Consider the following 512,455-nt stretch of genomic DNA (forward strand, 5'->3'; position numbering starts at 1 on the left):
TTTTCCCGTGCACTTGTATGTTGTACTCATTTCTTCTTCTGTGCCTTTGCTTACCTCCTCTGTCAGTTAGCTTTTGCCTTGAAACAAACCACCCCAAAGTTCAGAGGCAAAGTAATCATTTATTAGTTGACTATTACATGGGTTGGCAGTTTAACTAGGCTCTGCCAAATGGTTCTTCTTTTGATCTGGTCTGGCCTCATTTATGTGAGGCAGCTTGTGTTTCTTCACAATCTAGGTTTTAAAACCAACAGAAGAGGACAAGTTTCCATAAGTGCTTTTCAAGCTTCATGTTTGCTGATGTCCCATTGGTCGAAGCAAGTCACAGAGTCTACCCCCAGTTTTCAGGATGGAGAAAGAAAATCTACCTTTTGTTGGGAGTTGCAGCAAGTTCATATTGTATAGGGATGTGTAGAGAGGAATGGGAGGACTTTGTGAATACTTTGCAATCTACCAAACCACTATAAATCCTGTCCATCTCCTCTCAGAAACTTTGTGTGATCATCTTGTCCCACATTAACCTCCCCCAATTCTTATTTGTCATCTGCACTTGGCCTTTATAATTGGATGTTGATTAACTTTGTATATTTTTTACATTTTAAATCCAGAGAATTACTATAAATTTCTGTTTTTGTATTATGTGTTCTATTTCAAAGAATAATTTGGAAATAATCAAGGGCAAAAAATTTTATTGAATGACTGTGTATTGGATTTTCAAGTGGCTTTGGTTTATTTGCTTGAGGACTACTTAATATCATTCAGCCATATAGGAGGTGAGAGATAGTTCATTCATTCTTCCATTCGTCAAACATTTATTGAAAGATTGTTCTGTGGTAAGTATGCTACTACTAAGAATACAAAGATAAGTAGAGTTCTGTTCTCAACTTCAAGAAATTTATAGTATATTAGGAAGACTTTGTAAATTGTGTATGTGATTCTAAGCCCATTTCTTTGCTCTGAACCTAGATTTCTATCCCATGCTCAACTCACAGGTTAACTGGCTTTCCACCATTGCATAGACGAGACAGTTTTCCACTATATATCACACTGCTAGATGGTTGTTGCCTAATCTATTCTGTGTCTGGCTTTCCCTGCTGTTGGTTTATATGACTGTTATCTGTTACTGTTCTTTGTATAAGAAATATTAATCATAGAGTACATAAACCATATCTTTAAAGAACAATTAGAAAGCCAAGTGGTCAAGAAATAGAACATTGCTGGTATCCTAGAAGCCCCTTCCTGACCTCATCCCTCTTCTTGACCCCAAAAGAATCCATTCTTGTGATTTTTTGTGAAAAATCATGTCCTTGTTTTTCTTTATAGACTTACTACTTATGTTTGCATCCCATTTAACATAGTTTAGTTTTGCCTATTCTTGAATTTTGTATAAAAGGACTTATATGTATACTTTTGCTTAATTTTTCTAAATGATGACATGTAAAACTACATGAGATTCATTCATGTAGTTCAGTGTAGCATAGTTTTTTCATTTTCATTTTGGTATCATTTTTGTGGTAGCTAGATTAGTAGTCCTTCATAGATATTCGTGTGCTAATCCCTGAAACCTGTGAGTATGTCACATTATATGGCGGAATAGACTTTGTAGGTATGATTAAGTTAAGGCTCTTGAGATGAGAAGATTATCTTTGATTATCCAGGTGGCTTCAGTGTAATCACAAGGGACCTTATAAGAGGGAGACATATATATTTTGTCAGAGAGAGGTAAGGAGATGTGATGATGGAAGCAGAGGTCAGAGAGATTTGAAGATGCTGTACTACTAGCCTTGAAGATGGAGGATGGGTCCATGAGCCAAAGAATGCAGGCAGTTTCCAGGAGCTGGAAAAGGCAAAGAAAAGTAATCTCCCCTAGAGCCTATAGAAGGAGCATAGCTAACTGACACCTTAATTTTAGTCTCAGTGGAAGCCAGATCTCTTCTGATCTCCAGAACTGTAAGATTATACATTTGTGTTATTTTGCCACTAAATTTATGGTAACTTGTGTCAGCAGTAGGAAACTAATACTTGTTTTACTGTATTATTACAGTTTATTCTTCTCTTGCTGGACATTTGGGTTATTTTCAGTTTTTGGCATTTATGGGCAGTGACAGTGAACACTTTGAACATGTTCCCTGGTACACATCAGAGAAGAGTGCTTTTATGATATATGTATTGGAGAGAGTTGCTAGGTCACAAGGTGAACATATTTTTGGTTTGTTTTTATAATACTGAACTATTTTCCAACAGACTTTCCTACCAGCAGTATATGAGAATCAAATTTTTTATTTTTAAAGAATTTCTTACTAGATATTCACTACGATAATGCTTTCTTCCTTTATGTAGGTGGGTCCCCAAAATTTGTTTTGAGTCAAAACACATTTGGGATCTAATTTATACTTTTTCCAATCTAGAAATAGTAGGTAGCATTGCTTTATTTTTATTCCCCTTTTGATCATCTAATCTTTCTATTAACTTTAAAGGCAAAATTATAGCAATGCAAATGCTGTAACTTAATTTATAATCATAGTTGTAGAGTAATAATTTTTCTCTTGCTGACAAAAACATTTTTAAGTGAATTTAATTAGTAGTTATATAATAGGTTTAAATGCTTGGCCTCCATGCAAACATGATGATTTTCTTTCATCAGCATTCAAGTAGTACAGAGACTGTTTTAGATAGTATTATATCTGTAAATGTGACTGTTCCTCCTTCTATTGGTTAAGAAGCATGCAGAATGATGAACTACTGTTTATTGAGCATAGTGGCATGCCAGGCACTGCAATAAACACTTTATATATATCATATATTATCACTTTTAATCCTTAGCCACTGTTGTTATCCCTTTTTTATACATGAGGAAATTGAGGCACAGAGACATTAAGTAATGGACCCCTAGGTTTCACAGCCAGGATTCAAATTTAGTTAAGTCAAGTTTTAATCTATATATTGCATGGAGTCCCCTGGAGTTAGAAGACAATAAACACACTGCAGTGTTATGTTAATTTTTCAAGTAATGCTCATATAAGGAGTTCTCTTCTTTAAGTGTTGTTTGATATGGTTTATGTTTTTGGAATTCTTATACTATTTTTTATCCATTTGCCTTTTGTACTTCATTCTTATTTTCATTCTCTGTTTACTTTTCATTTTCCTTTCATCTTTTTGTTATATTTGTATATGTACATTTATATGACTTTTAAATTATATATGGTTTGATGTCTCATTTTCAGCTGATTAATTAACTTCACCAAATATCTATCTATTGATAAACTACAAAGTTCATAAGTTTTGGTTATGGCACAGAATGTAATGATTATGATATAGTCTTCATCTTCAAGGAATTTGTATTCTTGGGGATTGTTGGCGTTTATTAATTTATTGGCTGTTTTCTTCTCAATCTTTTTCTGTCTAGCAAGTGTTTCAAATGATTTTTCACCATATGTTATTTTACAAGTTGAATCTCCATTTAGTATGTTCTGTCCATAATTTTATCTTCTTTGGATCTGTTTTGGTAACACCTCCAGATTTAGCATCATTTTCTGAATTCATTAGTATGCTCTTTATTCCTTGTTTTAGATCATTGAGGATATTGCCAAGTAGGAATTTATTTCATTTCTTTCTTGCAGTATCTAGTTTTATTACACCGAGATTGATTATTTTTAAGTTATTAGCATTACTGAAAAAATTAATCCCAATTATTTGACAGCATTGGTGCTGCAGTCAAATTACATTAAATTTTCAGTATAATCCATGATGTGGAATAAAAAAAGAACCTGCGGTTCAGGTACAACGTTGGAAACTATTGCCCCATTCCAACAAAGCCTAGTGTATTAGTTATCTATTGCTGCATAACAGATTACCTAAAACTCGTGCTTTAAAACAACATCTATTAATTTCACAGTGTCTGTGAGTCAGGATTTTGGGTGTGACTCATCTGTGTACTCTGTTTTAGGGTCAGTCACAGGCTCCAGTCAAGGTAGACTGTAGTCATCACAAGGCTCAACTGGAGAAGGATCTATTTCCAAGCTCATGCCAGTGTTTATTGGCATGATTCAGTTCCTTGCGGGTGGTTGGACAGAGGGCCTTAGTTCCCTGCGAGCTGTTGGACTTATTATAATAAGTAGAATCATATAATGCTGCTAGCAGAGGCTGCCCTCAGTTCTTTGCCATGTGGGTCTTTCCTTGGGGTAGCATGGCAGCTTGCCTCATCAGAGCAAGCAAGTGGGAAGAGCCAGAGAAAGAGAATGTGAGCAAGGTAGGTGTTGCAGTCTTCTATAATATATCTGGGAAGTGACATCTATCACTTGTGCTGTATTCTGTTCATTAGAGGCAAGTCACTAAATCTACCCACACTCAAGGGAGAGGTTCAGTAGCACAAGATGGAGTTCATTGGGAGCCGTTTTAGAAGCAGTCTATAATATACCTTGGTAGCTTAAAGGATTCTGGGCTTTTTCTTAGGGTTCAGTTCCTAATTGGAACAGGTGTATTCTTAGATTTATTTCCGTATTCTGAAGGACTGTACCTGGGATACTTTGTTCTATGATCTTTCCACTGGTAATTTAAAGTGAGATAGTGAAAATTATTTAGCTTTTGTGATTATATCTGAATGGTATCTAGTAGTCTTATTTAAAATTTAAACTTTTTTTTTTTTTTTTACTTTTTTTTTTTTTTTTTACTGTGGTAAAATATACATAAGATTTACTGTTTTAGCCATTTTAAGTGTACAATTCAGTGGCATTAAGTACATTCATATTGTTGTGCAATCATTACCATCATCCATCTCCATGACTTTTTCATCTTCCTAAAATCAATTTTGTACCCGTTAAACTCTAAATTCCCATTAAACACTATTACCTACCTCTTTGCAGTCCCTGATAACCACAAAACAAAATACTTTCTGTCTCTAAGAATCTGACTAATCTAGATACCTATTGTAAATAGAATCATATATTTTACCTTTTGTGACTGGCTTATTTCACTTAGCATACTGTCTTCAAGGTTCATTCATGTAGCATGTGTAAGAATTTCCTTCCTTTTTAAGGTTGAATAAGATTCCATTGTATGTATGTACTGCATTCTGTTTATCCATTCATATGTCACTTGGGTTGAACACTCGGCTGTTGTGAATAATGTTGGTATGGACATAGGTGTACAAATATCTTTTTGTGTTCTTCCTTTGAATTCTTTGGGTATATACTCGGAGGTAAAATTGCTTGATCATATTATAATTCTATGTTCAATATTTTGAGGAATACTGTTTTCTACAGTGGCTGCAGCATTTTACATTTCCGTCAGCAATACACAGGGGTTCCAGTTTCTCTACATCCTTGTCAACACCTATTTTCTGTTTATTCATTTGTTTTTTGGTAAGCCATTCTATTGAGTATAAAGTGGTTTGAATTGCATTTCCCTTGTGGTTAATGCTGTTGAACATCTTTCCATGTGCTTATTGACCAAAGAAAATATTTTCTTATTTTCTTTGGAGACATGACTATTAAAGTCCTGTGCCTATTTTAAAATCAGGCTTTATATTATTTTATTGTTGAGTTGTAGGAGTTCTTTATATATTCTAGATATTAACCTCTTATCAGATTTATGATTTGCATATATTTTCAACCATTCCTTTTCACTCTGTTGATAGTGTCCTTCTTACACAAAAGTTTTTTATTTCAATGAAGTCCAATTTATATTTTTTGTTTTGGTGTCATATCCAAGAAATCATTTTGAAATCCAAGGTCGTGAAGCTTTTCCTCTGTGTAGTCTTCTAAGACTTCTATAGTTTCAGTTTTTACTTTTAGTTCTTTGCTTCATTTTCAGTAAATTTTTGTGTAAGGTATAAAGGGTTCAGCTTCATTCTTTTCCATGTGGGTATCTAGTTTTCCTAACATCATTTGTTGAAAAGATTGTTCTTTCCCATTGAATGATCTCAGCATCTTTGTTGAAAATGATTTGACTATATAGTGAGGATTAAAATTCGTAACTTAAAAATAGTGTTTTTCTTCTTATTGTCAAAATACATGTTTGCTATAATAGGTTTACAGAAGAGGAATCTTCCCCGAGAAAATAATCATATTATATAGAAATAAATATTGTTAGTAGTTGGTAAATATTAGTTCAGCTTTTTTCTATGTATAATTTATGTGTACACATTTTTTAATAGAAATGGGATCATATATACATATATACTGTTTTATAATTATTTCACTTAAAGCATAAAGATCAGCTTTTCATGTTTAAATGTTCTGCCTATTGCTTTTTAAATTTAGTTTTCATTTTCAATCAGTTAGATTTGCACATGATTTTAAAAGCTGAACGATTCTATGTATTTCTTTAAAGAACAGTCTTCTGATCTCTTCACTCTGGCTTTCTACAATGGAAGATGATTTAGCTTTTTCACTACCTATCTCATTCCTACCACAGCTTCCTATTTTTCCAGTGATGTTATATCTTAATTTTGGTTAGGGCAGTATTCAGAGTTTTAGCTATATAACTCTGTAAGAGCTTTTGATATCTAAGCTGTGAAACATATCTATATAGGTATAGATATATATAGTATGAGTACCTTTTCTTTCCTACACTAGTCTTTTTTTTTTCCTGAAGCTAATTGTATTGTGTTTTTCTTTAGTTAGTTTCCTAATCAGTAATTCAGTCTGAAACTTTCCTGTCAGTTGTATAAGTCTTCTCTTAACATATTCAAATTCATGTAGGTTTTCTATCAATAGCATTATCTTTGCAAAATCTCATCTGGAGCCACTCTGTCTTAAAGGCTAGGGATCATGACTTACTCATCTTAGTATTCCCATAGTTGTTGGCAGGGTACTCATCGAATGTTTGTTTATTGAAAGAATGATTGGTAAAAGTTCAGATTGTAGAATTTAAAAAGTTTGCTCATTCAAATAACTTTGTATACCATAAATCAAAATATTAATAGGGAAAAATGGATTCAAATATAGATCTCTATAACATAATTTAGGCTCAAACTCTTTAGTGTTAGGACCTCTTACAAATATTAAAACGTATCAAGGACCCTAAAGAGTTTTTTTTAAAATATATCTAATGATACTTACTGTATTAAAGTTAAAACCAGTATTTTAAATATATTTATTTAAAAATAATAAAACTATTTTAACTGTTTTTCAAAACAGAAACAAATTAAAATGAATGGCACTGCTTTATATTTTTTCAAGTCTCTTTATTATCTGGCATGATAGAGGACAGCTGTATTCTCATACTTCTGTGTTTAGTTTTTGCAATATGTCGTTTTGCTTGAAGCATATGAAGAAAATATGGCCTCATACAGATAACACAGTTGGAAAAGGAGGGAATATTTTATTAGTCTTTTTTTCCCCCCACCCCCCCGACTTCAACCCCTGACCTATGGATATTGCCGTTTCCCCTTAAGAACTGGATCTCTGAAGGCGGGGCATCTCCTCTCACACGTTCGAGGTGTGCACCCAGGGCCTGGCACACCCTGGGCCTGGCACACACAGGGTATGTTCCATGGCTCCACCTGGGGCGTGAACCTAGGACTTTCTGCATGTAAAGCAGATGTGCTAACCACTACAATATGGAGCCACCCCAGCCTTTTCAGATAATTATGGATTTTCTTTTTATAAATTGTTTTTTTAATTAAAAAATATAAGATCAATAACTTTTTTTGATTCTTCTATGAGTTCTAGCACATGTATAGATTCATGTAACCCTCTCTATATCATCATAATAATCATAATAATTCATAAATATTCATAATAGCTCTAACCCCCCAAAACTCCTTCATACTATCCCTTTATATTCATACACTCACCCACCTCTAACTGTTGGCAACCACTGATCTATTCTTTTTCACTTAAGTTTTTCTTTTTGAGAATGTCGCATAAATGTAATTATATACTATGTAACCTTTGGAGACTGATTTCATACATCTTCTCATGTATTAATGTGCAATCAGTATACTTCTTTGGTGAAGTGTCTGTCTTTTGCCTTGTTTTAAATTGGGTCATTTGTTTTCTTAGTGTCGAATTTTAAGTGTTTTCTTTATATTTGGAATCAAACCTTTGATTGAATATTGTAATTTGTAAGTATTTTCTCCCAGTCTGTACCTTGTCTTTTCACTTTAATAGTATCATTTATAGAATAAAAGTTTTTAATTTATTTTAAAGTTCAGTTTATCAGCTTTTTCCTTTTATGAATTGTACTTTAGGTATCATGTCCAAAACTCTTTGTGCAAAGATTTGCTCACAAGTTTTTTTCTAACAAAGATTTGCTGAGAGTTTCTGTTTTAGATTTAGGTCTGTATGTGAGGTTGAGAGTGAGGTTCAGTTTTTACATATGGACATATAATTGTTCCAAAACCATTTATTTGAACTATCCTTTCTATATTGAATGGCCTTTGCATCTTTGTTAACTATTAGCTGGCCTAAAATAGGCAAATCCATAGAGACAAAATAAAATTAGTGATTGCCAGGGGCTGGGGAAGGGGGAGATCAAGAGTGATGGGTAATAAGTATGGGATTTCTTTTGGGGATGGTGAAAATGTTCTGGAATTAGATAGTGGTAATAATTATACAATCTCGTATATTTTAAGATGATAAACTTTATGGTATGCGAATTATATCTAAACTTAAAAATAGCTAAAAAATTAATTGGTCATATTTGTGTTGGTCTATTTCTGGATTCTTTCTATTTCCTTTATCTACATGTCTATCCCTTTGCCCATAGCATACTAACTGGATTACTATAACAATATAGTAAGTCTTAAAATCGTGTAGTGTGAATCCTCCAACTTTATTATTATTTTTCAAAAATGTTTTGGGTATTTTGGTTCCTTTACCTAGCCACATAAATTTTAGAATAAGCTTGTCTGTATAAAGGCTTTTGCTTGGATTTAACTTGGAACTTTGTTAAATCTTTTGATCAGTTCAAGCAGTTTAAGATACCCTTTATCAGGTTGAGGAAATTCCCTTTTATTCTCGGTTTGCTGAGAGTTTATATCATGAATGCCTGTTGAGTTTGGTCAATTGTTTCTCCTTCATCAAATGATAGATCATGTGGTCTTTTTTAGACTGTTAATCTGATAGATTATATGAATTGATTTTTGAGTACTGAACCAATCTTGCTTGCCCAGTCCTTCTTTAATAGGACTATTCCGGCTATTCCTTTTATCTTGCGTAAATCATTGTGTTTGTGGTTTTCGAGGAACCAGTCCATTGTTGTCCAGTTTCTGTGTATAGTGTTGATCATAATATTTCCTTAAGTTACTTTTAATAACTGTTAAGTCTATGGTGATAACTTGTTTCATTCCTAATATGGATAATTTGTGTATTTTGTTTTTTTCTTTTGTCAGTTTTCTTAGAAGTTTATGGATTTTATTGATCTTTACAAAGAACCAGCTTTAGGTTTCATTGATTTTTCCTTATGTTTTTCTAGTTTTAATTTCACTGACTTCTACTTTCTGCTTTGTCCCTTTTTTTTCTTTTTTAACTTTTTAAGGTGAAAGATTAGGTGATTAATTTGAGACATTTTCTCATTTTAAATATAAGCTTTTAATGCTATACTTTTTACCCTGACCTCTGTGTTAGCTACACCCTCCAAATTTTTTAGATGTTTTTTTAAAAAAATTTTGTTTAATTAAAAATATTTTCTAATTTGCCTAGAGACTTTCTCTTTGGGTTATTTTGTACAGACATTGTCAAACTTTTTCTTAAAAGTCCAAATAGTGAATGATAGGCCAGAGTGCCATACTCAGTTGCAATAATTTAACTCTGCCTGGTAGTACAAAAGCAGTCACAGACAATACATAAATGAATGGGCATGGTTTTGTTCCAATAAAATTTTAGTTATAGAAATAGGCACCAGCTGTGATGTTTTTGTTTAATCTCTAAGTGTTTGTAGAGTTTTCTATTATTTCCCTGCTATTGATTTTTAGCTTAATACCATTATGATCAGAGAACATATTGTGTATGATTTCATTTAAATTTCTTAAGGTTTTCTTGTGACCTAGGATATGACATGGTCTCTATTGGTGTGTATTCCACATGCACTTGATAAGAATGTATATTCTGATTTTGTTGGGTGGGGTGTTCTGTAAATGTCATTAATTTCAGTTGGTTGATAGTTGCATTCTGATTCAGTTCTCTGACACCAGCCAACTGGATATCCTACAATTCAGCTTAATTCTGACACTATTTAGAGTTAGTGAAGATCCTACAGGTTAAGGGGCTTGGTCCCACAAAACTGCCCCCACTGCAGACTTTAGACGTCAGTCCTGGGTGTCCCCAAGCCACCTCGCCTGGCAGACTACAAATTCCTACAGGTTCAGTAATTTGCTAGAACAACTCACCGAACTCATGAAAATGCTATACTCATGATTACCATTTTATTATAAAGGATATAAATGAACTGCCAGATGAAGAGGTATTTAGGGCAAGTCTATAAAGGTTTCAGGCACAAGAGCTTCTGATTTTGTGGATTAAGGGTGTGCCACCCTCTCAGTACATCAGTATGTTCACCAACCAGGAAACTCCCTGAGCCTGTTGTTTAGCATTTTTAATACTAAGATTTCATTGCATGGGTATGAGTGATTAAATCATTGTCCGTGTAATTGAACTCGTATCTACATTCTCCAGGAAGGTCAGAGTTTGGGAGGTGGGGCTGAAAGTTCCAACCCTCTGAACTTACAGGATTGGTCTTTCTGGTGACTAACTCCCCATTCTGAATTTAGGAGGTGTCACCTCATCAACATAACAGACATTCTTATCACTCAAGAAATGCCAAACTCTGCCAGGAACTAGAGATAAATCTATCACTGTAAAGATTAATAGAGCAAATATAAAGACTGAATATATTTTTTATTATACCACAGTACTATTGTTCAGTTCTATAGTCTTGCTGATATTCTGCTTATTTCTTTAAGACAGGAGTGATGAAGTCTCCAATTATAATTATGGGTTTGTCTATTTCTCCTTTCAGTTAATTGTTATTTCATATATTTTGATGCTCTTTTTTAGATGAATATACATTTATAATTTCTTTGTAAATTGGCCCTTCTGTGATTATGTGATGTCCCCATTTATCTCTGGTCATTTTCTTTGCTCTGAAGTCTACATTATCTTATAATATTTTAGGTACTGCAACTTTGTTTTGATTAGTGTTTATATGGTATATTTATTCTCATTCCTTTGCTTTTTAAATTTACAAATAAGTTTATAATGATATGTATACAAAGAAAACACATCACATGAAACTCACAAGTTATACAAAGAAACTGATGTGTAATTTTTAAAAAAGCAATGTAGACTGACAGGCAAAAATTTCAAGATTTAATACAGAGCTAAATATCAAATAGGGTCCTGTACTGGAAATTCTGGAAACTGGTGAATTATACTTGGATGAGATTAAAGTTAATGATGTATTTCCATGTAGTAGCTAATATTGTCTTAATGTGAAGTCACATTCAGTCTGCTTTGAAGCAAAATAATGTAAGTTAATTTGTTTGGCTAGGCTACAAAAATGTCACCAACATTTTGCTGGTGTATGCAGATGAGTCAGGATTAAACTACTGTTTAGAGAGTAAAGAGAACTGGAGAAATAGTGGGAATCCCCTTCGCTTTTAACCTATATATGTCATTTTTTAAGTGAGTTTATTATAGAAAGTATATTCATTTTAGCTTATTTTTGTATATGGTATAAAAAGGTGGTCCAGCTTCATTTTTTTGCTTGTATCTGTCCACTTCTTCCAACACCATTTATTGAAGAGACTATCTTTTCTCCATTGTATATTCTTGTTGCCTTCTTTGTCATAGATTAATTGGCCACAGAAGTGTAGGTTAATTTCTCGGATTTCTCTTCTGTTCTGTTGATCTTTGTGTTTGTGTTTTGTGTCAGTGCTATACTGTTTTGACTACTATGGCTTTGTAGTATAGTTTGAAATCAGGGAGTATGATACCTCTAACTTTGTTCTTTCTAAAGATTGCCTTGGCTGTTTGGGGTCTTTTGTATTTCCATATAAATTTTAGGATTATTTGTTCTAGTTCTGTGAAAAATACCACTCATATTTTGGTAGGGATTGTCTTGAATCTATAGATCGTTTTAGGTAGAATGGACATTTTAATGATATTCTTTAAACCCATGAGCAGGCTATATTCTTCCATGTATTTGTGTTGCCTTCAGTTTTTTTCATCAGTGTCTTACAGTGTTCCGAGTATAGGTCTTTCTTCTCTTTGGTTAAATTTATTCCCAGCTATTGACATTTTTTGATGCAATTTGTAAATGGGATTGTTTTTTAAAATTTTTCTTTCTGCTAGTTCATTTTTAGTGTATAAAAATGAAACAGATTTCTTTATATTTTATATCTTGCAACTTTACCGAATTATTAGTTCTAATAGTTTTTTGGTGGAGTCTTTAGGGTTTTCAGTATATAGTATATCATCTGCAAATAATGACAGTTTTACTTCTTCCTATCCAATTTCTTTTTCTTGTCTGATTGTGGCTAGGACTTCCAATACTATATTGAATAAAAGTGATAAGAGTGGGCATTTTTGTCTTGTTCCTGATCTTAGGAGAAAAGCTTTTATCTTTTCACCATTGAGTATGATGTTGGCTGTGGATTTATTATATATGGTCTTTATTGAGGTATGTTCCCTCAATGGTTTGTTTTTTATTATGTTGAGGTATGTTTCCTCTTGTTGAGAGTTTTAGTCATAAATGGATGTTGAATTTTGTCAAATGCTTTTTCTGCAGGCATTGAAATGATCATAATGAGTTTTATCCTTTGTTTTGTTAATGTGGTTTATTACATTAGTTGATATGCAGATATCGATTTATCTTTATATCCTTGGAATAAATCCCACTTGATCATAGGGTATGATTTTTTTAATGTATTATCGTTGAATTTGATATGTTGAGAAATTTCGCATCTATGTTCATTAGGGATATTGGTCTGCAATTTTTTTTTTTTTTTGTAGTGTCTTCGTTTGGTTTTGGTATCAGGGTAATACTAGTTTCATAGAATGAGTTTGGAAGCATTCCTTCCTCTTTAATTTTTGGAAATAATCTGAGAAGGATGCACATTAATTCTTTTTTAATTATTTGGTAGAATTCATCTGGGATGCCATCTGGTCCTGAACTTTTGTATGTTGGGAGTTTCTTGATTACCAGTTCACTTTTGTTACTAGTAATTGATCTGTTCGTATTTTCTGTTTCTTTGTGATTCAGTCTTGGAAGATGGTATATTTCTAGGAATTTATCCATTTCTTCTAGTCCAGTTTGTTGAGGTATAATTGTTCATAGTATTCTCTTATGATCTTTTGTATTTTTGTGTCGTCATTTGTAACTTCTCTTTCATTTCTGATTTATTTATTTGGGTCCTCTCTGGCTAAAAGTTTACCATTTTAGTTTATCTTTTCAAAGAACTAGTTCTTAGTTTCATTCATCTTTTTCTATTATGGTTTTAGTCTCTATTTCATTTATTTCTATTCTGATTTTTATTTCCTTTCTAACATTTTGGTCAGAAAAGGTGCTTGACATAATTTCAGTCTTCTTAAATTTATTGAGATTTGTTTTGTGACTTAACGTGATTTATTCTGGAGAATGTTCTATTGTGCACTTCAAAAGAATGTGTATTCTGCTCTTTTTTGGATGACTGTTCTGAAATATGTATTAAGTCCATCTGATCTAATCTGTTGTTTAAGGCTAGTGTTTCCTTGCTGATTTTATGTCTGGATGATCTATCCATAGATGTAATTGGCTGTTAAAGTCCCATAGTATTGCTGTATGACTGTTAATTTTTCCATTTATGTCTTAATATTTGCTTTGTGTATTCAGGTTCTTCTGTGTTGGGTTGTAGACATTTACAATGTTATATCCTCTTGTTGTAATGACCCCTTTATCATTATATAATGTCCTTTGTCTCTTGTTACAGTCCATTTAAAGTCTATTTTGTCTCTTATAAGTATTGCTACCCCAGCTTTATTTTTGTTTCCATTTGCACGAAATATCTTTTTACATTCCTTTCAGTCTCTGTGTCTTTAGGTCTGAAGTGAGTCTCTTGTAGGGAGCATAAGGATGGGTTTTTTTTTTTTTTTTGAAATTTATTTATCTATCCTTTTGTCTTTTGATTGGAGTATTTAGTCCATTTACATTTAAAGTAATTATTGATAGGTATGTACTGACTGCCATTTTATTCTTTTCTTCTCGTTCTTTTTCCTTGTGCTTTGATGACTTTCTTTAGTTTTAGGCTTGTATTCCTTTCTCTTTATTTGTGTCTATTACACGTTTTTGGTTTATGGTTACAGTGAGGTTCATATTTACTTACTTTTATAGCAGTCTGTTTATGTTGATGGTTGAGTTTGAACTCAGTTTAAGAGTACTACATATTTACTCACTACCAACCCCCACATTTTATTTTTTGACATCATATTTTATATTTCCTTTCTGTGTGTGTATATCTCCCATAATTATTGTAAATATAAATGGTTTTACTACTTTTGTCTTTTAACCTTCGTGCTAGCTTTATAAGTGGATGAGCCACCAATTTTACTAAATGTTTGTCTCTACCAGTGAGTTTTTTCTTTACTATATTTTCTTATTTTTAATTTTGTAGGCCATTTATATTTAAAGCAATTACAGATATATTTGGATTTAGGGCAGACATTTTATTATTTGTTTTATGTTTATGCCCCCTGTTTTCGTTCTTTTATTTCTCCTTTTCTGCCTTCTTTTGGATTATCTTAACATGTTTCGGTGTTCTACTTTATTTTTTTTGTTGTTTTTCATTATGTTTTTTGTACAGTTATTTTAAGTGGTTGCTCTAGGGTTAATAGTATACCTACCTAATTTTTCACAGTCTACTAGAATTATTATATTACCATGCTGAGTAGATGCAGAAACCTAATCACCATTATATAGATCTCTTTAATATCCCACCTACTTGTGGTAATCTTATCAGTTATATCTATGTACATTGCCATTCTTTCAGACAGTGTTATAATTTTTGCTCTTAACTGTCAAGCGTATTTTAAAGAATGTAAGAGATTAATATTGTTATATTTACATAGATTTCTGTTGTTCTTTCCTCATTCCTGTTATTCTAAGTTTCCCTCTATTCTCTTTGCTCAGAAGAAATTTCTTTGGTAATTCTTTCATGGCAGCTCTGCTAACAACACATTGTCTTACTTTTCCTTTATCTGCAAATGTCCTTATCTGTGAAGGATATTCTCTCTGAATACAGAATTCTGGATTGACAATGCTTTTTATTTTCAAGGCTTAAAGATGTTTTTCTATTTCTTGCCAGCTATGGCCTTAGATTGATATATAATTTCTTGTGATATGTAGTGGTAGCTTTTTTATTTCCTATGCCATTTATTTGTTAGAGAAGCTGGGTCATATTGTCCTTTACGATATCCAGCATCATGGATTTAAACTCCTTATATTCTCATCTTGACATTTAACATGTATTTCTATTCCCCTTATTTTTGTAAACTGATAATTAAATCTAGAATCTTGATTAGATTTAGGTTCTTGTGGCGGGGAGAATTGCAGGAGACATTATAGATGGTACTGAGAAAATTTTGTTGTGTCATTTCAGGAAGCACTTATGTTTCGTTGTCCTTTTTAGTGAGATTGATCAATGGGTTCAGCTTGATCCTTCAATATTAAAGTTCTGCATCCGTCTTTTAACTTATGCTATTAGAGGCCATTGATGGTCATTGCCTAGATTTATTATTTAACCAGGGATTAGAATTTCTAATTCTAAGTGATTTTTCTAATTCTGTCATTTCTTCTGCATTTATTATCTGTGATTATTCCCTAGGGAAAAAGTTGCACTTATCATCTCTTTGGTTTCTCTGAATTATTGTTCATACCAGAAAAGCAGGTAAAATTCTTTATTATTTCTGTGTACCAGTTTTCAGAATAAATAGCTATGTTCTGGCAACCTCCAAAATTAACCAAAGAGGAATTTTTTTTCTTTTTCTTTTTTGAATGTCATTATGAACTTCTAGGTCTTTATAATTTTCATGTTTTCCAATCATTGCAGTCACCAGTCGTGTATATGCTCAAATTGTTTCATCTTTGGCAAGTGAGAATCCTTTCAGTTGTCTATATTTCCTTTTGACTTGCCTGTAGTATTTTAATATTTTTGCTTTATCATTTGACAAGATGTCCTATATTTTCTTTTTGCACAGTTTCCTGTCCCAGACCTGGAATAAGCCATTTCTCCAAGGAGCCCTGATAATTTTTAGCGGGAAATGATGCTTAGAATCTACAGTCTAGAGGCCGTGGTGCTTATTCCTATAGTTATCATTGCTTTTAGGCCCTTTCAGGCCAATCCTCATGCCAAATCTTCTACCACAATTTCTTGATTTTTATGTATTTGATTCCTACATAATAGGTAGGGGCATTTCCTGGGGAAAATATTCTTTTAATTCTGTGTTCATAACTGTTTCCTTTAGCCTTGAAGATTAGTTTGAAAAAATAGAACTTCTGTGGCTCACATTTTATTTCTTTGGGTATTTAAATATATAATTCCATTGTCTACTAATATAAAGTGTTTATGCCAATGTCTGTCTTCAGTATGATTTTCTTTGTATCATAAATAATTTGGACTTTCTGCATAGGTGCCCAATGAATTTTTTCCCCATTTAAAACCCAGTAGTTTTATTAGACTGTGTCTTGATTTTGAGCTGCTGAGTTGTTTTCATACGTATGTGGTATATTGTTTCAACATGCAGATTTAGCCTTTTTAATACTTATAGAAAAATATTTTAATTATAGTGGCTAGTATTTGCTCTATTTCTTTGCTTTGATTTCCTTTTTGGGGGGCTTTTATAATATGTATTTTGTATTTACCTTTTATTTATCACTTAACTTTTAAGTTTTCTTTTTAATTTTCTCTTTTCTTCCTTATTTGTATGGTGTGTCTTGTTTCATGTCTCTTCTAGTTAAGTCTTCATTTTTTTCTTTCACTTCTGACCTTTTTCTGAGTTTGCTCAGGTTTCTTTTTATGTCTTCCTTTTGCTGCGCTCTCTCATTTAAGAGTTTTCTAATGACTTATGTTGTTTTAAGGCTTCTTTTTCTTTTATTTAGTTTGTCCTTTAATATTAGGTCATGGTTTTCATCTGCTTTAGGCCATATTTTTCTGCTGTCTTTTCATTTTCTACAGGTGTGCTGTTCATGTTATTGATATCCTTCTTTTTTACAATATCATTGTATTGAGTTTGATCAACAGCTCTTTTCTGTAGCTCATGTTTATTTTTTTTTTTTTTTTTTTTGGCAAGGCAACCCTTGGTTGACCTCACAGATTGCAAGGACCTTGTCAGGTTACAATCCCTTATTTTTTTATTTTTTATGCCTATTGTACCTGGTCTTCCTAGGTAGTCTTCCATCCAAGTACTAACCAGGCCAAACCCTGCTGAGCTTCCAAGATCAGAGGGGATCAGGCTTGTTCAGGGTAGCGTGGCTGTAGACTTCCTATGCATTTTAAGCGCATTTTGTAACATTAAAATTTTATTAGCTCAGATGGTGATAAGCTCTGACTTATAACCTATTAAACTATAAGCTGTTGTAAATTAGATACCATATCTTTTTCTTTAGCAATATGTAGTACTTAGGATAGTGATCTGTCTGGGTCAGCTGCTGTTGACACCATAGTTTCTTTCTCTATAGTCTAGAAATCTCAGCTATTGTAAATTACATCTGTGTTGTAACGTTTTTGTTATGTCTAGCTATTGCACTGGATATCTGTAATGGAAAGGTAAGTACTTTTCAAAAATATGCACTAAACATATTTTGGAACTGAGTTTGTGGGTCCCCCTCTTTTCCAACAAAGCAACCTACTTAATGTATAGGATTATTAGAGCTATTTGTTACTGAAATGTTTGTCTTAATTAGTTAGCCCTGATATGCTGCTGCTGTTTCTTTTGTTTTAGCTTAAATGGAAACCACCCTTGCGAGCTGGATGCCTGTGTAGCCGTTCTATCATATCAGTGAATTGCAATGAGTGGAGGAGGAGAGCAGCCGGATATCCTCAGTGTTGGAATCCTGGTCAAAGAAAGATGGAAAGTGGTGAGTATACATCTTAGAGAGAGAGAGAACACATTTAGGAGGGTGATTTTTGGTATCTTGATAAAAATAGCATTTCATCAGGAAATAATACATATATTGCTTTCTAAAGCAGCTATTTTCAGTTTTTTCCTTAATATGATTGTTTGGTTTATACCTAATTCTTTTTCTTGCTTCATGTAGTAGTAAATTTTCTTAACCTCTGATAGCTAGTAAGGTAAATAAAAGTGTACTTAGGAAAAGAACAAATAAAAAAGTATAGTACAATGAACTGCTCTTTTTTATTTTTTAATTTTTTATTAAGGAAAATTGTAAGTGTAAATAAAGATAACGATACTGATATAATGAATCTTGATGTACTCGTGCCCCATCTTAAACATTTCTCAAGTTATGATCGATCTTGTTTTATCTCTTTAACTTCTCTCCCAAAATATTTTTAAGCAAATCTTTTCCCTTAGCATTTTTTTCTGTATGTACTTCAGTATCTCTAAAAGATAAAGACTTCATTTAAAAATATAATCATAATGTCATTATCACACTTAAAAAAGTAATTATTTCTTAATATCATTAAGTATGCTTCTAGCTTTCACATTTCCTTGATTGTTTTGTAAATTGTTTTTAATAGTTTGAATCAAATCCATATCAAGTCTGTATATTGTAATTGGTTGACATAACTTAAGTTCCTTTCTTAATTTCTAGGTACTTTTTATCTATCTCTTTTTTCCTTACAATTTATTTGTTGGGGACACTAGGTCATTTGCATGTAGAATTTCCCATGGTTTGGATTTTTCTGATTGCTTCCATGTGGTGTTAACATGTTTCTCTGTCATTGTTAAATTGTTATATATTTGTGCGTGTATATATATATATATAGAGAGAGAGAGAGAGAGAGAGAGAAAGAGAGAGAGAGAGAGAAAGAGAGAGAGAGAGAGTCAGTCTTGATTACATCTGAGTTCAGCTCTAATCTGAGGTGGAGGCACCTTTTTTCTAAAGGGTATTGTGAACTTTCAGTTGGAGGCACATAATGTCTTATTGCCCATCATTTTTGTGGTGTTGTACTATGTATCATCATTGTTTAGGTCTATTAATTCATTAGGGATTGCAGATTGGTGATGTTCTAGCATTCTTTCATTTATTAGTTGAAGTACATCTGTAAAGAAAACTTTCTCATCAACTATTAGATTACCCCGAGATGTAATTTGATTAATACTCGATTCTTTTTCTTAATTTACCAGTTTTCAAAATAATAATTTCTTCCCTAGCATTGTCCAAAAGTGACCAGTGAGATTTAAAAAATATATAATTAAGAATTCATGGATTTAAACACACTCTCTTATACTACTTATCCTTATTGATGCTCAAATTGTCTCATTTAACTAAGGTGACACCCTTCAAGTTGCCTGCTGACTTCTTTTAACAGATCCTAATAGTCCTTTGATGGCTTCCTTTCCCTAGACTTGGAATTGGCCATCTCTCCTCCTCTTAAAGTAGCTATTTTCTTTTTGGATATATTTAAATATATTTTATTGCTACCTAGTCTTTTGTTATACAAAGTTTTTTTCCATTTAACAGGTTTAGCAAAGGTATTTTATGGTTTCCTTAATTTATCAGAATATTGTAAAAAGAAAATTATTTATTTAGAAATAAAAGTTTTGTTTCTGTGGTACAGTATTTTACTGATTAGGCAAATCAATAGACTTTGAAATTTTACTTGAGTAAATATAAGGAAAGGACCATGCCATTATCATGGACTGGTGTGGGGAGATTCCAACAATTGATAATCTTTTAGGTAAGTCAGGAATGGGTGTTGCTTTGGTGAGAGCTTTGTATTAAGTGCTGCGATAAAGGTTGGCTGTTCTCCAGTACACATCAGGAAGTGACAAATGAAGCTATGTCTGGCTTAGTTGCTCTGTCCTGATAATTAGAGCTAATTTATATGTGGAACATGTTCCCCAAATTTGGAAGGCATGGTGACATTTTTAGTGAGAAATCACTAGCTCATTGTTAAGAATGGTTATCTACTGTTATGTAATAAACTACATCAAAACTTAGAGGCTTAAAACACTCATTTATTTTGCTCACAATTTTGTGAATTAGGAATTCGGAAAGAGTTTGCCTGGGTGGTTTGTCTCTTAGCCATATGGCACTAGCAGGCTTGGTTGGGTTGGAAGATTCATTTCCACATGGCTTGTTGGTGCCTTGGAGATACTTAATTCCCTCACCCTCCAACTTAGTGGTTCATTTTCTAGGACCTCATCAAGGATTTTGGTTTCTCAGGATGCCATGGTGGCTGGCTGTTGAGAGACAGGACACAGAAGCTACAAGGCTGGTTAAGGGCTATTATCTCAACTCGTACAGTGTTACTTTGGCATATTCTGTTGGTTAAAGCAGTCACAAGATTCACACAGATTTAAGGGGGTGGGGAAATGAACTCTACCTCTTGATGGGGAGTGGCAAAGTCACACTGAAGAGGAGCAAAAAGGGTGAGTGGTATTGTTAGGGCCATCTTTAGAAAACACAGCTACCACAGACCTTTCCTTGATTCTTTCCCTAATCATCACACCCCCATTACACTAAACTGCCTCTGTCTCTTTACCTCATAAGCATTGATGTCTTAGGGCTTTGTCAATCTCAATAAAAAATTAATGCTCTACTGTTGTTCAGATGACATTATAGGAATAGACCAAGGAACAAAATCACTTACTTCAGCCTGGACATCATTTAGTAAGGTCTTTTGTGAGGTAAAGCATGAAGCCACCTCTTATCACAGTCCACAATTAGAAAGATGTCCTTATGGTACCAGTTATGAGATTTTTAAGTTACACTAGGCTTTGTTTAATGAACAAAATATAAAGAATTGTAAGTACCAATCAGGGCTCAACAAAGAGTAATTTATTTAACTGAAATTAAGTTCTGGAACTTTTTTTTATCCCAAGATCATACAGGAGTTCCTCATGGTATTTCTTCTCATCACCAAACTAGAATGAGGAAGGATTATGGCTTGTATATACAAAGCAATGAATAGTTGCTTAGTAGTAGTTATATAGTTAACACTTTGCCAAATGTTATGGAGGAAACAAAAAATAGATGGAGTGTGCCTATCTTTGAAGAAGCTTAGTTTTACTGAAGGGGGCTAGGACATTGACAATTGAAAGTTAAACAACATAAGAGTTAAAAAGCAGGATGTTGTATTTACTCAAGGGCTATCTGAGGTATTTAGCCTAGTAAAATGATTAATTAAATGATGAAGCAAATAATTCCCATAGAAATTCAGAAGATAAAGAAATCATCCTATGGTAATCTGTATTGACCCAGTGGAAAAAGAAGTAGGACTTGAGGTAAGGCCTCTGGGGTGGTTAGGATTTAGGACTCTGTACAATGATGACTACCTACATTATATCACATCCTAGATGTTTGATAATGTGGTAAGGTGAAGACCTAGTTTCAAGAAATAGAAGAAAGCTAATTGCATGTTGTATCTGGCTTGAAGTATATTATCCATCCTCCTCCTACTCCAGTTTCTCACAGTTCTACAGGTTCAGTTGTCACTAGCTTTTCAGAACTTGTTTATAATACTGAGACAGAGATCCTGATATTTTCCCAGTTAACAACATTTTATCAGAAAGAATGTTAAGTGTTTGATCAAAGTGTTTAATTTGATTAGAGTTCACTCTTATTTGAGCATATTGATATGTGATGAACTCTGGGATAGAACAGGAGAGCTATCCACCTTTAGAACAGGAGAGCTATCCACCTGCTTTTTGGAGCTTGGTTGGTGCCTCTAAGAGGAGAGTAAATGGTGCAGGGAGGGCTGGGCTCTGGCTGCCCTACTCCCATCTCCAATCTCCCCACATACACATCTCAACCAGTTTCCAGATAAGATTTCATGGCAAAAAGATTTCATGGTTTAAAAAGTCTTCAAATGATCGCCTTAGAATTAAAACAGTAAATCTGGTTGTTAAGGGGTGTTTGTGAGAAGTGAAGCTTTCAGATACTGTTTTTTTGTGACAGTTCTGAAACTGACTATAGACCACATTTTAAATTCATTCGCGGCTGAAAAAACTTTATTACTTTTTGTGGACAAACCTGTTGGAAAAGATTCTGATGTTACTTCTAGCCATTTGTTTTCTTCTTGGCATGTTCATGGTTAATGTAATAATATTGAGCTCTTTTATCATAAAATAACAATAGTAAAATTATATATTATATATTAAATATCAGAGATTAATTGGTTTTCAGTTAGAAACTTCTAGTAATTTTGTGTGTGTATGTTCTTATTTCCTATGCAGTTGAGGAAGATTGGGGGTGGGGGCTTTGGAGAAATTTACGATGCCTTGGACATGCTTACCAGGGAAAATGTTGCCCTGAAGGTGGAATCAGCTCAACAACCAAAGCAAGTTCTCAAAATGGAGGTTGCTGTATTGAAAAAACTACAAGGTAAGCTGCTTTGTATGATATACCAAACAATTTATAATTTATTGTCATCTTTCTGAACCTCAATTACATTCTCTATTAATTGAATATTTTGGTGTCAGATTGGTATTAATATGCTGAGCATTTTTCTCTTGGAAATTTTCTCATTAGCTATTAGTAGTAGAAATATTGATTGCTTAGAATAATTGGACTTGAGAATTCCCTTTCATGGCGAATAAGGATGAGAGAGAGGGAATTATCTAAAAATTTTTTTTTTTTTTTAAATAACCAAACATAAATTCCTCCGAGTTGTTTCTACTCACGACTTTGGATGTTAAACATGCTTTAATCACATGAAGGAAGCTGCCTTCAAATCACACTTCAGGTGGAATAAAAATAATAGTTTGTTATGTGTTGATTTCATTAACTTCAGTTTCATAGAACTCTTTCTGGCGCTGTCCTTATTTTTGAGGTCCTTTTTACTACTTGGGTTCTTATTTTTACTATAAGGATAAATAATTTTTTTTCTGGCACTGATTCAGTGATGTAAAACCCTGAATACATTGCTAGCTGGTATTCATTCATCTTTGCATTTTCAGTTTAATGACATAGTATATTACCGATACTTAAATGTTTTGTCTGAATCAAAATTAAATAGGGGTGATTAGCACATTAAGTCATCTTATTAAGCTCTAGAAGGTTAGATATTGTTATGGAACATTAATGAGTATCTAAAGGAATTTAGTACCAACATAGAGCAAAGAAAGTTGCTATAATTGGTGAAAATAACTATAGTTGATAGAAATAGCAAGGACAAAATACTGTGTAGCCTCAAATTCATGGCTGAATAGTCTCTAGAGTGAATGTGTTCTCTTTTTCAATGCTTGATGTTTCAGATTCTAGTAAATTGTTTATTAAGTTAATGAAATGCTTATTATGTATTCCTGCAATGTCTGTTCTTTTAATTTTGCCCTTTGCCTTAAGCTTGTCTACCAGTTGGCTCATTTGAGTAGAGGATGATGCTAAAACAATTATAACTCTGTTTAATAGTTTTCTTTTTAGCCCAAACCAAGCTCTCCTGAAACCTAGGAAATCACGAAGATAGTGGATATGTACCCATTGTCACTACTAGAAAAAAATGGATAATTGGAGAAAGAAGAATAGGGGAAAAGATGGCACTCTCTTTTTCTCACCTTTTCTCCTTTCTCCTTATTTCTTTTGAGCTTTTCTCAGCTCAGTGACATAGAGACCAAACAGGTGCAGCTGGAGCTACCTCTTTCTGAGGTCACAGATCCCAGGAGATCTGTTTTACTCTCAGCCAAACCCATGAAGGGTATGTAAGCAACAACTTGGCCTGGACAGCTTCACCTGTCTTTCTCATACTTGGCCCTGAGGAGATGTTTCCAGGTGAGGGCAGGATACAGCTCTGTCGCCCTTTTAGTAGGTTCTCTTGCCTATTTTAACCAGGGTTTACCCAGGAATCTGTGTGATAAAGCTTGAAGATCAGTTTAGTACTTTTTAATGGGTGAATTGGAGACCCTTGGATGCTAGGTCTCTTCTTTCTTTCTGTTTTACCTTTCATACAATTACCTAAAATGTTTTTCCTATTTGCTTATAGCCACATGACATTCTGTTTCTCAGACCTTCACTTTCCAAAAATTAATAGGTTTTTATCTTCTGGTCTGTAATTCAGTTAGGCAGCCCTTGACTTTCTTTTCTTGGCTTCCTAACTAGCTTGTGCTTTCTGTATACTTACGCCTCACAACTTCATTTTGTTGAGGGTGCTTTGGAATCTAGACTCTTTTGAGAACATTTTTTGGGGCTGAACTGCTTTTGTCTTCCTGTTGGCATAATGACTTCTTACTTCTCAATTTTCTCTTAGTTTTTCCTGTATTTAACAACTCTAGATTTCCTTAGCTCATACATAACACTCATTACCAGTGTGTTCCTTTCTTATTGGTCTTAAAGTATGAAGGCCTTAACACTTTACCCCATCTTTTCTTCTGACTTACCTTCCTGAGGTTATTACATCAGAATACTATTTTTTCAAAGCTCTCTGAACTATTCTAAATGTATCCTACAATTTGCTGTTGAATCAAGCTAGACCCCTAGGTTGTACTTGGTTTATACAAATGTGTTTGAATATTTTAATCACTTGTAAAACTAAACTGTATAGGCCTATTAGATAGTACTTCTACACTGAGTTATTATTCTCTAAAGTATTCCTAGTAAAGAGAACCATAAAACTTATTAAGCTTTAACTTTTATTAATATCATTTTTCAGAGCTACATCTCTATATAACCATTTATTTGTGTTTCTTCCTTTTCTCCATTTGCGACTATACTATCTTCAAACCTTTGTTTTTTATTTGCTTTGAAATTTTGTGCAAAGGGAATAATTGCCTCCCTAGTCTGTTAGATTAGTTATTCTCTCTTCTCTCCCATCTTAAATAAATATTTTATGATTTCCTCACTTCTCCATTTTTATGATTTCTTGAGCTGTATCTTACCATACCACTTTAAAAAATAAATAAATACAGTTTTATGTGCAGTGCTGTGACAAGAAGGAAGAACCTCTGTCCTGTGATTTCAAATTGTTCACTAGTAATTCTGCAATATCTCAGGAACCTACCATCAATATATTTTTTTAAAAGTTAGATTTCCATTCCAATCTTAAAATTTGCTATGTATCTAGAATCCGGCAAATTTTAAATTTGCTTTTTCCCCTAATTTTTTGTTATGAAAGATTTCAGATATACAAAAAATGGAGCATTATATAATGAACATTCATGTATTCAATATTTAGTTTCAGTAACTAGCAGCATTGGTCCAATCTTGTTGCATCTGCATCCTACTCCTTTAACACTTTTCCCCACCTTGCTGGAGTATGTGAAAAGAAATTTTAGACATCATTTTGTCTTTAGTATTTATGTAATAGATGAGGGATTTTTTTTTAAAATGAAAATATTTTTTATTTTATAGAGAGATGAATTACCAGACAATCAGGGCATGTATGGGGTTGAAGTGTATGTGGTGGGTGGGAGGTTTGGAGATATGTTAAAATTTGACAAACATTACTTTGCCTATGAGAACTTTGTTGATGATTGATGATTTTGTGAATCCATTAAATTGTATCTGTTGGAACATAGAAAGTCTTAGCCTCTTGTCCTCACACACAAGAAAAAAAAAAAGAATGGTATGAGAACATATTAGAAGTAGTTTTTATTAAACTTTAGGAAAATTTAGGGGGTCTGTATTATTGAAAAGGTGAAGAAATAATGAATTGTGGAAACTCCTCAGCTGACCAGTTTTAAGAATGGATTAAAGAACCTCATTGGAGAGAAAGCCCATGTTCCAGTTTTTATTCAGCTTTACTTTTTAGAACTGTTTAAGGTTTACAGAAAAATTGAGCGGAAAATAGATTTTTCATATTCCTTTCACCTCAGTCTTCCCTATCATTAATGTCTTGTATTAATGTGGTACATTTGTTACAATTGGTGAACCAATATTAATACATTGTTACTAACTAAAGTTCGTAATTTACATTAAGGGACTTTTTTTTTTTTTTAAGTAACATAAACACAACAGTCTTAAACACCTGACAAAATTATTTCTGAATACAATCTAAAATCTAGCAGTGTTTAATTTTTCTCAATGTCTCAAAAATATCCTTTTACAGTTGGCTTGTTCTAATCAAGATACACAGCAGGCACATTACGTTTGGTTGACATATCTCTTGTCTCTCTTAACCTGTAAGAGTTCTCCCACCCTTTTTTTTTTCTTTTTTGGAGATGTAGGGTGCCATTTAGTTAAAGAAACTGTTGAAGTTCTTAGTGTGATAGACTAGTCCAAATTTTGGATTTGGCTGATCATATCCTCGTGGTGTCTTTTAACATGTTTTTCTGTTCTCCATGTTTCCTGTGAAATGGTAGTTAGATCTAGAGACTTGATGAGATTCATGTTGTTTGTTGGCAAGAGTACATTGACCACATCCATTGTTTCCATAGGGATTACAAAATGGTGATTTTTCAGATTTTTTTTTCCTTCTTTCCAAATTTCTGAACTGAAATTATTCTACAAAATAGAACTTTATTTACAGCTGTCTGTTCTTCCTGAAATATATGTTACTGTGGGAAGGACGGGATAAAGACTTGATTTTTCTTCCCTTTTATTAACCATATTTTAGAGTAATAAGTTGTACCCTTATGTGACCAGTGAGTTGATTTTTGTTTAGAGTATCACCGTGAGCTCATGGATTTTTATATATGTAATATCAACCCATTGCAGTCATTCTTTTGATGCTCAAATTTTCACATCTTTGATTATTGGAAGCCCCTTCAAGTTGGCTGCTTTGTCCTTCTGAAATACGACCCACGTGTTCTTTGTTGTTATTCTTGCTTTCTGGCATAGCATGTTTCAAGCTTTCCTTGAACTTTCCCTGCACTGTTGTTGGAATCAGGAACCTATTCCTCCATGAAGTCCTGTTTCCTTGTATTGAAAAACAATTGGGACCACATACGGGCACTACTAGGGTTGTTATTGGGCCAACACATTTTTCTCTATAGGTTTTAGTAAGTTCTAGATTTTGCCTGGTTTATTCTTCTATGGACTTTCCAATTTGCATTTTGTTTATTTTACTTTAAAAATATATTTGTGTTCTCTTTTAAATCGTAAGCTTCTTAAAGGGCAGGAATTACATATAATTTAATTTAACATATGCTCAGTGGCAAAATGATAAAGTATATTTTTATTTGGTGATAGCATGTATTTGTAAGTGGAAATGTGGGAGAATAGGATAACATAACTTTTATTTCTGACTGTTATATTTTTCATAAAGTTCATTGTTGTTTTAGTTTTTTGATAAGAAAAAGACATATCGAGGTTCTGGAATAATTTGTTAAAGAGTACCATAAATACTAGTTGATAAAGTCATCTTTGTATGACTAGGGCTTAGATTCTCAAAACTATATTATGTAGAGATTCAGTTCTTTACCGTTATAAAAGACAGTCATTTGGATCTTCCAGAAAATGATTTCTATATGGTTTTAGAAGCCTTTTAGCTTCTTTGCGTATAGGTGAGTCTAATGTTTTGGGAATTCAGAATATTGTAAAATTAATATAATTTATACTTAGTGTACCTTTTCATTAAAGGAAATCTTCTCAGGATCTTTATAGTTTATATTTTTACTTGCTTCCAATTGGTTTATAAGCATATACCAAAGCATAAAAATAGGTTTTCTTTAAAAATATTCTGTAGATTGGATTTCTCACTAATTCTTATGTGTGTTCCTTCTATAATGTGTTCAATCTAATGAAACTTGTGGTGTTTAAAAATCACTACCTAAATCACTGAGCGACTAGAAGGTTGTCCTGTTTTTCTGTCCCATTTTAACGCTTCACTTCATTATGGGCTTTAAAAATTTTTTTTTAACCTTTAAATATTGGTCCTAGATTTCATTTTTGCCTTGGAGACTACAGAGCACAAGCTCTGAGAGTTGGGAAGAAGGGCTACTATTACAGTAGAGCAACTATACCTTCTGCCTTCTTCTCTTGAAGTCTCCAGCTACTTCTGCAAAGTATGACTACTCCCTTTCCCCAGTCATAATAATGTAAGAAATATGTAATTTCTTTCCCATATAGAAGACTTTATGAAAGTTACTTCAGAGTTACTTGCCCTCGTTAAGGTTCATGTGTTTCATCAAAGGGTGTTATAAGATCTCTGATAACTCCTTTTATGGGAGAGCATAAACTCCGGGACATAAAAAGTTAGGGATAAACTCTTACCCGTCGTCATATCCTTTAACTTATCACTTGCCCTTTTGTTTCAACCTATGTATTCTTTCCCCCTACATAATTTTACTTGCCCTGGTTAAGGTTCATCTCTTTCATTAAAGAGTATTAGGAGATCTCTGAGAACTTTATCTGTTTAAGTATGTTCATTTTAACATTTACCTGCTTGGAAGATCTAATATCTGCTAGCTTGGGGATTTGTTTATTCATTACCCTGTTTGGGTTTAGAAAATGACACATAGGAAATAGAATAGGTCTAGATTATTATAAAAGGAGCAGAGATCCATTTCTTTGAAATAGAATATAATGTGTATGTGTATGTCTTTGTATATACATACATACTTATATTTATATGTGCTTTATATGTACAAGTCTGGGAATTGGGAATGATTATGTTTGGGTATTGGAATTAGAGAAATCAGGATAGGAGAGGATCTTTTACTTTTTCCCTTTATACCCGTCAGTGCTTAAGAAATTGAAAAGAATAATGCAAAAATATCTTTTATGGTAAAAATGTAAAGTAATCATCATAACTCAAAATTCATTCTTATTGTCTCTTTAAATTTCTGAATGCTTAAAAATACATGGTAAATTAGTGCAATGTAGTGTGGTATAATTTAATTAAAAAGTTGTTTTGAGTTGTGAACTTACTTTATAAATGCTTGGTAATATCTTATTTGTGGGGAGATTTTAAGCAGTGTTTAAGTGCTTACTATATACTAGAAACAGTGCTACTTAAATGCTGAGTTTGTCTTGTTTTAATATCTTATATCTACCTTTTATCTAACTTATGCAGAAGACTTCCCTCCATTTTGTTTACAACCTTTTTTTAAGAGTGTAAATATTCACAGCAAAAAATTTAAAAATCAAACAAGAATAAAGTAAAAAATAAAAGTTTTCTTTCTTTTAGCCCTTCACTCTCTTTCTCCAAAGTTAATCACCGTTAACTGGTTTCTTGTGTTTTTTTCCCCTAGAAACATTTGTACATATTATAATCTATCTACACATATATGTGTATATATCATATACATAATCACATATAAAATCATATGATTATATATATGGGTATATAATCATATCATTATATACAACATTTATAATGGTATGATTGTGTGTGTGTGTGTGTGTATAAAATCTCCCTCCCTCCCTTACCCACATCCCCAACAACGTGTGGAATCATACTGTATATATACTGTTCTACAACTTGGTATAACCCCATAGATTCAGATAGTAAGACTCATCTTCTGTGTACCATTATGTTCTGTAGCCGGAGTGTTCCTTCAAATATATCCATTGGATCATGTCACTCCTCCACTTTTGCTAAAACACTTCAGGGCCTTTCTTTTCTCAGGTAAAGTCCTTGCATATTAACATTGCATACAAGACCTTGGATTGACTCCTTTCTGCTTTTCTAGCCTCTTTTCTTGAAATTGTTGGGCTTACACTGGAATATTGGTCATCCTGAGCTTTTTCAGTTTCTTAAACAGTTTATGGCCTCTTATCTGCAGTTTGCTTCCTCTGTCTCATACTCTGGATAACTCCTATTTTTATTTTCTTTTAAAAAAAATTTATAACAGCCCTCATATTTATAAAAATCCATGGATAAAATAATATTTAAATAAATAGGGCAAGTACAATTAAGAACTTCCCTTTTTTCCTAAGCATGTAATATCCAAAAGTATATATGCTTAAAAAAATGTGATCCTATTAACTTGCCTCTTCCCTTTTCCTCAGTAAGGTTATTACAGGATTTATTTTTTTTCAATTTTTAATTTAGCATCAAAGTTATACAAATAGTTTATATAATCAGTTCTACAAAGTTCGTTATGAAAAACAGTAGTCCAGGTTCTGGTTCCAGATAAGATGGAGTAAGCACACTTCACCCTGTCTCTCCCACTGAATACAGCTGTAAAACCTGGACAGAATGCTTGGAGTGGCTATTTGAGGACTCTGAAAAATAAATAGTAGGAGGCACATTGGGGAAGAAGACCAGAATTCAAAGTACCACCAAACCGGCGGTGAGTTTACCATTTTTTTCTTCCAGTACGCCCCAGCCTGAACCTAATGTATCCTGAAACTTGGAAGTGCGCATTATTAACGCGGACAGAAAAAGCACCAGGAGAAGTCCTCTAGTTCTAACTCAAGGAGTGGGAAAGGGGTCTTGTAATGCTCAGACAAAATGTGGCAATCCTACATCCTTTCTTTTTTCTTCTTTTTTTCCTTTTCTTCATTCTCTTGCACCCCAGGCCTCAAGCAGTGCTTAGCAGTGGCTGCCGTGGCCTCAATGGGGGTAGGCAGGAACCTGAATCTCATGGGGAGGGAAACTTTCCTCTCAAATTGGAGGAGCTATGGTCTCAAGAGTGTGGAGAAAATCCCATTTCTTTTCTTCTCCTTCTGCTCTTCTGTTGCTTGACTTTGACTTCTGGCACAGCCTTGGGAAGTACACAGCAAAATGGGGTTAATGAAGCCTCAGCTTTCTCCTGGAAGGCTGGTGAAGGGGAGTCCCAGGGAACCAGAAGATTGCAGGAGAATGAGGATCTTGGGAAACTGACCACTTAAAGTTGCTTAAAGATTGCTGAGCTGACTTCTAAGCTGGGTACACATGAGCTTATTCTAAACAGCATATATAAATGTTGAGGACTGAATTGTGGTATAGATCACCAAACTGGACACTACGTGGGACAATTGTAAAGCATATAACTGAATTGAAATTGGAAACACAACCCACAGAAGACAGGTCAGAACTTGAAGTGCAAACCCACCTGAGTCAATTACTGGCTAAAACAAAAACACCAACATTCTCAGTGGGACTTAAATAAAACCCATAGTCTCATAACAATATTCAAAAAGTCCAGAATACAATCTAGAATTACTTTGCTTAAAAAGAACCAGAAAAATCTGAACTCACATGGGAAAAGACAGAAAACAGATCCCAATGCCAGGATTACACAGATGTTAAAATTATCTCAAAAATTTTTAAAATCAACTATAATGACCATGTTCCAGGAATGAGCGGGAAGATACAAAGGCTCAGCAAAGAAATAGAAGATATAAAGAACTAAATGGAAACTTTAGAACTAAATACGGTAATGGAAATAAAAACTGACTGGATGGGCTCAGTATCAGAGTGGACACGACAGATTAGTCAGTGAACTTGAAAATAGATCAATAGAAATCATTCAGTTTGAACAGGAAAAAAAAGGTTAAAAAAACAAATAGTCTTGGGGACCCACGAAACTATCATCATATCTAACATTGTGTCATCAAGAGACCCAGAATGAGAAGAGAATGAGTGTGGTGCAGCAAAAAATATTCAAAGAAATAATGGCATGTAGATTGGAAAGGAAATAAAACTGTTCCTATTTGTAGATGGCATGATTATCTGTGTAGGTAATCCCAAGGAATCCACAAAAAAAAATTCCTAGAATAAATGAGTTTAGCAAGTGATTCAAAATCAACCCACAAAAACGAATCATATTTCTATATACTAATGATAAACAATTAAAAAAATTTATGATAGCTCCCCCAAGATGAAATATTTAGATTTAAAGTTAATAAAATATGTATAGATAGATCTCTGTGCTGAAAACTATAAAACCCTGATTAAAAATAATCAAAGATGATTTAAGCAAGTGGGGAGACATGCAGTATTCATGAATTAGATAGAAGATTCACCATAGTAAAGATGTTGAATCTCTCCATATAGTTTTTAGATTTAACACAATACCAGTAAAAATTCCAACAGCACTGTTTGTGGTTATAGAGAAACTGAGTCTAAAATTTCCATAAAAAGGCCAAGGACCTAGAATAGCCAAAACAATTTTGAAAAAGAAAAATGTTGGAAAAATCAAACTACATGATTTTAAAACTCAGTACAAAGCTACCATAATCAAGACTGTGGTGTTGGCAAAGGGATAGACATATAGATCAATGAAATAGAATAGATTCCAGAAATAGACCCACACAAATATGGCCAATAATTTTTTACAAAATTTCAAAGTGGGAAAAAAGTCTTTTCAATAAGCGGTGTTGGAACAATCACACAGTCACATACTAAGATAATGAACCTCGACCTAAACCACACATATTATACGAAAATGAACAAAAATGTACCACACATCTAAATGTGAAATATAAAGCTATATACCTTTTAGAAGAAAGCATAGGAGAAAATCTTTGTGACCTGGGTGTAGGCTGTTTTTCGCATGACACCAAAAGCATTACTCATAAAAGAAGAAATTGATGATTTGGACTTCATCAAATCAGAAACTTTGCTTGAGAAAGGCACTATTCAGAGAATGAAAAGGCAGATGATAGACTGGGAGAAAATACTTGCAAATCACATACCTGCAAAGGACTTATATTCAGACTATGTAAAGAACTCTGAAAACTCAACCAAAAGCAAACAATCCAATTAAAAGTTTCATAGGCTTTGGCAAAGAGAATAAAGAATGGCAGATGAGCTCATGAAAAAATGTTTAACATAACTAGCCATTAGGGGAATGCAAATTAAAACCATGATGACTTATCACTGTATATCCATTAGAGTGGCAAATCAAAAACGGTTGACAATATCAAATATTGACAGTGATATGGAACAACTGGAACCTTCATACTTTGCTGACTGGGATGCAAAATGATACAGCTCCTCTAGAAGATAATTAAACATATACTTACCATATGTTAAATATGAATTTACTATGTAACCTAGCAATCCCACTCCTAGGCATTTATTTTAGAGAAATTAAAATTCATTTTAATATACAGCATGCACATGACTATATCAGCTTTATTCTTTATTCCAAAAAGTATGTCCTTCAGAGAGTGAGTAGATAAATCAACTGTCATACAGTGGAATACAATTCAGCAATAAAAAAGAACTACTGATAACATACAACAACTCTTAATTTCTTCTTGGGGAAATCTTTCCATGAACCTCCTAGTGTGCGCCAGTCATGCCTAGTTATTCTCTGTGTTCACAACTGTCATACTTGGATCACTTCTCAGTATCTTCCTGGGGATTCCCTTTGCTTTTCTATATTGTATGCCTTGTTGAATCCCTTTCTCTTTTTCATTTATTCTCATTTTAGGGAAACACTCTTCTACTAACTTTCTTAGTAAAGAGTGCATGGGAAGTATATTTTTGAGACCTCTCTTGCATGTCTGAAAGTGTTTTTATCTTACTCTGATGTTTAAATGGAAAACAGGCTGGATATAGAATTCTGGATTGAAAATTTTACTTCAGAAATTAGTCTTCATATTTACTGTTGCGATTGAGAAGTGTAATTCCATTATGAGTCTTGTTACCTAGGCAACTTTTCAGTTTTTCTTTTCCCCAAGTGTTTTGCAATTTTATGAATATCATGATATGGGCGTTTTTTTTGTGTGAGTTTTCTTTTTTTTAATCTAGTTTTGTTTCTTCAAACTGACAATCCAAAGGTTTTTCTCATAAAATGTTCTTGAATTATTTTGTTGGTGATCTCCACCCCTCTATTTTCTCTGTCTTCTCTTCTGGAACCTGTAATGCAGATATTGGGCCTCTTGGAGTGGTCCCTTAATTCTTTATCTTTACATGTATTTTTACATGTATTCATTCGTTCATACATTTTTTGTAATAGATAAGTACATTTTAAAAACAGATAGGGTGATGAAATTGTACTCTTTTTTCCCCTCTTTCATTCTAACCACAAAAGCCTGGTAGTTATAAATTGGTCATTGTTTAGATGATAGAATTCCCTTTGTTGGTTTGAAAACTTCCTTCTGCCTTTGGCTCCTGGTGAGCTACTTAGAACCTAAGAGATTGTTAGATGGGCAGTGTCATGAGAACTGATAGGAGCCTTTGCATGTTAGATTCCTTGACTGAATTATTTTTCCTGGGGACTTCGTTGAGAGGATACGATACCTCTTCCTTCTTTTTGTATTCCTGTCAAGTTAACTTAGTCAAGCTCCAAGCTCTATGATGCATTCTGATCCAATTAATCTGTTGATTTCTCTATAATGCTTATTCTTTTTTTTGTAAGCTATCATTTGATCTTGTGTTGTCTGTATTAGTCTTGTAATAAGTTCAACAAGATTATAAATTCTTTGAGAACAGGATCTAGCTTTATATTTTTTATCTCCCATGGTGTAGATATTTCACAAGTTGTTATGATTAGAGTGGGTGTTTTGTTAGTTTTTGGTGAAGAGTGGGTAAATATGAGTAAATAATAGATGAGTAAGGAAGCTAAGACTAGTTTTGTAGTGTCCTTAGCAACATAGTAGTCCATCTTTGCAAAATCTCAGTGTTTGCTGGAATTTGTTCTTTACATTCCAGAGTATCCCTTTAGTGGGTTTGGGATACTTTTTAACTCAGCTTTTAATTTTATTACTAAATGGCTTTTTGATTTAAAAAGAAAAATGATTAATGCCCCTTTCTGATTGTTTTACTTTCCTCTAGCAGCAAGTCATGTGAAATGACTTGCCTTTTGCACAATATTTTTACTCATTAATATTTAATGTTGGAGTTTAGACCACCATACCCCCACCTGCCATAGTTTTAAGCTCTTAAATTGAAAGCAAGAGTAGTAGGTGATCATCCAAAATTATAAGAACAAAAAGATTCATTAGGTTATATGCATTTAGTTTAGAATACAGCATATTTACTTTTTTAAAAAAGACTTTGGACAGCTAGAGAAGAGTTTACCACTATTATCACTCTTGCCTTAGATGAACAGAAATCCTTTTTTATATCATAGTTAACATCTCTGTTTGACTAGCAAGGTACTACCATGCCACAGTATCTATAGATATTATCTCTCTATCTAAATTGAGTCCACTTCTTATTGTCTTTTTTTAGGTGGAGATATCACTGATTATTTCTCTTTTGCGCAGAGCTTGATGACAGACCACAAGCATTCCCTATTGGGTAAAGTGGTTAAGAGCTAGAAGATTAAGAAAAAGCTTTAATGGTAGCATTTTGAGTGATTAGTAAAGATCTAGTTTGTATGTTCAGGATTCCTTTTATCTTTTTGAGGATTTCTTAAACATAAAAGACACATAAGCAGAAAGTTAAAATTCATTTGTTAATATATTTCCATCCTATATTTTCTTATGGTCCTATGACTCCTAGTGATCAGTGCTACCTTGTTGACTTTTCTTTTTTCTCAAATTCTATCTGTGCACCAGACTCTATTGCTCTTATTTGTCTCCAGGGAACTCTTATGTTAATTGTCCTGTTTATTTTTTCCCCTTTGGGACCTTGCTAGGTGACTAACTTGTTAATGTCTGAAAATCAAATCTTGAGTGTTAGTTGGTTGATATTACCTCCTACAGGGATATTTAGATATTAAGAGTTGTATTTAATTTGAGGAGATGAGGTCGAGGGAAATAATGTGGGCAAAAACAAAGTAGAACATTTGAGAGAGAAAATATAAAAAGAACTACACCTCATCAGACTATATAATTTATTCAGAAGAACTGAAGGAAATGAAGTTTGATAAGTAATGTAGAATGAATCTTGAATTCTAGGCTCACCATTTTAATCTTATATCTTTAGGAATTATTGTTTATGGTTTCTTGAGTAGACAAATGATGTGATAAAAACAATATTTTAGGGAGATTATCCTATGACTAATGTGTGGGTAGTAACATTATGAGTCATGTTTGGCCTGGTCCAGTAAAGTATTTTCAGATTTGACAGACTAGATGGAATCAGATGAGTTGGGTCAGTAGACAATAGGTGATAGTCCATTGGGGCAGTCAACATCGGGGGAATCCAGTAGGTTGTTTATAAAGGATAGATGAAACACATGACAAGGCAAGCTGGTGCTTGTCATTCTAAGGTTGACATTTGGGCTTATGGAGGTGGGAGAGGGACAATACAGTGGAGGAGAAAATGGCCTTAGCCCTAGAAAGTCCAAGGTAGTAGGTAGTTTACCAATCATTTTCATTCTCTCTTTCTTCCTTCTTTCCTTCTTAGGCATGAGTATATTTGAATCATTAGGCTAGGTGCTAGGGATATAAAGAAGGCATGGTCTTTGTCCTCAGGGGCTAATAATCAAGCCAGACTGACATAGAGAGAATGAGTAATGACATTGCAGAATGATAAGTTATAAGGAAAATGTATACAAAGACCATCAGAGAACTGAGAAGGGAACAAAAGGAAAACTAGGCAGAAACTCAGCTGTCAGAACCAAGGAGATAGATCAGGACAAGACTAGCAGCAAACATGGTTGCATTATGGCAGCCAGAGTATTGTGCTGGATGAAGCTCCATAAATGTTTCCTGCTGAGCCTAAGGGAGAGAATGAGGTGGGCTTGAGTCTCAAGGTGAGAGTTAAGTGGCACCAATTATATGGAGAAGAAGAATATAGTGACAGGGAACTAGTGAGGGCCTTAAAGTATTTGGAGAACATAGAGGCAAAGGATTCTAGTTAAATGCTTTATGAGTAGGGGGAAAGGGGAAGCGGGGAAGTGGATGAAGTATAAAAGGGATCAAATATGTGGTGACAGAAAGAAATCTAACTATGGGTGGTGAACACATAATGCAATGTATATATATGCTTTGCTGTTGAATTGTACACCTCAAACAATGGATTTTGTTAACCAATGTCACCATAATAATTAAAATTAAAAAAAGAAAAGAAAAGACAAATCCTAAGCTCCAATATAAAACAAAAATAAAATAAAAATAAATGCTCTATGAGATAGTGATGTCCTAGCTGAAGTAGTCAGTCATAGGAGTGGACAGAGAGGGGATGGACAAAGGGTAAGAACTAATAATTTATAAAGAAGGGAAACCTAAATGATCACTTGACTGATAAAAAGATGCTGAACCTCATTAGTAATTAGAGAAATATAGATTATAGTAAGATACCAGTTCATTTAGATTGAGGGGGAAAATCTGACAGTATTAAGTGTTGATGAGCATAGAGAAATAGGAACTCCCTTGTGTCCCAAATAGAAGAAGTATAAATTGCTACAACCACTTTGAGAAGCAATTTGTACCTATAGTATAATGATGATGCTAGCAACCATTTATCATTTTTTCTGTGCCAGGCATTGTTTTAAAAAAATATTATTTGATTTAATTTTTACCTCAACTTTCCTCATTTTTATTGTTTAAGAAATTGAGCCTAAGAGAGGTTAATCTGTCCGTGGGCACAAAAGTGGTAAATAGAAGAGCTAGGATTTTAGTTTATATCTGTTGTGTTCTAAAACTAGTGCTCTTAATCACTAAGCTTTAATAGTAATGATAAGGAGCACATATTGAGCACTTCCTGTGTACCATGGCAGTATATTAATTATTAGATATATCTTAGCTGATTTCACATGTGCAATAACCCTTCGAAGTAAACACTATTGTTACTCTTTGTGTGGCTTATAGAGATTAAGTAACAAGCTAGCAAGTGAAAAAACTGATACTTAATTCAAGCAGTCTTGAGCACATGCACTTTCCTCCATACCAAACGGAAAGATCCAGAGGTAGGATAGGCTTTAGGTATATTTTAATCTGGATTCTGACTCTTTTGTTTCTTCCTACTTTTACTGAGATATAATTGACGTATAACTTTATATTAGGTTAAGGTGTACAACATAATGACTTGATATATCTATATCTATATCTATATCTATATATATATTGCAAAATGATTACCATAAGTTTAGTTAACATCTACCACCTCACATAGTTACAATTTTTTTCTTATGAGAACTTTTAGGATCTCATCTCTTAGCAACTTTCAAATAAACAATACAGTATTATTAATTATAGTCACCATGGTGTACATTATATTTCCAAGACTTATTTATTTTACAACTGGAAGTTGTACCTTTTGACTATATTCACCCATTTTCCCCACCTCCCATTCCCTCCTTCTGGCAACCACTGATCTGTTCTGTTTTGGGGAGTTTAGTTTTTTTAGATTCTACATGTAAATGAGATCATATGGTAGATATTTGCCTTTCTCTGTCTGACATATTTCACTTAGCATAATGCCCTCAAGATCCATCCATGTTGTCACAAATGGCTGCATGATATTGTTTTATATATATGTATATACATATATACACACACCATGTGTTCTTTATCCATTCATCTGTCAATGGATGCTTAGTTTGTTTCAATGTCTTTGCTATTGTAAATAATCCGCATTGAAAATGGGGTTCAGATATCTCTTCGAATAGTAATTTCATTTTCTTAAGGTATATACCCAGAAGGGAGATTTCTGGATCATATGTTAGTTCTATTTTTAAGTTTTTGAGGAAACTCTGTAATGTTTTCCATAGTGGCAGCACCAATTTACATTTCCATCAATAGTGCACAAGGTTCTCTTTTCTCTACATCCTCCCAACACTTGTTATTTTTTATCTTTTTGATAATATCCATTCTAACAGGTGTGAGGTGACATCTCATTGTGGTTTTGATTTGTACTTCCCTGACAATTAGTGATGTTGAGTACCTTTTCATGTACCTGTTCTATTTGATATCTTTTTTGGAAAAATGTCTAATAAGCTCCCCTCTTTATTTTTTAATCAGGTTTTTTGTTTGTTTGTTTGTTTGTTTGCTACTGAGTTGTATGAGTTCTTTATGTATTTTGGATATTAACCTGTAATCAGATAAATGATTTGCAGATATTTTCTCCCATTCTGTAGGTTGCCTTTTATTTTGTTTATAGTTTCCTTTGCTGTGCAGAAACTTTCTAGTTTGATGAAGTACCACTTGTTTATTTTTGCTTTTGTCATCTTTGCTTTTGTTGTCAAATCCAAAATATCATTGCCAAGACCTATGTAGCTTACATCTTATGTTTTCTCCTGTGAGTTTTATGGTTTCAGATCTTATGTTCAAGTCTTTAATTCATTTTAAATTGATTTTTCTGTATGATATAAGATAGAGTCTAGTTTTCATTCTTTTGCATGTATCTGTGTATCTATTTCTTTTTTCTTCTGTAATTCTCTCTCTCTCTTTATATTGTGGACTTTATCTTCATGCTGTTTTCCTTTACAGTTGAGAGATGGTTGCTGGTAGCAACTGGAAAGGAGGTACATTTTTTTTCTTTTCTAAAAAAAACTCTTCTCCTAATTATCTTTTGAAAGTATTGAGTTTTGCTCTGATTAGAACATCCCTAAAACAGTTGTATTTGTTAGAGCAATGTCATACATTGTCTTAGGCCTTGATTATCTAGTTTTCTTCTCATCATCAAACTGATCTTCATGACAAAAGAGAAATTTCTAGATTACTCTGATTAGCTTTGAGCAATTAATTTCCAACTTTGGACCTGGGAGTGGATCAAGACCATTGAGACAGTAGATAACACAATTGAGGAAAATCATTCCTCAAGGAAAATTTAGGTGCTGTTAGTAAGGGGAATGTATGCTGGATAGTTAATCAAGTAAATGCTTTATTGAATATATTATTTCATTTAATTTCGTCAGTAGCTCTACTGAAGAAACTGAGACTTGCTTAAGGTCCCATAATTATTAAGGGGCAGAGTTGCGATTTAACTCTAAGCCAGTGCCTTTTTTCTTTCCATCAGTCTTGTGTCTCCCTCAAAGAAAAATGATGTGTTGTTCTGTGTGGTATATGGCATTAATGACCCTACCTTGTAAGGTTCCAGAGTGGTTTTCTACAGATTCATAAATGATTAGGTATAGCTTAAACAGTGCTTAGAAGAAAATTTATAGCAGTAAACACTTATAGTAAAAAGCCAGAAAGTTCTCCAATAAATAACCTAACCTTTCATCTTATGACACTGGAAAGAGAAGAGCAAATTAAACCTAATGTAATAGAGGAAGGAAATAATAAAGATTACAGTAGAAATTAATATAAAATAGAGAATAGAAAAACAATGAGGAATGCCCCCAAAAAACCACAAGTTGGTTCTTTTGAAAAAAATTTAAAAACCTTTATCTAGACAGATGAAAAAAACAGACTCAAATTACTAAAATCAGAACTAAGGACATAGGAAGCATCATGACAGAGTGAGAAGACCCCTTTGTATCTCCTTGTAAATTTACAAGTGAGACACCTATAATCCAAAAAAGTTTCTCTGCTCAACACAGAAACACACCTAGAGATCCATGCATTGGTACATCTGAAGGCAGGTGTATTGTAGTGCCTATGAGAGACTGAACAGGGAAGAACAGGGAATGGTGTCTGCAGATGCAGTTTGGTGCCTGCTGCAGCCCCAGCTAACATGCTAGTAGTGGAGGAGTCAGGCTGTGGTCCCCACATTGTGGATCATTGAAGAGTAAGAGGGGCAGAAGCAGTGTAGGTGCTCAAAGAATCTGGTTCCTTCTTCTCCACATTGAGGCAGAATCCCATAGCAGCAATGGAGATGGGCTACAGCACAGTGGTGCCAGCAGCCATAAAGACCAATGCAGTAGTGCTGCAGGCTCCACATCCCCCTCTACCATGGTGGTACCCCAATACTGAAAGGACCTGGACACAGTGGGGACACTTACCACCTCAGTCATCCAGGTGCCAGTTTCCATGACTGCAGGGGCAGCCCCCCCCATTGTGACCTCAGAAGTGCAAGTAGTACAGGTAAAACAAATACAGCAAGAAGTACAGGTAAAAAAAATTCTAGTAGATGCTATAGTACCATATACTGGAAAACAAAGAAAGCCCTCTCATTTTCAGCCTACTAAATTGTTAATATCAAAATGGTATCGAACAAGAAAAGAGTTCATTACCTCAAATGCACAGGCAGAGGAACAATCCATCAAGTACCATAAACCAAGGTAACATGGTAACACAGAAAGAAAATGACAAGTCTCTGGAAACCAAAGTCATGGAAGACTGTGATTTAAGTTACAGAGAACTCAAGATTGCAGTCATGAATTAACAAGGTACAAGAAAACTCAGAAAGGCAGTTCAGTGAGCTCAGGAATAAAATTAATGAATAAAAGGAGTACTTTACCAAAGAGATTGAAATTACAAAAAAGAACCAAGCAGAAATTCTGGAGCTAAAGGAATGAAAGAAAGGACATTTCTACTAATCTCATAAAGATAAAAAGGATTATAATAAGGAAATATTATGGAGTACATGGCAATAAATTAAATAAATGAAATCGACAAATTCTTATAAAGTCATAAACTACTGAAACCGACTCATGAAGAAATAGAAAATCTAAATAGACCTATAACAGATAAAGAGATCAAATTAATAACAATAAAAAACAGCTACTCACAGTGGAAAGCCCAAGCCCAGATGGCTTCTTTAAAGAAGAATTAACACCTTTTTTCTTTTTTTCTTTTCTTTTTTTTTTTTTTTTTTACAAACTCTTCCCCAAAAAATAGAAAAGGAGGGCACATTTTCCAATTCATTCTATGAGGTCACTATTACTCTGATACCAAAACCCAAAACCAGGAAAAGACACTAGAAGAAAAGATACTGCAAACCAATGTTTCCTTCTGAGTTTAGATGCAAAGATCCCCAGCAAAACACTAGCAAACAGTAACACATAAAAATAATTATTCACCATGACTAGCTGAGACTTATCCAGGGAATTCCAGGTTGGCTCAAAATATGCAATTAGTTTATATAATACACTATTTCAGTAGAACAAAGGATAAAAACTGTATGATTATGTCAATAGACATAGAAGACTCATTTAGTAAAATCCAATACCTCTTCATGATTAAAATACTCAACAAACTGGGAATAGAAGGAAACTTCTTCATCCTGATAAAGGACATCTATTAAAAAAGACTGACTCCCCTAAAGAGAAGGAACAGGACAAGGATTTCTACTCTTGACACTTTTTTTTTATTCAAGTCAAGAAAATGAAATAAAATGCACTCAGATTGGAAAGAAGTGAATCTCTAGTTGTGGATGACCTGATTTTATATATAGAAAATCCTAGAAAATTTACTAAAAAATTATTAGAACTGATAAAGAAGTTCAGCAACAGAAAATATTTATAAATTATACATTGATATGGAACTTTATCTAGACTGTAAGATAGTTAAAGAACTCTCATGGCTCAATAAAGAGAAAACCCAAGTGAAAAAAATCAGCAAAGGATCTGAATAGACATTTCTCCAAAAAAGATATACAAATGGCCAAATAAACACATGAAAAGATGCTCAACGTCATTAGTCATTATGGAAAAGTAAATCAAAACTATGATGAGATACCACTTCACTCCATCTAGGATGACTACAGTTAAAAAGATATAAATAACAAGAGTAGGTCAGATAGAGAAAAATTAGAACCCTTCTATGTTGCCGAAGAATGTGAGATTCTGCAGCTCCTTTGGAAAACACTCCAGCAGTTCCTATGGACTGCTTAAGATTAAACGTGAGGTTGTCATATGACCTAGCAATTTGACTCCCAGTTACATACCCATGAGAAATAAAAACGTGTGTCCACACAAAAATGTGTACATGAATGTTCATAGCAGCGTTATTCATAATAACCAAAAAGTGGAAACAATCCAAATGGACAATCAACTGATGAGTGGCTAAACAAAATGTGATATATCTATCCAATAGACTATTACCAACAGCGAAAATAAATGAAGTACTGATACATGCTACAACATGGACTTTGAATACATTACGCTAAGTGAAAGAAGCCAGTCACAAAAAACTTCTTTATTAAACAATAGAAATTTATTTCTCCCAGTTCCAGAGGCTGAGAAGTTGAAGATCAAAGTGCCGACCACTTTGGTTCCTCGTGAGAGCCCACTACCTGGTTTATAGACAGCTGCTTTCTCTCTGTGTTCTCCGATGGTGGAGAGAGAAGAGAGCTCTGATTGCATTTATGTAAAATGTCCACAATAGGCAAATCTATAGAGATAGAAAGTAGAGACTGTGAGAGTGGGCAGTGACTAACTACTAAAGGGTATAGTTTTTTTTTGGTGGAGTGGGGTAGGGCTGATGAAAATGTTCTAATATTGATTATAGTGGTGATTGCACAACTTTGTGAATCTACTAAAAACCATTGACTTTTACACTTTAAATAGGTGGATTTTTTGGCATGCTAACAATGTTTCAGTAAAGCTATTATAAAAAACTTATTCATTCATCTATTCACTCAGTATGTATCCTGTGCAAAATACAATTTGCATGTCCTCTAGAAAAATCATTGTAAAATCCCCAAAGTAGAAATCATTATCCTCTCTCATACACCATAACTTTTGTTTTGGTGAATATTAGTGCAATTTACCTTGTCAATATAGCTTAAGCTAAAAGTCTTTATTCACTTTCTCCCTCTCTCTTCTCCATAATCTGTTTATTCTGTCTCTTAAACCATAATTTGAAACCTTTCCTCTTTAAATTCTCACATCCAGTGCTTTAATTTGAACCTTCCTTATCTTTTGGACTATTGTATTAACCTCCTAATTGACCTCTTCTCTTCCACAAATAAGCATCTAGTGGTAAATAGTATTACCTTTCCAAATCACAGGCCAAATCATGTAGCTCTTATGCTTGAAGACCTTTGAACTACCCCTCCCCCAGTCTATTATCTAATAATTAGTCAAATCTGAATTCTTTTATGTGGGATACAAGACTTTAGAATACTTTCCTTGTCTCAGATTATCCCCTACCTCAGCCCACCTTTTAACCCTTATCCAGCCCTGTAGCCTATTAACTCTTCAATCATTCATATAAACTTAGATCTTTCAGACTTTGTGGGTGCCCTTCTCTTAGAATGCTCTTCTCATCTGATACATGAAAAGCCTTATAAACAAAATTTTCAAGTCTTTTGTGTATCCATAGCAATTTGTCTATAATATAGAGCTCATCATACTGTATTATATATATTTTTTTGTTTACATATCTGGGCTCTGAACTCTTTGAGGGCATGCATCTTAATTTATCTTGTATTCTTATTGCCTTACTTTTATATTTGGTCCATAGTAAGTCTTCTTGTCTGTGTTTTGTCATAGTCTATTTCCCTTTTAGTTTTAATATTTATTGACAGGGTGTTACTTGAATTTAAAATCTGTTTCACTTATGTCATAAAGATTAAGAACAGAGGCTCTAGAATCAAACAGCTCCATCTTTTTCCAGCTGTTGGGTTTGGACAAAGTACTTAACCTCACGAAGCTGCCATTTTTACATCTGAAAAATAAAGAAAATAATAATACTTACATTATTAAGTTGTGAGGATTAAATCATGTAAAGCACTTAATATAATGCCTGATACAATATGCTTGCCTAGTATGCATGTTTTCTTAGCTGTTGTTATTTCTATTAATTTTTTGTCACTCATAGATATTGATTGCGTGTTTCACTTTTTGCCAGATATAGTGGTAGGTACCAGAACAAGATAGCAATGATCCCTGTACTCACGAAGTGATACCTCAGTTTGTACTAGCTATTACAAAATTTATTTTAACAATTGCTCTAAGTGCTGGTGAAGATTTACTGTTCCAATTAAATTGTAGTTTCTCCATGCTTTTAAAACTTGTACATATTTATTGAAATAACTTTATTAAGTAGTTTCATTAATTGCATATATCTGAAATAGAAAAGCAATAGTGCACTGTGCTGTAAAGTATGAGATAAGAGCTCATTAAGCTCTTATCTAAAACAATGAAGATGTGAGTCCTAGAAATTTGCTACTGACTTTGTGTTTTGGTGACCCAATAAAGGGTACACAGTTTTTTTGATGTCTATCTTTTAGTAATTTGGTTTTAGTATCAAGACATAAATAGTATTTTAGTATAACTTTAGTATAAAGAAATTTTAAAAGCATTCCAAGAGGAGTTAAATCTAGTATGGCCTTTTGTTTATAATGCAGTATCTCTGTTACAGAGAGGAGTTAAATCTAGTATGGCCTTACTGTATTTAAATGCAGTATCTCTGTTACAAAGACATTCATGGTTGTAACAGAGATACTGCATTTAAATGTTACACGATAGGAAGGTAGACTCTTAAAGAATGGATAATAAGAGGAAAATACCTTTTAAATGATTTTTTAATTGTTTCTGTGAAACTGAGGAAAAGAGTAAGTTGCTAATTGACTATCATTTTATTCTTCCATTCTTACTGCAGTTTACTAGATGAAACTCAGTTTTTCAAACATATGTAAAACACAAGTAAACTGATGAACATGTATTGTATACATTGTGAATTATTGTTCCTATTGAACCTATTCTTGCTCTTTGACAAAGCATAGAGAATGAGAGAACAGTGTGGTAACCTAGATGCAATAGAACAGTATGGAATTATTAATTAAAATAAGTCTGGATTGTGTTTACATTTTAACTCAGTCAGTAGACAAATTCTTTTTTTAAATTTTATTTTATTAGTTTCAAGTATATAGTACATTGGTTAGACATTTATATAGTTTATAAAACAATCTCCCATATGCTCTTTCTCTTTTTGAATGTTGAGATGTATTTCTCATCATTCTACCAAATCTTGCCCATCTAGCTTTTATTCTGTGACTTCCTCAAACTTTTTCAGTTTCCCCTCATTGTCTCATATTCCGTTTACTATTTAACGTATTATAGACTGGCTCTTGCCCCTTTCACTCACTAGTGACCTCTTTGTCAGTCTTCCATCTGTGTTTGTAGTTCCATGTATTTTCCATCAACTCATGCATGGTTCCCCAGTGTATTTCTGGAGCTCAGCTTTTTGTCTCAGTACCAGGCTTGAAATTACACTATCTACTGAATTCAACTGGTTACCCTCAAACTCAACATTCTGATGTTCATTAGCATCTATAAAACCTACTATATTCTCTTATTTCGGTACAGCTTTTTTAATTGTACCCATTTCTAGTCAAAAACATATCTTTAGTATTTTGCAGATTTATCCTATTTTTTAAGATTACTTAAGATTAAAATACTTAAGATTCAAACCCTTATTCTCTCTCTTGAGATATTGTAACTATCTACAGAGTGACATTTCTTGCCTCCTGAAGTGACCTTTCCATAGTCTCTCCTCCTTCTTGCCACCACACTGATGTTCTAACCTGCAATGTTTTAAGTGTGTTTTTCCTTATCTTAATATCTTTTAGGTGTTTCTCATTACCTAGCAATAATTTTCAAATATTCATCCATGACCCATATACTTTTGGATCATTTAAAGAACTTTTTAAAAGCTCATACCCTATATCTTCCCCCACGGATTCTGAGTCAGTACAGAGTTTAGGAATCCTCAAAAAGTATCCCCGATGATTTTAATAAGCAGCCAAAGTTGGAAAACAGTAACCTATATGTGTGGTTCAGATTACTTATCCAGGATCTGATGCCTGCCTGCTTCTCTCACACCATCTCATTCTGTCTTCTTTCCCTTTATTGACTGTGCTCTCGCCAGACACCCTTTTCTGGCTCTAGAACCCACCAGTCTTGATTGTCTTTTAAGACCTTTGTTTGCTTTTGTTGAATTAGGGACAAGACCTTCAATTTCTACCTGTTCCACCTCTGCTTTTTTCTGCACCCTTGGCAGCAGCACCTCATTAGATTTCACATGTGGAATTCAGGTTGAAAACCATGGAGCTAATTGAGATCAATGAGGTCCAGAAAGATTAAGTAACTCACTGAAGTCTTATGGTGAATGGCAGACCATATCTAAAATGCAGGATTTATATGCCTAACATAGTTCTTATTTATTGCCGTTCTTTGCTTTCATATGTATAATGTCTGGGCATGTTGATCTGAAATGACCTGTTAATTCTTTCCTTCCTAAATAAATTATTATTCATTTGTTCCTTCATTCACGTGTGTATTTATTTCATTCAATAAACATTTGTTTGACTATACAAGGAGCAGTGTAGGATTTGGAGGGGAAGTGGATAGATATTTTGAATAATACAAATTTCCTATTCTTAAGGTTCTTAAGACAGGTCCTTTATATTCAATCATAAAACATTACATGGAAAAACAAATTATCAATTTTTTAGATGAGAAACCATAATATAACCTTTTTCACTGTTTTCTTTCTTTTATCCAGGGAAAGACCATGTCTGTAAATTTATTGGCTGTGGGAGGAATGACCGATTCAACTATGTGGTCATGCAGTTGCAGGTAAGTTACCTTGAAAATGTATCTTAGAATCTTTCAGTTTTGATCAAAGTACCTAATTCCAGTGGATATGAATGAAGATAATAACATTCTTGATATCATCTCAGAATGTTTTATACTATGTAGATGAAACTTTATTTAAACAGACTCGATATACATTTTTCCAAAGATGGAAGGGCTGCTCTTGTCGGTTATTTTAGATGATCCATATCTTCACTGATTGTCACCATTCCAAAGTTTTAATTCTCACATGGATTGCTGGATATAATGTTAGTTTTATAGTGACCCTGTCTCTTCCCTTTCTACCCTTTATTACCTTAAGGACTCTAGTTTTCCGTTAGCTCGAGTACCAACCTTTCCTGCTTGAAAATTTAAACATTAGTTGAGATAGAGGAGAAATGCCATTCCTCTTTCTCTTCATCCATTAGCATGGCTCTGTTCCCTGTTCTTTAGATGGAAAGTGGAGTTGGGTTGGGGCAGCAAAGAGAGAAATTCAGAAAGGGAATATTGGATTGATGACTGCAGCAGGGAGAAGAGAGAAACTATCCCATTCTCACACACACACCACCACCACCACAACCACCACCCTGAACTGCAGTCACCCTCAAAAGTGTAAAAGCCATGGTATACCTTGCTGGCTCATTTGAGTTCTCAGAGTTTTCTTTCATCTTTAGCAAAATTTGTTTGGGATATTTGGTTCTTTTATTCTTTTTCAACCTAACTACATAGCAGTGACTTCAGAGACATAGATCCTGGCCTAAATGCTTCCTCTTCTCGTTAGAAGGCTTTTCTTGTTTCCCTCAGCTAGCTTTCAGCATTTGATTTAGATTTAAAGATTTAATTTCTCTATAGACTATAGCCTTAAAGTCTTTGAGTAATGTGATTCATTATGTCTTGAGCCAGCAGTTTCATTTCTTGAAGCAGCTATTCCTGTACCTTTTTTAGGTTATTCATATGGACCCTTCTTTCTCTCACTTTGGCTAGTCTATTTTTTTGTGTGTAATAGTTTATAATTTTCTTCTGGATTTATATACATTGTATTTGATTCTCACCACATCTCCATGGAGAGGATAGGACAGGTTTTATCCCATTTTGCAAATGAGGAGGCTGAAGCCCGAAGAGGTTTGTGGTTTGCCTGGAACTGATTAACTTGTGGAGGTTAGGGCTTAGTGGAAGCCTGACCAGTATTCTTGGCACAATTAGAGAAAACTTCAGTTTTGTCCTTATGTTACTATTAACTGGAGAATATGGACAGGAGCTTTTTCAGTCTGCAGAGTCTCCACACATACTTGTTTTTATTTTATTTGCATTTACGTAAATCTGACTTTCTGGAAATGGAAGTGCTCTTAGTCTGGGAAAATTAAGAGGACTGGTATAAATCAGATAATGATAGCTTTTGTGGCATTTGGCAAGCTTCTGCAGACTTGTCCAAGAACCTTTCCATTTGACTTGAGTGCTGTCCTTTTTCCTGTCATAAGAAAATTAATTCACCATGAACTACTGCCATCTCTATCTACAGTTATGGTTGACTTAATTTGGGACAAGGCCGAAGTTAGTATAACTACTAGAGGGTACTATTCTCTTGACATAGTGGAGATGACTACTAGGTTTCCCCCATCTGTTTGATTAAATTTACATACTCAGACCCAGCTTCTCACTGACATTCCTAATTTCTTCTAAAGCCCTAAATTCATTATTCTTAAGTTAATTTTACTCTTTTCTTCTTGGAAATTCCATTCTATACTATCTGCCTCAAATTTTTTAAGGAATAAATCCTATCTCTCTTACAGAAATTCTATTTACCATTAAATGGGTCTTTAAATCTTATAGGGGTCAAGCAGTTGTATACATTTCTTTTCTCCTTTCTACTGGTAAGACTGTGGCCAGGTCTCATTCAATAGCCTGTCAGCATTGAAGCTTTATATGAGCATCCTCAGTATAAACAAAGGGTGATATTTTGTGATAAGCATATCATCTAGAGAAGGGCAAAAATATTTTGAATTCTGTATCCAATACACATGTAGATCTAGATTGCTTAACATCAGAGTTGCCACTTTTTAAAAATTTAATTATTATGAAAAAAAATTAAACATACACAAAAGTGTAGAGAATAGTATAATGAACACCCATGTACTTCTCACCTGCCTTCAGTAATTATCAATATATGACCAGTTTTGTTCCAAGCGTGTATGTTCTCTCCCCTCTCCCTCTCCAGATTTTTTCAAAACAAATCCAAGACATTTTATCTGTAAATATATCAATATATATATATTTCTAAGAATCAGGGGTTCCCTTTTTTTCATCTTAACCACAAAACATAATAATTCCTAAATAATAGCATCAAATATCAAGTCAGTCTTCAGATTTCCTTGGTTGTATCTCTCTCCTCTGTTTTTAACTATTTGGTTTACTAGAAAATGGTTCCAGACACGGTTCACACATTGCTTTTGGTGGATGTATTCTTAAGCCTCTTTTAATCTGTAGATTCCTCTTGTTTCTTACAGTTTTCTTTTTGTTGTTGTTTTTATTGTCATTGAAAAAAATGTAGTCATTTGTCCTGCAGAAGTTCCTATATACTGGATTTTGCTGATTATTTCACTGTAGTGTTGTTTAACATGTTCTTCTGTCCCCTGTATTTTCTATAAACTGGTGATTCAGTCAAAACCAGTTTTGTTTTCTTTGTCCAGAATACTTTAGAGGTGAGTTGTGTGCTTCCTATTGCCTCGCATCGGTAGGCAGTGTCTGGGATATTAGGGATATTAGGATTGATCAGTGTAGTTCAGGGACCTTCAGCCTGATGCGTTCATTTTAAAGTTCTCAGTGTTTTTTCTCCTAGATTTTGTCAACCCAATAGTAATTATTTGTTAGATCCATTACTTCAGTGGGGTTACAAATGTACCTAATGCTATCATTTCTTCTTCATTTATTAGCTGGAATTCTTCTTTAAAAAGCCTGCCACCAACCATTGGGTTATCCTGAGGTACATTTCATAAAGGAAAGACAGGACTAATACTTGATTCTTTTATTTGCTAGTTTTCAGAATAATGAATTGGTTTCCTAATATTTTTCAAAGGGGACTAACTAGTTAGCTTTCTCTTTTTAAAAAATATAATTATGAATTCATGGATTTAACATTTTATGTCTTTCAATCATTGCAATTCAGAATTGTCCCATTTTTGGCTAGCAGGACTTCCTTCAAGTTGGATCTTAATTTTTTTTGACAAGACTAGACTGTAGTGATCTTTGCTAGCATCCTTCCTTTTTGGTATATTGTATACCTGCTCTCATTCTGTATATTTCATGCTCCAGAGCTGGAATCAGCCATTTTTCCATTAAGCCCTGATTCCTATTAATGAGAAATGGTATTTAGAGACCACAGTCTAGATACTTATAGATGCCTGTTGCAATTGGGTTGGTCATTGTTTTAAATTCTTTTCAAGTGGATGGGTTCAGGATGTGCATTTTTTAAGAGAAAATATATCATGGTTCAGATTAATATTTTCAATTCAAATGTGTGATAACAGAATTGCTAATAACCTCTTTGATTTTATATATTCATCCCTTTGCTCTTATGCACTTTTTAATATATGTAGATAAAATGATACTGTTGGAATTTACATGAAAATAATTCAGTATATGTGCATGGGAAGGAAAGAGGGTGTGTGTGTTGCACAAGAGGGTTCAGAGGAGTTGGTAACAGATGAAACTAGATTAGCTGTGAATTGATAATTGTTCATTCTGGGTGATGGGTAGGTATATGAGCTCATTATATTATTTTCTCTCCTTTTAAGTATGTTTCAAATTTTTAATAATAAAACGGTTTGCATTTTTATTAGGATCATGTTAAATTTATAGAATTATTTAGGGAGAAATGAATTTGCTTTTTTTAAATCAATAGTATTCATTCAAAATTACTATCTGTAAAGATTCTTCTTTTTTTCCCCAGTGGCTGCATATCAGTCAGTAAGATGACTGTACCATGATTTATTGAATTGTTCATTTGTTAATGGGCAAACAGATTGTTTTCAGTTTTTCTCTGTAACAAATAACTTTGTGATATATACTTTGAGTTATAATTTGGTGGATCAAACGTGCGTCTATTTACCATGTTAATCACTCTTTTCCCCATACTTTTGCAAGCTTTGTATTATTTATCTTCTCAAATTTTGTTAATCGATACCTTAGATTTACATTTTTAAAGATTTAAAATTTTTAAATCATTGCCAATATCATAAATCCAGTTTAACTGATTTTCTTTCAAAACGCTTTTATGATGGTGGAAGTTGTTTACAAATAATATTCCAATATTATCGTAGGTATATTTTTGACACTCAAAAGATGGATTTTTGAAAAGAAATTATTGGAATGCTAATAAAAGTTATTAGGTACTCTCATAGGATTATAAAAATCATTGTTCTTGATTAGCATTTATTTACATTTGCTGAGGATGTAAAGAACAATAAATTCCCCTAACATAAAAAAATATAAAGATAACTACCAATTTATGCTGTGGGGAAACTGCATTTTTAAAGAAGATACAAAGTTGAAAGGTTCCCGACTTCCCTGTACTTTTTCAATTCTTAGATTCCTAGAGTACTCTTTAATATTTTATTTTAAATGGTATTTAAGTAATTTAAGAATATATTGCTTCTTCAAAAGTCACTCAACTGTCTGTCATTGAGGTGATGTTATCAATGGTATTAATTCCAAATGTACACTACAAAATTTTGAGAATAGATTGGGATACTTAAATTTCCTTGAGATATAGAAGCCAGTTTCCATTCTTTGGGAGGTAGAACTGCAGTGGTGTAACCCTGCTCTTCTTAAAAATTACTGGTATATTACCTAGGCAGTAAGGAGCCTTCTGGGTAGAACAGCACTGTGAAGTGGAAAAAGAACACTTTGGAGTCAGATAGACTTAGATTTGAAAAACAACTTTAAGAGGTTAACATTTAAACTCTCTGAGCCTCAGCTTCCTCATTCGTAACACAGGAATAACAACTTTTGTTTAGGGTGTTGTGAGGATTAAATGTTACAATCATGAATGTAAATACACAGGCTAAATATATTCATTGTTTTTATCTACCACTATAAGTTATTGAGTGTTTGTTTAATATCATTTTTGTTCATAATAATAATTTGCATTTATTGAGTACCTACTATGTGCCAGACAGTATTCTAGACACTTTACATGGATCTTGTTTAATCTTCACAAATCACTGTGAGGTAGGTATTATTGGCCCCATTTTATAAGGAAACCATGACACAGAAAAATTAAGTAGTTTGTATGGAAATACGTATTAGGCAGTAATGGAGAATTACTGCTCTGGGCAGATATATTTTATATCTTTTTAAATAATCAAGACCATTTTTTGTTATGACATCAGAAACAAAGGGAAACATGATGACATAATGAGTTCAAAACTTTGGTTATTTTAAAATTTGTCTGAAACATGAATGCATTATTTTAATAGATTCTCTTTTCTTGAGTGAATCATGATAAATTTCTTGGAATTTCAGTCAAAACATTTTGAATGATAAATGAATAATTCCCCATCTTATCTCATGACATAGTTTTAGTACCATATTCAAAAGTGTTTATTTGATTTCCAAAGGGTCGGAATCTGGCAGATCTACGCCGTAGCCAGTCCCGGGGCACATTCACCATTAGCACTACTCTTCGGCTGGGTAGACAGATTCTGGAGTCTATTGAGAGCATCCATTCTGTGGGATTCTTGCACCGAGACATCAAACCGGTAAGAGGGCCTTTTCCAGCCAGAGCACAGAATGAGTTTGCTTGGTACTCTTAGTCTTATGATGGTACACAATAAATTACAAATGTAGCTTTCTATATTTGCTTTCTATATTAAATACAAGGTGATATATCAGTTTCTGTACAAAAATGTAACTGGAAGCAAAATGCAACTTGCATCTTAATTTTTTTTAAAAATGGTAATTTCAAACTACAACTTATATTCAAGAGCTTTTCTCTTACACTGCAAATGTTACTTGGCAACCAAATTAAAAATGGTTAATGCTTGACTTATTATTATGTGTGTTAACATCGCTAATTATTTAGCCTTATACCTAAATTGGTAGTTATTCTTTGGATTTATTTTTCTTGATATTGGTTAAAAATATACACATATATTGCTTTTAGGTATTGGCATAGTATTCTTTGTACTATTTCTCAAGTGACGAATTATACTTATAAGAAACCATCATTTGTGAAAGACCATATTTTTTCTCCTGAGTGCTGTAGTGGCAATAAACAGTATTTTTTTCCTATTGTTTTTCTTAGAAATTCTCATTTTCATAACTGAGAAGTATGCTTTTATTTCTTCTCAGTTTTTTTATTGCTCACAAGGGGAAATGACCCATTTTTGATATATTGTATTTACTATAAATTTATCATACGTTGGTTGGTGCAATTGAAAATTACACCCGTCCGTTGCTATATGATTTCTAAAATTAAGTAGTTTACATGAAAATGCCAACTAAAATTAACATAGTAGAGTCAGACTTAATGTAATGTAGATTTCTACAGCTCTTATTTTCATGCCAAACTAAATGCCATTATTTGAGAACGAACCATGATGATCGAAGAGGTTCCATTTTCACCAGACAGTTCCCTAAGTAGAAATAGTATCTTAAAATAAAAGCCAACAATTCTGTAACAATTTGGCTTTAGCTTTTATAAATTCTCTTGTTTATATACCCATCTTTGCAAGTTTGCGGTCATGTAATGTTACCTTTATTTTTGCAAAGAATATTTGCAAAGAATGCAAAGTATATTTTCTTTAAGTCTGTTTTGAAACATTTCCTTAAATCGTATTTTAATTTTTACACTTAGTAAAATTCAGCTTTATGATATTTATAGGATATTCATTTAAATTTTTGAGCTATATATTAGATTTTGCTCACTCCTAGTTTCTCCCATTAAAAAATAGGGATTGGGTTTTCATTTAAGCAGCGACTTAAGAATTTCAGGAAACTTAAGAGTTCTGATTCCAGTTAAGTTAGTCTTGCGTGACTTTATACAGTTGCTTAAATTATTTGTTGCTCCTTTGTTCACCTAATGTTAGGCATTAGTAGAGCCCACATTGGAATTATGTATTTGATATCCAGTAATTATCATTGAGTAGAATAGTATATTTGAGACATGTGTGTTATATAAAGTTTAAATAGAAGAATTAAAATATAGGAAGGATAAGATGTAAAGACTAATTATTATAAGAAATGTATATTTTTCTTCTTTATTTTTCTAGTCAAACTTTGCCATGGGTCGCTTTCCTAGTACATGTAGGAAATGTTATATGCTTGATTTTGGCTTGGCTCGACAGTTTACCAATTCCTGTGGTGATGTCAGACCAGTAAGTTTTTTAAAATATTATTATTAAATATTTGAGAATTAACCTATTATTTATAGTATCACTCCTTTAAAAGAAATTCTAATTATGTATCAGAATAGATATCCTTCAAGAAGTAACAAAATAGATTTATGATTAAATTATAGAATGGAGTTAATTTTATTATTGAAAGTTGTGGCTCTAAAAAAAGTACATTAGATGCAGATTTAGAGTTGACTTAGAGTAAGAACACACATTAACCCTTTAGGATCAGGGGTCTTTTTTGCAATCTGAGGCTCTTTCTACATTCTGCAATTCTTTTATTTGTTATTATACTTTTCACATCCATAATTTCTGTTTTTAAACATTCTCTTAATTGATATTCTCTATTTGATACATTATCATAGTTTCTTTACTTCTTTAATCAAGTATTTGTTTAGTTCTGTGAACATATTTCGTAATGGCTACTTTTAAATCTTTTACTGTTAAATCCAACATCTAGTCACTCTCACAGGTAGTTTCTGTTACCTGCTGATTTTTTTTCTTTTTCATTTATGGGTCATACTTTCCTGTTTCTTTGCATGGTTTATAATTTTTGTTAGAAACAGGACATTTTAGATAATATATTGTAACAGTTCTGGGTACTGATTTTCCCCTTCCAGGGCTTGTTATTGTTATTTGCTTTTTTATTTGTTTAGTGACAACAGGATTAGTTTAGTGGTCTATTCTCCTCACGACCCACCCCCAACACATAGTGTTAAGCTCCACTAATTGATCGATGGTTGATGCTCTATTGTTTACAACTGTGCCCTAAGGCACAAATTCCTTGATAAACTAATCTAATTAAGTTGTGCCTCCTAAAATGAAATAGTTTCTCTTTGCTCAAACTGCAGGAGGGCTGCTCTCATCAGTCTTATTCCTCTGGTTCTCCCCTGTTGGGCCTGCAGTCTAGGCTATATCTTCATTAGGTCTACCAAGATCCTTTCAATTCCCTTTATCACAACCTCCACTATTTTTTTTTTAATTAAGTTTATTGGAGTAACATTGGTTAATACAATTATATAATTTTCAGGTGTACATTATATTTGACATCTGTATATTCTATTGTATGTTTATCACCCAAAGTCCTGTTTCCTTCAGCTACCATATATTTGATCCCCTTTACCCACTTCACCCTCCCCTATCCCTCTATATATGACCCCCTTTACACTGTCTACCTCCCCGCTCCTCCCTGACCCCCTACCCTCTGGTAACCACTAGTCTATAGTCCATGTCCATGAGTCTCTGTTCGTCCTGTCCTTTGTTGCTTTTAGATTTATATCCCACATATAAGTGATATGTGATTATCCACTTTTTCTGGCTTATTTCACTTAGCGTGATTATCTCGAGGTCCATCCCTGTTGTCACAAATGGCAGTATTTCATCTCTTCTTATGGCTGAATAATATTCCACTGTATATATGTACCACAGCTTCTTTAGCAATCATCTATCGTAGAACACTTCGGTTGCTTCCATGTCCTGGCCACTGTGAATAATGCTGCTGTGAACATTGGTGTGCAAATATCTTTTCGAATATGAGTTTTCAAGTCTTTGGGGGTAAATACCCAGTAGAAGGATTGCTGGATCATATAATAGATCAATTCTTAGTTTTTTGAAGAACCTCCATACTGTTTTCTATAGTGGCTGTACCAACCTCCACTATTTTTGAGAGGAGTTTTAGGTTAACTTAACTGTTGCAAATGAAATAATTTCCTTTAGGAAAAGATTAGGATGTATTTTTTTTTTTCTTCTACCCCTGGGGAAAATCTCTGAGCCAGGGCTCTGGAGTTGGGGGTGAGGACTATGATATGCTGGTCTCTGAGTGACATACTCACATTAAGAGCTGAGCCCTGGCATTGAGTTGGGAACAGTAGTCTGAAGTCTCTCTATTTGCCTCTCCTGGAATGCAATTGCTGCCTCATGAGCCAGGAGAAGGACAGTTAGGACCCCAGTATTCTCAGCACACTATGCCCAAAGTAGAGGCTCCATTCCGTGAGAAAGTTAGGAGCTTCCACATCTCCACCTGCACTTTTCCAGAACTTAGCCTGCTCAGCAACAGGCAGCTGGGGGATGAGTGATGCTGAAATTCTGCTCCTATGGTAAGAAAGCCCTCTGGATGGGAAGTAGAGAAGAAGGGAGCTATCGTGAGCACGGAAAGCAGCTACCTTCAAAGTAACACTCTTAAATGTGTTTGTGTCTTTCCACAATGCCTGGTTTATTGAGTGGAACCTTCTCAAATAAACCAATCAGGTGTCCATGCAGGTTGATAGACAACACACAGAGAGCAGAAGTACAGAGTCTTTCTTACATGACAAAGACGGGATGAAAGTCTTTACCGTCTCCAAAGTGAGTTCTGTTGACTGGTGGCATGGATAGGTTTCTCGTCGGTCCCAAGCCTGCTACAACAAGCAGAAGGTCAGGGTCTTCAGCTCTCAGCATATCTGTTAGTGATACTTTCTGTCAGGCTTGAGTATCATTTCTCTGAGGTGTTCAGCTAATATGGTCCTTACAGGGTGGAATCCTTATGCTTATCAGCTTCAGGAGTCCGGGGGTTATCAATGGCTGTTGTGGCTGAATGGCTAACATTTCTGTGATTTTGGACATTCTGATCACACCCTAATGGTATTCCCATTATGGTCCAGTTGACATTACTGTCATAATTCCCATAAAATCCATTTTTTTAAGTTCAAAAAGTCTTTAATTCTTAAGGCTCTATTCAGGAGCCCTGTGTCTTGGCTGCAGCAGTCTGGAGTGGAGCCATCCTCACTGATCTGGAAGAGAGGAGGGATGGAGCAATTTTGGTTCAGATACCACAGACTCTAGCCTTTTTTACTGAATTTTCATAGGTTTTCTTGAATAGATGTTTCTTCATTTGTTGTTTGCCCCAAGGACCGTTTCTAGAGGCTTTAGTTATTTTTTAAAATAATTTTCACCAGTTTTACTGGGGAGCAGCTTGGTGGAGCTCCTCATGTTTTCGTAACGGTAGTTGGTCTCCCACTACAGTTATTACACTTACATCTACTTTTTACTTTTAGTTTTGTTTTAACTTGATACTGATTATGACTTTCATGTTTAGCAAATTAATTGCACAGAAGTTGGAGCACTGGTTTTGAATGAGCTAATTATATAATAATAGAGTTGTATACATAAATGTAAATTATATTAAAACGTGGGCACATAAGAATTTAAGCACTAGAGAATCCTTTTGGTTTGAGTGAAGGTCTTGCATTAATAGGTAGCGAGGCAGGTGATGAATTTAGTTTCCGTTTCGCTTACTTTATTTGAATATATTTCTGGAATCTTATTTCTATTGCAGGTATCTTTTTTAGTTTTTAGAATATTATCAGGTTATTTTTTTTTCACTCATATAACATTTAATGAGCACATATTATATGTGAGGCATGGATGGAGGTGCTGAGACTACAGCGTGAACATGCAGACCAAAATGAGTGTCTTATGGAGGTTAAATTTTAGTGGAGAAGACATCATACACAGATAAATATATAATTTTAAATAGTGATAAATGCTATGAAGAAACACAAAGCAGAGTGTTAACAGAGAGTGATAGGCAGTGAGGACGACAACTGTTTTAGAGGTATTAGAAAAGACTTCTCTAAAGAGGTATTGAGTTGAGCGTTGAATTAAGTATGAGAGCAAGCCATGTAAATATCTGGAATGAAAGTGTTCCAGGCAAAGGGAACAGCAAGTGCAAAGGCACTGAGGCAGCATAAATTTGGTGTGTTCAAGGAAAAGCAGGGAAGCCACTGTAGAAATAGCCTAGCCAAGCATAGCATAATAAGGGGGTAAGTGGAGAGAGACTAGGTTTAAGAGGTGGGTAGGCCCCAGATTATGTATGATTTTGTAGAGATAGATTTTATTCTAAGTGTGAAAGGAAGCTTTTGGAAAATTTTGAGCATGGTTGTTGTATACTTGAGCTGTCAATTAGCCAACTATATAGTAGAGTTATATACAGAAGTAGATTAAAACACAACCACACGAGAATTTAATTGCCTAGAAATTGTGGGAAGACTATTTTTGGTTTTATCAGTGTTCTCGTGTTAATTGGTAGCTAGGCAGATAAAGAACTTAGGTTCTATGTCATTTATTGGATTTTAATATATTTCTGGAATCCCATTTCTATTCTAAATAACAGTTTTTAAGTTTTCAGAACATGTTTTTTAAAAAGTCACTCCGGCTGTGAAGAAGAGACTATTGAGAGAAAGAGTGGAATCAGAAAGACAGTTTGGAAGACCTGTGTCATGGTCCAGTGATCACTGATGGTGGTAGAGACCTGGGGCTTTAGGGTGGTACAGTGAAGATGGTGAGAAATAATCATATTTAAGACTTATTTTAAAACAGATTTACTAAGACTCTTCTGGATTCAATATTAGGATATGAGAGGAAAAGAGTCAAGAATGACTTCTAAATTTTTGTCCTGAGTCAGTGGTCATGCTACTAAGTTTGGTTGGGGAAGGATGAGGAACAGGTTCGATGAGTGAAAAACAGCAGTTCTATTTTCTAGAAGTTAAGTTTGAGATGCCGTTAGATTCCAGATGGAAATAACAAGAAGGTGATATTATATGGTGATCTGTTATCTCAAAGGAGAAATCAGAGCTGGAGATAATATAAATTTACTAATCATTTACTTGCAATGTTTAAAAATAAATGGTAATTTAAAAAAATAGAATAGGTTTGATCAGGTAGGGAGAAAGTATATATAGCTAGATAAGAAAGGAGGTTCTGAATCTGAGTCATTGGGAGCACTTTCGCAACTTGATGATAGATACAGAAGAACTATGAGTTAGCCAAGAAGAATGAGGGGGAGGATCAGTCAGCGAAGTAGGAGAAAAATCAGGAGAGTATGATATCTTGGGAACCAAGTGAAGAAAGTGTTTCAAGTTTTATGGGGTTATCACCTGCATCAGATGCTACTGCTAGGTCAGATAAGGTGGAAACTGAGAACTGACCCTCTGGATTACCTAAATAGAGTAGGTTATAGAGAGAGTTGTGGATAGGAAGTGGGGAAAGGGAGTATAGGCAACTCTCTGGAGGAGTTCGTTTTGTTCTAAAGAGGAGGGGTAAAACAGGGAAGTAGTTGAAAGGGCAGTCAAATCCATTTTTCTTTCCTTCCCTAATTAAAAAAAAAAAAAAGATAGTTGTTATAGCATGCTTGTATACTGATAGTAATGCTCCAGGAAGCATGAAAGAATTTTCAATAATGTAGGACAGAGCAGGAACCATTGTAGGAGCCAAGTTCTTGCATAGCTGAGAGGGGAAGGAATCCTGGCACAAATGGTGAGGTTATTAGCCCATTATATAAGAGCAAGAACACTGTTCTGTTCTGAGAAAAGGCAGAATAAGTGAACACAGATACAGATAGGCATTTAAATTTGGTAGTGGGAAGCTGAAGTCTCATGACTTTTATTTTCTCAGTGAAAAAATCAAGGCCTTTCGCTGAGAATGCAGAATGGTCTTGGAAGTTGAGGAGAAAAGAGGACATGTGAAACAGTTATCATGGAGAGGCAGAGAGTAAACTGACTAGGAAAATAGATTGCTGGGCTGTTCTGAAAGTTCACTTAAGTAATATGATAATTTAAGATATAATCGTCAGTACAATTGTATGTTTTTTCCAGATATCTTTTAACTGCTTGTTTAGAAGTACAGTTTAGTCCAAGAATTGGGTTAGCACTATGGAAGAGAGAGTGCTATGGTGGTGGAACGAGGCCTGGGCTGTGTAAGGAGTGTACTTCCCCTTTATTTGTGTATTAATAGCCAGTTCCTTTTAGGGTTTTTATGCCAGTAGGATTTCATTATTTTCTATAAATGTCTCTTAAATCTCAAATAAAATGAATTTCATGCTTTTGGATCATGATTATGATTGAAATCACTCATATTGTTCCACTAATATAAAATCAGAAGTTGCCTTTGTAGATTTATTTATTGCTTTAAGGAAACCTGAATCGAGTTGCTTGGATTGTCTAGGTATGCCATCACGTTATATGAAAAAAACGATATTTTGATTTTTTTTTTTGTCTCGCTATATATATTCCAAAATAGTGTAAAAAACACATATATAAATTTTAAGAATATTAAAACATCCACGTCCTCCATCTAGGTTAAGAAATAGCTCATTATCACCTTAGAGGCATGCTGTGCTACCTTCCTGATCATATCCCTTTTCCTTCCTTGAGCAGCACTGTCCAGTGGAACTTACTGTGAAGATGGAAATGTCCTGTAACTGCATTGTCTGATATGGTGGCCTCTAGCAACATATGGCTATTGAGCACTTGAATTGTGACCAGAGCAAACAAGGAACTGAATTTTTAATTTCATTTAGTTTGAAGTTGCTGATACATTGGCCGTTGCAGCCCTATACATAACCTCCATTCTAAATTTTGCATTAACTAGTCCCTTGCTTTGCTTTCTTCTCTTTTCTGTAGACTCAAGAGTAGTTGTTTTGGGGTGTGGAGCAGATTCAAGGAGCTATTATAAAATAGTGTGGTTATCACGTGCCCTTTACCTAACTTCCCCTGATGATAATACCTTACATAATCATAGTACATTGTCAAAACTGGGAAATTGATATTGATATACTGTTATTAACTCAAGTACAGACCTGAGTCAGATGTCACTATTTTTTACATGTACTTTTTTGGGAGGGTATGGGGAAGTGGTATTTGAAATTTTGTCACATGTATAGATTCATTATAATCAGCACCACAGTCAGTATACAAAACTCTTCCATCATCACAAAGAAATTCCCTCAAAACATAAATGTGTGTTTATTTACCAAACTATGGTATAGGATCATCAGTCAGCATGCATTACAAAGAGAATGATGAATAGTATCTTTGACACTAGTGAGTTGTTTATGTGGTTAGTTTTGAGAGCCTGTACTATTTATCACCTTTAAGATACATTAGTTACATTAAATAGGGATATGAGGTACAAAGAAGTCCTGAACTGTATGTTTATAATACTTAGCTCTATACAGTTTTAGAGTTGAATTTCTATTTTCTTAATGATTTCAATCTGCATGCTTATTTTTTTTTTTTCTCTTGGTTTAAAGCATGCCCCAGTTTTCTTACCCCTTCAGCTGGCATCTCACATTGGCCCCTTGTGTCTAAGCTCTTGGAATGCCATGTTTTCTCCTTCCTAACCATTCAGCTGAAAATTCCAGTGCCTGGAGATATAGTGGCCTAATTAAGAAAATTTTTAGAAGTCTTTTTCTCTGTTACATGTACAGAATTTTTTATTTTCTTATTTCTATCGGGGGGTTTTATTACATAATTCTTCATGCTTTTTCTCCCCGCTGATTCTCTCCCTTTGGTTGGCAGTAGGTCTGGGCTCATGCCTAGAGTCCTTGTCTTCTCTTTCTAGATTTATTCTTCTGTGAGTTTATTCTGTCTCTAACATCCAACCCCTTCTTCACATTCATACTGCTTCTGTCCTTGTACAGATCTTGTGCTTTCTTGCTTGAATTATTAAAATAGTTTCCTCACCAATCTCCCTGCCTTCTCCAGAATCTTGAATACTTTTAGCAGAGTAAAAATCTCAAGCACTTTCTCAATTGTATCACTTAAAAGTTTTTTATCAATTCAATTTGACTGCACATTATAAACCAAACAATTGAATATGACATCCAAGACCATCTTTAATCTCATTACAACCAACTTTTCCATTTTCTCTTACCATTTGCTTTTGTCATACCAAAATCTTTTCCTTAACACTAACTGTACTTTTCTTCCTTTTGGCATTGTTTATTGTTTCGTTTTTACTTAAAATGCATTTTCTTCTTCCTGTTGTAATTCTGTCAGTTCTTCTAGTCCCAATATACTTTTTCTTTCATTTTCATTCAACTGTCTATGTATTTATTTTAATAAAACATGCTCTTAGGTTGTTAACTACTTTCACTTTTTACTTTTTTTTTTTCTTTAAAGATGTTTTTTAAATACAATTTTGGAAATATAATACTATATATGTTACAAAACTAAAAATCAAAATTTCATCAAAATTTAACACTTCTGCATTTTGAAAGACACTATTAAGCAAATGAATAATCAGCTTACATACTGGGGAAAATATTCACAAAACACATATCTGACAAAGGACTTATATCCAGAATCTATAAACAACTCAACTCAATAAAAAACAAAAACAGTAGAAAAGAGGAAATGATTCGAATAGAAATTTCATCAAAGAAGAGATACTACAGGTAGCAAATAAGTATATTAACAAATGCCGAGCACCTTTAGTTATCAGGGATATGCAAATTAAAACCACAATGAGATACCACTACACAATATTTAGAATGGTTAAACCCTTAAAAATCCCAGATAATTCTAAGAATAGTGGTGGGCAGAAATCAGAGGTTGCCAGAGACTGGGAGTGGAGGGGAAGGGATATTGACTACGAAGGGTGTTAAGGGACTCTTGAGGTGATAGAGATATTCTATACCTTGGTGGCAGTGGTAGCTACATGACTATATATCTTTGTCAAAACTCATAGCACGGTGTATACCTAAAGTATGAATTTTACTGTATGTAAATTATATCTCAATAAACCTGACTTGAAAAAAGTTAAAAAATAAACCATGAAACAAACCTCCATTTCACTCTTGCTATTCCAAATCCACTCATTTCCTATATGCCCTTATCCCTCCTTCTTCCTTTAGGTAGCTATATTATTATTAGTTCCTTAATGTATTCTTCCAGAATTTCTTTGTACATATAAAACAAATATGGATGTATGTTCTCATTTTTCTGTTTTTGATTCAAAAGGTAGTATGATGTACCTTCTGCACTTTTCTTTTTTCATTTAACAGTGTATCTAGGGTGTGTCTTTCCATATCAGAATACAGAGCTTCTTCATTCTTTTTTTGCAGTTGCAAAGTGTATTCCATTATATGGATGTACTGGAATTTATTTAATCAGCCCCCTGTTGATGAACATTTGTTTTTCTTCCAGTCTTTTGCTATCAAAACTAATGTAGTGAATGAATTTGTATATCCATTATTTTTGCACACATGCAAGTATATAGGATCAATTTCTAGTAGTGAGATTGCTGAGTCAGAGAAAATATATGCGTTTGTAATTTTGATAGATATTGCCAAAGTGCCATCAATCAGGGAAGTTTCAAGAGATGACCTTTGTCAAGGCCCAGTTAAATGTTGCCTTCTTCTTAGGACTTTTCCGTCTTCTTTTCCACCAAATGAAACCTAATCCTTACCACTCCTAGGCTTTAATAGCTCGTTGCACTTTGCTAATAATGTTCAGAACCTTTAACTAGAATTATTTGTGCATATAGTTGTTTTGCCCAATTGTGTTAAGTTGTCTTTTCTGCATTGTATAAAGTGGCTGAATTTTCTTGACATATTATTTCTTTGATGAGTCACATCAAGATCTCTTTAAACAGTTGATGTCTCTTTACCTATATTTCAACCTTCCCATGGCAGAAATAAGATCAGAGCCAGGACAGGGGCTATCATAACTGGAAAGAGTCTTCTGGACTTATCTTGGCTAGAATCCATCGGGGGTAGTCTAGGTGCCCATTTAACCTCGGGCTCAGCTACAGAATATGTTAATAGGTCTGGATATTTCATCCTGACAGTTATTGAATGAAAATAACTGGGCAAAATTATGTGCTACAAAAAAAATTTTTGTGTTAGTGAAGGCTCTTTTTAGGTAATGAATAAAAGTACAACTTCTGAAATGTTATTTAGTAAAGAGAAAGGCTTTCATATATATTCTCTTACACATTTTTCTTCTAGAAAAAGAAGCCCCCAACCTCATAATTTCATCAACCAAATTGAGAATATTAGATATTTTTCTTAATCATGATATTTTAGGGAAATATTGAGATCTACTGACTATGATTTTTAATGAACGGCAGCTAAGAAAATAAAAGAGATTTAAGTAGATTGCAGAATTTTTTTGATTACTGAGACTTGTCCTTAAATGCAAAGTATTTTTTAAATAGTTAAATCTTAAAAACAAAAAGGAATAATTAAAAGGAAAGGGAGAATTTCATGAAAGAAGAAATAGACAACTAATTTGAGTAGATTAAACATTGCAAAAATGAGCAAACAGAGGAATACATAGAATGTTTTTATCTTATGCTATAGCAATATGACCAAAATGATTCTGATAACCAAAGATTTTTAAAATAAAATTTATTATAGTCTTTTTCTGACTACAAAAATAATACATTTTAATTGAGGATAATTTGAAATTAATAGAAAAATAAAAATTATTGAGTCTTATCATTTTCAAATTTGTCAGTTTTCATATCAAGCTATTATAGTGTCATCCATGAATCTTTAGGGTACTGACTTGATCTTTATGAAGCAGTAGAATGGAAAACTGTATGACTTCAAGTCAAAAGACCTTTGTTGATGTCTGGTTTTATCACAGTGATTCTGTGTCCTGAGACAAATTTACTTAGCTCTCAGAACCTGTATCTATGTCTGTAAAATGAACAAGACAAAGACCCTGCCATTATAGAGTTTATATTCCTATGGTAGAAGATAGGCAATAAATAAGTAAAAATATAAATAAAAGTAATTTTAGGTGATGAAAAGTGTTATGAGAAAAAAATAAAGCAGAGTAGAAAAATAAAGTGACATTGCAGGGGTGGGTAGTTTTAGATTAGGATGATTAAGGAATATTTCTTTGAGGAAGTGAGTGACATTTGAGCAGAGGGTTTAAATATGACGTAGAAGAGCTAACCATTGAAGGCATACAGAGAGATAGCATTCTAACTGAAGAGACTAGCAAGTGCAAGGTCTTGAGCTAGAAATAAAATTGATTGTAAGAGAAACCACAAATAAATCCGTTTTGGAATGAGGCCAATGCCAGGTCATGGAATATTTTGTAGGCCAAATAAGAGTTTGGACTTTATTCTAAGTAGAGCTCTCTGAGAACTGGGATCATGCATTATTCATATATGGATTTATTCCCAGTACCTGCCACATTAACTTGAATTTATGAATATATGAATTGCATTTATAGGGAGGGACATAAGTTGCCACTGTATTTGAATTGAATTTGAATGAAATTGCCAAGACATGAAGAAGTTGGCATCTTAGATTACTTAGAGATTCCTCATGGTCTCAGTATACTTATTTGTAACCAGAGCCTGAATATTAATATATAGACTATGATTCTGGGTATATTGAAAGAATTTAATGTTTTCAAATGTACGGAATTTACTTATAATAAATACTACTTATTTAAACGTGTAGGTAGAAAAAAAATGAGACTCATTGATAACCATAATGTTATTGCTGTTTTTTTAACCTGATCCCTAATTTTTTATAATTTGAAAAGAAAAAGTTAGAAATTTAAATTGTGTTTTATTATGACAGTAATGCATATTTTTCTCATATCTACTTCATGTGCTCAAGTGTACCGAATCTAAAGCTCATTTAATCTTTGCTTGGTTTTGTTGTAGCCTCGAGCTGTGGCAGGCTTTCGAGGGACAGTTCGTTATGCATCAATCAATGCTCATCGGAACAGGGTAGGTATCTGAACTAGAGTTGTATCTGTGTAAGCAAGCTGATGGCTTGAATCAGATTGACTTCCTTACATTAGAGTACAAAGATGTAGAAAGTTTTTTGGAGCAGAGAGAAAGGTGTTAGTAATACCAATGCATGGTAAGCTGTATGTTGGATAACAAATGCGTGCAACTGCATAGAAAGTAAAATTGGATTTGCCAGAAAAGATAATAACTAAGTATATGTCATGGGGAATCTTGTGTCCTAGGTATAAGTAAGTATTAACAAAGCTAATATAGAATTTTGAAAAAAACATAACATTTGTGTTCTATTTTAAGAAGTTATTTGGGAATATCATACCGTCAATACCTAATGAAATATAGGGATCATCATTTTACGTAATATACATTTAATCTGTGATAGCCTCTCTCCATCAAACCTTTTGTTTTCACAAAGATCTCAAGGGCAGACAACTTAAAATTTGTATCTTAGTAAATTATTCTTTTCCTCTTGGATTAAATTTTTAAAATTTCTCTCTCTGTCTCTGTCTCTCTGTCTCTGCCTGCCTGCCTGCCTCCCTCCCTCCCTCACTAGTTCTCTCTCTCTCTTTCTCTCTCTCTGTCCTTTTGTTCTCTGATTTTTTTCTCATCCTGAACTTTAATTATGAGTAGGAAAGGTGGATATTTTATGGATTCTCAATCCTTGAACTTGTTTGGATGGAATTGAGAAATTTAACAAGTGATTCCTTGACAAAACATACATCTTTTCTTGATCTTTGGTACCTCGTTTTTGTTATTTGAAGCCAAAATTGCTTGAATGAAAATTTGACCAATGCTAAATATAATAGGAAGAGTATGCTGAGGTCTCAAGTACTATGCTCCATTTCTTTTGGTTTCTTATGATGTGATTATGGATTGAAAATAGGAAAAGTATTTTTATCAGTATACAGCTCTCTGCCAAACATTTTAACTCATTTAGTTTGATTCAGTGTTGCTTTATTTTATGGCATCTAGTCAGTTATTCTGCCTTAAAAAAGAAAGTACTCTTATTTTCAAGATAAAATTTTACAAAATTTTAGAAGTACTAGGCTTTCTAATTAATTCTATTACAGAATTACATCAACTTTTTGAAATAGGACATTCTGAGGTAGGAATAAACATTTTCAGAGATCATAATAACTACATGAGCTAATATAGTTATAGCTCCAAAATAGCTACTAGAAAGAGATTATATATTTTTTTATTTTTTTTAATTTGAAGAGTAGAGATTTCTTTTAAAATCCTCTTTAGCATAGAGTGCTATAAAAGTTACTCTGTTACCTGCTTATTTATTGTTATTCATCTGACCTTGGTGGAAGGATTTGATACTGTATAGCAGTGGTTCTTACCCTTCTTTTCTGCTCCCAACACACCTGAGGAGTAGGATGCTTTACACAGTCACACAGTGTGTCACACAGTGACAACAACAATTGTCAGTTTATGTGGTGATGCAGGAGTGCAACTAGTGGAAATTTCACAGGTGCTTGTCTAATTTAAAAAGATTTCCCAGATAATTCTAATATATATATATTTTTTCTTCCATATTCTGCACCCCTGATTTGGTAATTTCTAAACATAATACATTCCCTTTCTGGTTTTTTTTGGGGGGCGGGGAAGAGGGGTGGACCTTGATCTTAAACTTTTAATATGAATAATTTCCAAACAGTGCAGGGACTTTTAGAACACTGGAACTCTGTTCACGTCATCTCATTGTTGTCCTACATTTTAATCCTTTGTTTAATGCTTGCTTTATCTCAATATTTTGAAAAAAATTACTTTCTTCTGGTTCTATGGTTGCTATTGAGATCATTGTTCATTTAATTGTTGTTACCTTGTATTTAATTTTTCTTTTTTCTTCGACTACTTTTGATATCTTCTTTTTGTCTTTGGTGTCCTGCAGATATATTCACATGTTCATAGCTGTAGATTTCTTTATATTTATTTGGTTTGGGAGTTGTGCTTCCTAAATCTGAACATTCATGTCTTGTATTGATTCTGGAATTTCTCAGACATTACTTCTTTAAATATTGCCTCTTTCCTTTTTTCTCTATACCTCTCTTTTCCTATCTCCAAATTGATGTATTTTAGACCTTCTTGTTCTGTCCTCCGTGCCTCTTAAGTTCACACTCAGATTTTTTAACTGTCTCTGTGTTGCATCATAATTTCTTCAGATCTATCTTCATTAATTTTTTTCTGCTGTGTTTGATCAGCTTTTTAATGTGTCCACTGATTTTTTTAATTTCTCTAATGTACTTTTTATTTCTAGATGTTATCTTTGGTCATTTTCCAAATCTAATTGGCTTTTTATTTTTTGTATAGAATATGTTTCCTTTCTCATGACTTTAATTTTATTTTTTGTTTAAACATTTTAAACATTCTTATTTCATGTTCTATAACCTATAATTCTATTTCTGAAATTCCTGAATATCTAATTCTGTTCTTTATAGTTTCTCTTGTCATTAACTTATGATAACCTGCTTTCTAATGTATTCTGTAATTTCACATAACGAGCTTATACTTGGTGGATGTCGTAGAAATCCTAAATTTAAGGGTGCTTTTATCTTAAGAAGATTTTGTTTGCATGTGTCATTGCCACAGGACAGGATCACCCAGAAATCACTTCATTTCTGGACTTAATTTCTCAGACCACAAAAGCAGTATAAGTTTAAACTCCAAATCTGAGAGAGGGACAGGCCTCTGATAACAAATTGTGAGGGCAAATTCTCTTTTAACTACTCACTTTATCCCTTTGACAGGGTTAAATTCTACAGAAAAAAAAAAATACTGCAATATAATGTACATACCAAATCCTATACCAAAGATAGCCTTTTGAGAATCCTAGCTCTATGGTGGGCAGTGGGGCGAGTGGGATAGGGGAATGTCAGTTACAACTTCTGTCTTACGTAGGCTGTGCTTTTACACCTGTCCCCTTCCTAATTGATAAAACTCATTGATAAAAGCTATGACAGATACCCCCAAAATAGCCCAACCTACAGCTTCAGTGTCAGCTTGCTTCTCTTATTTCAGCTTTCTTTTAGTGTTGGCTCTTATGATTCCTTTTACTTCTTTTTTTACAATTGTGGTAAAAAACACATAACATTAAATTTATCATCTTAACCATTTTTAAGTGTACAATTCAGTAGTGTTACATATATTCACATTATTTTACAACAGTTTTCTAGAACTTTTTCATTTTGCAACACTGAAACTCTGTAATCACTACACACTAATTTCCCTTCTCCCTTTCCTCTAGCCCTTAGCATCCACCTTCTCTTACTTCTTAATGAACTCATTTATTAATCAGTGGGTTGTTCATTATATTATATCCAGCATTTCTGGGTTTGGCGGTATTCTTTGTATTAAAAAGTTTTTCAGCATATCTGTTCTGCCATCCGGATTGCTGTATAGCTATGTAGATATATAGAGATGTTTACCAGATAAGTCATGGGAAATATATTTAAATTTTTAGGCCTAATTAGATGAAACACAGGGGTTAGGCCTCAGACAACACAATGTACTCACAAGGACCTGTAATATAATGCGATGGAATTCTGTTTTGCTTATGAAGGAAATGGGAAGACATGATGACCTTTGGTCCTTATTCTACATGTTGGTGGAATTTGTGGTTGGTCAGCTGCCTTGGAGAAAAATAAAGGACAAGGTAATTTTGGAAGTAGATATATCAATTTTGATAGGGAAAAGAATAAAAATTTCTCCTGGATAGGCATTTTTGTTGAGAATATGCTTACAGTGACTTTCACTATATCCAAATATGCAGTGACTTTATATGTAAAATATACATATATCCAAATATGTATATTTTAAAATTTGCAGTGACTTTCACTATATCCAAATATGTATATTTTTCTCTCTATGAGATGTTATTAGAGATCTAATTAATGTTATGACTTTTTCTGTGTACATGGAGAATAGATACTAATTTAAGTACAATTATTGCTTCCGATTTGATTTCTAGCCCTCCTTCTTAGCTTTTCTTTTCACTAGTTCTCTCTTTTTCTCTTTTATAAGTCAGTTAAGCTTTTAATTTTTAATTGTCACATTATATCATTTGATTTGAAAACTGTAAACACCTGTGTTGATAAAGAAATATAGACCAGATTTAGATCAACTTTTTCTTTTGTGGAGCTTTCAGTTCACTGATGCCAAACTCTAGGTTACCCTTTGGTTCTGCATTATAGTCCTTATCCCATCCCCCTTTAAAAGCAGTGTACATTAAGCTATTGGTAAAACTCAGTTCTTGCCTTTACTTAATTACTCACTATCTCATTCCCTGGTACATACCCTTGAGATTATTTAGAGAGGCTCTTAATATGTAACTGCCAAGAGAAATTGACTTTGGTTCCTTTTCTCTTTACTTCCTAGGAGCAAGTAGGCTCTATTAAGGAGAGATATGACCATAGGCTTATGTTGAAACATCTCCCTCCAGAATTCAGCATCTTCCTGGACCACATCTCCTCTTTGGATTATTTTACAAAACCAGACTATCAGGTAATCATTTTTGTGAGCTCTGTGGGCTAATTATTCTCTCTCATTTAGTCTCCGTCTTCACTTACTGTAGCTTTGAGGGTGTTGTAAATGACTATTATCCATAGTATTATTCTAGGGTGTTGTAAATGACTATGAATAATAGTCATTTACAACACCCTAGAATAATACTATTTTAATACATCCTGAAGAAGGTGGTGAAATTAACTGATGATGACAGTGTTTTTATGTATGTGTTTCCTTCCTTCTGGATGAACATACTTCATTAGAGTTTTAAGTTTGTTCATCGTGTAACAGATATTACTGTTCCTGCTGTGATTCATCTGGTGTCTAGAACTGCTGATAGTTCAAATTATGTGAATCCTATAGCTAATTTGTTGGCCAAAGGAAATGTCCAACTGAGTAATGTATCTGTTGAGGGCTCGAGGGCTGCATATCATATGTTAATAAGCTATGGGACAACAACCAGGGAAGATTGTTGCCTCTGTTTTGTCTGTGGTCAGTGAATCATTTCCTTAGAACATCAGTTAATGAGACCTTATAAGGGTTGTCTAGGTTTACCACAAATTGCATCCCTAACCCAACCAGCTGTATTTCAGAAGATTCTGTTGCTCTCAGGGAGAACTTGGTCAGAGTTTAATGCAAAATAATCACTACCACTGAAAACATAAATGAAGCCACACATAGGTTAATAATAATGTATTAGTGTATCATTTCTATCTACAAAAGATAACATGTAGACTTTATTGCCTGTTAATGAAAGTTTTGTGTTCTAAAGTGTTTTATGTTTGGAAATGTCAGTGTTGCCTAGTCAAAAATTTAAGACTATCCATAGCACAGTGAACTTATTTGCATATAGTAAGTATTTTTGTGTGAAATTGCTGCTTTTGTATAAGATATAAACAAGGTATAAAGCAGAGAGGCAACATACAACCTTGGGTCCTTAAGTAAGTCAGCTTGTCTTCTTTCCTACATGGCTATTTGCATAATGAACTATATGAACTGTCTAAAAAATGGGGAAAATACATTGTATACAAGTTGCTGTGGAGTATGTTTTTATATTTACATTAGACAGTACATATTACTCGCAATAAAATAATGAAATTATACCTGTAAGACTAGATGCAGGAAGAGATGGGGAATGTTCCAACTTTCCCATCTTGGGTGCTGATAATTTTTTTATTGACAAAGTTTGTCTGAGAGTATAAAAGTTTAGCAAACTTTTTGATCACATTCTCCACTTATGTCTACAATCTAAAGACCATCACATTTACCATATAACTTCAACACTTAGATCTATAATTAATTTAGTTTAAATTAGCAGCTTATTGTTCTCAAGTTTTTCATTTGGATTTTATCTCAGAAGCTACTCTATGTTTCTGTCACATGGTAACAAAACAAAGTATAGTGATTTTCCTATTTTTGGAAGAGAGAGAACAGGTGTAACTTTTTTTTGTTTTACAGATGCTATAAATAATCTGGTTCTTTCTTGCTCTCTGATCTTTCATAAGCAATGAGTTGTTGGAGCAGGAGGCAGGTGAACAGGAGAAGGATAATTGGGAAAAAGATGTTAGTATAAGTAACTGTGCGTTCTGATGACTAGATCAATGTGACATCAAGTTCCAAAATGGGCTGAGCTTTGTAGCTTTGGTCTCTTGCTTCCCTCACAGAGGCCTGGTGCAGTCTTCATTTTGAGAAAAACTACTCTACTTTGAGTATAAATGCTCTTGTGAGCTAATGTTGTCCATATGGTTAATTTTACTGTTTGGAACTTGTTACTGAATTTAATTACTCTTCTTTCAAAATTTTAAATTCCTTGATGGACATCCAGAATAGTTAAAAACAACAACACAAACCTTCTCCAGCAAAAAGCAAAAAAAAAAAACAAAAACAAAAAAAAATACTAGTATTCTCTAGCTACATCAAAGGATAAATAATATTTCTTCAACTTTATATATTCTGAGTCATGACCAAAGTGAATATATTTTATAATCTAAGTGTTAAATGATACTGTTTTATAAAGCTACTTTCACTTTGAATATCTGTTTTATAAATCTTTAAAAATCAGTTTCTTGCTAGAAAAATTATCTTAACAAGTTGCACATGACCAGTACCTTATCCAGTAGACTGCTTCTGCTCCCTTTGACAGCAGGTGTAGATCTAGAAAGAACTGTTTTGTTCTCTACCCAGAATCTTTTATGCATGTCTCAAATAGAATAAAGGCTGACACTTGCTTTTGGAAAGTGTTATGTTTATCAGTCTAAATACTATTACATGCTATGTATTATAGATACTATTTTCTGTTAAACTAAAGATAAAGTTATCAGAATTATAGCCAAGATTAAAGCAGATATCTTATTATGAAATCGTTTTTATTATTAAAATCTAAAAGAGCATAGCAACTATAAGAGTCAAAAAAGTCTGGGCCATGAATGTCCTCAGGTGATATAATTGCTTAGATCACACACACACACACACACACACAACACACACACCACACGCACACACAATTGCATGTAAAACTGGTGAAATTAAGTTCTGTGGATAGTACCATTGTCATTCTCCTGGTTTTGATATTGTACTCTAGTTACTTAAGATATTACCATTGGGGCAAACTGAATGAAGGAGACTTCTCTGTATACTATTTTTGCAGTTTCCTATGAATATTTAATTACAACTGACCCTTGAACAACAGGGTTTGAACTGCCAAGGTCCACTTATAAATGGTTAGGAATTTACATATGCGGAGGGCCCACTTAAGTTATACACGGATTTTTGACTGAGTGGCTAGCACCCTTCTTAACCCCTGAGTTGTTGAAGAGTCAACTAGCACCCTTTGAGTGGCTAGCACCCTTCTTAACCCCTGAGTTGTTGAAGAGTCAACTGTATTTCAAATTAAAGGTTTAAAAAAAAGGGCTAGGCCAACATTTTCAGAAATGTAGATAGTAATAAAAATATGTAGCTACCTTATAATTTAAATAAATCCTTTTAAAGTGTTTTGAGAAAGGAAAACCTCTGAGAGGTGCCTAGGAAGAGCTTATCAACCTTAAATTTCACCACAGGACTCTACCTGTAGGTGACACTGTCATTAGTTAATGGGTAATTACGATAGCAGCATCAGATTGGATAAAGAAGAGCCTTTGATGACTTTATATATTATTGTCACAATAATGCACACAGCAATGTCACAGTAATACCTGGATACTATTATCCTGGTCTTACAGAGGCTTAGTTTAGACATGAAGCCAGGGAAAACTAGTGGTGCCAGAAGTAGTATCTGAACCTATATATATATGACTCATTTAAAAAGGCCCAGATTCTTCCTCCAGTTTGCCATCTGCCTTCCTTGGAGAGGTGGCTACAAACACAACAGGCACTGTAAAGTAAATACTAATATGACTGGTTAAGAAAAATGCAGTGAAAGAATAAAAAATTATATGAAGAATTATCTGAAATTATTGTTGTTAATTAGTAGGATCACATGATCCTGACATAAGAACGCAAAAAGTATCTTTATTAGAGTGTTCAGATTATGTTAAGCATTTTTTAGCAAGTTGAGAAAACAAATGAAAGCCATAAATATACACACCACTGGTAAGCCTGAGACTAAAATGTGTATATCAAGCCAGCCTTTATACTGCCACAACATCGCTAAAAATATGATAGAGAGGAAATTCAAAGCCAACGAAGTTTCATTAATCTTGTTACTATGCTTTCCAGGTTTAGGAATAGAAAAATTTAAACAGAGATTACATCAAAATGCAGCAGGCTTCCCTCTTTTTGAGGACTTAGAGCTGTTTTAGGATCCCCTGACTCTGATAACATAGGCGTTAAATTTTTCAGAGAGCAATGATAGGCCGCTTATGAAGCAAACAAATAAGAGGCTGAGCTAGAGCATTAACAAGGGGGAACCTCCCATAAAACGGGTTGGGGAAGGTCTTTCTCTAAAGCTGCCATTTAAGCCAAGTCCTAAAGAGTGAGACGGCATTGGCCATGTGAAGAGCAAAAATAAGAGGAAGAATGTTATAAGCAAAAGGAAGAACTTGTGCATAGGCTCTGATTTAAGAAAGGAAAGAAAAGAAGACAAGTGGCGAAACATAGTAAATAAGGGGAGAGAGTGGTTCAAAATGAGATTGGAAAGAAAGGTGGAGACTAGATGATGCAGGGCCTTGTAGTCCTTGTTGAGGACTTTGAGTTTTATTCTAAGTGCAGCAGGAAGCCTTGGAAATCTAACACACAGGAGCATTGTGACCAGTTTATGTTTTAAGATGATTATTTTTGCAGTCTTGTGCTTTCAAATGAGGCAGAGGAACATTAGAGACTACTTAGGAAGGTATTGAGATTGGCTGAGCTATGCCTTTGAAAGAAAGAAATATAAAAAAATTAATGTCTTAACATTACAGAGGTTTATTTTTTGGTCATATAGCAGTGTAGTTAAGTTGGGCAACTCTCCTAGGCAACTCTCAAATGGTAACTTGAACATCCAGCCTCCATCCATATTTTGACACTGCTGTCTTTAATACATAGAAAGAATGGGTGTGGATATTTGCTTAGGGGTTTTATGACCTGGACTGGAAGTGATCTAAACATTTCAGCATATACCGCTGTGGCCAGAACCCATTCACATTGGCTCAATTCTGACTTCAAGGGATACTGGGAGATAGAGTCTTCCCTCGTGGGCAGGAGGCAAAGAACAGTGATGATCTTGACTAGGATATAAGCAGTAGAGATGGAGAGAGGTAGATGAATTCTTACTCTACCCCCTTTAATTGTCTCCTTTCATTCCCTATTTTACTTAAATGACCCAGCTATATTGGGCACCTCAATGCAGTCAAATGGGACTACCAGCCCTTCTCCCAGCATGCCCTGCCTGGAACGCCTACGTTTCATAAACCCGCTTATCTTGTGAAATTAAAGCCCAACTCAGATGCCAGCTTCTTCAGTCTCCTCTGATTCCTTTGTGACAAGCGATTTCTTCTGCTAAACTCTTACAGCAGTACTTTGTTTTGCCTCTTTCCCAGATAAGTTAGTTCCTTTAGAGCCAGGGCTTCGCACATTTATCTCAGTTTCCTCAAGAAGTTAGCACAATGATACACATTTAATAAGTCTGCGAAATTCAATTAAATCTGCTTAATATAATGTTTGCTTCTTTTCAATGCAAACTCTCTGAAGACAAGACTGTGTTTTGTTCATTTTTGCCTTCCTAGCACCCAGGACAATAGGCATTCAGTGTATGTCTGAATCAGTGAATGGGTATTGTTATAACTATAGAACAAGTAGAGTCACAGAACATTTCTGTTTACTTGACTCACTTAAATTCAGCTGTATATGCAGGAGATAGAAATTTTTTAATATGTATGTGATTTTGCCTGCCTTTTGGCTCAGTTAACCATGCATGCCCTATGGCGAGAGTGAGGGTGCATTGCCCTTGTGAATCTGCTATTCCCTCAGGCTTTCTCTCATTGACAGCAGTCCAGTCATCCAGAATCAGACTGCACTGAGCATGATTCTAATGTTTAAAGGAGTAGTAATCTTTTGAGAACAATATAACCTCTAAATGCAGCCAGCTTACTTCATTTACATTCATCTGAAGAAATAAAAGTCTATTTCAGATGTTGGAGAAAAAACTTATCTAGGTTATGCCTAGTGCAACTACTGTTCTGTACTTTATGGGTATTTTAACGGGCTTTCAATGATAATTTCAGCTATATGCTGTTTTTGCCTTGCCTGCTGACTGGCTGTAAGTCTTCTATGATGGAAATAGCGCTGCACTTAAAAGATCAGTTTCAGTTGATTTGCCACATACCATTTGTGTGACCTTTTAATGGCTGTTTTCTTATCTGTGAAATGGTAAAATTACCCACCCCACAGTATTGTTAGATTTTAATGAGATAATTGTGGGAATGCTTTGTAAATTGCAAAGCATCATGTAAACATAAGTTGTATTACACATACTCAGTGACACTGCATTTGCTTATAATTATCTCACTTCATTCTTGTATTCTACTTAACATTACTTCTGTGTTAATAGAAATTCTATTTTCTTTATGCTGCTCTGTCCTGTTAAGGCAGAAAGAAAATGTTGCTTACCTTTTCAGTTGGCCTTGTTAGTGATGCAGAACAGGGCAAATCTCCCAGTCTCTGACTATAGCTTGATTTAACACTTTAGTTCTCTTCTCTCCTACCTAAATTATTAGGAGGCATAGAGAAGCTTAGAACAATGCCACTTTACCTTATGGGCTTACAGCACATGAAAGAGAAGACGTTGGTATTAGGCAGCACTGTTGGCTGAGCAACTCTGCTGCCTTACACTGCTTCAGGTCCCCTGGGGCAGCCGACCAGGGGCACTCGTGAGTTGTCCTCCATATCTTGATATAAATGGTAAAAACAGCTAAAACTCTGGGCTTCTTAAATACAGTCTTTTTATTTGATCTCTCTCTTATTTTCTGGTTCTGTTCTCCAAAGGATGGGTGCAATGCAATTTCTCTCCTCACTCCCCCGCCCCCGCCCCCATCGATGCTGTTAAAAATTCCTGGAAAAGGAGAGAAATCTAGAACACGTACATTTCTTTCCCTCTATTGTATTTGTTTATCACGGAAGTGAGTCAATTTCTTTTGCAGTAAATAATCTATCTTTGAATTAGCCAAGCCAGCATTACCATTGTGCTCTGCTGGATAAGTGCTTTATTGATCCATGAATTTACCATTTATTAACTGAGAATTCAGATATCAGGATTCTCAATGAGTCCTCAGCATCACATTACAAATAATTATTGTTTTTGCAAAGTCTGGACTTTGTCTGCATTCTCTTTGAGAGGACAAACTGGGATTTCATATGGAGGTAAATATGATAAAGCTATTGATTGCTTTTGTGTTAAAGATTAGAGAAGAGAAGGGTGCTTCCCTAGGGCATTATGTCTATGTCAGATGACTGATTGCTAGAAAGAATAAGGATATTTCTGGTGGTGGGAGCTAGCACCAGGCATTTTTGTGGAGTACACATGCTTACGTGTGTAATTATTTTAGATAATGCATTTTTGTTAGTTAAATTTTTTTCTCATTATTAAAAGTAATATATAGTTATTATAAAAGTTTGGAAATTACAGAAAAATGAAAAATCTAAATTATTCAAAATCTTATTACCCGGATATAGTACCTGATGTTTATATACTTTTTTTTGTCTTGAATAATCTGCTTTAGAAAAATCATTTTATTGTGTATCTCATTAGAATTAGGTTTAAAGAAAATGGACTATCTCTTATTTATAAGTGCAAGAAGAAGGGAAATTGACACAAATAATCCATGACAGTAGCCAAATAAAAAGTAGTATTGCATTTTTGCTTATCCAGACCTTTCTCACATCCCCCTCTCCCCCCAAAGTCTTCTTTCCCATTTTCCTCCCCTTTCCTACTTTCCTTTAAGGAAGATTCACCTTTTAATGATGTTATGCCCCTAGTATTTCTCACACTAGTTCACCAGTCTCTCCTCTCGCAGCGAAATATGAGCATGTTTCTCAAGAGTTCTGGACACAGTCTGAAAGTGTCGGCCATAAGTCTAAGTTTTTTTGCATTCTCCTGATTTATCTTAAAGGTTCATATGAATTTTTCTTTATAACTTCTTTGCATTTACTGCATTATCAAATATCATGTTAAATGTGTTACCTCTGAGTAAAATTTTTTAAGAAGCTGTGCCACATTTATTAGGTGACTTTAAACCTCTCTGGCATGTGATCGCATCCCTTAGTGGTACACGTTACTCTATTTTGAGAAACCTAGATTCTTTAGATGAGTTCATATTTTCTAAAAATATGTTACTAAACAAAATATGTATGCTAGATTTTTAGTGATTCTCAGTGGAGAGATATGGGACACACCTTTCTAGAGGGAAAATGTCAGAATCATCTAAAAGGTTTTTTTCAGATTTTGCTCTGCCCCCTTTTCAGTTTGAGAATTACCACCATAGTGAGTTCCTGTTCTGATTAAAAAGTGTTTGATTGAAAAATGTTTTATTCCTCAATTGTATTGAGTAAAAAAAAAAAAGATAAGGACTACCAGTTTTCTCTATATATACAAATATGTACACGTGTGTGTGTGTGTGTGTGTGTGTATGATTTACAAGGTGACTAGTTTATATTGTTCTCAAATCTATTTAAACGAAAATTGAATTCGAGTTTTTTGATTTATTTAAGCCAAATGTGGTATAATGAATCCAGTTACCCATCCCTATGCCTGCTCCAAAAAGAGTTCTCGACTTGTCCTGTTTCTGTAATGTGTCAAAGATTAGAATTTAGAGCCATGCTAGTCCTGCAGTAGAAACTTATTTTGTTCTTTAAAGTATCTACAAAGCTCTAGCTAGTCTGACTTTTCAGTGCCTCAGTGCTTTTTAGCTTTCCTTCTGTTTGTTTTGTTCTGTGCCCTCCATCCTTCAGTCTCCTGCTTTTGGGCTCTAGTGATCACAATCATAGTAACAAACTTTCTTACTTGAGGCCCAATGGCATATGCTACATTTTCTAAGACATACAATACTATGATAATTATAAGAAGGTAGGTAATTCCATGATAAAAGGACACCTGGCATAAAAACTGTTTAGGATCATCCTTATTGCAGCCCAGTTCAGGAACAGCGTTTAGCAGTAGCTGTCTGAGTGCTCATACTGCAAGGCAGTTGCCGCCTCATTGGCAGGGACTCTACCTTTCAGGAAGCACACATCTTGCTCTGTGAGAACCTCGATTTCTTGAGTCAGGAGAGAGATCTAAGGTCTGCCACTTCAATTCTTATATGCTGAGACTCAATCTATCTTTCTCCTCTGTGTTTTCAGTAGTCCTCTATCTCTAACAGTTTGGGGAAGTCTAAGCTATAACTTAGGTAACTTAACATCAACAAAAATATAACCAAGATGAAGATTCTCAGGTTTTACAACTGTGTCTTTTCCAATACCTTTTATGTTTCTAGTTTCCTTTTCTACATTTATAATTTTTTCTTTGGGACTTAAAGATAGTGTCATGTGAATCAGTAAATATTATTACAAAGAAACATTTATTCTTGAAATGTTTTAGAGTAATTATTTAAGGATTCTGTACTCAGAAATTCAACATGGGTTGGTTTTTTTCCCCTACACCACCAAACAATTCTCTGATACCAACTGGATGTCCTACAATTCAAATTGATTCTGACATGATCTACCTGGAGACAGTGAGCATGAGATTCCTCAGGTTAAGGATTCAGCCCCACATCCTCTACTTCAGTTGCCAATCACAAGTCCTGGTTGTCAATTGTACTTCTGATTGACTGGATATAAATAAGAGGTTCCCACAGTACCCTGCTTGGGTGTGATTAATTTGCTAGAACAGCTCATAGAACTCGGAAAACCAGTTTTCTCACTAGATTACTGTTTATTACAAAGGCTGTAACTCAGAAACACCAGATGGAAGAGATGCGTAGGGCAAAGTATAGGGAAAGGGCGTAGAACTTCCATGCCCTCTTTGAGGGAACCACTCTTATCAACTCCACCGTGTGTTCACCAACTCAGAAGCCCTCGAAACCCTGTCAGTTTGGGTTTTTATAGAGGCTTCATTATATAGGCATGATTAATTAAATCATTGACCATTGGTGATTGATGCAAACTCTAGCCACCTATCCCCTCCCCTAGAGGCCCAAGAGATGGGACTGAAAGTTACAACCCTCTATTCACAGAGTTGGTTCTTCCAGTGATCAGCCCTCATCCTTAGGTACTTTCCAAAATCACCTCATTAACATAAACCTAGTTGTGGTGGGAAGGGGCTTCTTATAAATAACAAGACACCCATGTCACTTTTATGGCTCTGAAGTCATTCTAGGAACTGAGGACTAAAGACCAAATATTAGAACAAAAGATGCTCCCATTGCTCTTATCTCTCAGGAAATTCCAAGGGTTTGGGGAGCTGTAAGCCAGGAACCCTGAAGATATATATATGTGTATCTTATAGATCACGATATTGCACTCTTATATATAAGGCATTGTGTTAGATACAGTGATAAGCAAGATCCTCTTGGAGCTTACTGTCTGGGTGAAAGAGAGAAATCAATCAAATAATCAGAAATAACTATAAATTTACAATCAATAGTGTTTGGCTCAATCTTCTTATTGAGACAATGTGTTCACTTGGCATCTAGAACACCAAACACTTGGTTTTCCCACTTCACTGGTTTTTTTTGGCTAAGTCCTTTTTTTCTTTCCATCTAAATGTTGGCGTGCCCTAGGCCTTAGCCCTTGGGCCTCTTTGCTACCTACTCTTACATGATCATCCAATCATAACTTTAAATGATACCTATTAATATCTATATGCTGATGACTATCAAATTTGTGTTCTCTATTCCTCCCTAAACTCCATAAAAATTTCAATATCCCAATCCTCAAACCCACTGCTTTTCATCTCAGTAAATGGTACCACCATTTACCCAGTGGCTCAGGACAGAAATCTAAATTATTCTTTATTCTTTTTTTATTCTCACGGCTTTCATCTAATCCATCGGTAAACTCTGTTGGCTCTACAAATTATATCCAAATCCTGTCACTTCTTATCACCTCCACTGTTACCATGCTGGTTCAGCATCAGTAGCCTCCAACTGGTCATCTGTTCCTAGCACCCGCATCTCCATCCCTGTTCATGGCCTCTGTTCTCCACTTGAAAGTCAGAGTAATCTTTTTAAAGCCTAAAACAAACCTTCACAAAATCTTCCAGTGAGGAAGTGCTGATTTCAGGTCTGGAGTGGGAAATGTATAAGATGAATGTCTGAGGATAGGATACTAACAGAGTAAGAGAAATGATGAAGAGAGAATGAAGCCATAATCATAAAACTAAAAATGGCGCGTACTGTCAGGCACAGTAAAGGGAGGTCTTTGTGAGATCTTCTTCAAGATCACGTCATACTTTTGGAATTTAAAGACAAAAATAAATGCATATAAATGCATAATTTATATTATGCATAATTTCATAATGCATAATATGAAATTATTATCTGATTTATATTATGCATAATTTCAGTTATTTTTGTTTTTAAACAACACAGAGTTAAAAAACTTTCCAAATCTACAAAAAAATTAGAGGAAAGCACAAAGAACTTTTGTATACCCCTAAACCTAGACATACCCACTGTTAACACTGGTCACCTATTTAAGTTGAAGCATATAAAAATGCCCCTTTTTGACAAAAAGGATTACATAGATGGTTGAAACTTAATAAACACATGCATACAACACACATTTTCTATTGCCACATCATCTGAAAGTAGGATTTAGATGTGACGCTTTATTACGTAGTTTCCAAGAACAAAGACATTGTACTACAGAACTACAAACCGATGCCTCAACTGAGAAAAATCAGCTTAATATCATCATTCACGTATAGTCCATATTCAGATTTCCTTATGTATATCATCAAGTTGTTTATTTTTTTAATTATACTACAAAATTAATTTATGAATCTGGGGTGCTTTCTCTTATAAAATAAAGTGACTGTGTTTAGTATTGGCTCACTCTAGTTTTTTTTCTTTGTGGTTTAGCTTCTTACATCTGTGTTTGACAACAGCATCAAAACCTTTGGAGTAATTGAGAGTGACCCTTTTGACTGGGAGAAGACTGGAACTGATGGCTCCCTAACAACCACCACTACTTCTACCACCCCTCAACTGCATACCCGCTTAACCCCTGCGGCAATCGGGTATGTCTTAAACAGCTCATTTAGCAGTCTTTCCTGGATGCGTTATATTAGCAGAAATTATTTCATCCAGATTCCCTCAGATTACCAAATGCTAAGACATAGGGAAAAGCCTATGGATTTCTTGAATTAATATTGCTCATGTATATGCCTTTGTTCAGATTTACTTTTCTTAAAAAGTATTTGTAGAACATATTGTGAAACAGGAGCTTAGAGCTTGTGTGACTTGATGTCAAATTTACAATAGGTTTTTTTCAAAATGAGAAGGGGCATTCGTTACATTTACTTCTAAAGAATATTTGGGACTCTGGAAAGAATGAGCCACAATTACATGTAACTATACTGTGCTTAAGTTTATTGGAAACAGGTTATGGTGTATTTCCATATTATTCTTGGTTTTTTGTTTTTAATGTTTTCTCTACATGCATTTAATGCAATTGCTTTAGTTTTTTTAAATTTTTTTTTATGGGGGGGTGGGGTGTGTTTTTTTTTTCCAACCCATTTTTACCTGGTCTGGTTGCTTTAAACTGGTGTTTAAAAAAGTCAATAGGAAAAAATCCTCAGAAAACGTGAGCTAATTGGAACATTTTATCACTAATCCATTGCTTTGATTTTATATTGAAAGATGGGGTCACTAGAGCTTATTGAATCAGAAAAGCTCACCATGGACTCATATAACTAGACATATTATATGTCCTCGATTAGCTTGTCTAAGAGTTCTTAGATGTGGGACCCTGACTAGCTACATCAGAATCAGTATAGACGTTTATTTAAAATATCTATTTGTAGGACTTTCCCCAGACTTACGGAATCAGAATCTAGGGATGTGGCACAGAGGTCCATATGTAAAAAATGTTTCTCATGCTTATCTGAGTTTGGGACCCATTGCTCTAGTCCAGCTACCCCATTTTACAAATAAGGAATAACCCTAGCGCTGAGTGAATCATCTGATTTTAGATAAATATTAGTCACAGAGCTTGAGCCCTTCTTGAAGTTTTGATTCTTGTTCTAGTGCTTTTGTCCTCCTCCTCTGATTGTTGTTAGTAGATAAACCTCAAAATTACAAATCAGGTGATAGGACTTCAAGATAGCTAAAGTCAATGAAGATAGTATAAGTTCCTATCTTCCAATGTTTCCTCCTAAAATAAGACAGAATAACAGGAAAGGAAAAATAAAACTACACCAAAACCATGTCCTCAAAACCAAGGATCTCCAAACTTCAAAAGAACTAAGTAAAAAGAGAAAAACACCAAGTCCTTTTATGGTATCTCTTATGGTCCTGTCTCACCCAACCCTACCACAAGGCTTTATAAAGGCAGATCAGTAAAAACTATAAGGTAGAGGAGAATTGGCAATGGGGCTTAAGGTTCATCTAAAACCAACAACAGAAAGACTAAACGCATCCTAAGAACAAAGGTACTAAAAAATATCCAAGTAGATCAGATCATGAACTACAGGGAGGTAAAAATATGTATGATTCAAAACACACAGCTTCTGGGGAAGAAAAAAGACAAAAAAAAGGAAGAAGTGGCCCTTTGTCAGTTGAGTGGTAAAGGACAAAACATCTATTTGGGTTCAATCAGTAGAGAGAAACTACACAGTAATTTGAACAGGGAAAGATGATACAAAGAATTATTACCTGTAACATGGAATTGGAATAGTATGGGATTGACTGGTAAGAAGTTGAAACAACTGTAAAGAATACAGGAATAGCAAAAATAAAGTATAGCTGATATTAAGCATCCAAGCAAAGAGCTCCCCCAGCCCTGACCCCAGGGCTGACGTCCTGACCTTGTTGAAGAGGGTGTGTTCATCCTTCATTGGATGGCAGGAAGTTGCTCTGATGCCACACTGGTAGAATTTGCTAAAAAGCTGTTATCTGGAACTGGCTTGAAATCTGCCATCTAGGGTGCCAGAGAAAGCTATTTATTGGGGTTATCTCACCAGGCACACTGCTAAAAACTTCCTTCCTTCCTTCCTTCCTTCCTTCCTTCCTTCCTTCCCTTCCTTCCTTCCTTCCTTCCTCCTCCTCCTCCCTCCCTCCCTCCTCCCTCCTCCCTCCCTTTTTGGTTAACAAAATCCAGTAAGTTTCAGCTGTACATTTTAACAGTAAGGCATATATACATTTACATCGTGTGTTCACCTACCATCGTTAGGAATGTGGTAAAAACTTCTGGGTAGTGGGGATTGCTCAGGCAAGCTGTTAGTCACTGCTGTCTATATGAGACAAGCCATGGACATGATGCAGTGCTGCAGGAGCCTTGCACTGGAGAAAGCCAAACATGCTAGAGAAGCTTGCCAAGCTATACGCTGGAACCCAAAGCAAAATATTTCCTCTAGCAATTTCTCTCTATTTAAAGGTCTCAGATCTGCTTTCACAGAACAAGCAAAAAGGATGAATTTGGAGCTGAAAGGCAATAAATCAATTACTGCAGAGGGGCAAATGTGGAGATAAAATGTACCTACAAGAAAAGAGAACTATAAAATTATAGGACATACAATATCTCTCCTGACCACAAAAACAAATAAAAATCCACTTAGGGGTTTGGATTATATGCTCTACTGACAGAAGAGGGCACTAATTAAACTATGAATCTTGTAAAACACTCCAATAACACAAAAATGAACAAGAAAAAGATTTTAAAGATCCATAGTGTTATTGTAAAAAATAAGAAAAGAAAATCTAACACATGTTAACTAAGAAAATTTCTTCTCAGAAAAACAACCATGAGGAAGAAAACCGTAAGACAAATCCCCAAAAGGAATTGAATATACTTATTCATTTGAACATATAATCACCTTAAATCAGAAATTTAAAACCTAAAAATAGAAATAGACTTCTTGGGGATGGCTGAAGAGTGTGAAAGAGATTAAGAAGTACATATTGCCCGTTATAAAAATAGCAGTGGGGTTGTAAACTACAGCATGGGGAATATAGTCAACAATATTGTAATAACTTTGTGGTGTCAGATGGGTACTAGACTTACCAGGGTGATCACTTTGTAAGGTATGTAAATGTCTAGTCACTATGTTGTACACCTGAAACTAACATTTTATGTCAACTATGATTGAAAAACAAGTTTAAAAAATTTTTTTTTAAAGAAATAGACCGAAAAGGGCAGAGGGTAGCGGGGAGTAGGGAGAGAAAAAGGTAAAGGAAAAGAGGGAGGAAGAAATGAAATGAAAGTTGATTGAACTCAGGACAGAAATGGAAGGAAAAGATATCTCAGAATTGAATAAATTACAAAGTACACAAAAAGAGAATAGACTCAATGACTATTTAATAAAGGGCATTGAATAAAATCAGGGGGGAAATCCCCAAGAGAATGAAAACAAAGAAATCATTTTAAAAAGCTAGCAAGAAAGTAGTGCAAATGAGAGGCAGGCAGAGAAGGAATAGCATTAGTTTTAGAGTCCCTGAAGAAGAAAAACAATACCAGTTAAAACTGAGAAACTCAATGGTAAAATATTAAATAAGAAAACGGGGACTAAGAGCATTTAAAAGGGTATATGTCCAAAGGGTGACCATTGAAACAAAATGGCAAACCAAAATACCAGGGGAAAAAGTTTATAAATTGAGACAAAAACAAGTTTATAAATACCCATCTTATAGAGAAAGACATACAACAAATAGGTATTTATATAGTATTTATTAATATTTAGTCACCGGAATTACAACAGTCCCCTTTAGGAAGCAACAGTTATAGGAGATTCAAGGAGGCATAGATAGAAATGCACTAGTAATTGGAGATTTAATAAGAATTCAGTTCAAGACAGATCGAGTGAACAAAGGAGAAACAGAAGACAAACAACGTGATCAGTAAGTTAGATCTTATGCATATTTTTCAAACTCTACACCTTGATGATAGAGATTGCATCTTCTGCTCAAGTGCCTTGGAGATATTCACAAAAATTGATTGGTTTAAGTCACCAAGAAAACATATCCATAGTTCCATAAAGCAGAAATATTACACTATCTGATCACACTGTAATAGAACTAGAAATTACTAACAAAAACAAAAATGTCAAAGGCCCTTCCAGTTAAAAATCTCCTATTAAACTACTCTTGGGTGAAAAGGAAAATACAAACTGGAGTCATAGGGAAAATAGTGGTAATTAAAATATTACATAGAATCTGTGGGGTACATTTAAACCCAGATCAGAAGGAAATTTATGGCATTAAGGAGGTACATAATGTCTTATTACTGAAGATATTAATATTGATACTCTTGTTAAGGTAATGTTAGCCAGATTTCTCCACTGTAAAGTTACTATTTTTCCCTTTGTAAGTAATATCTTGTGGGAAGATACTTTGAGACTATTCCTCGTTTTTCATCATACTTTTACCCACTATATTTAGCAACCATCAGTGAATCTTGCCTGCAGAGTTAGACCCACAAGCCTACCATTCACTTTCTGGCCCTTTAAAAAAACATTTGCTGACTCTGAGTTATTGCTGTTTGTAGGTGATATGGACAAATATCTGGAAAACTCTAGAGAATCAGTGTTAAAAAGAAAAAATGATAATTTATGTCCTATAACTCTGAATTTCTAGTAGAAGGAGAAAAGAAGTTCATGAGAAGGTAGGAAAGAGGATGCTTTAGATCAGGAATAAGCTAACATTATCTGTAAAGGGCCAGATAAATTCGTGGGCTCTGTTGTCTCTGTCATCACTACTGCTGCTGTGGTAGTGCTAAAGCATCAGTAGACAATATGGAAACAAATGAGCATACCTGTGTGCCATAACACTTTATTAACAAAAATAGGTGAGCAGGCCAGATTTGGCTGATAAGCCCTATTTTGACAACCCCTGACTTAGATTATGACAAAAGAAATGTGAAAAAGATGTCCATCCTTCCACTTTTCTTGTTTGTCCATACATCTCCTTTTTTCCCCCCAGTCTGCTTCTATAATTTATACCTTGCCTGCAAACACAGACCATGTGCTAATAATTCTCTCACATACACATTCTCACTCATTTTTATTCCTTAACATAATATGATTTTCCTGGGAAGTAATTCTTTACCTCAAACTCCAGATTAGGATTCAAGTTTTGGGAGAAGGAAGAAGATAATTATTATGTAAGGAGTAAAAATAAGAGAATAAATACATATCTGTATTTATTTGGAAGAGAGTCTACATAGAGAAAATGGAAGAGTTCCTTGAAGTGTGTGCTATTATACTGAAGCATAAGAGACAAAAGAAACTAAGATAGAGTAAAAATAGAAGCAGTTTCATAGGTGGAGATATAGTTTGTCTCCTGAGGAGTAGAAGAAGAAAATGCCAAGGAATTGGGGTAGTTGGAAAGAAGCACAATAGTAGCTAGGCACAAGTAAAAAAAGATTTAGAAGAACACTGAGTGATTAAAATGGAGGGAAAATGTGGGGCTGGTTGATTGAGCTTTCTGAAGTCAAATATTCATCCTTTTGCCAGCCTCTTTTCTCAGGCATAGAAAGAATTCTTCCAGTAAACATTTGCATTACTACATAACAATATATGTTAGTGTCCAATGTAATTCTTGGCATAGTAAATAAATTATATTAAACTTAGATCTGAAAAATCTTTTAATAGCCAGTTTGTTTCTGAACTTTTCTTTTATAATCCTTTCATTCGAACTATTTTAGGCCAACTACCCTTTAAACATTTTCCTCTTATCAGAGCTACAAGTACTACTTTCCAAGGCTATAAGGTTTTTTTCCTGGGAGTCTTTATCAGTGTTTTTCTAGATTATTTACCTCTAACCTATTGATAAAGAAGTTCATCTTCTAGCACTGACCCCTGGGAGGGAGAGGTGCTAGTGACAGTCATCAAATCTGGTAGAACAAGTCTCTGAAAAATGACTGATCTTTTTTCTCTCAGCATGACATAGGTATGACACCAGGGCCAGGGTCTAACTGTTAACTCTAAGTAAGAGTGGTTCACTGAGAAGATGCTTATTTTACCACTCATAATAATTGTGTTAGGATAATATACCAAAGACTGTTTTTTCTACTTTTAGACATTCCAGATCACTTTTAAGAAAAGGTTTCATTGTGTGCCAAATATTGTGTTCAGTAAGCAGTATTTAAAAAACAAAACCAAAAGACTATAGAGTATAGAGTTATAGAACATTAGAGTTGGCAGGGGCTGGATCACTTAGGGAATGATAACTGAGAACTAGAAAAATTCTTCAGAGGTCAGAAGTCTAAGAGAGAGATGACCAACCATGTAAACAGGACATGAAGTTACTTTGAAAGAAATGTATAGACAGAGTGCCAATTAATATTTTCTGTATTGTTCCCAGTCAGTTCATGCAGAATGTATGAACTGTATAATTGCAGAATTCCTAGTTTTCCTTTAAAGGCAAGAATTCTCTTCCTCCTCTTTATGCCCCTTGTATGTAATTGGTACTTAGAGAAAAGTCTGTAAATGAAAAAACAAATGCACATTTCACACTATTAAAAAATGTATAACTGATTGATCTGATACATGGTTATATCATTATGTCACTTAACATTTTCCTGTTTATAATTTTTGTTATTCTCTAAGAAAAATGGGTAAAGAATAAAAAATATTAAAATTGACAAAGACTTCTTGGACATATATCAAATACTTCTAACTTTTAAAGTGATTATTAAATAAATGAGTTATTGTATTAGAATTTGTATTTTTATATCAGCTTTTAATATCAGCTTGAAATTTCTATTGATCAAAATGTAGATGTTTTATTTTGTAGAACTTTCATGGCCTGTTTCCGAGGATTTTCGTTTTGTTTCCTTTTACTCTCTTATGATATATAGATGTCATCATTTAAATCCAGAAACAAAATGTAGGATAGTCTCATAGTAATTTTTGATTCTGGTGTTTTTAAGTTCTGCCTTTTTTTACCCCTCATTTTTAGAATTGCCAATGCCACTCCCATCCCAGGAGACTTGCTTCGAGAAAATACAGATGAGGTGTTTCCAGATGAACAGCTTAGTGATGGGGAGAATGGCATCCCTGTCGGTGTGTCACCAGATAAATTGCCTGGATCTTTAGGACACCCTCGTCCCCAGGAGAAGGATGTCTGGGAAGAGATAGATGTCAACAGAAACAAGATAAAGCTTGGGATTTGTAAGGTGCATATTTCTTGCATAGGAAGTGATATCTTTCTATGTGCTTATTATTATTCTCCTGTTGCTCTTGCAAAGTGTCCTGATTCTCAATTTCGAATGACAGGTAGACACAACATTCTATTGCTCGTTATTTCTATATTTATAATTATAATATTTTTGCTAATTTTGCCCATAACACCTGTGTATGGACACCAAACATTAATCTTCATCTTGTATTTTGTGGAAAAGATGAAGGCATTTTAAAAAAATAACTAAACACTCAGACTAAAAGAAGAGATATCTATAGAACAGAAGTTAATAGTCTTTCCAAATAATGTGAAAATACTCTGGGCCCTTCCTATAGTGTGGACCAATGGAGCTAAGAGTACCCATTCTGAAAACTGTCTCAAATGGAGGTGAGGGAGTGATGATTGGAAGTGGGAAGCATCAAACTGTTTATGGGTTGACAAAGTGGATATTGAACAAATGACATGATCTTCATTAGGATTATAAGCAGGTCCACATATAAGTATGGAGAGATAGATTTCTGAATTAAATGATTAATTTTTTAAAATTTATTTAAATTAGTTTTAAGTATACAGTATATTGGTTAGACATCTATATAGTTCATAAAACAATCCTCCCCAAGTGGTTAATTTTTAGTAATCTTGGGTCATATTATCCCCACATTTCTCTCTGATCTTACTGTTCCTTGTCATTTTTGTTTTTATAGATCAGATGAAGATAAATGGCATAGAGGGGCAAGTAATTAGAAGTCAGTCAGTTTTGGGTGCTTCCTATGTTTTTATAATAATTTAGTTGCAAAGGAGATTAAGTTTATATGTGTAAAATGAGACTTTGGGCTCATGCCTGTTAACATGATTGATAGAAAGTTGGGTAGTCATGCTTTATGAATGGGTAATTTATCTTGAAAAGAATCCTCTATGATCACTTCTGAGGAGCTTGGCCTGTCTTTGGAATACACACACACTCACACACACACACACACACACACACACTATATTGTTAAACTATATAATTTAAAAACTTGGCAGTATATACTTTCAGTTATGGGAGTCATTTGCAAAAGCATTCCCTGCATAGATGTGATATGCCGCTCTTTGGTTTTGCTATTTGAATAAACACTATCTGGACTAAGAGTAATCAGGAATAAGTAGTGAAAAGTCAAGGAGTTGGTGTCAGATTATTGTAATATCAGCTGTGGCTGTCTTTATGGCACCAGGAGCAAACTGTTCTTACAGTAAAAAACCTTTAGTTGTCAGCTTATATGAGTGTCTGTATGCAAGAGTGAAATGACACTTGACATAGAGTGTAAGTACTTTGGTTTTCTTTCACCCCATTATCACTACTTAATCTCTATTAGTTCTCTTCTATTTTTTAATTCTCTCTTTTTTAAGAAAATTACTCAAATTAGATTAGTGGTGGTGTTCTTTCATACAAGTAATGTTTAGTATGTATTTTTCAAAGATGTTTACCATTTCCTTGCATTTTTGAAAGTCGGGACTCATCTTCTTTCTTTCTGAAATATTTTCTTTAGAAGTTCCTTTAGTTGAGGTCTTTTGGTAGAGGACTTTCTCAATTTTTACTTAACTGTGAATGTATTTTTTCAGCCTCATTCTTTAAAGATAGTTTATGGGTTCAAAATTTTTGATTGACAGTTATTTTTAATCTGGCTTCAACTCTTGGTGTTCAGAAGTCTGCTGTTACTCTCATTGTTTTTTTTTTTCTTTGTAGATGATCATTCCACCCATTCTCCCTTCCCAGCTACTTTTTAGCTTTTCTCCCTGTCTTTGATGTTCTGCATTTTAACTACAGTGTGTCCAATCATTTATTTCTTTTTGTTTATCCTGCTTGGGATATCTTCTGAGGACCTTTAATCAGAATAGATGTCCCAGACTTCCCTTTCTTACCTGACTACTGGTATAAAGTTTAATTATCCTAACAATTGTGGTACTGTAGGCATTTGTCCTTAGGTAGCCCCACCCCTTTGTGCTGTCTGATGCTCAGCCTCCTTCTGCCTTGCCCAGCTCCTTACTGTTGAACACCAGGTTTTCTTCTTCTTTGTTTTTTAGAGAAGGAGCATGGCAACTATTTAGGCTTGGCAACCTCTCCTACCTTGTATGAGACCACTTATGTCCCAAAGAGAATGCCCTTTCCAAGTTTTAGTTTAGTGGACTGGGGTCCTGCAGGCATCTAGTTAGACATAATACCAAAAGCTAAGGTTGTTAAACATATTTAGATAGTTTATCTTTGTACCAAAATATAAAAAAATGAAATAATACTGAAACTGCAAATAAATTAAGAAAACTCATTTAATAAAGGGTTAATAGACAAATTTGTAATGAAGTAAACTAGCTCAAATATCCTAATTTTTGAAAACACATCCTAGTCATTTGCTTTCAATATATTGAAAGGCTTGCAATAAAAACTTCAGTGTTTTTTCTTCTTTTGTTCGTTCATTCGTTCATTTGTTCTTTTTAATATTTTGTCTAGGCTGCTACTGAAGAGGAGAATAGCCATGGTCAAGCAAATGGTATTCTGAATGCTCCAAGCCTCGGTTCACCGATTCGTGTCCGCTCAGAGATTACTCAGCCAGACAGAGATGTTCCGTTGGTGCGAAAGTTACGTTCTATCCACAGCTTTGAGCTGGAAAAACGTCTGACATTGGAGCCAAAGCCAGATACTGACAAGTTTCTTGAGACTTGGTATAAAAGTTTTCCCTTTTTTTTTTTTAAAGCAACTAAGATACTTTTTAAAAAATTTTTAAAATCTATTTCTATTACGTAAAGTCTTTTAAAATAAACTGCATTTTTGTAGCATTGATTTGATTAATCTCTCATCTTCATCCATATTTTAAATTATCATCCTGATTCTTGATGTGAATTGTCTCCTAATATTGTTATAAACTCTATAACATAGCCTTTGGCTTTGGGAGTTGAGCAGTAGGAGCAGGTAACTTCATAATACTAGATATAAATCAAACGAACAATTTGGAGTGATTTTGTTTGGAAAGTGCTCTCTTTTATTGTAATGGAGAAGATGCAGTATAGTGTTGGAGAGGGCAAGAAGGAGGGGAGTACATGAAGGAAGGAAAAAGTAATTTATACATAGGGGACAGGCAAAACAATTCAATTTAATGACGGCCTTCTGTGTGAGTAAGTGCTGTAGGAAAAATAGGCGCGGGAAGTTTATCATTCTGCACAGAAGGGAAGGTGGAACTTAGAAAACTATGGACATTGGGAATGACTTTGTAGTTCGTAGTTATGAGGCCCATTACCCTCAACCTTTGATAGCAGAAGACAGAATGAAACTCAAAAAAGAATTTGGGATGTATTTATGAATTATAGAAGGCTTTAGTAATATTAAGACCTGAGTGACTTTAATAATAGTAACACTCTTTCATCTGTATCCCTGGTGGCTACCATTAGCTATGAAATATTAGGTTAGAAGGACCATATATTTGACTAACATAGTAGTTACTGTGTCCAAAGACAATTCAGCCATTCTGGTCTAGTCTAGTCTTAAACAGTCATTCATATATGTCTATTTTTTCTCACATGGTAAACTCATGGTAATATGTGCTTAAGCTTGTATCTACACATTGATCAAAAGGATAGACTTGGATTGGGGCAGTATTTAAGCATGAGTTATGGCTAAGATTAGGAATAAATATAGAAGCAACAGGGATAAAAGCTTAGTTTGCTAAAGAATTAGTCTAACAAAAGAATGGAAGTAAAAAGAGCATCCATGCTGGGGAAAGAGCTGAGAGATAAGACAGAGTTGAGAAGACAAGTAATCTAAGAAAATGAACTCAAACCAGGACCTAGAATGATGAGAGAACAGTTGAAGAAATGGAAGCACCTAATTACAGACTTAAGGAAAGAAAAAAAGGTATTGCTTAAACTGCATCCCTACAGATGAGATCAGTTCTCAGAAACCAATGCTGCCAGATACTACCAGTCACACTATTGCCTGCTTCTCAGAAAGCAGAGAGATTTATATACAATGTCAACTGCCTCTTAATCCAAGAAAACTGAAAATATACTTCCCTCAAATCACCATCACCACCCCACTACCACCATGTATGGAGTTCTGCGTGCTTATTGGGCCAGGTGTGGTTGGCAGGTACAGTACCTTCTCCAAAGCCCTGCCTTTGGAGGAGTGTTCTTGAATGAGTGTACATTTACATACATCTCTAAAGACAAAACAAAGGCAGAAAATATTTGCCTTATGTATACTGGCTTTTTTATTTCTTTTCTTGGGACTTCTGGTGAGGCAAAAGCCCCTTGGGTAAGTTCTTCTCAGTCTCTCAGAGAATGCAGAGGGAAATGTGATTGAAATGGCAAAGCAAAGATGAAATGGATCATACAAGGCAACCCAGTTAGGCTTCTCTCCTGCCCTGCAGCAAGAGAGACATCTTCCAAAACAGAATTATGACAGGTGAAGAAGAGCATTATTAACTTTCCTTATGCTTTATCTATACTTTCTCTCATCTGTGTATGAATGTTAGTTCTGTATAGAGCTTATAGGTTATATAATTTTCCCCTTGGACAATCGAGTAACTTTTCTCTGTTTTCTTAAGCCTGGAGAAAATGCAGAAAGATTCCAGTGCAGGAAAGGAATCTGTTCTTCCTGCTCTGCTTCATAAGCCTTGTGTTCCTGCTGGGGCCCATACTGACCACATCTGGCACTATGATGAAGAATATCTTCCAGATGCTTCTAAGCCTGCCTCTGCCAACACCCCTGAGCAGGCAGATGGTGGTGGCAGCAATGGATTTATAGCTGTTAACTTGAGCTCCTGCAAGCAGGATGATTCCAAAGAATGGGTGATTGTGGACAAGGAGCAGGACCTTCAGGATTTTAGAGCAAATGAGGCTTTAGGTCATAAAACAACAGGAAGCCCTTCTGATGAAGAGCCAGAAGTACTTCAAGTCCTAGAAGAATCACCTCAAGATGAAAAGCTCCAATTTGGTCCTTGGGCAGAAAATATTCATTTAAAGAAGGAAACCTCAGGTGTGATCTTAGCACTTTCTGGAGAATGCCCTGCCACTGCTGCTTCAGAACAGTATACAGATAGGCTAGAACTCCAGGCTGGATCTGCTAGTCAGTTTATTGCAGCAACACCCACAAGTCCAATGGAGGCGCAAGCGGAAGGACCCCTTACAGCGGTAAGACATTTGTTCCTGTCATTTTTCTGTTATCCATTCAAGGTGCTGTTAAGAAAGGACTAACAGTTGGTCAACTAAGGTTCTTCAGCAGAGGTCTAATTTTGGCAAATGGCTATAAGGAATGATGTCTGCTAACTAAGTTGTATAGTCAGTCTTCCAATATGAAATTTCTCAAAAACTGAGGTTTCCTGTCAGGACAGCAGCTCAGTGTACAAAAATATCATTATAGCCTAATTTTAGAGTAACATTGATAATTAGACCCCAAGATCTATCTATTTTTGTGTGTATATATAAGATGATTAAAAAAAAAAACTTGTAATTCTAGAGATTTTTAATTTCTACATTACAAATATGGTGAGGAAGGCATATAGTTAACCATTCATGGTTTCTGCTTTATTCGGTTGCTACGTCTAATACTTTTTTCCCCCCTTTCTCTTTTGTAATCACCTGGAAATTGCTCATATTTTACATTCTTCTTAAAAACAATAGTTTTACAGCTTTGATTTCCATTGTTTAATATCCAGAGTCCCAGCCTCACTTCCAGAACTTTTGCTTCAGTAGGTCTGGAATAGAGTAAGTCCAGGAATCTGCATTTTAGCAAGCAGCTGAAGGTAACTGATGCAGGTCTTCTGCAAAGGAACATTTTGAGGAAACTTTATTCTCAGTTTGGGCATTCTCAGTTTGGGCATCAGCCTGTTGACACTTGTTTTTAGTGAGCAGTGCTGCCCCCTGCGACTGTGTGAGCAGCAAGAGCTCCAGAAAATCCAGATATGAAGGCAGTAAGGAACTGTGTATATAAGGCTCAGCCACCAGCAGGTACAGCTGTCCTTACATGGGTGGAAGTACCCGGTGTCCTTAAATTCCATAATCATCTAGCAGCCCTCTCTTCCAACTCACCAGAAACAACGTTGTTCTCCAGGCTGAAATGTTTTCTATTAGAACACAATTTCTCATGCAGGTGTAAAACATTGAGAAAAGATAACAAAATTTGATTTTGTGTACAGCTCTGTAGGAACTTAACTGCACTTTAAAATAGAGAAATAAATTCCTGCCTCATTCTTCATCAGTTAGTTGGTCTTTCCTTCTTTCCCAGGACTGTTTTGTATAGTTATACAGGTTGTTTACTGCGTGCCTAGCCAAAGGAGCAGTTCGGGCTGAAATCTAGCTCAAATTTTGCTAGCCAAACTTTATATGGGGCTGTTTCCTCTTCAAAGAGCATCCTTTTCAAGTTGTACAAAGGTACCCTGTGGATTAGAGGCAGGTCTTAACCACTTCCCTCCCTTCCCTGTATCCCTTTTTTCATCCCACCTTTTCTCTTTCCATTCCTTCTCAGGTTTTGTTTCTTCTTTTCTTTGATTCTGTTATGCTATGTACTGACCATTGTTCAAGCATTTTTTTTTTTATATAGCATTCTGGTGTCCTTTCCTTCATAAAGGTTTTCTAAAGCCTTGGCTCGATTTCTCCTAGTATTTTTTGTTGTCTCCCATCAATACTGTCCTGTCCACAAAGATTGTTCTCATGGTTCTCTAAACACCATCTGAAACATTCTATTACGTTGTTGAAAGACTTGTATTGATATATTTGATATTATAAGTTTGACCTTATTTTCAAGTATTCTGAAATATTTTTCTTAACTGAAGGTCTCTAAAGAAATGTCAAGTGCATCGCTTTTTTTACTTATGTCTAAGGTATTAAACTTACTATTTCCTTCATTATGAGGAGCTTGCGATAAAAATACATTTATCTTGATTCTCTTCTTGAGGCTTAAATTCAGAGTGTACTTTTATAAAGCAGATGTTATCACTTCCTTAGCTTACTACAGGCACATTAAATAAGGAATACTGCCAAGTAGTCTTTCCAGATCTCTTGCAGCTCTGTATGCTTTATCTTGGATGATATGATAAACCATATTACTGTTCTAATTGAATATTTTAAATTAAGACATATTTTGATAGGAAACAGTTTGTTAGTCTGTATCTTTTCTCAGGCTTTTCTCTTTTTTTTTTGATGATGTGAAGGTAAAATGTACTGAGTTCTGGTGTGAACCCAAATAGCCCACCTGGGATTAACCCGACAGATCCTCAGGATACTGCTTCCATTCAGGAGCTATTCCAGAATATTAGTTAGGTGTTTTCTCCCTGGTCTGGGCTTAGGATAAGCTTTACATTTTCTTAAACCTAACTCTATTCCTGACACAGCAGAGAAGCAGATACAAACAACTTATCTGATTCTGGAACCATACCGATTTCTTGGTGTCCTTGGACTAGAGATGAGGTCTAAGCAAAATCTCCCATGACAGTTCCAAATTCATTTTACTTTGAATGCAGACCAGTTATTATGGTTTTCCTAGAACTTAATGGGCATCATTAAGTGATTTGACTTATTCAATTTTTTAAAAAAGCTGTTTTCCTCATCAGTTTATGTGGTTGACATTTTCTGCCTCCTTACATGTCTCTTTTAACAACTGTGAAGATGTACAAACTTTAGTTACCTTAAAAAGGACATTCTTATTAGATATTAAAAATCTTATTCAGATGGAATTGAAATGACCTTAGTAGAAGGATAATAGAATTTCATTTATTACAAGCTTGACCTTTAAAAATTAAGGGTAATATGAACATTAATAAACATTTTTATATATCTTTGCTTATAGGAAGATATAATATTCCTAACGTTGTCTGATTAATAGAATTTATGGGAAATAACAAAATGCATGTAAATTTGGAATTTTTCAACTTAAAATAATTTGCCAATAATTTTTCCTATAATCCTGCATCTATTCTGGCAGGAAATAGCTGGCACACTCAAAAGAGCTTGGAGAGAATTTAATCACAGGAACTTTTTACAGATGTGTAGGTGTAGTTAAGAGGAGGAAGAGGGACTGTTAGTAGAACCTGGTGAGAGTCATATCTGTGGGAGTGGGGCCGTGTGACAGGAACTATGGCCAGGAATGGTGGAATGTAGCCACCACGAAACCTGCAGTTCCTTGGGGAAGAAGCAGAGAGAATTGATACCTAGATCTTTTTCTCGTCAAACTCTCTGATTCTCTGTTGGTACTGCCCATTGGGCAAACCCAGAAATGAGAAGGGAAGAGAGCCTGGATAATGCAGTTTGTAGAAATCAGTCTTCCAGAACACAGAGGCTAAAGAAAAAGCAGAGGTGAACCTCAGAGGGGACTGTGCTGTACAGTTCCTGAGTAGGGAACTTGTGTGTCATACATTCTATTTCAGAATTTTTCATTTTAAGTATGAATTGGGCAGATCTGGTCAACATCTGAGTTCGTCTTATAAATTAGAATTTTAGGTGTTAAATCTCAAATCCTGCATCTTCATTTATATTCCACATTATTACATCTTAACTTTTTTTCTTTTCTCTTTCCAGATTACAATTCCTAGACCTTCTGTGGCATCTACACAATCAACTTCAGGAAGCTTTCACTATGGTCACCAGCCAGAAAAGAAAGACCTTCATCCTGTGGAGCCCACTGTGGAACTTTACTCTCCAAGGGAGAACTTCTCTGGCTTGGTTGTGACAGAGGGAGAGCCTCCTAGTGGAGGAAGCAGAATAGACTTGGGGCTTCAGATAGATCATATTGGTCATGATATGTTACCCAATATTAGAGAGTGTGACACATCCCAAGATCTGGGACCAAAAGACCTTCCTGACCATAACAGACTGTCAGTGAGGGAGTTTGAGAGTCTCCCTAGAGAAACTGAAGAGAAAAGCATTCTTCTAGGGTCAGATAATGAAGATGCAAAGTTAAGTAAAGGGCAGCATTATATTGAGATCGCTCCTCTCCCAGGAGATTTGGTAACTGTGGAAAGGGATCACTCAGCTACTACTGAACCTCTCGATATGACAAAGTCACAGACTTTTAGTGTGGTGCCAAATCAGGACAAAAATCATGAGATAATGAAGCTTCTGGCAGTTGGAACTTCAGAAATTTCTCCACGAGTCATTGACCCACATGTTGAAGGACAAATAGGGCAGGTGGCAGCAATGCAAAAAAGTAAGATATCTAAAGATGATGGCATCAAAAGCGAAGACTTGCCAGGTCATCAAGGAGACCTCCCTACTTTTTTGCATCAAGAGGGTAAGAAAGAGAAAATTGTCCCTAGAAATGGAGAACTATATCATTGTGTTTCAGAGAGTGAACACTGTCCCCCACCTCGGAAGGATGTGGTTAGGTCATCCTTCATAACTAGACACAGCCGAATCCCTGTTTTAGCACAAGAAATAGACTCAACTTTCGAATCATCCTCTCCAGTCTCTGCAAAAGAAAAGCTCCTCCAAAAGAAAGCTTATCAGCCAGACCTAGTCAAGCTTCTGGTGGAAAAAAGGCAACTCAAGTCTTTCCTTGGGGACCTCTCAAGTGCCTCTGATAAATTGCTAGAGGAGAGACTAGCCACTGTTCCTGCTCCCTTTTCTGAGGAGGAAGTCTTCACTCCCTTTTCAAGACTGGCTGTAGACTCCCCACTGAGCAGGTCAGCTGAAGATAGCTTTCTGTCACCCATCATCTCCCAGTGCAGAAAGAGCAAAATTCCAAGGCCAGTGTCATGGGTCAACACAGATCAAGTGAATAGCTCGACTTCATCTCAGTTTTTGCCTCGGCCACCTCCAGGAAAGCCACCCATGAGACCTGGAGTAGAAGCCAGGTAATGTTATAAGCTTTCCCTATGTTAAGTGTGTAGCAATATTTCTGTTTCTGCTTGACTGAATATATCAGTAGTATCATTTCTTTGTTGCCTGCTTCTTCTGATCATCTACTTCCTTCCCTGCCTTTACCAAGCCTCATAGCACAGTGTAGTAGAAGGGGTCACATTGATCCAGGTTAATTCTTAGCTTTCCCACTTTCTAGCAGTGTGAACCTCAATTTCTGAGCTTAAGCCAAGGAGTCGAAATCTAGAGAGTATTCGACTAGATTTCGAATACTAAAACTAGACACAGCCGAATCCCTGTTTTAGCACAAGAAATAGACTCAACTTTCGAATCATCCTCTCCAGTCTCTGCAAAAGAAAAGCTCCTCCAAAAGAAAGCTTATCAGCCAGACCTAGTCAAGCTTCTGGTGGAAAAAAGGCAACTCAAGTCTTTCCTTGGGGACCTCTCAAGTGCCTCTGATAAATTGCTAGAGGAGAGACTAGCCACTGTTCCTGCCTGGTGGTTTTGGGAGGATAAAATAAAATAGCGTACATCTAAAGCTTGCAGTACTTACTAGCATGTAACAAAGGTTACTTCTTTTCCAGTCTATTTTAACTAGATACTCAGTAATCTAGCTTTGCCTAGTCAGAATCTCTTAACAGATGTCATTATGATGCCAAATTCTAGTAAAGAATGCATCATTTGATGACTGGACCCTGGTAGCAGTGCTGTTTTTTCTGATAATAATGAATTAAACAAACAGAAATCCTATAGAAGATTCCCCCAGGTCCGATGATAGATACAGTTATATATAGTAGAGCTTCTGCTTTAATATTTACTGTATGATATACTTGATTATTGAATATTCTCATGTATTGTTGACCATAGAGTGATTATATTTTGAAGAAGAGGGGAAAATGTTGAGAGGTGATGAACCAGTTGAGTGTGCTTTCCTTAGAGCCATTACTCACTTTCAGAGTAGAATGATCTAAATTGTTGAAGAAGAAAAGGGAAAGCTCTTCTAACAACAAGTGAAAATCAGAATACATTAACATGAAAACTGTAACCTGTTCTAGATAGGCCTCTACCTGTTAAAAGGATTTCTGAAGTATATTAAAGTGAGATTCTATCTGTATCATTACCCAGCAAAACTAGCTGCCCTTATCTAAAGTAAGTTTGGTTTTGACTTGCCATAGGGTTTCAGGTTCAAGGTTAACTAAATATTGGATTTGAAGTGCCAGCGAGACTAGACTTCCACAGGAAGAATGGTGAGGAGTAAACAATCATTTAGCTGAGACATTTTAAAAAGGTGACTCCATGAGCAATATTTACACATCCCTCTTTTTTTTCTGCTTGGCAACCATGCTTAACGGAGATGACATATCTGTGGCTTGAGCTACTTTGGACTGCAACAAACAAATCTTAATTATTATTTAGCACTTTATGTGTCCCTTAAAAGTAACACTTGGTAACTAAATCAAGCCTGTGGCATTATGCCAGATTATTACAGAGTTGACCAGATTGGCACTCATCTGGGAACTCAGATGGAACTCAACTTTCCCACTTAGGTCCTGACACAGAGGAATTATTTTATTCATTTCTTCAAATTTTACTATTAGAGCCATGAAGGTAGGCTTATACCAATGAGTTTCATGCCATTTTTCAGAATAAGTAGATGGTGGGGAAGGAGGAGGAAAGAAAATTCAGAGGAAAAGTTAGTAACTTGTTGCTAACTCATGATGATGATGATGGCTGTTTATTTCCCTGAATCCTGTATGTACTGATAGAACCTTGGAAATTCTTCTCCTACTTCCTTCTATAAGGAGTGGCATGTCAGCAGTTTGAGGTTTAAATTCTTAAACTGAATGAATTTTCAGCCAAAACAGAAAGACACTTAGGGCTAAGAAGATATGCTATTCATATGAATACTCTCTAGATTTCGACTCCTTGGCTTAAGCTCAGTTGCCAGTAAGAGGGGCAGTCAGTCCCCAAACCCAGCTCTGCTGTTTTTAGGGGTAGAAACTGAGGCCCAGAGAAACCAGTGGCTACTCTTTTCTTTTGGAAATTGTAAAAAAAACCTGAAATATACTTTTATCTGTAGTTCCTGCCTTCTCCCCCTCCCTCTCTCCCTCTCCTGTGCTAACATGCTAGAGACATTTTAATCTTAAAATCAGAAGAGCAAATATGCTGTTGGAGGACGGGAACTAACAACATTTAAGTGCTTCTGAATGGCAGACATCCAACTAAGTACTTGTGTTATTGCACTTGGCTACTCAGTAATGCGAGATTATAGTATTCTCATTAAAAGCTAGGAGAGGTTAAATAATTTGTCCAGAGTGATACAACTGGTATGTGAAAGAGTAACTCTGTATCCTGTGTTTCCTGATTTTAACTCTTATCATACGCATTATGATTTGGGATGTTTGAAATGAATTACATGAATTAGACACATTTGAAATGAATTAAAATGAAAATAATTCTCTGTTCTTTTAAGGCTCCGCAGATATAAAGTCCTGGGGAGTAGCAATTCCGACTCAGACCTATTCTCCCGCCTGGCCCAAATTCTTCAAAATGGATCTCAGAAACCCCGGAGCACTACTCAGTGTAAGAGTCCAGGATCCCCTCACAATCCAAAAACACCACCCAAGAGTCCAGTTGTCCCTCGCAGGAGTCCCAGTGCCTCTCCTCGAAGCTCTTCCTTGCCTCGCACTTCTAGTTCCTCACCGTCTAGGGCTGGACGGCCCCACCATGACCAGAGGAGTTCATCCCCGCATCTGGGGAGAAGCAAGTCACCTCCCAGCCACTCAGGATCTTCGTCCTCTAGGAGGTCCTGCCAACAGGAGCATTGCAAACCCAGCAAGAATGGCCTGAAAGGATCCGGCAGCCTCCACCACCACTCGGCCAGCACTAAAGCCCCTCCAGGGAAGAGTAAGTCAGCCAGTAAACTCAGCAGATAGGAGCCCGGCTGCATCTCTGTGAAAGATGTGAGATCTTCCTCCTAAACCTGATGCATGTGTGTCCCCATACTGTCTATTTAAAAAAAAAAAATCAGTGTTGATTTTCTCTTGCAAAAGAAATATGATAAATTATTTATAAGGAGACATAAATATATGATAAGGAATTACTAAGGGAGGCAGCAAGCAGATCAGGAGTCAATGCCTTTGCATAGGAAGGGGCAATCTAGCAAATTCAAGGGGGAGAAACATTAAATGAACTCTCAATTTTTGGCTGCCTTTGTAGGATTGATAGTTGAAGGTAGGATATGGAATGGAATTTTAAGGAATCTGGCCTACTTCTTTTTAAGGCTCTACTCAAAGATTATATAGCAGAAGTGAAACTTCTCATTTTAATATTTTCATTCAAAAGTTCCCAACTTTGGAGAGTCAAAATTGCTCTGATATTAAAGTATATAAAAACTCTGTTGCTGGGGAGCCAATGCTGACATACATTTGACTTGTGTGTTTATTTAGTGTATTGAGAGTTCACACCTTTACTTTGCCTCATTCCTAGTACCCTCCCTGGGTTTCACTTTTTTTTAAAGTTACTGTTTCTCACCTGATCCAATCTCTCTTATTTTAACAATACATTTTGATATGCTTTTAGCAGCACATGCTGAGAATTTCAAATCCAGTTACTTTTTTTTTAGGCCCCTAATATTTTTCGTTGGAGCACCATATTCTCAGTATATTTTTATTGTGAGACATAACTGATGAAACTTAGGTAATGAAAGGAAAAGTCTAAATAAAGCAAGTTTACAAGGTTAGTGCTTTAGGGAGAGAGGGACAGAGTTGGGGTTAATACCCTTTAAGATAGGAGAACCTTCATCCCCCACGTTAGTTTCCTTCTTGTGGAAGGAACGCTGACCAGAGTAGACCTTGCTTCCTTAAGTCTTCTAGGTACCAGCTATTTCTAATATCCTCCAAGATGATACCAAGAAAGTACAAAGCTGTGGAATGTGACTTTATGCTTTTAGAGGTTTAGAAAGCAAAATAGAAATTAGATGTTGTTGAGGCTTATAATCCTCAGACTTTGTATTTTATACATTTAGCCAATAAGGAACAAGTATCTGGGGAAATTAATTTAGATTCAGTATTTATCTTCTAATATTTTATTACCTGCTCCTGGGCTTTAGTTTGAACATTTTGGGCTTCTTGACCCGATTTCCGTATAATCTCAATTTATAAAGCTGTAAGGAAGATCATATTTGTTCTAATCTCACTCTTCTGCTAACAGGAACCAGGCAAAATTAAATCATAGTAGACTTTTTAAATGGGCTCTTTTATACTCTGTAGGTGTTTTTTGTGTTGTAAAGACCTTATTAAGGTCAGGTAAAATGGTCGGCTTGTTGTTGAAATTTGCCTTCTAGCAAACATCTGTGCTTTCTCTTTGACCTTGTTATTTGCTGCCAAACCTAATATGGTTGAATTGGAAAACGAAAAAAAAGAAATATAGTTCCTTACCAAGTGAACATATTCTAATGCTGCATTATAGCTGCCCTGAAGCTGCACTGAACTTACCTTGTTCTCTTTATCTGTGTTGAGCTTTTTTTTTAAAAAAAGTCAAAACACTATTGAGGTATATTCGGTCTCCCATGAGAAATGTAGCATAGTGTGGAATCTTAATTTCTCTCCAGTTTCAAGTACTACAGAAGAATGCAATAGATAAGACATATTTGTTGTTTACCTAAAGCAACTGTAATATTGGAAGACCGATCCTTCTGTATTATATTGTATAATAGTTGTTGTAACACTACTTGCATGTCTTCATGGTAAATTATATAAATATTTATAAATAATAGAGAAACATATGCTTATATAAACTTGTTCTTTCTCATTCTCCATTTGTAATTTCAATATCACAAATGGTAAAATTCCTTTTTATTGCGTGCCTCGCATACACTTGGGCCTTGCCTAGCTTCATTTTCTGAAAATATGTTCTTGGCATGTGACATATCAGATTCTTTTTGCCTTCCTTGTGTATAATGCAAGAGTTGGCAGTCTTTAACAAGCCAAGATAGGTTAATTGATTTTCATTTTTAAAAGATTTTAATAGGGGGAAAATTACTGGGACGTGCTTGTAATACTGGTTCAAAGATTTGTCATGTTAATCACATAATTTTGTCCTTAATGGTTAGAGTGGATAAACTGAGATGATAATCATGGGTCTGACATAAATTTATCTAAAAAAATTTTTTTTTAATTATTATTTTACTTTTTCAGCCTCACTTTTTAGGGGGTGGTGGGGAAGTAATCTACAATTAAGAAATTATCTTTTTTCTGTCATATTAGCTAAATTGTACTGAAAGTAGCCAGCTTTAAATCCTGACCCCTTCAGTCAGAAATGTATTCATGGTAACCATTGGACAAGCTGTTGAGGCTACAGTTGTGGTGTGTGTGTTATTTTCTTATTGGCATTTCCCTGCTAGCAGTCAATATTGACAATGATGGCAACATGGCTACTTAATGTTTTCTCTCTCAGTTCCTTCTGTTTTTCTGCAACTTTTTCACTGTTGCCGTCTTTTCTAAATGGCACTGACAAACTCAAGATCCAGAAACAGCCTCATTGTGTAAGAATATTTTATTTTGCAACGTAGAGGAAAGAGTTAACCAAAGATGTTTCTGCTTGATACTTTCAAAAGAATACAGACTATATCTTATATATCAATAGGTCCACATAAACGTAGTTTTTTTTAAGTACTATTTTATATAGAGATTTACTTTTATGGTTTTTAAAAGCAGTTTGTGCTTTTAAATGTTATGTGTCTTAGGCTAAAATTAGAGAAGTTGGCAGCCCTGAGGAAAGCACTTTGGCACAAGGATTTTTGTTTTTGTTTTATTTTAAAGTATGATACAGAGAACAAGTTTTGTTTTTAGTTCATTTTTTATTTATTTTTTAGTGATGGCATATTTCAGATTTCAGTGACAAGTATAAATCATCCAAGTAATTATAAACCAGTTTGGTTATTCTACCTAAGATGAGGGTCATGACCATTAATTAAAGTCAAGCCAAACTATACTAAAAGTATTATGAGGCAGAAGTTAAAATTATCCTTTGAAAATTAAGTGCCTCATGGTTTTCTTATCACAAATTACTGGTTACCTAGTCACACTTGCCCTTATTTTCTGTGTCTAATCTCTGGAATTACTTGGGTGGAACAGAAGATGGTTTAGTCCCTTTAGGTAGCATTCTTTGTAAATTATGCTGCCAAATCTCCAATATGTACAGATTGGTCAAAATATTAAAATTCCTCATTGTAATCTTTTGCACAGCTTTAAGGCATTTAACATACAGTGAACAAAGAAGAAAAATTGGGTCATATCAAATTTAACTTTAAAGCGCAGACTCTAAACACTTTTAAATGGTAAGTCTTAGGCCGGCAGTGTTATTCTCAACTTGGTATGAAAGCTGGCCTTGCCAACGGTGGCATAGCTACATTTACTGTTTTTTAAGTTGCATGTTGTGAAGTGAATATTTTTTGTAAAAGTTGCCAAGTTAATCAGATCCTAAAGAAGTAGCAAAGTGGTAATTGAGACCCACTGTTTTATTATCCACTTTATATTTTTTGCTTTGAAATACTAAACAAATCTTAGCTGCTTATTAAGGCTGTGGACTAGTTGTGCAGTTATCTCTTTCTGTTTAGCTCCTAGCCACTATGGGAACTTGAGGTTCTTTGTTAATCATCAGAGATTCCTTCCAGGCCACAGATTTGTATGTGAATGTTTCTATGGTTATACTCAAATCTACAAGGAAAAAGTGTACATTGGTGCATGTTTTATAAACCCAGACACAGATAGTTAAAACAATAGTTTTTCTACACCCAGTAGATTTGAATTAAAAACAGATGCTTTTTCCCCAAGAGCGAAGGATTCTTTGTTCTAGGACCTACATTCTTAATCTAACATAAGGAATTGGTGATAGGAAAAACAGGATCCTAGTGGCTTGGGAAAAAAAATGCATCTTACTCTAGCTATTTGAAATATATTTATTTGTAGATAAGTCTAAATTTTGTCTTGGAGATCAAAGTTTTCACATTTTAAAGCTTTTTTCATTCCTTTATATCTATCAAAACATGGCATATGTTAGAGAACTGTTTCTTCTGTCATGCTTATATATTTTGGAATTGTTTGCATTCACTCTCTTAACATCTGCCCATTTCTGTTTATGTGCATTTATCACAGATGTGTGTTGGGACTTTGCCTAAAGGGAGAGAGATTTTAGCACCTGTATCACTGAGGGATAGAATGGTTGACAACTGCATTGTTTAACTTTCTTGAGTTTGTTTCTGTAGACCATTAATTTGCAGAATAATTAGTTACCTCTGTTTTAATACAAAAAGTATTACAGGATTAAGGCATGGAAACCACTGTGCTACGTAGTGCTTACATGTCAATATTGGGGACCCAAGTTTAGAAACTATAGGGATATAATTAGACTGTAACTTAGAGAAGGGAATAAGATGGTTCTAGTCTTCAGGCTAAATAGAAGGATGTAGTACATGGAGAACCCCCAGGTGGTTGTTAAGGACATTCCATTTCCCTGTCGTCATCCAACAGAACTCTGGTGTGGACCTCAAGGAGGTGGAAGTAGTATAGAGACATCATTGGGTATTCTCAGTAGTTTGGCTATACCTCTGGAATTATGAGAAATTTAACCCCGTTTTGGGAACCAGAGGAATCTATTGCCAGCATTGCTAGAGAGACCTGCAGGAGGTATATAGGGAATTCCTGTAGTTCTTAGGTAACTCCAGGACATGGCATAAGGATCCCTATTTGTGTAAAGGGGAATTTGGATCCTGCATAACTTAATTACTAAAAATCCCTGGCTAGACATGAAATGATGACATTAACGTCTTAGCCCATCAATGCATTTTCTAATTCACTTGTGATTATTGGCTGCGGCTTTTAAAATGTAAGCTTGATATTTAATTATTTTAGGCAAATTTGGATCAGAAAATTAAAGTATGTAATAAGATCAAGATCTCCTTGAGCTTATACACAATCTCAAGACACTGAATAGCCAACTATTACCATTCATTAAGTAATGATTTGAATATATCCTTAGACTTTGCTAGATCCTTGGTCTTAAAGAGACATGTAAAAGAAGTGAAACTTTAACCGGGTCTGCCTCTTTAATTGAAAGTGATAGTATGGGCATAGTATGTATCACTGGTAATGCTAACATGTCTCTCATATACCCTAGGCCAGCAGTTCTGGGTTCCTTGACCTAGGGAATAGGATTCAAGAGGCAGATCCTTGAGTCCATATGACTATAGAATTTACTGATGACATAATTTTACACACTAGCGATGGATAGGAATTTCATTTCAGTGGTTTTATATTGTTTTATATTGTGTACAGAAGTGTTCACTCACCCAGTTAAAAATATTGAGTAAACCAAATTTTTGGTAAACTACCCTTGCCATATAATGCTTTCCCCCTATAGCATAGTTTAAATCCTTAAAATTTCATGCACAGCACTTCAGCATACCTGGAATCCCTCTGGGTGTTCTTCACTCACTCACAAGGGTAAACTTGAATGTGATTTATTTTAGGGAGCAACCCAGGGAGGAGGAATCCCTTGGGACTTTTTCAAAACTATTCTATTACTATTCACCAGGTAGGTAAATCAGTTCAGTAAGGTAAAAAGGATTCAGAAATACAGATAGGAAGATAATTGTGCCACTTGGGGCTCTGAAACTGACTTGGGTGAATCAAAGAAGAAAACAGATCAGATAAACCAGGCTTGAGCCCCTTTACTTCTTTCTCATACTCAGCCCCTGGTCTCCTTCCTCCTTTCCTAAAATAGCCAGAACCTATTTCATTAGGCCATTTACTACAAGTTAACAGCTTTTAGGAAAAAAGAGGGAGGGGAAACACCTAGTTTTACTTTAGATATATTGAACATTATGAACTATTGGCAGCTGTTAGATTGAACCACATACCAGAACTCTCTTGTCAAGCAATACCAATTCCAGTTTTCTCCCTTGTCTTCATGAAATCAGAGTGATGAGAAATTGCTCTTTGAAATGCCTCCAAAGGTATTGTGTCCCTTTCCCTTCCAAGCAGCCCTCTTTATGCATTTTTGCTCAGGCAACCAAGGACATAGAGTATTGGCAGAAACATGGAGTGCTTTTGTATAGGCCATCTGTACATAAAAGTGTAATTATTTATTTAATTTTCCCATTTGTATCATACTAAAGCTTTGTACAGTGTTTTAAGTTCTGTTTTAAAATTATTTTGTATTTTATTTTTATAATCTAGTAATAAAATATTCATTCCGCATGCAAACTCTAGTTCTATTTGTGTGATGGCTTGGATTTCAAAAGTGGGAAGTATTTTTCTAATTTAGTAAAGTTATTAAATACACCGGAGGTTCCAAGATCAAAAGGGAGCAGAAGGTGTTAGAAATGCAGTACCACACCCAGAAGAGACCTAGAAAAAGCAGCGCTGGAGTGAATACGACTTATCAGTATCTGTGCAGATAGAAACGAGGGTTAAGGGATATGAGATGGTTCTGTGTGTAATAAAATTGAAAATGTTAAAAAAAAAACAAATATAACCACTTTTTCAGTTCATCATTCTATCCCTGGCTGGAGGTACTTTTTCCTTCTGCGCAGGAAGCACTCCTAGTAGCATTAGAATGATTCCTGCTCCCCACCACCCTCTCCTTTCCACCTATAACCTTCCTTTGAACCAGAGGAATTTTCAGGGGCATTCACATGGGCACTGCTTCACCCCTCCTGGTTTGGTTTGGCCTGGAGTGTTAGTGCCATCTGTTTTTCTCCCTTTGCTTTCACCTTCTTGATTTCTCAGTAGCAACATCCAAAGAGCTGGCTCATGTTTAAAATAAGAGAAATTAAGAACTCAAGCTCCCAGAAGTTAATCAGGAATGTGCTTATGAACATTTCAATTGCGAAGTAGTTGAAATATTAACCTGGTGTAAACCCATCATTACAACGTGTAAGGGAGGTAAAGATGAAAGTGATTCTGTGTGCAGGGTGGCCAGAGATAACTTTAGGGGTTGTGGGATGAGGATTATAAAAAGCCTCCTAGGCAAGAATTCTTGCTTAAAGTCTTAAATGGTCAGTCGGTTAATGTTAGGTGCTGGAAAACCTGTGGGTACAGCATGGGCCAGGGGATTGAAAACTCAGCCTTTGAGAAAGACAAGGTCAGATGAGGCTAGGCTAACTTTATAGTAACTTTTTTTAGGGTGATGACAGTTGACTCTATAAAACAAACTCTTGAAATAAATGAATGCTTATCACAGAATGTATAGGCAGGTGTCTCTGCGGAGAATTGTTCACCTTTACCGTCTGGCCGCTCTCCCGACCCCTCAGACTTCCCCGTAGGATCCCTGAGTCTCGGCAGGTCGCCCGTCGGAGCAGGACAGACGGAGCCGGGCCGCACTGATAGCGATGCGGCCGCACTTAGCTGACCACCAGGCCCGTTCGCAGAGACTGCGAAACCAGACGCAGCTCTTGATTGAAGGCCTGAGCCAAGCCTCAGCCTGAGGAAGTTCCGCCGCCACTACCCCTGGCCCCGCCCCACCGCCCAGCGGCCCAACCGTCGCCCTTCGACGCAAGCCCCGCCCCTCCCAGGCCGTCCGCGGCGCGCCAGCGCCTGCGCAATCGCTTCGGAGCGCCCCGACCGGGATGGCGGCCGTTTTGGAGTCGTTGCTGCGAGAGGAGGTGTCGGTCGCAGCTGCCGTGCGGTGGATCGCGCGCAGCGCCCAGAGTTCGGAGGTAACAGCGCCGACACGCCTCCAGGCCTGACCCGAATCTGCCTTCCGCGGGAGATACCACCCCTTTGGTCCGCTTTCTCTCCGGTGTCTGGCTGTCAGTCCGGGCCGAGTGCGCTCCAGCTAGGGGCCTCTGCCAGGGCTGTCCGGGTGCTCGCGGCCCTGGGCTGGCAGCTGACCCTCTTGTCCCTCTCCGCTTCTCCCTCAGGATGACCCTGGGGAAGCGGCCGCGCTGAACTCACTCCAACCACTGCGGAAGGAATTCGTGCCGTTCCTGCTGAACTTCCTGAGGGAGCAGAGTAGCCGCGTCCTCCCGCAGGGACCCCCAACCCCCGCCAAGGGCCCAGGCTCCTCAACAGCCCTGCCAGGGAGGCCCGGAGGCCCGCCGCGGGGCGGCCGCGGGGCGCGCAGCCAGCTCTTCCCTCCGACCGAGACTTCGAGCGCTGCCGCCGCCGCCGCTGCGGCCGCTGCTGCTGAGGCCCCATCAGCCCGCCGCGGGGGCAGGAGGCGGGGCCCGGGGCCGGCCCGCGAGCGAGGTGGCCGCGGCCCGGGGAGCCTGGAGGAGGGGGTCAGTGGGGAGAGCCTGCCCTGGGCGGGTGGCCGGAGGCCTAGGGCCTCTAGCAGCCCCGGCAGCCCCAGCCTCACGCACTCTGATCCGCCGAACCTCAGCAACCTGGAGGAGTTCCCTCCCGTAGGCTCGGTTCCCCCCGGCCCTGCAGGGTGAGAATCAGCCCTCATCCAGGAAACGGGTGGTACAAAAGCTGTGCTAGGGAAGTAAATTAAGGTTGGGCGCTCCGTAGTAGAGCGTGGAAATAGCTAGATGGTTGGGGATGAAATAACTACAATGATGAGGGGCGTGTTACAAGGGCCCCAGCTGTTGTGGATGCTTGAAGATGGGAATTTGGGGAAAACCTGTGGCTACTCTCAGCAGGACGAAGCCTTCACGCAGGATCAACCCAACTCCAGTGAGTGAAGAGCGGTCACTCTCCAAGCCCAAGACCTGCTTCACCTCACCCCCAATCAACTGTGTCCCCAGTTCCCAATCCTCAGTCCTGGATTCTAGCCCTTGGGGCCATGGCCTTCCCCCAGGTTGCAGAAGTCTGCAGGAGGAGCGGGAGATGCTCAAGAAAGAACGGTATGGCCTTACTGCTCCCTGGATTGTTAGCTTCCTTCCTGTAAGGGGATCCTCAGGGCTTTTCCCTGAGATTGATTTGTGTGTCTCCCACCCCCCCACTCCCCATCCCCGTCTGTTTCTTGGGCCATAGATGTCCTCCCTGGAGGAACCTGAGTATGGCTGTGGAGGGGAAGCCAGTTGACTGATCATGACATCACCCTTCTATCTTCATAGCTCTAAGCAGCTGCAGCAGTTACCTGCCCCCACCTGTTCCACCTCAGAATCAGGATCTCCCCTCCCCAGCCGGACAGGAAGCCTCACAGCTGAACCTGCTGATCCTGCCAAAGTGTCTTCCCGCCAGCGCCTGGAGCTGGTAGCCCTTGTCTACTCTTCATGCATTGCAGGCAAGTGAGAACAAAGGGTGCTGCAGTGGAGATAACTTGTAGAACTATAGGGTAAGATAATTGATAAGGCATGTAGAACTGAGCCTTGGTTCTGAATGGTGCCTAATAACACTGGGGTTTCCTTTTTATATCCAGAAAATCTGGTGCCAAACCTCTTTTTGGAGCTTTTCTTCGTCCTTCAGCTCCTTACAGCTCGGAGGATGGTGGCCACCAAGAACAGTAACCTTGAACCAAGTCCAGGAGCCCTAGGTCAGTGAGCAAGCCTCTTTTTGAGAAATGGGGTCTAGCGATGGAATAATTCTTAACTGGCAGCCTGGTACTATTCTAGATTCCCTGGAAAGCCCACTGTTCCAGAGTGTCCACGATTGTGTCTTCTTTGCAGTGCAGGTTTTGGAGCATCAGTTTCAGTGAGTTTCCCCAGCAGAGGCATTTAAGTCTTATTCCCCTTGTCTACTTGGTTCTCTGGCCACTTGGGGTACATGCTTGTGCTTAACACAAATGCAGTGACTCAGGGCCTTTTCCAACACGTAATCTTTAATTGTGTGCTAAGACTATGAATTCAGCCCCTAAAAGAATCAAAGCGCCCCCTGTGGTCTTGGTGGCTGACCTTTGGGTTAATGTCTAATGTCCTGTCTTGCTCTCTTGCTCCCTGCCCCATAAGGTCTCATTTCCTCCCCCTTTGCCTCCGTCATTTTTAATCCTTGGTCTGTGGCTTTGCCTTACACACCTGTTCCATGCTCCAGACGATGTTCTGAGTGGTTATGCAGGTGCCAGCTTCCTTTTTGCAATGTATGTCCCATTCTCAGTCATGTGCTCTTGACCCTGTAGAGTTCTTTCGTACCTGGACAAAGGGACCTTGAAGCTGTTGGCTGAGAATGAGCGGTTACTGTGCTTCTCACCCGCTCTGCAAGGCCGCCTCCGAGCTGCCTACGAGGGCAGTGCTGCCAAGGTAATGATCCCATCTTAGATGTCTCCTAGCCCAGACCTGCCCCTTCCAAGCCATACTAGTGTCCTATGGGCCAACTCTGGGCAGGAATACGGAGATGAAATTTTCTGAGCATGAACTCTTCAGGCTTCTGTCCCTAATGTCACTGCCATATTTTAGGTTTCTCTGGCGATGCCACCCTCTGCTCAAGCTGTCTCCTTTCAGCCAGAAACTGACAATCGTGCCAACTTCTCCAGTGACCGAGCCTTTCATACTTTTAAAAAACAGAGGTGATAAGAAAAGGGAATTTGGGGAGAGGGGATGAGTCCGCATTTACTTTGAGATAGGCAACCTATGTCATGTTCATAGAAACTAGAAGTTTGGCACTAACAAGTGATGGTTTAGCACCACTAGGCCCTTCCTGCCAACCATCGTAAGAGCTGCTTAGCTCTATTCTGTTTAGTGCCCATGGACTTGAACCTCTGATTTTAATAGCCTCACAAGTATATGACTTTAGTCACAGAGTTCTCAGATAAGAGAGAGCCTGATCAGCTTTCACTAACCACTGAAGTATGTGAAACATGCGATGTGCTGCTGCTCCTGGGTTGTAGTATCATCACCCTGTAGAGAACTTTGGAGACTGGACTGTGAATCGTCCTGTCCTCACTTCTGAGCAAGGGAAGGCACTCCTGGGATTGAGTTAGATCAACTGGGAATTAGATTAGCTGTGCCTCAGTTGATCAGGCATTCTTATGTCTATCAGGGATGTGTTTTATGAGGTGCTTCGAGAGTGGGAAGATCACCATGAGGAGCCTGGATGGGATTTTGAGAAGGGCTTGGGCAGCAGGATCAGGTAGGTGCTCACACACTGGTCACTTTGTCCTTGATTCTCGCAGTGAGCATCTCAGTAGAGCTTGGGTAGCTGATTGGAGGAAGGCTTTCCTCCAACTCCTTCCAGCCTGAAGCTGTTATCTTCTATCCTCCTTAATCTCTTCAGTTATTGCCAACTGTGCCTCTACTCAAAGGGATCTGTCTCTCCAGCTCCTTCTACTCAGAAATGACTCATACTTGTTCTATGGTGGTGAATGCTTGAAAAAGTGCAAAGCTCCTATTCCAGGTTACTTGAGTTTTGGCCCAAGTCACTGTTTAGACCCTTTCTAATCTCCATGTTCTTAATCTTCTAGTTTGGCATTTCTAATAACTTTGCATAGCTAGATAACTAGGATGGAGCAAGCATATCCTCTGTCCAGTGATCTACCTTCCACATGGGTCATGAAGCTCACTGGCACTTAGTATAGTGAAGATTAGAGGGGTGATATTTCTTGTTTGGCTAAGCAAATCCCTAGCCTTAAAGGGATCTCAAAGCTGAGAAAAGTTTACTTTTTCCTGTATCCTTGTGTTGGCCAGTTCTGGCGGAGTTCTGCTCAAGTCCCTGGAAAAAGGCTGAAAAGCCCAAGGATTGGTTTGTTCTCTCAGATCTTTCTACCCCCTTTCCCCTCCCTCACACTCCATTCCTGCCTCTTATTCCTCAGAGCCATGATGAGTCAGCTCTCTGCAGCCTGCAGCCACAGTCATTTTGTTCGGCTTTTCCAAAAACAGCTTCTCCAGGTAACAGCCCCAGGAGGAGATTAACCTACAGTGAACAGTAGGCATTGTAGACAGCAAAGTAATGGCTGGCACTGTGGGATAGGATGGACAGCCAGGCAGGTCTTAGGCTGGAGTTTGAACAGTTCTGCTCCTTGGGTGGTGGTTGAAACTCAGGCAGCCGGAGATAATGGAGTCAGGGTGCACCCCCACCTCTCTGGGACTCCTCACATACCCTGCACCCCTGCCTGCCTTCAGCCTCTCACTGTTTCCTTGCCCTTGATTTGTCCTGTTGTAGAGCGTGGGCTTAGGACTCTGATGGTCCTGGTTTCAGATTCTAGCTGTAGAGAAGCCTAGGCAAATGTCTAATCTTGCAGTTTCAGTTTCTTCACCTGTAAAACAATATAAATCCTACCTTGAAAAACGTGTGTGTGGTACCTGACAGAGGGTTGGCATTCCATAACTGTTTATTACTTCCTCTTTATTTTGTTCAGTCTTTTTTTCTAGAGAAACTTATTGTTTTTTTTCTCTCCTCCCCCCTTACCCCAGATGTGTCAGAGTCCTGGTGGTGCTGGTGGCACTGTCTTGGGTGAGGCTCTGGATGTGTTAAGTATGCTTGGAGCTGACAAGCTGGGGCGGCTGCGGCGCCTACAGGAACGGCTTGCTGCCCCTCAGAGCAGTGGGGGTCCTTGCCCACCCCCCTCCTTCCCAGGCTGTCAGGGATTCTTCAGGGACTTCATCCTGAGTGCCAGCAGGTAAAGGCTCCTCTGTCTTGCAGGAGTAGGGCAAAGGCCAGGAGAGATTTGTCTTCCCAGAAGGGCAGACAGTCCTTTCTTCTTTGCCTGGAATATAAAAGGGTGGGACTGGGTGATATCTGGGCTCCTTCTAGCTCACACTTCATGCCTCCATTTTCCTTCTCATTTTTTTTCCAATTTAGTTGATATACAATATAGGTGTACAACATAGTAACTTGACATTTATATAACTTACAAAGCGATCACCCCAATAAGTATAGTACCCACCTGAAGGCGTACATAGTTATAACAATATTATTAACTATATTCTCTATGTTGTACTTTATATTCCTGTGACTGTTTTAATAACTGGCAATTTATACTTCTTAATTTCTTCCTTTTTTTTTTTTTTACACATCCAATATTTTTCCCATCAGGCAAACATCAATTTGTTCTCTGTTATCTATGAGTTTGTTTTGTTTGTTCATTTATTTTGTTTTTTACATACCACATATGAGTGAAATCACATGGTATTTGTCCTTCTCTGACTTATTTCATTTAGCACAATACCCTTTAGGCCCATTCATTTTGTTACAAATGGTAAGATTTTATTCTTTTTTATGGCCGAGTAGTAATCCATTGTATATGGGTACCATATCTTCTATCCGATCATCTATCGATAGACATGTAGGTTGTTTCCATATTTTGGCTATTGTAAATAATGCAGCAGTGAAGATAGTGGTGCATGTCTTTTCAAATTAGTGTTTTGGATTTCTTTAGATAAATATCCAGCAGTGGAATAGCTGGGTCACATGGTAGTTCTATTTTTGATTTTTTGAAGAACCTCCATACTGTTTTCCATAGCGGCTGCACCAATTTACAGTCCCACCAACAGTGCATCAGAGTTCCCTTTTCTCCACATCCTCACCAACACTTGTTGATTTCTTGATGATAGCCATTCTGAAAGTTGTGAGGTGATATGTCATGGTTTTAATTTGCATTTCCCTGATGATTAGTGATGTTGAGCATCTTTTTATGTCTCTTGGCCTTCTGTATGTCCTCTCTAGAGAAATATCTATTCAGATTCTCTGCCCATTTTTTTTATTAAATTGTTTTTTTGGTGTCAAGTTGTATAAGTTTCTTATATATTTTGGATATTAACCCCTTATCAGATGTATCATTGGCGAGTATCTTCTCCCATTCAGTAGGTCCCCTTTTCCTTTGCAAAAACTTTTCAGTTTTATTTAGTTCTATTTGTTTATTTTTTTCTTTTGTTTCCTCTGCCCGAGGAGACATTTCCAAAACAATATTGCTAAGAGCAATGTCACAGTGTTTACTGCCTGTGTTTTCATCTAGGAGTTTTATGGTTTCAAATCTTTTTTAAGTCTTTAATCCATTTTGAATTTATTTTTGTATATGATGTAAGAAAGTAGTCTAATTTCATTTTTTTTTTTTGCCTGCTTGTATCCAATTTTCCAAACACCGTTTATTAAAGAGACAGTCTTTTTACCCCATTGCATATTCTTGCTTCCTTTGTCATAAATTGACCTTATAGGTATGAATTTATTTCTGGCCTCTCTACTCTGTTCCATTGATCTATGTGCCTGTTCTATGTTCGTACCATGCTGTTTTGATTACTATAGCCTTGTAGTATAGTTTGATAACAGGTAGCGTGATACCTCCAACTTTGTTCTTCTTTCCCAAGATTGCTTTGGCTATTTGGGGTCTTTTGTGGTTCTATATAAATTTTAGGATTATTTGTTCTACTTCTGGGGAAAAGGCCATTGGTATTTTGTTAGGGATTGCATTGAATCTGTAGATTGCCTTGGGTAGTATAGGCTTTTTAATATTAATTCTTCCCATCCATGAGCATGTTATATGCTCCCATTTTGTATCTTTACCTTCTTTCATTAATGTTTTAACAGTTTTCCAAGTACAGGTCTTCTAGCTTCTTGGTTAAATTTATTTCTAGGAATTTTATTATTTTTGAATAAATGGGATTGTTTTTATTTCTCTTTCTGATAGTTTGTTATTAGTATATAAAAACGCCACCAATTTCTGAATACTTTGTATCCTGCTCCTTTACTAAATTCATTTATTCTAATAGTTTTTGGTGGATACTTTAGGGTTCTCTAGGGTATCGTGTCATCTGTATGTAGTGAGTTTTACTTCTTCCCTTCCGATTGGATGCCTTTTATTAATTTTTTTCTTTTCTGATTGCTGTGGCTAGGACTTTCAGTACTATGTTGAATAAAAGTGGTGAAAGTGGAAATCCTTGGCTTGTTCAAGATCTTAAAGAAAAAGCTTTCAGCTTTTCTCTGTTGAATATGATGTTAGCTGTGGGTTTATCATATATGGCCTTTGTTATGTTGAGGTATGTTCCCTCTACCTCCATTTTGCTAAGAGCTTTTATAATAAATAGAAGTTGGATTTTGTCAAATGTTTTTTCTGCATCTATTGATATCATTTCAGTTTTTATCCTTCATTTTTTTTATGTGGTTTATCATGTTAATTCATTTGTGGATATCGAACCAACTCTGCATTTCAGGAATTAATCCCACTTGATCATGGTGTATGATCTTCTTAAGATATTGCTGAATTTAGTTTGCTAATATTTTGTTGAAGATTTTTGCATCTATGTTTATCAGGGATATGGGCCTATAATTTTCTCTTTTTTTTGTAGTGTCTTTGCCTGGTATTGGTATCAGGGTAATGCTGGCCTCATACAATGAATTTGGGGACTCTTCAGTGTTTTGGAATAGTTTGAGAAGGATATGTGTTAATTCTTTAAATGTTTGGTAAAATTCATCTGTGAAGCCATCTAGTTCAGGGCTTTTGTTGGGAGTTTTTCGATTATTGATTCAGTATTGTTAGCAGTTATCATTCTGTTCAGATTTTGTTTCTTCCTGATTCATCCTTGGAATATTGTATGTTTTAGAAATTTTCTATTTCTTCCAGGTTGTCCAATTTGTTGGTATATAGGTGTTTGTAGTATTTTCTTAGGATCCTTTGTATTCCTGTGCCGTTGGTTTTCACTTCTTTTTCATTTCTGTATTTATTTATTTGGGCCCTCTTTTTTTCTTGATGGTTCGGCTAAAGGTTTATGAATTTTGTTAATCTTTTCAAATAAATAGCTCTTGGTTTCATCAATGTTTTCTGTCATTTCATAGACTCTATTTTGATTATTTCCTCTCTGATCTTTATTATTTTCTTCCTTCTACTCACTTTGGGCTTTGTTTGTCCTTTTATAGTTCCTTTAGGTGTAAGGTTAGATTGTTTATTTGAGATTTATCTTGTTTTATAAGGCCTATATTGCTATTAATTTCTCTCTTACAACAGCTTGGCTATGTCCCATAGATTTTGAGTCATTGTGTTTTTATTATCATATGTCTCAATGTATCTTTTGATTTCTTCCTTGATCATGTTGTTAACCCATTCATTGTTTAGTAGCATGTTATTTAGCCTCCATGTGTTTTTCAGTTTTCTTCTTGTAATGGATTTTTAGTTTCATACTATTGTGATTGGAGAAGATACTTAGTGTGATTTCATTATTCTTAAATTTATTGATACTTGTTTGTGGACTAACATGTGGTTTTTCCTGGAAAATTTTCCATATGTATGTGAAAAGAATGTATATTCTCCTGCTTTTGGGTGATGTACTAAAAATATCAGTTAAGTCTATCTGGTCTAATGTATCATTTAAGGTCACTGTTTCTGTCTCAGTGATCTATCTGTTAATGTCAACGGTGTGTTAAAGTCTCCTGCCATGACTGTAATTCTGTTGCTCTCTCCTTTTATGTCTGTCAATATTTGCTTTATATATTTAGTTGCTCCTATGTTGGGTGTATAAATGTTTTCAAGAGTTATACCCTCTCGTTGGATTGATCCCTTTATCATTATGAAATGCCCTTCTTTGTCTCTTGCTACAGCCCTTGTTTAAAGTCTGTTTTGTCTATTATAAATATTGCTACCCTAGCTTTTTTTTCCATTTGCATGAAACATCTTTTTCCATTTCTCTATTTTCAGTCTGTGTGTTTTGATCCGAAGTGGATCTCTTGTAGGCAGCATATGTACAGGTCGTTTTTTTTTTTATCCATTTAGCTACCTTGTGTCTTTTGATTGAAGCATTTAGTCCATTTACATTTTAATTAATTCTTGATACTGTGTAGTTATTGCCATTTTACTGATCGTTTTCTGATTGTTTTTTGTAGTTCTCTGCTCCTTTCTTGCTCTCTTGAATGTTGATGATTTTCTATAGCATCGAATTTGGATTCCTTTCTCTTTATTTCTTGTATATCTCTTGTACATTTTTGGTTTGTGGTTACCGTGTACTTCATATATAACAAGCCAAGTTTATAGCAGTCTTTTTTCAGTTGATGGTCATGTAATTTCGACTGCATTCTAAAATCAACACAATTTTTACTCACCCCCTACACATTTATGTTTTTGTCATTTTTTTACTTCTTTCGTGCATATGTGTTTCAGTGTATCCCTTAATTTATCATTGTAATTACACATGGCCTTCCTTTTAACCTTGTAGTAGCTTTATAGTTGATCAATCCACTGCTTTTACTAAGTGTTCAGCTTCGTCAGTGAGAATTTTTTCTTTCCTATATTTTCTTATTCATATTTTTGATCTCTTGAAGTAATCCCTTTAACATTTCAGGTAATACTGGTTTAGTGGTGATGAACTCCTTTAGCTCTTCTCTGGGAAATTCTTTCTCTCTCCTTTGATTCTAAATGATAGGCTTTCTTGATAGAGTAATCTTGTTTTTAGGTCTTTGCTTTTCATAACTTTGAGTGCTTTATGACATTCCTTTTTGGCCTGATTGCTGTTGAGAAATTAGCTGTTAATCTTATGGGAGCTCCCTTGAACGGTAACCAACTTCTTTTCTTTCTACTTTTAAGATTCTTTGTCTTTAACCTTTGGCATTTTAATTATGATGTGTCTTGGTGTGGGCTTCTTTCGATTCACCTTGTTGGATACCCTCTGTATTTCCTGGACTTGTGTATCTATTTTCTCCACAAGGTTCAGGATGTTTTCAGTCATTATTTCTGCAAATAGATTTTCAATCCCTTTCTCTCTTCTCCTTCTGGAACCCCTGTGATGCGAGTGTTGGTAGGCTTGATGTTGTCCCAGAGTTCCCTTAACTCTATTCTTTTTTTTCTTTTTGCTGTTCCGAATGGGTGTATTCTACCTTGTATTCCAGATCGCTGATTCGATCCTTTGCTTCATCTGATCTGTTATTAATTCTGTCAAATGTGTTCTTCATTTCAGTTATTATAGTCTTCATTTCTGTTTGTTTTTGTTTTTTTTTTAATGGTTTCGTTGAGGTTCTCACTGAGATAATCTATTCTTCCCTTAAGTTCATTGAACATCCTTTTAACTAGTGTTTTGAACCTCATGTCTGGTAGATCCTTGTCTCCATTTATCTCATTTAGGACATGTTTCTTTGTCTCCTCATTTTGGCTGCCTCCCTGTGTTTGTTTTTATTGGGTAGATCTGCTGTATTTCCTGGTTTTGGCAGAGTAGCGTTATGTAGTGCCCTGTAAGGCCTCGTGGTATAGTCTCCGAAACACCTGATCCAGGTGTTCCAGGTATGTCTTTTCTATGGATTGTGTGTGCCCTCCTGTTATAGTTGAGCCTTGATTGCTCTTGACATGTCAGTGGATGGCATTGACCTTCAGGATGACTGGTTGTGAGGGGTAATCGTGTCTGTAGCAGATAGGCTTTTGTGCAGGGGACTGACTCTATGGAACAGGTCGTTGTAGCAGGGCTGGGGTGCCAGTCGAGTCTGCCCTTCAGGTATGTCATTTGTGGAACTGGTAGAGTAGTACTCTGTTGTGGTCTGAAGCTGGCCACCAGGTGTGTTGGTTCTGGAGCTTCTTAGTAGGAGCTCTGCTGCAGGCCAAGGTCAGCCACCGTTTATGCTCAGCTTCGGGCCACCTGGTGGGAGCTACAAAGTCATCTGTGTTTGTTTGCCACTGTTGCTAGGTTTGGAGGTGTTTCGAAGGGGCTATGCTATGAACTGAGGCCAGCTGCCACTAATGCAGGGCTTTAGGACCCTTTGGTGGTCACCACTGTATGAGCTTAGACCAGCCACCTCTTGTGTTGGGCTTGTGGCTGCTTAGGTGGAGCTACACTCCAAGATTAGTTGCCACTTATACCAGGCTTGGAGGCCACCTGATATAAGTTACAATACAATTTAAAACTAGTCATCACTTGTGCTTGGGGTCCCTTAGCAAGAGGTATAGGGCATGCCAAGGCTAGCCACTATGTGTTTGGGGTTTGTGGACCTTTGAGAGACTTTAGAAGTCCACAGCACGAGCCAGAGTTGGCCACTCGTGTGGAAAAGCCACTGGAAACAGCTTGAGCTGAATGTGGCTGTAGGGTGAGGCAGGGTCTTAGGGAATCACCAGGTTAAAGGAGAGCACAGATTTGGTGCCTGCCTGTGCCTGCCGGCTGGGTGTGAAAAAAAATCAACAGAGGAACAGTGGCACCTGCCAGTGCTTCCATTGCCGAATAGAGCTGCCCTGACCTCTGCCACTCCAGCTCTCTTTGTGAAGCTAGTCAATTCAGTTCTTCCCTGTATGTCCCTGGCATTTTTCAAGCTGCTGCTGCCCCTGTGCTAGAGCCCAGAGCGAGTAAGTCTGTGACAAGTGAGTGCACAGACCTCTCAAGAGGATCACCTTTCATCTCACTCAGACACAATCCCTCCTAGTTTTCACAGCCAGGAGTTATGGGGACTCCTCTTTCTGGCACTGGTGGCTTGGGCTGTGACCCCTGGCTCCTCAGGGGAGACCTCTGCAACCAAGATATCCCTCCCAATTTTTAATTGCCACACGTGGGTATGGGACATGCCCCTTCGCCCCTCCTGCCGGTCTCAACATGACTTATCCTTGGTTATAGGACTTCTGTTTAGCTAGTCTTTAGATGGTTCTCAGTGACGGTTGCTCTATAATTTAGTTGTAAGTTTGATGTGGTCATGAGAAGAGGCGTTTACCTACCCTGTGCTCTTGACCTTAAGCACTGCTTCTCATTCTTTCACCATGTGGGCAACCTCATTGCTACTTGGCCTCCCTCTGAAACTCCCTGAGGCTTTCTGTCTGGACCCCCTCTTCTTTCTTCAGTTCTTACATCTCTTCCAGTGCCTTTTGTTTTCTTTCTTGCTGTCCTTCCTAGCTTCCAGTTTAATCAGCATCTCATGGATAGTCTGAGTTTGAAGATCCGGGAGCTCAACGGTTTTGTTCTGCCTCAGCCTGAGCCTAGTGATGAAGATGGAGAGTCAGACGTGGACTGGCAGGTTAGAAAGCAGAACAAGGGAGTTGAAGGGGTTCTGACCTAGGAGGAAACAGGTATTTTCAAGAACTTTGTAACAAATTTGGAATTTTTCTAGAAGCCGTAATGCTTAGGACCTTTTCCTTCCCTGATCCCCGGCAGGGTGAACGGAGGCAGTTTGCTGTGGTGCTACTCAGCCTGAGGCTTTTGGCTAAATTCTTGGGCTTTGTGGCTTTCCTGCCATACCGGGGACCTGAACCACCCCCAACCCGTGAGCTCCAGGACTCCATTCTGGCCCTGAGGAGCCAGGTGAATGGGGGCTCTGGTAAGGAGGGAGCTGGAAAGAGCCATAAAGCATTGGAGTTAGAGAGCACTCCCCAGTTTCCTGGGACCTGCCCACTGACTGAGTTCTGGCCCCACCAGGTGCCCCCAGCCCTGGATGTACGAGCTCTGCTGCAGCAGGGGCTGCGGGCCCGCCGAGCAGTGCTCACAGTGCCCTGGTTGGTGGAGTTCCTTTCTCTTGCTGACCACATTGTTCCCATGCTGGACTATTACCGCAGCATCTTCACTCTCTTGCTACATCTACATCGGTGAGTAGAGAAAAGGCAAGGCTTAAGAACAGGGTGCAGGTAGAACGTTGCTTAGGCCATTGTTTATGAAGAGAGTTGAGCAGCATGTGCTTCCTATGTGGTACTGTAGCCATAACTGACCCTTAGAGGAGAGGCAGGATTTGGTCCACAGGGAAAGACTGGGCAGTTGGTTCTTTCCTTGGACTTTTACTATTCCTACTATGGCCTAGCTGAGATGGAGAACAGATCTGGGCAGGGGCACTGAAGAGATCCTGGTTGCCTGCACAACAGCAGTCCCTTCTAGGTCTGCTTTTGAGAATTAACTTCCCAATTATAGCTTTCTTTTACTGCATTCTGTTTCTTTCTACGCATAAATTTAGTTGACACCCTCATTTACCTTTTAGGAGCTTGGTCTTGTCAAAAGAAAGTGAAGGGGAGATGTGCTTTCTGAACAAGCTGCTGCTGCTTGCTGTCCTGGGCTGGCTTTTCCAGGTTGGCCGAGTGAGGGTCCTATTTGGGGAGGGAGTTGGGGGTGGCTGTTCTGGCTAGAGATAGGGAGGGGAGAGTATTTGAGTTTAGGGTCAGGACCAGAAGATAAAGTTCAGAGGAAGTAGGGGAATTACCATAGTTTCAGAGGAAGATTGTCTAAACCCTGGAACCATGAGGTAGAAAGTATGATGAAGCTTTCAAGCATTAACTGGAGCTGGTGCTGCTCTAATCTCTTGCCAGATTCCCACAGTCCCTGAGGACCTGTTCTTTCTGGAAGAGGGTCAGGTGGATACCTTTGAGGTGGACACAGTAGCTTTAGAGCACGGTTTGGTAAGTGTTGGGGTCCAGCCAGAGCCATGGGGTTCACAGAAATAAAGGAAGCAAGGTGTCTGAGGTCCAGCAGGAGATAAGCCACAATAGAGACTGAACTATTATGTAATTCTTATACTTGATTGTCCCGTTTCTGGCACACTGGGAAGGAAGAGAAGCCTGCCTGCCTTCGCAACTCTGGCCTGTTCTCTCCCCCAGGATGGCATGCCTGTGGTGGACCAGCATCTACTCTATACCTGCTGCCCCTATATCGGTAAGAATAGTTGTCTCCCCTGGCCCCCAATGGTCCTTAGTCCTTGGCCTGTCCCTGCAGAATACCCAGAAGGCACCCCATGGGCCTAACATCCTAATGGTTGTTCTCTTCTTAGGTACTCCCCGACTGCCTCAGTCTCTCTATTCTACAAACGCTCAAAGTCCATGATGCTCGGGGTGGAGGGGTGGGTTTTAGAACTAAGCACTTGGTCTTCTCTGATGCAGGAGAGCTCCGCAAACTGCTCGCTTCATGGGTATCAGGTAGCAGTGGGCGGAGTGGGGGCTTCGTGAGGAAGATCACCCCCACCACCACCACAGGCCTGGGAGCCCAGCCTCCGCGGACCACCCAGGGGCTGCAGGTAAGGGGCCAGGTGGAGGCAGGGGTCCACTCTGGAGAAGAGAAAGGGAACCTTTCACTGCACTGCTCCCTCCTTCCCATAGGCACAGCTGGCCCAAGCCTTTTTCCACAACCAGCCTCCCTCCTTGCGCAGGACTGTAGAGTTTGTGGCAGAGAGAATTGGCTCTAACTGTGTCAAACATATCAAGTGAGTGTGGGTTGAGGGTCCCATTCTCATTCTCATACCATTTTCCTCTTTTGACTCCTTATACCTTGTTGCCAAACTGAGGAAAGCCAGTTGAGTGGTCGGGGGGAGAGGAGGGGCAAGGACAGTATGGAAGGGAGGCTTAAAATTGGTAACATTCTTTGAAGTGAGTTCTGACCACATTTCCTTGAATTTGCAGCCCCTTTCTGATTCAACCCTTCCAACTACCTCCAAACATTGCTGTCCCTGCTACAGGGCCACGCTGGTGGCAGATCTGGTGCGCCAGGCGGAGTCACTTCTTCAAGAGCAGCTGGTGACGCAGGGAGAGGAAGGGGGAGATCCAGCCCAACTGTTGGAGATCTTGTGTTCCCAGCTGTGCCCCCATGGGGCCCAGGCATTGACCCAGGGGCGGGAGTAAGAGATGCCAGTCTGTTTGGACCCTTATCTCCTCTCTTAGCTTTTATTGTTCTGACCTTTTTTCCCCTTTCACACACATATCCTTTATCCCACGTCCTCTCTCCACACTTTTTTCATTCTTTCCTCTTAGGCTATCTTTGACTTTAGGGTTTTGGGGACCCAAAATCCAAGCTGAAATGGAAGCATAGGTGGTTGGGGCTCCCATTCTTCCCAGCATCTGGGCTGGGGCCAGAGGGCTGACAGTGCTTCACCCTGAGGCAGAGCCCTCCCCACTCACATGATTGGTGCACACAGGACATGTCTGAGAGACAGGCTGAAATATCTAGACATCACTGATCTCTGTCTCCTTTTAGGTTCTGCCAAAAGAAGAGCCCTGGGGCGGTGCGGGCACTGCTTCCCGAGGAGACCCCGGCAGCTGTACGTAAGAGGGAGACCTGGGGCTAGGGGGATAGGCGGTTGGTGTGGGAGAGGGGTGTGTGTAAATGTGTGCATGAAGTCCTGGACTTGGGCATGCGTCATTGTCCCCAACCCTCCCCTGGCCCCTGATTTTGCAGTACTTCTGTGTCACAGGTTCTAAGCAGTGCAGAGAACATTGCTGTGGGGCTTGCAACAGAGAAAGCCTGTGCTTGGTTGTCAGCTAACATCACAGGTAAGGTCCAGGCAAGGGGGGTGGCTGACCAAGTTTTTCAGAAGTGGACTGCAGGAAGTTAGAGGCCATTGGGGGGAGATGGGACTCAGAGCCTGCTGGAAACAGTGAAGGGCATGGGTAGGCATGGTGAGCCAGCGCAGGGCTGTTTGGTGACCCCTTTTCTGTTCTCCCTCTGACCTGACCTGCAGCGCTAATCAGGAGAGAGGTGAAAGCGGCAGTGGGTCGCGTGCTTCGAGCCCAGGGTCCTGAACTGGCTGCCCGGGGGGAGCGGAGGGGCTGCTCCCGTGCCTGTGAGCACCATGCTCCCCTCCCCTCCCACCTCATCTCCGAGATCAAAGTACACGGCTCCCTAATCCCTTCGGCTCCCCTCCCCCACTTCTCGCTCTTTTCCTGGCCTCCTTCCTCTCTCATGTCTGCTCCGGTATTTGTGTTGCAGCTTTCTGTGTCCAGCTAGTTCCCGTTTTGTTCGGTACTGAATGGGATGAGGTAGGACAGTACTGAATTGAAGGGCTTTCCTAATTGTTCTTTTTTGGTACTTAAATCACCCAAAAGGGGGAAAGGGGAAAAGGTAAATATGAAAATTTTTGACTAAATACATATTATACAGATGGTGATGGGGGTGGGTGGTGAATGGCTGTCCAGTGTAGTATGAAAGTCTTTAAGTGGGCAGTCCACCTGGTATTGAGATGTGATTTTAGAAACGTTCTATGTGGGAGGTGATGCTTGTTTAGTTACAGACAGTAAAAATAATGTCAGTACTTTTAACTTGATTTTTAAAACATCAGACAGACTACAGCAGAGCTAGGTCAGGAAACACCCTACAGGCGGAAATCAGCTTACTGCTTGTTCTGTAAATAAAGTGTTGGAACACAGCCATTCTTGTTCATTTATGAATTGTCTAGGGCTGCTTTTGTGCTACAGCACAGAGCTAAGTAGTTGAGACAGACACTGTCTGGCCTGCAAAGCCTAAACCATTTATTGTTTTGCCCTGGTCTATGGTTGTAGTAGTTAGTATAGGAGTAAAGATTTGGACTAGGAACGAAGGAGGAATGACTAAAAGTAGAGAGCATGTATGGGGCAGAAGAAAAGGCTAAGTAGCCATTAGCTACTGGTTTTCAACATACAGAGGATTTCTGTACTGAAACCTTATTTCTCTTGATGAACAGAGAAGCATGAGGGATAGAAAATATTACATGTATGCAGTAGGATGGTTCCCCTAAATTCTTTCAGAATAAGATACTCTCTGGGAACTGGCTAGGTACAGCTTTGTCCTAAGATGAGTGATATCTCTTGAAATCTAGCAGCATGTTCCTCAGCTTACCTGCTCCATCTGTTCTCTCGTTCACTTGGTTGCTTCTCCCAGCTGTGCTGTCCTGCCTCAGTCTAAGCGCACCTTGGCCCAGTTACTTCACCCCAGGGGTCTTGTCTTCCTTTTCCTTCTGCCTCTCTCCACTGGCTGATCCCCACCCCAAGCCACATTATCTGTGGCCTCACTCCACTCCCACCTCTGCTCTCCCCAGGATGTACTCTCTCTGGCCTCAGGGCCCCGGGACCCTGAGGAGGGAGTGTCCCCAGAGCATCTTGAGCAGCTCCTAGGCCAGCTGGGCCTGACACTGCGGTGCCGCCAGGTAAGACATGGTAGGATGTTCTCCAGTGTCCTTATCCAGTGCCCTATAACCAGAGCTACATTGGCTGCCTCAGGGCCGCTGCTGTAAGGATGCTGCTAATGTCCAGGGTCTCCTTGCTTTTTCCCCAGTTCCTGTGCCCACCTGCTGAGCAGCATCTGGCAAAGTGCTCTGTGGAGTTAGCGTCTCTCCTTGGTATGGCTCCTTTCTATCGCCTTACTCTCTTGCCAGATCCCCCAGCTCTCAGGGTTGGGTACAAGCAAGATTAAAATGAAACTTTCTTCTGCTCTTCTTCCTCCCAGGGGCTGGCCAGGTAACCCTGCCTCCATTTCTTAAAGCTTGGCTTTCCTTTCTTCCCATAGTTGCAGACCAAATTCCCGTCCTAGGGCCCCCGGCACAACACCGGCTAGAGAGAGGGCAGGCACGAAGGCTCCTGCACCTGCTGCTTTCCTTATGGAAGGACGACTTTCAGGTGCCCATTCCGCTGCATCTGCTGCTGAGCCCAAGAAACGTGGGGCTTCTGGCAGACACTCGGCCGAGGGAGGTGAGCCAGAGAGGTGGGTGGATGCAGGGGTACAGGGAGGCAGTCCTCTTAGTCCTCTGGGATTACGTTCTTATATCCACCACCCTCACCCCAAACATTATGAGCTTGTTTCCTCTCTTACCCCTTTTCTGGCAGCTGTGCTCATTTTCTGTTCCATGTTAAAATGAACTCCCTTACTGTTTAATCTCAGGTCTTCTCCTTCCTCAGCAGCTCTGTCCTTTCTATCAGTCAGGGTCACTGTGCAGTCCTCCTAACCACCCTGACCTCCTCCTCCATGTGTTGCAGTGGGACCTGCTGCTGTTCTTGCTCCGGGAGCTGGTAGAGAAAGGTCTGATGGGACGGACAGAGATAGAGGCCTGCCTGGACAGCCTCCGGGAGGCCCAGTGGCCAGGGGTAAGGGGTCCTCATCTCCTTTTACCTGGAGAGAAAACAAGTGTCATATGTCCCTTTTATCCTGAAAGGGGGCAAGTGATGATGGTACCTGGCATTCTTAGTATCTTTCCCGTACTTGGTGGATTTTGTCAAGTGCCTTCAGGACCACCCCAAAATGGAGTGGCTGTTCTGGTGGGACTTCAAATTTCAGCAGCTACTGTATGAAGGACTGTCAGAGGAGGAAGGGAACATGGAAGGCAGGTAGCTGGAAAGCAGCAGAGCATAGTGTGGGTTTTTAAAATCAATAACCTGGATTTTAACTTTGTCTAGTACTTAATGTTGTGATTTAGGGCAAAGTTTTATCTTAGTTTCTTCACCTATAAAATGGGAATAATTTATACCTCCTAGGGTTTATCAAGATGAAATAATGTGCTTATTACTCAGATGGTGATAAGTACTTACTCTATGGTTCTGAGCCTCCTGTCAGAGTTCCCTCTCCTTGCCAGAACTTGAGCATCCCAGAGTACCTTAATGGGACAAGGTTTCAAGTCCATTTCAGTATAAAAAGCTACTGGGAAAAAATAAGATAGCTAGGTTCTCTAGTCACGGGTTAGTGCTACAGCTTTATACTTGGGATTGATTTTTCAGTAGAGAGGATGAATAATTCAGAATCATGCGTCTCCCTTTTATGTCACCTTGTAGGATTTCTCTGAAGAATTAGCAACACTGTTCAACCTATTTCTAGCTGAGCCCTGGATGCCAGAACCTCAGCTAAGAGCTTGTGAGCTGCTGCAGCCAAACCGAGGGACTGTGCTGGCCCAGAGCTAGGGCTGGGAAGTGGCCTTGACTTGGGTGTCTCACCAGAACCCTGCCTGTGTCTCAGGAGGAAGTCCCAGCACCACCCCAAGTGCCCACTGCTGACCCCTGCTGGCGCAGGAGTAGCTGAATCTGAAATCGGGCTTCCTGCTCACATGTGAAGGAAGTATGGCTATCTGGCCTCCCACAGACTGCAGGCTCGCCATCCCGAGTCCTAGAAGGAGAAGGAGGGTCCATGTGCTTCAGGATTATGGTGGAAAAGCCTAGAGACTACAGTCCTAGAGCAGAAGAGTTGGCATTTATTACCTGGATCCTAAATGAAATGACGTGTGGGCTTGAGCCCAACTTGCTGCTATCCCAGCATCTCTTAAGACTGGTTTGGGAAATCATGACAGAGGCAAATGACTTCTGCTTAACTTGTGCGTAAAGTCAAAACATGAATCTTGGGAGTCTACACTTTACTGCTAGGAGCTGGACTGCCATCTCTTTAAAAATGCACAACAGACGAGATGGGGCGCTCCTGACAGAAACCCAGCTCTATCTACCCCTTCCTGTCTTCAGTCCTGTGCCGATAGTAACTCTCAACTCTAGCTCCATCCAGGTGGTAAGCACAGGGCAGAACACTAAAGCTTTTTAAAATAAACTCTTTTCTTTTCCAAGGTCTTCATGTCTAGTTATTTTTATCTGATTCTTCCCTGTAGAGGCTGCAGTCTCAGGGTGGGCTTGGAGGTAGGTGTTGACAGGGTAGAGCCATACTAGTGGCATGGCCACCTAGCAATGCCTGTGTGTTCCACCATGAGACGCTACAGGCTAGAGAGCCTGGGACCCTTTTAACTCAACTGGCTTCTGTGCAACTCCCTTGAAAGATTTAGTATAAATGTTTAGGATAAGTTTCTACTCACCAAATACTCCCTACTGAACTAGAGTGAGGCAGCTTTTGTTACAGAGGGCAGGGGTGTGATTTAGCTCAGAACAAAAGCATTCTACAACTCTATAAATGATTCACTGATTTTTTTTTTTTTTACTAAGCACTATCTTGATCATGTGCATTAAAGTCACTCATAAAATTCATGGTGTTTCTACTTTGGCAACATGGGCAGAGTCAGGCGAGGGTGAGGGGTGTGGAGAGAAGTACTCAGTGAACATACTGAAATGGCTTACCAAGTCTTGTCTATGTATACTTCTGTTTTTCTTTGGGGAAAAGTTCAAAAAGGTCTCTGACCCAAGGAAGGATAAAAGTCTCTGGGTCTAAAGGAGTTTGCTGTGTGACTTTAGTAACCTGGTGTGGTGCCCTTACTCGCATTAAGCCCCATGGGGGGGTCTCTTGATCACCACTTTGTAATGACACCTCTATCTGGTCAGGCGGTGCCTGTGCCTTTTCCTTCCCCTCAGCCCATCCTAGTCATTCCTTTAACTAGTTTCTACATCTGAACCTTTTAATCTCTTCATTTTTAAAGGCCTTTATCTTTGTCCTTTAAATCCAATTTATACTACAGAAATTCGGAGAGTTCTGAATGCCTGGGAACCAAAACAGCTTTAAGAAATGTTTTATCTTTCTGCACCCATTAGGTGTGGCTGAAGGAAAGCTCTGCCCCAGGAACCTGAGCCCAGAGGTAAGCAGCAGCTACTTTAGACACTCAGCTCCAAGTAAGGTGGGATGGGCAGGCAAGCAGAGGGGAAAGCCTGAAGGCACAAGGATGCTGGGTTAAAGGCTACTCAAACTTGGCAAGGACCCAATTCAGGAAACAATGCTGGCCTGTGAGAACCTTAAAGGCCTTCTCTAGGCAGAAAGATAACCTAAGAATTAAAGAGACAGGCAGCTAATGAGCTAGTGAACTAATTAGGTTCCTTTCTGTATAGCTCCTCTCCACTAATTGTTAAAAACAGTGGTTTTCAAAATGTGGTCCGCACACTAGCAGCATCAGGCTCACCTGGGACTTTCTAGAAATACAAATGTGCGGGCCCTTCTCGGTCCACTGAAGTGGTATAATAAGTTCCTCAGGAGATTCTGATGTACAATGAAGTCTTAGAAGCACTTGTCTAAGCCAAAATCTGACTTCATGATCATTTAGGTCTATGGACTACCTTTAACACTTTTGCATTTTGCTAAAGATCAGCCTCAGTTAATATTCTTTAGGTTGCTGACTCAGGCCCGGTGTGTGGCTTCTCTAGGCTTCCCACATGTTCAGATTCCTATTGCTGCTTCTGCCTCAGAAGCCCCAGAGGTGCACACCTCTTAAAAGAGCTTCCTTTCAGGGGATTGTGGTCAGGGGATTGTTACATGTGACAATGACTGTTCTGGAATCCTCCCTCATTGTTCATATTTGGGCTACAGCTTGCCATAATTGGTTAACTAATCTGGTTGCTATTTACATGCCTTAAAACAGTGCGTAGCTCATGGAAAGCACTCAGTACATCTGTGTAAACTGTAGAACCTGAAACTGAGTCATGAGTAGTTATTGCCATCATAATCTCCAGGCTAAATTCTGAGCTTAAATGATACACTTAGGCCATCTCAGGGTAGTCTTCACTAATAAAAGTACTATCAGACCTTTAATTTACAAGTTTCTGACCATTTCAATCAGCAGTCTTGGTAAGCGATTTATATGAGAAGAGCTGGGAGTACATAAATAGGGTGTTAAATATATCAAGTGTCGCCAAAAAAAAAAAAATTAACCAAAAAAATTAAGGTTTAAAGGCAATTTAAAAACCTTTAGTCAATAATGTATAGATAACCTATTCTGAGGTAAGAGAAAAAAATCCCGCAAAACTTTTAGAAAAATAAATCTCTGCTGTACAGAATTTTACCTTTTAACCACATCGTCTTGATCCCCATACAGTCACCTTCTTCCACCAAAGATTCTGAATCCCAGAACTGAAGCCGAGAATCTCTCCCACCCCTACCACTTCCAGGTAACCAGAATATTCAAAGCTCACATTCAGCCATGCTAAGGAACAAGAAAACAACCCATTCTCCATCCCATCCTAAAATAGGTGGGGCTACAGCAGCAGCGTGGAATTCTCGTGAGACCACTGAAGGCTGGGACCAAGGCTCTGAGTGAGGTAAGGAATACATCTGAGCTTCTCCCTAACAAATGACTTACCTCTTCTAGGAGTTCCAATATCTTCTTTCTAGTCTTCAAAAGGTAGATTTTCATTTCTTTGAAACTCCTCTTGCCTCGTCAGCAGCCAATATCTGGCTGCCCACCTCCTAACCCCATCCCCATCCTCCCTTGAAAAGCTAGGCCCCACCTTGAACCCAAATCTGTCCAACCTGCTTTTACAGTGGTCTTCTCAGTCTACTGAGCTCTGGAGTGATGGCTCCATGACAGAGCATTGCTCAGTACTCCTGACACAGGCAAAGACCCAAATGTCCTCTCCTGTGAGGGGAAAGGAAGTGGAGTGGGGCCGGGGGGTGATTAATAAAATGTTTGGTAAAAAAGGAGAAACGATTCTGAATCAGTGTTCTGGTTTGTGCAGCTCTTTTTTTAAACCAGTTTTCTGTTTTGATATTTTCTAACTCTCCATACCAGAGTGGGACAATGCTGGAGGCAGATTCTGAGACGAGTCTTGGGCCAATGGCTGCCTCCCTATGAGCCCGAGGGCTGGGTTGCACTAAGGAAGCACCATGCCAGAGCACCGCAATCTCCCAGCTCTCCTGGCTGTGCCCAATCCTGGTCCTCAAGCAGCTCGTCTGCCATAGGGTCCCAAAGACAGGCAAGAAAGGTGAAAAATCCAAGAAGGTGAGTTGGAGCTTCATTTGCTCTGAATGACCAGGACGACCCTCTAGCCCTGCAGAGGTGCCAGCTGTGACCATGTACTGACTGGGCTTTGCTAGCAACTCGGGGCTGAGTGCTGTTTGCCCAGTTGGCCGCAGCAGGTAGCCTTGGCTCTTCTTGCATCAGGGTAGAGAGTAACAAGAGTTGCCCCAGCGTCTCTGGAGCATCCTGGGCCTGCATCTCAGTAGCACCATCTTGACAGTGAGATGCTAACTACCAAGGAAGGAAGCCAATCTGGCTATAACCAGCGGCTGCTGTTTGATGAAGGAGCTTAGCTGCTGAGGGGGGAAACCTGGAGCACCAAGTTCTACCTGAAATAGAGTAGAGAGAGAAAAGTCAAAGGTGCAAACAGACCTGAGAGTGTGCCAGGACACACTTTGGCCACAAGTAGCCCCCCAGGCTGTTGTGATGGGAGAAGCTCCTCAGACATTACGGTCCTGGAGCTTACAGGCCCTGGGCTCTGCTGTTCAGATCTAGGCTTCAGCTTCACCTTCCAATGACAAAGATCAAGTCAGAGAACTGGGAGTGGAGAGTTGAATAGAATAGGTCAGTCATGCTCTCTCTGCTCTGCCGAGACTGCTACATTTGCAGTTGGGTGGGGGTGGCTCCTCTATCTCCTGAGGACCCTGGGAACAGCCAGAGGAGGTAGGCTGATGGGCTCTCCAGTAAAAGCAGCTTCAGAGAAGGTTGATCAACTCTGTCTCATTCCTTCCTTTGATTCCTCACTGACATGCCCCTTGTGACCCAAGAAGCCCTTGAGTCTCAGGTCACAGGGCCTGGGCACTGAAGGATGTTGAGTAGCTAACAGAAAACTCCCACATAAGTTCCTGGTCAAATCAAGGTGTGCTGTGAGGCTGGCTGCAGGGGGTACATCACCTGGGCCAAGTAGATGACTCTGGTGATCTCCTTCCCCTCCATGGTGAGCGGCTGCAGGATCCAGGCACTAGGCAAGATCTCCCCTCGGACCATGTCTCTGCTGGGCCTTGGCATGGATGTGTCATACACAGACTGAGCTGCCATGATAGACAAGTGCCCCTGGGGACAGAGAGCCATGTAAGTCCTGCCTTTGTGATGTGGATGAAACAGGGACAGGCGCCAGTGCAGTCGGAATCGGAGAAAGCAGCACCAGGCCAGCCTTCAAGCCACCCCCACCCAACTTGCCTTCCCTCCCTCAGAGGGCCTGAGGCCCACAAAGATTTCTTCTCACAACACTCCAGCCCAAGTTCTTCCCACAATAGTTTTACCACAAGCAAGGCAGGCACCTCTTTGGCTTCCACGCAGACACAACAGAAATCCCGAGGCTGCTTCAGTGCACACAGGGCAGGATTGCACACCAAGTACACTGGAGGGTCAGGGATGGGGAGAGTCAGACGTAGTCCTAAATCCTTCCCTACCCAGGGGCCCCGACACCCCGTCATTCCACAAGTTGACACCCAGCTGGACCTAGCCTGAGCTATCTTGAGGTAGTCTGAGTACTCAGCCTCCTAAAAGGGCCGCCTCCAACTTGCCACCCATCCCGTGGGGAATAGCCTACGGAAGCCTCCCTGGACTTACCCAGGTTGATGCTGTTGGTCACCCGCTGATGTAGCCTCACTGTCTGGATGGGCTTGTGGTAGAGGGGCCATAGGGTGGGGTCACTCACAGCTGCCCACACATGAGACAGCGGCTGGGACACCACCCCGGCCCCCAGGAAGCCATGCCGAGTAGAAGAGAACACCTTGTAGTAGAGCTGCACCTCCTGCTCCTCGCCCTGGTAGCTGGGGATACCGAAAATGAGAAGGACGAGGTGAGAACAAGTTCCAGGGTCACAGATGAGGAGCTCAAGTTGGAGAAGAGAAAGGAGAGGCAAGCAGGACAACGCGGTTCGGACGAGACATTGCATAGGAACTTACTTCCAGCCAGCTGCTGCCTGGCGACTGAAGAAGTTGTACAGATCACCTGAGCAAGCAGCCATCACCTAGGGACACAGTGACCACACGCAAATTAGTGGGTATAGTATAAACCAGACCCTTGGGTTAGTAACTAGGGCCAATGTTTGCCAAAGTCCTCTTCTGTTAAAATGGAGAGCCACTGAAGCAGCCCATGTCAGCCTTGCTGACCTGCCTTCTCCTTCCCACCTCACTCTTCCCCCCAGCCGACGTCTGTTAAAGGAATAGTGGGGGCAAGTAGAGCAGTTTCTCACATCGGCCATAGAGATGTCTACAATGTGCTTGGCCAAGTCCTGGTAGGAGGAGGAGAAGCAGGTCCCCAGGCTGGATAGACTGGATGGAGAACAGCAACGGCTGCCCAGGGAGGCTCTGCGGCCTACAATGAAGATGTGGAGGCTCTGAGACATCAGGGCCTCGGGACAGCAACAGCCTCCTGAGGGACAGTGACTCCCTTGGATCTAGCAGACCTCAGCCCCCAAAGTCCCCAAACCAGGCAGGTGGCTATGCCCCCATCACTCACTGTAGGCTAAGCTCTTCCAGGGAGACCCAGCCAGATTCGGGTGACTGTTCCTCACTGTAGAACGGCCCCGCACATCTCCTATCCAGGAGTCTCCAGAATCAGGCAAGTTTGTGTCTCCCTGCAGGAGAGAAGATGCTGAAGACCAGAGCAGAGGAAGAGAGAAAGCAGAGTGCCAGAAAAAAAAAAAAAAACAGTTCAGAATGCTCTCTGCCTCTGAAATGCACAACAGTTTCTGACATAAAGACTCAATGAAAAAGATCTTCCGCATTGAGATTACAGGAATCTAGGTGCCCTAAGAAGTCAACAGCAATATAAACCAGTCCCTGAACAATCTCTCCTCACTCTTCAAGCCACAGGCTCAAAGGCTGCTTGTAGTAAAGTGCCAAGAGGGATCAGAATGAACTGGGGCCTGGGGTGGGGGACCCTCTGTACCACTGTGGCAACAGGAATGAGGCCAAGGCTGAAACTGGGTTTAGCGTGAGCAGCATACAAAGCCCAAGTCGGAGGTGGGATGGAGAGTGAAAGCTTGACCCTTGGCTCCAGGTACAGCAGCTGAGCCAAAGGTCCTAATATGGATGGGGGTGAGCCTCTGGATCTGCAATAGGGTCGCTTCACCTTTGCCTCAGCCAATTCCTCAATGATAAGACACTTGAGCTCTACTGGATCTAATAGGCACTCACCATCCTACCATTTCTTAATGTAGTGTTACATTTGAAGACAAGAAGAGGTAAGCAAAGACAGTTGTCTTTATCCTCACCTTCTTTCCTCCTGCTGCAACATGGAAGTGGCTTCTCTGACTTTAGGCAAATTGAGATCTCGTTCCACCTTAGGAAATTTCTGCTACTGATACCTCTTTTCTTCAGTTGTTGCCTCCACCTCTCCCTCTTCACTAGATTCTTATTAGCATTTAAGCATGCAAAAATGCCTCCCACCTTTAAAACCTTTCTCTATAAGTGTCTCTGCTTTCCTGCCAAAAATACATAACCTAAATCTAACCATGAGAAAATAGCAAACATTCCATAAAATTACTGACCATGAGACAAGGAAAGACTGAGAAATTATCACATGAAAACGGAATTAATAATAATAGAGCAGAAATTAACAAGTTAGAATCAAAATTGACTCCAGAAGAGATAAAAAATCTAGACCAGGAATTGGCAAACTTTTTCAGTAAAGGGGCTGGTAAGAAGTATTGAAGGCTTTGTGGACCACTTGAGTGAAAGATGCAACTACTCATCTCTGCCATTGTAGCATAAAAGCAACCGCAGACAAGTGAATGAGTGAGGCTGTATTCCAGTAAAACATTATTTACAAAAATAGGCAGTGAGCCAGATCTGGCCAAAAGGCCATAGTTTGCCAACCCCTGATCTCAAAAGACTACTTTCCATAGAAGAAACTTTTCAAAGAACTAATCTCCTCAAACACCAAGCTTTGTCAGTTTCATGAGATAATTATACCAAGTTTTAAAAGATTAGATCATTCTAAAAATCTTTTAACTTCCATCCCCATTTCCCCTCTCTCACCCACCTAAATCATTCTGATATGTTTAGAGTATATCTTTTTGTTTATATGTGTTCTAGCAAATAGTATTGTTTTGTGTATATATAGTTTTGTGTATATATAGTTTACACAAACAGTAAGGTGTTACACCTCATTCTGTTTCACAGTGTTTTCATTTAGTACTCTACCTAGGAGTCCATCTAACCTGTTGCCTCTGACTCTTGCAGAGTATTCCTTGTGTGCACTGACCACATTTTATCTATCCATTCTCTCAGGGATGGGTTCTCTAATGGCTTCCAACTCCTTGCCATTTCAAATAATACTTTAATAAACAATTTCATACATATTCTCTCATAAACTCTGCAAGCATTGCTGGGTCATAAGACCCTTTAAGGGTTCTGATATCCCCAAAGTCCTGCCAAAATATGGTATCATCTGACTTTCTAATTTTTGACAATAGGCATAAAGTTTTCCATTACTTTTGTAACTATACCTGAACATTAAAAAAAAGAAAACTTCTACTTTTTTTTCCTATAAAAGGAGCATAACGTTGCCACTAAAATCTGAAATATATTGCAAAACAAAAACTAAAGGAAAAAAAATCATACTGATGCAAAATTCTGAATAGAATATTGGCAAATAGAATCTGACAATACGTTAAAATAATAATACATCATGTGCCTAAGTATACAATGTATTTGTATACAAGATTAATTCTAGGACTGCAAGAATGATTGTTAGCCCCCCAATCAATCGATCACATCATCATCTCCAAAGACTATGAAATAACCATTCTAGATAAGAATATTCTATAAGATAAGAACAGATGAATACTTCCTTAGTATTGCAATATATCTCAGCTCAAAAGCTAGCATGTAGCTTAAATGGAGAAGCACTCCCACTAAAACCTGGGCTAAGATAAGGATGCTACCTGTCATCACTATTATTTAATTGATGCTGGAGATACGAGGCAATTCAATTAGAAAAGAAGAAGAAAATAGTGCTACAAAAATTAGAAAGTAAATGGTAAAATGATCACTGTTTGCAGATGATATGGTTGTACACCTGAAAAAAATCTAAGGCAGGAATGTACAAAATGGTAGCAACATGTGGTTATTCAGCATGTGAAATGTGGCTAGTGGGATGTAAAAACAAAAATTTTAATTTAATTTAAGAGAGCTACCTGTGGTAGTGGCTACTGTATTAGTGAGGATCTAGGGAATCAACCAAAAACAATACAAACACAAAATTAATACACAGCAGTCAATAGCTTTCAAACATATAATGGAAGATAAAACCTACTTACAGCAGTAATAAAAAAAGTAAAACACTTAAGAATAAACCTAATAAGAAATTTGAGAGATGTATAAAGGAAAGAAAGTTAAACATACAAAGAAGGCTTGAACCTACTGTGTTCTTGGTTAGGAAATTCCACAGCATAAGATGTGATATTCACATAAAAATAAACAAGAATGAACACTCTGGAAAATTTCAGAAAAAAATGAGCAATGGGTAGTAGAATATATTATAAGTATTATTATAAGAAGAAAAGTTGGTGTATTAATCTGGTGAGGCACAGGTGAGCTGCCTAGATGAACTATCTAACAAGCATTATAGTACAGGGACAACTGGATAGCCATCTGGAAAGAATAAAGTTGGAGCCATACCTCATACTACATATACATTCCAAGTGGACTGAAGACTTAAATATGAAAACTAAAACCATACAAGTTCTAGAAGAAACCACAGGAGAAATTCTTTATAACTTTAGAATAGAAAATGTGTTTCTAATTACGATTTGGAACATAGACACTACAAAAGGAAAACTGATAAATAAAACTTCCTGACTGGCTCCAAACACAATAAGCAAAGTCAAGAGAGAATGAAGAACTGGGAAAAAAATATTTGTAATTCACATTGGGCAAAGGGCTATCTTGCTAACACACAAAGAACTCCTGGAAATGGGCAAAGGATATGAACAGATGGCTCAGTAACAGACCAAACATTTGATAACATGTTGGTGAGAGTGTGGGAGGAAGGTGGATTCTCACCGATTGCTAGTGGGAGTAAAAATCGATACATCTGTGAGGGAAAATCTATCAATATCCATCAAATTTTCTAATGCATGAATTCATCGTACATGTCTGGGAATTTATCCCACAGATATATTTGCACATGTATGAAACGTACATGCACAAAGTTATTCATTGAAGCACTGTTTATAACAATAAAAGACTAAAAACAACCCAAGGTGGAGGACTAATTAAATAAATTACAACGCATGCCTACAATGCAATATTATTCAGCAATGAAAAAGAAAAAGAGAAAGTTCTCTAGATTCTCATGTAAAAATATACTGAATGGAAAAAATATATAAAGTACAGAACGGTGGCATAATATGCATCATTTTGTACGCACAGACACTCTAGAAAGATTCCCCCCGTCCCCCCAAAAAACACCACTGTTTTCCTGGGAGGAGTGAGGGAGAAAGACTAGGTAGATGGGGGACAGGATGGGTATGCCCCTATATACCACCTTTATATATTTATGTATTTTTTGCCTTTTCTACTTTATATATACAAAACATTATGCTTAAGAACATGCAATTAAAGAGAAAAAAGAAACACTATTCAACTGTTAAAAAGGATGAGTCAGCACTAGATTTACTGATATTCAATATTCAAAAAATATTTTTAAGGAAAAAAAGCAAAAGGACAAATGGGTACAGTATGTTTCCATTCATGTGCTTTACAAAAGGATACACATTCTTGCAGATGCACCAACTATCTCTGGAAATATACACCAAACGGGGACAGACAAGCAAATAGGCAACTGACGTATACAGATGACATCATGTGTCCTTTGCCGCTGTTTTAATACTATTTTTTTTTTTTTTACTGTATGAAGTTTTCCTTATAAAATAATTTCAAATTTTATATCCCTAGCCAGATCTTACCTCTGAGTTCCAGATCTGTATTCCAAATGCCTGACTTTCAACTCCCCCAAACCAACCCCCCGCATTTCTCACAGACACTTTCAACCTGGTAAATACAAAACTAGACTCATGATCTTCCCCACAAAACCTGTCCTCCTCCAGGGCTCCCACTACTGTCAACATCATCATCCCTTCAGTTGCTCAAGCCCAAAACCTGAGTTGTTCTCTACTCCTCCCTCTCCCTTCCTCCACATCCAGTCACCAGTCCAATGGATGCTTTTCCTTCTTTGCATCCACATCTGCTCATCTTCACCGGCAGTGCCCTAAACCAAGCAATCATCGTCTCTCGCTCACCTTTCCATGGCATTAATGGGTCCACCACAGCCACTCCTGCCCACTTCTCTTGCACTCTCATCATTCTGCTCCCCACTTAAAAGCTTTTCAGCAGCTTTTGGGAAGTAACAATCAGATGGATTAGAAAGGAGCCAGAATTCTCAGTAGTCTACATGCTCTTGCATTTTCTAGTCCTTTCTCACGTCATTCTTCCATCTCGCTCTTTACATTCCAGCCACATGAGACTTCTTTTAGTTTCTCAAACTCTTCCTCCCTCAAAACCTCCCTTGCTAGGCCTTCTGCGCCTATCCCCACATCTCTCCTGACATCACCAGCATGAAGCTTTTACTGAGTTAATTATCTCTCACCCTTCCAGTCTCAGTTTAAACACTCTTCAGAGCACCATTACTGAGCTTCCAGACTAGGTCAGGGGCCCTATTTTATGCTGGCTTAGCACTTCTTCTTCATAGAACTCAATATAAAAATAATTAAATGATCATAAAATAAGCTATTTAATAGTTATCCCTCTAATAGTCTGTTTAAGGACCAGAATAGTTTTGCTCACTGCTGTATCCCCAATGCCTAAAATAGCACCTACAAAAGAAACCTGTTGAATGAATGAACAAACAGGGACAGGGAGACAGAACTAGAAGAAAGACCAAAGGCCATGAAGGGTTCATGTCAGCAGTGGCTTCTAGGAGGCAGAACTTCCTGCCCAAACTCTTACCTCATCAGTCCTGGACCCTGGCTTGTGCTTAGCATCTGCCTACTCACCACACTGTCTGGGGACTGGATCTGGCCTGACAAGGCTGGGCTGCTGTTGTAGCCAGAGGTGACGCCAGAGGAGAGGCTTCCATTGGAGCTGGTACACAGGGAGCTGGAGGTTCCCAGGGTGTGTAGTTTTTCCTCTTCCTGGGAAGGACAGATCTCCATCAACCAGCTTCTTGTGCACCCTTACTATCCACACCCCCACAGCCCCCAAAACCACTCCTGACCTCCCCAGCACCTCCTACCTCAGCCCCACACCTCCCCCACACTCCCACCCCAACTAAGTACCAAAGCCACCTCCACCTCCTGTCTCTGGCCCAGGAGACAGAAGCTGGTCTGATGAGGATGACATGTAACAAGAGAATAAGCACAGATTTGAGCTGGCACCAGGGGTCAAACGCCCTCCTCCAAATGCTATATCCCAGCCTGAGAGGCAGTCCCAGTGAAGGCTGACCCAGTCTGAGGTCTGCCCCAAGCTCCAGGCCTACCCTGAAATCAGGAGCTCTCCCCACTCCCTACCCTCAGCAGCTGGGAGATGATCTGTTGGCGGATTCTCAGCTTCTCCTGTTCAGTACGCTCCCGTAGTCGGTCTCGGGCCCGGGCAATCTCCGCTTTGGCCTCCTCACGGGCCCTCTGGTATTCTCGTAGCATCAGTTCTATGTCAGAGGGTGGGTGAGCAGACCTCAATGCCGACCCTGGCCTCCTGGAGAAGACGGTAGAGAGATGCCTTCTAACATGGTGGGTGGGTGGTGGTCCTGGCCTGCTCCCACCAGGCACATTCAATACCTCTCTCCAATGGCCCATCCTCTCTTTGCCCACAGGGTCTTAAGTTTGTTTTTACATCTCACTTTGAGGCTCAGGCCTACAGTCTCACATGGCATGTCACAGCTACTCTGACCATCCTCTTCCAGGACTTCTCTCTGCCCACCTCTCCCGCCCCCCACTTCTTTCTCTTTGCACCAGTCTCCCACAGCTGCCTTCACTTGTACACAGACACAACTGTCAAAGGAAGCTACAGCCTCCACTCTCCAGGATGCTAAAATCCAGGCCCTGCTCCCCACGACCCTCTCACCCCATGGAGCCTGCTCCCTGCAGGGTTCTGCGCCCACCCTTACCTGGTGGTCTCCACAACATCCTTCCTCAGTTGCTGCAGGTATTCTCGACGCCTGCTGGGTAAGTCAGGGTTGTGGGAGGGGAAGTCCCTGTTAGGCAGGAGGCTCAGCTGTTTCTGGGGACTGAGGCTTCGAGTCCGGCGGAAGTTCTGAAGTCGCTCAGCCCGTTGTCTCCTGAGGGTCTCAATGGTTTGTTTTTGCCTGAGATAAAACATGATGGATTCACTGAAACTGGCCCTGAATGGCCTTACCCATTTTAAGACCTCTGACCCCTGGAAGATCCCAGAATTGAATAAGGTGAAGGGAACAGCCAGCTATTAGCATTCTCCAGCTCTCCTTCCTTGCAGGCCATCCCTTGCCCTCCCACTCCAGGCCTGTGGCCCTTACCGGGCATAGAGCTCCTCCCAGGTAGACGGCACAGGTTCATCAGCAGCGAGTGCCTCCCCTGTCCCACTCTGCAGCACCTGGAGCAGGGCATCTGACTCCCCAAAGCCATGGTGCAGCTTCGCTTCTGTGAGTTCCATGCTGAGTGAGAGGTTCTGGGCCCCAACTTGCAGGGGGACCTGTTCCCTTTGGGACCGCTCAGGATCCTGGCACTGGTTGTCAGGAGGTTGTGGGGGCCTCTGTTCCTGTTCTCTAGAGCTGAGATCATGTCTGGACTCCGGCAACTCCATCATTCCTTGCCCCGCAGAAGAACCATGCTGAACCCCACACCAATTACTAAATTTGTTGTGAACTGGAAGGTCCCTCAGGCTGTGATGCTGGGGCTCAGGAGCCACGCACGTCTGGGAACTGGGGCGCAGCATGCCCTGAGATTGGCAGGGCTCACTTGGGCCTAAGGTAGATCCCTGGAGCCCAGTGTTATCAGTCAACTCAGGGACAGGGCAGGGGCTGTGCTGGAGGCCTCCCAACGAAGAAATGTCCAGAGTGGATCGTGGCTCCACTGGAGATGCGGAACTCTCACCCCTATTTTCTGTCCTGCTCTGCCAGCAACCTGGCCCTTTACTGCTCAGCGGGCCACATTCCTGGGATGCCATGTCCTCAGGGACAAAGCCATCAGCTGGCTTCTGGCTCCTGCTCCTCGGTGGTAGAGGTGGCACTCTGCTCTGGACCCAGGCGGTGGTCTGGGACTTAAGCTGCTGATAGGACGGCTCTAAGAAATGAACTTGGAGTTTCGGGCTCTGCTGTGGGCTGTCTGGAGAGGTCACCTCAAGGAAAGACCTGCTGTCACTTCTTTCTAAGGGACTTCTGCCTTCTCTACCTGGAGCCCCCACTCTCTGGGAGCCACCTGACTCATCATCAGTGGCTTCAGAAGGATTATCCATTGGAGGCCTGGGGGCATCAAGAGGAAGGTCTGGGCTGGAGATAAGCTTCTGGGGACCTTCAAGAAGTTGAGCTGCAGGGGCTGAGATAAACAAAGAGCCTAGGGGGACCCCTGACCCTTGAGTGCTAGCACTAAGTATGAGGATTGGGGAGGAGGCCCTGTCTACCAACAAGGCACTCATGGGGCCCAGCTCCTGCTGAACCCTAGGCTCCCCAACAGACTCTGTAGCATTGGGGCTGGGCCCTGAGGAGTGAGAGATGCTGAGGCTGGGGCTGCCGACAGCCAGGCAGGGTTCCTCCAGTCGGGAGCTGGGAGGTAGGGAGGCGCCAAGAGAAGCCTGGGGGCTCACTGAAGGGAGGTTCTGCCCAAAGGGGGTCTTCTGAAACCCCAAGTGGGATGAAACTATGGGAGGGCTCTGGGGCCTGCAGTAGGTGCTTTCTTCCTGAAGATCTGGGGGTCCTGCTGTTTTCCATGCTGTTTCCTCTGTCTCTCTCTTCTGAGGTGTCCCTGGGACATGTCCATTTTGAGACATGGTAGAGATATCTGAGCCCAGCACTTCAAGGACCACATTGACCTCCTGAGGGCTAGCCTCTGGGGCCTGGAGGTACACAGGTGGTGAGGCCAGGTCAGTCTGGATGCCCTCATCTATGGTGGTCTGAGTACAGCCATCCATCATAAGGGTCTGGGCTGCTTCATCAGGGGTCTCCCTCTTGGTGTTCCGTTCCTTTTCAGCCACACTTGGTTGGGAGAGACTCCCCAACAGCTCTGAGGTACTGTGCAGGAGCTGCGAGAGGTGGAGAGACAGGTTGTGCATGCTGGTCCAGGAGACCAGATCAGAAACTGGCATTGTGCTGACTTCTGACTGAGCAGAGGAGATGTCGGTATGGTTCCAGAGGACTCTGCAGCCTAGGGTCTGTGTGCCCTGCTCCAAGGTGTTCACTCTGGGCCGTCCCACAGGGCTGCCTGCCTCTGATGGATACAACAGCATGATCTCATCCACTGGACCTGCAGCACTTCCTTCAGCCCAGGGGGGCTCACTTATCAGACAGCCTGCTTCATCAGAAGTGCCCAGGAACTGGGCTCTCTTGTCAGGACCTGTAGTTGGGGCTGCTCCTTCAGGACCAGTCAGTACATAGGGGTTCCCCAAGGCAAGCGAAGAATCCCATACTTTCCAGGCCTCATGCGAACCTTGGGCATTTTCAATGCTGCTGCATGGGCCTGACAGGGCCTGGGCACTGGCATAAGTGCTGAGGTGGGGGTGGAATGGAGAGTTCTGGTCTTCTAGGCCGTTGTCCATGCTGGAGCACCGGGCCATATTTGATGGTACATGGTCCTGAGATGTCTGGCCACAGGAGACATCGACTGCACTGCCAAACACATACTGCTTCCAGCCAATGCACCCAGGACCCTCTGCATGCCAGGGCGGGAAGTAGGGACTGGTGTCACTGGAACCGAAGTGCAACACTCCTTTGTCTGCTTTGGAGGGCCACTTCTCTGGCCTGGCCTGGCCACCCGGCCCCTCTGGCTTTCCCTGCTGGGCCTGTTCCAGAGTACCAGATGTCCAGCTGGTCATGAAATTGGGGGTTGGCATGCACGAGGGAGCTGAAGACGTTGGGTAAGGAGGGCTGGTAGGTTGAAGGGGTCTGTGATCAGCAGTGCTACTGTCCAAGTTAGATGAGGCTTTCTGATTGCAGTCCTCAGCTTTCAGAGATGTTCCCACAGATGACTTTCCTGAGGAATGGCCCCTAGGATGTGGGTTCCACAATTTGTTAGGCTCCCATGTCTCTTCATCTGTGGGGGAAGGAGGCTCCACACTCAAGTTCAGCTCCTGGAGAGATCGGGAAGAGCTGATCACAGAGAACTGTGGTCTGGGGGAGGACCTGAAGTTTGAGGGTCCAGAGAAGATTGCAATCACAGGAAGTGAGCGCCTGTGGTGGAGAGCCGACTGCTCTCTGCCAGAAGAGGGCTGGCCAGGATTCTGGGTCATGGGCCCCAAGCGGGCAGTGGCAAAGTCTTCGAAGCCTGATGAGAACATCTCGGACACATGTGCCTTGGCCACAGGCCCATCCTCTCTGCCAGCATCTCTGATCTGATAGCCATCCAAGCCACCTTCATCAGAGCGTAGGGGACAACTGTCCTGGGCAAGGTCTTCACCACCACCTGAAGCCTGCTCTCTCTGCTCCTCTTCCTCCTCCCAGGGACTGTCAACCTGGGAACTAGAGATACGCTTTAACTTTGTTATGAACTTGGCTTGGGGATCCAAGCCACTATGACTCCTGGACTTGGTGGAAAGTTGTGGCTTTTCTAGAAGGCAGCTGATGCCATTTTCAAAACATGCATGCTGTGGTTCCACCAGCAGCTCATTCTCAACAGACGCTTCATTTAAACTCAGGGTGTGTGGTCTCTCGATTGTTGTAGGCAGCTGTAACTTGGTTTGAGACTCCTGTGCGTCCTGGCTATCTACTGAGCTATCCTGACACTTCCTCAGTGGCTCAGAGTACACATCTGTAGGGAAAGGGGCAGCATCAAGCTCTGTGCTGGCTTTCTTCTCAGCAACCTTTTTCTCAGGATCCCCTATTGACCTTGAGCTTCCATCAGCAACTGAGTGGCTGAGGGAACTTGTCCTCACATCAGGAGTAGAAGGGGAGCTACAGCCTTGAGCCAGCGATAGGACAGCAGCAGCAGCAGAAGGCTCCAGAGTGCTGCAGTCTGTTGGCTCAAATTTCATGTGAATGCCTTTGGGCTCAAGGCCATGTGCCAAGAACATGTCAGGTTCCCTGAAATAGCTCTCTTCTCTCTCATCCATTCCACAGGCCCAGGATGATAACATGCAGGGGAGGAGGAGAGTCTGTGGGGCAGCCTTAGAAGTCCCCTTCCTCAGGTCACCCTCTTTGTAACCCAGTAAAGTGGGGGGAGGGGAGAAGCAGGCATGAGAAGCAATGGGTTGACAGTTACACAGTGGTAGGCAAGGAAGAGTTCTGCTGTCTTCTTGCCCTCCAGATGGGATGAGAGTCCTTCTGCCTTCAAGACTCCCTGAGAAGACAACACTATCTGAAGTTTCCTGTGGGGATCGGCATGGGGCCTCCTTCCTAACTGCCCCGGGATGTGGGCTAGGTCTTTGATCTGAAAAGGGAGCTGGCCTGGGATGTTTGCTGCCAGCCGTGTAAGCTTCTGCTAGCCCAGAGCCAACACTTCCTTTCCACTTCATACATTGCTGTGAGGGAGCTTCTAGTTCAGCCCTTCTCAGGGCTCCAAGCAGGATGGTGCCTTGTCTGGGACTTGCCCTCCCTTCTTCTAAGCTATTGGAATCCTTGAGGCCTTGGACATGGTCTTGGATAGACCCTGAGAGACTGGCAGAATTCTGATTACAGATCATAAGCTGACTTTCAAAATAGGTTGTTTTTCCTCCCTGTGCAGCCACTAAGTTACCCGAACCTCCTCCGTATGTGGTGTCTAGAGTTCTATGTTCTTGGTGTGCTGGTCTTCTCTCCTGACTGCCAGGGGGCACTCCCTCTGCAGTCCCCCAGCGAGCTAACTGGCTTTGCCCATGCTGACTCAGTCCAGGATCATCAGAAGGGTCCTGGGAAGATAAGGTGGCCACTACTTTCTCTGGTATTACTCTCCGGTCCTCCACCATAGCTGCTGAAGATGGAAGACTGTCCGAGTCCAAAAGATCTGCAGAAGAAGGTATTCTAGTTGCTTCTTTCTTTTCCTCTATGATTTCAAAAGGGCTAGAGTGACATATAAACTGTTCACCTGTTCCCAGGAAATGTCTCAGTTCTCCAGAACAAAGACTTTTGCCTAGAGCAGGGTCAGCATGGGAAGAAGTCTGTGAGGGCTGCCATGGCCCTCTGTTAATTTCAGTGCTGGGCAGAGGTTGAAAGCTGTCTAAAGAGAGGGCTGTGGCCTGAAGGACTTTCCTCTTATCAGTCCACAGATGTCCTGGTTCAGTAGAGGAAGATGCCACATGAAATCTCTGTGCTTCACCCTCATACTTGGTCTTGCCTGACACTGGCTGGTCCATTTGTTGACACTGGGGCCTGCCAGGGGCCCTTGAAAAACATTCAGGTTCTAATAAAGTCTCATAGTAAGGAAGGACTGTGTCTGCAGCCACCAAGTCATGAAGCTGCTCTCCCTGGGCCTTTGCCTGTCTGATCTCCTCCAACACGGCCAGGCCCGTGGATGTATGGGCAGAGGGCTCCAGCTGTGGCACCCTTGGCAGGGACACAGGTGCTGAGAAAGCAGCGCTGGTAGGACTGAGATCCTCGGCCTCCTCCTCTGCCTTCTGCTGCAAACCCCTACCTCGGTCATTATCTTCTAAGGGACAGCTGGCCCTCTTTTCAAGCTGGCTAGAGGCCCTGTTCAGGGAACTGGCTCTTTTTGTTCCTCTTTGTACAGCTGCCTCAGCTTCAGAAGCAGAACCAATCCTGGTACTTAAGCCCATTGAAGTGCTTCTGGGGCCCCCTCTTTGGTCTTGGGGGCTGGTACTTGCTGATCTCCTGCCCTCAACCCCCAGGGGAATGCTCTCTGGTACACTGGATTGACCCCAAGATCCCATGGCCATAGACATCACAGGCCCACACCAAGCAGTTTGTGCCATGGAGGAGCCCCCTCTAACATTCCCCTGAGGGCTGTGGCTACGGGGCTTTCCACTCTGGCCCTGATATCCTGCTCCAGTTGCCCAGAAACCGTTAGGCATTTTCAACACTGTAGGATCCATCACATAGTCAACTGAAGAGATGCCTATAACATCAGGTGTATAAAGATAGCTTCTTGGCAGCCTTGAGGAATCCAAGGGCAAGGTGTTACTCGGATCTCGATGAGGAGCTGCAGAGCAGTCTGGCTGGCTCAGCAATGGGTTGGTTTCCCGGCTGAAAAATGTGTCCATACAACGCTGGTTTGGACTAAGAAGTTTCTGAGTCAACGAGACCATTCTGTATTCCTCCTGTAGGCTCTCTCCTCTTTGCATAGTCATTTTTTTAACTCTGCCTTGAACTTTTGGCTCCTCTTGCTTAGAACTGCCTATGGGTTTGGCAACATGGCTTTCCTGAAAACCTTTCACAGTCTCCCATTCCTCAAGACTTCCCCAGCAACAGGGCTGCCCTCTGGAGCTTGCTGATGCATGCACCAACCTGCCCTCCTTCTCAGAAGACCTCTCGGACCTGGCCTGCAATGGTGCAGCTCTAGCCAATGCTTTCATTCTCCTTGGAGTAACAGAAATGTTGGTCTCTCTGTGAGCTGCACATGTCCTTAAACAATCACAAGTGTCCCTGGCGGGTCTGTCTAATACAGCTGGGTGGGTGAGCTCTCTCACAAATTTAATGTCTTGTACACATTCCCTTGACTTGAAGGGGTTCAGGGTGATTTTCTGGACCTGGGGGTCCCTCCCAAAGCTACTGTTGGCCTCCATTTCTCCAGCTTCACCATCACTAAAGACAGCATCATCTGTCTGTTCTGGAGAAGATAGCTCAGAGCTGCCTGTTCTCAGGACATGGTCAGCCATCTCCTGGTCCTTCTGGTCCCGGAACACAAACTCATTACCGACTCCCAGAGTGTGGGAAGCACATAGCTGCTTATTCTGCTTGGATTCAAATTCTAAGATACCATTTTCCAGCTGCATTACACTCTTAATTAGCCTAGCCATTTCATTGGCATTATCAACTCGTTTATTTGGTCTCTTTCCAGAAGGTGGTTCTTTGGGATTTAATGTTTCTTGTGATTTTCCAGGGCCCTTACGTTCACTGAGGTTTCTTTCCTGAGAGCGTGTAACTGACTGGAATTTTTCATGCGTAGTCTCTGTCCACGGAAGACCAGTTTCATTCTTCCCTTCTCTTCTGTCAGTTGGACTCTCATCCTGGGCCATTATCTCTGGGTTGCTTACTCTAGGATGTATTGATCTAGACTTCAAAGGAAGAGCAGCTTCCCCTAGCATGTCTTTTTCAAAGCCTAAATTGATGGTTTTATAGATGAAATCAGACCCGGCCTTGGAAGAGAACTGTCTGTTTAAATCAAAGGTCTGGGTCTGTTTTAGGACTGAATTCTGGTCCTGCTCTTCTTCCTCAACTGCCTCAGATTCACAAACAAGGAAAGGCTTACTAGACCCGGAACTGTCTGAGGAGACATTGCAATAGGACTGTACGGTGGCCTTTTTTCCCTCTTTGAGTCCTGGAAGACTGTGTTTATTTAAATTTCCAACTTGATTTTCAAATCCACATGCTTTTGTTCTAGTGGATGTAAGAAAATGTCTGTTCTGAGCAACAAAAAAATAAACTGAATGATGGCTTTCTTCTTTAACATTTCCAGGGCATTTCTCTATTTCTCCACTAACTTCTTTGGTGTTCGGATCGACTGTCCTCTCTGCTGTGACCTGCTGAGATGAGGCAACCTTGGGATTCTGTTTTTGTGACAGCACTGGCAAATTATTCTTCAAACATACATTTTGGAGGACTTGGAAGTCATGACCAAAGCCCCAGGCTTCCCTAGGGGATGGGGAAGGCACTCTTGCTTCTCTGCAAGCTGGGATTTCTAAGGCAGTTTCTGTCAGGGCATCCCGGCTTTTGGTCACATAGAATGTTTCCAAGGGAGGTGGCTGCAGGGAAGATTGGAATGGACTCCAGGGAGTAGAGTGGAGGCATGGCTCTGGACCCGATGGAAAGGCAAAGGAAAGACTGGTGTGTCTTCCAATCACTTCCTTGGAGCTCTCCTGGTACTGTGCCTTCTCTTCCTGTGGGGGGTGGTGGCTGTTGTGACTTAATTGCCCCACCTGGCCTGAACTATTCTTCCTGAGAGGAGCCGAGCCTTGGGGCCAACAGTCTTCTTTAGTGGCTATGGTGATATTACTGTGACAACGGTTCTTCAGGAAGAAACATTCATCAGAGGAAGTCATCAATCCAGGCTTCCCACTACTCTGAGAGGACTGTTCCAAGCTGTTCTGTTTGACTTCACGTGCTTCTATCGTGGAATTTACGATCTTGTTCTCTACTACAAAGATCTGTGCATTTGTAGTTCCAGAAGTCAATGATTCTATGTCTGCTGAATAATTTCCACTATAACTCACCTCTTTCTCATTAGTTGTAAAGAAATCTGAAGTACCTTCTAACTCAACACTTAAACTCTCCTGTTCTTTCTCTGCTCTCAAAAGCCTAATTTGGGGCAGATGGTTGAATTCCAGACTGCTAGATACCCCAGAACCAACTGCCAATACAGTATCACCTTTGCAAGAAGCTTGGGTAAGGGAACCAGAGTCTTCCTCAAGGGAGGTAAAAGCTGGTCTGGGCTCTCCTATGGCCTCCAAAACAGGATGAGCTAGTTCAAGCAGGTACTTCTGCTGAAGGGCAGCCCAGTCCCTCTCATGGGCACTGCCTCCATGAGTAAATGAGGCGGCCGAGGCAGCCGGCACACTTGACACACTAGAGTTGTTGGATGCTTCAGAGTTGCCCTGCTGGACTGTGTCAGGGGCACTTCTGGCCTGAAAGGTGCCATCAGGTCCTTGCTGAAGAAACCTGTAAGACCCCCAAAGTGACAGCCTAGATGTATCAGAAGCAGGAATCGTGTACACAGCTCTTACACTGCAGGGCAGCTCAGCACCACCGGGGGGCAGATTGGAGCTGTAAGGCAGGACTGCTTCTGTACATGATGGCTTCAGTTCGTCCATATTTGACCAGTATCCAGGCCTCTCCCAACCACAGGGCTGAAATTCCTGGACATCAGGACTTGGACATAAAGAACCCACTGTTCCCAGGGGGCTGCTGGGATTGATCTTAGAGTCACAGGAAAACCAGGAATCCATAGACAACAGAGGACTCCCTCTTGAAACCTGCATGCCTTGGAGAATGTTGGTTTGTTCAGAGGAGCTTGCCTCCGCCTCTGACTCAGGCTGCTCATGTGGGGGCTGGGGCTGGGCAGCAAGGTAAAATGAATTGCTCATTGGTGGGATGGCATCCAGCCTGGCTCCTGTTCTGTGGTGGATAGGACTACATCTGCACACTGCCTCCTGGCCCACTATGGACAGACTGGAGGTCTGCAGGTGCCAAAAAGTCTCTGTTGGCATCTCGTCAGCTGAACTGAGGAAAGGCTCTTCTTGCTGATCTTCCTCAGCGTCAATCAGGCTATCCAGTGAAAAGCTCCTATGAGCCTGGATGAACAGTCCACTGTCTGAGGATGTGGTGAAGCCCCTCACTGAGGCTCTAGCTCTGGCCCTGGGATGGCCATGGCCGCTGGTAAGTAAACTGCCCCCTGGGCTGCCCTGTGGGCTTTGGTACCCCTTCTCAGCCAGCGAGTCCTCAGATATTTGGCTGTTGTCACTTTCGGAGTTCTCTGGCTCTGAGAGATCACACTCCTTCCCCCGGGGGTCCTCTGGCTGCAGCGGCTCCGTCAGGGCTTTGGCATAGACACAGGAGAGAGAATCCACTGAGTAACTGCTATCTGCATCAGATAAATCACCATCTTTTTCTCCTGTGTGACCCACTACTGGGCTGGAATCTGTGAGTGAGGATATGGTGTCTGAGTCCCCTGCACTGTAGTGCCTCTTCAAAGGGCTGCCATGAGGAGAGCGAAAGGATTTTTTGGTAATGTCTCTGACCCTAGCTACCAGCGCCCTCTGCTGCCCTTCTGATGCCCTGCTTGGAGAAGGTGATTTGGATTCTTCCCCAAAAGTCTTGGCTGCCTTTCTATGCCCAGCTGCCTGTTTGGGTCCACGGGGATGTGAGGAACTGCAATTGGCTCCTTTAGCAGCCTTGTGGGTCCCAACGTCCCCTTCTTTTCGCCACCCTGCTGGTGTGTGGCCTGGGTCTGCTACTCCCTTAGCTCTCTGGGTCTGAGTGGAAGAGGTGAGGGCCTCTGGCTCATGCCTTAGCTTCAGATTGTTAGCTGGTTGGCCTGGAGATGCTAAGCTCTGGCATACCATCCGACGGGGCTGCTTACCCACTCTCTCCTTTTCCTGGATGCTGGCAGAGTTGGAGCTCATGGTGAGGCAGGTGCCTGAAGCTGAGGCTTCCCTCCTGGCCAAGGCTTCCCTCCTGGCCAAGGCTGCCCTGGCTGTGCAGAGCTGCCCCTCACCTGAGGAACGAAGGACATTCTTGCTGAAACTCCCTGTCCTTTCAGGGTAAGAAGCAGCCTGAGGCAAATACTCTTCGGATGGGGTGCTCTCTGATGCTTGGTCAGTGGAGTCAGGCATAGGAGGTAACGTGGTAGACAGACCCCGATTCAAGAAAACACTGTGGAGACAAGGAGAACTAGCTCAGAAAAGAAAGAGGTCTGTACTTTCTGCTGACTGAGGGACTACAAAGTCCCACCTAGTTTGCTCTGTAAGAGGTTAAAGACTAGGCCAGTGTCACTGTCCCCTAAAGTCTTTGGGGTCAGAGAAAAGTTCTATAGGTACGAAAGGAGTCCTGGCTCTCAAAGAGGCCTCAAGTACACTCTGTTCCTCAAATTTTTATCTTATGAAAAGTTTGAACTAAATCTGAAGCTAATCATGCCTTTAAAGAAAACTTCCAGTTAACTAAAACTAGGAATGGAGGAACAATTTAAATGACACTAAAGTAATCAAATACACAAATCTATAATGGGGCATACTCTAAAGAACTGACCCACTTTCTTTAACAAATCAATGATATGAAGAAATAAAAACAACAAAATAATGGATTAAAAGAAATTTAAAAGACAAAACCACATGCAGTGTATAAATCCTATTTAGATCTGAATTTAAACAACTAATTATAAACAGATGTTTCTGAGGCAATTAGAGAAATTTGAATATGGCTTAGGTTTTTGATTATACCAAATAATAAATCTGAATTTTGTTAGGTACGATAATGACAATGTAATTATAAAAAAAGTCCTTATGTTTTAGAAGTGTATAGTTGTAGGATTGAAGTGACATGATGTCTAGAAGTTGCTTTAAAATACTTCATCAGAAAAAGGAAGGAAGGGAGATTAAGCAAGCAGGGTAATTCTTGCTAACTGCCGAGTGTGAGTGATAGGTATACCATTCTCTCAACTTTGTGTATGTCTGAAAATTTTTAATAAAAAGTTTAAAAAAAAAAACCCGCCAGGCACTCTGAAGACCAGAGAGGTGAGCAAACGTAACACCAACAGACATTAATTGCACACCTACTATAGGGAAGCCCTGTGCTAGGTCCGGAGGACACAAAAAGGTAGATACAGTCCCCTGCTCCAAGCAGCTGGGGAGGTAACATATCCTCACTTTGACTGAATGTAAAGAGTGAAAGAGAAAAGAAACAAGGCAGATCAAAAATTGGACCTGGGAGTCAGAAAGATAGTGTTCCACTTGCTCAATAGTTGGGAGGTGGGTTCGGGAAGCTCACTTGGGGTGGCAGTCAGGTGGGGAGGCGAAGGGAAGAAGTGTGTGGGAATGGAGTCTGGTTAAAGGCAAGATGAGATGGAGGTGGGGGCAGGATATATATAAGGAGGTATAAGTAGACGGTCAGGGTCTAGATGAAAAATGAGGCTCTCACTCAGAAGATAGTGCCAAAGAAGCAAGAGTTGCCACTCAGAGCGGAAAAGGGGGAAAGCCTGAGTCTTAGGAGATATCAACTACAGAGAAAAAAGAAGAGTCAGAAGAGGAAAAAAGTGACAAGGAAGAGAAATCTTTCCATTTCACAGATTAAAGAAACTGAGGCACCAGGAAATAAAGAACACGGCCTGGGTAACAAGGCTATAAACCTCAGCTAATACATCTAAGTGACAACCACTGGCTGTACCTGCGTAGCTGGGGCAAGTACTGGAGGCAGAGCCTTTGCAGGCTCAAAGAGCTACAACTTGTCGATCTGCTTCTACATTGAGGCCCTGCGGCCATGGCGTCAAGGCTGGGGACCTGGTATGGGGGCTTTTGGGGGAAGTCATCTTGGAGATGGCACAATGCTTTGAGCTGCTCCAGTCTCTTCTGGGTCTTTAGCAGCCTCTGCTTCTTGGTGATTCTCTCTAGCTGGAAGACGACCTTTTTCCGCTGGATGTTCTGCTCTGCTGCTCGAAGAGCGTGTCTCCGCAGGAGCCTCAGTCGCACCACCCTCTTTGGGCTTCGGACCAGTGGGGACAAATGAGTCTCAGAATTTGTCTGAAGCCAAGCATCAGTTGGCACAGAGGCCTCAGATTCTTTCTTTGCTACACAGTCTTGCTGTTGCTGCTGCTGCAAGCTGGCCAGCCAGGTCTCTTCTCTGAGCAGCCAACGCTGGTCTGGGAACCAAAAACACCCTGAGAGAAGGTCAGCACCTCCCTCCCTGCCCATAACTGCCTGGACTCAGACACTTCCGGCCATGGCTGGACCTGTACGGAGTGAAAGAGCTGGCCGGGGGGATGTGGCAGGATGAGGGCAACAGGGCCCCCTTACCACAGGGGAAGGGAATGAAGCCTCCAGACCTCAGCACAGCAGTGGGCACATGCTAGCGGGCAGCAAAGCATGAACAAACATGCGCGTGAGAAGGGGTGAGCAGGGGCTCATCACTGTGAGGGGCAATAGGGAGGTGCTTCCTTATTCTTGCTTCCAGCTCCTTGTAAGAATCTCTGATCTCTAAAAGACAGAAGAGAACGTCTAATACCAAAGGTTCCAACATATCACAAAGAAAACAAAGGTGAGAACACAGAAGGCTGGGGAAGCATGACAATGAAAAAATGAGAAAGTGAAGCAGACACCACGAGCAATGGGTACCTACTGTCTTTAATCTGCCGGCTGATGTGTGCCTGGTCGAATCCCAGTTCCTGTTTGGCTCTAATCTGTCCTGCTAGGATTCGCTGCCTCAAATCCCCCACGTAGCACTGCTGCTGCTGAATCTGGGCCCTGTGGGGCGTCTCTCCAGCCCTGGGTGGCTGGTGGTCCTCGTCACTCTTCTCCCCCAGGACTCTCCTGTCACAGAGGGGCCAAGGTTACCCAGGAGAAATGCAAACTCAGCTCAGTACAAACCGGTAGCCATCTAAGCCCCTTTGAGAGAGCCCCTGAATTCAACAGGGCAGAGAAGCCTTTGGACTTCTGACAACTTGTGACACACAGGCATGGTGTCACAGGCAGCTCATGATGTCACAGTGCAGGAGGTAAGAACAATCCTTAGACTACCATATTCTTAGACTGTGGGTTTAGCAGAAACACAAATTCATTTTGGTTAAGGAAAATAACCAGAAAAGTAAAGCAGTTGCTTTTTTTTTAATTAAAAAAACAAAACAAAACATTTTAGCTAAGTTAAGAAGTCTTATCCTTTAAAAAAAAAAACAGGTATGTACTAGAAACAGAGTAGAGCAGAAGCTCCAGAAACACTGTAGGAATGGAAAGTCTCTCATACGTGTCCAGAGATTATGACTGTATCTCCACTCCCTGAAACAGAAACCCTCTGTTCAGGTAGTAAGGGGCAGCAATCCAGAGGAGAAAGAATCTACATGCAACACACGACTTGCGGCAGGAGACCCAGAGAAGAGCTGATCTCCACACAATGGCTATTCTCAGTGAACCAGCCCTGGAATAGGGTTCAAGAGTTTTAGACTCTAACATATCTTTCAGAGATAAATGCTGAGGCATTTTCTAGTGAAAATGTGGGGGGTTTGTTTAGATCAAGTGGGGAGGAGGGAGAGAAAGTGAGTAAGGATATAAATGAAACAAGATTAGCTATGAGTGCATCATTTGTAGTGTGTTTGGAATTTTCCATAATACAAAGTTTAAAAAGAATTCTAAATTTCAGTCATACTTTATTCTGCCACCAAGTTCCTTGTGTGATCACAGATGATTGAGAGCCTTCCTCTGAAGATGTAGTTTTTTCTGCATGCTAACCTCTCCCTTCTAGAAAGGACCTCACATGCCATTTCTGCAGGGTTTCTCCATCGCTGTCATTCAGGTTCCTGAAGGAGCCATGTGAGTGGGCGCTCCAGGGCGGCAATGGGAGGGCAAGTGGCTGGGAAGGGTGGGGCTCCACCAGAGGCTCACAGAAAAAGCCTGAATCCAGCCTCCCTTGCTCTCTTTCCAGGGAGCCATGACTGGACACTAGAGCCACATCTCAGTCTGAGTGGTGTGCTCTAAGCCTTACAGACTTCACTCTAAGCCTTCTCTGCTTAGGAGATTTACACTTTGTAGAACATAATGAAATCACGAGGGTATCAAAGCAGAGGCCCGCAAACTACAGCCAGTGGGCCAAACTGGGTCCATTGCCTGTTTTCCTGAATAAAGTGTTATTGGTGCACAGACACATAATTCATTTTATGTATTGTCCAGGCTGCTTTTGTGCCACATTGGCAAAGCTGAGTAGCTACAGCACAGACTGTATGTCCTACAAAGCCTAAAGTAATACCTGGCCCTTTACAGAATGTTTGCTGCCTCTGTCTCAGAAGAAATTAAGATTTCTTAATGTAGCCTTAGGACAGTGAAGAAAGGATGGGTGGGAGGGTGAATAGATGGATGGGGGCAGTGTGTGGGTGGGAACTGATGCATGGCAGTTTCTTCTCTGGAAATGGTGCTGTGAGGTGACTCAATCTGCAGTGGGTCCAAGGACTAGGACAGGCCCAGACACTTGAGCAAGTGAACTCTGGAGAAGATTGTCACTGATTGCTGTGGGCAAAAGGCCAAATACACACAGTGGAATGTACAGAAAAGAGGAAAGACACCCTTTGTTGTATGTAAGGCAAAAGGCGAGGGATAGCAATTGTAATTAAAATCCAGTTAACGCTACATGGATAGAAAAAGCAGTTAATGGGAAACATTGTGCACACATATGACATGCTGGTACAATTGCTCCAAAATCTGTCTGACCACAGACATGGCTGAATTACAAATATAAGCTCATCTGAGGGTCTTAGACAAAACCGGCTAAGATCCAGACCATCAGATGCAAGGGACAGGGAGGGGATCTTTATTCTAAATTCCCTGAAAGTATTCAGCTTCCTCCTCTGCCATCCCGAACCCTGAGATATACAAATTTCCTTCTCCCTAGAGGAGAGCTCCCTCAATCTTTCTTCCTGGAAAGTGGCAGCTGCCAATCAGCTTCTGTGGACCCCATACAGTTTCCTTCATAGCAGCAGCAAGACCTACAAGAATAGACAACTGGGAGGATCACTACAAACAATGCACATTAGCCATGCACCATCAGACTGAAAACAGCTTCTCTGTTAAGCACATCAGCCAAGTTTCCAGAAAGCAGGTGAAAAAGAAAATACCAACCTTATGCTATATGTCTGGGTAGATTACCAAGGGCAAGCCTTCAGTTACCTGCTAGGCACAGACCTCTGTCTCTCTCAGATGACTGCCCTTCATCTTGGGTGGCTCCTGCATCCCCCAGCTGCTGCCTGGTACCCTGCTTGCCAGGACTACTTCATGCCCTCCCAGCTGCCTTGGGGTCTGACAGCTTCTGCAGCAGAATGCAGCAGAATCTGCTCACTAAAGCAGCAGTGGCGGTGGCAGCAGTGACAGTGTCTCCCGGACCCTGGGCACTTAAGGTTAAGCCCTCAAAATTCCAAATGGGAAAATACCAAGGACAGTTTTCAAGGACAAATTCCTCTCTGGTCCAGATCACTACTGCCAGGGAAAAAGGAGGCAGACTGGCCAACTTCCCTTGGCTCTGGAGTCATCTCTGGCTTTGCAGGCTCCCCACAACTGCTCTTCCAGAGAGTAAAAGGAGGGAAAGAAAGCCTAGGACAAGGGGAGGCTTGGGAGGCGACCCACCCAAGAGCAGAAGAGAAACTCTCATGGAGACACAGTCACAAACCGACTGGGAACCCAGCTGACAATGTGCAGTTCTCTCCATTCTCACAGGTTCTCTCCCCAGTCCCTCTGCCCAATCACAAGCTGGAAGCCTACACCACCCTACTTCCAACCAGGGCTGGCACATGATGCTGGCTACGGTAGCTGAGCAGGACCAGCACAGCCTACTGTAGCTGGGCAGGACCAGCACAGGCTCCTAGAGCTGGTGCTGAAGAGTGGAAGCAGCGAGTGGGAGAGGCCTTGATTCTCCAATTCCTCTGTTCTCTGAATGAAAGGGTGCATTCTTGGTGTTACTGAAAGGTCACATCAGTGCACATGGGGCTACGGAGCCTGAGAAGGCCTTAAAAAGGCAGGAGACCAGTGTTCTCTGGGGTAGATCGATCAGCTGGGGTAAGATGGGAGGACATGAGAGCAAAAGGGAGGCTGCATTCCTGGACAGCTCCCCACAAGAGCCTCCCATCAGCAGATCTACAGGGTGTCAGATCCTGGGCAAAGCACTCCACATGTTCTAGCTCTTTCAAGCCATATCACAAGGATCCCTGAGAGAAAGATGGTAATATTCTTACTTACAGGTGAGCAAACAGGCTCAGAGACTCAGTAACTTGCCTAAAGTCACACAGCTTTTCTGAAGTAGAGCCAGGAGTTGAAGCAGATTTATCCAACCCCAACATCCACGGTACTTTAAGTTGCAGAGCCATTCTCATTAAATCTCTGAACTCTGGAAGAAACAGATCTTCAGCGTGTCTTCTCAAAAGAAACCCTAAGACAAGGCCCCCTTTCATGGATTCAGAGTGGGGGCCACTCTGACGAAACAAAAGCCCAGCCTTAGTTCTGAGTCCACCTTGGCCTTGATACTTAACCCTGTATCATCTCTCTCACCTTACCCGTCACCCCACAGAGCCCTTAGTCACTCAACACTAGGAATGTCCTACTTTAAACTCTGGTGCATCATCCTTCAGCCCTTAGGCAGCCCTTCTGTGAGGACTTGCCTCCTGTTTATGCTCCCTGCATCCAACATCCATCCCTCACTACCAAGACTACCTTAGGGTGCCATCAAATGCTCCTGGCCTGAGGAAAGAGCAGCTAGATCCCTCTGAAGAAACCAGGGGATCAAGGGCTATCATAACCCTCCCAGGATCCCTGTGCTCACAGTGCTGGACAGCCCCCCAACACCAGGCACCAAGTCTCAAAGGCAGTAGCCACTTTGGCTATAGAAACAGAAGGATACCACTGTTCCCAGTATCAAACCCACAAGACAGCTAGATCTGGGAAGGGAATTCTATGCAGAAATGAAGAACGACTATGAAAAGTAGTTGCCATCAATCACATAAAAAAACTCTGACTCCATGCTTCTCGGTCACAATGCAAGTGATGTGGGTATAAGAGGGAAGAACCCCAAGATATTTTAACATTGTTCCTGGAATTACTGCCCCTGTTATGCATAGTTCTGGGTCCTTGGTTATGAGAGAAAAAAAAAAGGATTCTCAGTTCCACAATAACTTAAAAAATTCAGAGGACTCCATAGTCCTGGAAGCTAGCTGACACACACCGTGAACTCACATACAGGCAGGACAGAACTTAAAGGGGTATATAGGGAGATAAGTTCAGAAGCAGTATCAAAGCTATCTATAAACACACCACATTTAAATCTTATTGACTAAAGAAAGTGAGCATAGGGAACATCAAATGATACACTACTTCAGTGATAAAAAATGTTGCAATACCATAAAGAAAATAAATGAAGGCCAAGACCACTTTCCTGCCAACTATCAGCTGAGCAGCTAGCTCAGCATCTTCAAATCACTTGTCAAGCTGAGTCAGACCAGGCTTCATTCAGACTTTGATTGTTACACTCATCTGCTCTGTACCTGACTCCATTTGTAATACACTAAGAAGCAAAAGGAGTAGGTTTCACAGGAGAACAATCAGCTGTATCTCACCTTTTTTTGTAAAGCAAAGGACAGAGACCCAACCTGGAGGCAGTGACATCTCCGTCCAAGTCCAGCCACTCCAAAGAGCCACTACCACCAACAGCCTCTCCACCCTGGGAACAAGGAAGAAAGCACAGTGAGGCAGTCACTCCCCTTTCCCACCCCAACAGAACCAGACAAAGCTTAAACTCCTCCCCCGCAAAGAAGTAGGGAGGCCAGCAGCCATGTGGAAAACGTAGCACACTAACCTGCCTTCTCTGTCGAAGGACAGCAGCCTCTGCTGGGTGGTTGAATCGGAACTTCTGTGCTTTCCCCAGGATTATGACTGCTCCTGTCAAAGACAGAGATGGATGAGAATTCGATCAACAGCTCCTGCTCTGAGGACACACTAAGTGCAGGGCAAGGTTCTACAAGATAAAGTCCTGCCCTCAACAAGTAGATAATTTAGCTGAGTCAATAACATATGTAGATATCAATTGGATACTGCATAGCATATGTATTAAATGAATGAAATAAACAGGAAGAGAGGAAGCAAGATGAATTCCAGGGAACATTTCATGGGAGAGAGACAGACAGAATTTGAATAGGTTAATAATAGTAGTAATAGTGGCAGTAATAATGCTGATGTTTTCTAAGTGCCAAGAATACTATTAAGAACAACATTACATGGATTAGCTCATTTAGTCTTCACAATGATTATTATCATCCCCATTTTACAGATGAGAAAACTGAGGCCCAGAGATTTTCCCAAGGACATAGAGCTAACAAACATAAGGACAAATTTCAGAGTTATTCTCCATTCTGGGGCCCAGGAATTGGGCCTTCTTTGTTTATGGGAAGATCATACTAGGAAATCTTTATATCTCTGAGTGTAAAGGCTGGGTGTTCCATCTTTAAAGTTTATGCCACTGAGCCCTCTGGGTCTGGCCTATGAGAACAGAGCTAGTTCATCACTCGTCCTGGCATAAACAGGGCTGAAAACAGTCCTACCTTGCGTCAGACGGCAGGAGGCAGTGACCTCCCGGCCATTGACTGTGCAGCGGGCTCCCTGGGAAGGCCGTAGAACGACGACCCCACAGGCACTGGTGATAGTGCAGTGGTCTCTCTCAATCCACTGACCCTGAAGGACTACAGAAGAGGCGGGGGTCACCAGGGTTGAGATGTGGCCCAGGGAAACACTTCCTCCATTCTTTCCATGAGATAAGAATGCACATCTGGAAGATCTCACATCATGACAAGAGAGGAAGTACCACCACCTGAAACCACCCAGATCTGGATCCTCCCACATATGGGTCTCCTATCATGTCCCAGACACACAGCTGCAGCCCCATAACCTAGGAGCAAAAGGTGCATCCCCTGATGACATTAAAGATCCTTTCCTCTCACAGACCATGAGGTTCTTCTGAAGAAACCTGTCAGGCATGAGTACCTGTCACAAAGCATCAGACTATATGCTCTGTCACTTACCAATATCCTGTTCCTGGTCTGAGTCAATCCTTCCTATTTTTGTTGTCCCCTCCTAAAGGGAAAAGTGAAGCCATTTAAATGAGAATAAAAGGGACACGGCCCTGGCCCCAAAGAGAGTCCACCTATTTTGAGTGTTATCACTGCCTTCCCATACCCATCCCAGCCTTCTCCGTACTACTTCTCAACTTTGATCCAGTCTGTTCTGACTGCTCTGCCCACTCATTCTGTAGCCAGGAAGCCCCTGAGAAGGTGGGGGCAAAAAATATGTGAGAGGCTGGGTGTAAAGCAGCACCAGCTCTTTGCAAAGTCCAAAAAGTGTTGGCAAATTCCTATAGCCTGAAGGTAGGGAATAGTCATGGCTGTCAGTTAGAGTGTCTCCAGTCTGAGGAAGTGGGCAACGAGGTATAGCTTTCTTCTAGGGGTTAAGGTTCATGTGGTCCAAGTTTGGTCCAATCAGCCTCAGAGAGATGTGTGTTCTATAAAGATGTAAGGAAGCACAGGATTTTTACCTTCTTGGTCCACAGATGAAGTTTAACGGACACCAGTTTGTAAGAAGAGTAAAGCACGAATAGGAGAAAGCACATCTAGAATCAAAAAGGACTGGAAGAGAGTATAAAAGAGGAGGGGGAAATGGGAGTTAGTATAAATGAATCATGGGGTTAGTAGAAGACAAACAAGGCCTTTGGCCTTTGATTATGGTAATTCTGTTTAAGACGACACAGCTCTGTTTGAGGAAGGCAGCCACATGACAAGAGAAGTTGAGTTTAGATATGTACTTATCATTTATTGAATAACCATTCACATGACCCAGGCACTGCACTGAGTGCTTTATAGCCACCTCTTATTTAATCCTTTAACAATCCAAGATGTAGCTATTATTATCTCCCTTTTATAGATGAGGAATCTGAAGCTAATAGGGGATAAATTGCCCGTGGAACCCACACACTAAATAGAAGAGCTTTGGCTAGAATTCAGGTCTCTCCAGGTCCTGAGCCCATACGTTTCCAACGTCAACATACCACCTCCCCAGTAACTGAGGTTTTTTAAGTGACCAGAGAGTTCTGTAATAGACTTCACTATCAGCAGCCAGAAGGGGTGTTCCCTGCAATTTCCCCAAAACAGTTTGTGGGAAGAAAGACTCCTGGAAGTAATGACTGAAGCTCTGTGCCCCAGTCCACATGCGCAGCCACAAACAGAACAGCCTTTTCTGCTCAGCCACTGAGGATCACACAAGCCAATGGATGCTGGCCTACAAACACCACCAAACAGAATCAAGGGAAAGGGGTCAAGACTCCTCATGTGAGTTCAGGATCAGCCCTGTGATGAGGTACATTCCCCTCCAAAGGACAAAGGCCATGGCACATCCTAACTTCTAGATCTGCAGGGCAGAAAGTACTAAAAAACCTGATAGCATATCGTTCAACAAAGACTGAGTTGGTACCTGCTCTTGCTGCCCTCTGCCTCTTTAAGTGGTGAGAATTAGTGGCACAAAGGCATTTATGAGAATGAAGCCCAGCATATCAGTAACCTGTGCTCCATGCAGCCTTCCCTTTGCCCCCTTCCCATCTAAGTTTCCTCCCAAGGTGACCCAAGGGAAAACAGCTTTCAGGGCATTGCTAGGGATTAGATCTGGGTCTGTAGCCAAGTGAACAAAGCAAATAAAAATACAGTAAAAATACAATGTCTTAAGCCATTACTGTATACTATCACCCAAACCAGGATCTAAAGAAACAAAAAGGGAAGAAGGGCACATAAAATACAGAAATGCCAGGATTTCAACTAGACTAAAGCTTCTTCCCCCAGGTTCACTGGAAATGCACCAAGGAGGAAGTGCCATCCTCGGTGTGCACTGACTCGGCAATGAAAACCAGAGCCTCTACATTCTGATGAGGCTGTCACTCATCTACTGTCTCCTGTCTAGCATTCAATCTCATAGTAATGTCCTTTAACCCTCTGCTACTACTCCAAGCTCTACCACTGGACTTCTAGCTTCATCTGCTCACCCCACATCCAATCACTATATTTGAACAGTTTTACTCAAAAATTGACCATTTTAATCTATCTGGTCCCTTCCTGACCTCCAACCTCTCCTATAGTTTTGACTAATGGAAGGCTCCATAGCCTTCAGTATTTAGATCTGCTTTAAAGTAACAGACTCTTCTGTCTGAGACATTTTCAATGAGATAATTTATACCCTTTGTATCAGAAAATAAGCTACTTTAACTTTCTAGGAGGCTCCATCCCTGATTTCTTCCCTCAGGGCTTATCCTAAGAACATGATGAACTTTGCTAACATCTCACTAACAAACACACTGCAACATTAGGAGTCTAATTTCTCCAGGGATAACAGCAACGTTACCTATTACCCATAAACTCTTCCTTTTAAATGTCAACTGGGGACAATTATGAGAATGAAGATTGGATTTTCAGTTAGCATAGGGATTTTGGCCACGTAAAGTATCTTTTGCCATTCATAGAGACTGTCCTTCTACAGCAGGACAAACATTTTTGATGAGGGCAGGATATCAGACTATTTACCGTGAGTCACTAACTCTCAAAATGCTTCATCTAGAAATGAAGACCTGGCCTCCAGTTGACAAAGAACCAGGAGAGCCAGGTCCTTCGTGGAAGGCCTTCACTCTATTTTTTATGGACAAGTCGGAGGTGCACATTTTGTTGATATGAGGGTTGAATGAAGTGAGAAATTGTCAGAAGAAAACTGTTTCAGATCTTTTGATTCCCTCCTCAGTCTCTGAGAGCCTTCTGTGAGCCTTCTGTATTTGCAGAGCTCGGGAGCACCAATGGCAGAGCTCAGGAGTATAGTCACTTCCATGACTGCACTGCTGTGTTTCAGGAAGCCAGAAAAGGAATATAAGCAGTATGGTTCTTACTTTAAAATGAGGAAATTAAGCCTCAGAGAACAAAAGTAAGTTACATAAGAGCAACGTAGCAGTAGCTGAAAAGCAAATGATTATTCTGATTTCCAGTCTTCTGCTTTATTCACACAAAAGCCAAACAGGTCACAATTAGTTGACTAGCTCAGTTTCCTGAGGGCAAATCTGAAGGAAGTTCTGTGGCATCTGTCTCAATACAGACTGCTGCCCCTGGCTTTCCCTCCTTGACCTCTGGGGCCAGTGGCTCAGTAAAAGAGGGTATGCACAAGCCTGCTCACCTTGAGGTGATAGAGCACCACACCTGTGCTGAGCACATCGTCCTCCAAGGCCATAAGGTGTGGAAGGCTGGAGTCAATGACCACCCCAGCCCTCCTCCTGTTGATGTCCACTCTGTAATGCTCCATGAGGGCCTTCCACTCATTCCACTTCCGGGTCCAGTCTTTAGTCAGCTGGTCTATCTGCACAGATAAAGGAGGTGGTCTTAGACAGCATGGGAGCAGACTTAAGGTCAGATGTCATCCTGGCCCAGTTCCTCACAGTATTACTTCTCACTGTCCTCACTGTTACTATTCAAAGCCCCACACAGGCCCTTGCACCTCCTGTGTGAGCACTCTGTTTTTTAAGTTTTCTTCAAGAAGCAAGTGCCATTTTCATAGATAGAAATTCCCTCAATTTTTATTTTTAAAGTTTTCTGCAATAAGCATGTATTGTTTTTATAATTAGAAAAAAAAATCCATAAATGTTATTTTAAAAAATTGATTGGGATGTTAGTCAGACAGCTATAATTACCCTCTCCCACCCTCCTTCTATGTGATCCATACTGGGAATCCTTTGTGATCTAATACTTCTTTCTCAAGGTGCAGCTCCTCGAGTTGTATTATAAGTGTGTACATGGCTCAAAGACCCACAAAACACCAAGAGAAGTCTCCCCAGGGAGAATAAAGACTATATGAAACTGGTCTGAAAGACCAGGTATCAGGATCAGAATTTTAAAAATAAATATAGCAAGGTTTAGAGGTCTTAAGTTAAGACTACCTGGGAATATGAACAAACAATATTAAATGCAGAGTCCTTTTCTTATGGTGGAAACTGACACCTAGGAAGGGAGCTTATCCTGGGACTGGAAGAACTGAGGAACCCAGGAGAAGAAACTGGAGTCAGCTAAATACTTCTCTCAAATGAAACACTTAAGAAAAATGAAAGTATGCCAAATTTAGGTGCAAGTATTTTATGTACCTAACAAACATCATTTTTAATGTTATAGTAACTGAGCTGAAGTTTGAAAACCACAGGCTACCCGTATAGGGCTGAGTTAAATTGGGAGCTGGTAGAGGCGAGCAGCAGGTCATTCTGGCTTACGGTTTGGCCAACCTGGCACAGCAACCTGGAGGCGCCTCTCCTCTGGTGAGCTCTCATCATCGACTCCTACACTGCCTAAGGTCATAAGGCCAAGAAGTGGCAGATTCAAGTCCAGGTCTTTTGGCCTATATAATGCAAAAATTCCAATAAGTCTGGAATGATTTTGACTCTTCTACGTCATCTCTTATATATAAAGGATGCTATTTTCTGAACCAAAAATCAAAACATATGGTTCAACACAGAATTTTTGAGAAACTCCTGGATGTGTGATGTAGTCCTAGAGTTTAGTTTGGGCAACAAATGTTGACATACCCGGGATACTTTAATAAAAGATAAAATGATGCAAAATTACACACACACACACACACACACACACACACAGGAAATTGGGACATTTGGTTGCAGGATCTAAATCTAACCTGTCACTAAATGCCTGCTATTTCTTCCTTTTAAATGTCTCTGGAAATCACCACTTAATCTAATCTCCCAAAATGCCTTGTCTTTGCCCTCACAGGGCCATGACAGCAGTCTCTTTCCTGGTTGGTCTCTCTGCTTCCAGTCTTCCCCTCCTATATACAACTGTCATTTTAATTTCCCCACTATACTCCTTTTTTATATCATCAGCCTGGTTCAGAAAGCTACGATCAATCCCGTTATGTCAAGTTTAAACCTCCTAAACTGGCCCTAACCTTACCTCTACTACTCTCTACCATGAGCACCTGTTCCAGCCTGCTCAATCTTTCTCACACTGTATGCTTCTACATGGCCTCCCACAGTTCCATGGCTTTGCTTGTTATCGCTACCTCACCCAAAATTCCTTACCCCTTCCACCTATCAACAAACACTATCAATTTTTCAAGGTCTAGTTCAAGTTTTCTGACTTTCAGCTCTAGCAATGTAATGCCTGCACTGAAAATTCTAAGCCATCATGATTTCTTCCTTCCCTAAGCTCTTTCATCTAACTCATGTAGTTTATTACACTTAAAAGTTCTATAAATGTGTTTCCAACTAGACTGCAAGCCACTTGGGGGCAGGAACTTCTTTGTATCTCCTGCAGTATCATGCTGAGCACCTATATGGTGCTCAGTGAATACATACTGGTTGGTTGATTTACTGACTGGAAAATAAATTTTATTTTCTAAGCTACTGTCACTATCCGAAGGGAGTTACCATGAATCTTTGAAAGAACAAAACAAAGTCAGAAAGCTGGTCACCAGCCCTTCAGACAAACAAATCCCCCACTCGAGGCTCAATGGAGGCAAAAATTGTCTCTAAACTAGACAGAACCTCTCTGTCCTGATGAGGGAGCAGCCCTGGCCCAGAAATGATGGAAAGAAATCAGACTTGCTCCCAGGATGATGTAAAGCTCAACTGAATCCACCTAACACACTCACCTTCAATTCATTCTGCAGAACCAGCTCTTTTAGATTTTCATCCTTTTCCTCATTCAATGAACTGAAGTTTCTCTGCACAAAGAGAGAGATCTGCTTTGTGGGTCCCACCCTTAATCTTGTGAAGGAAGATAAGGTGCAGGCAGATAAAGGAAGGAAAGACTTTATCATTAAAATCAGAAACAAATCAGAAGCATAAGTATTTGGACACAGATTGGCATAGAGAAGAAGAATTCAAAGAAATTTTCCTAGAAGGCCCCATTCCCTGTATCTGCCCACACAGAGAATAAAAGCCATTTAGGCAAATGCCCTTTGGACAACAGAGATGATATAGTGAGAGGATGCCCATCCCATGTGAAACTACACAGGTAATCAGAGCAATACCGTTCTATCTTTGCTCCTGCCCATGCTCTTCAAGCATCACTTAACTGAGAACACAAAACAAAGCAGGGCTCAGATCCTATGCAGAAGAAAAGGGCCTCCTGAATATAGACAAGTTCTGAATAGTGGCCTACCAGTTCGAAGCTCAGCAGCATGGCTTTCAGTCTTCTAATCTCTTCCCTGAGTTCTCTGATGAGCTTTACATTTGCATCCTGAAACACAGAGACCTCAGTCACTACTGATTGATATCAGGCCCCAAAAGGCTTTGAGATGCTACATGTTATTAGCTTGGAAGAAATGGGGCAGTCTTCTCAAAGTGTGGTCCCAGAATCAGCATCAACTTCACCTAAGAATTTGTTAGAAATGCAAATTCTGCCCCCAACCAACACCTACAAATTGAGAAACCCTTGAGGACTGGGGCCCAGTCGTGGTTTAACAAACCCTCCAGATGATTCTGATACACACTAAAGTTTGAGAATCACTGCCTTAGAGCAGGAGGTCAGACAGGTAACACAAATGACAGGGCATGTATAGGTAGCAGGTGCTAATCTTCCTGTACTGTGACTAAACTTAGTACCTGCCTAATTACACAGCCTTTTGAAACAGTCCACAGATGGGCTATAGCTATCTGGTCACCAGTTTGTGATCCCTGCCCTGGAACTATTCACTAAAATCACAAAGCACAAAAGGAATTTTTGAAATCTTCTATTATTCAGCTGTCAAAACAAATGAATTCATTATATACCTCTTTTAGTCCAAAACAGAAAAGTCACTGAATTTGTATAGAAAAAGAAATACAAGCGTACATCAACATAAACTCAAGATAAAAGCAGTAAAGACAGAAACTTTTAAACGACCTTTCTTAGAGTAGCAATGGAATACTATTTAGAGAAACATCTAAAATTAATTATTCATAAAGGTTATAAATGAAGTCAGTAAATATATGAGAAGGGTATGACTACTGGAAGGATTTCACTCCCTTATCATTTGGAGAACAAGTCTGACAAATTGGGGTGAGTACAGAAAGAAATCTATGAGAGAGAATAAAGGAGAACTTTGTGTAAAATAAACCAGACCAGAACTTCGGATGAAGATCTCACCTCATTTACCCGAGGCTTGTTGATGATGTTCTTGGCATTGGCTGCATATCTCAATGTGCTCATGGTCTCACTGTAGCTAGTGTGTGCAGGAGATACAGCTGAGGTAAAAGAAGAAAGTTCAAAAACACACCAGACTCTCTGACCCAGCCCATAACCATTTGCCTTACTGCTCTTAGCCATGCTGTATGAGAGACCCTTGGGCATGTCCCTTTCCCTGTGGCAAAGCACTAGCCCCAACACAGAACCAACTCCAGCATCCCACTCACTGGCAACCATGATGGTTTGAGAGTTGCCTCCAAGGCTATCCTTCAGCAGCCAGGTCAACACAGAGTCCCGGTATGGGATGTAAGACTGCCTCCGCGAGGGTGCCCCTCCACTGCTGGTCCCAGAAGGAAAGCTAGGCATTCCACTGCCACCACCATCACTGCTTACACTGTTGAGGCTCTGGCAGCTGCTGAATACTTGAGAGTTCTGGGCTTAAAAGACAAAATATAATAAAAGTGGAAGACAGGAATTCCGAAATAAATACATTAAAACAAAACAATGGTTGAGGAGCACAGACTTAAGTATCACACTTCCTAATCCCTTTCTGTATATGATAGGATGCTTTAAGTTTGAGCCCTGAATTAGACTTGGAGGATTTGAGCCACACAATTTTTTAGTCTCCCTTCATTCTGAAATGAGAATGCTGGAATGATGGTCACGTTGTGTTCTAAAACAATAGACAAATATCGATTTTTATGTCTCAAACCAAAAGGTAACTATATCAAAAAAAAACCCTATAACTATCTACCCCATTTTGACAAAATGAAAATACGTGAGTTATTTTCCAAAGTCTCTCTCCCACTCAGATGATTCAGTCCATCAGCCAAATACCTAAGGTGGAGATGACAATTCCTAGAGTCACAAGAGACTTGTTGATATTGGCTCCTTCAGTAATCCGGTCTTTACAGTAACTGGGATCCGCTCTTTCACTAAAACAGACAATAAAAACAACAAAAACAAAAGCAAACAAGATGATACTATCCTTATAATGCTGTTCAAAGACACTTTCCATTATGTTGTATATCATGTAAGAGATCCACATAATTCAGTTCTGGAAAAAAATGTTACCATCTTGTAAATTCACTGGCATTCTTCTGCTCCTCAAGCAATAAAAATCAAATAATTCATTACATTTGTGTTTTTATGTTGGCTGCCAGAGCACTCCCAGTTAAATGTAATACTCATTTACAATAATGATTTTAGCATAGTTTTTTGGCATAATCACTTCCACTTTACTTTTATTGTTTAATTTCACATATTAATGGCTTTGTGGTGTCTGTGTCATTAACTATCAACTGTCCCAAATTCCTTTTTTATGTAAATGGAAACATTAAAAATTACACTTTTGATTGGCTGATACAGTTTCTTCCAGACAGCACTTATTTTTTAAGGGAATGTCGTATCATATTATTTAGCAGTTTTTTTTTAATTAAGTTTATTGAGGTAACATTGGTTAATACAATTATATAATTTTCAGGTGTACATTGTAATTTAACATCTGTATATTCTATTGTGTGTTTACCACCCAAAGTCCAGTTTCCTTCAGCTACCATATATTTGATCCCCTTTACCCACTTCATTCTACCCCTACCCTGCTATATTTGATCCCCTTTATTTCATCTACCTCCCCTCCTCCCCCATCCCCTACCCTCTGACCACTAGTCTATAGTCCATGTCCATGAGTCTCTGTTTGTTTGTCCTGCTCCTTTGTTGCTTTTAGGTTTATATCTCACATATAAGTGATATCATGTGATTTTCAACTTTTTGTCTGGCTTATTTCGCTTAGCATGATTATCTCAAGTTCCATCCATGTTGTCACAAATGGCTGTATTTCATCTCCTTATGGCTGAGTAATATTCCATTGTATATATGTACTACAGCTTCTTCAGCCAGTCATCTATCGTAAGACACTTCGGTTGCTTCCATTTCCTGGCCACTGTGAATAATGCTGCTATGAACACTGGTGTGCAAATATCTTCATGGATATGATTTTTTTAAGTTTTAGCAGTTTTAAAATAAGAAAATTTCCTTATATCATCTTATACTTTTTTGTGTGACCGCACTATCCTCAAGACTTTCTTTCTGGATATGTTAAGTGACTATAATTCATGCTTTCTTCTAATATTTAAAAGGCAGTATCTTCTCCCGAATATCACAATTTTTTTTAAAGTATATTTTTTTTAGTAATGTACAGAGCTACATAAAATCAATACTAAGTCAAAGGAAAACAATATGCTAACTCAGTAACCTCTTCTTAGAGTAGTGGTTTTCAATCTTGGCTATACATTGAAATCACCTTGGCAGATTTAAAAACTACTGATGCCTGCACTCCCTCTGACTCCCACTATGAATCTGATTTATTTGGTCTGAGATGCAGCTAAGCATTGGGTCCCAGGTGATTTTATTGGGCAGCTAAGATTGAGAACACCTGACATAAAACTTTTCAGCCTTTGGAAAACTATAATTTCTTAACCTAGCATTCAAAGAATGTGTTGGGGTGTTTTGTTTTGTTTTGTTTTGTTTTTGTAATTTTCTCAGGATGACTAAAATGTGAAAAAGGTTGGAACAAGTTTATTTTCTGTAAAATGGGCAAGAACAAGGTCATTGTCAAAGGAATAATTCCCTTTGGCTTTGAAATCCTAATTACCTGCCTGCTAGGTCCACAAGGTTGATCTTGCTAGCGATTTCAGAGGGGAGGTTGTTCTCCAGGATTGCCTAAGGAAGAAAACACGTTTAAATTAGCTTGTCATTTGGAACAATGTGGTTTTTTTTCCCCTTAGACACCCTCCTAACCAAGGTGATATTTTGGATTTTTAGCCAACTCACTCAAAAAATCTGTATTTGAATGTGCTCTGATCCAATCAGTGAGCTGTGGGTCCTTACTTCATTAAAACTATGAGCAGGACTTCTAGAGTAGGCAAATCCTCACAAAGTTGTCTGAACACAATTTTCAGGTGCACCAGGAATTTTAGAACAATTTACCAAGCAAATGTTCAACTTCCCTCCAGGAGGCTCTGACTCTCACTCCTCTAAAGAGATCCACAGCAGGTGGGGGGCTCCTGATGCAGGTTCGTCTCTTGTTAATCTGAGTCACAGCATGTTACCTTGCGAGGGCAAGCACCTTGCCTTTATAAGTCCTATTCTAGGAGCATCTAGCTCTCAAAAGCAAAACTACTTTTCTTTCTTTTTAAAAAAATTCAATACGGGGTTTGGGGGAGGTTGTTTTGTTGTTGTTGTTGTTTTAATTTTGTACATCCATCACCAAAATCCAGTTTTAAAACATTCCCCAAATTCCTTTCAAATCTGCCTGCCATCAATCTCCATTTCCATCCTCAGGCCCAGGCAAATAATCATCAACTTTCTATCTCTATAAATGTCTTCTGAGGATATTTCATACAAATGGAATCATACAATGTCTGGCTTCTTTCACTATGCATAATTATTTTAAGATATGTACATGTTGAGGCATGTATAAATAGTTTATTAATTTTTATTGCTGAACAGTATTCCATTGTAAGAATATACCATGATTTGTATATCTAGTAACCTCTTGATGGACATTCTGGTTGTTTGCAGTTTTGAATAACAACAAATAAATTTTGTCATTTATTACAAAATATGAACACAAGTACAAATATGAACAGCTGAATATTTGTGTACAAGTCTTCCTATGGACATATACTTTTTCTTGGGAAAGTATCTAAGAGTAGAACAGCTAGTACTTAAGATGGAAGACAACTTTTATCCAAAGTTTTACCACTTTACATTCTCACCAGTAATGTAGTGTATGAGAACTCCAGCCACTATACATTTGCACTATTTAGTATAATCATTCTTTTTAATATTAGCCATTTTAAAAAGTGGGCATTTCATTTGGTTTTAATGTGTATTTCCCTTATAATTAATGATGTCGGGCATCTTTTCAAGTGTTTAATTGCAATCTGTATATTTTCTTTAATAAAGTGTCAGTTTATATTTTTGCCTATTGTTTCAAGCTATTTCCTTATAATTGAGTTTAAGACAGATCTTTATGTGTTCTGGATACAAGTCCTTCATCAGATGTATATTTTACAAATAAATTCTCCAAAGCTGTGGCTTTATTTTCATAACAGTATCTTTCAAAGAGTAGTTTTAAATTATCTTTAAAAAAAAACACACAAAAAAACTTTGCCTAATCCAATGTCACAAAGGTTCTCCTATGTTGTCTTCTACAAGTTTAATAAGGTTTTACATTTATGTCCATGACTCAGTTTGAGCTAATTTTTGGATTAAGTGTAAGATATTCATCAAAGTTTTGTTTTAGTTTTTTTTAAACATATGAATATCCATTTGTTCTATCACTACTTGTTGAGGAGACTAGACATTCTCCACTGACCTGCCTTTGCAACTTTGTTAAAAATCAGTTCTAATGATCTGTTTATTTATCGTAATATTAATGCCACACTATCCTGATTAGCTTTATGCAGTATATGGTTTATCCTGGAGAATGTTCTTACTTTTAAAAATAACAAGTATTCTATAAATGTTAAGTGGAGTATCCTTTAAATGCCATGTCACATTAGTTGATAACATTGCTCAGATCTTCTATATCTTTGCTGATTTCTGTCTAGTTGTTCTACCAATTATTGAAAGTGGGATACTGAAATCCCCAACTATTGTCATTGAATTGTCTTTCTCTTTTCAACTGTCAATTTTTCCTTTATGAATTTAGAGCTCTACTGTTGCGAGCATATACTTTAGAATTGTTATATCTTCTTGATGTATAAACCTTTTATTATGAAATGTCTGTCTCTAGTATGTCTTAAAATATATTTTTTTGCCTAACAATATAGCACTCTAGCTCTCTTATGGTTACTATTTCCACAGTGTATCTTTTCTCATTCTTTTATTTTCAACCTATCTGTATCTTTGAATCTAAGGAATGTTTCTTATAGACAGCACATAGTTAGGTCTTGCTTTTATCCAGTCTGATAATCTGTACCTTCATCCATTCACACTTAATTAGTGGTATGTTCTGAATTATGTCTGTTTACTTATTTTCTCTCATGATTGTTTTGTTCCTGTTCCCTTTCACTGCCTTGTCTGTATTAAATAAGTATATTTATTGTACCATTTTAATTTCTGCCAATTTTTAATTATATTTTTGAGCTACTTTCTTAGTGGTCGCTCTATAGATCACAATGTGCATCTTAACTTGTCATGATTGACTTTAAAATAATACTAACTTAATTCCTATAAAATATAGAAACTTTACTCCAATATATCTCTTCCTCCTCACTCCTTTGTGTTATTACTGTCATATATATGACAATGTATATTTGATGCACAACACGGCATTATTATTTGTTTTACACAATTTTATTCTTTTAATGACATTAGAAGAAATGAGAAGGAATATATTTAAATAGCCTTTTATGCTTACCCACATATTTACCATTATGAGCACTTTTCATTTCTTCCTACAGACTTAAATTACTCTCTGATACACTTTCTTTTAGTCTGAAATATTTCATTTAGTTTTCTCGTAAAATAGGGCTGCTAGCAATGAATTCCATATTTTTTTTTCAATCTAGGAATGTTCTTATTTAATCTTCATTTTTGAGAGAGAGTTTTGCTGCACAGAAAAATCTTGGTTCACAGTTTATTTTCTTTCAGCACTATGTTTTCTGGGGTCCATTGTTTCTGAGAAGTCAGCCATTAATCTTGTAATTACTCTCCAGTATATGATAAGTCATTTTTCTCTAGCTGTTTTTGAGATTTTCTCTTTCTCATTCAACAGTTTGACTATGATATGTCTAGGTATGTATCTTTTTGTGTTTATTTTACTTGGAATTCTTAAGTTTCTTAGATCTGTAGGTTAATGATTTTCAACAAATTTGGGGATTTTTTTCAACCATTATTTTTCAAATGTTTCTTATGTCTATTCTCTTTCTTTTTGGAATTGCCATTATATTTATGTTGGTAGACTTGATGTTCCACCAGTCTGTGTGGCTCTGTTCATTTTTCTTCAAATTTTTTACTTTTCTTCTTCGAATTGGATGATTTCTATTGGTCTATCTTCAAGTTCACTTCTGCCATCTCAAAACTGCTATTGAGTTCCATTAGTGAAATTTTCATTTCAGTTGTACATTTCAATTCCAGAATTCCCATTAAAAAAAAAATTTCTATCATTTTACTGAAATTCTCTCTAGTCATTATCGTCATGTTTTCCTTTAATTCTTTAAACATGGTTTCCTTTAGTTCTTTTAAACCTATCTATATTAGCTGCTTTGAAGCCTCAGTATGCTAAATCCAACATCTAGAGCACTAAGAGTCAGTTTCTATTCTTTTTTTGCCCCCTAAACATGGGTCACATTTTCTAGTTTGTTTGTTTTGCATTATCTAATAATTTTTGGCTGAATACTAGATATTTTAGATAATACACTGTAACAATTCTGGATTCTGATTTTTTCCTATTGAAGGTGATTGTAGTTGTTTTGTTTGGTAACTTGCCTGACTAAATCTATCTCCCCCATAATACGCAGCCAAAAAGGTCTCTGCCCAGTTTTTTCCCTTACTTGGTTTTTAATTTTAAACTTGACTTCTTAGGGGCCATCCTGTATCTGCATAGCTTAGAGTTAAGCCAAAGATTGATCAGAAATTGTAGTCAAACACATAGAGCCAATAAGAATTCTATTGTCTGTTGATGGATCTATGTATGAGCTGGGGAATGCAATAAAAGTTCAGGTAGTTTTTAAGTTTATCCCAGCATCCACTAGCCACAGGGCCCTTCTGTGTCTCTTCTGCACAAGTATGCAGATTCTCCCAGTCAGTGCTGCGTGGCTGGCTTGAGCCTGCTTAGACTCTGCTATGCATGTGCACAGCTTCTATTTCTCAGGATATGTGAGAATCTTATCAAGCCCTCTATGGCTATAGCATCTCCCAGAATACTTCATAAATCCCCAGATAGTCTTCCAGTTCATTCTTGCCTGAAACAGACCTACAATCTCAGGCTAATGGAACTGCTTGCCCTTCTTGTTCACTTGCCACTGAGATCACCACTCTGATGATTCTCCAAATCAACACCTCTGGCAGTGGCAGCATCAGAGCTGCCAGTTTTCACAGCATTCCCTGATTGAACTCCTCACTGACAGAGACTGGGGTGTAGGTAAGGATGGGAGCAGCCTAAGTCAATACGCCATACATCTGCGCTGTTCTTACCTGCAATTCAGTAGTTTTCCTGAATATATACTTCTCAGTTTATTACATGCCTGTGATCTATTTTTAGAACAGAGAAGTGGTTGCTTTTGATAGTTTTGTCCAGCTTTATAGCTGCTTTTTAGGGATAGGATTTGTTGACCTCTTCATTCTATCATAATAGACATGAATCTACTTTTTCACTTTAATGCTTATTTTTATTTCAATCTTGCTTCTCATTTAAAATGCCCATACTGAGATATAGATACAAAATGCATTAAAATGTTAACAGTAAAATATAAGTAGAAGATATTTTGATTAGTCTTTCTAAAATGCCTCTACTCTTCCTAGGTATATAGCTTAATACACTGTATGTAGGTCCTCCTTATATTAGGTCATTATCAGAGGGCCTATAAATGGAAGGGTAAGAGAGAAAGAAAAAAGTAGGAAAAAAAAAGACAAGAAGGTAGTCAGAAGGGACAATGAGAGGAAGAAAGAACTAACCAAATATAAGAGGTAACTAACCTGTGTGTAGTGGATAGTGAAGACGGCATGAGATCTGCTGCTGGCCTCATGAACATGGGTGGCTGCTGTGATTCTGTGTGTACAAGGCAAGACAGGACAAGGATTGTTTATGCATGGTGAATCCATAAGGATACATGGGGAACACAAGAAATGTTAGTGCTGAGGTTCACAGATGAGAATCATAAAACATCCATAGTTATTCCAGTACAGTTAGGAAAGTAGTCCAATGAGGGCAGCAGCAGCACTTTAGGTACTGATATCTGAGAACGAATGGGAGTGTATCGTCACACTAAACTACATTAGAACTTTTTTTAAGCAATAGAAGCAAAAATCAGAGTTGAAAAGGGGAATACTGAAGAGTCATCAACCTGGAAGAATATCCCCAAGACAGACCCATTAAATAAGTGGAGGTAGAGAGCTTGCTGGAGTAGAAGTCTCAAAGACAGGAAAAGTTGTGATTAAATAGAGAATATTAATCTTATAGTGTCAGAAAGTCCTTTGAAATGAGATCTTGAATTAATCAATGTCATGCTTAAGCCAGATGGAATTCATAGTCTCCCTTAGAAATTTATTCCACTGTTAAGTCAGGAGAGGCTTCCCTTTATCTAAATCTAAGTCAATCATGTTCAGTTTAAGACCACCTAGTGACTTCTGTTCTCAGAGGAGCTAGAGAATTGAAGAAGAGAGTCAAAATCTATAATCTGCTCTCATGACTTAAGGATAAAAAAGAAAGGTGAAGCCTGACACTTTAAAAGTCAAGGAACTCAGGGTATCCAGGAGACCAGAAGCAAGTACCTCCAAGAGTTCCATGACACCCAAGCAACAGTAGGTTCAATTAAAAATTTTTTTCCTTTAGGTCTATTAACTTGCACCTGATATTAATAGCGTAAATAGAAGTCACTAAACTTCCCTTGATATCTGTTCAGGTATATACTAATAACATTCTAGGTATTTCATAGTAATTAACATAAGTAAATTTATCACAATTTACAATAGCATTTAGGAGAGTCAACAGCACTTAGATTTTTCATAGCAGATTCAAACACTCTTTTTGGGTAATCTTTACAAGTATGCAAAACTAAAAGAAAATGGTTTTCTGAAACATTTTACACTGTATCAATCCTTATCTCTATTAAGCCCAAGGAGAGAACAACGCATGCAAGAATCTATTCTTTGATTGAAATAGCAGAAGTTGTGTACTGTAAGACAAAGCACTGAGTAAACCTCTGGGCTTACTGCCTAGTATTACTATATCCAAAACAAATTCAAGCTTCATTATTAGTGAGAAGAACAATAAATCTGAGTCACTGAACCTTATCCTAGGTACATTACTATTCTGAGAAAGACCTCCTGATCGTGAATGTGGAGAGATGCAAAGAGAAGTATTGTTATAATCATCATATAGTCCAACGGGGAATGAGAACACAGGAAGAACAATGAGGCTGAAAAGAATGACAGGAACAAACAAACCTGTTACCTGTTTGCTATTCCCTCCTCCAAGAGTTGAATCACTTGCTCATAGTTGGTAACTACATGTTGAGACAAACCTATCAGATTTGTGAGGGAGAAAAAGATATTAAATAAAATTTTTGGTAAAGTTTTCCTATAGGTCTTTAACTTTATCATTCCTACTTCATATCATCTAATAGACATGGGGGAACTTGCTACATTCATTTAGATAATAATCAACAAATATTTATTGGGAGCCTACTATCAGGCATTATGATAGGTTCTGAGAACACAGGTCTCTTCCCTCAGAGACTATAGTCTACAATTCACCTAGTAGTTACAATAACAACAACAAAAACAATAACAATAATTCCTTGCAATTTTGCTATGTAGGTTAAAAAAATTTCTTTATATATTATTTCATTTGGCCCTCACTAAATTCCTAAAGTATACAGATGCTATCTCCCCGCAAAATGACAGACTCAGTTTGGCATAGAAAATATACAGTATACATATCCATATCTTCCCACAGTTTACGATCATGAGAAGTTATACTATATAAGACAATTGGGCCAAGTGCCACAGGAGTAGAACAGATAATAAATGCTAAAGAGATCAGAGGAGTAATCAGAGCAGGTTCCATGGAGGAAATGAGACTTGAATTTGGCCACCGTAGAACAAGCAGGATTTAAATAGGTGAAGAGTCGCTTAAAGACATGGAAGTAAATTTTTGTAACTGGTTACTGACCAAATTGAAAAGGTCCTTTATAACCATGCTAGAGAATCTCTATATTAGAGACTCAGGAGCAAGTAAGTTCACAGACTGATTGCTGAATATAATTACACTAAAAATTAGCAAAGTAATTTGAACATTAACCAATGTTTTTTGTATTAAGGAATTATTATTATTATTATTATTTAGATTTGTGGTTATTTTTTTTAAAAATATTCCTTATCTTTTAGGGCTACATACTAAATTATTTATAGATGAATTGATGTGACATCTGGAATTTGCTTCAAAAAATATAAGATGGGGAGAGTGGACAGGAATGTATATACAGCAGGACTGGCAAAGAGTTAATGGTTATTGTAATGGGTAGCGGGTACATAGATATTCATTATGGCAGTCTACTTTTGTATATGTTCAAAATTCTCTATAATACAGAGTTTTAAAAATTTAACCAAGGATGGAGACATTCTGCTTTTGGTAAAAGCAAATTAGATATTATAAGTCAAACCTTCCACCAAATACTATTAGAAAAAGCTGGATATGGGAATATATCCAAAGGAAATGAAAACATTTACTCCAAAAGATATCTGTGCCCCCATGTTCATAGCAGCATTACTGACAATAGCCAAGACATGGAAACAACCTAAGTGTCCATCATGGTTGAATGGATAAAGAAGTTGCGGTATCTATACAAAATGAAATATTATTCAGCCATTAAAAATAAAAAACAAGGAAATTCTGCCATTTGCAACAACATGGATGGAACTTGAGGGCATTATGCTAAGTGAAAATAAGTCAGAGAAAGACAAATACCATATGATCTCACTTACAATGTGGAATCTGAAAAAAACAAAACAAAACTCATAGAAAGAGATCAAAGGTGTAGTTACCAGAGGTGGGGGAGGAGGGGGGATTGGAGAAAAGTGGTCAAACGGTTATAAGATAATTAAGTACTAGGGATGTAATGAATAACATGATGACTACAGTTAACTCTGCCCTATGATACATATGAAAGTTAAGAAATTAAATCCTAAGAGTTCTCATCACGAGGAAAATATATTTTTTTTGCTTCTTATTTTGTATCGATATGAGATGATGGGTATTAACTAAACTTATTGTGGTAATCATTTCACGATATATGTAAGTCAAACCATTATGCCGTACACTTTAAACTTACATCTTAAAAGTGGAAAAAATTTAAAAATTAAAAAAAAAAAAAGAAGAAGGTCCCAAAACAACAACATAAAAAGCTGGATGAAATACAAAAGAAATCCGTGTGCAGACACAGAGGAATAACCAGATAGCAAAAGAATTCCAGGCCATATATTGGGAGAAGATGGAAGCCTAGAGATAAGGCCAGCATCCAACTGGCTCTCAGCAACATAAATGGTATTTCTGTCGTTTCTAGGCTGCCATTTATGATGGAATGTTTGGGGAATAACATGGGTAGCAGAATCAGTGACTGGCACACCTACTGAGTCAGCCACTAGCCATGCCCTGATCAGAACAGAGATCAGTTCTTGATCTGTCATGTCCCTCTCTTTGTCAGGATTTAAATTAGCATATTGCTAAGAGAATAAGAGCATAAAATGTATAGGTTACTTCTTATGAGTGGCCTGAAAGGGCAAAAACTTCCTCCACAAAAGAACCCAACTTAATAGCAAGACCTAGACTAATGGAATAATACAGATAATACCAAACCAAACACCAAACATCATGCTTGATGAGGAAGCAGCTCAGACGCTGCCCCATGTCTGACATCTCCCCATCTCCCTGTCGCCACTAATGGAAGAGAAAGTACCCCAAAAATGAACCTAACTGGACTGGGAATCAGTCCAAGACCTACTGGATTTGGCACCACAGACCCAACCTTTTTCCATGCCACTTGCCCCCTCATTCACCATGCTTTAGACAAACTGACCTCCTTGAAACCACTAAGCTCTTCTTTCAAGGCTCCAACTCCCTCTACTTGAATCACTCTTCCCTTTACTACACCATTCTTCTGGCTCCTGTATCACCTCAAGGTTCAGCTTAAAATGTTACCCCCTCAGAGTAAGCTTTTCCTGACTGCCCCATGCAAACAGGTCACCTACAATGCCCAATGTCCTTTTCCATCACTGAATCTATTTTTTTATTAGCTTTTATCACAGCTTGTAATTAAGTGCTTGTCCTGACTCACCTCCATAAGACTGTAAGCTTGCTTGTGAGAGCAGAACTGTCTTTTCTATTTATCAGTACAAAGCCAGTGTCTACTTCAGTAGCTGGCACAGAGTAAGTATCCATTACACATTTATGAATAAATTAGTGACCATTAGGAGAGCTTCCCCAGCTCCGACCTGGTCTCAAGCATCCAGGACCACAGTGGCTCACCTTGTACGTAGGGCCCCATTTCTGGGTGCTCTCTGACCCGCAGGCTATAGGACTTTTTTTGAACAGATTGCTTCAACAGATCTCTCACTCGCTCATTATAGATTTCCAAAAAACTAGAGACATGCAGAAAAAGGCACATAGTTAGATTTTGAAAAATGGTGATGTCTTTTCAAAATTAGATTTTGAAGTAAGTGGGAAAAACACCAAACTAAGAATCAGAAGGTCCTAAAACTTGTTCCAGTTCCATTTCTGATAGTCTAAGACCTTGATCACGCCAGGGTTCCCCCTTAAGTCCCTTTCTACAAGTGTACAATAGGGTTTTTGGCACTGGTTGTCAGCACTTTACAATTTTAGGTTTACAATGTCAGTGTTGATTCAAGTTTAACCTTCAAGAGGCTATTTCAGTATGATTTTTAGGGTATGCTGCCACAAACCTGTGCCTTGATCAGACCACCACAACACAAAGTCTACAAGCTTGTTTGTTAAAGTAGTTTTCAAACAAGATCTTTGAGCTCTCTTATTCTGTGAAGGCATCTGAAGAGCCAACGCTGAGCAAGGATGCTATGTGATAAGGATTCTAGTCTCCACCCCAAATTTAAGTAGGACAATTTTCATTTTATCTGTTTTATACACTGAATCTGTTTAAGTCATGCTCTAATAGCTATCTATTGGCATTTTATTCTTTTTAAAAATAATAACAGCTACAGTTCTTTATTAAAATCAGTAGAAACTTTGATAAACAAGAAAGCAGGCTTCACACAAAAAGGTCTTCCTGACCAGAGCACAGATGCTTGCCTGTGCAGCCAGCAGTCAGAAAAAAAGGCTCCAGCTCAAAGCTGAACTCTATGTACACTCTTCTTATAAATTATTTCTCCTTAACCTTCTCATATTTAGACACAGGAATCCCAGATGTTTCTTAGAACGGGGGTTCCCAGATTTCATGTGGGTGATAAAAATGTTCTTGAATTAGATAGCGATGATGGCTGGACAACCTTGTAACCATCAGGAGGCATCACTGAACTGTATACTTTAAAAGCATGAATTTTAAGGTATAAGAATTAAATCTCAATTTTTTTTTTTTAAAAAAAGGACATTGAACACTAAAAAAAAAAAAAAGAATACAGAGAATTAAGGGTAATTGGTAACCTTCTGCCAACTTTTCCATTATAGTCTGGTTAAAACTTCATCTTGGAGTAGCCAGTACTAGTCTGGAAACTAGAGTTTGGGAATGACTAACCTGGAGAACAACACAGTGGGTGTCTGGAAAAAAAAAAATCCTAAAAGTTAGTATAAAACTGTAAAGAGAGTAAAGGAAAGGAAACTGACAGCTAGGGCAAGCTGGTACAAAAGAGATACCTGCTTGTTAAGCCCGAGGATAAAAACTTAAGTTTTCTACAACCCAAAAACCTAAGTATGTTTCTCATCTCCCTGTACTGCGAGATATTTCTGCTGTGACTTTTCTCCATTCCTCTGGAGGACAGCTGAATATGCTAGAATTTGGAGTGAAAATAGGAACATTTTAGGCTCCAGAGCCTAAGAGGTTCTTACCTTACTTTTATCCTACAGGAAGAAGGCAGTGGGGCATAGTCTTCCTCCCTGAGGAAAAGACCCTGAACAAACCAGAGGGTTGGAATTTTATTGAAGCGAGTGTACAAAGGAAACCTACTTTGACAGAATCCAGTCAAAAGAGAGTCTATACCTCACATATCCGTGGCGTCAGCCCAACAGAGGCCTGGAGAACAGAAAAAAGGAAAGCATTACTGTTCACTCACAGTGATGCTCTCCCCCAACGCCCTCGAACCATCCTTAGCAGGGGAATAGGCACATGGGCTCCTTGTGCTAGCCTCTTCACTTTAGGGAGTTTCACCAGCAGTATGCAGAAGACTTGATTTGCCAGTGCTCTCAGGAGACAGTCATGGGAGGAATGTACCACTTTACAGGCAGATCACCTCCACAAGAAGGAAGACAGAAGAGGCTAGCAAACCCAGATACCTGCTTTTGTGCAAAGAAGGTTACGCCTTTCTTGGATAAACCAGTTTTACAACTGTGGTCCCTCCCAGAACCTATCTCCTATCCCTAAACACACAGGAGGACTAGAGCATATGGGTGATTAAAAAAAAAAAAAAAAAAATTTAGGGAGAAGTGGCTTCTCCTTTCATCTTGGATCCCGTGCTAACTTATACTCAGGTTAAAAGCTTTATACCTCTGGTTTAATGGCATTTTCTTCTTTTAATTTCAAATATATAAAAGCACATTAATATGGACATAGTAAATAATCAGCTGAGCCCAAGGCAGCAGGAATAATCTTTCAGGAGGAACGGTGTCTCAGAGAATGTCTCTGTGTAGTGTTGTCACCTGCCCCTCGAGATCATCGTACTAAGGGACTTCTAAATCTAAAACAAAGAGGTATTCTTAGGGAATTCTACCCTTCTAATGTCCATGATTAAAAAAAAAAAAAAAAAAAAAGGGGGGGCTCTCATAAGTCCCATGCACTTTTGAAAGCTCCCATCACAGTGGCTAGATTTCCTGCTTCTTTCTAACATTCGGGTCTAAGACACATATCCTCATATTTGCAAAGCCCTAGCCAGCACTTAAGATTTAGTAAATGATATGAGAAATTCAGAAGGACTGACAAAAGGTCTGCTTCATCAAAGGGAGTCATAAAATTCTAAGGTTTATCAGCATTAATAAATGGGGCTAAATTTCAAAGTTTACCTTTCAATTAAAGTGCTGAGAAACCCATTCTTAATATAGAAGAGGGCCCATTAAATCTTGTTAAAAGGTGACTAAGAAACTCACATTCTCCCACTGGCAAGGACAATGCAAGATTCAGGCTTGCTGTGGCATTAGGAAGATATCTCATTCCAATACCAATACTCACTGGGGTCCCCAGCATGGTGTACGTCTTCCCAGAGCCTGTCTGCCCATAGGCAAAAAGGCATATGTTATAGCCTTTGGCAGCTCCAGACAGTACCTCAGTCCCCAGATCCTGGAATATCTGTAACAACAAAAGTAGAGAGCATGTCACTGTGGTCCTTCTTCCCACAGCAAATTTAGAATTATTTTTTAATCTAAAAATATTACAAAATGTTTCAAACATATATGACTATAAGTTCCCCACCATTTCACAAAAATCAGCTCAGTTTCAGAAAAAAGATTACTAAGAAAAATTCATTCATTCATTTGGTCATTCAGATACTTTTTAAAGTGCTAACTGTATGCTGGGTACAATGCTAGGTGCTAAAATTGATATGGTACAAAATTGATATGGTCCCTAATTTTAAGGCAAAGGGCAAACACATGCAAGCAAACAGTGAAGAAAGACCATGCACATTCTTTTTCCTTCTCATTCCAAGAAAGTGTTTTGTACAGTTAATCAGACAAAGCTACAATGAAATATTGCCCAGAACATTTACAAATTCAGTCTCAAGACACCACAGTGAGGATGTTAAGCCCAAAAGTTAGGGGGGTGTTTTCCCTATGGGTCTCTTTTCTATATGCTTCCTCCTCAGATTGATCCTAACAGTTGACTGGTTCTGTTGGTCACTCATCTCTGTGGTAGCCAGTTTTAGTGAATCAGAAACAGCCAGAAGTCCTCATGTGAAAACTCCTATACAGTATTCTGTGTAATGCCAGAAAGTCCTGTTGGACTCTGTTAGGCAGACCCTGGTCTCTGGAAAAAAACAGTCTAGCTCATAGGGAAGGCAAAGTTTCCCAGTTCGACCAGTCCTCAATAGAATGCCACATGGACATCTGCATCCCGGGGCTATATGGTGGACATCTATCCTTTGTATTATTGTTTCTCAGTATCCAAATACTCTCCTTATTTGGGGGGAATCTCTGATTGTGTCAGTCTTGGTAGAAGCAGGGTCCAACCCTCCATGACAGAAGCCAGACAAGCCAGATACTCCTCTCCACCTCCTGGCAGCTAGAACACTAACCTGTGAAATAAGGCCCACCAAGTAGGTGCTCCCACTTGGATTTGGAAAGAATGACATAAAAACAAAATGACTGGTAAATTCTCGCTGGGTAGCATCGAGTCCAATAGCACTGCATCTTGAGCATACAGTGGTACAAGTGTCAAGGGTGGTGACCAAATTAGGTTTCACCTGGCTTCTCTGCTAGGTAAGATCCCATGGTGTCCTACTTATTTTTCAACTTTCAGTTCAATTCTGTGAACTACCTGATAAGTTTCCAAATTGGAATGCAGCTGTTACCTTTCATAGCTGGGTGATCTTGAACAAGTTACTTAAACTTTTTAAGCCTCAGTTTCTTAAGCTGTAAAGTAGATATTTTATATCTATATCACAGGTTTGTTATAAAGATTAAGTGAGCTAATACACATAACTAGGGGCAAAAGGGACAAAGATAGGAGTTGCTGATTCAAACCCACATTACCAGGTTCTATGTTTTAGCAGCTGCAGCTATGCTTCTTGGCCAGTGAACTATTTATGTTTTGTTTTGTTTTTGTTTTTGTTTTTGTTTTAAGGCTTCCAATATTCAGACACAGGGCCAAAAGAACCTGGGGAATAGTGAAAGATGGAGGTCTTGAATCATTCCCACCCCCCTGCCCAATCTCCCTCCCAGCTCTGTATTTCTCTCTCTCCATTCGCTCACATCTATGTTAGCAAAGCTGAAAATCTGGCAGGGTTTTCTTTGACTCCTGACATTTGTCTGGGTTAAATTCCCAGGGACTGAAGAGGAGGGGTCATTGCTCTTCGTCAGACCACTTGAGTTGGCTGCCATCCACTTACTAGTTAGAAGATGTTCTACCTTTCTATTGCTCCAACAGGAAGTAAGAACAGAGGCACAAACAGAGCAAGGCCACATCTATCCAAATGTTATTTCTTCTCACTGCTCACACACAGCTCAGCAGAGTGGGCTCAGCAGATTGTAAAGGAAAACAACAGAATGTTACTTTGTCCATGTCTTTATCCAAATTCAAATAATCACCCAGAGGTTTTATGAAAAACACCTTTGAAGATACCATTTTTACTCAAGAGTAAAACATGTCAATAGGCAAAACCAATAGGCTTCAACCCTGGAACGGGTGGAAATGTTAAGATGAAGCTACCGTTTTTCAAGAACTGTGAGGCTTAGCTCATCATAAGTTCCAGGGAAAAGCACAGCCCTAGATAGAGTACAACAGGGCCAGAGGACACCAGGGTCCACTCTCGCCACGATAATATAATGAAGGAGATGCAAATAGCTCAATGTAAATACCAAGACTAGTTGTAAAGCTAAAATAAGTCACCGAAAGGCAATCTAAAGCTAGAGAGTCCAGTTCAGGAGTACTTTTTTCTGGAGTAAAAGTAGCTGAAAGCATTGAATACACAAATTAACTATGTGTAATATAGCACTTCCAGCATTTTTAAGTACTAGATATGGGACAGACCACTGGCAGCTGTTGTGTGAAGACTCCTGACATCTCAAGCCAAAACAAAAAGATCTACCAATATACATTGCCTCAGGGCAACTGAATCTAGTAATCAGAATTTTTTAAAAAGTTCTCAAAAGAATGAAAAGACAAGCTACAGACTGAGAGAAAATATTTGCAAAAGACATCTGATAAAAGAATACTATCCAAAATACACAAAGAATTCTTAAAATGCAACAAAGAAAATAATTAACCTGATTAAAACATGCATGAAAGATCTGGACAGACGTGTCACCAAAGATGATATATTCATAGTAAATAAGCATATGAAAAGATGTTCAACATCATATGTCACTGAAGATGCAAATTAAAACAAGGAGATACCACCACACACTCATTAGAATGACCAAAATCCAACACACTGACACCACCAAATACTGACATAGATGTGGAGCAACAAGAACTCTCATGCATTGCTTGTGGGAATGGAACAGTCATTTCGAAAGAGAGATTAGCAGTTTTTACAAAACTAGATACAGTGTTACTATACAATCTGAGCAATCACACTCCTTTGTATTTATTCAAAGGAGTTGAAAACTTATGTCCACACAAAAACTTGTAGACAAATGTTTATAGCAGCTTTATTCCAATTGCCATAATGGGAAGCTGCCAAGACATCCTTCATTAGGTGAATGGATAAATAGGTGGTGGTACATCCAGACACTGGAATATTCAGTGCTAAAAAGAAATGATCTATCAAGCCATGAAAAAATATCGAGGAAACTTAAATGCATATTACTAGGTGAAAGAAGCCAATTTGAAAAAGCTATATATGATCCCTACTATATGACATTCTGGAAAACAAACTATGGAGAGAGTAAAAAGATCAGTGATAGATGGAACACAGAGGATTTATAGGGCTGTGAAACTATTCTATATGATACTACAATCTTGTATACATGTTATTATACATTTGTCCAACCCATAGAATGTACAAAATCAAGAATGAACCCTAATGTAAACTATGGATATTGGGTGATAATGATGCATCAATCAATGTAGGTTCATCGATTGTAATAAATGGACCACTCTAGTGTGAGATGTTGATAGCTGGAGAGCAGAAGGTATATATGGGATCTCCCTGTACTTTGTGCTCAGCTTTGTTGGGAACCTAAAATTGCTCTAACTAATAAAGTCTATTTTTAAAAAATAAAATCAACAAGATAAATCTTAAGGGATGGACTTCCTCAATATTAGAAACATTATCGACAAACCCTTCTTGAAAACTGCTAGGATCAACTATTGTCACTGGAGATTTCATGATGACTGTTTAAGGTCCAAAAATAATTGGATGCCTCATATTTTCCTAAAGGAACTTTTCACTGAGAATTTTTGGCTTGCTTGCTTTTGATAGTCCTGTAGTTCTTTCTATTATATATCATGTCCTCTAAACCCCACATAGACTTATAACAAAAAAAAAAAATCTGTGACTTCAATTTAAGATAAAAGTTCAAATCAATGAAATAAATATTGATTTCAAATACAGGTCTCAGAAACTGTTGAATCAGTGAGAATAGGGACATTTCAACTGCTGGAAACCAGTCAAACATATGTTTTCACTAATGCTAGTAGTTACTTAGGAAAACCTCAAGTAACCCAGAGTTGACTTATTTACACTTCTCATCACATAGAGACACTGAAGTAAGGTTGGTACTATTTGTGGTTCTACTGGTTTCTCAAACTTGTGGTAGCAGTATAGAAAAGTAAGGTTCAGGGCCCACTATTTTAGGGAGAATATTCATGTGAAATATATAACTTAATGGGGGCTTAAATTTGGAGAAAGGGCTTAGAATGATTTCTCTTTAAAAACAAAATTTTTTTTCAATTACAGTTGATTTCTCTTCCTTTAAACAGCTATACTTATAGCGTAGTGGTTAAGAACACAGGCTTGGGAACTTTCTAGGTTCAAAGACTGGCTCTTTGGGTAAGTAACCTTACCTCAGTTTCCTCAGCTGTGAAATAGAGATTTTAAAAGTACCTTAAACTCATAGGGTTACGGTTAAGCATGTAAATACATGTACAGCCTTTAGAACAATGTCTGGCACAAAGTAAGCACTAAATAAATGCAAACTTTTACTGTTATTACATATTATCGTTTCCATTTTTCTATATAAGAACTACTCAAAAGAGTTATCTTGCTCTGTGGTACTCTCATATATTTTAAGGGGAACCATGTGCTTATTTTGGAAACTAGATACCTTAACACAGATACCATAGTTAATAAGTCCCAACTTCACACAGATATCTTCTGAACAACTTCTACCTTCTATCCCATTAAAAATTTATTTCCAAAAAACCTCCAGAAACCATTAAATTTAAGTAAAAAAATAATTAAAACTGTTTCTTCATACCTTGAGGGTTTTCCTAAGGCCAAGCTATTATCCTTTCCCTTTTATAAATAAGAAAATCATGTCACTTGAGATACAAAATACATGAAGTTCTCAGCCCTTAATACTTTTCCACAGAAAGGTTTCTTTTTCTTCTGGCTTCCTTTTTAAAAAAATTGAGGTATAACTGACATAACATTATGTTAGGGATACAACATAATGATCCAATATTTGCATATGTTGCAAAATAACTGTCACAACAAATAAGTTCAGTTAACATCCATCACCATACAACTAAAAAATTTTTCCTCATAATGAGAACTTTCAATATCCTCTCTCCTAGCTACTTTCAAATATGCAGTACAGTATTATTAACTATAGTCACCATGCTGTATATTATATGTCCATGACTTACTCATTTTATAACTGGAAATTTGTCTCTTTTGACCCATACATTTGTTACGAAATAAAATTACTATTATAAACTAAGATTTTCACACAGAAAAGAAATTCTTTACTAGTTTTTTATTATTCACCTAAAGAAATATTTATGAGAAAATGGCTTTACATTCTATGATGTATTCTGCTTAAATGGATTTTAAATATTACTTATCTCTCTTGGTCTATAACTCCATTGTTAAATTAAAAGGATTACACTAAAAAAAAATTCTTTTCTTTTAGTAAAACTGTTAATACAGTAATATCATCTTTACTGACAAGAATCGGTATTTGAATATTCACTGTGAGAATTAGTCTTATAATGTTTTATATAAATATATTAAAAATAGAAAAAACACAAAATGCAAATAAAAATAATTACTCTACTTAGAGATAACCATTGTTAAAATTTTGGTATATAGATTACTCTTTCAGACTTTTGTTCTATTCCTAGATAACATCTAATGTCCCTTCCAGGTCTTAAATTCTAATGTAAATATAGTAATTAAGAACAGTACTTGAATATAATGAGGATACTATACTGAACCTAGTTGTTTTTTTCACTTGTTATAATTATTTATGATATTAAGATGCACACTTTTCCCTACATTAATATGTAGATAACTTAATATTTTTCATTTTAATTTAAAATATTTAATTTCCCAAGTGGGGAAGCATACTTTAGCCTCACCCATCAGGTAACCAAAACTGTCTAAGCCACAGCCCAGGCTCCCTGACCACTTGGCATTAGCTTACCCAAGGTGCAAAGTGTCTAGGGAAGGGAAGGAAAGCCTCATCTGTGCCAGCTTTGCCAAAACAACCCCACGAGGTGTCAGTAAATACTGTCCACTCTTCATAAATGTCAAGTAAATTCTGAGGTAGTCCCTCTATCCCACTGCAGGTTATCATCTTTGAGTCTCTATGTTTACAGACAGTCCATTCCCACTGTAAGTCTGGCTAGGGGTGAACTGACATCATTTGGGGCCCGGGCCAAGTATGGACCAAGTAATGTCCCTGGTCTTCTGTAACCAATTTCTCCACAGAAACAGGCAATAACCTATATTTGACTTCAACAGACGAAGCTACATTTCCTATTTGGCTTCTCCATTTTATACTGTGAACTACAGAGAGATTTATTTCTCATATTCATTCATACTGATATGTACCCATGCAACGTGTATCATGGAAATTGTTTAACTAGTTCCCAAGAAACGGAAGGAGAAAAGAACTACAATGGAAAATTTGAAATGCAGGTAAACATGAACAAGGTCAACTGAAACACATGCCATACCCAATGGAGAGAGAGAAGAATCATATTCTGAAAGAAATCAGTTTAGAGACAGGCAGGTCCCAGAACTAGATTTCTCTTCACCTTAGGGAGCAAGTATTTATTAAATTCCTAACAGGGACCTAGCACTGTTCAGGGCACTGTGAGAGATTTGAAAGACACTTAAAATATTGTCCTGATCTACAATGAGCTCGCTATATAGTTGAAGAGAAATATTCTAAACTTAATAAAAAATTCAATATCAGTACATAGTAAAATATGAGTAAAGGGTAGCTGTAAATATATTTGGAGAAGGGTAAATGACTGTGGGCTGGGGTAGTTAGAGAAACCTTCCTAGCAGAGTTGTCACTTGATCTGTCTTAAGCATGCTTTGAGAGAAGTCCCTTTCTTGAATAATATCCCCAGGTAAAGGCCTTTTCTCTTAAGTGAGGGTGACCCCAGGACAGTATCACCACAAAATCTAAAATGTATCTTTGTCATTTCAATCCTTTGGGAAGTCAGAGTTCAGGGTGAAACAATAGAACTAGATCACTTTGCTCCCTCTGAAAAACCGTTGGACCTCCACTTGCCATCTCTTAATACCTGGCTGTCAACCTTGGAAAGTTCATGTTTAGGACTAAAGATCTCCCACCTCAGGAACAACAAACATCCAGGCAAGTAACCCCAGAAACAACCACACAAATCGCTCTGCCCCATCTCTTCATTCAAGTTACTTTTATTTGAACAAGAAAGTATGGCTACAAAAAGGATAAACAGCAGCAGCTATATATTCTTAGCCTCAATGAAAGAGGCCCACTGATAGTGGCGATGGCCCATTCTCATTACATAACCTTTTAATGGTATGAGACTATCACTTCCTAAAATGAAAATTACTCTGTGGCCAGATAAAACAGGGTCTTTCTAGGAGCTTCTGCTTGAGTTTTATATACTAGCCCTCTTCTCAAACCCCTACCCCTCCCAAAGCTATTTGATCCATGAGTTCCTAAGAAGGGAAGAGGAAGATATAGGCCTGCAATTTTCTAAACGATGACATAGGCCTAAAGAATCTCCCAAAGTGTCCCCACTTAAAATTCTTCTGGCCCTACAGCTACTGTCATGACTAAAGAACTAGGAGGCATTTGGACTCATTCAGTCTTGATCAATTCAGTCCAAGTGGACTCATTATATTGCTTTAGGTAGCAAAAAAAAGAAAAGTAAAGGCTGAAATATGCGAACATTTCTATCTCATTTTCTTCTGTCTTCTCTAAAACTATTATCTACAATGTAGATTTACCGTAGTTTAATATTACAATATATAATCTGTACTTCCAAATCAGTAAGAATATAGTCAACATCTCAAAATGATAAAAAATGTAAAGAACTGCCCAAAAGCCATTATTGAACACAACACATTTTCATCTTTCTGAAAATATATAAATTTTATATGGTTGATATGCAGAGTATAAAGCTCTTGTGTGCTGCTTTTCATTCCTATATAAGTAAAACACTTAAGCATGTTATTCATTTCTATTGTTTTCATAATTATAATTTTAAAGGTTCGTAATTAACAGAATTATTTTTAACAATCAACAATTTTCTTATTCTCATACCAACATGAGATGAATGAAACCAAAAACTCCCGTTAAAAAATATCAGTAGCAACTGGCGTTTATACCGGCAACTCAAGGTCAGTGCTTCCGGTGGTATGGAGTACAAAGAGAAAAAGAAGAGCCACCCTTTACCATTCCTAAGCCCTCAGTTTCCAAAATTCTGTGAACGCATTTCTCCTTAGTCGAGCACCATGGTCCTGAAACAAATTTGGTAAGTTGGCTGGGTTATTTTTAATTTACTCCAACCAGCACCCAACTTCTCTCCTCACACTCTCTTCTTTGAACTGTATAATGTTAGATTGGTATCAGTGAGAACTCATGAGTTTCAATATAAATAGGTATAGCAATAGATAAGATGTAACTGTATGCATGTATGCGTATATACATATGTATATGCAAGTATATAAATATTCCCTAGCTTTGTCTAACTATACTGAGAGGACTCCTCAATAGCGATGATCACACCTAGCATCTCAACCTTGGCTTCTAAATATCTTCCACTAATAGGAACAATTTGAGCATCATAATAAACAATAACAACAGACTGTAATCCATTGAATAAAATGGGAAACCATGAGTCAGTACAAATATAAATAAGTAAATAATTTGCAAGTTTGATAAGGAATAGAATATTTATATAGTTTCAAAGTACTTCTCAACAAAATATTAATCACAAAGGAGAAAAAAGTAACTTTACAATGGAGAAGCTTCACAGATGCCACCTTAATCAAGTAATCAAAGTGAATTCTGTGATATTCCTATCAAAGACACACAATCTGAATCTAATCATGAGGCGATGTACGACAAATTAAGGAACATTCTACAAAATAATTGGTCTGTAATCTTCTAAAATGTCAACATCATGAATATAAGAAAAACTGAAGAACTATTCCAGATGGAATCAGACTAGACATAAGACAACTAAATGCAACAAGTGATTCTGAACCATATATTTTTTCTATAAAGGACTGGGATAGGTAGCAAAACTTGGATGGAGTCTAAGATTAGATGATAGTAATATAACAATTTAATGTCCCAATTTTGAAGGCTGCATTGTGATTATGTTAGAGAATGTCCTTCTCTATAAGGAAATGTCCACTCAGGTATTGGGGGCGATTGGATATCAGGCTGGCAATTTTCATATAGTTCAGGAAAAAAAAAATTTTTTAGAATCTACTTCCACCTTGTCCATAAGTTTGTGGTCATCTCAAAAAATTTAAAGTTTATTTAATAAAAATATGTAAAGAAAAATACAACAGAAAGCACACTGGATTCTGTGTCAGGCCTAGGTTCCTATGACTATCAGCATTGCACCTCATTAGCTGTGTAACCTATTAGTCACATGCTGTGTTTCCTTTTCCCTCATCAGTAAAATCTGGATGATGTTTACTGTAAAAATCAAATGAAGTGAAATGTGAGAAAACACTTAATACATTACATTTCTGATCAAGCATATTTATTTTACAATTCTGTTGAAACAAATTTTTGTGGCACTGTATCAACCAGGGTCTGAGCAGAAGCAGATGGTACACTCAGAATAACTCAAATTCAGTTAAATAAAAAGACTATTTACAAAGGGGTGGGTGGGGAGCAGGAAAACCACAAGGGATAGTGCAGTAATCTGGAAACAGTAACTGGAAATTCACCACCTCTGGGCCCAAATGAACAAGGGAAAGAAGGATTCACCAAAACGTGGAAGGAGAAAAATCATGCGGTGAGAGCCACCTTGAGAGGAGATCTTAAGTTAATGGATGAGGCCAGCCTGAGACAATTCTGAGGAAACCTTTCCCTCTGATCTCCCGCAGTCCTTTATAAAGCCTGCCTTTCTGTGTTCTCCCTGGAGTACACTTCAAGTTGCTACCTGAATCAGTCGCAATCTCTGGCCTCAAATTAATGCTTTTTATTCTCTTTTAACTTAAGCCTCTTTCTTGGTTAAGAGGTCTTTTTCAGGGACAGTTTCTGTTGGTTAATTTTTTTCCTTTGAATAGACCATACTTTCATGTTTCTTTGTATGCCTTGGGATTTTTTGTTGAAAACTGAACATTTAAAGCTAATAATATAGTTTCTCTGTAAATTAGATTATCTCCTTTCCCCAGGGCATGCTGTTTCCTGTTACTATTTTGTTTGTTTTTGATTGTTGTAAGTTGTCTCTGTGCTAAGTATCATCCTGGGGTATAAACCTAAGATGTTCTCAAGTCTTTTCTGAACCTTTCCCTGGGCATGTACAATTACTTTCTAATTTTTCCTATGTATCCAGTTGTTTTTGAATGTCCTAGTCTTTAATATCCAGCTCCCAAAAAGAGAAAAAGAGAAAAATAAAGTGTGTCTGGTGGGTGATGGGGAGAAGGGGTGCTGGCCCTTTAAATCCCCTAGTAGTCACTGCAGCTGAATGGGGAGGGACTTGCAACAATAAAGAAGGTGTAGCAACATGGCTGTCAATCTCTGCCTGCATCTCTGTTACTGGAATCTGTAATTAGGAATCAGAGTACAAATGCCTGTCATTTGGAAGACAGGGTCCTTTTTGCCCACCCTGACTCTTGCAGGCTGCATGAAAGAGGCTTCAGGACCAATGCATAGGTGCCAGCCACGTGGCTGGGAATAGAGAATGGGTGGCTGCTAAGAGCTGAAATTGGCCGAAACTAACTGCAATTTATCCGCCAAGTCTTCCTCTGGAAGTTGTAAGCCTTCAATAAACTCCGGTGTCAAAACAGTCATATCAAACAGATTCTGCCAGTGCAATTTTTGTTTGGGTGGGGAGACAGACTTCTGGTGCTTCCTATTCCACCATCTTTCCAGAATCCTCTCCTCCATAATTATTTTTTTAATACAAATAATAGCCTCATATTCCCCTATTGAAAGCTGTGTACTTCCCATCAAGATGGCAGAGTAGGTAAATGCTGTTCTCGCCTCCTCCCAAGACCACATCAAAATTATAACTAAATTACAGAACTATCATTGAGAACCACATGAAGAAGAGCTGAACAGAAGTCCTATAACTAAGGATATAAAGAAGAAGCCATGTTGAGACTGGTAGGAAGGGTGGAGATGCAAAAAGGGCAAGTCCCACACCCACAATCTGGCAATTAAGAATTGGGAGAGATATCTCAGCTGCAGAGGTTATCTATGAGGAGTGAGGGGTCACAGCCTCACACTCTGTTCCCCATTCCAGGCCACCAGTGCCAGGAAGAGGAATCCCCATGTCATCTGGCTGTGAAAAACAGCAGAGATTGCATCTCCAGAGGGCTTCTGGAGACCTAGGTAATCCTCTTGGAGTCATGTGCATGGACTCGCTTGCTCACAAACTCACCTGCTCTGGGGTTCAGCGCAGGCGCAGCAGTTTGAAACACGTCAGGGACGTATGAAGAGGAACTAAACTGACTAGCTTCAGGGCATGTGCTGGAGTGGCAGGGGTCAGTAAGGGCAGTTCTCTATGGGGACATAAGTGTTGGCATATGCCATTGTGCCTTTGACAAACTCCCCTCCCAACCAGCCAGCCCAATGCAGGCAGGCACCAAATCTGTGCTCTCCATTAACCTGGCTAATGTAGTTCACCCTGCCCTGGTGATTCCCTGAGACCCTAACCCATCTAACTCATAGCTTGGCCCAAGCCAAATCCAGCGACTTTTCCATGGAAGTGGCCAGCTTCAGTTCACACTGCAGACTTTCCTAAAAATCTCTCAAAGGTCCATAAACCCCAGACAAGCAGCTTCTGGCTTCAGCATGCTCTATATCTTCTAATAAGTGGTCCCAAGCCTGACACAAGTGGTAACTGGTCTCAACTTGCATTGTAACTCCCATTAGGTAGCCCCAAGCCTGGCATAAGTGGCAGCAAGTCTTGGCTTAGAATGTAGCTGCAACTAAGCAGCCACAAAGCCAGCATAAGTAGTGACTGGCTTCAGCATATACCATGATGTCCACCAAAGGTTCCCAGGTCTGGCACAAGTGGCAGCCAGGCTCGATTCACAGCATAGTCTCTCCCAAGCACCCCTAAGCCCAGTAAAAGTGGCAATCAACCACAGATCACTTTGTAGCTTCTACCAGACAGTCCCAAGCCTGATACAAGCAGTAGCTGACCCTGGCCTGTGCCAGAGCCCCTCCCAAGAGGCTTCAGAACATACCCAGTGGCCAGCTTCACACTACATCAGAGCACCACTAGACCAGCTCCACAAATGACACACCAAAGGGGGGGCTTGGCTGGCACCAGTCCCCACTAAAGTGACTCCCACTCTATGGGGTCAGCCCCCACACAACAGTTTGTCCACTGTTGTCATGGCTGGCCCTCATAGCCAGTAAGCCTGAGGGTCAACCCCACCAACAGATGTGCCAATAGCAACTGAGGCTTAATTACAATAGGAGGACACACACAAGGGACACCTCTGGAGCACCTAACTCAGGTGACCAGAAAGACTGTGCCACTGGGTCCCACAGGACACCTATTACATGAGGCCACTCTGCCAAGAACAGAAGACAGCATATCTACCTAATATATAGAAACTAACACAGGAGGTCAGCCAAGATGAAGAGACAAAGAAACATGTCCTAAATGAAAGAACAGGATAAAACTCCAGAAAAAGAACTAAATGAAATGGGGACAAGGACTCTACCACATATAGAGTTCAAAACTCTGGTTATAAGAATACTCAATGAAGAATAGATGAACTCAGTGAGAACTTGAACAAAGAAATAGAAAACGTTAAAAGGATATAGAAAACATAAAAAGGAATCCATCAGAAATAAAGAATAACTGAAATGAAGAACACAATAAAAGGAATCAATAGCAGATTAGAAGAGGCAGAGGACTGAATCAGCAATCTGGAAGACAAGGTAGCAAAAAACACCCAATCAAACAGCAATAAGAAAAAAGATTTTTTTTAATGAGGGTAGTTTAAGGGACCTCTGGGACAACATTAAGCATTTGCATCATAGAAGGACCAAGAGAAGAGAAAGAACTAGGGATTAAAAACCTATTTGAAGAAATATTGACTGAAAACTTCCCAAATCTAGCAAAAGAAAGAGACATACAAGTCCAGGAAGCGCAGAGGGTTCCAAACAAACCCACATGTAGACATATAATTAAAATGCCAAAAGTTAAAGACAAAGAGAGAATCTTAAAAGTAGCATGAAAAAAAGCAATTAGTTATACACAAGGGAGCTCTCATAAGACTGTCAGCTGATTTCCTAACAGAAACTTTGCAAGCCAGTAGAGATTGGCACAAAATATTCAAAATCATGAAAAACAAAGATCTACAACCAAGATCACTCTACCCAGCAAGGCTATCATTTAGAATTGAAGGACAGAGAAAGAGTTTCCCACACGAGAAAAAGCTAAAGGAGTTCATCACCACTAAACCAGTATTACAAGAAATGTTAAAGAGACTTCTTTAAAAAGATAAAAAATATGAATAAAAAATTGTAGAAAAGAAATAAGTTTCAGAGAGGGGGAAGATGGCGGACTAGGTAAACACAGGGTTCGTCTCCTCCCAGGACTGCACTGAAATTACAAGCAAATTATAAAATAATCAACATGGAGAATCACCTGAAGTCCAGCCGATCATAACACCTACATCTGATAATATAAAGGAGCCACATCAAAGCCGGTAGGAGGGGCAAAGTCCTGAATTGGGCTGGACCTGCACCCACGGGTGGTGGAGGATCACCGGGAGGGAGAGCAAAGCTGCAGAGGCTCTCCTGAAGGAGAGGGGGGTCCTGCTCACACCTGGGGACTCCCCAGCCCAGGGAAGAGGAGATTCCAATAACTCTGACTGTAGAAATTAGAGGGGATTCCGGCCGTCTGGGTGAGATGGAAGGCAACTGAGCCCCTAGACATCCCTTTGAAGGACCCACGCAAAGGTTTTCTGACCTGCAGACACTCACCCGGGATATCAGTGGTGGGTCTGAGGCTCGCGTGGGATTCATTCTGAAAAAGTCTCCATTATCTGGAATCAGAAAGAGGGTTGGAAAGGCAGCCACCATTGTGCCTTAGTCCAGCCTCCCTACAGACCACGCCAACTTGATTGTGCAGACCCCTCCCACAGAGCCATTAGGAGACGCTGGTCTGAAGAGATCAGCCCACCCTGCCTAACCTGCAGACTGCCGGGAAAAGTTGTTTATGGTTGGCTGCCATGCCCTGTGATTCAGAGTGAAGTATTCACAGTGGGGCGGCCATTGCTGTGAGCAGCATTTCTAATCCCAGCAACAGCAATGTGAGTCCCCTTTCAGAGATAAGGTCAGGCAGATAGTTGCTGCCAACACAAACTTGGGCAGATACTGAGGGCCTGTGGGCCAGTCTCAGACAGCACCTGGTCTTGCTGTGACCTGGGTCTTATGCGGGAACTCACAACAGTTACCAAATTTGCAGTAAGACTGAGGCTGTATCAATCTGACTGCCACTGTCTCCCTGAGACCCCACCTCACCCAACCTGCAGACTCCCTGGGGCACTGTTATTAGCTTGCTGCCAAGCTCAGCTTCGAGTGATTCAGGACCAAGTGTTCTCAGCTGGGCAGCCATCGTTGTGAATGGCCCTTCCAATCGCAGCAAAAATGGCAAGCCCTGTAAGCTACATTTCAATTCCCAGTGGGTGACCAGTGCTATGAGCCGCATTTCAACGGAAAACATGGCGGAGTGAGAGACGTCCCCAGATCTCTCTCCTTGAAACAACAATAAGCTGAAAATTTAAAATTCAACAAAAAACTGCACACCAGCACGTCTGAGCATGGGATCTGCACATAAGAGCTACCACAGGTACTTTAAGGCATTATATAAAGCAGGGATCCAAGAGGCTTAGACACCATCTACTGGAAACCAAAGGAAAAGCGCCTTCTTTGCAACAGATTACAGTCAGACCTTTATATAATAAACCTTCTTTCTGGAAAACAGCATAATACACTTCCATTAATGCCCAGGCGGAGAAATAGTCCATTAGAAATGTTTTACTCAAAACCAGAGAGTTTTAGATCCATATAGCTAGTAACATTTACTAAGCAAGTATTTTGTTAGGCTATTAGCACCTGAAATGTTATCAACTCATTTAATCCTCACAATATATGAGTTATTATTATTATCACTCTCTAATTTTCTAGTAAACTGAAGTCCCACAGGTAGTACTTCTAAACAAACCTCTTGCTCTGAACCAATGATATTCTGCCACTAACAAAATAACTCTGCAGTTACCAGGAAAAGCAAATCATATCTGTTGCACACAAAACTATTCTCTTACAATTTAAAATTGTTTTCCAAGGTTTCCTTACTTCCTGTTGTTTTGCTTTACACTGAGAGAAACTTTACTGAGTCTCCTTTTCAGTATTTCTGAACAGCAGTTTCAGTAATATTTTGTTATGGCTTTGGCCAAAGACAATAAAATCTGATCCTACTGCCATTTGTTATTTGTTAATCATTTGTGGAGTCTTTTTACTCCATCAATCTTTTCATTTGCATGTGAAGAGAATTATAATCTCATCCCCAAATTTTATCCACATTGCCATGACCAGAATTTGAAGCCTTATTAGAGACAGACGCCATTACATTTTTTTTCTTTCCCATTTTTCAAATCACAAAGAATGCTAACTTTTTGTACCAAATAAAAAAATACAATAACGCATGAAGAAAAAGCTAACCTTCCCTCCCTTACCTCACCCCTAAGCCCACTCACTGTAGTACCCAACAGGAACCCTTCAGGTACCAAGTATGTCCTTTCATACCCGTGTTCATATGTAAAAGGATGTACAGCTATTTGTTTTTATTTTCACTGAAATATATGCATACAACACACCAACCTACAACTTGCTTTTTATCATAATATACCATGAACATATGAGTTATTTGTCATAGATGTAACTTCCCTTTTTTATGCATACACACTTGGCCACAGTTACACAAACAATTTAAAATAAATTTTAGGTTTATAGGAAAATTGAGCAGAAAGTTCCCACATAATCCCTCAGTCCTCTCTCCCCTCTTCAGTTTCCTCTATTATTAACATCTTGCATTACTGTGGTACATTTATTACAACTGATGAGCCAATATTGACATACTATTATTAACTAAAGTCCATAGTTCATATGAGAGTTCATTATTTGTACTTTACTATAAATTTTGACAAATGTATAATGACGTGTATCCACCATTACAGTATCAAACAGAATAATTTCACTGCCCTAAAAATCCCCTGTACTCAAAATCAAAACAAAAAAATCCCCTGTACTCTATCTAGTCATCGCTCCCTCGCTCTCCCCAAACCCCCGGCAGCTACTGATCTTATTGCTGCATAGTTTTGCCTTTTCCAGAGATTCATATAGTTGGAATCATACTTTAGTCTTTTCAGATTGGCTCCTTTCACTTAGTAATATGTATTTAAGATTTCTCTATGTCTTTTCATGACATAATTCAAGTCTTTTTAGTACTGAATAACATTTCACTGTCTGAATGTACCAGTTTATTCATCTATTGAAGGACATCTTGGTTGCTTCCAAGGTTTGGCAATTATGAGTAAAGCTGCTATAAACATTTCAAGCACAAATTTTTGTGTGGACATAACTTTTTAACTCCTTTGAATAAATACCAAGGAACTTTATTGACCAATCAATGCCAATTTTCCCCTCATCTTGCACCAAGATGCATTCCAATCTTTACTTCTGGGATTTCCAGGGTAGTCCCTAGGTCTGTATGAAGTCATGTACTGCCTTCCTCTATTACAACTATAACAAAGCCTGGGGCCTCCCCTGAACTCTGACTTGATAGCTTCTTTTTTTCCCTGATGTAAAAAAAAAGAAATAATTTAATCTTTATTTATAAGACACTTAAAGATAAGAAATTCCACATAGACATAAGAAACCCATTGAGAGGAGAAGCTTCATACAGTATATACAGTTTGAAAACTGTTCAAGTACAGTTTTGTTATAAAAAGTGCCACCCAGAACTTAGAATGTTTAGCCTTCAGAGGTAGTTTCAGGCACATTTTCACCTTCTTTCTCTAAAGGGAAATACTTCCTAATTAAACATAATGAAGCTTTGTATACAGACTCATTTTCATGGTTTTGTAGAGCTTTAATTTTGTCCAAATCTCCGTATTCTTCAATCAGTATACTAAGTTTCTCAGTTTCACCTAGTTTCTCACAGCCTGAAAGATATTTAAAATGGCATCTAGAATAACCAGAATAATTTTGGTATCTTTCACAGTTCAGAGGTTCATCAACAGTCTATTATGCCACAAAGAACGAGGTATACAATCTGTTCAACAGTTCCACCACTTTTACAGTTGGTCATGCACATACAGTTTCCTTAAAGTCTGCCTTAGAGAGAATGCCAACAAGGAATGGAACTAGTCCATGATTCACAACTTGCTCTGGTGGCCAGATGTGATGCTTGACATAGTCCATGTAGCTTCCTTATGAATACTAGTTTTGGGGTTAATGAGCAAGCTGGGAAAGATGGCAAGTGCCCTCAATCTTTTACGACCTGAATCTGTTCATCTGTCTCAATGACAATCTTTTCTATGGCTCTTAGCACAGCAGTCACAATTGGGAATCAGTAGCTCCTAGAAGCTTCATAAGTTGGGACACAACTATTTTCATGACCATTTCAATTTGTTCATTTGGACCATCAGGACCAGGGAGGACAAAGGAATACATTATTTTGAATGAAAAAGGGATTGAAGAAATTATTGTATGCTGAATAAGATCTTGATCAGATATTAGAAAAGATGATAATAATAATAAAAATAGATAACATTTAGGCAGGATTTATTATCTGCTAAGCACTGCTATAAGTATTTTATATTTATTTACTCATTTAGTCCTCACAACTCTGAGGTAGATATAATTATTATCCACATTTTACAGATGAGATAACTGAAGCACAGAAGCACAGCCAGTAATTTGTGAACCTGAGAAATAAACCATTCTTTTAATCAGTATGATTTATCACCTTTCATCTAGGAAGATGGGTTGTCAAAGAGGAAAATCTAGGGTCCCTCTGGTATCAGACCATAAAACATACCCTCTCTCCACTGAATGAAATTATTTTATTACCTTTATCGAAAGATAAAAACAGAAATCCCTGTCTCTAGAAAGTCCCTCAGTCTATTTGTTTTCTGGGAGGGAGGAAGGAAGGGAGGAGGGAGGGAGGGAGGGAGGAGGGAGGGGAGGAAGGGAGGAAGGAGGAAGGGAGAAGGGAGGAAGGGAGGAAGGGAGGAAGGGAGGAAGGGAGGAAGAAAGATTGCACATAGCAGCAAGTACTTACAGAGAGGTAATAGTTACACATACTTACTTATACAGACATACATGCATGGCAAAACATAAATTCATATTCCCAGTTTAAGACCCTGGTTCCTGTATGAACTAGGAAAACTGAGCTTTGAGATCATCAAAACAGATCTTTGTTTATACAACATTCTACTATTGCTAACAATGCTTTTCTGCTAAAGAATGTTTCCACTGAAAACTGTCCAAGTGGCATGTGAGATCTGGTAGGTGCCATATGTGGCTGTCCTACTCTCTGGACATAGCAAGGAATTCCTAGAACAGAGAGATGGATATCAAGCTCTAATGCTTCCCTCTTTCCTACAAAAAAAAAAATAGCTTTATTAAACAAGATCCTGTGAGAAAAGATGAAAGATGGCTTTACTACAATAGAATCTGAAGACGATCTTAAATAAAAACACAACCACAAGTGACTCCTTGATCATAATTTGCCATGTTTTATGTAATTTGACCATGCTTTCCAGGCCCCAACTGACTGGACCCCCAAGCAAAAGCAAACATATTCAGCATGGGCATAAGAGAGATTGTCAGCCATTAGATGACTCAAATAAAAATGCTAATAAGGGTATGCCAAATTGCATAAAGATTAACTGACATGATCAAGTGGGAGCTCTAAATGAGAGGCAGAGAACTGCCATTGGCCTCCTATAGTTAATGTTGAATTCTGAACAGTAATAAATAATGTTCCAGTGTCATGTGCCTGGCTGTGTGGCTGCTGACAGCTTCCAATTTCCTTATTTCCTCACATAGCCTTACATTCATGACCCATCATGTGAGATGACCTGATCGCCTCTCTTCCATGCAGCCTGAAAATCCTTATCACAATGGTAAGTTCAACTGTCAACAGCAACAAGCACAAGGCAGAATCACTAAGTAGCAGCTGCATGAGAAGTAGACTTGTTAGCAGTCTGCCCAGAAGCTGGCGTGGACAAAGACAATGAGGGTGGTAATACGAAAGATGGTTTGATTATCAGGGTTGAGGAAGTCTTTGCTTTATCATAGGCAGAATCCAAGATAGGTAAGCTGTGTCACTGCCCTAGGGATGGTATATAAAATAAAGAGATATGTGAGATGCAACAGAAGGCCTTCGTTCCATCAAGTAAAATGTCTGGGAGCTCGGGTATCTGCAACGATTGAGGCAAATTACCTGAGAATCTTCCCATTCCTAAAAATCAAGTATCCTATGGGGCAGGGATCAGCAAATTTTTTCTATTAAGTGCCAGATAGCAAATATATTAGGCCTTGTGGGCCAGATAGTCTCTGCTACAACTACTCAATTCTGCCTTTGTAGTACAAAAGTATCCATAAGTATTACATAAACTAATGGGCATGGCTACATTCCAATAAAACTACTAAAACAGGTGGTAGCCAGATCTGGCCAACAGGCCCATAGTTTGCCAACCCCTGCTGCAGGGCAAAAGTCCTTTTAAAAGCCAACTTCTTCAAAAATAGAAGTGGGTTTGTGGGTTACAATGGAAAAGGCAACAAACAAGACTAAGGAGAGTCCTGCAGACACAAAAGGCTTTCTAACCCTTAGAAATACATTAAAGCCAAAGTTAAAGTCATTCAGTAAGCTCCAAATTGAATAGCCTGTCAGGACAGGCTAAGTTAGGTTACTGTAGCAAATCCCCAAAGTATAGAAGCTTAAAACAAGTTTATTTTTGGTTCGCGCTACATGTGGGTCAGTAGGAGGCGCTTATAGTTGTAGTTTCTTTAGGACCCAACTGACGGAACACCCTATCTCCAATGTTGTTGATCATGGTACAGAAGGAAAGGGGGCTGTGGAAGGTCATACTCCAGCAACAGAATGCTCCGAGATTGTTTCTGCTCATTGCACACTAGACAGAGCTAATCATATGGCCCCACCTCATGCTATCGGACCAGAAAGTGAAATTCTATCATGCAGCAGCAGGTGAAGAGTGATGATTATTCAGTGAGCAGCATGAATAGCACATAGCAATGGTTAAGCCACTTTTACCTAAATATTTACAAAATGAGACTTTCTTATTAAGAAATATTATTGATTAATTGCTTAGCCAAAAACCACTGTCAATTTCATTTTTAAAAAAATTTAAAATTGTTTAGTATATTTTTCCTTACTATCTAAGGAAACAGCAGGACCCTAAGGTCATCACTATGAATATCAATTCCTAATGCCCACATTGGTAGACACAGAGGATAAAAGTGACTCGGTATATTTACTGACCATGGAACGTAACCAGAAACTGAATGAGGAACAGGGCTCTACCAGGAAGATTTGGGTACAGGATACACAGTGGGCTTTTGCCATATCTCACTTTGGAACCAGCATATATTTCACAACTTCTTAGTTCCCTACTGCAATCTTCTAGATCAGCACTGATGTTATAGCAGATGCTGTTAATGTTCCTCCCATATACACTTAGATTTCTTTACCATTTTCATCCGCACCAGGCAGCTCATGTGCTTTCACTATTAAAAGTCAATACTGTGACTCTTTGTCTCTTTTTTAAAGGATTGCCCTCAGGTTCCTGGAATTCCTTTTGAGAGCCGAAGCCGCAGAAGGCAGCCTTAACTAATGACTGACTGATGGGTGCAGGAAAACCCTAATCAGGAAATTCTTGATAAGGAAAACTCTAGTCTGTCTTCAAAGCAGCCCTGTGAAGTTTCCTAGCTGCCTACCCTTGCTGGTCTCACTTCCTCACTTCACTTACCACTTCTTTCCTGGAAATACTTCCTAATAAATTACTTTCACACAAGTTCTCATCTCAGGGTCTGTTACTGAGGAAGCTACCTGAAAACAGCCCACAGCTTAAGGATAGGAAGGCTACATGGTGCTATAGAAAGAGGCCAGGATTTAGACTCAGAAGACTCCAAATGACAACATTCCCGCACTACAATTTATTAGATAATAGCAGTCTCTATCAGCCCTTCTAAAATGTAGAAATAATGGTACCCTCCACAACAATTTTGTGACCAGCAAATACATGTGACTATGATAACACACGTAAAAGTACTTTGTAAGCTAGAGAATACTATACTATGAAGAACTTAGCTCATTTAAAGACAACTGTTTCCCAACTTCTAATCCCTTCCCCAATCAGTACTTGTGACTATGTCCCACCTGTCTACAAATAGTAGAAAATTTGTAGAGTGGTGGTTCTCGGATTTTAGCATGCATCATAATCATCTGGAGGACTATTAAAACAATTTGAAGGGCTCTACCCACAGAATTTTTGATTCGGCAGGTCTGAAGTACAGCCCAAGCATCTGCATTTCTAACAAGTTACTGATGTTGATACTACGGAGACCTCACTTTGAGAACTACTCTTATAAGGAAAACTTCAGCCACCTCTGCAGAGTGAAATTGATAGGAGCTCACAGTGGTTCTACTTTATCATATAAAGAATTTTTAGGAGGCACGTGCTAAGCTTTGAAAAAACTTACTGTGATATTTTCTTTCCCATGTTACGGATGTCCTCATCTTATGAGATAAACATGTGAAAGCAAAGTTAGCTGTAAAGAAAATTTCTGTAGAGGAAACTCTATATTCAATATCAATCTCATACTAAGAAAAAAAAAGAAGTTCAGATAGTTGCCAGTCTAGTGTCATGACAGATGTTAAAATAACAAGAACAGTAATTTATTCACTACTGAAAGGTACCAAGTAATGTACAAAGCACTTTATATGTATTAATAATTTACTCTTCATAATAACCCATGAAGTAGATAATATAATTATCATCTTCATTTTACAGATGAAGCAACTGACTCAAAGAGAGATCAAGTAAGTTGCCCAAAGTCATACAGTTAGTAAATGTCAGAAGTGGGACTCAAACCCAGGCAGTATGGCTCTACAGTCCACAGTCTTAATAAAAAACAATATTGCATCATGGATGATCTCTTAAAACTCTGCTCAGTTTACAAAATTCTAACTCTATTATCTTGCTTCTTATTGACTCCCCTTTGTGTAGATGCCTTCCATTCCTGTGTGAGCCCTATGATCAAGCATGAAGCTGCCCCAAAGCACAGGCATGACTCCTAGGAAGCGTGCCAATTGCTTTGCCTGCATGTGGATAATCATTCATAATGATGGGCTATAATACAATCCTATATGCAACTATTAAATATGGCATGTACTCAACTGAACAGTACCAAAACTGAGAAGGAGTGATAAACATCAAACACACTAAAACCTCACTGATCTACTCTATTTTGAAAGTGTTCTGCCTGGTATACAGATTTGTTAAAGAAATGCACTTTTTAACTTCCAATGTATTTTATAAATGTAACACAAAGTAGGAACAAACTAAAATCTGTCTCTATGGCTAGAAACCAGCCCAGGGCTGGATATGAGAAGAAGGCTAACAGGATACTGATGGCTCTCAATCAAATTCCATTAAGATCCTATGTAGAAAAAGCACAATGTAAACAGAAATAAAACAGAGAGAGAAGAGGCACACTGTCTTGGGCCTTAGGTCTCAGCAGGTTATTCAGAGTCCACAGAAGTCAGAAAATGAAGGGAAGGTTAAGAAGAAAGCCTGTCAGGGCTATAGTTGGCCTCTCTGCCCGCTCTTAGCTTCAAGGATTAGCAGGTTAGCTAGCTAGGAACACTACTAATGTCCACAGAGGAGTAATTTGCTCAGGGTCACACAACAACTTAGCGGGAAGACTTACACCTACGTCAAAACTTTCTATCTATATTGTACCTTTAGGTACTTTTAGAAGACTATCTTGATTTCTCTTGGGTCTATTTTGCACAGGGTCTCCACTGCTGGTGTTTCAGACTCTCTCCAACAGGAAAACTCTAAGACTACATAAAATAGTAATCCTTGCACCAAGCTCTACTCCCCTGACACACTGTAGCATTTAACAGGGTCTGAAGAAAGGCACAGACTATTCTCAGTCATTTTTACAAGACGCTCTACTAAGTCTACCAGGAAGCAGCATGATGAGTGTCACTCTTGAACTTAGATGAGAGATCCATTCACAAGCAGCTCATCCCTCAATATTTCAGAGCATTCACTGGGGGCAGGACAGGCGGGGAGGAGAAAAAAAACAGGAAAAAGTTTTAAAATATATTTTAACACAGCACAAGTGGGACTTTTGAGGTTTTGGTAATGTTCTATTTCTTGATCTGGATGCTGGTTACAGGGATATGCTTGGCTTGGGAAAATTCAAGTGGATAGAAAATGTGAGCTACACACTTATAATGTGTATATTTTTCTGTATGTATATTTCAATTAAAATTTTTAAGATGAAAGACTATTTTTACTGCAGTAAAGTTGTAGATCTAAATTTCTCTTCAACTTAAAATTTCTTGATACTTCAAGTCCATGTTAATTCACACTCAAACTTGGTCTATTAAAAAATATTCGCTTTTGTTTTAATTTTTTAATTTTTATTTTTCAATTAGAGTTGACATTCAATATATTAGTTTCAGGTATATCAATAAAGTTTTTTAAAAGAGTAGTTCTGTTTTCTTACCAGCAAAAAATAATGACACACATCTGCCAAAGAATCTTCTGACCACACAGTCTTCTACTGCAGAAAGTTTGTTCATAACACAAAGGATGAGCAAAAGTAGAGGTCACAAACAGGGACTGGGACAACAGAGAAGGCCCAGGTCATGTTCACTGAAGGCTTCAGAAGCCTTCCTCAACACTGGTCTATTTAGGCAGAGTGATAGCACCATGGAGAAGGAAGAAAAATAGAGCATTTCCTCCTTAGCTTTAAGCTTCCTCTGTCTCTACTCCCTGCTTCCAAAATGTCCCCTGTCTACCCCTACTAACCTCATAAGCATATCATGCAAAAGAGCAGCAGTCACAGGAGTTGGATCTCTAGGTCCAGGATGCCCTGGCTGACTATCACAAGCAAACCTGAGCAAGCCCCTTTGTTACTAAAGAGGAAAGAACATCACACATCTAAGGCTGCAGCTGTGACATGGCACCCGCACAACATGCGGTATGCACTCAGTTAACACTGACTGAATAAATGAATACATAATCTACAGATTGAGTCCAGAATACGTACAATGAATGTGTGCTGAATAAAATTAAATGATGACCGTTCTCTAGGTCTCCCTTAAATTCTGCCTGCATTAATTCTGCATATTTGATCTTTAACTAAGATGAACATCACCAGATGAGTATCTTCCACATAGCACTGTTTTCCTATTTTTTTAATGTGTTCATGAGGGCTCTTTACACTTTCTCTAATGGGTCCTGTCAGGCAGCATGCTGAGAGGCAGTCAAATAGGACAAAGCTTCTTCAAGCTGTTTAAGCTGCTAATATTTTTATATTAGAAGACAACAAGACTAGATGATGAAGTTTCTGTTTTTAACTCTCATTCCTGCCTAAGTGGAAAAAGTTTTCCTATAACCATGCTGCTAGGAGCAAATTTCCTGTCATTTAATATTGTTTAGTCTGAATGGGTCTCTAGAGACCAATCTTAATGCTGGAAGAGCAAATGAGCTAAGTCCCCAAGAAAGTTCTAGTTGCACAGTTGGGTTTCACCGGCCCAGCTCAAGCCCATATCATTCTCAGCATCCAAGGTCTAGTTAAAAAGATTAGTTTTTGTGTTAATCTGAATAGCATCTGTCACATGCATACCATTGGCAGAGGTCTTCCTCCCTCAAGCCACACCTCCCTTCTCCAGCCCTGAAAACTAGTTTGCAAAAGAGAAAGCAGTATGTTAGAATCACAAGATCTCTAACCACACTGGTTTTGTGGCACTTCTTGTGCCCCAGTCCCTCATGTGAAGTCACTTCAACCATATAGAAAAAGCATGACTCCAGCTTTATCCAATAGCCCTGGGAAAAAGGCGCTTCTTAGGGTTGTCAAAGTCACTTACCAAAGTGCATGCACAAAATAAAATAAAATAAAATAATAAGCTGATAGAAAAGAGATCTGACAGTGGTGGGTACATAGCTCAATTACCTGCTGGTGACAACCAAAAGGTGTTCTTACAAAAACCTAGACAGTCACTCAGGAACTTGGGACTGATTTTCAATGAAGCATAGTTAATAAGCCTTTAAAAATCCTAACAGAGCTGACAAATACCTAAAAGATTCATTTCTCTGGTGTACAAATGCTTCTATGTGCAAGATATTGAGCAGACGTTTATCTTTACTTGGAAATTAAAGCTGGTGTAATTTAGAATAATCCTAGAAAACAATGTAGGATTTCATTTAACTCAAAAATTTCATTTAACTCAAAAACTTATATTAAGATTCTTCTGGATTTAATCTAGAGGTCCTGCATTAATTCTTTTCCTCCCCAACATGAAACTTGACACCTTAAGGTACTTCACAGATGAGAAAAGACCTACTCAGAAAAAGAGGTACTGAGAAATGCTGAGTTGTGCTGGGAAGAAAAAGGGGCACACTGGCTGGCACGGTTAGTGCACAGATCCCAGATTCATTCCTGGGCACCTCTGGTTACATTTCATCACTTTAAAGGCCACTTCAAATCCTGGCCCCTGGGTCAGATGAAATGAAGCATACATTTGCTGTGAAGTGTGAATTATTTTTGCTGTCTCAGAGAAAGTTTGGGTCAATTAGGGCTATGCATAGGATTAGAACAAAACACCCTGACTGTACCAGATAAACAGATAAGCACTTGCTTCAGGTACAAAACTAAAATTAGGTGGTGTTCTTCATATCTCAGAGAGAGGCATCAATAGGGAGGCTTGAAAACCCATGTTCCCTATTCATGATTCCTGAGTCCTTTTCTATAGTAAACACAAAGCTTAACAGTCCAAATTTTTCTAAATGTCAGCTAATTCACACCATACTTCAAATATGGGAGACAAGCATATAGTCAGGAGGAGTTAGTTAGCTCACATAGCAGGGAGTAGTGGAAAGAGCAGGGGCTTTGGAAGTAGCAGATCTGGGTTTCAGTCTGAGCTCTACCTCTTACTAGTGTGGCTGTGGACAAGTTCTCTAACCTCTCTGAGCTTCAATTTTGCTGTTTTTTTAATTTTTAAAAAATTGTTTATTTTTTAAATTCTTTTAATTGAAGAAATGATTTTCAATTTTTTCCCCCATCTATATTCCTCCTTTCTCCTCCCCACTACCCTCTGGTAATCACTAGTCTATTGTCCATGTCCACGAATCTCTGTCCTGTTCATGAGCCTCAATTTTCATGTCTGTACAATAGAGATGATAATAACTTGCTTCACAGGGTTGTTGTGAAGGATAAGTGAGATAAGTCAGGTACTCAGTTCAGTAGCTAGAAATAAGTAGGTTCTCAAAAAGTGGCATTTTCTTTTCTTATTTCCCACTTAAGTGAGTTGGTCATTAGAACATTTTTCCAAACTCTGAAATCAAATTTCTAAACTACATGAGGATATTTCCAGATGCTTATGAAGGTGAAAGTTGCTCCTATTTCTTTAAAATCTCTGATGTGGAAAAAAAAGAAAAGCAGTATCAGCCAGAGACCACCACATATTTGAGCTTTAAACCACAACACCACCACAAATGAGATGGTGTCTGATTAACTTGGGAGAAATAGTAAAGAAAAAAAGTAATTGAGAGTTTCCACTCCTGTCAGATCTCTTCTTTTCCTGGCAGAACCACTCTACCAACTGCATGGTAACCGTATTAATGCTTCCTCTTATATCAATTCAGCACATAAAGCATTTGTATTTTGTCTAACTAACATCAGAGATAAAAGTTGAGCAATGAAATAACTAACAAAGGAATAATCCCCCACTTCTAGAAAGAGAAGCAAGGAACCTGAGTGTATTCTTCTATATACCTCTTCCACTCCAGGGGACCACAGATAAGGGGCTGTTTGTATACAGATGATCTTATGAGTGAGTCCATCCATCTCTGCCCTAAAATCAACTCCCCAAGGGCTCTGCCTTTTCCAACATCTACACAAACTGGGGGATGCCTGGGCACATCTGGTCAACATTTGATTTCAGGCTTCTATTATATTCAGTCTGTGGGGGTAAGTGAATCTATAAATAGCTCATGCTCCTCAGCCTCACACTTGAAAAATGAGAAGCCATCAACTCTGCCTTTCCTGCAGAGAAGAGAGGTTTTCACTGAACCCAGCTCCCTCCATAATGATCATGCATCAAGGTAATATGCTAAGTAGCCAGCCTCAATCACATGATTCATACACCTATTTTAGTGTCAGACTAAATGGCATCTAGAATAAAACTCAGGAGTAACCTCCAAGTTAAGATTAGTGAATGATTTATATAATGCTTTCAGAAGTTTGATCTTTTTGGAAACTCACCTAGCTATATGGTTACATCTATGTATGTGAAGCACCACCTTCAAGTCTTAAGGAGATACATCTTTCCTGCCTTTGGAAGAGAAAAACAGATTTAAATCTTATTTAAATCAAGTTGTGAAGGAGAATTTTTGATAATCTCTCCTCTTCACCCCCAACAAAAACGCCTACCTCCCTCCTCAAGTTTTTTCAAATGCTTGATTAAAATATTATTATAGTATTTGTGACATTGTGAAGTAATTATCTCTTTATGTATCTGTCTCCCTCAAGAACTATGAGTTTTTAATGAGTAAGGATGAACAAGGTAAAATAATCACATATTATATGACCTTAATGAACTTTCACAAATGAAAGAAACATCAAATTTAATGTTGATTTAAGGGAGAGGTGAGAGAAAAGGTGGCCAACCAAGTAGAAGTAGACAAAGATATAAACAGATTATTTCCTCTTTATCCCCATACCTGCTCAGAATTCTAAAAAGGCTATTCTTGGTACATTTCACTAGTGAAGCCATCTGGTCCTGAACTTTTACTTTTGGGGAAGTTTTTGATGATTGTTTCAACTTCCTTTCTGTTGATCAGTCTATTAGATTTACCAGTTCTTTGTAATTCATTGCAAAAGAATGAAACTAGACTGCTATCTGTAACCATATACCAAAATTAACTCAAATGGATCAAAGACCTAAATATAAGACCTGAAACAATAAATTTCATAGAAGAAAACATAGGTACTAAACTCATGAACTTTGGATTTAAAGAGTATTTTATGAATTTGACCTCAAAGGCAAGGGAAGTAAAAGCAAAAATAAACAAATAGAACTATATTAAACTAAAAAGTTTCTGCACAGCAAAAGAAACTATCGACAAAATAAAGAGGCAACTAACTGAATGGGAGAAGATATTTGCAAACAACCCCTCCGATAAGGAGCTAATATCCAAAATATACAAAGAACTCACATAACTCAACAATAAAAAAACAACCAATCCAATTTAAAAAATGGCCAGAGGACCTGAACATACATTTCTCCCAAGAGGACATACAAACGGCCAACAGACATATCAAAAGATGCTCAACTTCACTAGCTATTAGGGAAATACAAATCAAAACCACAATAAGATATCACCTCATACCCGTTAAAATGGCTCTCATTAACGAGACAAGTAGTAAGTGTTGGAGAGTTTGTGAGAAAAAAAGAACTCCTGGTAGGAATGTAAATTGGTATAGCCAAAATAGTATAAAGGTTCCTCAAAAAATTGAAAATAGAATTACCCTATGACCCAGCAATCCCTCTTATGGGGGATATGCACCCAAATTTTTGAAAACATTTATCTATAAAGATATATGCACCCTGATGTTCACTGCAGCATTATTCATGGTGACCAAGACATGGAAACAACGAAAATGCCCTTTGATAGATGACTGGATAAAGAGAATGCAGTACACATATATAATAGAATAATACCCAGCCATAAGAAAAGATGAAATACTACCATTTGCATCGGCATGGATGGATCTTGAGATTATCGTGCTAAGTGAAATAAGACAAAAAAGTTGAGAACCATATGATTTCACTCACATGTGGGACATAAACTGAAAGCAACAAACGAACAAGACACACATGTAAAAACTCACAGACAGAGACAACAGTTTAGTGGTTACCAGAAGAAAAGGGGGAAGAGGAGAAGCAGATAAGGGTAAATAGGGTCAAATACATCGTTTAAAAAAAAAAAACAAAACAGGAAATTTCATTTTGGGTGGTGAATACACAATGCAATATACATATGATGTATTATTGAATTATACACTTGAAATCCATATAATTTTATTAACAAATGTCACCCACTAAATTTGATAAAATAAAATGTAAAAAAGGATAGAACACTGGAAAATCCAAATTCAAAGAGCAAGGTAATAACAACTTAGATTTCTCCAGAAATATTTTTATTGCATATATTGTGAAGCAATGTTAAATGGAGAAATGCTGTAGCCCATTAAATGGAATCTCTAAAACCCTTAAAAAAAAAACCAAAAAACAAAAAACAAAAAACAGAGCCAGTATAAGGTATTGACCACCCCTAACTGCTGATCCTGGGAAAGAAAACATGAGATCAAACTCCTGTCTCAAAAAGTACACTTCAGAAAGAACGGCAAGCAGCAATAAGGTCCTTGGATAGCTCATACAGCTTGAAATGCTTCAAAATATTTCATAGTAATTAACAATTTCTGATTTTTTTTGGCTTTAGAATACAAGAAAAAGTCTCCTGCCCATGCTTTAGAAGCCATGGAATACTATCACTGTGTCTGGCAAAGGTTTGGCCTGCCTTTGGTTTAGAAGAAAATGCTAAATTAAAATTTGTTCTGCTAGAGTCCATATAGCAAATCACAAACCAGTGTAGGTCATCTGCTGACAGCAGATTAAATGCTATATGATTTGTGGGACGTAAACCAAAGAGTCTCCATTTCTGCAGTGTCCAAAATATGATAGCTGAAATAAACTTAAGAGAATATAATAACAGATAGAAGGAAAATGACACCAAATGGAAATGTGGATCTACAAAAAAGAAATGAAGAGCATCAGAACTGGTAACTACTTTGGTAAATATATTTTCTTAAATTCTTTAAAAGATAATTTACTATTTAAACAAATTACTAATAATGTATTATGAAGTTTATAACATATGTAGACATAAAATGTACAACTTGACAGTACAAAGACTGAGAAAGGAGAATTAGAAGTATTCTAATGTTTCTTATTTTATATAGGAAGCAATATATTATCACTTGAAGGTAGAATGTGATAAGTTAGAAAGGTATACTGTATACTATAAACCTCAAAGCAACCACTAACGAAACAGAGTTATAGGTAATAAACCAACAAAGATAAAATGGAATCATAAAAAATAACGCAAAAGAAGGCAGAAAAATTAAAAAAGGAGTAAAAAACAGATAGAAAAAAGAGAAAACAAATAGCAAAATGATTATCATAACTATATCAGCAATTACATTAAATGTAAATGGTTTAAATAACCCCAATTAAAAGGCAGAGATGGTCTGATTAGGAAAACAAAGCAAAACCCAATTACATATATGCTGCCTACAAGAAATTCACTATAAATTTAAGACATAAATAGTTTAAAAGTTCATAGTAGCAAATAAATTATGGCATACACACAGAGAAGGTTACTATGTGGCCATCGAAAAAATTAATTACATATATATTTGCAAATGTTTCCAAGACATAGTAACAGAACAAGGCAAGATGCAAAATAATCTGCATATGCTACCATTTTTTAAAAAGAGAAGAAATATACAGCTACATGCTTATATTTGCATAGAATTCTCTGGGACTATATGCAAGAAATTGATAACAATGGTTGCCTCAGCATAGGGGAAGGAGGTGGCTAGAGACAGAAAAGAGATTTAATTTTCACTGTATATCCTTCTGAACTATTTTTTCTGCCATGTGTACATATTACTTATTTTTTAAATTAATATAACAGTATTTTTGGAAGAAAAATGTTTTTATTAGTGAATTGAGAAGATACTTTCATTGACAACATAAAAAACTGCAAAAAGATTACCTTTCTTGGTACAGAAACAATAGAGAATATAATATAGTAGTAGTAATATCAACTGATATTTATTTAACGTTTCTAATTTTTTCCAAACACCTCTCAAGCCTAATACTTCATTTTATTCTAACGTTATTCCTGTGATGTCGGTAGGTGGGAATTATCAGTCCCTCTTGAAAGAAAAGGCAATCAAGACTATTTAAATCACATATTACAAAGCTTGTTCCACTAAACCAAAGCCATCGAGGTTTGTTTAAGATGGCAGTTATGTAAGTAAATATGTCACAGACTAACAAAGCTTCTTTCTTGAGTCAGCCAGACAAGAGATATATCAAGCAGGGAATAATGCACATTTTACAGTCCAAGCAAAAGCTCAGTTTACTGTGCCTTAGGAAAAGCAATCGTCGATTCAGAGTTATATAAATGAAGGTGGAATATATATCATGTACTCTAGAATCTTGTCACTAAAAGTGTGGTCCTCTTGGCCCTGAAGCATCTTAAACTTAACCCCAGATCTTTGACCTAAATCTGCTTCTTTAACTTTAATTACTTTCATGTGCATATGAATCAACTGGTGATCTCTTTAAAATGCAGACTTTGATTCAGAACATTTAGGCTGAGTCTGAAAACACACATTTCTGACAAGCTCTAAGCAATACCAATGTCCATACTTAAGAAGCAAAGCAAAACAACTCCAGACTCTCTAAGTTTGTGTTCTCGAGTAGGAAGCACACCCTCTTCCTCTCAGGGTAAGGAGGCATCTGGACCTGTACAGTAAAGCTCAATGGGCACTTTCAGAAAGAAAAACCAGTAATATGCTTCTAGAGACTATTTTTCTATAAGAAAGTAGCTTAAATATTAAAATCAGAACACTTCTACAATCTGGAATAAAAACAGATCTTTATGATGCCCTATGGGTAGGCTCATGAGAAAGCAGCCAAGATGAAGATACCACGGCCCCTAGGTCAGGGTCTGGAAACAAAGGAAGGCAGTAATGTCTAAGCAACAGTAGGGTGGACAGAAAGATGATATGGGTACTATAACCTATTAGAACCTCTAGAAAAGAAGAAATTTTGAATGAGGCATTAGACTTTCTCAAACTCTGACCTGCAGATAAGGAGATATACCAACTGAGGTAAAGAAATTGAGCAAAACTGTTTCAATTATATACTGTGCACCAGGAGTATGCTAGGTGTTTACCTAGCACCTAGCATACTCCTGGTGCACAGTATATAATTGTTTATTACGTGAGTGAATGCATTTCTGTAACCCTATAACACGAGATGAGGGCCTCATGCCCTCAGGTTAAAAATCTTCATGGCCTCCCAAATTATCTTACATTAAAGTACCCATTTTCTCTTTCTTGCTTCCACAATGAGAGTGATGGCACAGCCTGTACTGCTGGACTCAGCTAAGTATACAGGCTGCTCCTGAGACCACTTGGCCGCTGTACCAGAAAAACTATGATTAGCCTCCATATCCCCTAGGAGTCTGGAACAGCTCAGAGGTGGAATGTAGGAGTCTAGCCTCCCAGAACACTTGGAGAGATGGGCACTATGACTACATTCTCTTAGCTTCACTCTGGACGGGCACCACCTAATCCACTTGAACACAGCTTGTACATTCTTGCCTTAGAATCTTTGCTTATGCCTTTTCCTCTGACTGAAATGACCTCCCTTAAATTCATTCAAAGCAACGTACAGATAGTATGTTATTCCTCTGGATTCTTGAAGTACTTACTTCACTTAACACTTGAATGTTTGGTGCTGTTGATTATTTTATGTGTCTAAAGCCTTGTATTCACAATAAGACTGAAAACTTTCTGCGGGCAGGGATCATGTCTTATATCACTCCACAATCTCCATAGCACTCAATCTCATTGTGTTGCAGAAGGTAGTTGCTTCCTAAATGCTAACTGAATGAAAAAACGAATGAATGGAAATGTCACTGTGCTAGGAAATGGGGAGTATTCAAAGATGGATGAAGCCTAGTCTGCCTTCGAGGATCTCTTATTGTAATAAAATAGGTAAGTCATGTACCCAAAGAGCATTAATTTTAGTTAATATACAGAAAGTGTCACAAGAGTGTAACAGATACTATGAGAATCTAAGGGATGGTGACAACTTCGATTAGGAAGTACCACTTTAACTGGGTCTTGAAGAACATTTTGAATGGCAGGAACTGGGAAGGTGCAATGTTTCAATGCATTTTAGAATGAGGAGCCAGCCAGCATGAGCAAAAACAGAAGTACATGGCATTATGCAAAAGAGCAGTAATCAAAATAACCAAGATAGTCAGAGAAAGAAATGAGAAAGGACTAATCCTATCCAACATTAAAAAGTAGTAAAACAATACAGTATATACTTTTATGTATATGTGAAATTTTCTGAAACAGTAAGGTGCTGGCACAAGAATACAAATAGATCAACGAAACAAAATAGAATTTTAAAAGAGACCCTAAGTATACACTGGAACTTAGAACATAATAAAAGTGGCTTTTATTATGGGTGGAAAAAGGATGGATGTTCAATAAATGGTAATGGGACAACTGGCTAGCTGTATGAGGAAAAAAAATAAAACTAAAGCCCTACCTCATTTCTCACACCGAAAACTTTCAAATGGGCCAAATATTTAAAAATTAAAAAGATAAATCCACTATCATACCAGAAAAATAAAACATGGTGAATACTTTTATAATCTCAAAATGTAAGGCTTTCTTAAGCTTAATACATCAGGAAGCCACAGAGAAAGGTTAATAAATTGACTACATTTAAATATACACACACACAGAGAAAAAAATTACCATAAAGAGAATCAAAAGAACAGGAAATATTTGCAACATCTATGATATACAGATCATTTTCCTTAATATGCTAACTGCTCTTAAAAATAAGAAAAAGATGAATACAGTAGAAAAATGGGAAATATATATGAACACAAACTTCACAAGGAAAAAAATACAAATGGCCATGAAATACAAAAAGACGCTCAACCTTAATTATAATAAAAAAATAATAAGATACTATTTTTACATATCATATAGGTGGAAATTAAAAAGTATGGTAACACCTAGCATTGACAAGGGATGTGTTAAAGTATTCTGATACATTATTGCTAAACGTGTAAATTGATACAATCTTTTTGGAAGGCAGACAAAAATTTATTGAACTTTAAACTATACATACTCTCTGAACATGCAACTATGCTTTTGGTAATTTATCTTAGTTACACTTGCAAATATGCAAAGATACTCACTCCAATATTATGTATAATAGCAAAATCTGGAAATATCCTGACTGTCCATCACTAGAAAACTAAACTATAATGCCTTCATATAATGAAATTATATGTAGTATTAAAACAGTGAGGTAGAACTATAGGTACTGCAAAGAAATTAGGCCCAAGACAAGTTGAATAGAATAAAGCAAGTTAAAAAATGGTATGTACAGTGTAAGCCCCTTTATATTTTTTAAAAGTTATATAATATATGATTACTTAGGTTTGTGGAATGTTTGGAAGGATATCAAAGAAACTGTAGATAGTGGTTACCTCTAGAGAATGAGATTGGCAGAGAGACATTGAAGAGGAAGGTTCTTAATTTAACACTTTTTTACATTATATCCTTCTATATTGTTTTAATATTTTACAATTCGCTTGAATTGCCTTTATGGCAAAATGTTTTAATAAATGAATTAATTTGCTGACATTTTTTAAGCAGTTGTCTGCTTTCTGCTGAGCAAAGAACTAGAGGAAAACCAGTCCCATTTCTTTCCCTAAAGTTTCTGAACCCTTTCAGAGCACTGCATTTAGAAGGGGCCTTTTGTCGGTCAGCTGGATGGGCTCTTCCAGACAGAGGACCATTGAAATGGTGCTGAGAGGGTACTCGGACACAAGCTTACTGTGCAAGTATGCGGAGAGAATTTAGCATCTAGCGAGGCAGACCAAGTGGCTTCCTCTGGAGAGGCCTACTGTTATCAGTCTGCCTGTGCATTACTGTGGTGGACATATATCTTTGGTTCAAAGGGCTGCTCTTCATTGTATATCTTCCAGTTTGGATGATTTTGCAAATCAATCTTTCCAAAGATTCTCAAAATAATCACTGCCATCATCATACTTCTCATCTTCAATCAATTAATTGACAATCCTTTTAAACTCCAGGACAAATCAAGCGTACAGAGAATACAGGGGAACTTCTCAGCATTGCAGATGCCAGCAAGAGAACTTCTGGGTAACATCAAGGACAATTGTCTCAGGCTTCTATATTTATTTATGTTTAGGCTGCCCCAGGTCTGCAACTAACTATCAAGCTTTGGGCATGCCTCCCCCTACAGATAACCTCTCTCTCCAGCCTAGATCTCAAGGACTCCAGATACTACCAGAAACTCCTGTTACCCTTAGCTCACATAGGAGAAAAAAAATCTAAACAAGCTTTTTCACTTTAAAAGATTTCTCTAGTTTCTGTTGTTCATTTTTATACAAGCATCTAGCACCAGCAGCAAACAATAAATGTCAAGGATCTCTGTTTTTCATATTTTTATATAAATATGAAAGCTACTATTTAAAGATTCATAATCAAGTTTCTAGAGAGGGGAAAAATGAGTTAGATGAAGCCAAAAGAATGACCTTATTCCTTTAAAATCCAGCCCCTAGACATGCTTATAGAGCAAAGCAGCTGTGCTGCTGGCAGAGGGAGCATACTGAAATGAAATACTCATGGTAATCTCCCTTCCCCCACTCATGCTTGCAGAGCACCATCCAATTATTGCACAAAAAGGCTTTTTCTTATAAAAAACTTCTCTCCCTTCTACTTCTGTCTCCATCTTGGTTGAGAAGAAACAACACTAGTGATGGAATGTACATAACTCTGCAAATATTCATGAGAAAAGGCTTTGACACCCACATGCTCCCCAGCTCCCTTGCACATACATGCGTTAGGGAAAAGGGATGCACAGAGAAACTGATGGACTTGTGTGGTTCTCTAATTTAGGCAAATTGCAAGATTTGCAAAGACAGGCAGCAAGATTCAAGAAGGCAGAGTCCCAACTTGTCCTTCATCCACTAAACCATAAGTTGAATATTTAATCTAACAACTATTAATTGATCATTTAAAATGTGCAACACTGGAAACATAAACTTAGAGCTGTGTATGGTGCAGCATCCGAGAGCTTGGACTTTGGAGTCACACAGTCAGAGGTTTGAATGCTTGTTCCATAACTAGGTTGTGTGACCTTAAAGCAAGCTATTCAACCTATCTGAGCCTGCTCCTATCCCTAAAACAAAGATAATAATATCTACTGTAAAAAGTAATATAATCCTAACAGAATCTTCCTCTCTGTGAACTCTCAAATTCCTTCTCACTTTAGTTTCTTCTTCGTGTCTCCCCTTTCTCTTGCTCTTCTCAAGTCCCTCCTCAGTTTCAGCAACTCTTCTGCTTCTCTACTCTTTCCCTAAAGCCTTTATTCACAGTGAGTTCAGGAAATACAAAAGAAGTGAGGCATAAAAGAAATAAAGCTTATACTCTTCCTTCTCTCCACTTCATCCTACTCACTTTCTGAGGCAGGAGATAACAGACTATTTGTCTTCATCTTATAATGGGTTGGGTCCCCAGACAGAAACATTGCTTCTAATTGCAGCCTGGTCACTTTATAATAGGCACTCAATGCTCTCCCATACTACTAGATGGTAATAGTGTAATTTCCTCATTTTGACCCAGTACAGAACCAGGGATAGGTCCAATCTAAAGAACAAGATCTTTCCTTAGGATTCTGCTAAGCAGCACATTTCCTGCTACACAGGAACTTCTGTGTTGCAGTTCATGGCCCTTGTCACTAGAATAAGCAACAGGCATTTCCCTGCGACATCAAGCACAATTCTGGACTGGCAAAAAAGGAAATATTCTATAACTGTTATTTCTGTCTCCCTAGGCCTTCATCTTTAAAATAAATGTCATGAATAGTCCCTAGCATTTCCTCTAATATCAATGTTCTGGAATTCTAAAGTCAAACTATTTAGCTACCAAATACCAGGATTCAAAATTCTGCATAAGTTACTCTTCATGTCCTAAATACATACCATCCTCTATAATTTAATTTTAAATCCTGTTTTATCCTAATGGCAATGAAGACCAGCTGGTTCTAATACTCCATGAACTACTAAAATCATCATGTTCTGTGCTTGCAGAGATTTATTATCACCTCCTTATCTTCCCATCTCTGCACCAATAGTCCTTCATCAAACAATCCCCTGCAAAATACATACAATGAGTTGTGCTACACTGGTAGTGGCTTTCCTCTTGGTTCCTGCAGTTAGCCCTTTAATCATACTTTTGTAGGTGTGGGGGCAGGGAGTTTCCTCTGAAGCCTCTCCAAGTTCTTGACATCCTCAAGTTGAAGTCTGGAACTGGAGGAAATCTTTGCCCAAGAATCTGAAACACACACACACACACACACACATCAATATCACACACACACACACACAGAGTCTCTAGTGTCTCTCTCTCTCATCTTTGAGAGTAGACAACAGATATATTCTGTGTGCTGTTTGATATTCAGTGTATATGGAGACTAAATAAATACTAAAACAACAAGCACAAATCACACTGCTATAATTTCAGTTTTGTATTCAGTGGCTGTAAGGAGGTTGTAAGGAGGAAATGTTCTGCTCATGCACATGATTTTTTATCTGGAAAAGCTACAGTGTTTTAGGTATTTTGTTTTAACCAAATAACAGACCATTTTAAAATAAAGATTCCCAGGAGAATAGGAGCAATTGCTTTCCAGAGAGGGCTGGACTTGCTTTCTGTTGACTCAGTCTGCACTTGTTTTGACAGCCAATTACAGTCGTTGGTGGGTAAAGCTGAGCTAATGCTCCTCATGGAAAGTTTTACAAACACACAATCACCCAAACACAATACACTTGAGCAGGGGACGCCCACTCCAACAGATGTTCCTGATCAGGAAGTAGGGAGGGAAGTTAATTTTCCAAGTAGAGCATGCTGATCCACCAAAGGGATCATAACCAGATTCAAAGAAGAGGTTTTCAAATCTAGTTTCGCTCTCATAAAGAAGCACGGGCCTTGCTTCTCTCATAGTGATAGTGATAATCACAACAGAGACCCAAGCCACAGCACTCATGACCTCGCTTATTCAACTCCTGGTTGCCATCACTGGGCTGGGCACTTTACATAATTATTTCATTTCCTCCTCACAATAATTCCAGTTGAAGAAACAAGGACTCAGAGAGGTTAAGTAACTTGTCCAAAGTAAGCCAGCTAATAAGTGGCTGTGCCTGAATTCAAATCCAGGTCTGACTTCAGAGAAGATTAACTTTAATATCGATTCAAGCCAGATCAAATGTAGGCCAATTTTGAAGACAAGCCTTAGTAAGTCCAAATATTAACAAACTAAAAACACAATTTAGACCAATAACAACCAGCCTTAAAAATTGGAAGCAGATGACACCAGGGTCGTGGGGTAATGGAAGGTGGTCTGATCCTCTGTAGTCCCCATCCAATATACTCTTTTCTTTATCCCTCTCCTTCCCCTTCGCTTTCTCCTTTTCCCTAATTTCCACCCCTTTTTTCCCTTATATCTCTTTTTTTCCTTTTTACACTGTTGTGCAGTGAAGAATATGAAATCTGCATTCAAATGATCCTGTGTTCAAAGGTAAGACTCATTTTTGACTTTGGGCAGACCCGTGTAACCTCTCTAAGCCTAAATTTCCTCAACTATAAAAGAAAGATGACATCTACATTTTAGGCTGTTAAAGGGATCAAATCAGATAATATGTATAAAGAGATGACCAGATCACTAGTAGACTAAACGGGATTTTTTCTTTTTACTTTGAGAGTCAGCAAGACTTGGTGGAAATGGCATGCAATTTAGAGTTGGACAGTCTTGGATTTGAATCCCTGCTCCACCACTTACTGATCAAGTGACTTGGGCAGGTCTTGTAATTGTTCTGTGCCTCAGTTTCCTTTCCTACAAAATGGAGTGAATAACATAGATTTAATAGATTTTGGGAGACGATTAAAAGAAAGGATAAACATTTAGAATTTACCAACACTTAACAAATAAAGCTGCCTCTCAGTAGAACTTGGCAGTAACTAACCTGTTCTCTAGAGACCCATGTTTGTTGACACCTGATCTATTTACTCAAATGTGTCACCACGAAGGACTGGGAAGGGCTAGAGCACTAAGGAATTTTAATCGTGAACCTCTTTTGAGGCTGTAAAATATAAAGAAGGAGGTATAATGGTATAATGCAATGAAAAGACCACCATAGGAAGCACAGGTCTAGCCCCAGTTATGCATTAACTACCTGTATAACTCCAATATAAGTCACACTGTTGTATCTGGAACACGATGGGGTTGACGTAGATTAGTGGGCAGTTGTCTGGAAACATTTTTTACTGTCACAACTGGGACTGCTACTGGCATCTAGTGGGTAAAGGCCAGGGAAACATCCTATAGTGCACAGGACAGACATTCACAACAAAGGATGCTACTAAACATCCTATAGTGCACAGGACAGACATTCACAACAAAGAATTACCCAAAGTATCAATAGTGCTGAGGTTTAGAAACCCCAGCCAAGATGACTAAGTTCCCTTTGAGCTCTCATATTCTAAGAGACTACAATGAGGCAGCACCAGCACCAAATAGGTGACGTTCTTTTCAACATCTATCAAGCAATGGCTTATAATGTTGCTCAAAATTCCTTTAAGGCCAATGGAGGAAAATCTCCTTCCATATTTGGATATTCTGAAATCAGTGCTATATTTCTGTGGGTGATGATAGTCCTTCCTTCACAACAGGAAGAGACCCAGAGATGAAGGGGGCACTATCCTCCAGGGACTTGGTTTCTCACTCTTTGCAGTTAGAATCAGTGCTTTCAAAGCCATGAGATTCCTTTTGGGCAAGAAGATGATTTAAATAAGTCTGAATCAAGGTCAGAATAAGATATGATACAACAACAGAGGTGAATCTCAACTACATCATGCTAAGTGAAAGAAGCCAGACTCAAAAGGCTACATATTGTTTTATTACATTTATATAGCATTCTAGAACAGATGAAACTGTAGAAACAGAAAGCAGAGCAGTAGTTTCCAGGAGTTGGGAGTAAGAATAGTTTGATTACATAGGAACATGAAGGGATTTGGGGCTGATGCACTGTTTTATATACTGATTGTCATGTAAGCTACACAACTGTGTTTATCAAAACACATAGAACTATACACTAAAAAGATAAATTTTACTGTATATAAATTATATTTTACTCAAGACTGACCCCTCTCCCTACACTCCCTAAATATGATCACAAATGTTGTAGAGAGAATAACTGTACTTTGTGGGAGGATGAACTGAATGACATCTAAATTCTTTCCTACACCAAGTCCTATGATTTTATGACAATCTGCCTCTCCTAGTCCGGTGACCTCAGAGCCATAGTGATTAAAGTCTGTACTCCAATTTCTGTGCTAAATTAATGAGTCCCTCTGACCAAATCATGTGGATATGAGTTCTACCACCATTCTGGGACCTCTGGCCCTACTCCAGCCTGCAACAAAGGTTCCTTTCCTTCTCTCTCCTATCCTGACTTCCCTTGGGACCAATGAGGGCCTCAGACAATTAATAAACAAACCAGAATCAACCTCAGGAGACACTGGTTTTATCTCTTTCCACAGGCTTCCTGTCAAATCCCATTTGATCTTTCTATTGAACTTCAAATTGGGCAACAGAAGAAGAATCATACTTATGAATTTCTCTCATCTATGGACTTCTAGGCTTCCACTAGATTATTTTCACTCCCTTAAGCTACATAAATGTAAAATGTGAGGCTCAAACCAAAATCATACTCAGGCTTGTTGCGATGGATGGATGGATGGATGATTGGATAAAGACATGTAATTTTGTTTTATTTACACGCACTTCCCAGCTTATTATTATCTATCAAATGTTACACAAAATAGTTCATTTTTCATCTATGGCCATGCTACTCTGAACAAGCCCGATCTCGTCTTGATCTCAGAAGCTAAGCAGGGTCGGGCCTGGTTAGTACTTAGATGGGAGACTATCTAGAAAGACCAGGTGCTGTAGGTATAAAAAATTTAAAAATAAAAAAAATAAAAGATTGTAAGCTAACAAAGTTCTTGCAATCTGTGAGATCAACCAAGGGTTGCCTCACCTAAAAAAATTAAAAATAAAATAGTTCATTTTTCTTAGGTAAGGGACAGCCCCTGGTATGTTATTGCCAGAGAAGACTGAAATAGCCAGCAGTATGCCCACTTTCTACTAATAGACCACTGACTTCTACACCACAAATACAGTCCCAACTGTGAAGTGCTGTAGGAATCCCATCCTCTTATTTGAGAGTCAGTTTCTTTCCTTGCTCTTCTTGGAGGATCTCAATGGAACAATTACAAACACCAGTAACAAGATACCTCATACATGCTTGAGTGCTGGGGTAAAAATCAAAGAGCATAAGCAAGACTGAACCTGCCAGGGCCTTCATATTCCAAAGGACAGAGAAGACTTGGTAGAGGCCAGGTAATCCCCACACTGACTTTTTCTGCTGAGCACTTATAACAACAGCATTGTGACTACAAAGGTAGGATGTCCATTATCATAACAGAAAGGCCCCCTTGAGACAACAAATTCCACAGTGGTCTAGGGTCTTATTTCTACATGTTCTCCTCAGACAGGAACGATGGCAGAATTACACGTCCATGGTTTAGAACTATACAGTCATCTTCAGGAGTCTGCATCAGCAGAAAATCAGGACTGTCCAAGACACTCAACCTTGATAACATTATTCCTTTGGCACAATTGGAAAAAGTTTTACAAAAGACCAGAATACTTAGAAAACATACTTTGGCTTTCTATTCAAAGGTATATAGACTGACAGGCAATGGTTGTCTGTTATTCTTCCCAAAATATTTCTATTTCCAATGCCATTTCCTTAGGACTACTACTCCAGCAGTGTTTTCCTTTATATGAAATATGATGTTGATCCATGAAGGCCAAATAAAGGATTTTTCTATAAGGAAGGACTTTCACAGAGAGTACCTGCTGGCTGCTGTGGTGAGGACTATTGTCCATGGTCATAGAACTGAATGAGGCAAGGCTTGCTAGCCATCACAAGGACTGAATACATGGCCTTCAACAGCACAAACCAGAACAATGATACTGCTTCACAGAAACAGAGAGAAGTCCTATAGGCCCACCTGGCCACGCCTGCTCCCTCAGAAACTTGTGAGAGAGCTAGGCAGCACTACTAGACACAGGAAAGGTAACCAACAGCCTTAGCTAGCGAAGCTTTGGCTAATCCTCTAAAGCTTCATTGGATCAATAGAATTCATCTCTTATATACACTGCAGGCTGTTAGACTAGCTGTCTAGCCCTTTACACTCAGCCTAGAAGCACTAGCCTAAGGCTCAAAGAAGATACTAGCCTCTAGGATTCCTAGGTCCTTCTGTTGCACACAACACAGGCCAAGTACAAGATGAGTCCATTCATCTAACAGGAACAGAACATTATTTGAACTAACTTGCACCCACCTGAATCATGCTGAGGCCCAAGCCTAAATGGACACTAGCCAACTCCCATTCCCTGAGCAAATAGTCCTTCCTCTTTCTGCAACTGATACCTCTCACTACCACTTCTCAGATCAAACACCATTAGTTTTTGACCAAACTATCATAAGTAAGAAATAGTCAGGGCCCAGATTCCATGTTAATTTCCCAATAATTATACAGTTATGAAAAAACTGAGAAGAGTAAAAGAAAAATGATATTACCACATCCTGAGATGCATACTGGGGGTCCTCTGGGTTGACTGACCAGTAGCAATAATCAAAGCCGAATGCCACAACCTTCTCCCGGGAGCTGCCAAAGCCATCTGATCGACTGTCCACCTAAAATCAAACACAGGATCCAATGTCTTCTCTATTATAATATCAGAATCTGGTTAGTGCACTTGATTCCTCTCTGCTGTAGTTAGAGAGACCTAGACTGGTCATGAGAATCTTTATGATATCTATTTGAAAAAGGAAAAAAGTAACCTCTGTCCTCATCTTGTTAGGTACAGTGAAGTCCCAGAGAATTAAATATCTATCATACTATCATATATCTGCCTATATATGAACCAAACATATGAGGTATAGGACAGCTTGGGAGAGAAAACCTTTCCTCTCTGGGTATCTTCTTATCACTATCATTTCTTCGCTAAGTATTTCTGGAGAAGATATATAAATACATGAGTAATTCAGTCCCTGGGCCTGACAGGCTCTAGCAACCTAGGGTTTTCATGGAGGTCCCTGGGTATCTATCCCCAATGAATCAGAAAGTATGTTGGACAGCAGAGCTAGGACCAATCCAACTGTCCAAGGTAGATGAGAGAAGAGCCAGAGCTTGGAATTGCAGTGACCTCCAGGTATTCTACTGGGGAGAATGGCATTATTTACAGAACTGTCTGTCCTACTAAATTAAAATTTAGACTCTGGACAGGGAGAAACAATCCCTAGCATTAGGCACCATAAACTACAACAGAAGAATGAGGCTGTCAGAATGACTAAGAGATTCTTAGTGGATAACTGACTTCAGGGAAGTAAGCAGCCAACAAGTGTGCAGGGGGCAGATTAAAGTTTGATGTTGGCCAGGGTTTAGTCTTAAGCAAAAATGAGTTCTCAAAACAAAGCAGCTGAAGTGATTAGGCAACAGAGATATAAATAAGAGACAGCAGAGAATAAAAAGACTTTTGTCCCCAGGGAGCTCCTGTTGAAAGTTTGGCACATCCTGTTCTCTTTTAGCAGAGCTACCAACAAAAGGAAACAGATCACATCATAGGAGCAACATGGGAGTGGGCATGGCTGGGAGGCCTGGGATCCAGATAACCCTCACTCCAGCAATTCAGCTTCCTCAGCTCTCAGGAATGCTGAGTACCACCTGCAAGCTGACTATAGCAGCAGTCACATGACCAGCTTCCCTGTTTCCTTCCACGCTCCAAGGACCAGAAAAGAAGAAGCCCTTCCACTTCCGTTAGCCTGGTAAGGAAGAAATAGGATGGAAGAAATCAGCCTTAGGAGGGGGTGAGGTATAGGAGAGGAAGTTCCCAGAGTTTGTCCAGTCATCATATCTGTGAAAGAGAATTTGTAGCAAGACTCAGAGGAGTGATCGACTCCCTTCTGGGATCTGAAGCTTCTTACTTGGTCCTCACTACAACCAAAATCTTGCATTAGCAGATGCATATTCAAATCCCCAGAAATGACTCTAGACTAAGTGATACCAAATGAGAGGCTTAGGTAAAGTCTAACTGGTGGTCGGATTAATGAAGCATACATGTGGATTGCCCCTAATATGATTTAAGCTAGCCATGACCCCCCATAACATCACTGTGTTTACTTTCAAAGCAGCTACTGACCAGTTTTCAAAACAGCTGTACACTATTTGATAGAACCTAAAGCTGCAGTTATCACCCTTTCCTGCTTTAATTCTATATTTGCTTTGTGGTTGGTCAAAGCTCTTCCAGTCCCCCTCTCTAAACATGTTCACGCCCACAACTGCACTCCCAGAAGCCCCTCTAATAATACTAGACCCTCAGTGGAGAGGAAAAGGAAAACAATTTCAAGCTTACCTTTAAATTCCTGATTTTTGCCACTTTGCCATCAACTTCCACAATAATTCTTCCTCCTTCTTTGATCTCCCTAGAAACAAGACCCAAATCCATATGAGAAGAAACCTTACCTTTTTCTCTTAATTAAGAAAAGAGAAGCTGAAACTAGTGCTATTGGGACAATACATTTCCCTACTGCTATCTCTATAACTGGGGTGTCTGTCTCCATAAATGGCTGTAAGCATTACAGCAATCAGTCCCCTAGTTGGCATGTGCTTCTCTGGATTGTTAGAATTTGGCTCTGGAACAGCTAAGTGTCACATTATTGAGCACTCTCTATATGCTAACCACTGTATTAGGTACAGTACATATTGTACTTCATCTTATACAATCCTCCTAACACCTTTCTGACATAGTTTCCTAACATATCTTTATTTTTACAAATGGAAGGCTAAAACTGAGAAAAATTATATAACTTGTTCAAGGTCACACAGCTAGCAGTGATAGAGCTGGATTTAAACCCAGATTTATCTGACCCCAAAGCCCTATATCTTAGAAATCAGGCTTGGAAACCCTGGAGAGGATCCTTGGCTCAACACACAATATGGCATCACCTCCCATTTTCTCTGGGCACAGATAGTAATGAGTTCTCTCTGTTGAGATCCTGAGAACGTATTTCCCAAATTCTTTTCTTTTATCGGAATGAGAGCCAAGATCCTTAAGAATCTTCCTATGTTGCAAGGTATGTAACAAAACTGTTAACAACTAACCAACCCCTAAATCAAAGTGGCCCACATACATGAAGCCTAAAATAAATGGAATATATTCCACTCTAGATATAAAATCCTTTCTCATATCATAAAGAGCTTTAGCTAAAGTGCTCACAGAAAAAATGTTAACAGATGAGAAATTCATTAGCACTTCCCCGACTACAAGGAAAGTCATCAACTAAACTAAATTAAATTACTCCTAGCTTGGTAGTCGAAAGTTGAGAAAATACATTGTCTCATTTTATCCTTCCTAGTAGTTCCCAGGATGTGACCTTGAGGACTGGAGGAAGTGGTGAGGGTGGGGTTGAGTGCGGGATGGGGGTGTCTTTAGATTTAAGATTATTTTTCTAAACCTGTCAGTGAGTCTGAAATAAAGCCCTAGATAGAATTTTTCTAATTTCCCTCTCCCAGTAATGACACTTCTGTTATTTAAATTTCCTCAATATACTTGGATGGAAGACCACCTAGGAAGACTAGGTGTTGTAGGCATAAAATATTAAAAAAATAAGGGATTGTAAACTGACAAGGTCCTTGCAATCTGTGAGGTCAACCAAGGGTTGCCTCGCCTAAAATAATAATAATTATAATTATAATTAATTTATTTAATAAAAATAATAATAAATTTCCTCAAGGCTTTGAGGCTTTCTTTTGTATTTCATACAAGATAGTATTAGACAGCAGAGATATTCTTCGTCTCCCAGTATCATTAACTCCCCCCTCCGCCTCCCCCCCTAGCCCTCAGCAGTCCTAAAGAAAATTTTTCATCTTTGGTGTTAACATTTTACAAGATATTTTTTTCTTTCTGAATTTTAAAGTAGGTTTTATTATCCCTCCACCCACTTTAAAAATAACATACAGATTATATATAGTAAGTTTGGACAATAAAGAAAAAAAATTATGCTATAACTTTTCCAAATCTATTACCTAATTTTAAGTTTGCCTTTTCTTGAGGATTCATCTAGTACTCTTTGGCTTAGAGAAGCCAAAAAAAAAAAAAAAAAAGTGTCCTGAACTTTACCTCTTGATAGAAAGATATAACACTATAGGAGGGTGAGATCCCGCTCCTCCCTTTGCCATTGGTAAACTAGTGGTTCCAAAATATCCTAAAACAAAATAACAGTGAACTAAAGTATAGCAGAATAAAAAATGTACCAATCTCAATTGGAGAGCTGACCGCACAGAGCTCAATGAAAGTCTACTAAGAAGAAGCCTGACACATGGAAGAGTGGAGCTACTACCACTCGCCTCCGGGTCCTGAATTCTACCAACAGACATTCATTCCTTAGGGTTAAAGGTTTTGCACAGGAATAAATCTTCAGTTACACGTTTACTCCCAGGACAGTATTTCTCAAAGTGTAGTCCACAGGCCACCTTCATCAGAATTACAGGGAATGGTGGGGCTAGTTACTTCAAATTCTTGTTAACAAGTTGCAGTATACGAGCTCTCCAGGTGGACTGTATGTATTCTATAATTTGAGAATCTTTCTCCTAGAGGGGGAAATAACCAAGCCATTACCACTTATCTATTCATTTGTTAAACTTTTTAAAAGAGACAGCTTAATATAAGGAGGGATAAAAATAGTTGTTAAAAATCATATAGCTAAAACTTTACTGAACACTTAAAATGAGCCAGGGGCTCTAAGTATTTTAAATGTATTCTTTCATTTAGTCTTTAAAAAAACAAACAAACAAAAAAAAAACACTGAATAGTTATTCTATTTTACAGATTTTTTCAAAGCACAGAAAAGGAATATAGTGTATGAAAAATAACTTTTGACAGGGCAGTGGAGAGTGTTCCAGGACCTACAGTATTAGCAGAAGAGAACATGTTCTCTCAATGATGAATGATTTTGGATAGACAAGGAGCAGCACCTCATAATGAGATAGAGACTTTGACTATGGAAATCAACTATGAAGTAGAGGGGAGGGTGTCAAAATCATTTCCCATATTACCATTTTACTGATGGATGATCAGTTCTAGTCCTACTGAGAAAGAAGTGCAACTTTTCTGTAACCTCAGAAAGGAACAGCTTAGTCTGGTAAATCGAATCTTGGTTCTACCTATGTTTAGACCTTAAACAAGGCTATTTTCTCACCTGGGAAAACAGAAAAATGTAAGCTTAGACCAGATGCTAAGATTTTGTCCCAAGTACAGCATCAACCAGATCTAACGACTTTGTGAACTGAGCCTGTGCCAATGACTTAATTGAAGGTTTGAATAAAATATATAATCAGCAGATACCTTACACTGAGATGAGCGAAGATGCTGAGACTTAACCTACATCTTTGCAGGATTCTGTGAGAAGAGGGGAGTGATCTCAACTTCTTAACTGGGGTCACACTGGGTTTCTCTGTGTCTTCCTGAATCTATGCTCCTGAATCTTCAGCCTGCACACCTGGATATCTGCAGTCTTGGCATTCTGTTTGCTGATCAAGACTCTTAATCTGAGCTAAAAGTAAATAAGCTTTGTGCCCTTCTTTCCCCTTCTTTTTTGTTTAATGAGATGTTTTTCTCTACTGTGGCTGCAAATAATTCAACTTCAACAGAATTTTCTTATTCTAATCCTTGGTTTTATAAATTCCTAGCTCCCAAGAAACTGAGAAGTGGTCACCGTTATCCCAAGAACCCTTAAAAGAAGTTTTGCAAAATGACAATCTCCAGAGGCTACCTCAGCATAGCAGCTGCACCTATGAAAAAACCCCCAACCCTGAGCCACATCTAGTAATGCAGAAGCCAGAGGTCATAAGCCATTTACCAATCTAAACACAGCAGTCTAGGCACATGCTTCTTTCCTTCTTTCTTCATTGTCCCTCTTTTGCCTTTTTCCTACTTTCTTTCCTGTTTTTGTTTCTTTCTCCTATCTCATTTCTCTCCTCATTATTCTGTCAATTGCATGACTTTTTCAAAGCCACATAACATCAAATTTTATTATGAGAGGCAATGCCTTTTTTGACCCTTCTGCTCAATTTTCAAGCCTCTTATGTCCTGGAAAAATTTAATTTCCCAAATAATTCCAATATGTGCAACTGGTCCCAAACCACACTCTCCACGGCTTTATCGCCTATCACTCACCTCCCTGCTCAACATACTCTCTCCCCAAACCACCAAACTTATCTAACAGCCTAAGTCCTTTTCTGTGTTTTACTTCACAGCGCTTTTTACACCTTCTCCACCTGTCACAAAATCTAAGAGATCTTTTAAAAACAGTTCAAACACTAACTCTCCTGTGAAGCCTTCCCTGACTTTCTAAGCCTTTGAGTGGAAAATCAGTGAAAAGACGACGAAAAACGTGTCTGGACAATGGATACCTCAAGAGCTGAGAGGTGCAGAATCAGATTCGCTCATGAGGAAGTGGACACTGACAATGTTGAGGAAAAGGGTTAAAATAACTTCCCCTACTTCACAGTTCTGCTGTGGAACATAGAATAAAGCCAAGATCTCGCTGGGCCTGTTTCCCTCTAATGCCTTCCAATTTGCCTTTCCCCACATCTGGACAGAGAAACCCATGTGTGCCCACAATTCTGCCTCAGTCCTCACAGGTACTCCAGAGCCAACAAGAAGAGAGAGGAGACTGACAATTCCTCTCCCCGCGTAAAGATACCTTCCTATACCTCCTCAACGTACCGAGTGAGAAAGACCCAACTCGTGCATCAAGTCTTGAGCTGCGGTCCCCTAAAACTCCTGCTGACAGGACTCTGAAGACGCGGGTACAGAGCAGCCAACCCCAGAGGACATCCAGGAACCGCTATCCCTCAGGGCACGACGCGAAATCTCGACCGAGGCCTCGACCTGCCCGGCCTTTATGGTTTCCGGACCCTGACCCGCTGGGCCACTTGTTGCCTGATTTCCGCACGCCGGAATCACTTGTGGGGCAGGCGGGGATCTTACCCTCTTCTCAGCTCACTTGACGCCTCAGGCGCCCCCTCTTGCCCAGACTCACCTTTTGCTGAGGGGCCGGACCCTCACCGCCACCCGCACGTTCGCCATCCCTCGGCCTCGGCCCAAGCCCGGCGGGTCCGCCCAGCCGCAGTATCACCAGCCCCAGCCACAAGCTTGGCGCAAGCCGCAGTCCAGCCCCTCCCGCCCCACGCGCCTCTCGTGATGGCCCCGCCCATGCGCGCACTGGCCCCGGCCGGGGCGGTGCCTGCTGAAACTCAGCCAATCCTGAGCCCGAAGGGCGGGAGGACGCCCGTCCTGCCCCGCCCCACCCCGCCCCGCCCGGCTCCTCCCGAGATGGCCTCGCCCAAACGCGCGGCGTAGGCAGGCGATGCCTATTTAGCCTCCACCAATCCTGAGTCCCGGGGGCGGTGGAGGGCAGAGCCCCGCCTTGTCCGGCGGGTGCGGTCGGGACCCTTCTGCGAGGTAGCTTTTGTTCTCAGACTGGCTGACAGCACTTGTAGAGTCGAGTAAATCCGTTAAACTTTGGTCAATAACAGACAGTTTACAAAGTAATTTGCTCGATATTTTTATTTGCTGCGTTGGCCTGAGCTGTCGATTTTGTGGTTAAGTTATAGGGCCAGAAATGAAATGGGGAACATTGCTGTTTTTGCAGTTCCCAGCAAAGAGTAATGTCATTCTTTGCAGAGGCATTTGGAGTGTAAAGGAGTTTAGAGTGTTCACTAGAGAGTTCTCGATTGTGCTGGAACCTCATGGCCACCCTGGCAGTGTTTTGGTGACGGAGGGAATGCTTTTGGTCAGAATTGGTTCATTAATTCGTCCAAAAAATAACCGTTGAGTACTTACCAAGTGCTTTTCTAAAGCGTTGAGGATACAGCAGTCTCTGCCTTGTGGAAATAGAAATCTCCAGGGAAGAGAAAAGAGACAATAAATATATAAATGTATACTATGTCGAACGGTGCTCAGCGCAATTTTTTAAAGCAGAGTAAGAAGATACGGTAATGGTCTCTGTATGTACGGGGAAAGATGCTATTTTATATAGGATCTTTAGGAAAGACCTCACTGAGAAGGTGGCACTTGACTAGAGTCAAGAAAGTGAGGGAGGGGGCCATGCAGGCGTTCATTTATTTAACAATATTTCCTAAGTAAGTGCCTATTATGACAGGCTTTGTTCTAAGCACAGGGACAAAGATTTGAGTTTGAGTTAAACAGGCAATCTCTGACCTCATGGAGCTTGGCAAGAGAGACTGACAGCAAATAAAATGATTTAAGTAAATATATCAGATTAGCTAAGGAGAAAAGATAAAGCAGGAAAGGAGATGGGAAGTGAGTAGAGAGGGTGTTGAAATTTTAAATGAAATGGCCAGGAAAGGTCTCACTGAGAATGTGACACTTGAGAAAAATCTGAAGGATGTAAAAGAGTCATGCTATTATCTGGAAAAAGGACAACTCCAGACACAGGGAACAGACCATTGTAAAAGAAATAGCCTGGAATATTAGAGGAACAGCAAGAAAGCCAGCAGGGGTACAGCGAAGTGACAGAAGGAGAGAGTCATAGAGAGGTAGAATTGAGACTATGATATAGTCTTTGGATTTTATTCTAGGTGAGCTGGAAAACTATTGGAAAGTATTAAGGAGAAGAATAAAATGATACAATTTATATTTTTAGAAGATTACTCTGGCTGCTGTTCTGAGACTAGTCTTATGAGTGGGGAAGGATGTAAACCCAGAGACCAGTCAGGAGGCTATTTTAGTACTCCAGTAGTAGTAATAGAGGCAATGAGCCATAGCAGGCATCTTCTGATAGCAGTTTACTTATCCAGTCTCCTCTCTCTCATCTATTTGAAAGTACCCTTCCCTAGAGTAAAGTATTGAGATAGCTGGTTTATAATTCAGGTTCACCTGGAAACCTATTTTTCTGAATGGCTTTCTACTCACTGTGCTTTGCAGTGAAAATAATCACTGTATTAGGGAAAACAGTATGGAGGTTCTCAAAAAATAAAACTACCTTATGATCCAGCAATTCCATTTCTAGGTATTTATCTGAAGGAAATAAAATCGCTATCTTGAAAATACATCTGCACCCCCATGTTCGTTGCAGCATTATTCACAATTAGCCAAGATATGGAAACATGAAAACAAACTGTGTAAGAAACAGGGATGAAGACCATATATATATTTCCTATCATTAATCATGATATCATAGGGTTGCAAAGAATGATACTCTAATTTTATCATTATTTATGAATTGAAATACTTCTCTAAAGAACTTTTTCTCATCAATTATTTGATTACCCTGAGGTTCAGTTCACATACAAATGCTTGATGATTTCAAGTATCAGTTTTCAAAATAAGTTAGTTCCTTAGAACTTTCCAAAGGTGGTTAATGAGTTGTTGTTTTTAATATTTTTATAAACTCATGGATTTATGCATACATTTGGCTCTCCATATCTGCTGGTTCCATATCCACGGAGTCAACTACCCACAGATTGAAAATTTTTACAAAGGTATGTTGTTGCTGGCATATGTATTATGTAGTTAGGCCTATAATAATTGTGTCTGTAGTGAACATGTACAGACTTCTTTTTCTTGTCATTAGTCTCTAAACAATACAGTATAAACTATTTACATAGCATTTACATTGTATTAGGTATAAGTAATCTAGAGATTATTTAAAGTATACAGAGGATGTGAGGGAGGATGTGCGTAGCTTATACGCAAATTCTATGCCATTTTATATAAAGGACTTGAGCATCCTCCGATTTTGATATCCACAGGGGTCCTGGAACCAATCCCTCACAAACACTGAAGGACAACTTTATTTGATTTGCTTCAATACATTGTAATTACTATTTTTTTTTTCACATACGAAAGCATTTATTTGAGGTTTATTTTTATTTTTTTATTTTTTTTTAGGCAAGGCAACCCTTGGTTGACCTCACAGATTGCAAGGGCCTTGTCAGCTTTCAACCCCTTATTTATTTTTTATTTTTTATTTTTTGCTCCTACAGCACCTGGTCTTTCTAGGTGGTCTCCCATCCAAGTACTAACGAGGCCCGACCCTGCTTAGCTTCCGAGGTCAGACAGGATCGGGCTTGTTCAGGGAGGCATGGCCGAAGATGCATTTATTTGAGGTTTAAATCATACAAAGAAAATTTGTATAAACACAAATCCACAAGTCATAAAAGCAAAAAATAAAGTTAGAACAAAAACTAATTGGTGGCTATGTACAGTTAGACACAGTTGTGTCTTTTACACTAGGAAGTCTTACAAAATAGTCATTTTAGATCAACAAAATACCAGTTTTCAGTGTTGTCCTGCAAGAAGATGGGTTACTGTAGCCATCTCCTCCGGTTTCCTCCAATGTCCTCCTTTAGTGTGGCTGGTAATTGTTTTGGTGATTGCCACCCCCTGGAGGTGCCTTGCATAAGTGCTCTGTTAGCCTGGGCCACAACACTGGTACCACCTTCTCCCCCAGCTGCAGCACCTCTTTCTCCATTTTTGTCGTTACTATTGCTGCCTATCCACCTCTTTTGGTTGTGCAACTTTGATTTCACACTTCCTAGAACCAGTTTGATAATATCTGCTTTCTAACAATTTCTCTACTGGTTCTTCCTCTGTATATGTGGTAAAGCAAAATCCTCTTCTTTCATTTGTATTTGTATCCATAGGAAGTCAATATTTTCAATCACTCTGAAGTCTCAAAAATATTCTTTAATTTGTTTTCAGAAGTATTTGGGTTCAATCTGTCTTGGGGGTTCCGTCCCTCCTAAAATTTTAGCCTTTTTGGGGTCTATTAATTTGCCATCTAGCTCATGTTCTTTCAGTTCCAAAACCTTATCAACACTAGCAGCATCGTGAAAAGCACAAATTTGAATCCTCTTGATCTTTCAGTGATTGGATCTATTTTAATTGTTCAGTCTACAACTTCCCCATATCGAGACAGATATTCAGTCAACTCTTTCTTGCTCATTTCCCAGCTCAAGCCTCCAATAAACATTTACCTTAATCCTGCTGATTCATGCTGGCATTAATCTTGGATCCCACTGCAAATTCCTCTATGTTGCTGTACTCATCCTAACCTCCCTGGTGCTGGAGTTATTGGTGGAGGAAAGCTGACAGGCACATGAGTTTTGTCAGAAGCGACAGCAGAACGATGTATGGCACTGGGTTTAAGATGGTGGTGGAAGAGCATTAGTATTCTTATTGACAGCCAAACCGTCCCAACTTTGGCTGTTGATTTTGACTCAGCTCCAGTAATCTTTGATATCTTTCTTTGTTTCTGACATGTCAAGAAGTTCCAGGATTATCTTGAACATTTCTCACCCCAAATGTGCCATCAGCCATTTCTTCAAGGATTTCTGGTTCCTTATAGAATGAAATGCTTTTTAGAAATGCTAATCTTGGTGCTCATTGCTTTTGGGTTGGTCACTGATTGTAGACCCTCCCCGCCAAACATACTTTTTGTTAAATTTGGACACTTTCAATTCAAACTCAGGACCACAGTTTTTACTTAGCTTCATTGAAATCTTTCATCTGTGTATACCATCTCCCATAACATATACTGCTACCTTAACTACTCTGACATAATTACTCATTTGCTTTATCCCACAGTACACTCACAGTCTCAGAATAATAATATGAATACTAACAACAATAATAAGAGTTCTGAAAACAGCAAGTTTGGGGGAGGGTGAGGCACTGTGTTGTTCATAGGGAATGTTCCACTAGGAGTAGTCAGTCAAAGTTATTGACTTTTAAAGTCACTTGAAATAATTCCTCTCAGTTTGATTAGGCCACCAGTTTGATATACAGTAATTTCTTTCATTTTACTTTCAATTTTAGGAATCCTTTATTTTGTTTTATAATTATATATTTACATAGTTCCAAAGTCAAATTTACAAAATGAGATCTATTTAAAATTCCAGCTTCTACCCCGTTTCACTCAGTTGCCTCTCTCCCACTATAGGTAACAACGTTTTTTAGTTTTATATATATTAACCCCTACCCCTTTCTTACATAAGCAGTAACATATCATACACACTTGTCTGGCTTTGCTTTTTAACTTTACAGTAAATCCTGGTGTTCACTCTATGTCAGTATACAGAGATCTTCTTCATTCTTTTTTTGCAACTGCATAGTGCTCTACTATGTGCTATTATATTTTATTATATGTTATAAAATATATTATCAGTCACTTGCTAATGGCACATTTGGTGGTTTTCTGTCTTTCGCTATCACAAATATTCCTGCTATGAATAGCCATGTGCATATATCTTTTCTCTTATATTTGCCGATATAGCTCGGCAATAGTTTCCTAGAAGTGGAATTGGTGAGTCAAAAAAGCGAATCTTTATGAAATTAAGCTAAATATTCTCCAATTCTCCCTTGTAGTGGCCATATGATTGACTTTTGCATTGCCATCAGCAATAATAAGCATGCTAGTTTCTTTACAGCCTCATGAAGAGCATTGACAAACTTTTGCATTTATACCAGATAGGTGAAAAATGGCAATTCAGAAGTTTTAGTCTGCATTTCTCTTGTTATAAATGAAGTTTTGCTGTTCTGTATTTTAACCAAGCTAGCTTTCTTCCTCTTGAATCCTTAGAACTTTACCATGATCCACATGATAAAATTTCAGGGGATCCAGAAAGGCCTCTTTAACTAAGTTCCACTATATCCATTTCATTTTTTAATTTTTTATTTTTGGAATTTAGTGCCTGAAGAAATAAAAGGAGTAGCTTAGAAAGGAAATTTATAGTTCTCAAAGTCATCTTTGCAACTTTGGTTATATCTAATAATAGCAATGACTTTCACTTATTATTATGTACTAGGAACTGATTGTTTTTCATATATTAGCTCATTTTATCTTCCCAAGAATCCATGAAGTAGGTACTGTTATCTTCATTTTAGAGGAAATTGAGGCCGATATTAAATAAGTTAGAAAGAATACATAGCTAGCAAGTGGTGGAATCTGGATTCAAAACCAACCAGGTCCAGTTGTTTTTGCTATTACTCTCCATACTGTGGTAGCTAAAGATAAGCCCTGTCTCTAAGTCTCCTAAACTGTGGGTGGGGTGGTGGGTGAGGGTGGAAAGAGAGAGAAATATGATTAAGATGAGCCTAGGGAGAAAAGCCAATCCAGATTGCTGATATCTTGTTTCATTATTCTTACCTATCTCTGGGTATTCTATAACAAGCCTTCCATCTAGGAAAATTTTTCAAATAAATCCTCATTAACCAAGGTAAATTTTTATGTCTTGCAAAAGCTAAGATTCAAAAAAGACCTTACAGAAGTTTTTATTAGCATCTACTGATCTACTGATCTACTGTTGCCATCTTGAGGTAAACTGATTTTTGATAAGGAAGTGTACTCAGAGTTTTAGTGTAGGGTCTCCTTGAAATTTAATCTTGCCTCAACTTTTTAGAAAATGAATGGCTTTCATTTTTACTAGCCTTCCATATCAAGAAAGTGGTTCAGCTTCAAATAAGATATTCGATTCCTGTTTTTATCACTCTAAATTCTGGTATAGCAACATAGAGGTCTATAGTTTCCCTGGAAAAGTTTATAAACTGCTAATGGAACTCTTCTGTTCTTACCATATCCTAATGGAAATCTTTTCCCACAAACATATTTCCAAAAGGAGAGGGGAAAATATAACGGGAATGGGGAAAAGGAAAAAAGGCAAAATTTGAAGAACTCTAGAACGTGAACTGTTTATACTATTTTTTTTTAAGTGAACTCAATTACATGAGTGGATTCCCTGAATTGTGGAATAAATCTTTTATATAAATTCATTTTACAGACATCTCAGGAAATTCCATAATACATTACTTAGTCTTATTAATATCTCAGCTCTATGTTTTGTATGTCAAGAAACCCTTTAGATTTTCCTATTCTTAGACTATTTTCCTGACTTTATTAAAGATTTGAGAGGATAACAGGGGTCAGTCAGGCAGTCACAGATCAGAGGAAGGAGTAAAATATGAAAAGTATTAGAAAAGCTGGGTAGCATCTCAATTCCTCTATAAAAGGCCTCACAAAATGGCATCATTATTATGCTGGCAGTGAATTCACAAATTTCACATACCTCCTAGTCTAAGTAGAAAGACATTCTAGAGCTATTTTGTTGTTTTTAGTACCACATGTCTAAAAGCTGAATAAAAAAAATTGATCACCACTTATTGACTCTATCACATTACTAAATTAGCTTTCCTCAGGTTCAACTTACCCTCAAGCTTTTGTGAGTCAGATAGCTTTTATGCCTGTATTTTAACTGTGTAAGCTAAGTAGAGAATCTTTTCTCACTATCAGACAGAACTCAGGCAAGGGCCATAAAATTTTGGTTAGAAATTACACATTTTTTATTTTGAAAAAGATAGACAAAATACAATAATAAAAACCAATCGACCAGGCTTGTCAATATTTGTGACATGATATATATATGTATATATACCATCCTTACTATATATCATATATAATATATAAATATATAAATGCTTATAGGAAATCACATGAAGAAGAAACATAGTAAGATGTTTGAAACCAAGGCTAAACAGATTTCTGATGAAATACAACTGAAAGTTTTGCTTTAATGTTTAGGCAATGTTAGGCATTAGATATTATGCCCACTCTTCTATATCTCATTTGCAAATCAGCAACTTAAGGTTCAAAACATGATCCCTGGTTATTTTAGTAGGATATTTTTTGGCAATGATCTTGCTTCCTTACGAACAACTATTCATCCACTATGTTGAGGTCTTCTTATGTTAGAAAGTGTGATGAACACAAGGATCACTGGACCCTGGTGATACAAGAATACAATAATATAAAAATACTGATGCACACATTTTGAAGCAAAAGAGAACCCCAAGTCTGAAAATAAGCCTAGGGGAGTTACAGTACTGATAAAAATAAATATGTTCTGAGGCTAAGTAAGTCTTTGTATACCACTTCCTTATGCACAATAATCTCAGAGAGGTAAAATATCTGAGCATTTTATAAGGTAAACCTCTAAAAGTTTTATCACAATGTGCCTTTTTCTTTGCTTTGCTCTACCTTTCTTTTTCGCCTATTCCTAAGGCTGCCAATGAACATTCTCAGGAATTGCTCAGTGTGTCAAAGCCCCAAGACCTACTCCACCCAGGTTTGATGATATGCATGGAAGATTCACAGGACTCTGCATATTCATGGTTATGATTATTGAAGTAAAAACATAAAAACAAAAGAGCAAAGGGAAAAGGAACATGGGGCAAAGCCAGAGGTAAATCAGGCACAGCTTCCAGAGTTCTCTGCCAGTGGAGTCACATAGGATGTACTTAATTCCTCTAGCAACTGAGTTGTGACATATGTGAAATATCTGCCATGAAACAGATACAGTACCCAGAGTTATTTTTGCAGGCTAGTTATGTAGGTATCTTCTGCCTAACATGTATCAAAATCCTAGACTCCCAGAAGAAAAGCAGGTGTTCAACACAAACCACATTGTACAAACAGCTTTGTCACAGAGAACAATTCTTATCAGCATGAGTGGAGGGAACCCTCTCGAAATCTAAGTTCATGGCAAAGGACCCACCTTGCAAACAAGGCTTTCAAAAGATAGAGGTCAGGCCTGCTATGTTACTCTTTTCTACACATTTAATGACAATCTCATAGGAACAGTCAACATACTTTCAGATTCAAAAAGACTCTTCTAATTCAGAAACAAGCATTAAAAAAAGAGACATAATAGAATCTACTGCTTGAGATATGGATAATACACTCATGTTAATAAACTATCATAATTATATTTGATCCTCACAAGTTTTATTGAAAAGTGGAATGAAAATATGTGAAAAACAAAGGAAAATTCATTTTGGTCTTAATTAACGTGGAAACTTAGTACCTCAATATAAAGAGGGTTCTTCCAGTATTGCTAGCAGCAAAACCTATAAATATCCATGTTACCATTGACTAGAAATGGACTTCACATGACTACACATATTTAAGCAAAAATACACAGTTGAATCACTTGCCATTAATAGTATGGACATGAACTTTAGATGTACAAGGCATAGGAGGAGTTATAATACATTTATGAAGATAATTTTCTTCAGCTAATATTTTGGGGATACAAGAGGAAACTTCCTTTTGTTGTTCTCGCCACTTGAGTATATTCTCTGCCAGTTCTTCTGTCTCAGTGACCAAAATATCCATCTTTGCTAAAGCCTTGCTCTGTAACATTTGAAAGAAGGGAAAAATAGGTGAGAAATTATGTCTGTCATTAATACATCATTACTATATTCACAAATGGTTATAATTCCAAAAGTTAACACCTAATTTTTCCAGTCCCTAATATAAAGGTGCTCTCCTACTTCTTAGAGTACACTCTTTTCCTTTGTGAATTCACTTCTCCTTTGTCTTCAATTATCACCTCAATGCAGATGACAATCTATACTGTCAAACCTAATCTCCTTCCTAAAATTTAGTCCTACATTTCAGTCTTTTGGGAATCTATACCTGGATGTACATTTAACATCTCAAACTAGACTTAACTGCAGTTCAACAATGATTGAACTTTTAATATCTGTGCAAGACACATCAAAAAAGACTCATTAACTTCTCTAATCTCTTACTCCTACTTACCCTCAAGTCACTAAAGCTAGAAACTTCATTGCCTTGAATGTGTCCCTTGTCCAAACACATTCTAGAAATTTGACCTTCAAAATCTAAAAATCTACACAATCCTTTGAATTCCTAAGCTTTAAATCTTTTTTTCCTGAATGATTATATTTATTCTCTAAGTTTCTCTGCCTTTGGTTCCTCTGCCTAGTCCTAATTTACAGCTTAATGTGCATAGGAATCTCCTGAGGAACTTGTTAAAATGTAGATACCGATTCTGAAAGTCTAAGGAAATAAAGTCTGTAATTCTGCGTTTCTAACAAGCTTCCAGTTGATGCTTATGCTGCCTACACTTTGAGTGGCAAACCCTGAGCTAATCTCTCTCTCAATACCTTTAAGCATCACCCAAAGTGGAGTACCACTCTTCTCCCAAACTACCCGTACTCTCAAATTTTCATGTCTTTCCTAGCATTGCTGCTTTTGGCCAAACTATTCTTTCTGATGCATGTTCAAATCTCGCTGATTCTTTAAGATTCAGCTCACTACTAACTCCTATATGAAACTTTCCTGAAGTATTCCCTCTGCCTTATCCTACTACCAATCTCCCTAAAGTGGAAGTAATCCCTCCTTTTTCTGTGCTTAATAGATAGCATCTTCTTTATAATTATCTGCTGTACTCATTGTGCAAATATAATACTATAAAGTAGAAAGTATCTTATAGGTCTCTCACCAAACCTTGAGAATTTGAGGGCAGGGACTGGATATACCTGCTTATCTCTAATGATACCTTGCAAAATGAAGATAATACATGTTTATTAAATATTGCAATAAAAGAATGTAAAATAACTTTTAAAGAAAATGATATAAAACAAGAAAAGGCATCTTGATTTAAAAAAATTATTCGCTCATAATACTAGCCATGAAGAAGTTAAACAAGTAGGTCATTACATCTGAGATTCTAGTATAAAAGAAATAGACAGTTAAAAGTAATGTGAAAGGAGTTGATGAGTTACTTAAATGCTATTGTTAATACTCACCATTTTCTTTAGATTTGCATCTAAATGAGGGATGTTTCTAATTGTTTCAATATGGGTTTCTAATTTCTCAATGAAAGTCACTGCCAACTCCAGCAAATGTACCATGTATCTAAAAGAGGCGGGGGAGGGGGGGGAGCCAATTTCTTCTTTTAGTTTAGTTACTTTGTGTTCCCTTTTTCTTCCCGTTAATTAGGACTTTTAATATGAGATAAGAGAGTTACAATGAACCCAATGAACCAATAATAAATAAACTTTCTGCATTCATGGAAATATCAGTGAAAATAAAAAGGTCCTTCTCTTTCATTAAGCAAGAATTAACTTGTCATCCAAACAGAAAAATAGAAACAACACTATCATATCTGAAACTCAACCTAATGTTAGACAAACCTCAGTATTAACAATTTTCTCATGCAACTAAAGGAATTTCGTTACATAAAACCTACGTATAAAACTACTTTGAATCTTTGCATTGCAACATGCTTTAAAATCATTACTCAGTTCTCCTGATATATACAATATATAATATATACATTAATGGTATTTTACTGTACTGAATAGATACTGAATATATCCACAAGAATGGGATTTGTATATTATATTACTCTAAGATAAAAAAAAAATCTGATTCTTAAGAGAAGATACTGATTTGCTCAGGGTCTGCTAGTGAAGCATTGGTGGAGAAAGTTAGCAATCAGATCCCCAGATGCCTGCTTGTTTATTTTATTATGATTTATTATTAATAATAACTTACATCTTCAATTTGGTACTTGCAATACTCCTATGAAGAAGAGAGCAATAGAAAGCATCTGCATTCTATAAATTGGGAAACAGGCAAAAATTTAAATCATTTGCCCAAGGCTTTGAGGTAAAAAAACAGCAGATATGAGATCAGAACTCGTTTTTTTTCTCCTTAAGTTGACATTGTTTTCATCTGTCCCTACTTAAACTCCTCCAACAGAATTTTTATACACAAGCAACATTAATGCAATAAATTTACTTCATAGAAAACAGTCTATACATAATAAAAATTATTTTTACCCAATTTACTCTATGTTATGAATCTAATTTCTTTCATTAAAATTATTATTTATAATGGGCAAAAAGAATGCCTTTCTTTTCACCGTAGCTAGAATTCTTTAAAAGCAAAGGATTTTCTTTCTGGTTTAATGTATCAGCATTAATAATAATGTTAACAGGTATAATCACTAATATGTCATTTAATGAATTATGCTATGAAGACTATGTTTAAATTACTTTCAGAAAACATGTGTAACTGTTAATTTCTACTTTAAAGTCTAACCTGTGGTAAATAGCTTCAATAGGCAGGTTTTCCTGGCACATGGGTTTCAATAGTCTTTGCCTGAGAGACCTCTTTTCTTTTAGCACTGCTTCCAAATGATTATTCATGCTTTGCAGAGTATGACACTTTTGAGCTACAAAAACCAGAAACAGTAATTACAGTTATCAATAGGACAAGTAAGTTTTGAAATCACTAATAAGTTCTTCTTTGCTTTGGTTTGACACTACCGATATCAAAAATTATCCCACCATCTCCCTCCTAAATATTTCCCCTTTGTTATCCTTAATACCAATATCAATTTCACTTACAACTATTGTCTCTTATTTTTCCTTCCGACAATCAAACCCAATAATAAATTCTTTGTGTTTTTCAACTCTACTCCTGGTTCCGTTTTTATAGCCTAGTTCAGTTTTTATTGCCAGAGTCAAATTCTTCACATAAAGTCACTTTTCTCATCTCTGCCTCTAATGTTCTACATAAACATTAAAAACAAATATTTATCTTATAAGCTATTTCTGGTTATTTCAATATTTTCCCCAGAATTCTTTTAATGGCTGCCAATTGCCTCTTTTTTTAAATTTCTATTTTGAAAACATTTCAAACTTACAGAAAAGTTCACTTAAAGAATAGTTCTCTGAACTCCCATATACATTTCGTCTAGACTCATTGTTAAGACTTGACTACATTTTTTCTTTTCTCCTCTTTCTCTCTACATCTTTACAGATATTTTTGCTGATCCTTTTGAGAGTAAGCTGCAGATATCATGACCTTTTACTCTTAAAACTTCAGGATGTATTTCCCAAGAATAGGAATATTCTCTTATATAACTACGGTACAAGTATCAAATTCAGAAAATGTAACATTGGCACAATACTAACAATATTTAATGCAGCCCATATTTAAATATCACCAAGAATCTCAATTATGTCTTTGATAGCAAAAAAAATTTCTAATCAAGTATTTCATCTATAATGCTTCAGCTGTCATGTTCTTTTAGTATCCTTGAATCTGAAAAGTTCCTCAGCCTTTTTTTTTTTGTCTTTCAACCTCTTCTGACATTGAAGAGCTCCTACCTTCATTATTTTTTATATAATTTGCACTAGTCAAGCCAACAGGACTTCTATTTGAGCAGAGAAATAGAAAACTTTGTTAGCTTTGGGGCAATACCTGGAAAAATAATAGTATTGATTATTTAAGGTAATCCAAGAAAAAGTTGAAATTCCAATGATTACCCATTTAGCCAACTACTTACCCAAAGAGGAAGGATGAACAATATCTGCTGTATCTTTTTCTAGTCTTAGAAGTTCAATTTCCAGGTTTTTCTAAATTAGAAACAAAAATATTTAGCTCACTCAGAAAGTAGCCTGATGTAAAGGATTAAAATGGATAGTTTTTAACCTAGGAATATTTAAGGGAGGTGGGAGGATGATTTATGAGCACACAGGCAAAATTTACTGAAGCTTTTCATATTGGTATTCAAGCCCTGTTGCTGCTACTGCTACTAATACTAACTACTACTATTACTATTACAACTATCACTAACTACAAGTAAACATCTATCCAGCTATGTGCTAGACCCTGTTCTCAGTGCAAGAGAATTGCTGTTGGAACCAAATAAGATTTTTTTTCCCCCCTGTACTAGAAGTAGAAAGTAAAAAGTTCAATGATTTACCTGGTTGATTTCAGCTTGAATATCTGTGATGTGCTGTAGCCTGGAGAATTTCACAAAGCAAGAAGCAGGTTTCTTAGATATATTTAACATCTCCTATTGGAAAGTGAAACGAGAAAGCAGCAGTATGTCAAAAGTTTCTATGTGCATTGAAAAGCATGCCCATGAGTCTAAAATATGAGGCGATACTACATCCATCACTGCCCCTGAAAAATGAAGTACAGAGTAGAACAGTAACAATGTGTATTTCTTGTTTTTAAAGCTTCCACTATCACAAATCCTTTGCTCAAATATTTAAAAAATAAGAAAAACAAATAAGACTTAATCACTTTATATTATTTCCTAAAGTACCAGGCACAATAGATTTGTATTACTTATAGCTAGCTTATCAGAGGATTCTAAGGCTGAGGTTGGTGGAGAATCACCTCTACAGAAATGACCAAAACTTATTTGATTTATTAAATGACCTCTATTGGCTATAAGTCATTCACACTATTTCTTTTTCACATTCTCACTCTCTTAAAGGAATGTTTTATCTAGGAATAATTATTCTTCTAAAAAGGTTACCCCTTCCTTTTCATCCTTTCATGTTGTGATATTGCCTCCTTAAATTGCAGGTTATCTCAGAATAAGAATATCATCATGTTCATCCCTTGGCCTTATCCATAATTTTCTGTGTCTTCTGCTTTTCTACAATGTTAGCATAGGAAAGAACTTTAGAGATCAAATAGGCCAGGGGTTAGGAAACTAGAATCCATGAGGTAAATGTAGCCCACTGCCTGTTTTTTTACAGCCCATGAGCTAAGAATGGTTTATATATTTTTCAATTGTTGGGAGGAAAAATCTAGAGAAAAATAATATTTTGTGACACATGAAAATTATATGAAATTCAAATTTTAGAGTCCAGAAATAAAGCTCTCTGCCTTTAACAAGCTCATGAAGGAAGGGAAGAAAAAGAGTATTCTAGATAGAGAGAACTTAACATTATAAATGCTCAATAACTGTTAGTATTAATATTTACGTGAGAAGGGGAAGAGGAACTTGGAAACAGTTTCCTGCAGAATCATGGAAGATATTGATAGCTGTGACAAACAATCATTATGCAGAAATTAGAGCAATTGAAAGTTTACTAGTGAAGAAGTAACATAATCATACGTGATATATATTTTAGAAATTTAAATGGGGGTAGTATGAAAAAGAAAATGAATGGGGCTGGGGAGAAGGGATGGGGAGTGACTTGCTTAATGAGTATGGGGTTACCTCTGGGGATGATTAAAAAAAGTTCTAAAAATAGTTTCACAGCATTGTGACTGTACTTCATGCCACTGACTTCTATACTTTAAGATGGTTAAAATTGAAAATTTTGTTATGTGGATTTTACAATAAAACAGAACACTTTAGTAATTAGCCGATAACATAAAACAAAAAACGAAATGAAACTAGTAGAGGGGTGGACTAGAGGTTGAGACAGGTTGCTGCTACAGTATTTCAGGTGAGAAGATGAGAATGTGGACTAGGTCAGTAGCAGTTGAAAAGGAAAGGAAGGCAGAGATATGAGTTTCTAGGAAGATGAAACTGATAAATCCTGGTAGATATAGGTAGTCAGAGGTAGTTAACGCTGACTCCAAGAATCCTACTTCAGGTGACTGAACAGTTATATCATTCACTGAGGTAGATAACACAAGATATTTTACTGATGGCAAAATTGAGCATTGGGGAAGTGTTAGTCCAACTTCACACTGCCAGTGTGAATCAGGGCTGAAATGAGAACACATCTAATCCACTGCATTTCCATCACAACAGCCTGACTCTTACTTTTCTTTCCACCCTCTTAGGTAGAAGGTAAACGAAAGTAAAACACCTCCCTTTTGTTACTGTAACCTACTCACTCTCTGGTATTGTTCCATCTTTCTATATTTATACACTAATCTTAGTTGTATATTTGCAAACTAGTAACCTGTTGGGTTCAAGAACAAGGTAATGGAGCTTAATCAAGACCTTGTAAGAGAAGCAAGAGGGAAAATAAGAATGTTCAAGAAAGGAAGAGCCGAAAAGGAGAAAAAAAAAAGCAGCCAAATTCCTCTAGTAAACAAAAATTCTAATTATTTGAGGATTGTGACTTAGCCCTACACCTAAATAAACAAAAAATTTTAAAAAGCAAGGATTGGGGGAATACAGAAAAGTCTTTACCATTGACTAATGCTATTATATATATTACATAGTTTACATGCCACTAGGACAAGGGACCCTGAAAAATTAAAGAATCTTGAGAAAACGGGTCTGTTTACAGTATTTTGTTTACTCTTTTGTTAGGCACAAACTGAAATCCAGAACTTTTATGCTTCATATAAAAATCCTAACTGTGTAACACACACACACACACACACACACACACACCTGTATCTGTGTGCACTCTTTCTTATTTCTGCCCTTTCTTCATGCTGAATTCTAGCTGAGAAACATTAAAAGGGAAGCAGTAAAGCAGAGAAGACCAGAGGCTTTAAAATGGTGTAGAGAGTGTAGAGGAGGATAGGATACAGATTGAGAAATTGAGTCATATATACAGTATCATATCTAATACTGTATACTCAATATAATACTATAATACTCAGGTAGTATTCCTGAGTTCTTTTTGTAGGTCCAGATCCTTATCTTACACATTGCCAGTAGAGAGAGCTTTGATCAAGATGCCATGACTCACTCAAGTTTGCCTGAAAAATATCTAGAATGTAAGGCCATTAAAGCAGTCCTCAGGCATATACGCTATATTATCCTGCAGACAATTAACGCTACTTTTCTTTCATTATGTCATTCTCCAATGGATAGATCAAAACAAAACAAAGCTCAAACAAGCTATGTTTTCTAGAAGAGTTGTATCATATCACAATTTTAAGTATTACTCTTAATATTTAATGCATATGGGAGAATGTGCACTTGAGGGATGGACTGTTTAAAAGGATCATATAACACATCATTTTGAAAGAATCAATGCTAAATCCTAATATAAGTAGGTTTTCATATATAACGTTTGCTTAAAGTAAAATCACGCTATAAATCTTCATTGGAACTATCAGTGCAGTAAGATTGTAAAACAATCTTACTATAGAAGCTATAGATTGGCAGATTTTACCTGCAGGCAAAACAGGTAACTGTCTAATTATTGTTACCTGAAGGAAACTAGGAAAATCTTCCCCAAAACCACCACCACTTGAACAAACAGCTCACCCATCAATGCGTAAAATTCTCTCACCAGAGACTTACTCCTTTAGGTGTTTATATCTTCTACCAATAGCTCTAGAGGGATACATCCCAAATGTCTTATGAGTTTATTAAATTAAATTGTTAAAGAACTGGTAACAACTGAGAATAATAGGCAACTTGGTAGGAAGAAAACGTCAGAGAGACTGAGGAAAGGAAGAACTGGTGAGTGCTGTGGTTATGTTTTGCTTATTTTCCAATGCATTCATTAATACTACTTGTTTCCCCCACAATCCATAAGGTCTTGTTACTAGGTCTTCAAGTAATCCAGAAGAGTTCTTCAACAGAAGTTTAAAATCTTTCAAGATAGTGTCACACTATCATCTATCACAGTTCATTTTAGAGATGATATGTCAGAAAAGAGAGCTCTGGTGTCTAATACTACTTCATTAGTTGAGTGACCTCGAGCAAATTTCTTGGTCTCCTTAGGCTTTATTTTCTTGTATGTAGGGTTTTTGTGCTTTTTTTTTTTTTTTAAAAAAAAGTTCAATTAAAAAAAAAATACTGTGAGGTAGTTGAATTCTCTAATGACTCTTCTAAGTATAAAAAGTTGTGTATTTTCCATAAATCTTCCATCACGTTTATACTAATAATCTCTGCAGATGATTTTACATTTTCTTTGTTTCCTTTTTTAGTGAAATCCCTCAACGTCCTCATTATTTAAAAAAATTTTCCCTTATTTCTCTCAATCCCACTTTCGAGATTCCTTTGTCACTTCTGCCACGTGTATTCTATTATTCCCTCACATCTTCCATTTCTCTATTGGCACCTTCCCTTTGGCCTATGAACATGTTCCTCCTGCCCAATCCTAAACTAGTCTCCTCTCTTCTCACTACTAATTTTTCAGATTTTCATGTAAGCCTTCTTTTTTATTTTACTCGACTTTTTTGCTTTTAAGGACGTACGCTTCCCCTGGCACTCTCCTGTACCCAGCACCTCCCAAATGTGCTTCAATACCTCACACACAAACAAACATTGTTTGGGAACGTATGTTTTAACTACCTAACAGTTATTTCCCAACCCCGTCACCCATTACAATACAGAGGCGGTATTACTGTATGAAAAAAAGCGAGGGAAACAGTGGTTTTTATTATCTCCCACGAGCTGACCTCGGATAACTGGCCTGCAGACAGACACTTGAAACACCGTTTACTCGAAACGCCATCTATTCAGAGCCCCGCTTTCGCAGAACCCACTGCAGAACGGTATCTGCTGTTGCCTGGAAGGGGCTCCATCTACCTCGCCCCTAGCCAGCACCCTCACGCCACTCCCACAGCCAGCACCACCACTTCAGAGCCATCTTCTGTCACCACCGTGGGCACCCCCTTAATGACGCCATCGCTGCCCACATACCTGAGTGACCATCCCTGAAGTTATGAAATGACCCAGCAGTAGCCTGGCAGCGTTTGGCGCCGACGCCGGGTCCCACGGGTTCGCCGAAGCCATACCTGGGACCAACCTCCCCGGGGGGCTCGAGAATGAGTAAAACGAAAAGCTAGCACGCCGCGCAGATCGATGACGTCAGAGGGCGTTTCCACCGGGGAGGAAGCAGAGGGAGCACCTCCCGGGCTAGCGCGGGTCCCGGGTCTCTCCCAACCCAGCCAGCTGTGAGCTGACGAGTAGGAGGCGAATCCGAATCTCCCTGATCCTAGCGGCGATCCCCGAGGCTCCTAGCGTCGTCTAGCCTCAGAAGTGCCGGGGCCTTGGTGGTCAGGCTGTCTGTTCTTCCCTTTCTTCTTTGCCACTCTTGGGCTGGCCCCCAAGATCCAGAGATCTGCAGGAGGTGACAGCTAGATTATGAGACCCAGGCGGGAGGCCGATGGGTTGGCTGGGTTCCTGGATCCAGAGCTAACAGCTGCACTTCCTTTCCGCAGGGACCCGAGCCGTGGCGCTAAGATGGGAAACAGTGCCCTTCGCGCTCATGTAGAAACCGCTCAGAAAACTGGTGTTTTTCAGCTTAAGGACCGTGGGCTGACCGAGGTGAGACTGGGAGGGTCCCGACCAGGGAATTTAAAGGGAGAGGGACAGCGGGGGAGGTGAAGTTAATCGGTAAGGAATTCTCCGCGCTGTGAACCCCTTTCTCCAGTTCCCTTCAGAGTTGCAGAAGCTGACGAGCAATCTCAGGACCATCGACTTGTCCAACAACAAGATCGAGAGCCTACCGCCTATGATTATAGGGAAGTTCACTCTGCTGAAGAGCCTCTCCTTGAACAACAACAAACTGAGTATGGGTTTTGCGCCTGGGAAGCTTTTACTATTGATCAGCTGTTAAGAAGGGTGGTGTTCTCTTACAAGCTGATCTTTGTTGTTGTTATGAAACCGTTCAGAGAGCTCAAGACGCAGGAAAATGTCAGAGTCCTTGAAGCTTTCTCTTGTTAATTACATCTACAAGCCTCCTCTAGTGGTATAATGATTGGTACTGGGATAATTTGGACTTGAAACGGAAGACTATCTTTGGGATGTAAACACACCTAATTTTGCTAATTGAGAAGGGAGAACGGGATAGGAAATCCAACAAAATTGCTGTCAGATTGTGTAGAGGCCACTTTACAAAAGTAATCCATGATACACATAAATGCTTTCCTGTATTTTGATGGCACCCTTACCTTCTGAAGACTGTTGGTAAAAATGCAATACTTAAAAATGGCACATGTGGGAATTCTCTGTATATTAACAAGAGGCACAGCAGGCTGCCATAGCTTTTGTAAACTTGCCATGCAGATTCAGGTTTTTACATTTTTTTTCTTTGCCAGCTGTTCTTCCTGATGAGTTATGCAATCTGAAAAAACTAGAGACGCTAAGCCTAAACAACAATCACTTGAGAGAGCTGCCATCTACCTTTGGGCAACTGTCTGCCCTCAAGACCCTGAGCCTCTCTGGGAACCAGCTGCGAGCACTACCACCCCAACTTTGTAGCCTGCGGCACCTGGATGTGGTGGATCTCTCCAAGAACCAGATTCGGAGCATACCTGACATAGTGGGGGAGCTGCAGGTCATCGAACTCAACCTCAACCAGAACCAGGTCTAGAGCTTAAAGGTTTTTTTTTCTATGGTATATATATGGGTTTACAGTCTCCTGAATAACCAGTTATGGAGCTGGGCATGAGAAGCTAGTGAGAGGTATATTCTACAGGTTGGACTAATTTCCAAGCCCAAAGTGCCATGGAGTTACTTAAGACATTGGATATTTGTTGTGCAGTTTTTGTTTTTGTTTTTTTGAGGGTGGGATGGACAATGGGTAAGATAATTTCAAAAATTAAAGTACTGTCTCACAAACTTCAAAGAGTTCTTCAGATCCTCTTCAAACATGCCTCTAGTCATCTAGCAAGGAGCTATGTCAGGAAGAGTGGGAAAGAGGTTTTAAACTCATAGGTTCTCAGAGTTGGACATCAAAGCTATTTCAGTTGTCCTATTTTTGACATCTTTGTCAAGTGTGTGTCCAACTTTTGCTGAAAAACTCTAATAGGCTTTCTGGAGATAGCCCATTTCATTGTTGGGCAGCCTTGATTTTAATATTTGAAATGTTTCCATTACTTTGGAAGCTCTTTGGTTAATATGTGTCTGACTGGAGAAACAATCTTTGGTTGACATAAGGCAGATGATAAAAAGTTCAATATAGTGAGACTGCTAGGTGGCCTTTAGTTTTTCTAGTGTCTATGCTTCTAGGTCTATAGTCTGATACAATAACTATTAGCCACATGTAGCTATTAAAATTCATTTAATTAAAAAAATTCAGGTCCAGTTGCCACTAGCCATATTTTAAGTGCTCAAAAGCCCTATGCAGCTAGTGGCTACCATATTGAATATAACATTCCAATCACTGCATAATGTTTCACTGGGACAAAACTATTTTAGCTTGTAGTGACCTTACATTATGATGAAATTGTCTTTGTTCAAGGAGATTGGCCTCATCTTTTCCCTAAGTGGATATTCTTGTATGTTTTTGAGTTTTGGAAAAAAAATTGTGAATATTTGGAAAAAACTTGGAAACAATTAGTAAGCAACAGGTATTAGTTGAGCAGTTACTCCACATTCACCTATGCTAATGCCTTTATCAGTGGTTCTCAGATTTTAGTGTGCATCAAAATAACCAGGAGAGCTTGTTAAAAAGAGCTCATTGGACCCCCACCCTTAGTGTTTCTGTTTCAGCAGATCTGGGGTGGGATCTGAGAATTTCTAACAAGTTCCCAGGTGATGGTCTGAGATGATACTAGGTGGAATAAATATAATTTGGTGACTTAGAGCATTTAATGGGCAAAAGAGGTGAATGAATTAAAGATAACTGCTTGGTATTGAGCTTGAGGGCCTGCAAGAGTGGTGCTATGGAGAACAGACACACTGAGTTGATTATGATGGTACATCATCAAACTGGAAATGTTGCACTAAAAACTGGAGACAAAAGAGTGGAGTAGAGGTGAGAGGTTTGAATGCAGATACAGATTTTGAGGTCTTAACAGAAATGATAGCTTTAAGAATTAATGAACTTTTTAGTAGAACATTTATTAAGATCAAATATCAAGTGTTAGGGACTACTGCTTGAAAATGTCCCTAGGAATAAGGGAAGCAAAAAATCAGGAAAAACTCAAAAGATAGGAAGAAAATCCCAACACTTAGATACAACAGGGAGTTTCAAGGAAGGGGTTAGATGGTACAATCAAATATTTATGTACACATAAAAGACTGGCAGTAAATGTACCAAACTTTGTGGTGGTGGACTACAGGTAATTTTTTTTTCTTTAAACTTGTGTGATTCTCAAATTTTCTATAACGAGCAGTGCTTTTATTATCAGAAAATTTAATTTCCAAAAAGCCACTGGTGACCTTCAGAAAGCCAGGTTTTTTTTGTTTTTTTGTTTTTTTTTCAAAAAAAGTGGAGGAGTAACAGAAGTTAGATGACACAGGCTTCTGGAATGAGTAGGTAGTGAGAAAATGGAGGCGGTAAAAGAACTAGGACAAATAGTGAAGTAAAGCTTTTTTGTTTTAATTTAGTAAAAAATAACCATTACAGTGCTTATTATGCTTTTTTCCTATCATTCTTTTTTGTTGTTCAATAGATCTCTCAGGTCTCAGTAAAGATATCTTGCTGTCCTCGCCTTAAAGTTCTTCGTCTGGAAGAGAACTGCCTTGAGCTCAGCATGCTTCCACAGAGCATCCTTAGTGATTCCCAGATCTGTCTGCTTGCTGTGGAAGGCAACCTATTTGAAATAAAGAAACTTCGAGAACTAGAAGGCTATGATAAGGTATGTATGAGTGTACTTCTGCATTTCTAGTCTCTGCTCCAGAGAACAGAACAGCGAAGTAACCCACATGCATGTTTATAGCTATAGGCTGTATGTATAATCCTGTTTATCAATAGGATTTGTTCCCCATTTTGGAGGTGGGTTCTAAAAATCAGCCAATTCTTATACCAAGATGTTCAAGATGTATTGGTACAAATTTTTGTACTATACCAAGATGACTTTTTCTCTTGGTAGTATATTGTAAAGCATCTTTGTCTTTTAATAGATTTCCTATTAAAATATAAATAAATTAAAAAGACCCCAAAACTATGTGTTTTAAATTTGCATTTAGAATAGGTAGATTATGTAGGAAATGAAGGACCACATCCAATGAAAACCTAAATGAAAAAAAAAAATCATATAAAAACCCAAGTCCCAAACAGGCTTGTACTTGCTCATGCCAAGATACCACACACACACACATATATATTTCTTTCATGATTTTTAGTACATGGAGAGGTTCACGGCCACCAAGAAGAAGTTTGCATGATGTTCTCCAGGAGCATGGGAATCCTTATGGGACATGGATTTGGAACCTGTTGCAAAATGGTGGAATCAGAGGCTCCTGTTGTTGTCAAGGATATCTGCAGTAAGGAGCCAATACTCTAGAAGATTGTATTTCATTTGAATCTTCTTCCTTTCCAGGCCTTATCTCAAATAAGCTAAAAGGAATTAAGAGACAGGAAGAGTTCTCCATTCTGAGTCATGTGGATAGGGCAATGGGACAATGTTGATCTTCAAAATCACCATTAGTTTGGCTTTAAGAAACCAGTAGCTAGTTACTATTTATACAGTGAGGGGATGCTGCCTGGTAATAGAATAGCTCAATACCACAACTTGAAATTTCATGTTTAGTTTCAATGTGTGAGCTTTCATAAAGTCAGCTGCCATTCCACCTCTGTGTTAACATTTCACATTTTTATGAAATTCAAATAATTTGTGAGAGGCTGCTAATGGTTAATAAGGATTTGTGATTTTATTTCAGTCTATTAGTTCAACTGCAGTATTTATACTTGGAATTTAGGATGTATATAAATATGTGACTGTCCTGATTAAAAGTGTACTTTGTCAGAGAAGCACCAGAGAAGCAACACTAAGAGATGTTCCCCAAGGCTGCAGTAGCAAATTCTTTACTATTGCAGGTGCCTTATTAGTAGAGCGCTCTGAAGAGCTAAAACCATATATGCAACACTTGTAAGACACAAGAGGTGTTTTAATAATCAAGATTTTCCTGAAGCCTTGATAGAAATAATGTCTTATTTCTAGTATTCCTTTTCCCTTTTTGTATTTATAACTCTACTTATCAAATTACCTATCAAAAAACTACTAAAATATTTTAAAACCTATGTTTACAAAGTTTATTCTCTGAATGAGAGAATGCACTAAATAAAGAATTTTTAATAAACTTTGGCTGGAAGAAAGGTTAATCCTTTAAAAGAAGAGAAAGAGAACTTTAACCTGTAAATGGCCCTTTATTTGAAAGTAAACTGATTTTGAAGAAATGTTTCGTGTTCGGATTGCATGAGTATTGCAATGCCTTCGTGAGAATGATAAACATTTTGTGGTCCTGGAACTAAGCTTATTAGGAGAAACTGAAAGGTACAAAGGTAGATAGGTTCAGACTGTTAACTGACAAGAGCATTTAGAAAGCTACTACTCTGTCATTTTCTGAAGTTTTGTCTTAGCTAAGGAGCTATTATGTACCATGTATTGACAGTTCTCTTTTTACAAACCTAGTTTAACCTTTAAGTCCAGAGATCTTAAGAGCCTAGTATTTAATCTATATGAGGAAGTCTCTGTGACCTTAAATCTGGTCTAGGTATTCTTTTCCCCATGTTTCCTGTTTCTCAGTTTGGGGGTAGAGGGGAACAAGAGTACCAGTTTATCATTATTGTTTTTTTAAAAGAAACTAATCTTTAATTAAGCTTACTGATCTACTGACTGAACAATCAACATTTCTCTAAATATTTTATCAGTAGTTATTAACTACTAAATAAGAATTTATAAATTAAACTTGAATGTCCATGGCCATCTATTAGAATTTAAAAAATCTCCACCCCTATGACAATCAGTGACTATCTTTCACAACTTGGACCCAGCCTTATTTCCTGATACTCTTTCTTCATTTGCCTGCCTAGTCAGTCATACAAGATTATTCTGCTCCTTAAACCCAAAGTACAATGTCTCCTTTAACTGCTTTACATTGTTTGCTCAGTCAGAAATGCTCACTCTTACTAACATAACACATTCCTTCCCTATGTCTAAGCCCCTAAATCTAAGCCGAATTAACTGCTCCTCCATCTGTTACAAGGACACTTCTCATATTCTATATTAATCTGTTTCTTGCTAGACTGAGAGTAACTGAAGGGCAGGAACTATCTAAAGTAATATGCCCAAAGTTATAATACACAAGTATTTAGACTTAAATATAAGCTAACGAAGTAAGTTGACTTGTAGTCTGGAGAACCACTTTCTAGTGGCCACCAGCCCTAAGTCACCTATGTTCTTTCAGAGCTTGGTTGGAAGTCAATGTGGAATACTAAGATCACAGGCCGTGAAGTCAGAAAGATCCTGGTTTGAATCCAAAGTCTGTCAATTATTAGCTTATGAATTTGAGCAATTTATTCTCAACTGTAATATGGGCAATACCTTCTACTTCTCAGGTATATTATGAGAATATGGTGAAAAGATAGATAAAAAGCATTTGGCACAGTGCCCATGACAGAGTAAGCACTCAATAAATGATGCCATTGTTTTATCTGTTAAGGTCTGAACAGATAAAATAGCAAGTTGTACAGAAACAGAAGGCTTAAAGTGGACACCAAGTTAAAAAGAGTAAGGACTTGGATATCAATTTGCGAAATATAAATCTGACTAGAAATGTAATTGAGATAACTTAAAATTTTAGTAAGGGTCAACTAAAAAAACTAATTCTAAGTACAAGTGAGTACAGGATGTCTGGGAAGTAGACATTTAAGTTTAAGGGGCTATTCATAATCCACACATGGCATGAAAAGATGTAGAGTTGAAGTAGTAATAAAGAGTGAATTAAAACTGAAGGAAGAAAACAATAGGCACAACTATAGGGGATAAAGATCATTGTTATTATTAAGACTGGAAACTTGAAGAGGGAACTTACTGTTAAAAGAAATCAAGTTTGGGGGCGAGGGGATACTGTTTAACTCCTTAGTTATAGGTTAGTATTATGCTCAATGTCATACAACTATTAAATGACTGAACCAAAATTTGAACTCTGGTGCAAAGCAGTGCTAACCACTTTACAACCTTTCAGAAGTAATGGAAACAAGTTTCCAAACAATGTTAACAGGAGAAATCAGAAAAGTCAACAGCTTCTACTTCTAATGCATTATGGGCCTAATTGCTATGGCCTCATCCCTCTTCTTTCTTAGTAGCACAATCTTTGAAAAACTTTGAAACCTGAGATCCATGGATGGGCTTTCAAGACCCATTTATGTGATTCAAGTTTGTGTATCTGTTTCTCTGGGGAGATAGGCTGTGCTTTCTTTCATTGAATTCACAAAGGGATCCTTGCTCCCAAAAGTGTTCCACTCTAGAGAGAATGCAGCTATCATTTATTAAGCTCTTAAAATTGCTGGGCACTGCTCTAAGTGCTTTCTATGCATTACCTAATCCCCATTTACAGACAAGGAAACGGGCACAGAAATGCGCTTACAGTCACTCAGTCAGGAAATGGCAGAACTAGAGTGTAAATCCAGATAATATGGTGTCTAAGGTAATACTTCTAACCAACCATAATTATTTTCAAAACTATTTCCTCTAGTCATAACGGTGTTAAAAAATTTTTTTTAATGCTTTTAGGAAGGGCATTTAAATCTTCTTACTTTATACATATACCATCACCTGCCAAAATGATTCCTTTTGGCATGGAGCATTTCTATTACAGAGGGCCTAATTAAATCTCACTTTTTTCCTCTTCAGCCTTTGAAAATTCTCATGTCAACTGTATCTTCTCAAGTGGGTTGTAGTTCTCTCTCATAAATATTATCTTTTCAGTTGCTAATATATGTAAGCTCAAATGAATAAAAAACTAGCAGTGATTAAAATGAACCTCATGACAAATCATCAAAAGTCATTTCAGTATTTCCAATAAAAATGGGAATGATGCTAAAGGCAGCTTTCTGCTGGAGTGCTTCTTACTTTATGAACCGTTGCTTTACTCAATTTGTTAAATAAAAGCTGATGAAATGATTGCCCCCCAACCCAAAACAGCCACAGGAGCACACTTACCTATTTGAAAGAACAATTCCATTAGTTACAAAATTTAATTGTAAGAATCAAGGTGGTTATTGGTCAAACCAATCACATTAATAGCTTTGAAGTATACAGGTGCTAGCTTTAAAATAAAGGTGACAAATACCAATCAGATTTTTATAACTGTTCAGGATCTAAATAAACGTGATTCTGAAATTAGTTCACAAGGCTACAGATGCTAAGTACACAAGGCTAAGAGAATGACAGTGCAATCATCAATAATGAAACCAAAGGTGTAATTTTCCAAATTACTTTTAGTTTAACAGAATTCTAGCTTTTTGAAAGTCTTAAGTCTACATAAAACTCAAGGCAATCTAACAATTTTTCTACCTGAGATCAAAACAAGTTTCTTTTTTCTATCTAAACATAATTCTTGGCATTGAGGTAAATCTGAATTCATGTGATACACTTTGTCAAACTTTTCCAAAAAATTTTAAGGCCTTCAGAGAGAAATTCTCATGTTATACATACATATTTACGTATTTTTTTCTTGAAAGACTAATGACAAATTTATGAGGTTAAAAGGCTTGTAATGGAACCATGATACTAAAATACGAAAATAAAAAGCCATTAACTTATACAAAGTGTTCTTGTATGGTGCAATATGAAATGTAATCACAGAATCTATGTACATATATGAAACACCAAGAGTTCGGGAATTAATCTCACTTTAAAAAAACTTATTCTATTCTTTTTTGAAGCAGAGGTTGCAAAGTTGTGATGTATAACAAAAATATTGTGTATAAAAGCTCCAAAACCAATTATTAGCCTAAGTTGTCAATAACTGCAACTTAAATTAAAAACTAAACCCAACTAGATCTTTACTGTGGATACAACTTTTTGCTTTGTGGCCTGAATGTTTTACTGAGGTAACTTCTTACCTCTTGCTTGTCCTTCTTGCACTCCCCGACCCCTGCCCCCAGCTTCCTTATTCATGGCTGTCTTTGGCAATGCTTCCAAATCTTGAAAGCAGAAGAACCTGCTACAGTAAACAAGGAAGGTGAACAACAATGCTATATATGATGTATGAAAACCAATCTAAGAGGATAAACTGAGAAAGAAATACTAGAAGGAAGGCCGAGCAGCAGTCTATCCTCAAGGGAAAAAGTTAAAATAATAAAAAACAAACGGGGGCTGTTACTCCTCACCCTTCTTCTACATTATCTTCTGATTAGAAGAGTATGGAACCAAATATTCAAACTCTGAAAAGGCAATGACTTCGAAGGAAGAGCTAGGCAAGTGACTAAATGGTAAAGAAAGCACAGCAGTATTTTAGCTGTCAATGAGTTTCTTGGCTCTGGCATTGGCATTGTCAATACGATCTTTGTTGGTGTCAGCCTGAAAAAAAAGAAAAAGACATCAGCATTACTTCACAAGGTAAGTTGGTCTAATAAAAGTTAAATTTCATACACTTGGAGTAATTGACAGAAAATTCAGGAAGTCATAGTACAAAACTCATTTTGGACAGGAACTATCAAATTTATTTGGAAAAACGTGAGTGCATAAATATGACATATAACAGAATTTGCCAGTATTTTATGAATACTATACCATTTTTGTCATAGTTTAACACATCTGAAACTGGGATCTTATTATAATCAATGGCATTTTAGACACAATGAAATATAAGAATGCTCTTCTCTGCTACAGTTCTGGACCTTGAGGGAGTCCCCTGAACTAAATCATAGAATCCCATCTGGGCCTACCCTAGGTCTAACCCAGAGAGACTGAAATAACCTTCCCCAAGATCTTTGGAATATACATATCACCACATCCACAATAATATCTGAATTAAAATGATGGGTAATATGTAGCCTAAACCTATGTAATAGCATTAAAAGCATCATTTGCCTCAGTGAAATCCACTGTGATTCAATACCTAAGCTTAAAAACTCACCCCATCCTTCAAAGCACACTGAGATTTTAATGCAGTGACAATAAATAAGAATGGCGTTTAGATGTGACACATCCAAACACTGAACACGATTTCACTTTCAGTGTTTTTTATATTATGTGAAATTAAAAAATTGCAATCACATTTTTCGTTACTTACAGGGCTCTTCTGTGTGTCCATTCCACAAGAACCATTCTGCAGAACTGATTTTTACCTACTGACTTATGAGATGAGGATTCAGGAACTTACTAATTTGTTATTTAACAAAATAAAACTCCAGAAACTAACTTGCTAATTTTTGGGGGGGGTGGGGGGTGAGAGGCAGGGCGGGACCACACAAAGGAAGACCACACAAAGATTAGAAGAGATTCTAAGCTTCATTTGTGAAATTTTAAATAAAACCACTTCATTCCAAGGTCTTGGTTTCAAAATGAGACAACTGCCACGAGCAACAGGAGAACTTAGCTATTGTTTTACAATGTGTTAGAATTGGCGTCCTCATCAAAATTCTAACACCAGTGAGGACAGGATCTTATCCTATTGTTCTCCCTGAAGTATTTAGCACAGATATCCATTACTAAAACATTGTACCAAATGTCTCATATTCCTATGGCACTAAGAAGCTTTTACCTTTTCTGTGATCCGGTGTATTTGTCGATTTTGGGCCTCAATCTCATTGCCCATGTCCAGAGCCATGTTTTTTAGATTTCCAAGGATACCGCCCACTTGAGTCAGGTTCTCTTCCATTTCATCTTCTCTGGCATCATTAGTTATACTATCACGAAAATATATTTAATTTGGTATTTTTTAGTAAATTATAAATAGACTAAGTCTAGATTTAGTTTTCACAAAAATAAGCAACCAAAATGACTCTCAGCAAGTGTTAGACCCTAAGAAATGTAGGGTACCATTATTGGAAATATTCTATACTAAAAATTGAAAGAGTGATCAAGGAGAACACAATGTCTTAAAAGCTATGTAAGAAGATTAAGAAGCAACTCTAGGACAGTCAAAATGTGATTCCTGGCATCACCTGAGAACTTGTTAGACAAAAACATGCTAATTCTTACACTCCATTCCAGATCTCCTGAAATCAACTGGAAGTGGATCCCAGTAATGTTTTAATAAACCTTCCTTCAACGAGAAAGCTGAGTAGTTGTGACAGAGACTGCATAGCCTGGAAATCTGAAATGTTCACTATCTGACTTTTTACAGATATTCTTATAGGGATCTGGCCAACCCCTGCTCTAGATGATCCATTTTAAAACACATTTTCCTATTTTGTCAGAAAGCATATTTTTAAATGCATTTTTAAATGGAATAAATGCATTTCTAACTGATGAGTTAGGGTTCATGTATAACCACATCCATCCTCCTCAGTGGACCATTCATTTAGGAAAGCGGTAAAAATATTAGGAGGAGCCGACATACCGTTTAATGTATCCACCGCTGGATGCTCCTGTGGCTGCTTGCTGAGACTGACCATTTGTCACTCGGCCTGGCTGCTTAGATACTACATTGCTACAAGAGTTGTCTCCACCTTCTCCCCATGTTGCCTTATAGTTCTTACCAGATTCAAAGTTCTTTGTCCTATATAAGAGTCAAGAATGCAGGGAGATACCAAAAAAGCAGAAGAGAGAGAGTTGTAATTATTAGTGCTTGTCAATTTGAGGATGACCCTAGCACCCTTAGCATAAAAGCTACATACATACAGCTAGATCTTGATTATGTATATTATAATCCATTGCAATATGGCATAGAAAAAGATGAATTGTATAAGTCCACCGACTTTAATAAAGGTTTCTAAAGGTTCAAATACTTCTACCAAATCTTCATTAAGCAGTTAGCAAGTAGCAAAATACAATTATTTGATATCTCAGTTTCCCCTAACCTCTAACACTCTCTAGAGAAAAGATTTAATGGACATTAGGAAAAAAAAAATCCTTAAGAAAGCTATTCTGGGATGCCTTAAGAGTGTCCTTGGAGGCATCTAGAGGTTGGTAAGAGATAGAAGAGTAAAAAGGCTGAGTAGGCAACACTTAGGCCCACTTAACTCAAACCAGAGTAGTTCTAAGCTGAACAGTTTTTTAAAGTTAAGAATTTTAATAGGAATTAAAACTTTAAAAAGAATTTCTTAAGAAGCAAACAAACATCATGAAGGAAAGGCATGAATTATTTCCAAATTGAACAGCCAATTAATAACTATCTTGGCCATTCTGGTACCAGTTATAAATCCTATGGTTTAGGGCTTTTTCATTTAAGAGCTCATTTTTCCAAATTAAAAAAAAAAAAAAAGTCCTAAATCCAGGCCTCTTAAAAGTAGAAGTATGTGCTTTAGATGTAACTGATATAGACAAAAATCAGCCAAAGCCAGAAACTACCATGGGATTTACTACTTGAACTATAAATGGCAAGAAAAAGAACCTACTAAAGTGACTTTAAAATAGCTATACAAAAAAACACAAATAAAACCTTTTTACTGATTATTTGGCTATGTACAATGTTACCCATACAATTTTATTTTTTTTCTATACATAAAAACAAAGTAGTATATGGCTATAATATTAGTTTCTGATTTATTCAACTAATATGTTAATGAGGAAGTTTCAAAACTACAAAAGCAAAGGAGAGAATCTATGAAAACAGTGTCTCTTTCCTTAATAGACATGTGAAGATTCATTTCTGGCAAACATAGAGTTGGATCTTAGATCTTAATCATTAATGCTGGTCTGGCCATGCTACCCTAAATGTGCCCGATCTCATTTGATCTCAGAAGCTAAGCAGGGTCGGGCCTGGTTAGTATTTGGATGGGAGACTACCTTGGAATACAAGGTGCTGTAGGCATTAAAAAAAAAAAAAAAAAAAGGGAAAAAAAAGAATATATTTAATCATTAATACTAGAGAAAGGGTACCACTACTTTTTTGCTAAGAGGCACTGAAAAGGTAAACAAATATATGAACACTGAGAAGCTAGTTCTCAAAATGTCTTTCTTGGTTCCACTTTAAGTCCTCACAATTAATTTCCTATTTATGCTATTATGTTTTATTAATGTTTTATTAATTAATCTATTTATTAATTAGCCATGTTAAATCTTTCCTGGAACAAGGTGAAATATACATTTTTAAAATAAATATTTATGTAAATTATCTGTTAAGTTTCGTGAAACTCATTTACATGTATTCTTTGTTAATGAGTCTCAGACAAAATCCTAAAGCAAACTGATAGCTAGTAAACAAAATAAACAACATATTAGTTTATCAGAAAGTTAATAACCAGAGGTATTAAGAGAATATAAGTGGGGTTTTTGTCAGCATGTCAGACTGTAGAACAGGTCAAAAAGTGAAAGCTAGAATTCAAAAGGCACTAAACATTAAGATACTACATTTCTGAGAGTTTTAACACATCGAGAGTAGACTGAGACAGGACTTATGTGTTCTTAGTCTCTCAAGGGATAATATACACGTGCTCCAACCGCCTCCTCAACCTTAAGTGACAATATTTGAAATTCCTCAAACTTTTGAGAATTCTTCCTCCCATAATTATATATAAAGGGCATAAGATGAAAACAAAGTCTTAACGTGATATCATGGATGAAGTTCAATTAAGCCACAGTTTATAAAAAAAGAATGACTGGTTACCAAACCCTTCTCTCTTTAAGAAGACAGGATCGTTGAAGATGTTCTTTCAATATCAAGAGGAAAAGGTGCAAAAAGCTGAATTTCAATTTTTAAAAATGTTTATAAATATAACCCAGCTTTGCATTGGATTGTCATGTTTACTTTCAAATGTTTTTTTTTTTCATACAGTTGTGACATGTTCTGAATGTTTATAAAGAAGTGATTTCTTATCTTTTTCCTTGAGATAGCTCCATATCTCTTTCAGCATCTACACTCAAGGTAATGCCTTCTGGTTGCTCAAGATCCTGTTACCCTGGAGCTTCTCTATCAAGTTAGAACACTCTTAAAAGTAACTTGTTTTTAAGGGCAGTGTCAGGCAGCTGCCTATCTAATTAAAACAATAATGTTTTAATCTAATTTGTCTTCCTTCAAAGGGTCTCAAATTCTTTAAAGGTAGTATTTCCCAAGTTTGACTGAGCACCAGAGTGACCTGGATGCGTGAACACACAGGAACACAGGTTCCTGCTTCGATTTGTATGGAGTGGAACCTGGGAATCTTTTGTTGTTATTGTTTTAGGTCATTCAGCTACCCAGAGAGACACTGTTCTAAGGGATTTCTAATCTGTTTTAGAAGGAATATCTTAGGTGACTCTAATAGTCTTTGTATTTCTGTGTATTAGGACACTGAGGAATTAATCTGGAGGAAGCAAAGGTACACATCAGGACTTTTTAAGGCACAATGTTTGTGGTAAATTGACTTGAATCCTAATCTTATACCTGTCATTCAGTAGCTGTAGAACCTTAAGCAAACTTCCATCTCTGAGCATTCTATATCTTATATATTACATAAGATATATACTAAGATAATAACAATACTTAAGAGTTCACAGGGCTATGAAAGGTTCTGTTGATAATGAATGCAAAATTACTTTGTAAAGCATCAGACACATACTTTTCATTCTTAGGCCTCAATCTCTACCTGATCCTTAGTTAACAATTCATGCCTTTAAGTGCACAGACTACCAATTGGCATGTTTACTCTTCTGGACTATTAACATTCTCTAGCTTTGAGATCTTATTGTAGCTGAATATAGTTGGAATATGGCTACATAAAAAGACATCTAGGCCCTGACTGTTTTCGTGTACAGTAAGAAAAAGTGTTTCTGATCTTCTGCATAAAAAAAACTCTAGCCCCTTTACGAAGAAATTAGACCATGATAAAATGCTAAAGCAAGTTAGTGATAGATGTTAATGCAATTAAGAACTCCATCTGGAAACTACCTGTCAGTTTTAAGGTGTCTAATAATCTTTACCACTTTTTTCAATATAAATCACATTCAAAAATGGAAAGTTTGAAATAAAAATAGAAATAGCCCTTAATTCAAGATGCTGCTGTAAAAGCAGAAAACAAGTATCAGAATATATACACAATAACTTTAACAATTTCTTTTTCTATAAAATAACATTGAATGTCAACTCTAATTGAAAAATAAAAATTAAACAAATGTCCTTATAGTAAACTAAAAATTAAATCAAAATACTAAAACAAGCAAATAAAAGTTCTTTTTCTAGTTTTGGTTGTCAACATTAGTACTAACTGAATAAAAATGGCAAAAATAAAGCCACATATTAGCCAAAATTCCTTCATAACAAGGAGAAAACAGACCAAATAAATACCAGTTTGTGTGTGTGTGTGTTGGATGATCAGCCTACAGGAAAGAAGAAAAAGGAGAGCAAGAAACAAAGTGTAGAAATCAAATACTTAATTTTCTAACATTTCCCTACAGTATTAGTAGTTCCCATAAAGATCCAAAATTAAGGAGCCAAACGTTATAATAAAAAGTAGTCTGATTAGAGGATTAATTTTTTAAAAAAAATTAAGGTAAGTTAGCTCTGTATTAATTCAACACGAAACTACAACAAGCTAACACATTACATAAGAGGAAAACTCTTATTTAAAAAAGAAGATACTAGATATGGTAACATTTTAAATTTATACCCCATCTTGTTCTGAATGGCATTTAAGATGACTTAGATTGGGCAATTAATTCCTCATTTTGGTAGTATCCTAAATCATAAAAAATCCAAATCATTAGAAGCCAGCACTTCAATAGAGAAAATCTTGATTCTGGAACTGGGAAAAAGTTGGGAAACTTAATAGAAAATGGGATGCTGAAATCAAAATCCTTTGGAGAATGATGGATTTAGCCTGAATATCCCCTTACCTTTGATCAGAACTAGAACACAGCAATTCTCTACAAAGATCAACCTATTTAAAACTTCTTACTGTTGAATTGTCCACCTGAAACTTACTGGATTTCATTAACCAGTGTTACCATAATAAATAAATAAATTAATTAATTAATTTTAAAAAATTTAAAAAATAAAACTTCAAGGGTGTTTTTATTTTTATAACATTGTTATTTAGCAAAAACTTAGTTGTAAGAACCATTAGTCAAAGGATAGTAGTATAAATTAAGATCCTTTTTGTAAAGTTCATCTTTTGGCAGACAAAACCCATCAAGAACAAATTCACTTTACACGACACACCATAGCAGTTTTTAAGACAGTCTCTACCATTCACAAAATCCATGCGCATGCACAGAAAAGCCATTTGAAGCATCACCTTTAGATAGCAGGTTAACAGCCCAAACTGCGCCACAAGACCGCATCTTAAAGTTCCCTTTGATCAGTTACTGAGCCCGGCTTCTGATGTTAAATCTTCATTTTTTAGTAAGCAGATTAGAAAGGAAAAGATTAGGTGAGAATGAAATGCAGAAAATAGTGAATGCCAGTCAAACAGAACAGAAGCAGGTTCAGAGTTTTCAAAACATAATTCATTTAAATTCCTGCCTGGTTTCATAGAGACAACCGACATCTGAGAACCTAGATAAAAAGAAAAACAAGAAAGCTATTTAAACCAGAGCATACTTTGTTTTTCCTAAGAATGTCTGGGTCATGATATTCTTTCCTAAAATTATGAAAATTAATACAGAGAGAAGGAAAATACTAATAGAGAGGTTGTGAAACTTCCTCACTCTTTCTTTGGTGATTACAGATTTCTCTTAATTCTATTATGTTTTTTATTTGCATTTTAATTTTTAAAAATCTTTTTTACTTGTCTAACTTTCCCATCAGCCAATAAATTTCTTCTCAAAGACATTCAATCAATAAGTATTTATTGAGTACCTACTATGTATCAGGTACCATGTGAGACACAAAAAATAGAATAATGAAAAATAAAACAGCGCCAGAGCTATGCTTTACCTATCTTTCTATCTCCAGTGAGCAGGATGGAGGATCTAATCAAATGCTGACCAAAATATAATTCAATATTATTTTAACCAATCAGAGCTGAATATTTACATCTCAATACGACACAGAATTGGAATACTATAAAATCTATAGTACCAATTTCGATTTTCTCTAATAAGTGGTCCAGAAATACTGATCTGTGTTCAAACTATGTGCCATTATGTTTGACATTATAAGCACAGACTAAAGAGAGGCACGTTAAGACAGAAGAATACTTTGTCTGAGAATGGTTAAACTGGGACACCAGGCAATTTACTATTCTGAGACTTCGTATTTTAACTCTGCCTCCTTTTAATCTCTTGTTAGTTAAATTACAACTTTTCGAAGTTATTGACAAAGACAGGATTTTTAATAAGGATCTGTGCTATTTGCTTTTAGGATTAAAATAGTAGCAAGCTAACATAATGACACTTATTCACAATTTTAAAGTTTAATCCTAGTAGTTTGTTTTTAAATTCTAGTAATCCTTTAAAAAGAATTGGCTAAAGTTGGCTAAAATTGGCTAAAATTCCCTTCTAATACAGAGTTCTGTTAAGTAAAACTATTTCCATGTCTTATTAAAAAAAGATCTGCTGACCTGGCTTCAACAAATATACTACTGAACGAAAGAAATCTCAAAGAATAAGTCTACTCAAGACATTTTCTATATCACAATACATGTAACAACAGCAACAACAAAAAAGTTCACTCTTTTCTTGCCAAAGTCAAGCAATGTAGCATAGAGTTAAAAGCTAGGACTCTGCCTGGTTTTGGATCTCAGCTCTTCCACTTGCTAGTGTAGCCTTTTTGTGCCTCTCTTTCCCCAAATGTAGAATGGTGATAAGAAAATCTATCTCATATTAGAGTTACTGTTAGGATTAAATTTCAAGTGTCATAATAGTAAGAGCCTAAATTAATACATAGGCCTGCAATTCTTATCCAAACCCTTGGATGCCAGACATTTTGAGCAGTACCACACAATCAAATACATTGATATTTCTGTAGTAAAATAAATTAACATTTACACTAAGTGTGATAAAAATTATAAACGGCTTCAGTTCAGGTTACATTTCATATTCTAGTTAATAAGTTGTGAATCCACATTACGGGGGGGGGAAAAAAAAAAAACTTTGGCTTTCAGAGTTTTTTAGATTTCTGAACGGCAGATAAGATACTGTGAACCGGAGTTGTTATTACTACTACCAGAATTAGTACTAGCCTTATACGAAGCAGACTAAGATCCTGTATTGGCCTTTGAGAAGCTCATGTTGTGGCTATTTATATGATAAGCCTAACTGAAACTAGTAAATAAACTAAGAAAGCTCAAAACACTGGCAGAAATGATAGTAAATACAGCTGAGGACAAGAGATACCATAGAGGCCAAGGACTCAATGATATAAAGAAGAGACAGGCAGAAAGAAGGCAATTACAATCAGACATCTTTAAATTGGAATATTACTCTCTCTTCTTTGGGGAACAACTGTTGTTATAGTAACTTCTTGAGTCCATCTGTTAAGAAGTGCCTTCTCTTGTCCCACTGAGAAATGGTTCTGCTGAGGTTAGAAGCTAAAGACTGCTTGCTTCAGGACCATACTTTACCACCTCCACTTTCACCAGTGTCCAAGAAAATCTTTCCTATGCTTGGCTGGGATACACGAAAGAAATAAAATTAATACTTCTGTAGCTCCATTTCCTACTTTCTATAATAGACCATCTTGGGATTCACTGCTCTTCCTGTTCAACCTCTGACTCACAGCTGATTTTGCTCTAGGGTTTAGGGAGGACTTCTTCCTCTTTGCTCTTCTCTTAATATCCAATCTCAAGAAAATTAACTTTTTCTCCTCTGCACTCTTCCAAGGGTATAAAGAACACAGGAGAAAAGGACAAGTTTGCAAAAACACAGTTAAGAGTTTGTATTAAAAAAATCTGTGCATTTCCAACTTGTTTGCTTAAAGTCATTGGCTAAACACTGACTGACAAGTCATAGTTATTAAAATATGCATTTCGGAGAGTCATCCAAAGTCTAAAGAGGATAACAGACTTGTCTTAGAATAGGAAGCCAATGGACGAGACTAGAAAGAACACTCAAATCTTAACTTCTTATGCCTAAAACACTATAAAGTTGATCAACAAGCAACTTAATTCTATTTTATCTCATAGAAATGGCAGAGAGAATGCTATTACATGAAAACACTGATCTGAAAGTATGACAATATAACAAAAGTTCCTCCATTCCTAACTCCTTTGGGCAGTAAAAATGCTGAAGTCTGGAAACCTTTGTATCCCATTCTTGGTTTACCACACAACTGATGAGACAACTAGATGAAAGTACTAATGCTTATGAAGCTCTTTAAAAATGAATACTCTCAGCAGTAACCATAGTCACTATTTCCAGACACTGTCATTTCAACTAAAGTTAAAGTTTAAAGTTGTTGTTTTGTTAACTAATTTTCAAAACATAGAGGAGCTCTAACAGAAGGCGAGATAATGATTAACTGCCTTAGTCCAAACCTCATCTGGATCTGAATAAAACATTTCTCAACACCATGGAGTTTGGTTTACCCTAGAATAAGCAGAAAACTTGTATATTCAAAATGGAGTCACCAAGAAAAATGAATTCCGTTCTGCCAACCATAATCTCATTCACCATATATAAAGAATTTGAAGACTTTTCATCTCCTAGCTTACGAGAGACTTCAAATCTTCGGTCTTCTTTGATAGTTCCTTCCTCATGTTTGATATATAATTAGTTGATTTAAAATGAATTCTCTGTGATTTACAATTTTCTCTCTAACCTCAATACCTCACAGGCCTAGATTGCAAAAGGTTTCTAACTAGTCTCCTGGTGTGTAGTTATATACTCCGCTCCAAACCATCAACTCCTTAGTCTGGCATTCAAGTTTCTCTACTGCCTATTTATGCCTTATTTTCCACTTCTGATCTGTATGAATCATGCAATCCAGTTAAGTCGAGCTTGTCTGTAATGTCTGTTTACATTAAACCTTACATAGAAAATGCCCTCCCAGTTCTTCCACGCCCAAATTCCACATCCAAATTCTTCTAATCACTCAGCGCCTAACTTAAGTCCTACCTCTCCTAAATGATGTTCTCCAAACCAACAGAATATAAATTTTGTTAATACTCCTTGTTTGAAAAGAAAAGACACTAGTTCCATCTTGCTCTTTATTATCCAGATGTATATTTCCCAACCTTTTAGTGTATTACTAAAAACTGAAATTGAACTTGATCCCAATTTTGGGATCGAAATTTGATCAAATTTAAGCCATGGATTTCAGTGAATCTACCCATTTACATGAAAAGCTTCATTTGCCTTAAGGAGAAACAGTTTAAGTTTATCTAACAAAGTTTCTTATTTAGACCCAGTCACACTTATGACCTTATTGGGGGGCAGGGAGGGAGGATGCTCACACTTTAAATTTATTTTTACAAAGGTCTTGATTTATCAACTCACCTATTACACGGGCAGACACAAAGGCCACAGCACTTGTTGAGTTCTGTTAAAGTCTTCTCTGCCTCTCTCATGTCTTTATTTATTTGGTCCATGCCTTCTTCTATGCGGTTTAGTTTTTCTAAGAGTAAGTTGTAGAAGTTACATTTTGTGTTACATTCACAATGCCAACTATTATAAACCAGCAAACTTCAATCTCAAATCCACCTATAACACACCATAGTAACTGTATCAGTGCCAGAAGGTATCACATACTGTCCAATATGAAACAATTTAGTTCACATACTGATCCTGAGACACCTGGCCTCTTATTGTGGAAAGATTTGTTCTAAAGAAATTTGTATAATAGGAGCATATGAGCATTTGTTTAGAAATGACCTTTACAACCAAATTAAGTGTACTGTGACTAGATCGGATCCCCAGCATTTCTATCATTGAATAGGCTCAAAATCTGAGAGGTGTCATGAGACTAATAAAAACTCTAAGTCCTACTACCTAACAAACACCTGGTATATAATTAGACATTGCTGCCCCCACCTCCAGTAGGCAATAAACATGATATAATTCAAATTAGAAGAAAAGAAGTAAATATGTCACTCTTATCTTACAAAAGCAAAGGCACTCCCAAAAGATTAATTTATACATGGCTGATTTGAAAGGGCTTTCTGATATCTAAGTCAAATCAAGAGTTTCTGCCAATAACTGCAACTCACCTCCTTGTTCATCCAGCATAGTGATAGTCTTGATTCCTGCATCCTGAGACTAAAAGAAGGGAAAAAAGCTGATAGCATAACAAAACATAGCAAACTAAAAGAAACAAAAACTATAAGGCCTAATAAACAGCAGGAGAGAATCATTTAGAAACCTACGTTCTCATAAGGGTAGAGCTACAAAGAAAACTAATATCCCCAAACCAACATACTTTAAAATACTAAATGCCCTGCAACCAAAAATAATAAAATAAAATAAGTTACAATTTCATGTTGCATTGATCTACTACCCTGTCATTTTCCAATACTGTTAATGGAAAAAACAAAAAAGGCCTGTTAGTGCATCATCTGACAATTTTATCAATCGCTGGTTTCGAATAATAAAGCTGACTGAAACAATATTCTTCTGTCTTAACACCAATTTCAGCTTGTGATATCAGGATCCCTCCTATACAGTTTCTATATTTAACTTGATAATTAAACACTTTCTTACCTCGATGGCTAAACCCAGGATTCTCCTTGTACTTTCCAGAGACTAGGAAAAAATATTAAGAGTTTTAGCATTCTAAAACATGTAGAAAAAAAAAGAAAAATCTTATCACAGGTCATATTCATGATGCTACTCTATCTTTAAAGATTGCCAGCACATCAGTTCCTCCTTTTAAAACAAAAAAAAAAGAAAGTTGATCACTATAATTTTAGTATTCTTCCTTGCAGGTACACCTTAAGAAAAATTTGGAGGGTGAAGTTTATGAGATTTGTAAAAATTTAATGTAAGCAGAAATCTAGATATATTACATAGATATTAGAAAGTTACAGTAAAATCAAATATCCAGAATTTATCAAATCTAGAGTATTTTTTGTTATAAGTAACTGTTAAGTAATAATTACCTGTTAAAAAATCATATAAATTGTTTTTACTTATCTAGTTTTTTGGTAAGTTGAAAAAATAAGGAGCTAGTAATGGCATTCTAGGGCATATGCATTCTTTGATACAAAAAGAGTACGAGAGGACACAATGGTCTTCTATGAAGGTCGTCTCATCCCTCCACTGTGAAAATTGAAAGAGAATTACTTATGCCAAAAAAAATGTTTACCTCATCAGTAACCTGGTGAGCCCTTAACTGAATTTCTTCCGGTGACAGATTATCCATGATGAATTAAAACTCTCGATAGGCACCGAAACTGAAATGTAGATATTCTGTAAGGATAAGGATACAAAGCACAAGTTTGTTTGAGCAGAGTGTGGACTTCTGGAATTTAGAATGTTTATTTGGAAAACAGGATAAAAAAGTGAGTCAGTCTATCTCTATCTACCTACCTACATTACAGGTGAAGAAATTAAGGCTGAGAGAGAGTTAATGGATGCTTAAATGCTCATTAGTACCAGAGGTGAACTTAAAACTCAGATTTCAAGACCTCTATTGAAGCACTGTTTTCTAATAGGAAGGTGGTCTCTCTACTTTGAGAAGGAAGGCATTATTTAAGAAATGAGTAAAATGAATTCTTGGTCGTACAATATTCATTGTACATTGTTTGAATGTGGAAAAGCAATAAGGTGAAGAAGGCTAAATTAGGTAGTTGTTCCGTTAATAATGTAACAAAATTCAAAGTCATGTGCCTGAAGAACACAGAAAACATTTAAAAAATGTGCCAGTTGTCCAGGCTATTCATTGGAAAAAGTGAAATATTTTCTTTCTTAATAAGAAAAGAGTAATGGTGATACAAAGAGCCCAGAAAAGAACTAAGGATTTTATTAATAGGAGACTCTCGTTTTCCAATTACTGTATTGTTTATTATTTTAGTGAAGTCCTTAAGAAACAGAACGATTATTCTTCTATACATAGTAACTCAGAAAGAAATCTCATAGACATTCAAACTAAAACATAAGTAGGTGTTATTCAGTACTACCCTTATGTATACGGAGTCATGTGGAGTAATAACCAACGTGTGACAGATCTAGGTTGTTTTCATTACATTTGCTAGCTCTGTATTAAATTTTTGAAAACTAATTTTACCAGAGCTCTCTGTCAGTGACACAAAGTCTGGTTCACATTCTGGATTTGGCCCCAGGAGACATCTGGCAATGTCTGGAGACATTTTTGATTGTCACAAGTTGGCGGAGGGGGAGTTATTGTTACTGGCATCTAGTTGTTAGAGGCCAGGGATGCTGCTAACCATCCTATAATGCTCCTTTTCAACAGCCCCCCATAGCAAAGAATTATCTGGCCCAAATTACAAAGTGCTGAGGTTGAGAAATTCTGCCATGGAGTACACTCACTGACAAACAGGGAGCCTAGTTAACTGGGAATGAACTACACTGAACTCTTGGAGGGCAAGGATTTTGTTCTATCTTTGTATTTCTAACACCTAACAGCATCTGACAGTTGGTACTCCGTAAATTTGTGCTGAATGAAAAAGTAAGTAGAAAAACAAGGTGTATTCTCAAAGTATTTAAGTGGATCTTAGAAACAAAGCTACATGTAACAGTAGCATAAAGACTGCATATAACTACTAGAACCACAAACCAAAAACTGCCATTGTATGTGTACGATCCAGATTGGCCTGCTGGTCACATACAAATCTTTTTAGTCATATCCATAGCTAACCAACACTTTTAGTGGAATCATTGTTGATAAAACAAAAAACTGACAATACTACATTAACAGTACAGGAAGGCATTACATTTAGAGTCCTGTTTATAGTTCCGTCATAGCTCTGTTTTTTTAGGCCTTGATTAAAGCTGTTACTCCTCATAAAAAGTATTACTATTAATTATTATTATTGTAAAAATGCAAATTTACTATCTTGCTTGCCATAGTAGGACTGTGGTTCTGGCAAAACGTTCATACACTAAGATATATAATCAAGATACAAAAGCCTTTCTTGAATTAAAAACTGATTATTTAGTAGATAAAATAAAATTACATGCTTTACTTAGTACTTTGTTAATTATTTGAGCCTTTGGCTTTATGACACACATGTTCATGCTACCGTTTATCTTGTCAACCTTCTGTAGTTACATTTATGAAAAGAAAAAAATTGTCTTTGTACCCGCTCACCTTCATATTTTTGTACACTTTTCCTTTCTGTAATATCCTCATCTCCCGCCCAGGCAGCCTCATTACTCTCTATTAGCTCCTAGAGCGCCAAAAAGATACCTTTCAAAGCCTGCCCTTCCCAGGCAGTATGCCCAAGAGAGCAGAAAGTAATAAAAAAAGTAATACACACTAATCAATTAGTGCCAGAAAATGACACTCCTAGTCAGGTTTTCTGACACAGTATCTTGTGGGTAGGAAGACATTTGGGAGTAAGGAAATCCAGATCTTTTAAATTGTATAATTTTGTAATTCCCTCCTGGGGGCTATTCTTGCCAATCACAAGTCAGTATTTTCTAACTTCCTACTAAAAACTGAGTACAACTCTACATACATTCAAAGAGAGGCTTGAATGCAAAACTGACCTCTGTTAAACTTGAAGATTTTAAGAGTTCTGTTTTCTAATTATTAAGCAGATGTAGCTGAGAGGTGGATGTGGAGTCACTCCTGGCATAGCAATGGGGTTATTCTGAAGGACACACTCTTTCAGTGGACTCAAAGTGCTGCCTAGCACTTCTTCTTTTTCTTCCTTAAGCAGATGACACAGAACGATTATTCTGTGTCATCTGCTTAAGGAAGAAAAAGAAGATAAGAAATGGACTTCTGTAAAGTTCTCACATGTTTGGCAGGCTGACATGAGGACACAACTGCCTAAGACTTCTCTACTCTGGATTCTTGAGGGTGCTGAGTACATGATTACAGTAAATGGGACTAAGAGAGACAAAGCAGAATTGTAAGGGGAAGGACAAAAAGAGACAAATAATACTCTCCAGGCTCTTACAAGCCTTTAGTAAACTGCTCAGAAGTGTCAGACAGGGTACAACCTAGAATTAACTATATAGCTTTACTCATATTTATTATCTCCGGTAGTTTTTCTCATGGAGTCAGAAAAAGCCTATCCAGATTGCGAGAGTAAAGAGAATTAAAGCCGGGGGAGGAGGGAGGGAAAGGAAAAGGAAACATCGATTGACACAAAGATCTCATTAAACTCATTTTTCTTGGACATAATCTTATAGATTATCTGTGTTATTTTTCCAATGCTCTGGGAACTTAATATACTATACTAACTGTACGCCTTTGAGAGGAAAATACTTTTTCTCAGAGCTTTTACACCTTATCTCCCTTACTATCGTCCATTTGGGCTTACTAAAAGACTCTTAATTTATTCTTAATTTATTTTCTATTATAAACCCTGGGGGAAATGAGGAGGAAGAATGTTCACTGAGTATGTACTATATGTCATATGTCCTACTAAGTATTTGTACAGTATTATCATTACCTCTGTTATACCACTTTATAAATGGGGACACTAAAGCTCAGTTTAAGTAATTTGCCCAAGGTGACTGAGTAAAGAGCAGATTTAATGTTCAAGTTTGGATCTACTCTGAAACTAAGAAGAGCTCATGGTCCGGTAAATAATCTTACTGTTGGATGCACCTTAACAAATATTAGATGATGTAAGAACTGTTAAATATTAGAAAATAGGCTAAGCACCCTTCCTAATGGTTCATTTCGAAATTCTAGATGCTTTCTATAATAAAATCATGAAATTTTATCTTTTCCACAGACTCAGAGTTAAATGGTAGAACTAGAAAGACCAGAGTAATCATGGTTTTCAGCTGTTTTATAGTAATTTAGAAACTAAAACTATATTAATTTAGAAAATGAAAATATTATTAGGAAGAAGGGATAAAAAAAGGCCTTAAGAATATAAATAATACAAAAAAGGCCTCAAGAATATAAAGAAAAAAAGGACTGAGAACTTAACAGGAGATCCATGCTGTTGTTAACAAAAATGGAGAGAGATTCAGGATGTAAGAAACAACTTTAAATCACCATCAATTCTACAGTGTCCTGCCAAGACCAATATACGAATGATTTTATAAAATAATTCATATTACATTGGAAAACAAAGATTTTGCATTAAAATGTTCTACCAAGTTTCTTGCCTTATTTCTTCTCTTAAAAAAAATTAATCACAATATAAGCTGCTCGATGAGTTACACATATAGTTTATTACTATACTCTTAACAGTTTGATAAAATTTGCAATTCTCTTTGGCATATTTTCATTAGATTTTCATGATAACCAATGCATTTTCAAGTGGAAACTTCTGTTCATAGCAGGCTGGCATAGCGGTGAGTAGTGGGAGCTCTAGAATTCAAATTTTGGCCCCAAAATGTATTTGTTTTATGACCTTGGGCAAGTTATCTAACTCCACTAAAACTCAGTTTCTGCATTTATAAAATAGAGATAATAGAATCTATTTCATGGGCTTTTTCAGTGAAAATTTCAAAAGGGGACTCATACAAAGTACTAAGCATAGTTCTTCAGGCATGGCTAGTATTAAAGTGTTAGCTATTACTTTAATTTTACTAGAGAAGCAGATAGAAATAATAAGCAAAACAAAAGTAAAGCAACAATGTTAAATATGAGTGACATCTCTGTAAATGCCACTGAAAATAAGAGCTACTAAATATTAACTGTTCCATCTGTAAGGCTAAATTTGAACATGAGAGTTGATGACACTGAATACACTACACAGCTGAACTACTTTCACACCAGTCACGAGTCTGCATATGTCAAGACAGATATTAAACAGGTTTAAATTAAACCAAGTTTCCAGTTGATAGGTACGTTAATCTAGACAAATATATATAGCTTTGCATGTATAAAAAATTAAACACTACTCTTAAATGGTTCATTTTTTTTTTCTGTCTAAGGCAGACAAACACAAACCACAAAATAGGGTTTAGGTTATGAAGGTCAGTATTTAAAGAGAGCAAACTAAGACTTAAAAAAAAAAAATCAAATATGTGCTATAACTGCCTAAGGAAAAAATATGGGTAGAAAAAAATCTGGAAGGGAATCATCAAAATATAACCAATGGCTGTGGAACTAAAAATGACTTATCTTGATAGATGGTCACAAGGATGGGGACCACAGCATAGTGAATGTAGTCAGCAGTAATGTAATGGCTAGGGGTAGAGCCAGAGGAAAGAAAGGGCAATCAGGGGGATTGTTTTATAAACTACATAAATGTATAACCAATGTACTCTATACTTTAAAATAATAAAATAAAAGATACATCAAGCCATGAAAAGACATGGAGGAAACTTAAATATATAATATGTGGAAGAAGCCAATCTGAAAAGGCTATGCACTGTATGATTCCAACCATATGACACTCTGGAAAAGACAAGACTATGGAGACAATAGAAGTATCAGTATATACCATGGTTTGGGGGTAGGGATGAATAGGCAGAGCACAGAAGATTTTTAGAGTAATGAAATTATTTTGTATGATTTTTAAAAAGGTAAACTTTAAGTTGTAAATTATATCCCAACTTTTAAAAACTAACAAAAAAGACAAAGATGGAGAAAGAATATTTGAAATAAGAAAACAGTAAGTAAAAAAAAGTATAATGAATAAAAATCAAAAGGAAGATGGGAAGGAAAACAATTTTGTAGCTTTTTCTATGTCAAACAATTTTCTGCCACAGTAAAAAATCTAGCTTAGAGATTTAGTTAAAATAAATGATAGCAGCTACAGAGTAGGCTCCACTGAAATATAAAACTTATAGTTTATCTTCAATGGATCACTCCTTTCTTCTCCAATAAGAAAAATGTTGGTTGAAAAACAAGATAGAAAAACTATGTTAGTATATTTCTATACTAATGATGCCCTTCTTCATTAAGATCCAAGTACAGTTTGTGTTTACAATAACTTCTTGGAATTTTGACAACGTGCCTTTCCATATTTTTAAAAGTGAAAAGATTCCAAGTTTCCTTTCTTGTAAACAGGACAAAATTATTATTTTTTTAAACTAGCACTCCTGGCTATTATTAATAACTGGTGCAAAAGAAAGTGAAACCTAAATAAGGTAACATTAAAATCATTACTTATATATTAGTATATCTGAAAACACTGAACTGTTTTTAGAGACTTAAAATGGTCATTATACAAGGTTATATGCTATTATTTTCTAACAATAAATCTTAATGTTACATTTTAAAATATGTGAAGTATGTATAGTTTAAAAACCAAAGGCCAAAAATATAAACTTCTGCCCCATCTTAAATGAGATGAAATAAAAATGTTTTGAACACTTTTACAGATGATTTTTATCTGCCTTATACAATAATGTATTTTAAAATTTTTCTATAAAAATAACTTTATTACATTTAACATTAGAAAAGTTAAAAATACACTGGTTTTGTAGACAGGTTTAAGAATCTTCCATGACTTTATTAGTAGCAAAAGTCTATGCAATAACTATAAATTTTTTGATTGTAATGAAAAACTCTAAAAGATAAAAAATGTGGCAAGCTCCAAATGACATAAGAAATACTGATATAAATAGTATTTTTCTAGCATCCAGGATGTCTGTGTGCATTTCAATTCTCACTCTTAAAGTTTTGTTGACCACTTTAAGAAAATAAAATGCTGATTTCTAAAAATTAAAACTTTCAAAAGATAATGCAATATATACAAGAAAATTTTAAATAGTCCTACTCTGGCCTTTTTCCACTTTTAGCAATCTAGAAGAAAATCACAGATAGAAAACAAAAATACATTAGCCCTAGTATTATTTATAAGGTTAAAAAAACTGAAGTGATCTAAATAAACAATGATAGGGGATTTGACTGAATAATTATGGTATAACTACATAATGAAATGTTATTCAGCCAGTAAAAATTATTTTTGAAGGTTTGATATTCTTTCATATTTAATTTTAAGCAAATATACATGATTTGAGAAGTCAAATAGTTCTACTACAGTAATAAATAGCAGTTCCCCTGTCCTCCTGTCTGTCTCAAACCAACTCCTGCTCCCAAGATTCCAGAGGTAAAAATTTTCAACAGTACTAGTTCTAGTGTTTAATCCCACATTTTTAAATCATGTGCTTATAGTGTTTTTTAATATTTTCAATTTTGGATATCATTCATTGACTTTTACAATGAAGATATTTAACTCTTATACCTCCCCATCTCCTAGTTTTTATATTTATCCTCACATTATAGACTGGCTAGATAATTACATTCTTGGTTGAAATCTTGAAGCAGTGAAGTAATCTGTTTAACTGTGGCTATCCCAGTCAAATGTAGATGGCCATAAAATCTTTCAAGAATATTTTTAGTAATCTCCAAGAAACTAAGGTTCTGTGGAACACCATATGGAAAATAGTAGCACATAGAAATTTCTGCTTAATTAACCAATTATCTGGGGACAATGTCTTTATAGCTGGACTAAAGTCCTTATAGCCTAAGGCCAAGACTGAACTATTGTCAAGGCCTAGTTAGGTTGAATATGATTTCAGTTATTAATTATCCTGTGACTAAGCTATTTCTAGATAAGGTGAGATAATTTAATGAATTGTGTTGAGTGAAAAAAAAATTGTGTTGAGTGAATATAAAGTAGTGGTTAAAAATAGACTCTGAGGTCAGAGAGACCCTGAATTCATTCTAGCTCTGATACCCAAGCAATTTACTTAACCTATCAATTCTCAGTTTCCTCAATCCTTAGGTTAACAGCTCTACCATCCAGAGTTGTTTCTTAAATAAAATTAGTTATGTATTTAAAGTGCTTAGTACAGTGCCTAGCACAGAGTAAAGACTCATTAAGTGACAATTATTAATGAATGGAGCATTTATGCTCACGTTATTTGTTATGTTTTCTGTCTGTGGTTATGTGACTCTTGGTATCAGAACGTTTGAGAAGCTAATCAAAAAGCTTCTCGGTGAACTTAGAATCAGAGCTAAAATACTGAGATGGTAAATATTTTGCTCACGCAGAATGAAGCCTTACCAATCATCCCTACCTCAAACTTAATAATTCATGTCATAAATTATTAGATACCATTCTAGGCATCTAATGAAGTACAAGTAAGTGTACAATACACTTAAGCAGCTCTCTCTTCAAGACTCTAAAGATAAATGATGGAGAATAAACAGAAGGAATAGAAGGATTACAGAGGACAAAGCAGAAATTCAGATGTGGACCATCACTTATTGGGTAAAAGAATTTAATTTCTTTTTAGGAATATATTTTGGCTCTTAGATTCCATTTTTAATATGAAACATTAAAATTTTTCACACACAAGGAAAGAAGGAAGAGGGAAGGAAAGAAGGGCACACACATACTCTACAAGTATGAGTGTATAGTATTCCAAAATACTCTAAATACTCTAGGTTAGGCCCAAAAAAATCCACGTTCTGGTTAGGAAATTTAATTCTTTCTGAAGGCATTTAGATGACAGTCTTATTCATGTTAACGCTAGTTTCCCCCTTTTACTTCCTCTCTTAAGTTTCCTTTTTACTTTCTTCTTCAGAAACAACTTTATTCTTTGTCAAGGCTCCAAAACGATGCAGATATAAGTACATCACTAAATTGTATCTTTTAAACATCTTGGTTTCAAAGAGCATTGAAGCACACGATTCAAGACAGAAATCATACTGCTGAATGAGAAAGCACCACCAAAAATCATGAACCCAAAAGACTAAAATTACATTTCAGTTTTACAGAACCATCTATTATTACACCTTAATCATTTGATGTCCAATACCTAGTTTTCATATCCTGCTCAACCTTGGAGCTTCCACAATTTTACTCTAAGTGACCAGGGTATAACCTGGGGAGGCAGATCTAAATATGATTATAATCAATTATATTGACCCTGTCTAAAAGAAAGGCTATAGGAACAGAAAAGGGATGCTCTATATGAAAGATAAGGCTCAAGAATGCAACATTCATTTTCCAGGGAACAGAGACGTATACTCTGGCAAATATATGTATGGAATCTTCTAAGGTGATACCAAGTGTGAGGTGGAGATGACTGGCAAGGCAAACCTTGCCAGAATGAAATATTCACCCAAACCATCCAAGATTTTGGCTGATTCCAAATTCACCTAGAAGCTTGCTGGTTAGCTTCGAAAATATTCTGATACCAGGAGTCAGATGTCACAGATAGAAAACATAAGTACTCAGGTCCCTGGAAAAGAATATCTCCACACTGTAGATAGAAGAGTGGCATTCTTGTTTATATGAAAGGCAACAGAGTGTATTGGTTAAGTGCCCAGCATATGTTTTTAAATCCTGACTATCGCTTACTTAACTTTGCCATGACTGTTTTCTCATTAAATGAGAATATAATGATTACTTCAAATGTTGTTATAAGTACTGAGTTAATTCATGCAAAGTATTTAGAATCTTGGCTGTCACATAGTGCTTAATAAAGCTATTATAATTTTTCACAATAATTATTAAACATCTATCATGATTTTGATTTGGGAGTCAAAATCCAAGCATGATCAACTCTAAAAAAAAAAGTGTGATTTTAGATTATTAAAGAAGTGCCACAATGTAAGGCCTCAGCAGTCACGCAGGAATATAACATTTGTGCACGCATATGTGTGTGCACCTATAAAGGGGGAAGGGTGGCTTTAAAAGGCAGACAGGAGACAGGTTGTGAAAGGCTTTGTCTACTGTACCAAGAAGCTTAGATTTTATTTTCTAAGCATCAAAGGGCCACATAAAGGTATTCTTAATTGTCAAAAAACATTGTTAGAATAAATTTAAAACAAACTTTAAATCCAAGTTACAAAACTCACAAAAACCAACAAGATGAGGGAATTCCAGGAAAATATAGTGATCAGTGATTTAAATATTTCAGTAGAAGCACAATCTAAACTGAAATCAAAACCAAAATATCAGTGAATTTAAATGAGTGCAAATGGAACACCACCTCCACCCCCATATAAAAGGAACAGCACAAGCTGTTTCCTGGCTCCACAATCCACTTCCTCCAATTGTTGTAGGCAATGGATCCATCCGTTTCAAGCCACTACCCACCACGACAAAGAAAATACCAGTCCTTGTAATCTAGTCCTCTGTCAATCTACAGACCTGGAAATAAAATATGGCACGGGAATAAAAAGTTTGGCACTCTTAGATGCAAGCAAAATCATATTTTATAAATACTAATATATACATAATGCAAAGTACAAACACAGGTGAAAAGCAAATTTCCAGAATGTTTAAAGCACAGGAACCAAAAGAGAAAAAGAAAGTGCCTTAATCATAAGAAAAAAAAAAAAGGCAGCTGATTTCTCAAAAACGTCAGTAAACATCCTTTCCTCTTTTTGCTAGTCAAATCTACTTTCATCAGGTGAAACCAAATAACTAAATTAGTTAGAACTGTGTCATAATGGTGAAGCCAATCACAGGACTCACAGAATTTTGAAGTCCACTGGCCTTAGAGTTTAGGTAGTCCAATTTTCACTTTATTTTAAAAATGAGATCAAGCCCCGAACCAGTATTTTCCAAAGTGTAGAGCAAGAACAAGCTATGATTTTAGCCATTATGGGAGCAACAGATGTGTATTTAAGAGTTATATATTTACTAAAGCGTGTACTAGAAAAGGTAAAAAATACATCAAAACCATAATTTCACAGACTGTCACTTTGGAAGATGGTAATGTTTTAAAAAGTCTATTAAAAATATGAAGTAAAATAATAACACAGATACTTTTCTAAAAGGCAAAATTTATGATGGTGGTATAATTCATAAGTGAAGTAATGACAGCTATCCCATGAGTAAAAGGACCTGTTTGACTGCTTTCTTTCTTCTTGGTTCACAGTTGTGTTTTGAATGATTAGAAAATATGTGACCTTTACTTAGGTGAGCTTCTAATTAAATTCATTTAGAGTAAAAGAAACAAACACTAAACTGCATACAGAAATTCTACTGTTTATAGGAAAGGATGTACTATATTGTTAAGAAAATAATGGCACAGTAAGTCATTTGTATTCTGGAACTAAGACAACAGCAATTTTCTAGTGCATATCTACACACCACAAGCACCTAAAAAAACCCCCTAGAAACACTGATAAATATTTAAGCTGTAGGCTAAGTTATATGATCATTTTATTTACTTTCACATGACCTGTCAAAGGAACAGGGTAATGTGAGAAGAGGTGTTTCTCCTATTTTCTGATATTTACATTAAAAAAAAAAAATGTGTTCTAATTACCTCTTGCCAAAAGAATGAATGACAAGTGATTACTGGATAGTTAGGCATCAACTTTGCTGGTGACAGAAATATTAATTTTTTTAAATTTTACCATGAGGTATTTTAAGAATAGATCTCAAAGTATTCTAGCTAATGCTGTCTCATGAATTTCAAGTGTAGTATTTTCCGGGCTAGGCAAAAATGCAGAAGACGTTTCTACCTGGCCGTATCTGTAGTATTTTACTGGGACATCTGAAAATCAGTCTTATAAGAGCACCAGGACAGATGGAGTAATATCTTTCTTAATTTTTGAAATATCTGCTACTAAGAAGCTACATTATTTTCACAAGGCTGAGGGAACGCTGTCAGAAGCTGCCACTATCCATTCAAACTGCTCTCTCCCAGTAGCTCCTCTCTCCCTGAAGATGACAAGTAGCAAAAGGCAAAATACTCCCTTGTCATCTTCTTTTCCCAATTTAGATGTCTTTAGGTTTCCTGTACCTCAGCCGCCTTTCCTAACATTGTGGTGACTAATGACAATAAAAAGGATGAGATGAAACAGCACTTTCCACGACGTCCCCCCACTCCTGCCCTCCAACCCCGAACCGTGAAATTCGTTTTTACCGATCCTTTTCTTCCTGCGTTTGCAGTAAAGCCGCGAGGTAATTATGGACTTTCCTAGAGAGCATGGACTCTCCAATGCCATGAGTCTCAGAGACCTTCTTCAAACAACTAGTTTAGAGTTTTCTTTCTGATCACTGTAGTCACTAGACTATTAACTATTACCACAGCAACGCAGTGGGAGTAGGTGTTGAGGGAGCGGGATTTTATCTCAGCTTGGTTTCAAGGAAGGGTCCAGGGAACCATCACCCGATACCCTTCCTCCGCCAGCCCAACACTCTACGGTCGCCCCACGTTCCGGCTCCGGGCCGGACTTGCTCAGTTTGGGCCAGAGCGTCCACTCCTCCACTTAAGCTCGACCTCACCAACTTTTCAACTGACCTGATATACTTTTTCTTCTTGGGACATGATCCCAATCTTCACCCCGGCCAGCTCCCTCACCCCTACTCCAGGAGACTCACCAAACAGTTCTGGCCATTCCTCTCCCGCCGCGGAAGCTCGGACACCACCGGACCCCACCCCACCCGGAGCTCCGCCCTTTGTGCGCCTGCGCCACGCGCCTGCGCACTTCCCGGAGCTGCGGTCGCGTACACACCCCTGCAGTTGGAGCCAATCACCGTGCTGGGGGTTTAAATCTCCCTGCCACGCTGGCAGTGAGTGTAGAGATTCACCCGTTAAAGGGATAATTGGGAGTCCGGCTCGCAGGTGGGCAATGTTCATGCAACAAACGTTTAGTGAGGGCAAACCATGTGCCAGACACTGTGTGAGATGAACACTAAGAAAGAAAAGGCGAATGTAATGACTTCCCTGCCTTCCATGGGAGATAGCTATGTAAACAAATTATGGGAGTTGGAATATAATGCACGGCATATATAAAGTCCGAGATTCCATTGGCACATAGTGAACAAAGCGCCTTATTTTTAGGAGTGTCTTGAAGAGTTCCCGAAGGAAGTGACTTTTGAATCATGAAAGATAAGTAGGATTTCCCCCGGAAGTCCGGAAGGGAGATACTTTTCCAGACTTCACTGGGAACAGCTTACATCGAGAACATAGCATCTTCTGGAAATTCTTTGTAGTTCATCCTGGTGAGGCTTAGAGCTCATCGTATATCTCTAGGTGAAAGGGGGGAATAAATTTTTAAAAGTCGGCAATGACTAGATCTAGGAAGGTCTTGAATTTTTGGATTAGTGAGCCTGCACTTTATACTGTGACCACTAAGAGCTATTGAGGTTTTTAAGCAAGTATGGGAACCCATCCAAGCACCTCTAAGAATAAAGCACAATATTGGAAATGGGGTGGGGAGGGGGGAGAGAAAGAGAAAGTTAAAGAATGGATAGTCTATTCCTAAAGGGTCAATGAAAATGAAAACGAAGTCTGAGAAATATCTTTTGAATTTAGTAACATAGAGGTCATTGGTGACTGTAGTGAAAGCTATGTGGTGGAACTATGAGGTTGAAAGGTAGATTGCAGTAGTTTGGAGAGCAGGGAGATGCAGAAATGGGGACAAGTTGTAGAATGCTTTTGGAAAATTTGGCCTTGAGAAGAAGGGGAAAAGGGGATGACAAGAGTTCAAAGATTTTTATTTATTTTGTTTTGTTTTGTTTTGTTTTTGTTTTTAGTTTTGTTAGAATTAAACGTAACCATGATAGGGAAGATACAACTGAGATAATACAGTTGAATAGAGAGAAGTGCTAATCAGTAGGTAAAGATCTTGAGAGGGTAAGCGTACAGGCAATCCAAAGCACTGATGGGAAGAATATCTTGGAAGAGAGAAGATACATCCTCAATTATAACAAGAGGAAGTATGTGTCTGTAAGTTTGTATGTTTTGCAATAGAAAGTTAAATTCTCATCTGATAATGTCTGTTTTTTTCTATAAAGTAGGACACAAGGTCATCTGCTAATAGTAAAGGGGTTGGAAGTTTTGAGAAAAGTGAAGATATTGAATATTGTAGAAAGTGATAGAGCAAGTTGACCGGAGAAAATAGTAAGCAGTGTTGAGGGCCTGTATACGATAGGTGAAAATGAACTCACAGGTTTCTGCCTTTTTGTGTTTTTCTCAAGCAGTAATTTCTTCCTGAGGATAGAATTGGAAAATATGAGTGGTTGAGTTGATTTAGGGTTGGTCACTGGTATAATGCCATGATTCTCAATCGGGGACATTTTTGCCCTACAGGGGACATTTGGCAGTGTCTGAAGACAGTTTTGATTGTTAAGATGTTAGAGGTGGGGAGTGGAGAAAGATGTAAGGGGGCATTAGAGTCATCTAGTGTTCAGGGATGCTGCTAAATGCCCTACAATGCACAGGACAGCACAAGAATTATCTCCAAAATGTCAATAGTACCAAGACCGAGAAACCCTGATCTAGGATTACCTTGATTGATGTTCACCAACAGGTGCCCTTGGTCTTTTATAAGCTTTTCCTTGGGCTATGGCCCTGAGCTTATAAGGTAAAGCAGTTCTTTCATTGCATGCCTTTAAAGAAAAGTAAGATGAGCAGCATACCCTGGCCCTTGAGTGTTTCAAGGATGTGATGTCACAAATACAGAATTGGAACAGTTGCTAAATCCTCTAGAAGCAAATCTGAATTTACACATAGGTGGAAGGAGCTGCTTACTTTGATTTGAGGCACTGGTCTTGTTACACATAGATATTATTAGAGGCTCAATAATATAGGAGTAACATTTCACAGCATTATCAACCTTAATATAACTTGGTTCATCTGACTACTTTTAGACACTAAAATAGTATCCTGAGAGAATAAGTATAGGCCGTTTAATAATAAATAGAAATACAGTAGATATTAAGAAATAATCATAGGTATTGATGGATTGTCTGCTCTGTGATAAGCACTTGACCTATGTTATGTTGTTTAAAATTACCAAGATTCCAAGTGATATGATATTAATTTTAACTCTGAGGACAGCGAGATTCCAAGGACAGTTGTAATTTGCTCGAAGTCATAAATTCGTACCTAAGTCAACATTTGAACTCAAGTCAGTCTGTTCTAAAGCTTTTGTAACTTCCATTAAGCATCAGTAAGTTTTACAAGGAAGGAGTGGTTGGAAATTTGGCTGAAACTGTTGCCATTATCTAAGGGGCATGGTGGTGGTTTAGGAAGAGAGTAAGAGCAAGAGGAAGGTCCGGAAATAGCAAAAAGGATGAGAAAGGGGCCAGGTAGGCTGGTCACAGGAACGTCAAAGGCAGCGGACTAATTCTTCCACAAGCCAGCCTGCCTTTGGTTGTCTTCCGTTATTTCTGAGAAAAGCCTCTTTACCCTGTGTCCGTTGTTCACTCTCATGTGTTCAAATAAAGCTAGATTATTGAGAGAGGCAGATTGCAAAGGGGAAAAAAGGGCGGGGAGCGCGACGGGTGCGCTATGCGCCTGCGCGCTGGCGGCAGCAGCGGTGCCCGGCGGGGAGCGGGTCCGGAGCGGGCCGCCGGACCCGATTGAGGGGGGCGTCTGGGGCGTCAGGGAGCTCCCTCGCCGGGGCCCTGGCGGCCTGATGGAGTAAGAGGGGTCAGCTGTGAATGTGAGTATCCAGGGGTCAGGCTGCGTTGAGGCGTATGGGAGCCCGAGGGTCCGGTGATCTGTCCCTTAAGGAGGTTTGGAGCTGCAGGAGGTGGCCGAGTCTCCGCTCCTCCAGGCTGCGGCGCAGAACAACCTGGTTGTCCCCTCTTCCGGAGCCCGCGTGGGTTTACAGGCAGGCGGTGTTTCTGGCTTCGAGGTACAGATTCGTGGGGGCGTTACAGTCTTGCTCCCCGCCCCAGCATAAAACGTGGCTACACATCCTTGACCTTTAGGGGAGGCCTCTGACCTCCTTAGGGCCCTGGTGCCTCAGGGAGTCCATAGATCCAGGTGCTTAAAGGCCTACGGGTCTCAGGCCAGGGACACTTTCTGACCGCTTGTAACTGACAGCCTCCGTTCTTTTTCCTCCTTCCATCTTCTCTGCCACTGGGATGCGTCTTAGTAATAGCTACTAATTATGGAGCGCTTACTATGTGTCAATTTAATATGTAGTCCGAATCTCGATGCATAATTATGGAGAGGAAATGCTTTGCGCCCCATTCTCCCTTCAATCTGCTCAATTTAGCCATTTTTGAGAGTCAGAACCATCTTTTGAGAGTCTTTGACATTAGGTCTTCTTGGGAAGTTTGAGATTTTCATGGCTCTTAGCAATTTGGGACTGACATTCAAGTTAAGGGAACTTCTCTTACCTAGTAAATGAGTGCCTTATCCACCATAATGGTTTACATCGAATTAACTTGAGCCAAAATAACTTTTGAGCACTTACTGAGAGCCTAAATCTTAAAATTTGTTTTAAGCCCTCTTCTCCAGTTTGGTGGTGAATGAAACAATGGAAAATAATATTTAGAATCAACAAGGATTTATTTAGTACCTACTACACATGTGCCAGATACATTCAGGTCTGTCACAAAAAATTAATGAGATATTATAATGGAAGGTGTTTTATGGGAGCACATTTCAGATGAGGGCCCCGAGAGTTTGATGATAATTTATTCGCTCAAGCTGATTTAGGAAGGGTTAAGTGGCGAAATTCACATACAATGCCCAAGCTATTTTTTCCTGCTACACCAAGTTAGATATTCTAAGGACTTTTGCTGAGAAGAAACTACATTACAGTTACAGTTTCTAGAGTTTACTGCATCTAGAAAATGGTAGGAGCCTTTATTAAAGATACTAGTTGGTTTTTGAAGAGAACTTCAAAATGGCTTGGAAGGAGAAGTTGTGAAGGAGTCTGATCAGGTTAGTTCAGAACCAATCGCTTTAATTAAAAGATTGAAAAAGGAAAACTGAATGGTGATTATTGTACATCTAGGTTACAGCATATGTAGTTTGAAGGCTACTGTACAAGAGAAGCAGGAAATAATGGTAGATGCTAGCTGACTTGGTTCTGGGATAAGGAATGGCTCAGGTTGAAATACACATATTATGTATTCTGTAACTTGTAACTGCATTATCTAAGTGGGAAGTTTGGGATTAATTTGTGTATTCAGTGAATAAGAGTACCTAGGCAGGCAATTGTATATCCAGCATGCTAAATCTCTAACTGAAACCTTACAGTCAATTAGATTTTTTTTTAAATTTTTAATCTGAAAGAGACTAACAAGAAATGAGATTTCTAAGTGTTTGTCAGTAGCAGACTGGTTAAATAAATTGTGCATCTGTTAGAAAGAATGAGCCAGCCCTTTATGTGCTAATAGTGAGTGACTGCCAAGATGTAGTAAATTGGAGGGAAAAAATAGAAAAGAGGATGTACAACCATTTGTGATTTTTTAAAAAATATGTTTATTTGCATATATATGTATAGAATATCTTTGGAAGAAAACATACTGGTAATAGTGGCTAGAAGTGACTGGGAAAGAGGAGTAGAAGGGAAATAATTTTCTCTCTAAGCTTTTTTGTTTTATTTATTATGAAAACAAGTATTCAGAAAAGTAGAGAAAATGCCATATTGAACCCCATTATATTGATCACTCAGATTTTAAATCTGTTAATATTTTGTCATATGTGCTTATATTTCTGACATTTCACCTCTAATGTGTATCTAATAAAAATAACATTTTCCCACATAACTCAATATCATAACCACACCAAACAATAATTCCTCTATATTATCTAATAACTAATCCTTTAAATTTTCCACAAATTGTCCCCCCATCTTTTTAACCATTTTTAATCCAATTTCCAGTCAAATCGGTGCATTGCATTTGAATGTTATGTCACTTAAAGTCTTAAAATCTAGAATAGTTACCTGTTCTCTCTTTCCCTTTCTCTTTTTTTGTCATGTCTTATTGAAGAGACCTGGTCAGTTATCTGGATTTATCTGATTGATTCCTAGTGATGTCATTTAACTTGTTACTGTAAACTGGAAGGTAGAGCTAAATATTTGATTGGATTCAGGTTAAACACTTTGCAGACAATATCACATGCCATGCTGTGTACCTTAGTTTTCCCCTATTAGTGATGCTGAGATTGATTAGTGGTTTCTGGTGGTCTCTGAGTTCTCCATTGTAAAATTGCATGTCTCCCTTTGAAACCAGCTGTAAGCTGTTTTGTACCTTTTAAATTTTGAAACAACAACTGGTATTACCTGTTCAAAATATAATTCCCTTTAAAATGACATAGCTCACTGCAAGAAGTTGCTACCGCTTCTTTAAAAAAAAAAAAAAAAAAAAACTGAATCCCTGATAACTAGGTGGCAGCATTCTCATTTTATAGAAGAGGAGTTTGAAGTTTGAAGAGATTAAAATTTACTCAAGGCGGTAGACCTATTGAGTATTTTTGTTTTAATTTAAAGGTCATATTTTTCCCACCATATTTTCTAAGCTATAAACTGGTATATAAATGTAAAATTGTTATTATTCTTAATAGTTATGCTACTTGTCCCTTCTTTGTATCTTTTTGGACAGGTAATCAGTATATAATGAGATTAATGTTTTTGGAGTATCATTAAACTGAGATAGAGCTATGTGGTATGGTAGTCTGTAATGAGCCATTCTGAAAGTTCAAAATATATTAAAGCCAAACCTCTTGATGATTTCTGGAGTTCCAAAAAAGTTCTGTACATGGAACTGTTATGCAGTCTTGGTTCTTGGGCCTAAAATCTTCTTGGTTTAAAAAATATATTATGAGTTAAAAAAAATGTTAAAAAAAACTTTTAAAACAAGAATATATGTGTATTATTGCTTAAATTTTTGGAAAGTACAAAAGGGTCTACAGTGAAAAGTAAATCCCTGAACCACAGCCCCTCAGTTCTTTTCGCAGAGGCAATGACTGTTAACCAGTTTCTTGGGTATCCCACCACACTGTGTATATGTCATCAAGGTAAATTCTGAGTTTCATATACAGAAGTATCTTAGTAGTATAACCTAAGATTATATTCCAGTTTTTATTGTTTATATTTCTGATCCATACATCTTTGCTAATTTGTATTCATTCATTCAACAAATATTGAATACCTTTTCTATACAAGATAATAGGAATAAAATAATGAACAAGATAGACATTCCTGCTAGCTGTCATGGAGCTTATGCTCTATTGAGAGAGATAGTCATTAAGCAAATAATTATATTAATAACTAAATATAGCAAAGATTTAATACCTGCTTTGTACAAAACACTTTATATGGATTTTCTAATTTCTCATAACAGCTCTGTGACGTTGATATTGATATTATTTTTATATATAAATGTGGAAACTGAAGCACAGAAAGATTAATTACTTGCTCAAGACACACAGATAGTAAATGATAGAGCCAGGTTTCAAACACAAGTGGACAGGCTACATAGATTTTGTTCTCTTCCTTTACCCTAATGCAGTGGTTTTCAGTGAATTTGAGATCATCCCCCAGGAACGAAATTTGTGGGCATATTTTTTGGTTTCAAAATAATTGAGAAGGTAATACTGACTTTAGTGGATGGAGAACAAGGGTGTTAGACATCCTGCAATGTAGGGGACAGCCCTATACAGTAAAAAATTGTTACATATCTAGCGTCACTTTCAAATGTCCCAGAGGATTTTCATGAAGGTAAAAAACCTGTTTGTGGTTAGCTGAATCTAGAACCAAATTTGTTTTACATATAAACACATAGTATTTTTTGCTTAGAGCATAATTATCATGTAAATCAAGAGTCACTATTTTAGAAAATCATATCAGCAGTACTATTCATGGTATTTTTATCAGCAATATAACATCTATATCAGTATATTTATAGTTGTCATATTCAGCCTTATATCATCTAATATAGTCATGCTCAAGTGTTTATATGTTGAAATACATATTATTTTATGATAAAATAATTCTTTTTGTTACAGTTAGCACAATTATACTGATATTTAAATTATTACATGTGTAAATAAGTTACAGTAGCTCTGACTTTTATTTCAGGAAGGCTAAGGAGGTATTACAAAATATTTATAATAAAAAGAAGGTATAAAAATACCTTTAAAGAAAAAACTGGTGAGGTATAAAAATACCTTTAAAGAAAAAACTGGTGAGGTATAAAAATACCTTTAAAGAAAAAACTGAGGAAGTTGACTGATGAGCACACTGGGGACTGTTATAATAACCCCTCATTTACGTACGAATGCAAATTTCTATAATGTTTAAAAAAGAGGGTATCGGGTCTGATATGGTTGAGAACTGCTGCTCTGCTGCCTGTCAGAAAGTCACAATTGTGATAAGTGGTATAAAGAAGGTACAAAATTTTAAGAGAGTAGTGTACAGAGAGGAAATATGACTTAATCTGGGAGATCAGGCAGTGGTTCCCCAGGCATCTGACATTTGCACTGAGATTTGAAAGGTAAGTCGTTAACTAGATGAAAAGTTGTAATAGCATTCCAGGAAGGGGGACCAGCATATGAAAAAGCCCTCTGGGAGAATCATGGTAGGTGGGAAGAACTGAAAATACCATTTTGTCTGGCACACAGAGATCTAGGAGGAAAGTAACTAAAACCTATATAGTATACATTAGGAAGTTTTATATCAAGTGGGCCTTGTTAAATATTTTGGTTTCTATCTTAAATAATTGGATGCCATTGAAGGGCTTTTAGATGTGAGGGACTGAAGCATAAAACATAAGCGTGTGTGGAAATGGCTTTTTCAATGTATGCTTGAGGGAATCATTGAAGTGCATGTTTGAAATTAAAGTAAACTGGAATACTCAGCCACCTTATGAAGAACAACTGCCATTGAAGGTTCACCCAAACCCCAGCAGACTTTGTCACTAAATCTAGGGCCTCCTACTCTACCACAGAATTGAGGGGTATGTCTTCTTTGATCAGCCTACCTGCTTGAGCATTACCTGGAGCCATTTAATCAGGCTGAAGGCTCTCAAAAGTACAAGCATGGGAGTCCAGTTCTGGTCATGGCTGAGTAAGCTCGTACTGGCAGATGCTCTTGCAGGTAACAACTATTAAATCTAGACAACTAAATAAATAAACTAAATAAAACAACTAAAATCACCGGAGAGTGACAAAAGCAAGCAGATTCTGGAAGGGAATTGACACATGAGAAACAGAACTACATGGGGTGATTTCTCATTTTCATGGGCCCAATCTGTGCCAGGAGGAGTGGCTAAGTTAAAATCCTGATACTAAACTACCTGTCTTTGTGGTGTGAAGAACCAAAAGGTAAGGCTCAAGGCAACCACAGCTGTTGGAAAATGAGAGGAGATTCTTGGGACACAGAGAGGAAAAACATCAAATGCTGAATAAACTCTACCCAAATCTTGGCAGACTGTTAATGTATGGAATAGACTCCAAGAAGCCCAGCTAAAGGTAAAAGAGCTGAATTGAGATCTCATCAGTCTAAAAAACAGTTTGCAGTTTGAGCCAACCAATTTAGATATCTATTAAAAGAAAAATAATTAAAAATAAAAATCAACACTTCAGAGGAATATAAAGGGATCCAGAGCCTCCACAGCATAACATTTACAATATCCAGGATATATTCCAAAATTGGTCATCTACAAAGAAGCAGGAAAATATAACCTATTCTCAAGTTTAAAGACACTCTACATAGACTGACCCTAGAATACCCACGTGTTGGGATTAACATGAAAGAATTTTAAACTTTTATAACTATGTGTTAGTAAAGGAAAAGGAAAAGATGCAAAGGAAAATATGCTCATAAAGAATGAGCATGAAATTAAGAAATTACCAAATGGAGATTCTAGAACCAAAAAATATGTTATTGGAAATAAATGTAACTGGATGGGCTAAACAGCAGAATGGAGAGGACCAAGGAAAAAAATCCATGAAATTAAAGGTCAATAGACATTATTCAATGTTAGAAACAGAAAAAAGGGTAGAAGGAAAAGAGCAGATCCTCAAGGACCTGGGGGCAATATCAAAAAAATCAAACACATATAATTAGTGTCCCAAAGGAGAGGAGAAAGAATGCAGCAGAGAAAATACTTGAAAATATAATGGAGGAAAAAATTTTAAATTTAATGAAAGGCATAAATTGACATTCAATAAGCTCATCAAACTGAGAAGGGTAAAGACAAGAAAACTGTGCAAACCTCAGGTTTAAAGGTGAAGAAAACCATGACCAGGTGCTTTATAGTCAAATTGCTGAAAGCCAAAAATAAAAGAAAAATCTAGAAAGCAGCCAAAGAAAACAAGTTACATATAGGGGAGTAATCATGGAGGCCAGAAAGAATAGAGAATCTTTAAAATGCTGAAAGAAAAATCTGACAACCCAAAACTCCAGATTCAGTAGACCAGCCTTCAAGAATGAAGGCGAAATAAAAATATTGTGAGATATATGAAAACCAAGAGAATTCATTGCTCACAGATCCACCCTATAAGAAATGCTAAAGGAAGCTCTTAAGGCTAAAGAGAAATGATACCAGATGGAAACTTAAAATCTCCATAAGTCAGTGAAAAACACCAGAAATGGTAAATATTTGGATAAATATATAAATGTTTTGCCTTTTGATTTCTTAAAACCACATATAACTTTAAATTTTTTTTAAAAAAAGCATCATGTGGAGTTCATCACATATTGTAGGTATAAATCATATACATACCATGAAACATGGAATAGGAGGGGGTAAATGAACCTATATGGTTGCAAGCTTTCTACATATTATGTGAAATGGTATGTTATTAACACTAAGTACAGTGTAAAATGATAAGGGCGTATATTTTAATAATCGGAGCAACCACTGTGGAAAAAATAATGCAAAGAAGTATGCTAAAAAGCTAGTAGAAAAATTAAAGTGAATAATCCAAAAGAAGACAGAAACAGAAGTATAGTCTAACAAAAAGATAGGAGATAAAAGAATAATGAAATGGTAGACCTAATCCAACCATGTTACAAATTTCAATTTAGTGTAATAAACACTTTAATTCAATGCATAAGGACAGATTGGCTAAAAGTAAATGCAAGAGAAAAGATATACCTTTCAAATAGTGTAAGAAGTCTGGAATGGCTATCAGATATGGTAGACTTCAAGATAAAGTGTACTGCCAGAGTTAAAGGGATCATTTCATAATGATAAAAGGGTCAGTTCATCAGGAAGACATGATCATAAATATATATTTGCCTAATATCAGAGCTTCAAAACAAGCAAAATTGATAACAGAGAGACAACTATAGAGATTTTAACACTCTTCTCAACAACTGATAAACAAAAAATCAGTATAGATCTCTACCCAACAACTACAGCATACACTTTCCCCCCTCAGAGATAGACCAGATGCTAGGTTGTAAATCAAGACTCAATAAATTTGGGAGGATTGAAATAATACAGAATATGTTCTTTGACCATAATGGGATTAAAGTAGAAATCAAGATGTCTAAAATACCTCACAAGTATTTGGAAATTCAGTGAAACTTCTAAATCTATGAGCCAAAGAAGAAATCACAAAAGAACTTAGGAAGTATTTTGAACTGTATGATAAAAATACGATATCAAAATTTATGGTATGGTTGTCATACCCTACAGGAGCCTAAGGAAACATGACGACTAAATGTTATGTGGTGTCCTGGTTGAGATCCTGGAAGAGAAAAAGGATACTAGGTAAATAATGAGGAAATAAAGTATGGATTTAAATTAGTAATGTGTCAATATTTTTTTTTTTGTGACAAATTGTACTAATGTAAGATGTAAATAATATGGGAAACATGGGCGAAAGTAACTTTCAGAGACTTAATGCCCAAAATAGTAGTGAGTATATTGGTACTCTATAATTTTTGTAACTTTTCTGTAAATCTAAAACTATTCTATAATAAATTGTTTATTAAAAAGCGCTAAAAATTTTGCATTATGCAATTGGAGTGATTATAAGTTTATAGCCTAAACATTGATTTTAGAAAAGTCTAAAGACAATAACCTAAAGTTTTATCTTAAAGAGGTGAAGAGCAAAATAAACTCAAGGTGAATAGAAGGAAAGAAATAATAAAGACAGAAGAAATCAATGAAATAGAAAAAGACAATAAACAAATAAAATTACAAAGCCAGAAGTTGGTTCTTTGAAAAGATCAATAATATTGATAAACCTGTAGAGTAATAATGAAAAACAGAACACATATTACTAGAGTTAGGAATGGAAGGAATTTATCACTACAGATCTTATAGGATAAGGGGGTATTATAAACAACATTATGCCAACAAATTTGAAAATATAAATGGACAGTTTCTTGAAAATGTCAATGTACTAAAACTCACAGGTTGGAACAAAATCTGAGTAAGCTTGTGTTAAAGAAAAGGAATTAATGATAAAAAGAAACCTTCCCACAAAGAACTCAGGGCAACAGTGGTTTCACTGATGAAATCTATCAAGTATTTAAAAAAGAAATGGCATCAATTGTATATAAACTTTCAGAAAATAGACAAAGGGGAAACACTTCCAAGCTCATTTCATGAGGCCAGTATAACTAATAACTATCCAAAACCTGGTAAAGACATTACAGATTAAAAAGTTTACAAAACAGTGTGCCATGCGAACATAGATCCAAAAGATTCTAGGCAAAATATTAACAAATCAATATATCATGACTAAGTGACCAAGGATAGATAGGTAGAGCAAATATAGTAAAATGTTAATGGTAGAATCTAGGTAGTGGGTATAGGGGTATTATACAGGAAACAAGATACGGGGTAGTTACTATAAAATTATTTTAGCATTTCCATGTTTGACATTTTCCAAAATACAAGACTGGAAGAAAAATCAAGGGAGTGTTATGGTCAGATTTGCATTTTAAGGAGATTACTTATGCTGCAGCATAAGGAATTAGGAAAGCTCAGGATTACCTCAGAGTAGTTTGAGGGGATACTGAGACCACTTAGAATATTATATAGCTGTTCCTCCTAATTTTGAAATTACCTAGTGGTTACCAGAGGGGAGGTGGGAGGGGAGAAGGGGAAGGTAGATGGAGTGAAGAGGGTCAAATATGGGAGGACAGAAATCTAACTATGGGAGGTGAACACATAGTGTGTGTGTGTGTGTGTGTGTGTGTGTGCACGCGCGCGCGCGCGCACCTTACTGTTAAAATGTACAGCTGAAACCAGACTTTGTTAACCATAAAAAATGGTTAACATAAAAATGTCACCATAAAAAATAAATAAATAAATGAATATTTTGAAAAGTAAAAAAACAAAATATCCCCCCCAATAAAATAAAAGTATTCCTAGGTATCTTGTTAAATTTAAGTTTTAAAAGTTTGCATTCCTGTATTCTATATAATATTTACTTCTATTTCCAAGCAATCCCCATGATCTGCATGGCAATTTAAAATTGTGTGACATGAATTATAATCACTGTACATTAATGAGTCCAGCTAAATGCCCAATATTCTTCTCTGCATCTTCTTGCGAACAGTATGTTCAATAATCTGTATCCACTTTATGCAAATCTGACTGTTTAACACAATCATCTTCATTATTTCTTCTTTATTATAGAATTTTTTAAGTTCATGGTTAACTATACCACAGTAATGATGTAATTCAGAAAAGCATTTACCTTAGCAGTTTAGTTGATGTTAACAGCTTTCTAAATGCCTTTGTCCCATATTTAAAAAATCATTCAGTCTCTGAAAAGGTCACCATATATTTTATTAGATTTTAGGGAGGAATTTATGTGCTGCTAAAGTAGCGGTATTTGCAAATTCTGGAATCTGCAAGAATCTTCAACATATCCTTGTAAAGGTCAAAAGTCTAATGTTTACTAAAAGCTCACATTGCATACTGTACATGTGGCAATGATACATCCAAACATCTCAGCAAGCATGTGGTAAAAAATATGCTTAGACAAAATTTGCTACTGCTCAAAAGTTCAGCATCCCAACAGCTTGAAAAATATGAAAGATTTCATATTGACCTTGAAACTTTCTAGGGAGGCCCACTCAGCAATTGAAGACCTACCCAAAGTGCCAGTCATATCTTTGTTCCATAACCTTCTGGGCAACCTAGGTGAAATGGCAAAACTTGTTCTGTCACTGAACGCTGTCTCTGTGTTGCCTTGTCTTGCTCACCAGAAATCCATTAGTTTTCTGTCGGGTTTAAGGTGGAGGCACCGAAAGTTAACCTGTGGAAGTCAGGAAAGGGATTCTAAACTGAATACCACTCCTTAACTCCACCCTCCCCAATGAGCCAGTAATTAAGCTTTTTTTCTTTCAGTATTTTACAGTGTCTTATTGTCATATAGAATCGGCGTTGGCTTTAATTATTTCAAAGTTCAAATATCTTAAGTACTACTGAGTTTATTGTAATGAGTGTTAGAGGTATGTGGAAAGACAGATCCCTTCCTCATGGTAAGGCCAGGCAGATCAGACATACCTGCCATCAAACAGTCTGTTCTTACTGATTTTGCAGGTTATTTGAACAGTAAAGTGGGATAATGCGGTAATGTTCCAAATAAAGTTCTTTGACAGTAAATGGCGTTTTCCAGCCTTGAGTTACATAATAAATATTTGGAGAAATATTCTAACATTGATGTTTGGGATGGATTACAGTGTTATGAGATAATAGTTGGAGATAATAGTTACTTAACATATATTAAGTAAATTTATTTTCTTGCTGACCAATTTAAGTCACTTTTGAGGAACTACGCCTGCATAAGGATAGGAAGAACATAAGTACAAAATACCTTCTCTAGAGATTCTAATGCAATTTTTCTACTCTGCCTGTACAGCTGTATTTCTTTTTATTGATAAGCTATGTGGGTGATTCTGATACACTGCTTGGATTTAGAACTTATTTATATATTGGCTGCAGTAGTCAAGGCAGGAAACAATGAGTAGAGCAGTGGAGAGAATGGAGAACAGATGTAAAGTCATGCAGGTTTATCACACTGAAGAATAGATAACAAAAATGAAAAAACAAATGGTGTCTAAATATGGGAATCTGAAAGAAAAGAATACAGTTTTGACTATGGGAATGGTAATTGTATTGACAGAATAGTAATCAGGATGTTGAAAAAAGTATTATAGGATTTTTTAGGCTATTAGGACTAAGAATTATCACAGATATTTCTCATCGTTATTTGGAGAAAATTTGAAAGATTTCATAGTGGGTATTTTTAAAGGATGGGGGACAGAATGTAAGTGATTAAAGTGAGGACAGCAGTAGTTGAATTGTTTGCACTTACTTGACTTGTATAATGTAACCTCTCAAGTGCTTTGAGATCTCAGTGTTGCATAGTTCTCATCTTTAAGGCTGTGAACTAATTTCAGTATTTCAGAAAGCTTAATGCAAATCATATTTACTCATTTTAAGGATGTATAAATTAAAGCTCCTTTGTCTTTCACTGGAATCATATAAACTGAGTGTTTAAATACTAGGTCTTCCCTCTTGATTAAATACTTTGCCAGCAGTTAGACTTTTTGATTTTTTACAAAAGTGAAAATAAATTTACTTAATATATGTAGATTAGAAACGTGGAGCTCATGAAAGGAAATAGAAAATAAAAAGAAGGAGTCTTGGTTAAAAGATCGATAGAGTATATTTTTATAATATGACTTTTCTTCATCCATTTACTAAGAGTTAATGTCTTTGGCTTTATTAAATAGAAACACAGTTTGTATTTTAGTGCTTAGTTCTCAATTGAGTAAATATATGAAAACTTCACAATAACTGCTATTGCTTGTGCCAGAAAGGCACACTTTTTCATTGTCTTTATTGCTTCTAAGTTTTTTGTTTCTGTTTTGCTTTGATGGTTAATAACTTGAAGCATTATTAAAAATGTTTCTGGACATATCTTCTTTACCATTCTTCAACTTTTAGAGCAGTTCTTGGTGCTCAATAAATGCTTATAAATAGTAATAGTAATTAAATACTGTATATTAGTAATTAAAGTTGAAGTAAATGTTAGGATATAAGGGAATTAAAAGAATAGTTATGCTTTGAGGCTTAGCATCAGAATGATTTATATTAATTTTGATATTTAGATTATTAGCAATACTGGAAGCATAGATAATACTGTACCTATCTGTAAAGGTATATTTCTTTGTTTTATTAGTTGACATTCAGCTTTTTCAAATGTGTAGAATATTTACCCTATAATCTTGTTTTGGTGTTTTGTATTTTGTTACTGAATAAAATTATTTTAGACATCAGGTAGTGATGTGAAGTGGGTTGGAATAGGAAGGAAATTACTGAATGACCAGGAGAAGTGGAGAACCTTAGGCCACTTCTCATTGGCCCTTCTGTCATGTTGTATACATGTTGTCTAGGAGTTACAGATTAAATTAGGGTAATTTATAACTCCATTACCTCACAGTTTTAAGTCCTCTAGAGAATGAAGCCAGGGAAAGAAGCAGATATATCTGTTAGAGCAGTGTGCGTGCTTGTGTGTGTGTGTGAGAGAGAGAGAGAGGAGGAGGAGGGAGGGAGAGGAGTGAGAGAGGGAGAGAGACGAAGAGAGGAAACAATGCTGCTTGGGGAGTGGGATTAAATTCTCATGCAGAGTATCCTTGCAGGGACTCAGAAGAATGTATGCTAGTGCTAGAGGATTATAATCTCTAGGATGGAAAAATCTCTGGTCTCAATCCAAACCCCAGTATTTACCCAGCTCTATCTCACATTTAGTAACCCAGGGTAGTTCCTTTTGGAACAATTCAACAAATACTTATAGAGTACCTACAATGTGTCAGACAGAGTTCTAAGTGCTAGACCTATACTAGTGAACAAAATATATGAAGTCTCTATCCTCACGAAACTTAACTTTTAAATAGGATAAATAGAGAATAAGAAATAAATATATACTAAGTCAGGTAGTAAAAAACGCTTGTTTCTATCTCTTGATGTGTAACAAACTACTCCAAAATTTACTGGCTTCAAACAACGATTTTATTGTTTCTTACAGTCCTAGAGTTGAAAAGGGCTCATCTGCATAGTTCTTTAACTGGTCCCTCTTGGGGTCCCTCATTGGCAGCTGGGCCTCTAACACGTGACATGGCTCACTCACCCAACATGGCTGTCAGATGGTCCTGGTTGCTTGGGTGCTCAGCTGAGGCATCAGTTCTTTTTCTCTTGGTCTCTCTTTGTGGCTTGGACTTCTACAGCATGGTGGCTGGGTTCTAAGAGGAAGTGTTCCAGTTGTGCAAAGGCAGAAGCTGCAGCTTTTTAAAGACTCGGGCTCAGAAATTATGTTGTCACTTCCACTACATTTTATTGGTCACAACAGATCACAGGGGAGGGGAAATAGACTCCACCATTTGATAGGTGGTAATGACAAGATCACATTGCAGAAGAGCACTTGGGGTGGGAGATACGATACTTTGTGGCCATCTATGGAAACAATCTACCACAGTGCAATTAAAAAATAAAAAATTAAGCAGATTAATAGGGGGATAGAGGAAATGAGGGGCAGAAAGTACAGTATTCTCCTAGGGGGGCAGATAAGGCCTCCTCGATGAGGCAGCATGAGAGGGTGAGCCATGAAAACCATAAAGGCATCTTAAGGAAGAATATTCTGGGCAGAGAGAACAGGTAATATAGAAAAAGCCCTAAGGTAGGAGAATTCCTGGTGTGATCAAGGAATAGCAAGGAGGGCAATGTGACTGGAGTGGAGGTATAGAGAGTGGTAGAGTATGGACTCAGAGTAAGTGAGAAACAGATTTTGTAGCCCATGGCAAAGGACTTTGGATCCTCTGTGAGTGAGATGGGAATCTACTGTAAAATTCCAAGCAGAGGAGTTCAGTGATCTGACTTAAATTTTAAAAGGATCCCATTCTGAGAATCTCTGACTACTGTTTTGAGAAAGACTATAAGAGGGTAAGTATAGAAGTAGGAAGTCAAGTCATTAGGCTAGTGCCATGTGAGATGATAGATATGCTCAGTAGTGAGGAATGGTTGGATTTTAGATGTATTTCAAGGTTGTACCGACAAGATTTTCTGGTGAGGGTGGATATGGGGTGAGAAAGAGAGACCAAGGATGACTCCCAAAGTTTTTGCCTTAGGTACCTTGAAAATTGGAATTTTCACTTACCAAGATGAGGAGACGGGGGGAGGAACAGGGTGGAGGTGAGGGAGATGCAAGACTTGTATTTTTGACTACGTTAAGATGAACCTAAGAAGACATCTGGGAATAAAAGGTTACTAAATGTTACTTCCTCATTGCAGGTGTGACGTTGAGTGCTTCAGATCTGGTCACTATGGTACGAGAACGAAAATGCATATTGTGCCACATTGTGTACAGCTCAAAAAAGGTAATAATAGAAGAAGGAGAATATGCAGCTTTATGACTGATCATTTTTTTCAGAAGACAGCATATGAAATTTATAGATGAGTGAAAGCTTTTAACTTCTTATTTAAGCTTCTTTTTTAAACCATAGTCTCAATTCCACTGGTTTCTTTCCCATTATTGCCTCACAAAGCCAGTAACTATATTTTTAAACCTCTGCCCAGAATTTGAGGATATTCAAAAGTGGATAATAAAGAGAATTTAGTTAGCAGCTAGTTATAGATAAAATATCTTAAAATTTAAGTTAGTTGAGATTATATTACTTTCTAATTAGCTAAGGATAGCTAAGGATTATGTGTACCTGCATTCTGTTCTGCCTATGCTTGTGAAGAGTGTAGCACAGCAGAAATATCCTAGATCCAATATCCTAGATGTCCACAAGATGGGGATGTTGCACAAAGAAAAACAGACTTTTTTTTTTTTTTTTAACGCCTACAGCTCCCGGTGTTCCTAGGTGGTCTCCCATCCAAGTACTAACCAGGCCTGACCCTGCTTAGCTTCTGAGATCAGATGAGCTTGGGCGCATTCAGGGTGGCATGGCCATAGACAAAACAGACATTTTTGAGAACTAAAATAATTTATCTGTGCCTTAGGGAAATTGGCTGCAAGTTGTCTTGCTTTTTGTTTTTCTTGCCTTTATCCTTTGCTTTCGGAAGAGTGCTGCTAGTTTAAATATTGAATAGTTTTTCCTTTATGCTTTTAAGATGTTCTTGATTGTCATCGGAAATTCAGAGAACTGGGAAGATTATCGTGAGCTATCATGAAAGATGTTTGGGAGTAAGGTGGTTTAAAAGAAATAGAAGTGATCTTTTAGGTGGGAGAACAACATGTACAAAGATACAGAATTAGAATGGTGAATAACAGTTCTAGGAGTCAGTAAGAAGGCTCTTCTGATTAAAACAGTTTCATCTTGAGAATAGTGAGACTGCACTTAATTTGTAATTTAAGTGAAGACATTTGATAAAGAGTGTTGAATGACAGACTGAGGGGTTCGATTATGATCCATCCAGTAGGCTAGGATGAAGAATTTTTTTTTTCCTAGATAGGATTTCTGTTAGTGTTGGAAAAATTAGTTGAGATTTTAAAATCATGTTTAATATAGCCGCTGCTTTTTACAAAAGTTAAAAAACCCCTGCTCTTTTAATTTTAAAAATCTAAACCAGGGTTTATACAAATTTTTAATAAACAATTCTTAATGGCTACTTTCAGAGAGGAGGGAGATGGACATTTGAGAAGGTCTAAGGTGGATAGACACTCAGAGGTCTCAGATTTTGATGAAGTAGCTACTCTATCTTGTGATATCTCATAACTTTGCCATTTTAAGTCTTTTTGTTGTGTCTTCTACTCCGGGTTGAAACAAATTTTCATCTCTTCATACTTTTCCATGGATCATAATGAAGTTAAATCAAGGGCTGGGGTTATCCACTCCTGCCTTAGGGAAAGCCAACTATAAGATTTATAAGCAAGGAAATGGCATGATTTCAGTGTTAAAATTAATGTGTTCTAAGAAATTAGCAGAATAGGTTGATTGAAAGAGATAACTTTGATACTTATTTTTAGGTAGATCACAAGCAACTTATTTATGTCGAAGCAGTACTTTCCTCTAGTTTCCCAGACTAGTTTCTTCAGATATGCTGTGGAGGAGAAAAGGATCTGGGGTGACTTAAGTATGATCCGAATACTGCATCTCTGACTATCCTCATGCTCATTAATTTATGAAAGACTGAGAAGCCTTGGGATTAAAAAATATTAAAATTTTTTTTTTATATTACTCAGTTGTTCCCAAATTTGTTCAATCACCAAATCCTTTCCCTGCCCTTAAGCCTCTCTTTTTAAAAACATAATACTGAATAATATAAAAGGAGCTAAACAGAACCTTGGTAACTGAGCAGGTATGCATTTGGGGCTATTACTTTCATCCTGTGCCTGTGGATCTTTCCCAGTTATTTTGAGAGCTCAGTTGTCTTACTGTTTGCATTTATTCCTTAGAGCAAGATGGAAGAGAATTTCTCATGTAAATTTAGGAGATGTATGAAGTGTTTTAGACAATTGAAAGTCATGTTAAATCTAGTTTTGAATGATAACATATTTATAGTTGAAATAGAATATAATTGGTTTTTATATCAGAGAGAATAACCCATATTAGTGACTACTGTTTTGGTCAAGAATGGTTTCATTGCAAGAAACAGAACCCACTTAAATTTAGCTCAAGAAAAGGAGATTTGGCATATGTAAATCTAGTCCAAGGAAAAATTGAACAGAAGGCATAGGGATTTGAGCAGATGTTGTGTATTGTTCATGAATTTTTTCATTCTATATTATGTCACTAACTCGACTCAGTTTTCACTTCTGGAAGTATTCATTCTAGTTACTAGCTAATCAGTTGTGGCTAGAAGAGGTCACGGGTAAAGATGTAGCCTCTAAATGAAGCATTCATAGAGATAGGAAGGAAATGATGGTCATCTTCAGTAAAATTGTCATTTAAAGGAAGTGTTTTGAATCACAACTTTTTTTTTAATCACACTGTAGTAGATACTTAAAGTAAGACTAAGTTGTTAGGTTGTTGTATGCTTTTTGATGAATAAACTGTATATAATGAAAAATCTCCATTCACTAGATGCTTACAATGTCACATGGTATTTGAAACATTGATGTTGGTGTCAGATCTGCCAGAATTTGAGGCCTAGTTTGACCACTTGATTATCTATGACTCTGAGAGGGCAAGACTGGGTATATTTTCACACTTATCCCTTCAGTGCCTGGCTTTGTACTTGATAATAACCACTTGATAAATGTTTAGTGAATGAGTTAGCTTCTCCGAATGCTTGTGTCTGTATGAAGTTAATAGTACTTTCTCAGCAGTTTTGCAATTCAACTGAGAAAATGAGGCCCTTAAACACAAAGCACAGGGCACAGTTAATAGCAATACTCAACAATTGTAACAGCCCTTGTATTATAAATGTAAACAGCCATTCTCTGACTGTGGCATGCTGGTTGTATATACTTTGGCATGACAAAGGGATAGACATTGATAGCTTTTTGATTTTTTTGAGGCGTGTGCATGTATGTGCACATGTTTTCAAGTGGGATCTCTTCCCACATTTTTAATTTTCTTCCCATGAAGTGTGGAGTGGAGGGAGAAGAGAACCTTGTAAATTTTCAACTTTTTCATTACAACCAAACAAATCAATTGTCAGTGAGCAGCGAAGATGAAGACATGATCGAGCTACTGTGTTCCAAGCAGTTTTAAAAACTTTCTCATCAATGCAGAGAGGTTCTGTTCTGTCTGTAACTTCTATCTAGAATTCATGTATCCATCTGTTAATTCAACAGACATCGACGACAATAGGCCAGGCCCTGGCCAAAACAAGAGTAAGAGTTTTAACTTACTCTTGAGAAACTTTCAGTTGAGTGGAGAGGGAGTATGGAGAAAAGTAGGCCAATGGTTGAGAAGTTATGTGATTTCAGAGGTTTTTAAAAAATAAACTTTAGTAAATTTCTTATATTAGAATAGAATTTAACTCATATAGTTTATTCTTAAAGTTTTTGCCTCCTAAAGACAATATACTTTCTAACCTTTTTGTAAAGCTACTTAAATAGGTCTTTCTTAACAGTTCCTTTATTTAAAAATGAAATATGTCAAAAACACAGCTAAAGAATTATTTAATAAGGAACTGAATTCAGAAGAGTAATCATAACAAACACTTCAACACAACAAGCTTAAGTCCCAATTGTTGATTAAACAGGAAAAGAGGAATTTTTTCCCCAAAAGCAATCCCCTTAGTTTAATCTGCTTTCTTTAATTTTGAAGGAGATGGACGAACACATGCGGAGCATGTTGCATCACAGGGAACTTGAGAACCTGAAAGGCAGGTATGGGAACGGCTGTCTTCCATAAACTTGTGAGTGTGGGGGGATCTGAGTGCTGATGAGACCTGTCAGCTTATTTTATAGTAATCCTTCATAAGTGAATATTGTGTTATGGCATAGAACTATCTTTTAGAATTAATAACAAGTACAATAGATTTTTGGGGGTGTTCAAAAAGGATAGATCTTTGTGCATCTCAAATATGTAGCATTCACAGCAGCAGTAGCAAGTAGATTACAGCAAAGGTAGGTGTGTTGGGACGAGCTAGTTCTCTCATTAACAAGCTTTGTCATTCCTACATACTAGCCCTGCAACTAGACCATTTCAGATTATTGCCTCAGCACTGTTACAAATTATTGCATGAAGTAAAACTTTAGTGTTGCTGGAATAGTCTGAGAAGTTCAAAGTCTGCTTAATAGTACCAAATTTCATTAGTGTAAATAAAATCAAAGTACAAACTTTGAGTATTTAAAGATGCTGTTTTGTGATGTAAAGCTTGAGTTGTTTAAGGAAAAAAAGCTATTAAGTAAACACCTTTAAGAAATTAAATATAGCATATGTGTTTATTTCATATCTTCCCCCTGCCCCACCCCCCACCATCTGTGGTTCCTTTTTTGATGTTTTGACTTCTGTGAACTTGAAGTTTAGAGACTGTATGAAACAGAACCATTGGGAAATTGAGAAATATTAATTATATCTTATTCCATGCATAAAATAGTTACAAGCTTTGATCAGATTGCCAGCCTGTCATTTGAAGTTATCTGTATTTTAAGTAATACAGTTTTAGATCATGTGGTCAAATTATGTTATTAAAGTTTCGGCCACTGTTCAGCGTACTAGTGGAATTTTTCCATGGTCTCAGTCTTTACCATGTGAAGGTTAATTCTTAGCAGTATGAAAGAGGCTTTCACTCAGAATTAGTGTGGAGAGCCCTTATAATGCCTTAAATATGTATGATCTTTAACTCATTATCATTGGAAACCTATGAAATACAGTCAGCCTTTGATTATATGTGGGATATCTTAATTACTTAATCCCATTTCCAACAGACTTTCTGGAATTCACCTTATTCTGGGCTATTTACCTGCCACCTGACTATATTATAAAAGCAAAACAAATCAAGTCAGTAAATCTAGTGATTAGGAGGGAAGCCCATTTAGTCCAAGATGAATGCCTTATTTTACTCAAAGATCACTAATCAGCTATTTAATACATTTAAAAACAAATTTTGATTACTTAAGATTCATGTTCATAATCAAGAATCATAAAAAGTAAAGTAGAAATCATCTAATTCCCCCCAACCCTCTTTTCTTACTCCTCTCTTAGAGGAAACTCAAGTTTGGTATATATCCTACCCAAACCTCTTTCTGTGTTTATACATAGATTTATATTTAGCTATACACATTTTGTTTTGTCTTATTAACATAACTAAACTACATGCCATATTATAGATTGTTCTATAACTTGTGTTTCCTCTCCTCCCACCTATTAGCTTAACTGTGCCATGGAGATTTTGTCTACCGTTTTCAGTTATTTGGAGCATAGTCAAATAATTAGAGAGAGAATTAGAAGTCTCTGAGCTGACAATATAAATGTCAGCTTTAGCACCTAAACTCATGTTATTTAGAGGAGAGCACTTTAGTATTTATTTACTCCTGTATAGATATAGTACTAACAAGTTTTGTATGGTTTCCTGGCCTGTAACAAATTGTAAGGGAAAAGGCAAGCAAGTAGCAAGGAAAAACAGCTGACAAAGCTATGAAAAACAAACAAGATCTCAAATCCTTTACTTACTTGGCACATTTACTATTGAGACAAACTGTCATCACTAGTTTGTACCACAGGGACAAATAGTAATCAGTCATTTCTTTTCCTTCTTATCATCAGTTTGTGATTATTTCCTCTGGATTTCATGTTTAAATCTGGCTTTCTGATGTCAAGGCCTTCTGTACTCTTTATATTTGTCGTACTATAATGTTTGGTTGTGATCTGGTTAAAAATGTAAAGAGCATATTTTAAGATTTTGGATGCAGGCTTGATTGAGAAGTAAGTAACTTGTTTTATTTGGTTCACTATTGTGGACATCTGGAGCATTTCCCTATTTTTTCCTAATATACTTGTTCAGATAGATGCTGTTAAAAAGGCACAAACCTTATTTATCAACCACCTGTTGTGGTATAGTTAGAGCAAGCTTAATAAAGAAAAGCTTATGGATAGAATATCTTAAGGCTTTGCCTTTCACACATGAGAGGAAATTGTGTGGTAACAGGATGAAGCTAATTTGGGCCCTCCTTTAAACATCCTGAGGAAAATTTTTGCCTTTATTAGTCAAGTATCTTAACTGGTTATTGATAAAGAACTGAAAAATAGCATCATTAAAATATTATTTAATTTGCTATTAGCTTTTTAAAACATATGGTTTCCCAAACACCATCTGTGAAAGCATGAATGCATATTGTGTTTAGAACCGGTAATTTGCTTGCTTCCAGACAGATACGTCAGAATTTTCAAGAGATGTGGTTGACCTACCCTATTCTTTCCCTAATAAATGTGGATTCTCTTCTCCTTGAAGTTTCTTATAAAGCTTAGCTTTTTTAAAACTAGATTTTGTTTATAAGAAAAATGTTAGGTTTTCTGTTTTTTGATGTCGTTTTTTAGTATTAACTTTTACATCGCCTGTACCCTTCTGAGCAGATTCTCTTGAGGTGTTTTTCTATCAAATAACTTGTGTGGTTAATATTCATTTTTGCAAGGAAAACAAATGTTTTAAAAATCTGTGTTTGAGCATCTGTTGTATATCCAACATGTACTTATGTTTCGGAGATTGCAAAGTGTACGTGTTTATGAGTATGGGTATTTATTTTTAACGAAGTTTAATACTGTCTATACTACATTCCTTAATACTTTAAAAAGTCAGCGTGGCCTTGTAGTTGTCTTTAAAGAGAAAGGGATTTCTATGGTTTGCACATGAGAAAAATACTCTGCATTTTTGAAGTAAAGGTAAAATCAAGGATTTTATTTAATACCTTTTAGAATGATGTTCCTGGTACTGCAGCATACAGTTTAGCATTCATTAAGTTTCTAGATAGAAAAGTAGACTAAAACATTTTCCAGTGTCTTAGAGAGTTTAAGGTCAAGATTTTCTAAATAGAAATTCAGTTGACTCAAATTTTTATTATAGTATAAATTATGTATTCTAGGTTAGTTTTAGTCTTCAGAGTCTTCCAATGCTGCCCATTGGTATAGATTTATCTTGATGTATTTTTAACTTCTTTCACTGTTGCTGTGAGAAAAGGCTTGTTTTCTGTTACAAGTTAACGTTCACTTTGAATGCACTACCATACCATAATAGTTTGAGAGAAGAGTATGACTATCCCAGATAAACTGGAGAAAGTTGAGGATTATTCTTCTTTAAGTATATAAATATAGTCAACTCAGTGAAAATAATGTATTTAAGTTTCTGGAGGCTTAGAAGGAATATAATATTGATATTCTGGGTAATTAGGTGATAATATTTTCAGGGAACTCATTCAGAACTCATTAAAATGAATCTTAATGTCAAAGACTATATTGTATTCAGCACATTTAAGGTTACAAAGTTCAAAAAACTTTATGAAATTTCCCCATTTTTCTGAGGTATTTTTCATGATTTTTACAAAGTAAAAAATAGTGTTTTTTGTTTTCTTCTGTTTTTTTTTTTTTTTTTTTAATTTACTGGGTATACTGGGCATTGTTTGTTTATACTTTGTCACCCTAGACAACTAACCATATACTTAGAATGATGCCTGGAATTTAGTAGTTGTTCAATAAGTTTTTTTTTTTTTAATTATTGAATGTTCAGATGATCTGTAACTAGTAAATGAAGTGCTCAGTTTTGAGGGTCTTTTCTGGTTAATTAATATAAATTCTGTAATGGTTTTTTTTTTTTTTTTTTTGCCATGTCTTGATAGATACATGTGAGGCGAAGATGGAGTAGTGTTGTGTGTGTGTCTGTGTCTGTCTTACCAAAGATAGCATGTCTTTGAGTTTATTTTATTTAATTTTTTACAGATTGGTGTAGAAAGTGCAAAAATATCACTGGTATAAACCTAAAACAAGTGATACAGAATTAAGCCAATTTGGATTATGAAATGGATATTAGTCCATTCATTACACCAGTGGCCATGATCAGATGTTTCTCATCAATGACTGCACAGACAGCTGAACCAACCAAGGGATTTCAGGAAGCTAAAAAAGTTAAATTATTAATCTGCTTTAACTCTAGATATCAATTCAAGACTTTGGCTTCTTAAACTGGCCAAGTGTGAGAGTTACCATTAAGTGTGTAAAGTAAAAAAAAAAAAAAAGTCTGCCCAATTTTCTTAACTAAGAACTTGATTTTGCTTCTCTCTAAACTGTAGCATTTTCTGAAACTTGAGAAAAACCATTTGCCTAGCACAGCTGTTGACTTCCTACAACTGAAATGCTTTCCATTCCCTTTAAAATAAACCCTTCTGAAGCAGAATGTAGATCACATGTATCATCCAGACCAAAAAAGTTTGCTGAGACTACTCCAATCATTTGCCCTGGGGTCGGGAATCTTCACATTCCAGGCAGAGCTCCAGTTGTTCCGATTTAGTTACCCAGTTGGGATTGGCTATGCTGCTTACTCTTTTCTCCACCCCTTAACTTTCACTGGGAGAAAGTTTTTGAGCTAGAGATTAAATGTAAGTGCTGTCACCAGGCTTTCTGAGTGCAGCTGGCACCATGGGTGTGCTCCAGAGCAACTTCTGTTTGCTCTGAGCCCCCTGCCCTGCCTCCCCTTTCACCATGTTTCCTCTGACAAGATTTTAAGTACAGCAATTCAAGAAGATTTTTCCTCCTAAATGGTATTTTTCTGAAGTGTATTGCCTCTTGATTGCTGGAAAAGAATCTTAAATTCATTTCAAAAGTAACTTATGAACAAACTTATTAAAAGTGATGAAAGGAGCATTGAAATTGATTAGCCTTAATTTTTCACTGTGCCAAAGTGTGCAGTGTCTTTCAGAGGAAACTATAACGGATCTGGTGAGTGTGCCATGCCAGTGGGGAGAATTGAATGTCCCTCATCTCCCTCTTTCCCTAGGGATAGTAGTCATGAGTGCCGAGTGTGCGGGGTCACAGAAGTGGGTCTTTCTGCATATGCAAAGCACATTTCTGGCCAGTTGCACAAAGATAACGTTGATGCCCAGGAAAGAGAAGATGATGGAAAGGGAGAAGAAGAGGAAGAAGATTATTTTGACAAGGAACTCGTTCAGTTAATAAAACAAAGGAAAGAACAAAGTCGGTGAGTAATGATTTTGAGTTTTTAAAAAGCCTATCTGAAACAGAATGTAGTAGAGAATACATTTTTCCATTTCCATACTTGTCAGCATATAGCATTCAGTCTTAGTTATAAAGTTTCACTCAAAGTTGCTGTCTTATGCATAAAAGGTCAATGGAATGCTTTCTTGAACTATTGTACTATCTGCTTTAAAACACAAACTCAGTACTGTCCTTATATCAAAGCTAGCTATAGCTGCTACATATCTGAAATTTTACCATGTTGATAACTTAGAACTGTCTTTGTTAGTTCCAGAATTTTTGGATACCAATAAATTGTTTTTATTTATTATCCAAATTTTATAGTGGAAAGGTATTTATAAGCTTCATTTGTAAATTTTGCATAGTATTTCTTATTGCATCTCTTAGGAAAAAATGTTTTGCCTGATGTGAATTAACATGGTGTTTCTACCAAATTTGATTTATCCCTATAAGTACGTCAGTAAATATATATTGAATAATACATTTATATTTTAAATTTGATAATGTCAAGATCATTTCAGCAGTATGTTTTCCAGCTTGTACTACGTAATTTCATACCTACATTTATAATTCAGGTATTAGGCTGTTTGTTGTATTTGAACCTTACTTGTGGTCTAAAGACTTTAATTAATGAGATTTAATTAATCAGAAATTTTCAGATATGAGTAAAAAAGAGATAGAACCAATTATGAGGTGGGGTAATTTTTTAAGTCCTAGGACATGATGAGAAACATTTCAAATTCTAAAATAAAATTTTAAAGATACTTCTTGAATACTAGTTATATCTAGGTCTGCACTTCAGTTTTAGTTAGAGGTTTGAATATAAAAAGGAAGCAGTTTTTACTCCATATGCTAAAAGTTTTTTGAACAAGTCTTCGAACGAGACTTTCTTAGTCTTAAAATGTCAGTAGCAACATGGTACTTAAATTGTTCAGTTGCTTAGTCCTTCAAATGACATTCTCACTACTTTCAATATAGCTGTAGTTTACTCTTGTTTTAGGTTGTTGGTGCCTCTGAGAGACTAACTTCTATTTTTGCTCTTATACTCTTGTGCCATTATTAGTTTATGTGTGTAAATGATTAAACATTAAGTCAGAGGATAAAAGAGCTTCTCAGTAAATTAGACATTCATATTGTAGTTAACTATTCTTTGAGTATTCTAATATGCTTTTTTGGTGGCCTATTAATAAAGTCATCTACTTATTTCTTCATGAGGTTTTTTTTCTTTTTTCCTTTATGAGGTTTTTAATTTAGATTGTTCTTTCCGGGCTGTGGGTTTAGCTTCATGCTATTGTCTCCTCGATCTAGCCAATTCATGATGATCTAGGAATTCTATTCTGTGGCTGATTTATTGCCCAATTCTCCTCTCATTTCTGGATCACAGTGTAGCTGAGTTAGTGATCTCCTTGGTTGTGAAAAGTTGCATACTGCCTAGAAACAAAAGATAACAGCAATTTGGTTAATGGTAGTACAAATATCCTGCAAGTGTATGTAATAACACTTGTCACTTGGGGGCCTAGGCTCTCCCATTTAGAAATGGTTGTAATTCATAATATAAGCGGATATTTGAACTTTTAGGTAAGTTAACTTTTAGTTCTGTCTTGTGAAAAAGGAAGAAATTCCAATTTGTGTCCAAAATCTTATAGATGTTAGAATCTCGAATACTGAGTTTAAGATATAAGTCAAATTCAGATGAGGGAACCCAGCTACAGAAACTCTATTTTTGGATTTACGTTCTATCAAGGCCTAGTAGTTAGGAGTGTAGACTCCAAAGTAAGACTGCCAAGGTCTAGAGCTCTGCCATACCACTTACTGTCTGTTGTATTCTAGGCAAGTTACTTAACCTCTTTAATCCTCCATTCTTCATCTGAAAAGTAAGAATAATAACAATACTTGCTTCAGAGTTGTGAAAAATAAATATGATAATCTATATAAAGTGGTTAGTATGAAATGCCTGACAATTAGTTGGTGCTCAATAAATTTTAGCTAGTATTCCATTTTTTGAGCACCTACCATGTGCTAAGCATTGTGCTAGGCATACCAAAGGCAGTTTATAGAGGAAAATGCTTTTATACCTATTCCTGTGATGTTTACTTAAATTTATTCACATTCTGTGGGCTCCTTGTCTAACATGAATAGTTCATACAGCTATAGCTTCATTATAAAAACTTCTAGCACATGGAGCTCCTATAGCACTTATTATGAGTGCTGCTTATTTGCTGTGTGCTATTTTACTCCTGTTTATAACTTTACTGATTTCCTCAGCTAGGTTGTATGCCCTTCAGAAACAGGACCTATACATAAAAGTTTTTGTTCACCATTAACAGTCATTGAATGTGTGTTTGATAAAGTGTTTATTAATGAAAGTGACTATGCAAAGTACTCTTACCATTTAAAACAGGTTAAGAAACTGGGTTTTTCAGAAAGAACCAGCAACTAAAGAAATAATTAAGAGCAGCCAAACTTAAACTGTATTAACTATGGTAACTAACCATAGCTACAAAATATAATTGTTCTTATTTTTGAAAAGCTGTATAATGTAAAAGTAATAATTGGATGATAAACAGGGACAAAATCCCAGAATATTCTAAGAAGAACAGGAAAGAGAGGATTGTATAAATGTGTCATCTTCTTAATATTTCTGCACTGATAGAAGAAAGAAGGCATTGTTTAATTTCTAAATCAATAAATTGTGAAATATAAGTTTAACTGTATCATTTAAAGATATGAAAGCAACCACTATTAGAAATAAAAGCGAACTCTATAACATTCTAAGTAACAGGGGAGGGAGGTCAAGGAGAAGTTTGGTGGGTGATGCCTTTAAAGGAAGCATAAGAATTCCTTTAAATCACTAATGAAAAGCTTTTTCTTCCAGACAAGATGATCCTTCCAATAGCAGCCAAGAAATAAACTCCGATGACAGGCGACCCCAATGGAGACGAGAAGACCGAATGCCTTACCAAGACAGAGAGAACTACAGTCAGCCAGCATGGCATCATCGGGGACCTCCTCAGCGAGATTGGAAATGGGAGAAAGATGGCTTTAATAATACTAGGAAAAACAGCTTCCCGCATTCTTTAAGGAATAGTGGTGGACCAAGAGGGTGTTCTGGGTGGCATAAGGGTGTTGCAGGAGGCTCTTCAACTTGGTTTCATAACCATAGTAATTCTGGAGGTGGTTGGCATTCAAATAATGGAACGGTAGATTGGAATCACAATGGTACAGGAAGGAATTCCAGTTGGCATTCTGAAGGAACAGGTGGCTTTCCCAGTTGGCATATGAACAGCAGTAACGGAAACTGGAAATCCAGTGTACGTTGTACAAATAGTTGGAATTACAGTAGCCCCGGAGACAAATTTCAACCAGGCAGAAACAGAAATTCTAACTGTCAAATGGAAGACATGAGTATGCTATGGAACAAGAAATCTAAGTCAAAGAAATACAATCAAGAGAGATATAATTGGCAGCGGCAAGAAAATGACAAAGTTGGTACAGTTGCCACATATAGAGGTCCTTCTGAAGGATTTACAAGTGATACATTTCCTTCACAAGACTTACTTGACTTCAGTTTTGAGCAGCTGGAAAGCCAAACCACTAAACAGACAGACACCATAGTTTCCAAAATTGGTGGCAAGAATGGCAGTGCAACAAGGGAAAAACTCCGTCGCTGGACTCCTTACCCTTCCCAGAAGACTCTGGATTTACAATCGGGAATGAAGGAAGTCACTGGTAATAAATCAGAAATGGTTGATATGCCTTTCTTTGATTTTACCTTAACAACCACAGGAACACAAGAGCCCCAAATCAATGAAACAAATAATTCCCCAACACTGAAAACACGAAAAGAAACTCATACTGGATCTCTTAATCACAAAGCCACTTCTGACTGCACTGCTTCCTATGAGGTGGTGAGAGAATGCCCCATTACAGAACAACCTGAACAGGAGCATAACTTAAATAAGATGCCATCATTAAAATCCCCACTTCTTCCAATTCCAGTCACTAAATCAATCCCTCAAAAGCAAGATTCAAAGAATCTCTCAAAAAACACAAAAACAAGTTCTTTTTTTCCTGGAGAACACTCAAATCCTTTAAACAGACCCACTGTGGAAGATAGTCATGGTTCTTCTTACATGTCCAAATTGCAGAGTTCATGTCCTTGTGTTTTAAAGGGGAATAAAAGTACATTTGGCACTCAGAGGGAACCTGATGAAAATTTAAGTGATACATTACAGAAAGCCAAAGAGGTGCTACAGTGTCATGAGTCATTGCAAAATCCACTTCTTAGCACTTCTAAAAGGACCAGGAACTACGCAAAAGCAAGTAGGAATGTAGAAGAGTCTGAAAAGGGATCTCTGAAGATTGAGTTTCAAGTACACTCATTGGAAGATGAAAGTGATGGAGAGATATCTGACACGGAAAAGCATGGAACAAAAATTGGAACCTTGGGTTCTGCAACTACAGAACTTTTATCCTGCAGCACTCACAATGCCAAGGAGAAAGAGGGGGATGACCAAAACCTGAAAGCATCTAGAAAGCTATCCACTTCCCCAGGTAATTCAACAGTTCACCAGAAAGAATCTGAGTTGCAAATGACATCTGCAGCCAGTCCATGCTCTGGCTTACTGCTAGACTTGAAAACCTCTCTAGAAGATGTACCGGTTGATGACCCTATTAAATCTCATGTATCTTATGAAACAGATGGCTTTGAAAGTACCAGTTTGGATGCAGAGCTTCAAAAAAGCGATATAGCTCAGCCCTCAGGCCTTCTCCTGCCTGAACTAAGTAAGCTTGGTTTTCCTGCCTCATTCCAAAGAGATCTCACCCGGCACATTAGTCTGAAGAGCAAAACTGGAGCACACCTTCCTGAGCCAAACCTCAATAGTGCTCGCCGCATTCGCAATATTAGTGGTCATCGAAAGAGTGAGACAGAGAAGGAATCTGGGCTCAAGCCTACCCTTCGGCAGATTCTAAATGCATCTAGGAGAAATGTCAACTGGGAACAGGTCATTCATCAAGTAACCAAGAAAAAGCAAGAGCTAGGCAAAGGCTTACCCAGGTTTGTGCCTCTTCAATATCCATTTCTCTTACTTTTAAACTTACCCTTGGACCCTGGTCAAGAGAATTCTTGTTACATTTAATTAAATGTTTGCAAAAATATGCGTTGTAGATGTCTGGTTTAAATATCAAAGAGTAACTGCTACTCTATAACAAATGAGATAAAGTGTTTCCTAGCAGGGAATTCAGGTTAAAAGGAATGCACTTACTTCGGAGGAATGAGATGGGGACATAGGAAAAAACCATCTTAGAAATACAGCACTTTGGTTTTAGGGGCCGGAAGGTGACAGCATAAAAAAGTGTACATATAAGTCTGTATCCATCTGTAGATCTTAATGAGTGGTGCAACTTTTAAGTATAACTATTCTCATTAACTTTTATGTAGAACCTATGGATAATTACCCTTCTGTATTTACTCTGGGCATTATATTTGTGATCACAAAATATTTTTTCTTAAGTATTTCAGTAATATTTTGAATATTCATCTTACGATGAGGTACTAAACTTTTCCGAATGGTGAAGCAACATTCAACATAGGTTTGCTACTTGAAAATCATCCTACTGTGTTATAATTATATAGCCATCGGGCTTAAATTTCTGTATTTATTGAAATAACATTTATTGTCACCCCTTTTTCTTTTTCTATAACTTGTGTGTATTATTGGATTACAAAGTTCTCAGTTTAGTGTTTGGCACTTGCGAATGCTCAGTTTTTGGTTGGTTTGCTGTTTAAAATTATATATTGTTGGTTTCTAGCTCCACTTTACATAAAACCCTCAATTTTTACTCCCTCAAATGAATTCTCATGGCTGTATACAAATGTCTAATTTAGTACATTGTTACATTACAGTAGTTATAATATAATTATTTACTTTACGTCTGGACCTCCTTGAGGGCAGAAACCATCTCTTTTATATTTGTAACCTCAGTGCCTTTTGGTGTCTGGCACATCAAGTGGTGCTCCACTCTCTCAACCATGTTTGATTTACGATTTCTTTTCTTTCTTTCTTAAGGTTTGGCATCGAAATGGTGCCTCTAGTTCAAAATGAACAAGAGGTCTTAGATTTGGATGGGGAGCCTAATCTGCCCAATCTAGAAGGATTCCAGTGGGAAGGTGTTTCCATTTCTTCATCCCCTGGGTTAGCAAGAAAGCGAAGTCTTTCTGAGAGCAGCGTGATCATGGACAGGGCTCCTTCTGTGTACAGCTTCTTCAGTGAGGAAGGTACCGGCAAAGAAAATGAGCCCCAGCAGATTTTTTCACCTAGTAACTCATTGAGGGCTGCACAGAGTCAAAAATCAACCATAGGCCTTAAGCAGGAAGTGACACCTCTGGCTGCCTCCCTAAAAACAAGTGAAAGAGCTGAAAATGTTGCTACTCGAAGGCGACATAGTACACAGTTATCCTCTGACTGTACAATACCTTTGCTGCATTTGGCAAAAGACCTAAACAACCAGGAGAGTTCTACACCACCTTCAGAGAATCAGAATGCCCAGGAGAGTAATGGAGAAGGAAACTCTTTATCGCCGAATGCATCCTCAGCCCTTGCAATCTCCAGTTTGGCAGATGCAGCCACGGATAGTAGCTGTACTTCTGGTGCTGAACAAAATGATGGCCAGAGCGTTAGAAAGAAACGAAGAGCCACTGGAGTGAGTATGATTCCCTGTGCCTTTTGTAGAACATTTTGTGTGGTGACTTGGCCATTATATGAAAGATTTAACTGTTTAATTTTTCTTGGGTGTCTGGGGTTGTGGTTCTCCCTACTCTAGAATAGATGACTTGTGAGGCTCTTACTCTTACTTTCATATTCGTATCCTACTTGTTTCTTTGAGTAATTCTGCCAAGTTAGATGTAATTGAATATGAATGTACAGTACTAGGAAAATATGAAGTCATTTCTAAAACTAGTCACCAAGCCAATGATTCTTTGTATCACCTGACAAGGAATAAGCCACATCTTCAGCTGTAACTTAATCTGTCTCCATGATGCATTCTGTACTGCTACTGAAGAAAGGCATTCTAGTTTTGCATTTGTAGGGCATGTGTACTTGTTGGATCCAGAAGTTCTAGGCCTAACACTAAGGTAGTTTTAATACTGATACAGTACATTTATATGAGCTTAGTCTTAGAAATATTTTTACTCTCTGTTATTCTGTCCTTTGTATTTCTATTACTCAGCTTGGGCCTTTCAGAATCCACTCCTTCACTGACACCACTTCTCTCTGATATTTCTGTTGCTAATATTGTTGAACCCTTTCAGGAACCCTTTCTGAAAAGAAAGAATGGTGGTGGTGATACAGTCTGGAATCTGGCAATGTGAGAAAATGGCTGTTTAATACTGAGGCAATACAGCAGAGCAGATAAGGCAAGGGTTATAGATCTGGGTTCAAATTCCAACTCTGCCCCCTTTGAGCTAGACACTGTCGTGGGTATTGTTGGATGAGCAATTGTTCCGTGACAGAGCTAATATTTTGGGGCTTACCTCAATAGACTTTTTAGCTTTTTATTGTAAGGAATTTATGGCTGAAACTTAAAGTAGAAACTATGCCATGATGAAATCAGGTATATGTATCACTGGCTTTGTCTATACTTTTGTTTATGCCTTGCTTTACCAAAGTTTGAAATGCTTTCCCTATGTCCTGTGGGCTTTACCACCTCTAGAATACTAGAAAGGTACTTGACCTTAGGTTCTTTTTTTAATTATATACATCATTTAACTAATATTTTAGGTCATATTATGTGCATTAGACTCCTGTTATATATGGTAGCAATAACAAAGAATATTGTATGACTATCTCAGAACTGATTCTTTGTTTCCCTCCTGGAAAATGGCCTTTACATATTTAATATTATTCAATTTTCCTTATTTCTTCAGGATGGTTCTTCTCCTGAACTCCCAAGTCTTGAGAGAAAAAATAAAAGAAGGAAAATTAAAGGAAAGAAAGGTATAGTACAGAATATTCTTGCAGAAAGAAATCGTTCTTATAGCAATTCAGCCTTTTTACAACTTGACACAGAGTATAGCTTGTGGTTATCAAACACTGATCGCCCATTTACTATTATTTTTTATATTTTTATTGTCTTGCTTAAGGGCATAGAAAAGTTTGACTTCCTGCTATATATACTTGCAGTTATAGAAGAAATATATGATGCCACATAGACCTGTTAGCTAAAGTTAATATATATCCTGGACAAATTGAGTTCAATACAAAGCCAGAAAGTCTTATTGAATCTTTTCAATGGAGTGAAGAGGAACAGGCCTTTAGTAAAAATTTTGTCCATCCTGGTCATTTGTGGCCATTTCTCTCACTTTCCATTTTGGAGGCATCTTGGTTGCTTTTCTCATGTGAATTAAGGAGATAAGTTATTAATGTGGCTCCCTGACTGATATACTTCTGCAGCTCTTGCTTTCTACTGACTCAGACCCTGTTCCACTATAAGGGCTTGTGTGGGATGGGATTGGAGGAGCCTTGGTGATTGATGTGATAGAAAAGTTGGAGTTAAGGATGACCTCAGTTTCTGGCTGAGACAGCTGCGTGGGATGATGGTATCATTCATAGAGCTCAAAAACTCCATGAGAAGAGCAGGTTGAGAGGAAGGTGACGAGTTCCCTTTTGGATCCCTTGAGTTAAAGGACCTTAGAGACGTTTAGGTAGAGATATCAAGTCGGTAGTCGGATGTGTGGCTCTGGAGTTTAGTAAGGAGGTCTTGGCATATTGAATAGGAAAGAGAAACATAAAGATGACAAATACAAACACACAGTAGAACATTTTAAGTAACCGAAGTGTACTATTTGCAAGTTATATCTCCTTTAGGAAGACTTCTCTAATAAAGAGAACTGTTGGATGTTGACTAACAGTAGAAAAATATGGATTGGAAGGGGAGTGAAAGCAGTTCAGGTCAAGGACCCAAACTAAGCAAACTTGGGTGAAGAGGGTGGTAGATTAAGGAAGAATGGGAAATGAAAACAACAGTCGATTTGCCTGGGCCAAAGATTTCACTTGGAAGGGTAGTGGTGGAAGATGGCGATCAGGAAAGATAGTACCATGTGGTACACTTGAGCTTATGAGGTACCTCCATCTTAACAGTTCTCACTTTTGGTTTTAGCTCTGACAACATCAGGCTTGGCTCTATGATTTGTGAGATTTGATGAGTCTCCATTTGACTTATTTGGGAGAAAATAAAGCTTATCCTAGACAATTTATGTAGTTCCATGTTCTGAGGAGCTGTATTATTAAAGAGAAGTCTCCATTATTAAACTGAGCTTTTTGGTTTTTTTTTTTTTTTTTTGGCAGAACGTTCTCAGGTTGACCAGCTGCTGAATATTTCTTTAAGGGAGGAAGAACTGAGCAAATCATTGCAGTGCATGGATAACAACCTTCTGCAAGCCCGTGCAGCACTTCAGACAGCTTACGTTGAAGTTCAGAGGCTACTTATGCTCAAGCAGCAGGTAACAACAGATGGAACATTTGATGAAAATGGATCATCCCTGAAGCTGGATTTCAAAATGCTTAACAAAATACTTTATTTTTAGATAACTATGGAGATGAGTGCACTGAGGACCCATAGAATACAGATTCTACAGGGATTACAAGGTATTTGGAGAGAATCTGATGTAGCAGGTCCTCTGTAGCGTGTTACTTTCTGTTCTCCATAGAGGAGAATTAAAGTAGTAATGGAAAGGTCATATGATTTCATTCTTTTATAGAAAGACCTGTGAAACTGTACATCCCCCAGATGCTAACCAACAGAGACAGAATGTTACAGAAAGAGGCTCGGGTTAGGAATCAGAAGACCTGAGTTCAAATCTTGGCTTTTCCATTAGTGCTTATATGACTTTGGATAAATCACTTAAAACCTGAAATATTAGAATATTAATGCTTGTTTTGTCTGTGTCCTTGGTGTTTGTATAGATTATATGGCAGTCTATTTTGAAGGATTATGAGGGACTTTAAAATTCTCTTGTAATCTTAAAAAACACAAATTGATTAAGAAACAAATGACTTTTTTGCATTTTGATAACATTTTTGCATTTGGATATATGTTTCCCATTCCAGAAACATATGAACCTTCTGAGCGCCCATACCAGGTTCCTTGTAGCCTTACACGAGAACAAAGAAGCAGTAGATCTCAAACATCAGCTGATACCACACTGCTTCCTGCTCCCTTTTTCCCAGTTTTTCTGGAGCCTCCATCTTCCCATGTGTCTCCATCATCCACCGGAGTTCCTGTCCAAGTAACTACATCGCCACCTTTGCAAGCCCATGGCAGTGTTCCTGCTCCAGATTCATCAGTTCAGATTAAACAAGAACCTATGTCTCCTGAACAAGATGAGGATGTGAACGCTATGTCACGAGGCTCTCCTTGCAGTGTGTCCAAGGAGTTACTGCAAGCTAATAGTATGTAAACTTCTCTCTGGGTTAAGGGCAACCCTGTAGTGAATCTAAGGGCAATTTTACATCAGTGATGTAAAGTTATACTTGCCCATTAAAACTAAAGTTATTACAATTATTTTTTCTTGAGATTTCCTTCTTTCAGGAGGATTATTTAAATATCAGTAACTTTTCTCCAATATAGGATATCTAAATTGACTTTTTATTAGCACTTAAAAGATTTCATTTGTTAGGATTGGTGTAGAATTATTTAGTTTTGGGGAGATCAATGGGGTTTATGTTCAGTCAGTTTTCTAAATAAGATATATCTTCTGAATTTCTCAGCACTTAACTGTCTTTATCATCTAAAGGACAAGCCAAGATTAATATAAGTCTGAGAGTCAGGTGGTCATAATGAAAGGCAGAGGACTTTGGGGCTTGGAATCACTTAATGGGAACTTTGGTGGTTTTGAGAAATAGTGAAGTTTTTGGTCTTTTCATAAAATAATACATACCTGGTTACCGTTTGAGAATAACTTCTGAGAAACTTAAAATCTTATTTGACAGTGGTGCTTCATTGAAAATTAAAAAGTAAACAAACTGGCATTGAGTGATTTCTTGAGCCAAAACAAAAAGTCTGAAGAATTACCTGTTGCAACACTGATCTAGATAGCTAGAGCAAATGTATATCGTTCATACCGAATTTTGTTACTTTTATGTGGATAGTATTTGGTACTTTTTAAAAAAACTAGTAACGAAGCAATATAGTGACTTCTTTTTAAGCTAATTTTTTCAAAAATAGCTTTTATTAGATTTTTGTGGTTGCAAAAGTAATTCATGTTTATTGTAAATAATTAGGAAACTATAAAATTGTCGACGTTATTTTATTATATATTATTTCAACCTTTCTTAAATCATAAATGTTTGTGTATTTACATATAGACTTTATACAAAGGATAAATCATAGTCTGTTGTAACCTCACTCTTTTCCATTTAATATATCGTGATCATTTCCTCGAGTCATAAAAATAATTCATCTAAAATATTTTATTTTACTAGTGTAATATTTTGAGAAGTTCCATAATAATCTGGATGTATAATGATTAATATAATCTTTCAATATTTAGGTTTTTTTCTTTTTCTTTTAGTGTTCTGTATAGCACTACATTATATATGTCTTTGAGTATATCCGTGATTATTTCATCAATTTAAATTTGTAGACATGAAATAACCAAGTCAAAGGAAACAGACACTTTGAAGTCTGCTGACTTTTAAATTATCAGTATGTAGCTAAACTGGATGATATACAAACTACATAGTGAAAACTTAGAAGAAATAAAGGTGAATGCAGTTTAGCTAAGTAGATACTTGAGTGTCTACTAAGAATAAAACAACATTCACTGAAACTTACTGGATTTCGCTAACCAATGTCACCATAATAAAAATAAATAAAATAAAAAAATAAAATAAAAATAAACAAAGTGTGCCACGCCCCAGGTGCACGCTGTGAGCATGTGGGAAGGAGACGCCCCGCCTTCAGAGATGCAGTTCTTTAGGGGAAACGGCAACACCCATAAGTCAGGGGTGGAAGTGTGTGTGTGTGTGGGGGGGGGGAGGGAAAAGGAAAATAAATAAATAAAGTATCTTACTTAAAAAACACGTACACAATGTTCAGCATGTGGACATTTCAAATAAGAGAGAAAAAAGATCAATGGAAAACAATCTATGCTCATACGGAGCTTACTTAGGATATAAGACATGCACATTATTTGTGAGATTGCTGCAAGGCAAAGTGTAGTAAGTGCTACAAGAGAAATCTGTAGGTTATGGGAAGCTGAGGGGTGAGATAACAGCATTGACAGTCCTGGTTCAGTTAGCATACCATTGAAATGTCTCATTTGGTAGAGATTCAATTAGTAACAAATAATTGCAGTGTATGACTATAAATAGGAGACACAAAAAAATGCAGTAACTTTTTCCTTCTCAATTCAGGAGAGATCAGTGACCATTGTCCAGTTTATCCAGTCATCACTGCACCATTGTCCTTATCAGAACTAACAGAAAGTTTCCACGAGCCTAGCCGAGAACTAAAGTTTTCTGTGGAGCAAGGAAATGCCAGAAACAGAGAAAACACTCCCTCTTCCCAATCAGCTGGTCTTCCTACCACAAATAAAGAAGGTGAAGAGCCAACCAAAAGCAACAGCGGGTCTGAAGCCTGTACCAGTTCTTTTCCAAGATTGTCCTTTGCTTCAGAAACCCCTTTAGAGAAGGAGTCCCACTCTCCAGCTGACCAGCCTGAACAACAAGCAGAGTCCACTCTCACATCAGCTGAAACTAGAGGAAACAAGAAAAAGAAGAAACTTAGGAAGAAGAAAACTCTAAGAGCTGCCCATGTTCCTGAGAACAGTGATACTGAGCAGGATGTATTTATTGCTAAACCTGTGAGGAAAGTGAAAACTGGAAAGTCAACCAAAGGAGGGAAAGTAACAACCTCCACCTGGGAAGATAGCAGAATTGGCCCTGAGCAAGATTGTGTCAGAGATGGGCCAGATAGTGACTCCTCTCTGGAAGTCTTAGAAATTCCTAATCCTCAGTTAGAAGTGGTAGCCATTGATTCTTCTGAATCTGGAGAAGAGAAACCAGACAGCCCATCTAAGAAAGATATTTGGAACTGCACAGAGCAAAACTCATTAGAAATTTCTCGTTCTGGTTGTGATGAAGTTAGCTCTACTAGTGAGATTGGCACTCGCTATAAAGATGGTATCCCCGTGAGGTAAGGATGTTGTACTGGTTCAGTCAGAACAGCTTTCACCATTCTTCTGTTCTTAAAAAAGGGAATTTTTTGTTATGGCCTAGAATTCTTAAAAGAATCAAATTTATAGAAAATCACTAGGAATTATGGATATGGAAGAATCAAACTTTGGCAATGGAGATTTTTCTCCTTTCTCATTTGTGTTGTAAATATTTACTATACTTTTATTTTATATAGAAATTTCAGATGGAAAAATAATCTTATATCATTGCTACTTTGTCCATTGATTAGAACAACCCTTTGAGTCAGGAAAAGTTTTACTCTCTGTCCTGTTGACATAGATGATAAAGAGACTTTTGCTATTATTTTGTAGTGTGGCAGAAACTCAGACTGTGATCTCCTCCATAAAAGGATCAAAGAACTCTTCAGGTATTTGGTTGTTCAGTTTTACTTAAATTAACCACGGAGAAAAAGGCTTGTAAATGTTAGAGCCAGGAGTTATCACCAAGCTAATTGCTTTGCCTGGCAGTTATGGTATCCTTAAATCCTTAAATCCTGGCTTTTCAGTTTCCTACTCTCACCTCTCTTACCTGGCTGTTATCTGTTCAACTAACTAGTATAAAGGTTTCATTGGCTCTGGAGTTTTTTGCTTTGAGGAGGAACTGCTTAAAGAATAATGCCTGTTAATGAAATAACTGGCAGCAGAGGAAACTTGATGTAGAGAGATATTTGGTATCCTCCAGTTATTACTCAAAAACTCATTTTCTTAAGAAAAAGAAAGGCCTGTTATTATGAAATCTTCATAATGAAGATAATTAATGAAAAATGTGGTATTTTGTGAGGGGCACTAGGCTTTAAGAAGAATCCAGGGACCACTATATTATGTAATGGTTTTGTTTTTTGAGTATCTTTTCAGACACAAGCAGATATGTCTCTGAAACATATTCTTGTTTTCTAGAGATTTCTTCAGAGCCAGGAGAAGATGATGAGCCCACAGAAGGGAGCTTTGAGGGACACCAAGCTGCAGTGAATGCAATTCAAATATTTGGGAACTTACTGTACACATGTTCAGCAGATAAAACTGTTAGAGCTTATAATCTGGTGGTAAGTCGATGTAGCAATTTGAATGTTTTTGGTTGGTTGCAGGTTTTAGAGACTCCAACTTGCATTTTCTTAAACAAAGGGAATTTTGTTTGCTGTCCAGGGATGGGGTGGGCTTTAGACTAACTTTAGATATAGTTGATCCTGTGGCTCAGCAGGGTCACTGGAGACTTAATTTTGTTCTGTCTCTCCACTTTGCTTTCTCTGTACCTCTTTCTAAAGCTAGTTCTCCTCCTGCTCATGATTAGATGGCTGGACGTTCAGTGATCAGATATTTACTAAACAACGTTTTTATACCAGGCACTTTTCTAGGCACTGAGGATATAGCAGTGAACTGTTTTAGCAATTTGTTGTTGTTGAGGAAATACATTCATTATCCGATCCTTCTGTTTCCACAAGTAATGATCTGATCTGTGCTTGACTTTAGAGTCGGAAGTGCATTGGTGTCTTCGAGGGCCATACTTCCAAAGTGAACTGCCTCCTGGTCACTCAGACCTCTGGAAAGAATGCTGCCCTTTACACTGGTTCCAGCGATCACACCATTTGCTGCTATAATGTCAAAGTAAGTGGGTCCAGAGAAATCAAAAGTGATGATATGGAACTGCTTTGACTATTTACTATGTGGAGACACTGAGATAGATGCTTCATTCTTCCGACTTTCTCTCTTTTGCTTCTGAACCAATTTTAGTACACTTGTATAATCCTTGGTAAAATGGGCTTATACAAACCATGTTTTCTGTCTTTCTCCATCAGTATTTTTTCATTTACTACTATTAATAATATACCTCCCTTCATCTTTCCCACAAATATCACTCTGGATTTTAATTTTCACATCATATGACAAATTAATCCTAGCTAGAAAAGAGAGTAAAAGATTGAAATTTTTTAAACCTAAAGAGTTAGAAATGAGTATCTCCTCGGAGAAAGAATTTTCTAAACCTAAATGCTTTAAAAGAAATGAGAGAAAATGGTCTGCATTAAATTTTCTCTGTCTCTCTCAGTTTCTTTAAAAGGCAACTGTTCGAAGCAGTGCTTAATCAGGTTTTTAACATGTGTAGATGAAATATGTGTGATAAACAACACAAAAGAAGGGGAGGGGATGGGTCGTACTGGTGCAAGGTTCCTGTATTTTATCGGGTACAAGGTTCTTATATTTTATTGGGAATAAGTGAGTATTAACTTGAACTAGATTGTTATAATCTAAAGAGATAATTCCTAGAGTGCTAGTTCACAACTTCAGTGTGCATCAAATTGGCCTGACGAGCTTGTTAAAACACATTGTACCGGACCGCACTCTCAGAGTTTTTGATTCAATAGGTTTGACATAGGGCCCAAGAATTTACATTTCTAACACATGATACTAATGCTCCTGGTCTGGAGGCTACACTCTGAGAACAACTGCCTGAGAGCAACCACTAAAAGAAGAATGCAAAGAAATAGAGCTAAAAAATTCAAAAGAGGAATTGAAATGACATACTAAAAAAATATTTGTTTAATACAAAACAAGGTAGGAAAGGAGAAACATAAAAATGACACAGCCAGTAGCTAATTGGAGACCTAATTCTAACCTTTTGATTTAGTAATCAAAAGGCAGAGATTGACTAGATAAAGAAGAAACACCAAAATCTGTGCTGTCTACAAGATGCTTTAAATTCAAAGACCAAGTAGGTTAAAAGTAAAAAAGATGGAAATAGATGTGCTATGTAAATTGTAACAAAAAAAAAGCTGGAGTGGCTATGTTAATATCAGGCAAATGGACTTTAAGTCAAAGAATACTGCTAGACACAAGAGTGACATTCCATAATGATAAAAGGATCAGTGCAGCAGGAAGATATAACAATGATAAATATATGTACCTAATAACAGAGCTCCAAAATACTTAAAGAAAAACTTATAGCACTACAAGGAGAAATAGACAAATCCACAATTATATTAGGAGACTTCAACACCTCTTTCTTATCAAGTAATTGATAAGACTACTAGACAAAGTAATTAAGGATACAGAAGAACCGTACAACACCGTTGACGAACAAGATCTAATTAACATTTATAGAATCCACCACCCAAAGCAGCAGAGTCACAGTTTTTTCAAGCGCATATGAAACATTCACCAGGATAAACTATGCTAGGCCATTAAATAAGTCTCAATCTTAGGAGAATCTCAAAAGGATTGAAATAATTTAGAGTATGTTCTCCAACCATAGTAGAATTTAATTAGAAATAAGTATCAGAAATCCGGGAAATCTCCAAATATAGGATAATGAAATACCATACTTCCAGGTTACCAATGACTGAAACAAGTTACAAGGAAAATTAGAAAATATCTTCAACTAAATGAAAATGAGAATACAACTTACATTTGTAGGATGTAGCTAATGCATTGCTGAAAAAGAAATTTGTAGTTTTAAATGATTACATTAGGAAAAAAGAAAGATGTAAGATCAATTATCTAAGTGTCTCAGAAATTAGAAAAAGAAGAAAAAGTTAAACCCCAAATAAGTAGAAGAAAGGAAATAATAAAGAGCAGAATGGAAATTAATAATACATAAAACTGACAAACAATAGGGAAAAAAATCAATGAGACCAAATGCTAGTTCTTTAATAAATAAAATAAACTTTTAGATAAATTGATCAAAAAGAAGACATAAATTTCCAATATCCAAAATGAAAGAAGGAACTTCAGAGCAGCGTTATTCATTATAGTAAAATAATAGAAACAATCAACACATCCATCAACTGGTAAATGGATAAGTGTGGTATATAAAAATGTGGTAAGTGAAAAAGGGAATAATACTGACAACTAAAAGGAACAAATTATTGAAACAAGTAGTAACATGGATGGATCTGAAAAATATTATGCTAGGTGTACCATGGGAGGGGCAAGGGGGGAAGGTAGATAGGGTAAAGGGGGTCAAATATGTGGTAACAGAAGGAAATCTATGGGAGCTGAACACACAATGTAAATATATATGCCTTACTGTTAAAGTGTACAGCTGAAACTTACTGGATTTCATTAACCATTGTCACCATAAATAAAATTAAAAAAAAATTATGCTAGGTAAAAGAAGCCAGATGTAAAAGACTACATACTGAATGTTTTCTTTATATGAAATTCTAGAAAAGACAAAACTATTAGGGTTGCCTGGGATGGCAGTGGGGATTGACTGGCAGAGGGTATGAAGTAACTTTTTGGAGTGAAAACATTCTGAAAGTTGATTGTGGTAATAGTTGCATGACTATATACTTTATCAAACTTAATGAAGTATATATTTAACATGGTGAATTTTATTAAGTGGAAATAATAATTCAATAAATCTGTTAAAAATTGTAAACAAGTTTTGGTAAGAAATAAGTAAAAAGGGAAAAAATAGTTGTAACAGGATAAGATAAACATAGGGTTAATATCATATGTTGTAAGGAGTTTACACCTTTAAGAAGTATTAGAATTCCTATACATAAATTGGGAAAAGACAAAAACAAATTCTTTAGGAAGAGAAACTATAAATAACTCTTTGAAAAAAATAAGTCTTGTCAATAAATGGAAATTAAAATGAAAGTTCAGTATTATTTTGACTTATAAAACTAGCAAAAACTTTAATTTTAATTTTAATTTTTTTATTTTTGGGTGGAGGAAGAGCAGTTTTATTTCATTCTTTAAATTTGTGTACTCACATTTAGTACTATATAAACTTGTCTTTAGAATTTAATTTGACTCGGGTAGTATCTCACCTGAATTTATTTGGAGAAATGCAACTTGGCCATTCTGCCTGAAAATATTGAAAAAGCTGCCAAATTCGAAAATAGAGTATTTACAATCAGAAATTTTAAGTTAATCTCCATACATTTTAATTTATTATTGGGTTAATTTTATACTTACCATATATTTTTAAGGTAGGTGAAACATGTTATCAGGATATTATGCAAGAAATCACATCTTTTGCATAGGTGGTCCCCTGGGTTGTACTTTCTGGTAACAAAAAATATACACTGGCATCATTAAACTGTACTCATAGGTTATAAAAATTGTACAAAGCCATTATGAATTTTTAAATTTAGAAGCCTTTTAATACTTAATCTTTGAGCTTAAAGGAATAAAAATGAAAATAGTCCCATACAAATGAGCAAACACTTTTAAAAGATGTTTTATTATTTTTAAGGATTCTAACACAAGAAGTACTTCACATAGTGGGACTATACATTAGTGAAAAAAAATTATTTGCCAGTTTTTGAAACAGATATAACTTTATACAGTTAAGTACACAAATTTTAAGTATACAGCTTGACAGATTTTTACATAGATGTACATTTGTGTAACCACCATCAAGATCAAGAGCTAGACCATTTCCATTTCCCTGAAGCTTCCCACATACACCTTCCAGTCACAACCCCCCCCCGAAATATAACCATTATTCTGACTTCTGTCATTATAGATTTTGTCTGTGCTTGAACTTCCTATAAATAAACCATACTGCATGTAAGCTTTCATGTCTAGCTTTAGCTCACCATAGTTTCTGAAGTTCATGTATATTGTTGCATGTAGCAATAGTTATTTTTTATTACTGTGTGATATTCAATTTCTTCTATAAAATTACAGAAATGATCTCGTATGGGTTAACCAGAGGCAACATGAATCTTAACATTTAGACATATTTACTGTCTTTACTTTACAGTATCATATGTGGAATTTATATTTGTAATTTTATGGGGAAAATTGAAAATTTTAAAGACTGATTCTTGGATATGAAAGTAAATTGAGAGAAGAGAGCAAAGGCTTTGACAGCCTACAGCTTCTGTTATTCTACCCACAGCTTGTCCCATCCTATGTGCTTATAATCATTTAAATATATGTATACAAACCTGGGTACGGCCATGCCACCCTGAACGTGCCTGATCTCATCTAATCTCGGAAGCTAAGCAGGGTCGGGCCTGGTTAGTACTTGGATGGGAAACCACCTAGGAATAACAGGTGCTGTAGGCGGTAAAAAATAAATAAAACTAATAATAAAAAGCTACACTTGGGCTTTTAGTGCTTAGTATCATTCAGCAACAAATCTTGAGCACTTACTATGTTACCGGCCCTATTCTAGGTTCTAGGTAATTAGATTTGCTGTATAACCCAGCTCTGGAAATTCATGGAAATTGTTTCTTGAGGGTCAGATCAAACAGTGCTTGCTTAATCTGGATATGCATAAAAGGACATTTTTTAAAATGCATATTCCAGAGCCTACCAAATTAAAATTTAGCTATTGGGGGTAAAGCTTCGGGTTTTATATATTTTAAAAGCTTCTTGGGTAATTATAGACCAGCTAACCTGACACTGATTTAAAGGAAACATTTGGGAGCTATTAAAATAGAGAATCCATTGCAGGAAAGCATATGTTTGATTAATGCAATTATCATATATGTAACTATAATCTTGGTTTTTCTTTTTAGATGTCAAATGCAGCTTTAACTTTATCTTTGGCTACTTAATTTAAGAGGCTAATATCCAACTCATAGTGCCCTTTGAAAAATTCCTACATTTCAAGTTAGAAATACGGGTAACATTATTAGAGTTTGCATTTGTTCTTGATATTACCTACAATACAACTTGAGAATCTTTGGCCACACATTTCAAAGGAGAAAAAAGTCTAAGATGGTCTTCTACAAAATAGAGGATGCTATATTTTCTTTGTCATAAAAATCATTTTATACTTTGCTTTCAGAAGTGGTGTTTTCACATTTTACTTGCTGTTTATCTCTGCTGGTTAAGTGTTGTGTACTTTTATTAGACACGAGAGTGTGTGGAACAGTTACAGCTGGAAGACCGGGTTCTCTGCCTACACAGTAGATGGCGAATCCTCTATGCCGGACTGGCAAATGGCACTGTGGTCACCTTCAATATAAAGGTTAGTTGCTGGGGAGAGAAGACTAAATTCCCATTCCACTTGAAAATAGTGTGAGTTGGGGGGTGCGGGGAGAAGCAGAAGGCACGCATTTTCCTGTTTTCTTGTGAGGAAGCAACGGAATTAGCTGCTGCTTAAAAACAGTTGTCTTCTGGTGTAAGTGAAACAAGATCCTACATTCTGTCTGTGCAGACCAAGTGTGCCAAGACTAAAATGTAACTCTACTAAATTAAACCAAGCCTGACAATTTGGAGCCAAATAATGAGTCACAGGTTAAACTAGTCTTTATCTCATTTTAAGAATGACACCATGAAAAAGAAGCTTAAATTCCTTTGAGTATGACATTGCGGTTTGGAACCGATTTAGGGTTTCATGAGGGTAGCCTATTCTGTAAAGTGAACCAAGTCAGAGGTTCGCCTTCATGTCCATGTGGCCTCATTTTTTTCTAACCCAAAGAGAAATCATTTGTTGAACAAACCTTTGTTGAGCATCTGTTATGTTCTAGGCCCCAAGATGAGGCTTAGAAAATGAGTGGGGACCAATTCTCGATGGCCTTTTATATTTTGTTGATATAGTGGGACTTCATTTTGTAGCCTTTAAAAGATGAGAGCCATCCAATTTGTATTTTAAGAAAAGTCACTCTGGAGTTGATGAGATTGGAAAATGTTGGTAAAGATAGAGGCAGGGAGACCATTTAGGAGGCTTTCTAATGGAAGCTGACATGAAAGGTTAGACTGAGGATGAAGAGAAGAGAATGGATAAAAGGTGTAATCTAAGAGGTGGAATTGATAGGTTTGGTTGCTAATATGTTGTAGCACTATATCCCAAGGTCATCTGGTCATCTTTTAACAGCGTATTAGAATATTTACTACATTATACTCAATTATAGTATCATTCATATGTTTAGTGAATATCTACTATCCTTCCACATGCTTAGCTGGAACTACTTATAAGAGATACAGTAAAATATGCCATGGTTTTTGTCTTTGAGAAGTTTAAAATCAAGTTGGAAGAATCTAGCACATACAATCAAGTGCCAGGTTATTTGGTTCACTTGCTAGGAATAGATTACAGAAAGGTAATTAGCGAGGGTGTTTGCATTCCAGATGTGAAGTTCTAACACCCTAGATTAGATTCGCTTAAGACAATAGAATAAGAAGAAATACATTTAAAATATTTTAAAGGATAAAATTTGATAAGTACCAAATTCTCCTCTGTTGTAAGATTGTTATCAAAGGTAAATAGAAGTGAGCAAGACTTAGGGGCAAAATGACAAGAAATTCAAATGGTATTTAAATGCTTGAAAAAATCCCAGAGAAGATGGACCTCGAGGCAGAGATTTGAGAATCTCTGCAGAGATATGAATTTTGAAGCCTAACAAAGCTGGGCCTTTTCTGATTTGCCCAAACTCCTAGAATGTAGTACTTCTGGGATCTCAACAGAAAGCCAGGGCTTTATACCAGGACCAGTCCACCATCGGGCCAAACTCTACCCATCTCTATCTCCCAGCACCTTAAGATGGCCGAGATCGTTGTTTAGCTCTGTAGGCTTCCAGCTGCTGCTTTGTGCTTATTTAGTTTCCGGGAGTTTTACCCCATGTATTTACCTAAAGTACTTCTTTAGAGTTTTGGGAAAGTGGGAGACTTCATGAACAAGATTTTTGTGGGGCTAAGGGAAGCGAGTCCAAAATATGAGATAAAGGAATTTGGGAATTCGAGATGTGACCATGCCACTTTGACTGATATATAAAGGCTCTGTAGTCCGCTCAATGATGTCATGAGAGGTGACAGAACCAAAAGTTAGAAGAACATCAGAATTACAACAAGGTGGAGAATGAGAAACTAATTGAAATGATCTAAGAAAATCGCTCTCAGTAGAGAATTTTGGAAACACCATGCAAATAGAGTGCATAAATTTTGGATGACAAAAAAAATAGTGAAATTGTTCCTGGGTCTGTGGCATGGAAAATGTATTAGAAAAAAGGTTGATCATTATCATTAACTTAAGGGAAGAGAGAGAAGATATATAAAGAGAATAAAGTTCTAATTATGATCAGGATAGTGTGGGTTGAAGTTAGAAATGAGTTTATAAGGTAAGAGTTTGCCTCCACTGGAATGGAGGGAAAGGGAGCCATACACAGAAAGAGGTTGGGGATGGGTATGAGAACTTAAGTACAGGTAATAGAATTTAGAGTTCATATCAAGGTAGTGATTTGGGTCAGTTGATTTTGAGGTTTACCAGTTAAGTTGCTTTTACTTCATATAATGGTGGCTTATTTTTCAGAACAACAAGCGACTCGAAGTCTTCGAATGCCATGGCCCGCGGGCCGTTAGCTGTCTTGCCACAGCTCAGGAAGGTGCCCGAAAGCTGTTGGTTGTGGGGTCTTACGACTGTACCATTAGTGTACGCGATGCACGGAATGGACTCCTCCTCAGAACTCTGGAAGGCCACAGCAAAACTATTCTTTGCATGAAGGCAAGTATAGTGCAGGGGAACTGGAGCTAGTCGTGCAGCACAAATAGAATTGTTTGAACATTTCCTCTGTTGTCTAATGCCTTGCTTAGAACACAGTTATCCTGAAAAGAGGAAGGAGATTACAATTCCTTTCTTCAGGCCTGGGTCACCAGTCACCAAAGGACACACTCTTTAATATGTTAATATGTTAACTTAGAGACAACAAACACTCTAATGCCCTTCTAGGCTACTTCATAATCATTCTGAAGAGGTAACAAACCCAATAATACCTTGCCAATTCATCAGAGTACCTGGTTTTAGAACATAAGTTTCAGTTCAGAAAATTTGTCTGAAAAACTTATTTTATACTTAGTTTATGCTCATCTCAAAATAGGTGGAAATTAGAATTGGCCTGTGTGCATTACTAGTTACAGAGGAAACTCAGAGCCTTATACTGAATCTAACTCATTGCATTTTTTTCTTTAAGGTGGTGAATGACCTTGTGTTCAGTGGCTCCAGCGATCAGTCAGTCCATGCCCACAACATTCATGTAAGCCCTGTTGGTGTAAAGAAATCTTTAATAGAATGGTTAAAGCTTGAAGGAGTTCTCAGACCTCTTAGAATTTAAATTAAGCCCCTTTTCCAGTGAAAGGCTTAATAATAATCTCTATGAATAAGCTCTTGGATAATATTAAGCACTCTGGAAATTCTGACCTCATCAGAAATTTTTAATAGACAGATTCAAAGTTTATGTAAGGTTTAGTTTGAATGTCTCATTTAAACTTGAGATAAATTGAGCATCTGAAGCTCTAAAAATGTAGACATAGTATGTAGTTTAAAATAAGAGAAATAAAAACATCCAAGAGACTCTACACAGGTCATAGAGGCAGCTCTTTAAAGCCCAGCTCCTAGTCTGTAAATCTGGGGATAATCTAAGGCCTCAGGGACTTGTCCAGATCTAGTGAAATGATATAATTGAACAACATGAGTTTGAATTGCTTGGATCCATTTATACGTGGTTTCCCAAAATACCTGTACTGTTTTTGATCCGTGATTGGGAATCTGGTATGGAGAGCTAAGTGTATACATTGTTCTGTGGCATTTTATATAGGGGGCTTGAGCATTCTAGGATTTTGGTATCTGCGGGGGATGGGAATGTGGTCCTGGAACCATTCCCCCATGGATACCTAGGGACAATTTAAGTTTTGGGGGAATCAAGAGTTATACACTGATTTGTATCTGCTCAAGGGTCAGCACCTGTAACCCCTGTATTATTCAAGGGTCAGTTGTACTTTGAAAGCTATAAAATACACACAGAGTTGTGACCCTTCTTGTGCTGTGACACTAAGTTCTCTCCATCAAGATACATTTTGTATATTTTGCATAGGTAACAAATGCTTGTGGGATTACTTCAGCTGTTAAAATGAGTACAGCTACATGTGCATATAAGCCTCAGAATTATGACTTTTGGAATTATAGAATCCTAAATCTCAAAGTTAGGAAGCTATCTTGAAAGTCTAGTGACTCTTGAAAGTGTAGTGACTCTTATCTGTCTTCCGATGCAGACTGGTGAGCTTGTGCGGATCTATAAAGGTCACAATCATGCAGTGACTGTGGTGAATATCCTAGGAAAAGTGATGGTGACTGCTTGCCTGGATAAATTTGTTCGCGTCTATGAATTACAGGTAGAATTTAGATCCAGTATTTTGCTTGAATGATTTAGGGAGATTGTCTGTTTGGGTTTGATGTTGATTTTTTTTATATGATAAGGCTGAGGTGGGACCCAGGAATCTGTGTTCTTCACAAGCACTCTAGATAATTATAAAGCAGCTAATTAGTGGACTGTTCTTTCAGAAACACTGCTCTGAGATATGTGGTCAGGCTCATAGGTGTCAAAATTTAAATGGTTTCTAGGTAGCAACTGTAATCTCTAAAACCTGTCTAGTTCTTCTTATCTGCAATTTCAGATAAGGAGACTTTGAAACTACACAGAATTTGGTTTTGCTATTTCCATTTACCAGCTCCTCAAGGAAGAGGACTTATTAGAAAGATTACCATTAGATTATATTTCTGTTAAAATGCTACCGGTACTTCAGCTTGGGGTCGCAGGCATAGTTTTAAACCTGCCCAAGACCTTCAGGGACTATGCTTGTTAAACACAAGGTATAAATAACCTAATTTTCTTTGTATGTTTTTCCTCCACCTAAGTCCCATGATCGATTACAAGTTTATGGAGGACACAAAGACATGATTATGTGTATGACCATCCATAAAAGTATGGTGAGTATTATTTGTCAAGTCACATATTTGCCTTTGATTGTGTTTACCTAAAAGTCTACAAACTGATGATAATGTTATTACTTGTCACTTTTAAAAAACGACATATGCCTCATTATTGATTGCCTTTCTATCTCTTGGCATAATATTATAAAGATGTAAGCTAGTAATATTGTTGAATATTTCATTTTCTTTTTTAAAAAAGTAATTTTTTTAGAATATTTCATTTTTTATTAATAGCTAAAATAATTACAATAAAAATCTAATACCACCATTAAGTAGAAAATAAATTTAAGATATTTCAAAAAAAATTTAGTGGTGCTTTTTCCAGAGACTTTATGATCTGAACAGAACATTAGAATAGAGTCAGATTTGGCCAGTGTGACATAAGTTGTAGCAGACTTAAAAATAGACGCTAACTCACTTAACCCTGCTAATCCTTGATTTATTTTATTTTTAAATTATGAGGTTGAACCAGAATGGATGTTTTTCAGACTCTGAGCAGTAGAATCCTTTGTTCCAGTGAAATACAGGTGCCTAATATATAATGCCCAATGGAAGCCAGAGCTATACCAGTTAAAGTGTAAGTGGGTGCCTCTGAACCCAGCCATGGTTCCAAGAGTGGCTCTCTAAGGAGCACAGCTTCAGAGTATCAAGACTAGAAGACCTAGAAGACACTTTCTCAATGTAGTACTCTAGGGCTGGTTTTGATTTAGTTTTGTGTTTTTCTATTATAGTTGCTACAAGTAGCTTATGACTCTTATTTTGAGAATGTTTTGTAGTTTATTTGTGTGTCTCGTTTTGGTCTGATATGGTAAACCTTTTTCTCCAGATTTATACTGGCTGTTATGATGGCAGTATTCAGGCCGTGAGGCTAAATCTGATGCAGAATTACCGCTGTTGGGTAAGGAGTGAAACTGTTCTTGTCACCAGACTTAGGAGTTGCTTAACCCTAGGCTAATTTACAGATCTTCGTTACCAGTGTAGCATTCTTCTATTTGAGCATCTAGTTTATGCCTTCCATTGTAGGACAAGGAAGCTTATTTTTAAAAACCATACATAAACTGTTTCTATACTTCTTTAATGAAAGCCTATTTTAAGATTAGATATGAGGTATATTTAAATATCCTCCACTCAGAGGTTATGTCCCTGGTGGTTTTTATTTTATTATAAAATCAATACATGCTTACAAAAATATTAACAGTACATAAGTATATGAAATAAAAAGAGGTACTTCTTTTTATGTCCTGCCCAATATACTATACCAATTCCTCAAGGATTACATATATTAATAGTTTGGTTTGTGTCCTTGTTGGTTTTGGGGGACTAGGCATATAAAAACTTGTATTCTGGAAGTTTTAAACTTCAGTTTTCTAGGCTAAATTGCATGGTTTTTATTTTGGGGTGCTGGTGATTTATTTTGGGATGCTGGTGATTAACCCTCAAAACTTTCATACCTGTTCCTTATAAGCCTTAATTAGTTTTAGTAGTTCTAATATTAGTAGTGACCAAATAAAAGTTTATGGCACTGAATTTTTTTCCCTCAAACCCTAAACTTTTCAGAATTGATGGAATGAATGTGACACTCTCTATTTTTAAAGTTAATTTTAGACTTGTCCACAGCTTAATTACTTTTCAGCTTTTTATGCATTACGGTCTTTGCTTTTCAGTCTTACTGAATGCAAGCAAAATCTAGTACAGCATGATGCAGAATATACAAACAGTTAATTCAGCTAGAGAGATGGGGTAAATACTGTCTGGTTTTAAAGCTAGAGGGATGGGATAGTACCGACAGAGGAAAACTCAAATTTGCATTACATTTTAGAAATGAACATTTTTGAATTCAAATTATAAGATTTCGTACAGGCAAGCTGATAGAGACAAAGCCAAGACAAAGAGTCTGTGATTTCTGACTCACGGATGAAATTGAGCGACATTTAGAAGTGAAATTACAGTTAAAAAACAAAAAAGTAGGTAATCACATGATTGTGATTCAAGTGATAAAGATTGTGTGTAAAGTCCATGACACAGTTCTACAACAAATATTTCCACAAATTTTTTTAATCAGGCATTTTTATTTTTAAGTTTACAAGTTAACAGTTCTTAGAATTGTTAAAAATAACCCTTTTAATATTATAGGAAAGCTCTTTGTGTTTTTAAATAAATAGACAAAATCATTTTATGATGGCAGGAGAAAGAATAAGTATGATTTAAATGGAATTATCTATAAATATTTGCTAACTTTTCCTTTATCTAATGATGTAATGGCTACCTTAGTACTCTGCTTTCACAAAATACCAGAGTGTCAAAAGACTTCCAATCTTTTCAAGGTTCCTCATCATATTGATGATTAATTTGGTTGCCTCTGGCTTTGTTTTTCTAGCGAAGATTAAATTAAAGAATGAGGAGTTTTTTGCTTTCACCGAATTTATGGTGTATGAGCAGAAATGCTCTAATGCATGTTTCTGGTAGTCTTTTGAACTTACCTCATTCTGTTGCTTTCTAGTGGCACGGGTGCTCTCTGATATTTGGCGTTGTGGATCATTTAAAACAACATTTGCTGACCGACCATACAAACCCAAACTTTCAAACTCTGAAATGTCGCTGGAAGAACTGTGATGCTTTTTTCACTGCTAGGAAAGGATCCAAACAGGTACATCACTGGGACTCGAGGCTGACCTGAGGTCATTCAGCTGTTTGGAACAGGATTTAGAAGCCTTCTTTGCCTATTTAGAATGTTCAGAATTGCAATAAATAAGGAGAATCTAGGGATTTTTCTTTTTATTATTATTGAGATTTGGGAACTAGCTTAATGAGGTTTCAGATGAAGAATGCTGGGTCCTAACTGCCTTTCAGGTAGTGGTCAAAGAAAGCTCTCTTTGGCTTTGACTTTCTCTTGTCCTCCTCCTAACTTTTCTCTCATGAGCCCTTTTCCCTTTATTCCTAGGATGCTGCAGGACACATTGAACGACATGCTGAGGATGACAGCAAAATTGATTCTTGAAGTTTTTTGCCTCCCATGTTGGGAAGTCATTAGTTGAACTAATTTCACATTGGCCCCTCACACAGGCCACTCTCTTCCCTTCCCTAGTGAAGCAGGGAAGGAGAAAGTGATTACTAGCCAGGCTTACCACTAGCATAAGTCTGGGCAGCTCTATGGGACGATAGGTTACACTTTAAGTTCTTGCTGGAGGTTTGTCAGATTTAAACAGATTTTAAGGAACTATGCGCCTCTGGGACAGCACAGCATATAGTAATTTATGCTACTAGTATTCTCTAGATGTTTGTTAAAGATACAGATCTTAATTGGTTACCCAGTTTGACCCTAATCATACGTATTTTTATTGATTTCAGTTTGTGATTTTTAGCTTATGTTCTTATGATGGTTTAAACCTGTAGTCAGTCTTTTAAGTACCAGTTTGTTCAAATGCTAGATTTTTAGGATTAGTTTTCATTTCTTCAGTTATAGTAACTGGGTCTTGAAGTTGGAAGCGAATAGTTTCCTTTCTTAACAATTATGTTCAGTGTATTTCAATGTTTTGTTTCTTCGTAGGTGGACACAGCTTTAAATGCTAAAGAGAAACAGAGTTTTAACAACTAGAACAACAGCTCTGCTAACTGTATTTTAGGAACTTAGACAGCAAATTACATAATGCCAAGTCCTTACAGACAGCACTACCTAATGAACCTCTCTACAAGTTTTGCTAGAGTGCTTGGTTCAAGGCAGCACACAGACCTAACATCTACCTTGAAATTCTGCTATTAGACCTGGGCATTCACTGCTGTGGGTGTTGTCAGGCTATTTGAACTGGAGGTGTAGCCTTTATCTCCCTTTCCAAGTTTCTGACTCTCCAAGGCTGCTGTGGATTTGAAAGCTTCTGGTTCGTACCATTGCCAAACCCTCTCTCTCCCATTCTCTAGCTGTGCTTACTTAGACTGATGGCAGCCATCGGGTACTTTCTCTGGGTTCTCAAGATGCTTTCTGCTCACCGGTAGCACCCAAGATGGGAGAGTTAGGATAAAACATCTGAATTCAGTTTTAGAGCCTCAAGCAGGCTTCTTAGAGACTGATTTCTGAAACCATTATCTTACTTTCACCTCCCCACTAGCTGGGAAAGAGTGGAATCTGGTGAAGGCGAAGACTCTACCTGCCCACTGAGAGCAGCCACATTAACAAAGCCTTAGTGAGACTGCTTTGTTTTTGGATTTTCTCTGGACTCTTAAGAAAAACTGTAGAAGTGTTGCTTTCCACTCTTTCGTTTTGGATCCTCAGAACTCTGAAATCTTTGGATGTGGCACCTACTGATTTCTAGGATTGCAGAGCATCCAGATTTCTCTCTACCCCTGTTAGTGCACACACATCTACTTACATGTCTTTACTCCCGCTCTAGGGCAGGGGACTCATGGGGGCAGGGTTGTTCATGGATAGGTTTCAAGAGGGTATGCCAGTCCCCTATAATTGTATGCAAGACAAAGTATGTGTTCTTTTTTTTTTTTCCCCCAGGAAAGACTTTAGTGGTTCTTACTGGGTCCAAAAAAAAAAAAAAAAAAAAAAAAAAATTAAGAACTAATCTAGGAGCTACTACTAGATAATGATTGGCCCCACAAGCTATTTACTTCTGTCTCTGTGAATGGGAAAACTCTTGTTGATTACACTGTTGTGATCTGCTTTGACATTTGAGAGAGTACAGAGAGGATCCTGTTGCATAGAGTATTTGTGCCGTTTCTCTATGGGATGAAGAAGCTTTTCCCACCTCTCACCCCCATTTCCTACACAAGTGACCAGGGAAGCTAGGCTGCTCTATGGTTTTGGGAATGGTGATTTCCCAGAAAATCATATTTGGATTTATTGCCAAACCTGGCATTTTTCTCTGTGCTATAGAGAAGCCACATTTTCAAGTTGGCTGGCAGTATGCTAAGAAAGTCTTGCATGCTCTGTTGCATAGATGCCCTTCTGTCCTGAGGACATGTCTGAAAAGATGAGAGTGGTGGAGCCTTTGTAGGGCAGGAAGGTGGTATGTGAGATGTTGGGCAGTTGTGGGGAACCTTCGAAGGTATGAACAGAGATAGAATCAGTAAGAACTGATTTGGGTTTAACTTTGGAAGAATTATGCACAGTCTATCTGCCTTTGTGTGTGCAGTATGAATGTTCCTTGTATGTGTGTATGCACATAGGCACCTATACTTACAATACTTTTCCTCATTTCACAATAATTTTCTTTGAAGCAGTGGCAATACTGTCTTTGTTTCAAAGAAGTGTAAAATTCGTTTAACACCAGTTATCTTAAATGTACTGTGCTAGCCCCGTTTAGAAATAAAGGCACCATAAGTATCTTGGCTGCTTATATATGGTTGTGTGTTATTACTTTTAAGTGTCTTGAAAGTTATACAGGACTTTGACTATTTTTAAGTCTTCTACAGTATCTTGACTGACTGTAGCCCTCTGTTTCCCCTCAGAGAAGAGCTGCAGCTCAGGGATTTGCATTGACTCTGGTATTTAATACTTAATGTAGAAAGGAAACTGTCAGATGACGTGACAAAACCTGACTCATTTCTTATAAGGAGTTGGAGGCCATTTTTTAGAATGTTATTTTTAGTTACGTGTGCCTACTTATAACAGCTAGAAGTCAAGGAAATCATAGTTTTGTGTGCATATGCAAGTGTTTTAATGGCAGTTTGTTCTGAAAAAATGTCAGTCACTTTAAGTTTTATCCTAAAGTTTTTAATCAGGTTCAACATGTATTTTGGCATACTCCTCTACTCAGTTAAAAAGCAAATAAACACAATGCAAACGAAACTCTAAGAACAAAGAATTATCTTGACTTGATGTTACTTGAATGTGAGAGAACGTTGCGACTACACTCCTGCTTTTGAGGGGAGAAGTTTTCTCTGCCTCAGAAGAGTTAGCAGTTGAGTGTTTAGCACCAGACCTACCTATAAGTTATTGGCAATAGCATTGCTGTTTAAGTGGTTATTTGCCGAACGAAAGGTTTTTTTGCTTTTGTTTTTTTTTTGTAGGGGGTAGATTATACAGTGGACAACTTTAGTGACTAGATATGTGGATGATTTGGTTGGGAGTAGGTATACAACACTTAGTGGGATGGTATGGTATGTTTTATGGAAGAGAATTCACTGGAGGGGAGATCAAAATATATTGTGAAGTGAGATTCAAACAGCACATTCCCTCTGGTTTGCTCAAATAACTGCAGTTTCTATAAGCTGACTTATAGATTTTGTTCCTGTTACCTAAAGGAGAGTTCCTAGACCTGTTATGAAGGCCATGCCTGCCACATCGATAAAGTGTTCATTTCGTCCCTGCCCCAGATCATCAGGATCCTCAGGTTTGCAGAGAAGCTGTCTGATGGATAGGAATAGAAGCTGTGGTGGAGGCTATTTGGGCTACACTAGTTCCATATGCAAGTAGATGTGAAATCCTGATGTGAACCAAACCTACTACTTATCAGACAATAACCTCTGACCTCACCTCCAACTCCCAAGTATGTGGCCCTGCTGAGTCACATGGCAACTAACGTTTACCAAATTTGCTCAGATTTAAGGTCATAAGCCAATTGGATTGGGAGAGGAGGTAGTCAAGGAGGAAAGGCTGTTGAAAATCTTTCTCCTGCTTAAGAGAAATACATGCCCTAGAGCTGCTCCAGCATCCCTGGTATCTGATTTTTTTAATATATTGAATACAGATTAGAAGAATGAAATCAGATGACATTGGACTGCAAAAATGTTTATAAGCAAATAGCTTAGCCTTCTTACATTTTGGTATAAAGCTGTGAACTTCATAACTTTGTAAAGCAAGATATAAAGCGAATACAAGAGGAAAATAAAGTACTTTTACTAATTGTTTACTTGTATTACCTTACTGCATATTCATAGCCAGCCTTCTTTTTCATGTTGGTATAGAGAGTAAGGAGGAAATTGGGTGGAAAACAGGTGGTTATAGATAAGCCACAGACCATGGGCCAGATAAGTTTGGCAAACAGCTACATTTAGGAATTTGTCCAAGGTTATACACACAGGTCAGTTACTTAGTGGAGGAGCTAAGATCAAAAACTATATTTCTGCTCCATCACACTCAGGTAACTGGCCCCTCCAGTTATAGGTGACCTATTTATTCTTGATCTTCTATATACCAACAGCTATTCATCTTTTCTCGTGTGTCTTAGAAAGTACCTGAGTGATTTCTATGGTTCAGGTTTTTTTATTTGTGTGTGTATGTTTTTCTTTGTTGTATTCTGAAACTATACGTGATAGGTAAGTGTCAGATTGGAAGCTACTCAGCCCTGCTATGGCTGATATCTAAATGTGAGAACAAAATACAATAGAATCAGCCATACACATGCCTTTATTTAGGTCAACTTTTTTCAGAATGCAGCCAAACTTCTGAGTCAGACAACTCAGAGTATCTAGCCCTCTTTCACTGAGATAGTTTACCCCAGAGAAAGCCCATCCAGAAACAGACAGAACCAAGTGCTAGTTTGGTTATTGTCCCACGGGTGGGAGAACATAAAGGTGATAGAGGGCTCAAGCACAGGAAGTACCGAGTGCCACTGGCAAACGCTTCCATGAACAGCCTAGGGTAAGCTAAGGAGAGCATTTGCTTCAGAGCCGAGGCTGCTCAAATTTGAGCAAAGCTAAGCCGTCAGCTTGGCTACAAATAGCTGAGGCAGACAGACATTTGCCTCCATGTGGCAAAGGGACAAAGTTGTTCTCCCTTCCTCAGTTCTTAACTAAAGGGTCAGTCTGGGTATGACAGATAAATAGATGCCCTGAGGCACAGTGAGGAGTGAAGTAGAGGAGGAACAAGATCGATGAGGCGCCCGGAGGTTTGCTGGGGGTGCAGCTACCGCGTCTTTTGAGGTAAGTGGCTCTAGCTATATGGGTGAATTGAAATCCTGAGTGATCCTGTGTGGCCTTGGCTGAGGCCAGCTTGGTTCAGGCATACATGGTGAGCTGCAGCCACTGAAAGAGGAAGTCCCAAGATCAGAATGCAAACAAAAAAAGAGGGTCCAGCTCCAGGGATCTTACAGGGTAGGGGGAAAGGTACATTCCCAGCATGCCAGACACTGGAATGATTTTCTAAGAAGCAGCATCCTCCCAGATTTCTCCTAGGAAGGTACATGTGTTCCAGCATAAGGTCATTTTAGGAATTAAGGATTCTTTGGAGTCTTCCCCCAGTATACATCCCCCACGAGCCACGTTTCCTGCTGAGCTCCCCCTTACGTTCCTTTCCTCTCCCATCCCTCCACCACCATTTGGAAGAGAGGAGCACACAGTGGGTCCAGTCTGCCTCACTGCCTCCTCTACCTTGAGTTTTCAGGTACAGGGGGAGTATACCTCATCCTTAGGCTTTACCTCTAGAACGTTGAGTTTGATGATACCATCTCCATCCTTGTCAAACGCATTAAAAGCTCCTGTGTGGAAGAATGAATGCACAAGCCCAAGGCCAGTTACAGGCTCACTCCCTCTCCACTACTATAACTTTTCCTAAGAAAACCACACTCTGCCTGGCAGAGAATCACCAGTAGCCCTCCCTTTGCCATCCCGTTTTGAGCCTAAAGAGGTTCTTTGCCTCTGTTCAGCCCAGATGGAATAGATTAGAAGATGATCAGGCTGAAATTCCTCCTGCCACAGCTATTGCTGCAGGAAATGGAGCAGAAAGAGCACAAGAGAGTGGGAGGGTAGCCCCCCACTTACTGAACATGCCCTCCAGCCTGACGAAGCAGCAGATGAAACTGTCAAAGTCGATGTTCATGTATTTGTCTGCATATCGCATGGTAATGATGTCATAGAGCTGGCTGTTGAGGTGGAATCCTGTGGAAGGAGCACAGGAGAGGAGGAAGTAGATTTGCAGTCCTGAGGCCTACATTGTTTCCCCTGCCTCTTGGCAGCTCGGTGGCTTGAGAAAAGAAATGAGAAATCTTTCCTTTCTCTAGTAGGGCCTAGCAGCTTAGTCCTCCCCTCCCGTTTCTGCTTCCATCGGCTCCAGTCCACATCCTGGCCACCCCCCTTTCTTCCCCAGCACCTGCATCATTGACTGCGTTTCGCATCTCATAGCTGTTGATGGTGCCGGATTGGTCTGTATCATAGCGTTTGAAAATTTTCTGGCAATGGAAAATTTGAGGGCAGAAGTCATACACTAAATCCCTGAATCAACCCCCTCCTCCACTCTCACGCTTCATTCCCTCTCCCCACCTGCCAGGCTTTAATCTTCTTCCAGAGGTGATGGAACTCTTGCAGGTTCAGTCTCCCAGAGCCATCCGTCTGGAGGAAGGAGGTCAGGGCTACAGGGTGCATGCACATAGCAAAATCCCCTGGATTGGGGGCAGGGATGGGAGGTGGGTTCTAGTGGGCTCTGCAGGGGAGGTAGCCCCATAGGGAGACTGCTGAGGATATCCTACCCACTGCTCTGTCCTGGTATTTAACCCTCCCCTCCATACCTCCCCAGTCAAAATTAGTGTCTGTGACCCAGGGAGCTTGTCTCTTAAGAACCACATTTGCTTGGGCAGGGCCCCAGGCAGAATCCCAGCCTGAGGTAAGAGCAGAAGCAGGGGCTGGTTACAACCCACTGGCCTTCCCAGCTTGTGCCTCCAACAGTCCCTTTCAGACCAGGTACCAGGACGTTCTGACTCAGGACCTCCTTAAGTCTCCTTGGGCATGAATTTGGACCCCTCTGCCTGACTCTCCCTCCAAACCCCCCCCCCATTGCCCTGGCCCCCATGGGCTGCACAGGGGCTGATGACAGGGTTGGGAAGAGTGGCAGGAAGGATACATCCAAGAGGGCAATCATGCTGCGACAGGACTCCAGTGTGAACCCTTGTGTCTTCAGGTCCTCATCTGGGAGGAATGGAGAAGAGGGAAGAGCTACTTTCAAATAACCAGACACACCCCCACCCGCCCATCCCGCACATATGGTTTTGAGCCACTCACGTTTGTTCACAACTGTGTTAAGGATATTCTTGAGCTCATCTGCACAGATCTCCATGTCCTGAAGAGGAGGGGAGTAGAGTCATGGTTCAAGAGTACAGCCACTGATGGAGCAGAGGCTTTGCAAAATGAATCCCAGCTGTCCATCTTCGTAAAGTCCCTGTCAGTGCTATTCTGTCACGGGGTAGCTGGGCCTTTCCTGAGGGAAACAGGCTTTGTACCCTCAGCTGTCCAGATTGCAGTGGGCAGCTCTGAGTAAAAAGGCCCCTGACCACCCACTGGATATGTTGGTCTAAAACTCAAGGGCTTGACTTGAGGATTTCTGTGCTATCCCGTTTCCAACAAAAGCCAAAATGACCTCTACTGAACAGTGACAAAATAACTGGTGATTTGAGCAGTTAATCAGGGAGAGGAGTATCTGTGGGAGCCGAGGTTGGATGTACTCACATCACCAGCTATCTGCCTGAAAATGTTCCGGAATTGCTGCTGCTCCTCGCTTTCCTGGTCAGTGTTGCCAGGCCGTGGCTGTGGAAGCACAAAGGAAAATGGTTCACAGGGATCAAGGAGATGGGCAGACCCGTGAGGAAAGCTCCTTCTGGGCTGACGGAGCCACAGTGCCTAAAACAACCCTAGGTGGCAGCTGGCAGCAGGAGCTAGGTACGGGACACATGCTCTTTCTTGGTCAAACCTGGTGAGCTGGAGTGAGCATCATCTGTGCCCTGGCGACCTTCACTGGATACCTTCCCAGCCCAGACACCCCAACCAGAGGAGACACATTAACCATGCAGACCTTGTTCCACCACAGGCCCCTTGTTCCACCAGCCCCACCAGTAGAGCCCTCTCCACTGTTCTGAGTTTGACCATCCCAACAAAATGAGCCCCAGCAGGACAAAGGCCAGACTATTCTGACATCTCCAGCTGTCTCTGTCATCAAGGCCTCAGAGGGACTCCTCACCATCCCCCGCTCCATTGCTCGGGCACTCCAGGATGGAAGAGGTGGCCCTGGATTTGTCTACGGACTTTTGTCCCTTAGACTCACTTCCACTAAGGCTTACATGATCACCTCTCCCAAATCTAGTCTAACGCTCTCCCCCTGTGCTCTGGAGGACTCCATTTTTGCTGTCAACCCCCTCTTCTGCTCCTATTCTTTATCATTGCCAAGAGCTCAAGGGCACCAGGAAACAGGAGTTGCTCTGTCTCAGGCTTTGCCTCCCACTTCCCTCATCATCCCAGCTGGATAGGGTCCATCAGGGGAGCTCAGCCCGTCCTTCCCAAGGCCTGGGACTGGCTTGGTGTGGCTGCCACCCCCCAAGATGTTCACTTGAGCAGCATTCCAAATTTGAGGAGAACTTGATGAGAGAAAAGGTCAATGAGACAAATCCAAACCTCTAGATGTTAAAGGGACACCCAACCCCTGCAGCCCCTCTAAACCTGAGCACCCCAAGAGCATAGAAGGATCCCAGTACTTGTTGGCCACCCCACTCATGCCACATGCTCAGAAACCTGTGGGGCTTTCTCTTGCTTATCAGGGCTCGTTTTGTCTTTGCCCTCCTCTGACTCTTGGTCCACACCCAGTTCCTTGTTGCTGTTTGCTCTGTCCGAAACGAAGATGATGGGCTGGAGAAAGGAGGGAAGTAGGGAGGGGGCAGGAAGGAAGCAAGGATTACAGGCTGAGCGGGCAGGTGGAGGCAACCTCCCTCTTGGAGCAGCTGGTCCAGTGGAGAGGAAAAGAACAGAATTAGCTCTTGAACTTCAGTTCAAGCTCCATTTCTGCCATTAACAAGCTGAGTGACTTGGGGCAAAGATGCTAAGTCTCTCTGGACCTCAGTTCCTTATGTCTTCATAATAGAATTATGAGGGTTAAACAAGGTAGCACATGTGAAAATGCTAAGAATGCTATAAGCAACATGATCTTAGTGCAGTGATTTTCGAATATTTTGTATACTTTTTTTTTCCAAGTGGAAACACTGTTCATGTTAAATTTCCCCAGAAGCCCAGTATATGTAGTCATTAAAAACAGTGCTTCTCTGGTTGATGAAGAGGGCAGAGCTCTCTTCCCTGGCACCTCTACATCGCCACGGCAGCTACCGAGGCACCTCCAAGGAACCTCTAGGACTCTGCAGAGGACAAATTGAAAAAGACTCTTTATTAGCGGCACAGTCAATGGGTGAGAGGTCAGAACACTGAACTGGGATCCCAGCCCTGCCATCACATAGGAGAAATATCCTCTCTGGCTTCACTCATCCATTAATGTGGATAATAAATTCTGCTTCGTACTTCTCATAGGGCTCTTGTGAGGGTCATGTGAGACACCCAATGTAAAAGTGGATTGCAAAAACATTTAAGGTGCTACAGAAATACAAGAGATATTTTCAAGACATGCTCATGCAGGCAAAGAGGAATATAAAGAGTAGAGAGCACCTGCCATGCTGTGCCAGTCCCAGTTAGTGCTATATATCCCACAAGGAAAGCCCAGGAAGGCTAGGCTGTAGGAGCTGGTGGCTGCAGTGCAGAGAGCAATGAGGCAATCAGTCTCTCAGAGCAGAAAAGGAATCTGACCGGTCTCTGAGTCCCCATCTACCTTTCCATGCTGTTGATATAGGACAGCAATAATGGACAGACCTATGGACATGGCTCCCCCAGTTTGGGCCCCCAGCAGGCCCCAAAAGCCCTGGCTTACTCTGCCTTCCAAGCAAAAGGTTTCACTTAAGCAACTGAAGCTCATGAGGATCACAGAGCAAGTGGGGGGGGCGGGTCACAGTCTGAGGGAGAATATGTGGTCATGGGGCACCCCTGCCTGGCACATGTCTCCAGGCCTGAGTGTGGATCTGGACAACATACCGTGGAGTGTAAGGGGCCTGCACCAGAGAAGTTAGGATAAGAAACGTGTTTTGGAGCAGACAGACATGGTTTCCAGTTTCAGTTTCCCTACTCATTAGTTGTGTGTCTTTGGGCAAGTCACTTCTCTGAATCTTTATTCTCTCCTTTACAAGGGGAATTATAATAGCACCTACCTCATAGATACTGTCGTGACTGAAAACAGTGTTTTACCCCCAGCGTAGTGCCTACTGTGTGGTAGGTGCTTGATGAATGTCAGCTCTGCTCTGCACCAGTGCCAGTACTTGATGGACCCCTATGATGGATCCTTCCAGGTGCTGTCATAAACACTAACACTAAACATTGTCTGATGGCCAGCAGCTACTGCCCCATGGGATCAAGGATGTCCAAAGGTCAGTAATTTCTGGACGGCGCCCTGGCTGGTCAAACCAAAATTCTACAAGGGGTAACTATTATTGTAGGCATTATTGCCCTGGAGACCAGAAGTTATCAGGTAAATGGAGGAAGGATGGGGTAGGGGGAGTTCGAGTTGCTAAACAACCATGATCTCAAGTTCTAAAAGTACACAAAGGAAACAGGGTTCCTGGTCACACATGAAAACTTTGCTCTGAGGCCCCTGAGATGCTCTTCACGCACATGGCTACCTTTAGCAACAGTGTCCTTACATCAGAGTGGTTATAAACAGGATACCCAGGAGGGGCTATTTGAGGTCCTGGTGAATCATGGTGACTCCCCAAGAACCCAGGAGGGGAAAATGCCCAGGTAACTCACATTCCTTCTTCCCCTTTAAACCAGTCCAGTTGAGCAGCTCCTTTGGGGCTGTGAGGTGGAGGTTCTTTTCCCTTTTTCCCTTTGCCATCTGGACACAGGTGGCACATAGAGTCCATTAGGACCCACGGCTTAGAGGGGGCCTGGTTTCAGAGTGAGACGTCATTATCTAGAAGGGGGTTGCAACAGGCTTCACTAGAGCAACAGCCCTGGTAGTGACTTAGTCTCTCTGGCCATCCTCTCCCACCCCTTCCTCAGAGGGCTTTGAAAAAAGGAGGAGTGGAGAGCAGGCAGGAAAATGAGAGGAGGGAGAAGGAACTGTCCCGTCTGTCCCGTCTGCAGAGCAGGCAGCTGGCATCCCAAGACCCTCACTCTTCCATGGAAACCCTCACACAACAATCTCGCGGTACCCTGAGGAACAGAACCTACCGCCATTCCCCTAAAGAATCAAGCCCTGCTCAGCTAGTCAAACCTGCTTCTGAGAAAGATGGGCGCCCTTTTTGTTTTTTGCAGGACTCCCACGTCGGGAGCATTTTCACTGGTTGGCCATCCTCTCCCTCCCTCATGTGAGAGGAGGACAGTATAGCACGGTGGTTCAGAATGCAGACTCTGGAGCCAGACCACTTCCTGACTGTGTCACCTTGGGCAAGTTATTCAACCTGTCTGTACCTTTTCTTCCTCTGAAAATGGGGGCAACGATAATACTAATCTCACAAGGTTGTTGTGAGAATTGAGTTTATCTGTGGAAAGCACCCAGAAGAGTCCCTAGAACATTGCCTTCACTAGCAAATGTTAGCTCTCATTGTTGCACACCCATAGCCGCAACAGGAGCTCAGGCGGGGAGGTGCGGGGCGATGGGGGAAGAGGCAAGCCTGGTGCGTGTGCACTTGCACCTACATGCACAAACATATTCCATGCTGTCTACCCACTCACCCTGTTGCACCTACCTTGGGTTTTTTCTTTTTCTGCACAAGGAAACAGTAAATGCAGATTAAGTGAAAAGCAAGTTTCCAGAAAACCTGCTGGCTTTTGGCTTCCTTGTGACCTGGTTCTGAACTGGGGGTGGGTTCCAGGATCCCCAAATCTCGGTCACATTGGAGCCAAAAAAGACCTGGAGGGTGAAGGGAGAAGAGAATTCTCCAGGCCTCAAGACCGGCAGCAGCTATGGCTTTGTTTTTAGAATTTATTCTGTTATTGGACACGGCTCAGGAAAGGGAGTTTCTAGCTAATTTTTTTCTATTTTTTAATGAAGTTGGTTACTAAAACACTGAAAGAGTGGTTAACCCAAACTGGCCTAAAAAAATGAATTTTGTTTGATTTATAGAGTTTAGGGGAGGGGGTTGTTTGTTCGTTTTTCAGGAAATTTTTAACATGGAGACTTCATGTGGAAATCCAGGTTTGGGGCTTCTTTTGTAGAATCAGGTCTGGCAGCCTGCACAACAGTCCAGGAGAGCAGCTGCTCTCTGTGACCTCCAGATGGCCACAGCCACCACCACTCCAGTCGTCCCTCCAACACAGAAGCCAAGTGTCAGTTGAGAACTGCAGGCAATTATGCCAGTGTCGGGACACCAAAACCTCCACCACACCTGCCTGCTCTACTCAGGCGACATGCCAGCTCCCATAAGTGTTTGGGTTTGCAACTCCTGATAAACACTCTATACCTGATTACCAACATCCAGAAGATAAGAATAGTACCAAGTGCACTTAATACTAAAACCAACATCTATGATAATTCAGAAGGCACTTGGAGATCTGGCACTGGCACAGGGTCAGAATTAGAACCATACGTGTCACTACCCAGAAGACAGTTCACTGGGGCATTTGCTGTCCTCTTATTGGCCCAGGTCATACACACACAGCACAGGGGACTGTTCACTAACGAAGGCCTAAAGCCACAAGGCAGTCACAAGACTCCTCAGCAAAAGGAGACCCTAACACACACCAACTCTGTGCTTCAAACTCTGAGCCTCACATCCTTGGGGACAGGTCTCAGCATGAGAGTGGGGAAGAGAGCTGGAGTCTGAGTTCAGAGATTCTGGATGTGAGTTCCAACCATGCCATTTATGAGCTCTGTGAACCCAGGGAGGCCATTTAACTACATTGAGCCTTTACTTCCTTACTTGAAAATCAGAGATAATAACCTTATTACATCTCAGAAACCTTGCAAGGATCAAGTGAGATAACACATGTGAGAGGTATTTTGTAAGATATAAAAAACGTGAATAACAATCACCATTCGAGGGCCTGTGCTATGCCAGACACTTCACATACACAATCTCATTGATTCAAACCTCAAAAAGCCTTGCAAGGCACGTGTTATTATCCCCATTTTACAAAATAGGAAACCGAATCGGATGGGTTATATAACTTGTCCAGGTCACCCAGCTGGTAGGCGTGGTAGGCGTAGGACCCAGCTTTTGATGCTGACTGCAGAGCTGGCGTACTTTTTTTCACTATGTGAGATTGTGTCTCATAATTCACTATTAGCTGCTGCTCTCGTCGTCTCTTCCTCTGTCCTTGATCCCTCCCTCTAATTTTTCAAACTGCTTCTTCTTTCTTGGACTCTTCAGTACTTCCCAGCCCCTGGACTGACTAAATGGCCCTAGGACCATAAGGCCCATTACGTCTGGTCATGACGAAGAAGTTGCAGTAATGCGGAGTAATTGCTCTGCGCCCCACCGATTCCCATCTTCCTCTGCCAATACTCACTCTCCCCTCCACCACCCACCTGTCCCCTGGACCTTCTGATATGTAAGAGCTAAACTACTCACCACTGGCCGATCCACGGAGATTGTATTTTCAACTTCCCTGTGAAGAACACAAACATGAGGGGGGCCCATGTCACCAGGAGCAAGTAGGAAGCACACAGAGGATTTGCTCAGGTCACATGACCTTTCAGAGCTAAGTCAGGACTGACTTCAAGAGAACTCCACCCCAGGAACCAGTCTCATGTAGGCACCATCCCCAGCAGCCAAGTGTAGACATACAGATTCTCGTTGGCTTTGGCTGGAGCTCTCAAAGGCATGACCTACCCACCTACCCATAGACCCTGTGCTTCTTTCAGGGACAGAGATTAGAGTAGCAGGGCCTATGATGTATCTGTGGTGGCCAAGAGGGCAGGATATGGCCTTGCTGGCTTCCTTGACCACCCTACCTAAAAGTTCAATCACCCCAACACCTCTTATCCCTTGTCCCGACTTTACTTTTTCTGCTTATCACTTATCAAATTCTAACATACTATATATATATATGTATCTTTTCCTATACATTGTTTAGTAAGCCCATTAGGGCAGGGATTTCTTTTTGTTTAACTGCTCTACTCTCAAATATCTATGGGATGACTGAATGAAGGAATGAATGAATAGGGCAGATGTGACCAGCTCAGGAGTGGAGGAAGAAGTACAGTCTAGTCAACATATCCTGGGACTCCTGGCAAAGACTAGTCCAGCTGCCTCACGGCTCTGATCTCTGGAAGGGGCCACGTGAGCTTTTAGGGACAGCTGGGGAAAGTGGGGCTGGGACTCACTCAGAGAGGTTCCTCTTTTCAGAGAAGACCCGGAGGATGAATTCTCCCTCCTGGTGGGGCTCGTAGGTGGAGGGCACGATGACATACTCGCTGGGAGGCAGGCGGAAGCGCTCAGACACCTCCCGCATGTTGATGTAGGTTTTGCTCCTGGCCTTGGAGGCGTTATACAGGAAGAAGTCCTTCTGCAGGTGCTGCTTGTTCCCATGCATCTGAAGGAGAGAAGAGCCCAAGGCACCTGAGCCCATTGGGAAGGATGCCCTGTCCTGCTTGTAGTCTCTCTCCAGGGGTCCCTTCCTGACTTCCTGGTCACCCATTTCACAGTCATGACCTACCTATTTCGAATTCCCAAGGCCTCAAATAGCTCAACAGCTGTGGAGCTCCCTACCCCATTTCCTCTTCCTTTTCTGTTGTGATTCAGAAGTGAAGGTCAAGTCTACTGTTCCTCGACTGGGGATCACTTACCAGAACTGCTACTGGTCAACTTCAAATCACCTCCAGGCTGGGGAAGGACCCCAAGGAGGCAGGCGGGGTCTTAGCTGGGGTCTGAGGGAGGTGATTGCTTCATCCCAAAGAGGAGAGTCCCTCAGAATGTGACTGTGTGTGAGTGTATAATTGTGTGAATGTGAATGTGTATGAGTGCAAACAACTCTAAGTGTGAACGAGTGAATATGAGTGTGTGACAGCATGTGTGACGGTGTCTGGTGGGAAGAGGAAGGGCGCATCATGAGGGTGGTAGTCAGGAGGTCATGCACCTGCTCTGGAGTTGAGGAACTCAGGCGAGGCCCTCTCCTATCATAGTCCTGCCCACAAACCCTACCAGGGAGCTTCTCGATGTGCCACCGACAGACACGGGCCCCCCAGGTAATGCTGCACACGACTGCTGGCTTCTGCCCCTTCTTTACCTCTTTGGGAACCTTGAGGAGAAATAGAAAAAGAAATTGTTCAGATTCTGTGGATCTCAGATCTGAATGGGGATGAAAAGCTTACAGGAAGGGAACACCAGCAATTGTAGAGCAAATGCAGAAGTCTGACTCCCCATGTACCCACCTGGCCAGCCCCACTCTACCAACCCCACCCTGGTTTTTTTCCCCACTCATTACAAATATCTAAGTGGTTCCAACACAAGTGAGCCTAAAACCAGGAGTCCTGGGGGCGGTCACTGAGTAAAAGGGAAGCCGGAGGGCTCCTCTGGAACCCCCGAAAGCCTCCTCCCTGGGGTGTGTGTTTCCTGGGCTGAAGTTCCTGAAGCTGGTCAGGAACTGCACACCTCGTAAATGGCAAAGCCGATGGTGAAGAGGTTGGCCCCGAGCTTCCGGTCTTTCCGCCGGTTCTTCTGCATCAGGGCCACCAGGAAGCTACAAATCACCTCGGAGTCGTCGGGGTCATCATCCTCCTCTAGGAGCTTTAGACGGTACTGCGGGTTGGTCCAGAAAGTGTCTGTGCCCCCCGGAAAGGAAACATGCATTCAGATCTGCCTCTTGGAGAAAGGGCAGGAAGGGAAATGAGACAGAGGGAACCTGTTTATCTCCTGCATCTAGGTGCTCAATAAATATGGAAGAAATGACTGAGGCGTTTGTCTAATTATTTGGGGGGCAGCCTGTGCTTTCATTTGATGGAGCTGCCCTGATCACCTGTGTGCCTTCTCCTCCCTCTTTGAACGTTCATTCTCAGTCTTTGCTGATGGTTTCACTTTTCTCACCTGTCCCTTAAATGTTGTTGGTTCCTGGGATTTGGTCCTAGGCCTCTTCTCCCACCCCATTCTGCCCTCAGCCCCAGGCTGTCTTATCCATTTCCATTTTTTAACTTCCCCCTACAAGCTGATGATGCCTGAGCTATAGGTCCCAACTTCAATCTTGCTTTTGACTCCTTCTTCCCTTCTCTTCCTGTCTCTCTTCTGTGTTTCCTTTCTTCCTTCTTTTTGTCTTTTCATCCTTTCTTCCTTCTTTCCACAAATACATGTCGAGCTCTGATCACATAACCAAGTACCATTCTAGTCTGTGCATCCAATTCTCTATTACACATCTTCACCTGGATATTCTACAGATGCCTCAAACTTTCCATGTCCCAAACTAAACTCCCCTCCTTACAAACCCCACAACCAACTCCACCAAAAACAACACACTGATGTTTTTCTGCTGTGTGTCTTATATTGTAACATTGATACCATCCACTCAGGCCCTCAAACTCTAGGAATCTTGAAGTCATTCTTCATTCTTCCTTCCCCACATCACCCAATATTCTCTCCCCTAAGCCCTCTTTCCTCCATCTGCTTCTCCTGACTTGGCCTAGGCCTTCAGCATCTCCGGCTTGAACTCTTATAGTAGCTGTTAACTTGGTCCTCCAGTTCCATTCTCAGCATTGTGAACACAGGATTGTTCTGACACAATGTCCTGTTTAAAAGTGGTTACTAACCCCTTACTGCCAAACTTCCCAGCATGGCAGTTTCCTTCTCAGTAAAATAGGGAAGGTTTAATAAGATAATGTATGTCTGGGGCTCCGTAGAAACTCGGCAAATGCCAGTTAGTATTATTCTTCTGGGACCTCATTCTGCTTGGACCCTTCCCCCATCCAGAGCATCTCCCACCTGGAAAGTTGCGGCAGCCTCCAGCAGAGCAGCCCCTCACCCAGCGGCCCTCATTCACGGACACTGTCCAGGTCTGAAGCTTGTCGGACTCCAGGGCATCGGCTGTGAGGTTGCAGATCTCCAGCTTTGTGAAATGGTAGATGAAATCATCATATGACATCCTGAGAGGTTGGAAGAAGAGAGAGATGCATATGGGAGGCTGGGAAAGGTCAGACTCCAGGGCTAACACAGTGCAATAAAATAGTCCAGAGGAACTTGGTCACGGTCCCAGAGAGGACCCTGTCCTCCCTTTTTAGGGCAAACACTGTCAGTTCTGATGTATCTACCCCAAGCTGTCATCTCTTCTAATGTGTTCTTAATGGGAGAGCTCAGCAGCAATTCAGTTCTCCAAAAGGTTACCGTGTGACCCTCCACTGGGTCCATGCTAATTATAAGACAGAGAGTAGGGGAAGGACGGACAATTAAGCAAGCAATCTTAAGGGTGACAAATATCACAGATAAATTAATCTCAGTCCTGGGGAAGACCAGGGGTCTTAAAGAAAGTTCCCTTTAAAATGAGACTTGAAGGCTGAGTGGAAATGATCTGGGCGAAGATGAGGATGGCACTGGGTGAGCAGAGTAAGTAGAGCTTCCTAGGCTTAGAAGACAGCTCTGTGAAGTCTAGGGAGCAGTTGGTTGGAGCAGTATGCAAGGTGGAAGAGCACAGGTGAGGCAGGAGCCACATCATGGTAGCCTGGTCTCTGGCTCGGTCATCACCATGACCTGGCAGGCTCCTCCTAGAACCTCATTCTTGCTGGGCTTCCAGCTGGAGGAGAACATAGCCCAGATCTCCCAAGGGCTGGAATCTGATGGCCTCTCTCTGGGAATTAAAGTTTGAGATTTCAGCTCCTTGCCCCATCCCTTACCCTTTAGGGTCCTCCTGGGTCCTGGACTCACCAGAACTCTCCATCCTCAGTGACCTGGTGCTGCAGACGAGCCTTCTCATCTTTGTCTACAAAGCTCCAGTCCTTCCAACTGGAGGGAAAAATGGAGGAATTATGGAAGGAGAAGGAAAGGAAGGCCTGAAGTGGGTTGGGACAAGAGGTACCAGAGAGATACAAAGAAATTCAAAGAGCAGCCCATCTCCAGGTTGTAGCCCATCTCAAAATTCAAATCTGATCTGATCCCCTCACTGTAAAACCCAATAATTGCTTCCTACTAGCCTCACGATTAAGATCAAACTCCTTAAATGAGTTTATAAGGGCTTGACCTTTCTCTGGCTGAATCTTTTACTCCTCCTCACGCTTTAAAGGCTGGGAGTTGGGCTCTGGAAATAAACTGAGATTCCAATTTCATATACCAGAACTAGCTATGGAACCATGAGCAAGTTGCTTCACCTTTCTCAACTTTTGTTTTCTCAACTGCAAAAGAGAAATGATTATATATCACCTGCTCACAGGGCTGTGATGAGCAATACATGAAAAAATGCATGTAAAACTTGCAGAAGGTGCCTGTTATCCAATAAGAAACCGAGTTACTAAAACAAAGACCAGGCATGTAAACATCTCCTTTCTCCTGCCACCCCAGGAAACAGCCTAACTTATGCTTTTAAAGGCTGGACAGTTTTATACACTCTCTCTCCTGTAAAGGCAGGAAATGAAGGACATTTGTGTTTCAGGCATGCTGAGGAGGATGAAACTAAACTGGGTTGTCCCGGGAAGGGTATGGGATTGAGGAAGTACTTAGAGTCAGAGAGTGCTGGAAGGGAAATGAAGATTCTTGAGACCAGAGGAGGGACACAGTGGGCGAGGCAAGTCTCCTTAAATGACCAAGGGCTGGGCCCCACTTGTCAGCAGTCCCTGCAATGGAGGCATTGGCAGGAAGTGGGTTAAGGCTAGACACCAACTTCTGAGGCTGGAGAACACAGTGATAGTCCCTGTGGGTGACTTGGGCTTTTAGAGTGGACAGCTGATGGGGAACCAAGGTCCCAGAGCAGAAAGCCCAGTTCAAATGCCACTCCCTCCAGGCAACCTTTTTCTACATTCCTGTCACTGCTCCCAAACTAGGAGAGGGGACCCTTCTTTGTGATCCTTATCTGGCATTTATCTCAATTATCATTATTGTGTGTTTGTCTAATCCATTGGAACTTAAAATTAACAGGGCAGGGCCTGTGTCTGTGTTCATTTCTAAGTCCCCAGACTGTACCATGGGACCCGGCACACACTCAGCCCTGGGAAAGTAAGGATTTGTTACACGGGTAAGTGAAGAAAAAAACACTAAGGAAACAAGGACCAGCACTTATCGCAGTCTCTTGAGGGGACGCTGCCTGCTCACAGAATGTCCCCAGTGCTTAGACCTGTGCCTGCTCTTCAGTAGGTGCTCAATAAATGTGTGCTAAGTGAATGAATGGCTGAATGAACCAGTAAACACAGTGCCCTGGGATGAGAGGTACGTGGAGGTAAGTGCAGGGGCTGAAGGGCACACACTGCCTGCGTGTGGTCCTTCTCAGTGACTGAGTCCTGTTCTCCTCTCTTGGGAATAACAAGGGAGCTCATGGGGCTGCCCTTTGTTTAGTAAGGAACCGGTGATTGGGGTGTGACCATAAAGGCTTTGTAAATGTCCTGGAGCCTTCATCATAACCTCTCCATGTTTGTTATTTTTGCTGCCCCCAGTCTATTGCTCTCAGTGATAAGCAATAAAGTTCTCTCACAGGGGCTGTGCATCTTTTTATGGGGACAGTGAGGGAGAGGACGTCTTAGCACTGGCTAAGCTCTCTTCAGACATGATCACATTTTCCCCTCCTAATAGCCCCCAAGGAAAGTGCTAATATATTCCCATTTTATTCCCATTTTACAGGTAAGGCAACTGGGACTCTCGAGAAGGGAAATCACTTGTCCAGTCTAGACCCCTGCATTAAGAATCCCCTCCTACCTAGCCCATGTTTTCTAGAATCTTTCCTTTCCAGCGAATGACCATCAGCAAGCTCTCTGGCTCCCAGACTTCTCTGGCACCCATACCTCCTCTTCTCTGCGGATCATTGATTTTGAGGATAATTTTAGATCAGGTATTTGTAGTACTCTCGTGGCTTTGTACCCAACCCAGCCTCACCCCAGGCCCCATTGGCCCTCACCTACCCATCACTCCAGGAGCCGTTCCACTCCACCTGGCCCCAAGGGTTCCGCAGCCGTACCAGCTTCACTTTCTCATTCTTGAACAGGGTCTTGAACAAAGAGAAAAAGCTCTCTTTGGAGGCCTTTCTAGAAATGGGGGGGAGGGTGTCTTTTGCCCTGAGGACTGGGAGAGGGGTGGGGAGAGAATCCCACACAGGGGAGCTGTTTTGTCTGGCTCTGGTCAAGGAGACCGATCAGAAGTTCCCTGTGGAATGGCATGGTGAGAGGTCAGAACCTGAGGACTCAGGGCTTGGCTATCACCTCACCATCTTTTCAGAAGTGATTTTCCCAGTGAACATACAGCCATTCTGAGTGTTCAGGGACAAAGCAGGGCATATACTATAGGACCCTGCTAGCACTTTATGTGTCTGTGTAAATTAGGAAAAATGACCCTTCCACCTGAGGAACTAGAGACAAATGTTTCCTTCAGATGGACCAATCAGGAAAAGGTGCCCCATGCTCGCTTCAGCAGCACATATACTAAAAATTGGAACAATACAGAGAAGATTAGAAAAAGGTGCCCCTTCCTCCAGTCTGCTGTGTGGGCTGCTCCAGATGACTGCTCTTCTCTACCCATCCCTGTGTACCGGGCACAAACTGCCCAAATATGCACAAGGGGTGTGATAAGATTCCTGTCTCTGACATGACCCATCGAAGGTCAGATATCCCAAGAGCAAAGCATAGTTCCTGTCTGACCATGAGAGAACAGGAAGCAAGAGAGCCCATGAAATCAACTTCATAAAACCAAAGTGGTTTCTATTTGTTCCTTGGAAATGCTGGGGGAAATTGCCATCTTTAGCACTAAAAACAAAGATAAACTGAGTACCATCTGGTGGCACGTCTACTCCTACCAGTCTCAGTGGTCCCTTCCTACCCCAGGCATGTGGCCTGAGCCTTGAGCAGACTGCGTGATAGGAGGCAAGCTCTGCAGATGCAAAGGGACACAGAAAGCTAAGTCCTGACTTTGGGAGCTTAACCCAAGCAGCTCTTCAAGTCTCATCCCACCAAGCCCTGTTAGGCTCACCTCCTCCAGCCCAGTGACCGAGTAGGCATGGCCTTTGACTAGCCCACAAGCCATTCTTGTCTCATACTGAACTGGAACAATTGTCTGTGGAACAAAAACCAGATAGCCTGTCAGGGGTTGAGAAAGAAAAGTTCTATAGCCCAAGACACAGTTCATACTTGTTCACTTTCTGGGTTCTTTGAGAACAAGGACTCCTCCATGCCCTGAAAGTGTACCTCCTGGCCATGAGAATACCCTTAATATTACAGGAGACACATTAAGAATATAAAACTAACTGGACAAAAAGCATGCTGCAAAAAAGGTACATACAGTATGACAACATTTTAAAAATAAAAATTTAGATGATGTATGCATAGAAAAATCCTGGGAAGATATATACCTAAGGTTCATTAAGAGTTATTACCTTTAGATGGGGTTAATTTAGATAGGTTAATGTTTCTTCTTCTTTACTATATGGCTCAGTATTCTTCAGTGAGCACGTTATTATTTCTGAAAGTACTAGAATATAAGCTCTACATTGAGACTTCACTTTAGTGAACAAAGAGGACAGATTTTCTTCATTTGCTAGAAGAGTACCTGGAGCCTCCTGGGAGCTCAATAAATGTGTTAGAAGAGGAGAAATATTTCAAAATAAAGGAAGTCTCTCTTATATTTCTTCCTGTTAATTTATTATCAGAGAAACTAACTAGACCATGGAGTATGAAGGAGCTCCCACAGAGATTCCCTCCAAATGCTGTCTCTCTCACCTTCTTCGGGAGCCTTGGAATGGATAAGTCATCTCGACTCAGACCCTTGGAAGGCCCCAGGTTGGGGGGGTCTGTGTGTAAGGCACTGGCTACTGAGGGGACTGTGACACCAGCAGGGCCAGGTCATGCAGGTCAGAAGGATGGTCATTCCTGACAATTGGAGGCATACACACCCGGGTTGGTCTGTCATCTGAGCCTGTGGGGATGAGGTCTGAGTCCCTGAGCAGCGAGTTATCCATATTCCTCACCATCCGTGCAATCAACTCCCCCATATTCAGCCCAGAAGGAGAGGTTCCATAGGTCATGTTTGTGCCATCCTGAGGCCCAACGGGGAGGGCAGGGGTTAGTCCAGGAGAGGAAGAGAGAGCAAACAAAAGAGGGTGATAAAAAGGGAAGGAGATATAAGGGAGAGGACAGACAAAGGAAAAGAGGAGATATAAAAGAGCATGAATGGAGAAAAGGTGCAGAAAAGTGACACAGGAAGATGTTCTTCTACGGGTATGTTGTTCTAGCTAGTCTTCCCAAGCTTTCCTATCCATTGAGAGTATTGGGAGAGGAAGGAACAGTAATTCAACTCAGGCATGGAAAGCTCAGCAATGGAAAGCACTAAGACTGTTATATACTGAGCGGTCCCCAGGACAGGTGTGTCTCTGAAACTCAGGAGGCCTGGCCAAGTCTGCCATCTTCTCATCCTTGTCTCCAGTCTCAGTTTAAACCAACTTTGTTGCACTAAGAGAGTGACCATAGGCTGAGCTTCTCCCACAAAGTCCCATGTGTCAAGTGAGAGATGCAATCAAAGCTCAATGACTAGGAGGCTTTCTTAGGGCATTGACGGGCTCAGGTCCATAGCCAAGTATGTGGGCGGCTTAAGGAGGCTTCCTGGGACTGAGCAGTTCTAGCCATAGAGGCCTACACTGATACAGGCCTCTGTCCTATTTCCAATATTCCAGGGCTTAGAATGTCCTTGCTCATCCTCTATATTGAAAATCCCCGGGAACTCTTCTCCCTTGAGAAATTCCCAATTTTCAAAGTTGAGAGCCAGTTCCTACTTCCTAAAACAAAACATTCACTCTGTCTTAGATGAGAACCCTATGCTGTTCTTCACTGAGTAAGTCTTCCTGATATTTGGCTGCTCTCTACCCTGCACTCCATACCCCAGACTTACATCAATGGAGCAGCCCATGAGGGAGCCTCTCTCAATTGCTTTCTTCATGATCTTGTACATGTCTCTGGGAGCATCCTTGATCTCAAAAAACTCTGTCACTCCTCCTGTGAAGTCCTCCATGGCCTCTGTAGTGTTCCCACCTTTCAGAGCTTCATAGGAACCATGGAGCCTTGGAGAGAGGATGAAGACCAATCTGAAGTCACAGGGTTCCAGGAAACATGACCCAGGTGCCACCATTGCCACCAGAACTTTATTCTTGGGTCCTGTGATGTTCTCTCATCCAATTCTCCAACAACCCTGTAAGCTAATGGATAGGTACTATGATTCCCTTTCTTCACAATGGAAAAACTGAGCTCTAGAGGCAAAGTGACTCACCCAAGGCCACAGAGCCAGAGCACTGGGACTGGAGACTAGCTATTACCACTTCCTGATAGTTCTCTTGTCACTACCCCCTGAACTCTGATAGGGCTCCATTAAAGCCATCAGTAGCTGGGGTGGGGCTTCTAAGTTGAGGACCATATGGTTTTATTCATATACTGCAAGCTCACAAGGTTGAGCCAAGCAAGACCCTGGGATTTGAGCTTCAGAAATTAATGCTTGGATCTAGGACTTGTAACGTCACCATGAAGACAGAATTAAAGAGCTCATTATGGGAAGCTAAAGCTAAAGATTTCTTACATGTGTCTTATTTTCTATTCTTAAATATAGTGTTTTTAGTTAGAGCTGTTGCTGCCTGGACTTGATCTTCTCTGATATTGGGTCACAGTTGAACACACACACACAAGCGCGCACACACACACACACACACACACACAAACAGCACACATGTGTGCACACGTGCACACAGACAAATGCCCCCTCTCATGAGTGAGACCTCAACTAGATCTTGTAGCCCAGCTCCTCATTTCCAGACCTGCCTCACTTTTGAAAGTGTTGCCTTACTTAGCATAAGCCTTCTCCAGCAGAGCACTCCAGAACTCATTGCGGTGGTTGGATTTGGTGAAAACCAGTTGATTGTTGTAAGTTGGCAGGCAGTCATCAATAACCACGTCCACCCAGTCTCCATAGCGCCAGAACTGCACAGAAGCATCAAGCACAGAGTAACATCCTCAGAACACCATTGGGAAATGTGTCCCTACTCCACATTTCTTAGAGGTCTCTTTGATCCCAAAGCAGTCCTATTTCCTCAGCTCTACATCTTGGTGTTTGTTCATACTATTCTGGGTTTGGGATGTGTAAATCATTCTCTAACTGGACTGTGAGCTCCTTGAGAGCAGGAAGTGAGTTATGAACCATTTCATCTCTGCCATAGAGTCCAGTCCAGCAATGGGGATGATAGGTATTCTGTGACTATCGAAGGAGTTGGAATTTTCATTCTCCAGCTCAGTAAGTCTGTGGTGGGGCCCAGGTATCAATATTTTTAGATATCTCAGCTGATTCTAATGTGCAGCTAGGGTTGAGGACTACTGCTCTAGGTGAAAGTGAGGTATCGATTTATGTATTTCTTGATGACAAACAAGGTAGAAATTGCTGCTGAAGAAGGATTGACATGGAAGAGAAAGTGGCCAGAACATAATCTGACTGTAGCAGGAATGTTATGCAATAATTGCAATTTTGAATGTTGTTCTTTTATGAACAACTCAGTTTCAACTGAAAAAAAAAAAAGCCAAATGTTGCTTAATTTCCTTCTAATGACATTTTCCCCCTTATTGGCAAAAAATCTGTCTAGACTTTGTATTAATGTCCCTTTAGATATCAGACTCTTTAAATGTCAGAGGGAGAAACTAGCAGCTTGATGGCACAGAGGAGAAACAAAATTCAGGGCCTGGCTGCCTTGGCCATACTTGGATGGCAGGAGGATGCTGATCCTGAACCTGAAGAGAAGACCTCTCTGAGGCCTTCAGTCCTGAGGTACAGGATCAGTAGGTATGACTGATGATTTAGTCAGTCCCAGGACATTAGGAGCCTTCAGGGCTGGAGACAGATGGGTGACTCAGAACCCCGGGATCTGCTAGGTCCCTACATGTGGAACTCACTCAGTTCTGGGCTAGCACCAGGATTTGGCTCAATGCCAGGATAGTTTGGATCCAGAATATGTCCAATGTCTAAATGGATTCTGGAACAAAGGTTCATTTCTGGGCCAACCCAGAAACCTGGTCCCCAGATTAACCAGACTTTTCTTCCAGAGCCTGGAAGAGGTGAATGATAGACTTGGTATAGACTTGCCTTAAAGGGAAACAAGTAAACTGGAACCATAGTCGTGGACAGTGTTTCCTTCACAATCTAAAGGGCCCTATGGATCCTCAGTGGAAATATCTCAGAGATCTACTTGAGAAGGCCTGCAGGTAATAACAGCAGTCAACTAGCTGGAGAAGCAAAAATAGACCCACAGGCCAGCACATGGGATGTATTCCTGCCTTTCTGGGGCACAGCAGAGAGTGTGTGTGTGGGAGCAGAGATAAATAACTGCTTGAAGCCTTAATGGGGGTCACTGCCCACAGCCATGGCTGGGAGGGTGGGTAGAACCTTTCCTGGAGCTGCTGAGAAGTCAAAGCCAGGACACCAGTGGTGGGTGGATGGCAGCTAGCCCCCTTAACTACACTCCAATTATCTCACCTGGAAGTGGAAGATCCCTGCGTAGTTTTCTGTGAAACTCTGATCATGGGGTATAACTCGGAAAAGCAGGTGTTCATTTAGGGTCAGGCACGCAATGGCTGCGAGAAACCAGCAGTCCCCTGCAGGAAAGCATATGGCACATGTCACAGGAGGAGCCTGTACCTCCAGGGAAGAAAGGGACCCAATCCCACTGGTCTGCTCCACTTCTCTGAAGAACAAGGTTCAAGTGGTACTCACTGTCCTACTTTCAGATCTGACCTTACAGAGGTGTCAATCAGGGAAGGAGTCTGGCAGCAATGTGATCAACAGGGTAACTTACATCCCATGACTAGTTTTCCTAAAGGTTGTAGGTAATTCTTCCGTCTGCAATGTAAACTCACTTCCTTTTCGGACCTCAGTAGAGACAGAGCAGTAGGTCAGAATTTGGTCAGTCTTCCTAACTAACGTCTGTAGGAAATCTGCCCTGCCCATATCTTTGCAACGTGAGTCCATTTCCCCTTCTGACCTCAGTTGAGACTGAGCATCTGAGACCCATTAGTCAAGTGGGTTTGTATTGTAAAGAAAACCAGTTAGGCGGCTGCCCCGGAACCAGTCTATGAGGGGCATTAAGACATTGCTGGTAATGGAATGAGATGGGGACATTTTCTCATTCCCTGAACTTTCTTTCTAGCAGAGTACTGTATGTAGTCCTAGGTAACACTTTGTTCTGTGTGTGCGTGAGTGAGCGTGTGAATGCCCAAGGGGCACACCTAGTACACTGACAGTTACAGAACTGCCTTATAAGAAGGATGGGTTCAGTATGCAGGCCTTTATTTTGCTCTGTGGGAGTGATAGCAACTTTGAGACTGCAGAGGGAGGCTGAGAGGTCCCCTGGCCCCCAATGAGGCAGCCAGCCTTTCCTTCGAAACAGTGTATTGGTAAAAAGGCTGATTACTAGCTTGCCCAGAGTTCCACTGGCAGCCTTCCCAGGGTGCAGGGACCTAGATATCTAAAACCTCTTCACCATCTCCTTCTGGGACCAAATTAGTCAAATTCCTTTCATTTGGTTCCTGACCTTTACTCTCAAATTTTAAATTATGTCTGTCTCTCCAATTTTACTTCACAGAGCTTTCCCGCGGTCCACACCAAAGATAATACTTCCTGAACAAGAGGCTACGAGAGAGGAAGATCTAATGGAACAGCCAAAGTAACTAACCAGACAGTAAATTGGATGCTCATCCACATGGCAAATGTCCTCTTTGTTGAAAGACTCCTTTACCATAGAGCTACCATGGGGCAATTTAAACAAGAGTTCAAGTTACAAGCACCCTTTTTGGTAACTCATTTTGTGTGTGTATATAGATTCTACATGCCCAAGGGGCATTTCGGTATACGGTTTCAGAGCTGTCTTTTAAGGAAGATGGGAACAGTCAAAAGCAGGGCTGAGTGGGGTGCATAAGTGTCCTTGAGACTCTGGAGGGGAGGCTGTGGAGTGAGGCCTACGTCTGTGAAACAGGGAAAAGAACTAATGAGAAATGTGGGAGGAACAGTAATTGAATGAACCAATCACAGCACATAAAGTAATCTTACAAAAACCTCCTCCCAAAAATTCATTAAAAGCAAAAACAGATTACTGTCCCTTTACTTCCTGTAAAGGGATCATATCTTTTAATCACCCCTGATTATTTGACTAAATATGACCCGATGGACTTTCCTACCTAAATCTCCTTGACAGATGTCAGTTCTATTGGCTCCACCAATGATAAATCTGGGATTCTCGCAAATTTCCTGTGAAACAAAAAGGAAAGAATAAAGCATTCACAGTTATTATTTATTGAGGTCCATTATGTAGTACTGACCTACAGTATCAGGAGTGTTACATACACCACTCATTTAAGCCTCAAAAAAACATCCTGTGAATTGGGCACTATCATTCTTATTTTTCAGATAAGGAAACCAAGGTTCAAATATTTTTAAAAAACTTGTCCAAGGACACATAGCAGATAAGTGGTAGAGGCCAGAACATGCCTCCTTTTCCCGGTGTTCCACATTGCTCCCTCACACTGACATGCTGTCTTATTAAGGATGCACTCTGAGAAGGCAGTATTGTTACTGTCACAGCTGGCAAAGGGACAACAGAAAGTATGGCTTTTGTTTTGTTTTCTATGACAGGAAAAGAGGTGCAGGAGAGAAAATAAGGATCTTTCTCCCCAAGATGTGGTAACAGATATTTAGAGTTAGCATATGTCCCAGGATCCACAGGACTTGAAAGCTGGGGAGAGCAGAGAGCAAATTTTGGGCGGGCCTCAGAGGCCTCCCCATCTGTTGGTGAGTGCATTTCTTTAAGTTAACCCAATATGGCACCCCTGGCCCAGCAGTTAAGTGAAGCCTGACAGAGGCCAACAGAGGGTGCTTTTGTTTTTGTTTGAGTGTGTCTTATGCTTTGTTTTATAAATTTTAAAAATTTGAAATAATTATAGCTTCTGTGTTGGTGTTAATACAGTTCTTCACAGCTTCAAGAAGCCTTGCTATCTCTGTGACATAGCCCTCTCTCCCTCCCCCCCACTCCCTATCTCCCCTTTCCTCTCTCTATCAAAACAACCCAGCACATCTAAGTGAGCTGAAGCTCCCTGCATGCAGGAATCTGTCCCTTCTGCTAGAAGGAAAGTCTTGCTGAGACCGTACCATACACATCTCCTATCTGAAACTCTTACTGCAATGGAAGGATAAACCTCAACCAAGAATTTTTTAAAAGGTTACCTACCTATAGGAAGAGGAAGGGAATAAGGTGATGGGAATATAGATAGAAGTAAAACTCTGAATATAACGGAAAATAGTTTTTACTTAGAAATCATGTAAATTTTTACAGAATTAAAAGCCAAAATTAAAGATAATTTTGAAAAGCAATCTGTAACAGCTAAAAGCAATTTGAAGCAAAGGAACTTAGCTGCATATCAAGTTGCTGGCATGACTATACACATAAAAGGAATGAGTTCGAGTGACTTAAAATATAACATTTTGGCTGTTTGTCCAAAACTTTAACACGTATACTGTAGGATAAAGTAAATAAGAATTTATGTTAATGTCATTAGGAATCAAGATTTTTTAGTGTGAAAGAAAATATGTAAAATTATAAAATTGAATAACAAGTAATAATCCTGCAGTGTTGAAGTTGAAATGGATATTAACTCATGATTTATGTTTGTCTTTCTAAATTATTTCCTATCTCTCTGCCCTAAAAACAAAACACAACAAATGAAAAAAAAAAACTAATAGCAATAACAATCTGGTAGTAAAGAGAACGTCAACATTAGGGTTGTGGTCTTTAGAAATCATTTCCCAATAATAACATGTAAAATTCATTTTTCCAAAGAAGAGTTCTTTCTTTTAAATAAACAAAGAAGCCAATTAAGATATAGTGGACATATTTTTGTCTCCCCAGTGTTTTTGCCTTCTTAGAATACATTCTCCTTTCTCCTGATATTATACTTCAATTTTCCACTGGGAAGCAACCCCACTGTCGGCCGTTCCGATGGGCTTCTGCCACATCCAGCTCCAGATGTATAGTTGGGGCAATTAAAAGTGAGAGTGACTGGTTCAGAATAACCACATGACCAAATCTGGGCCAATGAGATATGCGTCAAGACTTGTAACTATTGGAAAAAAAACCCCAAAATATCCTTCTGCCAGAGTTGCTAAGCTGGTCAGCCTGAAGTTGCTGGTGGCAACTTTGCCCCATCGTGAAGTTGGCTTACTGGAGAATAAAGCCAACTCAGAGGAAACAGATGGGGGAGTAGGGGAGTCAGAGGAAGGAGGAGATAGATAGATAGACAGATAGATAGATAGATAGATAGACAGATAGATAGACAGACAGACAGATAATATTAGAGACTGTATCTTGATGACATGGTTTGAGGGCTGTATTCAGTGTCTAGATCCAACATCGCCCTTAAACATTAAAGTTATATGCGAGCTTTTGGTTTAAATTGGTTTGAGTTGGGCCTCTGTTACTTGCCAGCTGAAACACTTGACTACTTTATGTTCTTCCCCTGTGATAAGGAATATATTATAGAGTGACTCAAATCTAGAAATTTAGCTACATTTTTTAGCTGTCACAGGTGTAGCTTCCTCCCCTTGGTCTATAAGTTTAAAAGCACTCCTCATTCTCCCACCTCCCACCAATTCCAGGGCTGACTACTTGGAATGACAGAAGCAACTATACTGATATCTATTCTGTTTAGTGGTCCAGGTTTTTGAAGGGAGTTACATTTTTTTTACATTAATAGAGATTTCCCAATATACCACATTTACCTTCAACACTACTTCAGTTAAATTCACCAAACATTAATTGAGCTCTATGCATGTACAGAACTAAAGGAATTAAGGATACAATAAAAATGAGAAATTATCCTTGCCTGCCCTCCAGGAAACCCATGGCCTAGTGACACTCAATTGTTTGTCTTCATAAAAGATGTCTGTTTGGTGAGGGTCAGTTACCAAACTTGTTGAGGGTTAATTCATAAAAAATCTTTGATTTTACCTGAATTTATTTGATACTTCCTCCCCACAACCAACTTCTTCCTCTCTCTCTTTACTTATAAACAAAAAAAAATATCCCCTAGAATGTCTGGGACCTGATTATGTTGGTTGATATGAACAAAAGATAAATGGTCCCAGCTCTGTCATTTTAGCTCGGGCCCCTAAGCAACTAAGGGACCTCTAGCTGCACCTTTGGCTATAATTTAGCTTGGATACTACATCTGTCAGTGATGGATTCCCAGCAATGAGCAACAGATGACCATTTCCTCAGTTCTTGAGTATTGTGGCTGAACTTTTTTTTTTTGTATACCTCCATCAATGCTTACCCTAGGTAAGTATTCTTATTAGTTTTAAATTGTATTAGTGTATATATTGTACAACATAATGTGCATTATAAAATAAACAAAACGTACATTTAAAAGGATGGGCTATAAAATATATATATTTATATATAGGGTACTTCTGGCCAAAAACTTTCCAATATTAATGACAGCTATAAAACCACAGATCCAAGTAGCTCAAAGCATATCAAACAGAGTAAATACCAGTAAAACAAAACAAAACAAAACTATCTTAGGTATATCATATTCAAACTGCAGATAATCAAAGACAAAGAAAAAAATTTTGAAAGAAGAGGGAAAAAATATCCTTTGTATAGCAGAACAAAGATAAGAATTCTAGCAGACGTCTCTTCAGAAACCATACAAGCAAGGAAGATTAGAATGAAATATTTAAATTGATAAAAGAAAAATCCACCAACCTAGAATTCTATATGCAGAGCAATTGCCTTTCAAACTGAAGGAGAAATAAATTCTCAGACAAGTAAAACCAGAAGAACTTCATTGCCAGCAGACATGCCTTACAAGATATGTTAAAAGTTCTTCAGGGAGAAGGAAAATAATGCAGGTCAGAAACATGGACCTATATAAAGAAAGGAAGAGCATCAGAGAAGGAATAAATTCAGGTAAAAGAAAACTTTTACTATGGCCATGCCACCCTGAACAAGCCAGATCCCATCTGATCTCGGAAGCTAAGCAGAGTCGGGCCTGGTTAGTACTTGGATGGGAGACCACCTAGGAAGACCAAATGCTGTAGGCGTAAAAAATAAAATAAAAAAAAAACTTAAAAAAAAATTCTTAACCTAAAGGTAACTTTGTTTAAAGTAATAATAATAACAACAACGTGTTGAGTAATTCTAGCATATAGATAAGTGAAATGAATGACAGTAACATCATCAGGGAAGGAAGGGAAGAATGGGAATTTTTTATTACAAGGTACTGACTACATATATAATTGTATAGTGTTATTTGAAAGTGGAATTAGATTAGTCATAAATGTATACTGAAAACTTTAGCATAACCACTAACATTTTTAAAAAGAAGTATAATCTATATATTTAAGAGAGGAGATAAAATGGAATCATATAGAATACGCAATTAAAACCAGAGGAGGCAGAAAAGGGGAGAGGGGAGAAACAAAGAACAATTGTAACAAATAGAAAATAGTTACAAACATGGTAGATATTAATCCAATTATATCATAATTACTTAAAAATGAATGGTCTAAATATAGCAACTAATAGAGATGTTATAAGACCCAACTATATGTTGTCTATAAGAAACTTATTTTAAATACAGACTCGGATAGCTAGAGGAGGATATACTATACTAACACTAATCAAAAGAAAGTTCGAGTATTAATTTCAGACAAAGCAGACTTCATAACAAGGAAAATGATCAGAGATAAAGAGATATATATACTATATAATGATAAAGGAGTTATTTCTCCCAGAAAAACATAACAATTCTAAATGTAGATACACCTCACAACAAAGTATTAAAAGACAGGAGGCAAAAAGTAATATATCTAAAAGAGAACTAGACAAATCTAGTATTATACTTGGAGACTTTTGATAATTATAGATCAAGCAGGCAGAAAATCAGTAAGGATAGAGTTGACCTGAATAGCACTAGCAATCAACTTGATCTAATTGACATTTATGGAATATTCCCTTCAACAATAGCAGAATAAACATTCTTCTCAGGATCACATAGAAGAGTCACTAAGATAGACCACTTCTGGGCCAGAAAACACACATTAACAAATTTAAAAGAATAGAAATCATACAAAGTATGTTCTCAGACCACAGTGGAATGAACCTAGAAATCAATAGCAATAAGATAATGGGAAAATCTCAAACTATTTCGAAGTTAAACAACATACTTCTAAATAACACACAGATCGAAGAAGTTTCAAAATATTCTTTTGTCTATCAGCTGAGAGGGACAATGACAATGATACCCTGGTAGCGATGAGCACACCTAGCACTCTGATCTTGGTTTCTAATACTGTTTTCCAATAAAAGGTACCAGGGCTCCTAAGACTGGGGCAGAAAATATACAAGATGAGCCTGGAGTATCTTGTAGTGTCAGAAAATAAGGAAGTGCTCAAAGGGGTAAAAAACCCACCTCACAACAGTAAGGATATGTCAGAGGGACAGGAACTCCCAATGACTGAAGTTGAAAAAATCTGAGCAACAAAAAAAAATACTATTGGATTATGATACAAAATACAAAATAAAATATCCATGAGTCTACATTGAAATAAGTGATTGAATAAATAAATAAATGAAGAGAATAGAAAAAGCTCCCATGCAGAATTCTCAATACTTTATGTAGCTACTCTGCCCTCAGGGAGGTAGAGCATAACTCCCATTCCTTAAGTGTGGTCTTATGTTTAGTGACTTGCTCTCAACGATTACCATATGGAAAAGGGGAAAAAAGTAACTTTACAGTAGGGAAAACTGACAAACACTACTTCAGCCAGTTATCAAGGTCAACATTGGTAAGACATGTTGGTAGTCTGTATCCTTGAAACGCAATGTAATAAAAATGGTACTTTATCTCTGTGGTCTTCCTCCCCAAACCCCATAAGCTCATAATCAGGAGAAAACCAGCAGAAAAGTGCCAGCTGAGGAATACTATACAAAATACCTGACTAGCATTCAAAACTGTCAAGGTCTTCAAAAACAAGGAAAGTCTGAGAAACTGTCACAGCCAAGAGAGGCTAAGGAGACATTACTACGAAACACAATGTCATATCCTAGGTGGAATCTTGGAACAGAAAAAGGATATTAGCTAAAAACTAAGGAAATCTGAATAAAGTATGAACTTACTTCAAGTAATAATAATGTATCAATTTTAGTTAATTAATTGTAGCAAATGCACCAGAATAATGAAAGATACTAATAATAGGGAAAATTGGGGACAGGGTACGCACCTGCACAATATTTCTGTAAATCTAAAACTGTTCTAAAATTGGACATTTACTTGATAAATAGATAGAACTAGTTCAAATATTTTTTCATACACTCCAATAGATCAGCTTGTAAACCCGCTGGTTTGTACACATCCAGCCTTGGAGCCCACTGATTTAGACAGTTCCTCGCCTGCTCTAAATGCAGTGGACCCTTTTGGGGTTATAAGTTCCCCCACACAGGGTAAAGGGCCTGGTCCCGCACACCCCGAGGTTTTTGACCTATTCAGCTGAAACAAATGGGCTCCTCAGTTGCACAGTTGGGTATCCTTGAGCACACTGCTTCACCCTGCAAGGAGTATGGCTGGTCATCAGCGACCTTTCTGTTCAAACAGAAGTGACATGTCACTAATGAGGCAGCCTTAGGTGAAAGGTTAAGAAGGTAAGTTTCCAGCCTCCTGCAGCCCCTTATTTCTTAACTGTTCACCGCCTTCCATTAACTCTCCTTGAAACTATGAGCCTTAGTTCTCTTAAAACTCCATTTTCCCACCCCCAGAATACCTGCTCTCAAGAAAGGACATGATAATCAATTATCCCTTCTATTTTTCTATAAATTTATGTCAGTGTATTAGCTCTCTTAAAAATATTTACAGCCTCAGGGACCTCTAAAATATTATAATCATCTCTAGTTCAGGAATAGAAAATAACATCTCTAGTCTGAAGAGAAAGCAGGAAGATATTTTGAGGGTGCATGGGTAGGAGAACCTTGGTAAGCCACTTGCTCTGAGTGGGCCTCAGGCTCTGGACCACTTGACCTCCTGTCCCCAGGAGCTGTCCCCTCTGTCACCTCCCATCCCTACCTTTGGCCTTTTCCACGTGATGGCCTTCATCTTGGTTTTCTGGATCAGTTCATGGGAGCCTAGGGCCTGAACACCGGCTGGGAATACACGGTCTTCAAAGAGGCACTTCTGAGCCAGGCACCGTTGTTTGAGAATCACAAAATCTTGCCCCTCAAACTTGAGGGGCTGTGTGACTGTGCCCTCTCCATTTCTCCTGTCCCTCTCCCGGATTACGCGGTCACAGAAGAATCCTGGCAGCATGTAGGGCATGGTGACTGCTCAGGGAATGGAGCAGGGCCTTCGCTGTGGCCTCTCTCCCCCTGCGCCCTCAGTCCAGGACTAATCCTCTCTTGAATGGGCCCGAGCCTATATAGCTCCTCCACCCTCAGCAGCGCGATGCAAATGAACACAGCTGAGAGAGAGAGGCCGTGATCAGAGTCAGCAGCTTTGGCTGGAGGCCCCTGAGCCCACAGTCAAGGGGCAGCACCATGTCAGTCAGAGAGGGAGCCAGCGAGGGGAGCGAGAGAGCCAGGGATAGCCCTAGGATAGGCCACAATGGCCTGTAGACCTTTAGGGTACTTCCATCAGCCTTGCTGGGATTCTTGCTTTAAAAAGAGAAAATATAGTTACAGTGGGGCTTACCCTGCCTCAGCAAAAGGCATTCATGCCTTTGACACTGGCGGCCAATGGGATATAGCATGGGGCCTTCGAAACATGCTGTATACACTAATCCTATACAGGCTGCTGAATGCATAGAAGGAATCTGCTCTAAGCCATTGTCTGAGGTTAATGAAGCCTTCATTCTCCTGATGTCCCTGCCCCATCCCCCCAAAGACCTTGGCTAGCCATTTAGGGACTCTAATCTGTGAGAGGGACCCAGAGGGTAGGTGACTCAACTTCAAATGACAGTCCCCATTAGAGTGGGTCCCAGTGGCGGTGAACAGACATCCATGTCCTGCAAATTCAGGACCTAAGAGGCAGAGAATGTGGTGGGTGAGGAAGGAGGATAATTGTATGTCAGAATTATATTCATAAGAAAGCTCAACTTTTTCACTGTGCTTAAATGGGCCACTCTAACGTGAGAGCACGGAGCTGATACAGGTGGAAACTCAGTTCTGGCAGCCTGCCCACTAAGAGGATCTTGTCTCCTCATGCACTTGTTGACTCCTGTTGGCCTTCATCTATTCTATGCTTCTCAAAGTGTGGACTTTGGACTACCTGCATCAGAATCACCTGGGATGACAGTTTAAAATGCAGATTCCCGGGACTCATCTCAGGATTCAAATACTCTTGGCAGAGTCTGGGACTCTGCAATTTAAATAAGCACACCATGAGATTTTTATGTCCACTAGAGTCTGAAACAATGGTTTTAGCATTATAAGGCACTATAATATCTCGAAAGAATTTGTGAGGTTAGTTCTTATAAAAAATATTTTATTGGCCTTTTGAGCCACGCTTCTCTTGCTCAGGACTGCTTCCACGTCTGGAAGTGTACTTTCCCTTCTAATAAAGCTTTTCTTTTCTACTGTAAAAAAAAAATATTTTTACTCAGTTTATACATGAACAAAGTTGAAAAAAAAAATCAGACAATATACAAGGTACATAGAGGGATAGCAATCTCTTGCCTTGCAAATCCCTTTCCTCAGAGACAGCCAGTTTCAATTCTTTTAGTTCATTCTTCTGATATTTACTGCTATATTTCTAAATAATGTGCTTATTACTTTTTAATTTATTATTTTTAGAAAGTATCAGTAGGGTTCCTATTTTGGTGAATGAGATTTAGGCTTCTTACATTATGCTCTGCTCACCATCTTCCCAAAATAGTTATGTCACAAATTTTGGTAAAATTAAAATTCAGTATTTACTTTAGTATGATTAGGTAAATATTGTTCACTTCTTAGCTAGGTAGTATCCTGTGTTACATTTCCTTTCTGTATAAATGTTTTCTTTCTCTTATTCTTTAGAATTATCTTACGTTCTCTGTATCTATCAATGCTTTTCCCCAGCAACGGTTTTTCCAAAAGCTTAAATTTATCAAATAACCTAGCTGTTCCATTGCTTCCTCACCAAGGCCTTCCTTTGCAGCCTCCTCCTATATGAACCAGATCAGCTGTTCTCCTGGGTGGAATTTCATTTCTAAAATTTTAACTGCGCTTTAGTTTACTCCTGGATGTTATTGGCACACAACTTGCAGCTTCCTGAGAATGGGTGTGTGGGAGGTGAACCGCCTGAGTCCTTGACAGTCTAACTTATCTCTTTTCTACCTATGCATTTGATTCAGAATTTGGCTCAGTATTTTAGGATAAAAACCAGTTTCCTTCAGAATTTTTAAGGTATTGTTTCATTGCTCCTGGTACCTGGTATTGTGAAGTATGATGCAATTTTGATGAACATTCCTTTGTATTTGACCTGTCTTTTCCTTCTAAAAGCTTTTAGGATTTTCTCCCTTCCCATCCCCAATCCCCAATTCCAAAAGCCACATATATATGCCTTGTTATGAGTTTATTTTTTTAATTTTTTGTGCTGAGCACTCAGTGAATCTTTTCAACATAGAGACTTTTGTCCTCAGTTCTGAGATATTCTTATATTATTTCTTTGACTTTTCTCTCCCTTTCAATTCTTTTATTTGAAACTCTTAAAAAAACAGATGTTAAATCTCCTCTAATTTTATTGTATTTTCTTATTTTTGTTTGTTCTACATTCCAGATTTCCTTGATTTTACATTTTAACCCTGCTATTGAAATTTAAAACTTCAACTATCATAGTTTTCTAGCTTCCTATTAGAAAAAATATCAAACTTCTAGAAAAGTTTAAAAAATGGGCACCCATATAATCTATATCTAGATTCAACAATTGTTAACATTTTGCCATCTTTGTTTTATCTAACTATATATGTATAGATAGATTATAGTTTTTTGTTGAACTATTTGGTAGAATGTTGTGGGTATCACGACACTTCACACCTAAATACTCAAGAGCATACTTAGGGTACAGCAAGTACCTCCTAAGGACAAGAACACTCTCCTACTGACTGTAGTGTCATTATCACTAAGAAAATTTACTATTGTTCTCCAATATTATCTAAGATCTAATGCATATGCTAATTTTTTCATTTGTTCTTTGTCTTTTATAGCTGCTTTTATTTTTTTGAACCAGATCCCATTAAGGTTCACACACTGAAATTTAATAATTCAATAATTGGATTAGGTGATGCTGAAGTGAGAAATAGTGAATTGGAATCTAGATCAGAGGTCACAAAGAATACCACACAGAGAATCAAGGAGATGGGAAATTTTTTTAAAAGAAAGAAAAAAAAAGTTAAGATATACGCAGGATAAAGCAAGGTAAGTTCAGCATGTATCTAATTGAAGTTGTAGAAGAAGATGGGGAGAATTAATATTTTAAGAGGTTTTCTACAATTGATCAATGACCCCAATCCTCAGATTCAGGAATCCCAATGAATCCTAAGCAGGAAAGGTATAAGAAATGTATGTTTAGATACAACATAGTGATATTGCGGAATACCACAGACAGATTGATCTTAAGCAGTCAGGGAGTAAAGTCAGGTGACCTATTAAAGGACAGCAGCCATTAATAATGACTGCTGATTTTAACAAAAATGTAATCCAGAGACAGTAGTGAGAATCAACCCAGGACTGATTACTCGGGAAAACAACTATAAGGGCGAGAACAAATTTCATACGAATAAAAATTGAGAATGATTACCACAAAGAGACACTCACTAAAAGAACTTCTGAACGACATACTTTAGGAAAAAGTAAAATTATTGAGAAGGAAAACACTAAGACTCAAGAAAGAACAGTAAACAAAGAAATTGGTAAACGCGTGTGAATCTAAGCAAACACTGGCTGTGTTAAACATCACATTATTTTCTAATTTTTAAGGTTGAAAAATCAAGATAGAGCTAAAATTCTGAACAACAATGGCATATTAGTTAGGAAAGGATTACTTAGAGTTAAAGTACTCCATAGTCATATTGTTTATGAGAAAAATAAAACAATTGATCAATTTCAGGCTTTATCACAATAAATACGTATGTTAACAATTTACGGCAACCACTGATAAAACAGAAATAGTCAATAACTCCCAAACTTGGAGGAAGAAAAAAATGAGAGAAAACACTTTTAAACGATTTTTTAAAGAGCATAAAGAGAAAGAAAGGAACATTTAAAAAGCAATACAAACAGAAAGGTTATGGTTAAGATGATAGAAACAAATTCAAAATGTATCGATGTTCATAATCAATGTAAATAGATTAAAATCTCCAGTTGAAAGAAAAAATTTTTCAGATTGGATTTTTTAAAAAAAGTTAAAAACAACTTATAAGAAACATACCCAAGATGTTAGGAAATAGAAATGTTGAAAGCAAAAGAATGAAAAAATATATATATCAAGCAAAAACTTGCCCCCAAAGCTTATATATCTACATTAATTATGTAACTACATTAATTATATAACTCCATTTCAGCAAAAAGAAAAAGACTTTCTTAGAAATAAAAAGGGTCACTACAAAGTCCTAGAAAAATAAATATTACTACTGACTCAAGTAGAAAAACAATTTTAAATGATCCCATGGTTATTGAAGCCGTTGCCTCAATAAATAAAAGTCTTCCCTTATGAAAACACTGACAAAATTCTACCAAATATTTAAGAAACATTTAGTTTTTATCTTAGACAATCTATTTCACAGAATAGAAGAAGGAACTTTCCCCACTCATTTTGTTATAAAAATAACAACAACAAAAGATGCCTAGGACTAAATCTCATAAAGGGTATTCAAGACCTTTATAGTGAAAATTATTTTTAAAAACTTCATTGAAAGATACTAAAGAAGACCTATATAAACGGGGAGACATCCCTTTTCATGGATAGGAAGATTCAGTATTGACAAGATGTGTATTCTTCCCATATTGATTCAATGCAATCCCAATGAGAAGCCCAACAGGATTTTTTGTGGAACTCAACACTCTGATTCTAAAATTTAAATGGAAAGGCAAAGAGCCAGATATAGCTAAAACAAAAAACAAAAAAGAAAAAGAAAAACAAGTACTGGATGTCAACATTTATTGCACAAGGTGGCACAAGATGTAGTGTTGGCACAAAAATAGGCAAATAAACACAAATGGAACACAATAGAGTACAAAAACAGAACCACACATTGATAGACATTTGACTTATTTAAAAAGGGGCATTGAAAAACAGTGAAGAAAGGATTGTTTTTTAAATAAATTGTGTTGGGACCTTTGAATATCCATACGGAAAAACAACAAAATGTAATTCCTATCTTACGTTATATGCGAAAATCACTTCTAAGTGGATTATAGACCTAAATATAAAGGCAGAAAAATTATTTCTAAATGATAATAAAGAAGAGTGACTTTGGTTTAGGAAAAACTTTGACAGAACACATAAAACACTAACTATAAAGGAAAAAATAATAAATTAAGAATTAATTTAGACCTTTTAATTAAGAGATTTTCATTAAGAATTTTTTTAAAAAAGATACCCTTAAGAGAGTGGAAAGGCAGGTCAAAATAGAAGAAATTTCTAGCACACCTAACCAATAAACAATTACCATCAGAATATACAAAGAATGCCTGCAGTTCAAGTTGAAAAAGACAAAAGAAAAATGAGCCAAAGACCATTATCATGTTTTTCATGGACAGCAATATAACAAATGGTCAAGAAATATATAAATGTTTAAAAGATGCTCTGACTTAATCCAGTAAATCTATCTTTTCATACATTTCTTAGCTATTTCTGTCCCTGCCCCTCCCATCTGAAGCATTATACTGCTGAGTTATTTCAGCATGTTAGCCAGGATGTCTAGAGCTCTGTCCCCCATGTCATGACCCTCAGGAGGAGCTGCTGTCTTTGGAATATAATGGGAGGCAGTCCTAAAAGTTATTTATAAAATTGTCACTTTCACCAAAACTTATGCCCCACTACCCCTACCCCAGGATGACACTGTCATGATTTTCTGCTGAGTCTAGAGAGAAAGGGCTGCCTCTCAACTGGGCACCTCGTTTTGCCTTTCAATTACCATCATCGTTACTTATTGACTCGTGATAAGCATGTCATATACAGTATCTCATTTAATCCTTACAACTCAATGAAAGTAGGAAGTTTCATTTTTTTTTCACAGATGAGGAAATTGAGACCCTGGAATGGTCAGCAACTCGCCTGAGGACACATTATTAAGAGGTAGAGCTGGGATTTGAATCAAGTCATTCTGACTTTGAAGCCCGTGCACTTCATCATTGTGCTTCTGTCCTTTGCTGCCTATGCTAACAGTATTCCTACCTTACCTTAAGTGTATACTGGGACTTTATGAATGCTGGCTCAGAACCGCCATAAGATGAGAATATCATTATCCCCATTACAGAAAAGTGAAATTTATAAAGTTTGTATGACTTACTTCCAGGGACCAAACACAAAACACATGAACCCCTCTCAGGGGGTGGAGTAACATGCTTTTAGATTCAGGCACAACTAGGATTGTGTTCCCAGGTATCTTGGGGTTAAGGTTCAGTGCTTTTACCCAGGGTACCTAGGTTCAAGTCCCGGTAAGGGAAGAATATTTCTCCTTCTTCCTCCCATGCGGGGAAGGCAGGAAACACAGCACCATGGCCCAGCTGTTAGTGAAACACCGGCAGCAGTGATTTCTTGCAGCATGGACCCGTAGGGGCCCCTACGCCTTCCAAACTAACAATGGGAGGAGGAGAAACAAGTTTGGCCTGTAAACGGTTTGCTAAACTACAATACTATCCTCCAATTAGATCTTTTTTGCAAGAAACAGGAAAAGTGGGAAGAAGTTCCCTATGTACAAGCTTCTATGCTCCTTTACCAAGATCCAGGCTTATTAGATGGCCCAAAGATAGGAGTGCCTTCCCAGAGATCTCAAAATAATCAGGAATTTTCTCTTCCCCCTTCACTCTCACACTCTGAGGGGGGACCAAGTTCTCTGGGGATCCCCATCTATTTCATAGCTTCCTGAGGAAACTAGATATGCACCCTCAGGGAGGTTACAAATACTGATGGGGAAATATGAGTATGTGCATGACCTATGATCTGTACATGTTGGTGTTATTGTTAGGTAGTTAGTCAGGCATGAGCGACAGACACCAAGGCCCAGCTCTGTAACCATAGAAACTCCCTTGAAGGCCTTCCTTAAGGATGCTCCCAGAAATATCTCCCTTTTAGGGTTATAAATTACCCCAAATCCTAGAGCACAAAGGCCATAAAAGCTGCTGGCTAAAGCAGCTACAAATGCATGGACAGAAAGTATTGCCTATAATTTCAGCCTCATTATACCATCATTATAATATCATGACTATGGCTAAAAATTCATGAATCTAATTATAACAGACTGAATTCTGGATAAGCACATGCACACTGAGCAAAATTATTGCTTGGTGTCAGTCAAAATGACCTCACTTGCCAGTCACCTGGTAATGCCTTTGGAACCACCCAACACGGCCCAAATATAAGACAGACATTCCCACTTCTGGGTTCTTTTTTACCCTTCTGGGCTCTCCCCCTTTTTTGCCCTTTGGGGCTCTCCTTCTTTTTTGGTATTTTTGCTCTTTTGTAGCCATTTTGGCCCCTTTGTGTAGGTTACAGAGTTGGGACCATGTGCCTCCTTGGGGCATTCTTTGTCTTTCTAAAATATGCGTTTAATAAAACTATTAAATCTCAATGACCTGTGATTCTTCACTATGGTCATTTGAGGAAGAACCAAGGAAAAATGCTAACTACAGGTCTGTGCCATCGTTATCCCTCTCCCTACTCCCTACTGTTGGGGTGACACAGATTGGATCGGCCCCAGTGGTGACATTATATGTAATATGGTGGTTGAGTTAAGAATTCTAATTATGATGGAAAGGAAAATGTATATTTTTGATAACAGACGGTATAAAGTATGGAGATATATTTTGAAGGGAATTGAAGGAAAGGTGTTTGTCTTAAAGTTAGTTATTTCTGAATAAGTGAGAAGAGGCAAACTGAAGGAATGAGAAAATTTGTAAAAGTTTGTGAAGAGAAATCCTGGGAGGAAATTTTATGTGATTAAGCTAAACAAGATTGGAAATTTAAATGTCAAAAGTAAGCTAATGCAAAATTAGAGTTGTGCTTTAATGTTTCTTAGACTATTGCATTAGTCTGCTACTAATATTATGGAAAAGTTTTCTGAGTAGAAAAGAAGGATTCCATGCTTCATCAAAATAATTTTCTGAGTTTTATGCTGCCTTAACTAGATTTCTGAGGCTTTTAGAGAATATACTAACATTGGCCCAAAGTCTAAGGGCAGACACTCCTGACTATACGTTTCATAACTCGGGCTGTGCCCAATATTCAAAAGGAAGCTCCAAAAGTTGGGCCCTGGACCCCAAACACCACAGGCTGCCTTGGTGCCAGAGGTCTTCAAGGTGTCCAATAACTGGAACCGGGCAGAGAAAGAAGCGTAGTACAAAAAAGGCACAAATTTTAGCTACCAAAATACAGATAATGTAGAGAGAAGGAAAGAGAATTAAAAATGTTAAGCCACAATCAGAGACTGCAATATGCTGATCAGCCCTGCAGCCAGGCCAGGACAAAGGAAGATTTCTGCTGGGATTGCTAACAGCCCATTATCCACACCTGTGAAGGGGAAACAGGAACCAAGAGTCATTCCCTATGGCTAAAACCTTGGGGAACCTAAGGATTAAAGGCTGGGAACTGCCAGTGGGCTTTTCGCTCTATATATTCTTATCTTTTCATGCTATATACCTTTCCCCTTCCTCACTGTATGTCCATATCAAAGGAAATTAGTTAACAAAGTCTTTCAAACAATAACTCACAGGAACTAAAGAATGATATATAAACTGAATTTCCTGAACACCAGGCCCCCTACTCACTATCTTTCCAAGCCTCTCTTGGTTCCTCTCACTCTCTGAGAGGAGACTACACTCTGTCTGTGTAGTGTTACCTCTTTTCTAATAAACTTTCCTGTTGACTCTAACTTTGGCGTGTGTGTTGAATTCTTTCTTCACTCTCTGCCAAAGGACTCTCTTCTCTCCTTGCAGGGCTTAGTCTCCCCATTGCTTGGGGAAATTTGCCCTGTCCTGCATCACAGGGACCATCTTGAGGTGACCCTAGGCAATAAAAGCCTTGCAGGCCTGGAGGGCCTCGATCTTGGTTGGCCATGAATGGCATCCTTGAGACTGAGGCATAATCAATGTGCAAACTGCAAGAAGGAAGGGCACTGGAAGGGTGAATGTCCATCCAACCCTGGGAAGCAGGGGAGAGGTGGACCTCCTAAGCCTTCTCCCTTCATAGTAAGCCTCTCATGAAAGGACTGCTTCCTCCTCCAACAACAGAGGTCCAAGTGCTCGCCAGCTCCAGTCCAAGGGAAACCCATTGCAATCACAACAGTGGATCCTCAGGTCACCTTCATCATGGCAGGAAGGAAAAACTGAGTTTTTAATAGATACTAGAGCTACCTACTCTGTCCTGACCCATCCTATGGGCCTCTCTCCAACTCTAATTGCACAGTGACAGGAATAAATAGCCTAATGTAAGATAATTTACTTTTCCCATTGTGAGACTGAGACTAGCCATGAAGTTCTCTGCTGCACATCAGGACCAGGGGCCAGTGCAGAGAGCCCCTCGTCCCAAAAAACTGGAACGCAGTCAGAAAAGGAGCAGCCCCCTTGCCCATCACACAAAGAACATTTGTGGAGAACCTAGGGCTAAACCTTTCCTGGACGACCGGCCTCTGTCAGAGTTTCCTATAAGCAGAGAAGCTCCCTCCCTGTGATCTATTGAAAGTCAGCCCTCAGGACAAACAGAAAGGGCCCTTCCAAATTTTGTTGAGTTCCCCAACTGCTGTCAAATTACAAGGAATCAACCGCTGGATACATTTATCTCAAATTAAACCTATTTCTTAGGTTCCAACAGAAAATGAACTGGAAGTGCAACCTATTCCTGTGAACCCGTGGAATATCTTAAGCTCTTGTTCCAGACACTAAAGTCCAGATGTCCCAGGAAATTAGAGGACTTTCTGAATAATTATTCTTTTAGCCCAGTGTCTATGCCACTACTCTCTTCAAAATGATTCAATTTCCTTTCACTAGACATCTTTCTCTTGAATTAACAGACTGACATGAAAAAGTAACTTCATTGTCCATTACCTCTACTATTAATTTTGACTTGTCTTTTCAATCTTTTACTAAATTTATACCTTTTAGGCTGCAAGACTTCTTACCACTTCGACGTACTGGAACAACCTCACATTCTCTACTTCCAGGGCCCTTAGAACAGGCTTTCATAGATTTTTATTCCCATAGGCAGGGACTACGGCCCTATCTCAGTTTTGAAAAAGTTACAGAAGACAGACCTTTCTCCCTCAACATCCCTTTAAGAATAAGGGAATAAAATCTCGGAGGGGGAAATAATGTAGAGAGGAGGCAAGAGAATTAAAATGTTAATCAAGCCACATTCAGAGACTGCAATATGCTGATCAGTCCTGCCCCAGGCCAGGAGGACACCTTCAGAACAAAGGAAGATTTCCACTGGATTACTAACAACCCATTCTCCACACCTGTGAAGGGGAACCAGGAACCAAGAGTCATTCCCTATGGTTAAAACCTTGGGGAAAGAATTTAAAGAAGGTGACACCTGAATAGAGTTTTGAAAGGAGGATGAGGAAGAGCAAATCGGATGAAAACAAGAAGGGCTTCTAGACGAGGGACAGAGGGACCACATGAGCAAAGGCCTCCAGGCACGAGAAGGCTTGGAACAATGGAGCGGCTGAATACGTCAGGGTCCAAGGGGAGAGGGTGAAGATGAGATGGACAGGTAGGCAGGGCTAGCTTGAGAAGGGCCTCTTTCTCAGCTAAAGGATTTTGGATTTATCCTGAAGTCAAGGGGGAAGGGAAGAACAGTGTCATTGAAGATATTTCACCAAGGGAGTGGGGTAGGAGGTAGAGGTTGACAAGTTCCAGCACTATGGCAGCAGGGCAGCAACTGGGTTGAAGAATAGAATTCTTTCAAGTCATCACTTCTAAGCTAAGGGCCCTCAGGACAGTCATGGGCCTTATCCAGAACTGTCAGGGGAGGAAAGGAGCCCTGTGCAACACAGGGTGAGAACAGGGTTGTTGGATATTTCATCTCAGGTTAAAAAGGAAAACACAGCTAATGAACAGCACTGGGCTTCAGTTTAACTTGATTAAACTATTGAAAAGTATTGGGCCTCATAATAAGTGATTTCCTCAGGGAGGGTTTCTCTCCTTTGACCAGGTTAGCCCTCCTTGCCTTATGATCCCATAGCATCTTGAATTTTGTATCTTGACAGTCATCACTCCTGTTGAATGCCCATCTTCTCCTCAGGATACTCAGGCTCCAGGAGAACAGGAATTTTTGTCTTTCTTACTTACTGTTGTCTCCCCAGTTGCTTGCCTGGTTTCTGGCTCTCAAAGATAGTCAGTAAATATTTCTTGAATTAAGAACGAGAATCATACTGGAGATATGATCAGAGAAGGGAGCCAGGGGAATATGATTTTCCTTCTGGCAGATCACTATAAATGAAACCCAGAGCCTGGAAGAGTTACCTAAAAGAGAAAGGGTTTTAATCTGGGCTATCATTAATGCACTGGGTATACTTCACTCTGGTGTGCCTTTATTTCCTCCTTTGTGAAGTGAGGTATATATGCACAAAACGATTGCTAGGGTTTCTCCTTCGAATCCTAACCTTTTATGTGTGAAAAATTAGTCTTTGCCTGCCACTCTCCTTTTTCCAGGGCTTCTGTGTTTCAGAAACGCACGGCTACTGGCAAACTAAAGAACATCATCATGATTTTGGCCCAAGAAATTGAAGGAATCTTATACAGATGCAAGATATTTAAAGAGAGAGGCTGGATCTGAACTGTTTGGAATTTTTCTTGGGAAAGGAATATTTACTTTTATAGGATGAATTAAACTCAGTCCCAATTACTTTTACAAAAAGCAAGACTGTTTTTCCAGAAAGAAAGAGATCAAGAGTGAGAATCAGCCCTGCCTCACCCGAAGACAGAGCCCAGTGGGGCTGCTGCCAGGATCCTTCCCCCAGTGCCCATGTGCACAGCTGAGCTGTGGGGAGGTGCTGAGTGGGAGGACTTCTCTGAGACAACAACAACAAAAAAACCCAACCAGCAATCAGTAAGCTACTCACCGGAGGTCTCTTCCAGATAAACTGGATGGGAAACTTCTGGCTATAAAAGAGAGAGGTCTCATCTGGTGGGAACTCAGGATCCACATAAAGAAACTTCTTCTCTAGACATTTCTTGTGAAGTTGCTCAAATGTCTTCTCTTTCACTCCAATAATAGGAAAATTGCGGCTGATGATAGCTGAATAGATACCACTCGGGGTTCCGCCCCCAGCCTCAGTGGTCTTGCCCTGGGCTGGGTGGGGAATCTGCCCTGGGGACCTGGGCTCAGCCCTTGTCTGGGGTGCCACAGACGCGCTAATGACGGTCGGCATGGCAGGTGAATTTGGAAGGAAAAAGTTTTTAAAGAAAACAAGATACAGCTACCTTCAAGGAAAAGAAGCAACTGCAAAGGGGAAATTTCTCTGTCATCTGAGAGAAAAATGTCCACATCCAATTCAAAGTTTAAAGCTCATCAGAAGGTCTTCCGGTTGACGTCCATCTTAAAAACTGAGCCATGATCCTGAAGCCATAAGTTTTCCTGAGGAAGGAGCACCAAAGGATTTCTGCAGCAATTTTTACCTGGGGGGCTCTTATCAGCAGCATACATGCCAGAGGGAGAGAAAGAGAGTGAGAGTTGTGTTTCAGTGGCCTGAAGAAGCTTGAGCCAGGAAAACTAAAAATAGATGTGAAGAAAGATCATGAATATGAGAACAGGAGAGAGGCTAGCATGCAACTAGACTGCAAGGTTGGGAGAAAAGAACCTGGCTAGGGACATTTACGTGTTGCTATTAAGTGCTGGTGTTATCAGGAAATGAAAAAAGAATATCTGAGTAAGCTGAACACTGAAAATTAGTGAAGAACAGCTGATGTGCTGTTGAATTGGCAGTTATACAGACTACCAAACTACTGGCCACAAAATTAACGCAAAATCATATTGAAAAAAGCTAGCAAGAGTGAATGTGAGATACTGAATTTATAAGAGAATATTCTAGGCAAGTTTGAGAACATGATTTTTACTTTCTAAAACTCTAGGATATCAGAACATTTAAATTGAATTTGGCATCTCTTCTCGACTGTTCTGGTGTCAGTGTTTGGCGGAACTATAGAAAATGCCACTCAGCAGAGCCCTCAGTTGAGGAAATCCCTGTCTCTTCTTGCCCACCATACTTAGCCACCTCTTATCTCTTCCAAATCTGCTATAAGGTACGCACTTGAACACAGTTTATTCAGGCATGCCACATTAGGCATCTGAGTCCGAGATGGAATTGGATACTGAACCAGGTTGGCCGTCAAGTCCCATGATGTCATATCAAAAGTTGGTTTCAGGCCTTTTAGATGAGAGCACAAGGAGCTCTGGAGAATGAAAGTGCCTCCCAAGCCTCCACCTTGTCTTCTACCAATGCGACCAGTATCATCAGCCCAAGATCAGAGGCTATGAGAGAAAGTGGGAAGTGACAGCTGAAATAGGGGGTACTACCAGTCTCTGCATCCTTGGAGTTGCCGCTTTGAGGGTCCCTGTGTCTGGAGTTGCAGCTTGTAGGAACCATCAGCCTAACCTCTTGCTTCTCTAAGGAAATGCCCAAGGATCTTTTACTACTACACTTGGAGAGACAGAGAGAGGAGGGCAGCCTCTGAAGACTGCCTAAGTTCACAGTCTAGGCCTGCTGCTCACTGGCTGTGCCTGTGTAACTTTAGGTGAGTGACTTTTTCCTCTCTTCCTATGTCTCAGTTTTCTCACTTATAACATGGATATAATATAGTTATTATGTTATTGAATTGTAAAAATTAAACTAATTTATGTAAACATTGAAAATAGTTCCAGGATTGTTTTAAGTACTCCATAAATATTGTTGTTAGAGGTGGCATGAATTTAATATTACTTTGGGGTTAGATCAGGTTCAGAGATATTCACTCCACTGGTGCAAATCAACACTCACTCTGTGAGCATTTACTGAAGTTCATCCAAGTGTATAGCACTGGGATAGGTGCAATCTGCCTAGGACTTGTGATCACAACATTTCCATTCAGAGGCACGTCTATTTGCCTGCACTAAAAGAGCCTCTAAAGTCTGCCTGCCTCCCTCAAACTCACCAATGGCATGGTAAGCAAAGGAGGGAGTTTGCTTCCCCTACCATCATATTCGAACTCCAGCCCAGTACTCTCTATCTGTCCCACCTTGAAATTCATAGCACTGACTCACATTTTATTGTTTCTGTTTATTGAGCTTCCTGTCTGCCTACAGGACTGTAAATTCCGTGAAGTTGGGAACTGGGTCCCCATTCCACCCTCAGGGTTAAGCATATAGAAGGCTGTTTGTTGATAAATGTGTGTTGTGTATCTGCTGAAAGAAATTTCCCTATGTGAGGGGATATTTCTTACACTCCTTATTGCTTTGGCAAAGCGGTCAAAGTTTCTTGGCTGATTTGCCCTTGGAGGAGGAGCTGTCTCTGGGCTACACACATGCTGACCTTTCTTTTCTCAGCTGTCTAAGCCAGCTCCATCTGTTAGTAACTAAGCTGTGTGCATGACAGAGATGAACCTCTTGTCATAGCAAGCTGGGAATATCAAACACAGAGTGCAAAGTGCTATTTATTTTGCTCTACCAATTGCTGTGGATAAAACCCCCTCTCAGATTAGCAGGTCCAAACTCAAGGTTTATTCAGCTGCCCAGCTGTAGAAATGCATTCTATCAGGGAGAAATGCAATCTGAGATCAAGAACAAAGAGATAATGAGCATATAAACAGCTGCACATTTCAATTCCCAGTAGCCTTTCCTTCATAAAGAACTAGTTTTTATAACATATTTCAGCGAAGGACATGCAACTTCTATGGCTGGAATGGTTTCTGTTGCAACAAGACACGTTAATGGCTCTGTATCTCTGTCTTTTCCACCAGTCTTTGATTGGACACTGTTGGAAGCAATGTATTTGCTTATAATATCCACGATTCATTAAGTGCCTACTGTACACTAGCCACTTCAAACAGTTTAAAACATTTTAAATTTTAAAGTAATTTTAGATTTACAAAAGAGTTGCAAAGATAGTACACCCTTCATCCAGCTTCCACTAATGTTTATGCCTTATATAACCACGGTACAGTGATCAAAACTAAGAGATTATTGGTATGACACTATTAACTAAACTATGACATATTTTGATTTCTTCAGTGTTACCAGTATTATTATTTTATGCTTCTGTTACAGGGTCCGATCCAGGATCCTGCATTGCATTTAATTGTCATGTCTCCTTAGTGTCCTTCACTGTCTGACAGTTCCAGTCTTCATCTCTCATGATCTTGGCATTTTTGAAGAGTATGTCAGGTATGTTGGAGAATGTCTCTTGAGTTTGTCTGATGTTTCTCACATGATTAGACTGAGGTTATGGGTTTGGGGGAAGAATATCACAGAGATGATGTGTCCTCATTAAATGATTTCTGGGGGTAACGTGATATTGATGTGTTTTATCACAGGTGATGTCAATTTTGATCACTTGGCTAAGGTGGTATCTACCAGGTTTGTCCAAAGTTACTATTTTTTCCTTTCTACACACATAGAATATTTTAAACCAACTCTGCAGGTTTGATAAATCCCATTTTACAACTGAAGAAACTCAGTATATCTGCTGTATTTTTATAGTTAAGTCATGGAAAACTCGGAGAATTTTAGATATTTTCTCTTTTCTTTAACACATGAGGAAGGCAAGGACTAGAGAGAGTAAACGACATGGTCAAGATCACTGAAGAACCAAACTAGTCCCTGGCTCTCCTGATTTCCAGTAAAGGAGTACATATATGATAAAGACGCCAATAACATGAATTAGGCATAAGATCTCTGGATCTTTGTGTATAAGTAGTCAGGGCTTCCCTTCCCCTAGCTCTGATTGGAGAGGAATCCAACACCATCAGCTCTGCTGGAAACAACTGCCAAGAAGCAGCTAATTCTGGCTGGCCTTGTTGTGGCATTGCAGTCTTTAGAAAGGGTGGTCATAGGACAGGCAGATCTGATATCAGATACCAATGTCTCCTTTATTTCTCCTAGAATGCTAGTTATATGGTCCTTTTGTCTGTTGTTAATAAGGTAATCTGTTTCCTGTGAAGCTGCTGATGGCTTTCCATTCCCTGGGCTGAGAAGTTAGTCTAGAGTGTCCCCTCTCCCCCCAGAATTATACAGGGCAGTTCAAGGGTTTGGTAAGTGGAAATCTTAAAACCAGAATGGAATGCTTGATATTGCAATAAAAATTCCATTACTAAGAAGGCTTTTTAGGCAGGATGGTCAATTGTGAGCTAATAGCTATTAAGCTCCAGATATTTATGTTTTTTGATTATTTCTGCTGCCTATCATTATTTAGCTTTAAATACTATTGAAACCCACATTTTTATTAAGCAAGAGCACCTAGTTTTCAGGTTAAGTCTTAACTGTAGGCTGGCAAGGGAAATTTGAAGCTGGGAAATACAACTTCAGCTAATGTAGGCTTCTTCTTAGAGATTTAGGAGCAAAGAATCTGCATATGTCTTTGTGAGTTTATGTATGGTGCAAAGCTCAAATCTCAACTGATACAATGAAATGTGTCTATGAGGAAATGTACAATGTTTAGTACCTCTGGAGGGAAGAGTCTTATGTCAGAAAAGTAAATCAGAAACAAATACATTCAATTCTCACTTTTTAATCAATCAAATCCATCAGTTAACCAATTACAGCCAATAGTTACTGAAAGCCAAGTATAATGGTGCTCTGGCAGATATAAGACAAATATAACAAGCCCTTGAGGAACACACAATCTTAGTAGTGGAATGAGACAGACGAACCTGAAATATTACGGAATCATCCCTGAGAATGCTAAATAGAATACATATTATAAATGGGGCAGCATTTCAGAAGGGGGAAAATCACTGCTCATGGGTCAGGGAAACGGGGGAGTTAGGATAGTTAGAAAGGCTTAAAGTTAGAAAAGTGAAATTTGAATTGGGCCTGGTAAGATTTGCACAGGTAGAGGGATAGGAGTTGATATTGGGGCCCAGGGACCAGAAGGCACAGGGTGGCCGTTGGCAAGTTGCTAAGTAAAGAAAGCCTGATAAGTAAATGTGCATTTTGAGCCATGCTGAGTTCAGGAGGCTCCCCCAACTGCTGTGACAGACAGCAAGGAGTCACTGGGGTCTCCAGAGCAGACAGCATCCTGAGGAATGGGTATGTTGTAAAGTTCTATCCCATGCCAGGCTGTACTGGAGCCAGAAGTAAAAGGAGAACTCAGTAATACCGATCCTGTCAGTATTTAATAATTTGATATTTTGTTAATCATGAATGTTTTGCATTAATTTTGATATTTTAAAATATGATTTATTTTGGTAACAGTGTTTTTTTTGCCACTCCTTTAAATTCTGTGCCCAAGACAAGTGCCTTACTTGCCTCACCCTCTTCCGAGTTCTGTGTTCTATTTCTGAAGTTCAGTAGTGGGGACATGGATATTTATTTTATTATTACTAATTATGGCTTACTCATGTTATAAATATTCTTTGGTTAGTAGTATTTAATAACAATTAAGATTAAAAATTAGAATTTTAAGAAGATTAATTTGGAATTTTGGAACCCAAAAGCATGACAGGGAAAAGACTCCTTTGTACTCCTGAGTCAATCTCTAGGGGAGAATAACTCCCTGTTGCTGCAATGTATGCAGTGCAAGCAGAAAAGGGTTGTTCTGCCCACACTCAAGGGGGTAAAAGATAACTATGGGGAGTACCAGAGGCTGCTGTCCATCTGGAGATAGCCTCGAGCAGCTCAGCTGCTGTAGCCAGAGTGACTCTGCTGCATGGCCTGAGGTAAGCTTCCACAAATGGGCCACACAAGGTGGGCTTGGCCCAAATCTCACATAAAACAAACGCACCCAGCTGTGCTCAGAGAGAAGCCACTCAATGGGTCACAGTGCTTACCAAAGGGCCATGGCCCAAAAAGCAATGGAAGAAACATGAACTCTATAAATGTCTCAGGGTTCCCTGCATCTAGAGGAGGTGGTGTTTGGCACAAAGAGTATTACTAATACATGTAAAAATGTAAAATCTGAAATCTATTGTTCATTAATAAACTGAGGACTAATGAAAGATTATTCTGAGCCAGAGAAGTCAATTAGTATGCAGCACAACTCCCAAAAAAGACCAAGGGAAAGGTTGAAAGGTGCAGGCTGCTCCTTGAGCTTGTCAGCAGACACTCTTCTCTGTCATTTAATGTAGACCTTCCAGTCAGTGCCAATGTTCAGTGAAAGCTTCTCTAGGCTCAGGGTGGATGTTTCGGCACAATATGTAAAAGCCACAGGCTGCTCTTTATCATCTAAATGTCAAGACAACAAAAGAGAAAGTTTGATGAATTCTAGGAGAGAAAACTTTATTCTTTATATCTGAAATATTTCTGACTCTGTCATAAAACTTTATTATACCCTACTTAGGAGAATTTTACTGTCACTAATGAACTGCCATGAATTTTTAAAACACTCCAATGCAAGACTGAAAAGAAACTGTAAGGAACAAAGTGATTTGTCCAAGAAAGGAAATATCTCATCCTATGCCCTTTAAGAAACTCCATAAACATGAGCAGGGCTTCAGGCATCTGCAGTTTGAAAAATATTCAGAGAAGTCACAATATTATTTCAAGCCCCAAATAATTTCTCTTAGAAAAATAATAACAGCTTGCAGTGAGCAGAGAGTCGGTGATGTTGATGAAGAGAAGCAAGATAGGTTTGCTCCCTCTGGATACTAGTATATATGACCTCTACCAGAAAGTGCAAAGTCCACTTGGCTAAGCTCATTATGTCAGTTTTATGACTAATCATAATCTTTACTGCAGATATTTCCATGTTTACAAAAAACAAATGGCCCTGTTTCCTCACCAGATGAATGAGTGGTCACCAAAGATGGCTGCTTCTTGAGGCCTAGGACCAAGATCTGCTCCACCACACACTTGCTGAGATAATGACCCCTCTCATTGGCACAACTGAAATAAAGAAAAATGGCATTAGGAAAAGGAGAGAAACAGGCGTTTGGACTGGTTACTAGGTCAACATCCCTAGCCTTGTTATTTCTCCTCCCTTCTTTTCCTGTAGATGTCTGAACCATATAGTTGTCATATTTACTAGGGTAAGGAGACAGAAATATGCTGAGGGCTAGCTAACCAGTAACCAAACCAGTCTCTCCTTTTTAACAAGCCATTTGGAGAGAAATCAGCTAAGGACACTGAAGTCACAAATGTGACTTGGACAGATGCTTAATAAATTGTTGAATGGATGAATAAATGGGACTAATGGGAACTTACATTGAATTCTTTTTTAATTTTTTTGGGAAAGAAGGAAAGAAAGATGGAGATAATAAAGAAGAGAAGTTCATGGAGTGATTGGAAAAATACTCCAGGGGACTCTAGACCAAGATGGTGACATATACGAGGCTTCTGAATTTCCCTCCTTCCATGGATGAAAAATGTAAAGCTAAACATGGAGCAATTCCCTCTGAGAGAAATCCAGAAACTAGCTGACTGACTCCTACACATATGGTGACTAAAAAATACCCACATCAAAACAGGTAGGAAAGGCTGAGACACACTGTCTCCATAATTCCCATCCCCAGCACAGTGCCATACAATTGGGAGGGAACCCCCCCACTCCCAGCTTCTCCATGAATCTTGAAGGGTTTGCACCCCAACTTTTAAGACCCAAGGAATAGGCCCCCAAATTACCTAGCACTGATAGCCAACAGGGTTTGTGTTCATGAGTCGCACAAGGTTATAGCAAACAAAGTAGTAATTGTTAATGGGTGTGCTACAGCTATCTCCACAAGGCTCAGCACAGAGGGAATAGGCAAAATACCCATTTTTCAGTTTCTCTCTGGAAGGTGTTTGACCACAAACTTTAGCAGCTACTGCCTGGTGGTCCAATTTCTAATCATCTTGTATCTAGGTGCTGACTTAAGTCTCCTCTTTTGGGACACTGATGGGTCTTCGCATACCCTCGACTACTGGCAGCTACTTAAAAACAAAAATGGCAACTCAGATAATCACAAAGGTTTGAGAAGCAACCAAGAACTCAGGCCAGGCTGATTGATGAAGTTCATCTCCTTCATGAGATGAATCTGTCAAGACTAGAAAAGGTGGTTGTTTTATCCATTGTGCAGAAATCAGCACAGAGAGTCAAAGAAAATGAAGAAAGAAGGGAATATGTTCCTAACAAAATAAAATGATTAGTCTATAAAAACTAACCTTAATGAAATGGAGATAAGTTATTTAGATGATAGAGAGTTCAAAATAATGGTCATAGAAATACTCACCAAGGTCAGAGAGCCGTGTATGAACAAAGTGAGAATTTTAACAAAGTGATAGAAAATATAAAAAAGTACCAAACAGAAACCACAGAGCTGAAGAATACAATAACTGAACCAAAGAATTCAATAAAAGGTTTTGACATCAGATTAGATCAAGTGGAGGAAAGGATCAGTGAACTCAAAGGTAGTGGAATTCATCCAATCAAAGGAGCCAAAAAGAAAAAAAGAGTGAAAAAGAATGAAGATAGCTTAAGAGACTTATGGGACACCACGAAGCGGACCAATAGATGCAGTATGGTGGTCCCAGAAGGAAAAGAGAAAAGAAAGGGGCAGAAAGCTTATTTAAAGAAATAATCGCTGAAAACTTCCATAACTTGGAGAAAGTAACAGACATCTGGACCAGGAAGCCCAATGAGTACCAAAAGAGATGCATCTAAAGAATCCACACCAAGATCAATTATAATTAAGTTGTCAAAAGTTAAAGAGAGAATCTTAAAAGCAGAAAATGAAAAGTACCTTTTTATGTGCAAGCCTACCCCCATTAGATTATAAGCAAAGACCCTGAAGGCCAGAAGGGAGAAGGATGATATATTCAAATAAACAACTGCCAACTAAGAATACTCTACTTGGCAAAGTCGTTCGGAATTGAAGGAGAGATAAAAAAGTTTTCCATACAAACAAAAGCTAAAGGAATTCATCACCACTAGGCCAGCCTTACAAGAAATGTTAAAGGGAGTTCATAAGCTGAAATAAAAAGATGCTAATTAGTAACATGAAAATATATATAAGTATTAAACTCACTGGTAAAGATAAATATATAGTTAAATCCAGAACACTAATGGTGGTGGGTAAATCACATAACTCTTGTATAAAGGTTAAAATACAAAAGTATTAAAAATAATTATAACTATAATAATTTGTTAATGGATACACAATATAAAAAGATCTAAATTGTGACATAAAAAACATAAAATGTGGGGAGGAGAGTGTAAAAATGTAGAGCTTTTGTTATATATTTAAAATTACGTTATCAGCTTAAAATAGACTGTGATAACTAAAAAATGTTTTATATAAGCTTCATGGTAACCAAAAAGCCAAAACTTATAGTAAATACATGAAAGATAAAGAGAAAGGAATCAAAGTATATCACCATAGAAAATCATCAAATTATAAAGGAAGAGAAAAAGGAAGGAACTACAAAATAGCTAGAAAACAATTAACAAAATGGCAAAGGTAAGTCCACACCTATCAATAATTATTTTAAATGCATTTAGACTAAATTCTCCAATCAAAAGAGATAGAGTTGCTGAATGGCTAAAAAACAAGACCCAACTATAAACTGCCTATAAGTAATTCACTGTAACTTCAAGGGCACACACACATTGAAAGTGAAGGGAGGAAAAAAGATATTTAACCAAAAGAAAGCATTTAACCAAAAGATATTTAACCAAAAGATATCTACATCAGACAAAACAAACTTTATGCCAAAGACTGTAACAAGAGACAATGAAGATCATTATATAATGATAAAAGAGATCAATTCATTAAGAAGATATAACATTTATAAATACTTAGGCACCCAACATCAGGGCACCTATATATATAAAAGAACTATTAACAGATCTGAAGGGAGAAAAAGACAGCAATAGAATAATAGTAGGAGACTTCAATATCCTGCTTTCAACAATGAATAGATCATCCAGACAGAAAATCAACAAGGACTTAAACTACATGTCACACCAGATGGACCTAACAGATACAAAACATTCTATTCAAGAGCAGTAGAATATATACTCTTGTCAAGCACACATGGAACATTCTCCAGGACAGATCATATGTTAGGCCACAAAACAAGTCTTAACAAATTTCAGAAGACTGAAGTTATATCAAGCATCTTTTCTGACCATAATTGTATGATAGCAAAAATCAATTACGAGAAGAAAACTGGAAAATTCACAAATATGTAGAGATAAAATAACATGCTCCTGAACAACCAATGGGTCAAAGAAATCAAAAGAGAAATAAAATATCTTGAGACAAATGGAAATGGAAACACTATCGACTAAAACTTACAGGGTACAGCAAAACAGTTCTAAGAGGGACATTTATATAGCAATAAATGCCTATGTTAAGAAAAAAAAAAAAGATCTCCAATAAACAACCTAACTTCACACCTCAAGGAACTAGAAAAAGAACAAACTAAGGTCCAAAATTAGTAGGATGAAGGAAATAACAAAAATCAGAAATAAATGAAATAGAGGAGATAAATGGAAATAGAGACAGTGGAAATAAATGAAATAGAGACTAAAAAGACAATAGGAAAGATCAACGAAACTGAAAGCTGTTTTTTTTAAGAAAAGATAAAATAGACAAGCCTTTAGCTAGACTCACCAAGAAAAAAAGAGAGAGCTCAAAATCAGAAATGAAAAGAGACATTGCATTTTGTACCACAGAAATACTAAGGCTCATAAGAAATTACTTGCGAACAAACATACGCCAACTAATTGGATAAGCTAGGAGAAATGGGTAAATTTCTTAGAAACATATAACCTACCAATGCTGAATCAAGAAGAAATAGAAAATCTGAACAAATTACTAGTAAAAAGATTGAATCAGTAATCAAAGACCTTCCGACAAAGAAAAGTCCAGGACCAGATGGCTTCACTGGTGAATTCAACCAAACTTTAAAGAATCCTTTTCAACCCTCGCCTCCCCCTGCAAAAAAAATGCATAATAGAAGAGGAGGGGCTACTTTCAAACTCATTTTATGAGGCCAGCATTACTCTGATACCAATGCTAGCAAGGACACTACAAAAAAAGAAAATTACTGGCTAACATTTTTTATGAACACAGATGTGAAAATCCTCAATAAAATATTAGCAAACTGAATTCAACAGTCCATTCAAAGGGTCATACACCACGATCAAGTGGAATTACCCTTGGGATGCAGAGATGGTTCAACGTAACAAATCAATAAATGTGATATACCACATTAACAAAAGGATAAAAATCATATGATCTTGTATACCTAAAACTCATATGTTATTAACTAATGTTACCCCAATATATTTATTTAAAAATCATATGTCAACTCAATAGATGCAGAAAAAGCTTTTAAGAAAATTCAACATCCCTTCATGATAAAAACTCTCAACAAATTGAATATAGAAGGAACACATCTCAACATAATAAAGGCCATATATGACAAGCCCACAGCTAACATACTCAAAGGTGAAAAGCTGAAAACTTTTTCCCTAAAACTGGGAACAAGACAAGGATGCCCACTCTTGCCATTTTATTCAGCATAGTACTGGGCATCCTAGCCAAAGCAATTAGGGGAAAAAGAAGAAAGAAAAGAAATAAAAGGCATCCAAATCAGAAAGGGAAAAGTAAAACTGTCTATTTGCAGGTGATATGATACTGCACATAGAAAACCCTAAAGACTCTACCAAAAACTGTTAGTCAAATTTAAAAAATTTAGTATAGTTGAGGGATACACAATCAACATACAAAAATCAATTGTGTTTCCCTAACAACAAACTATTGGAAAGAGAAATTAAGAAAACAATCCTATTTACAATAGCACCAAAAAGAATACTCAGGAATAAATTTACCCCAGGAAGTGAAAAACCTATACACTGAAAACTATAAGATATTGATGAAAAAATTGAAGAAGACTCAAACAAATAAAAAGATATTCTGCATTCATGGTTGGAAGAAATAATATTGTTACAATATCCATACTATCAAAAGCAATATACAGATTCAGTGCAATTCCTATCAAAATTCCAATGTTATTTTCCACAGAAATTGAAAAACAATCCTAAAATTCATATGAAAGTATAAAAGACCCTAAATAACCAAAGCAATCTTGAGAAAGAAGAACAAAGCTGGAGGCATTATAATTCCTGATTTCAAACTGTATTACAAAGCTATAGTACTCAAAACTACTATGAAGAGATATCTGCACCCCATGTTCATCACATTATTATTCACAATAGCCAAGGTATGGAAATAATCTAAGTGTCTGTCAATGGATGAATGGATAAAGAAGATGTGGTTTATACATACATGCATACATACGTACATACACACACACACACGTGCGTGCACACACACACACAATAGAATATTATTCAGCCTTAATATCCTGCCATTTGTGACAACCTGATAAACCTGGAGGGCATTATGCTAAGTGAAATAAGACAGACAGAGAAAGACAAATACTGCATGGTATCATTATATGTGGAATGTTTTTTTTTTTTTTTAAGTTGAACTAATAGAAACAGTAGAATAGTGATTGCTGGGGGCGGGCGTGTTAGGGGAGGAAATAGGGAGAGGCTGGCAAAAGGCTACAAACTTTCAGTTATAAGATGAATAAGTTCTGAGGATCTAGTGTATAATATGGTGACTATACTTGATAATTCTGTATTGTATAATTGAAATTTGCCAAGAGAGTAGAATGTAAGTGTTCTCACACCAAAAAAGAAAAACGTATAAGAAGTACAAATTAACAGTTATAAAATAGTCATGGGGATGTAAAGTATAGCATAAGGAATATAGTCAATAATATCGTAATAACCATGTATATATAGTACCAGGTAGGTACTAGAGTAATTGGGGGTTTCACTTTGTAAATTATATAAATGTCTAACCATGACGCTGTACAGCTGAAACTAATATAAAATAATATTGAATGTCAACTGTAGTTGAAAAAGAAAAAGTAAATATGTGAGGTGATGAATGTATTAATTAACTCAATGGTGGGAATCCTATCACAATGTATACATATATCATATCATCATATTGTACACTTTAAATATGTTACAATTATAGCTTTAAGGTCAATTATACCTTAATGAAACTAAAAATAAAGAAAAACACTATAAATGACCTTCATCATTAACTTCTTTAAATAGAACCTTAAAATATGAGCTGTGCATTTGAAGATAGCAAAGGATACCATAATTTACCTAAGAAAACAGATTTTTAGCTGTCAATACCTGTTGATCAAAACACCTGAACGAAAAGAAAACTTCCTGTGCAAGAATTGCTTCTGGTGGAGGTATTGAAATGAATGGCCATCGTCGAGATAGAATTCACCCACAGCAGAACCCTGGAGAGTAAATCACAGATAGAAAATGTGCTTATATAATAGCTTTCTAGGAAAAGAATGTCACCCCCCTAAAGGGAAATAAAAGATTATAAAATTTGTGAAAAGTTATGTTGAACAAAAGTTTAATATTCAAGTGGTACCAATTTAAGCATCATACAAATGTTCAATACCCATTAGTAAAATAATATGATAAAGAAATCACACAAGAGGAGCATAAAGAGTTAGGCCTTGTTGAAAGAAATTTAAACTATGAAGTCTAGTCAGTAGCATAGGTGGCTTCCCTGAAAATGCTATCCTCGAATATGACAACAGGTCACAAATAGTTCATAGAATGAAACTGAAGTTAAAAAAAAAAAATAGTATATAATAGATGCAATCAATTATTTTTAGAAGACCCACCACTTAGATAACAGTATCTAGTTCCTACTTTTTCTAGTAGGAGGACTGCTTTTGCATGTCAAACAATGTCACAGCACTCCATATGGCAGTTTACTGTTATTGACAATGCTTGATGTGCTATGGATCTCAAGTCTCTTGTATTTGTTCTGTGGCCTCTCATGGGTCTGAGGCCCATAATTTGGCTCAAGAAAACATGTCTAAGTGAAACAGATGGAAAAGGAGTATATAAGAAAAAGAAAGCTTAATTATTTTATAATATTTGTATAAGAGTGAGAATTTGTGTTTCATACTTGGGGAAATGGATAGAAAAGAAATCTGCTATAGGCATCATTTGGCTCAAAAGGACAGATCAATTCTGGATTCTTCCAGGTTTTACCCAAGGAGATTTTAGTTATTTAAGCCATCTGATGAGAACAGAAGTCATTGTGTGGGGGTGGTGTCCTGAAATGTTGCATAAATACTGATATCAGTTTACAGGAGGCTGAGTTTCAGGGCTAATCCATGTGGCAGGCTGCCTACATCCCACTGACCTTTCAGTCTAGTGGTAATCAATGCCAAGTTGCAGAGTACCAAGGGTCATGGTGCCCCAAAGAAGAAATTTTTATCATTTCTAGCTCTCAGAGTTCCTTAAAAACAAAGTCAGACAAGTTGGACAATGATTCAGAAATTATTCAAAACTCTGGTTTCTAAATAAACAACAGAAGCACTTATCCCATAGATGGGGTTCACCACTTTTGCAGAGTGTCACACACTCAAAAGGCTACCACTGTAAAAAGACAGAGTAGTAACAATGAGATGTGTAAAGGTAACATTTCCCAAATACCTCAGTGCTTAGAGCCACCCGGAGTCCATACGGGAAATCAGTCATCCAGCCCGTGGATTTTCCTATAGTTGTCTTTATTGGTACTATACTCCCACCTCGTTGGAACACTGGTATCTATAACAGAGCAACACTCTCAGGGAAGGAGTATTCATCCAAGGCAATTTCAAAGCAGAATTTTAAAATATTTCATTGTATAAGACTCACATTCTTTACAAGTGTAGACTCAAAAGTAAAATAAATTTGTGGGTACAGAGAGATGGCCTTGGCATTAAAAGAGCTCAAACACAAAAAAATGGTCAATTTTTTAATTATTAGAGGAACTTCTCACCCTTCATCAATTTATTCTATAGTCTGCTTATCCTATAAGTAATCTTTCCTATTTTGTATTTAAAATATTCCTATCCATGTAATAAAGATGTCTATTTCTAGAACCTGCTAAAGAGTGAATTTTTCGGTGTAAGCAGGCCCAGATATATATGGTAAAAAATAAAAGATGGTAGTTTCTTGGTTTAGGGGAGATAATTTTTGTCCTTACTCATTGCAACCTATAGCCTTTTTGCTCCCTGCTTCCCCGGATCACCAGGATGAATATCTCAAATCTGAGGGTAAATTTGTGAAACTTCTGTTATAGAAGCCACCAAAGGTACTTTAAGTGACTTTAGCAACAGGGCTATAGGCATGACCCATACCTATGGTGACATCCTTTGGGAATGGTGTTCCAGTAAGGAAAGCCCAATAGGTTTTCTGCCTTCCAGTACAATCCTCTGTAAGGAAGCTCCTGAGATCATATGAGGGCTTGTACAGTGAGTAAAGTATAAATAGGAAGAGTAGAAGAATATAAATGAAGTTGGAGTAAGGTATAGTAGTTAAGATGTCCACCCTCTGTTTGACTCATAATTGGCAGCAAGAAGTAAAGCACATCTATCTCCCTACCTTCACCAGCCAATCTCTTTTTTCTCCTTAAAGAATGAGGTAGTAAGTTAGTATGGCTCTGATATGGGAGTCTAGCTGACTTGGGGACTTGTTTCAGTTCTGTCACAATCTAGTCACAACTCTGGACAAGTAATTTAGCTTCTCTGAACCCGTTTCTTCACCTGCCAAGCATGTGGAATTAGAGGAGATGAATGTTAAGATCTCTTCTATATCTGAAAGTTGACATCTGAGATAATTTTATTTCTAATGGAGTTCATATTGCTGCTATTAAAAAAATAATATCAATATCTATTTATTAACCATCACACTACTTTGAGCTTGTGGTAGTGGCTGTGATTCAGCTGCAGGAGCCAAAGTCCTTTCAGAACTTCAGTCTGAGTGGGCTGCTTCAATTCTAATATCGTAACTGATAGCATTCCCTTGGGCCTAGAGGTCCAAGGTTGTAATTTAAAACTCATGTTTCTACTTGGTCCTGTAGAACTGGGGTCCCCAACCCCCGGGCTGCGGACCAGTACTGGTCTATGGCCTGTTAGGAACCAGGCGGCACAACAGGACAGGAGCAGCAAAGAGTGAGTGAAGCTTCATCTGTATTTGCAGCTGCTCCCCATAGCTAGCTCCACTTTAGATAATCAGGCATTAGATTCTCACAGGAGCCCCAGTCTTTGGTGCCAAAAATGTTGGTGACTGTTGCCATAGAAGGACATTCTGATGGCATGTGTGGTGACCACCATGTTTACTCTCTGTTTTCAGTGTTATTGTTTTTCTTAGACATACAAATGTAAATATATGGGGAAGAGTGTTTGTCCTTGATGTTTCATACTGTGAAATTAGAGTACATGTTATTTTTATACTCTTTTTTCTTACATTTAAACAGCTTTATTGATATAATTCACATGCCATACAGTTCATCCATTTAAAGTATACGGTTAAGTAGTTTTTAGTTTATTCAAAGTCATGCAACCATACCACAATTTAAAAACATTTTCATCACCCCCAAAAGAATCTCAGTGCCCATTAGCAGTCATTCCCCATTGCTCCCCAAACCCTTTCCCTCCCCAGGCTCTAGGCAACCACTAATCTACTCTCTGTCTCTATATGTACATCTTATTATACAAGACACTAATGTCCTTGGTTCTATGTGGGCACGTTATGGACTGAATGTTCGTGTCCCTCCAAATTCACATGTTGAAGCCCCCACCTCTAATGTGACTGTATTTGGAGATAGGGCCTTTACAGAAGTAATTAAGGTTAAGTGAGGTCATAAAAGTGGGGCCCTGATCTGATAACTCACTCCCCCTCTCTGCCATATGAAAACACAAGAAGGTGGCTGTCTACAGGCCAAGAAGACAGTCCTCACCAGGAACTGAACTGGATGGCAAAATACTCTAGGACTCTAGCCTCCAGAACTGTGAGAAAATAAATTTCTGTTGTTTAAGCCATCCAGTCAATAGTACTTTGTTATGGCAGTCCAAGCAGACTAGTATAACACAATATGGAAAATAACAGTCTGAAAATAACTTACAGTGTCCAAGGCTACTGGGATCTTCACAGTACATGCTCCTTCCCAATGAGCAAATGTCTTAGAGTCATACCAGACCTGAAAAGGAACGGACACTGATGAAAAAGAATATATGAGAAACTCTGTTCACAATTTCATTATTCAGTGAAACAACCATTTGTCTTGATTACAAATAACTAGAAAGCTAAAGTATAATTAAAAAAAAAAATTTCAGCAGAAGTTAGGAAGGACTTTTAAGATCCCAAAGGACTAACCCACTACTGTAGACGAATTAATGCTACTCTTTGTCTGTCCATCCATCATCCATCTATCCATCTATCCATCCATCCATCCCTCACCCATCCATCCGAAAGTTATTTATTAAATAGCCTACCATGTACCCAGCTTTGCTAGGTACACATGAGTGAACAGAAAGACATAGTTCTGGATCTCATGAGTTTTACAGTCCAGTTGGCTTATAAAAACTTAATGCATCTATTAGTAAAAAAGATGATGAAAAAGAGAAGAAAACAACAACAAAGAAGAAAAGCACACTGTGAACAAATAAATTTCAAATGAGGCAGGAGAAAAGGAAAGTGTCACAGAAGGAAACAGATCTTGGAGAAAAACAAATTATAACTTGGATTACTACTATAGGATCATTTTTTTACAGAATACAATTCAGGGGTGGGGTTCAAACTCTTATTTGAGATTCTCGTCAAGGTGGTTTAGTTGCTGAAGTACCAAAAATGTCCTACTAAGTAATTTGATGGGATAAATCCTTAAGATACTATCAGGAACAGCACAAAAACAAAAATCACTTTTTCTCTCTTCTAGCCCGGTATAATTTCTGGTGGCCACAGAGTCTATTTCATAAATTTACCTGCTGGGATTACCACATCCTTTATACAGCTGGGCTGTTGCATCTGTCACTGTCCTGCTGTGAATGTGAGTGAGCTGTGACTTGACTATGGTTAGTTACAGTGAACTCTTAATTCAACAGGACCAGTCCCACCTCCTCATGATGCATTATCCTAGCCTGGATTTAATTTGCTAATGTTTTGTAAAGGATTTCTATGTCGGTGTTTACGAGGGATATTGTCTTAGCTTTCTTTTCTTATAATGTCTTTCTTTGCTGAATTCCAGTAGCTTTAGATAAATAGCTGGTGGGAGTGAAAGGTAAAAAAAAAACAAAAAACTGATTCAAACAAGATTTGAGGATTACCTAGCTACCATTTCGAGAACTAATTAGAATGAGAAGTATAGGATATGTGCTCTGGTGCCATATAGCGTGACAAAAAAGGGTATAACTGGTATACAATATCATGTAGATCAGACCTAGAGCTCAATCACCAAGCTCTTCACCCAGCAAATACTTATTGAAGGCCTACTATGTGCCAGGTACTCATCTAGATGCTGGGGATACAGCAGTGAACCTAACAGATAAACATCGCCACCTTCAAGAAGCTAACATTCTAATGGGAGAAACAGATAATAAACAAAAGATGTAAGTAAATATATAGAATGTTAAAAGGTGACATGTTCTATGGAGAGAAATAAAGAATTGAAGGAGGGCTGGACAGGAGCAGTAGGAGTGGTTTGTAATCTTAAAGAAGGCTGAGGACACATTTAAGAAAAGATTTGAAGGACAGGGAATAGAGAAAATGACAGTGAGGGATTTCTGATAGCCCCTGCACACAGTGTGATATGGTAATAGCTAACCAGTGAGGTAAATGTCTGGCAAGAAACAGCTTGGCTCCTTCTACCCAAGCTTTGGGAAGATGTAAGCAAGAGAAATAATTACACAATGCTCTGGTGGGAAAATAGTGCTAAAGGAATATACTATATAGCCACAACGATGTACTTGCAATGATGATAGGTCATTAATAAAAATTTATGGCTAAGTCAGAAAGTGAGCTTGTCCCTCTTAATGGGAGCTTATGCTTTGTTAGAATGAACTTGAGACATTCTTAGCAGAAATGCTTGACAGGACAACTTATTTAGCTATTGTTGTATTTGACTTTTTTCTCAGGTTTCTACTCAGCAGCAGAATCTTTGTAAAGAGCCCTCACTTTTAAAACCGAAAATCACTGGAGAAACCAAGGGGAAAGAACATAATTTGTGAACATTCTGGAGAAAAGCCTGGCTATTGTCATATCAGTAATGACAACTGCAGTGGGCTGATTGGTGGCCCCTCAAAAATATATATTCACTTCCTAATTCCTGAAAGGAGTGACTATTACCCTCTGTAGTAACAGATTTGACTAAATTAAGGATCCTGCGATAAGGAGGTTACGTGGGATTATTGAGGTGGGCCCTAAACATCTTCACACATGTCCTTTTAAGATACAGAAGGAAGAGGAGACACAGACAAACAGAAGGCACTGTGAAGATGGGAAGCATACATTGAAGTAATGCAGCATTAAGCCAAGGAACACCAAGAATCGTGGGCAGCCACAAGAAGCTAGGAGAGAGCTATGAAATTCTCCTTTAGAGCCTCCAGAAGGAACTAACTCTGCCCCAAATTTGATTTTGACTTCAAGCATCCGGTATTGTGAGAGAATAAATTCTTTCCCCGCTCTTCAGGTACTTGCCCCCCCCCCACTGCCACTTCCCACCTCTCCCAATTCTATGGACGTTGCTGTTTCCCCTTAAGAACTGGATCTCTGAAGGCAGGGCGTCTCCTCCCACACGCTTGTTTCGTGCACCCAGGACCTGGTGCCCCCGGTGCACTTGGAGGGCCTGGCGCACCTGGGGGGCCTGGCGCACCCAGGGCCTGGCACACCCGGGGTATAGTCCGTGGCTTCACCTGAGGCACGAACCTAAGACTAAAGCAGACGTGCTAACCACTACACTATGGAACCACTCCCAAGAATAAATATTTGTTATTTTAAGCTACCAAGTTTGTGGTAATTTGTTACAGTAGCCTCAAGAAACCAATACAATAACCAAACATGTAAAGCTGGTTGCAGGGAGAACTGGCATTGGATGAACTGGCACTTGACAAACTGAGCAGAGAGCATGGCCTGGCTCAGTTACCTCACCACTTGACAGTCCTAGAATATCTTGCAATAGCAGTTTCCACATCAGTTCAGTATCATTCATGGCTCTTTCCCCTGCCTGCTGAAGCCTCTGGTGATGTTTCAGTGGTTAAGGAGTCTCTCCAAGATCTGCCTCCATCCTGCTCTTCATTCCATACCCTCTTTCCTTGGTCTGGTGCCCCAAGTTTCTGCTCTGTCTCTTCTCGTGACCCCTTTGGATATATCTATCTGGAGACTGATGCTCTTAACACCCATGGCTGTCTGCTCTGCAGCCCATGGGTTATTCCCACCTCTTCCCAGTGCCCTGCCTGGATTCAGCGCCATGGGCTCCAGCAAATCCAGGATGATATTTTACATAGTGACAATAATCAATGACGATAACCAATGAAAGAGCAGAGAAAGGCGGGAGGGGCACAAAGGGAAGTCACTGTTGTTACTTTTATCCAGTTTGGTGAGTATCTGGACACCAGTTTTTGGTATCGAAAGCTCAGGAATTAGATAGAGCCAGATTTGAAACACAAAGTGTCTTTATACTTATATTTCTCCTAAGAGTTTGATACTTAATAATAGATTAAAGATTTCCTCCTACCCAAAACCTCAACGTGTTTACAAGGAGTCACTTACACAAGCCAAAGTGTGAAGATAAAAAATCATTCTGATCCTCCTTGGTGTCGTCACCTATTCATATTTCTGCCACACTTCTATTAAGTTTCTTGACCTCTGAGGACAGTGGTCACGACTTACAAGAATCTTTCATTGCTATAATCATTTAGGCTGTCTTCACAACTGCATGATGAAGAAATCTACTTCCTAACAGGGGCTAATTTATCAGAATGAGAGATGAGATGTGAGACATATAAGATATGCGACTGTTAATCATTCACTCTTACCTCATTTGATCCTGGCAGAAATACATCAACCACAGTGGCTTTTGGCTCTGTGACTGGATGAACCAATAAAGCACTTCCTGAAAATGAAGAAGAAATAAAGAATATCATTATTAGAGGTCAGAAAACATTTTTTCCTTTTAATGGAGTGCTTTTGTGGTTTAAAGACCACTTGACTATGAACTTCTTAAAGACAGAGACCTTAGTGAGTTAAACCAATGATCCATCAGAGAGAAGCACTGCTAGAAAGAGAACAGGTGCTCAAAGAAGTGACTGTATTATTGCCTATCATTAAACTACTTACGGTATATTGGGATTACAGGAAGAGACCCTTACACAGTCTATTACAGTCTCATTTTGTGCATAACTGCTAGTCATTAGTTTTGTGCATAACTGCTGTGTCATTAGTTTGAAAGCACCATTGCACTTCTCGAAGTGCTTCATTGTTTGCTATAAATGACAGTAACAGTGAGCCTACTAACAAGTGTGGTCAGCATGGATACTCAGATCCTCTTCCTTGGGCAATTATCATTGGGAAGGTTAAAATTCTCTTAAAAGCAATCTGAATTATTAATTTTGTTTTGACCTCGGCACCAAACATATGTAAAATTCATACATTTATAAATTCACTCCTTAAATCAACAAATATTTATAAAGTGCCTACTGAGTACCAGGCACTGTGCTAAGTTAAATTCTGGGGATACAGTGGCAAATAAGACAGACAAGGTCCCTGCCCTCACAGAGTTTACAGTCAGTGAAGACAGATTATTAAATAAGTAATTACAAGTTAATTAGAGTTAAGACGAATACCTAAAAGGCGAAAATATAAAATGAAATGAAAGTTATGTAATAGGAGAGACTGACTTTGACTAAAGTAGGTGGAATTAGGTACTGGGAAGCAATTTTGGTCAGGAAAATTTTCTCTAAGGAAGTAGCTATTTAAACGAGAACTAAATGAATGAAGATCTAAAGAGCTAGGTATTTTACATTTTGGGGTTTCCATTCTCTAGAGTTCCAGCTTTTGGGTAATTTTCTGATGAGCCTGACTTCTTGAGCCCTATTCCCAAGATGATAAACTTCCATGTTCTGGATTTGGTGGTTAACCCTAGTCAAAGAAGAGCTCTCCCAACCTCCAACTCCCAATCCTCTTTTGCATATGAAATAAGCTCTTTTGAGTTTTTGTTTGGTCTACTTTTTTCTATTTCCCTTCCCTGTAGTGGTATCACAGGCTTAGTAATGAACCCAGAACAAAAATCCCAATGGTATCCACAAATAGAATGAATTTATTTGAAGTTAACGTATTATGAGAAGTGCTACATGACAAAAGAATAGAGCTATGATCCCACTAATACACTAAAAATTTTGCTGATAAAATTTATTTTATTTTATTTTCGCTTTCTTAAGATTAGAAATTTTTTAGTGTTCTTACACTAGAAAATGTAATAACAAGAACATAATTGCAGCATTTATCACAACTATAATTAATCAAGAAATGCTCACCCAGCATATATTCATCTTCTACACCAAAAGTCTGTAATTCATCAGGGAACTCTACCCACAGAGGCCTCAGGAAAGAAAAAAAAAAAATCTTAACTTCAACATCATTAGATGTTTTACTACAATTCAATTACTTATATTTTCAGTTTTATAACATTCAAAGGAAATTAGAAAAAAACAAAGAGCCAAGACTCTTTACATGTGATTCAAGATTTTATGAGCAATTGCTATGATTACTTGTATTTTTCTTATGTGAAAGAGCTATCAATTACCAATGAAAGACTGAAAATTCTATTATCTGCAATTTTTCCTTCTGATCATTGAACACTAAATATTACTGACAAGTAGAATCAGAGCTTTGTGCAAGTCCAAATGCCTAAAATGTTTTGTATAAAACAAATTAAATGTTTGTAAAACCATATTTTACAATGATACAAAATGTGTCATGTTTTCATGCTGTCACTGCCTTTCATGAATTCTTAATCATAACCTATTTAAATGAAAAGAACTGTTTTTTCTTGTTTTTAAGCTGGCAACATTTTTGGAGGGTTGAGAAACTGTTGAATGGTTTTGTTTTTGTTTTATTGTTACCGCTGTACATAACTAGGAGGCATTTGGGCTTATAATAATAGTAAAACTTTCAATATCTATGTATCTGAATATTAACTTCATGGTTCAATTATTTTTTTCAATTTCATTAGGAAAAGATATTTTAATAACAGAAAGTTATTTTTAGTTTATTCATTAGCCTTCATAATAATATATTCCCTTTCCTGCTGAATGGTAACAAAGCAGTGGTCTCCAAAGCTGGCTGATGTCTAGAATCGTCAAGGAAAATCACCCTAAATGTAAATGGACTGCACTCACCAATAAAAAGGCACAGAGTTGCAGAATGGATCAAAAAACAAAACCCAACCATATGCTGTCTCCAGGAGACACATCTCAGCTCCAAAGACAAATACAGACTCAAAGTGAAAGGGTGGAAATGATATTTCAAGCAAATGGCATTCAGAGAAAAGCAGGAGTAGCGGTACTAATATCAGATGCAATAAACTTCAAAATAAAAAAGGTAAAGAAAGATACTGAAGGGCACTTCATAATGATAAAGGGAATCATGCACCAAGAAGACATAACATTTGTTAATATCTATGCTCCCAATCAGGGAGCCCCGAAATATGTAAAGCAATTACTAATGGAACTAAAGAGAGAAACAGACCAAAACACTATCGTAGTAGGGGATCTAAATATCCCACTGTCAGATATGGACAGATCATCCAAACAGAAAATCAATAAGGAAATAACATCCTTAAATGACACATTAGACCAACTGGACATAACTGATATTTACAGAGCCTTCCATCATAAAACAGCTGCTTATACATTCTTCTCTAGTGCACATGGAACATTCCGAAGAATTGACCACTTACTGGGACACAGAGACAGCCTCAACAAATAAAAGAGGGTTGAAGTCATACCAACCATATTCTCTGATCATAATGCTTTGAAACTTGAGATCAACTGCAGAAAGAAATCAAGAAGAACTACAAATACATCGAGATTAAACAACATGCTACTGAAGAATAGCTGGGCCAGAGAAGAAATAAAAAGAGATATCAAAAGATACATAGAAACAAATGATAATGATAGTAAAACATATCAAAACTTTTGAGACATGGCAAAAGCGGTCATAAGAGGAAAGTTCATATCAGTACAAGCCTACCTCCAAAAACAAGAATGAGCCCAAATAAACAACCTAACACTTCATCTTAAGAAACTAGAAAAGGAAGAACAAATGAAGCCTAAAGTCAGCAGAAGGAAAGAAATAATCAAAATTAGAGCAGAAATAAATGAAATTGAAAACAACAAAAAAAAAAAAAAAAAGAAAAAATGCAACAAAGACCTGGTTCTTTGAGAAGGTTATAAAATTGACAAACCCCTGGCTATACTCACTAAAGGAAAAAGAGAAAAGACACAAATAAACAAAATCAGGGATGAAAGAGGGAAAATTATGACTGATATTGCAGCAATACACAGGATCATACAAGAATACTATAAAAAAGTATATAATACAAAAATTAATAACCTAGAAGAAATGGACCAGTACTTAGAAAAATACAACCTTCCTAGACTGAATCAAGAAGAACTAGAAAATCTAAATAGATGGATCAGCAATATGGAAATTAAAATAATCATCAAAAACCTACCAAAAAGTAAAAGTCTAGGACCAGATGGCTTCACCAGTGAATTCTACCAAACATTCAAAGAAGATTTAATACCTATTCTCTCAAACTCTTCCAAAAAATTGAAGAGGAGGCAATACTTCTCAATTCATTTTATGAGGCCACTATTACTCTGACACCAAAACCACGTAAAGATAACACAAAAAAAGAAAACTGCAGACCAATATCTCTCATGAACGTAGATGCAAAAATCCTAAATAAGATACTAGCGAACCGAATACAGCAACATATTAAAAAGATTATATACACGATCAAGTGGGCTTCATCCCAGAGGCATAGGGATGGTTCAATATATGCAAATCAATTAATGTGATACACCACATAAACAAATTAAAAAATAAGAATCATATGATCATATCCATAGATGCAGAAAAAGCCTTTGACAAATACAGCATCCATTTATGATCAAAACACTTAACAAAATCAGAATAGAAGGAAAGTACCTTAACATAATAAAAGCCATATATGACAAGCTAACATTATACTTAATGGTGAAAACTAAAAACCTTCCCTTTAAGATCAGGAACAAGGCAAGGCTGTCCACTATTGCCATTCTTATTCAATATAACATTGGAGGTCCTAGCGAGTACAATCAGAAAAGAGAAAGATATTAAAGGTATCCAAATAGGAAACAAAGAAGTCAAACTGTCACTATTTGCAGATGACATGATTCTCTATATAGAAAACCCTAAAGACTCCATAAGAACACTACTAGAAACAATAAGCAAATACAGTAAAGTCTCTGCATACAAAATCAACATTCAAAAATCCATAGCTTTCCTATACTCTAATAACGAAGCATCAGGAAAAAAAATGGAAAAATAATTCCTTTTGCAATTGCAACAAAAAGAATAAAATACCTAGGAATAAATTTAACAAAACAAATGATCTATATAATGAAAACTACAAGACCGTATTAAAAGAAATCGAAGAAGATACAAAGAAATGGAAAGATATTACGTATTCTTGGATTAGAAGAATCAACATAGTTAAAATGACCACATTACCTAAAGCATTATACAGATTTAATGCAATCATCATCAAAATCCCATCGGCATGTTTTAAAGAAATAGAACAAAAATCATCAGATTTTTATGGAAGCACAAAAGACCCAGAATTGCCAAAGCCATCCTGAGAAAAAAGAACAAGGCTGAAGGCATCACTCTGTCTGACTTCAAATTATACTACAAAGCGACAGTAATCAAAACGGCATGGTATTGGCAGAAAAACAGACACACGGACCAGTGGAACAGAATTGAGAGTCCAGAAGTAAACCCATATTTATATGGGGAAATAATTTTTGACAAAAAAGCAAAAAACATACAGTGGAGAAAGGAAAGCCTCTTCAATAAATGGTGCTGGGAAAACTGGAAAGCCGCCTGCAAAAGAATGAAACTAGAGTCTTGTCTATCACCACATGCCAAAATTAACTCAAAATAGATTAAGGACTTGAATGTAAGACCTGGAACAATAAAATGCATAGAAGAAAACATAGGAACAAAACTCAAGGACCTTGGACTTAAAGAGGATTTTATGAATTTGACCTCAAAAGTAAGGGAAGTAAAGCTAAAATAAATGAATGGGACTACATCAAACTAAAAAACTTCTGCTCAGCAAAAGAAATCGTCAACAACGTAAAGAGAGAACCATTTGAATGAGAAAATATATCCGTAAGCAACACCTGTGATATCCAAAATATACAAAGAACTCATACAACTCAATAACAACAACAAAAAACAAATGATCTAATCAAAAAATGGGGAGAGAACCTGAACAGACACTTCTCCCTAGAGGACATACAAATGGCCAACGAATATATGAAAAGATGCTCAACTTCACTAGCTATTAGGGAAATGCAAATCAAAACCACAATGAGATACCATCTCACACCTGTTAGAATAGCTATAATCAACAGGACAAGTAATAACAAATGCTAGAGAGGATGTGGAGAAATAGGAACCCTCATACACTGCTGGTGGGACTGCAAATTGGTACAGCCAATTTGCAGTCCCACCAGTATGGAGGTTCCTTAAAAACACTATGGAGGTTCCTTAAAAAACTAAGAATGGATCTACCATATGATCCAGCAATCCCTCTACTGGGTATTTACCCCAAAGACTTGAAAACCCATATCCAAAAAGATATCTGCACAACGATGTTCATAGCAGCATTATTCACAGTGGCCAGGACATGGAAGCAACCAAAGTGTCCTACGATAGATGATTGGCTAAAGAAGCTGTGGTACATATATGCAATGGAATATTATTCAGCCATAAAAAGAGATGAAATACTGCTACTTGCGACAACATGGATGGACCACAAGATAATCATGCTAAGCGAAATAAGCCAGACAGGAAAAGTTGAAAATCACATGATATCATGTGATTTATATGTGGGATATAAACCTAAAAGCAACAAATGAGCAGGACAAACAAACAGAGATGCATGGACATAGACTATAGACTAGTGGTTACCAGAGGGTAGGGGGTGGGAGAGGAGAGAGGAGGTAGACGGGGTAAAGGGGGTCAAATATAGGGTGGTAGGGGGAGGGTGAAGTAGGTAAAGGGGATCAAATATATGGTAACTGTAGGAAACTGGACTTTGGGTGGTAAACACACAATATACAGATGTCAAATTATAATGTACACCTGAAAATTATATAATTGTATCAGCCAATGTTACCTCAATAAACTTAATAAAAAAAGTTCCTAGATGATTCTGATCTGAGCCAGGTTTAGGAACAGCTGATCCCGAAATCTTGGTGTACTATGTGTGTCTGTGTGTGTATCATTCTCTAACTTAGAATGTTGATTTTTCATATTGTGCCATCAAAATAGAATCGCAATATAATCTATATACCAGGAAAAATGTTCTCCTCAAACTTGGAAAGTTTTAGCCCTAAAGGTAAGGTAGAGCCTAAGACTGGCAGGATAAAGTGTGAGAGGATGCTTATAGGTTAAATTCTGAATGAATTCAGTTACAAAGTCACTTCTTTTTTCTTTGAAAAATCTCTATTTGTTTCATATCAAATATTAACATTGGAATCACAAAGTAGCAGGGAATCTAGTTATCTTTTGTGACCTCAACTGCCAGTATCCTGCTCACAGTTGTTGCTCAATAAGCCGATTGACTCCATTCCTCAATGATTGGTTACACTGGTTGCTGGGGCCTCTGACTGGTGAAGCCTATTTACCTCATGATAGGTTCAGAAGTCACGTGTGCACGGTAGAACAGAGAATACCAATAGGGCAAAAGGGCATAACGTTCTCTGATGGCTTGTCTGATGAGCCGGGTGTTTTCCTCCCCAAAAAGCCAGGGTTCCCGTCGCTTGGTGTTCATGGTGGCATGGCTACGAAAGAAGGGCTGGTAGGCTCCGGCCTGGTACCAACGCACAAGCAGCTCTGCCTCTGGATTCCCGATGAAGCCACCTACATCAGCTGATTAGTTAAAGAAAGGCTTTGTGAGGCGACCAGGCTTGTAACAAATGATGTACACAGGTAAAATAAGGCCTAGAAGACTGACAAGAGAAAGATGCTGTATGTGTACTCAAAATGACCATGGCCTCAAATTAGGGAGCACATAGTAAAAAACTCAGCCTGTTTGGGGATCTGACAATACTTTCTGAATATTCCATTTTTGTCAAAAGGCCAGAGGCTTTACTGCAAGATCAACATTCAGGTATGTTCCCGAACCCAGAAATTGCAAAATGTCTGCCTGATTCAGTAAGCCTGTGTTAAGGGGTGTGGTGGGGTGGGGTGGGGGTGGAGAGTTGGCAACTGATTTCCTTTGAAAGCAACAGCTAAAGCAAGATCAAAATTATAGAAATAACTAAAGAGAAACAGATAATCAGAATTAGAGGTCTAAGCAGAATTTCATGTTTGGTCCTTAAACAGGATACATATTCCTTGCATTTATTGTATGAGACCAGTGTCATAATAATACATTTATTGAAAAAGTGATATGAAGTAGCTTCTATTCCTACAGAAAACAAGCAGCTGGAACTGTACAGCCATGCTGAACACTTTCCATACTGAGATCTCTCATCTGTAGAGAATTATTAGGATTCAAGGAAGGCAGTGCAGTAGAGAATCTTATTTTAACTAAATTTATCTTTCTCAAGAGATAAATATATATTTTTAAACAGTGGAATATGGCACAGAATTTTAAACCTGCTGAATATACAGGATTTCTGTAGGGCTGATTTCTGATTTGCTAAATTCTCTAGTTCACTCCATTTTTCTTTCAAGAAGAAAAGGTATGTTTCAGGAAGAGAAACAGTTACCAAGAGCCTTTAAGGAGGAAGTGATCAGAGAATAAGGGAAAGCAGCACTCTAGCTCTCTTTCTGATTTTATTTTATGTCCTCCATTCAGACAAGATACAAACAGCTCTGAAGCTATCCTTTCACTTTTCCCTCTAATCCACTCCCCTTCGCTTTCCTCATTTTCTCTTTCCCACGTTTATCCCTGCCCAAAAGAGCCAATGAAAAGATATTTGTGACCAGCTTTGACAAAAGCACCCTTGCTTTTTATTTTCTCTTACTTCAAGCCCGAGGATATTATCTTACCTCCACAAAAAGAGATCCCAGTAATGCTGAGAGTGAGTAACATAGGGATAGAAATTTTCAGGTAACTCCATTCTGCTATGTTGTCGCCTGTCCACACAGCACCTGTGGTCACCAGTATCAAAGTATTAAAAAAAAAAACAACAAAAAAAACCCAGCCATGCACTCAATTTCATATTTAGATTCCTTATTTATAATAGACAAATTAACATAAAGGAAAACATTTTTCTTTTTTAAAAATAATTTCTCATTTCGATTACAGTTGACATACAATATTATATTAGTTTTAGGCATACAACATAGTGATTAGATATTTACATAACTTATGAAGTGATCATCCTGATAAATCTTATACTCATTTGACACCACACATAGCTATTACAATATTACTGACTATATTCCCTATGCTATACTTTACATCCCCATGACTATTTTGTTACTACCAGTTTTTATTTCTTAATCCCTTCCCCTTTTTCACCTATCCCCCAACCCCTCTCCCATCTGGCAACTGTCAAAATGTTCTCCGTATCTATGAGATTATTCGTTTTATTTATTTTGTTTTTTAGATTCCACATATAAGTGAAATCATATGGTATTTGTCTTCCTCTGTCTTACTTCACTTAGTACAATACCCTGTAGGTACATCCATGTTGTTGCAGATGGCAAGATTTCATTCTTTTTTATGGCTGAGTAATATTCCATTGTACACATGTACCCCTTTTCTTTATCTATTCATCTATTGGTGGTCACTTAGATTGCTTCCATATCTTGGCTACTGTAAATAATGCTGCAATGTTCATATGGATGCATATGTATTTTTGAATTTGTGTTTGGGATTTCTTCAGATAAATACCCAGAGTGAGATTACTGGGTCCTTCTTTGTCTTCTTATAACCTTTGTTTTAAAGTCCATTTTGTCTGGTATAAGTATTGCTATCCCAGCTTTTTTGTTTGTTTCCATTTTCATGAAATATTTTTTTCCATCCCTTTACTTTCAGTCCGTGTGTGTCTTTTGTCGGCAGCATATGTAAGGGTCGTTTTCTTATCCATTCAGCCACCCTATATCTTTTGATAGGAGCATTTAACCCACTTACATTTAAAGTAATTTTTTTAAATAAAATAATTGTTGATAGATATGTAGTTATTGCCATTTTATTATTCATATTTTTATCTTTTTTTCTCTTTCTTCTTAAAGAAATCCCTTTAACGTTTCTTATAATAACTGGTTTGGTGGTGATGAACTCCTTTAGCTTTTTCTTGTCTGGGAAGGAAAATATTTCTCTCTTACCTTAAAACATACAAATTCTGGTCTTCCTCAATGAAAATATATTAATTTTCTAATATGAAAAACTTATTAAAATCTACAAAACCTTTTGTGAAAATATTCTGAAATTGAACTTATTTTTGAGTATAACTCAAGTATGATTTTAGGAGAAATGTTAAAAAAAATCAACTTTACTGATATACAATTTACATACAATAAATGTACCTATTTTAAATGAAGAGTTTAATGAGTTTTAAAAAATGTGTATACCATGTAACCACCATCATAAGCAGGGTATAAAACATTTTCGTAACTACAGAAGTTTACTTGGGCTCTTTTGGGGTCATAAACCTCCCTCCACCCACTTTTCCCAACCATTGATTTGATTTCGATGACTATAAATTCATCTTTTCTAGATTTTCATATAAATGGAAACAAAATGTATACTCTTGTGTTCTAGTTTTTTTCACTCAGCATTATACTGTAGATTTCTCCTGTTCATTTGCTGAGTAGTATTCCGTAGTAAGGACATATCACAAGTTGTTTATCCATTCACCTATGGACATTTGGATTCTTTCCAAATTTTGGCTATTATGGATAAAGCTGCTATAAATATCTGTGTACATTCTCTTTGTGTGATATATGTTTTCATTTATCTTGGGTAAATACCTGGCAGTCGAATTGCTAGGTCTATGTTCCATGTGTGTTGAACACTTTAAGAAAATTCCAAACTACAACTTTTGTCAACACTTGATAGTGTCATTTTTTTTTAATTCTAGTCACTCTAATGGGTGTGTAGTGGCTTCTGCTGTGGTTTTAATTTATATTTTCCTAATAACTGGTGATTACTGAGCATCTTTTCAATGCTTAATGTGTTTATTGATCGTTCACATGTCTTCTTTCATAAACTATTTAAATAATTTGCTTATTTTTTAAAGTAGAATGTCTTTATTATTTAATTGTAAAAGTGTATATTCTAGATACAAGTCCTTTGACAGATAAATATGTATACTGCGAATATTTTCTTTCAGTCTGTGGCTTGACTTTTCATTTTCTTAACAATATCTTTGAAAAGGTAGACATTTCTAATTTTGGTGAAGTTCAATTTATCATTTTTTTTCTTTTATGGTCATGCTTTTTGTTTTCTATCCATGAAATCTGCCTATCATAAAGTCACAAAGATTTTCTCCTATGTTTTCTTCTAGAAGTTTTTTGTTCGTTTTAGCTTTTATAATTTAGTTACAATTTTGAGTTAGTTTTTGTGTATGGTATGAGATAAGGGTTGAGGTTCTTTTTTTTTTCCCCCTCTCACATGATATCCAATTCTTCCAGCACCTTTTATTGAAAAAACTCTTTTCTCCATTGAAGTGCCTTGGCGACTATGTTGCAAATTAACTGATCACATATGTGCTGGAGTCTTTCTGGATTCTCTTTTCTATTCCATTGAGCTAATGAGTAGTCTCCCTTGCCCACGAATAACCCCTCTATAATTTGAGAAGAGTGGTACAGACCATACAGGGGAGGCATGATAACAACAGCAATAACAAGTTAACATTGATCAAGTCTTTACTGAGCTACTTTGCCTGTATTATCCCACTTTATCATTACAACAACTCTACCAGGTAAACACTATTATTAACTCCATTTTACAGGTGAGGGAAATATGACAAACAGTGGATATCATAATCTACCCAGAGTTACAGAGTTACTAAGTGGTAGAGGCAGGATTTGAGTCCAGGCAGTCTGACTCCAAAGCCAGTGCTCTTATTTACTGTATAGTTGATAAAAGTTTGTGAAGATAAGAATATATACCACTAAAAAAATATATAAAAGGAAAAAAATCTTATTAAATCTGGATTACTCCTGAAGCATTTTTGTCTATTTGCTATCGAAATAGTTTTGATAGCTATTTTTGTTTTAATCTTCCATAGAAATTTTAGGCTGTCCTATGGCTAGCAAAGAAGAATATTTTCAAGGGGCTGTTCTTTTTAAAAAGTAATCTAATAATTTCTCCTTGACTTTGAGATATGTATATATCTGCATAAAGATTTTTAAATCCAAATGATAACATTCTTATCAAGAAAGTTCATGTAAACATGCAAATGTTTTTCATGTCTCATATGTTTGTTTCATCAAAAGCTCTCTCTGGCTATTGGTTTCAGCATGAGACTTAACACAATAGTGTTCTCTGTAATGCCTCACTTGCTACTCTGTGGGGCAAGGCTGATAGCTTCACACAGAACACAGAAGACTAGGCAGTGGGCCAATATCTAAGAGATCAAAGATAACTCAGTATGCATATGTTCTGTTATCTTAACTGCTGTTTATAAATGTTTTCATTAAAACTACTTTATTTTTTTAGTGATTAAAAATGATGCTCGTAGAAAATTTGAAAAATAGAGATAGGTAAAAAGAAGAAAATTAAAATTACTCATAATCACCAAGATACTATACTTATTGGTTTAGATTACTACATACATACACACAAATTTTAACAAAATAGGGATAATACCTAAACATTTAGGCATTCTTTTTTTTTATCATGATGTCACAAACATTTTTTCATGCAATTAAGGCTACTATTTTAAATAGGTTTATGATAGTCTATCATATAAATATACCATACCTTTATAACTACTCCCTATTGTTACATATTTGGATTTTTCTTTTTTGTTTCAAGAACTAATGGTGTGGTAAGAATTTCTGTATATGAATCTTTGCCTGAGATGATAATATTTTGGCCTTTTTTTGAGTATCACAGGGGCTGGTTTTCAGCAGTAGAATAGGAGGCCTAGTAATGTCTATGGTAGAGTTAAGGCTGGATTCCTCAAACTAGGACCTACGCAACAAGTTATTTATGCAAGGCCAGGGGACTTAAAATAGCCTTCCTGCCACAGGTTAAGTTGAACTAGATCTGCATTAGCTAGTAAACTGGATCCAGTTATAGATGACCCTGGCCATAAGCAACAGCCAGGTCTATTTTAAGCCATATTGCTAAGTGAAACAGGTGGTTGAGGGAATGTGTTAGAAGTATATTTTCCCTGGTTTTGATAAATCACAGAGATAGGATCAGAGATGATCATCCCAGCAGAATGAGCTATTCTGAAGTCATTCACCCAAAAACTAAGTGGCCATTTCTTCAGTGGGAAACAAGTAACTAAACTTTATTAAAATTGGTTTATTCTGCTCATAGGACAAAATGCATACTTCAGGGCACATCACTCTACAATCTAATGGCTACTGAAAATAAAGGCATTAGTAGCTCTATATACCGTAAATGGTCAAAAAGACAAGTTGTTAAATTGTGTTTTTAAGTCTGATCATATGAACCATTCCTTACCGTATTTTTGTGATCCAGCAAAGAAAGAACGTGTAAGAACAAAGGGTCTCTCTTTTCCCTTAGATCGCTGTATCAGTCCTTCTGCTGTAGCCATTTGCTACAAAATTAAAGTAGAAGAGTTAATAAACAAAAAATAAATAAATAAATAAATAAAAGTATAAGTTTCAAACAGGTGATTGGATTAGGGCATTGTGTAGATAACCCCAATAAACTCCTTAATATACAAAAAGTAAATAGGAGGTGGGAATGTGAAATGGAAAATATTAAAATAAATCTATTAAAAAATGTTTATGATATAATGAAACTACCCTAAGTTCTCCTATTAAACAAATGGAAAATTTCCCTTGATTAAATTGGCAATGAAATAATAGTAAATAATAAGCTAGCATTTATTTGGTACTTACTATTGGAAGGCATTTTATAAGATTTTCTCATATCATCTACACAATAACCTCTGGAATAGTTTTCAGTGATGAAAATACTGAGATTTAGAGAGGTTAACTGAATGGCCTTGACTGACATAAGACAATTCTCTAAATTAGTTTGCGATTATATCAAGAAGCTATTAGAGAAGTAAACATAGTCTACCTGAAAACCGTGCTATATCTAGCCAGCAGCTCCCACTGGAAAATATCAGTTGGTGGGAGGGTCATAAAAACAGTTACATTAAGAAAACAACAAAGAACCCTGGGTATAAATTAGGAAACATGACTGCCAAGTCTTCTGGATGTGACTGGCATCCACTTTCTATTGAGAAGGCTAAGTACTTATGGAGGGATTTCTATGTTTAAAAAGTATACTTATTGAAATCGTGTACATATGTTCTAAATCTTACTCCCTGGTATAAATGTAAGACTTGATGTATTTAGACATTTGTGAAATTTCAAAACATTTGTTTTAATTGCCTTTGCTTATGTATTTATGTACTTCCTACTTCAAAGAAAGTTTTGAGGTAGATCCAATGTCATTTACTAATGGCTCTTGTCAAGGAAGATGTTTCTATGTTCTCATTAATCTCACAATAGCTGTAAATTCATCAAGTTCATTATAGAAGGCAAAGATGCAAATGGGGAAATAATAAGTCTTATATTAGATACAATCTTATAAGACTCATTGCAGTTGTCAGAAAAGACATACAAAGAGAAATGAACAGTATGATATGGCTGTTACAAAAGAAATGACTTTCAACCCAGCCCAAAAGGCAGGGCACATGCATCCAGCTGGCTTCTTTTTGAATGTCTTACCTGATAAAAACCATAGATATTGTGAAGTTCTCTGTGCTCCCAGTTGCCATGATGAATAGCATTCTTATGCATGGTTAGCTCTGGCCCTCTAAAGACAGAGGGCTCATTCATGTCATTCCATATGTAGAGGATGTCAGTAGATCCCTACAAAGTAAATCTTGGTCAAGATAATACTCCTACAGTGATGATGTTAATATGATAGCTGCCCCTATTCCTCTTTCCTACTCCATTTAATGTATTATTTATTATGTTTATTATCTTTGCTCTGTCCTCTGCTAGAATAAAAAGCTCCACTGGGCAGGGGTTTTTGTCTGTTTTGTTTACTGATAAATCTCAAACACTTAGAATAGTACCTGAACTGCAGAAGGTTCTTGGTAAGTATTTGTTGATGAATGAAAGAATACTGTGCTCTATTGTCTGTGACATACATATTGCCCAGCAAGTCCACTTCAAGTTCTACCTGGAAAAACCCCACAGGAAAGGTTGTGAATGTTCACAATTAGGCTCTATATCATCTGCTACAACTCTTAACTGAAGGAAGGGCAATTCTAGTTGTACATGACAAAGTTCTGCCTTCCTTCTAATACTGTGAGATTTGACAGCTAAGATACCTGTTTGTTAGCATGATCTACAGTTTGTGTTCTACATAGAACTATTCAATTTACAGTGGGAAGGGGTAGTTGAGTCATCTAGTTAACATGGTGTTACAATCCCTTTATAGAACCCCTGATCTCTCAGCATTTGACTCAATGGCTACAATGACAGGCAATCCCTCAGGCAGCTCATTCTGAAAGTCCTGTTCCTGGTAACATCCTCTCATAGGGCCTAGCTTGCCTTTGGGATACCACAAAATACATCTGCTGCCTCACCCACACAATAGTATTTTAAATACCTGGAAGTATTTATTGTTTTCTTCTGACTTTTTACCTCTAATGATTTCTAAACGTGTACTTCTATGAACAAGGCTACATGGTTTTCAAATAGCTGACTATTCATCTTTAGCACCCTCTAAGGCTAGGTTGGCAAACTTTTTCTGGAAAGGGCCAGATTTTCAACACTGCAGGCCATAAGGCCTCTTTTTCAGTAACTTGACTCTGCTATGGTAGTATGAAAGCAGCCATAGACACTAGGGACATGAAAGCATTTGGCTCAAGCATTGTTCATTCCTGTTCTAAGCTGTTTTCTGTGTTCTAATGTATAATGCTCAGAAACTAGAGTTTAGTGATTAAGAGCCAGGCTTGGGAGACAAACAGACCGGAGTTCAAATCTTGGTTCTGCCACTTACTAGGTGGGGAAACTTAGCAAGTTTTTAAACTTGTTCATGCCTAAGTGGCCCCATCTGTGGGATTAGAGTTAACTGTAGTTTCAACTTCAAAGGGTTATTGTGAAGATAAATGCACACTACTTGGCATATAGCAAATACAATTTATATTAGCCATCTTTATCATCATCACCATAATGGTTGAAAATAGTTCTCTAGATGTGGCCTCTCCAGTTTTCTCTGTGGTTCTGATAATATTTTAAGAATCGATTTATTATTATGCCTTACTTTTAATGACATGTTATACTTTGCAAGATATTTTCACATATATCATTATCATCTTTAAACAATGCTATTTGATACAAAAATTTATCCAGTGATTTGAAAATATAATATATTTCTATTATTAAGTACTTTGATATATTATGGAGGTCAAAATCACAGCTTTTGTGCATTTAATAATACATATGGCACCTCTCTCAGCATCACCAAAGTCTGTAATGTGGTCGCCATCCTTGCCTTTTCATATAAGCATTATTTATCAAAGGCTACTCAGTGAAGCAGAGTTCTACTTAATCACTTTTTTTTCCTTCTTTCATCATTGCAAGTAACTAGGAAAGAGCAAATGAATAAAAACAAACCTCATAAACAGAGAAAGCAAAAAGACCTGAATACCACTCTCTGACCTTCGGATTGGTGAAATCCAGGTAGGAAGAGAGACCTGTAGAGGCAGAAGAGTAGACAGCCTGTTAGGAACAGTGGTTCTCATGGTAAGATGTGTTATAAGGAAGAATATATGAAAACTGGGTAATCAATAGATACCTTACATTAAATGTAAAAGATAGCTGATACAGAGGCACGGTCTAGCAAGAAGCAAATGAAAGTAGTGCTGGCCTCCAGGGACAATCACTAGATCTTTCAACTCCAGAGGCGCAGGGGAATGCCAATTAACAATATCAAGATGGAGCCTGTCCCTCACTAAGATTACCCAAATAAGGATGGCAAGTATCCTGGAGTGACCTCTCTGTTCTTAAAGAGAACAGAAATGTGTAAGTGGTAAAAGGAGGAAAAAATACATGGGGTTTCTCTACAGTGCAGGGATTTGTGATAGAGTGCTATGATAGAGTGATTTCCTTTTGTCCTGGAGGAGTCTCTACCAAAGCTCTAAACAAATAATTTCTGAGATGAAGAATTCAGAATTGCCAGAGGTACCTGAGGTCACTCATGAAAGGCTGGGAAGTCAAAAACTATGGACTAATAGGGCACAGAAGAATCACAGATAGAGAAGCTACAGAATCCTTTTCCTTTCTCCTCCTCTCCTTTTCTCATTCCCCGGCTTTTCATTTTTATTTGCTTAGAGAAACAGCATGCCACTGAGGGTTGCTGGTTTATTTTTCATTCATTCATTGATAAATATATATAAAGTACACTGTACCAGGTGTTATGAAAGATATAAAAGAAGGCAATACCATCTTTTCCTTAAAGGTGCTTAAAATATAGCAGGAGACATCTATAAGGAAGAAGAATGATGGCCATGAAACCTTCGTTAATTTGGACTGAACAAGGGTAATGTAAGTGTATAAAGTAATATCTTACCTGGCCAGCATACCCCTTCAAAGTCTCCCCCTTCATGATTTTTCACAAAGAAGCCCTGTTCTTTGGCCTTAGCATACACTGAGTAGTCAGGATCAATTTTGATGTGGGGGTCACTGATGACCACAAGCTGTCAGGACATAAAGGTTTGAAGATCTCATCAGTTTTATATGAGCTATATGTTCATTTATATGTTTTCATCATAGTTCAGGGGTTCAAATTTTACTCAGAAACAACTACTACTAGTATTGAAATATTTCAGATACCAGTAAAACCCTGTAACCTTTTATATGCTTAGGGAAAGATAAATTGATGTCAAAACCATGCCAATGCTCCTTTGTAATTATTGCTACTCGACCAATATATATTTTTTAAAGATAGCATTTTTTAACTTTCTATCTGTTCATGGTGCTGGGTGCTATACATAAAGGATTAAGTAGGCAAGGTCCCTGCTTCCTAGATATCTAGAGGCTAAGAAAAACATCTAGAGGCTAAGATAACACTGACAAAAGCAAACATTAAAGAAAAGAGGAATCTAGCATATTAAAAACAAATAAAAAACCCCAAATCCAATGGTACAGCCATATGAGGGGGAAGGTTTGAGAAAAGCTGTTATCACAGCTCCCTGTGGGCAGGGGATCCAGCACATCGTTACAGGGTGGCCACAACAAATGGGCCTGAATGCCAGGCCCCTTCATTCTGATGGGGACCTAGACAACTAAGGCAGGGGTGGATGGTGTAACTGCCTTTGCATTGTAGCTATTCTGTTATCACAGTTTCGATTACATTTGAAGGTACTATTTTTTGTGGCCGTTTTCTTTTTTTTAATCAGAAGTTCTCTATTAATGTGCCAAGCAAGCTTTAAAAATTAAAAAGTGCTTTGTAATTAAAAGGTTCTGCAGTATTGGCTTATTTTACCTTACGTTTTTTGTTCTGGAGCAGCTCTTGCATCCTTTTGGGGTTTGGGAATCTTTTCTTGTCCCAGGTGAAGTACCTTTTGCCCTCAGTGTGCTCTATGTCCAGCCATATGACGTCGTAAGGAATGTCATGTTTGTCAAATCCTGCATCCACTGCTTTTACATCGTGCTCATCTTCATAGTTCCAGCGGCACTGATGATACCCCAAGGAGAAGAGAGGGGGCATGGCTTGTGTGCCTAAAAGAGGAAGATGACAATTGAGCAGACAACTACCACAATGATAATTCTACATTTGACAAACATTTTCTAAATGCTTACAGGGTCCAATCACTAAGCTTGTACTTAGAATATCAAGGAGAAGAAAGCATAGTCCCTACCTTCAAGAAAGTGACATTTGGCTGATGAGGGAGGCATGTAAATAAACTTCTCTGCTTGGAGGTGTAAGTGCTGTGTTAAAGGTATCGGTCTAGTGCTATGGAAATACAGAGGGATTAATAAATTCGGCCTTCAGTGAAGTATCCACAGGTTTCAAAGAGGTGGTAACTCTTGGTTTGGACCTTGAAGAATAAGTAGGAATATACCAGATAAAGAGAATGGATAGAGCTTTCAAGCACATTCAAGAAAAAATACAGAGAAGTACATAATAAGCTTAGGGAAAAATAAATATTCCAAGGTGGTTACATTGTGAGAGACCAGTAGAAGATGAAACTGGAGAAGGCTAGTTTGTAAAGGGCCTTGTAGTTCAGGCTAGGAATTCTAAATCATCTCTTATGGGAAGTTATTAGAAGTTTAACCTTAACAGACCTATGCTTTAGAAAAATTAGTTAGAAAGCAATGTTGAGGCTGACTTGAAGGGAGAGACTGAAGGCAGGAAGAACTGTCAGGAAATTATCAAAACATTTATTTATAACATGGAGAACTTCTGGTCAATCACTAGCATTATCTTTCCCTTCCTGAAGTCTCACTAAAACCAGAGTAAAGAAAGAATAAAAGCAATCAGAACAAAGGGAATGGGAAAGGGATAATCTCAATAACATTTTGGAAGGTGGCAGGCAGGGGAGAGCTGGTACCTGCTCAGCAAAGCCAGGAAAGCTCTCACCAGAGTGCTTGTGAGGCGGATAGGATGAGAAGAGCTCATTCCCACTCTCACGACACCAGCAGACAGGTAAATTCCACCTACCACCCCAATTCTGCTGTGAGACTCATCAGGCACATAAAGCTTCCAGGCAGAGCCTTATTCTTAAATACCCATGGATAGCTAAGGATCATCCAACATTTGAATAAAGCCTCCAGAATTAGAGGGACCCACATAAATAGAATAAAAAGATCTCTGAGAAAACAGACAAGGAACCAAAGTATCAAAACATCAGTATCTCCAGGGAGATGAAAAAAGACATACTCATAAAATAAGACTAGGATAGCATAAAACAAGCATAAGAGATTAGAAATGAGAAACAATTAGAGGATAAGAGTGTTTAGAAATTAGAAATGTGATAGCATAAGTGGAAGGCCTGGAAACAAACTGAGAAAAATTGCTCAGAAAATAGACAAAAAAAGGAAGGGAAATTATAAAATCTGGAGAGTAGAAAGAGATAAAAGAAGGGAAGAAATGATCAAAGGAACAAGAAAGACTGTTTTTTAGAACTGAAGAACACAATTCTCAAGATTGAGAGTTCACATCTAATACGCGGCTCACTGGTTCTAACAAAAATGTCTATATCAAGGCATTTTGTTATAAAATTTCAGAATATTAGGAATTTTATAATATTAGAGATAAAGAGAAGATATTTCAGAGAGAAAAGATAGATCATATACAAAGGAACAGAATTCAAAGTGATTTTGGAGCAAGAAGACGATAGAGAAATGCCTTCAAATTCTGAGAGAAATAATTTTCAATTTAGCTAGCCAAATTATCGATAAAGGGTGAAGGTAGAAAAAAAGATGTTTTCATACCCATAAAGATACAAAAAGCGTACCTCTAATATATACTTTCATAGGAAACTACCAGAAGATGTTTCAAATAACAAATAAAACAAGAAGGCAATAATCCACAAAAAAAGGAAAACATGGAATCTAGAGAGGAGGGATCTAATACTAGAAATAGCAGACATTAAATCCTAGGATGACAGCTGTGGAGAGAGTCTTGATGGGAGCAAGATCTGGGATGGAAGTCTCCAGGGAAGAAAATGGAATGGACAAAGTGTCCGACACCTTTGAGCATTTGAAAAATATAAACATTGAATATTGATTTAACCAAAACATATTGGGAGGGAAAAGAAGGAAAGATATTATTGAGTTAAATCCTCATCAGGAGTCAACAGATAATCTGTAAACTTATAAATTGAATTTCTTTGAACATGGTAGCAGATCCAGTGGTTTAGACGTACTTTCTTGTAAACCAGGCTTACTCTCTGTAATAACAATGTTGAAAGGGACTGAAGGTAGCCTTGACAGTACTTATTTTTCTATATGGGTGTCTTCCCATATCCACAAATCCTTTGTTGTTCCTCCAATCAAAATTAGAATCAAATTCCTCTTCCCTTAAATATGGGCTAGACTCAGGGAGTTTAACAACAGAATGAGCAGAAGGGCTGCTATAGTACTTTTTTTCTTAACAGCTTTATTGAGATGTAACTCACATACCATACAATTTACTCAAAAGTGTACAAGTCAATGTTTTTGGTATATTACATTACCATTTTTTAAACTGTGGTAAAATATATAACATAAAATGTTCCATTTTAACCATTTCTGTGTGTAATTCAGTGGCATTAATTACATTCACAATGTAATACAATTATCACCATTAGCTATTTCCAAAACTTATATCACCCCAAAAAGAAACTCTGTAGCCATTAAGTAATAACTTTCCATTACCCATCTCACTCTCCAGCCTCTGGTATCTGCTAATCTACTTTGTCTCTTTGAATTTGCCTATTGTGGCTAGTTGTCCTTTTGTGTCTGGTTTATTTCATTTTGCATAATTCTTTCAAGGTTCATCCTTGTTACAGCACGTATCAGAACTTCATTCCTTTTTATGGCTGAATAATATTTCACTTTATGTATATATATTTTGTTTATCCATTCATCTTCAATGGGTACTTAGGTTGTTTCCACCTTTGGCTACTGTGAAAAATGCTCCAATGATCATTGGCATACAAGTATATGTTTGAGTTCTTGCTTTCAATACCTTTGGGTATATAACTAGGAGTGAAATTGCTGGGTATATTAGTCAGGGTTCTGCAAAGAAACAGAACCAATAGGATGTGAATGATTGACTGATTTTAAGGAACTGATTTATGTGATTGTAGTAGCTGGCAACTCTGAATTTTGCAGGGTAGACTGATAGGCTGGAGACCCAAAGAGCTGAAGCCACAATTTGGAGGCAGTCTGGAAACAGATTTCTTTTTCTTTAGGGTACCTCAGTCCTTTTCTCTTAAAGCTTTCTTTCAACTGATTGGAGGAAGCCCACACACATTAAAGAGAGTAATCTGTTTTACTCAAACTGATTTAACTGTTAATCTTCTCTAAAGAATACTTTCACAGTGACAGTGTTTAACCAAATATCTGGTGCCATATAAAATAAATCCTCACACTGGATCATATGGTAATTCTGTTTAGCTTTTTAAGGAACTGCCAAACTGTTTTCACAGCAGCTGAACTATTTTACATTCCTCCAGCAATGCATGAGGTTCCAATTCCTCCACATCCTTATCAACACATTATTTTCCACTTTTTTGATTTAGCCATCTTAGAGGATAGGAAGTGGTATCTCACTGTGGTTTTAATTTTCATTTTTTTCTAATGACTAATGATGTTGAGCATCTTTTCATGTGCTTCTTAATCCATTTCTATCCCTTCTTTGGAGAAATGATAAGCACATAAAAAGATGCTCAACATCTTTAATCATCAGGGAAAATGAAAATTAAAACCACAATGAGGTACCACTTCCTACCCTCTATATATTCCTTTGCCCATTTTAGAATTGGATATTTAGCTGTTGAGCTGTAAGAGTTTTTTTTTTAATATATATTCTGCATACTAGACTCTTATCAAATACATGATTTGCAAATATTTTGATTCTGTAGGTTGCCTTTTCACTTTCTTGAAAATGTCCTTTGATACACAAAATATTTTAATATTAATGAAGTCCAACTTATCTAATTTTTTCTTTTGTTGTTCATATGATTTTGGTGTCATATCGAAGAAACTGTTGCCAAATCCAAGGTCATAAAGATTTACCCATTTTAAGAATTTTTAGCTCTTATATTTGTCAATCCACTTTGAGTTAATTTTTTGTATATGATGTGAGGTAGGGTTCCAACTTCATTCTTTTGGATGTAGATATCCAGTTGTCTCAGTATCATATGTTTAAGACACCATTCTTTCCCCATTGAATGGTCTTGAATCTTTGTTGAAAATCAATTGCCAGAGATGTATGGATTTATTTCTAGCCTTTGAATTCTATTCCTCTGGTCTATATGTCAATCCTTATGCCAGTAGCACACTATTTGGATTATTTTAACTTTGTAGTAAGTTTTGAAATTAGGAAGTATGAGTCCTTCAACTCTGTTTTTCTTTTGGGGGGGGAGTGAAATTCAGAATTATTTGACTATTCAGGGCCCTTTTCAATTCCATACGACTTTGAAGATCAGTTTTCCATTCTTCAAAAATGGCCATTGGAATTTTGGTAGAGATTTCAGTGAATCTGCAGATTTCTTTCAAGAGTACTGCCATCTTAACAATATTAAGTCTTCTAATCCATGAATATGAGATGTCTTTCCATATTTTTTTAGGCCTTAATTTCTTTCAGAAAGATTCTGTAGTTTTCAGTGTACAGTCTTTCATCTCCTTGGTTAAATTTAGTCATAAGTATCTTATTCTTTTGGATGTTATTGTAAATAAAATTATTTTCTCAATTTCTTTTCTAGATTGTTCATTGCTGGTATATAAAACATGACTGATTTTGTGTCTTGATCAGGTATCCTGCAACTTTGGTAAATTTATTAGTTCTAGCAGGTATCTTATGGATTCTTTAGAATTTTCTAACATACAAGATCACAGCATTTGCAAATAGTATCCTTTCCAATTTGGATACTTTTTATTTATTTATTTTGTCTAGTTGCTCTGGTTGGAACTTGAAGTACCATGTTCAATAGCAGAGGTGAAAATGGGCAGCTATGTTTTGTTTCTGATCTTAGGGGCAAGCTTGCGGTCTTTTACCATTGAGTATAATCTTAGCTGTGGATTTTTCATAGATGTCGTTTATCATGTTGAGGAAGTTTCCTTCTATTCCTAGTCTTCTGAGTGTTTTTATAATGAAATAGTGTTTGCTTTTGTCAAATGCTTTTTCTGTACCAATTGAGATGATCTTTTATGTCTTTTTAAGATAAAATGATTTAGTACTAAAGCCAGTGGTATATTTTAATGTGGAAGAAAACACAGAAAAGGTTGGGATACTGGTCATCTGAGATTAAGGTAGAGAAAATCCAGGGTTTAAAGGCAGGCAGATGATGAGTATTAAAGATGAGAGAATTGAGAAATCTAGCCCTAGTGCAACATTTAACCAAGCCGAATGGAATAAGGATGGGAGGAGAAATGCTTGCATCTTAAAAAGCTTGCATCTTAAAGATTTATAAGTTGTTTATAAGTCTACATGGTATACAACAAAAATTAACTTACAGTGATGACACATGGGATACAGGAAATGCAATGGAACAAGAAACTGGCACTTCCACATGCAAGTACCTGTAAGGGACGAGTACTGCTTGAAGACGTCAGAAGGTGTAGGCCCTGTCAGCAAGAAAACATCAATGATTCCACTCTCTGACATCCAGTGAACGTTAGTTCGAGATGTGACCTTTTGTTTAGCAGCAACCGTGCCCATCTGGGTCAGTGTATACTAGAAAAGGAATGGAATGAAGGTCTGAAAAACTTCCCTCTAACCTACAATGTCTAACTATATGTAAGTAACAGTCTGTTTGTTTCGTACATACGGTTAACTTTCTCTGATTATACTGCAAAGTCTGGTGGCAGAGAACTGCCACAGCAAAGCCCAGAGTTATGACTATATTTCACTGGTTTTGTTTCTTCTCTAAGTATGACAAGCAGCCATGATCCATAGCTCACCTTTACTGCAGGCTCTGTATTGATCTCCACTAGTGTTTCTGAGGAATTCAGCCAAAAAATGCCTAAAGTCCTGCCCAGTTTGTGGGCCAAGAGATAAGGAACTGAACCATAAATGCCCATTTTGTCATTTATTTTATATCCGTAGACATCCAAGTTATAAAGACGGTAAGCTTCTCCATCACTGAAACACACAAGGATTATCATCAATTACTATCACAAATACATTATTAATGATTAGTATAGCTCCATTCTCCCGTGCCATCACTTGGATCCTATGCATCTTTTAAGGCTCAACTTTATCACTTCTCTAAAGATTTCCTGATCCAAGCTGGGTGAATATGATCCTCCTCCTCTGATTCCTTTGGCGTCCCCTCATGTGGCAACTGGCATGCATAGTCTCATATCTTAAATATCTTTTCTGAATATCTCTTATAAGGTGAGGACTGTTTTCTGTGAATTCTTTACAACAGCAAGCACACAATAAATATCTTTGACAAATTTTGTGAGTATTTCTCTGCCACTAAAACAAAATGATACTGTCCTAACATGTTTCCACAGTGCTGAGTAGGGAAAGATTATGATCTGAATTGGGGTGGGGAGCACAGAGCTCAGGTTGGTGTGAACAGCATTGTTTCTGATGCACTTGTCACTTTGCCTATCTGTCATTTAAACAACATCTGAAACTGGCAAACTTGAACAGACTCTTTGGTTTTGCTTCCTTTTAGCTTGATACCTCTGGGATTTATTTGTCAATAACATTAATTTGAAATGATTCTCTCTGAGGGAATCAAAACGGACACACGATGCCACACTCTTCCATTCTCTGGCTCACAATCGTTTTTTGGTAAAAGCCTTTTCTAAGTCAGTAATTTTCACAGTGTATTCTCCGAGGGTTCCACAAAAAAGCTTTGAGAGGTAAAAGCAAACCCAGGAGGTGGTATAATGAAGATCTGCTCCCTATTTCAAGCACAGCAGCTCCATATTTTTAATTCCTCTATATTTTTAGGGTCAGCATTACAGTTTTTATAATTGTCTGATTTTTTCCAAAAAATAAAATAAAAATTGAAAACCACTATTCTTAAAGATCTATAAGCAATATCAAGGAAGAAAAAGGCCAGGAACATATCAGCACTGGTGTAGACATCTCACATCCAAACTTTTCCAGTCAAGAAACCAGAGCCTCCTGTAAGAATTCTTGTTTTCACTTTACCCAGTATTTTTAAGTTGGTGTGATTCTGCATGTTGTGGGAGCCCATAGAGATACTCGAATCCATTCAAGGAGAAATCCAAACCAATGGAGGCAGGACCTGTAGGGAATAGAATATTGACTGAGTTTTGTTTCTCAATGGAACAATCAATTAAGGAGATTCAGTTAACTATGAGTGTAGCAAGATGACTAGACTAGGGATAGGTCAAGAGACCTGAGCTTGCCTTGATCAATCAGTAAATCATGTGTTCTGACTCTGTGTAAGATATTATATTCAGGTGTAGGGATACAAAATGTACAAGGCAAAGTTCTGGTCACTTAGTTTTGTTCCCTTAGGTGTGTGGTGAAGCTCTTTGTGTCTTCATTTATAGTAAATCTCTTTGCTAACTGTAAAATATGGCTACAAAGTTTTAAATATTTTTCTAATCTAATTTTTTCTAAAATATAGCTGCATATTTTGCTTTAGGAAGCGAAGGATATTGAGCAATTTTAATCTTCACTAGATGAAAGACTGGGTATCTTCTGCTTGATTGTTTATTCTTACTGTGTCCAGGAACTATGTCAAGGGCACCAGGAGGACTTTTCCTGGCTCTTCAAAATGCCCTCTGATTGTAGATATATAAATTTCTTCTAACCAAAGACAAAGTCCTTTATTTAACAATTATTTTAGAGATATGAGAAAAATGCAAGTACATAGGAGAGAGAACATCGACTTAAATTCACTCTTACATTAAAGTATTTGACATCAAATGATCCTTATTTGAAGGAGTTTATGTAACTGGGGTGCTACAGAGAAGGTAAAAAAGATTATGATATTACATAAAGGATAGTCTGAGGGACCCCCTGCTAATAAATTTTGGGCACGTTGTCAGTCCTGACCATAATATACTAGGCTATAGATATAGATGCTAAAACAGGGATTCTCAAGGAGTTAGGGAGGGTCTGTCATTCTATACGATAGGGAAGAGTAAGGAAGAAAGCGAGTATTTTTTCCAACTACATAAGCCCCAAAGATATGAAAGGTATCTCCTAAAGAGACAAACTCTGTATACAAATACCCCACCCTCCCCCACTCCCACTATCACTAAGCCTAGGGAAAAATGTCACAGATGGGCATGTGATGCTCATGTGAATGATGGGGAGGTCTGGAAAAGGCTGAGAACCACTGACTTGGAATGTTAGAACTGATGAGCTCTAGAACTTCATTTCTCATCACTTGACTCTCATAAAAATAGAATGCGGTATTTGCAGCTGTCTGATATCCTGGATAGTGCAAAGTGCAAGCAGTGTGCTGACCTAGGCCACTCCATGAGACCATAAGTTCCATGAAGTCTATATATTTTTTATAGTCTCCACAAGGCATACAATCACTATTTCTTTCTTGTAATGCATTATTGAAGAGCAGAGGACCCAAATCTGAGATTTCTGTCCACCTTATAGAAGTCAATTGTTTAGGTGCCAAAGCTCAAGAGACTTATAGAAGTCAATTGTTTAGGTGCCAAAGCTCAAGGGACTTTTAGATAGAAACATTTAGCCATTTTGGAAAGATCTGTTTTAGCACTACACCAGTTTCAATTTTACCATTAACTTTGACATCCACATATTTTCCGAATTTCTCCTCCCACAGGCCCATGTCCTCTTGATTTTGCTGTTGGAACCAAAAAAAGAAAAAAAAAAGGGCAAATTAAGATTATTTTCCTCAGGAGGTCACTCCTGCCCCTCATTGTGATCAAGTTCCTTGTTTATAGTTTCTTATAACATCTTTTTGTAACACTCTTAATGCTTGTAATTATTTAGTGTCTGCCTTTCCCACTAGATTCTAAGTTTCATGAGGACATGGGATTTGTTTTATTCACTGCTGATTCTGCTTGCCTAGCATAATTTTTTGTGGTTGGCACAAAGCAGGCACTCAGGGATTACCTGTTTTAGAAATGAATAAGTACATGAATGAACGAATGAATGAATCAATGAGATGACAAGGCCAGCAAAAGAGAGAAGTGGTCCCATTTATATATAGTAAAGCATTTATCAAGTACCCATCTACAGAAGAAGGGAAGAGCAGAACCCATTATATATCACATAATAGTGATGATCGTGAAAAAGATAAAAAAAAATGACAAACTGCTCAATTTAGATTACCTGAGAGGTGACAACTGATGCATCTTCTTCATTTTCTTTGGTAGCTCTGTTTTAATATAAATAAAGTTGTTTCATGTTTGACAAGACTGACAGAATTTTGTTTAATGATAAAGATACTCATTTCCAACTTTTGAGACCCCCAAAAGTATGTCCTTTAACTAATTAAAAATAACATCATTATAACATAAATTTGAGAAATTAAACATTTATGATGAAATTAATCAAATTGCTTGATTTCTTATAAAAATAGATATATTTGAATTTTCTTAACCCTTTAAAAATAACGATTTTTTTTTATTATAAATGTAATACATGCTCATAATATTTAAATATAAGCAAGGTAGAAAACAGCTCTCCTTACCCAATGTTATCCTAGTACAGAGCACCATAATACACTGCCTTCCAGAATGACTGTGACAACTTATTCTAGCCCACAGATGTATTTGAGTGCTCATTTCTCTCTACTCATAACAATATTGGACTTCATGGATTTTATAAAATGTTTGCCAACCTAAAATTTTAGAAAAGATAATGCATTTCTATTTGAAAAAGATGTAGACTACCTTTTTATACATAAAATGGTATTTGTATTTCTTCTTCTAGGAAGTGTCTAGTCATACTCATTACTTTTTTTTGTCATGTAAAATACAGCATGTACATAGAAGAGTATGTAATGTATGTGCAGAGTTTAAAGAATAATGTCAAAGGAAGAAACTATGAATCCAGCAGTGAGCATAAACAAAAGAAATGATTTGTTCCTTTGGAGTTCCTATCTAGATTCACTTTTTTTTTGCATGTGGATGTCCAGTCATTTCAGAACCATTTGTTGAAAAGGATATCTTTGCTCCATCTTATTGTCGTTGCTCCTTTGTCAAAGATCAGTTTTTATAAACTGTTGGATTCAATTTAATATTTTGTTGACTATTTTTACATTTATGTTCATAACAGATATTGATCTGTAGTTTTCTTTTCTTGTAATGTCTTTGTCTCATTTTGATATTAGAATAGCGCTGGCCTCTTAGAATAAGTTAGGAAGAAGTTTCTCTTCTATTTGCTAGAAGAGATTGTAGAGAAATTGGTATAAATTCTTACTTAAATGTTTGGTAAAATTCACCAGTAAACCCATCTGGGTCTGATGCTTTCTTTTTTGGAGAGTTACTAATTACTGACTCAATTATAGGCCTATTCAGGTTGTCTATTTTTTCTTACGTGAGTTTTGGCAGATTGTGTCTTTTAAGGAATTCATCTATTTCATCTAGGTTAACACATTTGTGGGTGTAGAGTTGTTCATAATATTCTTTTCATTACCTTTTTAATGTTCAGAGGAACTGTAGTGATATCCTGTTAAGAGTGTCACGTTTTCTAAAGTCTGGGAATCATTTTTGTCATTAAGACTGCACTTACCTGCACAGGTGAAAAGGTGAAATTTCTAAGAATAATATTCTAGCAAATAAGGCAAACCAATTTTCTGCAGTGATAATACTATCTATTTAAGCAACTGGTATTCACAATCAAGTTTTCTTAAGTTCTTTATGTGTCAAGTAATGTGCAAAAATACCTTTCCTTGAGAGGAATCTGCAGGTGCTCAAAGTACAATTGGCCCAGGGAGTTTATGCTCATTACAACCTCTTCTTCAGACACCAAGTCCACCTTGAATGGGTTTGCTGTGATATGACACTTAAGATCTCCTTTTCCATTTGTTAATTCCAGACTGCCTGTATCCCTGGAGCATGAAATTAGCCTAGAAAAAAAAGCAGGAAAACTAAATTGGCTCAATGTGATTCTCAATTCAAAATGCTTAGTAAACTGGTATTCATGTGACATAGCATAGATAAGGCAGTGGACATCCATAATTGAGAGCACAGGCTTTGGTGTCAGAGAGCCTGGATTGAACATAGCTCTACCATGCACTAGATGTACAACTGATTGACAACAAGTTAATCAATCTTTCTAGTTCTCATTTTCTTAATTTATAAAGTGGAAATAATAAAAGCAAGAACAAATAGAGCCTTTTGAGAGAATTAAATGAGATCACATATGTTAAACACTTGGCACAGTGCCTGGTACACAATAAGCATTCAATAAATGTTAGCTATCATCATCATTATCTTGGTCTGGACAGTCTAGTAACATTTTGGTACACAGAATCTAAACACTTTGCTTTTCTTTCCCATTCTAACCAAATATTCAGAAACTAAGGAAATAACACAGCTTGTGTTTTGGGCCTAGTGTGTCCACACTGAGATGGAACCAAGCCAAACTTCTGTTTATCTAACTATTACCTGACTCCTATCAGCCTCAATCTGATAAGTAGACTGTTAGGATGTTTTGGATCCCCAGGAATTATGTAAGCTCAGAGGCAGCACTTAAAAGCTCTTAGAGGTCTAGATACTTCTTTCTCTAGTGCATAATCTCCCTGGTAATGGTCACAGACTTCTTTAGGAAAGATTAGGAAGGATAGTTTATGTTCTTATATTCTTACAAAGTCCTTCTCCATGAATTCTAGGTCTCTCTCTCAAGCAAGATGCTTGGGTTCTGGAAACTAACTCTGTCTGAAACTAATTGTGTCTCACTGTTCATGAAATCTAAACAGAATTCTTTTGATTATTCTATCAAGTAGGACTTTAATCCATCTGTTTCAGCCTAATGTACCCCTAGATATACTGTTCACTGCCCTGAGGGTTTAATCATTTCGAATACCACAGAGGCTCTGCTGCATGTTATGAAAACATGTCCACCTTGTCTGTAACTAAATGCTGCCACTTTGGCTCTGCCACCTGGAGGCTCATCATCTCCACTGAAATCAGGGAGCCCTTTTTAATGGCATCATTTTCCATCATTATCTCTAGTTTGCAAAAGATGTTTATTCACTATAGTACTTTCTAAGTGTTCCCTCACCAATGTATTTCTCAACAAAGGGAGTATCTTCTGGAACCTCTTGGAGACAGAATTAAGGGCTAGATGAGATGGTTGCATATGAGATACCCACTTCAATATCTTTATATCTCTAAGTCTATGGATCATTTCTTCTATACTGTGCCAAGGAATTTTTGGTATCTCAGCTTCATTCAGCAGAGTCCATAGCTGAATACAGAAAACCATTAATTAGCCAAGCAAATAATTAGACCACTCCCAGCTGTCGAAGTTAGCGTATCAAATCTAGACTCTCTGGCACATGTACCCATGTCAATAAATTTAGCATGATCCTAAAGTTATGTTCCTTCCTTCTGGTCCAGGAATCCCTCAGAAATCATTTCCATGCATATTTCCCAGGTTTTTGCCAATATAAAATTTTATGATTCTTTAGGAGTGTAAGCCTTCTCCTCCTATAGTTGGTTCCCTAGCATGTTGGACTCTGATTCTGATACTGGGTCTGGAGGCAGTGAAGGGTGGTAGGGGTGAGATACCCAGAGCATTGGAATCCCTTTCCATGGTATATCTTAGGTGAAGTCAACACTGGATGTCCAAGCAAGATACGAACAGCTTCATCAGACAGAGGAGAAAGAGCTGCTTCTGCCAGAATAGGAGGCAAAGTAGAATTATGTGGTTTGTACTGAGAGTTGTCTGAATCTTCCCAAATGTTGCTATTCACTTTTGAGGAATTCTACCTTTTCCCAGTAAATGTTCTAAATACATAGACCTGATGAGACTGTGAATTCAATTATGGCCAAATTCTGCAAACCACAGAACCAAACTCTATTATCTAATTTTCAGCTACAAGGACTTTGTAGCTAAACAGATGTAGGGGACTTTTAGGATTGTCAGAAAAATCTATTAGGTTTCTAACAATGCCTTGAGCTAAGAATTTAAAGCTCTAAGACTGCTGTTTTCTTTAAGTTCTTCATAGCACCAAGGTCACCTTAGAGTTCTGAATTCTGTATAACAGGCTGTGCTGTGGTCCCACCACTTGGTTTGCTAGAGCCATGCTTTCAATAGGCATTTTATTTCAGTTGACCACAAGTAGTAATTTAAGTAACTTTGCCATGGAATGACATGGTTTATTACTAGTTGTATTATTTTGCTATGGCTACCATAATAAAATACCACAGACTGGGTGGCTTAAATAACAGAAATTTATTTTTTCACAATTCTGGAGACTGAAAGTCCAAGATCAAAGTGTCAGGAGTTTTGGTTTCTTTTGAGATCTCTCTCCTTGGTGCAGATGGCCACCTTTCTGTTTTGTCCTCACATGGTCATCCCTGTGTCTGTGTTACCTGTGTCTTAAATTCCTCTTCTTAAAGAACACCCATACTGGATTAGGGCCTACCCTAATGACCCCATTTTAACTTAATTACCTCTTCAAAGGCCTTGTCTCTAAATATAGTCACATTCTGAGGTACACTTGAGTTTGGTGAGGGGACACAATTCAGTCCATAACACAAATACCTCATCTTCTAATGATAATCAGGTTCTCACTGCTTTCAAATCCCACTAACCAACCTCATATTCTCATCCTGGAGGGTCTATTGCTTATACTCGCTTCTGATAGCAATGACTATATCAACCAAGACCCAACAGTAGGTAATAGAAACAACTCTGGCTATTTAAAGCTTAAAGATAATGTCTTAATACGGGGAATAAGGAGCTTACAACATCATGGGAAGGGTTGAGGTAGCAGGGAGTCCAACAATGACCCCAAAAACATAACTGTAGGGCCAATGGAACTTTCATCCCAGCTAGAATCAGGAAGTTGGGTTATCAGAAGTCATCATGGCAACTGCTGGACTCTAGGATTATGGCACCTTAACTGTAATCCAGAGACCAGGAAACCAATGCCCTAACTAGTATGGCTCTAGAGCCATTCTACAGCTGCCAAATCCATCCAGTAAAATTAGAAACTCAGTTCTGAAATCAAGATACCTGTAAGTGCATCTGATTGGTGGAACCTGGATGACATCAGAAGCTAGCTACAAGGAGGTCTGGGAAATGGAGAAATGTAGTTTTTAGCTTTCTAGTTACTGCAATAGCCAAAGGCCCTCTAGAAAGTGATTGAAACAGAAGCAGAACTAACATATCTATTTACTACACAAGCTAATAACAGCATGACCCTAATATATGGCAAAGATAGCATAGAAAAAAAGTAATTTACAGACTAATTTTACTTACGAATACAGATGTAAAAATGTAAATGATCTACTAGTAAAGTGAATCCTCCAGGATAGTAAAGAATAATATATTTTAACTAAGTGGAGATATATGTATATGTATATATAACTCTTTTGTCAAACGGCAAAGCCTTGAGAGCAGTCTCTTTTTAATTTGTCTCCTGAATTCTTAGCATATAGTAGAGGCTCAGTGAATAGATACATTTCAGATTTATAATGGTTCTACCATAATTAAATCATTTCTCCTTATAATCTCTTGATCTTTTATTTTCATGGAAATAATGCAAATTATTTTTTCATGGACAAAATAATCTACATAAAACAATGATAATGATGTAGGTAAAGTTAAAGCATCTGGCACAATCTTATATTCCCTTAGTGGAATAATATGAAAAAAAATAACAGAAATCAACAGGTAAAACCAAGTTAAAATATCACTGGAAAGTATGCTAAGAACTGATAAAGATTTTGCAGGTATATGAATCCCTAAAGATTTTTTTTCACTTATACACTGATTATTAATTTATCTCTGATTCTAAGTCAAATTACATGTTAGACTTCTGAGACTACCCATAATTAAAAGTGAGTCAGTCTAACTGTATAAATTACTGTAAGCATGGGAGTTTGGCTAGTATATTAGATCTCTGGAGCCTTGCTGCTAACCTGAGTAAATTAAATAGCTCTCCTACTTGCTCTCAAGTCTGGTTGATAAATTGTTTTCTTTGTGAGGAGAGCTCTGGCTCTCCCTATTAATAAGTACTGATGAGTCAAATGGTAGATGAAGAGAAAATAGAATGGATAACATACAAAATGGAAACTAACTCTACAAATGATTGTAGCTTTGAATAGACTAAATATGAGGTCCATATAAAATATACTACTTGAGGTATGATAAAATAACACATTGAGAGTGTATTCAAGAAATCTTGATTCTTGGCTTACCTTACAGTGTTTGGCTTGCTTGTGAGGACATCGGGAACTTCGTACCTGGGCTTCAGGGGACTTTCTTCATTGATTTTAAGCCTGAAAATATTTCCTTCTATACTATAAACTTCAGTCAAAAGAGGGACCTGGAAACAGACTTTAAGATTAGTTGCCACAGATTACTCCAGAGATGGTCAGTTCTACAAATAACAATAATTAGAAAACTATCTTTAAATTATTACAGGCTAAGCAAACTAGAGAACAATGGCAATCATGAAGAAAAAAGCTCCCCAGTCTATGTATGTACTTGCCTGGCTATACCTGTGGTAGAGACAAGATACATCTATGTGTTCTATGGCTAGGCAAACATATAATTGTCCGGACAAGAACCTTTAAGAGTAAAAGAGGTTTCTATTAATTATTATACTGGATGACAGGCATAAACAGAAACTGCTTTTGGAAAATTGGGACATATGACCACTGTATCTCTGACAAACTACTCAAGGTATGATAAAATAATATGTGAGGGTGTACTCAAGAAATCTTGAATAAGAGTTTGGTGTTAAAACTAGAGTAACTGGATTCCAGCTAAAAAAAAAAAGATGAAGGGTAATAAGCCACAGAACAAAATAGAGTCAAATGTGGTCATCAGGGTACTCTAGTGTAGATGAATGATGCTTGCTGCACTAAAAATACACCTGGGTATATGGCTTGGGGATCTTTCTCAAGAGGCTGAAGAACTTAGGTAAAATTCTGCCTACAGTGGGAGATGGAAACAACATAGAATTGTAAAGAAAATACAGAATCTGAAAAATAAAAAACAAAAAACCCAAGAGTAGCAATGTCTGGATTTAGGTTACAAAATGAGGTATCTTAGATCAGAGAAATATTTCAAAGCTGTGGTTTTCAACTTGTGTGCCATGCCATACTTTGCAATGTAAATTCCAAATCCTTATCAAGTGTGATGCCAAACCCTGGTTCCAACTGGGTAGGTATACCTAGTGTTACTAAATATTTGCTAAATGAAAGGCGAGGCTGGGTAGACATAGTATAGAGCAAGTACAATGTGGTACAAGTAAGAGAGAGAGAGAATATCAAAGCAGCACCAAATATATGATGTTACTGAACTTTGCTTTTAAAAATACAGACTAGTCATGATACTTAAACAGTAACATGACACTGAAAAGTGACCAGGTAAACAGTGCAGTGGCTGCGGCTGCTTTTATAGATATTCTTAAGACAGAGTTATGTTGTAGTGATCATACTGTAATTATTTTTCCCAGCTTTATTGAAATAACTGGTATATAACATTGTCTAAGTTTAAGATGTACAGTGTGTTGATCTGATACATATATACTGCAAAATGATTGCCACCATAAAGTATTAACTATAATCACTATGCTGTACATTAGATCTCCAGAAGTTATTTATCTTATAGTTGGAAGTCTGTACTCTTTGACTGATATTTCCTTTTTCCCCCGACCCCAATCATACTGTAATTATTGCTTACTTATTTAACGTTCTTTTGTATTTAAATCACTTAAAAGTATGCCATTGGAATTCTAAATTTGAAAATGTATCCAAATATAAAGCTGAAATCCTGTTGGTTTTGTATTCTCTCCCAAATTATACATATATTTCTGTTGCTCTCTCAAATTCAATTCAACTTTATTTGGTATCTAATATCATGATGTGCTTTTTGCTGGAAAAGGATGGCTAAAGTCTTAGGAGATTGCAATTTAGAGGAGAAAAACACATACATAGTAAACATAAAGCATTTTATAATAAGACAGGACAAGGACAGTGTTGTGGGAGAACAAAGAAGGGGAATGTTAATGATGACTATATAGAGAAGAGTTCTGTGACATCACTCTGAAGGAAAAGGGACTTGAGCAGGGCCTTCAGCGACTTTGAGTAGGCAAAAATGGGGCATGAGTTCGCTGCACAGATGGTACATAGGTTGTCTATATATGATTAAATTGTATGTACTCAAAGATATCCTTCCCTTTTTAGTAAATAGCTTTCTTTAAAAATTTTTCTTTTTAAACCAAACACTGATCTATTTGTTCATCAGTTCTTGAGGCTGCATTCAAAGAAAGAATCCTAATTATATGAGAGGAGGTAGCAACAACCCTGCTTTTAACGTAATGACCTTATGCAACCAAACATAAAAATCAGCGTCAACTTCCCACTCTATTGTCATTTTAACTTAATTAAGGAAGCAGATTTTTTTCCAATAGGTAACCCTTTTCAAAGTCAATATCCAGATTCATTCTTATCTCTTATCACCCCAACATAGCTTCATGTTCCAAGTACATAATTTCCTTAGACCTTAGTATACATTTGCTTCTATAATCTGGCTCATGCTGTTTTTAGTGGCTTAAAAAAATTTTTTTTTAACAACAGCACACTTTGAACAGTCCAATAAATAAAGTACTCGGGTTGAAGAGAGTAGGGAGCAGCTTACAGCCTACCTTTAAGCCCCCTCCTCTCCCTGCACTGAGCCTCCATGGAATCCTCAGGGCTCTGTGAATGACAGTTTATAATAACCACTTCTCTGGGCTTCTTAACTGCCAGTTATTGCCCAGTTCTTCTATCAAAACCTTGCTCTGTCAAAAAAGTCTAGAAATAAATGTTATATTCTTTTATCTAAAATATTAAGTATTTGTAGAATTCCTGTCCTTCCCTAGGGACTTGTTTGGACACTTATTAAACAATAATATACCAATAAATTATCCACTCTTTTCCTATTAGTGATGATTGGAAATGACAATGAAAAATATTAAGTTACAGAAGCTAGGTCACTTAAATATTATTTAGTGTTAATACTTAGATAACAGCAGTTACACTCAAATTGCAGCAAGATGGATTTGTGTAAAATAAGTGAAGGAACTTATAACTAAACATTTTAAATGAGGTGAGACAGCCTGGGTTTTACTCCCCTAAAAATATTTAAGATGGATAAATGTTCACCTTCACAGAGGATGAGATAAATCCTCAAAGAAATACATTTTAGAGGTTCCTTTTAGTACCACAAGTCTCTACTTGGTTTTTCATAAACCTTTATTCAGAGGCTTACTACCTCTCCTAGTCCGGGAAAGAGTATTAATTTCTCTTTCCTATTTTATTTCTCCCATACTAAATATATGAAACCTGGTAGTTTGTCATCCACAAGTCTAGTTTTTTTGGCCATATAGGTCAAAATCTCAGACAGGTTGTAAAAATCATGGTGGCAGAAGCAGAAGCAACCTTGTCCAGGTATTCAAGTAGTGGATTAATCACGATTATATTAGAACGAAACTTTTTGTTCACCCATTATAGGGAATCATGACTATTAGAGACTATGACAGCCCTAGAACACATATTTAAATGGCATTAGGAAGGGAAATTATGACACCATCAAGTTCTCCTTGATGGGTAGATCCCACTTTTCCTCTGGCATCAGGTCTACTATAATTGACCTCTCTCAGCCGTTGATCAAGACCTCCCAGGATTCAGAGAATGGCCTAAGAGTTCATTGCTGTAGGTCACCAAATGCCCTTCCACAGTTGCAGCCAGTTGGTTTACTGCAAGCACTGATTCTTTACCGAGAACGTTGGCAAATTCACTCTGGGCATTAGCCCATTCCCAAAGGACAATTAGCCTGTTCAGGTATGCTTCTGATTGGCTAGTTTCCAAATTAGCGGCCTACTCTTGGCCATTTCTGCAGAAACTGTTTTGGCTAACAAATGGTAATTGTGCCTCATTTGCTGAGGAGGTGGCTGCTTGGGAAAAGTCCCATTTTCATCAGGCTTAGGTGAAGAGGCGAGGGGTCACTTCATAGACATGCTCAGAGACATCCCTGCATCCTTGGACAAGCTGCTAGAAGTGCTGTCTCTGTTGAAAACTTGCAAATGGGCTGCAAAAAAAAAAAAAAGTGAACATATTGCCAAGTGGTCATCCATGTCATGAGAAAGCATCAAAATTAGCAACATAAAATAGGTCAAAAACAAGTCTGTTGCTTCTTAGCTAGACACAGAAGATATCATAAACATCATAAATTTCCTTGCTTTGATGTCACAAGACTAGATTTTCTGTTTCGCAATCCAGATCAAATTTTCACTAAAGGTAAAAAATTGTTAACAGTAAGAAAAAACAGTTCCAAAAAACAAAACAGTCAACACTTTAATGATAACTCTTTTCTTTCCAGAGTTCCTTCTGGAAGATTCTTTATCAAATATCTACCTAATTATTTTGTCATCAGAAATAGGCAAGATACCAAACTGGGACCCCGTGAGAGAAAACGTAGGCATTTGAACCTGCAATAAGCTTTTCTTCAAAGCCTACATGTCCAGAGCACGATCTGGAGAAAACACACAGGACAACACTTGAGCTTGTACTGTAACGTTACTGTGTCTCAGGAACACTGTGTTTGCTATAGGCTGAATTGTGTCCCCTCATCCCCAAATTCACATGTTGAAGCTCTAACCCCCAGTTGATGGTATCTGGAGATGGGGCCTATGGGAGGTGATTAGGTTTAGATGAGTTCATGAGGGGCCATGGCAGGATTGGTATCATTACAAGAAAAGAACAGAGAGTCGGCTCTCTCTATTCTATGAATATACAATAAGGAGGTGGCAGTCTATAAGCCAGGAAGGGGATCCTCACCAGACACCTAGATTTTGGACTTCCCAGACTCTAGAACTGTGAGAAATAGATGTGTGTTGTTTAAGACATTGGTCTACAGTATTTTGTTATGGCAGCCAGAGCTGACTAAGATAATGTTAAATGAAGCTTGGTTTCCTGGTTGCTTAAGAGGCAGACTTGGGGGAGAGGGGTGGGAAGAAGGATTTCAAAAATTAACAACAGATTTGCCAACAAAGTTACTGCTTTAAGAGTTTTACTGGTGTGGGGGCAGGCAGACAGTAAGAGTGCTGGGTTTGTCAGAATCTGCCTCATCATTGAAATCTGAGAACTGCAGCTGTGAGCTGAATAAGGATCCTCTTAGACTTCAGGTTCTGTCTCTCTGAACCTGAAATAAAAAGCTGTCGCTCTGAATGAGTGAATGTATACAGCTTGTTTTAAACCTTTAGACCACACCTATACCATAAGCTAGTGTGAAATCACCCGTGAAACACTCATTCCAGAAACAACCTCTAATGGAGGCTCATTGACAATACAGTGAGTGGATCTGTGTTGTCCCTATCGAACTGACAGAGGGTATGAAACCTTAAGTCCCTATTAGTCATCTCAAGTCCAAGTGACTAGGATTATCATTAAAATGGAGTTCAGCTCAGAATTTCAGGGGGACTTCCCCTAAACATACACATTTGCATGCATCTGCTATGCAGCCCTGATCTTTCCAATACCTGAAAATGGAGTCTGTTCCAAGGGGTCCTCAAAGTTCTGTCTTGGAAGCCATATTGCTGACATTCTGGATAACTTGCTTGTTGGGCTCCTCAGCTCACTTCTGAGCCATGTGCTGTCTTATGCTGAGATCCTGTGGGTGCTCTCGGACTGTAGCTTCTTTTCCTTTGAAGGCATCCAGATCTGGTGGGCTCTGGTTCTGGCATCTGATCTGAACAGCACTATCTCTCATATTTTCAGGATCCAGAGAGGTATGTGCAGAAAAATTGATCTATAGTCTTGTAAAAGGCCATATGTGGGGACCTACCACTAACTATACTGGTATCAAGCAGCACTGAGAATTTGCAAGTTGGCCCACACTGGTATTCAGGTGCTTTTGTGTCATTTACTTTGCCTCAGTATATGTCATTATGATGCTGGATTGTTCAGGTTGTGCTCAATATACTAAAACTTCATAAGGAATGTAGCCTTCTTCATTGTGCAATTGCCCTTCCTGTCTAAGAATAAAGTTGGGATCCTTCGCTAAGCTAAAGGCCTTACAATGTTACAGAAAAACTCCTGATGTTCTGGGGTAGTTTTTGTTGTCTACTCTGAGATCTCTCAGTACAGCAGTATAAGGCCAGAGCTTTGGTAGTTACAAGGAGCTCTCTCACAGCTTTGCAGTGAAAGTGGGGATTTCTTCTCAGTCTGATTTGTTAGTGAGTTGGTGGAGTTACTATCCAAGCTATTAGGGACTTAGACCACATGGCTTTAACTATATCTTTCAGTTATGTGAATTACCAATTAAGCCAGCTTTGTCTGGGTGGCCTTAGAAGCTTAGGATGCCTTTCAAAGATGGGGGATGATCTGGAAGTGAGGGTCACGTTGGGAACATCAGGTACTTGTGCACAGCCACACTTCTTAGCCAAGTCCATAGCACTTCCTCTATGACTGGCCCCGTTGTATGGCCCATCTCTAGTAGTCTGGTGACTCAACAGGTAAGGAAAAAAACTTGGGACACAGTACTGCTCTCATCTTTTCGGTATGTAATAACTATGGTGATCTGCTAGTGAAGCAGCTTAGGAGAGGGGAAATTTGTGACTTATATTTTCCAATTGCATAGTCCCTCGATCCCCTAGCCTACCTACATTTTGAGGTTTAGGCATTCACCAAATCTGTACCATGCTCAGGCTGCATGCTCAATTGCACATTGTGTAATAGCGATAGAACATGGTGCTTAATAAGAGTCAACATATCCAGGTAAAAGTTCTGGTTGCAAGCTACAACAAGTAAAGATACTGGTCACTAGCTGTGACTTTGAGCAAGTGACTTTTTAAACTTCAATTTCCTCATCTGAAGTTGGGGATAATATGATGTGCTTCTTAGATGTCTTGTGAAGACTAATTAAAAGGAAATAACATGTAAAACATCTAGGAAAGCATCTGATACTCAGGCAATCTATACGTTGACTTTAAAGTAATATTAGTGTAGAAATGAAAAAGATTACATTACTTTTTTAACAAAGTTTATTTCTGAAGCACACATAATTTTAATTAATTTTTGTGGAAATTTACTTCATTCAACCCAAATAAATATAGAAACAAATAATTCTCTGTAAAAAATATTTTTATCTCACCTTAGTTGCTTCATTGATGATTTGGAAGTTGGTACTGTCTTTGCCTACTGTGACTGAGTCTAGTAATGCCTGATAGGTGGACTTCTTGGAGAGCTGCTGTTTCTGACGCCTAGATATGGAGTATACAGATTTCAGAGAATTATTTGTGACTGTCAGCATCCAACAGACTATATTACGAGTCATTAAAATTTACTATATGATGGTAAGTAAATTGTGAAGACAGTTTTAGTACTCCAATAAGGTACTAACAGGAGTACTTTGTTATTAGAGTGCTAATAAAATTAGTACTAATAAGAAAAATACTAATAAAACTGTTCAACATAATATTGCTCAAAGTATTTTCTGCCTTTTTTGAGAAAGTGGGGCAGTTTTCATAGATGACATTTATTAGCTTGTTAATTTCATTCCCTCTTTCTACAACATGTACGCTTTAATAGAAACTCAATAAATTCTAGTGGAAATCTAATATAATCTAGTGGTTTAACAAGATGACTGGAAGTTCACTATAGAATTCCCTCTACTGTACTTGTTCATAATTAAAATGATATGATTTTCTTCCTCTAGAGTAGTGTAAATAAATTAGAAAGTTGTAGTATATGATACAATTTTTGGTGATTTCAATTTCAGGGTTAGATAAGTCTCTGGGGAAACAGGCAATCTTACACAGTGATGGAAGGACAACACAATACAATCCCTAGGGAGAGATATCTGGTAATAGTTAAAATTTCAAATACATTTACTCTTTGACCTGGTAATCCCACTTTTGGAAATTCATCCTATAAATACTTGCGTATACAGGAAATGACATATATAGCTTTTCATTGTGGCAGTGCCATTATAGCAAAATATTGAAAACAACCCAAAAGTCTAGCAATATAGGAGAAACTGAATATAGCACATCTACCTAATTAAATACTATATAGCTGTAAAAAGAGAGGATAATCTCCATATATTCATAATGAGCTCTTCAGAATAAACTATAAAGCAGAAAAAAAAGAAGCACCTACTTTATACAGAAAGCTACTTGGTATAAGATAGGTGATAGAAGAATATGTGTAGTCACAAAAAGAAATATGGGAAGGATTAATAAGAAATTAACAAATCTGGTTGCAAGGACAAGATGTGGAATGGCACAGGAATAGAAATAATACTTTTCAATGTACATCTTTTTATTTTATTTAATTTCTGAACCATGTAAATGTGTTATCTATTCAAAGACATACAATTTTAACATTAGTTTAAAAACAATTTGGCTTAATTTACTGAAAAGTTTAAATAACAGTAATAAGTGTATAAAGGCGAATGTCTCCTGTCTGATCAATTCCTTAATCACTGAAATTTCCTAATCGACTCTTTTCTTAGAAAGCCTATCTGTTCTCAAAAATTTATTAAACATCAGTTTTGAAATAATGTCAGAAATGTTTCAATCTAGGTAATACATTTCCATTCCTTACCTGTAGAAAGCAATGTTGCTGCAGTCTTTGAAAATGTCTTTATCCACAGCTTCATCTTCAACACTAAATAAACAGACATTTTAAGAAAGTTATTTCACATAGGGTTTGTGAATCCAATTTTTATACCTTTTCTAACTATGGTATGAACATGGGGAGTAAAGCTCTGCAATGCAAAATTGTGTCGTGGCCACAACATAACACAATAAAATGTGTGAACAAGATCTTTTTGTAAATCATTCAAGGTAAACAACAAAACAAAACAAGTTCTGGGATTACTCTGTAAGCAATAGAAAAAGAGCACTACCACTTACGAGGAAGGATATTCACAAAATAATGAGTGAAAGCTATGACTGCCACAATAAAATGTGAAGGAACAAAAACCCCAAATCAAACAAACAAAACCCATCCACTTATTTATTCAACAAAATATTTTCAAAATATTCTTATTTGGTGCTGAGCTCTGAGGAAGATATGGACTGTGTCCAAGATTTCTGAGAGAGTCTAACCAACAATCACAAATCAACCTGACACATGCTTTAACAGAGGTATGTGCAAAGTACTAGAATAAGAATAGAAACAGGTATAGAAGAAAAATCAGCTTTTTAAATAGATGCTGACAATCTTTGGCGATCATCCTAACTTTCCAAGATATCAGTGATTTTTAAGACCAAATTTCCAGAACAGCTGTTTCTGGAATAGAACATGAATAAGATGTATGTATATTGCCACCTGAGATTATGTATTTAACATGTGCCAATTAAAACAACTACAGGGTGTAAGAAAAAAGACACATTGGCTTTCATGCAAAAGTATGGCTGAATGCAGCTGTAGTTAGCATGCCCATGATTATGTAGGCTATGACTGAACACCAAATTAAAAAGATGATGAAAACAAGATCAGACAGATACATTTGGCCATACTAAAATTCTTCATTGACTCACTCTTTGTCACTGTTTCTTTAATCAAGTGTGCAAAGCTTAGAGAAATTTGCAGTTTCCTTTTTTCCAGCTTTGAAGAAAGAGCTCCAGAATGATAATGTGAAGAGGTGGGTATAGCTGAATTCGGTAAGTAACATGCTTGAAATTCATGTTAGGAGTTCTGAGCATACATAACTTTTTCAGTTTCGTTAACCATCCTGAAAGTATTTTATGAGGGTCTAACTATTAATATCAACTAATCCCTGGGGAGCTGAGGAAAAAAAGATTAAGTGCGCAGACATAAAACATGCAAATAAGAAGTGCAATCAACCAATAAAACCTTCGAAGCCAGAACCTGCAGAATCACCGAGCCTTTACCTGATTTCCTCTTTCCCATCTGTTTCCATGGCTTCCCAGTCTCTTAGCAGGCTCCCACCTCTCAGGCCAAGGGCCCGGCGATCTTTTCAAACCGCGAACAGGCTTCTAAATTGCCACTAGCATTTCACCACCCTCAAGTTTCTGGGAAACATGAGTTCCCTTCAGGTCCTTAAAGAGTGATAAATCCGCTCTCGTTTCTGGGATATCCAGGCCCAAACGAGGGTTTCTACAGGGGTTTATTTGGCATATTTTTCTTGGTAATAAGTGTCTGATGAGGAACTGCTTATTAAGAACCGAAAAGTCTTGAGAGTTGAGGGGGTCTGTACGCAAAGAGCCCTAGAGGATTAAAATTCAAGAGCATGAGAATCAGGAAGTACCGAGACGGCCTGCCTGATTGGAGCGAAGCTTTCGCAGATCTCAGCGACGGTGACGCCACATATTTGAAAACTGACCCACTTTCTTCCCGTTTTCAGCTTTGAGTAGGATGTGCCGGTCGGATCTTTGTTGGCGGTTTATGTTCTCCGGCTAAACTCTATAGTAGCATCATACTTTTGAGGGTGTTTGAAGGGTCTTTTTAAAGAGGCTAGGAACGGCTTATACTGCACCACCACCAAATTCCAGTCTTTGCTTAAATACCTCCGGAAACGGAGAACTCACTGCTAGACCGCCAAACCGGCAGCCAGACTACGGCTTTCCCAGATTTCTGGCCCCGAGGCCAACGGGAGGAGGAGCGAGCCAAATATTGCACGGTGCGCTAGGTTGGCCCCAAACTCTTTTTAAGGGCTGGGAGAAAGAAGAGCCGACCGAGGCGGAGGTGGCTTTTGGCGATCATCCTGACTCTCCAAGGTGACCAGGTTACCAAGAGACAACGCCTGCGCAGTTATCTCCAAAGCCTCATACCAAGCAGTGACGGCTGCCAGAGGGAGGGGCCGCTGAGTCGAAAAAACAAACGAGCCTCGCGAGGTTTCGAGGACCCGGATGATCCGGCCCCTCAGAGCAAAGCCGGAAGAGGGCGGGACGAACCGGAAGAAGGTGAAATGCTCTCGGTAGGTACTCCATGGTTGTGAAGATGGCGGTGGCTGCGTGGCTTCAGGTGCTGCCTGTTATTCTTCTTCTGGGGGCTCGGCCGTCCCCATTGTGGCTTTTCGGTGTTGGACCGGCTCCCGTCGCTGCTGCCGATAGATCCAAGTGGCACATTCCAATATCGTCGGTGAGTGTTCCCAAGCAACTGAGCCCGGAGGAGTAAGGGGTGGGGCTACGGCGGCCCAAGGGGTCCATGAAGGTTCCTCAAAAGTCCGCTTCCAAGGGGTGGAATCGTCGTGACCGTCTGTGTCGCTGCTTAACAGGGACCCACCTCCATGGAGAGAGTCGTGAATTTCTGTGCGTAGATTAACAGGAATGTCAGGGCAACTTCAGGAGCAGAGAGGAATGGTGGGGCGGCTTCTTAGCAAAGTCAGAGAACTTTCACTGCTTGACTTGAGACTTGTAAACTTGATGTATAGGTGGAGAGTGGTTTCTTTTTCAGCTGAAGTTTCACAGAATCCAGTGACCCCGAGTTGGACAAGAGGGATATGTAAATAGGCGTCTTTCTTTCTCCTTGCATTTTTTTTGTGTGTGTGTGGTTACTGGATAATTCTCCTTAGAATGATTTCGTTTGAACTTTGAAGTGGTTATTCTGAAGCTTTGTTGTGTGATTAGGAAGCCTAGGCATTTAAAACTGTATTTTAATACGAGAATGCCTAAAATGGAATAAATAGTATTCTAAAATCTGACATAGTAAGGCTAGTCTATCTTTTGAACAACTAAGTAGATAGGTTTATCCTTTCTGCCTCCTCCCTCCCTCCCCTTTTAAACCTCATTTGAATAAGAGCTATAGTCCTGTGAGCAGACAAAGTCAGATGCAGGCAGGAAATGTCCAAAAGCATTAGTCTATTAAAACAACGGTGGCCTTTTTGTTTTATTCTGCTCTGCTCACTGGTTGTACTTTCCAAATATTATTTGAGTTTTATATGGCAAGCATTATAGCTTTTGTTCATTTGGTGAAGATCTTCAGGTTCTCAATTTTTAGGTACTTGTTACTAAAATGAGTTAAATATGGCTATCTGCTCATAGAATAGTTTATTTGAAGAAATGATTGGTTATTCTGGACAATGGTTAGAGTAAGGGAAGAACTAATTAAGGAGTACCTCCCATGAAGATTTAAGTTGAGACTTCTAGCAGTCTTCCTTCTAGAGTCCTTACCTCAAGGCCTATGGGGGCAAAAAAAATCATGTCTGTACCAAGTTTCAAAATTCTGCAGTTTGGATGTGGTTAATTTTTACTAAAAGGAAGGATATTGATGCCTTTTTTTTGTTTAGAAAACTAATGAGCTTTTTATAATTTAGGTTTTTATACCATTTATATTCTGCCTTGGGAATTAAAGTGATCTGATGCTAATTATCTTTCCTTTGTCTTTGCAGGGGAAAAATTATTTTAGTTTTGGAAAGATCCTCTTCAAAAATACTACTATCTTCCTGAAATGTGAGTTTTTGCATTTCATGAAGTTTTTGTTTGAGTTTTTGAGTGATCTTTAAACCTTTACTTATTTTCTACCCCTGATGACTTTCTCACAAAATAAGTCAAATAAGTCCTGAAATTGAATAGCCCAGCGTTATAAACATATGCAGTATACCTAAGGTCCTTTCACCCAAAAATCTTCAGAGTACTTACTTGTGTGAACTTTATTTTCTTCTCTTGTTTTTCTGGTGTTACTGTATACAGTTGACCCTTGAACAGTAAGGGAATTAGGAGCACTGACTCCCTGCACAATCAAATCCATGTATAACTTTGACTCCTCCAAAACTTAAGTTATGGCTCAGTATCTGGGAGATTGGTTCCAGAACTCCCCATAGACACCAAAGTCCTTGGATGCTCAAGTCCCCTCTATTAAATGGTGTAGATCAGTGCATACAGTTGGCCCTCTGCATTTGTGAACTCCTAACTGCTGATAGAAAACAGTACAGGTATTGAAAAAAAATCCATGTATAGGCTGATCCATGCCATTCAACCATGTTATTCAAGCGTCAGCTGTATAGTTAGACAAGTTATGTCTGCGTGGTGTTTTAATCTGTTCTGAGTTACAGAGGTACTACTGACTTTGCTTTCGTGTGCCTGATAGATGTTTACTGAACACATGACGTAGGTTCGTAGGTTCGTCAGATCATTGGCTCTGAGTGAATAAGTTCAGTAAATCTTGTTTACAAAAGGAGTATTTTACCACTTGGATCCTTGCAAGAGGAAACTCAAAGATATAAGGAAATTGAGATTATGTGGAACAAAACTAGTTTGTCCAGTGGAAAAACCACTGTATCTGAATCCAGAATATCCCATGGTGTGTTAAAGAAAAGCTTTCTTTTATTTCTGCAACTGGCTTTACTTTAGAGAACAAATTATCATGGACAGCTCCATTTCAAGATCAGGAATAAAAAGCCTCATCAATCATGTGTGCTTCTGCGCATCTCTCTCTGAAAGTGCAAAGGTGGGAGTCATGTTGGATGATTTTCTTTTAATCATTTAATAAGTAGTTATTAAAAATTTGCTGTGTGCTAGGCACTGTTTTAGACAGCAGAGAAGTTTAAAAGGCCCCCTTCTCTTACTAGGTTTATAGTATACATGGGGAGAAGGAGGCAGGTAAAAGAATTTCTATGAAGAATATACTGTGTCCATGAAAATATAATCCCCTGACTATGACTTCATTTTATTCTGACACACTGGTCTTTCTTGTGAGGCTAGTTTATTAGATAAGAATAACTTTTAGGGATAGCAGTGTTTGTCTTTCAGAATAGTCTGACAGCCTGTATGTTATTCTTTCCTTTTATTCAGTACAGTCTTTTCTAACTTGTGTTTTGATCTAATGGTGTTTCGCCAAGTTACACAAGCTGCATATTTTGAAGTGTCTACATTTCATTGTTTTTGGAGGATTTGTGACTCCTTAAAATTTATATTATCTTTCACTTCTGTGCTTTCTAATATTTACCTTATCTTTAATTTTCTACTTCTGTGGTGTTATGTTATATAGTTTTCTATGAAATTGGCAGTACTATTTTCACTATCTCTTAAAGCCATCCATTCAGAGTTTTAAAGGGTGTCTTTCAGTATAAATAGTATTTTTACAGCCAAGTTTCCCTGCAAATCTCCTGTTGGGGAGAACTTCTTACTAGCTTTTATTTAATCCCATCTCTGTATGGTTCTTCTGAGCAATTCATAGCAATGTTGCAAAATCCTTTATATCGTTTTCATAAATTCTTATTTAATCAGATTTTTGTGAATTTAATTGAGCTTCGTAAAAGTGTGTCCCAGATGCAGTTATGTTTATCTTTGTCATGTTTGCATAAAGTATCTCTAGTATTAATTTTCCTTTCAACAGCTAGAATCAAAGATAAACTGAAATACTGACCTCCCCCAGGTGAGACAGTTCATCAGTCATACAGTCAGATTTATGCTTCTGAGTCTTCAGACTAATGCCTTGGTCCACTAGAATACTGTGTTCCAAACTATTTTTAATGAGTTGTAGGAGACTTTTTTGATTTCATGAGATTCCTTGAGGCCTCTCTTAAGGTAGGTTTTGAAAAGAACCTAATACTCTTATTTTTGCTTTTGCTGTTTCTATCTTCCCCAGCCACGTTTGCTTTTTGCTCAGTTATTTCTATCCAATCTTAATATCTTTCAAGGTTTAAGACATGAATTTTTTCCTCAGTGGAACTATTTTGAATATTGCTTTGTGACATGCCTAATGTTTTTCCTTATCTCTCCAAAGAGAATGTAGTCTTTTTAAGGGTCTTAGTAATTTGTTCCCTCCTATTCTTATCTTTGGCCTAACACAGTGCCGTGTAGCATTGTATACTTAAGTGCTCTGCTGAATAAATATTTGAAGATAGTAGAAGACTGGTCTTGTACTTAAGGCTGCTTTATCATTTCCAGGTTTTTTTCCCAACAGAGAACCGCAAATGGAGGTTTTAAAGCATAAACAGTTCCAAAGGTTAAAAACCACTTAACTTCTGTTTCTTTCTGTGGATAACAATACTTAATTTTATCTAGATTTGTTCTTTTTACATATATTATTTCATTACCTTCTGTTAGGAGAAGATATAGTCTTTGAGTATCTCATTTTAGCAGAAAATAAATGGGATGTGGGTTCACAGTTTAGGAAAAATGCTTTGTTTGAGAAGCATCTTTTATTCACAAAGATTCTTGTTTTATAGTTGATGGAGAACCTTGTGACATATCTTTGAATATAACCTGGTATCTGAAAAGTGCTGATTGTTACAATGAAATATACAACTTCAAGGTAAGGAACATAAAATTACAGACTTTCCTTGGACGTTAGAGATCATCAAGTCCCAACCTGATAAAGGAAGGCGTGTTATGTATCTGTGGCGAAGAGCTGAAAATAGAATCCATGCTTCCTAATTTGTAGACCTCCTGTACCAGCAATTCTCAAACTTTCTGGTCTCAGAACTCTGTTACATTCTTAAATGTTATACAGACTCCAAAAAACTTTTGTTCATGTGGGTTATATCTTAGAAATTAAAACTGAGAAAATACAGAAATATTTATTAATTGTAAAATAACAATAATAAACTCATTGCATATTAATATAAAAAAATTTTAATGAAAAATAACTTTTTTAGAAAAGAACAGAAGAGTGGTATTTTGTATTTTTGCAAATCTATTTAATGTCAGGTATAGTACAAGACAGCTGTAATCTTATATCTCCTTTACTCAGTTAGTTGCAATATGGAATCCGAAACTACATCAGTCAACTTTTTTTACTGTTGTATTAAAAAGAAATTGGTGTGTCTTGACACTTTGAATGGTCTTTAACCCATGTATGATTTTGTAACATCATTCATTAGTCATTTAGAAAATACTGGTTGGTTGAATTATATAAATTTTCCACATATTAACTTATTTTACAATTAACTCAACAATAAGTTTGTTAATATCACTCTTCAGTCTCATCAGACTTTGTGTTAGAAGCTGTTAAACTCATAGTGAGGCAGATACAAATTTTCCAAAATTCCAGTTTTTGTTTGAAAGCTCAAATTTTATTATTGACAATGAATACTGTCAGTTGTCTTCCTTGAAGTGACAGACCCCATTGCTCATTTTCAAGAAAATATCTCCCAAATAAGCAAGTCTGAATAACTAGTTTGTCAGTCATTCTTTCAAGTAAATGAAAAAAGTGTACAATTTGGCTTGTAAGTCAACATAGTTGCAAAGTGCTTTATCTTGAGACAATCATTTATAGTATTTTGCATATTTCCCATATTTCATAGAATATTAAAAAGGCACATACTCAAAGGTCAAGATTTAATAACTTTAATAATTTTTACTACTTCATTAAGGATATTCTTACTTAAAACTGACAGTTTTTTTTTTAAACTGCCAGTTTGTCACTGTGAAGAGTACGGTGACTACTAGTTCAGTTAGGTGTTCCTGATGAGGGGCAACAGTTTTACCTATCATTGTTTTTGCATTATCAGTACAAGGAAAATAACACATGATGATGATGATGATGATGATGATAGTTTTGACTTCTTAGATCTCATGAAAGGGTCCACAGACCACACTTTCAAAACTGTAGTGTACTGTACTGGAGCACTGAAGATTATGGCTCCAAGATGGATTTTCAGGCCTTTTCTATTCTTTTTTCCATCCTCATTTACCTCATTTTTTAAAATTTTCATTACATATTCCCTACTATTCTTGAGGTTTCTTTTCAAAGATAAAAGTGTGCCATTCAGTTGATTTTTTAAACCTTAGAGCGTTTTGAATTTCAGCCTAGTATTAGGATTTAAATTATCTTTTTTATGGTGTTGGTAATCTTTTTTTGCATTTGCTATACAACATTGGGTAGGATTGATAGGAGGAGAACTAAAGGACTGAAAAATTAAGAAAGAAATGATAATAACACCAGAATATGGTTTGAAATGTTGTTTGGTGATCTTTTTCTCTTAATTGATCACCAGTTGGGTTTACAATTAAAAACATCTTATATTTGAGACTTGTGATAAAACTGGTCAAGGGTTTAGATTCAGCTTTCGTAGGTAGTACAAGTTAAGAACGTAAAAATTATTTTGGGTTGCCACAGGACAAAATTATGGAAATGACAAGCAGATAGAGATGTGAAATTGGAGCTTAGAAAAAAGACGGCAAGGTTAGGTTTGTAGGTATCAGAGAAAAATACACAGAACTGATTGATGAAGCCACAAAAAATGATTTTTTTCAGAGTATTAATAGTGGGCTGTGAATGGCTACAACAATTTTGTGCTCTATCTTAGCTTATGAACACAAGTATATCTTTTCATTGGTGGTGTTAGTTGGGTCAAGTAACTCTTGTAAATATGTTTTCTTGTGACAAAACTCTCTAGAGTCGGACAGTTTCCCAATCTTGTGAGAATTTTTAGAGGAACTATTCTTTTCGAGCCATAGACTAGAATTCTATACTTTAGGGTTTAATGCTGGGGTACTATCATATAGAGTCTTTATCTAGTCCTAGGTTTTAAATTAGTAAACCCCAAACTATATTTGTATTATAGGCTGTCTATTTGTTCTAAATATCTTACTTGTGAAAGTTAAATACTTTGTATTTTCTCTACTTTTCCAGGCAGAAGAAGTGGAGACATATTTGGAAAATCTTAAGGAAAAAAAAGCCTTGTCTGGGAAATACCAAACATCATCAAAATTGTTTCAGAACTGCAGTGAACTCTTTAAGACACAGGTAAGGTTTGATAGTAGTTGGAGGGAAATAGAAGAGGTAAAAAATGTAATGCTTGTATTTTTGGTGTTATCAACTTCCTATTCCCCAATTCTTTCTTCTGACAGAAATAAGTTAGAAGCATGTTCTGATAGGTGCATAGCCAACCACTTAATATTCATCTCATCAAAGATAGGATGTGCTTTTTTGGGGTATAAAAAGTAAATCCCCCAATTTTTAAATTGTAAATATACATAATATTTACCATTTTAACTGTATTTAAGTGTGTCATTCAGTGACATTAAGTATATTCCCATTGTTGTACAACTGTCACCGCTAGCCATCTCTAGAACTGTTTGATCATCTCGTAGTGACACTTCATAATCATTAAAGAGTAACACCCCCTCCTACACACACATGTCCCTGGTAAAAACTGTTCTTTCTTGTCTCCGTGAATTTGAGTATTCTAGATAGCTCATACAAGTAGAATCATACAATATTTGTTTGGCTTCTTTCACTTAGCAAAATGTTTTCAAGGTTCATCCATATAGCATGTGTCAGAATTTCATTCATTTTTAAGGCTGAATAATACTCCATCGTTTTGCTTGTCTATTCATCCATTGATGAACATTCGAAACCCCCCATTTTAATTCTCTTGCCATATAATTGCTTTGGTTGTATTTTTAGTTCCCAGCAGGGTTTTATTCACTTGTTTGTGGTTAAATGGAAATCTTTCGTCTGTCAATGTTATAATGTGTTTTGCTTTAACCATTTCTGTGGATTTTGAGCTACACTTTATTTTTACATATCTTTAATTTTAGTTTTATATTTCTTTCATAGAGCTTTTCTGGGGATTTTGTACATCGATTGCCTCTTTTAGGAGAAAAACAGGAGGTAATTCTTTTCCTTGTTAAATATTTCTGAGACTAAAGTAAAAATTTGAATTAATTTTCTTTTCTTTTTTTTTAATGTTTAAAGGCTAAGGAGAATGGAACAAATCTTACCTTTACTGGAGAAAAAATTGTAAGTGTAGTTGGGAATTTGGGGCATTGAACACATATTTTAGTTTTCTTATGTTCATGTATTTTGAATTATCCTGGTGTGCCAGCATTTAAAAAGAAACTTAAGAATGGAAGCTATACACCAAATGTTAATAATGGCTGTCCCTGAATGATATATATTATTGAGTTACTTTTATTTTCTTCTTTGTGTTTTCTGTATTTTCCATATTTGCTACAATCATTCTATATTTTTGTAATTATCACACCATAAATATGTTCACTGGAAAATGAAAAGCCAAGGTGAGAGGTAGAAGCATTTATTTGAAATCTAGAACTGCAATTCTCAGAAGCATTTATTTGAAATCTAGAATTGCAATTCTCAGAAGCACTGATTCACGCAAAAATCCAAATAGTGTTCTGATTAGGAGGTGATGGCAAGGGATATTTATGAGAAAGGGAAGGGGGGAAATTAATGTGAATAGAAGGAAGGAATTTCTACTGATGTTAATAAATCAAGAAAGGAATTTCTATAGGTGCAAATAAGCTAAGTTATTCTCTAGCTATTACATGATGGTGCTAATTCTAAAGAATGTTGTTAATTTTCAGTCTGGTAGTTTAGCTGTCTGCTTTTCTGTTAGCTTTGCAAACAGTTGTTTAGAATACAGTGTTGTTTTGGCCCATTCCTGAGATTTGAGGAGTAAGATGTGCAAGGCAATTCCTCTGGGGTGATGGCTCCAAATCCATTTTGAAGTGGCTCCAGTTTTGTTATTTTTCACTAATATTACTTGTAAATAGGAAGAAACTTTTAAGAAAGAGCCTTAAATTCCATCTAAAATTATTTCGTGATAGAATATAACTAAGAGATTTTGGAAAATTGAAATCAAGTTGAAGACTATAAATATGCCTTAAATTTTCATAGTTCACGCTGTAATTCACAATAATTAAAACTTTGCCCATTAAAAATATAGAGAAAATAAGCCATGTTGGATCATGGTTTTTATAAAACTGATTGAAGTTTTTAATTTTACAACAACTTTATTAAGACAATATACATATCTCAAAATTTACCCTTTTAAAACAATCAGTGGTTTTTAGTATATTTACCAGTTGCTGCAACCACCAACTGTTATCTAATTCCAGAACATCTTCATCACCCCAAAAAGTAATGGCGTAGCCATTAGCAGTCATTTCTCATTCTATCCTTTCCCTAGCCCTGAGCAGCCACTATTCTTTCTTTCCTTATAGATTTGCCTGTTCTGTTCATTTCATGTAAATGGAATCATATAATTTGTGGCCTAATTTTTGGCTTCTTCCACATTTTAAAACTCTATCTTTACTTCCTTCTTGTGCAGAGCCTTAAGATCAGCCAGAGGTGAGTGATTAGGGCCTTCTCAGGTCTCTCTGGGGGCACGTGCACAGTCTCACACATACATGTACGGCCCTGGATGTACTTGTGGCCTTCTAGATTTCCTGGAATATTTAAGAGCTTGTCAAAACCCCTATGGACACCTCATTTCCAATTTTTCCTTTTAAGTTTTTGGCCAGCCTCTTGATAGCCCCACCTAGTAACATCACCTCGGGCAGCTATGATCTTTCACAATTGCTGAGTGTTTTTGAGAGTTCCATGAGTACAGTGTCTTTCCCATTGAATGAGTTCTGAGTCAGGTCATATAAAAGATAAGCCCTTGGGAATGGAGCTTTTCAGCACCTGCCAGATAGCCGTGGCGATTGGGCTTTAAGGGACCTTCTAGCTTGTTTTTTCCAGTGACTGCCAAACTGCTGTTTCTCACCCTGTTATATTTGGGAGTACTTTGTTTTCAAGGAGCTTGGAAGGGAATAAAAACGCCACGAGCTTGCTCTCCTTGCTGAGATTCAGCACATTTTCTTGAGGAAACACTTGTAGGATTGTTGTAAGTGTTTAGTTAATTTCTGGAGTTCCAAAAAAGTTAATTTTGATAGTTTTTACCCATATTCTTGTTGCTTTTATGGTTAAATGTATTTTCAGAGGTCCTTATTTTGCCTTTACTCTCCCTATCCCAACTATAGTTGTACAGAATTTTAACCTGAAAATGAGTTAGGTTTGGCAGACTTCATTTATTTTATTTTATTTTTAAAAAACAGAGCATTCATAGTTTTTTCTTATTGCTAATTTGTATAGATTTACTATAACAAATGAGAAAATATACATAAATGAAAAGAAAATCATCTATATTACTACCACACACTTAGACTACAAACATATTTCTCTTCTAGTCTTGTCTTTGTGACTATATTTAAAAATGGGAAGCTTACAATATGTATTATATTGCAACGTTTTTTGTTTAGCAATATAACATGGATATCTTTCCAGTTTAGTAAATATCATTACTAAATGCCTGCATAGTATTTTATTGTATGAATATACTGCAATTTGTTAACAAATTCTCTATTATTGGACATTCATGTTTCATTATCTTGCAATTTTAAGCAGTGCTTTAGTAAACATTTTTGTAGATATATTTGTTTTTAGCTCTTTAGTTTCTGGTTTCAAAACAATTTCATGTTGTGAACATTTTGCTTGTATAAATTAAAAGTAAAAATCTTTTGTAATTTCATTTTGTAGCAGTTTTGTGTCATTATACAGAACATGTGCATATTAACCCAAATGAGATATTTTATGTACTGCCATGTAGTTTTTTTCTTTCCACTTAAATTAGTACATTGAGCGCTACTTCACCTTTTTTATGGCTAGGTACTATTTCATTTTACCATGATTTTTATAATTAACTCCCAGTCGATGTGCATTGGATTGTTTCCAGATTTTTGCTATTATAGTTAGGTCACATTCATAATGTCTAGTTATATCTTTGTGCACATTTATAATATTTTCTTTAGCCTAAATTTCTAGAAGTGAAAATGCACAATTTTTAAGTTCTATTTTTATGTTTTGCCAAAGTGCTTTGGAGAAAAGTTGTAGCAATTTATGGTCCCAAGAAAGTAAGATTGGATTTCCCTCTTTTCTCACAGACAGTGCCTATTCTAATTTAAAGCATTTTATACAATCTGTCAGATTAAATTGTTGTAAATTGTATTTTTAAAAAATTGTTGTCTATGGCCATGCCACCCTGAACAAGCCCGATCCTGTCTGATCTCGGAAGCTAAGCAGGGTCGGGCCTGGTTAGTACTTGGATGGGAGACCACATAGGAAGACCAGGTGCTGTAGGTGTAAAAATAAAAAATAAGGGACGTACACTGACAAGGTCCTTGCAATCTATGAGGTCAACCAAGGGTCACCTTGCCTAAAAAAAAAAAAATTTTGTTGAAGCTGAACATTTATATGCATATTGGCTGTTTGTAATTATGCTTTATTTAGTGGTCTTCTGGCATAGCCTACTTTTCACTTCTATTCAAGGCTTGAGCCCTGTTCCTAGTGATTAAAGATGACTGAAAGATGACCTTGTGGAATATCAATAGTAATACTTAGAAATGTTTAGTCAGATTATAGTCAAAGAAGTCAAAGAATTATTGGTACCTTTGACGATTCTTTCTAAAAATTGGTTTTAAGGGAATACTTTATAATCCTATTTAAAAGATACTCACAAATTCAGTATCTCTACGCCTTTTTATAAGAGCTCGGATGAAACATGTTTTTTTAGAGGAAAGGTCCTCTCCTTGTCCCTTTCCCTAAGAAAAGATTTCTGGTTTGATTTAAACAATTATGAAATATATTTACCATTGTAGAGTTTTAAAATTAATAGTTTTCTTTTTTAGAGCAGTTTGAGTTTCACAACAAAACTAAGCAAAAAGCAGAGTTCCCACATACCCCTACACAAATGCACACTCAGACTCCCCTACCGTCGATAGTGCGTTATATTTGTAAATTGATGAACCAACATTGACACACCATTATCAACCAAAGTCCATGGTTTACATAAGGGTTAGTTCTTTGTGTTGTACATTGTTTGGGTTTTAATAAATGCACGATGACAGATATACACAATTACAATATACAGAATAGTTTCATTGCCCTAAATATCTCCTGTGCTCCACCTATTCATCCCTCCCTCCCCCCAAGCCTCTGGCAATCACTGATTTTTTTTTTTTAACGCTCTCCATAGTTTTGCATTTTCAGGAATATCATATTATGGAATCATCATATACTTTTCAGATTGACTTCTTTCCCTTAGTGATATGTATTTAAGGTTTTTCCATGCCTTCTTGTGGCATGATAGCTCATTTCTTTTTTGTGTCAAGTAAATTTTCCATTGTCTGGAAGTACTGCGGTTTATCTCTTCACCTATTGAAGGACACTTACTAAAGGAGCTAATAATAATACCTATCTGATAGGGTTACTGTGAGGATTAAATAATAAATGTTACATGCTTAACAGCGGCATGTGTATGATACTTTTACAGGGTCAAAATAGCTATAATTCCAGAGCCAAATGTAAACTGTCAAATCTTGGACAATGAGAATTAATCAATCCCTTTTGAAATTAGAGAGTTTTGAGATACATAAAATTAATAGCAGCACAGCTTATTACACCAAAGTTTTATTGGTTAATGAATAAGTAAGTTCAAGAAATGTTCAGTTAGTATGGGTAAGTAGAATATGATATACCTAGAACTTTGAAGCTGTAAAGTTTTCTCACAAACGGCTCCTAAATTTTGTCAGAAGCCAACAGATAGAGATAAATGAATGATTCTGCATGACATTTATATTCTTAAGTAGCTAAGATAACCTAATAAATATATAGCTGAAGAATCGCTTAATCTGCTTTGTTTGACGCTTTGGGTTTGTATCATGAAATATAATTTTTGAACTCTTATTTAGCCTTTTCTTGGGTTATAGGATAATTTAAACATTTGAGAAAAGCTAGGCTTCCACAGGAAAATGCACAAATGTGCAAAATCTATTATTTACTCTGAGTGGTTTCCTAGATCAGTGGAGCTTACCTAGAGGTCTCTGGATAGAAGTTCCTTTTAAGACAAAAAGGTAATAAATTTTAAGACTAAACAGCAGTGCCTCCTTTCACACACAGGGAAGAAGCCAGTCATTTTCTGTGTTCATCTTCTTTGTCTTTGTCATGTGTTTGTGAAGGTCCATAGTCCATCTAGCATGTATGACAACGAATCTTTTGAAGGCTTTTAGCTAGGGCTCTGTACAAGCTAACTGGCCTTGGAACAGATTCTTCCTAAGTAACCAGTTCTTTAAACGTGGGGGCTGTTACTCTACTTCCTTGACTTTGTGCGACAGTGACTCTTGCTTTCCACATAGGGTAGCCAAGATTAAATTTGATATAAATGTGAGACCTTGTCAGCAGAAATTCTGGTAGTCTTGGAAAGGGCATTGAGCAAAGAGAATTAGATTCGGGAAGTGGCGTTTATAATTTGCCAATGTCGTCATGGATGTTTTTTTTTTTTTGGTGATTTAAATAATCGTTGGGATGGCTATGGAAAATATAACCTAGTATCATAGCATGGCTTAGTTAAACAGATTCAGTTTAGTGATTTTAGTTGAGGTTTTCCTTGTAGAAAAGTAGGTAAGTTAAATGTGTGATTTTTGTGTATAACAAGATACAAAATGTCCTGCTTTTTAGTAATTCATAGTCTAACCTATTTTTTCGAATATACAATAGGCTTGTTTGTTTTGTTGTGCCTACTGTTTTAACAAATGAAAGTGAAGGACTCAACCATGTTTCTGGGTACATTCTGAAACAAAATTTTTATATCGTATTATTAACTTGTATTTTTAATTCTTAAGACCTGAAGATTTAATGCTTTTTTTTCTCCTTAGGCAATGCATGATCCATTGAAAACTTGGCAAGATGCACCATACATTTTTATTGTACATATTGGCATTTCATCCTTAAAGGAATCATCAAAAGAAAATTCACTAAGTAATCTTTTTACCAGTAAGTACATTTTTGTTTCTTTTTACCATTTATTTTATTTTCTAGTTGTATCATGCATGGTGGGTCATGTGTAATTACTTTAAGGGAGGGAATAATTAATTAAGAATGTTAAGTAGAAAAATTTAGGGAGAGAAATTAACATTTTGCTGTATCCAATATGTAGCAGTTTTAGATACTTCATATGTGCTTTCTTAATATATATGGTAGATTCTAGATGTCATTTTCCTTCATTTGATCCTCCTGCTTTTTAAATTTTTAATTAGTATCATGTTCTCAGTATTCTAAACTAGACTTCTCAAAGTTTAGTTACCAAGTCAAATCTGGAAATTTTTTAGTTAATCAGCTTTGGTAATTTTTTAGTGTCTCGATACATTTTTAAAATAATTTTTCATTTACAGTTCACATACAAAATTACATTATTACTGTGTTGTACACCCGAAACTAATGTAATTTTGTATGTCAACTGTCTCAATTTTTCTTGGTGTTCTCCTTTCCACTCTTGCTGCCCAGCTTATGGAGTGATCATCTCTAACCAGAAATTTTGTAGTAGCTTCCTAACTAGTCTTATTTCTTATAATTTTTGTTTTGTTTTGTTTCTTCCTTCTTCTTTTCAGTTTCATTTCATCCTCTCCTTTCTCAAATAGAATATTAAATAGAAACAATAATGGTGGCCATCTTTATCTAGCTCTTGACTATACTGGCAATATTGGCACATATCACCATTAAGCATGATGTTTACTGTGGATTTTTCAAAATAATCTGTATTTGGTTAAGGATGTTCCTTTCTATTCCTATTTTACTAAGTGTATTTTTCTTTTTAGTATTAAGAATGAATACTCAGTTTTATCAGATGCTTTGATTATATTGATTTAAATGATCATATAGATTTCCTCATTTAATCTGTTAATATAATGCGTTATATTAACTGGTTTTCTAATGTTAAACCATTCTTGAATTTCTGAGATGCTGTTATTTGGTCCTGATACACACACACACATGCACGCACACACAGCTGGGTTCTATTTTCCATAATTTTATTTAGAATTTTTTCGTCAATGTTCAATGTAAAATTAGCCTGTAATTTCCTTTGCTGTATATCTTTTATGAGTTTTGTCATCCAGGTTATTCTAGTTTCATACAATGAATTGGAAAATGTTCCCTGTTTTTATATTTTGTGGAACAGTTTTTACAAGGATCGGATTATTCGTTCTTTGAATATTTGATAGGACTCACTCATGGTAGTGTTTCTGCCTGTTCTTTTTCTCTCCTCTATGTATATTTTAAACAATTGATTCATTTTATTTAATAGTAAGTTAGTTTTAGTTTTTCTATTTTTCTTTGAATCACTTTTTTTTTTTGAGAAATGTTTAAGATTTCAGATCTATTGACATGAAGTCATTAATGGCATTTTACAAAAATCTGTATCTGTAGCCTTTTCATTCTTAGTGTTGCTTTTGTGCCTTGTTTTTTTTAAAACTTTTTAAATCTTTCTAGAATTTTATTTTACTGTATTTGTATCCCAGTGAACCAGCTTTCGGTTTTGGTAATTTTCCTAACTTTTTCTTTATTGTCTATTTCATTTATTTTTTATTTTTCTCATTTCTTTTATTTGACTTGATTTTAAACTTTTGTTTTTTGTGAATTCTTCTGTTGAATGTTTAATTCCTAATCCAGAATGGGTCATCTGCTCCATAGTACTATGGGATATAGCAGATCTAGGCCAATCGGCAGGTAACCCAAGACTTAACGCGTATCCTCCTTTATCTCTAGGCCCATAGCTTTTTAATGAGTCATAGTCTCAAGGAGCAGTTGCCAACTTTAATTTTCTTTGAAAAGGTTGGAGGAAAAGCCCTGTTCCACTCCACTTTAGCCTCTTCATGCATTGCATTTGCTTCTGGTTTCCCTTTTTCTTAGAATCCTATTAGTTTCTGTGATTCTCACAGGAACTGCACTCCCAACTATCGTATCCTGTTTTGGGGCCCAGAGTCCAACATGGCTATAGATTCAAGCCTCATGCACTATTCCGATTATATTCAGTTTTGATATTTAGAGATGTTTACCTTGTTTTTGAGTATCCTTTTTGTTTTCTTTATTGTTTTATCCGTCTTTTGTGTGGAGCTAAGAAGAAGGTACTTTCAAGTATAGACTAAACTGCACATGAAAACTCTAGAATTTTCTCTTTTCTCTCAGTTTTATTATTTTTCTTCCCTTCATTAAATTCTTTGAAGTCTCCCTATTGCATGTAAAATGTCCACAGTCTGCAGCAACGCATCTAAAACCTACAGCTTGTCCCAGTTTACCTTTTGCTGCCTTCTGTCAAAACGTTATGATATGGTACGATATACAGTATTAGGCTATGTGTTCTTTAAATATATCATGTAATTTTACACCTGTCTTTGTTATTCCTTCTGCCCAGATGGCTTTTTACTCTTTTCCTGGAAAGTACATACAGTTCCTTCTGGGTCTGACTCAACTCCCTCTTCCTTCTAGATAGTAATTTACTAAGATGACAGAAAACATCTTACACATCTTATCATCTCTTATGTTTTCCATAGTGTGTGTCGCATAGTTAAGTGCTCAGTTATATTTTAGCATACAGCAGGGGTTAGCCAACTTTTTCTTAAAGGATCAGATAGTAAATGTTCTCTATCTTACAACTACCTAACTCTGTCATTGTGTGAATGCAGCTGTAGACAATACGTAAGTGAGTGAATGTGGCTATTTTCTAGTAAAACTTTATTTATAAGAAGTAGATAACCGGATTTGATACATGTGCTGTATTTTGCTGACCTCCAGCATAGAGTAAGCAAAGAATATGATACATATTCAGTAATTGTTTTGTTTTTTAATTAAATTAAGAAGATATAGATTTAACAAACAGTTTGCTGTGAAATTTTTATGATTGCTATTATGGGATGTTCCTTTTCATAAAAGTGTTAGACCTGATTTACTTTTAATAATGGCATATCCTTTTTGCCTGATAAAAATTAGTAGATTTCTATTGAATAGGCAGTTATTAATCTATCTCTGGAGATAGAAATTCCTTCTCAGATAAATCAGTTTTACTTATTAACCGTACCTAAAATTTATCCAAATAGTTTTATTCATTACAATTTAAAAATAGTCATAGGTTTGCTTCAGTAAGGCAAATCTATATTTCAGATTTTTGTTACTGTCACTTGTTCTGCTTCATTAAACCCCTTGTTATTAAGCACCTTCTAAAATGATACATTAATGTAGCAAAGTCACATAAAATTGAAGTAGATAAATAAAAAGGTAATGGGGAAAATAAAGGTAAGGAGAGAGAAGACAAAGAGGGCATCAAAATGAAGGAGTGAAGTCCTGTACTTTTCAGAGCATGTTAGTGAGGTGTTGTAAGAAAAAATACATATGAAATGTTTGGAATTTAGATGAAGTGGGGAGGTTCCAGTTGGGCAGCTCACGAAAGGCTTTGTAGAGGAAATACATTCAATCTAGTCTTTAAAGGGTGTGAGTATGAGAACAGGACTTTAAGATACTGATGGTACAGAGGCATGGACACAGCATAAGCCATGAGAACCCTTCATGAATTTCAAAGTACTCTACAAAGATAATGTTCACCATGATTGAAATGGTTAAAAGTAAATGATCCACTGGAATTGTCATTAATTTTATCAAACAAATATCAGACAATGTTTTTGTTTAATTTCTGCATCCTTTACATTAATTTTGAGTACTATGTTTTGGCAGTGACTGTTGAAGTGAAGGGTCCCTATGAATACCTCACACTTGAAGAATATCCATTGATGATTGTAAGTGAAGTTATATTCTTTAATTTCAGCATTAAATGAGTTTAGCTTGAAAGATTATTCATATTTTTTGGCAATATATTTAGAGTTGTTCCTGAACAGTTCAGAAAGTATTGCTTTTATTTCTGTACTTACTTTTTACTATAATAAGACCTTGGGAGTGTCAGTGAACTCCTTCGTGCCTCATTTTCTTATTTGTAAAATGAAAAGGTTGATGACTTGTGGAATTTTACAGTTGGAAAGTACCTCAAAGATTGTATCACATCTCATATCCTCTCTAGGATCCAAAACAGGGCACTTCTTACAACCCTATAATTTCTGATCCCACTTAAAGTAACTAAATGATGAGCTTCATCCTTTTCAGAGAGAAAGAGAGAGAGTGTGTGTGTGTCTCTCTATGGGAATATCTTTAGTGTATTTTCAGATTTCCTTTGTTTATGGTTTTTTTCCTTATTCCTTTTCCTTTTACAGTTTTCCCAGTTTGTCGTGTTTCATTGTCTTCAGATATGTTCTAACTCTGCCACACCCTTTTTCCTGTTCTGTGTTCTCTTTGTTTATATTCTTTTACATTATAAGTTGAAAAAGCTTATTTAATACAGATGAGCAGTCACTCTTGATGACAAGCCCTTAGTTAGTCTCCCTCTGCTCAAGAGGAGATAAGTTTTTCACTTCAGTATTAAATTCCAAAGAAATAAAATAATTATTTTTTAAATAGAAGGTATGACATGTATTTTTTATAGCTTGCTAAATGAGTATTTACTGATTCTAAATTGACTCTTGGCCTTAATTCTCTTATCTACTTTGATGACAGTTTTTCATGGTGATGTGTATTGTATATGTCCTCTTTGGTGTTCTGTGGCTGGCGTGGTCTGCCTGCTACTGGAGAGATCTCTTGAGAATTCAGTTTTGGATCGGTGCTGTCATCTTCTTGGGAATGCTTGAGAAAGCTGTCTTCTATGCAGAGTTTCAGAACATCCGATACAAAGGAGAATCTGGTATGTAACCAAAAATGTTTGTTTGCCACTTTGTAAGTGATTAATAGGTGAGATGCATGACAATTTTCCTAAGATCAGCAGTCATTAAATAGGTTTAACTTTTCAATTACTCAATTACTAGAATAACTTAATCATGGTTACTGTGATTGTGACTTTTGTTTTTAATCTCATAACTTGTGGGTTCAGTGATTTAAGAGTAATTTTATTGAAATATAGTCAAAAATTAACAACAGTAGTGGCCATTTTGGGAAAGATGATTACCATCATTGAATCTCAATTGTTGGTGATATTTCATTCATTCATTCATTCATTCATTCATTTATTACGATGACATTGGTTAACGAAATTCAATAAGTTTCAACTCTACATTTTAACAGTAAGGCATATATATGTTTACACTGTGTGTTCACCTTCCGTAGTTAGAATTCTTTCTGTCACCACATATTTGACCCCCTTTACCGCATCTACCACCCTCTTCCCCCTTCCCCGCTCCTCTCTGGTAACCACTAGTCTGTTGTCCATGACCATGAGTCTCTGTCCTGTTCATTTGTTGCTTTTAGGTTTATATCCCACATCATAGATCTTTAAGGCACCATTATTATATGCATCTAAGAGAGAAAGTAATACTGCTAATTTAATTGTAAGATGCCATTGATTGTAAGACGAACTTTGATTTCAAAGATGTTAAAATGGTGGGGAAAATAGAGAAATGCATTGAAGAATTGGTGAAATTCAGTAATACCAAGAAAATAGGAGAGTGCTTATGGTTTAGTAAGGTGAACAGTTAATGACACATTGTTTTGTAACTGAAGTTTTTTTTGGTAGCTTCAATTCTCATCATACCATTTAATTACTGATAATTATTGTTGCAAGATACACTAATGAGATCTTTCCCTGGTCTTTGAAAGGGCTTGAGAATAGTAGATGTGAACATGAATTGAAAATGGTGTATATGTGTTTTGTACTTTTCTATGTATAGCTGTGTTTCAGAGTTTTTAAAAATGGGGAGAATATTCCCTAGATGCTATAAACTGTCCAAGGTGGGTAAAGTATTCTCCTGAGTTTTTAGTGAAGTGGGAGATGCAGAGAGAAGATAAATTGAGCACACCCAGATTGCTGTTCACGTAGGTAAGATCATAAGTGAATATCAGCTTGTATACTTGTAAAACTTGAAGAAGTATTCTTTTATGATAGACATAATACCAATGCTTATTCTAAAGTGTTAGAGATCTACATTCCTGTTCTATAATTGCACCTTTCCTAAACCTAGGTTACAGCACCCTTTTCCCCCTTTTTTCTTTCTCATAGTCCAAGGCGCCTTGATCCTTGCGGAGCTGCTTTCAGCAGTTAAACGTTCACTGGCTCGAACCCTGGTCATCATAGTCAGTTTGGGATATGGCATAGTCAAGTAAGTATTAACTTCCTATATGTTATAGCAACTTAAAACACTGAGTAAATTGAAACGGTATTGCAGGTTTGCAGTATAGTAATTCTGAAAGAGTTCGTATAAGAAATAGTTTTGAAATAAAAGGTATCTGAAGTTTTTTGTTATGTAAACATAACCTACTATATAGTGCATGTCAAAATGCTGAACTTTTAGAGTAAACCTATAGAGATTTTACTCTTCCAAAATATTTTGCATATCAAATTTTTAATGGGAAGAGCACTCTTGTTACAACAGTGTGAAAATAAGCTTTTTTTCCCCCGCCATAGCCACAGCCAATGACATGGCTACGGCTTCTCTTCCCCCCTGAAAATATTTTTTTATTCAAAAAAATTTAATGAATGCCTTCTACAAGGCATTGTTCTAGGCCCTGAGTATACAGAAAAATAAACAGAAGACTTGGAGTTTACATTTGGAGGGGCACAGGCAAAAATAAGTGAGTAAATAATATGTCAGTGATTAAGACAGAGAGTAGAGAGACTTAGGCAGGAAGTGGAGCTTGTGATTAATAGGGTAGTCAAGGAAGTCTTTACTTAGTGACATTTAAGCAAAAATCTCAATTTGGTAAGGGAACTATATGTACACCCAGGGGAAGAAATGGTAAGATATGGTCAGATTCTATATATATTTTGAGGGTAGAGCCAGTGGACTTTGCTGATAGATCAAATGTGCAACGTGAAAGAGAAGAGAAATCAAGGATGATGCCATCTATTTTGATGTGAGCAAATAGAACGATGCAATTGACATTTACTGAGTTGAGGAATATCTTAGATAGAAGAAGTTTGGAGTTGGGGGCAAGATTAGGAATTCAGTTAGCTATCCAGAGAGAAGTAAGGGCAGAAACAGATTTGGGAGTCATCAAGATATAGATGTTATTTAATGCCATGAGACTGGCTATGATCACTGAGGAAGTGAATGTGTATAGAGAAGAGGTCAAAGGATTGAGCCCTTGAACATTTTCTATTATTTAGAAGTCAGTGAGATGAAGTAGAATTAGAGTAAAGGAATTGAGGAGTGAGCAGTGCTATGGGAAGCACACTTGAAAACTCTTTCAAGGAGGGAGTGATTAATTGTGTCAAAGAGGATTGAGAATTGATCATTAGATTTAACTACATGCAGGATATTAGTGACCTTAATAAGAATGGTTTTGGTGAAATGGCAGAACTTGGAGTGGGAGCTTGTTTGGAGTGAGTTCAAGCGAGAATAGTACAGGAATTAGAGCTAGCCAGGTATAGACAGTTATTTCAAGGAGTTTATTTTAAATGGGACTAAAAAAATGTGAGGTTTTCAACTTTTAAAATTTATTCATATAAATGAGTTTTACTTTAAATGAAACTGGAGGAATGAGGGTAAATTATATTTTTAAAATTTATTCATTTAACAAATACTTGAATACCTCCTATATGCCAAGATGTATTCTGGATTTCTAAGATAGAGCAGTGTGGGGAAAAAATTCCAGCCTGTATGGAGCTTTTCTAGTGTATAACAAAAAATATAAGAACAGATTGCTAAGAGTTAGGTCAATATGATTTAAAGTAGTGCTTCTCAAACTATAAAACACTAATGAATCAACTGGGGATCTTGTTAAAATGCAGATTCTGATTCAGTTACATTTTGAATATTAGGGATCTAAGACTTCCTCCTTCAAATAAGCTGCTCAAAAGATTTTTTAATATTTTGTTGGATTTTGAGCTTAATGTACCATTTATGAGCTTCATGTACCATTAATGAGCTTCAATAAGGTATTTGATTATGTTAAGGAATTGTTAAATTTTTTAGATTTGGTAATGATATTTTGGTTATGTTTTTAAAAAGTTATGTTTCAAAACATCGAAACACAAAAGATATAATGTCTAGGATTTGCTTTAAGATAATATGGGAAGTGGATGGATTGTGCATGGGTCAGGCTTGGCTATTGGCTATTAGGACTAGATGATGGGTATATAGGGCTTCATTATACTATTGAATGTGTTTTAGAATTCTCTATGATAAAAAGTTTTTTTAGAAAATGCAATAACCAGGGACCTGTTCTAGAGTTCTTGTCTTCAGTGTCTTGTTTTAATACCATATGTTCTTCTGAGTTTTTTTTTTTCCCTCTAGGTGAATTCACAAAGTAGATCTGGCTTATCTCTGTTAAGTTATTGGCCTGTATTAATCAACATGAGCTTGTCTCGGGGTTTGTGGCATTTGTACTCAACTATCTCTTTGCTTACTCTGTAGGCCTCGCCTTGGAGTGACTCTACACAAGGTTGTGGTAGCAGGAGCCCTTTATCTTTTGTTCTCTGGAATGGAAGGGGTCCTCAGAGTTACTGGGGTCAGTACCGCTTAAAATGAGTTTTTGTGGTCAAGTCAGATATATTGTTTTTGTTTTGAGAAAGTAAGCTTCTTTACTATTTCCTGTAAGTTGCCTTTTGGCTCTGATTTTCAAAATGTATGTATAATTCATTTTTTTAAAAAAATTTATCTATTAGAGCTTTATAGATTTAATGTGTGACTGGGAATGAATGCTTTCCCACCTGTCCCCAAATTGCTATTTATTTAGTTCCTCCTTCTGGGCAGTGGACTCCGTTATCTTGCATAAGTGGCAAACATTGTAATCACACACTTGCTGGTTAATCTACTTTTTGTTTTACAGTGACAGTGCTCTTTCCTTAACCAGCACTTGAATTTCAAAGCCTTTCTTAAAATGCAGCTAATTAAGTTTTACATAATTCACGAGAATTATATAATTATGGCCTTTCAGGGAAGGAAATGAAAGCACTGAGATATATAAGTGATAAATATATGTCAGAGCTGGATTAATGTGAAGAAGAAATAGGCCTCACTATGTCATTTTAAAATTTATTTTCTTATTTAAAAAACATTCTGCAAAAACTTGTTAGATTCAAGGTGGTAAATGTTAGAAACTTGACTTTCCTCTCAAACTGGGCTCAGTAAGTTTTGCAATAAATTGCCTCTTAAACACTTTATGGATACAAATTAGGTGTTCAAATCATGCTGTCCTCTATATGTAATTTCCTTAGACTTTTAGCAACTCTAACTCTCTGTCAATTTCTTTTTCTGCTGCTGCTGTAGTATTTTGCTTACCCTTTGACTTTGATAGTAAACCTGGCCCTGTCAGCAATTGATGCCTGTATTATTTTATGGATATCCTTTTAATAATGCCCTGGTGATTAGGTAATTAAGGTTATATAAATAGCATCTTATATACATATGTAAACATGAAAACAAGCAACATAGTTTTGGGGACCATATATGCCTTCTTATTTTGAAGTGAGCTCTTTTTTTGTAAAATTACGTTACAATTCTGGAAATCAGTAATTCTTAGTGTATTAATGATGCAGTAATTTTAAATATGAGAAAGATCTTTTTAGACTTGGAGCCAAAATCAAAATGATTGGAAATGGGGGTTTATATACCACTGTAACTTTTTTGGTGGTATCTCTCTTTTTTTTTTTCCCGAAAGGAATTAACATTTATTAAATACTTTAGTGCCAGACATTATTCAAGGTACTTTGCAGACATAAATTCATTTAATCATTTTAACAGACTATGGTAAATTGGATTATGTTTAGACTATTCACTCTCTCCCTCTTACTTTCATGCTCCAGTGATGCTGAGTTTGCTTATGTAACTTGCTTTCGCTTCGTATTGGGCTGGGCGTGCTTCCCTTCCCTTTGGCTTTGGTCTCAGTCGTGTGACAAGCTTTAGCCAATAGGGTGTTAGTAGATGTGATCAAACAAAGACTTGAACAACTTGGAAAAACATTCTCAGGCAGCCCTCTGGTCCCAGGAAGATGGCGCTCTCAGAGAACAAAATCACACCAACTTAGATTAGCCAACGCCCAGCTGATGCCAGCAGTCTACAGATGCATGACCAGTCCTTGCCATTGGACAGCCCCAACCAGAAGCCAAAGGGCAGGGACCATGTGTATGTCACCCATCTTGATCAGCTACCAAGAGCAGAGGGCATGGTGGAGAGTAGAGCAGTCATCGTGCCAGCATAGATGGGTTATGGTTGGAGCCCTCTTTTAGGATGCAGAGGGCTAATTTCTTATAGTTCCCTCACATGATGGTTGGTATGGTCACTTCTTAACATGGATTTTAGCACACTGGAACTCTATGGTGGTCAGTAGCATGTTTCATTGTATTGAGATTTTAATTGACAGTTTGCGTGAAATGCTTACAGCTGTAGTACATGATGGTTTGTCAGAAGGGAAGAATGATTTAGGTGCCAAGTGTTATTCTTTTTTATTTTATTACAGTTCAAATGCAAAACCATTCCAGATGATTATATAAATGCAGAATCATGTGCTGGTTTCTTCTGTGCCTCTCTAGACATCTCTTTTCACCACCTCTTTTTCTTTGTCTGCAGGCCCAGACTGATCTTGCTTCCTTGGCCTTTATCCCCTTGGCTTTCCTAGACACTGCCCTGTGCTGGTGGATATCCTTCTCATTGGCTTGTTTGATGGCCGTCCATTTTTCTCCCTTTGGAGTTGGGTTTCCATTGATCTTTCTGCAAAGGGTTTTTACCAGTTTTGTTGATTATTCCTTAGCCAGGGGAATAGGGAGGGCTGAGGTAAGCAGTTTGTTTGTTTTTAATTTTAAAAATTGCATCAGAAGTTGGTGACTATGGGCTCTGTTTTTGTTTTTGTTTTTAATGAGTATTTTAACCTTGATTTGGGAGTTATTTATGTACTTCATCTAGTGTTAAATTCACTGGTTACTTTGCTCCCACTTTTGTTCAACCTCCAGGAATTATTAAATCCTTTGAAAATGGTGAAAAAATTTTGATTCTTAAAATGTGATTTCGGGAACTGCATAAGATTGTTTGACTCTTAAAATTCTATGTAGGTTTAGCAGATTTTAACCCTTACAGGTTAAGTGTTTTGTACTCTCATTCAAAAGCAGACTTGGAATTGTCTGAAGACTTCCACTCTTTGACATAAATATTGACTCATTTATAGAGAGAGTCAACTAGCAGATAAACAAGTTTCTATTTGAGTAATTTTTTTCTCCTCCTTCTTAAAATTAAACATTTGTTTATTAGGGACATGGCCTGTTAAATGAAAGATTGAAGTTTTTGGACTTTCATCCTTTTGGGGTTTTTAAAATTTGTTTTGGCTTTTATGTATTTGGTCCTACGTGTAATTGTGAAATATTATTTTCTTGATAGATGGTGACTGCTATAAAAAACTAAATGAAAACAATTATAATTTTATGAATTTGAGTAGATTGTCATATATCAAAAATGTTTGAAATTGAAGTGTCTTGGGTCCAAGTGACCAAAGCTTTTCTAGGTCAATATCTTTCAAGTGTACTTTGCAAACCTCTATGAATATTGGGAGGAGGAGAGAGAGAGGTGAGACTAGACTATACAATAAGATAACCAATGATTAGAAAGCAACTAAGTCTCTGTCCAATGGCAGACCAAATTCCAACTCACTTATTTTCATATCTGTTGATTTTGAAAGTTGGACTTGAGAGCAGTAGTCATTACTTCCCCTTCTGTCTTTCTGTGGCAGCTTCCACTTGGGAATAATGTTCTGAAAATGGAGAATTGTTGCTTATAGAGCCTAATTGCCTGGGATTCTCAGCCAACTGTGATTGTATGGTCTTTTTAATTCAGGATGATCAGGCAGCTGATGGCAGATTCCTTAACATGGCACGAGGGAACCAAGTGTAGAGCTCTGGGAGGTTTGTAGGAATGAGTGTATTTATGACCCTCGACTGGGAGGACAAGATAAGGTGATACTTCTGTTTCCTTGTCCTGTTACTCATTGTCATTTCATTTTCTTCCATTTGTCTTTCTTTTTAATCTTTGTTTCTCTAGAAAGTTCCTTCCAGTCTTCCTCTTTTTTATACTTTTCCTTTTTTCCTCTTTTTTGCATTCTTATTTTATCATGGTTTTCTTTTCTCTTCGGTGTCTCATTAAAAATGAAGACTTTCTTATTAATAATCATGGTGAGGCTTGGGGTGTTTGTGAGATAGAGAATAAGAGAGCTGTAAGGCTTCTGGGATTCATAGCTCTATCAGCATGATCCCAGATCCTCAAAGAAACTTGAGTGTTAATTTACTAGTTTATTATTTTTTCTGAATGTTGATTTCCTTGACCTGCAAACACATATTTATTAGCCTGACTCAAACAATGAAGCTATTAAAACTTCGGAGAAACATTGTAAAACTCTCTTTGTACCGACATTTCACCAACACACTTATCTTGGCAGTGGCAGGTAAGTTGTGGACTTTCTTTCTGCTGTTAAATGCCATCCTTTTAGAACAGAGATTCTTAACCTGAGAGGCCATAGGAGGGTTTTCTAAAATTACATAGAAGGTTTTGTACATTTCACTTGGGGGAAGGGATCTTTAACTTTTGTCTAATTCTCAAAGGAATATGTGGTTCAAAAAAGATTGAGAACCACTTATTTTAAGTATAATAGGTGAAACTCAATCTCATATGATTTCAATTCTTAGTATATTCCTCTCCTGTCTCCATTCTTTTTCTGAGACATTCTTTTCCTTTGAGGCAAGTTAGCTCAAGTGCCATATATAGCGTCTAGGTTCTTTTTAGAAGACGTTAGTACTAGCCTATTTGGCTTTATTAAATACCTATGGAGTTTTAGATTGCTATTAGATTGCTTTTATATGTGTCATTAAGCATGCATAAAATGCAGACAGAGGTAGACTGTAGCCAAAGTAGGCTAGTTTGCCTACCTTTTTGGCTCTTGTACTATGAAAGAGAGGTCTTGCCTATGATTAGAACCAACAACTCTGTCTTGCAGTCATTTTATCAACATTCTTTTCCATCTGATCAGCCAAAGAAAAATTAGCATTAATATCCTGAGGATAAAGAAAGGAAAAAGTTATATTATTGATAATGCTGGAAAAAGGCATTTTTCTAATACCTTATTGTCCAATTCTTAGGGTTGCTAAGTAGCCAGGTGGTAAACAGAACTATTCTTTAAGTACAGAAAGGGTTTATAACGGTGCCTATTGAGAACTTTGCTTATAGTAGTTAAGTAAATTTGTACTGAATAAATACGTTAAATTAACTGATAAGAAATGATTGTGATATATTGGGGTTTGGGGATATGTAGGAATTGGAGAATGTAATTGGAGATGTAAACCAACACTCATACTCTGACCAGGTTTTTCATTTCCTGTTAGCATCTATTGTGTTTATCATCTGGACAACCATGAAGTTCAGGATAGTGACTTGTCAGTCGGTGAGTTATAAACACATGCATTTATGAATAATGTACCGTTTTATACACAGACAGCGGTGTTGATGACAATGGTAAGATTCACACCTTATAAGAAATTAGGGCTAAGACTCCTCTCTGAACGTTAGAAAGCTTCCCTCCTAAATATTCTATATTATTGTAGTTCTTGGTTTAGTAGGATTTTTTGTTTCTTTTTGTTTGAGGGTGGTGGAGACAATCTGGCTCAATATCCCAATAGCGGGAGAGAATTTTATAAGTGATAATCACAGTATGTCATAACCCAGTCTTGCCTTATTCTTAAATCCAGAGTCCGAAACATTAAGTATATTGTTAATCTGAGAAGCCATGTTGTTAAGATCTGAGCACAGACCGTGGCCAGTAGTATTTCTTTGGAGGCTCTTAAGGCTCTCTTTTGGTAAAAATAAATTAATTAAAATGAAAATTAGAAAAAAATAATCTAATGTTACTTTCTCTTACTTTGTATGAAAACCCTCTAAAGATTCTCAGAGCTATAATCAAACACTGACAGGTGATCTATTCAGTTGGTGCCTTTTTTTTTTTTAACAACACTAAGCACTACAAGAGAAGAAACTACGTTCCTTTACTGTATCCCCGGCACTTAACACAGTGCCTAGTACATAGCAGGCTCTTAGTAAATATAAGTTAAATCAATAAGTAAGTGATTCTTGTTCTATGCCAAGAGCTTGTGAACAGAGGATTAAGATAATGTATGTAAATGTTGTATTTTTCCCTCTTTTGATAGGATTGGCGGGAGCTGTGGGTGGACGATGCCATCTGGCGGTTGCTGTTTTCCATGATCCTCTTTGTCATCATGGTTCTCTGGCGACCATCTGCAAACAACCAGAGGTTCTTAGACATTTCTTATTTACCCTGCTAACCATTGAATAGCCATGTCATCAGTTAGAGGTGGTTCAGTGGGTAACAGTATCAGGGCCATGTCATATAGTGGACGGAACATTCACTGGGTCTAGAATCAGGAGACTTGAGTTCCTGTCTCAGCTCTCCTATTAATCTGCATTGTAATTTTTGGCCTACTCCCTCTCTCACCTCTGAACCTCAGTTTTCTCTTCATATAATGAAAGAGAAATTGAACCAATCGATATGAAGTCCCTTTGAATTCTGACATCTGATAACGTTAGTATTTGTATGGGGAAAATAAGGGAGGTACATAGATTGTGACACTTGTAATGAGTGTCTCACTTGTCTAGGGTCCAAAAGGAAAGAACAGTTTCTATAGTCAGTAGCCCAGTCCATTTTGTAACAATAGAGAGCATAAAATGAAAACATTTTGTGACTGACTTTGGAATTGACAGTCTCCACGTGCATTTGCTTTTTCAAACTATAGGCAGATCTCAACTATTTAGGGATTAGCTATCTTTATTTTATGACATTTCCTGCCTTTGTTTCTCTTCTTTTTCTTTCTCCCTCTTGTGTATAGACAATTAGGAGCTTATGTTATGCAACCACACCACCGAAGAAGGAAAAAGATGAGATGATATAACTAACCAGCTAATGTTATGATCAGACATACCAGTAAAAGATTTAGAAAGAAAATAAATGACATCCTTTTACCCTATGAAAATAGTAGCCTTGTCTTTTCACACTATACACTTAATATTTGTGTTCTTTGACAAAAGAGAAAAATAAAGTTAGGTAAGAAAGAAAATAAAGGAGATCTGAAATTATACCGTTTAGAAAACCTAAAGACCCTCCTTTTACATCAATCTATTGATCTACTCACTTGTTAGCTATATCTATAAAGTTTTTCCCTTCAGTCTTTTAAAAAAGTTTTGCTCTACCTCTCCTTTCTTTTTCTCCTTTTAATTTAAAGCATTATGACTATGGTTCCAGTGTTAACAACCTAATGTTACTCCCTGTTCAAATATGGAATCTTCTTTCACTCAACAGTACATTGTAGAAATGCCTTCCAAGACAACTGGTTTAAGTTAAACGTACCTATTTTCTTGGATGGCATAATATTACATGGTACAAATGTAGTACAGTTAAGTAACTTATTTTCTCATGGATGGGCATTTGGACTATTTCCATTTGGAATGTTTTAGGGTCCTAAGACCACCTGTTTTTAGAAGGATTCATGGGACTCAGCATCTACTTATTCTGAGAGCAAAGGTTTATTACAGTGAAATGATGAGATCAGCAAGGAGAAAAGACAAAGATGGAGTCTGGAAAAATCCGTATTTTCTTTTCCTCCTCTGAGGAAGTACATTAAGAGTACTTTTCCCAACAAAAAATGCAATAGCAGTGTTTTTACCCAGGGAAGCGCATTTAGACACTCAGCACTCAGGTATTTATTGGGGGTTGGTTACATAAGCATCCTCTACCTAATATGTATCATAATTCCAGATTCCCAGAAGGAAAGCAAATTTTATAGATTATATAGTACAGTCTAGGCATAGTGATCCACTTTTATCAGTTAGGGAACAGGTCAAGTGCCAGGTTTTTAGACACCAGCCATCGGGCATTCTTGTAAGGAGGTCCTTCTAAAGGCTTGCTATGTTATCTCTTAATGCACAGGGGCTTTGAAAATAGGAATAAGATATAGTGATGTATTAAGTACCTGTGTACAGATATTCTTATACACTCTAACACCCTTGCCCCATTTTTCCCCATTGCACTTATTATCTGTAACTATTAACTATAACCAGACTTAGTTGATTATCTTTGAACTTTTTAATGGCGTATTTGGTCATAGAAAATCTCAAAAATATGGAGTCAAATTTGTCGTTTTTTTCCTTTGTGGATTGTATGTTTTCTGTCTTGTTTAAGAAATCCTTTCCTAGCTTAAGGTGAAGTCATAAAGTTATTCTATAGTTTTTTTAAAATTTTCACAGTTGAGCTTTCATTAATCAAGAAGTGTTTGATTGTAAGTTCTCTTTTCTCTTCAGTTGCTCTGATCCTGCATCAGTAGCACATTATTTTAATTATCTTAGCTTCTTGATAAGTCTTGGTATCTGGAGAGGCCAAACCATCCTCCTCCTAAACTTCATTTTTAAACAATTTTCTTTGCTGTTGGGTCTTTAATAAAAAATTTAGCTTTTTCGTTGAATTCTAGGAAAACCTTGTCACATTTTGATAGGAATTTAATTGAATTAATGGATTAATTAAGGAAATTATACATATTTTTTAATAATTCCATCCCCGAATATGGTATAGCTCTTATTTTTTTAGTTCTTTCGGAGTTTCAGTTACATTTTATAACTTTTACTTAAATGTTTTTTTTTTTTTTTCATTTTATAGCTCTTACGGATGCATCCTTATAAATAACATATGTGACTTCTAAATATATAGGAATGCTTTTGGTTTTTGTATGTATTATATCCATCAACCCTCCTACATTACATTACCTTGTTCTGATAATTTCTAGGTTTTCTCATTAGATTGGTTATTATCTAAAATAATGACAGTGTTATTCCTTCCTTTCCAAATAATCTCGCTGCCTAATTTCTGATTTTTGTGTTGGCTAGACCAATATAATATTGAGTCAAGGCAGTGAGTTTGGGCCTTCTTATCTTATTCTGACTTTAAAATAAATGCTTCTCAAGTGTTATCAATAACTGTTATCTACTGTGAATTTTTGTTAGTTATCCTTTAACAGGTTATGGGTGTTTCCTATTATTCCTGGCTTATAAAGAGTTTTTTTTTTTTTAATCATGAAAAGGCGATTTAAAAACATGGTAGAATGAAAATAATAGGCAACAGTAAGTGCAGAACAAATTCAAAGCTAAAGCATTCTAGGAATTATCTATCTGGCAGCTGCTTTGCTGACTCTCTTGGAAGTTGTGAAAGAAAAGTACCTTAGATGTACCAGATTAGACCTTCATCTTCTTAGTTCCCTACTTGGAAACTGAGATTTTAAATTACATGAGAATTTACTTACTTCTATGTGATACATATGCTTGTAAGTGAACATTTATTGAATGCTTACTGTGTCAGGTATTCTAAGCACTTTTGAAATGAATTATTTACTTTCCATAGAATATCTCTATGAGTAATGTTCTGTTATCCCCCATTCACAGATGGGAAAACTAGGGCACAGAGAGAATAAGTAATTTGTCTAAAGTCACAGGTAGTATGTGGCTGAACCTGCATTCTTAAATATGACACTGTCCGGCGTTTCCTTTGCTTTTATAGGTAATTGAGAGCTTTTGTAAGGGAAGAATTATTTTATTATTCACTAAACTGATTTTATGAATGACTGTAATTGGCAGTTCCAGTAATTAGTCCTGTAAAATCCAGACAGTGGAGCAGATTTTGTAGTTTTCTAATTTTTTTCCATCTGTTCTACCTTTGTTCTGTCAGATTTGCATTTTCACCATTATCTGAGGAAGAGGAGGAGGATGAACAAAAGGAACCTATGCTGAAAGAAAGCTTTGGTAGTGATAAAATTCACCTTTAATTTGTACTTTAAATATCCTTTCCTGGTTTTTAGAAATAGGGTAAAGCAAGTACAGTTGACCCTGAACCACATGGGGGGTTAAGGGCGCTGACCGCCTCCCCACATAGTCAAAAACCTATGTATAACTTTTGATTCCCCCCAGAACTTAACTACTAATAGTCTACTGTTGACTGGAAGGAAGCTTTACCTATAACATAAACAATTGATTAACACGTATTTTGTATGTTATATGTTTTATATGCTGTATTCTTACAATAAAGTAAACTAGAGAAAAGACAGTGCTATTAAGAAAATCATTAAGGAAGAAAAAATACATTTGCTGTGTTTATTGAAAAAAATCCACCTATAAGTGGACCTGCACAGTTCAAACACATGTTGTTCAAGGGTCAACTATATAACATTTTGAGTGTCAAAATCAGGATACTTTGATAAAAGTACATTGTTTATTATCTTAAGCTATGTTGTTCCTTAGTCTGGTCTGTGGTGAAGTTAGGGCAAAGCAAAAATAAGGTATGACTCTTAAGATGAAGCCATGGTAAATTCAGTGAGTAATTGTGTATTAAATGTCCAGTTTGCTTACTAGAGATGAGCTGAAAATTTGGCTTTCAGCTTCCCAGCATAAATGTAAAGATGGAGAAACTGTTATATAATTCAGTGTCAATAAGCTTAAAGATCTGACTCCATTTTTGCAATCATTGCTGGTCTGTTTACATAGTTAACCACTCTCTTTTTTTCTTTACAGAAGGAATGAAAATGAGAAGTACCAAACAAGAACCAAATGGAAATAGTAAAGTAAACAAAACAGTAAGTGTGACTTATTTTTTTTTCCTGTTTTCCCTTCAGCAGTTATGTATAAGCCTTAATGATTTCTTTACCTATGCTGTACGTAAGCATGCTTTATAAATCTTTTAATTTAATATTGTTACATTTACATTTTTAAAAACAGACAGTAAGTGATTCTGTCTAGAATTTAGTAATCTTTAATGAGATGATTTGGTACTATGTCCTGAAAAGATAACAGACCAATCTGATAGTTCTGTTTATTGGTTTTTATCAATGAAGTCATAGCCTCATTAATAACCTAAGGTCTTTTTTGTAGTCAAGATCAAGATTTTTTTTAGTTGGCATTTTTTTTGTGTTTCTTTGTTTTAGAACTGTTCGTTCACTCTACATTAAAGACTTTAGAATTTATTTCAGTTTACAGGAGCGAAGCTTACATGAAGTAAACTCTAGGTTTAGCCCACTGAGCAGAAAGCATTTAAGGATGTAGAATATCATTTTATATTTCAGTTATATAGTTTTTAAAGTTATTTGACTTTTCTGTTTAGTAGTCTCATTTGTTATGTGACTATACTGCTTCAGAGTGACAAAAGATTAAATTTAAAGATTTTCAGACCTCTGTAGATCCTTACATGAGATATATTATTTTATGCATTTTAGTAATAACTGGTACTTGTATGTTCCCAGCAGGAAGATGATTTGAAGTGGGTAGAAGAGAATGTTCCTTCTTCTGTAACAGATGTGTAAGTCTTTGAATCATTACAAGAATCCTGTTTCAAAGTTAGTATTTTATTATTTTAATGAATGCTTGTAGTTAACTTTAGAAGTAAAAAATTACTTAATAATTAAAAATATTTAAAAGATGTTAAAAAATAATGAAAGATTGAGAATGATATACAAAGAAAAGTAATCAATTATTTGTTCAGATGACATTTCTGCTTAGAAAGATTTAGCTATAGATCTCCGTTGATTTAGCTAAAATCAATGGGATAATTCTTTTGGAATTTTTGAGTTCCTTTCCATGGCCATAATTTTATTACACATTGGTCCTATTACAAAGCAGAACATGTTTTGTTTTTTTCTATACAATTCCAGTAATTTTGATTCTTATTTTTGCATTTGCTTTACACCCCTCCCAAACAGCCATTAATTAATTAAAAATCTTAACAAACAAACAAAAAAGCTTTTAATTGCAATTATTATTCCACTGTCCTTTATGAACCACTTACAGCTGTATTTTACATTATTCAATTTGGTGTTTTTCTCTCTACAGAGCACTTCCAGCCCTTCTGGATTCAGATGAGGTTAGTAATCAAATCATGTGCATAAACTGGATCTAGTGACTTAATAGGGAGTCATAAGTCCTCTTTTCAGGGAGATTTTGTTTATTTGACTCAATAAGAGTATCATTGAAAAAGGATGAGAGTAGAAATACTGATTTTGGAACTCAAATATGTAAGATTGCTTCCTTTCTTATACATGTTTCCCTTTTTTTCCCCCAAAGCTTATATGATCAGACTTTGCAGTGTTTTGTTTAAATTGGGTAGCAAATACCATACTGTCCTGCGTTCTAGTTCCTTTGTCTTTAAGAAATTCACATTTAACCCTTACCTAGGCAAAAATAATAAAAGTATTCAGAAAGGAGTATAATAGATCAAAGCTACCTACTAAGCTACCTACTAAGTTATTATTCAATGTTATGTCTTTCACTATTCTCTTCAGATACTAAGTTTAAAATTAGTATCTCTAATGTTTATATTGCTTTTTAATCTTTTAATGTGCCTCCATACAGTTCATTTAGAAGGCTTCACAATAAAGGCTTGGGAACTAGTTCTGGACATGTTCTGAATATTAGGTTATTCTAGAGTCTCTTGATTTTAGAAGGCCTTTTGAACACACCAGAAATGGTGAAAAATACATAAAATGACCATCCTAATGATTCTCAAGTGCAGTGTTAACTATATATTCATTATTGTGCAACAGATCTCTAGAACTTTTTCATCGATGTAATTTTACTGAATATATAATATATGGATATACCATAGTCGTTTATACACTATTATATTTTTGGACAGTTAATTCTTTCTAGTATTTTGTTATGAGTGTTTCAGTAGAAATGTTTGGGGGTAAATCTTTGTCTATATCTAGGAGTATTTCTTCAAGTCCTAAATCAGAGGAGGTACACATTTTTATTAAAGCTTATTCTTGAGTAAATATTTGTTTAATCATCTTCATCATCTCTAAGATATTTGTAATTCCTTTTGATTTGTGGTTTGATGTCCAAAAGCCTAGAGATTTTGATTCAGTTAAATCTTGTGTAGGGCCCGGACATCTCTATGTTTCAAAATCTTCATAATGATTAGGAATATAAACATAGATATTTAATGAACATAAACAGGTATTTGTGGAAAATGCTCGTGCGCATTATTTATGTAGAAGATATTTGGAACGTAGACCGTTTAAAATTAATGCACTTAGAGTAACCTTTTTTCTTTTTCTAGGAACGAATGATTACACATTTTGAAAGGTCCAAAATGGAGTAAAGAATGGGAAGGCATGCAATTGAAGATGGCTAGTATCTGGGAAGAGATCAGCTTCTGTGTCAGTCTCCATAGGATTAAAGGAGGCAGTGACATCCTGATCGGTTCCTTGATCCAAATTTGTGCATTGGAGCTGGCGAGAGGTGTCAGAACACGGAGAATATCTTATTGAAAACAAGTTCATAGGATGAGAAAAATCTTCAAGTTTCTTATTTACAACATTGATGCCCCTTTCTCTCCCACACCCTGACATGGATGTTTATGCAACTTACGTGTGTTGTTCCTGAACCTTCTATAATGTTTAAATTGTTTAATCTGTCAAACTAAAAACTTTAACATCTGAAGAACTATGACATCAACACCATAATATGTAATCTCCGGGAGCAACTGCCTGTAATTTTTATTTATTTAGGGAGTTAGTTACAAAGGTGATGGGGAAAATTGTTAATGATCTTTCTGTTTCCTGGGAAGCCAAGGTTATATCTTTCAAAGGTAGTTTTAAGAAAAAAAGAATCCTCCTGACTTAAGGAGCTGTGGTTCTATCAGTGATTAAAAGAGAAGAAAAGAAAGGAACTGTTACAGTGTAATTCAGATCATTTAAAAAAGCAAAATCAAGTGCAATTTTGTTTACAAATGGTGTATATTAAAGATTTTTCTATTTCAGATGTACTTTAGAGAGAAATATTAGCTTAACTCTTTTGACATCTGCTATTGTGACAGATCCCATTGCTGGCAATGTGGTGCACACTCCAGAACTTTTAACTACTGTTTTGTAAGCCTCCAAGGCAGCAATGCTTTGTTTGCGTTCATGCCATTCACTGGGTGTTGCACTAGATGCAGAGAGGCACTCCAGCTAAGTGCTTATGAGTGAGCACCCTGCGGACTGTAATCCTTCAGAAGCAGGAGCTAATAGAAAGGAAACAGGTCCTTCTCGCTTAATTTAAACAGTTTTTCCTGCATGAAGTGGTGTGGAGGCCCTGGACTGCTGCTTATTCTTTAGGATTGAATATTCTTGTAACTGGTGTTGGTTTAGAGACTTTATAAGACATCACAACGTGATGGGATTCATTTGAAGCACTATATTTCTGTTTTAATGGTTTTGTCCACTTTTGCCTTCCCAAGAGTTTTGTTCTACATAGAAAGTTCATGCCATTTTTTAATATAAAAAAAATGTTAACAAAATTATTATGTGGTTTGTTTTTTTTTAGATTTTCTCTAAAGCTCCTTCTTCTTTTTCCTAAACTCTCTCATGGGAATTTTTCCTTCCATGGTTTTTATTCTGTATCTTCTTATCTGTTGAAACCAGTGACCACATGACCACAGTCTTCACTAACTCTTACTATAGTGAAAGTGTTTACATTTATGTAACATTTCTCTACAGCTGTTTGCTGTGATTTTTTAAAAAATCACCTAGGCAATATCTCTAAGGAACCATATGAGGAACTGACTGTATTCTCAGGTTAACCTTTTGCTAAAGGCTGTTGCAGCTGTTGCAACTGTTGTAGGCTTCTGTTTTTCCATGTTAAAACTTCGAATGATAGTCATAATGCTTCAGAATAGCTGGTCAAATATTTTTTGAGGCTGGTTAGATGTTGACTTGAGACTAGGGGAAAAAAACAATTATTGCATTGGGCAGGAGTGTACAGTACACATTCCGTAACCTGGGATCTGATAATTCTGCTTTTTCTTATGTCTTCTTATGTTGTGATTGGGGTATAGTGTTATCATTTTTTAGAACAGATTCAGAAGGAATTTGTAGTATTACATTGACTTGTTACCTTATAGTTTTGTCTATTTTAGTCTTGGTCCTTGAGCCTGCAACTACAAGGTATTATTAGGCCTTCTTCCAGCACAGCAGCTGGCAATTCAAAATTTTCAAGGTGTCCAGTTTCTGTGGTAAAAATCAGATATAACACAAGATTTGTTTAGCTATTTTGTGTTTTTTACTACTTGAAAATATTTCACTTATCATAAACAGCATTTGGTAAAGATGGGATAATATTCCTAATTTACAGATGACAGTGTGTAAAAACAAAGTGACCAGGGCCAGTCTCTTTACTTCATATCATAGGCTCACCCCCCCCTTTTTTTTACATTTTTACTTTAAACCAAAATGTTTAATTTTGTGACATTTCTTGGAATTGCCAAATTCAGGTCATTCTTGCCGTGTTTCTCAAACTTTAAAGTGCATGGCTTCACCTTGGGGACTTAACAAAACGAACTGCTGGGCACCCCCTACCCCACCCCTCTTCAGAATTTCTGGTTCAGTAGGGCTAGCATGAGGCCTGAGACTATTTCTAACAAGTTCCCAGGTGATGCTGATGCTACTGGTCTAGGAACCGCCCCCCTCACCCCAACCACTGGCGTGGAACAACTTTTTAAATACAAGGGTAAGGCTGGGATGATGATGGTAATACTAAAACTACCATTTATTGAGTGTTCAGTGTGTCAGGTATTGCTAAGCTCTCACGACGCTAGGTAGGTACATAAATAACTGCCATCATTTTGCAGATAAGGAAATCTAAAGCCTCTGGAGATGAAATTTCTTAAACGTCACAGCTCATTTCCAAAATGACAGATCTCCATCCAAGGTCTGACGCCAGAGCCCGAATTCTTTCACCATCACGCTACACTGCCTAAGACAGTTCTAAGATTTAGATATTTTCTTCTTGTTAAACTCATGGCTACTAAGACTCCACGAAGGAGATACTCAGGGTCTAGAGTGAAACGGAGCCCCAAGCCTATGTGCATTCCTTGAAGGTGCATTAGGAGCCGAGGCGGAAGGGGTGGGACTTCGGCTGCGGAAGGGGCTGGTTTAGACCAGCAGGAAGTCCGGTGTCCACGATGGCTCTGTTGCCGAAGATCCTGTAGTTGCGGTCCTTAGCTAGACCCTGGTGGGCCACTCCCTTAGTCTAGTTCTGGCCCCGGGCCCGGCCAGCACGCTTAGGGGGAGACTGAAGCGGCGACTCTGCCCGCCGCCATGCACGACGCCTTCGAGCCGGTGCCGATCTTAGAAAAGCTGCCTCTGCAGATCGACTGTCTGGCCGCCTGGGGTGAGCCCAAAGACCGAGGGGCCCTGGCAGGGGCAGCGCGGGAGCGGCCCAGACCTCCCAAGAGTCTGGGGAAGTGGACGGGCGTTTGGCTGTGTGGGTTCCTGTCTGATGCTGTCCTAGAGGAGCCTGGGATGAAGGAGTGCGGAGCATTGTAGATACTGAGGGCGGTGGGGCTGTTTGGGCGATCCCCAAGGACTCAGGCATTGTAGGGACGTTTCACCTGCCCTTGCTCTTGGTGCAGAGTTGGAGGTTGAGCTTTCCTTACTAATCGTGCTCGGCTTTGGCTCATTACGATTCCTAAGAAGTCTTTAGTTTGGAGGCACAAGCAGTGGGAAGTTTTCATCCTGCCAGGGACTTGAACTTACCTAGATGATTGTGTTGTACTGTTTTTTGCGGGGGAGGAGTAGGCTAGGGTAGATAGAGCAAGTTAACACCATATGCCTTTTTTCCGTTCCTAATCTAATCCATTCATCGTTTACTTCTCATTATTGTAGGTAATTTAACGTTGTTACTCTGAACTCTTATCTAGCCAAATGGTTGATTGCCTTGTATTCAAAGTGCCCAAGTTACCTAACTGTGTAGGTAGAAGAGCATCATTTCAGACTGAATGAAATCTAACCAATAAAAACTTTCATAATCGTGGCCAGTGCAGAAAGCAGAGTCAGGCATCCCTTATCTCTTGTATACTCTGGAAGACAAAAGGTTTCAGGGGTCTAAACCTTGACTCTTAACTATGAACATTACGTTGCCATTTATGAGTGATTGTGCCTAATGTTTGTGCCAAAGACCAAACATATAATTCCAGTCTTTCGTGTTAATGTTCAGGCACTGAAAATCAAGGGCCATGAAAAGGTAGCTCAGAATCCTTAATCAGATCTTATAATGATCTAAGTACCCATGATAGACCTGGTGGATTCTTGGTGGTAGCAGGCACTTTATGCATCATCTGTGCACAGTGCCACCCAGTCAGCCTTGCAGAGTTCTTCACAGCCTCTGCAGTAGGGTGCTTTCACTACAAATCTTCATGTTAATGTCCACCCTTCCTGCCTTTAGCAGCCCTGGCCTCTTTAAAATCACACCTCCAAAGTAAGCTGACCTAGTCCTTTGGGTTAAGGGGAGAATCCTGCTTCCTCCAGATTATCTCAAGAATGCCTCCTTTTTCTGTCATTAAATGCTCTGAGAAAGAATTAAAAATAGAGAAAAAATATAATACATATACATATCAAATACATATTTGATATTTCCTCATCAAATATGTATTAAGTGCCTACATGGACCAGTCTCTGCTAAGGACAGGAATACTAGGATAAATAAGACACAGTGCCTTTGCTTCTGGGACACACGCTGGGGGACAAAGACATAAACAGATTTTGATACAAAATAAGTAATACTAGAGGCATATGCCACCTATTAGGGAAGCTTGGAGGCGGGTTACTCAGCTCTGCCTTGGACATAAGCTTCTGAAAAGGATGGATTCAGTTGCTTATCACACTTTACTTGTCACATGCTTGACTCATACCCTATGAGACTAGGAGTACACATATCTCAGCCTCGCATACCAATTCCACTTTGGCACAGTAGATTCCCTGTACCTGTGCTTTTCAGGAAGACAGTTTTGAAATGGTAGATAGCATTTGGCCTGCCTTGATTTCTCACCAGACAAGAAAAGTGCCTGTTGCGTCCTAGGATGCTGTGGTAGGTACAAGAGGCCATTTACCGCCTCCTGCCTCAAAACTATTTTCAGACTTTATCAGCAGTAAACATTGCTCTTTCTAGTCATTACCCATTTCACCTGAAGATTATTCAAGAACCTCCAGGAGCCAGATCATGCAAGGCCAGACAATATTTGAGCTGGAAGATGTCTTTGAGACATCTATCTCTTGGGAAATGGAAATGAAGAAGATACTGATGCTGATGACTTCTCCCTAAACTCCAGCATTGTAGAATCCAGCTGTCTTTTCAGCATCTTCATTTGGATGGCCAGAACAGTTCTTGATGATTACACTCTCCCAAAACATGCCTGTTCCCCCATGTCCCACATCTCAGCAAATGGCATTTCTTTTTACCCATCTGGCTAAGGCCAAAAACCTTGGAATCATTCTTGACTTCTCTCTTTCTCGTATACACTACATCAAGTCCGTCAGTAAATTTGTCTGCTCCACCTCCAGAATAAATCTAGAATCTAGTCATTTCTTTCCATCTCTACTTTTTCTACTCTTGATGAGGGCACCATCCTCTGTCATCTGAATTACTGTAATAGTCTTCTGACTGATCACCCAGTGTTTGCCATTGTACCATTTTCAGTTTTTTATCCACATAGAGGTAGAGTGATTCTTTGAAAACGTAATCTAATCAAATATCGTCTGCTCAAACTGTTCAGTGTGTTTCCATCACAACTAGAATTAAGTTCCAAAACCCCTACCATGGTGGCTACACCTGACGTGATCAGGCCTCTGGTTACTTCCTTGACTTTATCACGCATGCTGTTACCCCTTGTGTCTTTCTGGTAATAGACGTAGTCATACAGTCTTCCTTGTTCCATGAACACACAAAGCATGTATGCACCTCAGGACCTTTGCACTCGCTGTTTCTGCTGCCTGGCACTGTCTTGCTCTAGATATTTCATTGCTCATTCCTCATTTCATTCAGATCTCTGCTGAAATGTCACATAAATCAGCAAGACCTTCCCTAATTACCTATATAAAAGAGAATGCCACTTCCACCAATGTGCTAGTTCTTACTTAAGCCTTATTTTTCTTTTTATCATGGATTGCAACTTAATGCTATTTTATATATCATTGTCTTTCTTACTCCATATTAGAATATAAATTCCTTCAGAGTAGGAACTTTGTTTTATATATTCTTTATTTGCTGAGCCTAGAACAGTTCTTGACTCCTAATAGGTATTCATTACATAGGTATTTAATTAATAAATAATGATATTAATAGTAATAACTTTCATTTATTGCAGACTAATCATATTGAGCCTTTATAAAATAATAACTCCATCTTGCAGAGGAAGAACCTCAGAATTTAAGTAATTTTTTCCAGGGTCACATATCTAGTAAACCATGGCGGATTCTAGAGCCTGGTTCCCAAACTTTAATGTATATTCAGAGCCTGTAAAAAAATGCAGATTTGTGTGTGTGTGTGTGTATCTGTATATGCATATACACAATTATATTTGTTTATATTATCCAGAGAAACAATAGAGAAATAAATCAAAAATTACTAAAATGGTTACATATAACAGAAGGGAGAGAACAGGGTGGAGTAGACAAAGATGGAAGCTAGACTTCTCAATTTTAGCTTTGGAACTACATAAATGTCTCACGTAATGAAAAATTTAAATTAAAGAATGCAGATTTCTGGGCAACACTGCAGAATCATTGATTCAGAATCTCTGGGAGCAGGGCTCAGGAACGTGCATTTTAAATAAGTCCCAGTGATTCTGATGTGGCTAATCAGGAGCTTTTGCTTTGAGAAACACTACTCTTTGTCCTGTGACCCAAAGAAGGGAAATGACCACCAGTTTATTTCCTGCAGTGGCCAGGATTGGGCCAGAAATGGAATTGTTAATCACATGAGGTTGGACGGAGTTGCTCTGTTGGGCAGAACTTCAGTAGGGCAGTTATGAGCAAGAGGACTCATTCACTTCCCAGGAGGGATCGAGTCCAGCCTTGTGGCTCAGGATAGGCCTTCAAGAATTTTCTAGGGCTGGCTCTCATTTGTTTATGTCTGTGTGAGACTTCTTTGTGTAGTGTGTTTCACTTTCTGATATGCAGTATTGAGTCTCAGAAGGAGCTGTCTACCCAATGCTGTGACTGCTCTACACAGCCATGCATGTAAAACACAGAATGAGAAGCCTGTAGAGCAGGCTCTAGAGCAGGCTTCTCATTCTGTGTTTTGCATGCATGGCTGTGTTATCTGGTGACATGTCATAAAATAGGAGGCCCAACATGGGTTAGGTCCTCTGCTGGCCACCTGAGCCCCCACTGAATTCTTTAACTACATTGTGTCTCTTCAGGGTTCAATGTTTTTACTTGGATGATACACTGTTTTTCCTTACAAGCTTGAGTATTAGGAATGGGTTTGTGTGTGGTGCTTTTACTGTTTAAAGGATAGTTGTCAAAAAACTTTGCATATATGATAAATGCATTTTCCCTTAGTACCTCCAAATGAAAGCATGAAAAGGATCAAATAAGATTTCAATTAAAATTTTAAAAATAAATGTGAACTTACTTGATTCCATTTTATGTCCAGTAGATTAGACATTTGATAAAGAACATATTTTGGCAAATAAACATTTCAATAAAAATGGAAAATGGCCTCTCAGATATCATGCTTCTGAGTTTGACTTCATCTTTTGGTAGTGCAGCTTCTTGAGGACTTAAGCCTCAGTGTGACAGCATTGGAGATCTGTAAGTTAACTGATGGCAGACGTGGAAGGACATGTAGCGTGAGACCAGTTGAGGCCATCACAGGGGGTCCTGGAGAGGGCTTTTGGGAGGTATGTTGTAGAGGTAAAATTGATAGAACTTACAGACCTGGGTGGAAGATGAGGCTGTTAAAAGAGATAAAGAAAAACAGGAACTGGCAGGGGTTTGGGGGGCACAGTTGAGATGGAAGGATAGGGAGGATAGTGAACATTATATTGGCTTTTTGGTTATAGATTTTTATGTATGCTATAAGCGAATCTAAAAAATTTTTTCACTTCATTTTATTTATACCTGAAATATCGGCGAGTACCCTAAAAAATCAATTCAAATATCGCCAATTGCTCAATACAGTGATATCTATAACTAGAGTTCTAAATAATATCTTTTACAAAGCAAGTGTTGTGAATTGAATTCTTTTTTTCCCCCATGTTCTACTCCAACATAAATCTCCATCGTTCTATTAGAGCTTCTACTTACATCATTATAGCATATAATGTTTTACTTTCTGTGTTTGCTTTAAAATGCAAAATAAAAGAAGATAGAATCACTATCTTTTTCCTGAAGACTAAAAGACATCAACCTGGAGAATGTTCCTGAGGTGGCTTCTGACTTGTTTTCATAAATATAACTGCTGCCTTCCAGACATCCTCTGTCCAACATCCATTCGTTTGATGTAGAATACCTTAATAAGTGCATCACAGCATGCGGTTAGGTCCTGAGCCTTCTACAGACATCTTACTACATGTGTGACTCTGGACAAGTTACTTATCCCAAAGGCCTTAACTTCCACATCTATAAAATGGAGATTTATAAAAAGGTCTTATTTCAAAGGATAGTTGTGAGGATTAGTGAAGTAACATATGATATGTGCTGAGCATTTCCTCGCAGATGCTCAATAGGGTTTATCTGTTTGTATTGTTATCCAGTATTTTATTTTACAAAGGATCAAGAGAGTTTATGAAAGGAATGACTGTCAGGGTAATTATTTAAACCATTTTGAAACCTCTTTACTTTTAGTGTAGACCAGTGTCTCTCAAAATGTGGTCCTTGAACCAACAGCATCAGCATCCCCTGGGAACCTGTTAGAAATGCAAGTTCCCAGGCCCACTTCCAGACCTAATGAATCGGAAGCTGAGATAGGGCCCTTCGATCTACTTTAAGAAACCCTCAGATAATTCCGATACAAACCAAAGTTTAAGAACCATGGGCCTAGACCAACTTTTTTTTCTTTTTAAATAAGAGCTTTATTGACATATAATTTGTATATTATACATTTCACCCATTTAAAATGTACAGGTCAGTGGTTTTTAGTACATTCACAGAATAGTAGTGCAAGTATTGCCACAGTCAACTTTAGAACATTTTATCACCCTAAAAAGAAACCCATTAGTATTCACTCCCCATTTCTTCCTAAGCCCACTAAGCCCTAGGCAACCACTAATCTTTCTGTCCCTATAGATTTGGCTGTTCTGGACATTTCATATAAATAGAATCATACAATATGTAGCCTTTTTTTGTCTGGCTTCTTTCATTTAGCATAATGTCAGGTTCATCCCTGTTTTTACATGTATCAGCAATTGTTCCTTTTAATAGCTGACTGATATTCCTTTGTCTGGATATGCCACATTTTGTTTATCCATTCATCAGTTGATGGATGTTTGGGTTGTTTCTACCTTTTGGCTGTTACCAATGATGCTACTATGAACATTTGTATATAAGTTTTTATGTGGACATATGTTTTCATTTCTCGTGTAAATGTCCAGGGGTGGAATTGTTAGGTCATATGGTAATTCTACATTTAATCTTTTGAGGGATTGCCAGACTGTTTTCTAAAGTTGACAGCATCCTGCCAACAATGTTTGAGGGTTCCAATTTCTTTACATCTTCATCAGCACTTATTACCATCTGCTAGACTATCTTTTGAGATCATGAATTCTTTAAGTTTAACATACTATGGCACTTCTTATTTTCCCTCAAGTAAAATCATTAAATCTTCAAAGGATGCCTTTTAGTTATTCGTGAGATTAGGTACCTAGTTTCATGTTTATACTATCTTTTATGATTTTATAAACTTCCATCATACTTTGGTCAGTTTCGTTTTGGAACAGTGAAGCCAGAGACATTTTTTATCCTCTAAAATGTTTAGCCTAGTAATTATTGAATAAATACATTTAATTTTCAAATGTTTCTTGGCTATAAACATTCTTTAGCTTTGTGAAATGCCTGCTATCAAAAGCAGCTCATTTTCTTGACTCTTTGATTCTGATTCCACCCCCAGATAAAGAAATAGAGTCTTTTAAAGCTGGCTGTCCTTTTTCATAGCTCTTTTCTTTTCCAGAGGAATGGCTTCTTGTTGGAACCAAACAAGGACATCTTCTTCTGTATAGGATTCGGAAGGATGTTGGTAAGTGGCAATTTTCCAGAATTGAGAAAGACATGGTTTATAACACACACACACACACACACAAAAAGTTTTGATAGTTGGCTAGTATACAACTATGAAATCAGTGATTCCTGGACCATTCAAAGAATGATTAGGGTTGGGAGTAGTGCAGTTGGAAGAAGCATGAAGGAATCTCCAGGATTTTTTTCCAAACTATATTTCCCTGCTCCCATCTGGGAGGTGGAAGGGGAGGTGGAGCTGGATGTTTCTTCCCTCCTCATTTTTTGGAAACCCACTGCCAAAAATTAGAAATATTACTGGTGGGAATTAAGATTTTTCTGTAAATGATGTGGTAGTGGGAAAAAAAATTAGGAACCATTCACTTAAAAGATCTTATTAACTAGATAGACTAGGTGAATGAAGACCTGGGTTTGAGTCCAGCTTTACTTCTCTTTGGCCACTTGACTGTGACTAGGTCCTTTCCAACATCATTTTTATCTTCCATTAACTCTTTTTCTCACAAATTTGTTGAGGTTGGATGCAATAAAATGCTTGAAAGAACTTTAAAAACTAAAGCTCTAATCAAATGTGACTTTGTCACTAAAAATGTAGAATAATAACTAAAAGTATGTGAAATTTATTCTGTTAAGATATTCTCTATTGTGGAAAAAAGTACTTTACTCCCTTTTCCTAATTTTATTTCTGTGCTGTCTTTATGGAAAATTGGTATGTTTGGATATTATGCCCTGGAGACACGGAGTCTATAGAAATAATCTGCTGCTAATGCCTGAGTAGGTTGAGTCATATGAAATTGTCATTATTTGACCATATTAGGAAAAAAACAAAATTTCATAGCTTTCAACCTAATAAATAACTTTCTTTAGTGAACAAGTTAAAGAAGAGAGGAGATAGAGCCTTCTCTTTAGAACCTGGAGCAAAAGGTAACTGGAGGAGAAGAACATCTAAATAGTGTAGGGAAGGAAAAATATTATTTTTCCCTCTACTCATTTTAGGTTCATTGGCTGAGGACCTGTGAATTAGACTGACAAAAGACATATTAAGAAGAGAAAAACAAACAGGTTTATTAACTTGTGCATCCTACATACGCACGAGAGCACTCAGTGGTGAATAACTCAAAGGGTGGTTTGAACTTGGGCTTACATTTTAACAACAAAACAGTACATTTTTAGTGAAGTGACGAGACGAAAAGGACTTTGAATTTCTAGAGTGGCAAATTGTGGGAAAGCAAATATATAGGGGAACTAATTGGAGATAAGTTTGTTATATAGGTTCTTCTGATGCCATCTCTGGGCTAATAAGGGTCTTGAGTTGTCTCTGGTGATTAAATTCTGTCCTTCCTTATAGAGAGGGGAAGAGGCAGCTTTGTAAATTTATGTCCTGCTTTTAGGCAAATAGGGGGAGAGCAGAGAGAGCTTTTCTTGTATCTGCTTCTTCTCAGTTATCTTCAGCTCAAGATAATTCTTATGCCAAAGTAGCCAATTCTGGGGTGGTATATTTTGCTACCCTTCACTGGTGCAATAGGGAAAGAGGAAGCCACCTGGTCAGGTACCATGGTGGGGTAAGCAGAGAAAACAGACAGTCAAAACAGAGGGTTTATTTCATTTCTAAGTACTTCAACTTGTCTTTAAATCAGGAGTCAACAACCTTGTTCCAAAAAGGATCAACTAGTAAATATTTTAGGCTTTACAGGTCTTTAACATCTCTGTGGTAACTACTCAACTCTGCTGCTGTAGCAAAAAGGCAGCCATAGACAATATGTAAATAAATGGGTGTGGTTATGTTCCAATAAAACTTTATTTATAGAAACATGAGGAGGCCGGGATTTAACCTGTGAGCAGTACTTTGCTGGCTCTTGCTTTAAATTTGTAGTTGTCGGAGCCAGAATAACTTGTCACCTACATAGCCAGTAATTTAAAAATTAATCTTGCCTTGGTTTCTATTCAGCATTCAACCTCTGTGTTTTGACTATCTGCTGTGGATACAGATATCGTGCAGGGCGGGAAGATAAGAGAGCCTAACATTCTTTTCCCCGAACAGATAATCAGTTTTTTGTGACATCAAATACTAAATACAACAATAAAGTGACTTGTTTAATATACTATTTCTGTGTAAGAGGTGAGGAATCGAAAACTAGACTATAAAAATAGACATTTCAACATAGTTTAGACTCCAACTGATAATATTATTGTTAACCTGACTTGGAACCCTGGTGGCGGCTATTCCTTGCCCTTTGATCAATTTACCATATGACCTTTTACAAGTTAGTTAATCTTCCTGGGCCTCAGTTCTCCATAAATAACTTCAGTAGCAGTATTAACCTACTTTAGAAAATTGGGAAATCAGACTCTGATTAAAGACTTTACTTCTTCCTGTACCCTTAGAGAGCAGGTTAGTTCTGGCCCAGCTCTGGCCTGTTTATGGGCCAGAAATAGACCTGGGCCTCCGTGAATCTGCCATAGAACTAACTCAGTCTCTAAATTTGAGATAGTCCAAGCTTGGATAGGCCTGCAATTAGATTGTCTGAGGAAAGGGAGAGGGTAATGAGATGTATTGGAAAGGCTGGGATTAAGAGGACCTGGGTTCTAAGACATCTCCTTTGAGCTCAAAAATGTCTCTAGGTGTCATTCTACTCATGTCTTAAACATAGAGGTTAAATTAGTTCACATCTAAGGTCTTAACAACTTTAGGTTTATTTCAGTGGTGCTGTCACCTCAGAGCAAAGGTTCTCAAAGTGTGGTCTGTAGACCCTGGGAAGTCCCCAAGATCTTTGTAGAGGATCCACAAGGTCAAAACTAAGCTCACAGTAGCACTAAAACTTTTTTCTTTTTTTCACTGACATTTATTGACATTTGCACTGATCAAAGTAATAGTAGCTAATACTGCTGGCCTCTTAGCATAAGTTCAAGACAGTGGTCAGCAAACTTGTTGGTACCAGACTGTACTGGTACTTGTGCTGTTCTCCAGCATGTACGCACAGTGGCTTTGGTTTTTGTTTTGTTAAAGGTAGTTTCAATTAAGACTGTTAATTACGAGGCGGTAAAATTTATTATCTTCTGACCTTTGAGAATACATCTTTTTAATAATCTCTATGACATAATGGGAAGTACATATAAAGCACTCTGCTGGGTGCCAAGGCATGAAGCACAGTGGCTGTCTCGGTTTGGAAAAGTACTTTTGTCAGTGTTTGGGTTACAAGCTGAACTGGCCACTTTTTTTCATGGAGTATCATTTTTGCTTGAAAGAATGACTAACAGATTATGGTTTTTCAGATCATTTCAGTATTTGATAGTTATTTTCTCAAAAATGAGCAAAGAGAGTCTGTCTGGATTAAAACAACTCAAGCAAACAACTGGCAGTATTTGTTGCTAATGATAAAGTTAGAGCTTTCAAGATAAAGTTAGAGCTTTCAAGAGAAAATTAGAGTTGTGGAAAACTTGTACCCACTCTCAAGAGTTTGATAGCTTCTCAATACTTAAATATTTTTCTGATGAAATTGAGGGGATGACAATTGGGATTTTTTTTTTTTTAAATATTCTTTAATGAAATGTACGAACATTTGGAAAATCTGCATAACTCAGGGAACCAAAATTTTCCAGTGTGTGAACTTTCTAAATCATACATGAGTAAAAGATCCATTCATAGTGTAAGGTAGAACAATGTACTTTAACAGAAAAGTTTATTATTAGGTTTCAGATTCCGCATTGCAGGAAACTCCATTTTTCAAGTTTTGGTATAGTAGCAAAGAAGATGATCTGCAATTATCTGAAAAAGCTGTTAAAATATTCCTTCCTTGTCCAACTGCATGCCCACATGAGGACAGATTTTTGTCATATATGTCAACAAAAAACAATGTATCAAAACAGATTAAATGTAGAAGCAGAAGTGAAAGTCTGGCTGCCTTTTATTAATCCAGACATTAAAAAGAGTTACAAAAATGTAAAACACTGCATTTTTTAAAATTTGGAAAAATATTTTTCATCAAAATGTTATTTATTTTATGTAATGGGTTTATTACTAATATTTTTAAATGAGTTAATGCATACATATTTTTAAATTTTTTTAGATTTAATTTCTAATATGGCAAACATTGATAGATATAACTCATGTCAAAGTTTTGGGGTTCTCTTTTAAGATTATGAATTGGTCCTGAGACCAGAAACTTTGAGAATCTCTGCCCTAAATCATTTTGCTTGGAAAGAGAATTGTTAGAATTAATAATAAAGCTCTTTTCAAATTTAGAACTCTTTATCAAGCATGAAATGGCTGAATTATTTTTTTCTCGCGAAATACAATGGCAGGATACAGGGCATATCTCTGAATGTCCCAAAACTTCAGGACCCCTTCCTTATCCCTTCTGCTAAGGGACACGTGGAGAAAGTAAGTCCAGCCTTGGTAGCATGGGCCCTTGTGGCTGCCTTAAAGGATCTCCACTGACTTCCGGGGAGGCAGGGGCCAGCAATGTAAATAGTCTCTCTTCACGAACTGGGAGACAGGTAGCAAGGTGTGGGCTCAGTGTACGGGCTTTACAGTTAGCCCCAAATTTGCTTTCTCTCACTAGCTGCTACCTAATTGCTTGACCTATCAGGTCCCTCGGACATGAAATTGGAATAATAATACCTTCTTCTTGGGGGTAGTTGTGAGGTTACAGAAAAGATATATAAATTTATGAATTTTGAAACCCAGAACCTGGCACCTAGTTTTATTGCTTAGTTAATGATAGCTGCTGTTAATAATTATTCTCTTTTTGACTCTTTGGTGACTTTTCAGGCTGAATTTTTTGTCATTTCAGCAAAGCTGGCTTCACATGTTTTTATGCTGTATAACTTTTCCCCCTTTTTTGCAACAGTGCCAGCAGATGTAGCATCACCTGAAAGTGGCAGTAAGTTTAGATGCATTAAATTGCTTTAGCTCTGGGTATGGTGTTGAGTGTTTGCTTTGTCCCATGATATGGGACTTAGGGTAGCTGCTGGGATTTAGTTGGCTTTAGATCTAAGGATGCTTCGGGCTGGGTTTCTTTTCATTGCTTGGGCTCTTATATTTGACTCTCGTCAAATGGATATCTTTTTTGTGAAACATTTTACCAAGGTACTATTTTGTAAGATAAGATCTTCAGACTCACAAGTACCTTGCAGCTTCCATAAACTTCTGTGGTGTGATCCTTTTTCTGCTAATGCCAAGTGGAAGTGCATGAAACCCTCTGTTCTAAAATTGGAGTTGAAAGCAACTTAACTATATGCAGTAAAGACAACTGGATATTTTAGATATCCAACTTCTATTCTTTTAGGAATTTTTAAAAATTCACGTAGAAGAGCAGTATGGAGAAGCATTTTTTTGTTGTAGTTATTTGTATAAGTATCCATGTGTTTGGAACTGTGAATGTTGATTTCTTTTCCACAGGCTGCAACAGGTTTGAAGTGACACTAGAGAAATCCAATAAGAACTTCTCCAAAAAGATTCAGCAGGTAGGCAGTGATGGCAGTGGCCACAGGAATATTTGACTTCCATGAGACCCTGTCAAAGCTAGAACTTCGGTAACATTTATTAACTCTTTGAGTCCTCTGCTCTGTGTCCTCTCATTTATGCAGAGATCTCTGTCAATCCATCGTGTGCCTGAGATCCTCTTTCACAAGCAGAAATTACAATTGCACATAAATCGAAATCAGATCCCTGTCATTGGTATAGGTTCTTTGGTTCCTTTCGGCACTGTAGTTAAATGAATATTTGCTAAACTTTGTCAGAAATGTTTAATTGACTCTAATAATTTGCTGTTTTCTAGATCCATGTGGTTTCCCAGTTTAAGATTTTGGTCAGCTTGTTAGGTAAGAAAAGGGGTTACGTTTGTATTTCATGTGTCAAAAAACAAAAACTATGACAATGCACCCTTTCGTGGTTAATTTGATAGTTGTTACTTAACAGTGGAACTGACATGTTCTAAACCAGACATAGCAAGATACAGGTAATAAAGGCCACAGCAGCCCTCAGAAAATTGAGCCCTGTTCTCCAAGGAGTGTCACTTCATTTATTCAGTAATGGAGCAGATATTTATTGAGCCCTTCTGTAGGCATCGGGGATATCAGGTTGAAAGAGACATGGTTTCTATCTTTGAAATTTATGTTATGATTGTGAAGACTGAAATGACAGGAAATAATCATGACTCAGTGTGATAAGGTACAATGGAAATTTATAAAAAGTGTTGTAGGAAGGACGTTTTCTAGTGCATGATTAGGATTTTGACAGAAATAGAGTTGCAGGCAGAGCATTATAGGCAGAGGGAGCAGCTTAAGCAAAGGTCCTGAGATCTCGCCAGACTTAGGATATGTGATAGAAAGTGGTGAGAGGAAGGTGAGAGACAGATCAGGGCCAGACTGTCCAGTGCCTTGTGTGAAAAGCCACAGTGTTGTGGAAGCCAGCCAGTGAGGCCGGCTTGACAAGCCAAGAACGAGAAACTTGCCTTACACTCTAGGGCCCAAATGGTAGAATCATTTTAAACTTCATTTCTAAGTCGAGAGGAGAACATTTACGGTAACTGAATCTTCATGACTCAAGTTAAATAGGAGGCCCAAGTGAAATTATTTTGCTTGCTTTGCTAGAAAAAAAATCCTTGCCGTGGCTTTGTACAAAATCCACAGGGGATTTTCTTTCTCTTATTGGAGCCTCCTAACGTAAGTAGCTTTGAAAACCATTTCTCATACAAATATTGTATCACAAATTTCCAAACTTGAGAAAGATAGCGTATAAGAGTACTTTGGAAGAGCTCTTTTATTCAAGCCAGCCCAAATCTAAAGGAACAAAATATCCAAGTTCAGAAGATTGAGTGACTTCTTAAATGTTTCGTCATATTATTCCAGTAATAGGCCAGAATAAACCATTGTTAGTGAAACTAAAGGTACATCGTCAACCAGCATTTGCCATTTGGTTCTTCTGGTTGTTATTGTTATTAGTTTTGTCTTGAAGGTGTCTATACTAGAGAATTGTAATAATTTATCATTTTACATTCTTCTAAACAGAAAATAATATTTATGTCCATGACTTATTGACATTTCAACAAATTACTACGGTTTCAAAGGCAAAGGGAGCATCGCTGTTCACATGTGACCTCCAGGTAAGTGTAGGGAAAATGAAATTTGACTTTGTGCTTTAGAAAATACAGGGTTTCCTACATCATTCCTACCATTAAATGGAAAGAATAACATTGATATCCAAACCCAGCAGAGACTCCAAAGAGAATGTTTGATTTTGGATTGTTATTAGAGAAATTTTCCCCTTAGTATATGGTCTGAGGTTGAAAGATTTGCATTCCCTGTATGTGTGCTAATTGGAGCACCAGACTTCTGTGTGGCAGGAGGCAACTGACTAAGGATAAAAACACTTATCATGAACAAACTGTTAGTGGGAAATCAAACCTGTAATAGTACCATGAACATAACTATAAGATATTAAATTGACTTTTGTTCTAATCATCATTGTGGTCTTTATTTAATAAAGACATTTCTCTTTATTTTTGCCAATTCATAACCTTACATTCTTCAAAATCTGCCTTACTCCCTTTCTAGCATTTATGGTCTACATTGATACTGTGTTGTTTTGTGTATAGACATATTCTTTTCCTGACTCCTTTAAAGGGTTGAAAGTGGCCACTGATAAATGCTGATCCCCGACCCAGCATGTATTGACAGCCATGAGTGAGAAACATTTAAGAAAAAAAGGAAGTGGTTATGTAGGTGAAATCCTGCCCCAAGATTTTCTTCTCTGAATTATGAATGTCCATGAGATTTGCTAGCACAGGCACCTTTGGCCAGAAGCCCATGGGGATGAAGTGCTCCTCTGTCTATTGTTTCTGGGTACAGTTTTCTCCAGCTCAGCTTGTCTGGCAGTGTAACTTCGTACTACAAGGGATTCTCAGATTAGTAGCCATTTCAAGGTAGAAAAATCTCTAAAATAGATGTCATTCAGTTATGAAGTCATTGTGTACATAGCCTCATTTGCTCTGGGTGTGTCTTTCCAGCACACAGAGACTGGTGAGGAGGTGTTGCGGATGTGTGTGGCTGTGAAAAAGAAGCTGCAGCTCTATTTCTGGAAGGACAGGGAATTTCATGAATTGCAGGTAAAGTCCACCAGTCCATAGGTTAGGTGGGAGGTACTGCTCTAGTTGACCCACAGCTTGAAAGATTTCTAGTTCAGCTGTAGTGAAGGTTAGGACCCCAGTCTTGGAATTTTCTTCAGATCAGTATTCTGTTCTAAGCACATGAGTGCTTCATGCCCACTGATAAAAGTCTCATGGTCTTCAGAGGCAGGGGTAATACAGTTCTATGACTAATAAATTGGTTCTAATAAATTGGTTTATTTCAAAGTGGATTTTTGCCTTTTCCAAATGCACCTTGTCCAGTACGTGTGTGAGCTACACAGTAAGTCCTTACTTAATGTTGATAGGTTCTGTGACTTTAGTTGAAATGACATACCATGAAACCACTTTTACTATAGGCTAATTGATATAAACAAGAGTTAAATTCCTATGGTATCTCATCAATATTATTAATAAAACTATATTAAACGAAATGACATTATTTGAGGACCTGCTGTTTTTTTAATATGGGCAGTTTTCTAGTTTTGTGCTTATAGAATTGAATTCAGATGAGGATGAGGGCGATTTTGCAGAATGGGAGTGGAATAACAGGAAGGTCATGATTTTTTTTTTCTTTTAAGTTGAACTCTTGCTCTCTTTCTTCAGGGGGACTTTAATGTACCAGATGTTCCCAAATCCATGGCATGGTGTGAAAATTCTATCTGTGTGGGTTTCAAGAGAGACTACTACCTAATAAGGGTAAAACTTAGTTTTTGCAAATATCATCAGTTTGCCTTGGAGAAGATGATTATGAGGTTACCTGGGGGAGGTGATTATGTGCTTCTGAACTATAGGTCAAGAAATTGCCTTAAGTAGAGTTTTTGCCATAACAGGGTTTGTGTGTGTGTATCTCATGATATTTCTGTAAACAAGGTTTGTGTTTGTTTGATTGAGCTCTTAGCATCTTCCGCAAATAAGATATCTGTGTATCTTAAGCCAGGCAAAGTCAGCTCTCAGTTTTCTACGTGATGACTTCTCTACATCCTGTATCTAATTATTGGAACAGACAGTTTGGGCCGCTTGCTTCTGTTCAGCAGCATTATCGTGGACTGCTGTCTTCAGGCTTCAGTGCTCAGGAATTATAAACTAATTTTAGTATTAACTTAAGTATTTTTAAGACTTTGAGGTTTCTGCCTCCCAATGTTTTTTAAAAAAAAATATTTTCACTTCTTTTTTTAAACTTCAAAAGCCACATGTGTTTATCGTAGAAAATAAGAATATAAAAAAAATAAAAGGTGTAAATCATCCATAATCCCCCAACTCAGAAATAATCACTGTTAACCTTTTGGTATATGGGATTCCACCCTATTTACAGAAATACCATGAGATACACACACACAGAGATTCATACACGTATATAAAAATAATGTGTATTATATATGTTATAATGTATATTTATATATAATAACCTGCTTTTTCTCTTAACCTAAGCAATAAATACCCAGGACATTGGTTTTTTTCCTCCAGTATGCACACGCTATGTAGAAAAAGATTGATATTTCATAGGGTAATCTAAATTTCTTAGCTTCATAATCCAGATTTGGCAATTGTAGGCACCTTTCTCCTCATCCCCCACTGTGTTAGCTCTTAATTATTTATCTAGTTAATATATTTGTTCCATATTTATATTATTAGAATATCCTAATTTTATCAGCATCAGAGTTGTAAACTTGTAAAGGAGTCACTATTGTGCAGTCAACTGAAAAGCAACTAGGCATATAGGTGCTTAGAGAAGGCTGTGAGGGGTGGGGACTGAGCCAAAAGTTGCAGTAAGGGTCTCATTCCTCTGACAACCTTGAATGCTTCCATCGCCTTCTTGAGGGTAGAGTCTGAGGATGGATATCTTGTTTTAGGACCAGGATATTCAAAAGTTATTTATTTATAAACAGTAAAACTCATTCTTTTTGATCTACAGTTCTGAATTTTGACAGATGCCTAGAGATCTGTAACCACCTCCACAATCAAGATTCAGAACAGTTCCATCACCCAAAAAAATTCTTTCATGCTGTCCCTTTGAAGTCAACACCTTCTCCTATACCCCAAACTCTAGTAACTACTCTGTTCTTTTTCTCATAGTTTTGCTTTTGCCAGAATGTCATACAAATGGAATTATATAGTATGCAGCCTTTTGAGTTTGGCTTCTTTCACTTAGCATAATGCGTTTGACATCCATCCATGTTGTTGTGTGTGTCAATATATTCTTTTTTATAGCCGAGTAGTATTCCATGGTATGAGTGTACTACAGTTTGCTCATTCATTCATCAGTTGAAAGACAAATTTTTAACCATTATGATAAAGCTGCTATAAACATTTGCATATAGGTTTTTATACACTGCAAATAAGTTTTTGTTTCTCTTGGGCAGATGTCTAGTAATGAGATTGCTGAGTTATATGATAAGTATATATTTAACTTTATAAGAAGCTAACAAACAAAATGGCTGTATGAGAGTTCACTGGCATCGTATGAGAGTTCCATTTGCTCTTCATCCTGACCAGCACTTGACCAGCACTTGACATTGTTAGTTGCCAGGTTCAATGCTTGTCTCTGTGTTAGAGAAAAAGAAAACTGATTCTATGTTGTGATGACAAAATTTGTGTTAACAAACTCTGTTTGTTATCTGTTTCTTAAGCCAAGCAAGGAATATTGGCTTCTGTAGGTTTTGGGTTTTATCTGGATTTTTCTAGGCCATATTCATGCCTCTGGCCAAAGAATGCTGGATGACTCACTTTGTGTCTTCCTGTAGGTGGACGGAAAGGGGTCCATCAAAGAGCTCTTTCCAACAGGAAAACAACTGGAGCCCTTAGTTGCACCTCTGGCAGATGGAAAAGTGGCCGTGGGTCAGGATGATCTCACCGTGGTGCTCAATGAAGAGGGGATCTGCACACAGAAATGTGCCCTGAACTGGACAGACATACCAGTGGCCATGGGTGAGACCAACAGCAGCTGCTGTTGCCCACTTGAGGCTGGGGCCATGTGCCACCTTTGCAGAATGAAATCCTATTCATAAGCTTTAGCAGACTATGGTTTAGTGTCATTCACTCTCAGTTCCCCTTCTTATAAGAAGACGACTGTTTTAAGGTCATTAAAAAAGGAATATTCTGATTTTTTTAGGAAGCTGAGTTTTGCCCCAGACGGGGGAAAATGAAAACAGAATTGTACATTTTAGGAAGGGATTGTCTATGGCTATTTTTACTTCTTAGTTCCTTTTTAATGGTTTTATTGTGTCCTCTGCCAAGTAATTTGTGAAAATTCCTTATTTATCCCTATAATACATATAACTCAATATCAAAGGGATTTTGATGTGATTATCGCTGCTGTTGTTTTTGTAGCTTAAAGGCACAGACGGCATTTAAGTGTCAGTCTCTGGCCTACACATTAGGTGTTTCTGTCCGACACCTGCCTCAGGCTCCCAGTGCTCTGCAGTATTGCCTGGAAGCATATTTCTGTTGGAAGAATGAGCATTTTAATAATAGTTATTGCTGTGGAGTGGGGCATAAGGCATGCTGTCTTTAAGGACTATAGCTCTGAAGACAAAATTACATTTTGGATAAAGAGATAAAACAAGGCACTACTTAAGTTATTAAGTTGGATGAATTGAGATTCAGTAGTTCAGAAAGGGGAAATTCATTGTTCATTAGTCAGGAAGACGTTTTGTTACATCAGCAAGATTAGACTTAGATCAGGCAGGGGGTTTAGGATCTGGCTTGAAGAAAAATTCCTTTTCATTCTAGGCAGAAAGAATCCTTTGAAAAATGAGTAGAAATGCAAAATACATGCTGCTTTGTGAGAGGGCGTGACAGACTGAGCTGGCTAAAACAGGTGGGCCGAATTATGGAAGAATAAGGAAACCTATGAGAAGGTCGGAGAGGCCAGTAGATTCCTCAACATTTTGATAAAAGCATTATGTTCTAGGGTGGTTATTCTATGGTGGTTAGAGAGTAATCGACAGGAAGGAAGATAAATCATAAGGATAGTATTTTATAAGGCCCAAGGTTATGTATGTTAACAAGTTTGAGGGGCTGAGAGCTTCATGAGAAGAAGCTTCATGATGTTCCAGGGCCTTATTCTCCTTAAAGAAGGACCTTGGTAGATTGGATAAAGATATGTGTAATATTGCTTGAAGTATGTTTCTGATTTCCCAGTGTGAGAGTTCCTGTTTTAAAAGCTTTGTTAGTGCCCAGTGCCTTCAGCAATATTTCTCAAAAACATTTCTGTGCCGTAACATATTAAAGGAAAGAACATTCTTTCTAGGTAGGGTGAGAGAATCACCATCTGACAGGAGGAATACGAAACTTAGGATGGTGTGTATTTTAAATTTTATTTATATTTCGCTCTCATCTTTGCTACTTCACCCAGGCTCCAGTCATTTCGGACTCCCTCCCACTGTGCCATTGTCTGCACTGTTGCTGTTTCCTTTCTTCTCGCCCAACAGCGTCTTGCCCATGTGACAAGGCTTCTTTCAGTGGCACTTCCTCTATAAAGTCTTCTCTGACCTGCAGGCACATTCAATCACTTCCCTCTTTATGCTCCCAGAGCCCTTTCAGGTTTCTCTGTCATGGCATCCACACCATCCTCTCTGGATGCAGTGAGTTGTCTGTCTCTTCTGCTCATGTTGGAACTCCGTGAGCTCTGGGCTCATGTCTTGATACACGTCAAGTAGTGCCTGCAGCATGGCCATTCATTCATTCACTCATTCATTTATTTATTTTTGAAACATGGCCTTTTAGTAAATGCTTGGCGAATAGATGGATCACTGTTGTTGTCAGCCAGTTATTACATGCCTGCTGCACACCAGCAACTCTGCAAAGTTTTGAAGATACAAAGAGATCCAGACCATCTCTGTTGTTTTTGAGAAACAGCGCTGAAGAGTTGAGGAGACTGAACAAATGATAAGATATGACAATCAAAAGGGTTTCTATTATAGATTATCTTTTTTAAAAAATTAGACCTTATTAAGTTAAAAAGGACAGAAATATTACATATTTATACCAACTAACACTAGAGAAGATTGTACTAACTTTTAAAAATGAGGTCAGCATTAAAAGAAAAAAAATCCAATACAAATCAACATACTTTTTTATTTTTTCATAAGATGAAAAATAACATAATAGCAACAATAGCATTCAAATTGATGGAAATATTACTTAGTTTTTCTCATTTCTGAGTTCCCTTCGGGCTTTGAAATTTTATTATACTATTATTTAAAGTATAAATTTTAAATATAAAATGAAAAAATTTTTATAAGAAAATAGATAATGAGAAAAATAAGCTCATAGCAAGTTAGCCACACAGAAAATGTTCTTATAATTATATTCTTTGAGGTTAAATTTCTATGTGACAATTATGCCATCTAGTGGTTCAGTTTTTACTAATTTAAAATTTTTTTAAAAAATTTATTTTTAATGTAGTAAAAACACAACATAAAATCTACCATCTTAATCATTGTTAATGTACAGTTCAGTAGTATTATATTTACTCACATTGTTTTGCAACAGATTTTAGAAATTCTTCATCGTATAAAACTGAAACTCCATATCCATTAAACCACCCTTTCCCCAGCCCTTGGCAACCCCCATTCTACTTTCTGTTTCTATGAATTTGACACTCTAGATGCCTCATGTAAGTGGTAGAAAACAGCTACACTGAGAATGCCATCCAGCTGCCTTCTCTCTGAACCATTAAATATCAAGTGGAGTTTTACATCTTTTCTCTGAACCATTAAATATCAAGTGGAGTTTTACATCTACTTGAAAATCTCAAGTAGAAACAACATTGGCCAGAAATGTTGAACCCTTTCTTTAGCATTTTAGGGAAAAAAGACGTTGCCTTCCTCTTGTGCTTCCTAAGAGAATGAAAGAAGAGGTTATGTAACCTCGATTTCCCATTGGTAAGTTGTTAGGGGCAGCTGGCCTTTGGTCTAGTTTTGTGACTGAAGAGAAAGGAGCAAGTGAAGCTTCCACCTAGTTCTTTGGGGGAAAACAGTAGGAGTGGGATCAGGTCGCTCTCAGCAAAGCTGTATGCATCCTTTTCGTGCAAGAGATTTCTCTTTGCATCACTCAGGTCATCTTTTTTTCTTTTTATGTCATATCTATAGGATCCTGGCTTGGTATTTGACTAGTGGAGTTTTTGGAGATCTCATTTAAATGCAGCTTAGAAATGGCAACTGAGCCTAAATGCAGCTTAGAAATGGCAACATAAGCCTAAAGCCTTAGACCAGAACTACAACTCAAAATGTTCTCTCTTGCACAGAGCATCAGCCTCCTTACATCATTGCAGTGTTGCCTCGATATGTGGAGATCCGAACATTTGAGCCGAGGCTTCTGGTCCAGAGCATTGAATTGCAAAGGCCCCGTTTCATTACCTCGGGCGGGTAAGGAACTTTTTTTCTTTAACGTAGCTGCCTTTAGAATAATGTGATATTATTCTAAAGCTTTAGAGTCACCTGTGTTGTCATAAAGCCTGTGCTCCTTTGCTGATATTCTTACTCCTGCCTCCAGATCAAACATTATTTACGTGGCCAGCAATCATTTTGTTTGGAGACTCATTCCTGTCCCCATGGCAACCCAAATCCAACAGCTTCTCCAGGACAAGCAGTTTGAATTGGCTTTGCAGCTTGCAGTAAGTCTTTTTTCTGAGATTAGGGTGTGAGTCTGCCTTCCTCATTGTTCTCCAGAGTAGGTAATTTGTCTTTAGTCCATGTTTATATTTAGTTTGGACTGATAGAATAAGCACAGAACTGAAAGTCAGAGGACTTAGATTCAAGGTCTGACTCTACCTTAAAGTATCTGTGTTAAGTGATTTCACCTTTTCAATTGGCTTATCTATCAAATATAGAATGAGTGCCATAATAGTAGTACCTCATAGAATTAATAGAATAAAATAATTTAATAGATATGGTCTGGCCTTGAAAAATGAAAGACAGTGCAAACATTAGAGTGAAGTAACAATCATAAATGTAAAATTACATTCTTATTGAATGGAACTACTCAACATCCCTTTCAACAGTGGACTTCTGTATTTAGATTAGCAGGGCTTCTTTTAGGTGTTCTGCAACCATCTCAAATTGCTGCATTCAGCAGGGCTGTACTTTTATATTTACGACTGTCACTCTCCTCAAATGTTTGCATGGAACGATGTTTGCAGTGAAGTAGCAACCATGCTCTGGTTCCAATAATACTGCCATTGCCAACAGACTTCTTGGACACTGATTTCCAGGGCTTGTCTTGTTGTTTTGGACATCCTCGGTGGTGATTATTGTCATTTGTAGAGGGTGGAGTTGCTTTTAGAAAAAAACCAAAAGTCATTCTGAGCTTTTCCTAGTCATTAAACCATATGGTGGTAATTTGGTAAAAGAGAAGAAATTTTTATGAAGGTAATTATAGGAAAACTTAATTACTAGATTATGTTATGAATTATTTCTGAAAGGAAAGCAGTAGTGACAAATTTTGGTATACATATGTTTATAGTCACATACGATGAGTACTTTTGAAGAGCAACATTTATTTTGGATGTATGAGTTCTAGATTTAAAACAAAAATCTGGTCTTAATAGTTGGCCATGTTTAATATCCCATAAAATTTTTTTCTTTCCTGGGACATTTAATTTCAGCATCTTACCATTCTGTTATTTTCTACTCGTACACTGCCCTATATTATTTTATTTTATTTTCATTTTAAAATTACTGAATACCCATGAAATGAACTCACCATCCTACCCAAGAAAAAGGACTTATATAACATATATGTTCCTCTCCATCCCGTCCCTCTTGTCTCCCCTCCAGACATAGCCATTATTTAAAATTTTGTGTTTATCGTGCCCTTAAATTTCTTTTATTTAATCTTTTACATTTACATGTTTGCTTGAATATGTATTTAGTTTTTGAACTTCATAAAAAAGGATGTCATGCAGTACATAGCTTCTTTAATATCTATATTTTTCTTAATAGGAAGGTCTCAGATCTTTTCAGTGATCATCCTGCTGCAGGTTGTCTGTTTAATCTTTAGTAGAGAAATGGAAGTGGGTTTTGATTTTTCCTTCTCTTTTCTAGGCTTGTGCTTACTAGATAGTCTACTCTGTGATGAAAGAGGGTTGGTTGATAACATCTTAGCTCTTAAGGAACTTATCTTTTTTT

At 37.8% G+C, this 512,455-nt stretch overlaps 11 protein-coding genes, 2 long non-coding RNA genes, 1 other non-coding gene and 6 pseudogenes across 55 annotated transcripts in view; 11 read left to right on the forward strand and 9 right to left on the reverse strand.

Annotated features, from left to right (window-relative positions):
• Positions 1-108,521, forward strand: part of TTBK2 (tau tubulin kinase 2) — a 117,588-nt gene extending 9,067 nt beyond the window's left edge. The window contains exons 2-15 of one of the 4 annotated variants that reach the window (XM_039888375.1): positions 17,916-18,051; positions 22,338-22,485; positions 47,143-47,216; positions 52,829-52,969; positions 54,482-54,586; positions 66,053-66,118; positions 69,702-69,794; positions 70,517-70,642; positions 82,180-82,337; positions 89,215-89,431; positions 91,922-92,133; positions 94,011-94,596; positions 97,978-98,832; positions 99,569-99,796. In XM_039888375.1, coding sequence (XP_039744309.1) covers positions 17,983-18,051; positions 22,338-22,485; positions 47,143-47,216; positions 52,829-52,969; positions 54,482-54,586; positions 66,053-66,118; positions 69,702-69,794; positions 70,517-70,642; positions 82,180-82,337; positions 89,215-89,431; positions 91,922-92,133; positions 94,011-94,596; positions 97,978-98,832; positions 99,569-99,781 — 3,063 coding nt within the window. In that variant the 5' untranslated portion in view covers positions 17,916-17,982 and the 3' untranslated portion in view covers positions 99,782-99,796. Of the gene's footprint in view, positions 1-17,915; positions 18,052-22,337; positions 22,486-30,157; positions 30,270-47,142; positions 47,217-52,828; positions 52,970-54,481; positions 54,587-66,052; positions 66,119-69,701; positions 69,795-70,516; positions 70,643-82,179; positions 82,338-89,214; positions 89,432-91,921; positions 92,134-94,010; positions 94,597-97,977; positions 99,252-99,568; positions 99,797-101,728 lie in introns of those variants that run through there. The other 3 variants (XM_039888372.1, XM_039888374.1, XM_039888373.1) reach the window with 3 other exon arrangements.
• Positions 56,860-84,520, reverse strand: LOC120622743 (uncharacterized). The gene is made up of 3 exons (XR_005658540.1): positions 84,482-84,520; positions 84,126-84,238; positions 56,860-57,372 (listed from the first exon to the last, which is right to left on the reverse strand). It is a non-coding gene; the product is annotated as an uncharacterized LOC120622743 (long non-coding RNA).
• Positions 108,522-109,845: 1,324 nt separating the features above from the next.
• Positions 109,846-132,061, forward strand: CDAN1 (codanin 1). Of its 8 annotated transcripts, XR_005658536.1 has the most exons (31): positions 109,846-109,975; positions 110,180-110,691; positions 110,900-111,106; positions 111,320-111,489; positions 111,625-111,738; positions 111,818-111,896; positions 112,318-112,438; positions 112,595-112,704; positions 113,178-113,267; positions 113,947-114,022; positions 114,548-114,753; positions 121,916-122,036; positions 122,174-122,320; positions 122,435-122,601; positions 122,985-123,072; positions 123,310-123,399; positions 123,598-123,652; positions 123,877-124,010; positions 124,093-124,196; positions 124,449-124,607; positions 124,964-125,027; positions 125,181-125,259; positions 125,448-125,596; positions 126,780-126,887; positions 127,016-127,079; positions 127,247-127,428; positions 127,714-127,821; positions 128,503-129,220; positions 130,186-130,229; positions 131,457-131,529; positions 131,611-132,061. XR_005658536.1 is itself a non-coding variant. In XM_039888377.1 (28 exons), exons 1-28 carry the CDS (start codon positions 109,886-109,888, stop codon positions 128,626-128,628), a joined length of 3,720 nt encoding a protein of 1,239 aa, XP_039744311.1. In that variant the 5' UTR covers positions 109,846-109,885; the 3' UTR covers positions 128,629-129,279. The 8 variants fall into 8 exon arrangements, 3 of the variants coding, with proteins under 3 accessions (XP_039744311.1, XP_039744312.1, XP_039744313.1); XR_005658535.1 differs by having other exon boundaries at positions 131,457-132,061; XR_005658537.1 differs by lacking the exon at positions 131,457-131,529 and having other exon boundaries at positions 131,530-132,061.
• On the reverse strand, positions 129,626-232,914 carry STARD9 (StAR related lipid transfer domain containing 9). 7 transcript variants are annotated; one of them, XM_039888370.1, is made up of 34 exons: positions 232,780-232,914; positions 228,090-228,159; positions 226,255-226,371; positions 183,207-183,323; positions 182,025-182,057; positions 181,874-181,935; positions 180,326-180,438; positions 177,254-177,323; positions 175,777-175,849; positions 170,723-170,790; positions 168,907-169,004; positions 168,297-168,506; positions 168,031-168,128; positions 167,065-167,142; positions 166,553-166,624; positions 164,078-164,257; positions 160,906-160,957; positions 160,429-160,566; positions 159,687-159,769; positions 159,448-159,551; positions 154,485-154,675; positions 153,537-154,008; positions 151,873-152,030; positions 141,879-151,194; positions 141,495-141,692; positions 140,899-141,082; positions 140,386-140,523; positions 134,844-134,961; positions 134,578-134,699; positions 134,288-134,352; positions 133,950-134,152; positions 133,658-133,737; positions 133,272-133,430; positions 129,626-132,706 (listed from the first exon to the last, which is right to left on the reverse strand). In XM_039888370.1, exons 1-34 carry the CDS (start codon positions 232,824-232,826, stop codon positions 132,605-132,607), a joined length of 13,389 nt encoding a protein of 4,462 aa, XP_039744304.1. In that variant the 5' UTR covers positions 232,827-232,914; the 3' UTR covers positions 129,626-132,604. The 7 variants fall into 7 exon arrangements, 6 of the variants coding, with proteins under 6 accessions (XP_039744304.1, XP_039744303.1, XP_039744299.1 ...); XM_039888369.1 differs by having other exon boundaries at positions 151,738-152,030; XM_039888365.1 differs by having other exon boundaries at positions 141,879-152,030.
• On the forward strand, positions 224,439-224,558 carry LOC120580977 (uncharacterized; annotated as a pseudogene).
• Positions 232,915-235,738: 2,824 nt separating the features above from the next.
• LOC120580988 (uncharacterized) lies at positions 235,739-235,857 on the reverse strand (annotated as a pseudogene).
• Positions 235,858-236,068: 211 nt separating this feature from the next.
• Positions 236,069-237,272, reverse strand: LOC120622834 (heterogeneous nuclear ribonucleoprotein D-like; annotated as a pseudogene).
• A 2,805-nt stretch (positions 237,273-240,077) lies between these two features.
• On the reverse strand, positions 240,078-251,115 carry HAUS2 (HAUS augmin like complex subunit 2). Of its 2 annotated transcripts, XM_039888380.1 has the most exons (7): positions 250,955-251,115; positions 246,347-246,439; positions 245,927-245,996; positions 244,675-244,807; positions 243,375-243,483; positions 241,752-241,950; positions 240,078-240,541 (listed from the first exon to the last, which is right to left on the reverse strand). In XM_039888380.1, exons 1-7 carry the CDS (start codon positions 251,045-251,047, stop codon positions 240,507-240,509), a joined length of 732 nt encoding a protein of 243 aa, XP_039744314.1. In that variant the 5' UTR covers positions 251,048-251,115; the 3' UTR covers positions 240,078-240,506. The 2 variants fall into 2 exon arrangements, with proteins under 2 accessions (XP_039744314.1, XP_039744316.1); XM_039888382.1 differs by having other exon boundaries at positions 240,078-241,950.
• Positions 251,116-251,170: 55 nt separating this feature from the next.
• LRRC57 (leucine rich repeat containing 57) lies at positions 251,171-258,969 on the forward strand. Its single transcript, XM_039888383.1, has 6 exons — positions 251,171-251,384; positions 251,476-251,581; positions 251,688-251,826; positions 252,355-252,623; positions 254,656-254,841; positions 255,329-258,969. The coding sequence occupies exons 2-6, from the start codon at positions 251,498-251,500 to the stop codon at positions 255,368-255,370; spliced, it is 720 nt and encodes a 239-aa protein (XP_039744317.1). The 5' UTR covers positions 251,171-251,384; positions 251,476-251,497; the 3' UTR covers positions 255,371-258,969.
• Positions 258,970-259,150: 181 nt separating this feature from the next.
• Positions 259,151-285,441, reverse strand: SNAP23 (synaptosome associated protein 23). 2 transcript variants are annotated; one of them, XM_039888384.1, is made up of 8 exons: positions 285,351-285,441; positions 273,257-273,360; positions 272,653-272,694; positions 272,163-272,211; positions 271,453-271,570; positions 262,499-262,657; positions 261,698-261,842; positions 259,151-260,511 (listed from the first exon to the last, which is right to left on the reverse strand). In XM_039888384.1, the coding sequence occupies exons 2-8, from the start codon at positions 273,311-273,313 to the stop codon at positions 260,446-260,448; spliced, it is 636 nt and encodes a 211-aa protein (XP_039744318.1). In that variant the 5' UTR covers positions 273,314-273,360; positions 285,351-285,441; the 3' UTR covers positions 259,151-260,445. The 2 variants fall into 2 exon arrangements, with proteins under 2 accessions (XP_039744318.1, XP_039744319.1); XM_039888385.1 differs by having other exon boundaries at positions 285,271-285,398.
• Positions 285,442-285,526: 85 nt separating this feature from the next.
• Positions 285,527-286,745, forward strand: LOC120622827 (uncharacterized). The gene is made up of 2 exons (XR_005658566.1): positions 285,527-285,974; positions 286,509-286,745. It is a non-coding gene; the product is annotated as an uncharacterized LOC120622827 (long non-coding RNA).
• Positions 286,746-288,271: 1,526 nt separating this feature from the next.
• On the forward strand, positions 288,272-344,048 carry ZNF106 (zinc finger protein 106). 8 transcript variants are annotated; one of them, XM_039888387.1, is made up of 22 exons: positions 288,272-288,421; positions 302,988-303,073; positions 306,920-306,981; positions 312,081-312,281; positions 315,174-317,357; positions 318,370-319,003; positions 320,229-320,298; positions 321,649-321,803; positions 321,888-321,948; positions 322,411-322,752; positions 324,718-325,498; positions 325,851-325,906; positions 326,436-326,581; positions 327,006-327,140; positions 332,350-332,466; positions 334,747-334,938; positions 335,405-335,467; positions 336,483-336,602; positions 337,126-337,197; positions 338,027-338,098; positions 339,701-339,847; positions 340,142-341,418. In XM_039888387.1, exons 2-22 carry the CDS (start codon positions 303,020-303,022, stop codon positions 340,196-340,198), a joined length of 5,721 nt encoding a protein of 1,906 aa, XP_039744321.1. In that variant the 5' UTR covers positions 288,272-288,421; positions 302,988-303,019; the 3' UTR covers positions 340,199-341,418. The 8 variants fall into 8 exon arrangements, with proteins under 8 accessions (XP_039744321.1, XP_039744323.1, XP_039744328.1 ...); XM_039888386.1 differs by lacking the exon at positions 288,272-288,421 and adding an exon at positions 296,421-296,444 and having other exon boundaries at positions 340,142-344,048; XM_039888388.1 differs by lacking the exon at positions 288,272-288,421 and adding an exon at positions 296,421-296,444 and having other exon boundaries at positions 322,531-322,752; positions 340,142-344,048.
• On the reverse strand, positions 303,538-303,656 carry LOC120623193 (uncharacterized; annotated as a pseudogene).
• Positions 331,438-331,556, forward strand: LOC120623156 (uncharacterized; annotated as a pseudogene).
• CAPN3 (calpain 3) lies at positions 343,184-386,678 on the reverse strand. Of its 2 annotated transcripts, XM_039888395.1 has the most exons (24): positions 386,370-386,678; positions 367,247-367,316; positions 365,550-365,668; positions 363,876-364,009; positions 362,934-363,102; positions 361,942-362,085; positions 361,023-361,106; positions 359,963-360,048; positions 357,786-357,863; positions 356,850-357,010; positions 355,533-355,702; positions 355,168-355,179; positions 354,266-354,474; positions 353,511-353,547; positions 351,687-351,704; positions 348,637-348,750; positions 347,581-347,658; positions 347,137-347,194; positions 346,979-347,043; positions 346,402-346,470; positions 346,232-346,310; positions 345,904-346,020; positions 345,562-345,620; positions 343,184-345,168 (listed from the first exon to the last, which is right to left on the reverse strand). In XM_039888395.1, exons 1-24 carry the CDS (start codon positions 386,676-386,678, stop codon positions 345,142-345,144), a joined length of 2,466 nt encoding a protein of 821 aa, XP_039744329.1. In that variant the 3' UTR covers positions 343,184-345,141. The 2 variants fall into 2 exon arrangements, with proteins under 2 accessions (XP_039744329.1, XP_039744330.1); XM_039888396.1 differs by lacking the exons at positions 348,637-348,750; positions 351,687-351,704; positions 361,942-362,085.
• On the forward strand, positions 371,047-371,165 carry LOC120580970 (uncharacterized; annotated as a pseudogene).
• A 4,309-nt stretch (positions 386,679-390,987) lies between the features above and the next one.
• Positions 390,988-451,315, reverse strand: GANC (glucosidase alpha, neutral C). 12 transcript variants are annotated; one of them, XR_005658541.1, is made up of 25 exons: positions 450,467-451,315; positions 449,172-449,234; positions 447,718-447,826; positions 440,775-440,902; positions 436,286-436,468; positions 434,728-434,773; positions 434,170-434,236; positions 432,592-432,688; positions 431,382-431,562; positions 431,001-431,154; positions 425,254-425,489; positions 424,339-424,465; positions 423,384-423,463; positions 421,835-421,941; positions 421,482-421,625; positions 420,238-420,334; positions 415,638-415,739; positions 414,266-414,509; positions 408,836-408,900; positions 407,339-407,415; positions 403,432-403,506; positions 400,977-401,090; positions 399,642-399,754; positions 393,219-393,322; positions 390,988-392,662 (listed from the first exon to the last, which is right to left on the reverse strand). XR_005658541.1 is itself a non-coding variant. In XM_039888405.1 (25 exons), exons 6-25 carry the CDS (start codon positions 436,345-436,347, stop codon positions 392,553-392,555), a joined length of 2,295 nt encoding a protein of 764 aa, XP_039744339.1. In that variant the 5' UTR covers positions 436,348-436,468; positions 440,775-440,902; positions 443,231-444,654; positions 446,105-446,313; positions 447,718-447,826; positions 449,172-449,188; the 3' UTR covers positions 392,408-392,552. The 12 variants fall into 12 exon arrangements, 11 of the variants coding, with proteins under 11 accessions (XP_039744331.1, XP_039744339.1, XP_039744340.1 ...); XM_039888405.1 differs by lacking the exons at positions 421,835-421,941; positions 450,467-451,315 and adding exons at positions 443,231-444,654; positions 446,105-446,313 and having other exon boundaries at positions 392,408-392,662; positions 449,172-449,188; XM_039888397.1 differs by lacking the exon at positions 421,835-421,941.
• Positions 451,316-451,356: 41 nt separating this feature from the next.
• On the forward strand, positions 451,357-487,487 carry TMEM87A (transmembrane protein 87A). 5 transcript variants are annotated; one of them, XM_039888414.1, is made up of 20 exons: positions 451,357-451,512; positions 452,926-452,986; positions 455,707-455,792; positions 458,115-458,228; positions 459,045-459,098; positions 459,183-459,227; positions 464,981-465,098; positions 468,828-468,889; positions 469,698-469,881; positions 471,190-471,289; positions 473,546-473,639; positions 474,401-474,472; positions 477,449-477,557; positions 478,492-478,550; positions 479,311-479,414; positions 482,889-482,962; positions 483,728-483,789; positions 484,453-484,508; positions 485,039-485,069; positions 486,267-487,476. In XM_039888414.1, exons 1-20 carry the CDS (start codon positions 451,504-451,506, stop codon positions 486,306-486,308), a joined length of 1,536 nt encoding a protein of 511 aa, XP_039744348.1. In that variant the 5' UTR covers positions 451,357-451,503; the 3' UTR covers positions 486,309-487,476. The 5 variants fall into 5 exon arrangements, with proteins under 5 accessions (XP_039744348.1, XP_039744343.1, XP_039744345.1 ...); XM_039888409.1 differs by having other exon boundaries at positions 451,376-451,676; positions 486,267-487,487; XM_039888411.1 differs by having other exon boundaries at positions 451,376-451,676; positions 484,456-484,508; positions 486,267-487,487.
• LOC120581018 (5S ribosomal RNA) lies at positions 462,292-462,410 on the forward strand. Its single transcript, XR_005647137.1, has one exon. It is a non-coding gene; the product is annotated as a 5S ribosomal RNA (ribosomal RNA).
• Positions 487,488-489,112: 1,625 nt separating the features above from the next.
• VPS39 (VPS39 subunit of HOPS complex) overlaps positions 489,113-512,455 on the forward strand; it is a 37,054-nt gene continuing 13,711 nt past the window's right edge. Inside the window, exons 1-10 of the mRNA XM_039888415.1 lie at positions 489,113-489,358; positions 496,136-496,201; positions 501,599-501,663; positions 501,978-502,020; positions 503,209-503,303; positions 504,207-504,305; positions 504,930-505,022; positions 507,068-507,251; positions 510,574-510,694; positions 510,822-510,942. Coding sequence (XP_039744349.1) covers positions 489,286-489,358; positions 496,136-496,201; positions 501,599-501,663; positions 501,978-502,020; positions 503,209-503,303; positions 504,207-504,305; positions 504,930-505,022; positions 507,068-507,251; positions 510,574-510,694; positions 510,822-510,942 — 960 coding nt within the window. The 5' untranslated portion in view covers positions 489,113-489,285. The remainder of the gene's footprint in view (positions 489,359-496,135; positions 496,202-501,598; positions 501,664-501,977; positions 502,021-503,208; positions 503,304-504,206; positions 504,306-504,929; positions 505,023-507,067; positions 507,252-510,573; positions 510,695-510,821; positions 510,943-512,455) is intronic.

The sequence above is a fragment of the Pteropus medius genome, unplaced genomic scaffold, assembly GCF_902729225.1.
Source record: "Pteropus medius unplaced genomic scaffold, Ma_sr-lr_union100, whole genome shotgun sequence".
Lineage (NCBI taxonomy): Eukaryota > Metazoa > Chordata > Mammalia > Chiroptera > Pteropodidae > Pteropus > Pteropus medius.

What these genes read in the sequence shown, in the direction of transcription:
- CDAN1 (XM_039888377.1), top strand. Translation starts at nt 109,886, where the DNA reads ATGGCGGCCGTTTTGGAGTCGTTGCTGCGAGAGGAGGTGTCGGTCGCA. An exon ending in GTTCCCCCCGGCCCTGCAGG is followed by an intron (nt 110,692 to 110,899) that starts GTGAGAATCAGC and finishes GGCTACTCTCAG; the next exon opens with CAGGACGAAGCCTTCACGCA. An exon ending in GCATTGACCCAGGGGCGGGA is followed by an intron (nt 124,608 to 124,963) that starts GTAAGAGATGCC and finishes GTCTCCTTTTAG; the next exon opens with GTTCTGCCAAAAGAAGAGCC.
- STARD9 (XM_039888365.1), bottom strand. Translation starts at nt 232,826, where the DNA reads ATGGCGAACGTGCGGGTGGCGGTGAGGGTCCGGCCCCTCAGCAAAAG. An exon ending in CTGGAAGAGCTTAGCCTACA is followed by an intron (nt 134,700 to 134,843) that starts GTGAGTGATGGG and finishes TCTTCATTGTAG; the next exon opens with GCCGCAGAGCCTCCCTGGGC. An exon ending in GACCAACAGCATCAACCTGG is followed by an intron (nt 133,738 to 133,949) that starts GTAAGTCCAGGG and finishes CTGACCCTCCAG; the next exon opens with TGTACTTGGTGTGCAATCCT.
- HAUS2 (XM_039888380.1), bottom strand. Translation starts at nt 251,047, where the DNA reads ATGGCTTCGGCGAACCCGTGGGACCCGGCGTCGGCGCCAAACGCTGCC. An exon ending in TGTTCATCCTTCCTCTTTGG is followed by an intron (nt 244,808 to 245,926) that starts GTAAGTAGTTGG and finishes TGGTTTTTGTAG; the next exon opens with CTCAAAAGTGTCATACTCTG. An exon ending in TCATGTCCATACTATTAATG is followed by an intron (nt 240,542 to 241,751) that starts GCAAGTGATTCA and finishes TTGTATCACCAG; the next exon opens with GGTCCAGTGATCCTTGTGTT.
- LRRC57 (XM_039888383.1), top strand. Translation starts at nt 251,498, where the DNA reads ATGGGAAACAGTGCCCTTCGCGCTCATGTAGAAACCGCTCAGAAAACT. An exon ending in AGGACCGTGGGCTGACCGAG is followed by an intron (nt 251,582 to 251,687) that starts GTGAGACTGGGA and finishes CCCTTTCTCCAG; the next exon opens with TTCCCTTCAGAGTTGCAGAA. An exon ending in CTTGAACAACAACAAACTGA is followed by an intron (nt 251,827 to 252,354) that starts GTATGGGTTTTG and finishes TTTCTTTGCCAG; the next exon opens with CTGTTCTTCCTGATGAGTTA.
- SNAP23 (XM_039888384.1), bottom strand. Translation starts at nt 273,313, where the DNA reads ATGGATAATCTGTCACCGGAAGAAATTCAGTTAAGGGCTCACCAGGTT. An exon ending in CTCACCAGGTTACTGATGAG is followed by an intron (nt 272,695 to 273,256) that starts GTAAACATTTTT and finishes ATTTTTTCCTAG; the next exon opens with TCTCTGGAAAGTACAAGGAG. An exon ending in AGCGGTGGATACATTAAACG is followed by an intron (nt 261,843 to 262,498) that starts GTATGTCGGCTC and finishes TTTTCGTGATAG; the next exon opens with TATAACTAATGATGCCAGAG.
- ZNF106 (XM_039888387.1), top strand. Translation starts at nt 303,020, where the DNA reads ATGGTACGAGAACGAAAATGCATATTGTGCCACATTGTGTACAGCTCA. An exon ending in CTTGAGAACCTGAAAGGCAG is followed by an intron (nt 306,982 to 312,080) that starts GTATGGGAACGG and finishes CTCTTTCCCTAG; the next exon opens with GGATAGTAGTCATGAGTGCC. An exon ending in GATTCTACAGGGATTACAAG is followed by an intron (nt 321,949 to 322,410) that starts GTATTTGGAGAG and finishes TTCCCATTCCAG; the next exon opens with AAACATATGAACCTTCTGAG.
- CAPN3 (XM_039888395.1), bottom strand. Translation starts at nt 386,678, where the DNA reads ATGCCGACCGTCATTAGCGCGTCTGTGGCACCCCAGACAAGGGCTGAG. An exon ending in TTATCTGGAAGAGACCTCCG is followed by an intron (nt 367,317 to 386,369) that starts GTGAGTAGCTTA and finishes TTTGTTTCACAG; the next exon opens with GAAATTTGCGAGAATCCCAG. An exon ending in CAGGGATCTTCCACTTCCAG is followed by an intron (nt 364,010 to 365,549) that starts GTGAGATAATTG and finishes GCTTCTGTGCAG; the next exon opens with TTCTGGCGCTATGGAGACTG.
- GANC (XM_039888397.1), bottom strand. Translation starts at nt 450,495, where the DNA reads ATGGAAACAGATGGGAAAGAGGAAATCAG. An exon ending in TTGCTTTCTCTGTTTATGAG is followed by an intron (nt 421,626 to 423,383) that starts GTTTGTTTTTAT and finishes TTTACTTTGTAG; the next exon opens with GGATCTACTGACATCCTCTA. An exon ending in GGTGACCACTCATTCATCTG is followed by an intron (nt 392,663 to 393,218) that starts GTGAGGAAACAG and finishes CTTGACATTTAG; the next exon opens with ATGATAAAGAGCAGCCTGTG.
- TMEM87A (XM_039888409.1), top strand. Translation starts at nt 451,524, where the DNA reads ATGGTTGTGAAGATGGCGGTGGCTGCGTGGCTTCAGGTGCTGCCTGTT. An exon ending in GGCACATTCCAATATCGTCG is followed by an intron (nt 451,677 to 452,925) that starts GTGAGTGTTCCC and finishes TTGTCTTTGCAG; the next exon opens with GGGAAAAATTATTTTAGTTT. An exon ending in ACTAAGTAATCTTTTTACCA is followed by an intron (nt 465,099 to 468,827) that starts GTAAGTACATTT and finishes ATGTTTTGGCAG; the next exon opens with TGACTGTTGAAGTGAAGGGT.